The sequence below is a fragment of the Podarcis tiliguerta genome (assembly GCF_965153285.1).
Source record: "Podarcis tiliguerta genome assembly, chromosome: 2".
NCBI lineage: Eukaryota > Metazoa > Chordata > Lepidosauria > Squamata > Lacertidae > Podarcis > Podarcis tiliguerta.
The window spans coordinates 57,079,129-57,655,844 of NC_139535.1; the positions used below are offsets into that span (position 1 = coordinate 57,079,129).

The 576,716-nt window shown below is 42.0% G+C and overlaps 2 protein-coding genes and 2 long non-coding RNA genes across 14 annotated transcripts; 3 read left to right on the plus strand and 1 right to left on the minus strand.

Annotated features, from left to right (window-relative positions):
- The first annotated feature begins 8,094 nt into the window (after nucleotides 1-8,094).
- RNF145 (ring finger protein 145) lies at nucleotides 8,095-66,544 on the plus strand. 3 transcript variants are annotated; one of them, XM_083422896.1, is made up of 11 exons: nucleotides 8,095-8,536; nucleotides 26,098-26,311; nucleotides 35,446-35,554; nucleotides 44,403-44,494; nucleotides 51,474-51,709; nucleotides 55,271-55,446; nucleotides 56,692-56,832; nucleotides 58,815-58,997; nucleotides 61,514-61,661; nucleotides 62,413-62,769; nucleotides 64,862-66,544. In XM_083422896.1, exons 2-11 carry the CDS (start codon nucleotides 26,128-26,130, stop codon nucleotides 65,294-65,296), a joined length of 2,061 nt encoding a protein of 686 aa, XP_083279022.1. In that variant the 5' UTR covers nucleotides 8,095-8,536; nucleotides 26,098-26,127; the 3' UTR covers nucleotides 65,297-66,544. The 3 variants fall into 3 exon arrangements, with proteins under 3 accessions (XP_083279022.1, XP_083279021.1, XP_083279020.1); XM_083422895.1 differs by lacking the exon at nucleotides 8,095-8,536 and adding an exon at nucleotides 8,791-9,548; XM_083422894.1 differs by lacking the exon at nucleotides 8,095-8,536 and adding an exon at nucleotides 9,621-9,749.
- A 29,982-nt stretch (nucleotides 66,545-96,526) lies between these two features.
- On the plus strand, nucleotides 96,527-466,811 carry EBF1 (EBF transcription factor 1). Of its 8 annotated transcripts, none has more exons than XM_083423165.1 (17): nucleotides 96,527-97,768; nucleotides 99,486-99,642; nucleotides 100,270-100,333; nucleotides 101,313-101,368; nucleotides 117,316-117,389; nucleotides 126,934-127,002; nucleotides 334,792-334,873; nucleotides 352,864-353,005; nucleotides 379,745-379,878; nucleotides 388,697-388,823; nucleotides 425,812-425,900; nucleotides 445,199-445,264; nucleotides 447,267-447,444; nucleotides 449,386-449,565; nucleotides 454,787-454,981; nucleotides 455,293-455,361; nucleotides 463,516-466,811. In XM_083423165.1, exons 1-16 carry the CDS (start codon nucleotides 97,635-97,637, stop codon nucleotides 455,358-455,360), a joined length of 1,815 nt encoding a protein of 604 aa, XP_083279291.1. In that variant the 5' UTR covers nucleotides 96,527-97,634; the 3' UTR covers nucleotide 455,361; nucleotides 463,516-466,811. The 8 variants fall into 8 exon arrangements, with proteins under 8 accessions (XP_083279291.1, XP_083279292.1, XP_083279293.1 ...); XM_083423166.1 differs by having other exon boundaries at nucleotides 379,748-379,878; XM_083423167.1 differs by having other exon boundaries at nucleotides 352,864-352,981.
- LOC310669884 lies at nucleotides 148,513-155,626 on the plus strand. The gene is made up of 3 exons (XR_014507444.1): nucleotides 148,513-151,446; nucleotides 151,835-154,559; nucleotides 154,904-155,626. It is a non-coding gene; the product is annotated as an uncharacterized lncRNA (long non-coding RNA).
- LOC310669846 lies at nucleotides 464,006-475,297 on the minus strand. Of its 2 annotated transcripts, XR_014507418.1 has the most exons (4): nucleotides 474,935-475,297; nucleotides 473,982-474,080; nucleotides 467,020-467,214; nucleotides 464,006-466,035 (listed from the first exon to the last, which is right to left on the minus strand). It is a non-coding gene; the product is annotated as an uncharacterized lncRNA (long non-coding RNA). The 2 variants fall into 2 exon arrangements; XR_014507417.1 differs by lacking the exon at nucleotides 473,982-474,080.
- Between the last annotated feature and the right edge of the window lie 101,419 nt (nucleotides 475,298-576,716).

The window sequence follows — 576,716 nt, forward strand, 5'->3', positions numbered from 1 at the left end:
TGTTCTTCCAGTTATGACGGATTAAAGTTTTAGATCACTGTTTAAATTGCTACTGCTTGCCCTCTGCACCTTGGGAGGTGTCCAAATCTGTCTCTCTGCTGACAGAAGGGATTCATCAGTAGAATGGGAAGGGAGGCTATTTTCAGCAATGCCTCTCCTTTTCTGCAGCCTGCCCCCCCCCCCCCAGCACAGCCATTACAGGCAATACAGATGTGTTTAACACTGGTTGTGCTAGTGCTTTGTAGATGTCAGCACTGTATTATCTGTCTGTAAACAAACATCATTGGATACTACCCTTATCAATTCAACACTTTAAATGCAACTGAAAGGTAAAAGGCTATATTTCCCCCCTTTCTCTTCTTGGGTAGATGTCATTTTCATCACCACATCTTAAATATGTGTTTCCTTGGTTTTACTTAATACAGGACCACAAGGGACTATCCAGACCTGTATATAATGTGAGCTGTACATGGATTCAGCAGTGTAAGCATGGATGGGAAACTAGTAGCCCACCAGGTGATGTTGGACTACAACTCCCATCATCCCTGATCATTAGCCATGCTTTTCTGGGACTAATGGGAGCTGAAGCCCTACAATATCCAAAGGGCTGCAAGTTCCCCATGCCTAAGCTAAAAGGTTCACTTTCCTTAGGAATCTTGTGTTGGAAGAGATGAAAAGAAAAGAGAGAATTCTGAGGGAATTTAAGTACATCGTAAACTTCTGCCCTTCCCTTAAGCATGAAAAATGCATGTCGTGTCCATGTACATTTCATATTTTATGTGGCTGGGGGAAACGTGTTTGGCAAGGTAAGGCTGTTGTTTTTGTAAAAACCTGTTGGTGATGAGAGCTGTACACTGACAAATTGCACCTACACTGCAATGTGTTTATAAAATGTTATATACAATGCATTACTTTGGCATTGTATATGATTACCTCATAACTATGCTAATAATGAAGCTATTCCCCTCCCCTGATTTACTCCAGATTGCAGGGATGGCCATTACCTTTGACAAATTGACAGACAGTTCCAACAGTAGCTGATGTGCTGAATGGAATCTCCCTGTCCAGAGGCAGTGTGCTGCCCAGTATCAGAGCTGAATGTAAACAACAGGGACTGGCCGTCGCTCTGCTGGTGAGCTTCCAGAGGCATTTGGCCAGCCACTGATGTAAACAGGATGCTTGACTAGAAGATGATCCTTGAGCAATTTGTGTTCCCAGGATGAGGAAGGGGCAGGGCTAAGCTGAGTTGCTCCAGATCCCAACCTGATGTCATAGCCATCACCAGCCAGCATCAGGCCTGATCCAGACCCAATCCCTGAACCACCCTGGAGATGGCACAGGGATTGGGCCTGACCGTCCTCCTTCCAACCCACACATCCACACCATCCATCGCAGAGATGGCTACAAATGCAGCTGTTGCTCCACTATCCTCTGCAGAACCCCAGCAGCAAGTTTAGATTTAGCCTATGTTTTGTATTAGGGTAGTTTTATTGTATATTTTAATTATGAATGTTTATATGTTAATACTTGTGTTATGGGTATTTATACTTCATATGCCGCTTAGGAGCCTTTTCTGGCATTAAACGATAAATAAGCCAATACCATCAAATGAATAATAATGATTGCCTGTATGTGTATTTTCCTCTGTGAAAAACTGTTCTAACAATTAAAAGAAAATGCAGCAAATGGAAAAGAAGACACACAAATGCTAGTCTGTACCTGCGATTGAGCAGTTAAAGTGCAGAAATCTCACTATATAGATTTTTTAAAAAAATACTTTCTGCTAGAGTAGGATTCAGCTTTACAAAAGCAACTGAGTCAGAAAGGAGAAGGCTTTTCTAGTCCAGAGAAGTTCTAAGTATTTGCCATGTCTGATGATTCAAACACCAGGGTAGATAGGAAATTCCCCATGGAGTTCAAACTTGTTTGTTAACACTTGCATGATGACTATGTACTGCTTCAAGTATCAAAGGCAATGTGCCTTTAATTACCACTGCTGGGGATCATGAGTGTGGCTGTTTTGCACATGCCATGCTTGAGGGCTTCTCAGAGGTATCTGACCATTGTTGGAACAAGATGCTGTGCTAGATACGCCTCTGGTCCAATCCAGCAAGGCACTTCTGGTGTTCTATCCACAGAGTAAATGATGTTTTACACTTCTGATGTTTCACCCTTGGAAACTAATTTAATAGCTTAAATTAGTCCTTCATATCCTATTCCCTTTGTTTTTAAGTACCTAGTTCATACCATGAAGGGCTCTCTACACTGCGTAAATATACCATATTTTAATAACTGAAAGGAGAGTTCAAACTTTCTCTCCAATGATAACAGTTACAATGGTGCATTTTCTTCCATGACATTTTTCTCTGCCTCTTTCAGATGCCCTCAAAGGAATTTCCTTTCTGACTAATTTAAGGTGATGGCTTTTGTCCAGGCACTGTCATCAGACCTCCACATTATCTCTCAGTTCTGAGGAAATCTTTGGAAACTTTTAATGAGATTCCTCTGCATACTGCAAGCTTTTATTCTTCAGAAATCAACAGAGCTTTTGTTTCTGAGAAGGAGTGATTCTTTTCTTTTATCGTATGCTGAAAAGTTGAGAAATCTAATTTATAAAAAGCTCTGTTAATAATGGGGTAAATTATAGCTGCAAACATCATGGCAGCAACAAATTAAAATTGCAGGAGGCCTTTGAAATGTTTGACAAATAAATGATTCTTCTCAAATGATACACGGCTGCAAATCTGTGTGCCTGGTTTCCCTTTTGAAAGATTTCCGCATTTCTAAACAAAAACCTTTTCCAGAAAGGAATCCTGACAAGTTTCAGGTTGGGAAATATTAATTTGCCTTCTTGCCAAATATGAGAAGATGATTTGTTATAGCACTTGGAAAATCATACAAATACTAATACATCATGAATACAGAATGCATGAGAAGTAGCTAGCTGGTCACGCTTCTGTTATCAAAGCCTTGTGGGTGGGTGGGTGGAAGGGCTCATTCACACTTTCACTTGCCCCATTTTTTTAAAGAATCAGAATGCACACCAATTAATTCCCCGGAGTCTGAGAGCTGTTATTGTTCTGCAGCTGTAGACACCCAGGAATCAAAGTATCTTTTTTAAATTTTCCGTGCACCTGATAAGATCTGATTCAGCAGGTAAGATCTGATTTTTGCAAGGCACAGCCACAGAGGAACAATTTCTCAGATCCAGAGGAATTAATTGATACACAGTATGTTCAAAATACAGGTCAAGCGAAAGTGTGAATGAGCCTTAAGTCACATTAAGAAAAAGCCCTGTTATTACAAATAATCTCTCCAGATTTGGCAAGCAAGGAAATTAATATTCCCCAACCTTGAGCCACAGGTGTGGGAGAATTCAGCATTCCCCTCCCCCACATTCCTCTAAAAATCAAGGCGTTCGTATTAACTTTGTTTTGAGGAAATCATTGATATTTGTGAACGTGCATGGCCTCAGATTAGCCTGATCCTCCTGGCTGGCTGTGGATATTTGTTAGTGCAATTTGCTCACATGTTCATGTATCTGAAGCCTGTGCTTTGCCCTAAAGCCTGCACAAAGGGTGCCTGACATGTGCAATACTGGCGCATCCATGCAAGGAAACTGCATATGACTTTAAGAAGTGTGTGTGTGTGTGTGTGTGTGTGTGTGTATTTAGGCTTGATCGCCTTCCATCTCTGCAGTTATCCTTGCACTAGGACTCCGTCCTCCAGCTACAGCATGACAACTGTTCAAACACAAATGGTTGGGGGGTGGGGGAGGAATCTGACTGCAGGAAGTCTATTCTCGCTCTGGGAGGGGAAGTCTGTCCGCTCCTTTAAACAGCAACAAATAGAAAGGAGAGCCACGCATTCCAATGCTGGAGGGTTTTTGAAAAAATCATATCCTTCAAAGGAAAACAATGTATTTTTCAAAATTTTTCATTGCTGTCGAAGAGGAGCACAGCTTTGCTTGAATTTCCTACTTTCCCCTTCATTGTAATCTCCTGCACCAGGGGAGTCACTCTGGCCTGAGAGTCATGTGCCTCTTCAAGCCTCTCTTAGGAGAGGATCAGGAGCAGCCTAGGATGTTTTGCCGCTGTAGGCGAAACACCCCTCTGCCAACGGCCTGCCAGCCTCGCCACCACAACTGCATCTTCACCCACAGATGCACCCATGCTGCCAGAACTATGCAGCAGCAAGGGCACAGCGTTAACAGCAAAGGCAAGAGCGCTGTGGCATAGTTGAAGCCAGGTTAGGGCTAGCAGCAGTACAATGGCAGGGTCGGATCTGCTACTGGGGCAAATTGCTTTGCCTGGCCTCATGGAAACACCGGCCTTCCTCAGAACTCTCTCCAGACCACACCCCTCACTGGTCCCCTGCTTCACACCCTCCTTAAGTGTTTTTCTCTGGCTGAAATGTATTATTGAACTCGGATCCTGCCCTTTGCTTGCCCAGATGGAGGATAAAGAGAAAGTAACCCACCATGCAAAGATCGTATTTATATCTGTTGCTCCACCCACTTTTGCTGGTGCCCCTGCCCACTACTGACATGTGGCCCCTGGTCCAAGTGGAGATCTGGCCCTTGACCTGAAAAATAGATGAGTTGTGTTTGCTTCTTTTAAGTTCACATTGTCAGCAGTGTAGAAAATATTGTCCATGTGATAGGGCACTCGTTATCAAATGGGTGCTTACCAAGTGTAGAACATAACATGTGCACTGGACGTATGCAATGCAACTATATGTTTTAGTCTCGATTTCTGTGATCTATCTACAGTACAGTGGTACCTTGGGTTAAGTACTTAATTCGTTCCGGAGGTCCGTTCTTAAACCGAAACTCTTCTTAACCTGAAGCACCACTTTAAGTAATGGGGCCTCCTGCTGCCGCTGCGCGATTTCTGTTCTCATCCTGAAGCAAAGTTCTTAATCCAAGATACTATTTCTGGGTTAGCGGAGTCTGTAACCTGAAGCATATGTAACCCAAGGTACCGCTGTATCTTCTTTTGGAGATAACAGGCACACGTGAAAAAAGACAGTGAGAGATATACCTGAGCACATACTTATTTTTTACTTTGTTTTGAAGGTTCATATCCACAAAGCAGCTCACAACACATATATATAGAGAGAGAGACAGAGAGAGTGTGTGTGCCAGTACTACGCTGCTGGCCTTAAACCTGTTGCTTTGTTAGAGTAATGATAATAATAGAAGCAATATTGTATGTACACTAATGTCTCACAACAAATGAAACTGATCTGTAGGAAATGCAACTTGAAAAAAGAGACAATGCACGTGTTTTTGTAAATCAAGAAATCTTTGGTAATTTTTTTTTTAAAGTATAAATACAGCATTATAATAGTTCCAGAGGAAAGATAGCACAAGAATGAAAGGTGCCTCCAGGCAGCCACTATTTTGTAGTAAGGATTTGAGGTGTGCACTTAAGGTGTGCACATTTTAAAATCCACTTTTCCAAAAAACAGACTATGGTTGGAAAGTGATGTGGAAATGCATTGAAACTTTTTAAGCGCAATTTGGTCGAACTTTATTTTACATATATTAACAGCAACAATCTACAATATCAGTTACAGACAGTATCTCTTGAGGTCTGGAATGCTTCGTTGTACTTTTGACCTTTTGTGTTTTAATTTTAGGTACATATCTATGCTTTTGAATGTTTTCTTTGTCCTCTGTGTTTCCTATGTTTGTAATGCTTTATTTAGTTATATTATTCATATAACAAAAATTAAAATGTTAAAACATTAAATAATAATAATAATAATAATAGTAATAATAATAATAATAATAGAAACAGTGGTAGCATCACTGAGCATTTATATACCACATTTGTATGGTTTTAAAGTGCTCCCCACAAATTAAACATAGCGACGAAATCTGCTTTGCATTCAGATTTGCATTTGATTCAGCAAGGGAGGGGGAGAGCTCAAACCCACATCCTCAAATAACTTTCCACTAAACAGGAAACAAGAGACTCCAGTAACATTTTCTAATTGAAAAAAAAACCCAGCCTTTAACCAAAAAGACTTCAAGAGGAGGTTGCAAAAACCAGTAATTAGGCAATCCCTGCCCTCCAGCTTATCATCTAAAAGTTATGACGCAGGCACCAGGAAAAAGGGATGTGAAGGAGCAAGAACCCAAGCTCAGAAATCTTAAGGCCACAGACCTGTTAAGGACCAGCTGGGATGGAGTAAGTTCAGGTAGCCTGGTGGAAAACTTGCTGCCAGGTGGAGACTGAGGGGGAGCCACAGGCAGCTGGTCTGTCGGCAGAAGCACTGGAGCAGCCTAGCAGCTTCTCTTCTCTCCCTCTGCTCTGAAGCTCATTGGAATGGCTGCCACAAAGTCCCACTTTGCACATCATTTTGAGCCAAAAGTTATTTTCCAGAAGGACATTGCCCACATTTCTATGCCTTCGAGTAGGCATTACACTGCAAAACTAGCTGTTTTCAAGAAGTCACCATGGCTAGTTCAAAACGGACCTACTTGAGCACTGGACTTCAGATCCTCAGATGGAACTGATCTAAACAGGTCAAAACTGAGCTGCTGATAATTCAAATGTCCTTAAATGCAAATCAGTAGGTTTGAGAGCATTTGTGCCAATTGCAGTGTGGGACATTGTCTGGATGGACCTACAAACAGGCTCTGCAACTTGGTGGGGTTGCCACTTGGGGAAGACATAGGGGTGCCCCTACTTGTGGGATTATAGACTAAGCACTATGGGTGACAAGTCTGGCGGAGGGAAAGTTTGATTAAGTGGGGCTCCCCCATTGTGAGATTCGGGGGAGGAGAGCTAAAATGGACTTTTTCTCTCTTGACATAGTGGGATGCACATATTACGGGGGCCTTAGTTTAATATCTGTGGCTCTTAAGTACAGTATAGGTTGATACCGCAGTGGTGGGATTGGGGCTCTCTAATTTCAGTGGCGCCCTATGTGACCGCCTCTCGCGCTCTGTTCTACAGCATTGTTGTGGTGGTCCCTGCAGCACAGTGCCCAGCTCAAGCACCTTAAAACTGCCTTTGGATATTGAATGCTGAAATGTGTCTCGCTGGGCATGTAGCTAGGAATTGCTAAGATGCTTCCTCAATTTCAGTGGGTGGGGGTTCAGGTGGAGATGCTAACTACCACGTGGGTAGTTAGAAATCGTTTGATTTCTGTTCCTTCTTCTAGAGATACTGGTAGACTATCCACCAAGCCCCCCCTGGTTTGTGCTGCTATTGAATGCCAGAGCAGTCCACCATGATCATTCAGGACTGGATCACCAGCAAAGAGAACGATCTGGTTTGCATTACCGAGGCTTGGATGAGTGAACTGCGTGGGTTTGACATTACCCAGCTGTGCTCATCTCATTTATTGATGCAGCGTCAGGCCAGGCTGGGGGGGGGGTCCTAAGGGAAGTTTTGCTATTGTCCATAGAAGGACCGTGTTCTTTTCCAGAAAACCTATTACTGTATACCTTGGGACAGACTTAGGAGGTCTACACCTGATCCTGAACTAGAGAAAGCATCCCCTGGAACGCAGAGTGCTTACTTTTTAATGTTTGATGTCTCACTGTGTTTTTATATTATTCTGGAAGCCGTCCAGAGTGGCTGGGACAACCCAATCAGATAGGCGGAGTAATAATTATAATTTATTGTGAGTTCCTGGTAGGCAATTATAGTATTTCGCCACAATCCTAAATTCCTAAGTGATTATTATTCATTAGATTTATATTACCAAGGGCGGTTCATAGGGTAAAAATACAAGGTAAAAAAATACTGCGGTTAAAAGCAGCAAAACAATAACGCCCCCACAAACACATTAAAAAAAGCCGTGGAATATCATTTCTTATTAGATTTGTATACTTGGGGTTATGAATCCTCGATTTTATATATATACTTGGACGTCCCGGAACACAACGGGGCTTCCTGCTGAGCAGCTAGAACCAAGCAGCGGGATCACCCCGAGGGAATCTTCTCTCTCTCCGCCGGGTTTCGCGACGAGCTAGGCCACCTGCGGTCGCGCTGGCTGGGCTCCGCTCCCGCGCGGAGCGGCTGGGCTGGCCCCGCGGGCGAGGAAAGGGACCTGCAAGCGCAGAGGCGGCCAGGAGAGGGCGAGCCAGCCGCGTCCTGCCCCCGCCCGCCCGCCAACCGAGCAGCGCTCCGGCCGCGACAGCAGCAGCAGCAGCGACTTTTTGTTTCGGCGGGGCGGGCGCATGCGCTCTCCGCCAGCAAGGGCTAGAGGAGGGGGACGGACGGGCTGCTCTGGGAGCTGGCTGCAGGCGCAGAGCGCAGCACCGCGGAGGGCCCCATGGCCGCCTGCTAATGGGGCAGCGGCGCTCGCCGGCAGGCGGACCAGGACCACGACGATGCTGCCTGTGGAGGCCGATCGGGTGCCGCTGAGCCGACGCAGGCCGGGCATGGAGCCTTGGCAGCTGCTGTAGGAGCCGCCAGGAGGAGGCGGAGGAGGAGAAGGCGGAGGAGCGGGCGAACAAGCGAGCGGAACAATCCGAAGCCCCCCGGCTGGGGCGGAGGCGGATCGCACAGCCCAGGTGATGGAGAAGCGCCCGAACCGCTTGCATCCCCACCCCGCCCCCGCCCAGCATGCCCACTCCCTAGCCTTCCTAACGGCCCTTTCTCTGGAGCCTCGGGGCCCTTCCCGGATCCCCTCCCGCTCCCCGATCTCCTCCTTGGACCTCCCCCCGATCCTTTCCAAACCCTCGCCCACGTTGCCAACACCGCCTCCCTCTTCTCCAGATCTGCCCGTCTTTTTACCCCCCCCCCCCCCGCCGCCTCTCGTTTCCTGAGGATCTTCCCTCCCCACAAGGGCCTCCTCCATCCCCTCCCACCTTCTTATTATGGCCCTTTCCCACCCAAACTCCTGGCTTGGCTGCTTAAAAGGCCGGGAGGCTGTGACTGAGAAGGGGGGGGGGTCTTCCCTGCCTGGATCCTCTTAAAGGCCTTCCGAACACCCCCTCCCCATTTGCCACGATACGTCGCCAAATTCATGGGAGAGTTGCACAGTGCCTTTGAGTTATTGCAGCCTCTCTCTCTCTCTCGCCCCCTTTCAAGAGCAATGCTGGGAAGCCCCCCCCCCTTTCCCCGCCCTGCCCCCTTTTTCCTTGCTGCGCGCAGGTCTGGAGGCTGCTTTTGCTGCCGCTTGGGTCTGGCAGCGAGCTTTGGAGGGGTTACTAGAGTTCAGACGCAGCTGAGCTCGCAGGAGGGGAGGGTGCGGGGGGGGGGGGGTTCCGCAGCAAGTTGTAGATTAATGGAAAGTGCTGAATCGAAATAAAAAGCGAGGTGCGGGGGAGTGGAAGGGCCAGCGGGGTTAGGGAGAACTCGCTTTCCAAAGAGTGCGTCGGCTCCTTGCGGTGGGATCCTAACCTCACCCAGGGTGGTGACCTGGGTGCTGAGGTTTGGCAATGGCACTTGCGGCTCCCGGTTCCTTAAACGCTTTCGGTCTGTTCACCTTACTGGTCTTGCCACCGAGTTAGCCCCGAGCACCTAGATCCGGAACTGGTTACGAGGAATTAAAGGCCTGTCGAGATCAATGGGATGCCCCAGGTATGTCGGATTGGAGTATGGACGATGGCTAGTTGTTTATGGTCAGTCGTCGCGAGCGTTTTTGTTTTGTTTTTTACAGCGAGGCATGCTTTGCTGCAAAACCGTCCCATTTTGTGTGTGAAACTCGGTATTAAAGAGAGAGAGGGAGGAAGGAAGGAAGGGGGGAGTCTGAAGAGGTCCAGTTGTAAAGCAAATGCTTATGTAAGAATTATTTCCCTTTTCTCAGTCTGGTGAGCAGGGCAGTCTCCCTGCACCTCTCCCTCCCAACCTGATTCTTTTAGGCACCTTAAATTAAAGCTTGCAGTGTGTGTGTGTGTGTGTGTGTGTGTGTGTTGGGTTTAAAAATAATAATAATCTTTCTCTTTGGAGCGGGAGTTTGCCTTGACAGATGGGTAGCTATTGGAAATCTGCCTCCCTGTCAGGTATTACTTTGTCCTCTGGCAAGTACAGGAAAGGAGTGTGTGTGCTAGGGAGACAGGCTGGGCTGGAGAAAAACGTGACTTTAAAGATAATTTAACAGGTTCCACTCCTGCGCATTATATATTTTTAAAAAACCCAACACCTTAGTATGCTAACCTTTTGGTTATGATCACATGCAGATTTTGCTCTCGTTAATGTAGACTTCTGGAAATAATTTCGTTTATAAGCTATGCGATTCTTCTGGTCGTGATCAGCTTCAATTTTTGTTAAGAGATGTGTTTAAAGCTCACTGTTTCGTGTGGAAGAGGCAAAGAGATTAATTTTCCATACATTATTGTAAATTAACACAGTTAACATGCTGGCATTGTACTGCAGATCTGATGTACATAGCTCCTCTTGGTTTTACTTATTGTGGAGTGTAAAATTGCAATTCTCTATATAATTTTGGGCTTTTGTCCAGTTTGGGATTGGGCTGCAGATTAAATTAAAACCACATTGTTAACGAAAGCTGTAATAAGAAAAGGATGGTTTAACTTTGGTAAATAAAAATTGGCTTCTTTAATTGTGATCAATGGCATGCTTGAGTGAGTAGGCATTCTGACAGGCTTCTAGTTATACTGTTAGGAACATATTTGCATCAAAGTGATTTGGAAATAGGGTTGCCAACACTTTCCTGAACAAAGCTCCTGTATTTCTAACAGTGGCATAGCTTGTAAAAAATAATATTCAGAAATATTCTGTGGAATACAGGAAAAGTAATCTCCTACTACATTTCTGTTTGTCTTAAAGCTGTTAAATGCACAGGGGCCTTGCTGGATAAAAAGTTGGCAACTCAGCAGGGAATAGGCAACTGTGTGCTTTTTAACACTAATGCGTGACATAATGTCTTTCAGAGCAATCAGGTTTTCTTCTAGCAGAAATGTGAACATCTTTCAACATAGCTTTCTGTCTGCTTTACAGGACTGTATACACTTATAAAGTGAGTGAAGAAACTGATGTCAGAAGTGAATTGAAATCAGTCAAGTATACAAGAGAGGGATTTCCCCTGTCCCCTTTTGAAAGTGATGCAAATCGCTGGTTTCAGTTCCCTCCTAATATCTCATGTCCCGGGGGTGGGAATTAAGAACTGCAGATAAATCAATATGTTGCAGAACTGACAAGTGCTGCAAAAAGGTGTGTTACTTTATAGTCTGCTTTAAGTAAACACAGCACAAAATCCATTGAATTATTGCCTTTTGCCCTTTTTAGCTTGTCTATTGGTAGTTCAAACTATTAGAAGCCCAATTGATGCTTTATATTCCAGCTGCTCTTTTCAACCAGTACTCTGCATGATACCATCACACAATGTTTGATTCCAAATACCTGACTGCAGTGATTTTTTTTTTTAAAAGCTGTGGAACCAAATACAACTTTAATGTGTACTTGTCTTGAGTAGTAAAAGTGTTTGACGATGGTGTCCTTCAGCGTGTGCTGTGTTTACAATCGCCGAAATTCCATGAGATTTTCTCATGCAAATAATACACTTAATTTAACAGATTATTTATTCTGTGGAATAGCTTTGTGTTCTGCTTGTACAGATTCGCATAGGATTTTATTCAGCCAGCTTTCCCTCAGAGTAGACCCACTGAAATTAATGGGATCTAAGTTAGGCAGGGTCATTAATTTCAGTGGTTGTACTCTGAGTAAAAGTTGGTTGAACAAAACCAAGAAGCCCCAAAGTAGTTTACCACTTCAGTTTTTGTAGGATCAGAACTGTATTGTACACCGGCTGAACTTGGCATCCTTACCTTCTTCTACTGGAACTTTGTGGCATTTATTAATTTTTACATCCAGTACAAGTTTTGTAGTGTCTGTAAAAAAACAGATCTCTCAAACTTATATCCTAGAAGTCATCTATGTATGAATACATATACGCTTATGTTGGAGATTCCCACTGGGTGCCCACCAGGTGTTTGGGACTATAACTCACTTCTGCCCCAGACAGCATTGCATACTTACTGAGGCTGATGGGAGTTGTAGTTCAAAACATGTAGAAGGCACCCGGCTGAGAAAAGCTGCTTTAGATACCCGGAAGCACAGCACAGATTTGTATCTTTGATTTGGTTTAGTATTAAGGTAAAGGTAAAGGTACCCCTGCCCATACGGGCCAGTCTTGACAGACTCTAGGGTTGTGCGCCCATCTCACTCAAAGAGGCCAAGGGCCAGCGCTGTCCGAAGACACTTCCGGGTCACGTGGCCAGCGTGACATCGCTGCTCTGGTGAGTCAGAGCCGCACACGGAAACGCCGTTTACCTTCCCGCTAGTAAGCGGTCCCTATTTATCTAATTGCACCCAGGGGTGCTTTCGAACTGCTAGGTTGGCAGGCGCTGGGACCGAACAGCGGGAGCGCACCCCGCCGCGGGGATTCGAACCGCCGACCTTTCGATCGGCAAGCCCTAGGCACTGAGGCTTTAACCCACAGCGCCACCCGCGTATTGGTTTAACCCACAGCGCCACCCGCGTATTGGTTTAGTATTATTTCAGTATTATTATCTGGTACGTTTTACTGCTTTTGTGAATCTGCTGTACTTGCACTACATATGTTACATAGGTATCTTGGGGCACACACACCCCTTCTCTCACCCACAGAGGTGGTTGTTGAATAAAGACTTTCAGAAGACATCTGAAGGCAGCCCTGTACAGAGAAGTTTTTAATGTTGGATGTTTTACGGTGGTTTTTATAAATTGTTGGAAGTTGCCCAGAGTGTCTGGGGCAACCCTGTCAGATGGGTGGCATATTGTTGTTGTTGTTATTGTGCCTGAATTTTTTTAAGTGTTGCGCAGTTATTAAAAGATAGGACAGCCCCTGCCTGAAGGTGCACAGTCTAATAAGACAGGATACGAAAGGGAGTGGGAGAATGATGAGGTAAAAGGAAAACAAACTGCCTCTGATTGATTGATTGATTGATTGATTGATTGAATTTCTATGCCACCCTTCATCTGAAAATCACAGAGTAGTTTACAAAACACACACACACAAATACACAGCATAGTAACAAACGAAAACAATACCCCCCACAAAGGCTTTAGAAATATTGTACCACTAATTTGATTTATCCTGTGCTTGCAGGATAAACCGTATAAAAGTGCCAGAGAGCCCACTAAAGTTAAGTGTGGGCCAACTCTTTTGAGAAGGTATATTTACGAGACATCTGCAAGGACAGATCTAAATGTCTGTGGATGCAGACCTGAGTGTTGCCTTTCTCATATGGAACTTTCACTCCTTTTAAGGCATGGAGATACACACTGACATCTTCCAAATACCACATGAGAAGCTGCCCCAAGAGCTCCTTTCATGGAGCTGCCTTCTTTTCACTGGAAGGAAGGTGTCAGGGTACTGTCCCTGGAGACCTGTCATTTTTTCACTCACTTGGCAAGGCATGGTCAAAGCAGGAGCTTTCAGATTGCTAAAGTGCCTTCTCTAGATTGCCAGCCACTTCAAAGTTGCTTTTCATTATTTATTGAACATAAGATGAGCCTGCTGAATCAGGCCAATGGCCCATCTCTTCCAGAAGGTGATGGTGGTCCAGCTTCAGGCATGCTTGCAGAAACTGGTTACTTAGGCTTCAGGCCTGGTCATGGCACAGAAACTATCTCAGTCTCACTGGTTGATGGGAGAGATGGAAGGAGTGTGACCCTGCTTGTTCTCTTCAATCTCTTGACAGCTTTTGAGACTGTTGACCATTGTATCCTTCTGGATCGTCTCAGGGAGATGAGGGTTGAGGGCACTGTGTTTCCGTGGTTCCGCTCATACCTCCGGGGCCATTTCCAGAAAGTAGTTGTGGGAAGCTGCTGTTCAGCACCCTGGGAGCTGTCCTATGGCATCCGCTGAGGTTCCATCTTGTCCCTCATGCGATTTAACTATATGAAGCCTATGGGAGCTGTCACCAGATTTGGTGAGAATCAATATGCCGGTGACATCCAGCTCTGCATCTCTGTTCCATCTGAATCCGGAGAGGCTATTGAGGTGTTGTAATGATGCTTGGAGGTGGTGATAGGCTGGATGTGGCCCTGCAAACTGAAGTTGAATCCTGAAAGGACAGAGATGTTATGGGTGCCAAGTTCTCATGTCCAGGAGGTAGGAACCTCCTGTCCTGGTTGTGATTGTTCTCCCCTTGAAGGAAGAGGTCTGCAGTCTGGGAGTGCTGCTAGATTCAGCACTGAAGGCTCATCCTTGGTGGCTGTGAATGCCAGTTGTGGCCCCTTTTAGACAGAAATGACATGGCTGCTGTTCTCCATGCTCTAGAAATGTCCAGATTTCATTATTCAATATGTTCTAGATGGGGCTGCCCTTGAAGACAGCTCAAAAATGTCCAAAATGCAGTGGCAAGAATACTGGGCAAGGTTCCATTGAGTTTCCACATAATGCCTGCTTTAAAACAGCTGCACTGTGGGAACTTTGATGTGACCAATGTCTCTTGATAAAATAAACAGTAGAGGGAATATTGAGCAGAATTGTTGCACTGAGAAAGGTTTGAATGTCATAATTGGTGCACTAGTTGGGTTAGTAGAGGCAGGAATTCTGACACAGTTGAGACCTACCAGACAAGAAACTGAAGTTGGTGATAGTTTGGAGGTACATGAAGATGCGGATAGGTCTAAGCAAAGACAGGAGGAAAAGGCAGCGGGTGATGCACACTTGAAAAGGTAGTGAATGAGTGGGAAAGTCATATTTCCAGTGATGATTCTTCTAGAAAGAGGCCCCCAGATGTTCCACAGATGTTCATAACTGGTCAGTGAAGAAATCCAGCAGAATAGTGAAAACAGAATCTGAACTGAAATTCAAGCAGGCATGGAAAAGCAGCTGGAGGAGGAAGAGAGGACAGGGTGAAGAAAGAGCTGTGAGTGGGGAAGAGCCTTTCCCCCATTCTCTGGAGCCCCTAGGAAACTCCACAAATATGCTGAGGCTGGATGGGTCATGACTGTGGGCAGCCTGAGCAAGTGCCCTCTGCCTCGGGCCTGTCAATTGTGAATACCTGTCTTAACTGTAACCAGGTGGGCAGTGTCGCATTAATCTTTCAGGATTGAGATGTGTGGGATAAAGTTTGGTCTCTAATTCATATGTTTGCTGACAGAAAGCTGTTACTTGAATTAAAAAGTTGTCCAAGGAAGCCTCTGCACCCATCCATTCTAATGGCAAGTTAGATATTCATTCCCTGTACTAGAGAAAGGGAATTGCAGTCTGGAAAAGGCAACTTGAGAGGAAGGTGCTGGAAGTTCTCAAGCCATAAGATTCCCGCCTTTGTCACCCTATCCTAATTATATATAGATATGCTACAGTAGACAAGACGGGAAACTTCATAATATTAGCCTAAATGTAGATGTTGGAATAAACATTTCCAGGTTTGAAGCTCCAAACTCCTACCCTGCTAGCCATCTGTTTTGCAGAAATCAAAGGGATTATCCATTAATAAATGCTCAAGGTAAGCCCAGGCGTAGGGGTAACTATAGAATAGCAAATTATGATACCTTTAGCTCTTCTCTAAGATACCATAACTGACTATAAAACATCCAGAAAGGGCTTAGCAATCTTTAGTGCAACCTGGCGTGTTGGGATAATAAAAAGGCAGATTAGGATTTTATTTGTATGCTTCAGCAATTTGATACAATATGTTTGCAAGGGACTTGGTTGCACAAACTTAACCCACCCACCCCCTTTTACAGGGTTGTAACTCTTTTAGTGAGCCAGCTAAATTAAGAAATTTAAAAAGGGCCGAGGAAGTGGGGACTTGATTACCGTACCTTGGTTTGGCAGAGGAAGTTTTGATAGCAGATTTTGGAGTTTTTGTCCGTACAAATCAAAACTCAATTCGGAATCTTTATTTTCAGTATCAATGTAAGCAGAAGAGCTTATTTATTGCATTTCTATCCCACCTTATTCTCCAGTGTGGTGTGGAGAGCCAGTGTGGTGTAGTGGTTAAGAGCGGTAGATTCATAATCTGGTGAACTGGTTTCGATTCCCTGCTCCTCCACATGCAGCTGCTGGGTGACCTTGGGCTAGTCACACTTCTCTGAAGTCTCTCAGCTTCACTCACCTCACAGAGTGTTTGTTGTGGGGGAGGAAGGGAAAGGAGAATGTTAGCCGCTTTGAGACTCCTTAGGGTAGTGATAAAACGGGATATCTAATCCAAACTCCTCCTCCTCCTCCTCCTCCTCCTCCTCTTCTTCTTCTTCTTCTTCTTCTTCTTCTTCTTCTTCTTCTTCTTCCATGGAGTCCATTGTTCACCCCCTCCTCAGTTAATCCCTACAACAACCCTGTGAGGTAGGTTCAGAGGCTGGCCAAGGTCACCCAGTGAGCTTCATGACTGAGTGGCGATTTGAACCCTGATCCCCCAGGTCCTAGTCTGACACTCTAGTCTTACACCACACTGTTTTCTTAGAGTACTTCTGCTATGGGACACCTATATACTGTATTTTTCCATGTATAAGATGAGCTTTTTTTACCCAAAAATTTACGCTCGTCTTATATACGGGTAATGCTAAGAGGGATGTGTGAATGGTTTTTTGGCGCGAGCCCGGATTGTAAGTGGTGATTGGCTGCTTGATTGTTGGGGGGGGGGATGCCGAAAATCGCTCACCCACCAGAATGCAGCACACAACCGCTCGCGTCGCAGCTGCCTGATCACCGCCTTTAGCCCTCCTGCTTGCCACTGGCAGCCACAGCTGTCGCAGCAAGCAGGAGCGTGATTGGTGGCCGCTGGCGGCGATCGGGGAGCTGATAGGTGGTTTCTGCGATGCGAGTGGCAAGTAGGAGGGCTAATGGCAGCAATCAGGCAGCTGCGACACAAGCGGTTGTGTGCTGCGTTCCAGCAGGTGAGCGATATTTGGGATTCCCCCCCCCCCCACAATCAATCAAGCGGCCAATGCCAAAAATCGCTCACCCGCCGGAACAAAGAGAGAGCCCGAGATTGTAAGCAGCAATTTTAAGCGACGCGAATGGTTGTGTGCTGCGTTCTGGCAGGTGAGCGATTTTCGGCATCCCCCCCAAATAATTCTCCCCAAAAGCTCAATGCCCCCCCTATTTTCTAAATTTTGAGGCGCCCAAAATAGGGGGCATCTTATAGATAGATAAATAAATAAATATGGGAAAGCAAAACGTCATTTAGAGAAGGATCTGAACTATTTTCCTTGAAGCTTGAATTTGTTTTATTTGATGTTTTAATGTGTTGTAAACCACTTTGAGAATTTTCCTTTAAATATAAAGTGGTAAAGAATTGAAATTAATAATAATTAAAAATTCCACAGAAACAAAAAAAAAGTGCCTAGACATTCTGTTCTGGCAACTGTAACCTAGGTTTAGGTGCCATTTAGCTTTTATATCTCAGTTTCTAATACTGGGGCCAAATGGCTCCCCAAACCAACACAGACTGTGGAAACTTCACACTGGACTTCAAGCATCTGGCATTGTGTGCCTCCCCATTCTTCCTCCAGACTCTGGGTCGTTGGTTTCCAAATGAGATGCAAAAGCTGCTCTCATCAGAAAAGAGATTCGGGGAGTCATGTCATCAGCTGGTGTTGGTCCACTGTGCTTCATTAAGTCCAGGGTCAACGCAGCCATCTACCAGGAGATTTTGGAGTACTTCATGCTTCCTTCCGCAGACGAGCTTTATGGGGATGTTGAGTTCATTTTCCAGCAGGACTTTGGCACCTGCCCACACTGCCAAAAGTACCAAAACATGGTTCAATGCCCATGGGATTACTGTGCTTCATTGGCCAGCAAACTCGCCTGACCTGAACCCCATAGAGAATCTGTGGGGTATTGCCAAGAGAAAGATGAGAGACATAAGATCGAGCAATGCAGAATAGCTGAAGGCTGCTATTGAAGCTTCCTGGTCTTCCATAACACCTCAGCAGTGCCACAGGCTGATAGCATCCATGCCACGCCGCATTGAGGCAGTAATTGATGCAAAAGGGGCCCAAACCAAGTACTAAGTACATATGCATGCTTCTACTTCTCAGAGGTCCAATATTGCTCTATTTGCAGTCCTTGTTCTGCTGATTTCATTTCATATTCTAATTTTCTGAGATTGTTAATTTGGGGTTTTCATCAGCTGTACGCCATGATTGTCACAATTACAGTGGTGCCTCGCAAGACGAAATTAACTCGTTCTACGAGTTTTTTCGTCTTGCGAAGCACCACTGCGTATTGACGGTTTCCCGTAGGAATGCATTGGCGGTTTTTAAAAAAAGGCGCAAGACGTTCCGTCTTGCGAAGCAAGCCCATAGGGAAATCCGTCTTGCGAAGCAACTCAGAAAACGAAAAAGTCTTTCGTCTTGCGAGTTTTTCGTCTTCCGAGGCATTCATCTTGCAAGGTACCACTGTATAACAAATAAAGGCTTGACATATCTCGCTTTGCATGTCATGAGTCTATCTCATATATTACTGTATTTTTCGCCCTATAGGACGCACTTTTCCCCCTCCAAAAATGAAGGGGAAATGTGTGTGCGTCCTATGGGGCGAATGCAGGCTTTTGCTGAAGCCTGGAGAGCGAGAGGAGTCGGTGCACACCGACCCCTCTCGCTCTCCAGGCTTCAGGAGAGCCCCACCGCCAGCCCCACAAACTGGGGGGGAGAAGCCTGACTTGGTTAGAAGGCTGGCGGGGGGGGAGAAGCCTGCTCCTCCCCGTCGACAGCCCCGCAAACTCGGGGGACAGCGGGAGAGGCGCAGCGCGCCTTTCCCGCTGTCCCCCGACTTGGTTAGAAGGCCGGTGGGGGAGAGAAGCCTGTTCTTCCCCGTCGACAGCCCCGCAAACTCGGGGGACAGCGGGAGAGGTGCAGCGCGCCTTTCCCGCTGTCCTCCGAATCGGTTAGAAGGCTGGCGGAGGGCTTCCCCCTCCCCCAGCCCCGCAAGCTCCCAGAGCGAGGCCAAAGCTGCACGCAGCTTCGGCATCGCTCTGGGTCCCGTTCTGGGGGCTGGGAGAGGGGGAAGCTTGGGCTTCCCCCGCCCCAGCCCCGCGCCTGGGGGGGGGAATTTTTTTCCCTTTATTCCCCCCCCCCCCCCAAATCTAGGTGCGTCCTATGGGCCGGTGCGTCCTATAGGACGAAAAATACGGTAGTTTCACCTTTTAAGTTGAATTACTGAAATAAATGAACTTTTCCATGATATTCTAATTTTCCGATTTTCCCCTGTATATGCCTGGTATCTTCTTCAAAGATTATCAGACTGATTGTAAAGTAAAAACATTAAGGGTAGCTCAGTCGGTAGAGCGTGGGACTCTTAATCTCAGGGTCATGGGGTACAGAAATGGTTTGGTTTCTTCTGAGTGACAATAATAGCTCCATAACATGCAGAGTGGCCCTCTATGCACTGGCTGCAAAAAAAAGGGGGGGGGAGGGAAAAAGTGTTAGATAAAATCACTATAAATTGTTGCGGTGATTCAGAGGTTATACATTTGAAATCAAATTGGATTTGAATTTCTTGGTGTCTCCGATAACCTCTCTTACATCATGGATGTTGGCTCATATTCTCGATGTGTGATCTGCATTGTTTTATTGCCACTCTTGCTGTGGGTTTGCCATGGCCTTTGGCTAGAACAATAAACTTGCATTGAAAATTGAACCATCTTTATTCATGGTGGTGCCATGCTGTTTTTATTGCAATTGTCTGCATGTTTTTAATCCATTTGCCAACGAAGCTGAGAAGAGCATCCTTCTGTAGATAGAATCTTGGCTGCTGTATCTAAGAACTTAATTTATATTAACTTGGGCGGTGGAATACTTTTGGAGATTGTGTTTTCCACAGCTTCACACACAAAATAGTCGATATCTTTCAAAACACATTGCATGCCATGCCTTTCTGCACAGATTTCTTCCATGTGAACCCTTAACAATCCCTCCAAAAATGAAGGGGAAATCTGTGTGCGTCCTGTGGGGCGATGCAGGCTTTCGCTGAAGCCTGGAGAGCGAGAGGGGTCGGTGCGCAAGTTCCCGCTGGGCTCCCAAGGCTTGCGGACAGCAGCCTGCAGCCCGAAACCTGCACTATACGCTATCCATGACAACCCCCAATTTTAAACATAATTTTAAAAGAAAAAAACATAGTCTTATACATTGAAAAATACGGTAGTTACTTAACTATGGCCAAACATTGCGAAATACGCCATGAACTAGTCCGCTGCTACTTAGCATGATTGCCTTTTAAAAACTTGCTTTTTTAAAAAACAACAACGCTACAGTCATCTTATTTTAGTTTTACATTTTTTTTATTTGAGAAAAACAAATGGCAACCATAGGCTGATCCGTATATATTTCACAATGAAGAGAAGAACTTGGCAGTGAATAAAAAAAAAAACTTTGCCTATTCTTGCTGAAAACTACAATAATTACTATTTTAAAAATAAAAATTATTTTCATTTCACAGTCTTATGTGTTCCCATAAGCATTTCAATTAGCATAATATCAGGCCTGTAAAGAACAAACTTTTTTTTTTAACAAAAAAGAAAAGAGACTTTAATCTCTCTCTCTCTCTCTCCCTCCCTTTGTCTTGCCTTCCAAGTTCTTGGCTCTTCTTTGACAATGTTTGGCTGGCATCTTCTCCCTGCTGGGGAAGAGGCAAAAGGGCTGTTTCTCACAAGACCGCAATTAGGAAGAACAGGAATCGCAAGCCATTGGCTCCCCTTGTTCCCTTTGCGTAATCGTAAACTCCAAAGACCTTGCCTGTTTCATCAAATGCTCCTCCTGCACTTTGAGGGCAATGAGCAGCTTTAACTTCCTCATGTTTTGTAAATCAGAAGTGTTTTACTTTATTGGTTAAAGTGAATGGTTGTGGCTTTTCTAATACAGTCATACCTCGGGTTACAGACGCTTCGGGTTGCGTTTTTTCAGGTTACAGATGTGCTGAAACCTGGAAGTACCGGAAGGGGTTACTTCCGGGTTTCAGCGGTTGCACATGCGCAGACGCGCTGGATCGCAATCCGCGCATGCGCAGACGCGGCACTGCGGGTTGCGAATGCTGCAGATTGCGAACGTGCATCCCGCATGGATCACATTCGCAACCCGAGCGTCCGCTGTACTATCGCTGTTAATACGGCCTGTAGGTGGAGGGAAATTATTGAAAAACTACAGTGGTACCTCGGGTTACATACGCTTCAGGTTACATACACTTCAGGTTACAGACTCTGGTAACCCAGAAATAGTGCTTCAGATTAAGAATTTTGCTTCAGGATAAGAACAGAAATCGTGCTCCGGTGGCGCGGCAGCAGCAGGAGGCCCCATTAACTAAAGTGGTGCTTCAGGTTAAGAACAGTTTCAGGTTAAGAACAGACCTCCGGAACGAATTAAGTACTTAAACCCAAGGTACGATTGTATAACCGGGAGATACTGTACATTACCATAGTTTTCTGTGTATAAGACAACTATTTCATTATAAAATAATGTTAAAAATTGGGGGTCGTCTTATACTTGGATAGTGCAGAGGGGGGGACGGGTGATTGGTTGCAGCTGCGAGCAGGAGATTGTCAGCGGTGATTGGTTGGGTGATTGGTGTCTGTGGCAATCCCTGTTGTTGATTGGCTGCTGCTGTGGCAATTGGGCAGGCGATTGGCGGCTGCTGAGCAATTTTTGGCAATCTGGGCAACCCCCTCCCCAAAATGTTCAACAACTCTGGGCAATCTCCCTCAATTTTCTTAATTTGGAGTCCCCCAAAATAGGGGTCGTCTTAAACACAGGGTTGTGTTATACACGGGAAAATACAGTAATTTTGCAAGAAATGGTGTTGCAGGTTGGAACAGAATCTTGACATAGAATCAACAAGATATGGCCAGGTTTCTGTTTGGTGAGTTCACAAAAGCCTGTGTAAGAGAGAAGTTCAATCAGGGTAGGCTTAATTTTTTTATAAAAATATGTTTATAACATATTAATAATACACTGGTAGTAAGGGTTTTTCAATATTCTTTCTTAAGGGAAGAATAACTGCTCATTGCTTTCTGTGTTAGCTTTATTTCCAGATTGGCAGTTGTATTAAATGATAAAACAACGTACAATATGTTCAGGGCTTTTTTTTTTCCAGCTGGAACTCACCGGAACTCAGTCCCGGCACCTCATTACAAGGGAACAAGGGAGGCAGGCTTTCCTTGTGCGTTCCAGCACCTCTTTTTCTAGAAACACGGCACTGAATGTGTTTAATATTAGCCCTTCTTCCTTCTGAGTTTTAGAGGGCGCACATTACCAAGATGTTATTGAAGTATGTTTGCATGATGTGCCAGGCTTCTGAACTAAACCGGGGAGGAGAATACTTGAAAGCACTTGTCTTGAGAGCGAGCAGAGTGTGCTCTCGCTTGTTTGCGATATGCAGCTATATATCGCGGGCAGCTCTGTACAATAGACTGTTGTTCATAACTGAGGGGACGTCATATCTGAATCATCTTATCAATTCTTCTTCTCCGACCACTGGCACGACAGTGTATCTAGCTGTGGATTAATGTTTTGGTGGCTGGGACTACCGTTCTAATGGTATTCTGAGGCCAAAGCAGATCTATGGAACTCTTTTGGAAAGCCTTTCCTAAACCTAGATATTAACGAGCCTTATAAAACTGAAGTGGACACGGGTTGAAATGTTGGCAAGATCAGCTGTGCTTTCTTGCACAATCCATTTAAAGGAGCTGCATGCTTTACACACAGACACACACACACAGTTCCAAGATACAGTAGTAGTGTTGCTGTTGTATAACATCATGTATTCAGTTTTGTTGTGTTAAATTGCTGCCTTTCATCTTTCTCTCCAATCTTCTATGATTCTCCTGCCTGCTACATAAGTGTGTTCATAGCAATCACCACCTTTTCCTTACCCGCCTTTCGTGGGTGGGCAGCTGCCTCTGAGTTGTACAGGTAGCCTGCCCTGTGTGAGTATTTTATGCAAACTTCTTAGAGGTTTTTGTCTTATCAGGCAGCCTATCAATCTTGTCAGATGCTTTGATTCTGGCAATATTAACTCACATTGCAGTTTTTATGGATGCTTTTAAGTCATACCTGGTTTATATGGATTTCTCTCTTGCAAGAAGGTTTCCTTCGGAGTTATTTGTTTTTATTACAAGACTATTGCAGATTTAATTAGTCCTCAGTTGTACTAAATTCCTGGTCCTGCTTATGTATACCGATGTTCAGCCTTGAAAATCAACTCACACACATCGTTAGAGATCCTGTTTTTATGGCACTATTTTCTGCTTGATTGCTGTGACACCTTTATAAGCTAATCAGGTTGTCAAAACATAATCCTTATCTGTTAGATGTGCTAGAATTCCTTCATGCCTTACTAAAATGTATCCAGGGTTAGAGTTGGTTTAGCTCTGTTTTGTGGTAAAGGCAGCAATCTTCAGGCTTGATCTTAGAAATGTGAAACGTCATTGTAATGGAGAAAATTCTGCAATTACTGGCTTAATAAATGGGTGTTATTAGATAGTAGGCTATCTTCTTTCTCCACACCCATCTCTTCTATTCATTTGAACCATATTTTCAGTTGGATTATTTTTATGACTGAAATGGTAACTTGGGCTGGTGCAATAAGGCCTGACTATTACCATTCCACATCTCAGTTTATCCACTTGCCTGTTGCTCATCCATGCCGTGCATAGATTTTGTTCTTCCCTTTTGTAAGTATTCAATCCCAATGGCTGGTTTAGCTTTCATTTGTTGTATTCATGCACATAATTTCCAAACTGTCCACTCACCCACACCCAAGTGGAACTTGTTTTTTAAAACAGTGCTCTGAAAACAGGGGATTGCAGGAGAGTAAGCGGGACTTAGAACTGTGCCAACAGTGTCCTTTGCTAACAGAATCCACACCACAATCCAAAAGGGTCTATAGCAGGGGTAGGTGGAAAGAAGGGACCATGAACTACCAGTGGATTGCCTCCCACCTACTGGTTCCTCAGATTCATAAACAATACTGAGCTAGTTGGATCTTGGTCTGATCCACTGTCACTTCCTTTGTGTGTGATTAGGATCACATATTTATTTTATAATAATTTTCATACCTCATCACATTTCCAAAGAATTTTTTAAGCAGTTTAACACAGACCAGTTAAGCCTTTAGATCAGGGGTATCAAACATAGTGCCTTGTAGATGCTGTTGGACAAGAATGCCCGTCAGCCTCAAGCAGCAAGGCAAATGTTCAGGCATGATAGGAGTTCAACGACATCTGAAGGAAAACCTGTTGGCTATCCCTGCCTTAGATGTTCAGTGATCCTGAGGGTGTACTTTTGATTTGTAAATTTAAAGTCTGTCAGTGGACCATGGGAACACTAGCTTTTAATTATCTTATGTGTAGATCACTTTGCGACACTGCTTTAGAACGCGGTTAATAAATTAATTGCAATAATAATAGTTTTTTAGTACACCATCTATGACTTAAATAAGCTGGCTTAGCATCTTTATATTGTGTCGTCTCTTGATATTACATTGTTTTGAAAACTCCCATTGCCACCTTTCTCCTTGCTTAATTGGTTACTACTTTGTCTTCTCTTTGGTTAAGAATAATTGGTACATTTAGCTGTCTGTGGTTTATGTAGGAAAAAACAAGTACAGTCAGCCTACTGCTATGCAAACTATGTGCTGAAAAAGACTTAACTGCAATTATAGGTTTGTAGGCGTTGGGTTAACCGACATCTCAATTGAAAGCCTTCACCCGACTGAGCAGTAATGCAGTGTCCTCCTCATACAACAGAGCCTATCTGTTGACAGTAAGTGACTGTGAGCGCTGAAAGCTACATTGACAGAAGGGCACTTTATGCAGTTCTCCCAGTTCATACTGTCATCGCTTTGGTGACTACACAGCACCTCTGGTCAGTCCATCAAATATCAGATGCATTACTTGCATTTTTAAAAGTTCAAATAGAATGCAGCACAGATCAAAGTTTTGAGGCTTTATGCCCAGACTGAGTTAAAAGGGTGTTGTTTAGTCATATAACAGCTGAGCTCAAATTGACTCAATGAGCAGACATCGCTGCAGCAGCTTTCCGTGTGTGTCTCTGCCAGTGTTCAGTATCGCTAAGATTTGTAGCCATAGTTGGTTTTTTTAAACCATGGCTTAGTACAGTAGCTGGTTGTGTGTCAGTCTACATGGTAATAGCGTGTGATAGCTACATCCAGCACTAGAATGTGGTCCCTGAGGTGTGTATGTTGGCCAATGTTGAATGTGGCCCTTGAGACAAAAAAGGTCAGCAACCCACAGCTTAGTGTGATGTACGAATGCTGCCCAGAAGCATAACTATACTTTGTTTATTGCCGTCAAACGATGTTTTGAAGCCATGATAAGTTAGTGTATGGGCCAATGGCACGCCACTATGTGCAAATTGAGCACCTTTGGTGGTTTGTTTAGCCAACAACCACAGATGCTCAAAAAGCTACAAAGGCATGAGGCATTTGGGAAACAAAACAAGCTTTGCAGAAACAATCCATGGCTTATTAGATTCCCTGGGGTCGACAAGCCATGTTTACCTTGGTTTTTGATATACAAACCATGGTTTACTGTTATGTGCAACCAGATCAGTGTGTGTTTGCTTATCATACATATCACCGTCCAACATGGCCTTGGGTGGTGTGAAAAAGGAAGGCTTTAATGTTGTTTAAAATAGGGGGAAAGTTTGACAAGGAGCAAACCCTGTTTTTAAAAGTGGCCTAGAAGACTTCACCTATTTTATGGCAGGTCTTTTGTCCAATCCTGCTCCAACGAATCATACAAACATTACTAAAATGTGAAACTGTAGAAAATATCCTGCTTCAACAATACTTTTAACATGCTTTAAAGACTTTATATGGAGCAACTGAAATGGTAAAAAAGAGGCCAAACTTAAAGGGTAGCTGGTTTATTTTGAATCTGAAGTTAAGCTTTCCCCAAATCTAAAATAAATGTGAGTGAGTACAAAATGGTGAAAACATTGCAGCTTAATGCATTGTGGTGAAATTGGGGGTGCTTTTTTATGATTTGTAGCCCACCTTTGTGAAAAATGTTTACCATCAAACTTCCATCTACTTAGTCTGCGTGAACAGTACCGAGGCACGTAAGCCAGTGGTCTCACTCTGCACAAGACAGCTTCATAAATTCTAATGCTGTGGATCCTTTGGTGTGCCTAACTTGCTGTCTTTTGCTCTTTACAGTCTGCTACCCATCCATTGATAAGGAACAGAATGGCTGCCAAGGAGAAGTTGGAAGCAATGTTAAATGTGGCCTTGCGGGTCCCAAGCATCATGCTTTTGGACGTCTTGTACAGATGGGATGTCAGTTCCTTCTTCCAGCAGATCCAAAGAAGTAGCCTCAACAACAACCCCCTCTTCCAGTACAAGTACTTGGCTCTCAATATGCATTATGTGGGTGAGTATGCATTGGCTGGCCAGAGCATTTATTCCCTGCTAGTGATGCATTCTGCCTGAAGCAAAACCTCTCTCAGTGTATTCAAAGCATCTGATGATAGTCAGTGTCTTAATAGAGAGGTTTGAGTTGCTAAGAGGCGTTTAAAATCATTACTTCCTCTAGCTCTTGAATTACCAGAGGGAAGGCATTCCAGAGGGTGGGTGCTGGCACCAGAAGGCCCGCTTCCATATTGTCAGCAAGTGAAAAATCAGTAGGGTGCCCTCAGAAGGTATTAAATATTGACTCGGTCTGTATTGGGAGGCAGTCTGCTAGGCATCCTGGTCCCAAGTTGTATAGGTCCCAAGTTGTGTCAGCAACACAACCTTGAACTTAGGTCAGTAGCCAGTGCAGATCTTTCCACACCAATATAGTATGTGTCAACCTGGATGTTCCTGGGAGCTGCATTTTGCACCGGCTGCACCTTCTGGACCAGGTGCAAGAGCACAGTCATGGCTGCCTCCCAATTCCCAGGGTTTCCTGGGAAGAAGGACTGATGGTCAAACCACTCTAAAAATTACAGTTCTGTGAGGGAAATAGGAGGTCTCCTAACAACTCTTAGCACCCTTAGCAAACGCCTGTTCCCAGGATTCCTTGGGGAAAGATAGGACATTTAAAGTGGTATAATAGTGTTGTAAACGTACAATACAAATACAATACAAACGTCCACATATGCAATTAATATTCCATAAGTGACTGGGTCACCCCTCGGGGGAAGCCTTCTTTAGTAAAAATGTCTTCAGTAAGCTCCAAAACATTGTGACATTAGGTGCCTCATTTAAGCGGATAATTGATTCCAGAGGGCTGGGGCCATAACACTTAAAGCTTGATTTCTAGTGTAAGCTACATGCACCTCTGGGGCGTGTGATACTCTCATGCCCCATCTGAGGAGTGCAGTTGCCGGGCAAGGTGGTCCCATAGGATAGTTCGTTTGACAAGTGATGGAGCCACGTGTGCATTTTGTAAACTCTGGCACACTTCGTATCTGTGTATCAGAAATACACTAGCCCTACTCAGGCACTTCCCCTGACTGTGTCAGGGTTCTAAATCATGCAGAGGAGCCTGAACGTGGAGAACAGACCTTCCCCCTTCACTGTGTGGAAATGGTGATGGGGACACAGAAGAGGCATAACCCACTGCCCCCCACCCCACCAATGATTGTAATTGTGTGTGAGAGAATGTAAATTATGTTTGCTTTGTTCACCATCTAGCTTGATGGAAGAGCTGAACAACGGATACTTGGTCTGTTGTTGTTGGTTGTTGTTGTTTTTAAAATAATTATGTTTTAACTGACTGAGCTCTTTTTAACGTACAGTGGACCCTCTGGTTATGAATGTAATTCATTTGGGGGGTCCGTGTGCACCCCCAAAAATCCATAACCAGGGGCACCGCTTCTGTGGTCGCGCGCGGCACACAGAGCACTTCTGCGCATGTGCAAGTGGCGAAACCCGGAAGAATACACTTCTGGGTTTGCCGCTTTCACAACCCGAAGATTATGTATCCAGAGCGGCACATAACCTGAGGGTCCACTGTATCTTGTAATCCTACTGTACCATCAAGTCAGATTCATTGCCTTACTTCCCAACACATCAAAGGGGAAAATACTTTCATTTATGCTAGTACCATGCCCTTGTTTTTATTAGTATAAAACAAGCAGAGATTCAGATTCAGATATTTCAGACCATGTTGACTGCACTGCTCACCCCTGGAGGATATTAAGCAGCAAGAAAGGACGTTTCATAAGTTCGAGAAATATTTGACTGAGAGAGGGGTCGTCGCTGCTATTTGATTTTAGTATAAATGATTTCATTGGTTGGATGGTCATTCATATTGATGTTTGTAAACTGTCATAAGTGGTCTAGATTTTTAAATAATAACCTTTGCCACATGATGTCTTTTATGTATGTACTCTCTCCCTCCCCCATATGTTACAAATAAAATTACAGTGGTGCCTCGCAAGACTAAAAGAATCTGTTCCGCGAGTCTCTTCGTCTTGCGGTTTTTTCGTCTTGCGAAGCAAGCCCATTAGCGGATTAGCGCTATTAGCGGTTTAGCGGCTATTAGCGGCTATTAAAGGCTTAAGGAATTAGTGGATTAGCTGCTAAAAGGCTATTAGCGGCTATTAAAGGCTTAAGGGATTAGCGGATTAGCTGCTAAAAGGCTATTAGCGGCTTAGATCAGCTGATAAGCAGCTTAGATCAGCTGTTAAGCGGCTTAGCTATCAGCTGTTAAGCGGCTTAGCAAACAGCTGTTAAGCGGCTTAGGGGCTTGGGAAAAAGGGGGGGAGGGGGGGGAACCCAGGAATCGCAAGACATTTTCGTCTTGCGAAGCAAGCCCATAGCAAATTCGTTTTGCGAAGCACCTCCAAAACGGAAAACCCTTTCGTCTAGCGGGTTTTCCGTCTTGCGAGGCATTCGTCTTGCGGGGCACCACTGTATGTAGATATAATAAGATATCTTGTAGTGCAGATGCTAAGCTGATGCTAGATAGGAAAAATAAGTAAATTCCTTTAATTCACTGATAATCCTACCTTTCTTTAGTAGAGCTCAGGACTGTGTACATAGGGTTACTGAGCAATTGCCCATCCAGGTGCTAACCAGACCCAGACCTGCTTTTAGCTCCAGCAATGGTACTTTCAGATAATGGACCTACCGTATTTTAGATCTATGCAAAGAAATAGAGGCACTTTCCTTTTGAGCTGCTTTACACAGTTTATCCCTCTGGCATTTTCTAAGGCTGATATGTGGGAGGTCTCTGATTCTTCAGCCTAATGCAACCACTGGCTATTCCTAGTAAGAATGCCAAAGTCAGCGTGACACAACCAGATGTAATGGTCAGATAAATTGTTACGCTTTATGGACTTGGGAGAAAGCGCCCCCTCTGACAGCTACAGAGATGTATAAAGAGTTCATAATGTTGCTGCCTTAGCCATATTTGTGAGAATGGGGTTCGTTATAGATTGGTGCTTCTGAGCTGCATATTGGGTTTCTGGGTGAACCAGGTTGGGGCTTTCCAGAGGATTGTTGGCATACACTTCTTCCATTGTGCTTGGCAATCCTTCCTTGTGAAACCTGTCCCAGAAAATAAAGGAAGTCCAGCTATTGCCAGTTGCTCATGCTGCCCTCTTAAGAGTACATGTGAAAAGTGTTGCTTTGTTTGCGCTAGTAGTAGTTTCGTTTTAATCCTATGATTGCAGGTGGGGTGATAATGATCTGCGTACATGTCTACTGCCTGCAGCATACTGATTTTCACCACAGATTACAGCCTGCAACCTGTCTTTTTGACTTGCGGAAGCTGGGCGTACGGCTTGCAGAGCTATGGAGAAAATATACTTAAGAAAAACAGCCCAAACCCCACTCCACACCAAAATGGATAGTTAGTTGACTTCTGACTGTTTATATCTAGGTAATTGTAAGACAGTACAGTTGTAAGCTATTGTAGGAGCAGGCCGAGTTGATTTTGTATAGATAAAGGGTGCTTACAAGTGTTAGGACTTGGGAGCCCTGAGTTCAACTCCCCAATCTCTCGTGAAACTTGGTGGGTGATTTTGAGCTACTTGCTTTTTCTCAGCTTCAACCTCATAGAGTTGTTGTGAGAACAAAATTGGGGGATGGGGGAAGAACCATTTATACCACCATGAGTGGCGTGGGGGGAAGAATCTGAATGGGAAAAGAGAATACAGTGAAGCAACATTTTTTTTTAAATGCAAGGACAAAATGAGGTTTGCATTACAAACCGGGAAGTGGTTTTTAAAAGGTTACTATAAGCAAAGTACTATCAAAATATTTGTTTCCAGTGTTAGCAAAAATAATAATAAATGTTCACAAATACGTTGCCGTCTGAAGCTGTCCGGTGGTATCATATATATATGTTGAATCTCTTTTTGTTGTTGACTGTTCAGAGACAGTGGATCTCTGCACCTGACATCATATGACATCAAGTGACCGGGAGGTGGGCCTTGCAGGCCAAATCCAGAGGCCTGCCAGGGCTAATTAGGGCCATGGGCTAGGTTCCCCACTGTTGCTTTAGGTCCTCAGGCACCCAGGCCATGTAAGGCTTACTAGGTCACAGCCAGCACTTAGAATTGGCCTTAGAAACGAAACAGATGCCGGTGGAAGTGCAAAGTGGTTAACTTCTTGACTTCTGTCAAATACCATCAAGTAATAGGCAGTCAGTTGGATATTATTCCTCTCCTCTCTTAAGAAGATCCAGGTTGCATAGTGTTATTCTAGCTGCCCTGCCCCAAAGTAGATAGTTGGAAATCGGATTTGCCTGTTAACATGAGTGCAGAATTTTGATGCTTAGTGTAAATCTGTCACTGCTTCAGAAATGCGTGGGCTGAGGAAGCCTTGCTTTATAAATAACAGAGCCCCCTACCTATCTTTCTCCCACCATTCATTTGATTTTTGTCGTCTGTCTGCTGTGATATGCTGCCTTTCCCCTGAGAGGCTTTTGCTGTCACATTAATAGCACCCCCAGGCACATTCAGCAGCCATTCACTTCTATGGCACAAAGTCAAGGAGCACACTTGAGGCCATGATCACATCCCGGCACTGAAATGCAGAGGGGGGAAGAGCAGGTTGTAGTTTTGGTTAAGCACTTTTAACAGACCTCTTCATAGTGTGCCTTCATGCTCAGGCCGACATTAGTGCCTGAGTGACAGGTCTAATTTTCAAATGTTCTATTTTAGAAGTCTAGCTATTTTTAAGTGAACCCATAATCTTATGACTTGCCTTGTGTCTCTTTGTGATCACGCACTGGGAGGGAAGTTTTTGTGTGGTGATCAATTGCTATCTTGAGTTCCTTGCAGAAAATTAGTTACTTAATACAGTGAGAAGGCACATGAGGGCTAAAGCTATCCTCTTGCACTCAGTACTTGCTGTGCAGTCTACATCCATTCCCTCTTCCATCCTTAGTGGTTGCTGAAATGCATGCATGGATCATTCAAACACAGGAGAAAGAAAAGAGTGGAGCATGTTAAGTAAGGGTTTTTCCCCACACAGTTAGTTAACAGGGTGGGCCTATCACCTACTTACTTAAGTCCTTTTAAGTGCCTAAGGGGATAGCAGTGTTCCCTGAGCCAGTTTTCACACGTATTAGTCATCTAGTAGTGGCCGCAATTGAGACATAATGGACGCAACATGTGAACTGGACCATTGTGTCGTTCTTGCTTCAGCTGTTGTGGAGGAAATTGAAAGAGATGGCTGTACAGTTGGTTTTCAAACGCCTTGGGAGTCGAACACTTTGGTTCCTGATCGGAAACCGGAAGTGTTTGTTCTGGTTTTCAAACGTTCTTTGGAACCCAAACATCCGGCACGACTTCCGCAGCTTCCGATTGGCTGCAAGTGATTCCTGCAGCCAATTGGAAAGCCACACCTTGGTTCGTTTTGGAATTCCATTTGAAGTCCAAGGTACCGCTGTACTGCATAGCTTACCCAGTATATTCTCTTTGTAGCCAAAGCTGTGCAGTACAGTGGTTAAGACCCGTCTGTTTGAGTAATTAGAGCTGGGATGTGGAACCTCCAGCCAATGGGCTAAATTTGGCCCAGCACAGTCCCAGTTTGACCCATGAGACTGTTTTCCCCAAACCATACAGATGCAGAGATGCAGCTGGATCAGCTGCATGACTGAGTTCTCTGTGGCAAACTCAACCTCGCACCCAATCCTTGCAGAGAAAGCAGGATTGCAGTCCCTGCTTGGCAGCTGATAGAATGTAGCTTCAAGGCTACCGAATTGGCTGTGAAACCAAGTTTCCCACAGGGAACTCCCTGTAGCAGATCCTCCTGGATCGGCTGCATAATCAAGTTCCTCATTTGATCAAGACTAATGATAGTGTTGCCATTAGTCTTTCATGCCTGCATTTGTTCTCCAGAATAGATACTGATTCCTGGCCGTCGCTGCATGGATAAGGGGCTGTATAAGGCCAACAGTGGACATCATTTACTGAAGATAAACACTTTCACTTGAAACTGCAGACCGAGCCTGATAAGAACTATGTTCACCTTGTTGTTGCTTCTATCTTTTAACAAAGTGGCTTTTAACACTGGGAGAAATGCTACTGACAAGGTGCAAGTGATTTTGCACGTTGGTGTGATATGCAAAGTTATGTACCTGTATGGAACAATGAACAAGCTCTTTCATATCCCCCTATATGGAATCCATGCATTTTTCTCAAGGATAGTGTCCTCCTTCATATGTTACTGGTGCAAAGAGATGTGCTGAAGCTCATGTGATTGGTGGTTGCCCTGGATCTATAACTAGTACTTTACTACTTATTATTTCCATGCCTTTGAACCTGCTAGCAATCTTGTGATCTTCAGAGGGTCACAGATTCCTCAGCCCTGCTTAGGGTGTTTCAGCCTGTGATTTGGTCATTTCTGGAATATACTACCTTAAAGTTGGAAACTTGCACAGTGTGTTGCGCTGCAGTGTGTTTGTGTGCCTGCATTTAAAGAGTGTATATCAACCTTCAGCTGATCTAATGGCAATGATTATGTGAGAGAAACAATTTACAGACATTTCAGTGATGAGACACTTTATTTGATCACCAGGGCCTTCATTTGCTAAGCAGCTGGTGGATTAGAAACCTGGAGATGCTAGTGAACATTTACATTAGTGAGGATGGGGACTGGAATAGAGGTGCAAATTCCAGTTTCTTCTCAGAATCCCCGTCTTTCCACAGAGAGTACCAGTCCATTCTCTCTCTGAATGTTTAGCCACTGGGATGTAAAATTCTCAGTTGTTTACAGGATGTCCCACATACTGCATCGATCATTTTAGGATGCCAACGTTGTTGATTATGAAAATGCACATTGGCCAGAGTTGAGGCTTTTGCAGCGAAAAAATGGAAATCTGCAAGGTGCTTTTTTTTTTTTTAGTGGTTACCGCAATCATAAAATCAGAGTGAATGCTGAGATATTGGTAAGCTCATAAGCAGCAGTATTGTAGCTGCAGTGACCTTGACTCTTCTATTTTTGCCTATCAGTTCCAGCATTTTAAGGTTTGTGCTGTTGGGGCTACCTTTTCTAGAGAGCTCTTGCTCGTGGCATTGTCTTACTTGCAGCCGGTGATGTGGGATGGAAAACATTATGTGGAACATTTTCCAAAATGGGAAAACTTCCTGTCGCTTTTTTCCCCCACCAGAAATTTTTCCATTTCATTAGTTCCTTGGTAGCAATGTGAATGAATACCAACTGCAAATACTTTTTCAAAAAAGCTTTCCTTACTAAAAGAGAGAGAGAGAGAGACTGAGAGAGTAAAATAAGCATTCTGAACGGGTTCAATCTCTAGGATTTTGGAAAATATTTGCTGCAAAATGAATATTCTCCAAGGCATTTTTTTCTAAAAGTTTCCCTGATTAAAATTTTTCAGGGAAGTACAGCACTGCTTGCGGCTTAACATGTGAACTGCTCTGAAAGCCTTTCTCACACAGCAGCTGCATGTGACCTCCACACATTCAGTGTTGGGTGGGGAATCAGGATCATGCCCAATGTGATAGGGAGCCATGTAAAACACAGGTCTTCAGAAAACCAAAACATTGAGAAACTGGTACTTCATTGGTGATTCCTTTTCTTTTTTTAAAAGGAAAATCTTAGTCTATATCTAAAAGATTGAAATGTCTTTCCCTATTTCAGCCTTGATTTCTGACTTATTATTCCTGAACATTTTGACTGACAGCAAAGTTATGTCGATCACCTCCTTTTATTACGACAAATGAAGAATGTCATTTGCTTAGTGAGTGAATAGGCCACTTCTGCTGCTGTTACTCAGAATAAGCAAGTGTTCAGAGCCCCAATTGATAGAATAAGCAAACGTTCAGAGCCTGAATTGAAGTATTGATTCCTTGGTTGCTTTCCATGATAAAGTATTCTTAAGGGTGCACCATCAGCTGTCTCCTCAATGAGTTTACTGTTGTTTGAGAGTAGTAATGAGGGACTGTATGATTAATAGCAAAGGAACATTCTTACCTCCCTAACCATTAGAATCATAGCATTGCAAAGTACTTGGGAGGTAATCTAAACCAGCCGTGTTTTCCATTAGGGTTCTGCAATGCAGCTTACAGCATCATTGACAGAAGAGTCCAGCCTTTGCTTAAATACACTTAAATAAGTCCATCACCTCCCAAGGCAGCTTATTGTTAGGAGGTTTCTGCTCACATTTGTATCTGAAATCTGCTTCACCACAATTTCAACCCATTGGTTCTTTTACGCCCTCTAGAGCAGAGAGGAAACCTGTTTCATCTACATGGCAGCACTCCAGATATTTGAAGGGAGTGTCTCCCCTTCTCCTCCTCCTCCAGGTTCAACATAAGCATCCCCTTCAGCTGTTCCTCACAGGGCTTGGTTTCCAGACCCTCTCCACTACCACAATCCTAATTGCTCTCCTCTAGACATGCTCCAGTTTGTTAACGTTCTTAAATGTGTTGCCCAGAACTGTGTACATTATTCCAGATGCACCCCGACAAACAGAGAATAGAGTGGAACTGTTTCGATCTGCCTCTGTTAATTCAGCCCGAGACTGCATTATGTTCTTTTTTATAAGCTGTTTCTCAGTGCTGGCTTTTGTTCAGCTTGCAATTATTTTGCTTGGTTTTGTTGGGCCAAACTGCATGGGAGAGATTCTGTGATTGGATTTCACGAAGTTGAAGGGCTTTTGTCAATTCTTTCTCTCTCCCTTGCACCGTGCCTCCTGAAAATCTGTTCTGGACAGCCTCCCAAACCTCCAGAACAGAATGAGGGTGCTTGTTCTGGGGGATGCAGGAGGTGGGGGATTTTGCAAAAATAGCCTCCCCCTCCTATTCTGCTAATAGGTACCTTCACTGGAGCAACAGGACCAGAAAAACCAGTGAGATTCTGCCCTATGTGACAGCTATATTACCTAGGTGGGCTTCATAGCTGACGTTTTGTGGATCAGTTGACCTCTCTAAGATTAAATGTCTTTTTCTTGATTTGCTATGGCTCTAGCCATAACACCTGCTTTTTTGTTTTTTAAAAATGCAGAAAGTGGCACCTTTAAATTCACTTTTAAAAGAAATGAATAATATCATTCTTTAAAAGTCCATGGACTTAACTGGGAAATTATTTCCATTTCTTCTCCAGGTTACATCTTAAGTGTTGTGCTCCTAACCTTACCCAGACAACACCTGGTTCAACTCTACCTGTATTTTCTAACTGCACTGTTGCTGTATGCTGGTCATCAGATATCCAGGTAAGAGTTGTCTCACCACCCTTGTAAGCTTTGCTTTTCATATAACTTTATGAGTTTTCTGCCAGTAACTTCCACTTGCAAAATACATTATTTATTCCATTTATGCATTTATAGGTGGTAGTATCCAGTGGTGACTGTCCACTGACAGAAAGTGAGGGAAATCAGTTTTTGGCAATCCCCCTTCCCCACCTCCAGAACTCAACCCTCCCCAGATCTTCTCTAGAAGTCCCTCCCCAATCCTCTAGAGCAGATTTAGAGGGGGAATTTCTGAAATCTGCCTCCCACTCTATTCTGCTGACTATACTTGTAGTTTATATTATGGCTTTTCTCCAAGGATCTTGATGCATATGGTTCCCACTCCCATTTGTTTATTCACAAAAGAGGGGTGGGTTTATATTAGCACCAGGGACGTGCCCTAACTCAGCTACTGAGCTTTGTAGGAGAATGGAGATTTGAACTCAGATTCCACAATCCTAGTCAAACACTAGTTTTCCCAAAGAATTTATGAGAAACCTTTCTGTTGACTTTAGTTGTAGCCTGGAATGAGTCTTGAGACTTGAAACACAATCCTGTACTGAATTGGGTTGTAATGGATCCCTTATCATGCCTAGATATGTAAGGGGTGTGGGTATGCGCACACGTGCGTTTAGATATAAAGTGGCTGAGAACATGTAAAATGCAAAACTAAAAATAACAGTATCACACCTTTAAAAGACAGTCGTGAAAAACAACCCAATTTTAACAGCATCAAAACCAAAACCCTGTCTTTGAGGTCTGGAGTGCAGTGTCAGAGGAAATGTTTAAAGTATTTAAATAAACCATCTCCCATACAATTCTTGTTTCTAACCATCTTTGAAGGACCAGATATGGACATAACAGCTGAAGGATACAGTGGTACCTTGGGTTACATACGCTTCAGGTTACAGAGTCGCTAACCCAGAAATAGTACCTTAGGTTAAGAACTTTGCTTCAGGATGAGAACAGAAATCGTATGGCGGCAGCACGGTGGCAGTGGGAGGCCCCATTAGCTAAAGTGGTCCTTCAGGTTAAGAACAGTTTCAGGACCTCCGGAGCGAATTAAGTACTTAACCCGAGGTACCACTGTATAAAACTAAATGTGGCACAATTTATGGAACTCTGTTATCTCTGAAAGCAACCACCCTTCAAATACAGCTATTAAGTGGTCTTTTTACGCAGTATGGAATTGCTTCAATTCTGCAGGCTTTTAACTCCCTCCCCCCTCCCCATGTATTCACATCTTCACATTCAGACTTTGGGTTAGTAGGCATATTCAGCTCAGGCAACAACTCTTCCTTTTGTCTGAAATCTGCAAGCCCTACCTACATGTATAAAGAAAAGGAAAATAACATGTGCACTTTTGAGTGTCAAGTATAACATTGCTATGAAAGATTTTTTTAAATACTGTGCTTTTACTTTTGGTCACATTTACGTTCTCAAACAAAAGTTTTATTTAAAAATGCAGAAAAACCATTCCCTTCATGTTAACACAGCTGTGAGAACCTCTGGCCTGCAGAACTAATGAGGCCCAACAATGGTTCTGATATGGCCTGGAGGCTGTTTTCCTAAAGCTGCACCCACCCAGCGCCTGACAAAAGTGGGCTTTCAGGGTGTGGGGAAGCTCAGCGTTCAGCCTACTGGCCAGATCCTGTTTCCCATCCCTGTGCTAGCATATTTATGTGTGTCAAGCAGATACGCAGGGCCATCCTTAGCCAGCTATTGAACCTCTGCCATCTGAGCTGCATTCTGGGCCAACAACGTGATTCAGCTTTTCAGCCTACGGTGGACAAAATATGGGAAGGGGGAGCTAGGAAGGTAGCCAAGAACATAAAGAATCATTGCTGTGACAGTTATTGTAGATATTTATTACTTTTCCGGTTAGCTTTGCAGCAAGGAATTTATTGACTTTGAGGGTGTGAAATAAAAAGTTAGACATTGGATAGCCGAGGGTGAAGTATCAAGAAGAGTAAGACTCCATGGTGTCTGCAAGTTTCCTTCAGGGAGAAAAATTCTCTTTAGCACAGACATTGATTTTTTTAATTTATTTTTTAGCAGAGGAGCCATCTTGAAGATTTTATGTGGGAAATGCAAGGAATGTGGAATTGAAGCCAGTTCCTTGTGGTGTTCTGTGGTGTGGAAACTGGTGTATTAAAATGATGTCCAGAAAGTAGTATGTTGGCTTCCAAAACCAACAGAATTTCTCTTCCAGCAGATGGTTTGGAATTGGAGAGAGAAAAGCAAATGGACATTGTAGAGACATGTAAACAAAGAAGATAATTTTCTTGTTCAGAAATGAAAGGAGGTGGTAGAGAGTATACATGAGCCTGAATCTTGTTCAAATTATAATAATCCAGTAGTCAGTCAGTTTCCCATCTCCCCATGAAGCAAGCTTTCCCCCCGTACATTACTAACTTTCTCAAAGCTTTCCATGATCTGTATAGGCTCACTTTGGCATCTTGTCTTTCATTACTACTACTACATCAACATGTATGCTGCCCTTTCCTCCTTTATTATAGGATAAATTGATTTGGCAGTGACTCTGTGTATACAGAGCCAGCTATACTGGCTTTAAATCATACACATTGGCTAGGGATGGGGAATTTGTGAGCCTCAAAATGTTGGCTGGCAACTCCTGTAATCCCTGACCATTGGTTGTGCTTCCTGGGGCTGATGGGAGTCGTAGTCCAGCAACATTTGAAGGGCACCACATTGGCCAACCCAACTGTAAACATCTACAAAGATGCTCCAGAGCAGCCTTTCTCAACCTGTGGGTCCCCAGATGTTGTTGAACTACAACTCCCATCACCCCTAGCTAGCAAGGCCAGAGGCCAACAACATCTGGAGACCCACAGGTTGAGAACCGCTGCTCCAGAGGGTTGTGGGATCCTCCAGAAAAGTGTGGGAGATGGTGTGGACTACAGGTTGTCTGTAGGAACCTCCATTGAATCAGATTTCCTTCCATGAACAGAAGGTCATATCTAGATCCTACCCAATGTATGTATGTGGAATAGTAAAGTTTAGCAATTGCATTTTGTTTTGCTTTGAACTGTATGACTTACCGTATTTTTCGCCCTATAGGACACACCGGCCCATAGGATGCACCTAGATATCGGGGGGGGGGGTGGGAATAAAGGGAAAAAAATTATCCCCCCCCCCAGGCATGGGGCTGGGGCGGGGGAAGTCCGAGCTCCCCCCCCCCCAGCCCCCAGAACAGGCAGCTCTCCGCAAGCTGTTGGAGGCCAGCGCGAAGTCGCCAAACTTCCCCCTCCCCCAGAACAGGTCCCAGAGCGATCCCGAAGCTGCATGCAGCTTTGGCATTGCTCTGGGAGCTTGTAGGGCTGGGCGCAGGGGAAGCCCGCCGCCAGCCTCCAAACCACGTCGGGAGCTTGTGGGGCTGCCGGTGGGGCTCTCCTGAAGCCTGGAGAGCGAGAGGGGTCGGTGCGCACCAACCCCTCTCACTCTCCAGGCTTCAGCGAAAGCCTGCATTCGCCCCATAGGACGCACACACATTTCCCCTTCATTTTTGGAGGGGGAAAAGTGCGTCCTATAGGGCGAAAAATACGGTACTTCACATTGTTTTCACCTTTTTTATGCTCAGGGATAATTTCCCCATTCTGTTCTGGTTACCTTGATACAAGCCTCAGGCACAGAAGTTTCCTTCGTTGTCATGCAGTGTCCAGAGAATGCACAGCATCCACATAATCGCAGACTAGCAGCTTGAATGGTCAGGCTGTGGTGTGTGAGAGAGCAAGGGAAATTTTGGGACGTCATTCATTGAATAGAGAGGGAAGGTCTTCGTTTGCTTCCCAGAGGTTGTAGGTTGAGGATGAGGGCAAAGTGGCCTGCCAAGGCCTCCATCACCCCATGGTTTTAGGGAAGCTAATAGGGGCCTGGCAGTGCCTCTTCCTATTATGTGTACATCCTTACATGCATAAAAGGGCAGGATTGTGGTAAGATACTCATTTGTTAATCTCTGGACATGGCCTCATGTGCTACTGTAGCTTCTTTTCATATACAGTGGTACCTCGGGTTACATATGCTTCAGGTTACATACGCTTCAGGTTACAGACTCAGCTAACCCAGAAATAGTGCTTCAGGTTAAGAACTTTGCTTCAGGATGAGAACAGAAATCGGGCTCCTGCGGCGCAGCAGCAACAGGAGGCCCCATTAGCTAAAGTGGTGCTTCAGGTTAAGAACAGTTTCAGGTTAAGTACGGACCTCCGGAACGAATTAAGTACTAAACCCGAGGTACCACTGTACAGTGCATCCCCCTATGAGGTTATTCAGCAACCTGTTTGCCGCAGCAGAATAAAACAAATACTAATGAAGCAAGCGCTACAGATTTATCTCTGTATTTATTCCTGTGCTCCTTAATAGCAGTTTAATAAACAGGGCTATTGCTTAGCTAATTATTATGGCATTTTAGTTGCTACTATATTGAAAACATCCTTAGAGGATTCCTTTGAAAGCTTGGCTCATAATTACAATGTAGCTTCAGGGCAAAGTATTTCTTTTCTTAATACATAGCATCTTATATAGTGCTTTTAAGAGTTTTTAAAGCCCTTTGCATATATTACTGGTACAGTGGCTGTTGAGATACAGTAGAATATAATCAAGTGATAGGAGGAATAGGAATCCAGGTTTATCCTGACTCATGAAATGACGTCATGAGTTTTCTCTGAGCAAACTCTTGTTCTGGAGTAATAGAAGTTGCATTGGACACCCACAATTTGGCGAAATAGTACGGTAGAGGCTACCAAACTTTCTTCTCCATGCAGCTATTTCAAGATCTCAGGCTTCAGCAGTCCCACTGACTGCGCAAGATTCTGATGCCTTGGCTGTCAGGTTCACACTTTCATTCCAGTTCCTTTCCCCACACTTTCAAAGAGATGGGTAAATGCCGAAAAATGCAATGAGTGCTATTGAAATTTTACAGATAAGTGGCACATACAAATCCAAGATGACAGTAATAATATGAAAGCTAGAAAGGAGTTGTGTAGATACTTGCCCTTAACAGAGAAGACGGGTAACAAAAGTGTCTGTTGAATTATCTGATGTGGCTAAAGAAACCGCAGTTGCCTATAATTAATTCATCCTTGCTAGCTTGCAAATACATCTCTTGTATGCCCAAGAATGCATGCATGTAGGTTTAGAAATGCTTCTTAAAATGTGTCTTTTGTTTTTAAACGAGATTAGTTCAGTGTATGTGCAAGGATCCATCTTGAGAATCATTCCTTAGAGAGCCTTTACTTACTTACTTACTTACTTACTTACTTACCGTACTTACTTACTTACTGTTAGCCATCTGTGGAGTAACAATACAAAGGATGGGATATAGTGGTACCTCCGGTTGCAGACAGGATCCATTCCGGAGCTCTGGTCGGATCCCGAGGTTCCCACAACTGGAGGGACCGCTTTCTGCGCATGTGCGCACGGCGAAACCCGGAAAAATACTTCCAGGTTTGCCGCATTCGCATCCTGAAGGATACACAACTGGAGGTGTGTGTATCCAGAGGTACCACTGTACACACATTTTAAAATTAAGGTGGTGGTGTTTTTTTAATTTGATTTTTAAAAAACATGGTGGGCACTTTTTCCGGAGTGACAGATTGCATAGTACTGGCTGGACAAGAAAAAGGGAGAATGTGTGCAGCAAAGATGGAGGGAGAAGGTTGTAATGTACTAGCGGTATCGGTCCTTTAGATCCTTTTCTTATTCTCATGCATTTTAATTGCTGGTTGTAGACTAAAGAGAGCCACTTCACCTACTTGTAGCATAACCTGCACCTACTTGTAGCACTTCAAACACCTCTTCCGCGTACCTGTGTCAGACTTGCTACTCCACAGCAGATTTTTAAAATGTTTATAACAAGAGAATTACTCATTTTGTTAGTTTCATAACCTGGAAGGCAAATAGTTTGTAATGAGTTAAAGAGAAGAATTTGTTATCCAGCTAACATTGCAGCTTGAGTGGCCTTTTTCTCCCTGTTTATGATTAGCGCTGCCTTAAGTCCAAGAGTATCTTAAGGCACAAGGCTATGAAGGATAAATGAATCAGAGAGAAGCCCACATAAAAATTCCTAAATTAATATGCCTCTCCTAACTAGAGACAGAGTTTCTTTTACTTAGTACTCACAGTTATTCCCTCAGTTTCCATTACCAGTTATTTTGCTTTCTTTTTGCATACTTGCCTTGTAAATTTCACATTCGGCTCTAAAAATTGGGCCCAAGCTACAAATTTTATGTGATCACGTCAATCTTGTTTTCATGACTGCTGTTCTCCCAAGGAAAAGAACTTTTGGGAATTTTTGATCCAGGGGTTACCAACCTTTTTGAGCCCATAGATCCAACTCCAAACTGGAGAAACGGTTGTGTGCACTACACACAGGGCAACCAGGCACATACTGCAACCCATTTTATTTTATTGACTACAGTGGAATACTTCTTTCATGGCTAATTGCAGCAGGGGAGGAGATCCTGTGGACGTCAGGGAGGCCTCTGCAAGCACATCTGTGCCCCCTGGGAGCCACACTCCTTGGAGACCAGTTTGTGTGTTCTCTCTCTCTCTCTCTCTCTCTCTCTCTCTCTCTCTCACACACACACACACACACACACATACACACACACAATCACTGCTTTAATACTTTCCCTATCGTCTCTTTTGCCCTTTCAAAATAACTTCCTAAACCTGATTTCTACCTACGGGAGGGGGGAATGCCAGGACCCCAGTATTTTTGCTCATTTGTGAAAAAGCAGCTTGAGGGGTGGTGACTGGCTTGGCAAGGGTTAACCAGCATCAGATGCAATATACTAATAGGCTTGATCTATGTTTCTTCATGGTTCTGGTATGCCTTTCAGTCTCATTCATCCTTGCAACCCATATTTTTCGCCCTATAGGACGCACTTTTTCTCCTTCAAAAATGAAGGGGAAATGTGTCTGCGTCCTATGGGGCAAATACAGGCTTTCGCTGAAGCCTGGAAAGCGAGAGGGGTCGGTGTGCACCGACCCCTCTTGCTCCCCAGGCTTCACGAAGCCCTGCACAACCCTCGGGAGCCCGGCACTCCGAAGCCTGGGGTGCGCTAAAGAGCGCTCCTGGGCTTCGCGCAGCTCTCCGCAAGCCTGGGGAGACCAGCGCGGCTCCCTAGGCTTGCGGATAGCAGGCTGTTCTGGGGGCTAGGGTCGGGGGAAGCTTGGGCTTTCCCCACGCCAGCCCCGTGCCTGGGGGGGAAATAATTTTTTTTCTTTATTTCCTCCCCCCCCCCAAAAAAAAAACTAGGTGCATCCTATGGAGCGGTGCGTCCTATGGGGCCAAAAATACGGTATTCTGTGGATTGTTGTTTCAGTTGTAGAAGCCCATTGGTAAGTCCAAGGCGTAGACATCAATTTTATACAAAAATCTGCACTCTTAAATATTATTACCCAAAAGTAAGCCCCACATACCATTATTCTCAGTAAACATTTTGTAGCATCAAGTAGCAGCTGTGCAGAGTGTTTATGTCCTCAGGAAAACCTGTGACCTTGGATATTTTTAAAACTTCTTTGAGAGAGGGAAAACTGAGGCTGAGTAGCCCATGACCATCTAATAGTCAGTGAGCTCAGCTGGGACTTGGGTTTTGCAAGTTGAGCATGTGACCTTTCACTTACTATATATATTTTAGAATAGACTTCTCTCTCTCTCACTATCAATCATTTTGAGAGAATTATTACTTGTTGAAAGTTAACTCAGAAAATAGCATTGCCAATGAGAGCAAGTAATAAATACAACCTGGCTGCCTCTTCAATTAATAAATGTATGGCTTAAGTTGTATACAGGCTTAAGTTTGGCTGTATAAGCCTTTTTGTGGCTTGTTTGTAGCCCCAATTTTTTCATTACTTAGTATTTAGATTGGATTACAGAAGTGTTTGTAAACCATTGAAAACTTTTCTGCTTGAAGAGATGCAACAGTGGTTTTAATTATTTTTTGTTCCTGTCGCCAAAACAGGAAAAGAACATGATGCATATATGGAACTTCTTCTTCTTCTTTTTAAAAAAAATGAAATTGGTACATTTTTATGAGGCTTATTTGTTCTGCTTATCTGGTTGCAAAGTCACATTTTTGTAACCCACTTCCCAGTAGGATGTAGTCAGGTTAAAGAAAGCTGGTGAAATTTCTAGGAACGGTAAGACACGATACATGCTTTAGTTTAAAATGAGAAGAGTTGTAGGTTTACTGAGGGCTATTTCACACAGGACATTTTCATGGCTTGCACCTAGGACAACCAGTATACAAAATCTTCTTCTTTGAATTCTGAGTGAGTTTTGCTCCCCACGCCCTCTGTGATATTGGGAAACAGCACTTGTTTCCCAATGGTGCGCAATAGTGGCAAAGTAGCCAGTTGCGCAATTTGTCGCATGTGACATTGGCCCTTTTCAGATGTAAAAAAGAAGGTCTATAGCTCAGTGGTAGAGCGTCTGCAGAAGGTACCAGGTTCAGTCTGTAGCAGGTAGGACACTGAAGGGCCCCAGTCTTGAAACCTTGGAGAGTTGCTGTTAGTCAGCTACTGAGATTGATGGGCCCAGTGGTCTGACTTGGATAGGAATACCAGAAGATGCCTTATACCACCTCAGACTGATACACTATGATAAAGGAGTATAACAGACTTGGGTACTTCAGGAGCATCCATACAAATCTTTGCTAGATTTTGTCGAAACAAATGGACAACAAGTGTCTGTGATTTCCTGGAATGTACATGGCAAAAAAATATGAAATGGAGGGGGGTTTTTTTGCATGAACAGTTAATGGCACCCATTCTTACACCTGACTTAATAATGCTTCATTGTGTTCCTCAGGGATTATGTGAGGAGTGAGCTGGAGTCTGGCTATGAAGGGCCAATGTACTTAGAACCTCTTTCCATGAATCGTTTTATGACAGCCTTAATAGGTGAGTACACTCCAATTCAACATCTCCTGAGGGGCACCATGTTCTTTCTTGTACCATGAAAGCACATTTCACATAATCAAAATCACCCTCTTCAGCCATATTTATCTGCCTGTGTGTTGCCATTTATAGCAAACAAAATTAATAGTGATTGTGTAGCTTCACAGACCATAGCTGTAATTTTGGCTCCTTTTCTTCAGTTACTGGGTACTGCTTGTTCTGTGTCTTCTTTGGAATGGTCTGCTCGTTCAGTCCTGTTTTCTATTTGTGCCAACCTGTGATCTGGATTATGTGGATTAAGCAGTAAGGGGCCTGTAATATTTGGAGGTTTCAGCTTTAGGGCAGGGAATTGCAACTACACGTTTCTGTGAATTCTGCTTGCTTGTTTTCAAATATTACAAGTCCTTGGTAAGAAACTGTGGGGCTGTTTTGAGACAGTGTTATCCCCTATATAATGACACTAACGCAAAACACCACACTACACTATACAAAAACACTGCACTATATCAATAATTCTATTTAATTTTTTTTGTCTTTCCAGAGGACAGTCCTCTGCTTGGAGGCCTATCAGAGGATTGTCCTCTATTTGAAGGCATGTTTTGACTGGTTTATAGAGCAAGAACCATAAGGAAGAGCAGCAGAGGCCTTGAAATCTTTCCTCTCTTTTTAGATGACTTTTTTGTGATGTAGATGAGGACACCCTAACTAAACAATCAACATTAAAATAAACTGATAGCTGAAATTTTAAGGGAAGAAGGAAATAAATAAATGCTGATCCATTGGTTGTTTTTTTTAATTTTAGTTACAGACCAGGCTGTTCAAAAATAAGTTAGCATTGTACTCAAGACTGCTTTTGGGTGTTTTGTGTCCATGGTGGCCTTGTGGCTTTGACCAGTTTTTTTTATTATTGGGACCTTCTTTCATAAGCAAAACATGTTCCAGCCCTACAAAGGGATATTCATCTTCTGCTTTATGGTGATGTTACAGCTGGTCTGACAGGAAATCAGCTTGTCTTTTGGCAGTAACTTTTTTAAACAGCTCATTTACCGAAACTACCAGTAATGCAGCCTTCAGCAAGAAATCCCACCTTTTTCAGTCTCTTTGCTCTGGTGAATGTGTTGTGGTTTTTGAGAAAACAGAGATGGGAGGCCTGAAAGCTTTCTTTAGAGGTGTTTGTTCTAACGCAGGAATAAAAAAGCTGCTGTTTCTGGCTAGGCTGGCTGCTTTCCCTTCTGAGCTAATTTCGCAACACCCACTTATTTCTATGATCATTAAAATAAAATAAAAAGTCCCACCACTACCACCAGGGACTACTTGTAATCTAGAAAAGGATTGTCTCTTTCCTTACAAATATGCTTTCATTCAGTTTCCATTTTACAGTTAGCATGTTCTTTTCATGAGCACTCTGGAAAAGAAGCTCCTGATCCAAACTGTTTTCTTGGCATTTATTTTCAAGTCTCAAACTATTTAGTTTTAAACTTCCAACAGTTCTGCTGGCTCAGGTTTTTTTTATTTCCCAGTTTCCATTTCACCAGTAGCCAAACTGAGCCTCTCACTGAGGATGGGAGGAGGGCAGTTATAAAATACAATTGACTGTATTCAGCTAACTTTTAGTCAGAGTAGACCCATTCAGGTTAATTCATTACTTCGATGCCACCTCTTGTGGGTAAGCTGAGAATCCTCTTGGGAATCCCTAGCCTTTCTCCCAAAATTGTTGCTCCTGGTAGGAAAAGTCCTGGTAGTTAAGCTTGTAGGACAGAAATCGTCCTCAATGGGTATCCAGGAAAGACTGGTATCCTAAATTTCTGACGTTAAGTGACATTTCTGAGGACTGCCCAGGTGTGCAGAGAAGTGAAAGTTTGGAAATACAAAAAATAAAGGGAGACAAGCCCCCTCTGCCAAACATACTGACAAGGACTGAACATAGCCTTTCTAGTTAGACTGGAGGATTTGCACCATAAAGCATGTATCATCCCTTAACCCTAATTTCCTCCCCCAGCTATATGCTGTTTGGGGCTCTGATCTCCTTTAGAAACTAAGAGTGGTGGCGGAATAAATTAGAAGTGAAGAAAAAAACTGCTTCCTCCAGTCTTAATTAAGCCCACCTCCAGGACTCAATTTAAGCTGTAAAAGAGTTTTCTCATCCTGAAGTATCTCAGAGCGGCAAGTGGTAACGGGTAAACAATGCCACCAGCAGCCTAGTCTGTGCACTGTACCACTCAGGGATCCTGCTAACCGAAAGCTCAACCTCCACAGTCACCACTATATAGGGCAAGTGTTGCCAACCACATTCGGGCCTGTTAAGCACATATGCAAACAAGGGCACCACACACACCACAACCTATTCTATTGGTTGCATTGCAACATAATCCTTCTTTCCACCCTAATTTCAGTCGTAAATGCCTCTGTGGGTGCATGTGTGGCTGCAGGTGCCACAGTGGCAACCCCTGTTATAGGTCATTTGCATTATAGTGGTTGGTTGCTAAAGGTCAGGGCCTGGTGAGCAGGAAGTTGCTCTAGTTTAACCTTCTTATGCTGTTGTGCAATGCAGGAACTTCCTTCCCTTATCTGTCTGTGCATATATACACACATGCTCCCCCCACTCATGGCTCTCAGCTTGTTTTTTCCTTAAATAGCAACATGCATAGGCATCTTGAACCCGCCTTGAGAGAATAGGAAGATTAGGTGGGGAGAGATATGGTCAGGAATCTGAGTTATGGCCACCATTCTGCATTAATGGCATGCTTAAGCGCACAAAGCAGAACACCCTTCGCTATCAAATCAGTCTCTGCTCCCCTGGTTGTTCCCACAAAACTTCCACATGATAAGAACACTTTCAGTTAACCTAAAACTTGAGGTGTCAGCTTATTTCCTTTGCCTCTTGTGAGAGACATTCAGATCAGAATATATGCCGCCCTTTGATCTGATTGTGCCTGCATTTTTCGTGCAATGATAAACAGACTGCAGTGGAAATTAGCCCTCAGCTATGATTAAGTCTCCAAGCATCATACTTCAGTGCAAGGGCTTAACAAGCAAAATGAATGGCTTCTGTTTCATAGCTGACGAACTAATTGCTCAAAAATCCCATTTTCCAGCATTCACACTAATGGGCACAAAAGTACTCTGCTGTTGGTGTGGTTGTTTTCGCTCTCTCCCTCTTTCCAGCCACATTGACTAAGCTAGCCCTGTCTCAAGAACGCTGGGCTAATTTTAAAACTTCCTCATCTTGTGTGTCTTAGCATATGGGAAGGTTGCGAAGTTGCTTAAAATATTGATGTGTGTAATTAATTTTGACTGCAGGCTCGTGCTGTGTGTTCCACATTTCCCTGTGGAACAAGAAATTACCAGTTGCACCAATGATTATGTAAAAGGAGATGGGCTTAACAAAATAAAATAAAAAAGTTAAATTGACAAACAGGATTGTCTAACTCTCTGCTGTGTCTCAAGGTGGTTAGGTGAGACTGGAGGTATCTGAGAGGGCGAAGACAGCTGGCATGCAGGCTTGTTCATACCATCAACCAATTAGGGGGCACCACAACAATTCTGTAGAATTTAAAGATTGCCTTTGCTTTCCAATGCGTCTTCACTTTTTGTACCTATAATTGGAAAACTGCAAAGAGAAAATTATACAAAGTTAAGCAACAGGAGGAGAATTTGAGAAGGCGCTAAATTTTTGGGCATTTTATATGCTGCTTTAATTAGACTATTACTCAGATCACCTGCTCTAAGATTATTCACTCTCAAGCTCCGTTTTGTCATCTGTGTTGTGTGAATCATGTTCTGTATTCTCTTATAAATGAATGTGGAGCAACTTCAAGTAACCAAATATGTGTACGGTACTTCAGAAGTTCTGATCTATTCACTTAGCTGCAGCCATAAGCAAGACTTTGCTTTAATATTCAGCCAGTCCTCATTAATGTCTGGAAATCAGCAAATGTCTTATTTTTGTGGATGAAATTGGAGGACGTAGCTTTGGTTCTAACAGATACGTTATATGAATGACACTTTCTGACTCCCAGAAGGGAGGATCGCCCAGTCAGTGTGTACAAGAGGTACAAGTATAGGAAGTTGGGTGTTGTTGTGTCACTGATGACACTAGCTTCAACACAAAAGGATTTGCTGCCTTTAAAAGGCTTATTGTGTAACAGCTACAATGTGTTGCCGTGTTTGTGTGTGTATGTTTTGGGCCACAATAGAAAACGACGATTACTAAGTTAGAAACAGTGGAAAGTTCAAGCCATCTTAATAAGCACCTCCACAGATGGGACTTTTACTTTCACTTCTGTAAAACAACTTGTATATTACAGCTGCATTTTAGAATATGAACTGTTTTACACACACACACACACACACACACAGAGTATCCAAATGGTATGCATCAGATTTGGATGAATTCAGAACTAAGGTGAGGTGCCTCGGAAGTGAAATGGGGTCTATATGATGTGATAGGAGACAAAGCCAGAACCCCTAAGGGGTTTTGTGGCACCTGGGTGATCCAGCTGTCAAAAAAAGACAAAAAAAATACTACAGTCAAGCTTTTGCTAAAAGCATATTTGAAAGCTTACCATCTAAGGTGTAAAGCTACTTCTGACTGAGTGTGTGTGTGTGTGGGGGGGGTGTTTTCTGATGTGCAGAATATGGGTTTGAACTGAATTTTGTGGTTTGTGCATACCTCTGATAGTTTGAAAGCTAACCTCCTAGGCTCTGTTGGATGATTGGGAAGCAGTCTTCCTAAGATGAAGTGGCTTCTGGCTGCCACTTTTCAAAGCACAATCCTAGGCAAGGCCTATGTGTTATTAATTCTCCTTGAGCTCCATATGGTTGACTCCTGGGTATGTGGGCACAGGATTGCAGCCCGAGTCTATGTGTTATGTGCAGCAGTCACTCTTAACTGTGGGCATGAGGGCATCCTTCCATTTATGAAAGTTGAAAGCCTCATTATCTTATCAAGAGTTCCTAAGTATTCCCTCACGAGTCATGAGTAAGCTGCGTCTTGGGCATATTAATATATTTTGAGCAGCATTTCAGTGTTAAGTACCCTTACTCTGAGCTAAGTTATTGGGTGTGGAGAAACTTGCTTCATACGTTACATTTTTTGTTTTATTCCTGCAGCGAAAGCCATTAAAATTGCACCCCTCCCTCTCATTATTAACTGCACATACCTTGTAATGACATACACAGCAGGGAAGCTATTTAGCTTTTTCAAAGAGTACAAGTTTTAGACTGTGGTTCTAGGCACCCTGACCTCTGAGTAAGCTCCATTGACCTTGGTGCAACTTGGTTCTGAGTAACCATGCTTACGTTTGCACTGTTAAGCACACACAGCCAGTCTGTAAATATAAATATATGCAGTCATACCTCAGGTTGAATGAGCGTGTTTGAGTTGCGCTCTGCAGCAACCCGGAAGTAACAGAGCACGTTACTTCCGGCTTTCGCCGCTTGCGTATGCCCATACGCTCAAAATGATGTCATGCGCAGAAGTGCCAAAATGTGACCCACGCAGACACGGGTTACATTTGCTTCTAGATGCGAATGGGGCTCCGGAACAGATCCCGTTCGTATCTAGAGGTACCGCTGTGTATCATTGAAATATAATATGTAAGGCAGCCCTTCCAACCTCAGCCCTGAAGCCAAATGTGGCCCTCCAGGACACTCCAGCTGACCCCTGGGAACGTGCCCAGGCTACACACCCTTCTTAAGCCACACTTCCCATTGGTCGTGCTCCACACTTTTCTTGAGTGCTCTGGTGCATGTTTTTGAAGTGTGATAGCGCTGCTTGCTTGCTTGCTTGCTTGCAGTGGTGTGTGTGTAGAAACCTCTGACCGAATATAACCAAGAGTACAAAGGTAAGGATCACATCTGTTGGTCCACCCATACTTGTCTCTGCCCCCACCCACCACTGCCATGTGGTCCCTGGGAGCTCACCCATGAGGGACTGTGGGCCTTGGACTGGCAAAGTTTGCTACCCTTGCTTTAAGCATACTGCCTAGGGCTATATTTTTTATGTTTATATTTTTGCCACAGTCCTCCCATATTTTCACAAAACATGCAGCAACCACAATTTTGCCTTCTGTTAAAAAGCAGCTTGACTAGCTGAGCTATGTTTCGTATGCAGCTTTTACATATTTAGATTTGGCAGTTACGCATAGTCCCAGTGCCGGATTTACATATAAGCTAAACAAGCTATAGCTTTGGGTCCCACTCTCTTGGGGGCCCCAAAAAAAATTTAAAGGAAAAAAAGAACTGGATGTACATTTACAAAATATAAGATAAAAAACAAAATAAAACCTACATACAGCAACAGTGTTTTGTGTTGTGTAGTTTGTGTAGTTGCTCCAATGATATAAGTATTGGGCCCCGCCTGCTAGCCTGCTCCCTATAATATCACTGGTTTGCTCATTTCTATATATAGGGTGCCTACAGGTTACATGGCAACTTGTGCAAATGGCTTTAGATCATAGCTGTCAACCTTCACTTTTTTGGCGGGAAATTCCCTTATTCTAGCGCCGCTTTCCGCTGCTATCCCGGATTGTTAGATATCCCATAGACTGTCCCCAGGACAGGTGAGGCTGCTGATCCCTTATTTTCAAATCTGAAAGTTGACAGCTATGCGTTAGATACCTATTAGGTCCATAAATGACCACATAGCATATATTCAACACAAAAAACAGCGACAATTTGCTGTTGACAAAGGACAGCTGGACATATAAAGGGCCCCATTACCTTCAGTAGCTTAGGGCCTCATCAAATCTAAATCCGGCCCTGCAGAGTCCCCAGTGTGATCTTCCCCCTTTGCTGTCGATTTAGTCCATCATTGTTGCGTGAGGACAATGTATTTAATCAAAATAAGATGCGTCAGGCTGCGTTCTAGGCTGTGGCGCTGCTTAATGAGGTTACTGGGGGAGGTGGGAGCCACTAATAAGATACAGATTTTGTTGAAATGGAAAGGATGTCGCTATTCAGTCTTCTCTGTCACTTTCAGGTCAGCTTGTGGTCTGCACCCTTTGCTCCTGTGTCATGAAAACCAAACAAATCTGGCTCTTCTCTGCTCACATGCTCCCTCTGCTGGCACGGCTTTGCCTGGTCCCTCTGGAAACTATTGTGATCATCAACAAATTTGCCATGATTTTCACCGGCTTGGAAGTTCTCTATTTTTTGGCATCAAATCTTCTGGTACCATACAATCTGGCCAAGTCTGCATATAGGGAACTTGTCCAGGTAAGACGTATGCATGTTTAAATAAAGCAACTGGTTTTATCATTAGGTCTTGCATACTTTTGTCATATGGTAGGTGCATATACATATGCAGACAAACAAACACACCTATATCCAGCATTTAGGTATTGGATGCAAGCCTGGGTTGCTTGTAGAATGTAATTGTGAGCCAATCCTAAAAACGGCTGTTTTTGAGTAATGCAAAGTGCAGTGCAGGTACCGATAACATAGAGGTCTCTTTTAGCCCTGTACATTGGAGGGTTTCATTGTTGAATGAGAGAAATGCTATCTATTTCAGTTTTGCCTTATCCCATGAATTAATAGAGGTCTCATTGCCCACAGCTCCCTTTCGCCCTTGCCACCTACACTGCTTTCTGCTATGCGAAACATTTTGACAGGAGTTCCAATATGAACCATTCTTGCTGTTTGTAAGCATTGCCTCCGCTTGTGTGTGTGTGTTCATGAGGAATGAATCCTCTCGACCCAAAAATACTATGTATCCGTGAAGTTAATGAAACACTGAAATAGCTAATTACACTGCTGCAATCTCAAATGCAGCTGTAGAATTGAAGATGCATATAAATAACCATCAGCTTGTTAATTAACACGACGGTACGTTCTCTCTTTAACAGAGAACTTGCTATCTGATCTGTGTGTACATTCATCTGCGGTGATGGAAAGGAGGGGAAATGGGCAGGGGAAATTAGGGCTCTCCCAGGTGACAGTCTTACTGTTTGCAAGCTGCTTTGGGATTCGTTTGAAGGAAAAGCAGCATGGAAATATAATAAATCAAATCAATTTAGTCTTGCTTTGTGATCTACAGTCAGTGCCAAATTGCTGAAGGATAATTAATATTGATTAATGAAACATTAAATGCAAGAACCACTGGCACTGGAGGGTGGGGTGATGGCATCACTTAATTTTACATTTAAAATTGCATTTGCTGTTATGATGTGGCAGACATGTTAGTGGAAGGAACTTCAGTACTTCTGCCTGTGGCACCCATGATGTAATTGGCTCACAACATCTGCTGGAAACTGGGGGCAAGCTGAATGAAAGAGAACCCTCACTTTTATCCTCACAACAGTCCTGTCAAAAAGTTTAGATGGATATACCTGATTTGAAAGTTTATTCAAGGTGGATCACTGAAAAAGACATAATAAAAATATAAACCAAATGCAACTTTTTTTTTAAAGTACTTGTATGTAAATAGTTTAGATTGCCTTAGTTCTTATTCATTTGAAGGCATTAAAAGTAAGCTGGCTTTCTAATGCAACCTCTGCAGGAAATCTTAATGCCTGGTAAGTACAGTGCCACACACTCTCAACATTTGCAGAAAGGTGTTTGTCCTTGACAAACAGTACTCATACCACTGTTTTGTTAATTCCCTGTGCAAATCTTGACATTTACTTGTTGAGAATATCTAAACAATCTGGAAGATACTTACTACCTTCTGTTTGGATCATAGAGATGCTAATAAATAAATAAAAGCCTGTGGTTAAGAATAACTGTGTGTAATGCAAGCTAGAGAGAATGGAGTGCTGTTTACAAGAGGACAGAGTTGTCACTAAGTTAATTTCCCCCCAAATTGCATCTCAGACAAACTGCCTGCAATCAGAGCATAATTATAGCTCTGAATTGGTTTTGTGTTAAGATTCCAATATAGTGTAATTTAGGGTTAGGGCATGACAACCTCTACAAAATAACATGCTGTAATCAGAATTATATTTGTTCTGAAACAGGGAAAATATATATTGCTCAAAACAAAAAACTGAGGCTTTACGCTTACAAGTAAAAAAAGATCCAATGAACTCATCCAGCAAATGTTTGTCTGTCTGTCTGTCTGTCTAATATATATTCCAGGCTAGAACTCGTCTTGTTTAATCTTGCCCAGAGTTGGCTTAACTGTATTTTGCTTACTTTGTATTCTAGTTGCTCTCACTGATCTGATTGGTTGCCTTTTCTCAGCTTGAATTAATTCAGTGTAAATCAATATTTTGCTCATATGTCTCCTTCTGAGACTTGGAGGTGACATTGTTATCAGTAGTTTTTTTTAATGCCAGAAGAGGCAGGGCAAATCCAGGAGAAGGATTTAAAACACAGAAATACTGCTTTGCAGCCATATCTCCAGAGCCCTACAGTTCTTGAAAGCACATGGGTGAAGAGTATACGCAAAACTGGTTGCGTATCCGCCCCCACCTCCAGCTGCAATTAGAGTTTCTGGGCATTCTGTCTAGTGAACCTACCTCTGTTGTTTCCAGTTGCTCATGGCAGTGTATCCTTATCTATCCCCCCATTAGGGAAACACCTTGTTGAAAGTTGAAAATGCCATATCAGGGGTAACCAGTGTGGGGTCCTCCTTATGTTGTTGGGACTCCAACTCCCACCAATCTCAGCAAGCATAGTCACCTTGGCAAAAGCTTCCATTGCAGAAGTAACAGTTGAATCAGCTAAGTACATGTTTGCTGCTCAGCAGTGGCTAAAGGGTACAAAATTTAGGAACAGCCAATGAGAAGCTGCATTTTGATATTCTGGTACTTGTTATCTGTAAAGTAGTTCTTAACCATAAATAAGTGCAACAGCTGAACTTTCAAATAAGCCAAGCAGACTGTTGTGCACATTGCCATAGCTGAACTTCAAGCACAGAAGTTTTGTGCAGAAATTCTTTCCTCTGTGCAGAAATTCTTTCCTCCGTTTTACTTAGTCATTTCAGATAGCATTTTGATCTTGCCATAATTGCTTTCTCATCCCATATTGTTCCACACACCCAACCACTACTGCTCCTACTCTTAGAGCATGATCATATTAAAAGCCTTCCATCGATGCAGAACTGAGTGTATTATTATTATTATTATTATTATTATTATTATTAATACCCTGCCCATCTGGCTGAGTTTCCCCTGCTACTCTGGGTGGCTCCCAGTCGAGTGTTAAAAACAATACAGCATTAAATATTAAAAACTTACCTAAACAGGGCTGCCTTCAGATGTCTTTTAAAAATAGGATAGCTGCTTATTTCCTTGACATCTGATGGGAGGGAGTTCCACAGGGCGGGCGCCACTACCAAGAAAGCCCTCTGTCTGGTGTCCTGTAACCTCACTTCTTCCGATGAGGGAACCGCTAGAAGGCCCTTGGCGTTGGATCTCAGTGTCTGGGCTGAACGATTGGGGTGGAGATGCTCCTTCAGGTGTACAGGACTGAGGTTGTTTATCATCATCATCATCATCATCATCATCATCTCAGTAAAGTGCCAAGACACAAAGATGTGCCTTAATTATCAAAATGAATGCCACATACTGGTTTAGGAACCATAGATTGCAACTACCTTTTTAAGGTAAAAGTGGTGGCTCAGATTTGACACCTGTTACTTTTATCAGTGATTTGTCAACAGGAGTGTGGCAAAAATAGTTGGCAGGGTGTCTGTTTGGTTATGGCAGTAAATGCGAATAATTGTGCCGTCACTCATTATTTACATCCAGTGCTCCCCGTTTTCTCCTTCTGATATTTAGATTTTGGGGAGGCAACAGAAATCACTGCAATCTTCTCTTCTTTTAACTTGTCCAGGTGGTTGAAGTGTATGGCCTCCTGGCCCTGGGGATGTCCCTGTGGAACCAGCTGGTGGTCCCTGTCCTCTTCATGGTCTTCTGGCTGGTGCTGTTTGCTCTTCAGATTTACTCCTACTTCAGCACACGGGATCAACCTGCCTCTAGGGAGAGGCTACTCTTTCTCTTTCTAACCAGGTAATTAACAAAAAAGTCTGTAGTGGGCTGTTGCTAATCTGTGCTGTGTAAAGCAGCATGGCTGGCTAGAACGTTATACTCTAAAACATATGGAGGGCACCAGGGTGGCAAAAGCTGTATGCACCTGTTGGCATATACACCATCATAGAAGTTTCTACACGTGTGACAGGGCTCACCTCACAAGCAACAAAACCTGCACCACAGAGCATATGCCGGCAATCCTTCCCACCTTATTTTTTAAAGGAAGAATTACAGAAATTGGGAGATCTTGTTTCTGTTAAACTTCCTTGCCCCTCCCCCCCCCCAGTAAATGGTTTCCAGGAGGAAAGCTAATAGAAGGCTTCTTTGGCAGGTTTAGCAGCCAAAATGATCAAAAGTGGTTGGCACTCTACCCCAAGGAAAGGATCTGTTGCACTGTGCTATGTGAAGTCATTGTAGCCTTTGTCTCTTGGGGCCTATTGCAGTCTTGCATGTTCCAGGAAGAAGAAGAAGTTGGGTTTCATTGATAACCAGAAATAACTATAAACGGTTTAATGAGATTGCAGAGTAACACATCAGAATGGACCCAAACCCTCATGCGGCAACTTAATTTCTAATTTTACAATTATATTAGACTTGTATTGTGCAGACATCCCTGGGCTACTGCAGACTGATACTGGAAATCGTGTAGAGAAAATACCTTGCCAACTACTAATGGAAACCTTGTATATGTACCCTTCAATGTTGGTGCCCCACCACAATTGATTTCTTGTGTCTAATATTTGGCTAAATGAGAATTGATGTAGAAAAGCATTGGTTTAACCTTGCATGTAACTGGACTCTTTTGGATTGAAACATCAATGAGCAAACTAAAAGTATTAATTTCTATTCGTCAATGAACGACTTGTTATCAAAATATAAGCGGACTGGACCCCCTGCCTCAATGGTACTATCTTGTAATACACATCTCCAATAATATCTCCCAATAGTTGAATATTGCTTCGTGATACGTGTGTACATTTAAGACCCATTCTGAGTAGAAATGCTTTAGGATTTCACTGCTAGGCTAGATGTGTAGCTTCAGCATTAGTATTTATAGAATATGGCAATAGACTGATTCATATTGATATTCCCCTGCTTACCCCTGTCTCCATTCCCCTCCTATTCTTACTCTGTTGTTCTCCTTGTGTCTGTTTTAGCCGCATCAAACCTCTTCTGTGTATCTATGCACAAAGATCTAATTCAGCTGTATTTTCTCCTTCCTAGTATTGCAGAATGCTGCAGCACTCCCTATTCCCTCCTGGGTTTGGTGTTTACAGTCTCCTTCGTGGCACTTGGAGTCCTAACCCTCTGCAAGTTTTACCTGCAAGGCTACCGAGCATTCATGAACGACCCGGCAATGAACAGGTAAGTGCACAGCAGAGGATGCTTAAACCTTTGACAACTTAGGTTGTGTTTAGTTAGGCTGAGCACAGCATAGTGTAATCTTTCTAAATCCCGCTCGCCACAAAAATAGCTTACTATATTGCTCAGGTCCTACTGTTATTGGATTTGACACTGAAATATAGGCTATCTTGTACCTTTCCCCCTAAGAAACATGCTGCTTAGCTCCTTTGCAGTGCATTCCAAGGGGATTGCAACTTGCTCAAGTTTTAGGTACACGATCACAGCTTTATGTGCTTGGCTGATTTTTTTTTTGGCGGGGGGAGGCAGAAGAGCAGGGGGCCATTGGAGATCTAGCAAGAGCCTCCATAGCTCACACAGGCACTTCCCAGAGCCCAGTAAGCAAAGCAGAGAGCTTTAAAAGTTCTTTTGCACATCTGATGGTAATTTTTCTCCTAAGCTTTTATTGCATTATCAGTTTGCTTCACTTTTGCCTTTTATATTTTTTGCTCCCTGCCAGAACACCCCAACCTGACAGGGTGGGAAATCCTCTTCAAGCTCCTCCCCCAAAGCTTTGTTTTATAACACAGGGGTGTAGGACTTGTGGCACATCAACTTCAACTAACAACCATTGGCCAGAGCTGGTGTAAATTGCAACATCTGGAGGGCCACAGGTTCCCCATCTCTCCTTCAACAATTCTTCTTACTTCATCCTGCAGTTTCTTTGTGATGTTTTAATGAATGTACACCTGCATTTGCTCGCCATCTTGATGAGTAGCCCTAGTCGGTTGCCCTTGGCTCTCATGTCCCCGGTTTTAGATTGTAGGCTTCTCAGAGTTGCACCTGGTGTTCCTTAGCTCCCAAAAGCACCAGGCACATTGTGATATCATTTTGTGATACGTAATAGCCTGTGTTCTCCTCCCTCCCTTCATACCACAGTTTCCTTCCTTTCTCTTCTGTGTGCCAACCAAAGTAATTTTGTTTCATCCTGAAAGCCTGTTTAAATTACAAGGAGAGACAGCTGAAAATAGCTTCCTTTCTCCAACAATGGCTTGGCATAAAAATAGGAATTGATAAACATTAGTGGTACAAAATTTCTAGAATGCTGAAATCTTACATTGTTACATAAGCATATATATTGTACTCAAAAATGAACCAAGAATCAAAGAGATCAGATGCAAAGAGATCAGATCCGGGATCATTTCAGGTGAAGACAAGATGTCGAAAAACATTCTCTGGTACCAATATTGTATTTTACAGGATATGTGCAGTTGTATTAAGTCTCACAGCTCTGTAATGTAGGGCCCATGTGATCATTATTAATTCATATTAATTGCTAGTGATTACATTTGTCCGCTGCCCTTCACTGTAAGGTCTCAGGGTAGGTTACATCTAGAAGAAAAATACAAGGCACCAAGAAAGATGAAAAACAACCCTTCCCCCAAATACAAGAGCATTCTCTGTAACCCTATCAGACATACAATTGTATTTATATGCATTTTTATTGTTGAAGTTCTTATTGTTAAATCATTTCAGGATGTTTTATGGGAAGCGATTCATAAATTAGATAAATGAGTAATATTATATGTATCAACTAAATAGTTTAGCTATCAAAGGCCGAAAGAAAAGTGACCGCCTTAAGTTGTAGAGAAGACAGTGCCTGACACACCTTTCCTGAAAGGGAGTTCTACAGTTTGGGGGCCATCACAGAGAAGGCTCTACCATGGCCACCACACACATCCCTCACACCAGCCATTTTATGGATGGTGACTTGCCTAAGTCTGTCGAGTCAACAGAAATTTGAATTCCAAGACCAATGCACTGTATTGGGGATTTGCAGCTGACAGCCAATGTCTCGAAAAAGGATCAGATGCAAAAGACAACAGAAACCCGCAACATAGTTCTATGTTACGTTGTACAATTCTAAAATTGAGCCGAGTTCATTAATACTACAAATGTTATTCTTGTTTCCCTCCCCCCCCCTTTTTTCCTTTTATGTGATGAAGAGGGATGACGGAAGGAGTCACACTTTTGATTCTGGCTGTGCAGACTGGCTTGATTGAACTGCAAGTTGTTCACCGGGCCTTCCTGCTCAGTATTATTCTCTTCATTGTGGTTGCGTCCATCCTGCAGTCCATGCTTGAGATAGCAGATCCCATTGTCTTAGCTCTGGGAGCTTCAAGAGACAAGTAAGCTGTGCATTTTCTAGTGGTGTCTATTGATTCTTGCTTTGCCAAGTAAATATATGTGGGATTTTGGACTATGGGCTTGTTAGTTTAGGCACCAAACTATGGCTTCAAAATATGAGAATGAGCATTCAAGGGTCATCAGGCTCACTTACTCCTTCCTTTCTTCATGCATGATGATTGCTTTGCTGGTTGAGGCAAACTCCTGCTTGCCATTTCCTTTGAACTGATCAACTATGGGGCTTACGATCCTGGTTGGCAGAGCATGCACAAACCATAGTTTGTCAGTGTGGGCAAAACAGCAAGCAGAGGTTTGCCTCAAACTTGGGAATACAGGAGCAAACCACTGCACAATGCAAGGGAGAAGGGAACAGCTGATCCCAAGGCTCATTGAAATCTTAGTCTCTGTTTCATTTGAACCAGCCCTGTGAGTCTGGAAGGAAGGCTTAGATCCTTAGCAGCTGAAAAGAAGTGGGATACAGATACTCCCTGTTCAGTCCTCTCTGCTCTCTCTGGTGCTATTTATAATGTATGGGAGTAGTTCTCAGTCTTAGTAGTCACCGTATTTAAATGCAGCTATAAAATACTAAAATAATGTCATGAGGATTAACAGCTCTTCTGCTAAATGTCTGCCTAAGTTTATTTTTTGTGTGTATGTTCTTATGTAGAAGTTTTGAATAGTATATTGAGTTAGCACTGAAAAGGAGCAGCATGGCAGGAGGTGCAAAGGGTGGGAATTGGAGTATGGAACCAAGTCGACCAATAGCAACCGAATGAATACATAGCAGAAAGTGAGCACAGCAACTGAGGACCATAAATCAGAGGAGTGGGGAGAGAAAACCTTAAATGTGTAAGGGTTAGAAACCTGAAGTTGATTTACTAGAACAGCAAGAATTTGGGACTAAAATTGCTTTAGTGTCGCATCTTACCTGTGACCTAATGCATAATATTTGAGGGTTTTTTAAAAAATGTCCTGGTTAGAAGCTCTGGCTTTTTGTACCTTGCCACCGTTCCCTGTAGCTTTGTCTTCCTCTCTTCTGTGTAGCCTGAAAGTGTGGTAAATAAAAGAAGGCTTATTTATATCCACTGTGTCTGTTTGTTTTGCTTAGAGGTTACTTGTGGCCAGCACAGGTTGTTGGAGCATGTTAAATGCTAAATTTATTAGCTGAGGGAAAAGGGAATATCAGAGCTGCGGCATGCATAGCTGGCTCCTATAAATTGGCTCTGCTGGCAGCAGGCTGTAACTCAGCTCTGCCAGGTACAAACTAGGCTGGGGAAAGAAGATCTAGAAATGGCTATGGGTGGTGTCCTTAAATTTTAAGATCCAGATGTTGCGCCTTGGTATTTTCATGAATTAAAGATACAGGAGTATGCAAGTCCTCTCTACACAGACACTGCTGTATCTCGGAGTTGTGGGTTCCTTTCCTTCAGGAGATAGCGATATATCTGTGTGTTCGCTTTATGCTTATGTACTGTTACAGAGAGATAACCCCTTCGGAGGGTGGGGCATGCAGTCTTCCTCCATTGAAGTAGGTCACGAATGAGAGAAGCAACATGGCACTCAATAATGCTACTTTTATAAAGCTAACTGAGTGCTTTTCCCCCATCTGCTGAAACGAAAGGACAATCATGTTCAAAAGTTAAGTGGGTTGTTACATAAGAACATACAGTGGTGCCTCGCAAGATGAAAAGAATCCGTTCCGCGAGTCTTTTCGTCTTGCGGTTTTTTCGTCTTGCGAAGCAAGCCCATTGACGGATTAGCGCTATTGACAATTTAAGGGCTAAAAACGGCTTTTTAAGGCTTGGGGGATTAGCGGTTTTGCTGCTAAAATGCTTTTAGCAGCTTAGCGCTTCAGGAAAAGGGGTTTTGGAGCGGGAAAAAAAATTCAAAATTTTTCGTCATTTTTCGTCTTGTGAAGCAAGCCCATAGGGAAATTCGTCTTGCGAAGCGCCTCTGCAGACGGAAAACCCTTTCGTCTTGCGGGTTTTCCGTCTTGCGAGGCATTCGTCTTGCGGGGCACCACTGTAATATGTGCCTGCTGGATCAGGCCAGTGGCCCTTCTAGTCCAGCATCCTGCTCTCATAGAGGCTACCTAGATGAAGTCTGCCATCTGGACATGAGTGCAGCGACACTCTGCCCACCTGCAGTTCTTAGTGTTCAGAGCCATATTGCCTCTGACTATGGAGGTAGCACATAGCCATTGGTGGCTAGTAGTCACCAATAGCCTTCTCCCCAATGAATTTGCTTAATCCTCTTTTAAAGCTGTCCATGTTGGGGGCCATCCTTGCCTCCTGCTGGAGCAAATTCCACAATTTCAACTACACATTGCATGAAGAAGTGCTTTCTTTTACTACTTGTCTTTAATTTTCAAACATTCAGCTCCATTGGGTGTCCATTAGATGCTGGGTTTCTTCCGCAGGGATTGTGATGGTCCCCACCGAGACGATGCTGCTCAGCAAGTCACTGAAGACTAAAGCCAGGGCCCTTTTTAATTTTAAAATTGTGTTTCTTTTTACAGGAGCCTTTGGAAGCATTTTCGCGCTGTGAGCCTGTGCTTGTTCTTGCTGGTCTTCCCAGCTTACATGGCCTACATGATCTGTCAGTTTTTCCACATGGACTTCTGGTTACTGATCATCATTTCTAGCAGCATTCTCACCTCCCTCCAGGTAAGGTATAATGGCCTCCTGTATGCTGTTAATTATTTTTTAGTTCGTACCTGGCAGCAAGGCCTTGTGTGGAACAAGCTGGGAAAGGATTAGAAAACCAGAGCTGGAAAGCAGAATGCAAAGTGTTGACCAAGTTGCTGTTGGGAATACAGACTGAAAGAATATGTCTTTTCCATCAAGCTTGGTCTGCGTTCCAGGCCCAAGTATAGGGCATTTGTATTTACAGATTGTAATGGGTGGCATGACAGATACACCAATTTAGAAAACTCCCATTACTAAGGAAGTTTAAACATAAACCATCTATGTCAAACAGTTGGGCACAACCCAGCTAAAGCAGAGCACTTTCCATTGATTTTTAACAGCAGAGTTGACCTTGTGCTCAAATCTCTCCTGCTGAAATCAGTGAGCCTTAAAACTACTTAATGGCTGGAGTGTATCTAGCAATATTACATGTAACTTAAGCTATCCTGATCATGCCATAATGTATTTGTGTTGAAACTCTTAACATTGAAATTCAGACTTCCACTTAAAATACATAAATCATTAATATATAGTGTTCCACTTTTTTTAATAAAAAAAATTAAGCCTTGAGTTTGTCTTGTTAAATATATCAATTATATATTTATCATTATGCAAGTGCATTGTTAGATTAGGTATCTATATTCTTCACCGGTGCAAACATAATATTGTGAAGTTCTAGCTTTGTGACTCAGTCCCCTTTTTAAATCAGTGTCATTTTTTCTTGCTCCAGGTGCTTGGAACACTCTTCATTTATGTCTTGTTTATGGTTGAGGAGTTCAGGAGAGAGCCGGTAGAAAACATGGATGATGTCATTTACTATGTGAATGGCACCTATCGACTGCTGGAGTTCCTAGTGGCTCTCTGTGTCGTTGCCTATGGTGTGTCGGAAACCATCTTTGGAGAATGGACTGTGATGGGCTCAATGATCATCTTCATTCATTCCTATTACAATGTGTGGCTTCGTGCTCAGTTGGGATGGAAGAGTTTTCTTCTCCGCAGGGATGCTGTGAATAAGATCAAATCACTGCCCACTGCTACCAAAGACCAGTTGGAACAACACAATGATATCTGTGCCATCTGCTATCAGGTGTGTAGCTCTTCTGAAATGGTACTTTTGTGGATGTTGTTCTGTTTCCTTATGGTATTTTGTTGGAAGAGCTGGAGTTTATGCCTTTGAATTGGGTTATAAATGAATTGAGCTGGGGAATTTATTACTACTGTTACTACTGTTACTATTGTTGTTTGTAAACCGCCCTTCATCCATCAATCTTAGGGCAGTTCACAACATAAAATTGCAGTACAATTGTCCTGTTTAGATACCTGCAGGGCTAGCACTTCCACCTGTGCAATGGAGGAGTGGGAGCAAGGCTGCCCCTTCACTATGATTCCTGCATTGCAGGGGGTTGGTCTAGATGACCCTTGTTCTATAATTCTATGATTTGCCAGCCTGTCTGCACAATGACCTGACATGTATGATTCTTCCCTCTGCAGATGAGTAGTAGATAGGGTCATTATATTTCCAAGACTTCAAATAGTATACTCACATCACACATTTTGTTATGCACTACTTCCACCGTGCAAATTGTAACACCAGCCCAGTTAAATGTTTGAGCTGGCCTAGTCTCTTCACCAGTCACAATTAAAAACAAAACAAAAAAAGTGGTCAAAGGCAGAGGATGCCTGTAATTTTGTAAAATGCATCAAACATAGTTTTTTAAATAAACTAAAGCTTCACATTTTAATTCGTCTTGAAGTCATATCTTTTGAAACAAATGTAACTGCTTTATAAAGGATCTCACTTTGACAATTGTGCCTGAAATAAATTGTGTGGTGTGTATGCTGATAAGCTTGCACTGGCAGCTTGCTTTGCAGCCGATGTCTGCAGCCACCCAGAGATGCAGGTAGACTGTTGGGTTCCTTCGCACACAGTCTCAACTAGTTTCTCCAAACTCCTGCCCAGTGACTTTGCAAGAACAATTTAATCTCTGAGGCCTGTTCACTGCATCCCTGAAGAACCAGTTGGGCAGAAATTAAAAGGCCAATTATCTAAATTAGATCTAGTCTTTTAAGTGAGCATTAATAATGAAGTTAAAATAAACCTGGAAGCCACACTTCCACATTTGTGCTTTAAACTCCCCAGAAACTGTCTTTTCTTCCTAAGATTGCGTGTTGGATCTGAATGAAGTGGTTGAATTGATGGCTCTTGGAATACAAAGCTTCTTGTACTTTCCTAGCTACAATTTAGGAACATCAAATCCAAGCCACAGGTTACTAGTAGAGGACATGTACTGCATATATAAGGATCCAGGTTCAATGGAACTGCCAGTGAAAAATGCTTCAGGCAGGCATCTGCATATTTTGGCTAGTCTTGGTAGCCAACCAGAAATTGTGCCAGGAACTTGCTGCTCTTTCCAGGGATGGTACCCTCTGCCTGACCTCATGCTGCACCCCGACAATCAGTGTGAGGGACCTTCTCCAGCACCAAGCTTGGAGCTGAGGTTGGGGGCATTCCAGCAGTCATGCTGCACTTTTGAGGAACCCTCATTACCTTGGAAATAGAGCGCCAAAGCAGCAGGCCCTTTCCAAGCTTGGAACTGGAAAAGGGGAGTGGAGATAATCTTGCAGTTGTGCTGCGTTTTGAAGGCTTTCAAAGAACTTCAGAAGCCCAGTACACTGTCCTCATCTCCAAGAGCGCTGGCTCCTGGGGGCCAAGGCACTATGCCCCCCATCTTATTTTTTAGGGGGCTGGGCCCCCCAATATTCAGTAGGCTCCACATGTGACGTCAGAACATCCCATCAGACCCCCTCAATTGTCTGGAGAAGCTGGCGCCTCTGCTTGTCTCCCTTTCCTGTTCAAAGGTTGGGAGAGTGACTTATCATGCTAGCCAAAGGGTGATGGGACATGCTGTTTCTGCACAGAATTGTGCCATTCATCCAGCTGTGTCTATGTAGTTCTTGCACTGCAAATCCTTAGTAATTAAAATTTAGCCTACTTGCCTAGAATGAAATATTATGCTTTGTGCTCTGCTGTTCTCGTGTGTTACTAATGCATAGATATACATGGGCAGTTGGGTCATTGTGGTTTACCATTTAGCAGTCCATGCTGAGTTTTAGGGTAGCTTCAGGACTCTGTGTGTTTGCTTGGGCGCTGTGTGATCCTTCTGCCTTCTTTCTTTCAGGACATGAAATCTGCTATCATCACGCCTTGCGGCCATTTCTTTCATGCGGGCTGCCTTAAGAAATGGCTTTATGTGCAAGAAACCTGCCCCCTGTGCCACTGCCAACTTAAAAACCCCACTCAGCCCCCGGGGCTAGGATTGGAGCCCGTGCCACAACCAAATCCCGGAGCAGAACAAAACACTGTTCAGCAACAAGCCACTGAGCCCGCCGGTGCAGAGCACCAGGAAAGGGCAGGAGGCAAACCTAGTGACAATGGACAAGCTGCCAAAGGATCAGGCTCCCTGCAGGACTCTGTCAATGTGAAGGATGACTCTGTCAGTCTGGACACTGCGTCTTCCAGTGAGTCTGGCCAGGGGGAAACTCCCGCCAAAAAGCCGGCTGAAGAACGGGAAGACGTTGCAACGCGAGACCTAGGGAGCTGCATCCAGAATTGAACTGGCGGGCGCTGGTGGAAGAATTAAGCACTCCAGGAGCTCCTGATTTGGCAGACGGAATCTTAAACCCTTTATTTGTCTCGAACAAGTTTTAACTCTCAGAATGCTGGCCAAAATGTATTTATGATATCCTATGCTGATTTTCTGTGAGCTGCTTCGTTTACAGGGCTGCCAGTGGGTTCCACTGGAAACTACCTTAGAAGCTGCCACCATGTTGCAAAAGGGCAGAAACTGGAAATCAAAACTGAGTATTGTTGGAAGGGAAAGTTGGGCGGCGGGAGGTGGGGAACAAATGTGAGGATGTTGGGGTGTGAGTGGAAAGAGAGGAAGAGAGATTAAAATAAAAGACAGTGTTGTTTAAATGGAAAAGGGAGAATAAAATTCAAGGGCAATAGAGGTTTGAGTCCATATCCTTGGCCTTGTCTTTCTACAGTGAGCGGAGCTCAGTCGAGAACAGTGACACAACTCCTGTAGATCTCAGAAGTAACAATAAACAAATCAAGGATTGTGTTGGGACAGGGCAGCACTCAAGTAAGTCGAGTGTGGTGCTTTGGGCATGTCGGGGTAGGGCATTTGCATTCATGTAATCTATAGCAACTCTTGAATTTTTATGATGGAGTCTTAAACACTTCAATGTTTTAGAAAACCTTTTTTTGTTCATGAACTTTCTGGACAGCATGGGCTGTGTGAAGTCATTAAAGCTCCGGTGAACTTTCTGTCTGGCCTCCACCAGTGAGTGCAAGAGAGAAATGGGAGGAGTTTTATGGTGCTGATTGAAGCCTCTCAGTGCTGTTGAGTTCTGTGTAGTGTTTAATTTCTTGCAGATGAATTGAAACAGTATTAATCTCCTGGCAATATTTGCACCTTTGGGAATGAGTACATCAATTGTATGATCAAACGCCGCAAATGCCACTCCTAAAGCTGTTAATAGGATTTGCACCTTTTTCTTCCCTTTCCCCCTTCTTTGACAAAAATGTGTGTGTATTTAAATTTTTACATTCATCATGGCTTTCAGGTAGAACTAGGGATGTGGGAGGGATGGGAGCTGGCAATTTTTTATGTGAATTTTGATATGAAAAGGAACTAGTCACTTATTTATACACTAGGCTTGGCTCAATTTTTTGTTTTTCTCGAGAGTTGTTGTACCTAATGTGAAATGTGACATTACTTTATTTTTTAGTAGTGAATTTGGATGTAGACTGACAGACATAGCTGAATGTCTCAATAAAGTACTTTTGAAGATTTTTACATTTTGATTGTCTTGTTCTTCCTACATTGCAGGATTTTAGACTAGATTACACTTGGGATCCTTTCAAACTCTACAATTCTAGAATTCTATGGGTTATGAACTGAAGCTAAAGTTGCAATCCTAATAATTTAATCATATATACTAATAATAAACTCATTATATGAGTGCCTATCCTTTTTACAGCAATAATGGCATCATCCATACACAGGAAGGCAATATAAGGCTTAGGAAAACCCTAATGTTTGTAGGAGTTGTAAGACTACAGTAACACACACTAACATATGTTACATCTATATATTTTGGAAAGTGGTTTGTCTGTTTGTTCTATGCAGGTATGGACACCTGTTGAGATAATCATCACCAAACATGACATGAGTATTCACCGTATGGGAGCAGCAGCTTTAGTCAACATTTGGATGCTGGCTGCCATTTTGAATCAAGATGGTAGAGCAAAACGTGACTTTATCCTGGCTCTGCCCATTTTGGGGCTTAAGTTCAGCCGCCTCTCAAGATACTATCACCAGACTCGGCACAAGGCTTCCCAAGGTGGAGCTGACAGACTTTATTGCCCTTTGGGTGCCAAGCACCATTTTGAATCAAGGTAGACCAAAACATCACTTTGGCATGACTTCAGATTTGTGGCATCGCAAGTCCAAACTCGCAAATTACGCTATCCATTTAACAAACATATTTTTAGTTTTCCAAAAATTCCCAGGCAGCAATGGGCACATCCCACTAGCATAAACATAAAATAAAATTCCTGCAGTGTATGAAAAAACAACAGGAGAGAGCCCCCCCCCCCAGCAAAAAAATAATAATCTGAGTGAGGTCTGAGCATACTTAGTGGGCACAAAATACTGATTATTGGTGCAGTGGGGTTAGGTAATGCAATGGAGTGGGGAGGAGGCTGGAAACCTGAGGAGCAGCACTGCAATTTTGTTGCAGCTCACACTTGTTACTTCCCATGTAATGTTATGGAATGGAATAAGTGTGGTTACAATTAAGGCTGTGTCTGTATAGCTGATCAGAAATGTGAACCTAAGAAATATGGTTCCTAGGAACCTAAGGAAGATTATTCCTCTACCGAGCTGCTTCATTTGAAGGACTTGTCTGCTTTCCCTTATCTTCATTTTACAGCTATGCAGGGGTTTGTTTGTTTACAGAAGCAAAACGTCTTTTTAATAAGGAGCTTGTAAAAAAAATACAGCCACAAAAACTATGCAACTTAACCTACTAACACCACACTCCCTCTGCTGGTTAGATCTGCTGCTTCAGGCTCGCTGCTAGAGCGGGGCTAGCAGTAGAATATGTTGATACCTGTAATCTGCAGCACAGAGAGCAGCCGACCAAACTGCGGCTGCCGTTAAGCGTTCTGCTTAAAACTGACAACAGGTTGGCCTCCGGAGGGCAGACGATACCTAAAAGGGAAAAGATGCTCCGTCTATATCAGGGGTGTCAAACTCAAATTCATCGGGGGCCGCACCAGCAGTTTGGTCACCCTCAAAGGGCCGGTTGTATCTGTAGGACTATGTGTCCGCCGCCGCTGCTCGGCTTCCTCAGGCCAAGCTTCCCCTGGTGCGTGGTATTTGCTTTTGTGCTCTCTTTATTTATTTTTTGCAGCAGCGACCTTGCTCAGCCAGCACCCGTCGCGCGTGGGTTGCTTGGAGGGGGGCTCGCACAGAGCAACCCGCTTTCCGAGCCAACCCTCCTCCAGCCCACCTTAACAAGGGCCTAGGCTTGCTAACTTTGCGGCTAGACCTCGGTGTTTGTACACACTGCAGAAAATGTGCAGGACTTTAAAGGTGCAGCGACCCTCCCGCATCCAGCCTGCCTTTCTGGGAGGAGAGGAGGAGGAGGAGGAGGAGGAGGAGGCGGCGGCGGGTGAGTCACCTGTGCAGGAGGGAAGAGCGAGCGATGGCCCAGGATCAGGCCTCTCCGATCAGGGCCAAAGGTGAACCGAGGGAGGAAGAGAGAGAAGGATCCCTAGCCTCGTGCGCAGCGGCGGCTCTTACGCGCGCGGACCCCGCGATGGCGCAGCCGGTGTCGTGTGCTTTGCTCCATCCAAGCGGGCAAAGCGAGGGCAGAGAGCCGGGAAGCGATCCGCATTTCCCAGAAACAAGCGCCGCAATGGGTACTGCGAGCCAGACAGGCCTTGACAGCGGAGGGCGGGCTCGATTCGGGGCTTGGCGAGGAGGAGAGAGAGAAATCCGAAAGGGCACCACGCGGCTGGGTTGGGTTGCAAATCAAGCGCGTGAAAGGGTTGCCTTTTCCAGAGCCGGACAGGCGCGGAAGGAGCGTTCCTGCCTTTGTCATTGATAAAAGGGCTTGCGGGGGAAGGGGGCGGCCCTTACGGACACCAGGAATTGCTGGCTACACGGGCCACATGACGAGGTCTGGCGGGCCGGATTTGGCCCGCGGGCCTTGTGTTTGACACCCGTGGTCTATATGCTGTGATAAAGGGCATCAAGGAGTTGTGGGAAATACCAGGAAATTGATAGGGTGCAATTTATGTTGAGCTTTGTGTATAGATAACTAGCCAAAACAAAGCTGGAAATGACCACATTTTATAGTTTCAGGAACTCTTCCATCAATATACATTGCACAACTGGGAGAAAACTACTATTCAGCCATGCAGGCTGTGAGAACAGAAGAATGGATAAAGCACAGCAAAGGTTATCCAGTGCCTCTTTGCAAGATCTGTCTTAAAGCAAGAAAATGCAATAATTGAAATGCAGCCCCTGGGTGGTGGTACGATAAGAGATGAGCGAATTCTTCCCAATCCTGGTCTGATCTGGAATTTATCTTGGGAAAACTAAATTTAAAACTATGCATCTGCTGGCCATTTAGATGTTTATTCTGGACTTCCACAATATGGATCCCTAGCTTGGAGGCTTCTAACACCATGGCAGGAGCTCCTCACTCCTGTGGGAGCCTTTTCAAAGGCAAACCCAAGAGAGGTGGAGGAATACCTTTTCTTTTGGCCTAGGAGAACACGACAGCCCATTCACTGGTATGGGAGATAGTAAAGGTTTGTGCTCACCATATGTGTGGGTAGTTAAACTCTCTTCCTGCCCCTGGTGACCCCCAGTTTCTTGGCAGTGTTCCCAACAGCCTTTCAAATTCTAGCTCCTCTCAAAAATTTGCAAGAGATACACGAGGGAGCCACTATTCCTTTCTTAAGCCATGCTCTCATTTCCGATTTGTTAGCATTTCTAAATTGTGACATTAGCATGTGACTCCATGAGGTGATCTCCCTTCCCCCAGATATTGAAATCAGGTTTCCTCCTCATGTGGAGGAGATCTATATACATACATCAGTACATGGAAAAGGCCCTTTCGCATGGCCATGGGATGTAGCTGGTGGGCACATTGGTAGCAAAGGAGCTGTTGGGCAGGATTCCACTCCCTCACTCAGTAAATGCGGGGGGGGGGGGGGTCATCTGAACACCTTGAAAGAAATTGGACCAAAAAACACCTAGATAGATATTTCTTTGAGCCACTGACTCAGGGCAGTGGATTATAGCTTTGACTCTTGTCAATTGTCAGTTATTAGTCATTCTGCGGTGCCTACAGTGTGCCTTGCTGAGAAACACCCAGGTCCTAATTTTTAAACTTACAGAGTTAAGTACATAAGAATAGCCTGCTGGATCAGGCCAATGGTCCATCTAGTCCAGCATCCTGTTCTCACAGTGGCCAACCAGATGCTTATGGGAAGCCTGCAAGAAAGACTTGAGTGCAACTGCGTTCTCCCAACATCTGATTCCCAGCAACTATTCAAAGGCACTCTGCCTCTGATAGTGGAGATAAAAAGGTAAAGGTAAAGGGATCCCTGACAATTAAGTCCAGTTGTGGACAACTCTGGGGTTGCGGTGCTCATCTCACTTTAAAGGCCGAGGGAGCCAGCATTTGTCCGCTTCCGCAGACAGTTTTTTCCGGATCATGTGGCCAGCATGACTAAGCTGCTTCTGGCGAATCCAGAGCAGCACACAGAAACGCCGTTTACCTTCCCACCGAAGTGGTACCTATTTATCTACTTGCACTGTGTGCTTTCAAACTGCTAGGTTAGCAAGAGCTGGGACGGAACAACGGGAGCTCACCCCATCGTGGGAATTCGAACTGCCAACATTTCAATTGGCGAGCCCAAGCGGCACAGTGGTTTAAACCACAGCGCCACCCACGTCCCAATAGTGGAGATAGAGCACAGCAATTACTGATAGCCTTGTCCGCCATGAGTTTGTCTAATTCACTCTTAAAGGCATTTAAGTTGGTGGCTGTCAATACAACTTGGGAGAGCAAATCTTCCAACAGTCTTCTCCAGCTGAAACTACAAGTGCTAAATACCACAGATATTTGCAGGGCAGATATGGAAAACAGTGTAAAGGGGAGGCAGGGAGGGGGACAAGGATACTTTCAGGCAATGCCTGATATTTAAAGGAAGCGAAATACGAAGGACATAACTTCCTTTGTAGATTGGAGCGCAATGTTTTCTCTTTTTTTGAGACCTCTTCCTAGCGTTCCTCAGCATTGCCTTCAAAGCTGAGAAAAGAAAACAGAAGGTCTTGGCTGGAATGCAGAGGGATTAAGTTTGTATTTATTTCCCCTGCTCTGAGCTCGTATTGTGCAGTTTGGAAAGGAAATGTCCTTGAAAGATGGGTTCCTCCATAAACTCTTCCAGCTTCTGTTTGTTTTTAGATGGAAATTATTTTCTCAGAGACCCTGCCTGCGAGGAAGTGGGTGTTGATAAGTAAGGCAAAATAAGAAAGCACAGCCTACCACACAGAAGACTTTTAGAAGACATCTGAAGGCAGCCCTGAGAAGTTTTTAATGGCTGATGTTTTATTCTGTTTTTAATATTTTGTTGGGAGTTTCCCAGAGTAGCTGGGGCAACCCAGTCAGATAGGTGGCATATTATTATTATTATTATTATTATTATTATTATTATTATTATTAGTTGTAGTTTCCATCAACATGGGCAGTTCAGCAGACATAGCACCTCAGCTCTGCTTCCCCTTTGTACTTTGGCATGCTGACTGCAGCATCTGGGCATGATTAGGCATGTGACCTTCACCTGTTCCAGGCCTACTCCAAATGACAATTCCCACACCACCTCCTAGAGCTAACGAGCCTCACCTGGCCAACTTCACCTCAGAGCCTGCTCCCTACACCTCAGAGCCCGCCATCTTTGTGGAGACAAGGACCTTTCTGGTTCTGGTGATGGGTCCTGCTGCTCTGGTTCCTGTGCATTGACTCCCATCCCCTTGCTATCCTCTGTCACCCTGTGAGTACTTCCTTACCCATCCCCTGCTTGTCCCGGTGTGTCCCAGTCCCAGCTACATCCCTGTCTGAGATCCTCCTCCTCTTCTTCTTCTTCCCCATTATCCTGCCAGTTCATGACACATGGCTACTGAGCATGCTCAATCTTTATTGTGTTGGGTTGTGGTTGTTGGTTTTTAAAAATAGTTGTTATACTTCTGCAGACTTCGGTGTTGCCCCAAAGCAAGTTGCTGCCTACCTCTTGTTTCACAGTGGTTCTGTTTTGATTGTAATCCTAATTATTCTAACCGGATCCTTTAAGCTTGTGGGGATTCCCTGTTTGTGGTCCCCCAGCAAAAACCATGCATTCGGTACTGTGGGCCCAATTTTATGGAACTCCATCTCAAGTAATTGAGCATGTGGGTGACGCAGCTCTCCTGATAGTGTGTCATTAGGAGATATCCAGCGGTGTGAGTGATCAGCAAGACAGTACAGGTGGATTCTGGACTTTCCTAAACTACAATTTGGTTAGGTGATATGGGGATGGCCAGTGAGTTGGCCAATGAGCACTTGCTACTGCTGTGTAGAAGCAGAATGAAAGGCTGGTGTCTGCGGAAGAGATTTATCTTCACCCAAGTTCAGAAGCAGCCTTTACCCTGTAGTTCCGTGGCAAGCACCATAGCTCCGAGGCAGAGCATAGACTATGCATGGAAAAGATCCCAGGTTCAAACTCTGGCATCTTTTGCCTGAAATGCTGGAGAGCTGCTCCCATCCTTGTAAACAATACCAAGTGAGATGAACTCAGCATAAGAGATCTTGCTCTGTTTTCATGAGCTTCTTTGAGGTTGCTTTTGGATAGAGGTACACTGGTACCTCGGTTTTTGAACGTAATCCTTCCCAGAAGACCGTTCGAGTTCTGAAACGTTTGAAAACCGAAGACTCAATAGCCGACAGCTAGGCCTCAGGATCTTGCACTCAGCAGAAGCCACCTGGCATGTTTGACTTCTGAGGCATGTTCGAAAACCAAAGCATTTACTTCCAGGTTTACAGCTGGAGTCTGGTCATTGTGAACATACTATGCCAACTGCACTCACTCCTCATCTGTTTCTAGGCCCAATTCAAAGTTTTTGACCTTTTAAAGTCCTTCACAATTTTAGGTCCAGCCGTAGTACTTGCCTGCCCTTCATAAGTAACTGCCAATATATTCAGATTTTTTGTGGAGGGCATCCTTATTGCTAACTGCCTTATACTGTTGCTAGCTGCCTTATACTATTTTTGTGCTTTTGTGGCCTTTCATTTTGTATGTTTTTAAAAGTTTCTCACAAACTGTCCTGGGAATATGATTGATGTGGCTGTGCAAAAAGGCCTATAATTAATTAAAAGGCCACATGGCAGTTTACATGGAAGACTTTAAAATGCTTGTGCTTTATTTTCTCACACACTTAAAATAACAACAGTGTTATACCAGGACTCTAGATCAGAGGCCTTTAGCCAGGCTATAATTTAATGACTCTCTATGGGTCACTTGTATGCATGCACCCCGATACTTGTGGTCATCCCTCCATAGAAGCCTTGCATGGCCACAATGGAAGAAATGCCACAAGGAAATGAAGATCTAATGTGAAGGATCTTTCTTTTCCTTCACTACGGTTTTAAAGTTTTACAGTATTGTATGTTAAGATTAGGGACACGGGTGGCGCTGTGGGTTAAACCACAGAGCCTAGGGCTTGCCGATCAGAAGGTTGGCGGTTCAAATCCCTGCGACAGGGTGAGCTCCTGTTGCTCGGTCCCTGCTCCTGCCAACCTAGCAGTTCAAAAGCATGTCAAAGTGCAAGAAGATAAATAGGTACCACTCCGGCGGGAAGGTAAACGGCGTTTCCGAGCGCTGCTCTGGTTCTCCAGAAGCGGCTTAGTCATGCTGGCCACATGACCCGGAAGCTGTACACCGGCTCCCTCGGCCAGTAAAGCGAGATGAGCGCCACAACCCCAGAGTCAGCCACAACTGCACCTAATGGTCAGGGGTCCCTTTACCTTTACCTTTACCTATGTTAAGATTATACTTTTAAAATATATTTAAGAATAAACCATTTCCCTCTTTGCACAAAATACAAAACAAATAGGATCTATCCAATAAGCAGCAATATGCAACATAAGTCAGGTTGGTTTGTAGCCAATGCTAGCCATACTCAGAGTAGACCCACTAAAAAACACAGACACCCATTAATTTCAGTAGGTCTACTCTGAGTATAATCTAGTTGACTTTAACTGTTTTGTTCTTATATTGGTTCTGAGAGAAAGGAACTATGACACTTCCGTAGCTGGAAAAAAAGTAGAATTTAGGAAAGAAAAGCATTAGGATGGACTTTGTTCTCCTGTTGCCCTCAGGATTCTTTGGAAAAATCCCAGAGCCTTTCTCCACCCATTTCTTTGTTTTGGAATGCAGCATGGGACTGTAGACCACCTCCTAAATTTCCATCTTGCACAAGTTGACCATTATAACTTCCATGTTTGTCTATAATTGTCTTACATGTGTTTTTTTTAAACTGCATTAATAGCACTGAATGAGAGATGGTATTTAAAAATGCTACCACTAGTTGCCACTGGATGGCACCATGGTTATGGAAACCAACTAGCTCTTTCAAATTTCTTCATGAGAAATGAAGACACTTAATAAATGATATGTTTATTGTATCAAAAAATGTTTTAGTTAGCAGTGTTGCGGCTTTGAAAAATGTTTACTGTAATTGCATGAAAAAACTGTACTTGCAGATTTGTTTGCTTCCTTTCCTTTTAATGCTCCGTTTTCTGTGTTCCTTACAGAGAAGATTCAAAGTCAAATGAATTACAAGGCAGAAAATAATCACTCTTTCATAAGGTCCATGCTGTAAATTGTGAGTATTTCATAAATTAGCCTTTGCTGAAATTAATTAGGAACCCCTTTTACTCCTTGAGTTCACTGAATTTGTCACTTTCTGCATTCTATGGACTTCTAATATGCCATCTTCAAATTTAAAAATAAAAGCTGTGTGCTATACTACTAGAAACGTAATTCCACACTTTCCCTAAATCAACACACCACATAAAGTATAAGAACATATGGATTGTCTGAAAGTCATTCATTAGGATAGTGTGGAACAGTGGTCCCCAAACTCTTTTTTTCCACCATGGGCCACATTAAAATTGCGGAGTGTCTTGGCAGAATTTTTTTTCTGCCTGTTGTAGCAAGTGCAATGCACTACTCTTGATGCCGTTTGATTTTTAATCACATTTTATTGTGGCTTTTATTTCTTATATATTGCATTTTATTATATTACCATTTGAATTGCAATACGAGAAATAAAAGAAGCAATAAAAAAAATCAATATTAATATTTCATGCCATGGGTGTCACATTTCCTGTCTTCAAGCACAAATCCACAGACATGACATGAACCACCTTAATGAAGTTCATGGACTGGTGGTAGTCTGTGGACCACCATTTGGGAACCCCTGGTGTAGATTGTCGAAGGGTTTTCTTTTAACTCAATCCTTGGTTCAGAAATCTATACTGCCCCCTTCAGGTATTCAGCAACAATGTACAGTATACAGTGGTACCTCGGGTTAAGCACTTAAGTCGTTCCGGAGGTCCATACTTAACCTGAAACTGTTCTTAACCTGAAGCACCACTTTAGCTAATGGGGTCTCCTGCTGCAGCCGCGCTGCCAGAGCACGATTTCTGTTCTCATCCTGAAGCAAAGTTCTTAACCTGAAGCACTATTTTTGGGTCAGCGGAGTCTGTAACCTGAAGCGTATGTAACCTGAAGCGTATGTAACCCGAGATACCACTGTAATAATCATGTGTGGGAAGGAGGCAGCTGGGATTATCCTGCTAGCTCCACCCACTAGGCTAGTTCCACCTTCCTGAGTGGAGGGTGACTATGGAAAGCATTGAGTGTTCTGAATGTTTCCTGTGTGTTTTAGATTTTTTCCCAGTGTTCTGAAATGTGGTTGCAAAGTAGAGGAGGCTCCCCTCTTTGTGCAGTTTCTCTCCAACTCATGGTGGGTGATAAGAATAAATCTCTCATAAGCAATAAGAAATGCTAGTTTTAAGCAGTTATTAAGAATGATGTTTAAGAGAGCTAAAGGCAGAAATGTATGTGACAGACAATTAAGAAGCATTATAAATCTATCTACTCTATACAGCTACTCACAGACATAGGCCCCTGGTCTCCTCATGAGTAACTTAACATCCTGGATGGTCAGTTGGAGGGTGAGGGACAAAGGAAGATTGGCAACACTCCATTTTCAAGATCTCTTGACCCAGAAACAACACATGTAAGGGGGAAATCTGGAACCCCACGGGCTATTTGAAACATTTGTATATTTTCACAGACCTCTAACAAAGATACCTAGATGTTTCCCCCCTTAAAAATAAAATACCACAAGCCGAGGTGATGCAGATTCTGCAGAAGCTCCTGTGTTCTATCCTGCAGATATCATTTATGAAACAGAATGTATTCAGAGCCATACAGGGTTTTAATACATTCCAGCTACCTAGATGCTAATGCTAATTTCAGAATATTTTTGAATAAGCAGCATACTCATTATGTTCTGCTAATGGCTCATGTTTTCAAATATTGCCGGTAAATTATGAATTAATTCGCAGTGTAAAAGAGATCTGCTTTGAATCGAGTCTCTTCTATTTCAAAGTCTTTTTCTCTTGTGAAAGTCAGAGGATACAGTTCTCAATGGCAAAGTAATTATATGTCCACAAGCCAATTTCTAACTTAGGTATTTCCTACAGATAAAGATTTATGAGAATAAAATTATATGACTAAGGTCAGAATTTCTGAGCAGCGATGTTACCCAAAGGGATTCTTAGGAGAGCTCAAGTTTTTATCCAGTTCCCCCAGGACATTAATCAACAAGCCATCCAGCTTCAATTATGGGTTCAGAGGGTGGACTCCCACCCCCCTCTTCATCACTCTGAATTTTTAAAGCTCTGTGCAAAAATGCCACTAGCATTGTCTACTTTTAGTTTGTTTTCCAGTGATGAGATGATCATTTATGCATAAATAATTTGCTGGCCCAACTTGACTCAGAGTTGTTGGGGTTTCTTTTTGAAAAGAGTGCTATAAATTCAGTGAGCTGGTTTTTATTATCATTGTTTACTTCAAGCATTTTTATCCTGCTTCTCAGCCCCCCCAAAAAAGGCTCCTAGAATGGTTTACAAATATCAAAATGCATGACACAAAACAAAAGGAGAAGGGTGGAGCAGGTCAGGGAAGGAGAAAACCCAGCTACTTTTTCTTAGCTACAGAGTTCTTGAAGTCAGGGCCGGCCCATGCATGAGGTGAAATGAGGCAGTTGCTTCAGGCAGCAGATCCAAGGAGCACGTCGCCACCACCTCCTCCTCCTCCTCCATGCCTGCCTGTCATGCCCTTCTCCTCCAGGTCCATTGGAGCTACCTTGGCTTTTTAGCACTTGTGGAAAGGTAATTGCAACATGTTGTGCAGGCCAGAGGTCCTTGACTGTTTATTCTTCAGTAAGTCCTGTTGAATTTATTACGATTTACTCCAGATGCTGCTGCTGGACTGCATCTCCCTTCATCCTTTACCCTTGGCCAAGCTGGCTGAGGCTGATAGGAGTTGGAGTCCAACCACATCTGGATGGCCAGATGCTCTCCGGTAGCATGTAGGAAACCTATATAAAAATGGGGCCACTCTCTGACTTGCCGATAATGGACCAGAATGAAAGATGATCCTCCACACTTTGCCATGACAGCATTGTTGGAACCAAGATTTTTGTGTTTTAACTTTTTGGATTTTAAGTCTTCCTCTCCTCTGCACCCACCCCCTGAGAGGATAATATGTAGGAGTAACATGGAAAAATATGACTCCTGGCTCTGATGATGTAATGGTTCTTTGTGGTGACATTTTTAAGAGGCCTTGGGGAACAATGACAATAGCAGTCTAAGCATGTGAGATGTTCTTTGTAGTAAAAAGGAAACAAATAAATGTCCCCATTAAACTCTGTGAGGTCAAGAGCATTCTCCTGACCATTTGATTCATACTTTCACTGACACTTTTTTCCTGACTTATCTTTTGGAAGGAACATAAAACAGAGGTACTGCTCTCAACCTTTTGTACACAGAACATGACAAAGAATTTCCAATCTGCCAAAAAAGAGGCATTTTTCTCACTGCTTGAGTATGAAAAACTGCCATTGTGAAGAGACTTTTTAAAGGTTTGCTAAGGCCTTGCCTGCCAGAATTCTCTTTTTAGGTGAAATTACTTTTCTGTTAAACTCCACCCCACCTTTTGCTTAAACAAACAAACACCCATATTCTGGTTATTTTGATGGGGGATTTTGAAATCAGAAAGTGCCCAACTGTCACTTCTGTCCCATCTCAGAAAAGAGATCACAAAGGTGTTTTCTACACTGCCCCCGCCTCAAGAAGGACAACCTATTCCTTCAGGATGGTTAAAGCATATGGGGCTTAGAAAAAAAGGATCTTGAAGGAGACATGATAAAGGCTTATAAAATTAATGACGTCTGGGGAAAATGAATAGAAGTTTTCTTTCACACACACACACATCGTTCTAGAAACTGGACCCAAAAATTAAGATTGACTGTCAGTCATTTCAGAACAGGCAAAAAGTAAGTACATAATCAACTTCTTTTTGCAGGAAATTAAGAAGTTGCCTTGTATCTGACTATTGGTTCACTTAGCTCAGTGCAGAGATGGGGGGGAGGGTGCAACTTAATTGAGAAGTGAAATCACAGAATTATGGAGCTGGAAGGGAACACAAGGGTCATTTAGTCCAACCCCCTGCAATGCAGGAATCTTTTTGAAATGAAAGCAAGGAAGGAGTCATTTGAGTGTTTTGATTGATTTACTGACTGATTGATTGATTGATTGATTGATTGACTGATGGATGTATTTGAATTTTTCATGAGTTTGATCGTCACTGTTCATCATTTTTAGTAGTTGCAATGAAAATGTTTACATAAACTGTGATGATTTGTAATTTTCTGATGTAGTAAGATTTGATTGACATAGTTTTGCCTATGTAGCAAATTGGCATTCATGGTTATTGATTAATTTACCATTATTAAATGGTGCATACTCAACTTTATAGCACATTCCTGTTGTTATTCTGTGCTTTCTGTTGATAGCAACTGGGAGGAGGTGACGGAGGAAGGCCCCAAGTCTCTTTTGCCTTGGGCCACCTCTCAGTGTTGACTGGCTCAGAGTGAACTGCATGCTATGCAATGACCGGCCGTGGTGACTTGCCTGAGGCTGAATGTTTGGATTTGGGGGTCTGAGTTTTGACTCAAAACCTCGATTGCGCTGCAACCAAAGCCTTAGCTAAATACCTAAGAAAAATGAATATCCGGTGCTAACTTGATTCTTAGACTTGCAGAGAGCTCTGCACAATAAAGGGAATATTGAAAGGAAGTTATATGCACAACTGGACACTAGATGTCAACATAGTTCCATAAAAACAGGAGAGAAGAGCCCAAGTCGGCTTTTCAATTTGAGTGTCGTTTAGATGCTATATTTTCAGGAATGGGTCACATTTGCCCAGGATCTGGGAAATAAAAAACAACTAAACATTTGTTTTAAGATGCATACTCTTAATTTTTTTTCAACGTATTCCCAGGCAGGGCATTTTGTGGTAGGAAAATATCTAATTAGAGAAGTCTGATTAGAACCAAGGTTAAATACACTCAGCCTCACCAACTGGAAGAATCTGAATTATTTAGAACAGCAAGCCACTGAACCATAGTGTCCACTCTCTTTAGCTACCCGTGTCTTAACAAAGGCTGTGAGCCTTGCCTCTTAAGGGGCAGGACACAACAACAAGATCTGCTGGATAAAAAAACGCAACTGTGTATTCAGGCTACCTTTGCACATTCCTGCTAGCGTGTTAATGTTTTAAATGTTCAGTGTGTAAGATGAGGGATCTTTTTAATGGCAACATTGTCTTGCTTTATGAGTTATTAAAACAACGAGAAACTTGTGCTTCTATCTCCTGTCCCAAAAGAGAGCTTTTTGGAGAGACGGCTTTCAGAAACACTACCACTGATTTTGATGTATGCTGTGCTTTGATTGTTTGCAATAGATAAGGTTTTAAAACTACGTGAGCTTGGAGAAGGATAAAAATTATAAAATAATATAAATAATACTTCAACCCTGGCTGCCCCACCCCCAGCAAGAGGACTCTCATCTCAGGTGATGTGTTTGAGAAACAATTCATTTCCAAATTACACGTGCTAGGTCTTTTTTTCCTTGTTGCAAAGTCTGGGAGAATATTGTCTCTCCCCCCCTTTTTAATTGCCACCTATATTTTCAGCAAAGCTAATCCCATTAACAGAAGTTTTCATAACAAGTCTGTGTATAACTACAGGGTCACCTCCTGATGTTTTCTCCCTAGTATGATGCAAAATACCTGCTGAGGCGTTTTGTTGTTGTTTGTTCACTTTGAAATCAGGCCCTCCCTAGTTTTCACCAGAACAAAGATCCACTGGATATAGATATAATTATAGGTGGTTATAACAAAGAAGGGACTGGTGGCACATGGCCAGAAACTAAGTCAAGAAATGACCATGACCTAATAAGTAATCTTGTGTTCTCTTGACTTTGACCTCCTGAATATGACTTGCATCTCTGCCTTTTCTGATCTGTAAAACTAATTAGAGATGATGGTGAATCCAGTTAAAGTTAAGCAGTTTAAAGTCCTGCTACTTTGGGTATGGAGTGTTGTCCCAGACCTTTCCCACCTTTAGATGTGGACTTTTTCAGTCTTGGCTATTTCAAACTTTCCAAATTTCATTTAAAGGGGGAAAGGTCTGGGATGGGGAGGTTTTCACGTGGACTCCCCTACATTAAGGCGCAGACGGGCTGGTGTAAATCCACTTTTATCTCTGGTGTGGACAAGTCCATAGAGCCAAACTAGATGTAATGTTAAACAAGTTACTGTATTTAACATGTGTGTCTTGTTGTTTTTTAAAAAGTTACTGTGATAGGGCCTGAGTAGGATAATGGCACAATGGGGAGGAAGACTTTCACCCTTTCCCACTGCCACCGCAATCCAATAGCTCCCTCACCACAATGCTATTATTTGCATTGGAACAAAAGCTCCCATAAGTTCTAATGAGGCTTCACCCCCACCTGAATGCAAATAGCAGATAATGGGGAGGATATTTTGATGGGCATTGCAGCCGGAGGCATACCTAAAGTCCCTTACACTCTTGGCAAGAAGCTGTAGTGGTCCCCCTTCCCCTCGAAAAAAGCCACTTTACCACAATAGTCATATTAGAAATTACTATGCTTTGTGTGACCCAAGTGCTTGAAGCACCTGGAGTAAGGGTAGGGTGAGGAGGAAGGGCAAAAAGAATTGCATTTCTTTTTGCCACAGTGTGAGAGGCACAGGAAGCTTCTCCTGCATTGGATCTCATTGCAACTGTGGTGGCACGTCAACACACACATATATGCCGTACATGACACAGCTTGATAGCCGATTTTTGCACCCCCTCTGGGTTTGCGGCTCCAGTGTGGGCCAGTTTCGCCAACCCCAAGGTATGCCTCTGATTGTAACAGTGGGGCAAAGAGTTACACTTCCCCCTTCCCAGCTGCCACAGTTCTGATTGTGCTTATTCCCCCTTCTCTACGGTCGCTATTTATCCTGGCTAATATGTAAAAGATGAGAATGCATGACGTCACATCTCATTTTGCCCTTCGGCATGCACTACTTAATCTCTCCTGTTGACTTTGTTAGGGCTTTAAAGAGCTACATTTGATAGTGCCCAATAGGAACATCCCACTAGTTTCCCTTAGAACCTTGTTTCTCTACATAGGAAGTGATGCAAAACGTACACATGGTCAGGCATGGAGAACGTGGGGTGACATTCAACTTAGTTTTACAAAGAGCTGATGTTTTGAAATGAATAGACCTAAATGAGCTGTGTTCATTAATTCCAATGGGTCTACTCTGAGGTGGGTTAATACCCATTTTTGCCATGGGTACATCTGCTAAGAAGCTTGGAAACTGGAGAAGGTGCATACAGCTGACTTGAAACAAGCGCTCCCATTAATGGGCAGTGGCTATATATAGGAACATAGGAAGCTGTCTTAAAAGCAAGTCAAGCCATTGGCCCATCCAGCTCAGTATTATCTACATTGACTCTTTAGGTCTGATGCAGAAAGAGATCTAATCATGATTGCTTCTACCAAGAGCTCATCATGGTGCCCACTTATCAAAACGGAGCATGCCCGAGCCAGATACCTGACAAAGCTCCCACTTGCCGTACTCAGAATCGCTTTTACAGAACTACGATTCCAATCAATGCCCTCGGTGGTGTTGGATGGACAGTACGGAAAAGTCCATTAGGAAGAGAAACTCTGTCTGTGTGGACAACCCTGCGTCGAGGACCTGTGCCATTATTTATTGCAGTGCCGGTATATATAGACCCAAGAGACCGATTTATAAAACCCCTATTTATGAATGGAACATATTTGAATAGGGTACAAAGGGTGAAATGGCTGCTGAGCGACACTGACAACTTTGTTACTTATAAAGTAGCACTCTATGCCCTGGCAGCTAAGAAGATCAGGAGGAAGGAACTAGATAAAATAGTGGTCAACTGCAAAGGGGATTTGGATATTTAATTTGGCACATCTTACCTGAGAATCTTCTGCTACTCTATTCTATTTAATGCAACAAATAATTTTAGTAGCTGTGACCGTAGTTTTATTGTATGTGTGGTGCCCAATGAATTTTATGGCTACTGTTTTTTTGTTGTTCTTCTTCTTCTGAATGATGCCATGGCCTATGGCAATAAAAAGTTTAATTGAAAATTGGAATTAGTTAGTAAAGAATCTACACTGACTGCTAGTGGCTCTCTGGGGTTCCAGGCAGGGGACATTCCCAGCCCAACCAGGGACTGAACTTGAGACTTTGCATGTGAAGCATGTGCTCTACACCTGAGCCACAGCCTTTCACCAGCCTAATACAGTACAGATTGATGAGAGGACTGGGAGAAACCCTGGATCGGGGGTGGGGGGGCGGACAGACCCCACACAGTATCTCAGATTACATATCCACATGGCAGGCTTAAAGTGTTCTGTCATTTCCTCTTCCCAACAAGTCCTGGGAATGCTAGTTCTTGAGGGAAGAATGGGGCAGAGATATGATCACTCACAGGATATTATTTCCCTGGAATTTCAGGTCTGATGCTTTCTTTTAAGCAACATTTGAGAAACAAACAAACGTGAATTTATTCTCTCCCCCACCCCCCAACTAGCATTAGTAAATGTACCAATTTTATGAATGAAAATAATGGTGTAGGTCTGGGAAGGTGTGATTGTCTAACCTTGATTGTAAAGCTACCCTCACATTCTTCTAACATTCTTCTTTTGTGCAACCTGGCATTAACTTGGGTCAGGTGATGCCAAATCTTAACTTATATGGCAAGCAGTTTCCTGCACAAATTCTTTAGAAGCGGCTGGTACTTGGGCGCCACAGATTCTTTCTCACAGAACACTGAAACTATTCTCAAAGAATCCACCAGAGTTCAGTAGGGGGTCTTAGGCAAAATTCTCAATGAGGTTTTAAAGTTCACTCTTAATTATATATTATATTCAAGGTCAATTTCGGGGGGAAAGCAGTGCATCTTAAGAGCATTGTTGTGGCTACTTTTTATACATTCTTATTGGGTTTAAAAGGAATTAGATAAATTCATGAAGGATAAAAGCAATTGATGGCTACTACTCATAGAGGTTGCTAGGGACCAAAAGTGGGAGAGGACTATTAGCTGTGTCCTGCTTCTGGGTTTCCTGAAGCCATCTAGCTGTGCAGTGATGGACCAGGATGCTAGATCACTTATGTTCCAGTGGTGTAGTGGAGGGAGACTTCCGGGTAGCACATCTCTGAGACTTTTTTGAGTTGGCAGCTACTGGAGCACCAGGGTACTTGATGGATCCTTCTTGCTTTGGCAACTGAATGAGATGATAATGAGGCTTTCGAGTTTAGCATAGATTAGCATAGATGAAGACAGGGGAGGGGAAAGAAATCAAGTGAAGTTTGGGTGCTTTTCTTTCTTTTCTTTGATGAGGTTCCTACTTCATGTTTGCTGTTCAAAATGGGATAACACTTATTTGCAAGATTGTTTGCATTTCTGATTAATAATAATAATAATAATAATAATAATACATTTTATTTATATCCCGCCCTCCCCAGCCGAAGCCGGGCTCAGGGCGGCTAACAACACTAAAATAGTGCAACATTATAAAAAATTAATTAAGATCAAATTCAAAATTGATTAAAAGCTAAAGGTTGCATTTTAGCAGGCTGAAGGTGTTTTGTTGAAGCTCAATGTGTTTTGCAAATCATATCAATGAAGTCTGAAGCAAGCACAGCTGAGTTCAGTGGAGTTTGGTCCAGGGTAACTATGCATAGGATTGCACTCATGCTGACCCTAATGAATTGGGTATTTAGATATGGGCTGCTGCTCTTTGGTGTGGGTGTGTGCATGCAGACAAGCATATGTGCATGTTTGTAGCCCTGCTCAAGTGTTTGCTGTGTACATCAGCAAAATAGCTCAGTTGGTTAGAGTGTGGTTGCAGGTTCAATCTCCACATGGGGCAGCTGCATAAGGAAGGATTTCAAGTGGCTGGGAAGCCATTGTACATATCATTATATGTGTGAATCCCCCTTCCTACTGGTGTTCAGCACAGCTTGCTTCCTGGTGCAAGTGCAATAGCAATAGCAGGGATCATCCCATTTATAACTTAAGGGATTAATGATGTTCTCAGTGTTAGTCAACTAACTAAGGGGTCATTGTCCTATTGTGCTGCGTATGTAAAGGGGAACCACACTAGGGTGAAGGTATCCTCCGTAGCTTGTCCCTGTGCTAGTTTGTTGGTTAACTTTTCTGGTAGGGCTGTTTCCCATAGGTTTTGATACCTGCATATTTCCCTGCATATCTCTTTGCAAAAAACCTTTAAAAAACTATTTCTAAAAAAACTAACTAAGAGGTGTGTGCTTAGCAGCCAGTCAAGGTGGCATGATCTTCTCTGAGGTAACATGTGCTCTGATTGGCTAGGAGGTTTTGAGGGAGTTTTCTTCTGTATGTTTGGTTGTATGTCTTCTTATCAGGCCGGAAGGAAGAAAGGCAAAACCTCTCTGTTACTTTCTCCTCACAGTATACACTGCCTTGGTTCATTTCCTCAGTAAAGTTGTATCAGGATTTCTTTTCTTCCTGGACTCCGTCTATGTAATTTAAGTGACTGCCAACACTCCCGACCAGATACTCATTGGAGCACATAGCACACAAATAAGGCTTTTGTAAAAATTCATGAACACGGTTGTCTGGATTTTTGGACCCTCCTTACGGGGGTGAGAGCTATGGGTGCTGTCAGGATGAGCTCCAGCACTTCAAACTGTACCACTACACCTCTGATTCTATTGCAACACAAACTATGCAAAACATGGCAGGGCCCTTTGAGTTGTGTGATCTGGTTGGCTATTGGTTTAACTTATTTGACTTACGACACAATCTTAACCGTCTATGCAAATGAAAGTCCTATTGAAGTCAGTGGGGCTTTCTCTCAGGTAAGTGAGCCTAGGATTGTGGTCACGGGATGTGGGTTTAGGATTATGCACAATTCTGCATGGAGTATTTTTTTTTTAATTATTTAACAAAAATTATACGCTGCTTTGTTGTAATAAAACCTCTAAGTGGTTTAGAAAAAAAAGATACTAAAATGGTCGATAAAAGACTTTTTAAAACCAGATATTTAAAAAAATCAGAAGATAATTAAAACTAACAATTCTGATATGGGCCAAAGGAATCTTCATCTCTATCAGTCTGCAGGATAAATAATCTAACTAAATGGTTTAAAAGTGCCAGCTTCCAGCTCTTCCTGGTGCATGAACAAATCCAGTTGGGAATGATGTTTTTATAGTTCAGAGGTTTTTTTTTGTTGTTCTCCAGTAACAGCCACAGAATGAAGCTTGCAATCCACAACCAGCCCTCTTGGGAGAGAGGTTGTCAAAGGGGCAGCATTGCCCCATTTCCTTTAAAACACAAGCTGATAAAGTTCCATGCACATACCAGCCATTGGGGGAAGTTGCAATGGCACTGGCAATGATGGTGAATGTTTCATTAAAAATAAAAGGCAAAGTATGAAACGGCTCGCTTTGTTTCTTATAGGTGATTTTAAAATAAAAAAATCACTATACAGCCTAAGTTTGACTTAGCATTCCTAAGAGTCCAGCTCATGTCCTTTAAGTTAGAACCTTTTAATACTTTAAACAGTAACCTTGGAGGGGAATTTATATAAATTAAATAATATTCATAATGCAGAAACCAGAAACAGTAAGCATGAGAGTTTAGGGTGTTGTTTTTTTAAACTCACTTACTTACTGAAACAAGTTTAAATCGTAGTGTAAATGCACTAATCCCAAAGGATCCACTTCAGACTTCAATAATGCTGAATATGGAAGCTTTAACTGAAATATTTCTGGCTGGGTAAGAAAGAGGCGTGCTGATTTCACTGAAGTTCCCCCTCCCCCATATTTGAACCATGTCTAATTAGAAGCATATCTTCTACCATTAAGAATGCCTACTGTGCAATCTGGTACTCCTTTACCTGGGAGTGCATCCCACAATGAACTCAGGGAGACTTTCGTCAAAGTAGGAGTGCAGGTTTGCACTTCAAGAGCAGCCTTTGGTGAAGCATGAGTAAGTGAGCAGTCTAGCAGGTCCCAAGGGCCAGTGAAAGTAGGGATAGCAGGCACAGGAAGCTCCCTAATACAGACTTAGGCCAACGATCCATTTGGCTTAGTGTTGTCTACACTGACAGGGAGTTTTTCTTAGCCCTCCCTGGAGATGGTGGGGATCAAACTCGGGACCTTCATGCAAAGCAAATAAATGTTCTGCCACTGAGCTCTACCACCATGCCTGGGGGAAAAAATAATCTATTGCAAATTCTTTTACAAAGTGACCTGTTCCTCTCTGGAGTAAGGTGCAGGTTGAGATTTAGGGGTCCACTGCAATTTGCACTTCTCCAAATTCAGTATCAAATACAGTGGTATCAAAAGATGCATCTAATGTCACATCCACACAATACCTTTAAAGGACTCTTATACCACATTGATAGCCATGGCTTCTCCTCCAAGAATCCTCGGAACTGGAAACTGTAGCTCTGTCTGAGGTCTCCTGACAACAGGGCAGACTTTGGTAATGTGGTACCCTGAGTGAGGCCAAAATTTGGCTCCCACAAATGGATCTTCTCACTTATGGATCTTATCAGTTTTGTGCTGCCTCAGCTCACCGTTCTGTGCAGGGGAACCACCCACACTGCCCTAAATCCGGCGCTGCTGGCAACTCTCAGCACGCTTAACAAACTACATCTCTCAGGCAAAACAATGCCTGCTAAAGTAAATTAAGGGTGCTTTAAATGTATGGGGTGGATGAGACCAAAATATGTTGTTGGAGAGAAAATGCAGTCCCTTGAATGCCTCCAAACTGTTGCCCTCCCCCAAAAAAGGTTTGGGGAGGATCAGGAAATCCCCCAGAAGAGCATGCGGGGGGCAGGGAGTGGAATCATTCTGCTTGTCAATGCTTGAACTGATCATCTTTGCGTAATGCTGAATTCTTCCCATACTGTGAAAGAAAATGATATTTAAATAGTATTTTGAGAGAGAAGACATATTAAAACTTTTGAAAGTTTTTTTTTTTTTTAAAAAAAAAACTGGAATGCAATAATGGGTAAAACATGTGAAAGTGACATGGACCAGAAGGATGACTACATAGGTTCACCCATCCCTAGCTAAGAAAGATGGGAGGGCAAAAAGAAGACAAGATGTTGCCCTGAAGCCAAGTGAATCTTAAACCATAGAGTTGGTGGTGGGGTGTGTGCAAAAATAGCAACTTGGATGGGGAAACTGCACCACCCGGTTGGATTGGGAAGGGACCATCATTTTGCTTGCCAAAATGATTAGGGCCAAATCTGAGTATCATTTCACAGGGAGGAATTTGTTTCCAAATCCCATCAGGTATATGAGGTCATCAGGCAGAAGCCCCTTACTCAGTTTCCCATCCTTTTGAGGTACAGGGGGCTTATTTTGGAGCACGAGGGGGGGGGGTGAATCTTAGGATCAGTGGGGAAACAGCACTATTTGCAGTGAGCCTGTTTCTTTCTCCAGAATTTATGCTCTTTGTGAACTCTGTGAAACGGAGTGAGGGGAGCAATATCTCTGTTCTCTGTAAATGAGAGGAAGGAGCATTTTTTAAACCTTAGCTTGGGTCTGTGAGGCATAAACCCTATGCATGCTATATTAGATTCTCAGCAGACCACCACCCTGAACATTGGTGTGAGACCTTTGGAATCTTTAGCACAAAGATGAATCCTGTGTTCTGCCTTCAGTGCCAATGTCCTGTGCACATTCCTGTGGGGGGAGGACTTCAGAGACCAGTTCCCATGTGTCCCCTCTCATCCACTGCAAAAGTGGTCAGGAAAACTGACTGCTGTCCCCACTTTCATGCAATCCAGCTCATTCCACTCCCACTTTCCTCATTCAAAACAGAGTCAAACGTTTGCGAGACTAACAGGACAGAGTTCTTCATGTTGTGTCGTGTTCCCTTTGCTGTAGCAAGTGGATAAGCCAAAGTTCCTCACAAATGTGTTATCCATGCTGAAGAGGACTCTAATGAGCTCCATCTCCATCCTGTATCAGGTGAACATGGTAGGAACCTGACGTTATATAAACTGCCACTCATCTAGGTCAGACAGGCAGATTCTTGGTGCACCTTCCCATCTTGCAAAAACCAAGGTAAAACACCTATTGTTAATAGCTGCAAATGAACAAATGTAGGAATTCTCCCCCCCCCCTTTCAATCAATTCTCATTTTACTGGTGCCACTGGCAAAACTCACTTTTTCCAAGAAGCCTTTGGCATAACTCCTGACTCCTTATTCAACTCAGCCAAGGTGCACCTCACTTAACTGGACACATACATGTTCTTCCTCTCTCACTTTCAACTCCATCCTCCTCTCACGCCTCTTCTGCCTCCCATCATGTCGGATTTTAAATTGCAACCTCCTCAGCGCAGAGATTCCTGCTCTGGACAGTTGCATACACTTTAGGATCGGACAACAATATTCATTTCTTTGAAACATTTGTATACTGCTTCATTGTCAAAACCTCTGAACTGAACATAAAATATACAATATAAAATTCCTATTCCCCTTTGCACATGGTGTGGTAAAGGAGCTCTCCTTGTCAGCAGTGAACTCCCTGGTTCTAGAGACTCAACCAAAGCCATCTTTAATGACTTTTCAGCACCAGGCAAATTCCTGTTTTTATTTTCCAGTGCTTTGCAAAGTACACTACTGAGAGGTATTTCACTTTATGAAACATATTTTTATATATATTTATTTATATGAGCTTCTTAGCTTCTGCATCTTGCTGTGGTTTGAAGGTGTATTTTCTCTCCACGTGGTCATTTCTGTGACTGAAATTGTACAATTTGATTTGATTGTATTCTGATATGGTATGGTATGGGTTTTTATTTGATTGCTGCATTACAATAAGTTGTTGTTGTTGTGGGTGGTGGTGGTGGCAATGTGATTTTAATTGGTTGTAATTGTTCATTGCCCTGAAAACTAAGGTGGTAAGGAACTTGATAAATATGACTAAAAATAAATAGGTTTGCCTAGGAATGCAACCTTACTTGAGGAGAAAAATTCAAACTGGCATTTATATGACTAGGGAAAGGGCTTGCCAGAATTTTTTGTCTGGATACTTTGCAAGCTTTTCCGTACTAGATGGGAGCTGATTGTCAAAATTATGTCTGATAATAAAAATTTATAGGCATTATCTAAAAAATGCTCAGTAAGTGTTGTTTCCTTTAAAACCACAATTAAATATCTCTTCTCCTCCTGACATGACATGATCATAGCCCCCTGAGGATATTGTGCATTCACTCCTTCCATATTTGGGGAGGGGTGAGATAAATATGCAATGTTCCTTCCTTAACTGTGTGAGGAAGAAGGTTACTGCTCTTGCCTGGTGTGACTCATGTGTAATGCCTTCAGTCTATGAGTTTTTCCTCAACCCTGTTGCTGATTGATCCCCATATACAATACAGAATACATATGCCTGTCATCAGGCCTGGCAGGTTTGCCTGTGGATGAGATATTTGGTTCGTGCCCCTATAAAATTGAGGTGATCAGAAGATTGGGCTGGATGACTTTAAATTCATTCCTACTCTGTAATTGCAATCCGTAATTTAAAAATGGGTTACATGCATCCAAAGTGCCCGCTCCATACACGTTATACACAAGAGCCTTTAAAAGTTAATGCAAGAACTCCCCACCCCAACCCCTGTAGCAACAAAGGCATTTAGGAACTTGTTATGATAATGACTCGTGTTTGGACAGTTTTTAAGCCGGATGTTTAGCTGAGGAATTTTTATAGTTTTAACTATTTTGGCATGTGATTGTGTTTGAGACGATTTCGCTTGCTATTCCGATTCAACATGACAAAAAGCAACGTCAAAAAGGAAGGACCGAGATTCCCTGCTACCTCTTTGATTTATTTTATTTTTTGTTTTCTGCAGACTCCCCTCTCCTTTGGTGCTTCAGAGTCATATTCCTTTCACAACCCAATGCCAAGCCTGAACGAAGGGGACTTGAAAGCAGACTCACATGCACTGGAGAACTGGAGAAACATATACAGCCTGGTGTGTGCTCTGCATCCACACACAGGCAGAGATAATCATAGAAATGTAGAATTGGGGGGGGGGGTGAGGATCATCTAGTCCAACCCCCTGCAATTTGCAGCTGTCCCATACAGGGTTCGAACCTGCAATCTTGACATTATCGGCCCCACACTCTAACCAACTGAGCTATTCAAAGCGATTGCTCAATTGCAATTACAATCATTTAAATGTGAGCAAGTTTTAAATCTAGCTGACAGACAGAGGTACATTGATGGCAAATAACAAAACTATGAAGGAGGGGGATGCGGAAGAAGAAGTGTGAGAATGTTGGTTGTGTGGCGTCATTTTTCTGGTTAAGCGAAAGGACTGGCGCAATGATTCAAGGTCAGCAGAGAAGAAGCCACTTTCAGGTTATAAATTAGTAGTAGCCACTACCTACTGGGGAGGAGAGGGGATATCATGAAACAGTGAGCACAGTTTTATCATTGAGGAAGGCAGCTTTCCTCCTGCCCACATGAGCAGACCTGGAGAGCAAAGGCTGCCAACAGTACCCCTTGCATTGATCCAAGTTCTGCATTTATCTGATCATTACTCCTTCTCCTGGCATGTGCAGAGCTCTGGAAAAGAAACAATTGGGATCGGTGCAAATTGCTTCTAATTGTAAAGAATATTGCAGAGTTGAAACATTTGGCCTAGAAAATGATATAATTATTGCACAGGGGGGAGACTACATGCAGTGAGGTAGTTTCAACAAATGGAAGGGACATGTACTTATCTGCTCTGATGGGAATGCATTTAATCCAGAGCTCATCCAGTCTTTTTTTCAATGCTACAGCACACTCCTGAAAGTAATATTCCTATATGCATAAAATTGTAAGGCTGCCATCGCATGGCCCCCACTGGAGGATTTGTATGGCTGCATCACAATCCTAGATTTACAGGGGTGGCAAGCTACACAAGCAGGCTTGGCAGCCCATCATCATCACCATCAAAATGTAATACCTAAGAAAAGGTCAAAACAAATATTTTCAAATACTCAAAATCCCTCCATTTTTCTCCAGTTTCACCATTCTGATTATTTAGAATCAGAAATTTCAATGCAAAATCCAAGTTCCAGTTTTGGATGAGAAGCTTTAAGCTCGGAATTGGGATGCTTTAGGCTTGTTGGCATCCTGTGATTATTTTGATTTTGGCAAGCTTCAAACACAAGCTTTCAACTGTCAAGTGCTCATTGCTATGGCATGTTATTGATCAAATGTTGCCAGATACTAAAGGCATTGCATGTTTTTCATCAAACACTATAAGATTTTAAAGCGCTATTATATGTCAACTAACAAACACCTTCTAATATTCTGTATTTTTTGCATGTCAACCATCAAATGATGTCAAATGTCATTGTAGCTTTCTTTCTAAGCTTATGGTGGAGACCTCAGTGGGAAGAACAAATGAAAGGCAGCTTGCTGATCATTAGTGATCATACTCTGCAGTGTAGAAGGGATCTTTTTTTGTTGTTGTACCACATGGGATCTGCAAGATCATGAAATCCCACCTTTCCAGTTTCCTTTTGGTTTTGGTTACCTCCCCACCCCATCCCAATCACAGCTGCACTAAAAACCTGGATACCTGAATTGTTTTCAGCCAGGCAGCAATCACTTTTCAATCATAGGAGACCAGAATGAAAGGCTTAAATTATCCAAGAAGTTCCTTCTACTGATGAGAGTAGTTTCACCCTACACTTCTTTGTCTAATTGGCTGCACCTCCTTTCCTAAATGTCAGCCCTTGCCATGACTACATTCATTGGCTAAAAAATGCTACAGGCTGGTTTCGTATAAAGGAAATGAACAAAATAGACATTTTGCCTCATATATCAGGTCATACAAAGGCTTGCTTTATATTTTTTGTAAATGAAAGTTTGGACTACAGGGAATGTGGCTCATCTAGAGGAATACCTGTCCCTTTGCCTTCTTGCATAGAGCATGCCCCAGAATTGTCTGCAATAGCTTCCCCCAACCTAATGCCCTCCAGATGTTTTGGGCAGCACCTCCCATCATTCCTGACCTCTGGCAATGTTGAGTGGGGCCAATGGGAGTTGTAACCCAAAGAGCCCCAGGTTGGAAAGAACAGTTGGAAAGAACAGGCATGCATTCCATGACAGATGCTGTGGAGTGTATTCATGGGATGTAGACCATTAGAAAAACACTGTGATAGACAACTATGTGTCAGTGGTCCATGCAATCAGATATGAAATGTCACTGCAAGTTGATGATCAGATGTTGCCATATAGATATATCAGTTGGCCAATATCCGTTATCATTGGTTGTTAAATATGAACAACAACAAAATATTTTAGATGATATTCAAAGAGTATTCAAGCATCCAGAGAATACCTGGAGAACATTTGACTCCAACTTTGGAAAGGAGAAAGTTTAAAAGAATCTTAGGAAACCAATTCTTAGGAAATTAATTTCAGCTCAAAAAGTGGGTTTATTAAGCATGTGCAGAGTGCCTTCACCACTAACTAATTACAACCATGTCCTATAAATATGGGCTTATTTTAGGTGGAAGTAGGTTTTATGCTAGAAGAGGGCAGAACCGAGTTATTGGTGATACAATTGGTCAGGTAAGTATTTTTTTTTATTTACTTGATTGGGGGGCAGCTGCCCCCCTGCACCCCCCTGGCTATGCCCACGCCTACAAAACTTGGAATAAGGAGCAGGGTACCAAGTCCTCAGGCTTTGGGACTTTCAGGTAGATTTGAAGCCAACTACCTCCCCCTAGTGAAATTGACTGTGCATGTGTTTGATTAAGTTGAATGGAGAAGGTACATAAATGCAGGTATTATTCTGTGTTGACCAGGTGATTGTGTGAACTCCTGCTAACTCTGTCAGTTTAATATTTATTCATATCTAGAGGATTTCTGGCCCACCCATCACCATAAGGATCCCAGATAGTTTGCAGAAAATAATAATGATAATATCAGTAAAGGTTTACATAGGAATATTAAATATTAAGCCTGCGCACAATGCAGATTTTATGGCCATTCACCGTTCAACTCAGATGAACCCTGTACAGCACATGCCCCTATTTGTATACTCAGTGAGACTCTGGCAAAGCAATGCACTCAATTGCCAGATTTCTTGATCTTCACAAATATAGGCACCAATGTCAGTCAAAATGAAGCTGAATTTTGTACTCGCAGCAGTCTTTAACTTGTTGGGTTTCAGACACAATGCTGCATACATGGGTTGCCCTCTTCATTCAATATTCATTTGAAATACAGGCAGACAGAAGTACCTACAAAGAGCTATGGATGTTCAAAATGGCCCCATGGAAATAAATGAAATCAGATCTCTGTCGGTGGTTACCTGTCTGCCTTCCTGGAAATCAGTTGATAAACTGATGTGTGTCTGTGTGTCTATCTATAATCATTTGTTATATTATCTGCATATTGAGGCAAGTGAATTTTGAAAGAGGCTCTTTATCAATACGCTGCAATACAAGGTGTTAGAACCACATTATTTGCATGTTTTTGCAAGCGTGAACAACGTCGGTGCAACACCTGTGCAGATGTACACATGTAGACACGGACAAAAGAAAGAAAGAAAGTCGGAGAAAGCCACCCTGAATTTAGTTTTAAAATTTCTCCCAGATAAAAGTCTTATACAAAATTCTTTGCGAGAAGGGCTGGGAGAGAATACCAAGCCCGCTGTCTTTGGGCAGGAAAAGAGAAAAGAACAAGTCAAGTCTCTGGCTGCAACTTCCTAACGATCAGTTGATTTACCCTGGGAGGATAAAGCGTTTGTTTTTGCGCCACATTATTATAAAAAGGCTGACCAGGCTTGTCAAAGTGCCCCTCTCCATATGCTAGCACCGCTGATGAGAAGTTGCTCTTTGGGGAGAATCCGACACGCATGGAGAGGTTTGGGGCGGAGGGCTAGATCACTTTTAGGGAAGATAAGCAGTTAGGGGGCACGCACGAAGATGTCCCACTAGACGGCAAGTACGAGAAAGCGGGAGGCTCTGGCACTTGGCGATCAAGGCGATCGAGAGAGGAAGGAAAGGGAACGCGGGGAGAGTTTTGACGCACGGAGACTTAAGCCAGCTCCAGAATTTGAGTCGGTTCCAGAACGCTGCTTGCAGCGGAAATGTTGCAGAGTGTGCGTGTATGGGTATGTAATCTCTCTCGCTCTCTCTCTCTGGAGAGAGAGGGGTGGTTCTTGAGAGAGTTTGTGCGAAGAAACTGCCACAAAGATACGTGTTACACGTGTGCCGCTCGTGTGCATGCATCAATGGGTTTCTTTTAACTGTCTTCGGCGTCTTCTCTTTTTCGGAACAAACCAAGCAAGAAAAAGAAAATAGTGGGCTTGTGTATGTATATTTTAATTTAAAAAAACCCATCGCCGCTAACCCCGTCCATTTGAACCACAGCGTCCTATTCGAGACACGTGTTTCCAAGACTCCGGATAACAAGAATGAAAAACAATCACCGTTCTAATGGAAATCGTTCTAAACTGAAGTGAAACTCTTTTCTTTCAGGAAAGAGTGCTTTCTCCATTCTGCCCCATCACTCCCCATCCCCAAAAAGATTTACCCGACCTTCCTGGATTTGAAAGAGGGATAAAATGAGCCCATTAGGCACTTTTTAAACTGATGCGCCCTTGGTTTATCGGTAAAGGAGAAAATAAATAATAATTTTAATGCCCTTTGTGGGGCTAGAAGTGGCACTTCCTCGTCGGAGAGTGACTTCTACTATGTGGAGGCCACGTGAAAATAAATAAGGGAGGACGAGAGAGACATAATAGTAATAGTAATAGTAATAATAGCGCGCTGAGCTATCTGCGCAACGAAGACTCCGAACGACGGGTTCTTATTTTAAAAAACACAAGGCATATTTTGTGTGGGTGCTTTTGTTTAGGTTTTTTTGCAGGCATCTGCCTTATGACCTCGTCCGACTATAAATTAGAAACAAATCCCACGAATCTCTCGATGATGGGGTGAGGGGGGAACTGTACAATCGGTCGTGAGAGTGAAATGTAACAATGCGGACGGATCATCTGCTCTTTTTTAAAAAAGAGGAACACCAGCTTGGTGGTGGGTGACAGCTGTGCTCACAAAATCGTCTCCATTATGGAAAGGATGGTGGGGGTTGCATCCAGTCGGAAGAGCCTGTCACTGTGGCCTGCAACAACAACAACAGAAGCAACAACAGCAGCAGCATTGGAGGACGTTCCTCTTTTTTAATTTTTAATTTTATTTTTTTGTGGTTGGCTGAGGGGCTGCACAGCACAAAATCAACACCACCCGCACCTTAGGCGCGTAACTTTGGGACGAGCGGCGGACGAATCGTCGAGGCAGCGGGAAGAAGGACCTTGGTCCCTGTGCCCATTTCACGCGAAACCTCGAGGGCAAACTCGCCTCTTTCGATCGGGTGGGAACTTGGGGAAGGCTGCTATATAGGAAATATTTAACTCGATGTGCTGGAGAGGGAAAAAGAAACCCAAACGCAGCCACCTTTGGTTTAAGCGATGGGATCGCGAGAGGCCAAGAGCGAGGAATCAGTTGCTGGACGGCGCGCCTCGCCAGCCCGAACTTCCACGCGTCTTAAAACAAAAACAACACCACGAGGCTGCTGCCGGAGAGCCAGCGCGCTGCTCTCCGCCTGCATTTGCGCCTTTCCACTCCGATCCTGCCTCTTCCCAACCCGATCCTGTCCCCTTTTCCCCTTCCTTCCTTCCTCCCTTCCTTCCTTCTCCTCGCCGCCCGCGGCTCTCGCGCCCTGGCTGGCAACTTTCTCCGGTCTTTTCCCGGCGAGGCGAGGGGGCGGGGCGATGCTAATGAGCGGGGCGTGTCCCCCCGGCCAGCCGCGCGACGCACCTCGGAGTTCCTCGCCGCCCATTGGCGAGCCGCGGCGCGGCCGAGGAAGTTGTGACGCTATGCAAATGGAGAGGGCGGCGCCGGGCCCGGCCCGGGCCCCGCCCCCTGCCCGCTGGGGCTGCTGCGCTCGTGTTTGGCTGCGGGGAGAGTCGGAGCGGATTCCATTGGGAAAGACTGCAAATCACTCCGGTTCGAGCGCGTGGGGGGGAGGGAAGAAGGGGGGAGGGAAGAAGCCAAGAGGATCGCCGTCCACCCGCGGAGGCTGCTGCTGCTCCTGCTCCTGCTGCTGCTGCTGCTTACCTTTGCCGGCGTGTCTTCCTCTCTCGCTCTCTCCAGCAGCCAGCCAGGCAGGCAGGCAGCTTCCTGCGCTGGGGAAGAAAGGCAGGAGAGAGAGAGAGGAGCCAGAGGAGCCCCGGAGAAAGAAAAAAAAGCAAATATATATATATTAATATATACATATTAAAGAAAGAGGGGGAAAAGATCTTTGGCTGGAGGGAAAGAAAAGCCAGGAAGAAAAGGCACCAGAAAGAAGAGCGCGCGGGAGGCAGCAAACTTGCCGCTCTCTTGTCACTGGAAAATGACACTTGAGGTAGCCAAGGGCGCCGCCGCCGCCGCCGCCGCAGCAAAAGCCGCCGCCGCTCCAGTCGATCCTATTGTTTCTTAAACTGCCTTCTTTCTCCGGCGATCCCAAGGAGGGTGACTTCGGCGCGGAACGGGGACGGCGCCTTCGTCCTCCGGCTTCTGGCGCGATCCCGGCCAGCGAACAAACGATCGTCGTCATCTTCATCATCATCATCATTTTTTTTAAAAAAATATTATTGTTGTCATTCTTCTCCTCCAAAGGCCACTCCGCCACGCAGCCTCTACAAGAACCAGCTCGCCACCAGCCAAGCCAAGAGCATCCGCGGCCAACCCCGGGGGAGGGCGATTTCGGTCCCCCTCTGGATTCTCGCTCGTTTTGTTTTTCCTCCCCCGCTGCTGCTGCTTCTCCCTTTCAATGTCTGTGTTTGATTTTCTCTGATTTGCTTTGATTCCAGCAGCGGTTCCAGAGAAAAAGAAAGAAAGCAAAGCAAAGAGCGAGAAAGAGAGAGAGAGAAAGCAAGCAAGAAAAAAAACACTCCCTGGCGATTTATTATCATCAACACTATTCTTTGTTGTTGTGTTTTGTGTTGTTGTCGTTCTCTCTCTCTTAGATCTATATTATTACTATTTTTTAAGAAGAAGGGAGGGTCCTGGTTGCTTTTAATTCATGTTTGGGATCCAGGAAAGCATTCAGCGGAGTGGGAGCAGCATGAAGGAAGAGCCCCTCGGCGCGGGCATGAACGCGGTCAGGACCTGGATGCAGGGCGCCGGCGTCCTGGATGCAAACACGGCCGCGCAGAGGTACGTAGGCGCTGGCGCAGCATCCCTCGCTCCCCTTGCCTTGCCCTCCTCTCCCCTCTTGTCTCGGCAGGCTACCTCTCCAGCAACACCAGCTCTCCGCAGCCCACTTTTTGCCTGCAGGACTTTTGCGCTGGGGGCACTTTTTGTTGTTGCAAGCGCCCTTGTCAGTGGCGTCTTTACGCGCGTTGGCTCTTCCTTCCTAGTTGGGCAAACACGTCTTTCTCTGTCTCTCGCTCACACTTTCCATTTCCCCTCCTCCTCCCCAAAATGGTTTTCAGAATAAGTTTACTCTTCCGATGCCCCCAGTCTCATAACCGTCTCTCCATCTCTCAAAAAAGCTACATTAATAGGTGCAACGCTCTTCCTTCCCCAGCATAACCCTCCAGAAGATATAAGCACTAATGCGAATTGACCCCCGTTTCCTCCCAAAGCCTCGATTTTTGTGAGTGAGTTGCAACAGGCAATGAACTTTTTCTAGATGCACAACGCTAGACGCGTGTGTGTGTCCCTTCTGCAAAACCTTTGCAATATTTATTGGTAGTCATCCTCCTCCGCGGATGCTCTTCCCGCCCTCCACAGCCTTGCATTCTGCAAAGCCTCTGTCCCGGACATCTCTAAATCTTTCTCTTTCACACCCCCCTCTTGCTGTCCGTGTTTGCGCGGAAGCAAGTCCGAATTATTGCCGTGGGACTCGCCTCCAAGCCAGCCCCGGTTCGGATTGCAGCCTGGGGCGCATTTGCTAAGACGGATCCGGAACCAAGAGCCAACACTCGGTTTTAACTGTCATGTTCGGCTGTTTTTCATGTCCATCCTTCTCTGCCCAGTACCACCCCCAGGAAAAATGCCCCTCTGAGGAAGGGAAAGTTCTGCAGTTCTGCAGGGACAACCCAAAGGTTGAAATGTTTAAAGTTTTCCTAGGCAGCCTGTGGCGGGATGGTTCCCACCGCAAAGAACCGGAGAGGCGATGGAGCCAGAGGCGCTCTTAAAAGCTCGGGCGGAAAGATAAGGCACATGGCGGGTTTCCCTGACAGCTGAGGCCAGAGCGGAGGGGACTGCGAAAGAACAGCGCTGGGAAAGCAAAGCTCAGCTATCTCGGGCAGCTTAAAGCAATCTATAATTCAACCTGAGCTTTACAAAGTGGAAATAGAAGGTTTGTGGGTGGAGGTGGGTGTTTCAGGAGCAGAATAAATGTTTCATAAAAAAATAAAATCATAATCACTTTGGAGAGCATTGTTTCTTCCTTTCTGACTCGGAGGAGCCAGGCGCTCCAACACGGGAGAGAGAGAGAGAGAGAAAGAAAGAAAGAAAGAAAGAAAGGCAACAAAATAGGTGAATCAATAAGTTTGCCTCCCCTGTAGGACTGAGCCACCTGCTCTGGTTTCTCCTTCGGGCTAGTGAGTTTCACAGAATTTTCTGCTGGAGAATAGGAAGACCAGGCCTGAAATGGACGTGGGTGAGGGCCCTTGAGCTGTGACCCGAAAGCTTGCTGGGCATTTTAGAAAGCCGTGCGGGACCCTGGGCCGGGACTTCGAGTGCTTTTCGGCTCGCTAGCCCCGACGCCCCTTACTCCGTGGCGTCTAGTGCCCTAACTCCAGCGAGGGTGACCAGAAAGGCGGGCAGGGGTGGCATGTGTGAGAGAGAGCCCCTTGGAGATGGGAGTTAAGAGGGTCTTGGGACCGCCTCGGGGCTCTCTAACCGTGTGTGTCTTTGGCTGCAGCGGGGTGGGCCTGGCCCGGGCTCATTTCGAGAAGCAGCCGCCTTCCAACTTGAGGAAATCGAACTTCTTCCACTTCGTGCTGGCTCTGTACGACCGGCAGGGGCAGCCGGTGGAGATCGAGCGCACCGCCTTCGTGGGCTTCGTGGAGAAGGAGAAAGTAAGTGAACGTGTGAAGTGCGGGGTGGGTGGGTGGGTGAAGAGGCTCCGACTGCCTCACCTGCGAACTGTAACCCTCCCCCACTCCTTGCACAGTCCATCACCAGAGAGAAAGAGAGAGGGAGGGAGCGCAATTCCACACCTCCATGCCTTAAAATTAGCTTTGCAACTATTTTGCACGCTATTTGGGAGCGGGGGCATAACATTGCCTTTGCAAAATCCCTACCAGACGATTCGCCTTCCAAACGCTCACAGGGTCCCTTTCTCCCCTCAGAACCTCCACCCCAATTGAGCCAGTTTGACAACTTCATGCCACTACAACGCCCCCACCCCGTCGATTGCCTTCGTGACATCAAGGCGCGTCCCCTCCATCCCTGGGCTACCCTCGTGGGCTTCTCTTCGGTTGCAGCTCTGCCCCAGGCTTCTCTCTCCCTTCCTTTAGGCACTTTTGGTTAAGTGCTTCAAGCTAAATCCCCGCTTGAATGGGAAAAAGAAAAAAGAAAGAAAGCGGGATGTGTGTGTTTGTGTGTAGAAACTAAGAACAAAGTAAAGAAAAGCGCAGAGTGAGTTTGGAGCGTCCCGGTGGTTTGCGGTCGTTCTTATATGTGTGCGCCCCTTTTCCATTCAGGAAGCCAACAGCGAAAAGACGAACAACGGGATCCATTACCGGCTGCAGCTCCTCTACAGCAATGGTGAGCCCCTTTCCTGGCTCGGCCCAACCCTGACAGCTCACGGCGGCTTGAAAGCTCTAGGGAGCTCCCTGGCTCAAGTGAGCTGTTTACTCCTGGAAGTGAGAAGCCGGGGAGGGGAGAAGGGCTCGCCTCGTCGGGATGCTTTAGGGGGGAAATGGATCAGAGGAAAAGAAAAGGGGGAAAGCCACCTCTCCAGTAGTCCCATAAGGCAGGACAGGATTCTCTTTCCTTCCCCACGTGGCGACTACTTTCGCTTTGCATGTTTCCAGCTCACCAGACACAACGTTCCACTTTGGTCAGTCAAACATGGAGGTAGCAGCCAAGGCGGAGCAGGGAGGGGCAGCTGCCCCCCTCCAAATCAATATAAATCAGTAAAAATACATAGCAAACGGAGGTTCTGTCCCCCAAAGCCCAGCTCCCCTAATAAAAGGCCTACCCTCCAAAAAAATCTTGTCTACGACCATGCAGTCAAACTCAAGGAAAAGAGGGAAAACTCTATTTTCGCCTCCACTCTCCCTTATAATATATATGCGCTGGGGTGGGGGTTAAGGCGGGGTGACAAGTCATACTGGGACCGATGGGGGCAAAGAGACACCGGAAGATCTCTCCTTTACGCGCCATCCAAAAAAAGAAGGGAGGGGTGTCTTCGAAGTGTTTGTGTGCATTCTGGAGTGACAAGGAATTTGAACCCGGGTTCACTTGCTTTTCGAAATGCTAACGTCCTTGTTATTTTCGCGATCCATCCCCCCAAATTTTTTTAGGGTTGTGCTTGGTAATGATGACAATAAATAACAGTAACAATAATGGTGATTATTATGACAATCGGTCCCAAGGCCCTTCCCTCTTGCTCCTGGACAGCCGAAGTTCAAGAAAACACCGATCTGTCCATTTTGTCATTTTCTGCATTATTTATCGGAACGATGCTCTTGATTAATTTATTTCTCTTCCCCACTCCCCATTCCCCCTCTCCTGCTTGTAGGGATCAGAACAGAACAGGATTTTTATGTCCGCTTAATCGACTCCATGACAAAACAAGTAAGTTCCTCCCGTCTTAATTCGTGCCTGTATACTTTCTCCCTCGGAGAGATCAAGCTGTGTCCGGGGTGGTTGGAGGCAATGCGTTTGGTTCGGTTCGCCGCGGGTTGCAGGAAGCTGAGACTGGGGGCTGGCTCGGGGGACCACTTGGTTGCTTGCCTGTGTGCGTCCCCAGAATTGCGGAACCGGCGATCGACGTGGGGAGCGCGCCGAGTGAGGTGAGGTCAAGGCGCGTAACGTGCGACTGCTGTTGTGTGCACGCTGCGACAGGCCGTGCAGCCCAGTCCCTCTTCCGGGGGGAAGGCGCAGCCGCTCGGGCAACTTGACACAGATCAGCAAATTAGGGGAGGAGAGGGGGTTGGGCTTTTCTCCTCTCCCCACCCCAAGATACCAATTCCATTTCAGCCCCTTTGCTGTCCCGGCCAAGTTTACCCCGAAGTAAACCCCACTTGGCTCGATAGACCTTTGTTCCAACTGTCTGCCCGCGGATCCTGGCTTTGCACGGCCAGGTGAAGTTGATAAACTCCTATATGATTCTATGATCCAAACCAGTCCCACAAAGACCTGGTTTCTTGGGCGAGAGCCGGAGGGTATTTTCTAACAACGGCCAGAGTTTTCAAACGGGCCTCATCTTCTGGTTCGAGCCGTGTACGGGACAGCTATATATATTCCTGCATTGCGAGGGGTCGGACTAGATGATCCTGAGGACCCTTTCCAATTCTATGCTTCTGCTAAGAGCGGACGGTTGCCATTGGGGCGCATTAGGTGCGAAGGATTTCTCTCTCTTTCCCCCACCCTCACATTTCCTACTCCAAATTCCTAGCCTCTTTAAAGTCCAGGTAGAGGAGAGAGCCAGCAGTCCTAACGGTTAGAGCACAGAAAGGGGGAAAGTCCGCCTAAAGCAGGAGGGATGAGATGACGGAGATCTCGCCTCTGCGAGCGAGGGATGAAGTCCATCCGCTTGGAAAGGAAAGCGCGCCTGCGGCTACAGAGCCCAGAGCAAGCCGCGCACAGCTCAGGCGAAAGAGCGCTTTGGAACCGGCGTTTGGCTGCGATGGGCAAAGCGCCTCCTGCTCCCGGTTTTAGATTGGCCGGGAGCCAGGGCGGGGTGAAGGCGCCGCCGCCTTAAAGGTACAGGATCGCCGTCACAGCCTCCTCGCCAACCTCTCTAATGGGCCAGGGCCAAATAAGGAACTGAGATCGGGTTGCGGCCAGAAGGAGGAGGAGGAGGAGAGGCGGGGAGGGCAATGTTATTTGTCACACACACAGAGATTAATTTTGTCTCCCCCCAAATCCGAAGTTTTAATTAGGCACAGTTGCTGTTTGAAATAAATAAATAACGTGCGGCTTCCTACTCCCTGAAGGCGTTCAGATCACAGGATTCTTCTCTCCCCCGCCCCCAACTCACTTTAATTATACGAATGAAAAGAAATAGAAAACAAACACAGCCACGCAAAAAACAGCAACCAGCCAGTGTAGCAAATATTTATCCTTCTCTTATTTGCAATGACATTGCTAGTGTTTTTTGGTGGTTGTTTTTTCGGGGGTGGGTTGGGGGGACAGCGATTAACTCATTAGAGCTTTGCAGCTGTATAACTAGGCAGTGAAATGTATGCCGGGAGGTTAAGTGACTGTTTTAGAAATGCTACGTTCAAATACAAGCCTAGTTTTAATTTGTAATATGGGGAGCTGTTCCTGTCATGCAGGCTAATTTTGAGTATGACATTTGCTTCAGAACGCTCAAGTTTGTGTGTGTATGTGTACATACCCAAAGCCAAGCAATTGTGTTTGCAGGTAAAAGGCTACACACAGACAGAGAGAAAACCAAAACAGGAGGCAAGAATTTTGCCTCCCCAAATCACAATATTTTTGTGCTATGATTTAATTAAAAACATTTCTTTTTAAAAAATAATAATCTAAAATTAAAAGACTTTAAAATCAGATCTGATTAGCATTCATGTTAATCATTTGAAAGTAATCAGTTGAGGTACATAGACTTATTCAAGTTTTGTTTTTCTATAAAAAAGTTCGGGTTTTTTGTGTAGGAGGGGTTCCTCCACTTTAAAAAGGCCAGACAAAATCTCCAACATTTGCACACATTTATAAACCAGTTTCTGGGTGTTTCAAATTCTGCCTTCAAAAACTTTTATTGCTTGCCTTTGTTTTTGGTGGCTTTTTGACACCAAACCAGAAAGGTCAAAGTGCTGAGTTTGTTTTAGAACACTGTCTTTGATGGTCCCTAAACATCTTTTCCTGCTATTGATGGCTGTCTTACAATAGAAAGAAAAAGAAAGAAAGAAAATGAAGTAATTATGTTAGACAATTCCATCATTCAGATACAGCTAATTGAAAGATACTCTTTTGAAAGAGTCTGTCGCAGGGGCTGAAACAAAAACAGGAACAATTCTCTAACAGCAAGTCTCGAAAAAGTGGTGAACAGAATTGACTGAAAATGGATCTGTGGGCTCATATTTAAATTGGCAGAAGCCCTCACAGTGCTTTGGGGTGTGTCTTGTGTATTTCATGAGGAATTGTTACAAAAATACCATTTAATATTATAATTGAACAGCTTTTATATTACAGTCATGTAAGAGATGATGTTTCCACCTTTCATAATTATGATCCCCTGGTGGAAAGCGACTATTTGAGTTTCTATAGCTTTAAAGCACTTTCCTTTAACAAGGCACTTTGCTTATGATTGCATTGTTGTCAAATCATCTGTGAGTTTTCTTAAGAAAATAAAAGGTGAATAGTCTGCCATCTTTCGCTTAAATACGATGGTGAGATTTAAGCAGCCTGAATGCAGGATTGCAGCCTTTGTTTGTTTGTAGCATTTATAATATAGATATTACAGGCTATAATCACCTTTGGAGGATGTCTCAATTCCCCCACCCCCTTCTGTATCTAAATCTGCAGTGAGGGGGAAAATACAGTATCTTTTTTTGAGTTTGGGGTGGGATCGAATAGTATCACTGACAAATAACATAGACAGAACCAAGATCTGAGGGAGAATGTTGCTACAGAGCTACATTAAAAAGCCTCTTCTAGATGTGAATGTAGAAAATAGCAAGCTGGTGGATACAAGTGTGTTGTGTTATTTGCTTCCTTGTTAGGCCCATGAATGTGTTCAGAAGTGGCACATGTGCCTTTAAATATAAACAGTGGCTGTATCAGTTTTTGTGTGTGTGGTGATCTGATTATTATTTCTGGAAAGCAAAGACGCTTGCTAAATTTCTGCTCGAAACAAATTTGCTTGGGAGGTCTCGAAGCCTGTGCGCTAGTTAATCAAGGAAGGAAGGTCAGTGCTACATATGGCTTGCCAATGTGTCCAAATGTGGAGACATCGCTAGCGGTTTAGCGCAGAGTGTGCATAATATATAGGAGATTCCCCAGTAACTTTCAGCTTGTAATTAAATTGTGCAAAGCCTGGTTGGAAAAAAAAAATCTTTAATCTTTAATGCAAGTTAAACATATATTGTCAACCTACTTAGAGGGGCAGTATTCCAGTACACACGACTCAGAACAAATTGGATAATGGAATGATGACTCCGAAATGAAACTGTGGCAGGAGCATGCATGCCTTAATGGGGTGGCGTCAGCGGGAGACGTGCGCACATGCCTTCGTCAACAATGATTGTCCTACACGGCAGTCACTGTTTTGAAGACATTTTTTGCAAATATTATTTTTTAAAAAATATATCTGAAAAGGTTAATGAACAAATAGGTTGTCCCTTTTGCCTCTAGGAAGGTGTCAGTGAAGAGACAGTATTGAAGGGAAAGGGTGTTTTAAATCTACAGTGCTATTGACATAAGCATGCAGGTAACTGAACTATATAATCATTTAATTCATTCAAAATAAACTTTAATAGATGGTTTATTATCCACAGTGATTGCAATCACTTTCATTCAATTGTATGAGTATTATTATTATTTCTTTGTTTAAATGTCTGGATGCTTGAAACTCTCTGTATGAAAAGTCATGGACAGATGCTGGGCTTGAGATATTCATTTTTTTTTTTTTAAATAAAGCAGGTTGTAATAGTGCTTTATGAGTCATGGATATTATCCCAACTTCATCTGTATGGTTTTTAAAAAAACAACCCCTAAAGCCTAAGAATAGACAAGGGTATATTTTGGGTAGAAATCTTGAAATAGTTACTCATGAATAAGCCATTGTTGGCTTAAATGGGACAGTACCTGCATGCAACTGCTTGCCTATATTTAGCAGTCTCCGACGCTGCCTAAGAAATTAGACTTGGGTCCTGGTATAGTGACAAAGCTTAACCCAACTGGTGAGAGCTGATTTAGGCTTATGGGCATTAATTTTGTCTCTGCATGCATATAAGCAAACACCCAATCTTGCTTCCTTTGCCCTGAACATGTGAATTTGTCCCTGAAGTTTTAACATTGGTCAGGCCTTCAGGTGTGTACATGTATCATGTTGTGTTTATGTGTCTATATCACACTTGGCATTGGACATATTGGCAATGTAAAGCTGGGTGCCGTGGGTGCTTCTCAGCTCTGGAATGATGTGCATGTAAATATACATGTATGCAACCTGATAAACAATACCCTTCACTGAACAACGTTAAGTTCTCTTCAGTGCTGAGAGCAGATCTTCTCACAGTTCAGTCCTAATGCACTTCGTAGAAATAAGTAGAGCTGTTTCCTGCAGAACTTTCCCCCATGTAAGGCATTCTAGATGCTATATCAAACGTTGTTTCAAATAACTCTATAGATGTCTGTTCCCTCCCCTCCCTGCCGCTGAGCATGATGCACATGGTACATAGGTAGTTTTCCATTTTTGCCACGATCCTGCTGTGCCAACGCACACAGGTATTCAATCAGCTCTCTGCTCAGCATATTGCATGGTTCTGTGGCTGGCACATAGGCGATTAAAATATTATGAATCCATTCAGAAAAGAACTCTGCAGAATCTGAGCTATTGAGCACAATGCGCCTTTGAAAACGCAAGAGAGAAAGTTTGCAATCGAGCCAGGTTCCAGCAGCTTGAGTGTTCCTTTGGTTGCATGTCAGAAAGTGCAGGTGATTTTAATTTCCTCATACGGAGAAGAATGCAGAAGTCTGAAATTTGCATGCATGATCAGGACCTGTGTGTTTGGGAAAATGTAAACTCATCACAGTGGAAAATGTGTTGTTTGGAGTCTGGGGGTGAAAACAAAGCTGAGGATTTTGGAGCGACTGCCTGGGCCAGATGGCCTAGTGCATTCCCAGTCTGGCAGCCCAACTGCTCCCTCCTGTATAATATACAGCCATTTGTTCTGGGATATTTACGCTAGAGTTGTTTCCATGTGAATGTTTGAGAAGCGTTGAAAACGAACATATTAAGGGGGGCAAGAATTTTATTTAATTCATGTGAATTCAAGTTGATTAGTGAGCCAACATGCCAGGGACGAGAGAATGAGAACAATGATTAGCGTCTTTTGGTTTAGGGCTGTTGAGCAAGAAAAATAATCGCTATATTTTGGGGGCAAGTCTGGGCAATCCCTTATTGCTCTACCTATTAAAACATTATAGCAAATAATGAGGGGCTGCTCTGCAGGCGGAAATCAGAATTAGTGGCTGGTTAAATATTGCAAGTGGAAATTATTTTAATCCAGAATCTAAGCACTCATTCCTAAATTTATCAATACAACATGATAGTCTAAACCCTTATGATTGGTATTTTATGATTATCTAAATACTCTTTGCCCCTTCTTCAGACATAGACCTATGGATGCAACCTGATGTATAAAATGCTTCTTTTATGTGGACACCTATTTGTCTGCATAATGTTAGATAGCACTCAGATATCCCAAGTGGTAAGAGATAATTTGCTGGATATAGGGACATAGGGATTGGTTCGTGACCATTTATGCACATTGGGTTATATCCAGTGGTGGTGTTCAGCTAACAGAAGACTGCTGCCAGCAGAAAGGAGATTTTGGCAATTTCAGGCAATTATCCCACCCATCCCTGCAGCCCCCCTCACCTGCCATAAATATGGTGCAGAGGTTTGGAGGAGCGGGTGGGGAGAAATTGCAAAAACCAACAACTTAGTACCTTATTCTGCAGATGAAAACCTTACTGCCTGCTCAGCAACATTGTTGGATACAACCCATGGGCTCCAATCCAGCTAAAGTTAGTTGCTCCTAAGTAACATTGCAGCTAATGGAACAAGTTAGTTATGACTGTAGAGCACGTCCCGCAGGAATATCCAAATCTGTGCATTTAAAAAACCCCCAGTGTGGTTGGACATATATCCCAATGAGTCAGAGGTCCTGTTCTGGAGGGGGTTGCACTCCTAATGAGTGAACCAGTGCATAGTTTGGGTTGCTCCTAGAATATTTGTTGTTGAGGAGCACCTCTTTTCAGCTTTGGCTGGTTCACCAGCTGTTGCCGTTCTATGACAGGGAGAACTTGGCTCCTGTGGCCCATGTGCTGATAACCTCATGTTTGGATTACTCTATGTGAAGCTGCCCTAGAAGTTTTGTTGCATGTGGCTAGGCTCCTGTCAGAGCAGTGGTGGGCTTCAAAATTTCAGTGGCTCCCTGTGCAATGCCAGAATTCACCCCCTCCCACCTCTCACTTTCTGTTATTCATCATTGTTGCTGTTCCCTCTCGGTTTGGCACCCAGTGTGGGCGAACCAGTTGTGTTCCCTTAAATCCACCCCTGGTCAGAGGTGGCCTGCAGTGAGCACGAATTGTGGAAGAACTGCAGTGGCTTCTAATATGTGACTGAGCCAGTTTCATGGTACTTGTGTACAGAAAGCCCCAAATAACTTGGAAACTCAATTCCTGGGAGAACACCTGCTGCCCTATAGACCAGCCTGTATATTAAAGTCAGCTAAGGTGGCTCTCAACAGCCTCACCATTTTTTGATATTTGTATGGCAGCGTTGTGGGGGAGAGGCTTCTCGGTGGGGGCACCTTGCCTTTGGAATGCTCTTCCCTTTGAAATAGGATGGATGCTGATCCTGTTCAGCTTTGGGCACCAGCTAAAGACGGGACTTTTTGCTCAGGCCTTCCTCAATGTTTAATGTCAGACTTATTTGTCCTGACCTCTTCGGGTTGCCGTGCATTTGCTCCTGTTCTTAAGCTGTTGAGTGTTTTTTGTGTTGCTTTTAACTTGTAACCCACTTTGAAATCACTAGCAATGAAAAGCAGGATAGAAATGTTTTTAATAAGTAGTAGTAGTATGTATATATGTATGTATGTATTTATTTATACCCCGCCCATCTGACTGGGTTTCCCCAGCCACTCTGGGCGACTCCCAACAGAATATTAATAACACGATAAAACATCAAACATTAAAAACTTCCCTAAACAGGGCTGCCTTCAAATGTCTTCTAAAAGCCATTTATTAAAAGTTATTTCTAAATTAATAAACATAATGGTCCTAGTTGGAGGTAAGGGGAAAGGGTTTAATTGCCTTTTTAATATACTTTTTCAGCCTCCTATCAAGACATACCCCAGAGTTAAAACTATAAAAGACAAACACACCCACACCGGGGGGAAATTGCATCACATGGTTGTTTATTTCTTTACCAATGTGGGTTATGGTGTACATTTGCAAAATTATTTTTAGTACTACAGTAGTCTAACTTTATACCGGGGTACTTTCACTTCACTTCTTCCTAATTTATTGATCTCCTTTTGTAACTGGGTTTCACCGGAGCAGAGCCCTGCATAACTTTGACAATTATCCCACCAAAGGTCTTGGTTTCATGAACAGAGCATAAAAAATATTTGGAAATATTTAGATCAATACACCATTTTCATTTAATGCATGCAATAGAAGGGTTGTGCGTGAGTGCCTGTGTGCGTGTATATTTAAAGGAATCATAATTTAGCAACTTCCTGTAGTGGGACCTGAGTTTCTGTCAGCTGCAAAGATCTGAGACTGTTCTTCCTTCCGTCCTGAAACCAACTGTTGTAAATGTTTGCCGCCATGGTTTGTGAGCATGGACAGCAACTGTAAGCTAACCAGTCAGCCCCACACTTCTTATATTGTGCCATTTGCGAGAAGATGTAACATCCTAAGAGTGGCTTAGAGAGCCAAAATAGAGTGGCACCCTGTGTATCCTGTTATTTGATAATTCATTCACAGAGGGGTGGGGATTCGTTTGGTCTTCCAGGTCCTTCATTGCAGCTTAGAGGCCTGCAAACTTATTCTTCCAAATAAATCTAGTTTGCCATTTTTTGGCCTTGGTAATGGTGCAAGGGAAGGATAACAAGAGGCTGTTCTCCACAGGCCCTTCATGAATTAAATACCTGCAGCATTCTAGACACTCGCATGTCAAGTTTAGCCAAGTAACGCCAGCTTATTGAACAAACACTAAGGAGCAATTTCTCTGGCCAAGTCAGTCTCTTTCCTCCCCTTTGACTGGATTTCACTCTGCAGCCGGCAAAGTGTTCATGGGACTTGGCCATTGAGTGCATGGCCTGTCCTTTTTTTTTGCATGCTCTTGCTTTTGCATGGTGTTGGTCATGTCCACTGCATTGTTTCTGCATGAACACATGGTGCATCAACCTGCTCAACATAGTTGGGTGAAATGGATCTAATTTCCCTGGTGCTTGTGCGCAGATCCTAAGCACCTTGGATGGACCAGGCTCACATATAATGTAGGGGCAATCTTGGCAGGAATGTTGTGTTTGTAAGTGTCCCTTATGTCAAGTCGGAGCAGCTTTCTAAGCATTGTCTAAACTGACCGGTAGTAGTAGCTCTCCAGGAGATGTCAGGGACTGAACCTGGGACTTTCTGCATGCAAAGCAAATGCTCTGCCACTGAGCTAAGGCCCTTCCCAACACATGCATGGCATTTAATGCAATTCATTGAACAGCTATTATCAGTAAACAATCTGAAATGCAGGTAAAATTGTGTTTGGTCAAATAGGCTCCTAGAACTGGCTTGCCTTTTTGTTCTTGCAAAGAAGGAAATACTGAGGAGCATCTGCACAACCCAACACACGTGTGTGTGTGTGTGTCTGTGAGGGGGGGGGGTTAAGGTTGCCAACTTTCAAATCAGCACATGCAGCTCTCTCTTCAAGCACAGTTTGATAGGCAGCAATTGGCAGGTGATAATGCTTAGCTGCAAAAGTGGTGCCTGATGATTTATGCAAATCAAAGCTTTCTTATAGGGCAGGAGCGGGTTGTTTTTGCTTTTATCTAGTTGGCAATCCTAAAGGAAATGCAAAACTTTTGGTAACCTCTATATGTGGCTCATAGAATGGGAGCTGAAAGAAGTAGGCAGCGTCCATCTCCCAGCCATGCATTCTGTTTTAATACATGCAGTTGCCTTGATAATAGCTGAGTGCAAAGAAATTGAAGTGAGCCCCTAGTGCATCGCAAGGCTAAGGATGTTATGCACGTAAGCAAAAGGACTGCTGATGTTAAACACAACAGACAGGTGATTAGATACCACACTGTTGACTCTGTTTGTTCATTATTGCTATTTAGCTAGGTTTTGTTTTTTAAAAAGTAGGTACCTGGAGGTTAAGTAAGCATAGCAGATGCATGGAGAGGAAGTGAAGAAAGGGAGGGAATTAAATCTGCTTGCTCTTATTTGTAGCTGCTAGTGAAGCTGATGTTGCTGCAATTAAACTCACATTGACTCCGGTGCCGGCAAGATTGGCAGCTGAGCATGCACAGTGGTGGGGCTTCAACGTTTTCAGTTCTTACTTAAGTAGGGGGTGGGATCCTTTGGGGCCCTACTGTGCTGTATTAAATGCAAAATCAATTATTCAGCACAAAACACCATTGCCCCAGCTTCGCTGGCTTTTTGGCAGCGCCCCGATAACCTGACATATCAAATGCAATTAAGCCTTTGGTATTCTTCCATTCCTGCGGTCAAAAAGTCCACTCTTGATAACATACAAACCCCACAGCATCAATCACTTGTGTTGCCTTTTGATTCTAGGAAGATTTTTAAAAAATTCTAAACCTGCAAAAATCACAGTAGACTAAAACTTCATTTATTTAAATAATTGATTTATATTAAATGAACCTGTATCTGGTCCTGATGATTTGCAGGTAAACCTCTACTTGTAAATATTCCTTAAAAATTCCACGAGGCAAATTATTGTGTGTTTTTGAAAAGCACCATCTGATGTAGGAATTAGTACCAATGATTCTAGTGCCGTATAGTGTTTACTTGCACAGATCCAGAACTCTGTGTGCCCTCCGATGTGCACCCAGACCCCCTTACATGGAGTGGTTTCCTCATTCACTTTAATTGTGTGCAAGACTCAATCCATGGGAATGTTTTTCTGCCTCTCTGCACAGCAGATCCCCCTCATCTGCAAGAGATCTCTGGATCATCACAAATGCTTTTAACACGAGGGTTTCTCTGTGTTTCCAAGCCCAGGGACCTGTAAGTTAGAGCTGGTTCAAGCAATTCTGTGAGGCGCGTGGCAGAGTCTGGGTGAAACTGCCTCACGGCACCTTAGGGAGATGGGATGTTTCAAACCACCCCTAGTTCTCCTTGCACATCCAAAACCCACTTCATCTGCATCCACTGGCTTTGCACTTACAGAGGGATTTTGACATGGAGTGCTTTCATGTTAAGTCACCATTATGGAAAAGTATGAATCAGCTCAAAGTTCCACTGAAGGCAGTGAGATGTGCCTGTAAATAGGTGAGTGGATATGGAGATGTCTAGCCCAGTGCAGTTCACTCTAACTCAGTAGTGGGAGCCAGATGTGGCCCCCCAGGGCGTCTCTATCTGGTGCTCAGCAGCCCTATTTCACACCTTCAAGTATTTTTTTTTGCCTAACTGGAATGTATCCTTGAACAGATCATGCCTCTTGGTTGCCTAGAATGAAGAATATAGAGGTGTATGTGTATGTGTGTGTGTAAACAAGCCCGCTGTATAAAGGTAAACATTTGCTGGTTCCCACAATTTTGCTTCTCACCCCTGGCATTGGGCCCCCTGCCATGTGCCCAGATGGCACTGTGGACATTGATCAGATACTGGCTCTAACTGGCACCAATTCTTAAAGACTTCAGGCACCGATCCTTTGCAGCCCTGATCCCCAAGATCTGTTTAAATGAAAGATGCTGATGGTTGGAAACGGCGTGCAACTAACTTGCAGTGTTACCGAGCTGCATCCCTTTCTCTAACCCTTTTCCCCCTTGCAGTACTGAGCTCAGATCCTGTTAAGCATGTCAGGATGGGAAGCCAGTGGCTTTTCAAAAGGGAAAAGAGAAACACACTTGGTAAACAAAGCCCCAGTGGGTGAAACAAGTGGAACAATATATGCAAAGGAGTACAGGCTGAAATCCCTCTGAAATGCAGGCTAAGATCTTGGTTGATGAGAAAGGGGTAAGATCTGGGCCCAGGGAAGACACACTCCCCCCCACCAAACCCTCTGCAATAAAGTTAGATGCTTGCTGTACAAGCTCTGTTAGAGCTTTCTTAAAAAGTGACGTTGGCATGAAGGCTGCAGAAAGCTACAGCAACATCAGTGCTATTATTTACGGCACTACTAAATCATATTAAAATATAGTATACCGTACTGGAGTGTGATAATACTATGTTTAAGCAATTACTTTTGCTGGCTAAGATTCATGACTGCTGCACAGGCAAACCTCACCCCCTCCTATCGCTTTCAGTGGGCAACCTTTTCAAAAGCAAAGTTACCGCAGTGCCAAGCCGTCTCATTTTATGCATGGCTTTGTTCCGCTTGTTTAGCTGTACTAGTTTGCTTGAGCTGGCCACACACACACACACACACACACACACACACAGGAATTTTACTTGTTGGTTTGTGTTAGGGATGCCATGAAATGACTTATACTTTTAAAAGCAAAGTTTTAATGCAGTACCCTTTTTAGTAAGGGTGTGCCAAATGATGCTGCGGACTGCAGCTCTGGCATCATAGAATTGTGGAGTTGGATGGGACCACAAGAGTCATCTAGTTCAACTCCCTGCAATGCAGAAATCTTTTGCCCAACGTGAGGCTCGAACCCACAACCCTGAGATTAAGATTCTCATGCTCTACCAACTGAGCTATGTACATTTTAATTTATTTATATGTTTGAATGTTTATGACCCCCCGTTTTTCATAAAATATACCAAGGCAGCTTACAACATAAAATGCAATGGAACCTATCTACAAATGTCTATAAAGCGTAATGAAAAACATCAATAAAGCATCAGTAGATATTGTCTGGTATCTACTGATACATTGTAAATATACATTGTCTCTTTGAAGCAAATGGGAGTACGAGGCTAAGTTAGGTGTGAGCCACATTTATTTGTATACATCTTGAAACGATTCACTCATAGACATGAATATTGCCTAAACCTGTAATAGGAAGCTGGTTATAAGTCATTCAATGACTATGCTGCCTAAAGTGCTACAACTCCCTCTTGAGGAAAGTTAATTCCACTCTCTACCTCCAAAACAAAACAAAACACTCTAATGGCCTTCCTTAGTTAAGATAGTCAAAATCTTCATTTTTAGGAAGGCTTTGGGGACATAAACTGTTGTTTCCCTTTTGAAGTAGTTTTAATGGCTGTGGTTACATTGTTTTTGATGGATTTTTTTTATTTAAAAAAACACATTCTACTCTCTCCGTTGTTTTAATGTTTTATAGCTGCTGTTTTTCTTTCCATTGCCAAATTGTTTTTTAAATGGTTAAGTTATTGTTTCAACTTGCATCATTAACTACCTTGGGCTCCTTGAGGAAAGGCAGGCTATAACCATTTTGAATGAATGAATGAATGATAGCAAAATGGAACACCCATGTTCAGAACCAGTGTACCTGACATAAGAACAGGTCAGTGGGAATAACTGGCCCCTGGAATAACTGGAATTGCTCGGCCACTGCAGGAGACAGAGTGGGCTAGGCAGAACTTTGGTCTGATTGAGCCAAGGCAGTATTTTCCTATTCTTGCATTATATAGAAGCATCGATGGAAGATGCAGAGGTGGTTTTAGGGCAGTGCGACCAGTTCCCCCACACTGGGCACCCAGTGCAGAGGGAGCCTGGTAAGCACTTGCTGAGCTAGGAGAAGGAGACGTGAGGGCTCTGACAGGGTCCTAGAGTCCTCTCACCTTCTTAAAGCCTAATTACTGCTTTGGGAAGGAGGTAGGAAGGCTCTAGGACCCCCTTCCAGAGCCCTCCTCCCTCTTCCCCAAAGCCTGGCATGGCATGAGGGCTGGGGTGGCAAGTTTTGGGCTAGCTTAGGGCACCACAGTACCAAAGTCTGCCCAGGAAGATGCACACTTGGTTTTGTAGGTCATCTGGGGATCTATAAATGCTATTTCACTCATTACTGGAGACAGAAGACAGGAAGATGCACCTCTATGCAGCACCTAAGTTACTGGTGAATTTGGAAGCATTTCCTGCCTGCGGTTGGTAAAGCACAGGGGGAGCACATGAGGACAAAGGACAAGAGAGCTTCTGTATTTTTAAAAACTGTTGTGTAGGGGAGGGCGTTTCAGTCGACACAGGCTTTCTTGCCGTTGCAGGATAAGCTGCTCCTGCCGAAAACACCCCCTTTCTTTGCAACTAGTAAAGACAAATACAGGAGCCCTGCCCTCCTCTGCATCTGCTCACCCTAGTAAAAGGAGTTTACTAATGGCCTACCTTTAACAAGATGGCACGAAAGGTTAAGTATTGCAAATGCAGAGCTCCATCCTGCAAAAACATATGCCCCTGCACAGCAGTACACCCTGCATGAGGTTGTTTGCCATTTTTATTGGACCTCAATAAAGAGCTTGTTGCAGGTTTCAGCAGCCAGCCTTTTCTTTTAGGGTTGCCAACTATTGAACTGAACCCTTCCCGCCCCCCCCCCCCCGCCGGCCATAGCTGTTCCTTTACCAGCCATTTGATCAGCATCAATTAGCAGGTGAGGGCAGTTCTGTACCATAAAAATCTTTGCCTGCTGATTGCTGCAGAATAAAAAGTCTTTTAAAGGGCCAGACCAATGATTTTGCGTTCTAGCCCATTAGGCTTCATGGTCTTATGGAGGAGCCTTTCTCTTTAAACAGCAACAGTGTATTACTTCTGCAGTGTTTGGGGGCCCACATGGGTGTCTGCCCCAAAGTCCTTCCCTGAGATTCTATTTGTTTTCTCTTTGTTGTGCAGTCATATTGACCCCCCCCCTCCTGGGGGGGGATATGTGGTGGGAAACTGTAAACTTCCTTCAGATGGCACATGGATTTCTGTTGTGATGTAGAATGTTGCGGTGTGCAAATGGCATAGTGGCACAGCTTCCCCTTCCTTGTCAGTTTTTGCAGCCCAGGCTGATGCTTTATTTATTGACTCAGCTGTAAGCTCCACCAACTTAGAGTCAGCCTGTGCAGGACTGCACCCTTAAAGGTACAGGAGCAGGCGGAATGGGCAGACCAGGACAGCTTGAAGTCCCACCGTTTGAAAATGATTTATTCCACACATTCTGTGGCAGCAAAAATCTGGGCTGGCCACCTAGAGAACACGTGACAGGGATCCGTTCCCCGACAAGTGTGGCTGTGTGCGACATGCATGTTTGTAAACATGTACTGATCACTTACCACTTTGAGGCATTTATTTAATGCATCCTAGGCTAGAGCTAGATGCTGCAAAACAAACATATTCCTAACCCTGGGCTTGTTTGGTTATTGCATTTATACCCCATCTATTTCCCTCCAAGGAGGTGATGCACATGGTTCTCCCCCTCCGCATTTCATGCCCCCAACAGCCCTATGAGATAGGTTAGGCGGAGAGGTGGTGGCTGGCCCAAGGTGACCCAGTGAGCTTCTTAGTAAAGTGGCGATTTGAACCCTGGTCTCCCAGGTCCTAGTCCGACACTCTAACTGCTGCACCAACACTGGCTGTCAAGTTTACCCCTGACCCCAGTGTGGGGACAACTGCTGGGTGAATTGGCAGAGGGTGCTTAATCCTTCTGCTGCCACCCAGTTCTCCCTTCCCCCTCTCCTTGTGGCTTGCTTCTTCCCCTTTTTTTCTGACCAGCTATATCTGAGCCTAGAAATATGCCTGGCCTGGGAAAGGGATGAGGTTTGGGGAGCACTGGCAGATGGGAGGAAGATTAAGCAGCCCCTCTCCACCCCCTCAGTTGTTCCCCATCTCCACATTATGACCAACATGTCTTTGATGAATTAATGGGTGTTGGTCTCTAGATTCCCTCAGCTTTAGCCAGCATGGCCGGTGGTCAGGGATGATGGGAGTTATAGTACAACAACATCCAGGCGACCCCTACCTCCTCACCCTGGATTAACATATTGTGTCACATAAGGTGTATGCCTAGATAGATAACACATGAAGCAGACTTAAATACTGACATGGCATTTTAGGTACTGGTGCATCTGTGTTACTGGCTTAGTCTCTTGTTTTCCAGAACTTGTTTGTTTGCATTGACAGGAATTTACTCTCCTTTAATTTGTTAGCATAGTTAACTAGGCTGGAGTTTTACAGAGCACGTTGTGAATCAGGTTCTGTGCTCTGGTAGTAGCTAGTTAAGTGTACAGCCATGCTTTTTGAATTAAAAATATATTAACTTTTTCTTTTTATGAATAGGCCCCATAGTGTTCTGAGCTTTCCTGGTTTTCCCGCCCCCCCCCTCCTCCCTGCTATTAAGTTTATATTTTATTCTGAATTGAAAAGAACATTGTGGTTGTCTTGACTACTAAAAAAGCTTATCCTACACACCGCTTAGAAGATGTGCATAATGCATCGGTTAAAACAGAAGAGGGGGGGGGGGGGAGAGAGAAAAGCGCAGAGCAAAGCTCTCACTCTGCTCCGCTTCTGGGACTCTCCAGCAACAAATCTCGAGGCAATTTCTGCTAGGATGCCGTCTGTTTAAGCAAAGCTAACTGGCTTGCCACATTGTTATGCATTCATGTGCTGTGTCGGTGATCATTTTCTTCAGGCACATTCACTTTGCAGGTTAAAAATAAAATAAAAAAATAAAATCCCCCTTCCTGTTTCTCTTTCTTTCCAGGCGATAGTGTACGAAGGCCAAGACAAGAACCCAGAAATGTGCAGAGTTCTGCTCACCCATGAAATAATGTGCAGGTAAGAAAGCTCCTGTCATCATTTAATTAGCAAATGCAAAATTAATTTCTGTCTCAAAAAAGAAAGCGAGGGGGGGGGGATGAAAGTAGGTTGATCCTGTAACTATTTTGGAATGTAAAAGCATCACTTTCTTTGCTTCCAAGAAGCCCAAAATAACAGTTTTACATCTGCAATTAGCAGCAAAGCCCCAGTCATCATACACATTTTCAATTATTTATTGGAGCTCAATCCTCAACAATGTATGAGAAGCTTCCGTTTAGACACTGTAGCCTTAATAGGCGCAGGAAATGTCTTCACACCAAAAAATGTTAGCATCTAAATTGCTGCCTTTCGAGGAGGAGTCATTATCCAGCAGAATCTCCCAGCAGTAAAATTGCCATGTTAGGCCGCTGGGATCACGATGGGCTTTCATTCAGCCGGACAGAAAGGCAGAGGATGTTGTCATCTTTTTACGGATTTACAGGTTTATTCTCAGCAGCGAGATGCCATTTCGGCTGCCTGGGAAGGGCGTTTTAGGGGGCCAGGGAAGGGAATATGGTCTGTGGTCAAGGTGATGATATCTGTAATGCAGACATAAGGCTTGGATGCCGCAAGGACTCTGGTGCTCAGGTTTACTATGGCTTCTTCGTTTCAATGGGACCATTCATGGGAGCAAATTTACACCTATTTCGAAGCCTCGGATAAGAGGCCATTGGCTCGACACAAGGTTTGTCCTTGTTTGGAAATATTTCCACATGTGTTTCTATCCAGGGCTGGCTTCTTTGGATCTGGCAGAATTAAGCAACAGCAACTCTACTGGGGCTATTTGGGAACTGATCGCAGCATCTTTTTTCTTTCTTAAAAAAAGAAATAAAGATGTGGGTCTTTTGCTTTTCCGATTCCATGAAGGATTGCATTAGGGTGCTGCCAGCTTTTGCACTGGGCTCCTGTGCCTGTCCCTTTAATGGCAGTTTGATTGGCAGCACTTAGCAGGTGAGTACGTTTAGCTGCAGGCCATGAAGAGCTCTGCTGCTGATGGCTGCTGCAGAACAAATCTCTGTTAAAGGGAATAGGCGAGGCCTTTTCTTTCTTAGGCCATGTGACAAAACTCTCAGCAAGATCCGTAAGCTCATGCTAATAGGCATGACCCTACAATTTCAGTGAAGCCAGTGAGTATTTTTAAAAATAAATTTCAGGAATTTCTGTGCAGTGAAACACTGATGTAAGGAGGGAGGCCTGGTGAAAAATGGCCCCAGAGCTCCCTTTCCTTTGATTGCTGTGTAGGAGAGGGAATTTCAGTAGATAAAGCTTGGATGACAAGCTCCAGTGACTGAAATTCCCTCTTCTATTTGAGGTGCTGGGAACCTTTATTCTTTTTCACCTGGATACTCCACATTGAAAAGTGGGAAAGTTCTCCAGATGACTATCAGAAACTCTGGTGTCAATTGTGAAACAGTGTATTCTTGAGGGTCTCTAGGGGTTGTATCAAATGGATTTGTCCCATGAGTGCAAGTGCTTTCACCTGCGATATGGGTCTTCATTTCCCTCTTCTTTCTCTGCATCCTCCCAATCCACTCAGTTGGTTGGGGGAACCTCCATCACAGATTGGGGGCAGGGTGGTTGGGGGAAGAGGAAGAACGACTTGCACTAACAAGACAACTTCATTAGATAAAAACCTATGCTCCAAAAGTGAGACATGGGGGATCATTTACAGTTTTACTGTGCAGCAGGCAGAAATCCAATAGGTGAAGCATATCTCCATACAGGACAGCACACACGTGTTGAATTTCTGCCTGTTGTGCAACTGTTAAAATTGAGAGCTCCTTGAGGTGAGAACTGTTCTATTGGAGTGCATATAATGGGTGTAATTTGGAGGAAGTTTGAAACACCCATCTCGCGGGTGGGGTGGGGTGGGGAGGAATTTAACATTGTTTACATTTAAGCAGCACAAATTTCAGTCTGATTTCTCTGGGCTCCAACTATATCAGATAAGACGCTAACCACGCTTTATTGAAGATAGTGACAAAATTCCCCATGATTTCAGTGTGAACAGATGGCACTTGGAATTTTAACACCCACAAGACTTCCTTTCATTTATAGTGCCAACACACAGTAGTCTGTTCTCCTTAAATTATACAAAACTCTACATATTTACTTTAAATAAACCAAAAATGCAAAAAATAACTAGATGTTAGCCAATTTTAATATCTGTGTCAGAAAATTACATGGCTGCCAATATACCTTGACATGAAAACAACATTCTGGGCCAAAATTTTGAATTTACTTGATGTAGTATTTGCATTGTTCTTAAATGTGCAATAGATCTTTCAATTTCTCACTGCTTTACAAATGCATGCATGCAGGCAGAAAAGGACATGTTGCTTGAAATAAGAGGGTAACACCCTGTTAAAATATTTTAGGGCCAATGTGAGCATTCTTAGATGTTGACCAAACTATAAAAGATGCTCTTTTTTCTATCTGGCTGCCTGATCTTAATGCACAAACCTCTGGTTGGTTGTACAGATACCACACTTTTCAACAATAAGGAAGGTTTGGAGGGTGTGTGTTCCAGCCTTGGTTTCTCTACCACTCGCTTCCCTGCCTGCTATAAGTGGAAGTTGGGATGTGCTGAATCTGCACCAGGGGTTCAAATGCAGCCTCAATTATAAGCATAAAATTAGAGTCTGTTCCCCATTAATCAGCCCAGCTAATTGCTATGCACTACTATTAGCCATATGGTGTGAAAGACAGCTTGCTCTCTCTAAGATGAAATTTCTTCATTCCAGACATGAAATAGTGAAGGCCCTGTGCTTCAGAATAGCTTGTTTTAGATATTTAATTCCCAAACAACTTTCAGCAGCGCCTTCGATCAAGGCTAACGGCACAATAAAACTTTGAGTTTATGTCACCAAAACCGAATATTTACAAAATGGAAGGGACTGTGTTGCGGAGGAAACAAAGGGCTCAGATGTAGAGGAGAAATCCTGGATGAGTGGAAACAGCAAAGAACTGAATTGAGATTAAAAACGGTTGCTTGTTTACTGCACAGGATTTCCAAGTATCTTGAAGAGATGGTTCTTTTGGTGATGATAAAAATAAGAATAATGCTGAGGACAAGAATAGCTTCATAATTCATATTAGAGGAGAATCTTGCAGAGCTAATTTTTGTTAGTGGCCATTGTGCAAGAGAGATATCAAGGTGCAACCTGACTTCTAAAGAGCATCGTCCTCTTTTCACCATAGATAATTTCTGTTATCGTCAGCTTGTGTTTACTTTTAAATGGCAGTTAATCAGACAGTTGTCTGGATGCTTTCTGGCAGGCTTCGAAGTTGGCACAATTCAGGTTCTGGTCCTTTGTTACCATCCCTTGGAAGCAGCAGTAAAAAGGGCAGTCATGTGAATGGGCCCCAAGATCTGCAAGGGGCAGCTTCTTATACTGTATAGTGGTACCTCAGGTTAAGAACTTAATTCGTTCTGGAGGTCTGTTCTTAACCTGAGGTACCACTTTAGCTAATGGGGCCTCCCGCTGCTGCCGCACGATTTCTGTTCTCATCCTGAAGCAAAGTTCTTAACCCGAGGTAATATTTCTGGGCTAGCGGAGCCTGTAACCTGAAGCGTATGTCAGTGGCGTAGCATGGGTTGTCAGCACCCGGGGCAAGGCAAGTAATTTGCGCCCCCTAACCCGTGGATTTTAGCACTCAGAGAGCTGCGAGTGCGAGAGCGCGCCCCCCCCAGATGTTGCACCCGGTGCGGCCGGCCCCCCTGCACCCCCCACGCTACGCCACTGGCTTATGTAACCTGAAGCATATGTAACACAAGGTACAACTGTACTCTCAATGCAGCACATTACGGGTTACAGTATTATTTTATTTTCGGGCTATCGTTCTCATGTTCTAACATAGTATAACCCAGATCATCATCAGCTTCTGCACAGGATGGTTCACCTCTGCTTTTTGTTCTGTGGTGGTTTCAAGACTGATCATTCTCAGAGCACTAAATGACCCAACAAACACCCACCCACCCACCCACCCCACAAACACACATACACAGAACAAATACCTATCATTTATACAGTATATGCCAAGCTTCACATTGTTCAGTGCAGAAATCCTTACAACTGCTGGGTATGGCTGACTGATATTCTCACCATTATATAGATTGCAGGGTGTATGTGTGGCTACCCAGTGAATTCATGTCTGATAAAGAGATTTTATCCAGAGCCTTCCTATGTGCATCAAATGAGACAGGATGTGGGGTTTTTGTGATTGGCTCTCCAGTGCATATACCTCCACGATCCTTTTGATCATTCGATTTCAATTCCAGCATGGGGAACCTGTGGCCATTCAGATGTTGTTGGACTGAAGTTCCCACCCATCCCACACAAAATGGCTAATGGTCAGGGATTATGGGAGTTGTAGTCCAGCCACAACCTGGAGGGCACTAGGTTCCTCACCCCTGCTTTAATGAGATCAGGGTTGTAGTGTACCATGACCCTGATTGAAATAGTCCTCCTGAAGCTGTGGACAGGGGCCCATGTAGCAGACATTAGTTTCAGGTGTGTGTGAATTGGATCAGCCCTGTGCCTCACTGCACTACAGCCCCAGTCCAAATTAGACCCTCTCATGGCTGCTTTTAAAGAGGTGGGGAAACATCCAGCGATCTAGTTACAGATATTTCATGCAAAACCTAGTTTGGTCTGCAGCTCTCGCTTTCTTAAAACAACAACTCTGAATCCTCAAAATGAATTTGCTTTGAGTTGTATATTTATTGGCATGGTCCATATGTTGTTCTTTAAAACAACAACAACCCAGTTTTAATGCAGGAGACATACTCTTTGTTTAACGCTCACTCTCACAAAAGTTATGTTTATGAAAATCAATAAGAAATATATATGCTGTAATGATCATGATGCAGTCAGAACTAAACACTTTTAAAGTCCTACTGATTTCAAAGGGAGAGAGAAACACATGCTTAAAAAGAAAAATTAAGATTTAAAAGTGCTTAACTGTGCCTTCATTATGACCTTTATTTGTTCTGTTTATGTACCTACATATAAATTCATGCAATAATCAAAGTGGAACTCTGTCCTGAGTGGTTTAACTGCTCCGAGGAGACGCCAGGTTTCTAGGCATGGGTTTGGGATGAGGCATCAACAAGTGGAATGAGTGTGCTTATCACTTAAGTGAATAAAAATGCAATTCTTTTCAGATATGACTCATTGTGGGTCCCCATGCGTTCTCCCTCTATTGCTAACTATTTTAATGCGTGCATTCCGCCCATCCCCTTATCGCTTACTAATTCCTCAGTAGTCTGGGTGGGGCCCTTAGTTTTCAGCAGTCATTTAAAACTATTTCATGTCGATCACTTTTTAATCTTGCACTCATCTTGGAGAGGAGGTGAGGTCACATCTTTAATTAGTACTACTTCTTTGGAAGGGAGTGCTATTTGCAGGTTTTTGTTTTTTTAAAAAAGATATGAAAAATGTTTCTAGCAGTACATGAGTGTGGGGGTGTGGGGAAATATGACAGGGTGGTGTGAAAATTGATAGACAGTCCTCAGATGCTGATATGTCTTAAAAGTTATTTTTTACGGAGCAGAGAACAAATCAACGGTTCTCGTTATATTTGGCGCAACCAAAACAATGCCAATTCCCCACAGGTGTGGAAATCCATTCATCTGTGAAAAAGTAAAAAAGTTTGAAGCCCTTTATAGCTGTTGTGAGCTTTCTGCCCTGTGAAAAGAGTTGTGTGTTCTTTCCCATTTTTGTTTTCGTAAAACTGCTTAAACAGTCTGGTTTTGTAAAAGGCGCTTCTGTTATGCTTACTGCCGTTTATCATTTTATTGCCAATCTTGGTGGGTCCCCATACATTATTCGCTATATTGTTGCACAGCACAAGCAAACCTTTGTCGCTCTCCCTGGAGAGCTATTTATATGGCACGACACTTCCAAGAACTCTACTGGGGAAAAGAAGTCTATCTTCACACACAGGTGGTGCTGGGTGAGCTTCTAGTGAGGGGCTGAATTCTGGCAAGATTCAAGTCTCACATTGAATATTGCTGGTCCTCTTCTCCCTTCACTTCCCAGCCTTCCTGAACCCTGGCCTTCCCTTTAGCATTTTTGACGGGAGGCCAAGAAGCCAACAGCATATACTGCTTGCATTTAAATTTCCTTCATCCTATCAGTATCTGATCCCAAGTGCTTCTGTTCAATACTTCCCCTCATACACACACAGGGCACAGAGCAGCCCTGTCACAACAGCCATGTCATGTGAGTAACACCTGAGGAATGCTGCCCCAAGACGTTTTGCTCCCTATAGCAGAGTCCAAACCCCCCTGCTTTACCCTACTACGATTCTGTCATTCAGGTTCAATTTGCCCCTTCCTCGATCCACCCGGATGGTGCCACTTAAAACAGGGTTCTTCACCCTGCTGTATGATTGGTCCAGCTTTGTGTATGTGCCAGGAAGCAGCGTGTGATTTAGTGAGGGTGAGGAGGGGGGTCTCCACATGACGGTTGTTGCCGTGAAGCACCCAGATCATAAAGTGGCATGAAAAATTCTTTTGGGGGGGAGGGAAGTCTGAATGCACCAAGTCTTATATTTGTATATTTAGGCATGCACAAGGACCAAGAGAAAGATACAGAAGGATGCAACTCTCTACCTTGAGGGCCTATGGCTTTGTTTGCCTTCCGTGATTCCCTTTTAGGTATCCACAGACATCACGAACTTATTAAACATGGGGATGAGGACAGTGATAGTGTCTATAGCCAAAGCTCCCACCACCCCAGGCATTCCCATTTGCTCATGGGCAGCTTACTGGGCATTGGCATGGCCAACCACTCGGAAAGGTCTAGGCAGCCAGTTGATCTGCCCAATTCTAATATCCACCATGCAGGTGCACCATAGAGAAAGGAAAAGGTTAAGAGTGATCCTCGCATGCACACTTCCTGGCTCTGCTCGCAAAGCAAGTCTTTGTACAGAGAGCAGGCACGTCCAGGGTTTTTTTTAAACAAAAAAATGTTTAGGAGTACGTACTCTCATTTTCCTACTCATATTGAAATACTGCCCCTCAATGAGACCAAACTTAGATTCACAAAATGTTTAAGGGTATGCGTACCCCTGCGTACCCCCAGAAAAAAAGCACTGGGCATGTCCATAGAGATTGGAAAAAGTAAAGAGTGATACTTGCACACACACTGTCTAGTTCTGTTTGCAAAATCCTGGGCGTTTTGGCAAATTCAAACCATCCAAACTGATATTTTACCCCCCCCCCCCAAGAAAGAGGACCTGTCTGGGAAAAAGAGGATGTATGGCAACCTTAATCTACTCAGAAGCAAGTCCACTGAGCTCAGTGGGTCCTACTCCCAGGAAAGTGTGTGTGATATTTTAGCCTAAATTGTAGTGGAAGTAGAATATTTAAGAGCATGTATTGTGATAACCTTTTTAAAAAATACTTCACCACTCTAGCAGGATATGTGGGCAATAATGCACGAAAGAATTAGTTATACCGGGGAAGGCTTAACTTGTTGTCATGGACTGGCTGGACGCAGAGCAGTGGTGGGTAGGGCTGCCATACGTCCAGGATTTCTCGGGCATTACCGGGATTTCAAAGGCAGAAGTGACACCTAGGGGAAAATTCCGGAAGGCAGCAGTTTGTCCTATGGCAACTCTAGTGGTGGGAGGCACCAGCTGGTAAATCTCCAAGGGAACCCCTAGGGGAAGAAGGCCCAGAGCCAGGGGGAGTGGTGGTGGGACGACAATGGGTGCTCAGAGGGAGAAGAGGGAGCAGATTGGGACTAGGAGGTGTCGGAAGCAGAAGAGGCAACAGGGTTTGGTGAGCAGAAAGAGGCTGTGGCAGAGAGCAGTCCAGAAGAGGAGGCTGGAGAGGAGGGAGGCTCAAGAGGCAAGGTGGAGGCAGGCTGCTGAAGAAGCCAATGAGTCTCCCCCTCCTGTTCTCTCCCAGAACACAGAGAGGAGTGAAGAGGGTGGAGCAAACAGAGACAAGACAAAGGAGCATCAGGATGCTGGGGAAGGACCCCGCCGGGAGGCGGAGACTAAGCTGTGGTAAAGTGGCGACCTTCAGTCTTCACAACTGCCTCATTGGGGCAAGACATACTCGGGAAGGGTTGCTGTTATCCCTAGGCCTGCACTGGGCGTAGCCAGGATTTTTTTTGGGGGGGGGCAGGACTTTTGTTAGGGGGCAGAACCGACGTGATTGGTCAGTTAGTTAAGTATTTCTATTGTTTTACTTGTTCTAGGGGTGGCAGCTGACCCCCCCCCCCTTAGCTACACCCATGGTTCCTTTGAATAAACTTCAGTGACACCAGGTGTTTTCTTGCTGACCTGACTCCAGCTCCTGACACCTGTGGCCATTCAGGTGCTATTGGACTCAAAATTCCCACTAGCCCCAGCCAGCATGGCCACCAACCTGCTCCGGTGTTTGTAATTTGTTTTATTTTTATTTTCTTACATTTATGCCCCTGTTTCTTCTGTCATGCACTCCAAGGCAGTGTACACATGGCTTCCCAATAGTCACACATCCAGGCACTGACCAGAACAAATTATGCTTATCTTCAGCAAGGTGGTGCCCTCATGTGCCTTTGAACTGTACCATAGGATTTTAAATGTAAAGACCAATACATTTCTTGTTGGCAATTAGTTTTGCCAGAGATGTATGGTAGCCAAAGAGGGACAGGCAGAATTGGCTTCAGAGACAGATTTGGCTTAGGGTCTATGAATGCCGATCACTATTTTCAATCACAGGGCAGTCCTGTGTATTGAATTGTGAGAGCCAAACAAGAAATATGAAAATTCATCTCACTTGTTAAGAGATGATTATTTGAGATGTTGGTACTTTTTCCAGCACCAAGTGTCAAAGTGGAAATAGATCATGATCACACTTGTGTATTACCTGCTAATAAGGTGTAAATGCAAATTTCATGGTCATGTAGCGTTTTTTGTCTTTATTCCAAACAGGCATCATCCAGCATATTGAACGAAATGTGGCGAGAATGGTCTTAAATAATGCAACATGGAAAACATTACGAATTTCTTTTGCTTTCTGGATTCCAAGCGTTCCCAAACCTTGCCGTCATGTTTACAAACAGCTGCAAAACAATTAGGTCTAGAAATGTTTTTTGTTTTTAAATGAGAAGCTGAGAAATTGAGGATTCTAACAGTCTACAGAACGAGTGCATTCAAACAATCTCTTCTTCATAGGAGTTTTCTGCCTGCTCTCTTTCTAAACTTATCTATGGGACGTCTCGAACCATTGCAATGTAGCTGTAGAAGGTCATAATCATTATCTCAAGAAATCTTGCATTATTATCCCTAAAAAGTGGGATAACCCTCTTTCCCCCTTTTTATTTATTAATTGTTGTTGCTTGCCAGCTGTACAAGATGTTAGACCTAGTCATTAACCCATATGTGACCTTCTATATTCAACTGATTTCCAGACAGGGACAGAACAGTAACTCTAGCCGGCAATGTGAACCCTCCTGTATTTGTAATTATGATTTTGAGAGTGTAATGGCTGCACTAAATCCTCTCCCTTTTTGCTCTGCAGCCGCTGTTGTGACAAGAAAAGCTGCGGCAACAGAAATGAGACTCCTTCAGATCCAGTGATAATTGACAGGTAAGGGCTGCTATCCTTTTCCTTGAATTTATTTGAGCTATTTGTGGTGTGTGTGGTAGTTGGTTTTCTTTTTGTGGGGTGGGGGGACGACGACTCCTCATTATAATGAAACACCTGCCTTGTGTTGCTAATGGGCAAAGAGTGATGTGCGTCCGTGGGCGTAATTTTGTCGTTCATAGGGAATTAGTGATGCTATAAGGTTTTGATTTTTGTGGAAAGGCCATATGGAATGTAACTGTGAGTGGAGGCTCTGTGGAGCGTTCTGGTGCTCGTCTCTGATTCATGCTCCTAAAGGGGGACATTTTTCTCTGCAACTTTCTGCGCCTCAATTCGCATGCTGTGCCTGGGAAGCTTCGGGAATATAAAATAATAATAGTTTGTGATTTATGAAATGTGGTTGGGTGCTTATAAATATTTAACTTTTTACTTTGAAAAATGTTTGAATCATTATCACTTTTTAGCTACAGTAGTTCCCTTGGATGCAATCTATCTAAATTGTAAGGTTTGTTTTATTTTATTTATGCATTAAGATATCTGAAAACTAAAGATTCCTCTGCCCCCCCCCTTTCTCAACAACCCCCCCACCCCCGGATTCCAGCTTGTTTTCTTTGGTTTGAGTGCAATTTTGATTGTATTGTCAGTTGATTAATTCATTTTGCCTGTCTTAATTATTACGGTTTCTAAACCGATCCAAATTACTAATCTGACATGACCGAATAAATCACTGTAGAACAATAAATTCGCTGGAGTTGTTCTGTGCAATTTGCACTCGGCAGACTTGCAAATTAGGCAACGCTGTAGCCAAAGAGTCACTTTTACATTTTAATTATTGAAGCTCGTCATACAGAAACATATGATAAACTGTTACGATGTCGCATTACTTTGTGAGAATTAAGTGACCACGCAAGGCTGATACTGTCCATTATCAGTTAAGAGAAGGAGTACTATATCATTGTGGTGTGGAACTCTGCCTCTTGCTTTGCTGCCTGAGTTAATGTTCGCAACCTTCAATTCATCCTCTTTGTTGGATTGCTCAAAAAGTGCCGTGTGACGTCGGAGCAAGGTGGCATTCTGTTATGCAGTGACTGGAAAGACATGATTGATAAGCCATTGTATTTATGTAGTTTTATGTCTTTGGTATGGCTTTTGAAACAAGAAGTTATGTTTTCATGGCAAATGTCTTTGCAAATTATTCCAGAGTTAGTTTACAGTACGGTAGCAGTGAATTTATATTGCATACTTGCATTGTTGAAGAGCGTTAGGTGAACACAGGAGAGCACAAAAGTAATTAATTAATGTGTCTGTTGTATATTCAAGGTGTATTATAGTCTGATGGGGTATTAAAGATGGCACTTACAGTTGCATGGAAAATTTATATGTCTCCTACATGGTTCTTAACAACAAGATAGATTCTGAACCTGAAATGTGTGTGGTTCTACCTACATATAGATGTGCTGGCTGTGGTTCATTTTAGGAATAAAACCATTGGCATTGACTGCATTTTGGACAAGCATATTTCAGCTTAGTAAGCCAAGAGACGAACAAGCATTTTGCCTATGCGTGAAGATCCTCCCTTCATATTGCAAGAAGTCAAATTGCAAAATCTATAATTAACCACAACTTCTCATTTTGTCCAAGCTGAAGAAAAAATGGTTATAAGCTTTGGAGCAAGTGAGGGGTGCTAAACCGACTTCAAACTGTGGTTTCATATCCTGGCATGTTTCAAAGCCATGGTTTCTTGGAAATGAATGATTGGCAAACTATGGTTAATTAGGTTTGCTATTTTGCTTGTGTGGATAGGCAAAAGCTGTTCATCTCTCGACTTACTAAGCTGAAATCAGTCATCTGATCCAGGCACCCTCGTCTGCATTTTGTTCCTCTTCTTAGTAGTTTTGGACAACTTGGGCCATACGGTACTTCACCAGCATTACAGAACTTTGCGCTGAGGCAGATTAAAAGCTGGAATTTGGTTTGTGGAACTGGGCTCTGTTAAACTTTGCCTCACCACACATTTTGAGTGTGAACTGGTTAATCTTTTAAAATTCTTCCCTTGGTTTTAAGTGGTGACTTTGATATGGAAGGTTGATATGACTGTGGTTTGAATAACATCTGATTTTGACCCGCTCCTTTGGGTTGCAGTGGCATAAGAAATTTGACTCAGCTGTGCTGTAATTAGCCTTCCCTGTGTTTTTGAAACAGGATTGAGTTACCTGGATCGCATTAGTGTGGCTTCTATTGTTGCCGCTTAGCATCTGTCCCAGTAGGGTACTTAAAACCTTTTTCTTGGCCAGGGCTAGTTCAAACAATTTAGGCAAAATAAAGTATGCGCTTTGTACAGCTAGTGGCTCTGGTGATGTTACTAGTGACATTTACCCTGTGCATATTATTTCCCCCTTGGCTTAGAAAAGCATAAAGCAATCTATATGAAGCCTGTGTTTTAAACAGAGTACTTTACAAATTGTTTTAACATTAAAAAGCTGTCACGAGCTGGAACATATGTTGAGTTGCACTCTGCTGTCACTCTGGCGTGCATAAAATTGTAAGCTATTATGCCAATTGATATGCAAAACCATATTTAGCTATTTTTTATTTGCAAGTGATCCTTCGCAGGACACATTTGGGGAGAGGGGGAGAGTTTGCAAAGATGTTCTCTGATGCCTAGCAGACTGCTCAGTCTTGTATTTGACCTGTATTAATAGAATGGGCACCTTAAATGCTACATTTAAGTAGGCAAGGATCACATTTGAATCATAGATATGTTTCCTTATGGGGATTACTACTTCTTTGCTATATCTGCAGAATACGGTTTTTCAAATGTCTGATCAAGAAGGATACTTACAATTTTTACACATACACTCTAAATGATATTAGAGCATGTCTGGAAAATTTTGAATGACAGTAGCCACATGTGAGTATTGACAATTCTGGACAATTGCGAATCTCTGAAAATTCAAAGATGCACTGGTGAATATAGGCAGCTTAAAAGCGATTACATTTGTGTGTTATGAAAAGTGGGGATATATGACACATGTAAAACCTTTGTACCTACAGAGTTGTATAACATGCTCTTTTGCCTCCAATTATCATTTATATTCATTTATAATAGTCAGAATGAACTGGAGCCATTTAATCATAAATGTAGAGTGTTGGAACAGCCTCGGCAGATGCACTGGGAAATGACTTTGTATTTAGAGGAGCACGTTTTGATTGTGATCAAAATGACCTTAGGAAATTTTCTATACTCTAGAGATCTGTCTTCCCTCCATACTGTAGCATCAATCTATTTTTCTCATAGGCAGTTTGTATTACAGAGCAAAAGAAGTTGCTTTATACCAAGGCTTTATACCATTGGTTCATATAACCCAGTATTGTATGGCTGGCTCCAGGCTTGAGGGGAACGTGGGCAAAGTATCCCCTCTCTGTCGGTGTGCCTTATCACCTGGCTACCATGATAGTACTTCAAGGAGTGCTGTGTTGCTAGATTTAGTTACCCTTTAAATTCCCCACAATTCCTCAGGGTGACAAAAAGTTTGGGGCATTGAGAGAAATTAAAGTGGTGGCTTGATACAGTCACCTGGCGCTGCTCCAAATGCCACATCAGGTGGTGGTGTGGTGGTTGGGAATTAAGGTTGGAGACGAGTAGGTACTGGGTCCTGTCAGCTGCTCAAGGATGCCAGACACAGGCTATGAATACTGTTTATGTTGGTCCATCCCAACCCTACCAGAGTTACCAGGGTATTTGCTTTTGCCACAGAGTACTGCTGAGTTATGGCCTTAGTGTGTTTGTGTTGCGTGCGTGCGCGCACACACACACAGAGACACAGATGCCTTAGAGATGCTGCAAAATAATCTCCAACACAATCACACAGATTAAAATAAAAGCCCTAGGGCTACTTTAAATGAAATCATTGCACTAGTAGGCTTTCCCCCCTCTCCCCCACTGCTGTGTGCCCCATAGCCTCCCCAAACCTGCTCCAGAGGGTCAGGAGAACCCCCAGAACAGTGCAAGGGAGGAGGAGAGGAGATACTGTTTGGTTTCCACGAACAGAAATGCTTGTACAATACTGACACAAGAATCTCCTGAGCACTACACTGAACGCAGCCCAGTATCCCCAATAAATGACATTTGTTGCCTTGGCAAAAGGTGTGCTGGTAACAGCTTTCCCCCATGCCCCAACTGGCCCTTCATGTGTTCTCTGTCTTGCTTAGTTCATTTTACAACAGGATGATACAGTTTACATTGTACAGAAAGTATAGCAAAATGAGATAGGGCGTAACATCTATTTTAAGGTAAATTATCATTTTTTAAGCGGAAGGTGCATGCATCCCCCTAAAAGCACCTGCAAGTTCATGGAGATGTGGTGGGGACGAGTCTTTGGAGGAAGCGAGTGCGATGCAAAACAATTCAGGGTGCAACAATTTCTGTTACAAGCGACACTGTGTGCATTCAGCCTAGTAGTAGCAAAAAAATAAAATAAAAAATGAACCACTTCCTGTTATTACATTCTACATAGATTTAACATTCAAACGGTAACTCAAATTTGAATTTAAAAGGTTTGCTATAAAATTCCTGGGCAGGAATTGAATAAATTGTACTTTTATTGCCACAGTGGAGATTCCCATGTTCTAACCTTTTTTTCCCATATAGCTATTCTAGTTCAATAAATAAAACCTCATTAGACTATTCCCATTTCAATGAGTTTATTAAATTTTACAGGAGTAATTAGCATAAGCTGTGCTAATTTTTCTGGAAGACTAATGAGAGAGCTTCCTAATTAGGTTTGCTTTGTAAGAATCTGAAAAGATGATAATGAAAAAAGTCACATAGGGTGCAATCCAACAGGAAGGAAGAGTCTTATTATTCCTTGATTTGTGAAAGATGATTCTGTGTCTTGGCATGGCTTCAAACTTTAAAAAAAAAGCCTCACACACATTTTTAAAAACTGCCCAAATTGACCAGGGCTGATACAGATATTCTAGTGAGATTTCTCTGCTTGTCATTTAGTTTCATCCCCGTCTCCCTTCATGGATGAAACAATTGAGCAATGGTTCTCTTGGCTAAGATAAACATGGAAAGTAATGTCTACTTCCAATGTATATGGCAGAATCACTCCAGCATAAACACTCATACCTAGTGCCCTGGATCCCCTTAAATACCTGTTGTTTGAGCATGTATGCATTCCAGGGGTGGGAGAAAAACATCCCTGATGTATGGTTATTAATGGCTCCAATTCTCAATAATGACTGGGGAGAGATGATTCCCCACTTCCCTGCCAGGAGTCAAAACTGATATCACAAGTGTGTCATTGCTAATAGTGGATCATTACCTCTGGCAAATAAGGTTTTTCAGGTATTTAAGACGTTTCAAAAACCTGCAAAATTTGTTTGATGGAAGAAGATTGCAGGACAAAAGAAACATATATGGGCTGCACCTCCAGCTTTCTTATAAATGACTGTCTCTAACCATGTTATTTTCTGTATCCCTGTTGAGAGCTAATGCCCGAGAATCCGAGACTATTTCCCTAAACTAATAAAATAATTTATTCCAGTGCCTAGTGTACACAATTGCATCATGCAGAGACTCAGTATTAATTCTGATATCTGAAAGCAGCCACAGCGCTTAGCCACTGCCTCCAAGTTGGTTGTCTGATGCAGAGTTGTTACCTGGCTACTGTTTATATTAGCCATGCTAGAGAGGTTTTGTTTTGTTTTGGAGGGATGGGGTTAGGCCTATACCCAATTTATCCATAATGAATAGGGCCATTTTTAAAGATAGTAACTCTAGGTATGTGATCAAGCAAATTCCCTTAAGCCAGGCAATTTCAGATGGTGTTTGTATGTTCCCAGTGTGCACTGGATTCCAGTGGAAAACATCTGCTCTCTATGCCCATAACACTCTGTACTGGGATATTTTCCCAGATTGCTCTGTGGGAGAGTAGCCAGCAAGCTGCTCCTTTGTGAGAGAGCTGTTGTGTGACCACTGCCTCTAGAGCTCTGAATTCCTCAGCAAAGCAGTCCAGTTTTGCCTGTAACTATCTATCTATCTTGCTGATGCAGTGCTAAGAGTCTGAAAATAGTTTCTTCTTAGCGTTGATTCACACAAGTGGTGCAGAAGAGGAAAAGCTTGTTCCACGATGGCTTCCAGATGCTATCCATTGTGTGCATATATGATATTGTAGGTTGAGTTTAGCATGGATTCATTCTTTTTTAAAAAAAAAAAAATTGGCACTGCCTGCACATTACTAGCTGATGTGACCTGAACGTGCTCTGTAGGTCCACCCAAGCCTTTTCTGCAGCTGAAATGGTCATATGAATCCATCTTCTGTTCATACACTTCTGTTCAACACACTTATGTTCATGCCATAACCAGGATGGCACCAGTAATGGGCAGAGGAAGGTGTATGATTGTGTTTGATGGGAGGATCCAAAGCTCAGATGTAGCTTGATGTAGACTTGGTAGTTCACGTAACGATGAACAGGAAGTCTGGTGTAAGATTTTTAGACGCGTTAATTAACCAGCATGAACTGTACTGTGAACAAAGATCTCAGTGCAGCAATTTCTTGCAAGGGCAGAGGAATACTTCAAATGTCTCTTCCTGCAAGGGCTGCCTCATTGACTGCAAAAGTGGTAAAATTCTGCCCATGCATCCCTTTGAACATGCACGCAGAGATCTGAAGTGAATGGGGCGGTGTGCACGTTCATAAGTTGTATGTGTGCATGACCATTATGTGTGAGTTGCTCTGTCATTAAGGTAGCCAATCTGGGGAACATTCGGCACTTTTGAGTTTCATTGGTTTCAGTGGGAGAATCAAGCATGTGCTTCAATCTCTTTCTCTCATTGAATTTAATGAGACTCCAAAGCACTTAACCTTGCTTGGATTGTGCCTGATATTTCTGTTGGGCTTAGGCCTGAGCTTTGCTTGGAAAAGTCAAGGACACACTACCTTCCAACAGGAAATACCTCCTTAAAGAGTGACTATAGTTCTGCTCCCAGTGTTGATCCTTCTATTCCATCTGGAACAGCTGCAACTGAAATAACGATTGCCTTCCTGAGCGTGTCATTTTGGAGTTATTGGTCATTGCTCCAGTTCATCGTGCAGGTTACCTACAAACCTATATGTGGAAAGCACCATAGTATGTAGCGAAACGTATGCATTCCTCTCTATTTTAAGCACACAATGGCCCTGTGAGTAAGGCTATGTTAAGAAATAGTGATTGGTCATCTAAGGAGCTTTGTGGCTGTGTGAGAATTTGAATTCAGGTCTCCACAAGTCACCCGAGGCAAGTGTTTAACACACAACACCACCTTGGTTCTCTTCCAGCCTTTTTTCATAGTCCTCCTTTCACCGTGGCACACACTGCCTCAGTATAAGAGGAGTGAGAGGGTTGGCACCACTCATTTGATGCAATGGTATTTTCCTAATCTGCTGATTAGTTGCGGGAGAAAGAACTTGGAAACATCTTTTTTGGCCCATGCCAAATGAGTGGTCCCTGCTGCTTTCTTATTCCTGGAACGTGGCTTGAAGATGATGGCGATAAGCTTTTATTTCAGGGGCAAGTTCTGTGGAGAATATGTAGTGTACCTATATTCTTTTTAGTGTAAAAAAAGCCCTTAAAGCATCTGGCTGAAAAGCGGGGCCTGATCCTGACAGGGTAGCCTAGAAAGCACTGAGCACTCCCCACCCAACTTTGCAGGGGTGAGTACCTTAAAGGACCGGGCTTTTCTTTTGTTTCTCTTCACAAAACTTCAAATGTCCTATTCATAGCTATTGATTTCTTAATGCTAGCTGCTACTTCAAAGTGTGTGCAGGGGCAAAGAGGACAGAGGCGGCCCATAGGATTACCTGGGTCAACAGAACTAAGAATCTTTTATTCCATTTCATGTATTATTAAAAAGAGAGTTTTTTGGGGGGTGTAGATAGGTTCCCCCCCTCTTTTTATGGATTGCGGGGGAGAGCAGAGCGAAGAAAATCCAGAAATATCTAATCTCTGAATCATAGCTGTGGAGTAAATCTGATTTTGGGGTCCCTTTGTTGTACTTGAAAAATGTGTCAAGGCAGTGGAAATACATGGGGTTCCAATATTAAGAAAAAGGTTGCTTTGATTAATTTGGGGTTTGCCTCTCTGCAGAGTGATGTGGAGTGGCCTTTTCTTGCTGAAGGATGATAGGACAGGTGACTTTTCAACCTTGATTGTAGAGCCACATTGTACAGAACCCCGACTTCTCTGTAATGATTGGAAATCATTAATTAAGAAGCAGCAACAAACATCTGTTATGCCAGCGAGTCACAGCCAATTGAAGTTTCCTTTCCTGAGTACTTGTGGTGGACCAGATCCACATTGCCCCTTTACACCTGATGTTGTACACCATGTGTACATGTGTGTGAACATGCTTTTGGCAATCACTGGGATACTGTCTGGTGAACTCCTAGAATTTCTTTGCAAACTTTAAATGTGTAAATGATGATTATTTATAATGAAACAATGCCAGAAAACAGTATGTTCTTTTCTAGTGGAAGTTAGACCTGCAATGGCTGTGTTTAGAGAAGAGAGGAGCTTAGTTGCAGTGCAAAAACACAGATGAGAAGGTGTGGATAAATGAAGCTTTTACTGTACTTCCCTTTACTATCTTCTTTGAGAATCATTGCTTCATTGGCACCAGCAACTTAACCGAGCACCTCAATGGTTGCTCGGTGCCACCTCCAGGTTTTGAGGGGCTCTTAGGCTAGGTGGTCCCCTGCTCTGTCACATGTTTGCCTGCCTTCTTCCATCTGCACAACTACCTAGAGAGGGAGTGTGCAGAATGCTGCACAGTAGTGAGCAGCAGGGTAGGGTGATAGTGCTCACTTTACCTCCTACTTATTGTGTTGCTGATGCAAGTAGTAGACAGGGAGGTCAGCATGGTGCAAACCAGCTGGAGGAAGCACCACCTTGGTGTGTTTGCGCTGCATAAACTTCTCCTTCTCTACCTCCTGGTAAGCAGCAGTAACATGGGCAATGAGAAGTCCCATCACTTGCTACTGATGCTACTCCACCTATTTCTTCTTACCACAGCTTGCATGCTTAGAGAAGGCAGATGAAGAGGTAGCAACACCAAGGAGGAAGAACAGCAGGGCCAGGAGGCTCTGGGCCATTCCCTGCTGCAGGGTGTGGAACTCAGCACAATGTGAACCAGTGATGTTAACTCCTGATGCTGCTATCATTAAGTTTCAGCTGAAGAGCGGAGGGTCCATGGACTTATGAACCACCTAGGTCAAGCGGCAACCAGAGAGAGGAAAGGATCCTTTTCATATGATGCAGATGCTGCAGTGCTGGCCCTATAGCATCCAGCACCTGCACCACCAAGCGGTGGTGAAATTGCACAACATGATGGCACTGAAACCACATAAAGCAGTTCTTCCACCTTTCAGCTTCCATTTAGTGATTGCCTGGTGGCCAGTAAATGCACTAGAGTATAACTGCTAGAATGCACTGTGGTCATCAATACTTTCATATAATCCAGGAAAGCAAAATCTATTTAATGCTGCTAATAAGATGGGTCAAATTACACTGTGATCTATAGATCCTACACAGAAGGTGGCAGATTTTTTTAGAAAGGCATTTAATACAGCTTCGGAAAACAAGCAGCATGTGTCAAGAGCATAGCATGCACTGAAATTTCTCTTTCTTTTTTAACATCCTAGCGTATTTCCTGTCATAAGAGTTCTGGAAAAGTACAGGGTGCGCTATACAATGTTGTCTCTGTGTCATTTTGGGAACTGTGCACAGGCAGTTGTGATCAGATATATTAAAGTATGAATGAAAAGTTTACTTCCAAAATTATAAAGGATAATTTTTTAAGGTGGTTCCTCCCCCCCCCCATTAAAAAAAAAAAGTCCTCTATCATTTGTGGCACTTTAAAATACTTGTGACACTTCTTTAGTATATGAAAATCTATATTCCAAATGAATGTGACATGTTTGATGCTGTTAATCTGCTCTGGGTATGAAGTAGGTCGTTAAAATGTGTTATTTCATTACCTTGAAATTATATCCTGGATGTTATTAAAGTGACCCAGATATAGACTTTCACAGCAGCCGTTGAAATGCTGTGAACAGTACTTTTTTGTCTTCAGTTCTTAGCTCCTGGAAAGGTGTAGGCAGATGAAGATAAATCTAGCACAGGCCATTTCTCTGGTTACAAACCTTTGTTCCAGTGCAAATAAAGGTTTTAGATATACAGGGTTCATTATAACAGAATTTTAATTGCTTTAATCTGGCAAAACTCCCTAGTCAGACAAGAACGTTTTTTTCCTCCCTTTTTTCTTTTAAGATATAATGGAAATACCTCTTCTTGGATTCTGCAGTTTGTGTATCCTTTCATGGTTTTTTTTTTTAACCCCCTAGATTAGAATATCAACAAAGTTATTCTAGAGGTTGTTAAAGTTGTGTTTTTTCGGGATAGCCAGATTTTCACATTCTGAATGCACTTCTCCTAAATACACTTTTGGACTGAAGGGAAAGTACTTTGGAAATGGTGTGTGTGTGTGTGTGTGTGTGTGTGTGTGAGAGAGAGAGAGAGAGAGAGAGAGAGAGAGAGAATATGTTATAAAGAATAGCCATGTTATGACTTGAACTGACACTCTAGCAATCTATATTGCATTATAGCAGCACCAGGCATCTCCAGCGTGGCATTTTCCAACTATATCATTTAGCTAACTCTTGGAGACACAATAGTTTTGTATATATCTGTATGGAACAGTGTTGGCTAACACGCCTTTAATAAGAGATTGTCTTCTGCCCTGCCATATGCTACGGGAGCAGCCACCCGCTCTGTGGGGCTTTTGATTCCTCTCAATAAGATTATTTCAAATACTCTAATCCCGAATCATTGACATGAATACAAAAGCCTAGTGACATCTAATAGATGCCTCTTAGCTTTGCTTTTTTCCTCTTGTTCCTTGCCTTTTTCTTCTTTTTTTACCTGACAAAAAGCTTACAGACACTTGGGCTCTGTCTCTCAGTAGCAGCATGGGGGGCTGCTCATGAAATATAAAGGAGGAAAAAGGACTGACATAGGGCTGATAAGCCACAGAGCAAAGGACCATAGATTAAAAGTAAATGCCAGTAAATCCTATCCTGTACACTCACTTGTTCTTTTATTGTTTTCTTTAACTCTTCCTGTGCTGGAGGAAAATGCAGGCTGAGACCAGTAAAGGGGGAAGACAGGCGACAGAAGAAACTTAAGATTAGCTTGTTGCTCCCTTTCGTGTCAGTTTTGACACATTTCCTGGGGTCTGGCTGACACGAATGCAAGGTGGCTTTTAGTTGCTAAAGTCGCTCTGAAATTATATTTTCAGCCAGCATGTAAATTAACAGGTTGGTTAGAATATCTTATTATATACAGAACATTAAACAGATGATACCTTTCCTACTTGGCAGAAAACACAAGTACGACAATTTATTTATTTATTTAAGCCATTTATATGCCATTTCCCCAAAAGATGTGTTTGAAGTGGCTTGCAACAATTATATAAAATCATTAATAAAGACATGTCAAACAACCTTTTGCTAGTCTTTATTGTATTCTTCATTATAGTCCTCTGAGATAGTTACTGTTATTCCCAGGCTAAGGTACGGCAATCTGTCTCAGGCCTGCAACGCATTCTTTGGAGAAATGAGACCTGAACTCATATCCTCATTTAATTCTGTATCCACTGAACTACTCATCAGAGATAAATTAAGAATAAAATAAACTTCATGGGCAGGCTTCAGCTAACAAACCCCATCAGCGGAAGCCCTGCACAAGGGCTTCTGCTAACTCAATGGGGCTTTCCCCGTCCCCCCAGAATTGGTAATAGCATAATGCTGACCTCAGCCTCATGTTTTATATTTCTATAAAAATATAGAAAAATATATATTAAACAGTTCCAAGGTTAAGAAACAAACAAACCCTATTAACCATCTTTGGACATAAAACAATGTGTTGAACTCGGACTTTGTGATGCTTACAGCAGACCCACTGAAACCTTTGGAATTTAAGTTTTGACTTATTTTTGTCCATTGATTTCAGTGGGTCTACATTAAGCATGGCTAAGCCAGGATCTAACCCTGTGCTGCTGGGACTTATAGGGTATGTTCATATTAGTGGCTTAAAATGCAACAGGATCATTTCTGCTTCCCTGAATTTGCATGGTGTTGCCCCTATGAAGGGCTGTGTGTGTGTGTGTGTGAGAGAGAGAGAGAGAGAGAGAGAGAGAGGTATCTTCACCTATACGCATGACCTTTTTGGTTTCCTTGCTCCCACAAGCCCCACTCCAATGCATGAAGTTGTCAGCTGCTCGCACAAATATTCACATTACCGCTTACTCCGTGCCCAAATTTCTAGTCTGATAGATGCTGGTTGGAGGAAAAAATGCCTCAAACGAGAAACATGCCACTATGGATTATGGCTAATGTGAACGTGGCCACTTACACTGGATGTGGTGTAAGTGGCTATGTGAACACTTGCTAGGCAGCAAACTCCACAGAACAAAGGAGAATTTACTTCCAAATAAATATGTATAGGATTCTGCTGTCAACCCTAAATCAGAGACTCAAATATATTATTTGATACGATTAACATTTGTTATCTGTCATTAGGCCTGAATGTACATTTTCAAATGTTCACAAAATATTTTGTTCTACACAAAGGGACCAAATACTGCCATGTTCGCATTCAACAGAGTCAAGCTTTATTTGATCTCACCTAATAATCCTCCTATGGGGCCAAGAGGAAGCCCTTCCCCCAAACACTTTCGGACTGATTCTTTGCTGTCAGAAGCTGTTACTGGGGGAAAGAAAAAAACCCAAAACTATTAGCACAGACTAAATTCCCTACTGTAATTGGTTATGAAGGTGGCAAAGCCTGTCAAATCATGATGATATCTGGATTTCTCTCTGTCTCTCTGTCTCACTTGCATCAGATTACAGTTAAAAACTTTAATGATTTTGAAGTAACCATCTGTATTCAAAATGTGGATTGTCGTTCAGTTTCAAACAGGTCTAACTCCAGAGTCAAAGTTCTATCTACCCCTGTGATCTCTATGAAATTAACCTTTCAGTTAGATTTTTTGGCATCTGTCTAACAGCATATCCATTGGCTGACATCCCAGATGTTAAGTTTCTCTAAGTGGATGTTAAAGAACATTTTACCTAGCTCAAATTTGGTAGAAGAGTGACAAGAGCAAGGAATAAATGTTTCATATAATCGCTGCAGAGTTCTTTCCAAGAAGTGGATTAGCAAATTTCAGTGTCATACAAGGATTTTTTCCAGTGTTTCCCGGTATAGTCTACTTCAGATCTATGCTTAGGGCTCAGACATGTGTTTACAAATGTTCATGTTCAGAACAGATATTCCTTCCATCTATGCAGTGATATAAGGACAGGGTTTTATATCAAGAGATGTTCAGCTTTCATGTCCCTTTCTAGCCTTAATATGGTCTTCCTTAGTAAGAATCAATGATTTTATTTTATTGATCTTGTCTATTTTGGTTAGGACAGAATACAAAAACTCACGGTTTTTTGCATGTATAGAAGCCTCTTGGAGATGTGTTCTCAAGCAACTCACCTTTTGCCCCAAATATAGACATATCGCTTAACATTTGTGTCTCCAGCATCCCTACAGTTGGTTTCTTAAGCTGAATTTGCACCCCTTGTTATCTAGCATACTGACTCTCAATTGTGTCCGTCCTATCTAGCGGCGACCCCTCCTCCCAGCTGAAGCAAATTGAAGGGTATAAAGGTCATGACCCCTGACCCCTGTTTGTGACACCCTCTTTCGATATACCCTTCCAGACTGAGAACTCCAGAGTAACTCCATAGACTTTGCTTGTTTATCAATGAAGTTGCTTAGGGTTTGATGCCAGGGAATGAATGAATGACTCTGTGTTCTGTGGCTCCTCAATTAATGGAGCATTATTGTGTGTATGTGTGTGTTTGTATAGGAAGGGAGGTGGGAGAAAGAGGAGCAAATAGCTGTCTATTTCCATTTCACACACTAGGCAGTGCTTTGGTCTGAGCTGAGATTGCCAACTTCCCCCTACCCTACAGGTTCTTGTGCCTTTAATAGTTATACGTTACGCAGGAATCAACACGTAAAATGTTATCTTGGCATGGACATTCAGCAATAAGGCAAGTCTTTCCTGCCAATTTCATCCTGTTATGCAGATGTTAAAGGCTCAAGAACTTTTCCAGAAAGCAAGTTGGCAACCTTATCCTGATCGAACTGGGATATATGGAATGGCAGAAAGAGGTATTTCCAGAGGTGCGCCTTTTGCAGAAGGAACAACAAAGAGTCTTGTGGCAACTTAAAAGCTAACACAATTATGGCCTAAGTTTTCAGTCCACTTAATCAGATGCATACCGTGTTATCCTGAGTCACAGATATATAGAGACATGATTGGAGGTTCAGAGGCAGGGATTATAAACAGTAAGGTCATAAGGAAGTATGATTAATGTACCTGATATGGTCAGCATGCAATCTAATGGCTTGATCCAGTTCTAAAACGCTTTTAGTCACTGTCCCACCAAGATCTATGTGGCTAATTTCATCTTCACAGATGGAGACCCATCACTCCACATGAACCATTCATAGAACTTCAAAGTGTCTGGGGCAAAGAGCAGTCTGATCAGTGTGTCCGTTAGATTGTATGGTTTCTTGCTGTGAGTTGGTTTCTCACCAGGGGCCCTGCTTTCTGCAGTTTTCCAAGTTGTGTGGTCAAGTCTCGGCGTGTACAATCTGCACATCATCATCCTCATTTTATTTGTATGCCTTCTTTCCATGGTTAAAACCATGCTCAAGGCAGCTTACCGCATGACAAGATTTATATAATTGCAAACATAACAAAAGTCACAAACAATAAATGAAGCACATCAAAAAGTACACAAACTAATTGGAACATAAATCATACGCATAAGCACTGTAAACAGAATCTAGCTGAAAGTGCCTATGTCAGAGCAGGATCCGCTGGTGTGTTCCTATTCTACACACATCTACTCTGCAGACTTTGACCCCCTAAAAAGATCTCATGAAATCATTCAGATGCAGGGCTCTTGAGAACAGCATTCTGCTCTTCCCAAGACATGTTCAGCTACTCACTGGGAAAACAGAAGTCTCAGACTTTCTTATCTACACTCAAAACCATGTCCTTCCTCCCCAGCCTGGTGAACATATGAAGCTGCCTTATAGTGAGTGAGACCACTGGCTCATCTAACCAACTGCCCTGGCCAGCAGTGGCTGTCCAGGTTTTTTCTCAGCTCTATCTGGCTATGCCCAGGATTGAACCTGGGACCTTCTGAATGCACAGTGGGTGCTCTGCCACTGAGCTATGGCCCTTCCCTTGACCATCAGAACTTAATATTGAATGGGTATCAGCCTTAAAATACCTGGGAGCTGCTAAATGCTTCTTCAGTAAGGTGCTTACGTACTTGGTCAAGCAATGTTAGCTGCCTTCATCTATTTACCACAGTCCCACTAAGGCAGGCCTCTGCTTCGCTGTGAATCTTAGGCTGCCCAGCTCCATGTTTCTGCTTTTTGCCCAGTTGGCTACACAGGGAAAGTCTGCCAAGGAGATTCAGTCTGCAAGCAAGACAGTCATGTAGCTAGCAACAGTTATTTGAAATGTACAGCTTTGACATTAAGAAAATGAGCAATCCATGCTAAAGGGGAAAAAAACCTAGCCCCAAACATACAGTGCTAGATGAGACTTGCTTTACATTATTGGGGGGTGGTAGACGTGTCTGGTTTGAAAGTATTTCAATGCTGTGCTACTAATACACTTAGGATTATTTTGGTTCATATAATACCAGAGTATTATTGCTAATACCCATACATTCAAGCTTCACGGTTCTGCAAAGATAAACACTCCTAAGTTAAGTTGCACTTGATCCAATTAGCCCTTAAATATTAAGCAGCCTGATCCTATGTATGTTTATGCAGAAAGGAACTGCTAGTTTCACTGAGACATACCATAATAAGGGGATCTAAGGTCACAGCCGTAGTCACTGTGATATTTTCTCCTTTCGTTATTGCTAAACCCATGCAGGCTATATATAGCTCTTTTGTGTTATTTCCATTTTATAGTGAACACAATGTTTTGCGGTGACTATAACGTATCTTAGCAAGTGTCTCTCGGATATTGCTCTCGGAGAAATATGTGAGGGTGTCTTTCTCCAATTTCCCGGTAGCAACACAGTTCCTTCCCATTAGTCTGTCAAGAGTGAGACAAGTTCCAAAGAGCCATGCCTCAGAAGAAGAAAAAAACAATTGTTTCCTGGGATGGGAAGCTTCCCCTCGTTCTGCCTACCTTCCTTCCAGGCAGGTTTTGTTAGCTGCTGCAGCCGCCTCCTCAGTTATTGAGGGGTTAATGAATTGGAGCCTGCTCCCGGCAATCCCATCATGTGCCTGGTTGACTCTGAAAGAAGGTCTTGCCATAGCCTACAGGGCATCCTTTCCCAGCTTTCTCTGAGGCCACCTGGGCAGATGAGATCCTGCACAATCTGTCCTTAGGACACAAAATCTAATCAGGCGCTGCCTTCTCTAGTCTCAGTGACCTGCCTGCTTAAGGAGGGAAGAAGAAACAGGGGCAGGGAGGGAGCTGATCACTGATAGGCTACATCGTTTCTGGCTTTAGGGAGCTCCTGTATCTCCCACAAGGGAGGAAGTCTCCCCTCCCCCTCCCATTCATTTTCAAGATAAGGTGTCATTCATGGGAGCATTGTGCTGAACTAATCAGGTTAATTGAGGAGCCCTGAATAGTACTCATTTAGTTGATCTCTTTTTCCTGTTAGAGACAGATAGTGCCGTCAGAGATGGCACATGCTTTACATTTTCTTGCACTTCTTGTCCCTCCTGTGCCGACTCCAGAATGGCAAATATAAATGGGTTAATATGCAAACTTTGGTGTCTGAATGAATAAGGTCTGCATGTATGCACTGTACGTGTTAAGAGGACTGGCATTATATGGGTCAGTAATGCACACTTGTGCATGCAAACCTGTACAGCATATTCCTTACAACAGAAATCCAGAACATATTCTTGCCAGGATTACGGATTCTTGTATACATAATGCCATCTATTCCTTGGCTTCAAAACTGCTGTTTTACTTAAAAGTAAGAGCTGTTTGGCAGTGGAATAGACTCCCATGAGAGGTGGTGGAGATGGCCAACTGTCATATATGATCTAGCTGAGATACTTATAATTGGGGGTGGTGGTGGTGGACTAGATGACCCTGGCGATCCCCTCCAACTGTACAGTTTTATGACTGTATGCTCAGCAAAGTTACACCAACAAGGTATTATTTGAAAACCCCAGGCACTGATAACTTGGCTTGTTTTATTTTTAAAAAATGTTGTTCATGGTTCTGAAATTCAAATCTCTTGATTGTGCTGCCTGGTCATTTTTTATTTTCACAATAGGCTTTGATGTGATATAGCAGTTAATATATGGCAAAGTTACTCACTTTGTATACCCAGAGTGAAAGGCTGTTTATTGATGAGCAGGCTAAGACACTACACAGGAAAATGAAAGTGACAAGAACAAGCTAAGGGGGTGGAGTCTTACCTCCAACCCATAATAACTGGAGACAACATTTAACTCCATGATTTCCGGTTGCTACAGTAGTTTCTTTTTCTCTTTTCCTTCCTGCCTTGTATTACTCAGCTTTCCAGTGAAGATGCTCTTGTTTAGGCAGATCCACTGTGATGGCTGGGGACAGGCCAAAATCATCACGAAAATGTAGAAGGTCTAGGGGGGAACACTTATGGGAAAATAAAAAAATACAGTCCATTGTATCTGTAATAATTTCACAAGCATTCAGTAAAAAATGGAAAACTATTAGAAACAAGGTTCTTGCCTGGACATTAAAAAACCCCCATTGCTAAGTATTTACTTATGTACAGTATTTATATATCGCTTTTTAGGCAGATCTCTTAAAATGGTTTGCATAATATAATTACAACAATAAACAATGGTGTGGGGGTTTTGTTAATTACAATAGACTGGAAAACACCACTTGTTTGTTAGAAAAAGCTTATTCTCTCCCTCCCCCTTGGAGCAAGGTGGTCCTTCAAATGTCTCTTTGGTGGCAGTTGGGGAGAGGGGGAGGGAGAGGCCACTAAAAACCCTGGCAGTCTGCTCAGTTGGTTAGAGCATGGTGCTGATAACTCCAAGGTCACGAGTTTGATCCCCATATGGGCCACACCTGCACTGCAAGGCGTTGAACTAGATGGCCTTCAGGGTGCTTTCCAACTCCAGAATTATTTTCTATGATTCTATGTACCAGAACAGAACATGAAAATAAACTGAAGCAACTTTCTTGCCCCTAAAGGACCAGTCAAAATAACGATACAGGTCTGCAAGGGAGAACCTCACATACTACGTGGCTGAATTCTGCCCTGGCGATCCAGTGTGGCACTCTGGCTAGAGAGCGCTGGCCTACCCTTCAGAGCGAGAGACCCAGGTTCAAATACCCCCTCCGCTTCATTGTGTGGCTTTGGGCAAATTAAATTCAGACAATCAGATGCAAAAGAGGACAGCACTCCTGCGCCTTTAATAGTGATGTGCAACAGTGAGAATTTCAGCAGCTGTAACTTGCATGCCACTTGCATGAAATTCCCCCATGACTTCTGTCTTCTGCATCACTATGACAGGTGCAGGAGGCTTGTCCTCTGGTGTATCTGCACCTCTTCCATGGGAACTTAAGTCTTCTCACAGGGGTGGCCAGGGGCAGATTTTGATACAATGGCACCCTGAGCTAGGCCAATTTTTTGCCCCTGTCCTTGCCGAGCTTTGAGAAGGAGATGCATGGGCCCTGGTAGGGTCTAGCCCCTTCTGTCATTCTTAGCAATATCTATCCCAGGTGAGGCCTTGGCCTGCCCTCCCTTCCATACTCCAGATATCAGCTAAATTGTATCCCTTTATTAATTTCTAACATTCATTAACTCTAGCAGTCAGGGGGGCCCTTGCACCCCCAAACTTTGTTACCCCAGATGTGTAACAATCCTCACCTTTTCATCAGTTAGGGATGCAGTATAAAGACCCATTAATACTTTGCTAGGAGAATGCATGGTTCTGAAGTGATCAGGAATAAGGAAATGATTTCAGCTCTCGTTTGTTGTCGTTCTCTTTAGTCTTTGAAGGGCAGCTTAGAAAACATACGCACAGAGGCACACAGGCACTGACTTTACAGAGTTGTCTTCCTTCAAGTCCACCCGTTAGGGCTTCCCTGCTTAATCTATCAGAGTGCTCTTTCCCTGAAGATTCTCTGCCCAATTTAGGTGCAGCCAGCCCATAGCCTTCACTATAATCTTCCTACTAGCTGCAACCCACAGTTTCTGCTTTGCAAATGTTATACCCATTAGAGTAAAGGTGAAAAGAGTTCAGGGAGAAATGAATGCTATATAGAACCAGCAGAGATTTGTGTGTGTGTTTCTCAAACATTTGAATGTTTAATGCTTAAAGGGGGGAAAAAAGTTTCTCTGTCATCTTTCAACCTCTCATACCCTCATTCTTTGAAAGTTTCAGGAATGACTTCATTTATATCCACAATCAAATTCCTGCCTCCGAAGGGCATGTAGTTGTGAATTGCCCAGCTTATTTTTCTTTTTAGCACTTGGCAATAGGGAAAACTGGTTGGTTCAAAATGAGAACCAGCTGGGTTCTCATAGCTATCATTTAGGGCGTTGGGGGGGGGGGGGGAGAAGCCACTTTGCACACAAAAACCAAAGCTCAGGTTTGTCATTAACTAAAACCCTAAATAGGCAGTGTTTGGTTTACCGCACTTCAGAATACAATGCCAGGAACCATTCTGTCAATCTAATTAATGTGCATCGTTAATGTTGCTCCTGCCAGACTTTAATTCAAGACTAACCGCTATCTAGATTTCGTTGTTATAAAGAAGCTTTTCCACCAGGAGGTGTTTTCCTTCTCTTCCCCCTCCCTTCCCTCCCCGGCAATGTAGACATTAAAATGGAACATACAGAATGAATGCTGTACCTGTCATGCAACGTGCAGATAAAAGAAAAGCTGCTGAAACAGGTTAATACCGTGCATGGAAAGGTATCTCTCTGGTTTCCCCCTTTTTTATATATATAAAAAACCATTTGGGCAAAATACAAATGTGATCTATTGGGGACACAGTCTCCCAGTCTTTCTGGATTAGACAAACTAGGTGTTCGTCACATTTTATCAATCAATGCTGGTGCCAAATTTAATTTAAAATGAGGGTCATATCTTCAGTCAGAAGTTATGTAAAGGAGAAACCTTCATTGTTTTTTCTTTATTTAAATATAACAATGTAAGGTATGTTCATATTTAGGTTTAGTTATGAGGATTTAAATCTGTTTGTTTGGCCACTGAATGTATGTAAAATGTCCCCTTTAGAAAAAGAGAGGAGTTTCCTATTTACATTTTAAATTTGATATGCAAGTCTAGCGTTGTGCTTAAAACAAAAAAGGATGGGTTCTTGAATTCGTGTGTGAGAAAGTGTTTAAAGCTAAATTAATTATTGTTTTTTAAAGTGAAGATTTATAGGAGAAAGGATATTTTAAAAAGAGACCTTCTGTGTGTCTTTCGCAAGAAAACTTGTAGCAGCAAAATGATGGATTGCTCAGCTTTGCACAACTAATTTGAAAAGCCTTAATGTATTTTTTTAAAAAACCCTCCCCCTGATGCCTGGAATATAACATGTTTCTGACACTATTAATAACCTGCTCAAGCACAACTGAAGTATTTTTAAACAAGGTTGAAACCATTTACCACTGTACATATTCAGATCATTATTTGACCTGAATATTCTGACATATAAACCTTTCTGAGAATTACATGTTGAAACAAATATTTTTTTTAAAAAAAACCCTAACGACTAAGGTTTTTAGGGTTCTTTTCTCTCTATCTCTTTCTCTGGGTGATGCATTTATTTAATGTTTCAATTTGTTACCATACTATATTAGCTGTCTGTACATTTTTTAAAAAGCTGTTTCCCCCCTCCCATTTTTTTTTTAAGCTGGTATATTTCTAGTCATTCAAATTTGGACAGAATTTTACTTCCTGTTTCAAAGGTCAAGGAAAGCTGACCTCAACAGCAGTGCAGAGACTGCTGAATTATTCATATCATTGACTTTGTGTCAGCTTCCACATTTGTGCAGAGGGATGTTTTATTCATTTATCTCATTTAGGGTCCTTCTCTGCACCTGTTTCTACCATTAAGTACCCTGTAATTTGCATTTGATGCTAATTTAGTTTCATATCAGCCTGGTCCCCCCTTGTTAATTTAATTTTCTAAGACCCTTTTCATTATACCAGAAATGTTTCCCTCTTTAAAGCAAACATCTATACAAGTAATTGTATAAACTGCCTTTTAAATAATATCTTTTAGAAGATTCCTTCGTTTAATTCCTTAATTCCTATAATTAGCCATGGTTTGATTAATGTTTCAAAGGGTTAAATTAAAATGCAAAGTTACTTGAATGCACACTTGAATAATTTTATCTGCAGTCTGTAACAGTTTCTGCATTGCTGCCTTTTATTCCACTTGTGGTTTTGAAAATTATATGTGTTAACAAGTCTTGATTCCTTATTTGGTGACTTTATTTTTTTGTCAACTGTTTATAAAAAGTATAAGCACTGGGAAAGAAGCACTGATAATCTAACACTTGGGTTTGTTTGTTTTTATTCTAGTAGGTTGGAAATGGTGTGAAGGAGAGTTGGCATGAGGGGAATCCTAACCTAGAAAAGCGATGATACCCATTCTGTCTTTCTCCTACATCCATTTAAAAAAACCATAGTGATTTTATTTCTCACAGAAGAAGTAAATATCATTACTGTGCTCTGTCAAACAATCTGATCTGGCATAGTTACTTCAAAGTTATCACTTCACTATGCAAGCTGTGTTTGTGTGTGTGTGTTGTCTCTTTCATTTCTATATGTTGATGACAATTAGTGTTATATACCGTACATACTTTATACATACATACTAAATAAAAATAACATATTTTTTTTTGCTTCTTAAGTAGCTAATAGGATTTCTTAATTCATTAACAGCATTTTTGAACAAATTTAGGAAAGTTGAGTAATTTTGCTCCTTCTCTGGGTTTTTATTTATTTATTTTCAAACGGTGCTATTGTTGCAACAGTGGGATAGGCTGCATGTTATGTTAATCTCACTGTAATTTAATTATTCAGTGCTGGAGTTTTGAGCCACCGCTTCTACTTTTATTAATGTATGATTAAATGTAGCAGAGAGTTTCGTTTTGTATATATGTAAGTTTCAGCCCCCCCCCCATTAGCAGAATAGCCCTGAAGACACTGTAAAAGGAGCAGCGCAAGAAAGAGAGGAAAAGGAAAGGAGGGGGTGGCCTGTTAGCAGCTGGACTTCACTTCACCAGTGAAACCTGGATCTGCATTTAGAAATAAAAACAACAATTTTGCAGTCCTTTGCTTTCCCCCTTTGAATGACAAATCGGTTCAGTTTGGCTCTCGTTTCCCAGCCCAGCCCCAAACTTTAATTTCACAGGGTTGTAGCCAACAAAGTCCTACTCAGAGTAGACCCATTGAAATTAATGGACCTAAGTTAGGCATGCCCATTAATCTAAATGCATCTCCTCTGAGCAGAACTAATATTGGATCCAACCCTTCGTAAACCTTAAGTAAAAATGCACAGTATTTTGCAGCTGTACACAAAGTGCTTCCATATCTCAGGAATTAAGCAGCCATTTCTGCCTGTGTGCCCACAGATTCAAGGCTTAGCAGAGGGAACAACAGTTTGCCCATGTAAGTCCTTTGCTATGTTTGATCCTTAGGGCATCATGCATGTACAAAGAGAGGGACTTCTCTGTGTTGGCCCCCAGACTGTGAAAATTCCCTCCCGAGGGAGATATGGCAGTCATGAACACTTTATTAGTTTCGACACCAGCTTAAACCCATTTTATTTTCCCAGTCATTTTATATTATGACATTCTGCAGCTGGTTGAATGGTTTTATTCCTCTTAATTTGATGGTATTCTTGGTGATGTTTCATATGTAATTTTAAACTTTGTATACCACCCAGGACCCATTTTTGGTTATAGGTGGTTTATTTTATATATGAAATGAGTACATGAATAAATAAATTGAGATGTGGAGATGTTGGATTACAACTCTCATTAATCCTTACCACTGGTTGGGACTGATGGGAGCTCAGGTTGTGATATCACCACACTGCAGGATCCCTGTGCTTTCCCTACTGTGGATGCCAAATAGGTTTCTTGCTTTTAAAAAAAGCAGAGAAAATTTCAAGAAAGCTTCTACCCTCATCTCCAGCTATAGTGCAGTTCTTACTGTTTTTACTATAATGCTGTGGAAGAAAATGTGTTTTGATTTATGAAAAAAGTATCCATACTAATATGTTTCTTTAGCTAAAACAGGTTGTTTCATTGTGGGAGAAATGAATCAACTCTAGATATGCATTAGAAAACCAAATCCTACAATCGGTCTACTTGGAAGTAAATCTCACTGATTTCAGTAGGACTTACTCCCTTGTAAGCGTACTCCAGGATTTTTGCCTTGGGGGGTATAAACAGTTTGTGCTTTTAAGGATTTCTGGTTATCACCAGCCTTGTGATATAGGAAGATATAGTCAAGAATTTCCTTTTCAGATCAGGGGCTGAGTCAAGGCTCTGCTTTGGACTGCACAATTTGCAAATGTTATAGAAAGTGATGGAAAGCCATATCTGAATCAATTGTGTAATCTAGTGAGGAATACCAGAAAAGACATTGATTGGAATATCATACCGTGATTTCTGGCAATAGTGCTGTGCTTGCCAGCACAGGATTGGGCTGAGACAGTGAGGTTGGACGAGTTCTGGGTTGATGGCAGGGGTGATGCTTCATGTGTGTGTACACCTGTGGGGTGCCACTGCCACCAAGCCAGTAGTCCCCCAGGCTTGCCACCACACCACCCTGTCCTGGTAAGTGCAGCACCACTGGGAAGGCACTGCTCTGCCTGACCTCATTCACCACTGCTAGTAGAGATGGATGCTCTCATCATGTTGCATCTCAATTGGAGCTGATAGATACAAATCATAATTTGTTTTCATCCAATTAAGTCAGACTCTCATAAGTTTATTTTTCTTTTAGCATTATAGATCGATGTTTCTCAAAATGGTACAATTGATTCCAGAGCAGGGAGGGACCTTGGAAGTTGGGAAGAAGGCACAGGGGTAGGACTTGATTGGCCTCCACCCCCTACCTTTTTGGAAATAGATATCTTTGTTACAGTAGAATGCAATGATGAATAAAATAAAGGTGATTGAGGAGAACTCCTTGAAGTTGTTAATGGATGTAAAAGTACACAGGAACCAACCTGTGCAGCCTTTTTTGTAGTGCTACTATTATTATAATTTTTTATTATTTATTTATTTATTTGGCAGAGAGTATGTTGTATGAGAGTATGTTGTATGAGGGACGCAGGTGGCGCTGTGGGTAAAAGCCTCAGCGCCTAGGGCTTGCTGATCGTCAGGTCGGCGGTTTGAATCCCCGCGGCGGGGTGCGCTCCCGCTGTTCGGTCCCAGCGCCTGCCAACCTAGCAGTTCGAAAGCACTCCCGGGTGCAAGTAGATAAATAGGACCGCTTACTAGCGGGAAGGTAAACGGCGTTTCTGTGTGCGGCTCTGGCTCGCCAGAGCAGCGATGTCACGCTGGCCACGTGACCCGGAAGTGTCTCCGGACAGCGCTGCCCCCGGCCTCTTTGAGTGAGATGGGCGCACAACCCTAGAGTCTGTCAAGACTGGCCAGTACGGGCAGGGGTACCTTTACCTTTACCTTTATGTTGTATGAGCAAGGACAAAATGGACGTAAGAATTAGATATTTTAGTTTATGGCTAGGTGAGCAGAATAGTGGTGGTGCTCCCTATCTGATTGAATGGGTTGGTCAGGTTTTCATCAACTGCATAGAAGGATGGCAAGTTCATTGTGGTCTGACAACTCCTGGTGTCCTGATCAACATTGCAGATGTGAGCATCCAAGAGCAGGATTTTGGTTTGTTTTATAATGAACTCTCATCCTACTTATGAGTCAAGGCCTCAATCCAAATAAAGTTGCTCATGATGAGTCTCGTGAAAATCAGTGGAACAAAGTGTTCCCAACTAAAGTTGTGCTTTTTAAAAACTAAGTTAAGAAATTATTAAGCTTAGCTGGATCTTGACTCAAGTGCTTATTTGTTTCACCAACCGAATTTGGCATTCCTGTCCTTTCCATTGTAATTTTATTGTTCTTTATCATATTTATTAGACAGTTCTCTATTGAAAAACGCTCAAAAGGGCAAAAGTGAAATGGCTTTCTACAAAATCATTTCAGCTTCAGAATATGGATTAAAAAGTATTTAGTTATGTATAATGTACAAATGGACTGTAGTTCATATTGATATCTGTATCATTTTGGCAATATAGGTGATCTTGGCATCTCTGATTTTCTCCTTTCCATATATGGAGCTTTAATGGGAATGACTGCAGAGTTGGGCTCTGCATTAGGAAATACCCTGAAAAATGAACTCGTCGTTGAGAGATGGTTCAAGCAGTTGATTGGACTAATGTAGAGAGAACTAAGTGCCAAGTGCATTAAACATGAAACCCTATCAGCCTTAAACATTGTCAACAAAAATCCATACACATATTACTTTTCTGTCATTTTTGTCTTACATTCACAATGATGACCTCAGCACAGGGCATTTCCTGAGTATTAATGACCATTCAGAGTTAATGGCCCTCGGTTTTGCCTCGAGACATCAGCTCCTCCTAACTGGTCATTAATTCCCAGGAAATGCCCCATGCCGAGGTCATTATTGCTTAATTATCTCCATACACTTTAATGCCAGTTTTGACAATGTACAGTCTTGTGCCATGAGTTATGTGTCTTTTACAGTTCGTTTAATAGCTCATCATTAAAACTGCAGATGATCTTGATTATTATTTATTAATGTTTTCCTTTATTATTATTTTTGTGGTGTGTCCATACATGTCTTACGCAAGGGAGTAAGATGTGCTGCTTGGTTCTAAAATGTGCCAGAAGCAATGTCCTGGGCATGGTTTCTAGATAGAGACAGAATTTGGGAAGCATTATGGGGAAGAAAGTAAAATAAAACACCCTTCAAGCATTTGTCGCTTCAGGCTTGTAGTACAAATCGGTGTGCTCGAAATAAAATTGCCAAGCAATTCGTCCATGAGATCCTCAACGGCCGGTAAAGGTTGTCGAAAGAGAAATGAGGATCAGGCAAAATCTCTACAAAGCTTCCTGGGTGTTTTGTGGTCTTGAGGTAGGAAGTAGTATTGAGGTGCTGTTGATCATTTCATTCTCAAGTGCCTGTGAGACTAAGCAACTGAGTGAAAAGGAAAGGCGGCCCCAGAGAGTATTTCATTCAAAGCAAAATGACAGACTGAGGACTTCTTCGTACAAGATCAAATTTTTGTCATGCAAGTCACTTCCATGTATGCAGTTGCCTGAATGTTACATGCAGTTAGATCACTGGCAAGTGCACACATTGACTACACATAACTGGAAGCTAATGCACATCAGTGCAGTGAAGTAAACATGCAGGAAGCATGCAGGAGAAAGGAGCTCTGTGCATGAAAAGTTGTCTTGTGTGAGAAAGAAATGTAGAAGCAGAGAAAGCTGTTTCATGCTAAAGATCGAAGTGGTGTGTCAAAGCACCCTGGCCATTTCACAACAGCAAATTGTGCCATCATTGTGAAATGTGCCGAGTCCAACTCTTACCCCTGCTGAAGTGCTATTGACTGTAATTTGGCACTGGAGATTGCAAGAAGGAAAACTATCTCCAAATCTGGCAAGAAAATGCATTGGAAGAGATGGAGCCAGAGGAATATGTTGTGGGAGAGTGTACTGGCTCTGATGAATGAAAGGAACCTTTCCATTCATGTAGCAGCAGATCTGGATCCAACGTTATTCTCTAACTCACCATCCATATGAACAGTAATGTGTAATAATATATCTGACTGGGTAGGGGAGAGATTCTGCATACCTCTGGAAGGGGCCACATAGAATTATATCATGAGCTGTATGCTACAACTAGTTTGCATATTTTAGAATTGATTCAATTAGATATTTGAATTAAATAATTACAATTTGAACAGGCATGGAATCTCCTTATAACTATCTGTTAGTTGTGAGTAAACCAGTAGCAGACCATCTTAATAAGTGAATGGAGGCTGTAGGTAGAATGGAGACTTTATTTGTTTATTTGATTTCTGTCCTGCCTTTGCTTGAGCAGCTCAAGTGGTGGCATACCTGTTTCCCCCCCTCTCCATTTTATCATCACAACAACCCTGGCCCAAGGTCACCTGATGAGCTTCATGATATTGGGGATTTGAACCCTGGTCTCCCAGGTCCAAGTCCAGCATTCTAAGTACTGAAACCCCAGAACTGGCAAGGCAAACTGAGAAAACAAAACATTGAACTGTTTTGCATGTGATGCCAAACCAAACCATGGCTAAGCGGGAGCAATAAACCCCTCCCCTGGTCCACCTGTTGCTGCTCCTTGGAGTTAAAAGGTAAAGGGGACCCCTGACCATTAGGTCCAGTCATGGCCAACTCTGGGGTTGCGGCGCTCATCTCACTTTATTGGCCGAGGGAGCCGGCGCACAGCTTCTGGGTCATGTGGCCAGCATGACTAAGCCGCTTCTGGCGAACCAGAGCAGCGCACAGAAACGCCATTTACCTTCCCGCCGGAGCGGTACCTATTTATCTACTTGCACTTTGACGTGCTTTCGAACTGCTAGGTTGGCAGGAGCAGGGACCGAGCAATGGGAGCTCACCCCGTCGTGGGGATTTGAACCGCTGACCTTCTGATCGGCAAGTCCTAGGCTCTGTGGTTTAACCCACAGTGCCACCCTAGCCTTATGTCCAAACCTGTGCTCGTGGCTTTTCTTATTCCAGACAAATCATGATCTGTAGCCAAGGTTCATTTGGCTTATCACTTCTGGTTTATCAGGCATAGACAAACCATGAGCCCTGGTTCAGACATATCACTGGACCATAGCTGTAGACGTTTTCCTTTTTTTAAGGGAAATTCCATTATTCTGAATAGGATTCCTCGCAGGAAAAGGGAAAAGTTGACAGCTGTGAACTGGACCAAACCATTGCTCCAGGTAGCGTGGCATCATCCTAGAGACTCTTCAGCATCTGAGTATTCAGGCAGAGAAGTGTGTCTGATCATTTTCCATGGTCCATTAGTGACAAGGCATAATTTTTGCCAGGACTTGGTCTGTCTTAAACATCACTTACTAGAAAGTTAAGCATGCCTAGCACTGAATATTTCACCAGCGAATGTGTTTCCAAACTGAATTAACCTCTTAATCATACTTACTGATCTCAGTTGTTGTGCTTTTCTTAAAGGAGAGCCTGCTTTTATTTCAAAGAAAGCCATGGTGCCTCATTCTCATTTATGTGTAAGCCAATTTGCACCACTCTGGCAGCGTGAAGGGCTCTTGAAGTGGGAGTAAACATTATTTGCACCAACTTGGAGAGCTCTTTATGCAACCTACAGAAGCGGCATGGAGGGCTCTCAGCAGAGAATCATTGTGGTGAACACCGTTCAAAAGAAACAAATAAAAAAAAAGCGTATGGAAAATTAGAAGTTAGCACATTTCTAGAAAGATTTTATTTTATTTTATTTATCAGTGGTTGACTTGTTAGTAATCTGGGATGGGGGCTGGGAAGAAATTCTACAATAACACCTAAACGAAAAGTTGAGATAATTGTTTTTCAAGCCAAAAACCAATGATTCCTTTTTTCTTGTTTCAAGCGAGAGCTAAGATCCAGGACCAAGTTAAAGGAACCAAAGGTTACTGTACCGTGAATGAGTGCAGTGTGCAGAAGCTGGTATTGTAGAGAGAACTGAGGTTGGGATTTCGGCAGAAGCCCTGAAGAATCGGGGACTTGCTGGCTCTCCCCCCCCCCTTCTACCTTCAGTCAGTAGTGGCATTGTAGCCTGCCATGAATCGGTTCTTAGATTGGTGTCTCCTTGCTATAAATCCTGACCATAGGGCTGTGCTCAGGGTGGGCAGCGAGGCTCGGACAAGAAGGGGGCAGCCTCTGTGTTGTGTTGTTGTTAGCGACATGTAGCAGAAGTTCTCGCTGAACGGAAAAGCTCTGGCTCCAGAGTGTCGCCAGTGAAAGTAGAAACATAAGTCGCACATGGGGGTGAGAAGGAGAGATCATTGCCTCAACTATAGGGATTCACTCTGGAGGTGGAGGCAGGATGATTTGGGACACTGGGTGTTTGTTTGGAGATTTAAAGGAAAGGGAGAGCAGGGGTCAGGAAAACCTCTTTCGGAGCCTAGCAAACGATTAAAGCCTTGTGATTTAAAGAAACAGTAACCCACGCTATGTGTAGATTTTCTTTTCAACCTGAAGACAAGATTTCTACACCCCCCCCTCCACCTCCATTCTATTCTGCTATCTGTATTCATTTTTTATGATGGCCCCTTTAAGAGGCAAAAGCATGTCACTAGGTGTAAGGAACTTTTAACACTTTTTCATCTTTTCAGCATTTGTATAATTACTGTTAAGCCACATTGGAAAGCCTGGGGCCTAGTGATCACTAAGGTAGTGTTAGGTTTCATAAGTAAGGAGAAGGAGGGGGTGGGGGGTGGGGGGAACCACTCTTGAACTTACTGCTCAGATAAATTGGCTGCAAAACCTGTGCCATATGCTGTAAGACCAACCAAATAATTATGCATAATAATAATAGGCAATAAAAGCAAAGCCAATCAGATTCTTATCATCTGGTGGCAACTTCTGACTTAAATCTGTTTTGTTCCGCAGCATTAATACTCAGTAAATCATGTTGGTACTATGTTGCTTTTCACTTGAATGTAAAAGTGTGTATACATAAATGGTTTGTAGGGAAAACAGACTCTGCATTCGGTGATGGCTGCTACCACACCCCTCCTATAAAATTTAAGAGTGGGAGACACAAAACTCCAGGGATGAGAAATATATTCATCTAATGTAAGGCTGTTTTTGAATACATTTTTTTTTGGCGTTCGTTTGTTTCGTTTGCATCTTCTGTGAAACCAAAACGATGCAGTTGGGCATAGTCAAAGAAGCATAAAAATAAGGAGAAATAAACAGGAGTGAAGAATACCCCCAAATAAAAACGAAATATATATTTGAAAGCTGCTCATTATAAGAGGGTCTGATCCAAATGATCAAAGTCATGTGAAAGCAGTACAAGAAATTACCAAAAGAGAGCCAAGGGTTGGTTTGTTGATCTGGAAATGGGGTGACTCCGATTTGGATTTAATGGCCAGTCTCTCTGTGACAGTGCATTGTGCCTCAGTTTTCTGACCTGTGAAATGGGATTACTATAGCATATGCACATCAGGATTTGAGATGATAACACATTAAGATTAGGTACACTTTACTAGGAAGACAGGAGTGCCCGGCGTGCTCTGGTCCATGGGGTCACGAAGAGTCGGACATGACTAAATGACTAAACAACAACAACAACAACAACCCTTTACTAGAGAAAATAAGAAAAAAGTTTGTTGCTCCAGCAAGTAGGAACTTAGGCTCAGTAGGCTGTTGATCTTGGGACCTAGAACAGACAGTACCATGTCATTAGATGGACTGGTATCCAGCATGGTGTGTGTGGATTTTGTCTTCCTCTCATGTTCCCTGCAGATCCCCAGAGATCCCTCTGCCAAATCTGCTCCAGAGGCTCCCCTGGTGAGCATGTGGTGAGGGGGGAGGGCTTCAGGGGGAAGAGAGGAAGGGAAGTCTTGTTCCACTAGCAGATAGGAAAAAAACGGATCTCATGTTTTAATTTATGTGAGAAAACTCAAGCAACATATCTTTTGAAGCAACCCCCCCCCCTTGAGGCAGCATCTGTACCCATTACTCCCTGAAGTGTGAGCACAATCAAACATTAAATTGCAGCGTGTTGCAATACAATGAAAAATCTCCCACCATATTTGAAGAAATCCTGGAGTGCTTGGGCAGGGCATAAAGGCCTCACATCCTGCCATATAGGTTGGTGGTGGAGAAGGGCTGAGCTGCAATCTCGCAGAGGCTTTGAGGTCTGGAAGTGGCAGGCAGACAGCTCAGGAGATAGATGGCAATTAGGATTTAGAAGCAACCTGGGAGATAAGGAGCCACTGAGGATTTATTGTATATGTATGGACAGAAAGAAAAAGTCAGTGCATGGGGAGGAGACAAGGGAGGTGGAATACAGTAAATCTCCAGTGACTCCCATTTACTGGCTGTTCCTGCATCCTAATAGCTGTCTCTGTGCAGGCCACAGAGGTCTATTGCTTTTTTTTTGCTTTGACTCCAGGATGCCTTTTCCATTTTCTGGCCGGCCCTCCTTGCATCCTCTAGCCTATTTTCCTTCATTAGCTTCTTTTTTCCTCACGTCCAGAGCTGCCATTTACTTCCTCAGCTGTTCCTTGCTGATATGCGCTCCTCCACGCATAGATCGGGAGGTGAGTTCCTCCTCATCACCCCTCATTCAAACACTGGAGTAGAAAATAAGTATATGCATAAAGTCCCAGTTAAGGATGGGGTAATTGTGTTAAAACTAAATAATAATAATAATACATGGACGTTGCGACCAAGACACAGTTGGGGCCTTTCTTATACTATATATGTGCCTTTCATAATGTGTTAGTAGTATGTATTGAACATGTTGGGGACGCGGGTGGCACTGTGGGTTAAAGCCTCAGCGCCTAGCACTTGCCGATCGAAAGGTCGGCGGTTCGAATCCCCGGGGCGGGGTGCGCTCCCGCTGTTCGGTCCCAGCGCCTGCCAACCTAGCAGTTCGAAAGCACCCCCGGGTGCAAGTAGATAAATAGGGACCGCTTACTAGCGGGAAGGTAAACGGCGTTTCCGTGTGCTGCGCTGGCTTGCCAGAGCAGCGATGTCACGCTGGCCACGTGACCCGGAAGTGTCTCCGGACAGCGCTGGCCCCCGGCCTCTTGAGTGAGATGGGTGCACAACCCTAGAGTCTGTCAAGACTGACCCGTACGGGCAGGGGTACCTTTACCTTTATTGAACATGACCATCTGTATCTGAATACAAAACCTTAGAATGATGATGACACAGGAAATACCTCGGGTTACATACGCTTCAGGTTACATATTCTTCAGGTTACAGACTCTGCTAACCCAGAAATATTACCTCGGGTTAAGAACTTTGCTTCAGGATGAGAACAGGAATCATGCAGCGGCGGCGCAGCGGCAGCAGGAGGCCCCATTAGCTAAAGTGGTGCTTCAGGTTAAAAACAGGCCTCCAGAACGAATTAAGTTCTTAACCTGAGGTACCACTGTATACAGAACAGGGTGGGCAGGATGAAGGGGAATCCTAAGAGCTGTTGTTCAGTGGATGGTGGGATGGAAGGAAAGAGTTAAATCTCTTCTGCATGCACAGAGCTGCTGAGCCTGAGAACCCAGCACTACTATTTAAAGTTTTTAAAGAAGAAAAAGAAAAAGAATGGCAAAACAAGAAATTATGGGTTCCTTCAAGACTCACTATTTTGCGGGAGGGTTTCAAGCACACACAGGAACGTTAAGCTTACAAAATTAAATTGTATTGTAAAGGGCTCTGCGGCCCTAAGCGCAACAAATCCACTTTAAAAAAGAACCGTCTTTTTAAGAAAATGTTGGGGGCAATGCCTTTAAAAGTGCAGGATGCAGGATGAATAAATGACTTAGGGGAAACTGTACATATAAGTATGCAACAAGCAAATTGGGATGAATGCTCATTATTGTAGAACCGCCCTGTAAACAAATTGGAATGAATGTTAAATACAGATCAGACAGAGTCTGACCACCATTGCATAAGCTTTGTGCAAGCAAATATGGATAAATGCTCAATAAATAGACAATCTGGAATATTTAATATGACATAGGTTGGCATTAGAGTGCTTTGTATGAATGAACAATTGTACTGTTAATGTGACAGATATCTATGGAAAATCTGGTATATTTTTGCATTATTAGGGTTTAGGGAAGAGACCAGTTCCTTTTTGTTAAGAAGTTCCTCACTCAGATAGGACCGGAGCTTGCAGAGGTTGTCCCTGACATCTTAATATTGCAGCTCCTTAGGTCTTTTCACAATCCAACAGCATCACATAGTACAGACCCAAGAGCTTTATAGTATACCCTGTGAAGTATTGTCTGGGTAGCAATCCTAGCTGCTAGATGTCAATACAGTGAAAGAAGAATTGGCAATACCCTTCCTTTCAGATGCAGGTTGTTGTCAGCAATGTTTTCACAGTGTCGTGTGCAGTCGTCTTCCTCTCTAGCTGTGCTTGATCGACCTACACAAGTACAGTGGTACCTCAGGTTACATACGCTTCAGGTTACAGACTCTGCTAACCCAGAAATATTACCTTGGGTTAAGAACTTTGCTTCAGGATGAGAACAGAAATCGTCCTCCGGCGGCGCATTGGCAGCAGGAGGCCCCATTAGCTAAAGTGGTGCTTCAGGTTAAGAATGGACCTCCGGAACGAATTAAGTACTTAACCTGAGGTACCACTGTAACCAAAAAAAGCTTCCTTGGGATTCATTTGTGAGGAATAAGGTGAATAGAGCCTGGTATTTTTAATTACCGGTACGTTGTTGGAATTACTGTATCCGTATAGCTTCAGAGCGTTTTTAGAGCCCACCCCCAATTTGAACAGCAGACCCCTTTAAAGATTATATTATATTATATACACTGCCCCATACTAGCAATCAAGTTCTGATGCACTCCAACTCTGGCTGATATGTTACTAATGCTTAATTGTAGTAAGTTTAGATCAACTAAATATTTTTCTTAAATGTATAATTGATTGTGTAGGGAAGGAAGAGCTGGAAGAATGGAAATCATACATCATTTCATTATTAATGGCAATGTCTAAATAAAATGCAGACCTTGTCATATTTAATGGATGGCTGAGTACATTCTGCTCCAAAACACAAGGCGTGCTTTTTTCAATTTTTTTTTTTTAAAGAAGTGCCTGAATAATTTTAACTGGATTGGGTGGGATTTAACATTGTTAGAGATGTGTACAAATTACTCTAGATCTAGAAACTTTGGGAGCAAAATAAATAAATACGGGGGGAAGAGGTGAGGGTCCGGCAATTGTAAAATGTATGTGTGCGTATGTGTGTGCGACTGTATAGACATAATATTTTATTTTAAATATCTCAGTAATATAGGGAAAAAGTTAGACTTATTATACAAACAGATAAAATTACATGCGTTGTGTTTGTAGGTTTTGGTACCAGTCCACTTTTTTAAAGGGAAATCAGGGGAACAGTTTGTGGAACAACTTTGAGATTTTCAGCCTGGTGTGAAAAAAGTTGAAGAAGTAATTTAGCCTTGTGGTTCTGGTCTCCACTGAAGAATTAAACTACTCTGAGTGATTCTTGAGATTTACCGGTGTCAGGAAGGTCACTGTATTCTTTATAGCACTACAGGTTCAGAGTTTAATTATTAGGGACATCGCGGAATAGTAGCATCTGTACCAGTAAATGCTGAGAAATTGGGTCATTCTGAAATTAGGGAAATAACTGCTCAGAAAAAAAGGCCTGCTCCTTGAAATTGTAGCATAGCCTTTAAAATAAGTAGCATGTGGCAGCTCTGCTGTGTGATCTCAATCCATGCTCGTCAAAGCATTTTCACGTAAGATCAGGAATATCAGTGGGGCCTGGCTGCCTCTTGAGAGTCTTTCTTTGATTCATTTTTTCTAATCGTATTCAGCTGGTCCCACTAAGAGTAAGCTATCCAGGAAAAAGTTGTGTGCTAGCTTCCCTGTAGAATTACAGGGATTTGAAATCATGGTTAAATCCTATTGATATGATATGCATATTTATTAATAGTATTTATGTGCTGGTCAAAAATAATGCTAGGCTATATCTGGATTAGACCCCCACCCACCCACGCTCGCATGTCTGTGATGATGTATGTGCTTCTACTATGATGTAGACTTTAAAATGTTAAGTGACGGGAAACACACTGATAGCTTGCTTCCCATTGCTTTCCTGCCCTAACTGTGAGTAGGCAAGGGAGCCCTTTACCAAAGGATTTCTCATTTCAAACGAACTTCTATAGTTAAAAAGGTAAAGGTAAAGGTACCCCTGCCCGTACGGGCCAGTCTTGGCAGACTCTAGGGTTGTGCGCCCATCTTACTCAAAGAGGCCGGGGGCCAGCGCTGTCCGGAGACACTTCCGGGTCACGTGGCCAGCGTGACATCGCTGCTCTGGCGAGCCAGAGCCGCACACGGAAACGCCGTTTACCTTCCCGCTAGTAAGCGGTCCCTATTTATCTACTTGCCCCCAGGGGTGCTTTCGAACTGCTAGGTTGGCAGGCGCTGGGACCGAGCAACGGGAGCGCACCCCGCCGCGGGGATTCGAACCGCCGACCTTTCGATCGGCAAGCCCTAGGCGCTGAGGCTTTAACCCACAGCGCCACCCGCGTAACTATACTTCTATAGTTAGTGAGGGTTAAATGGGGAATAGGGAAAGTAGGAAGCATGCGGACGCTTCATCATGCGGACGCTTCATCTCATGCAATGAGAGTCCAAACTGCTGTCCAAACAGGGTCAGAGATCCATGAAAAATGATCTATGATTGCGATTTCACATGTGGCTGTTAACAAGTGACTGCATACCCTCCAACATTTCTCTGATGAAAATAGGGATGCAGTGGAAGACAGGAGTGCCTGGCGTGCTCTGGTCCATGGGGTCACGAAGTGACATGGACACGACTAAACAACAAGAGAAAAAGGGGGACATTCTGGGATCAAATCAGAACCTGGGACGGCTTCTGTAAATCTAGGATTGTCCCTGGAAAACAGGGCCTTTTGGAGGGCCTGCGACTGTTACGAAAGTTTCAGTGCAAAATAGGCACCTAATTTCACTGTTGATTGAAACCTAAGCGTACCCAGTAGTGCAAATGGCTGCAATCCTGAACCCACTTACCCAAAAGTAGCCCCCACTGAACTTGGCGAGACTTATCTCTGTTGTATAAACATGTGCAGACTTGTGCTGTTATTGTTATTGCTTCTCATAGTGGTTACTTAGTATTTAATATAAATACTAATAAATGTTATGGTATAAATTCCAAGAGCCTCAAAGAACAGAATGAGAGTAATTGTGTAAAGCATTGGTGTGATTCTCTCCCCCCACAAGATCTGTGGCCTCAAGGCACATGGAAGAACAGCCAAAGATAAGTGCCAATCTGCCTAGTTAGCCTTTTTTAAGGGAAAGGTTATAGGTTGTGACCAATGCTGCCATTTTGATGTCTGCTTGCATAGTGAAATGTCCTCTTCCCTTCATTCCCCTGCACCCTCAAAATCTGCTCCAAAACGTTTGGAGCCCCTCCTGAGCAGAATTTAGGAAGCAGGTGGTGGGAGGAGAGGAAAGGGAAATGACGGTCTGTGAAAGTGGAATTCCAGAACTGGATACAAGTTTCTACAGTGGTACAACGAGTTGCAAACGCTTCGGGTTACGAACTCCGCTAACCCGGAAGTAGTTGCTCCCGGCTGCAAACTTTGCCCCAGGATGAGAACGGAAATCACGCACCAGCGGCGCAGCGGGAGGCCCTATTAGCGAAAGTGTGCCTCAGGTTAAGAATGGTTTTGGGTTAAGAACAGACCTCCGGAACGAATTAAGTTCATAACCAGAGGTACCACTGCAATTACTATGTTCACATTTTGCTTTGTCATGGAACTCATGGTGCTGCCCCATCTAACTTGCAGAATAAGTGCACCCCCACTTACCTTCAGCAGTGCTAAAGCGTTTGATGTTCCCACATCATCCACTGGGCCTGGGGCTGCAGTATTTGCCAGGGATTTGCTCTGCCTCCCTCTCCCCTTTTAGAATAGCCGTAGTATTTGTTACAGCATTGATTCATTCCTGATCTAGACTTTAGGAGTTTTTAGATCTTTATTCTGGAGAACAGCATTTCATCTCATCATAAAATCTTTAATGTACGGCAAATATGCTCGTCTTTTTAAAGCTTTCAACTCAAGCCTTTGATGTTCCTTTTAGAAAGTTAACTAATACACCACAATGGCCCCCTCAAATGAATGCTCTTGGAGAGAAAAAATGTTGCTCTACAATGTTAAGAAGGAAAACACAAATAAACGGTACTCAAATATTTATAAAAGCATTCAGTAGATCAAAACGGTTCATTACGCCTTTAGACACTTCTCTTCATGACTGAGGAGTTACACCCCCTCCGATTTATGCCATGTAGCATTTTCTTTTGTTGTTTTTTAATTTGCGGCATCTAATCAATAAGTTTCTTAAATTTAGACATATTTATGGAAATATGTTCTATATTCAAAGTGGGACACTTCAGAGAGCAGTACTTTTGGGACAGACTTGGGTATAAATGTCTATTTGGTGTTGGATTTACTGGGTCAATATGGTGTTTTATGCAGTGCTATTTTTCTAGAAAAAGAGGAGCCAGAACCCACCATGAACGCCTCCCTTGCCCTCTTATAATGGCAATGGCACCCACTTGAGAGGTGCCGGAATTGAGTTCCAGCGAATTCCAGCTGGAAAAAAAAGCCCTGGTTTTATGGCTTCTCAGCCTCAGTTCACCATCTTTAAAATGTGAAAAGTATACAAGTCTACTTCACATGGTTGTTGTGAAAAGCGGCCAGATAAATATTCTAGAGCACTTTTTAAGGACACTGAAAACAGTATCCTTAAAAAAGAAAAGAAAGGAAGAAAAAAGAAAAATAAATAAATAAATGAGATGTCATGCTTGGGACACTACCAGTGGACTGTCCGGGTATGGTGTTCAGGTTGTCATCAGGAGCCATTGTCTTTATCTGGAGCAATAGGAGTAATTTATGTTGCCTCTGTGCTGCTATATAGGTGTTCCTTCCCTGTGATTGGCAGCCAGCAGTCATTGACAGTCAGCTAAGATGGGACATAGCTACTGGTGTTGAGCGAGGAAACAGGAAGGGGAGCGTTACATCCCAATAGAGGCAGCTAAGGCAAGGAGCAGCTCTTGCTGCACCAAGCGGGTACTCTGCTGGCCAAATAAATCATTTGTCTACATGCGGCACTGCTAGTTATTCAGTAGCGATGTGCCAGAACAGTGTGGCTTGAGTGAGTGGTTGCCTGCCTCTGCTCCCTCCAACAGATGCCCCCTGCTTTCTTCCCCACCTCAATGGCTGCCTGGCAGTGAAAATACCTAAAGTCACCAATCCTATGGGATGGACAGGCCATGTGGGATGTTGCATTAGTGCCATCCTACCCAGGAAGCTACAGGGCTGGCGCAGTCATGTTGAATGTGCTCCATACCCTCCATGTTTCATGGGAGACGTGTTTTCACAAGAACTCACTTCCTAAGTGTGCCACCCAGTAGACGAGGTTTCTGTGAAACCAGTTCAAAGATAGCAAGACAGCACGAGCTCTAGGGATTTCAGCATTTATTTATTTTTAAAAAACCAACAACACCCAAGACTTATGACATTTATGATGGTGCCTAAACAGGAGCTGAGCGCTTCAGGAAATCTGACCTCCCATGACCGCATCACATTACTCTCAATGCTGTCCCTCTGCATGAAATTGGGGCTGTGTGCTTGTTTCCTCCCTGAAAAGTTTTGTGGAAATGTAAAATGCAGTCTGACACCTGTCAGTTTTTTCTTCCCCTGAAAGAAAGAAGCTTTGTGCCATATACTGTGGGTGTTTTGGCAGGGAGCAAACAGTTGTGACTAGCCACTGCGCAAGAAGGTCAGACATGGGAGAGACCTATCATAATTGCTAGTTCTGCCAGCATAGTTCAAACCACATGCCACCCAGGGAGGAACAGGAGCCATGGAATTATGGGAAGAGTCCTCACACTGCATACTCTCTGGGCAAGGTCTACATCTGTGTATCAGTCACAGAGGCAATGATACACACACACACACACACACACACACTTCATCAATCAGAATCCAACACTGCAAAATTTAAACAAGTGATAATGCTGCCTCCTTGTTTTATGGCAGCTCCTGTTTCTTTGTTGTGTCTCTTTGTTTCTTTGTTGTATCTTGAGCTAAGGCCTCACTCTGTTGAGTTCAGATGGGCTTCCTTGGACTGTAAGGGCTTGCTTAGATACACTGAACTCTTATGCTCTGTTTGGGAGAAACTACAGGGGCTTGGAAATAATACTTTATAAAAGGGAAGGATACAGTGCAGATTCCAAATGGAGAACTGTATGAGCCCTCTAGGGGGCTTCTGAACTAATCAGGGTCAATGGCGTTTTCATGGCAGACTGGCATATAAGGTCCTTTTGCTTTTTCCTATGCATTTACTGCCAGTTGACACTTCGGTTAGTTCAGCCACTAATTTGATGGCCTTAGCCCCCTCTTAATTTGGCATCTGTAAAATGGGAGTAATTTTCACTAAGCTTGGGGTATGTGTGTGTTAGAGGACAAACAAGCTGATGTTTATAAAGCACATTAATGCATAACAACTGCTGAATAAATGAAGACAGTAATGGCCACCAACGTATGTGGGACTGACACGGGTTAGATGGTTGGTAATTTTTCTTGGGCCATTGTTGTAGGAATTCTTTCATAGTATGTGGCCTTTAAATGCTCTTTTGATGATGTGGACTGAGAGCCTGTAGTGTCAATGCAAGAGGAGCGATCATACAAGATTATTTAAAGCCACACAACTCTTCACGATAATAAGCATTCATGCATTAAATTAGCCATACTACCAGTGCTATTTTTATGGGTGTATGCAGGGGTATGCATACCCATAAACATTTTGCGACCCTAAGTTTGGCTTCATTGAGGGACAGTATTTCAATATGAGTAAGAAAATGAGAGTACCCCTTAACATTTTTTAAGGAAAAAAAGCACTGCATACAACTAAGTTTACATGTTTGTTCTTAAATAACTCCTTTCTACTCAGGTGAAGGTGCGGTATTTCTGCACCCATTTTAAGCACCTAGTTATGAAAAAGGCAATATATTTTTTAATAACTGGGAAGGGGAAAACTATGTATGTGACGATACTAATTCAGACAAGCTTCTTTTCTTTTGTTTGGCAGTTTGAATATAGCTTTAGTACTTGGGAAAAATCCTCTTCCAATTACACAGCAGTTTTGTGGTGGCAGAATGCTATAATGGGAATGCTTTTGCAGCCAAAGCTATCTCATTCATAAATCCTGCTGTTCCACTCTATAATTTTGATTCTCTTTTGGATAGATCAGTATTCTGTGGTCATATCAGCAACAATCATGCAAGCAAAAATGAGTAGTTAAATATTGTGACAGTCCTATAAGTCTTCTTACGGTTTTGTGCATAACACAGTTATTCAAAAGTGTCATTTGGTATGTAGAAGGGAATTGACCCTTCACTAATATTTTCCAGTAAAGCTCTTCATAAAAAATGACTGGAGAAATAGCTATGTGAGAATTGGCTAGGTGTCCTTTCCATTAATTTTGCAGTAAATGCAAACTGCTGGGTCATGTTTAAGGGCAATTGAATGCATATTACACACACACACACACACACACACACACACACACACTGCATGTGAATATCCTATACACATACTTTATCCTTACATGTGTTCTTGCTTTGTATACTCTTATGGGAGTATTTCTAGCAACTGTGGGAGAAGTTCAATATTTGCGTGCTGAGATCCCCCAAACACCCCAAGCCCAATAACTCACACATCACACATTAATTTTTGTTTAAGGTTTTTGGCATAATTTTGGCCACAACTTTATTCAATATACAAATTGTGAGTGGTTGCTTAGGCATTGGTTAAGACTAGCTGTCCCCCCCCCCCGCCTTTGGGGACAGCACGCGGAAGACAGTGTGGAGGAACAAGATCAGGGATAACTGGAGCTGCGACACAGACCCTCAGCTTCTCCCCGCATGCTCCTAGGGGCATACGCGGCCCAAACCCGATTCCAGGGGTTTGGACGAAAGGATGGTAAGCCCCTGAATTCCTTTACCGGAATTCCCGTGCAGCAGCAGCTTTGGAGGGGCAGGCACAGCCAATCCATACCCCTCCACCAACCAATTTAAACCAATGCCTAACCGCCAACCTTACAAGTTGTGACGATTTGCTACGCAGTAGGCGAAAACCAGATGGCACACACTAATCAGCCAAATGGAAAAATTCCTACCAGGCCCTCACATCAAAGCGAACGACCCCTAGACAGGCATAGCAAGGTCAAGGCGCAAGCCCCAAACAAGGGAGGGCGGGCGCTCCGATGCCCACAGCGAAAGAGAAAGCAGCTTGCTGTGGGCCAGACTTAAATATGCTCTGATCCCACCCCCAAATTGGCAACATGCAATTTGCCCCAGCAACAACACAACCAATCCACGCCAGGCCCCCTCCTTCAATTCTGCCTGGCAATTACAGGGTGCTTGTCTGGTCCCAGCCACAACACGTGCTCTCCCTTAGTGAGAACACGCTTTGTTGCAGGGTTTATTAGCATAACAAAATAAATAACACCCAGGCTGCATTCAGTACACATCATGAACTTCTTATACTGTACTTCGATTTTGGCAAAGTTTATCCAAATAAGGATTTGACCCAGCTGTGAATGGGAGCACTGGGAGCCCAGGCAGTTCTAGGAATAATAGAATTAGAATTGGAAGGGACCCCTTAGGTCATCTAGCCCAACTCCCTGCAATGCAGGAATCTCAACTAGATCATACTTGACAGATGGCCATACAACTTCTGCTTAGAAACCTCCAGGGAAGGAGAGCCCGCCACCTTCCAAAAGAGTCCGTTCCACTGTCAAACAGCTCTTCCTATCAGAAAGTTCTTCCCCATGACTAGTCAGAATCTCCTTTTTTGCAACCTCAAGCCATTGGTTCATATCCTACCCTCCAGAGCAGAAGAAAACAAGCTTGCCCCGTCCTCTGTGTGACAGCCCTTTAGATATTTGAAGTTGGCTATTGTATCTCTTCACACTCTCCTCTTTATCAGGCTAAACGTAACCTATTCCCTCAACTGTTCCTCATCAGGCTTGATGCTTTCCAGACCAGACACATTTCCCTATGTTTACATCACTGAATAACTCCTGCAGTCCATGTCTATTGGTTGAGTGAGTGAATGGATGTATTTATTTATCATACAGGCCATATTGTATTCCATGTCAATCAAGCACACACTGATTCAATGACTTTGTGAATGGGCAGAATAAACTGATTATAAAGTTACAATCCCTTTGTCTAAAGAAATGTGATTTATGAATTATATATGTTAACCACTACTTCTAAAGAAGAACATGACTCCCTGCTTTCTGTTCTGTGAGCATCAAGGAATATGTCAACCACAGATGGGAAATTGGTTGGGATGGCCTAATAATGTTTGTGCTATAATAATATTTTCTTTCAAGGAGGCTTGATAGGTAGGCTGTGCTTCATGCTGAAGATTTAACTGAATGACTAATTTCCCCTCAGGTCAATTGAGCCAATGATATAGAGTTGTTGTTGTTGTTGTTTTTGCAATGTCTTGTTTTCTTTCCTGGCTGAGATGGAGATGCACCTTTTTAACCTAAACTCTTGTTATGCTTCTAGCTTTGATTTTATGACTAGCAAACTGATCCCTATGTTTGTTTACTTGGAAGTAAGTTCTTTGTTCAGTGGAACCTTTCCCCCAGGAAATAAAGTTTAGGATTGCAGCTTAAATCTATGAGAGGTGAAGAGTGAGGGGATTTGAATCGGTGATGTTATGGTGATCTCCAAGCTGGTTTCGTCTTAGTTGCACTTCAGTCCATTTTGCCCATTAAAAACTTACATAATTCCAGAATCTGAAGTTGCTTGGCAGAAGATGCAGCTTTCATTTGGGGTTTTTTAAAAAGTTGATCTTTACTATTTTCTCTTCATCCAGCCTGCCAGAAGAGGTGTGTCTTCACCTGAGAAACACTATTTATAATAGTGTATATAGCTAGTAATATACTGAGTGTAATGAAGCATGCAAGTATGCACACAGATCCCATCAATATCAGAGTATTCAGGACACATGTAAATAAGAGTAATATTCACAGATATACAAAAAGGTGTTTCAGAATATGTTTCCTCAAAAATTCTGCCTACTGTAAATACACAGAGCACAAGGGGTACAGAAGCAAATAAGTGGATGCACTTTATGAACATTCCACCCTCCTGAAAAACACATCGCTTTGGGGAAAGTTTTTAAGGGAAACACATAAGGAGTTCCCTTTATGCAAAAATATGCCTGGACACATTTTATTTAGAAACTGAATTAATTAATTTAATAGAAAAAGGCCCGGGCACTGCATGAATGGAGTTCTGCTTGCACAAAGGCCTTTTCCCTTTGCCTTGTCCCCTGTGTCCCCCAACTCTCTGGAGGGTGGGCAATAGGCAAGAGGACAAGAGGGGAAAGTTCCACAGCACAAGCAGAAGTCTGATGAGCAAGTGAAACAGTGGTGTTGGATACAATCCGTGAAAAACAGGCGTACCACACAGTAACTTTGAACCCATTATTTCAATGCAACTCACAATAAATGCCTCTTCATCAAACTATTCATAAATTATGTCAGTTGCAGTTGCCACCATCCAAAGACCCTGCTGGAAGAGGTGTGTCTTTGCATGAGAAATGCTTTAATAGTGTATGCAGTTCTGATTACCTTATCTTTAAAAAAATGGTTATTACCGAGCTGGGTTTGGTCAGTGAGCCTGAGCAAGAAAAAGGATCAGAGGTTAGGTTATGGCTGAATAAAATCATCAATGCTTAAAATAAGAAAGCTGCTTTGAAAATGTTAAAAATGGCACTGAAGAAATAGAACATAGCTATTAAAGGCAGAAAACCCCCCACTGAATTGGCACAAGAAGAGTATTCCCCCCCCCCACTGGAACATTTCCGCCCCCTCCCCAACCTGGGCACTTCTGGTTTTGTTGACATGGCAGTGTTTGCCCCTGAGAATTCTGGGGAACCCTAAGCAAGCCCTTTTGTTTTGGATACCAGAAGAAAACCCGAGTTCTAGATATGTACAAGTATATTTTGTACATCCTTATGCAGAGCTTGGTCATCATCCATAAATTGACGCAGCAAGAGGTCTAGTTATCCATTAATAAGCAGCATGTGTAAGTCCCATTAGTGTCAATGAAAGCTGTACAGGCATATCAAAGGGGAGAACAGATTCATGTGCTGTGAGCAGGGTCCAAAATGGTGATTTATAGCCTGCATTGCATTTAATGGATGGTTCTTTGGCACAGAGCTTAAGAACTCTGTGGTGTTTAAAATACACTCCACTCTCCCCTCCTTGTTAATCAAGCGCAATGCTAAGGAGGGAAATGTTAGCAGATTTCTTATTGTATTAAAATGAAGGCATTGCCAGGCTCGTATTTTATTGCACTTCTGATTTCTCAGAAATGGTTTTTCTGTTGTTGTTGTTGTCTGTTGTTTTATATATTAAAAAAACAGGTCCATACAACTGGCAACTTCCAGAGGTGCAGAGGGGTAGGCACATTGTGTGGCCAGCAAGTGACCAAGCAAAGAAATGAAAGATTAAAGGAATTCTGAGAGATTTCCTGATAGGTCTCTGCCAGAGCTACTTCAGGAGGGATGGCGGGGGTGTGTGGGGGTGTCCTCTTATAATCTGGATCAGAGCCATTTTCAGAGCTCCTTCCATGGATGCTGAGATGAGAGTGCTTTCAGAGCTTTAGCTCTGAGCTTTAGCAGATCTGTTGATTAAATATTTAAGCTTTTCCTTTTTCCCTGCCTCTAATTCAGCTGTCTGCGGATGAGAGCAGCAGTTTCTCAGCACCATGTAAAGCTGTCTCTCGCATTACGGTCCTGTAGTGCCTGAGAGCACCCAATTTTGGAGGACAGGAATTAGCCCTTGCCATGTGATCAGACAGGTGGAAGGTTTACAGGAGAGGTGCTCCAATATTTATAGCCCCTCACTAGATGACAAATAATATGGAATGGACATGACAAATGAGCCTGTTGTGCTCGCTATAACCATATCCTTTCTGTTGGCTTCACTTAGGTCAGATTTCCATTTTGTGACAATATCTCTATGGCTTGAAATATGATCTTTTGAATCTTGCCCTTTTACCACATTGTTGTTTTCCCTGTGTGCCTCCTTGTTTTCCATTCTTTTAAAGGAAAGAATCTAACTGCTTTCTGTTTTGCTCACATAGATAGCTACTGTGGTGGGCCTGGGGATTTTCCAAACCTGAAATTTCTTCTGTAATTCTCAGTTTACACCAGGGCACATGGATTGGCTACTTATGACTGCAAGGTGTTGTAAGTGAAAATGACCATCAAGCTATAGATCTATAGATAATTGTAGACGAGTAGATGCTTATTTTCCCCATTTGAAGTCATTATCCCTTTTGGCTTTCCGTAAAATTTGGACAGAGACTCTCTAATATACCGGCAACATTTGCATCCCACCTTTCTATTCAGGGTGATGTGCGTGGATTACCATTTTGCCTTAAGAAAATGCTGTGTGGTAGGGAGGTCAGGGAAAGGGATCTGGTTCATACAACACATGAAACCATAGTTAAAATAAACTATGGTGTAATGTGAATGAGCAGCATGCAGGTATGATCAGTGATTTGCTATTTTCCACTTCTGCAGCATGGAAGAAACAAGCCAGCGCCTACATATGAACCCAGGTTTATGGTTGGTTTGTTTTTAAACAAATCATGAATGGACACCAAGGTTTGTTTTTGGAGGAAACAAACCACAAGTCCAGGTTGGCATGTAGCAATAAGCCAGACTCTGGCATGTTTCCTTCGTGGCATGGCTGCAGTATGAGCTGAGGACAGGCTTTTGAGGACTGTGTGCACTGGCAGGCTGCTCATTCATATGGAACCATAAACTATAATTTAATCTGACATGTACACTGGGCCAGTGGCTTGTCCAAAGCTACGGAGTGAACTTCATGGCTGAGTAGGGATTTGAACCCAGTACCAGAGCTGCAACATGCATACATAGCTCTTATCTGCAAAGACCAGCCCTTTCCTTTCCATGGAGGGGAGCAGGTCAGCCTGTGTCTAAATAAACAGACAAACAAATGCACACATGGATCTGCTTCTATCACAAGGAATGGAACAGCCTTTGTTGGCATTGTGTCAAGCTGGTGCTCCTGTTGTCATAAGAAATGACTGAACTGAGATCTATGACAGTTTATGGAGAAATTGTTTAGTGGGAAGAATGCCTCACAAAAATAAATGTTGGTATAATTATGTAACAATGAGGTAACAACATTTTTAATGTTTTGGCAGTCAGATGTTATAAAGGTAACCATGTTAGCTTGAATGCTCCTTATACATGATTAGCCACCACTTGAATAAGTATGATGGGTTTGTGTGAGAGGTTTAAATAGTGCAAACTCTGTTGAAACTTGATAGCAAACCAAAAAAAGAGTCATGTTTACATGTAAAATGATTTTTTTTAAGAAGAAAACTACACTTTTTAACATATGAAGGCAGTTTTACAGCCAAATTACTTTAGGTAACTGAATTTACTGCTTTTTTAAAAAAAAAAATATAACCAATTCTGATAAAGGATGATGTTGAGATTTAAAATAAAAACGCATAAAACTTGAAACATCTTGCTTCCTGTGACATTGTGTAGTAGGGGACATAAATGTACGCAGAAGACTACAGCAGTTTTATTTTAACTAGTACAATATAACAGCATGACAACCTGTGCAAAATAAATAACTTTTGAAAATGCATTTTCTGAGAATGGAAATAATATTGAAACATGTACAGCTCTTGAGAGCAAAGGAGACAAATAGAATAATTTGTGGCTTAATGCTTGGAGTCATAAATGTGCGAAAGGGTTTTCTGGAATTAAATGCTTAATACTGGGTAGTAATGTTAGGGCTGGTTTCTGACAAGTTTCCATTTTGAGAATACCTTGCTTCTCTTGTGCAGTGAGTCACTTTAATATTGCGGATATGACTGAGGTAAGAACTAGTTCTACTCAATAGAAAATAGTGTAGAAAAAGTGTAGGTAAAACATAGGATACATGGAAGAGGAAGGGTAAATTTCTTTTAAATGTTGAGAGATATATTGGATTCATACAGGCCCGCCTTCTGGGTAAGAAGAAAGTCAGAATACAACCCTGGGCTATATTCATTTGGTGCCCTTGCATTTTGATCTAGTGGAACATGTCTGCTAATGGAAGAGTGGAGGAGGCATTTTGAGCTGCTCTTTTTCCGTCTCCCAGAAGCTCCCATCCTTACCCTGCCCAATCTTCTTTTGAAGGATCCCCCAAAGGGTGAAGCATATGATAGGCCAGAATCACCTCCTCTCCTCTTCCATTAGCAGCCTCTACTAGATCAACAGCTCAGCTGGATGCCACTCCTGAATCTCACATATTAAGAAACCCTAAGGAGAGCCATGCTGCCATCACCACATATTGACACAGTTACACAGTTCCTCTCTCCATTCTAGATTTTCCATGGCACCCTGGAAACATTTAGATAGCTGTATTGCACATATCTGTTTGCTTTAATCACCGTTGATGTTTTATGTGTTTAATATGGAATTCCTTACAATGGAACACTCCACAAATTGTTAACACAGCAGATGTCTGTGGTGCCGCCAGGTTTTCAAGGGAGTCTCCAAAGTGCCTGAAAGGAACCAGAACCGAGTGCGTAGATGTGAGAGCAAGGCATTGCTGTCTGTCAGCTTTGTCTCTCTGGAGCAAGCCTTTGTGTCTGGAATTTTGCCCAAAAATTAGAACAAAGGAAGACAGGACTCTCCTGCTAGGCTACCCTGGCAGCATTTGTATTGTATTGATCTTTTGCACTTGCTTTGGTGGGTTTGGCCCCAGAGGAAGTTGCATCGTGGTTGATCTTTGCTCAGGGGGAAATCACATCTTCAAGTAGGCTTCATATGTACAGCGCCTCAACCTTCGCTGGTTGGTTGGTTGGTTTATGTGGGGGGGAAATATATATAATCCACTTTTAAGTTCACAATAATTCTCAAAGCGGAGAACAATGATAAGCCTTGTCATTGGCGCCACTGGGCCCTCTGGGTGCCATGGCTAGACCAATTAAATGGTCCCCAAAGTGCTTTATGTGGTTTACGTTGATTGTAATTTCCTGGTGGAAAATGCTATTAATCTTTAGTGGTCTCCTTTTACACTAGTAAGACAGTACTGCTAAGCACACTTACTGGGGGAGGAAGTCTCACTGAAATCAGTGGGGCTTCCTTTCATGTAAACCTGGTGAGGATTGGACTGTTAAGCTTTATCTAGTGCCTGAAAACACATCCTTTCAAAGAGAGCCCTTTATTTGGTAAGGGACCCCTTTGTGTCATGTAAGATTTGCTAATCTTCAGATGTACTTGGAAATGCCCCCTTTCCAAGCAAAGTAGAATGCACTGAAGCCTGCAACAAAGGAATCGGCTCTGCTTCGTCTTGGCTGAACCTACCGAGCATATCCTTAAGCTAACAGGCCTGTAGCCTCCTTGTTCCATCACTACTGTATGTGTAGAGCGCCATGCAGGCAAGATGGAGTTAATTCAATAAAATAAATATAAAATACTCTCTAGGCTGTCAGACGGAGCTGGAAGCAGGTCAGAGGTCACAGAGCTGCTTCACGAGCGCACTAATCGATTTGCTGTCAAGGTAGTGGTGCCGGGGTTTCAAGTAACAGGAGAATTGAGTGCCACTCGGGCCCAATTTCCATAATTGCTCACTGCCTTTAGTGTACAACCTTTTATGAAACACAAAAAATATATCACTGAATTGTATTGATTAGCCATTGGGTTGAATAATTCACTTAGTATTTATTACCTGACCCTCAGAGGTTAAATAAATCCACTATCTAACTTCAGCTTGTGAAAAATATTACTTATTCATTGAAATGTGGACTGATTATTACACAATAGGACCCTATCTCTGTTGTACTTTTCCTCAGTCTCTCTCCCCACCCCTCTCTCTCTTAAAGCAACTCCATCCTTTCATCCTTGCCACTCTATAATGGCAATGTTAAAAAGAAATATTTATTGATAGCCAGCAGCACTTTCTAAAAGAAATACAGTAAATCTACAATGAAATCATGTCTTGTCTTCTGTTTGAAGTCCCCCCATCCCCACTTTCTCTCTCTTTTTGCTTCACTTCCATGTTTCTAAATATTTGGATGAAATTTCAGGAAGACTGCCCCTGCAATTTAAAGACAGTGCTAAAAACGAGTTATAAACCAAAATTGTTTAGGAAAAACACAGCTTTATAATCATGCTCTTTCTTTTTTTTAATGATGGGACAGTATTCATTTTGGTAGTTCCTGAAAGGCATGAATCAGACTTCCTATCCTATTAAACATCCTCTGATAATTGAATTCCCAAAGAAAACAGAAACCTTTTCTAACATGAGAAGATAAAACCTAAACCAGTCAACCATGGACAGCTCACTGTCATTACAATAAAAATGATTTCCCTGTCACCTTAAAATGTTTTGGATGTAAACTGTAGGGCATTTTACGGCTTTAAACATTAAACCAATAATTAATTATTTATCTGTGGATATTATTTACATAATGCTTTTAGTATCTCTGAAGATGACATCTTTTTCTCTTTACCATAAAATGTACCTTGTTCGCAGCCATCCCCCTCTCCAGATCTTATTATTTATCCAATTACCATCAAGTCACATCGTTTGGATGCAACTGTGAGGCAGTTGAAGTCTTCTCTCTAAAAAAGATTTCCTAACTTTGTGAAAAGTCTTTCCTCAATTTCCGGACTGCATCCTCCAGCCCCTCCAAGTATTGTTTTTGAAGTTTGATGGAATTTACGCTAGGTCAAGTGGAGGAAGCTGTGTGAAGCTTTTTCCCCTTAAAGTGTAAAGGAAAAACCTTATGTTTTTCTTTGTATTTGTTGATACTTGTGTGCGTCTGTATCCAGGATCTGGGCTTACAGTTAGCAGTCGCAAGAAACCTGTCCTCTTGGTGATATAATAAAATAACCTCCTTTTCCTGTATCACATAATGGAAGGAAAAGTCTGTCAGAAAATAGTGGGATGTAATATGCACAAAATTGCCTCAGGTTTGTTCAGGTGTCCAGCTTCCTGATTTCTGGGCCTGCAAGTGCTATAACATTTCACATTGTTTACCATTTCTATAGCACTTTTTATGATACAAACTGGTACTGAGCCAAAAGAGGGCACGATTCATGAATGTTTTTCTCTCCAATTAAACATGCCATTTTAAAAATTGATTTTGAGGAAAACACACGGAAAGGAGTAAAGGAAAAAGGGAAAAAAAGAGGTTCATTTCTGCAGTCACTTAAGTATGTCCTCCTGTGGGTGAATTTTCCCCATCGGTACTTTCCTCCTTGGCACTTTTAAACACCTCTTTGCAGCTCCAATTGCTCGCTGCTTGGGTGCCGTTGTTCTACAAAAGTTGCCTTCTATATATAATGAGATCATCATGAAACTAATCAGATTTGGCTGCACGCTGACATCATTGAAGGCAAAAAAAGCTCATAGGCAATGCCCTCACTTTGTTTGCCCTCAGTGATGTCACCATGTATTCAAAAATGGGATTGACTTCATGACAGCTTCACTGTTTCTAGAAAGCAGAAGGCTGGTGTATACAGAGAAGATGGAGGTACAGTCACAAATCTCTGCTATCTTGTCCACTTTGATCCTGGTTATCCTTTATAAAACTTTGGAAGCACAGGGTGTGAGCACTGCTTGCGACTTGAAATTGGGATGGGTAGAGGAACGTGCCTAAATGAGTCCAGGTGTTCTTAGTAAGGATTGTTATAGTGGCCTAATAGCTTTTATTTTTAGGGTCATTATCATAGCTATCAACATTTCCCTTTTTTAAAGGGAATTCCCTTATTCCGAATAGGATTCCTCACAAGTAAAGGGAAAAGTTGACAGCTATGGTTATTGCCAGCAGAGTGAATGATATGTATAGTATAAGCCAATCTGGAAACCTTAATCAAAGTTTCTTGTTTCAAAGAATAAACTATTTTATTTAGCTAGCTGAAGCTTTCAATGACAGCCAATTAACATGGAAGAGAACTGTTCCATTAAGGAAGTCTTAACAAATTAACAGTACCCATGTTAGCATCACTTTTCATACCTTATGGTTGGGAAAAGTAGAAAAATACATTCATGCTGCTCAGTAGGGCAAAAAGACATAAAAACAGCTTTCTTTCTCTCTTTCTTTCTTGATGACTTAGCTGAGAATTTCTGGTACAAGAAGAACTGTAATGAATTTCTGATAGCATCTCAGCATAATTTGTGGGATACACCAAGAGAAATATGCTAGCTTGAATGGTCTCATGTGAAATGCTAATTGTACAAATAACATTATAAAGGAAGGTCATGTTGTAATTGAGCTCATCATAACAGGTCAACAATCCATGTGAGTAAGAGGGACTTTTTGTTTGTTTGTTCTAATAAGCATCTAAATAGCATATGCATTTTGTTAAAAAATAATACAAAGAAGCCACTACTATCAGACCTAGGATAATATGATGTCCTGTTGTAATGAAAATCTTAAATTGCATTAATCTTGCTTATAGCCATCGATTCTTTAGGTATGTCCAAATTATTATTTTACTACGATTAATTGCATTTTTTATCATAGCTTTTCATAGTTCTCTCTCCACATATTTTCCCCAAAACAACCTTCTGTGGCGGGTCACGCCAAGAGAGAATGACTAGGTTTAGCCAATAGATTTGTGGCTGGAGTTGGGATTTGAACTTGGGTCTTCTAATCCTAGCCCAAGTGCTACACCACATTGCCTCTCTAATAAATAGCTATCTCACCCAGGTTTCTGCTTGGATGGTGTTATGTACTGAGTTGAATAGGATCCAGAATGCAGCAGTCTGATTGGCCCACAGGAGCCACCCAATCCAGCTCCAGGTGGAAGTGAATCTGCAACCTGATTGGCCCATAGGAGAATCCCGGAATTAGCCAATCACGTGGGGCCCATTGTGTAAATAATGTATATAAAGCAGACATTCTGGGAGAACTTCCACTCCTCCTCACCACTATGAGCTGAATAAAGAGCATGAAATCCACTCTCTACTCCGAGTATATTTCAGATACTTTAGGAAACAACTTAGGCCCCATCTGCACTATACATTTAAAGCAGCATCTTGCCACATACAAGCCATTGCTTTACCCAAAGGATTCTGGGAACTGTAGTTGGTTAAGGGTGCTGAGAGTTGTCAGGACGCTTGTGCTCTCCTCACAGAACTACAACCAGAGTGATTTACTAGTCAGTCTCACTTCCCTGGGAGCCCTTGGAATTGCAGCTTTGTGAGGGGAATAGGTTTCCTAATAACACTCAACACACTTAACAATCTACAGTTCCCAGAACTCTTTGGGGGAAGCTATAATTAAGTGGTATAATAGAGCCTTAAGTGTATAGTGCAGATGAGGCCTAAGAGTGTAGAGTCTATTCTGGGGCAAAGCATGTCACCCATGGAATGTCACCAAAGCTTACAATTGGAAGCCAAATGTGCAGAGTTGCACAGGCTCCATTGCTCCTGGAAGTTCTTCTAGCAGCATGGATTAGCAAGAGGGCCATAACCAGCTGGGGTGGGAAAAGCATGCTTATGTGGATTGTAGGAATACAGGAAGCTGCATTACACACAGTCAGACTATTTGTCCATGTAGTTCAGTACAGTGGTACCTCGCAAGACGAATGCCTCACAAAACGAAAAACTCGCAAGATGTAAGAGTTTTTTGTTTTTTGAGTTGCTTCGCAAGACGAATTTCCCTATGGGCTTGCTTCGCAAGATGAAAAAGTCTTGCGCCTTTTTCTTAAAACCGTCAGTGCATTTCCTATGGGAAACCGTGCTTCACAAGACGAAAAATTTACAAGACGAAAAAACTCGCAGAACAAATTAATTTCGTCTTGCGAGGCACCACTGTATTGTCTATTCTGACCAGCAGTGGCTGTCCAGAGATTCCGGCTGAGATCTTCCTCAGTACTGATTCTCTGTTCCTTTTAACAGGAGATGCCAGGGTTTGAACCTGGGACCTTCTGGATATAAAGCATGTACTTTACTACCGAGCTGTGGGACTCCCTGCAATGAGATGCGCTGCGTCAGATGTGCAGAAGCTATTGATGAAAATCTGTGTGGGCGTATCTTTTCTCTTTCCTTCTGCTTTTACATCTCCAACTCACAGCAGTTGAGTCACAACTGTTCTGCTGTGCATGAGAATGGTTATTACTTCACATTGTGACCAAAAATAAAAATAAAGCATTATCCTTGTTTGGGCTGATGCTGAGCTCTCTTCAAAGCACAGGTTAATAGTGAGTCATTAGCCAGCCAGATGATTTTTGCAAAACTCTTGTGCTTAACCAGAGGGGGCTAAGACATTCCCAATGAATTTCCCCCCAGCCATGTTAATTAAAACCTCTTTTCACAGGGAGAAAAAAGTTTAGTATTCTTTTTAAAAGTCTCTTCTCCCCTCCCCCCAACCCAACAGAATGCTTTCAGAAGAAATTGGGTAACTGGGTAATATTCTGAATTCTTATATTTAGACATTTTCTTTTGAACCACATGTCAAGTGCACTCAAGTAGCCTACTTAGACCGAAACAAATAACTCCAGATGTCTAGCTTCCCTGAGAAATATCACAAGATAGATTCTGTTTCTTAAAAAATAAAATAAATGTTTTTATTTCAGTTTTTATAGCAACATTAAATAACAGTACAAAACACAGCTATACAATGCAGAACAGTCATACAGCTCATATCAGTATAAATTATACATTTCATTGGTCCAGTCATTTAGGGAGCACAAATAATGCAAGAATTCATATGCAGCGTCCCTCAGTGGATTGAAATCCATTTCCCAGCATGCTACTTTGTGCTCACCCTAGTTTTGAGAGTGCCTTTGGGTTTCTTTAATTCATGCAGTTCTATGATTCTCCTCTTGTAGTCTCCACCCATTTAAATATATCAGCTGTAGAAAATGTCTGCAGCTTGTCCTCCAGCCTGCTTTTCTGTTTCTTTTTAAACATCTCCCTGCCTCCTGCCATCCCTGTTGTTGTCGATCTGTATTGGTGATTTCATTTTGCACAGCATGTCTTCTGGAATGAGATGCGCATTAGAAGCCCAAGTTTAAGATGGATAATTTCCAGCCTGCCTGGAGAATTTGGCTGCTCAGATGAAATGAACATCCAAACCTCTTTTGGTAGCTCTGGGAATACCTTCAGAGTATCTATAGTTCCTCTCCCCATCCCCCCAGGAAAAAGGGGTTTCCTGGGGTTACTCATCCTCAGGGACTTAAACAAAGTGTTTGTTTGCTTGCTTGCTTGCTTGCATGCATGAATCTATGAAGGTTTGGGTGGGAAATAACAGATAAAGCACCCACAGAAAATGTCCTGTCAAAAATCCAATTAAATAGCTAACATGTAGCAGATGCTAAAATGTTCCAATTCCTTGCCCGTTAACTATAACTAAAACCAAGGGAGATCTATAATGCCTATTGCATAAGGTGTCTATAGTTGTAAACTATTCATAAGCCTATCTTGGCATTTGGTGGCTTGTAAATTGATTTTTTTAAAAAGGTGTTGAAGCTTAGGCCTGGCATGTCTTCAAGGGTAGGGATTGGCTATGGGGCAGCTGCTGAGAGCACTTGTTGATGCTTTGCAGTCATTGGTGGGATTCCCCTAGCCAGCCCTGTCAGCGGAAGCCCTGTGCAAGGATTGTCATATGCAAAATGGGAAAATCTTAATCTGTTGTTGCTGTTGGTTGCTTTGGGTATGTTTAATTGAAAAGGGGGTATAAATATTTAAATTATTTTATTATTTATTTTATTTATTATAATCAAAAATTTAGAATCATAGAATTGTAGTGTTGAAGGGGACCCATCTAGTCCAAACTCCTGCAATGCGGGAATCACAGCTAAAGAAGCCCTAACAGATGGCCACCCAAGCTCTGTTTAGACACATCAAATGAAGGAGTACCCACTGGAGGTTTTTGTTCTGGAGCTCAGACATATTCTCCCGTGTTCCTGAAACCACATATCCATAATGAATATAGACATGTCACCCATAGGGTTGTGGCTAGACCCCTACATGTTATGCATTTCTGGAAAGGTTCCTTATAGCTCTCTGCTCTTTCATTGTGTCTACTTCTAAATATTCTTTCCTGCATGTGATGCTACTCAGTCAGGAAATTGTATTAAAGACAGACACGGAAATTAATATTTTCTCTAAGTATAGGGAAAATGGGGGCGGTAGGAATATGAGATTAACATTTCTGCCTTCCTCTTTAAAAAAATGGGGGGGGGGGACAAAAATAAAAATTTTCCACTTAATGCATCTTGGAAGTTGCATTTTCTTTCCCTTTTAGGTTGCATTTTACATAACATTTGAAAAGTGCTGTCAAAACAACTCATAAAGGAGGACAAAATGTAATTGTCTTGACATGCGGTGATTATTCAGAACTTAAGCTGCAGAGAAAGGATTGTTGTTTTTTGTTTGTGATTTTCCTTTTCTTCCTTTTCTTTTTTAAAGCAAAAACCTAGAAGTGCCCATGATTTCCCAGCTGTTCTATTTTTACTAATGCAAAAGTTTCATAGAAGGGTCAGATTTGGGCTTTTGTGTGGGAAACAACAGAGACTGCCAGCAACAGGGCAAGATCACTGCTGGGTTGCGGTTTACATGTTTTACAACATTCCATGCATTTCTGAACTGTATACCAAATGGATAAGTCTAAATCTCTAGTACTTTGTGTGAATTAGCAACCTTTTGATTTAGTTTGAAACTTGTGTATTATTTTTAACATGAGATGTTTACAGCCATCCGGCCATGATCTTTCTCTTCCCAGTGCGGTTGGCTTGCAGCACAGGAAATGTTTGGAACTGTTTCTAATAAAGCAACGGTATCTTGCCATTTCTCTCTTTCTCCCCCCCTCCCTCTTTTATTCATCATTTTTTTATCTGACTAACAGAATAGCTGGTGAGTGTGGAAGATGTAACCACCAGAGCTACAACATGTAGTGCTGGAAACCAACATGGTGCCCTCTATGTAGATGTTGTGAGCTATAACTCCCCATCACCCCTGACCATTGGCCATGCCAGATGGGGCTGAAAGGAGATGTAGTAGTTGACAACATCTGGAGAGGTACCATGTTGCCTAACCTGCTACATAGTTCCATATACAGAAGTGATGAAGGAATGGGAGGATATTGCATGTGCATGTATGTTGCATGTCAGCACATTTATGCACAGTGGTGACTAGTGAGATGGGATGCTGGGAAGTAAGTGGTGACTGAGGAGATATAAGGTTCTTACAGTGGTATCTTTAAAGAAGTAGGGGACTGGCAAGGCAGCATCATCCTGATTGGCTGGCACGATGTTGACCTAACAACCCCACTTCTTCTGTTATTGCTTTGTGATGCCTACAGCAGTTCAGGACCCTCTTTGCTCAGTTGCTCTTTGGTGGCAACAACCTCCTTGGCTATTGTTAGCACTCAGAAACACAACGCAGAGCCAATGGTGGCTTCCCTCTCTTCCAGGTCACTTCCTTACTTCTTGGGAGACTCAGGGGTGGAGTAGTGAAGTCATCCTGAATGTCCCTACTTTTTAAAAAGAGTTCTGTGCTTAGTGGATCATATAACAGCAACTGCACCCAGTTTCTGGCCAGTTTCTTTTTTAAAGCATGGAGCTCATGAGATGCTAGTTTTACGTGCACATGGTGGCTGCTTCAAAACATCAACTTGGTATGCTACCACTCAGCCCATTATCCAAAGATTTGCAATAGAGCACCAACATTGTGAAATTGGTAATTCATGCTCCTGCCAATGATTCAGACAGCTTGCAAATTAGAGCTGTTAGTGAGCTAAATTCGCTTTAAATTCTGTGCAGATAGCACTTTGTTTCATCCCAGCGGCTGATCAGCAAGCCTTTCTGGTCAATTAGATTTTAGTGTGTTTATAGACTAATTCTGAAGAAAGCTCTTTCTCCTGCATTGGTCGTAGTTTCACTCAAAGCCATCCTACCCTTTCTGCACTCAGCTCTCCTTTCTGCATATTTGTGTAGCTGAGAGACTCTTGTGTTCATTTAATGCCCAATTTAGTTGGAAGGCCTGAACCTTGTCACTCATGTGAAATAAATAACTGCTTTGGTTGCATGGTGCATTATGATGGGTATCATCTGTAATTACTGACCTGAATTCATTGCGTTTAGGCTACCCATGCATGCTGAACAACTGAGCCGAGGATATCAGCCTATCATGCTGTTGCTTTAATGTCCTACTTAAACCCAGCATTCTAGTTCAAGAGAATAGCCATTGCATTCCAGTCTCCCACTTAAACTGCGAAAATCAAAGATACCTTCAAGTTAAAGATCTGTGGATGTTCCTTTTTTTCTTTTTAAATGCCATGATGCTTGAAGAGAATATCACAAAAGTGGTTTCATATCATATTACCAGTGGCTTTTACTAAAGGGAAAAGTTACTCCTCATATTCCAAGGGGTACATTAGCAGTAACTAAAGTTAGCAGGAATCTGATTCCATTTTTAACATCCAGACAGACCTGTAGAGACACATTAAGTTGAAAACCCACAGAAAAAGAGAAACGCCTATAGGAAATCTTGCAGGGTTCAGACAAGGGCAGTTTCATGTGACCTCGTAGATTGGAAATAAAAAGGCTGCTATTAGTTCCGTGTCAGTTCTTATCGTGAATGTTGCAGAGTAATCGAGGGTGTTAAGCTGTCAAATGATATCAAGGGTTAATAAGGTTAAGGAAGAAGTAAAAGCAGGCCCAACAATAAAGAACCACGGATAAATATGTTGCAATAAATAAGAGGTGTCATGCCATGTGGGGAAAACTCAAATCATAAGTCTGAGAAGCTTAACAGTGACAGAAATTCTCAACAGGAGATGGCTGCTAGTTAAGAACATAGCAAGAGCCCTGCTGGATCAGGCCAAAGGTGCACATAGTCCTCTTTCCCACAAGTCCACAAGCAGGACATGAAGGCATTGGCCTCCTCCCAATGTTGTTTACTGTGGTGTAGTGGTTAGAGGGTTGGACTAAGAGCTGGGAGACCAAGGTTCAAATCCCCACTCGGCCATGAAATGCACTGGCCGACTTTGGGCCAGTCACTGGCTCTCAGCCTAACCTATCTCACAGGATTCTTGTGAGGATAAAATGGAGAGGAGGTGAGCTATGCATGCCACTTTGGGCTCCTTGGAAATAAATGGAAAAATAAATAAAATGAATTACTGGTATTCCAAGGCATGCTTCAGATACAGAAGGTGTGTTGTTATTAAAATTTGTATACCATCTTCCATCTGTAGATCTTAGGGTGATTCACAAACACAGAATACATAATAAAATCAAAAACAAAAACGAACCAATAACCCACTGGCCCCCATCATGACCAGTAGCCATTGATTAGTAGCCATTGGTGGACTGATCCTCTCCCTGAATTGATCTAACCCTCTTTTAAAGCCACCACTACATCTTATGGTACCAGTAGTTATTTCTTTCTTGTTGTAGTTATTATGCACACTAGATTTTAGGATGGGGGTGGGAGCCAATCCCACACTTCTGCTGGTGTGTCTGGACAGTGCTGGCCTCATCGCTGCCTCCGTCCCTCGTCTTCTACCTTCCCAGTAAGCAGCAGCAGCAACGTGGCTTCAAAAGTAAAGTCTCTCAATAGTTTTTCAAACATTTCAGCGGAAGATGTCTCAAAAGCCTCAAAAGGACAGTGTTTCCGGAATGATGCTACTGTTTCATAATAGTCTTCATCAGCTGCAAATAAGATACAAGGCATACAACCGATGTAACTTTTGAGACATCTTCTGTTGTTACTTTTGAAAGACTACTGTGATACTGTCCTTAGACATCTGTTTTGAACACATGGCTTGATGGTCCTCGCTACCATTCTGTTATATTGTATACAGTGGTACCTCGGGTTAAGTACTTAATTCATTCCGGAGGTCCGTTCTTAACCTGAAACTTTAGCACCACTTTAGCTAATGGGGCCTCCCGCTGCCACTGTGCCGCTGAAGCACGATTTCTGTTCTCATCCTGAAGCAAAGTTCTTAACCCGAGGTAATATTTCTGGGTTAGCGGAGTCTGTAACCTGAAGCGTTTGTAACCCGAGGTACCACTGTATAAGAACTTTTATTGGCTTACTCCTATAATTTGAATGATAACATTATTCTGTTATTTATTTTCTACTAACTATTAGCCTACGTGTTGTGTTTGCATTGTTGTGATTAGTTCTTATTGCAACACAGGGGGTTGTTTTTGGTTTATCTTCCATTCTGTAGACCTGACCAAGCCAGCACACATCACTGAGACAGTGTGAACATGCTGGGAATGTGGGTTTGGGGGAGCACATTTTTGTTTGAGACTCTGTCCTGCCATGTGATGCCCCAAATCTTACTGGTGCAACTCATATATGGAAGGCATTGAGGCATTGCTCCTGGCGGGTGTAAGTTGCTCATGACTCACTTCCATAAACTGACTGAAAAGCTACTGCTTGTCTTTATCCCAAAATATGGAACAGACAGCAAAGGTCTTTGTTCTCATTTCACAGGCATTCAAAGAAAAGGAACAATGGTTTCAGAGTAGCTGAGGTTGCACCTGCACATCATGCTAAACTCCCAACCATGGTCAATGGTGAGAGCTGGTTGGTGGGGTTTTTAGTTCAGGAACATACAGTGGGCTACAGTTTCCCCACCCCTGTGTCAAATTATGGTTTTTGATCAATATGCCTAAGCTGATTTAGCCTTCCCTTCTCCTACTCCTGCATGGCCAAAAAGAGGGCTTTGGAAGCGTTTACAGTGGTACCTCTGGTTAAGAACTTAATTCGTTCCGGAGGTCCATTCTTAACCTGAACCTGTTCTTAACCTGAGACACCACTTTAGCTAATGGGGCCTCCAGCTGCTGTCGCGCCACCGCCACGCAATTTATCTTCTCATCCTGAAGCAAAGTTCTTAACCTGAGGTACTCTTTCTGGGTTAGCGGAGTCTGAAGAGTAACCTGAAGCGTATGTAACCTGAAGTGTATGTAACCTGAGGTACCACTGTACTTTCAGTTTTCTTTAAGCTTGACTTGTTGCTGCATCCATACTGGAGCGGTGGTTCATGCTAACTGGTTTGAAGTTGCCTTCTTTTGAAACTGACTTATAAAGCATGACCCTAAGTTCTGATAAAAAAACACCAAGTTGAGTTTAAAGGAAACTAAGTGAAAAAAACTTCCAGTGTCCTCCTCCTGCCAGGTGTTCAAAGATGGGTAGGTGGAGCCCAAATGATTCATTCCAGTTTGCGCATGTTTGTTTATGTCTTTATTTACTTTAAAACTATTTCTAAACTGCTTTCCAGTTTTAAAAGCTTTAAACACTGTATACTATGTACAGTATAAGAGACATCATCCATTAACATATCCTGCATTGCAGGGGTCCTGGACTAGATGGGCCATGAGGTCCCTTCCAACTCAACAGTTCTGCGTTGCTATGATTCTAAAACACATTGCACCAACTATGACTCAGCATGAGCTGCCAACATGGCCAGCGCATTTCTTTTTCTTTAGGTCACAGTTTTATCTGGGTTGTTTTTCCGCACTACGAGTCCCCCCCCCCCCTCAGGTATTATCACTGTTCTTTTACAATATAAGCAGAAATCTTCACCTACCAGCTCACATGTTATATCAATTCTTCCTCAAAACATTCCGCTCTTCCGGTCGCTGCAGCATGAGCAAACTTCATGTACCCTTCATGCAGCAAACCCTGGCATACAAATGGCACACTGTGCACCACAGATGATGTGTCCCGTATCTCCCATGTGGAAGCCCGCTGCATGCGAGGAGGGCCTGTGCAAAAGGCATAGTGGGCGAGGAACCTACTTGGTTTATTGCCTTGGGTTTGTCAGATCCCGAACAGACGAGCTCTAAGATTTTGGCAGGGCTCTTCTCCATGTCCATTAACTTCGCAATCCCTCCTTAATTAGCATTCTTTATGGCTAATCATTGTGATACAGATTTATAGAGTTTTCGCTTGAGCTTCCCACAAGCTTTATTGCCTTCAAAATGCTTAGAAGCAGCGTGCTGGCTGGCAACGGGTTATGGTGGGAATAGAGGCTCTTCTTCATGAGAGAGGGGAATGGCTATTACTTCTAATTGATTGCTTGGTGGAACGCTCCCCTTGTGCCTCGCCCCCAAGGCTTGACTCCGCGCCATATGCCTGGTGTCAATGTTTGGAAATCAGCTGGTCAGTCGAAGCACATCCTGTGGGAAGCTTGGCAGTTCAGAGCAGGCAGCGAGCGGTGCAGCCATCAGCATGCGAGAGAGTGCCTTTCACTGGTGTTTTGATAATAGTTTCGTACACCCTAATTATGCTGTATGACAACACCATTCAAGGACTATCAAAATAAACCATTTCAAGAGATTCACAGTTAACAAGTTTGGAAGAAACTCTGTGGATTGTTATTATTTTTGGTGGTTCTTTTTCAAAATTAGTATGTAGATCAGCTCTGCTTGTTCCTCTACCTCCTTCTAGAGGAATTTACAGATACGAGATAGAAAATAGGGCTAGGGAGGGGGGATGCATCATTTCATAGATACTACAGTGTTGTCAGTGTGGTTCTTTAAGCTTCAGCAAGGTCTGTGAGACTTCCCCCAATAGATGTAATTGGAAAAGAAAGCAGTATAGGGTCCATTAAGGCCATTTTAAGCTGAGACTTATTCTAATGGCATTAAATTGTTATAGTGACTGCAAATGGGGCATTATAACTTAATGCTCATAAACTGCAAGCGGAGTTTGTGCATTCTCGCTGTCAACACAGCAGTAGTTTAGGAACATCTCTTCTGCTAGGGAGTGTTTTAGGTCTAATGGTCTGGCTTCTTTGTGCCTGCAGTGTAAGTAATAGCTCACAGACTGGAAGTTAGCTTTTGATTAAGCTTGTCTAAGAAAGTAATGAAATTTGGCAGGATTGGTTCAGTTTAACTTAAGTTAATTTTGCATTTGCATATATAATCCTGGGGTGTTGGGTCCCTGGGATGTTGGATCGGGCTTTATTGGAGGATGAGAAGCAGGCAATTTTGACTTTCTGCCTTTGAAAATGGCAAAAAGAGCCCCCGTACGAGGTTCACATTTCTATAAAAGTCTTGTATCATTAGTAGTCCTTTACCTTTATTCCAGCAAAAATCAATGTAGTTCAGTCAATACAGTTGTACAAGCTAAAGATGAGTATCAGTCTCTGAATTTCAGTTTGCTGAAACTCTCTGCACACTATTTTTACTTTTTTGACCTTTACTGGCCCCAAATAATCTTTGTGCATCTTGGGGTGTGTGTGTGTGTGTGTAGATCTAAATGGAGTATCATGGAAGAGGGCAATGCTGATTGACTTGAACAGTAAGTACTTCACACTGCAACATTCTGCAGTGTTAAAGATTGCATTGCAGAAAGAAGCAGGGCATCTTAGAAACATTTCTTGCAGTTACCATTTTAATTTAATCTCATCATAATTATTGGCACATGTCATGCACATTTGCCCCCTGTATCACGCTCAGTGCCCATTCAGTTGTTTGTAAAGGTCATGCAGTGTGTAGAGCGGGTTGGTCGGTCTGAGTTATAGGTCCTCCTAGGAACAGTCACCAGTGCGCTGAAATAGAGGGGAAACTTGGAGTTATAAAAGGGCTGGTGTTGAACTAAGCAATGTCATTGACATATACCTAAGAGAGGGAGATGCCAGAAGCAATGCTGATATTTGTCCATCTCTATCTTAGTAAGTGTAGCAGGTCAGACACATTCAGAGCCAATAGGAATTCAGGATGGACAAATGAAACACTACCTTCGTTTTCTTTCGCTCTTGGTTTTCACGCATTTGTGACTATATTTTTCTGGAGGAGTGGACTCTGCTTTTTTATTTTCATTTTACACTTTCTGTCCAATAGTTGAAAAGAACTCAGGCAATATTTCTCCACAGTCTGCCTGTGCCATTAAATGGGATTCTGTGATGTATCTCTTTGACAGTTTCATTGCAGTGCAAAAATATTTTTTGCCATCTTTAAAATACTGACTTTGGAAACCTCTGCAGAACCAAGGAGAAATGCAAATATTAATGAGCCTGATATAAAAACATTTTTTCCTCTATCATTTTTATAGTTGCTATAGAAACACCTTGGCCTTCACTCTTGCTAATTAGTCGGATTTTGCACATTTTATATTTGGAAATGCAAATCAGTTTTCATAAATTATTACTTATTTTTCCATTTATATTTACAGTACTGATATGCAGATACACACAGGAAGCCTGAGATATTAATTAGCTGCATAACACAAATAAGTGCAACATTTATGGTCACATGACAAATCTGGTTTGCTTTTTAAAATGTTTGAAGGAAGTATGTACAGATATACTTTTAATTTTGTAGAAAGAAATGGAACCTTAACGGTTTTGGGGACGGGAGGGTAAAATGCTTTTCTTTGGAAGGATTGTATATATTTCTATGGATTTTAAATGAACCAATTTAATTGAAAGAATTGCAATTCCATCCCAAGTCCTTATGCAAATGGAGAACATGTGCATCTGATTCCCCTCTCATTTGTGCCACTGGCAATGAAATAAAGCTCAACTTTGTAATCATTTACAGGGGAAATGGTTCCTGTCTTGGACTATGGAAATATTGGGACCCTGTTGAATTATTTGTCAATGATCTTGGGCATCACTTCTGGGAAGCCCTTTGCACTACTTTTTTGGGGGATTGGGCCATCAGAGAGGGAAAGAGACTTGACAGTCTCCACATGGATTTCCCTTAGAGGGATCATAGAATCATAGAGTTGGAAGAGACCACAAGGGCCATCGAGTCCAACCCCCTGCCAAGCAGGAAACACCATCAGAGCACTCCTGACATATGGTTGTCAAGCCTCTGCTTAAAGACCTCCAAAGAAGGAGACTCCACCACACTCCTTGGCAGCAAATTCCACTGTCGAACGGCTCTTACTGTCAGGAAGTTCTTCAAATGCACATGTTCACTTTCCACAATCCTTATGTGTCTCCGTTTGAGCCTGAATTTTCAAAAGATCACTGCACTATGGAGAACACCCATCCTGACCAGAACAGCTGATGTGCTGGGTGGAATGAGGCTGCACACAACATAGGCTGAGCTAGTATTTATTTAACCAATTTTATATACCAGTTGCCTGGGATTTTCCTGGATTATACCATATGTCCCCTGGGTAGATGCAATCCCAGTTTATATGTATATCTTGGAATCACCTTGTATGGGTGAAAAAAAGCACTGTGTTAATCTAGAGGATTCAGGAACATATTCTCAGTTCGCATAGGGTTCGCATAGTCAGGCTTTGAGCACGCACAGGTTTGTGGCCTTGTGCCTCCTGGCTTCTCATGCAACTTAGAGTGTTCCTCATCATGGGATTCTGGGATTCACTCAGTTCATGGGGTGACTCTGCTGACCTGGCCTGCCACACCCGCCATCAGCAAGTAAAAATTCTTGAGCTTGGATTGGCTTCAGCAGGTTTTTGACAGCTACCTCAGCAGATGCTCCAGTTGCTTTCCCAGACTTCAATTTAGTAACCCATGTCTCCCTCCCTCCCTCCCCCTCTCTCCCCTCTCTCTCCACACACACACACACACACACACGTAAAATTGTAATAGTAACTTTAAAACTTTTTTTAAAAGCAGTATTAAAAATTAAACATATATCTTTCATATGTTTGCTGCAGCCACAGAATTCAAATTCTAGAGTACTCTGGTCACAAAATGTGGAATTCTGTGATGCTTCTAACAAAGCTTTTGAAAGTTGAGTTCATTTGCCATTATATTTTAAGCTTTTGATATTTCTGTCTTCTTGCTTTTTAATTAGTTCCGTTCTGAATTCAAAGTAATTTTTGGACCCACAATACTTGAAGCTTTGTGTGTACTTACTTTTAAGACTGGACCACTCAGCAAACTGTGTGACCAAGTCCCTCAATGATTATTTTTGTTTTCAAAACTGTCATGCATAAAATGTCATAGATATAAATGCTCCTCCTTCCACTATGTTTATTCTTTTCTATTTATAACAATCAAAGCCACCAGATACAATTTTCCCAAAGATCTTGGCAGATACAGAAGAAGTCCCAACCCCATGTCATAAGGGGAAAAGTATTATTAGAATAAGAACTAGCCATACCAGCTACAAAGATTTGTAGTATAGTAGTACACACAAATAGATTTCTGCATGGTGCTGTTTGGGTGGTTTAAAAGCATCAACTAAAGCCCTGAGTATTTTTGTTTTTAATGATAATAATAATGGTTCCATAAATTCTGTGTTTCTTAATATGGTGAAATAAAAGACACAGATTTGTTTTTAGTTTTTAAAAAATGCTTTTACCTGTTATCCTCACTCCTCTTCATCTTTGACCTCTCCAGCTGTTTTGTCATCCGAACATCCTCTGAACAGTCCTCTATTCTATTCCAATCTCTCCTGCCCTTCCTTGCCAATGTCCAAGATGGCGAACAACATGAAGCATCTTCATAATCTCTGTGGCAATAGCTTCTTTGTGTTTTTACAGTGACCATTATGCTTCTGGTGCTAAGTAAGTTCATAGTAGCAGCAGTGAATAAACACAGAAAACACACACGACACAAACTTACTGTTGGCAGCTGTTTGTTTTGGACAAGTTTTGGGAACATTGCTGTACATGTCTGAGCATAAAGTTACAACATGTACTTCAGAACTGGCAGCAGGGGGACTTTGGAAGGACAGTTAATTAAGCATCTTTTAAAAGGTAGCATGTTTACTAAACCACAATAGATGTGCTGGTTAGGGGCATTTTCATCTCCTGTTTTTGTTTGCAGTCCTGCTGGTAGTGTAGCACACTGGCAACGGGTAAGTTCCAGTATCATGCTAGCAAATATGACAGGATTCCTTCTTTTTCTCTTCCCCCCTGCAGCTCCTTATGCCCCAGATCTGCTCTGGAGGGTACCCCAATCCTCCGGGGCAGATTTTGGATATGCATGGAAGGCTGCTGGAAGAGGACATGAAGGGGAAGCCCTTTTGGATAAGCAGAAGTCGGCTCTGCAGGCGAGGCACTAGAATTGAATGTTACCTAAAGTTCTTTGAGATTCTTATTCAAGTCTTTACAAAAACACCACCACCACCCTTATTCCCACTTTGTAGATGGAAATTGTGGGTAAGAATTTATACATGGAAACTGAAGACAAGACAAATTGATTTACCCAAGGCTACACAGTGAGTCTCTGGCAGAGGAAGGATTTCAACCTAGATTCCCCTGATTGAAATAAACTTGTTGTACCAAATTATGCCATACTAAGTCCATTCATTACAATTAGCCTACTCTGAATATTACTTAGTTGGGTACAAAAACACAACACTGACTCTTTACTTACTTGGACTATGGTGTCAAGTTTCCAGATTGAATCTTGCAACACACAAGATGCGGACATCTCTGGACCCTATCCAGCTGCCAGAATTTTTTTGTTTTGTTTCATGAGTTGGCAACCCTAGAATCTCCTATAGAGCAAAGAGAAGCAGCTAAGCTTAAAAGCAGGGGGGGGGGATGTAGTGTGAATGTGAGAATCAAGATTGGGCAAGGAAGATCAGCCAGGTTTTAACCTGCACGGATCGTATGAGATTAGTCAGGGAAAAGGCTACCAGATCAGGTGCAAAATGTCTTAAGGTCTACATTGTGTAAATAAGACAAAGACTCTGGTCTTCCTCTGCAAGGTCAGATATTTCTTTACAAAGAAAATGTTGTGGCATTTGCTCTGAATGTGAGGAAATGCTCCAGTGTTGTCTTGTATTAAAAATGTCAGTAAGCAAACACAGCAATAGAATAAAAAAAGAAAACACCAGAGAGGATTAGTAGCAACAGGCCTTCCCTCCCCTGTATGCGAAGCAATATCCAATGTTTCTTAAAATAGGCTTTGTGCTTACTTTATGCTGCTCTGACAAAGGAGTGCATGCAATAAGAAAGAATTTGCTTCTCTCAGGCTCCCCAAAGCAAATAAGCTCTTGCATTCTGTGCTGTCATCAGGCCCAGGAAGGTCCTTGCAGGATCACAAAACAAATCAAGCAGTTGAGGGCTTCCGGGCAGCTAGCTAACAAAAATATACTATCAGAGGATGCAGCCCAGCAAGCTCTGCGGCTGTCACAGCGGTCGGCCTCCAACGTGGGCATCCGTTCAAGAGCTTCACTCCCACATCTGGTGAAGCTGTGACAATCAGTGTCTGACCATTTTAGAAATCAGATACTCTGGGTACCAGGAAGTTGATTTGCCTTCCACTTCCTTAACAAAACACACATTAATATTTAAGCTTTGCCTTCATAAAGCAGCATTCTGTCTCAGGCAAAAGTTATGTGCTGAGAAAGTTCACTTGGATGCAGCCAACCATATATACATTTCAAATATTCCTTAAGACCTTTTGAAAAGCAAGCCAATTGAATCCTGCTGGCTTATTATTGCTGTTTGACAGATTTATATGTATATTAAATCTTGATTTTATTTTATTTTTTAAAAAATTATCTCTACCCCAAAGCAAGGGATGAAATATTTCCCTATTAAGGAAAATGAAAGACCTTAAATGCTTTTCACCTTATTCCTACCGTTGTTTTTTTAGCATCTTTCTTCAATTAGAGAGCCAGATGACATAAGGTTATCATATTATTTTCATTACTGCACACAATGTCTTAACTATCAAGGACCTCTAGCTTTTCCTTTTTCCTTAAAGATAACTCCTTTAAAGAAATCCTGTATTTTGTTTTTAACAGTGTGTCATAAAACTGATAACAGCATCTCAAATGTAGTGCAGCAATCAACTCCCAACTACTAAATGGTTCAGCAAACAACTAATTTATTTTTTTTCTAAAGTTTTGCCACTAGTGAATGGTGATTCCTCCTTTCCCCTGCTTCTCCCTCTTTTAAACCTATGAGTAGACAACAGGAAGACGAAAGATGAAGTTCTTTAAGGGCTGCACTGCATTCTAAACAAAATAATCTCTTTGTCCAAATGAATGTTTTGTTTATGTAAATCTTTATCTGAAGTTTTGTTCTAACAGATGTTCACTGAAATAATAGACAGGGGCTTAAATTCAGGTACTGAGTATTTATCCTGTGGGAAGTTTACCATCTATGTACACCCAGATTCTTTTATTTTACATATGTGATAAATCTTTGTTGTCTGCTTGGCTCTGCATGAACATTTGAAAAACAACAACAAGAAACCACATAATTTATTGACAAATGCCAAACCAAATGACACTTGCATTTAACTAAAACTAAACACATTGGTCCCACTCAAGCTGAGGAAATACAAACAGGTAGCTTACTGATTGTTTATTTATTTATTAGCAAACTTTCATGCAGACATGCCGACAAAATAATTCACTGCATGTGGCATTTAAAGCACGTTTGATGCACACGGCTTTCTGCAAAGAATTCTGGAAGCTACAATTCCCAGCATCCTTAACAAGCTACAGTTACCAGGATTCTTTGGGTGGGCGTAATTGAAATGTGATTTGAATGTATGGCCTACAAGATCAGCAGTTGGTTGATTCTATGACTCAACCAACTGTTCTCACTGAGTCTGTGTCTGGAGCTCACATGACTGAATTATCCTACTACTGTACACAGAGAAACCATTTCCTTTTACAGTATGCGAGTGCTGGTAGCAAGTATACCATCACCAAGAGACAGAGTTATGAATCAGGAAATCCCCATTTTAGATCTTTCATCTGCTAAGAGGCATTAGGCCATGCTCTCTCAGTCACAGCCCACAGTTCAAACACAAAAACGGACATATAGTTCGACAAGGTGGAACAGACTCATCCACAACATTGCTATGGGTGAGAGAACTCACCAGCCTAACCAGAATGCCTAGGTGTGGAGAATGAAATAAAGGTAGCATCTAAAGTGGGAAATATTGTAATAACGGGTAGCTTCAGGTACTCTCACATAGATTGTGACTATGTACACACCATACGTTTAAAGCATGCCTCTCTCCAAAGAAATTGTCATTTGTTCCTCACAGAGCTACAATCCCCAGCACCCTAACTACAGTTCCCATAATTCTTTAGTGAGGGGAAATTGGCCTTAAATGTATAATCTGTATGCAACCTGGGTCCATGTGTGTTTCAGACAGAAGAAAGAGGGTATTTTAAAAAAAGAAACTGTTAAAGACTGCCCTAGAACAGTTGGTCATGAAAACAACAAGACAGAAGGCAACTCTGGACTTTAATCTTGGGTGATCTTAAGACCTGGTGTGAGATGTAAGTGTTGTTGAACCGATTGGGAATAGCTGCCACAGTGCTGCCAAGCTCAACACATATGTAACTGGACAGTTGCCAGGCAAGTCAAACAGAGTCACATTTAACCTCAAAACAAGAAACTTAAAAAAATGAGGGGACTGGTAAAAAGGAAGTTGAAAGTCCAGAGGGTAAAAATCTCTCCAGAATGCTTGGGGACTATACAAAAGCACAATGATAGAAGGTCATCTAAAAATATATATGGCAGATCGGGAAAGGTACCACCAGGGCCAATAGGATATCAACATGGACAACAAACAGTCCGATAAGCTGTTAGAAAGCTGCTGCTCCTCCTCTTGCTGCTGTTGTAACGGAAGTTGTTACCAAGCTCAGCAGGTCAAGTGTTCTCATAGTGCTTGTATCATTGTTAGCTACTTGCAGTTTGATCGTTTTGAACCTTTGGTGGTCTGTTGTACACAACTGCAGTGGTCTGTTCTCCCAAACATGATCATCTTCAGCTGACATTCTCTTATTAGTAGTTCTAATGAGGTGTTTAGTGCCCACCTACTACAAACTCAATCTAGTAAATAACTTAGCTAGTACAGCCTGCTATATTGCGAGAAGTGTATGCGTATAAGGAAAGATCAATATCGACATCCAGAGTTATTCTATTGATAAAACTATAAAGATTTATTTATTATTAGTTTATCTGTAAAATTATACAATTTATTTTGTATGCCACTGAGCAGCCATATTTCACACAAATTCAGGGTAGGACTCAATTAAGTGAGGATTGAGGTCCACTAGTGCAACAGGCCTTTCACTCCTCTCCTGCCCCTTGTGGCCCCTTAATCTGCACCGGAGGGTTGGGAGAACACCGAGAACAGGTTTAGCAGACAAGGGAAGAGAAGGTCCCTTCGCTCAAGTTGGTCTTGTTACACATATACATATCCTTAGGGTGGAATTCAACACAGTGCAAAGGGTTGTAAGTCAGCTTTTACTTAGAGTAGACTCATTGAAATTAATGACAGTAACTTAGGTCAATTATTTTCAATGAGTCTGCAACCCTAAGACTTGGTGGATGCTCACAACTCAATAATGAAGGGGAAAATGTCCTTGGCAGTCAAGACATATCACAATGTGCTTAGGTATCACCAGGGAAAGATCACGTGAGGTTAGCATGTTTATTAACAGAAATGCAACTATTGTTCCCTTACTGGGTAATTTCACAATACCCCTCTCTCCTGATTGAAACAGGGTTAACTTCTTTTTCCAATGTATAATATTTGCAGTTGTCTCCATCATATTAGAGAACTCAGCCATCCATGCAGAGAACCAAGAAGGCTAATTAGGAGTCAACAGTGTGGCTCCCTAGCATTGCAAACACACACACACACACACACACACACACGAATACACTTTAAAAAACACCCAACAAACCACATTCTAAATTATCCTATTACTGGTGCATGTGTGCTAGCTTCAGCCACCAAAAATCTTCTAGCATTCAGAATGCTTGCTGGAGAAAGGGAGATCATCTGGCAGGTAGAGAAAGTAGGCTTACATTTGCTGTTTCTGGAATTATACTGGTCATGCAATTCTGATAGCGTTTTTCCAGTGATGGTAACTGCCGGATAATATGAGAACCATTGACATCTTCCTGCCTCTCCATTCACCAAGAATGTGCTTTATCTCATTACTTCCTTTAAAAGGTGGTCCAGTGCAACTGAGGACATTGATAATAAAAGAACAAAAAGATTTTTATAAATGGATGGCATGAAACAGCAAGACAAGCCGTTTCCATAAAAATAGCAGCACATAACTAATAATATCAAGATCAATTATCCCATAATAACCGCAGCATCAAACAATTCCAATAAAGATTACCAGCTTTGGGGGGTGGGGGACAGAGCAAGGTGTTATAGGCCAGTGGATCTTCTTAAAAAGAAAAGAGGTCTTTACCAACTAATGAACAAAGTGAATTCTATTCAGGATGCATCTCGAAATTATAGGCCTAACTCCTGAGGAGGCTCTTTCCCTGGTTCCAATTGAATAAACCTCAGGGAGAGTTGGAACATAAAAGAGATTTCTGACAATTGTTTTAATAAGTTCATATAGGAAAGGGTGGTCCTTTGGCTATCCTGGGCCTACATTGTGGGTCCCCACTTGTGAACATAAGAAGGCCCCTGCTGGATCAGACCAGGGGCTTATCTAGTCCTGTATCTTGCTTTCCACAGTGGCCATAGACAAGTTGTCTATGGGAAGCCCACAACCAGAACATGGTTATGGGGGTGGTATTATATAGCCATCATTCAAAGCAGCCATTCAGTAGTGGATGGTGTGATGGGTGGCATCACTCACCTGGCCATTGCTTTTTTGTCATATCACTGTTGCTTATTGAGAGGTAGAGGAGGGGGGGGGGGAGGCAGCAGAAAAGTTGGTGCTGTGCAAACACATTGGCTGAGTCAATCCTGTACTTCTGCTGGGGCGTTTGCACCATGCCAGCCTCTGCTCTGCCTCTCCCTTCCGCCTCTCTCTTCTGGTAAGCAGCAGTGATGTGACTGTCTAGAGGGCAGGTGAGCAGTAGAACCCGCAACCCACTTTATAGTCCTTGACAGCCTTATTGTCACTAATATTGCCTTTTCAAAGATGGAAAATCTCTGTATGTGTATTTCTAACTTTATCTCCGGGGCCAAAGTGAAACTTCTCACTGAAGATCTAAGATGGCAGAATTTGGTAATTTTTGCCTGCTGTCAGATAATAAGAAAGAAAGATTGTAACCTTCACATTTGTGAATCAATTGGTAGATTTATTTTAAAAAAAAGAAGCTTTGGTATCTTTCTCCGTTTAACCATTTCTGTTTAGACTATTGAGGACTGGCTTCAAAACTGAATTTACCCATAATAATTGGTTTCAAGAGAGAGAATCTGATGAACCTCCTTATGCTTTTTTAAAAAAATGTTAGACAGCTTTGGGGCTGTGTTGCCCAGTGTTGCCACTTACAAGCCCATGGGCGTAGCAGGGGTGGCAGTTGCCCCCCTAAATAAATAAAAATAATAATACTTAACTAACTGAGGTTCTGCCCCCTGCCAAAAAAAAAAAAAAAAAAAAAGCCTGCCCCCTCAACAAAAATCCTGGCTATGCCCATGTACAAGCTCTGAAATTCTGTATGTTCAGTGACCAGAAGAAGGAGCACAATACACATGCTGATGTTCTTCCAAGCAAAGCGGAATGTTGGGTCACGTATATCACTATGTAGGTATATTGGTATTTAACTGAGTCACTTCTTACCATCAGTAACTGTGAGAAGGTCACTGAAGGTGTGGCCCAATGGGTGTATTGAGGCGGTTGGTGAGTTTCACTGATATGGACTGGATCCCCCTTATTTGTGATTTAAATGTGTGAGGGGGTCCATCTGAATGACTTTAGTGAAAAGGTTGACGAAATCTGTCGAAGTGAATATATCGAGGTTAGCTGAGTCAAGGTTTATGTTCTCAGTTGTGGTCACATGGCAGGGCGAAGTCTAATAAGCAACGGATCATCATTTCCCCTACTCGTTTCAAATGGTGTAGTATTATTTTAAGAAAAAATCCCCCAACTCTTTTTGTTGGAGTGTTATGTCTCTCTTTATAGTATACATGTTTCATTTAATGCTCTAAATGCTTCTTGGCTTGCCTGCTCCCTCAGGTGCCAGAGCAGTAACCATTGGGCAATTCAAGAGCAAAAATACACTTAACAGATGCTCTCTCAACCTTTCATTTCCTAGGGGTGATGCCGGTTCATTCCTTGCCAGTCTTGAAGTACCATGGACTGATTTTTAGGCATACAGAGTCAACCTGTGTGCCTAAAAAGTTACTTTCATCAGCATCTAGGGAGAATTTGTGAAAGCATAACAGTGTGTTTTGTAAGATGGCCTAAAATGCCTATTTAGAATATAAATACCCTTCCCTCAGAATTGCGTAACCACAACCACAGGTTCCTAAAAATAGTTCTGTGCTGGGAAATAATTCTCAGGATATATTTGTCATGGTGTCTTTCTCCCTAGCTATACTCTATCACAAGCCTTTTGGTGTTCCATGTGTTTTGGGAGTGAAATATAATTTGCCAGTGTGGGAATAGTGCAGTGATACAAGTGTGGCTGGGGTGGTGGAGTCATGGAATGGTCATTTGTCCTACTTTACAGAGCACAGTCGTCTATGTAAAGCTGTCCTTTGTTTGAAGGGCTGCTCCCATTTAAATTTAAAGAGCCTTCAAAGAAGGGACAGCAGGAGGGACCTAGTTGAGATACTGTCTCTGGTTGCTGCCCAGATGACACTCACCTGTGACAGGAACTTCTTGATAGAGTTTCCCCTTTTATGGAATGCCCTCCCTGGTGAGGTTCCTCCGTCTCCCTCATTATTAACATTCAGGTGGAAGTTAAAAACAATCTTGTTCATTCAGAGATTTGACAGCTGAAGTATGCTGCTGCTGGCAACCTTGAAATTAATTAGCTGTGAGGATTTTTGAATGTTTAAAAAAGTTGTATCGCTTTGCTCTTTGATTGCTTGCTGCCCTGACAAGGAGGACAGGATAAAAATGTATTAATCAAAATAATAAACAAACTAACAAACAATTGCACAAAAATGGGACTGAGAGGTTTTAGCCCTCTTCAGGCGTTATACTGCTGTGTTAAGCAAACGTGAGCAGCAGTCCTTGCGGACAAGCATGATCGCTTTGCCTCCCTCTCCCATCACCTTCCTGATCTCCTTCCAAGAGCTGGGCGGTGATATTCTGACCAGAGGGCTTCTTGTTCTCAAGGAGGATTGCTGTACATCCTAGAAAAAAAATGGAAGGGCAATGTGGAGGGAGCCAGAGCCAGAGTACTTGTCCACATGGGCCTCCTCATATGCTTGCTTACCCAATTTATTTTATTTACTTCAGAAAACATTTCTATGCCGCATTTCACAAAATTTATCAAAGTGGTATATAACAATCTAAAACAAGAACATTTCATTTTCATATACACACCATACATGAGATCGATAGTAGATAACAGAACAAACCTAAATAGCAATATAATGTTTGAAGAGGGCTTAATCCGCAGTCATTCATCATTATTATTTTTAATTTATTGATTGGCAGGGTTGGTTTGCGTCCGTACAAGAAACACAATGATAGCAACATAAGGTCAAACTGAAATAAAACCGGAATGGAACCATCCATGGAAAAAGGCCTGATGTGTGGGGCAGGGGAGGGGAAGAGAGGAGTGGGTCAGCTCCTTTTGCTCTTTTTCAATTTGCAGCGGGGATATAAAACACCTTTGCACTTAGCTAGGGACAGAGCTCAGCATCAGCTTGCCATAAAACTCGGTAATTTTTGTAATCAATAATACATAACACAGCTAGTCCATGTATGGTGAGTAAGGATATTCCTTCTGCCAACTGCTGGACTTTGTTCACTTCCCCAGTGTTTTAAAATGATACGTACAGGGACAAGAAGGGCATGACTAATCCCATTTCTGCTCTCCTGGAATAAGTGCCCACACAATAGGGAAACACCCCATCGATGCTACTTGGTCTGTGAACTTTAGTTCTGTCTCCAGGACCAAGTTGATGTGAACTGTGGCCTCTGCCCGGAACTGAAAAACAACAGAACAGCAGGCTATCGTGTAGAAGCCTTCTGTGTTATTGGATTGTCAGCAGTTGGAGGAGGAAAGCATATTTTCCTTAAATACCCATGAGGAGACAAGTATGTCCTTACAATCATTTTGCTATATGAGGTGCCATCTCAAATCTAGTTGAGGTTATAGCAGAAAGAGAGCGCAGCGTTCCACTTATTTAGATAGACTTGTTTCTTTAGTTCCCAGTTCCCATTCTGCACATGGGTGTTAAATCAAATTTAGCTGCATTCATAAGCTAACAGTAAAAAGCTGTTGCAGGTCCCCTAATATGGGGCCCGGGGGGGGGGGGCAGTTCAGAAGCACTGAGGGCAAAATGACCAAATACATGTTTCAGTCATAAATACTGCTACTCGGGGGTGTCAGGTAATGCATATGTTTATTGAACATGTCTTGTGGGAACTGGATGTCATCCCATGTCTTCCACAAAACTAAGCCATTAATAAGTGTTAAACCATAGTCTACTACAGTATATATATTTAGGGGTGGGGCATTCTAATTTATTAATATCTATTCAGAGGAGGAAATTTTATTGCAAAGGCCAATTCTGCACTGCCACCACTGTTTTACTTTGCATTTTTATCTTGTGAACCACCCTGAGTTCTTGTGTTGAAAGGCGGTATATCAGTCAATCAATCAATCAATCGTTCAAGTAAATAAACAACAAGAGAATATGCTATGCATGCAAAATATTGCAGGGCCATCTTCAAAAGAATTGCATAGACAATTTGGCTAACAGAAACTTTCCATGAGGGGAAATTTCCTCTGGGTTGCTCCATTGCTAATAAAATTCAATACAGTTCAGTAATTGTTCTGACTAGGTATTCAATCCGCAAAGCAACCAGTGCAGTGGTTCTGCTTGGACGATATATACTGCTTTATATAGAAATTGAAAAGAAGGTTTCCCTATTATAAGCCTCATTTATGTAGAACATTAAAAGATCTTCTCATATGGGCTATAGTTGTTATTTAGATATGGGTTATATCAGGGTAGCCACTTTTACTGGACCATGATTTGGTGATTATTGTACTTGACATTTATCTTGGGAGAGATGAGACTTCTTTGAGTGTATTCTGCTGTGGCAATCATGCCCACTGTATATAGCAAGCATCTTCACTATCTACTGATACCCCTTTGGAGGTTAATCTATTGTAAAATTAGATTGTAAAAATGGACACAGATTTCACATTTACATATTGGTGCTTAAAGGGTTTGTGAAATGATTCAAATGCTGTAAAATATTCCTAATGCAGCTGAGGTTGAAGCATAATTCATGTGTGATATGTAAGCCATGCAAATGAACATGGATTCTTTCTTATGGACCCTTTCTGCTTTCAATTCATCTTTCAGAGGTTCTTACCCTCCCAATTTGATTGCCTTAAGAACACAGATTGTCTTTTCTCGATGGCGAAACTACTTTAATCCCCCTTTCCAGAGGTCAACTAATCTCCAGTCTTAAGTGCCATAGATGCAAATACACTTCTCCTGCAATGTTCCTCCTAATTTAATTCCCTTCTAAGCTTTCGCGTATAAACCAAGTAATGGAACCAGTTTGGAAGGGGTCAAAAGGTTTCTGTTCCAGTAAAATTTAAATTGACATCATACACTGATAATGGTATGCGCTGCTCTACTATAAACATTTGCTGCCACTTTTTCAGCGAATCATTTTGTACCCCAGCAGCTAGACACTGAACAAAGGTGCTGCTTTGTTATAACTCAAGTTACAGCTTTTGCTTTCCTGTAAAAGTACCCTCCTGCAACTCAGAACACATGGAAGACAAAAATCAATTGACTTTGTTCATATTTCTACCATTATCCTCAAATGAACCCAGCAACATGCATTCCAGCTGTGCTTGGTTAACAGCTATATTACTGTATTTAATTTCTTTGGATATTATACTTTTGCCTGCTTTAGTTGGTACAAAGCTACCTGATTTCTTGAGTATGAGACATTTGTAACTATGCTAACGTGCACTCGATGCACTGAAGCCATTACCAAAATCCCTTGGTGGGGCGCCTCATCTGATTGCTCATGGCTTTCCTATTTGGCTTGGTTGTATGTACTTGTATATTTGCATGCTTTATTTGAGTTTGTGGATAGATGCCCAAGTTAGGCACACTTGACTGATCTCATGAGCAGCGCATTCACAGTATTGATTCTAGCTAGAGAAATGCCAGTCCTATTGAGGAACACTGCCTGCTGCTATCACCACCACCACCACCACCACACATTTAAGTAGCGCTTATTTAGTAGCAATCATATTGCTTATTAATAACATGTGAACATACAGAATATTTGCACGTGCATTGTCTCAGCAAAATATGCTGTCATGTGTAAAAGGAAGCTTTGTTATTAAACTCGAGAGAAAGCTGGCGTTATCAGCTGGGGACGTTTTAAGCAGACTGGCCTGATAAATGTACTGTTCTTGTGGATTATTTCTTCCCTTTGTGCAGGAACTCTGGCTCTGTGTCAGAGCCTAGGCCTGACAGACTCCAGAGCAGGCAACTATACTAATTTATTATTAAAGGCCATGGGGAGCCAGTGGCTCGCTAGACAAGATGTAGCAGCACAGAGGACCAGGCCTGGATTGTGTTGTGTGGCACTTTTCCTTCTTTGAAGCACATGGCTGATTCCTGCTACTTTATAACATTCGGAAAGTCTTCTTGCGACTATCTTAAAGGGGGAGGAATTTGCCATTGTTACTGATTAACACATAATCATTTAAGGTTAACAATATATATATTTGAATGTGCTACCCAGCGCTTTTTTCCGGGGGGGATGCAGGGATACGCATACCCTTAAACATTTTGTGAATCTAAGTTTGGCCTCATTGAGGGGCAGTATTTCAATATGAGTAGGAAAACATTTTATTTATTTATTTTAAGTCGGGAAAGCACTGTTGGTGCTACCAGACCACATGTAATTTATCTGAAATGCATTTTTAAAAACCTCACCCAACTTTCAGGTTATAATAAAGCACAAGACATTGTTAGCCTCACCTTAGCATCCTTTTTTATAATAGCCACTTTGGTATTCATAAGAATTATGATTTGCATGACCATTCTGGGAAATAAAACATTGTCTTCTTGGTATCTTTTAAAGGACCTCCAGTCACAAATCATGCACTTTGCTGTCCCTTTTGTTGTTAACCTCCCTAAATAATTTTGGGGTGATCAGCAGGTCTGGACACCTCACTGCTTACCCCAAATAATTTGTAACCAAGTTGAAAAGCAATGGATTTGACATTACCCTCATTTCCTTTTGTTGAGATTTTCTCAGTTACCATATGAGCCATAAACATTTTTAAAAGGGGGAGGTTCCATAGTCAAGTATAAGTTTATGTTGGCAAGAAAATTCAGGAAAAAACTGAAACTTATTCAAAACTGTTGTTGAGCATTTTTCCACACACTACCTTTTTCACCTGCAATGCTAATGGCTGGACAAAGCTGCCACTAGCGGTTAACCAGAGCTTTGACTAGCCTGCAACTGCAGGATCATTTTCCGTTATTGCTGCTTTGGAAGGAATGGCTGCAAAATTTAGCAAGCATAGCTTTCATTAGATTTCCTACCCCTAGAAGCCTCTTCTGGATCCCTGAAACATGCCCCTGTCAGCCTGGAATCTTCGTCACAGGTCTGAAATCCATTTCCCACAACGTTATGAATTAAGAAGCTGCAAAGACCGATCTGTGGGTTTGTGCTGTAGGAGGACCGCTGATATGCAGCAGAGCTGTCATTTCAACAGGAAACCATCCATCATTTGCCTGCTAGTCCTCAATAATCACCTTCTATTACAGTCAGATTGAATCTTCAATTGGTGGCATTATGCCAGGTTTCCTACAGTTCTCGATTTCCTGTACTTTACAGAGGTATTCAAAATAATTTACCGTTTAGTTCAAGAGACGTATTCCTCCTGAAAAATATTATTGTCATTAACCTGTTGATGCCAAAAGGTTTGGGAAGTGTAACCATTGATCTCTCCCTTTAAGGGTTTCTTTCTTCTGACTGTAAGTATGCTGTAATATTGGTATTTTTTATGCCATCCACACTGATGCAATGTAAAAATGGAAATATGATGGGCAATGACCCTTTCCCTAACAATATAAGCAATGACCTGATTATAAAGATTACATCAAGCAGAAAGGTAAGGGTGCCAGTGCAGGGAATAATCAAGCAAATAGTGAAAATAGCAACCAGTAAGAAATAGCAACCAGTAAGAATGTAAGGCTGTGCATACCCTCCACTTTTAAGCTAGAGTAGAAGTCAAGAAAAACAACTAAGTTTATCCTGTCAATTTTATTTCTTTGCTATAATAACACATCCTGTCTACACAAGGGTACCATTGCTACTGTTAAAATGTATTGATGGTTCTCAGAGACCCAGAATGGAACCACAGAGATACAGAGGTGGAAAAGTACTGGTTTCAGTTCCTTTCCTTGTCATTCTTTGGAACACATTGTGTGTGTTTAAATTAAGTGTAAAGGAAACACAGCATGATCCTAAATGAAATCTTATCACTGCCTTTCATCTTGCCCATAGTGTCATTTTTGCATACTGATCACCATTAGAAACATAGGAACCTCAAAAGCTGGCTTATTTTCAAGTCAGAAGATTGGTCCATCTAGGTCAGTGCTGTACACACTGACTGGCAGGGGACTTTCCCAGACCTACCTGGAGATGCTGGGGATCTCAAAGTCTAAACACACCCTGATCCATGCACCCTTTTGCATGTTTAGCTGCTTCCTCCATCAAGGTGCATGGTGATGTCTTTGCAAGGAACTCCTGGAACACAGTGTGGTATTTGTCTTTCCAGTGATTGCATATGCTCAGAGGCACTGTTTGCCATTGCTTCACTTGTTCCAGAAGTGAAACTAGGTACTAAAAACCCCAGTGGGACTGAGTCTTGTTTGGGCCTTGGGTCATTAGCTTGTATCCAGTGGTTTCACTCAGGTGACAGTAAGACTTTTGTCAGCAGAATGGAAAGGGAAGCAATTTTGGGTGAGTCACCCTCTCCACTGGGATTCTACCAAATCCCCCAAAATCTGCTCCAGAGGGTTAGGGGACTCTCCAAAGCAGATTTGGGGGGGGGGGCACTGGAGCTGCAGGGGGATGAAATTGATGAAAAACCCCTGGCCCCATTCTGCTTACAGAACTCTTAATCATCTGAGTAACACCATTGACTACTGCCTTCAGATGGTGAAACAACTTGACTGATTTTAGTTTCTCTGTTTCCCGACTTGTAAGGGACCTCATTTGCTGCTCCACATCAGGCAGCAAAATGTTCTGGGCTGGACCTGTTTGTGCATCTTGAATATTGGTAGGATCTTGAGAGTATTAGTTTTTGCCTGGGGCTTTCACTGGCATGTTTTTGGCAATCAGATGGACTGTGATGATGTCCTGTGTGCTGTAGTGTAAAAAAAATGGGTGTAAGAAAACACTGAAGACCAAAGGTGTCTATGACTGCATTAATATTTTTCAGAGCTGTTCTAACTACATCAGAAGACTCTATTGTAGCAGAAGTGCACCATGACCACTAACTTTCTGGCATTTGTCATGTACACAAAAATAACATGAGAGTATATTATTCCCATGCAACATATACAGAGCAACTTTGTCTCTGGTTTCTGGTCCATTCTGGTGTATGTCTTTGAGCGATGAATACATTATCCTATCTTAGTTTAACATCCTGGTGGTGTGTGTGACCGAGTGGGAGGAAGCATTCCCAAACGATGACTTTCTTTTTTTTCAACAACTGTCATAAAAGAGAAGGATAGGGTTTTTCTTTTTATTTTTGCCATCCAGTTTCTTGATTCTGCAGTAAAAATGGGTGAGTGTGTTTGTGGGGGAGTGGCTGTACCATTGTGCATGCCTCATATCCAGCAGAAGAAAATAGGAAATATTTCACCCTGGCTCAAAAAGGGTGGGGATTTCTTTGTTTCTTTTTATATTTATCCAGGAAAAGCTGACAATCGTCCCACATTAATGAACAACACCATCAATCACAGCACTGACAATGAGCGGAAAAGCGAGGTATATGTCAGACTGACGACATATTGCTTTTTTCAGCTAGGGCATGGCTGTTTATAGCCCTTTTTTTTGGGTCTGGCAAAAGGCTTACTGCTTTGGGATGGAACTACAAAGAAGACTGTGCAATAAATCTAGAAATATGCTTTGTTGCTTCAGAACTTTTAGCACTCGTTTGCTTTCATTTTTTTTAAAGCGCTAAGCAAGTTAAAGCGTGGAATGCACAAAAGTATTTTCTTTCACCCGAGTCCTGAGGGAATGTTGATGCCAATGCTAAGAGAGTTGGACCTCATAGTCCTTCTGTTAAGTCCCTGTGTGTAGTTTGCTTGTTATTTGCATTTGTACCTGTTTTCTGTCCAAAAAAAAGAAGGGGAAAAAAAAAAAGGCCTTCAGAGTTTGGTATCCAAAACATTGCAGCTAAGTAGAAACCATATTTAATTGCAGGGATGTTTTTAGGACCACACAGCTGCACCAACCAATAGCACATTTGGGAGGATGCCTAGTCCATTTGCTAAGGTGTTCGCTTATTACCTGCAGGCTGCTTTTAAATGTGGGAAAGCAGTCCAAAATATGACCCTCCCAACCTACAGTCTGAAGTGATAAGAGTCCAGAATTCTGCCACATCATTCCATCACCTCATACTGTGTAATGAGAGGAATAGTGACACTATGAACAACAACCAGAATATCCTGGGTGTTGTAATTAATATTTTAGCCACAGAGGGGATGATTTAAACCAGAAAGCTGTCTTTTATTGGAGCATTTATATGAGAAAACAACATTGGCCCAAGCTATAGGTATCCCCATAACTTTTTCCTCTCTCAAGAAGACAGCAGTTTGTCTGTGGGAAGAGCAGTGTCTGTGAGAAGCATTGTTTGTTAAAAGAATGGGCACTGCAGTGGAGAGTGAAGGGAGTTCAGACTATCCTTTTCACATGAAGGTTTCGTTTCAGTGCAGGTGGAAGGCAGGTCTCCCTTGTCTTTTCCTCCTGCCTTTCTTCTTCTTGCACCGATACATGCAAGACACACACCTACCAGTTTTTCTCTGTGGCATATCTCTTGGTTCTCTGAAAGGCATTCGGCACACAGTCTCTCGGACCACAACTGCTGTCTTATCCTGCTGATGGCACCGTGCAAGGTTTGCGAAAAGATCCTACGCACAATGTAGATGATACATGGCCTTTGTATATATGAGTAAAATGCTGTCACAGGCATTCTGACGTGAAAACGATGCTAAAACAATCCAGCCCAACAGTGACCCATTAATAAACAGCTTATGTACTAGACTGGGCTCTGGTAGATCTTGTTTAGAACCAAATCAGTGTACCAAATAGGCAGAGTAGGCACACAGGCCTATGGGCCCCACATCTTTTGGGGCCCCGGTGACAACAGATCAAAATAATATTGATTTGATCTTGAAATAAAATTGCAACATTGTATTAGGAAATAATTTGTGATAATCCCTCCCCCCCCCCCAAGATTTTGACTGCCTAGGGGCCTCCACAGGGTTTAATCCAGCACTGAACTGAATCCTGTAATCCTTTACAGAGTTACTGCAGAGTAAGTACCGCTGCAGATTTACAATGCAATCCTAACCATTCACAAGTAAGCACTATTGAATTGAACATTGAATTCAATTATGCTTTCTCCCATGTACGTGGGGTTAGGATCGCGGTCTTACTGTTAATGGGATTAACAACCCCATTATTAACAATCCCCAATTGTTAATACCATTAACCATTGACTGATAATAAATTAATCTTCATAGTTAGTTGCTCAGTTCACTCCTGGATAATTCTGATTTGTTTCATGTAGCAAACTAATAATTCTTTCTCAAATATATATATTTCATACAGGGGAACATGGAGGACCCATTTGCTTCATGTGGGTTCTTATTTACAAGGGTAGACTTCAAAGATCACTGTCTTTAAGCTTAGTAGTGTGGGTATAATAACACAGATTCATGTGGGACATTTCTAGCATAAGCAAATGCAGGCAGACCAAGTCCATCTGACTGGCTTTTTTAAAAATAAGGCAAACTCTGCTTGGGAGGCACCCTAGTGAGATGGAAATAATGACTATATAGAGTTCAGAGAATCAGCCACCCCAAATCTCTTCCCTCATCTGAAAGCACAAATGAAAGTCGGACCGATTCATTTCATGATGCTGTTCCCAGATGTTTTGTTTATGGGAAAGTTTCCTTATGTGCAAACTAACTGAAAACAAGAAATATAAGAGCTCCAAAACAGTTTTAAAACCCCAACAACAACCTTTTCCAGGCAAAATTACAGCTACTTGATGAGAGAGATATTTTCACGGCATCAGCATAAAAGACAGAAATTCTCATCCAGAAATGGTATGTAAATAAATAAACTCTAATTGGGTTGACAGTGCCCCCTTTCCTGGCAGTGCCAAGAATCCTAGCATTGTAATTACACCGTTCTGGGCAGACATGTGGTATCCATTAAGAAGGACCTGTGATTGACGGAACTCATGAGGCATGTCAGAAAAAACACATCAATGTCTTTATAAAAGGATGGGGGGAGGGGAGAGAGGAGATCCAAACTCACTTTGTAGGAAATGGGCTTTTGTAAATGGTTCAAAATGGCTAGAATAATGCAATAAGCAGAGAGGGTCAAAAATCAAGAAAGCATGATTCTGCATAAATTTGGAAGGCTCTAATGCTGATAGTGTTTCTTTCGGGAAAATAAACTTTCTATCTCTTTTCCAAAGCTCCTTTTTTTATTATTTTTAACCTGTTTTCCGAGCATTTGAAGATGTTTTCAATTAAGATGATAAATATGTTCAAAGACTGCAGAAGAAGGATCCCTAAGTTGTAAAGAACGGTATACACTTTCCCATAAGCAATTGTGTGTGTGTGTGTGTGTGTGTGTGTGTGTGTGTGTGTGTCGGTTGTTTAAGGGAGGAGACAAATTACATTGTAAGAATATTGTAAACTACATCTAAAGAGCAGAGCAAAACACCCTGAACTAAAGGCTTGCTTTAATCACCTAAAGTGACTGAAACATTGGGAGGTTTATTTCTGTGCCTTAGCATAAATACTTTCTTTCCCCCCCGAAATGACAAACATTTTAAGATTCTGCCAAATAATCTCATCACCTGGCATCCTCACCATTTTATGTTAGATGTGTTTTCTTGACAACAAAACAATTTCCTCTGCCCCCTCCCTTAAAGAGTGCTCTGTTTTTCTTTAAAAAAATAGCAAAAAACTGTGTTTCTTAAAAAGATTACCTTTTAGGAAAATTATTTGCCATGAAATGTTTTAAAATGAAGCATGAAGAAAGGTATTCAAAGGATTTTTAAACTGTCACAGTGGAATAGTTTGGGGAAACCTCTGTTGCAATATTAGTCATGTCAATAAATTGGCATTTGTAGTTAGTTTGCAACAAGGATTTTATGCTTTGCTAGTGAAATCATGGTGCTTGCCATTTTATACAGTGGATTCAGGCTGTTGAACCTTGAGCAAGCTGGAGATACCCCTGGACTTCATATTGAGTACATGGAAACATAACCAAACAACATGCTTGTATCAGTTTTATACCACTTTAACTGTCAGTACTCTCTTCAAAGAGTGCTGGAAATTGTAGTAGTTATTATAATTCTTTTTGTTCAAGATCCCTCCTTTCGCCTTCAAAAACCTGATGTTCCTTGGAGAGGTAATGTCTGCATACTCTCAGAATTAGCTAACTATCCTGAAAACTCACAGCCTGTGCTGGTCTTGATCTGCCAGAAACTCCCCTCAGGAAAAGTTGGTGGTGTTGGCAATTCCAGCTCTATTGAAAGGTCTTTCTTTTTTGCAGGGACCTGGGTCTCAGAATCCTTTGCACATTTGATAGCAGGTTCCAGAAGAAGCAATCTGGGACCTTTTTTTGTTATAATTATGAATGGAGCGTCATCTCCCCTACAAGGATTATGGGTCTTGGAGTCCTAGCACCACACAGGAAAAGTCACTTCACTAGAGCCTGGAGGTGTCTGCCTTTGTCACCTTCCCCTAGGCAGGTAGGGAAGGGAGAGATGGCGGCAGCAACAGAGACGGGGAGTCTACCCTTAAGCCTTTCTGAATGCTCACAACGGCTCAAACACTTTCAAGGGTGAGCAGTGGGATGTTTGTGCATCCTTCGTTTATATGTGGCATGACGGTGATGGTATGAGGAAGTACATAGCGATGTATGCCTGTAGTTAGTAAATGGTATGGCTACTCTTCATCCAGAACCAACTGGGAGATGTGCAGGTGTTGTGTTTGGTGGGATGAAGACTCAAATGTGCTGTCAAGAGCAGAAGCAGTATCTGAAGAATCAGAGTGAGAGTTTTTACTTACCAAAAAGAGAGTACTTCATCATGACTAGATGACAGCTTCAGAGGTCAAAATTTCACAATAATGATCTAAGAGTTACCCATGTTGAAAATGCCAGGGTGCCCAGCATGAGCCAACATCCCGTCCATCATAAATATACATGTGTCTGTCAGCATGATGAGTAGAACAACCCATCTTTTCATTTTCATAATCTCATCTTGGGTTTTTCCTTTGGCACACTAAAGTTGGACATGTGAGATGAACCTAGGAACCTAGGTGGAATTCAACATAGCATGTGGAATGATCTCCCCTCAGTGGAATGATCTCCCCTCTCCTACGTGGTGTTTGGGGCTTCTCTTGAGCCAGAACAGATTTGGGGAAGCACAGGGAGCATGTGGTTAGTAGGAGAGGGGTGAAAGCCCTGTTGTGCTACTTATGGGTTGGCTAAATTCAGCCCATAATTTTTTGTTTATGATGACAATCATACCTCGGGAACACTGTGGGTTGCACGTTTTTGGGTTACGGACCATGCCATACCCAGAAGTACCAGAACAGGTTACTTCCAGGTTTTGGTGTTCACGCATGTGCAGAAGTGCTAACTCGCACTTTGCGCATGTGCAGAAGTGCCAAAACGCATCACACACGTGCGCAGATGCAGCGCTGCGGGTTGCGAACATGCCTCCCGCACGGATCACATTTGCAACTCGAGGTATGACTGTATAGAGGATATCTGAGCACAGAAAGTACAACTTAAACCCACGGTCGTAATGGGACTCTGAACTGATTCAGTTGGGATAGTAATTATTCATAATAAAGAGGCCTGACATTTCATTCAAAGCTGATGAACCTAGTTGAGATTAGTGCTACAAGCCAGCATCAAACTCATAGTTGCTTTGAAGCTGGCTTGCTTCAAACAAACCGTGGTGAAAATAAACCATAGTTTATCATCTCAGGTTCAAGTAGCAAGCTGCAGTTAATAATAAATGGATGTAAATGTTTATGATTGGCGGAAAAGAAAGAGCAGTGTATAGGCCCAAGACTCATTGTGACTCATTCACATAACAATAAACCATGTTGTGATGTCAGAACGTTCCCTCTGAATCCGTCTGTGACTTGGGGTAGGAAGGCATTGTGAGAGGCATGTCCTTTTTATAGTTTATGGTATGACTAAAAGCTTTTTTGAAAAAAAAGGATGTTCTCCTTTGATATTTCAGTTGGGTGTCAAAAGAAACTGGGCATATCCATGGGATATCATTTTATACAATATGTGAGGGCATTAATTCTAACAGCCAAGTGATCAATTAGATTTTGGACTCTGGGAGAGAATGGCAGCAGTTCAAATGCATCATTATTGCCCTGTTCTGGATAGCATGTAGTACAGAAAATTTTACATGGCTTAGAGATTATCCTGTATGTTTGAAACTTCCCTTTGAGTGCACAAACTCAACCTCCCTGAGAGACAGTTTGGGCCTTGTGAGAGATAGTGTGAGACCTTTGGGTGAGCATTTTGTCTCTGAAGACTCGCAACCCCCAGGTTTCCCACCCTTCTGCACAACTTTACCATTTGTGTCTTAGATTTCCCCCTCACTGAAATTGGTGCTGTGTACACGCCATACATTTAAAGCGCACACATGCATGCAGGTGTGCACGCACAGCCCAGAATCCTGGAAACTGAGCTTTACCTGCCACAGACCTACCTTTTCCAGCATCCCTAGCAAACTACAGTTCCCAGGAGTCCTCCAGGGTTGTGGCTGTGCTTTAAATGTGCTGTGTGTGCATAGTGTGCGCCTGACTAGTTTTTGCTCCCCTGTCCGAGTCAAAATTTCGTGAAGTGATAAATACACTGTAAACCCTAAAGGAGTCAACGAGTCTGTGCGATGTAGTGAATGGATCTCTTTATTTTTAAGATGATAAGAAATCACCACAGTGAATTCATGTTTAATTACAGATACCTCTTTATTCAATATTTGGCCTCCTAAGGGCTTTTTTCCTAGTCCATTTTTGTCAAACTGCATTTCCCCTTACATTTATGCTTATTTTGTAAATTGTCATTTACACATTGCGTAAACAGAATCTTGAAGACCAAAGAAATGGGGGGAGGGGGCACCCAAATCTGTTTTCCTTCAGTCTCTAAAATAAAAACTAAAATCCCTAATAGACCATTTTGCTAAAACAATACAGAAAATGGTGCACCATTCTGCTGAAAAATAATCTACAATGGGTGGGTCACCATCACATCCAAAGGATATTGCAACTGTACATATAGCATTGATTTCTGGAGTATGTGGGTTTTAGATTGATCTGGAGCACCTGCATTTAGATTTATTTAGTGCTACCAGTAAGTGGGGCTACCAGCTTAACTCCCAAGTACTCTTTTTTTCAGTTTCAGCTATTAAGAAGTACATTTTAACCCCTTTAAAACCAAGAACCATGCAAGTTTTTATTAAAAAGAAATGTGGTTGGTTCTGTTAATAAAACTCTGGATGCATTTGTATAACTAGGGTTAGAAAGATGAAGTTCCTCTTCCAGATAGTAAGCATTATTTTTGTTTATAAAGGGAGAGCAAGCAGTCCTTTCTCTTCCACTGTAGGAAATTTTACCTTCAGCATCTACACAACAGCCCTCCCCTTCCTCCATACTTGTTGGATTTTAGAATGGCGACCTTGGCAGGGAATTTCTGTGCACACCAGCCACAAATACACTGATGCATTTGTTTATATGATTTGTTAGTGTCTTCTTGGTGCATTCATATAGTAATTAACCGTGTCTTCAAACAGTATTGAAGTGGTCTAGTCTTCCAGCTTATTGCTCAACGAGTGTATCTTTGTCCCATAGTTTCCCATCACTTTGCAATCGATAGTTCTCTTTCAAACATTCTGCCGATATTGGAAATAGATATGTCCAGCCCTAAGGTATGGCCTCGGTGTAGTTTAGGTTATTCTGCGAAATAGTTTTGGACCCAGAGTATAAAGTCAATTATGCATTCAGGAAAGCTGATAAATGAATGTACCTTTTGGAAAAACATGCAGCTTATGTACACAAAAATGATTTCTCATGTTGCTTCTGGTTCTTTTCCTGCCCGGCATTCCATGAAACACGACCAAGTATGAGACAAAGCTTTTCAGTGCAACTGCCAAGTAGAGTGTTTGTCTTATTTATGCACAGTGTGCAGCTCTATTGCTAGACATACAGGGGCAACCACACTTTGTTCAAAAGTGGTCAGTATACTTTTCTAATAGTCTTCTCTTTGCTATTATTGCTGAGTTTTGACTGGCAGATGACTACAAGGAAAATGCATGAGTAAACTTTCCATTTTGGGGGTCCTTTCTACTATTAAACTAAAAAGTTGAGCTTCACTACTGATAAGACTCCTCATGACCTGTAACATCAGTTGGAGACACCTTAATAAAGACCTCCACTAGAAGTACTTGTGGGAGCATGAGTGCTATCTCTGGTTGCTTCCATGCCTTGTAAAGCAGACATGAGAAACCCGTTGAAGTTTCCAGGTCTTCTTTAAGGGCAGCCCCACATAGACTGCACCTCAATGGTCCAATAGTGTACAAAGGATCAATACAAGATTAAAATGTCAACACAGGATTCAAAGTTCTGCAGCATGTTTTTGGAATTGTTCTAAGATCTTCTGTTGTAAGCTTTTGCGGTTTCTGTGAAGGTGGGTCTAAAATACACTGTATTCTAATGAGCATTTAAAATACTTGCATTTTCTATATTATGTCCCCATTCACAATAAGCATCTTGGAAAGACTTGGCTAAACATAGAAAAATGAATACTAGCCCATATAAGAGCACTGCTGGGGGTGGGGGAGGGATTGCAGTTTTCTACAAAGTTGCATAATGAACAAATGCATTACCTGTTGAAATTTCAAGTCTTATGCTAACATGTTTACATACTGCAAAGACTCGCGTTTATTTGTCCATCCAAGCTGTCCTGTTCTTTTTCTAATATTGGAAGGATTTAAAATAAAAATATGCTGTACTTTCTAGGTTCAATAAGTATTTTATGCACATAGCCCCCCCAGTCTGGTGATCCTCTTTTCCCTCGGGTATGGGTATTACACTAGTGAAATACCTCTTTTGGATGTGTAACAGCCTTTGGAGTTCTGAAATCAATAGAAAACAAGAGCAGAATCAGGTCTGCCTTCTACATGCAGAAATCACACGAGCCTGAATAATGAAGGAATGACATGTATATTGGCAGAATGGACCTGCCAGTCTCCTTTTGCCTGCACAAGACATTGTACTTGCAGATGTAGGCACAGTGGTGAGATGCTGTACTCATCTTAATATACAGGCAGATACATTTTGTGTCCTGAAAACAATTGAGTTATGAAACCATTTCCGCCACAATTGGGCGAGGTTGGATAATATCTGCCACCTGACCTAGCCTGTTACATAGAAGGGAGAGCCTTACCACCATGCTGTTGTCTCCACTTTTGTCATCACTGGGGAATCCAGCTATGGTCTACATGTATTAAATTCAATATGCAGATGCTAAAATTCTGATTGGACGTTCAATTCCTGCAATAGTGTGGGCAGGGAGAAGAGGCATGTGCTTACTCTTGTCCTTGCAAAATACTGGAATGGGGAACAACTATTTATCTGAGTTGATCGCCTCTTTTAACCCCAGTAGCTACCAGGGTGATCAATCATTTATTTAGCATGTTACAGTTTTCAGACATTTTTCATCAACCATGACTGACAAGTCACTCTTATTATCTTGTACAGATAGTGAATTCAGCTCAGTGCTAAGCTATCCAAGGAGTTTTGGGGTGGTGTGGTGTACACATTTGGTTTGAACTGACATCTCCTGAACCCAAGCCCAAAGTCCTATCTTCTGACCCACACTGGTTCTCAATGGGGATCCAAGGATGTCTCATTAAGAACCTTAATGTCCTATGTTGTACCACAATAAACATAGCACATTGACATACCTAGTAACAGAAATGTTTAATACTAAGTGAAATATTTTGGTTTTTTAATTAGGTTTTAATGAGTTATAATACAGTATTTTAATATTTTCCAGGATTTTAACACAGGCTGTGTTTCCTTTCCTTCTACATTAGACAATACTTTAGAATGTTCTTTCATGGGATAACATTTAATTAAAATATACTAATTTATGTATTTGCTTATTATTTGTATCCCTAAAGCAGTGAAAATTCATGGTGTGATTTTATGAAAAATGTAAATGAGGATGTTAGCGTTGCTAATAAAGTGAAATTAGCATAGTTTTCTTTTTTAAAAAGAAACAAACACACACTTATCATTTTATTTTTGTATATTCATAAAAGTTGAAAATACACATTTGAATGTGTGCTACAATTACATAAGAAATTGTCTGAAGGCAATAGTTTAGTTTAGGGTGCCACATTTTGGAACCCATTTAGTATGAAGGTGGTCCCACAGAAGACAGCTACTTAATTTGAGTAAAGAAAATAAATGGTGTTTTTTTAAGCACTGGACTCACTAGTTGCAGAATTAGATTGCTGTGGAAAAATAGGTTTCTGTTCTTCTTTTCGCCTTCATTAGATTTTATCTGATTAGCCGCTAGTTAAAACTTGTATTGTGTTGCAGGAAGATAGATAGGTAAGTCTCTCTCATTTTACTATAGGAAAATCAGGCCTCCATTCTTTGTGGTAACGTTTGATATCTTCAAAATAGTTTGGTTTTGCTATCAAGTGTATTTTCATAAAAATGATTATTATACGACTAATAACAATAAAAATAAAATTTTGATATGGGACAGCAAATAACTGAAAACTCATTTGAAATGTATCTGTCCCATTTTATATTCAAAACAATCCTGTAAATTAGGATTAGCCAGAGAGATAGAAACTGGTCTAATATTACCCTGAGCAGGTTTGAACTCATGTCTCCTTACAAGTGTAACATTCAAACTGTTACAACACATCTTGGCCGTATTTGAATGATCCTATTTTAGCTTAGTAAGTCGAGATATGTGTGAGCCTTTTGCCCATGCAGGTGGACTCTTTACTCTTCCCCTCACAATGTGAACAACTGAACCAGGAAGTCTAATTAACCACAGTTCCTCATTATTATTTTTTCTGGTCAGGAAACTATGACTACCAGTTTCAGAGCAAGCCAAAGTATTGTAATACGTCACCCCAATCTCTGAGCAGTTTGAGATTCCAGGCTTACTAGGGTCTGTGTTTCCTTTTGGATCATAAGGCACAGTGGAGACTGGGGTGTCTGTATGATCTATGGTTTATTTACACATCTATGCAAGCTGGCATCAGAAGTGGGGTGGCTTCCAGCTTTACACTCCAGGTGGGTCCTGTCTCTCCCATGGCTGCAACAATGGCTTCAAACTGTCACATGCTGTGACCCCCTTTTTATCCAACTTGTACAACTGATTCCCAAAAATGCAATGATGTTTCCCCTTCAGCCCTCAGCAATTCTGAAACGCCCTACTCCCAACTCTGCATTGTCTCTTGCTAACTACCCAGAGCACAAGGTGGGGCTTCACTCCATTGCATCCAGCAGAGAGTCTTCGCCTTGTTGATAGCTTCTTTGATGCGCCATGACCCTGCATTTTGCACTCTCTTAATGGTCCATCTCTTCAGGCAATTACTTCATCAGGAAGCCAGTCTAGCTTCCCTTCCCCCCAAAATGAATTTTTATTGGTTTATCATTATATATACATATAAACAAATACAAAATATAATACATAAATTACATGTGTCATATCCAGTCCATGAATCATACATATATAAGGCTCGGTGAAGCTTAAAACAACTATGTAATATATGTAAGCTTTTTTTTTTTTTTTAACATGACTTATATATTAACATGCTAAATTCAATGTCTGGCACCCTGTCATTAGGAGGACGGTCCAAAAATTAGAAGAGGAGTTCAGGCACCCTGCAAACTTATAACAATACTAAACCACAGTTTTAGATAGAGTTGTGTCCACAGCTGGGGGTGGGCAAGTCCCACTAAAACGTGAGATTTATCTACCCATAACTCTGGGACAGTGCTGCTGTTGTAAGAAGGGTAATTGCTTTGTTTGGATGAAAGAAGCCAATATCAGATTTTGTGGCAAACAGTAAACATCAAGATGTGCCCCAAGAGTCTTTTACACATTCTTCCTTTGTTAGTTATTTATATTCACACTTCTTCACTTGACTACAGTCTTGAGTAAACAGCTTGTGGGCCTTTGCTGTTTTCTTAATGAATTGTCAACAAACACATGGCTTTCTCTCTCTCTCTCTTTAAATAATTGTCAGTTGAAGAACTGCTTCTGCCATTGAACCAAAGGAATGAAGAGAGGAAGAAGCCTATTGGCTTAAGGTGGGTGGTTCCACAGCACCGCCACTTAGGCTATACATTGTGGAAGGAGGTGGCAAATGGCTTACAGAAAAAGTGTGCCAATAGTCCTTAGGAAGGCCCTGTGAAGTATTTTGAAATATCATTAGCATTCACCACAAAGTGAGAGTTGAACCAAAGAACAAGGGGAAATACATATTTCCCCCCCCCCCTAATGGACCACTTCTCTTCCTTATTGGCTCGGGAAGGGGGCTTATGCACCAAAATGGTTTGCTCTCACTTAGAACATCTAAGATACTGAACAATTGTTTTACCCCATCTCTTAATTTCCTTTCTAAATTGTCCACCTTGCTGAAATGTTTTGATGAGGAAATCATTTCCATTTAGAAACAACAACAGAGGCTGTATTCCAAATAATGCCCACTTTTGCCGTTTAGTCTCCTGTTAATGCTTTTTAGATGGAAAGAGGAGAGAGCGCCTTTAAGGAGTTTATGCAATAAAAGCACATCAAGAAAGCTTTTTAATATTTTGCTGGTTAGGAACAGTAGCAAATACGCTGGAGGAAACATAACTTTCTGGGGGTAGGTGGGAGGAATCAAAGGAATAATATGGCTTTACTCAGTGCTTTTTTTCTAAAAAATGTTTAGGGTTACTCTCATTTTCCTACTCATATTGAAATACTGTCCTTCAGTGAGGCCAAACTTAGATTCACAAAATGTTTACGGGTATGCATACCCCTGTGTCCCCCCAGAAAAAAGCACTGGCTTTACTGTACACTGTACAGTAATTTAGTATGATTTGTGTGAGAAAGACCTATATCTCTCTTTATAATTTACCTCAGTTCAATGAACATGGAATGTGAGTGAGATTTTTTGAAAATAAAGTCATTGCAACTACCAGTCCCAAAAAGAACATTTTTTTTAAAAAAAAAGCTGTGTAGGTAATATATCAGGGGAATTCAGACAACCACTATTTTCTCACTGCCTGGATTTCTTTGCTAGAACTCTGTAATTAGATCTACTAGTGCTCAAGCCTTATGGCACAGTATAATATGTCACGAGAAAATCACAGTCATTACAAAGGCTTATTATTCCAGAATGGCCAAGGAACTCAGCACACATAATTCAAATATTTATGGGCCAAAGTTCAATATGGATCTCTTTGCTGGGTTCATGCAATAAACAAACACTTCTGGGGGCAAAAAGGTGATATGTGAATGTTTCAGACATACCCACTTGCACCCAAAAGCATAGCAAAAGCATCATATATGAGTAGTGCCTTATAAAAGGCAACGTATTTTGACAGGATAAGAAGCTGCCTGAATCCGGAGATGACTTAACCATCCAGGGATCCTTTACCTTTTACCTGTAAGCACTTCAGGGATGTGGACAATGTATGTAGTGTTTGAACTGTGTCTAAAACTTCAGTACTCTGCCCATATTGAAAACATAAGAAGAGCCCTGCTGACCAAAGGCCCATTTAGTCAATTGTTTTGTTCTCGCAGTAGACAACCAGAGGCTTATGGAAGAAGAAGAAGAAGCTATCTGTCTAGGTGCCAGCCTGTCTCCGCAGTCCCTGCTGGTTGCCTTTCCTATCTACACAAAGCAACTCTGGCCTTAGCAAGCCTAGAAGATGGAAACATGGCCTATTCCAATGGAAACCAAGTGGAATGGTTTAAGGATCACCTAAAAAGAAGTGATCTGGCATCCCACCCCAGCCCACCAACTGCAAATACGTATTTCGGTGTGATTTACTAGTTCAAACTTCTTAGCAAATAGTTTGGGTAGCTATGAAGATGATGAATAGCCTAATTTTTTTTTGCCTCTAGCCTAATTTTTAAGGAAACCGCCCTACTTGCTCGCCTACCACTCTTTGAACGTTGGTTGTTGCTGCCTATGTATCTACACATTCAGACTGGTGTTGACCATATATTGGGTGGGATGGGGCTTCGCTGGTGCAGAAGTTTGCATCTAGTGGGCAGGCCTGGGTCATGCATTCTAGATAGCCCCTTCATACATTGGCTTTGAAGACTTGTGCAGCAGGACTGGAACTGTTAGGCTGCTTTAAATCCTATTGTGTTGTATTGCAGTACCTCCGATGTTTACACCAATCATTATAAATCTCTCCATTTCTATACAAGCGGTATATGTTTCAGCACATTGTTATTTTTGTATATTTGTGCATGTGCTTGTGTTCGTTGTACCATCAATTCTATACATCATGATAGGTTTTTATTGTTGTTGTTGCTGCTGCTGTATTGTTCTTCATGTAAAAATATGTGAGACCCATTTACTGGTGTTTGGAATCCTTCAGCAATATTACTGAGAAGCTCTCAGTATTCCTGCACTTTTTCCCCTTTAAAAAAATGCAATTTTTTATTGAAGAAAAAGTCGAGTCTAACTCACAAATGCATCCTTTTTCTCATGTATATTTGATACGAGGCTCCAGCCTAATCTGATAAAGTGCACTTTGCCTGTGGTGTCTTACAATAAGCTGGCTGCATTAGTGCCGGGAAAAATCAATACCGATTTATAATTTACCATCGCAAAAACCTATCACTTTTTATGACCCTCCATCCTGGCTCATTAATATTACATTAAAACACACCCACACCCACTGCAACAGGATGAAATTGTGGGCTTGTCAAGCTTGCAGTAGTAAAGAAACCTTTAATTGGTCTTAGCTTGAAAATCCAAGGCCAGAAGTTTAGTTGTTCAATTGAATTCTCTCTCTTTTTTAATTTTTTAAAAATGCAGCTAGGTAATAAATCTGTTTTTTAGGCTGCTAGCTGTTTCGCTTAACACTTGATAAATTCCAAGGATACAAAATACTGCTTTCATAACCTGACTATCATCTGATCTACTTTGACACTATTCGTCAAAATAAATCAGCCTTCCCCAAGCTGGTGCCCTCCATATGTTTTGGACTACAACTCGCATCAGCCCCTGTGCAGGTCAGCCATTGCAGTCCAGAATATCTGGTGGGCACCAACTTGAGGAAGTAAACAACAGTAGACCAGTGATCTGACTTAGCATAAGACAACTTCCTATCTTCCTTACTTGGTCATCTTTGGAAAGCCTTGTTAATAGGGGTGCCAGCTTTTGCCCCCCTATATTTTTGGGGTAGGGACCGGGGTCCACAAATGTTCAAGAAACACAGAGGCAAAGCACAGAGCCAACCACGGCACAGCTCCAGTGGCCAGCTCCTTCCCTTCCTCCTCCTCCTCCTATGATGGAGAGGAAGAAGATTCAAAGCCGCCACCCACCAGGGGCAGTGCCAAGAGTAGGTGGAGGAGAAGCCAGCCATTGAAGCTGCACGGCTGCCATGTTCAGCTCTCCCCGACTCTTCCCGATGTCCTGACATCACACGTGTGACGTTGCCCCTCCCCGTCACCCTCACAAGCTGGTGCCTCTGCCTTTCAGAATCTTTTCAATTCCTTTATGAAATTATTAGAAATTAGTAACTTGCGTTCAGCAACCTTTTCCTCTGTTTTTGGTTTACTTATTGTAGCATCCATGTGATCCCCGGTCGGCAGTAAGAGCAGATCATTCATAGGCAAAGATGGGACTCTCTCGCCCTCACTTTAGGAGGCATCATATAACAGTCTGGGCACTCCTTGCTTCGTCTCCTGTCACTTCTCCAAATTTTTGATGCCGTTCTCTATTAAAGAAAACACATTTCAAAAGCATATATTAAAGGAAAGTGTTTACATTAGTGGAAATACCAAAAAGGATTTCTATTAGATAAGTGGAATGCACCCCAACATGTGTATTAACTTTCATGCAGTCTGTTTTTTTAAAAAAATCTCAAACTGATATGAAAATCAGCAGAACCCAAGGTGCAAAAAGTGAGAAACCAAAATGGACAGATCTGCTCATCTCTTGCATGTGCCCTTCTGCCTCTCTTCTAGCCCCCTCTACATCTGCAACTTGAAACTTACCAGTATGGTCTTGGAAAGAAAGGGTTGGTGGATTCTGGTCAATTCCATTTCCTTTAGCCTGTGCTGTGCTCCAGATTCCAAGCACAGCACATGCCGAACCAGTTCCTCCAATGAAGGAAGATTGCCCAAGCAATCTGGCGACTGTGCTGCTCTCACATCTTGCTGCCACTTGCTTCTTCTGTATCTGAAAAGTGCCCAAGCAGCCAAAGGAGAAGCAAAATTGAAATGGACAATTTGAGATGCGGTGCTGTGACGTACCCAGCATTCTAGGTAAAAAGGTAAAAGGGAAAGGACCCCTGGACAGTTAAGTCCAGTCAAAGGCAACTATGGGTCTACACGAGCCAGTGTTTGTCCACAGACAGCTTTCCGGGTCATGTGGCCAGCATGACTAAACCGCTTCTGTCGCAACAGGACACCGTGACGGAAACCAGAGCACACAGAAACCCTGTTTACCTTCCTGCCACAGCGGTACCTATTTATCTACTTGCACTGGCATGCTTTCGAGCTGCTGGGTTGGCAGGAGCAGGGACCGAGCAACAGGAGCTCACCCCTTTGCGGGGATTCAGACTGCCAACCTTGTGATCGGCAAGCCCAAGAGGCTCAGTGGTTACATCACAGTGCCACCCGCATCCCACCCAGCATTCTACCTTGGGCTTCTATGACTGAATGCTTCCTTATTGGCAGGTCTGGGGAGGTGGGAAGTCCTACGGAGAAAACACATCAGGGAGAAAGAGGAGAAAGCTAGGCTAGAACCCTTCCCTCTAGCATTTAGTTGTCTATGTGAAGGGACTTTGTATGGAAGAACATTTAGTCATGTGGTACTGCCCCAAAATGGCACAGTGGGACACAGGCTGACCACCTTGGTGTGTTTCAGCCTTGAGACCTGGGGGAGTTGGGTTATTGGGTTTCCCTTCTCCCTTCATTTAAAAAAAACTTCACTATTTGTAGCTTGGGACAAACTAAAGTGATCAGCTGTCCTCTGTTTTAAAGGTGTTGGCTGCCTTGAAATGATATCAGTGGGATAGAAAGAAAACAACATGTCTAAAGGCTAAGTTTCACTCTTCTGTTCTCAGAGTCTTAATAAACCATGCCAGGAAATGCTAAAGTGTATATATCAATATATATATATATATATACGCGGTCAGTTTGTCATACATTTTTAGAAACAAAACCAAAACAATACTTGCCTCCCCGCAAAGTGAATTAAAGCCATTCTGTGCTCATATGTTTTCAGACTCCCAAGTCCTTTATCTCTAAATTCGTTCCAGATAATGTCTAAAATAACAATGTCAGTGTTTATGCTGGCATGTGGAAGGTGCTCTTTATTTAGTTTCCAGAGAAAATCCCCTCCACTTGTTAATATCACGAGGATTCCGACTTTAACAAGATTATTTGTTCTCTTCTCATGGCTGTATTAAATGTGAAGGAGTAAATAGATAAGCAGAGAAGTTAAAGAGAGGGACAGAGGAGAGGAGGAGAAGAACACAGATTGAATAAAAATCGGAAATCCAGTGTGTTCTCAAGTGTGCAGTAGATGCACACCATGCAGCAAGTACATGTCGTGATTGGGTTTTTAAAAGACGTTTGCCTCCCCACTGACTGACAGGGCCTATTGATTTTTTAGGTTTCTGCCGTCATCAGTTTTCAGCCTCACAGCGGCCATATGTCGAGGTCAGGGCGCGCAGGGGCTCAGCCAGGCAGCCTTCGCCACATCCAAAAGTGAAGGGCCGCTGAAAGAAAATCAATCATGTCATAAGTGGGAAGCATCAAAATTTTCCCCCCTGTATGGCCAAGGCCCATCAGGCTGTCTCCGCTCAGTAGCTAAGGTTAGGCATCTGTCAAGTCAACCTAGGTGAAAAGTATTAGAAATGCCAGTTAACCCATGGAAAGGCTGAGCCATGTAGAGCTTTCTTTTCCCTTTGTTTGCCTGCCAAATATGACAAGGTTAGCATTTCCACTTAATTTTTGAGACAGCACTTTTCCCCACCTCTTCAGTTAATCTATAACATGGACTGTGCACTCTGTGAGGTTTTGGCAAAGGATTCTGGAAAAAACAACAACACAATGGGACGGAATGTTTTACATGTATATAACACTTTTTGCATGTAAGATGGTTTATGTGCTTTCTATTGCTTTGCTTTGTCCTAGGTTAGGTCAGTACTGTTCCCATTTTACACGTGGACTAACTGAACCTGCAATACTTGCCCATGGGCACTCAGTGGCTGCTGTTGAAAGCTCTGCTTGTGCTCTGGTATGTGTGCAGAGAGCAGCTATACCCGTGGGCTACCCCACTGACTAGTGGCAGAGGCACCTCACCTTACGCAATAGGAGTCATCCTTGGAACGTTGAAAGTCAATAGGAAGGTCTTTGGACATTTAGGAATACTGTGCCTATCTGAGTTCCTGTGTGTCCAAGGACCGCGTAGATCAAGGGGAGTGCAGCAAAGACTGAACAGGTGTTTGAACTTGGTCAAGCCAATTATCCCCACGAAGCCAATTTGTGACTGCAGCTCTCAATGCCCAAGCAGAAGGTTTGCTTCATTGGACCTCAGGGATGTTGTTTATTTCTACATCCCACCAAAGGCACTTAGGAGGAGATTAATTTTCAGAGTACACGCTTCTAGACCTGGTAAACCTGATGGCCTGTGTAATCTATTGGTGTGAATTTTCACTTTCTTCTCCTAGAGGATTTTTATTTTCACTGTATGGACAATAAATACTTTCATTGTTGGTCTAATTGGTAAAGACATACTTTGTGTAAAAGGATACTGCTGCGTTGTGTGGCTATAATCTTTCTTTGTTCCATTCAAAATCCATACAATTAGATTGTGCAATTATGCTAAATAATCATTTTATTTCCTTTTGGTTGGTTACTTATATGAAACCTTTTGCAGAGATGAAAAACATGGCTGTGTATGTCCAGTAAATGTGAAATACTGACTGGCTAATAGGCAGAGATATTTAAGATGATGGTGGCTAGCTTTCTAAGCTTTTGATTGCAGCTCATGCATGCTGAAGAATAAAGCAAGAGCATCAATGAACTTTTATTAGAGTTATGCAGAAGCAATACGAATGCATGAAGAAAACAAAAGAGCAAGATTTTGACTTATTCATTAGCATCCTAGTCCTGTATGTTTACCATAGAAACATGTTATAATTAAGTTATACAATTATTTGCAGAATCAATGTTATTTCAGGGCTTCTCAGCTTACAGCCTATCAAGCCAAATGCAGTCCAGCAGCTATATATTTTGACTGGTCAGGTTCTTGACAAGCTGCCTATCTTTGTAGTTCTGCCACAAGTACTTCTGGTCTTGACATGAACAAGAGGTTTAACGGGCCACTAGTCCTTTCAATTCAGCTTGATGGGTAACAGATGGATCAGGCCTGTGCTGTATGAACCATTGCTATCCAATGGTCCTCCACCAGTGTCAGACTTTGCTCTTTAACATTTCAGTGGTGCCCTGAGCAAGGTGAACATTTGGCGCACTCTCACCTTCCATTCTGCTCAATTCACTACGTTATAGTTGCAAAGCCCTGCAGCACATTCTAGCGTCAGCGCCCAGAGCGGCGGAACCAGCCGCACTGCCCCAAATCTGCCTCTGCCTCCACTATGTCCTTCTCCCAACATGGTCCCACCTAAACCTACCTCTTGTAAAAAGAAGTGTCGGAATGATTGGTCTGAAAGCTGGCACTCCTGCATGGAAAGTGTGTTAAACAAGAAACCCTGAGATGGATTCATGCAAGCAAGTATCAACCTTCTAAAAGCAGTAGCTAAGAGGGCAGCACAAAAGATAAGGGAGCTGGCCTCCTTGAGATGTGTAGAGGTCCTATGCAGATGCAGTCGTACCTTGGATCCTGAACGCCCTGGAACTCGGACGTTTTGGCTCCCGAACGCCGCAAACCCGGAAGTGATTGTTCCAGTTTGCAAACGTTCTTTTGGAAACCGAATGCCTGACAAAGCTTCTGCGGCTTCTGATTGGCTGCGGGAGCTTCCTGCAGCCGATCAGAAGCTGCAATTTGGTTTTGGAACATTTTGGAAGTCAAACAGACTTCCAGAACGGATTCCATTTGACTTCCAAGGTACAACTGCAGTTGTAGAAAAGCATACATGGAGGAAGAGTGGTGCGGATCTTGCCTGCCAGTCCCACCCTGACCTCTACATGAATGACCCTGCCTACATGGGTCCAACATATGCTTCCCAACACACAGAGGTTCTAAAAGCACAATCTATATCCTGCACTATCTCCATACATGGTGTATGTACTTAGGCCTCTTCACAGATAGGTCTTTAAATGGTTAACGGCTAAGAGCAGGACCGTTATGGAGGCTCCCAACCTTCCATCCACGCATACAGTTCTACGCACTTGAATAGTCTATACTGAGCTGAAGAGGACTTGAAGGTGTTGTCATAGTCCCCCCTCCCCCCAGTCAAATTGATCCAGCTTGGTTTCAAATGATTATGGTTGTTAAAGCAAACACAATTGAGACAGCTTACTATTCTTGTAGTTACAAATGAAAGCTGTTAAAAAGTGTGTGCATGAATACAAATCACAGACACCATGCAAACTCAGCTTCAGAAAGCAAAATAATGTGTTAATTTTGGCAATGTTTCAGAAATACTCTGCTACGTGTAATCATAGTCAGAATATACCAAACTTGTTTTGGGAGATCGGAAACAGCACTACATGGAAAAATCTAGGCTTAAAAATAAAGGCCATCCTTGTTAATAGGCACTAAGCAGTTAATTCTGTTCCTCCTAGCAAAAGGAGACTGTAACAGCAAACATTTTAGAAAAAAAGGTAGATTTGGTGCGGGGGCTTAGCCTAATTACATTATCCTTTTTGTGCGCTAGGTGCTTATGCTATTGTTATAATCAAATCCTGCTAGTGATCCATGAAGCCTGAATTAGCCAGACGTAACCTATCTACAACAGGTAACGCTTAGAAGAAAGAGCCGAACATGCTTCGGTATGCTCGAGTGTAAAATTACTTTAAATACAGCAGAGCTAGCTAGATGATTTCTAGCTTTCTTGGTTGGCAGGCAGCTCAGCGGGAGAGTGAGGGCACTGCCACATTTTAATTTGAATCCAATTTAAGAGACCATCAATTGGTAGCTGAAAAATGCTGCTCCTCAACACAATGATTTATTTCCAATGGTAACATTTTCACAACAAATATAATGGGGGAATGGCCAATACTGAAGGGGGCTGCCCTGTGCCGGTGACTCACCTGATAGCCAAGCGGATGCTTTTATGGCTTACATATGGCATTACTAGACACAGGTTTACAACCACTATTGCCAATTACCACTTCCATTGTTTTGTGTTGCCATTATTATTATTATTGAACATAAAGGGCGTTGTGGGTTAAACCACAGAGCCTAGGACTTGCTGATCAGAAGGTCGGCGGTTCAAATCCCTGCGACGGGGTGAGCTCCCGTTGCTCAGTCCCTGCTCCTGCCAACCTAGCAGTTCAAAAGCATGTCAAAGTGCAAGTAGATAAATAGGTACCACTCCAGCGGGAAGGTAAATGGTGTTTATGTGCGCTGCTCTGGTTTGCCAGAAGCGGCTTAGTCATGCTGGCCACATGACCTGGAAGCTGTATGCTGGCTCCCTTGGCCAATAAAGCAAGATGAGCGCCGCAACCCCAGAGTCGGCCACGACTGGACCTAATGGTCAGGAGTCCCTTTACCTTTACCTTTACCATAACACTAAGTTGGGACTCTTTAAAGTGAAATAAAACTTGACCCAACTCCTGCTTCTCAGCTGTGTGGAAGCAAGATAAGGGAGTAAAGATCATGCTTAGGTTTATTCAAGCTCAGCCATGTGGCACTAAACCGTGGTTTAATGTTTTATGCAAACATAGGCATGGTACCAATTATGGCACAAGATGAGGTAACAAAAGAAAGCCCAACATTTCTCTCAATGTTCTACAACTTATAAACGTCAAAAGTAGGATGAGATTGTTAAGAAGGGTTGACAGAAAGGAAGTATTAGAAAAAGTAAGTTATGACATGGCCAGATTCTTGTTCATGTCATCATATCTTCTTTTGTAGTTTCCCCACTTTACAGTTCATGCTCAAAACGTTAGTTTTCTGTTTTGAATTATTGCAGTAATTGAATCTGCCCTCACATTCCTGCTTCCCAGGCTTGGCCAAAGAGTGACCACAAAGCCAAGCACAACTTGAAGCCTTGTCTTGTGGCCTTTCGGCTGTTTGACAACCCCAACTGTTTTTGTATTCCCTGGTAGGCAAGAAAAACAAGACATTTAGCAAACTTCAAGTGGGTATCCATACACAGTCAATGTGCTGTCTTTTGCATAGTTTGCAGGCTGGTAGCTGAACTTCCATTATGCATTTTTAAAAGGACTTTTGTTCATACACTGCTTGGCAAAAAGTTGGGGCAATGGGCATTCTCCTTAAGGAATGGTGTGTTCCTTTCATTATTGTAGTGTTGTGAGTGTGGAGTTAGAGACTGAATAGCTTTGTCCCCGATATTATCCATGGAGGATGAGGCAGTCTGATATTTTCCTATGTCCCTTGTTTTCTCAGGAGAGAATGTTCGGCGTTCCTGTAACTTTTCACTTCCCCATAAATGTTTTGATCATCTACATCACGCTAGGTGGTTTCACATGAAATTAGTGCCAACTTCCTCAAATTCAAGAAGGCCCACACCCCTTATATTCAGTTATTATGGCAGCTGATAGCCACTGTGAACAAAACTTCCTATAAAATGAGTGCCGTGTTTAAAGCCTTGACTGCTGCAACAAAATGTAGTTGGGGGATAATTAATAAATGTGCCAGTGACCTTGAAAATTATTATTGTTTCCTATTCCTGTCAACAAACCCAGTTTCCTTTTATTATTATCATTTTTTTCCTGCATGTGGCAATTTGGCATAAACACTAGTTTTCATATAATATCCCCAGTTGACTTGGCAATTTCCGGCTTTAATAAAGAAAACCTAATTAAGAAGGAGCTGTTGATTGGTTTGCTAGTGTAATTAACACAGGTGATGCTAATGAGTTTTGATGAAACCAGTGGTTTATGGGGGAGAATAAACAGAGCAATACTGCATATGGGCTTGAGTGATATCTGCACTTTGGGAAGATATTATTATGATTTTCAAGCCTCATGTGAGTGGTTTGTGACCATGGGAGGAGAAGATAAAACGTTTTATAAGATTCATTAGTGGAGCTGGACTAAGTTTGGTAAGCCTTGTGGATTGGAGGTATTAAAAATCAGATTTCTTCTGACCCCATTAATTGCTTTCATAAGGTTTATCTTGCTGAGGAAAGGGAGGAAAATTACAAAAGACTTGCCTTTGCTACATTCATTAAAATTGTAGTATAACTATGTTGCTTGGTAGATTTGGTGAGGGGAGCTCTTGGTGTTTACACTCTTGATCTCTTGGCTACAGTCTTGGAGGAATTAGAACCCAGGTTCTATTGGAAATGGAAATTGTGAAGTGGCTTTGTGAAAAAATGATGTTTACCCTGATATTTAGGAACTTTGGAAAGATACACTTCCCATTGTGATCCCCCTCATCTGCAATCCACTTCCTATTTCTTCCACTTTCTGTACACTGGTATTTTATCTGCACATCATGATATGAAGAAGATGTAATGACTGGCGGCCTCTTGGAATAATGGTGAGCAATTAAAGAGTGTATGAGAAAATGCAGGAGTGGAAATGCTGCTTACCTCCTCCATCATACACAGTTGGCCAGATTGGATTATGTTTACCCTCATCAAAAAAAACACATGGCGGGCAGGAGTACATACAGCTCCCCTTACCCACCAGCCCAGTCTCTGGCATTCCTCGTGTGCATAACATATGTGAATGGGACATTCAGAAGCCTCCTGTTAATGCAGGGTTTGACATGCATAGCCAAAAATCACATTGTTGGTTTTCATCTATGCACACAATGTTCATCTAGGCCTCTAATTCCTGAGGCTTGCTGTATTCCTCTTTCTTGGCAGAAAACTAGTTTTAAGTTTCCTCTTATTAAAATGACGACAACTTATCATTTGTGGTGACATTTCAACGAGACCTGTGAATAGTCTGGACCCACCACTGATAGTAAGACATTCCAAGAGTTTGTGTGCAGGCTGTTTTGAAGTGCCTTTGTCATATTGGTTAATCTTAGATTTACTTGCTTAAGAAATGGAACAGTCACACACGTACAGTTTTCTTAAAAGAAAGGTTTGCATAAATAACATTGCACTGGGTATTTCTTCTTTTTTAAGATGATATTTAAAACCAGCTTCTGGAGTCTTGTGGCCTATTTTTAAAAGACCATTTCTGTCACTTAGTTTGTGGTATGAAGTATCAACTTGGAAGCAGAACTACTGATAGGTTTAACACGACCCTCATAAAGTTTTGTTTTGACATAAACACATGACCTCCATCTTTCTCTCTGGGCCTGAAGTTCTTAGTTTGGAAACTTGTGGTTGAAATTGCCATGAAAAATATTCTGAACTCCTTTTCTGGCTCTTAGCCTTGTTGAAGGAATCACCTATATACAAGAACCCACCTTTTTGTGTCTAAATCTGTATAAAGTGCAGATGTTTATAAAGCAAACTGCTGTCCTGAAGCAAACCATGCTGACGCCTTCTCTTCCTACACAACAACCAGAATTATGAGTTCCGCTTTCATTTCTCGTAGCTGTTTCCCTCAGAGAACATTCACCATTCATGCTTTCCTACAGCCTTCCTGTCAAGTGAGTAGGATGTGGTGAAACCTTTCTCTCTACACTGAACATCCAAAGTTGACTTGGAGTAGGACACATCCATGAAATGGGCGCTTGGGAGGAAAACGCTCTGTCTCCACTGGCCTCTTTAAGCTGTGACCACAAGGGTAAAATTTGTGGCGGAAACAGTGCAGCTGTAAATATTACCTGTTATCTTTTCTGCACTTCCATGTTGTCATTGTGAGCACTTCTTATTTTCTGTAATAACGTTGACAGCACCTTTTTTTTTATTATTTGAAAAAGAGAGTCTTTCTTCCAAGAAGGCATTTGCTCATTGTTGCCTGATTTGCATAGCTTTCATTTTGCAAGGTGAATGTCGGAGCGATGTTTATATTTTCAAGGGTATGCTCTTCTTTTGTTCGTGTCATCCTTTCTTTAAACCTTCCTTTTTATTTGCCTCTCTCCCCTTATCCTTTTCTTTCTCATCTCATTTTTCATCATCGTGTGGTTAATTCTCTCTTTCCCCCCTCCTTCATCTCATGCTACACTTTGTCTTGTCTATTGCTATGTGACAGAAAAGCCAAAGACATTCCATGTCTGGCAGTACACCTCCAGGGACATCTTTTGAACTCTCATAATTTGTATTTATTGCCACCCACTTTGTAAGTTCACAGTTTAATTTGCCAGCAGTGGCACTGTTAGGCCGACACAGTAAAACAAGATAACGTTAAAATGTCAGAACGAGAGGGGGCATGAATGATGCATTACTCACTGCTAGAACTTGCACTTGTCATGCCTTTCCACCAAAGTGATGTTAACTACCTTTTGAGAGTCTTATTGGGCTGGTATTACTTAGAAATAGGATCATTAGTTCACTACTCTGATTAGAAGGTTGCTATGGTTGATTAACTCTTCTGGAGCTGGGATCATGGTCAGAACATTAAATGAATTGCATCGGGTTATACTTCTAGAACTAATTTTACAATTATTTTTGCGCAATTACATAGTAGTTTACATGTGTATTTCCCTAACACTGTTGTGAAATGACTGAATAAAAAAAAGAGGAAAGCGTTTTAAAATTTGTAACCAATATACTGTATGACATGGGTAGGCAAACTAAGACCCGGGGGCTGGATCTGGCTCAATCGCCTTCTAAATCCTGCCCACAGACAGTCCGGGAATCAGCATGTTTTTACATAAGTAGAATGTGCCCTTTTATTTAAAATGCATCTCTGGGTTATTTGTGGGGCATAGGAATTCGTTCATTTCTCCCCCCAAAAAAATAGTCCAGCCCCCCACAATGTCTGAGGGATAGTGGACCAGCCCCCTGCTGAAAAAGTTTGCTGACCCCTCTAGGATGGCCAGCTGACCAAGGAAAAATCCCTGGCTTTCTCTTATTTCTTTATCAGCAATGTGATATGCAAAAATCTGTAAGCAAAGTGTAGAGATAAACATTATCCACTGAAAATCTTGCAGATGAGGCTTCAATTAAAGGTAGAGAGGAGTTGGCAATCCTAATATGGCCATCTAAAGTAATCTCAATCTCTCTCTTTCTCTCTTATTGTGGTTTGAACTACTTGCAACCAGGGGTCTGTTCTCATTACCGCTTTAGAGTACTCACCCCCCCCCCATGGAGGTGGGGGGTTGTGGGACTGAGATGTCTTTACCTCATGCAAAAAGCACTCACATCCTGGCTACAGATGATTTAGGAATGGCTTAAGAACTCCATTTGGTGTGAAGCTGGTTTGAGAAACAACACACCATACAGTATTTAATGACAAAGTACATGATCCCTATGCATTTTGGATAATGTCATTAAAACCCAGCACTGCAAATGCACTGAATGCACAGTAAAGGAGAGTATGAACACTGCCTTAAGATGACCAGTTTTATTACTAGTTCTGCTTTTGTGCCTCGATATGCACAATGCTTAGCCGGTGAAGCTTCTCCTAGCTTGGCGATTTAAGTGAAGGGAAAACCTTCCCCTGTTAAATTTCTTTATATCGGGCTGCTGAGAAAGGCACAGGAGCAAGGCAAGCAATAAAATTAGCAGCCCTGCTTGTAATTTTCTGGCACTGTTATGTGATTAATATGATTGAAGGTGTCATAATACAGTGTTAAATATAGTATATGCAATAGAATAAGGGGTGGGAGTTATTCTAGATTAATCAGTGCAAAGTATAATGGTGCAATCTTGTTTACATTGTGTGTGAGCTCCAGTTCACCTCAGACATGCATTGCCTCTGGAGTAATAATACTGATGGGCTTTAAGAGTGACTGAAGCATGTCCAGAAAGAAAAAGGATTAAAGATGTCCATATAATAAAGGTTTTACTGCATGTGAAAATTGTGGGATTACCAGACAGGAGATATAAGAAATCGATATTACGGTCATACATGCATTTTTTTGTTGAATAATCTAGAGTGTTTACAAGCCGAATGCTTTTTATTTCATGACTGGCTTCATTTTGTGAAGAGTTCATTTAATGTGTCCCCCTGCCACGGATAATATCAAAACTGATTTAAGAGAGTGCACCTTGAATGTGTTATATGAAGTAAGGGCTTGATCCCAAACTCATTGAAGTTGGCAGAAAATCTCCAGCCCTTTATTACGTGCTATTGCTGTTGTGAATAATAATAAAAGAGTGAGTCTTGTTAATTTCAGTGGGAGTTGAATCATTCCATAACAGACAAGGGACCAATTTATGCATTCTCCAGACCAGCCAGTTATCCTGTGGAAGTGAAAAAGAAGCAGAGCTTCTTTTTAAATAATAGTGAGTGATGGTTTTTAAAAGCCTTGAACTTCAAATTCAAGCTATTAACCTTAGAAAGGAGGGTTGGAAACAAAAGAAACCAAGGTAAAAAGACTTTTATGGCCAAAAATATTTTTTGGACAAAGCCATAGCAAGTTGTCTGATTCTGAACAAGCAGAAATTACTGTTGCCTCCTGCCATTGTATCATCTGAAATTTAAGTGAGTTAACCTTGCAACCTTTGCTGAATGCTCTCCAGTCAGACACAAATGAAGTAATTGCCAGCATTTGGGCCATGACTTCATCAGGTCCATTGACATGAGTCAGGGCTTGTGGGATAAAGAAGACCTTTCTGGTTATTGCGTGTATTTTAAATCTGTCATCCACCCTCTTCTATATAAACGTAAACAACTACAAAAGATAATCCTTCTCCTGGTCTTGGTGGATCCAGTATACTAATGCAGCCCCTTGCAAACCTGTACTTACATGCCCAGTGAAGATGCTCAGTTCTCATTAGGTTAGGAATCTTTTGTTCCTAAAGATTTTTTTGCACTTTTACAAACTTCCCGCAATCTTATTGCTGATCTATTGTCTGTAGACAGTACCATTTTGGCTACATAAAGATCTGTGGAGAGAAGATAAGTCAGGGAATGAGTTGCCTGTTATGATATAGGACAGGGGTCAGCAAACTTTTTCAGCAGGGGGCCGGACCACTGTCCCTCAGACATTGTGGGGGGCCAGACAATTTTTTTTGGGGGGGGGGGAAATGAACAAATTCCTATATCCCACAAATAACCCAGAGATGATTTTAAATAAAAGGACACATTCTACTCATGTAAAAACACGCTGATTCCTGGACCATCCACGGACCGGATTTAGAAGTGATTGGGCTGGATCTGGCCCCCAGGCCTACCCATGATATAGGATATCTCTATCTGCATGTTTAAACAGCAGCGCACTGCATTTCACCCACATATCAGAAAGCCCTGGCCCAATTATAATTCTCAAGCAAGTGAGTACAGAGGGTTAAAGGTGTGGGCATGCCATCATAGAATCATTGAGCTGGAAGTACCCTGAGGGTCATCGAGTCCAATGCCCTGCAATGCAGGAATCCTTCCTACAGTCATCCTTGGGTGGACTCAAACCACCAGCCTTCTGGTTAATAGCCAGACACACTGACCCATTGCTCCACTACACTTTACATTTTGCTGTGGGAAATTTCAGTGCAGCACTGGTGTATCTGTAGAAACCACGTCTGCCATGTGAATTGGAAGTGGTACCTTCAAACTGATTTTAAAACAAGATTTTATAGGAAACTTAATTTGTATATAGGGCTGCTGCCTCTCAACAGGTGGGAAGAACCTAGCAGTTACTAGTTGGAAATGCAATATTTCCAAACTAGAAATTGCTAGAGCCTGAGCATTGCTTAAAATGCCAAGTCCAAAAATGTGATACGGCTTTCTCTTAAAGCACACACGTACACAGCTGAGGACACCTCAATGCTGGTCAGGTAACAGCCCTTGTGTATCAATGAAATTGAGACATTCTGCTCTGTTTTCATATACTGTATTGCCTTCTCAAGGTACTGTATATCCCTTTGAGTCCTTGTTTCAAAGGGATATTTCTCCCTGAGTTCCTGGGTCATTTGGATTCATGCTGTGTGAGTCCATCAGTGGGATTTGGCCAAGGAAAGGAAGCTACGTTGAACTCCTTGTAGTGTGAGACTGGTGGAAACTGGATCCTCCCTCTTCCTCCTTCTTGAGCCTTGGTCTTCCACCCTCTAGCTTGACTTCTGTGTGGGGTTAGAGGGAGTCTAAGGGATTGTGGTGGCAGCCGACCCAAGAGGCTTTGGCTTGGCTGGTATACCTAGACTAATGGTCATGGCGGAGAAGGAGAAAAGTCCTTCCTTTTACATTTGCTACAGGAAACACTACTTCAGGGAAACATATGCATTGATGGTGTGTAATTAAGCCCATGACAGTGGATTCTTTTATTTTATTTTTTAAAAAGGCAACAGTATCATTTGGCTACTTTTAAAATGGCAGTAGGTAAGCACACATGCTGGAAAGGTTCTCTTTCTTGCAATTATATTAATTGCTCATCTAACGCTTCCCGCTTTTAGTTTATGCTCAAAAGACTGGGGCTGAAGTGACCTGCTAAATTGACCAGGAAAATGTGGGTCCCCCTCTCCCTTGTTGCTGAAAGGTCTCGCCTAAGCTTGGGCAGAAGGAATGTTTCTGCAGCTTGGCTAAAAGAGAGATTGCAAATGATGCTCTTTGTTGGTTTCTTTTCTCTGAGCTTTTACATCTGGGTGGGTGCCTTGTTGCCAACAAGTCTTTTATGAGAGCCTGGGGAGGGTGGGGAGGGGTAAAGGGTCTGGCCAATTCTGCCTACCTTTCTTGCTCAGAGCCAAGGCTTTTGCAGCACCATTAGGATGTAGATTATCATATTTAAAACCTGTGATGACACCATTGTACCCATCTGAATGATTAATCTGCTCATTAAAAGAGTGCCGATGGGCTAGTCTAATTAGAACATGGATCTTCTTAAAGGACATTGCAGGGTCGGGAATAGGAAATATTACTCATAACATAAAGTAGGGATTAATTACGCTACTAAATACTATTGTATGTAATTTGCATATGGGTCTGGTCACAGGCAAGGGGTTAGCAAAAGTATAGCATCCTATTTTTATTACCTTTTTAAAGAGCGAGTTGTCACTTGAAAATGGTTCAGATCTTCACCCCACCCCATCTTTTAAAAAATGTGCTCTCATAAACAGAGTTATGTCTCCAGTGACATTTGTTCAGATTCAGGTAAAACTCATAATGTTGGTCCCACTAGATTCTGCAGACCATTTCTGCCCAGTCCCTTCACCCTTCTTCTGGTGGTGTCACCGTTGGCAATTACTCCCATGCTGAATTCACCTCACTGCCATCTCTCCCCTCCTGGTGCACTGCAGTGATGTGGGTGATGGGATCAAAGCTGTGATGAGAAGCCAATATTCTGGAAGGTTACACATCACTCTCTTTATTTCCCTTTCTAGCCAGGAGTGGCCAAAGGAGTATTGGGCAATTATAGCACCAATGAGGCAAGTATTATCAATATAAGTGACTGCTAAATTACAGATATAAGTTCTGATGCACCAGCATTAGAGTACAGGAAACACTATGAATCTTAGGCTATTTAGATGCCCATAAACAGCAAGAGGCATAGGGCCTCCTTGATTAAGCTAAAGGTTAGGTAGCTAAAGGTTAGCTACTGTCACAGGATTTTCTTTATGTTGCTAAAAGAAAAAACCTACACAGAAGTGTATTGAAACAATGTAGAGAACCACAGGGCTGCCCCATGATGTTTTGGCACCTGAACCACAAAATGGTGCTTCCCCCACCAAAGAAGAAGGGGTAAGTGAAGACAAGGGTATTCTATGGAACAAGGGTGGGAAGAGACCAGCAGTGTTTTCTATTTACCAAGAGGATGTAGAGGAGGCATGGGGAGAACTCCCACTAGTGCAGTGGCGCTTCTCACCCTGCTCCCCTTGTACTCAGCCCAAATCTGGTCAGGAGAACCCCCAGAACAATGTATGGGGGGCAGAGGAAAGGGGGGTTGTTCTGTCAGGCGAGTGGGAATGCTTGCACTGATGGAACGATCTACCTAGTGCTACATTGAACACAACCCCACATATTGGCACTCACCATGAATTTGGTTGCAGCAAGGCTGAGCCTTATAACCATAGAGCTATGGAATTGTAGAGGTGGAAGGGACCCCCGAGTCATCTAGCTCAATCCCTTGCTATGCAGGAATCTCAGCTTCAAGCATCCTGCTTGGGTCTTGCTAGGTAGACAGGAAGCCCTCCAGCAGGGCAGATGGGACTGCAGTAGACTTTTTAGAATCCCTTTAAAACCATTGTCTAGTCACTTTTAACTTCAGAGCCTGCTGTGGGATATCATGTGTATGTTGGTAAAATGATCGTCACAGCCTAGCATTTGTCACTAAATGATGAGATCATTTTGGTCCAGATGGGAAATCTAGATGACACAGCTTTCCAGTAAGTCAGAAACACAGATAACCCGATGGCAGTATTTTTGCATTTAGTCCAATGAAGGGGTTAGAGATATAGGTGAGACATCCTCTTACGAGATATGGGTGCAAAAAAATTCTCTGACACATTTGCCCTTGACTTTTATCCAACTAGCCTTCCTAAACTGGATCTAAAGTGAGCAGAATTTGTCCTGTTATCCTGTAGAAAATAAAAGTGGGATGGAGGTGGACGGTGCTTGCATTTAAAAAAAGGGTGGGGGCAAGGATTTGTGTGACGGCAGGAGGAAAGGCTTGAAGCTGGGTGTCAGACTAAAAGTGGAATTTTCACAACCAGGATTGGCCATTTTCAATTTGTTCTGATTATATAGATGTCCTTGCTGCTACTGCATATAATAATTTTGTTCATCATTTCAAAATGATAAAGAACTCGAGCAGATTTTCCACCAATGGTCTAGAACACAGATAGAGAAACTTTGGCCCTCCAGACATTGTTGGACTCCAATTCTCATCAGCCCCAGTTTGTATGGTCAATGATGAATAACATCAGAAAAAGTCTAATACCATATGAAAAGCCACAGGTTCCCCACCCTGCAGCATGACATAGACTCATGCCCCACAGGTGTCCATTGTCTCATCTCCCTGCTGTGGTCTTTCTCAAAGTGGGAAGCTCTTTCTGGGGATGGAGAAGTAGTGATGTTTCCTGCCACTTCCAGAGGTTCTCCATGGAAGCACTGTTCCCGTGCTGAGGTACTGCATTGAAGAGGGAGATGGGTCATTTTTTAGAAGGAAGATGCTCCTTTAGCTGCTGTGGGGCATGCTTGTTCTGTAACTGCTAAAGGCAGCAGGTGAGAGGATCAGACTGCATATGTGCACAGAGATTTTCCTCCCTAGTAACAGTGATGGTGGATCATTTAATATTCTCATTTCAGAGGTGCTGTGAGCTGGCCATTTTGCCCAAGTGAGTTCCATGGCCAAATGAACCCATGAGATCTGGATTCTGAGTGTGGACTTCACAGGTCAAACCACAACATGCTTCTGTGCTGTGCTATACTCAGGGCCTGACTTAGAGACCCTGGTTTTGTTTCACTTTCTTTTCCTTTTGTCCAATGCGATTTATTGCTTGTCTCTAACACCTTTTAGATTTCATGTTTAAACTATCCACGTTTGGAGTTGGGTCTCTGGTTTCTGTATGTGCGCACACGCAATTGTTTGTATTTGTCTTATTATAGTTTATAAAGACTTACAATTTATATAGCTTTTTCCCTGGCTCTCCCTTTTGCAATACTCACAAGTGCAGTGCTTATGCATATCTGATTGCAGTTCAGCAAAGTAATCCTAACAAGGGACTGGGCAAACACAACGATGGATTCACCACTGTATCTGCATTTCCTACCGGGCAGATTAAAAAGGTTTTTCTGGTTTGGGGGTTTGCATTTTGATTTTAAAAAAAAATCATTGGGCAGCACCCTTGTGTGTGTGTGTGTGTGTGTGTGTGTGTGTGAATCAGGTTTGGCCCCATTTGGCCTTGAATTCCCTTCAGCAAATCACTACTTCACAGCAGGTTTTTTATTTGTAGAAGTTTAAAAAAACAACAACCACACTACCAGCAACCCACATTTCCCTTTGTCAATATTATGGTGAGGATTTTTGCTGTTGATTTGTTTCTGCAAAGAGTGTGTATTAGATGGATGGTTGAGAAGCAGGCTGCATTTACTGATAGGCTGCATTGTTGACACTGTTGTTTACATGTTTGGAATGACACCGCCCCTCAATCTGTTTCAGGCTTATCAAATCACTTCCACTAGCTCCTCTACTACCATCAACTTTGGTTCAAATCTGTCACTACTGGCAACCTTCAGCATTTGCTTGAAAAGCTGGCTAAGCCCACTGCAAAAGCAGCAAAGTTGCAAGGCACACATCGATTTGTTGCAAACCACAGCTGTAGGCATGCTGTAAAATAATATGAAACAGAGGATGTAATCTTGTTGAATGCTTACCTGGGGATAAATGCCATTGAACAATAGCTAGGAGTAAATGCCATTGAACTCAATGGGCTTACTTGCAGGTTTGTATTGTAAGAGGTTCCTTCTTTAACTATTTTGAACATGCGTGCATTAATTTTGTTCCCTACCTTATCCTTTTTTAAAAGCTGTGTGAAAAGTCAGAGCAATAGTAAAAAGGCACAGACTTTACTTGCTCGAGAGTTAAAGAAAGGCAGACGAATCCTTGATTGGGACACAATTCAAAGCATTTTTTTTAAGCAAACCTGGACAAAATAGCTTCTATGGCCCTTTGTGGGATGTGGAAGGCAAGTTTTTAAAAAGAGGGAGAGAGAGAGAAAAGAAAAAGCATCTTGTGTGAAAATGCCCTCCTTTGGCGTACAGAGTCTGTCAAGTTTTGTGAATGGGGAAAGTTTTGTAACTGGCCTTGGAGTTTGACATAATATCTCTCAGTTGGAGTCGGTGCTTGTTACTGTGAATAACAAGGACTTTTCGTGCCATAAAAGCAGTTGGGCCACTATTAGTGAAGCTGTGATGGCAGTCAAGCCCAGATTTTGACATAGGATCAGGGGTGCTTTTGGAAGCGGAAAGAAGGATGAGGAGGATGAAAGATGTTGTGGTAATTGTAGTGTATGCAGAAACCATCTCTGACACTAATCATGAACTGATGCAAGGGAATATAGCGCCCGTAACATAGCATGGTAGAAGGCAGAATGCATGTCATTTTTTTCAAATGCAATTATTGCAATGCGGAGTAAGTTTCAGAGGCCTGTGATGCTTGTGGTAAAAGACGTAGGCGAGCCAATCAGCCGCACAAATTGGAGCCATTTGATTTGCATGGATTAACAAGGGGAGGTCACAACCTAGTGACAGGTCAGTGATACCACCAGGGCTCAGGAGGCAAACTTTGATTCTTCTTCATTTCTTTCTCCCTTTACTTCTTTCTATGAAGTAATCATGCTGTTCTATTGTAACAGGAGCACCATTGCTGATAAAGGAAGTCTTGTCATTTAAATTCATCTAAGTTAGGACCCCACTGAGCTCTGTCAGATATCAATCACAATACAGTGGGGAGATGTTTTCTGACAGATGCCTGTCTTCCTTTCTCTGCAATACAGTGTGGTGGAATAAAGCCCTGTGTGCATGTGTGTGTGTCACACACACACACCACATGAAATCCTGCACAATCCTGTTCATATGATCCTCTGATTCCAGTTCTTGTAGCTACTTCTCAAAAATACCTTCTAGATTGAATAAGCGCATTGTTGTTCCTATGAGAGCAATGGGAAAGATATACTGTACATTCTTTCTTAAAATCTAGTGAATTTAGTAGAGATCTGCGAGGAGCTTGTTTGTCTCTCCTTGACAGGGGTTGCCTTTTCCTTCCCCAATATAGTTTGTTTTTCTATATTTGAGCTGCTCAGAGTTAGGCATTGGCTAGTTTACACTCTCTCTCTCTCTCTCTCTCTCTCTCTCTCCAGTTCTGAACAGTGTTCTCTATGATTAGGGTTGACATATTTCAAAAAGTAAAATTTCCACCAATATTGTTGAGCTTTTCTGGGGAAACCTACCCCCAAAATAGTGATTTTAAGCTTTTTGAGCTGTTTCCACTGCTTTTTCCATCGCGTTGCCATACACCCGGGTTTCCCCTGACATTTTGCCAATTCCCCCGGCGCTATTTTTACACCCCAAAACCAGGACGCGTCAGAAATTTTCCTGTTGTATGGCAAGACTATGTATGATGTCAATTCTAGAACTGGGCTCTGCCATCACAAAAATGAACTCCTAGATAGGAAACCTGCAGTAGCGGTCAGAATGAACTCTACACTGTTGTTGATATGAGCCTCACTTTAGATATCAGCTGTCAGGTCTAAAGTTAGAGTGGGGAATTTGCACTGTCCTAACCTGTGGTACATGTGAGGAGGAGAAAATGAGAGCTTTCAGGGTCGCCACAGTAGTAATTAAACCACTATTTAACATTTGCAACATTCTGTTTATTCTAAAGAAGACTGTGGAGAGATCACTGTGATTCCTGCATTGCAGGAGGTTGGACTAGTTGACCCTTGTGGTCCTTTCCAACTCTACAATTCTACGATTCTATATTATTCTAACTTCTCTAACCACCACATTGCATCTGTGTAAAAACCCACCATGGTCACATCAGTCGGAATTTAGTTGCAAAAGATCAAACATCCAAGCAGTGCGATAATAGTGGTAAAAGCATATGTAGCAAAATTGCCAGAGAAGGTCAGAAAGTCATTAGAAGTGTCCGCCAAAGTTGTGTCTCCGGATAATCTTGGGTAATTGGCCATTGTGTTGAGAATGGTTTCTAATGAATGGACTGTTGGACTGGGACTTGTTTGAGGTGCTGCTCAGCCATGAACTGTCATGTTCTTTTGGCTTTGATTTTCCATTAGTAAAATAGGTTAATGACTTCATAGAGGCCTGGGGAAATGGCTATCCTAGTGGGATCTCCTTTTCTGAGGAAAAAATGGTGCGCCATGCTGGAATTTTCTTTAGAAATACTTGAGAAAGTGGAAGAATTGCCAAACTATATTTTAGAAAAATAACAGATGCTGAACTTGGAAGCAGCTAGTTTGCAAGATATGATGTTCTGAAAATTCCTGGCAACTATTTGGAACAGTTTGTGCGAATAGGTGTGGCTATAATTAGTTGCTAGGAATGGCCAATAGAATTATACTGAATAGAAGCTAACATTGGGTTGTGTTTTGGGGCCCTCTATTTGAGAGTCAAGAAATACACTGTCCTGTTCTGAATATGACCCTAAGACACATGAACATCTTTGCTGGAAACTCTTTTCCAAAGTGACCAAATTTATGTTTCTTGAGATTCATCCTTTTACTTAAAACACAACTTGATTTTGTTTTAGATATGGAGGGCTGCAGACCCCAGGATCAAGGATGCATTGATAGAAACATTTACCGAATGTCAGGCAGTAAGCAGGGCTTAAAATGCCTGGAGAAATGGAGAAAATGATGCTTAATCAAGTGGAAAATGTTACCATTTACCTCAGCACAATAAACAGAAAGATAAGTTCTACTTTCAGTTCCTCAGAGAACATAAATGGCATAACAAAATGCATTATGAAGTTGAGCATCACATTGTACACAAAAGTACATTAACAACTTGAAAAAATGGTTCAAAATCCCCTATTATGCAAAAAAGGTGTAATGTTTCCTGAATAAAGGGTGATACTGTAAGCAAGAGGGGTACTTTTATGACTCATTGAAACTCTGTTAGCATTCTGGACACCAAAAGAGAGAGAAAGAAAGAGAGTGCCTTCTTATTTCATTTCATTTATTAATTAAAATATTTATAGACTACATTCACTGTTGATCATATCCCGTAATAGCATATGTGATAGATCAAATTTATACAAGGCAGTAAAGAAAACTGTAGAAAACTTTAACATATTTATTAAAATAGACCACATTTTGTTAAAAGCTTTTGACAACTGTTGACTTTTGAGAACCAAGTGTTTGGGGCCTGTCCAATATATGATTCTGAATACTGGCTTGGTTCAAATGAACACATAACATAAATCAGTGTTCAGATCAGCATAGCTGCTGCTAGCATGGCTTATGGGATTTGTAGTGGGATTTGTAGTCAAAACCATCTGGAGGGCCACATTGGCAAGGGGTGGTTTACAATATTATAGGGAATGAGCTGTAGTGAACCTTGGACGTTCACACTCTTTTTCCTCTGCTGGTTTGCATGTGAGAGAAGTAAAGGCTTCTTGTTTTACTGTAAAACAAACCACAGTTCCATGCTACATATCAACCTGAGGAACTGTAGTATGTACTAACCAAACCTAGTTGTTGTTGTTGATTTAAAAAGGTGAAGCTGACACTACAGCTCGATTCTGGTTTGTTGACATGAGCAGCTAGCAGTTCCCTGACTAGGTTACGCATGCCATGGAGGGCTTATAGAACACATCAGCTACCCAAGAATGGTATCGCCTCTCTTCAAGATAAATGGCTCCACTGGTCTACCAGCACAGCCCTAACCTCACCACTGCCCTGGCCCACCTCCACACTGTTCCAGTAAGCAGCAGCAGTGATGCTGTCAGGCAGGCACCACACCACCATACTGGCTCATCCTGCTTCTCTTCAAATAGGGCATATATAGGAAACCTCTGATCCACGCAGATATAACCAAGTGCAATGCCACCTAGTGATTCAACTATATAATGACACTATTGTCACACACAACTGTGGTTTGTTCTAAGGTGAAAATAGAAGATGCCACTCTCTTACCCTTTTGCATGAAAGGAAGTGGAGCATATAACCCAAAGGCCTGCCATAGCTCACTCTTAAAAACCCCCCACAAAAAACCCCCCCAAAACCTTGAACCACAGTTAAGATGATAATCTGAACTGGGCCAATGTATTCTTCTGCACCCACTGGGAGACTGAATTTGATTTGCAGTGTAATTGGTCTGCTTCCTGGAATATTTATATCTGTAGCACTATTCACACTGGAAAAATCCCTCATATACAAGCCCCATTGAAACAAATGGCAGTTTCGTGAGAGCAGTACTATGCTCTTACATAGTTCCTATTAATTTCAGGAGGGCTTTCACATTTTCTTTGGCAGTTCTGGTGAAGGCTCAAGGCTTTGCACTATAGGATGTGGGTTGAATTTCCTAAACTTCTCATCTTCCATTTCACCAGCATGCTAAGCTCTTCAGAAAACCAACCCAGCAAAGAGCTGTTGGGATTTGAGCCGCAATTCCAATTTTGGCTGCTCAGACTTGAAAAGTCTTGCCATGCATTGAGATGAATGAGATGACCGCCTCAGGTAACAGGTGCTTCGGGGTGGGGTGGGGATGTTATGTAGTGTGTCCTGCATCCTCACAACATTTGTCCAACATTATGCCTTGAGATCTGCGGATGAAGGGCAGTATACAGATTTAATACATAAAGTAAATAAATGATTCAGGTGCAATGGTGAACAATATCTCATTGCCAGTACTGATTAAAGTAAGTGGATAGCAATGCACAGCAATTACTTGTAAGTCCCCAGGGAGGGGTATTTTCTCTCTTCAAAATATCTGAGCCACTGGGAACTTCTGTAAAAGTTCCACTGAAAAAACAGCAGCTCTTTCAAGAGATACTCATGAAGTTTTTTTTGTACAGGTCCTATTCATGTCAATAGGCTTTGCCCCAGGAGATGATCCAACTGGACTGTAAGCCAGAATTAAAGAAGGCAAAATAATGTTTGAGCACTGAGCCACAGCATAAAAGTCAGGGTTGCATTGTGCCCATTCTCAAGACATACTTACTTGCTTAAGTAGAGCTTTGTTACACATAAATATACAGTTCAAGGAAGCATTCATGATAGATGGGGTGGATGAGGGAGCTGCACATTGACTTACTGTTTACTGGTGCAGTTAACAGATGGATAAGCCAACTGATCCACAGATGTGCAGCTTATAAATATAAACCAACGTCTTACTGGTGATGTATATCAGCAAGTGGCAAGAAATTACTTCCTATTTAACGGTGGTAGTTTGTAATGGCCAAATAGCTGTCAATAGACCCAGTGAACATTTTAACAGTCAAACTGTATCAAAGGAAGAATAATAAGAATTATTAGATCTTAACATTGTCCCACAGAGCAATAAATATGTTTATCTTTTAAAAGTTTTTTTGCTGGAATCCATGCTTCTCCAACTGCCTTTTAGTTTTTCTGGATGCTTATATAAACAAAAAGAACTCATTCATTCTAAAAATAATGCATTCTTTTTCTTCAGTGAAAGTTGGCGAGGGTGGGAAGTGCATTGAAGGCTGAAACAACTTGCATCAAGGGGAAAATTGTGAACCCACCCTTAGGTATATACCTACACACACACACACACACACACACAACATATGCTTTTGACTTGCACATTGCTCAAAAGGGGGGGTGGGAATATGCAGGAGGGGGTGGGGATATGCTTTCTATTGTTATATTTGCTGTTTAAATAATTTAGCTGCAAAAATCTGAAGGCTGCTTTAGCTGCAATTAATTATTCATTAATGACATGCTAATTGCACGGTATCTCTGAATATTTAACAGAATGCAAAAACATGCACCATAGTCAATGTTTTTTATATCTATATCTATCTATCTATATATATGGAAGGAGGGAGCATTCCATCCTCTGCCACCGCTGGGGTTTTTTGGGGGGTGGGGGAGGGAGGGGGAAAAGTCTCTTTTCAGAGGGGTTAGGAAAAGTAGTAGTAGTAGAGTGGCCTAGTTTCCATTCAGCCTCTTCAGTCACTCTTTGTTCTGCAGGATATAATGTCCTTATCTAGACTTCACAATTGACAGGGTGGCAATGCCTTGACTTTTGTCCAAATGATTTCTCAATACAAAAAAAAAAATGGGTTAATTATCACTTTCCATAGCTTTTTGACTAACAAAAGGCCACAGCTCCCTTTCTTCCTTTTCTTTCCTATTTACTGTATGGGAGCCCTTTGAAATGCGATAGTTTAATCGGTGACACCTTTTAAACGGAGGAATTCTGAGTGCTGAGGCCTGCTGCTATGAGCTCATATTGCCGGGTTGCGAGCATTACCATGATGAAGAGATAGGCTCTTTATTATGCCAAAGCCACCCTGGACTTTGAGGATGAAGATCTCATACGCTTCTAAACAGTGCAGCAGATTGATTCCCTCCTCCCAGCTGATAAAAGCCAAGCCTGCACGCTAGCAACACCCTTTCAAATCAATTAGAACTGGGAAGTCTGCAGCCTTTAATGGTGGGCTGCCCGGCCCTTTTCTACTGCGTCGGTCACAAATTTCTGCCTGTCCCTTGTGTTTCGGCATTTGACTTTGGAAATAGCTGGCTCTTCTTAGATCTGGATTAGGGATTCTTCTGCTTTGAGAGAACTCATTAGTAAATGCTTTTGTTTTTGAGTTTTTACCAAGGACGGAGTTATATGATACACTACAGTCCACTTTCTTTGGGCCAAATGGCTTGGGAGACATCCAAAATATTCAGATAATCAGGCATTTGGACAAAGGGGAGAACTAATATCCCAAGGGTTACAGTGGCATGGGATACGTGGAGGAAATGGCAGAATCAGATATCTCGGACTTTGTAAATAACCGAGCCTTGAACGACAGCGTTCTCCTGCAGTTAATTTTTAGATCCGCTGGTTCTCTTTGGCTAGGGTAGACAGAGGTGGTTACAGTACAGCAGCAGTCATACCAAACAGCCACAGGACTAGGATAAAGTAATTGCATAGGCTAAGAGGGCGCTAGAAACATGGAATTTTTTGGGGGGCCAGACCTTTTGTTGGGGGGCAGGCCTTTTTATTAGGGGGGCAGAACCTCAGTTTGCTATGTATTTTAATTAAATTTTATTGATTTTTTGGAGGGGGGAGCTGCCCCTCCCTCCCACCCCCCAGCTATGCACATGGCTAGAAATGTAATCACACAAATTGCTTGTCCGTCATAGGATGCTTTCAGATGCCTATGTCTGAGCACCCTGCTGTACTCGGCCCAGTATACCTGAAGGAGCGTCCAGCGCTGAGGGCCTTCTGGCGGTTCCCTCATTGCGAGAAGCAAAGCTATAGGAACCAGGCAGAGGGCCTTCTCGGTAGTGGCACCCACCCTGTGGGATGCCCTCCCATCAGATGTCAAAGCGATAAAAAACTACCTGACATTCAGAAGACATCTTAAGGCAGCCCTGTTCAGGGAAGTTTTTAATGTGTGATATTTTTAGTGTATTTTGGGTTTCTGTGGAAGCCGCCCAGAGTGGCTGGGGAAACCCAGCCAGATGGGCGGGGTACAAATAATAAATTATTATTATTATTATTATTATTGGTCCAAGCAAGGTTCATCTGTTAGACGCAGGCCCCATGTGTACTAGACATTTAAAATGGAATCACACCACTTCCCATGAGGGAAACATGTATGGCTTCTCTCCCAAGGATCCTGGAAACCACAGATTGTTAAAAGTGCTGAGTGTTACTAGGAAAGCTCTATTCCCCTCACAAAGCTGCACTTTCCAGAGTGGTTTAACAACCAATCCCCCTTCCCAGGGAACTTTGTAAATCTTCACTTTACACTAGAGGCGGAGCTTATTTCCTTGGTTATTGAGTGATTGGGTCAATACAGGGATCCAGGTTTCTGACTGCAATCAGCTGAATTATTCCAGAAGAACAAGGGCTGTTATGTAAGAACTCTGAAATCTGGTATCCCCTCAATAGAGTTTGTGCTTGTTCTGTGAGAAAAGCCTGTTTTGTAGCTGACATGTTCCTGTGGGAGTGCTATTTAGCACCTTCCATATAAACATTGCTGTATCCCCTCAAAACCACAGGATGGACACCGATTGCTAGCACAAAAGATATGGCCACAAAACCAGTACCTTATTAATGCCCCCAAGTATTAATAAACAAGAGACTGGAGCAACTCCTCTGTGAGGTTGCAAAGTTTGGAGCTTTTTTGCTTATAGTAATTCAGTATGGGGGTGGAGCTTGAGCAGGATAAAGGTACATAAAATTATGCACAGTGTAGATAAAGTGGATAGACATTTTCTCCCTCTCTCATAATACTAGAATTCATGGTCATCCACTGAAATTGAATCATGGGTGATTCAAGACAGACAAGAGGAAATAAATACTTCACACAGGTTAAAACTATGGAATTTTCTGCCAGAAGATGTCTAGATGGCTTCCAACTTGGATGGCTTTAAAATGAGATTATACAAATTAATGGAGGATACGGGTGTCAGTGGGCACCAGTCATGATGATATATTACAACATGCCTTGGGATGCCAGTTGTTGAGGAACAGAAGTGATAAAGTCCTATTGCAGCCCTATCCTTCTTGTAGGCTTCCTAGAGGCATCAGGTTGGCCACTGGGAGAAAACAGGATGCTGAATGAGATGTACTTTTGATCCAGAATAACTCTTCTTATGTTACGACCACTTTAGACCTACAGGCTCATACCATTAGTACAACTGGCCTGTCAATGTGGTCAAATGTAGATCAGCCTGTCTTGTGATTCCAATATCCTCTGATATGTATACGGTTTTTTTTTTAAAAAAAATAATAGTGAGAGTTTAGATCTCCACTGTGAAGCTGTTAGAATTGCTCTGACCAAGTGACTTATGCAGGGTCTGATGTGATGATGTACTCCATTGGATTAATTTATATTAAAAAAAACCTGCCCTCTTCTGCCAAAAACTATACTTTGCGAGCAGGTAGCATAGATCAGCGCTCTTTTTCTTTCAACGTTTGAAGTTACACCATTCAGATATTACCATTTGTCCAGAGTTGTACCTCTGGATGTACTAGAAAGCCTAACGGAGAAGTAGTTGAATGTGTAAGCTGGGAGGATATGCTTACACTGACAGCTCCAATCAAAACAAATGAATGAAAATTATGCAAGGCTCACTATGGGAGCAAGAGAGGGCATATGTACATCTATCCTCCAACTGCACCCGGGGCCTCATTCTCACATCCAGCCTGTTAATCACTCTGCTAACTCTCTGGGATGAAGGCTGGTTTTCAGTTTTATTTTCTTGCAGCATCTCACTTTCACTTTTACGCTAATAATGCAGTGCCGAGCACAAAGGGCAACAAATCAAAGCCCAGCCCTGAAAGCCCACACTGTGAAGCACAGATCCACATTTGCAGATGCTAGTGGGAGGGGTTGCCAGATGGCTCCCTGGTTCAACATATGGTCTGCATTCAAACATAGGTAGATGCAGATATAGTTTTCGGAGCTAGCTTGAAATAAATGTCCAGTTCCAATGTCTAAGAAGCACTGGCTCCTTAAGTGTATTACACAAGACGTAAAGAGTGTCGAAGATATCAGGCTGATGGTATGTATATAAAACATATAAATGGTCTTTCAGGAAACTGGCTGACAATAGATAGAGCAAAAAAACCCAAAACAAATACCCCCCTATTATTCCAAAACACGATATTCCCAAGCTGTGTTACTGTGGCTGCGGCTGTTGTTGTTTCCATTTAATTTGCATTCTTTGGCCTTTAGCTAATGGGTGTGATAACTGGCAGGGTGTATATTTCAGGCAGAGTGTATATTTCAACCCATTTTAAATATGGTGATGTTAACTATGGCCAGTTCCAAGAAATAATGAGTCAAATGACAGCTTTGGAATATCACTGACTTCTGCTTAATTGTAATTGTGCACTGAGGGGGACTGAATTGTTCCAAAATTATATTTCAGTGCTATAGGAAACAATAATAGTAATAATTATATTAGTGGCAATTTGTTTACTGCGGGAGACAGATGCTTTACAATACAGATAAATGCACACAATCCCGCTCCTAAGGCAGTTACCAAGGACATTTCAGTTTTTCGCCAAACACAGAGGAGTAATCTGGGGGCCATGGGAAGATATTTACAACTGAAGAGAAATGATAGGGATTAGGAGACTGTCCTCAAGCTTGTTCCTGGGGAGAAGTCTCACTGATGTCAATAAAGAATTCTGAACAGTGTTTTTAGGTGAAATCTATTTAGTATTGTTCACTGTGGTTGGTGTACCGCATAGTGGAATCCCAAAAGTGCTTTGCTGTTTAAGGAATCTTCAGTGCCGGGTCTTCAAGGTACCGTTCCTAAATATGGTTGGCTGGCAAAGGCAGAGTTGTTTTGGCTGCATTCTCACTGAGCTAGCAAATTGCGCTTTTTTTGTATTGTCAAAAAAGATACGTAGCTGTCTTGCATTTCATACATTTTCAGGAACCGCAAATAAACCGATCCCAAAGAAGGCAACATCAGTCTCAATGCCACTTAGGGTGGCCGGTTTGTTAATTAATTGTAATTTACTGGTCCAGCTAGTAAAGAGCACCTCTCCTGTGTCATTTAGAACATCATTTTGGGGTTGAAAAGCTTCTAGACTCTAGGTTCTGCCTTTGATGCCAGCTGCCATGGTTCTGTCTCCTTTCAGTATATTAAAAACTGAAAGCAGGCAAACCTGTTGATGCTACCATCTTGGCAACATCAAGGATTTTACAAAGTAGCTCTAAAGCACCACATGTGTTCCCAACAAAATTTGCGGTTTTATTCTTTATAAAAATCTATCTAGAGGGCTAGAAACAGAATGAAATTTTGCACCAAGAAATGGACAAATGCAAAATACTGACAGTGAGAGTATCTCTTACAGTAGAGGATGTAGTAGTCTATAGATTCCTTCTGAACCAGTTAAAGAGGTGTGCCATTCACCTGGACTGAGGGGAGAACAGAGCCATGTGATAAAACATTAGCCTTGGAAGTGCTGTGTGAGTTCCAGGTGCCTTCTGATTGTCACAGGTTCAACTGCTTTCTTTGTTGTGCAACAGGCGCAAGTGAGAAATCTGTTGTCTTGTACGTGCTAACTTACTGCCAGAATGCGCCGCTTTATAGTCTATGAGTGTGCCAAGCTACAGCATGGTACACTAGATAGAACAATGAGACTAAACCCCAGTCCATCCATCTCCTGCAAACTTGGCCTTGATCTCATCCTGTGCTGCACCACAGGAACATAGGAAGCTGCTTTATGGCAGGTCAGACTGTTGGTCCATCTAGCTCAGTGTTGGCTACACTGGAAGTAGCTCCTCAGGGGTTCAGGAATTGAACCAGGAACCTTCTTAATGCAAAAAAGATGCTCTCTCACTCTAGCCCTTCCTCAAACCAATCCTAGTCCTAAACCGTCAAAGCTTTCAGAATCCCTGACTTTCAGTGCCCTTTGGTAAAACCCAAGGAGAGGTACTGAATCTGTGTCACATCTGCTGAGTTGATGATAATCATTCATGCAAGCACAGAAATTGACCAATGCCAATTACTAAATTAAATTAAACCACTCCCAGTGCATTCCAGATGAGACCTATTTGAGCTTTCACACCACCAGCTACGTAACCCCTTGGTTTATGTGTGAAAACCAGTGCCGTAAAAGCTATTTCTGTGTCTGGGAAGGACTTTTAATTCTACATCCACCCCCCCCCGCACTCCTCTAAAAACTTGTGGTGGAATGAGTGAAAAGTGGCTGTGATTGTGTCATTCCAAAGTCTCACTGCATCAGAAGTTTATGTACAGAAAAACCTCCTGAGTGCTGCTGTCCAGGACCACATGATGACTTCAGCTTTTCCACTTTTCTCCTCCCTCCCTCCCTCCCTCCCCACAGAGTGTTTAGTGGCTGCTGCACTGTTTTAAGTGACAGTTGGAGGACCCTTGGGACGCGGGTGGCGCTGTGGGTAAACCTCAGCGCCTAGGGCTTGCTGATCGAAAGGTCGGCGGTTCGAATCCCCGCAGCGGGGTGCGCTCCTGTTGTTCGGTCCCAGCGCCTGCTAACCTAGCAGTTCGAAAGCACTCCCGGGTGCAAGTAGATAAATAGGGACCGCTTACTAGCGGGAAGGTAAACGGCGTTCCGTGTGCTGCGCTGGCTCGCCAGATGCAGCTTGTCACACTGGCCACGTGACCCGGAAGTGTCTCCGGACAGCGCTGGCTCCCGGCCTATAGAGTGAGATGAGCGCACAACCCTAGAGTCTGTCAAGACTGGCCCGTACGGGCAGGGGTACCTTTACCTTTACCTTTTTGGAGGACCCTTGGAAAGTGGTAGTCGTCTACGCTAAGCCTTTAGCAAACTGCCTTCTCGTGTCATGAAGGTGTTTCCTCACAGGGAAAAGAAACCCATTGCATTTATTTTTAATGATATTATTGCTTTTGAATTCCAGAATACCTGAGGTCAAAAAAGGGGGTAAAATGGGCTGAAAATAAAAGCTACCTCTTCTAAAACCAGTCAACACGGCAGCTGATTTTTGTCCAGGTTGTGCCCGATACAGGTGTCCACAAGGGAGGAATTCAGTGTTGAATTCCCAAGCATTTCAGCTTGTCAAATGGAACAATATCCCCTCTCCCCCCCCACCCCATGTGCTGTTTGGGGTGTTCTCCCACCCCTCTGAGCTAATTTCAGGGGGTTGTAGGGGGAAAGATGTAGAAAGCCTCACTGCACAATCAGAAGTCCTTGCAGTAGTCTTCTGCTGACAGAACACATTAGGTGAATTGGCTTGCATCCAGTGCTACTCAGAGTAGACACACTGGAAATATGATGTTAGCTCCATCCGTTTCAGTGAGTCTACTCTGAGCAGAATGCAGAATGCAGTTGGCCAGAAACCATTGCTATTAAAATATTGTTGCTTCTTGTGCAGTTGTTGCTTTGAAGCATCCACACTAGTTTCATTTTCATAGACTTGCCTTAGCACACCCTGCAATTACTGCATCATCACACTACACGGTCAGAGGTTGTGCAAGACCAATTTCCCACATAGCCAGGACCGCAACTTGGGATGTTTTAAAGTAGAAACCTTCAGGAATTGATCACCTCTCTGTTTTAGCCCTTCGTCTTTAGCTTCTTAGCAGCGCTGCCTTCACCATCGTTGACTAGGGACCTGTAGTGTTATATTTTGAGCCACAAAGACATGTTGTACTTTCAGCCACCCTCATGTACAGAAAGGCCGATGTGGTGTGTTCTGCCTTGCAAGAGAGACTTGCTGCAAATGTGATTTTCAATGTTGTCTGGCAATTAAGTACCACTTGAAAACCCTTGAGAATAATTAAGGGTTTAGATGATGAGTCCTTTTTTTTTTTTTTTAGGGCTTTCATGGCATTAAATGTAGCAAACTGTGTGACGGGAGGGGAGGGGGAAGAAGGTGGAACCAAGAGAGAAAGGTCCTACTAAAACATATTCAGACATGACATTTTCTTATGTCAATAACCATCAAGAGCTTTGCTTCCCCATCCATGAAGACAAGAATGTCACATGTCAGTCAAAGGAGAGTGGCCAACAATAGGCCAAGAATGAATTGAACAGAACAATGCTGGGCTTTGAAAAGGCATCAGCTGCTTGTGTGGTTGTTGTGTTGAGGAAGGGGAGGTGGCAGGCATCAAATATTACAATGCTTCTTCCCTTTTAAAAGCTGCACTCGTTCATGGTGGGAAGATACCTTATCATTAAAAATGATGATCTATGGCAGAAAAACTATTTTTAAAGAGTCTTTCAGTATCTTCCCCCTCCTTTCCCCCCTCCTTACAACTTCCTACTGCTAGTCTGTTCAGCAGCTGCTTCTGTGGCACTGTGTGAGGAAGTGCTTGGTAACAAGGCATTTGCAATTAATCACCACTTTTTCCATTTGTTTTTTTGCTACTTCTCACTAGTAGTCCTATTATTATTATTATTATTATTATTATTATTATTATTATTATTATACCGCCCTATACCTGGAGGTCTCAGGGTGGTTCACAGAACAAAATCAAAATCTAAAACCACAAGATATATAATCAAAATAAAAACAACAACCCAATAATCCCCCCCAAAAAAACCCCCCAACATTTTAAAAGGGCAATTTGGCCAGGAAGCAGGGAATGAGCCTCTCTTCCAATCGTGTGATCTCTGTGTGCTTCTTATGGATGAATGTGCATTCGTGCACACACAGATGAGTGTGCACACACAGTTCACAATGATTCACACTGCTAGCTGTCTAAGGATCAAGACACACCCCGCTACTTGACTACACTGGTGTTTGCTAATCTACTGGCTTTAATCTATAGTTCCAAATTAGGTTGAGCCTGATTAATTCAATTTGTTGACTTAAAAGTTTTGAGCCATGCTGTCCCTATTCTACTCACCCAGACCTTACGCATGGGCGAGCCTGAATTGTGGCCCCAGCAAGGAGCAGAGCAAAACAGGAGTGCAAGAACTGCAAAGGCATCACATGAGCTAAAAATGCCACAGCTTCAGTGGGTAGAGCTCACACTGCAGTTTGGAATGGCAGTGGTAGGGATCCAGTTTCTGACAGCACAAGGCAAGCTTCGGGCCACTGTGGTGTGCACTGCTACTATATCCACCTCTGTCAACCTGGGGTTACAGCCGGCCTGCCAACTCTCCAAGGTGGCTTGGACCATGAGCCCAAGCATCCTAAGGCCAGAATGAAAGGAGAGAGCCCACTCCTCCATCCCTGACAATGGAGCATGCCCATTGTCCCAGCACCAGCCAAGATAAGTTGTGACAAAATGGAAGAAGCCAGAAGGACAGAACCATCATGCAACCATTGATTTGTTTTTGTTTTTTTTTTTACTTAGAAGCAGTGCAATTTTTTTTAAAAAATGTTTAGGGGTTCTTTCATTTCCCCACTCATATTTAAATACTGCCCCGCAATGAGGACAAACTTAGATTCACAAAATGTTTAGGGGTATGTGTACCCCTGCGCAGCCCCAGAAGAAAGCACTGCTTAGAAGAATTTATAAACCGCTTTTTAAAAATCTCCAAGTGGTGTACATAAGAACAATATACAACATTTATCGCTAATATATAGATAAAATCAGCCATAATAGCTAAATTATATGTCCTGTTTCACCTTGGAAAATGGTAAAATTCCTTCCTATGCCTGTTGATCAGCAACTAATGCCAATACATATCAAAGATAATACAGCAAGGTTCAGGATAGATGGTTTGGTAGGCAAGTAAGACACTGGCTAGTGCCCAGGCTGGACCCCCAATTTATAGCGCAGGCATGGAAGTGATTGAAAGATTTTCTCCCAAGTCCATGTCTGAGCCTGCCAAAGCAGACTTCCAGTTCTGGCAACTTGCCAGTAGCATGCCAATCCCAGGTATGTGGTTGGGTTACAATCTAGTTTGCCTAAAGTTGCAATCCTATCAACACATACCTGGGACTAAGTTCCATAGAACTCAATGGGGCTTATTCTGTGTAGGCATGTATAGGAGTGCACTGTTAAGGTGCCAAGTTGTCTAAATGCAAGTTGATCTCAGGTGGAATTTTTTTCATGCTTTCCAGTAATATTTGATGTGACCCTCTTTTGTTACACTCTTGCTAAGAAGTCAAAGTTGTCAGCTGCAAACACAAATAATACTTGTAAAACCCTGTTAGGTACTAGAATTATGGTATATGCCTATTTATTTGGGAACAAGTTAACAGCACCTGGTCAGCAGACTGAGCAGGCAGGCAGGCAGGCACATAAGGCACCTTGTTTTTTCCTCACTATGGTGAGATGTATTGTATTTCTATTTAAATCATCACCATTATTTCTAAATTTGCATCTATATATATAAATCCCCATGTGCAAATTGGTGTCTTCTTTTGGGTGATGCTGCAAATCATCTGCTATGGGAATTCATAACTGGCCACCCTAGCTGTCAATCTTTAAACCTTCATATAATAGGCTGGAAATAGGACATAGTCATTCAAGAGCTAGCTCAGAGTTAGCTTCACCCAAGGAAATGCAAACTGGATTGATTTGCCTAGCATTTATATCAATGAGTTTCACATGCACTGTCTCTGCAATCTGTACAGTAACTCTGTATATGATTTCCATCTTGCAAATGGAGGTCTGAGAGAAAGTGGGCCTACCTGAGGCTACAGGGTAAGTTTGTGGCTGAGGCGAGATCTGAACCTGAGACAATGTTCTGATGGACACAACACCAGCACACCAATTCGGTCATGTGACTTGGCACTTAGAATTATGCCTAGCTGTGTGCTTAGAATTAAAACCTCAGTAGGAATCCCTGAAGAGAAAAAGGCAAATGTCTGTTTCACCACACTTCAAGACAAACCAGCCTATTGACCTTCTGATTTTGAAGTGACAAGACTGCTTGTTCAGTACATCTGTGTTTTTGTCTCTGTTTCTGTCTGTAATTATGTTCTCTGCAGTGATGATAGTGGTTTATCCTGCTATAGAAATGCTATACTTTGAGGCTAACTTTCCCATGGGGAAAATTTTCTTTTGTTTCTTCTTTCCCCTTTCTCCCCTTGTGTAAAACAAACAAAACATAAAATCCTATTTGAAGAACAGAAGACAGGAAGCAAGCCCTTCTGAGAAGTTAATGCATCTTGCGCTGAGATTATTTGTGTCATTGGGGGGGGGGGAACTGTAAAACACAGTTACCAGTACTTTCCGAAGGCAAACAGGGCCAGATCTTATGGAATGCAGATAGACAAATGTCACAGAGCTCAATGGAGAAAGAGAGAAGGTTAGGGTGTATGTGACCCAGACACGTTCCACCCCCCAACCCATGAGGAAGAGCACTGTTGCTGTGACTTTCATCCTTTTCTTGACTTTTGGGCTGTGTTGACATAACAGTGATTTATGGATCACTCAGCATTCTTGTGTTTGCATCTCAATGGAGATGTTGAATCTCTTTCATCAGACAGTAGGCTTTTCAAACATATAACTTTTAATTTGGGATCCAGTGCTGGTGATCCCCTAAATCTCACCTTAAAATGGCCTTTGTCTGTTTGTCTTCCTTATTATTCTAATTTATTTGATTATTATTTTTTACCTGTCCATCATCATGAATTCCTGGGATAGGTTGCAACTATTTAAAAATACAATAATAAAAACAGAACAGATTACAGTCAAGAAAATAGGGTGGATCCTAAACTATATACCTCAGGTGTCAAAGGCTAGAGTAGAGTGGTGAATCTATAGAAACAGATAGCTATACATAAGCAAAGTTCTGCAAGTAGGAGATGTGACTTGTTATTACTATAAAGCACATGCTGAAACACTGTCTGGATGGGGAGGTAATTCTTATGTGAATTACCTACTGTGCAGATAATATTCAGTCTGAACTGGGCATTCTGTTCAAATGTCCCATTTGTGATATTTCCCCTTCAAAAAAGAAGGGGTGTGAAATCACACAAGCCACATTAGTATATTAGTATATGTAAAGGTAAAGGTAAAGGGTCCTTGGACAGTTAAGTCCAGTCAAAGGCAACTATGGGGTATTAGTATATTAGGCATTCACAAGAAGTGACTTGCACCATCCCTTCACCATGTGTATTGAGTTCTGGCTTAGGGTTAAGAAAGTCAATCTAACATTTAAATTGCAAAGACATTTCTAAAGGATGACTGAGCAGGAAGGTAGGGCAAAGGGGTAGGGACCATGATAGAAAAGGCCCAACATTAGATTCACAACATCCTGGTACAGTGGTGAATCTAAGCAAGAATTGAATGACACATTAAAGGAGGCATATTAGACTTAAGATAATGACAGCATCATAGAACATAGCCAGCTCCAGAGTCTGAAATTGCCATTTTTTACGTACAGATTGCTTAAAATTGGGTTGAAAATGTTGTCTACTTGCTGTCTCAAAGAGGCAAGCAACAGCATATTCTGTACCCTCTGCAGTTTCCAAATACGTTTATGAGGCATCCCAATGTAAGGCATCTGCCAGCAATTGATTTTTGAGGTTGCAGGGGCCTGGATGGTGGTTGCTGGGTCATTGGCCCTAGGAAGGGTTTCAGCCTACATGCCAGCTGGCAATGGCAACAAGTAACCCTTATTACAAAGCAATACACCAGAGCTGTATAGAACCTAAAGCTCACACGTTTCAGAGGCTTACCTCTCTGCAACACCATAGAATCCACAACGACATTTCTACAAGAGTTTGAAGAGTTCTAATATTTGAAGAGTTGACCTTTCCCCAATGGTGCTTCAACTTAGAATTAGCGGTGGGAATGTGAAAAGTCCCTTACTTTTCTGAAGCAATGGGAGGGGGGGGGGCAAGGGAAATGAGGAGCCTCTGTTGTTAAGAGGGATACTGTAAACACTTCCTGTAACAAATCACCAGGGTCTCGGGAAACCCCCACCTGACTTTTAATTCTAAGAAGAGCTTCATTAGGTGAACAGTTTCACCCTTCCTGCTCACTTCTTCAGAAATGATGGAATGCATTTCTTCCCACCACCTCCCTCCTTCTTCCCACTGCTCTGTATTCACTTGTCCCCATCTTGATGCAACAAGTAGTGATAGAAGATCAAATTACCATGTTGTTGTCGTCCAAAAAGTAGTAATATTGCATGGCGACCAGCAATCAAAAATCAAGGGTGTGTGTGTAATAGACACACATGTATAGTATTTATTTACAACTGATGCCTTTCAAATTTGGGTCTCTACTTGGCACGCTGGTAGAGAATCAGGGCTAAATTCTAAATGGCACTAACAATGGTTTGAGCTTTTAAAGAAATATATAAAGGAAGTAATGCTGTACTTTGAAGTGTAGTTTAAGCATCTAATCACTTGGGGAGGCAGATTAAAAGTGACATGTAACAGAAACACACCTGACTAACTCGCATCTTGTATTTCTTACACTCGGAAGTACAATGCTTATGGTAATGAATTTTATCTATTACAAGGGAAAACAATAACCTTTGATGACATTATAGAATAAACACATTTAACAGCATGCTGAATTGCTGAAGTATCATTTTCAACGACCTCATTAGTGTCACTTAATTAAAACTTCCTTGCTCTTGACTTTGATGCTGGTGCAGGCAAAAACACAGAGGGAACTGAACAAACAACTAAAAAGGAAAGGGGCATCTTCTTGTGATAAATAGCAGTGGTTGCTAATGAAACCAAATTATGTACCTTTTTCCTGCAACTTCGATAAAATAATATGAAACACGCAGCAACTTTGCATCAAACAAATTAATCAGCCGTCAGCAGATTTGCCTGATAATAATCTCCTGCCCTTATTGATCATTTAAAGAAAGTCCCCCCCCCCCGTACACAAGCATTAGGGTTGGTGATAATTAAAGCTTCAGCTTCAGGAATGCCATAATAACCGTTAATTAGCAGGATGCTATTTTCAACATAATTTGCTAATTAGGCAGGGAGCCGGTATAGTGTACGTACCTAATTATGAAAGGGTCTTGCGCTTTAAGCTCATGTGACTAGAGTGTAAATGACACCATTACATGGGATCTGGCAGGGTTGATTTTCTTTTTAAAGTGTGTTTTCCTCTGGAACATTTAGCCAATTTGATTCTATGGGTTAACCATTTAGTTTAAACGGGCAGGCTTTTGCTTAATGCCTCGTGTTTTTCTCAATGAGTAAACAAGGAGTGCACCAAATCCTCTGCTTCCAGATCTCAGAATGGACACGGTTCGCATTGATTTTATTTTTATCCAGTTCCTAGTAAGTTTAATCACTTAAGAAATAATAAATAATGACATCAGCGGAGTGAATTGGTCTCTGCATGCTTCTTCCACATGGATGTTGTAGGAGACACATTCCAGGAGCATTTGCACTGCTATGTTTGGTTGCTACTCAGTTTAGGCACAGGGTGATTCCATGGAATTAATATCTGTTTGGCAGCCAGGCACTATTTTTGCTCACTTCAGGGCTCTGTAAAGCTACCAGAATTACTATGATCACATTATCTTAACCAGTTCATCATAGAAGGCAAATGGATATGCATATCCCAGTTTCATCCAGTAACAGTTGCTATGGTTCACATTCATACACTCTTATACCACTTTTAACAGTTCTGGCTTCCTGGGAAATGCAGTTTATTAAAGATGCTGAGAGGTGGTAGGAGGCACAGAACAAACACCAGTTCCCAAAATTATTGGCGGGGGGGAAACCATGTTGTCTGTTGAAGTGCAATTAAGAGTGCTTTAAATGAATGGTGTGGATGGTACCACAAACTCAGAGGGATGAGGCCACTCATCATCAAAATGCCATCACCATCCTGAAAAATTTATTCTGTGTCCTTTTTTTGCGAGAATAAATAAGAGATTGGAAGTTTGCTGTGTTGGTATTATAATAAGTCCTCAGTATAAATAAAATCTTGTTTTCTGTATCACCTTTATTTGCAACTTGGATTTACACACAAAGACAGCTTATGACTGTCTGATATAAATAGAAGTCAAGTAATATTAATATTATCTTAAGGTCTCACATAAAGTTAGATACTTTGATATTGTTGTCGCCCCCTGCAAAAACCCCTCCACCTAAAATAATACTGCCCTACATAATAGGATTTTTTGTAAGGATGAACAAGATGAGTACCCTGGGCATAAGATACGAATCTAAATGAAAAATAAGCATGTCAAATAAATTAAATTATGTTTTTGCTTCATTGGTAAGAAGTTCTGTTTTAATATGCAGTGAAAAGTATGGAAAATCGTAGGGAAGTGGAATTTTTGTGCAAATTACAGTCCCAGATGTCAAGAACGTATGAGGGCTTTTGCCTCTATGTTCTTTAAAGCTTCTATAGCCCTTGAACTGGTTGTGATGTTGAGGTGGCAGCCAGGAACACATTGATCAATGCATACTCAATTTGGATAAACAAGAGATGCATTCTTCATCTGTTTGTTTTAATTGATTTACCGTGATTTTTAATTTTTTTTGTAATGTAGCACTGTTTTATTGTATCTTGTTTCTATGTTTTGCATACATTGTTCTGGGCACAAACAAACAATAAAACCCACATATATGTGTGCCACATGACATAGGCAATTTGAATGGCCATGGGAATATGCCAAATCCTGAACAATCAGAAGTTTAGGTAAACAGGAGTGTTGTTTCTAAAGCTACAATGACATAACACTACATGGGAAGCATTTCATGTTTTGGATAATTTGCAGGTTTGGACAATTTGAGGTTTGCATAATGGAATGCTCTGCACTTAGCATAGTGCAAGTTTACTTAGATTTAAACCCAATGGTGCTAAAGTTTGAGCACCATACTTAGCTGGTAGACTTAGCTGTGAACCAGAAATGCTGCAGTTCAGATGTTAGCTCAACTTTCTCACTATTAGGCACACCACTATCTGGCAGCCTCAATTTCCTGTCTGCAGTATGGGAATAATAATACCGCTGTGCCTTATCAGTTTGCTGTAAAGATCGTTAATTTGAGAAACAATTTGAGTAAGAACATAAGAGCTTGCTGGAGCAAGCCACTGGCCCATGTAGTCTGGCATCCTCTTCTCACAGTGTCCTACCAGATGCCCATGGGAAGCCCGCAAGCAGAACCTGAATGCAAGAGGGCTCAAGTTTCCAGCAACTCACATTCAGAACCATAGATGCAAAGCATAGCTATTGTGGCTAGTAGCCACTGACAGTATAGTCCTCCATGAATTTGTCTATAATCAAAAAGTTCACTAAAGTTGTTGTTGTTGTTGTTGTTGTTGTTCGGAGGCATGTCAACCTGAACTGCTGGCCCATATAAAAAGGTAAAGGGACCCCTGACAATTAAGTCCAGTCGTGAACAACTCTGGAGTTGCGGCGCTCATCTCGCTTTAAAGGCCGAGGGAACTGGCATTTGTCTGCTTCCACAAACAGTTTTTCCAGGTCATGTGGCCAGCATGACTAAGCTGCTTCTGGTGGAACCAGAGCAGCACACGGAAACGCCGTTTACATTCCCACCTGAGCGGTACCTATTTATCTACTTGCACTGTGTGCTTTCGAACTGCTAGGTTGGCAGGAGCTGGGACTGAACAACGGGAGCTCACCCCGTCGTGGGGATTCAAACCGCCGACCTTCTAATCAGCAAGCCCTATATAGACAAACATAGTTGGCTTGAACCTGTGTCTGATTTAGTGGAAAGTGTCACATTCAATGAAGTTCTTCCATTGGTGAAAGTCCTTTCACCACTATTTGCATGAGATTTCTCCTATTTCCCCCTCCAGATTCCATATTTTCAACTGTTTATATAGGGGGGGGGATTCATTCTGCATATGGAATGCATGTTGTTCCCTACTGCAAAGCAAATCATAATGGCTGGAGTGCACAGTTCCCCATTGGAAGATACTTACAGCAATGGTTTGCAGGCACAACTGTTTTGACACCCCTGATCCCTGAGCTCAAAGCAAACACTAACAGCCTGCTCTGTACTCAGGGCTTGAGATTTAAAGGGGTCAGTGGGAGACTTTTGTGCTTTGGCCATTACGACTTACTTTCCAGTGGGGAACGATATGCACACTGCGTACCAACATGTACAAGCACGGCTCCACATACATTGTTGTGCACAATAATCTGCTCACACTTGCACAACCATCTGCAGAGCAGTGCTAATGACTGAACTCCTTCCACTCACGCTTCTTTGGATCCAGCCCAATGTGCAAACTAGGCAATTATGGAGACAGCCAGTAGTAGCAAATACCTTGTAATCATGGTGGGTGTACTGCTATCCCCCACAATGACAAGAATCATTTGCTAGGCTTATCCACGATTGCCTGGCTCACAAGTTGTGCTGTTTCATGAGTGTTTAAATTGGAGATAGAAAAGGAGGACTTTTGTGAATTTACGTATGTGAGCACAATTACGCCATATTTATATGTGCAGATATACAGGAAGACGCACAAATGCACACAGAATGTGTAATCAGTGCAAAATAAAAATGTTTGTGTAATTTTTTATATATATATAAACTTCCATCGCTGATGGTAATAGCTGCCTTCTTTGAACAATTTTACCTTGTTTCATATAAAGTGATATTTCTCTTTTCCCTTTAAAAGGAATGAAAATTTAATTCAATAATAAATGAGCTCCAGCACAGCATAAGAGTCACTTAACTTAAATCTTTTTGTAGAGGTTCCCACTTAAGCAGCTTGAAAAAGAGTAAATCACGTTGGGGGAATGGACATCTCTGTTTCATTGCCACACAGTGGAGCTCTGAATTAATGGCCGTCTCTTTAGAATGTATGGATATGCCTTCCAGCTGCTGGGCCTGACAGTGTTATAGCTCAATTAATGTGATTTTGATGTAATTGCAGATAGGGAACAGAGCAGCTCAAAGTTATATTTTTCCATGAGAATTGTTTTCTCCCCCCTTTCAGACGTAAGGATGAATAGGCTAAGTAGGCTTCTATTTATTATAGTATTCTGATCACTCCTTTAAAAGAGAATTATGCATTAAAGAAATATTCCATGTGCCATAGAGTGGAGATGGAAAGCTAACATGTTGGGATAGTCAGAGGTCTTGGTAGCAATTGGAAAGAGCCAATTGGTTTGCAGAAGGCATAGCAGGGAAGGGTTGGTGGGCAAAGCTTGGCTTCTAATCATGCTTGTTTAGTGCAAAACAAACCACAGTTCTGGGTTCAGGCTTCACACTGAGCCAAGGAGTGTGGTTTGTTTGTTCATGCTGAAGAGGGAGTGATCTTGCAGTGTGCACCAGCCTGCTGCTTGTTCACAGGAAGCCATGGCTTATGACTTACCATAACATGTGAACACAGCCACTGGGTTGCAAATTGACAGTGCTGGGCAGTTGGGCATATTAGTGGCATGATTGGTGACCAAGAGAGAAAACATGGTCCCAGTAATGCAACCAGGACAGAATTGTAAATTGGATTGAGCAACAATGACGAAAAAGTGCCGATTGGGCTCCCAGTCCTAGAAGACAGGGCTCTTTGAATGGCCCGTGTGCCAGATTCATGCTAGAGCCAGGAGAACAAGGGCAATCCTATTCATCATGAACTATGGTTGTAAAATGAATGGCTTGAATCCTTCACTTGTCCAACGTAATTCCTCCAAAAAGCAGGAAAGAAAGAGCAGTGAATGCCGAATGTTAGTAGCCCTAGAGTGAGCACATTGGGTGCATTTGGACATCATGATAAATGATGATTCTTTTTGTTTGTTTTTAAATAAATCTTCTATTTTTATTTGGCTGCAGGTTTTTGTGTCATCCAAATCTGACTGTGGCTAATCTTAACTTCAAGTTTGCTTCTTTCAACAAACCATAGTTAAGATTAATCACAGTTTTTGGTTTGGGTGATATGCTAAATAGAACAGGACTGGCCATATCTCACCCATCTTGAAAGCACATCTGTTGGCTGGCTGCATGCTACTGAGCCCACTTCAAGGCATTAGTACTGGTATGTAATGTCTTTAAAAGCTTTGGGCCCAGGTACTGGGAGGAACCCCTTCTCCCAATATCTGCTGACCCAGGTCTTGGGATTTGTGGAGGACATGGCTAGGGGCTGCTGCATGGTGATGTGGGATGATTTTCACCATTGTAGCACCCTGATTGTGGAAATCCCTCCCCTTGGAACGACGCTTGTCCCTCTTAGCATTAACATTTAGGCACAATTGGAAATCACACTTCTTCCCCCATTGCTTTGGGGGAAGGAAGAGGATTTGGTGTCCAATTGTTAGGGAAATTGGCTGGGTTTTTTATTATTATTAAAGAGATCACTTGTTTCATTGATCAAATTGTTTGTGTTTAATCAGACTATGCTGTACATCATCTTCCTTTGGGAGGATGAGTGATACATAAATGTAATAATAAAAATAATCTAGCATGGCATTGGAAGCTTCCAATCTCCTTTTGGCAGCTGCTCTAGAAGAAGAATCAAGAGGTGGGAGTGCAATAGCTTAGCTCATTCCCATCATGACCAACCATAGTTTATTGTGATGTCCAAATGCAGCCAGTGTAGAAATATATGGCTTTTTACAAGAAATACAAATGAAAGGTCAATGTATCCACACAGAAGTGGAGTAGTTCATCCTTGTCACTTTGGGGAGCGGCAAACAATTCCGGATATTAAAGGCCACACTTAGCAGGAGAATATGTAATATAATCAGCTATCTCAGCCCACCAAAACAAGTATTGGCACGCCTGCAGAAGCTGCAACCACTAATGATGAATTCCGTATTCATCACATGGACTAATTAATGCACTATAACATATCCCCATGCAATTTGCAAGTCACAGATTTCATTAGGTGATACAAATGACTCATTTGTGAACCTGAAGGGTGACCTTTGGCAGGACTAGCTTCTGACCTCACAAATATTAAAGAAAGGTTATTTCACCTTGCCATTGTCTCCAAATGCCAAAATAGCCCAATTAAAAGCCTTGACATGGAAGCATAGGAGCAGATGTGAGTCCTAAAGGGCATTAATTATTTTCAGTGTCAGCTGGTTGTATAACGGAGGCCAAATGAGAGTTTGGAAAGCTATTAAGCCCCTGTCTTACATGTACTGGGTCTAAGGTTTGAATTCAAAATAAGGTGCGTAGGGGTGTATTTCATTTGGGCAAGCTGTACTGAATTAAACTGCAGGATGTGCTGGTGAGAATCACAATCTGCCTTTCTGATAAGATGTTGATCTTTAAAATATATCCCAGCAGCAACAATCTGCCTGGTTTTCATTGTATATTTATGAAATAATCATAAGTTACCATCCCATGAGGTCAAAAGCATGTGCATATATTCGGGACTGTTGCCTCGTGTGCTGTTTTCCTTCCCTCCAAGACTCAGTGCCAGCACTGTGCATGTGTGTTTTCTCCAAATGTGGTGACAGATGAAGATACTGCACCACAACTCAGTCTCCATATGGCTAATTTTTACATTTGTTTTAACAACATGCAGATTTAAAATAAATGAAAACACAAAGGATCGAGTAATCTCTGCTTCCTCCCCACTGCTCTGTAATTCCTTCTTCCAGGTGGGCTTTTATTGACATACACCCAAATGACTTGATGTCTCTTTAAAGACAAACTAGTAAGACCCTAATGTACTCAAAAGGCTTCATTTGCTGAGGGCATGGTCTGGCAGAATGCTCATCCTCTATTGACTCCGCTTACTAGAAAGTTGTGCAAATAACGGGCACAGTGGTAAATTCAGCCAGCTGGTGGCTATTACTATATTTCTATGGCTAAAGTGTTCTTCTGTTCTGCTTAGAATCTGTCCCCCCTCCCCTGACACCTTGTGTCTATTTTTGTTCTGATCACAAGTGGCAAAGCACTCTTGAAAACTAAAAGCCAAGTCTGAAAACCTTCACCAATGGAAGACCCTTTTGAGGAAGGAGGACTACTCCATTTTTGTGATTCCAAGAGTTTTCTCCACCTTCCCCCCATAACTGAGGCACTGAAAGGAAGCCCTTTTAGCTATGCTGAGAATCAAACCAGCTAATTAGGCCCCAGCATGGAGCTTGCTGCAGTTCAATGGAAATTTTGTGTCTGTTTGTTCCCCTCTGAACAGCTGACCAGGCTCTTGGACCATATCACTACTGATTCTGAAATTCATCTCAGTTTCAAAAGCGGTTTGGCATGTGGGGAAGGGAGAGCTATTATTAGGAAATGGAAACAATCCTGTGTATACACTATACCTTTAAAGCACATTCTAAACACATTTGTCCCCTCAAAGAATTCTGGGCACTGTAGTTTGTTAAGGGTTATTGGGAATTGGAACTCTTGGTGGGGCAAACTACTGTGCCCAGAATTCTTTGAGGAAAATAATGTCCTTTGTTGCAAAGGTTTTGTGTATACACAGCCTATACCTTCTAAAGCACCTTGGACTCATATAACCGGTCCCTTGGTTATTTGGATCTGGACTTATAATGCATTTTACCACTTTTATTATTACTTATTTTTTAAATGCTGTAACATGTTCTAGCTTATGAAATCAGGCTAGACTCAACCCTCTCTTGCGCAAACGCCTTACTGCAAGGGTGGGAAGATCCCCAGAACCCTGAGATTCACTAACTGGAGCCAAGTTCAAAACTCGTAAACTTAGAAGTACAGAATTCTGAATCCAGGAATTTGTACGGAGTTTGAGAACTCAACTGAGCTCATAAGTCCTTCCACCACCACCCACAATCACCCCATGGTTTCTCCATTTCAGTAGAATAATGTAAGAGGTGGGGCAGCCATTTTACATTGCCATTGCCGATCTACTTCAAATTACTCAAATATCTAGCAGTAGATCATAGTCTAATATCTGACCACGCCAGCCCTTTTGCAACTGACGTAGTCAGATATTATCTTTCCTGTCTCCCCACAGGAGGGCTGGTGGCTGGTTGGCAGCAGACCATTTATAGCTTCCACCTCCTCCTCCTCCTTCTTGGCAATTGCCAGTTCTCCTTGAGAGGAATAGACTTCTTGCCTCACTTCCTGTCCTTTTGCAAAAGCAGTCCTGTCTGGATACCTTTTGGGAAGGCACGACAGGGAATGGCACTGCGCTGATTGTAAGCTTCCCTGGGCAAGGAACTGCCCTCATGTACACTGATAGATGAGGCAATTAAATGGAATGATGAACAGAGCGTTTAAATGTGAAAGATTAGGAAAGCAAATTAGGTAGTCACCACTCACTGGGGTAGACTATGTATGTTGCCAAGTCGATTGGCCATGTAAAGCAATGCCTATCATTTCCAGTTCTTTTGCTTTCCTGTAAGCAAGGAGCACACTATTTCCCTCATGCACCCTTCCACCATCCCTCTGTTCCAGCTTCCAGAGATGTCAGCAAGGCTAAGGGAGCTGGGCATGTTTAGCCTGGAGAAGAGGAGGTTAAGGGGTGATATGATAGCCATGTTCAAATATATAAAAGGATGTCACATAGAGGAGGGAGAAAGGTTGTTTTCTGCTGCTCCAGAGAAGCGGACACAGAGCAATGGATCCAAACCACAAGAAAGAAGATTCCACGTAAACATTAGGAAGAACTTCCTGACAGTAAGAGCTGTTCGACAGTGGAATTTGCTGCCAAGGAGTGTGGTGGAGTCTCCTTCTTTGGAGGTCTTTAAGCAGAGGCTTGACAACCATATGTCAGGAGTGCTCTGATGGTGTTTCCTGCTTGGCAGGGGGTTGGACTCGATGGCCCTTGTGGTCTCTTCCAACTCTATGATTCTATTCTATGATTTGGTCAGAAGGATCTCAGTCTTGCTGGCTTTCCCTTGATCTCTTTATTATTATTAAATTACGAATAAATATATTCATACATTCTCCCCCCCCCAAAAAAAACCCTCTTTTATCCTAAGTCCAAATGTTAAAACAAAAGGACTAATTTTACATCCCACTTGCAAGAGAAACAATGGACCGAAAGCCAGGTGTAAAGAATGTACCTTTCATCAGTGGCAATCTAATGTAAAATAATGTCTGTGATGTATTATAATAAACTTGATTCCACATGGCTTGCATTGTTCCTTCTTACTGTTATTGTGCGAACATTTTTCTTCTTCTTCTGGAAGCAGCTGGAGAGTGTAAATTTCCGATTTAACTAGCTGCTTGCCATTGCTTGTGGGTCTTTCCCCCCACTGGGGGAGTAATGACACAGTGCTATCGTCTGTGAAGGCTATTATAAGCAGACCATCACATATCACCCAGCTGAAATGCCCCTTTAGAGACGGCACACAGAGTTCACTTTCTTAAGTCCATTGGCTTCTGTTATCAATAATGCAGGGTAATATTCCAGTGCTGTGTGAGTGCCTGGACCGCCCCATTTCCCCTGTCAGCTTCCTCATAGCCTAGCAGTCCAGTGAACTTGATAAGTGTCCCATCATCCAGTTAATCAAATTACTTATGAACCAAAATTGACAGTTTTCATTAATTATAAAGGATTATTCTAATTGCAATTCAAATTTATTCATTTAGAACAGACGGCATTCAGTAATATTTCAGGAAATTTGCATATTAAATGGAGGGGGTCGTCCATTAAGTATGGTAATGTATGCATATTTCCTTATTTTTAACTTCTGGGCCATATGCACGGCTGCTACTTCAGCAGGTGAAAAACCAGAACGTGCTTAATTTGTTCAACAAACACAGGGCTGTAACACATCCTTTGGCACGAGCCACCATTGTCCTTCGCTTTCTCTATTACTCTCACCTACCACTCTCCATCCCCTTCCAAAATAGATTTTTTTTTTAAAAAAAGGACTCTTATGCTTTTCAACTTTTTTATTTATTAATAAACCTGTGGTGTTTTTTTAAAAAAAATATAAATAAATAAAAATAAATTGTAAGCACAGCTGGTAGGGGCTGATTGAAATGTTTTGCCATCGAAGCTGTGTTCATTAATTTCTTCAAGATGCTGAAACAGGCATTAAGGTTGCCTGTTGGAGTCCTTCCCAGTGTCATGTGGAACAGCAAGGGGGCTAATCGTCAGCCTTGTAACATCAACTGGTTACCCCCCTCGTGCGGTGTGAACCTTTCCCCTCCAGTGAAAAATGAACCTGTCTGAGACAAAAGCACAAAGTATGCAGGCAACGAGACAATGCCATTACTCAAGCCCCTATATAGGTCTCTGTTCCCAGATCATTAAGAATCATATCTTCATGATATTAATAAACACCTACCCCAAAGCCCAGATCTAAACCTGCATGCAGGTATATTTATATTTACCTCTTTGTCAATATCATTCAGCCCAAGTAACTCTGAGAGCAGCACGGCTTTGCTTCAGTTTCCTCCTTTTGGACCTAACTTTTCAAGAGTTAATCCCCCCCCCCCCCCTCCCTCACCATCACCTTGGGTGGAAATTGTGTTGTCATATATCATGTGGCCCAGTCAGCAAGGAATTTAACTAACATCTCCAGAAATTATTTCTATCACGTCTTAATGATTTTACTAAAACATCTGTCATCTCATTCATCTTTGGGAAGCGGCAGGGAGGTGCGGGAGAATAGTTCTTCAAGGAATCCATTTCTTGCTTCACATTTCTTGCTTTTTTTAGGGGGGGGCAGCAGTTTTGTTTCATTTTCTTTGCACTAACTACAGACCTTTGGTGTTTGTGTGGTTGTGCGTGCGTGGCTTTTGGATCATTTTGGTCTAATTAAATATCAGTTTGGAGTATTTGGGGGCAGGGTTGGACTAGATGACACTCGTGGTTCCTTCCATCTCTACAATTCTGTTTTTAAAGTTAAACCATGTATTGGTGACTACCTATAACCTTGTATTCTCGTTTTCTGTGCTTGTATCCTATTGAAGGGTCTGGGTAGATAGAAAAAGAGAAAGGTCAGACCCTTGGTTCATCTAGCACAGTATTATTGACACTGATTGGCAGCAGCCTTCGAAGATTTCACACCTTTCACCTGGAAAGATGCTGGAGATTTCTGCCTGCAAAGCACAAGCTCTACCACTGAGCTGAGGTCCTTCCCTATAGACCATAAAGGTAAAGGTACCCCTGCTAGTACGGGCCAGTCGTGTCCGACTCTAGGGTTGTGCGCCCATCTCACTTAAGAGGCCGGTGGCCAACGCTGTCCGGAGACACTTCCGGGTCACGTAGCCAGCGTGACGAAGCTGCTCTGGCGAGCCGGCACCAGCGCAGCACACGGAAACGCCGTTTACCTTCCCACTATAAAGCGGTACCTATTTATCTACTTGCACTTAGGGGTGTTTTCGAACTGCTAGGTGGGCAGGAGCTGGGACCGAACGGCGGGAGCTCACCCTGCCGCGGGGATTCGAACCACCGACCATGCGATCGGCAAGCCCTAGGCGCTGAGGTTTTACCCACAGCACCACCCGCGTCCCCTGTAGACCATAGACGGACCTAAAGGCAGTGTTGCAGTTAGTGGCACCTGGTGAATTGGTGGGGTTATACTGATTTGTGAACATAGTGCATCACTTCAGCACACCTTCACATTTTTCTTGCCCTTGGGCATACTCTCCTCCACCCAGTAAATAACCACAGCCATCCTTCATTACATGCCAGTGATCATATCAGTAGCTGTATTAGCATTATCTGAGACTTTTCAGGCCAGTTACTGTCTCTGAGCATATGCAGAGTGTGTTTTCCTAGTTACTGAATAATCGAGCCAGGGCTTGATGATACCAAGACAGAGTATCATCCCTACCTTGTTTTTCTAAATAAATAAAAATAATGCAGTTTTTTAATCATTAATTGTCCCTACTATTTATTTGTTTGATTCCATTTATGAATCTCTTCCCCTGAAATATCTCAAAGGAATTTTGCAGTGAAAACGTCAACAATGAAAACAATGAAAAGCAATCCCATATGTAAACAATTAAAAACAATTTCATATGCAAAATCAATTTCAGATCCAATACAGATGCACACTGAGATATAAGTTGAAAGAGGAGGCTGTGGCAGATCCCTATAGCTAGTGCAAAAATGTAATATATCAGAGTATGTGTGTGAGGAACATCAAAACAACAAAAAAATACAGGGATAGTAAACTAGCACCCTTATCTGAAAGCTCCTAAGGTGGTATGTAAGCTTTTAAGTTACACAGAACTCTTTCCTCAGAGTGAATTCAGTTAAAACGGGAGCAAAAGATGCTTCTGGCTGGGAGACACCACCATGTTTAGTCTTTTTCTGAAATCTATTTCAGTCTTAAAGTGACAGTAAAAAAAGTTTGTGCAGACTAAGAACTATGCTTTATTTATCTATAACACTTCTGTACAGTTGGGCAGCTCTCCAAAGCTATTAACATAAAATACCCCAATAAACAGCATTGTGATAACATGCCAAAACAGTAAAATACTCGTTCCAAAAGGCTCCAGTTATGATGACACCAGGGTCCTATCCCTGTCTACTCAAAAGTAAGGGATGAAAGGATTGCAGTCATATGCAAAATTCTGCCTTCAGCATCAGTGTTCTTAGCTAGCCTGAGAAATGGGTATCAACAAGGTCCTCAAGAGGACACGGTCAGTCATAAGGACTCCAGGTCAGGGAGAAGAGATGCAATGGGTCTTCCTCGGCCAATTCAATCTCATTTAGGGGGTCTTAGTGGTGGGCGCGGGTGGCGCTGTGGGTTAAACCACAGAGCCTAGGAGTTGCTGATCAGAAGGTCGGCGGTTCGAATCCCTGCGACGCGGTGAGCTCCCGTTGTTCGGTCCCTACTCCTGCCAACCTAGCAGTTCGAAAGCACGTCAAAGTGCAAGTAGATAAATAGGTACCGCTCTGGCGGGAAGGTAAACGGCATTTCCGTGCGCTGCTCTGGTTCGCCAGAAGCGGCTTAGTCATGCTGGCCACATGACTCGGAAGCTGTACGCCGGCTCCCTTGGCCAATAAAGCGAGATGAGCTCCGAAACCCCAGAGTCGGTCACAACTGGTCAGGGGTCCCTTTACCTTTACCTTTAGTGGTGGGCCACATTATTCTCTGTTTCTGTGTGGGCAGAATGTCCCTGGTTCAATTGGTGGCATTTCCAGCAAAAGAGAGAGTCAATGTCAATCAGAACAAACAGCCCTAGGTTTAATGGACTCACTTAGTAGAAAGCATGTTCATTATATAAATGAATATTATGCCGAGGCAGAGGATTTGCATCTAAATGCAGATGTCATCCATCTGTACTGCATGACTTTCAATGGGATGAGTGTGCACCTGAGTTTTCCTGGTTACCAATGTTCTGCCCTAACTAGGTACCCATAACTGCATATGGCAGGGGCTGGATTAGGGCAAAGGTTTTGCTGGACACCGCAGGTGGGTAGTGAGACTGCCGCTGAAGCATGACAAGGCACAGAGTGTCGGCCATATTGCATGCACAATAGGGCTGTGTTCCCTATTACCAGTGAGGCGTAATGGCTAGACCTTGCCTGGGCCGGTTCACTCCCACAGAGATCGCTTTGTGGGCCGGATCGCGTCTGCGCAGATGCGATTTCCGGTGTCTGTGTCTGCGCAGACGCGAAATTTCCAGTGCTGCAGAAGTGAGTTCCCCCTCTGTGCTGCGCCAGTTTAGCGCAGCGCGCGGGGACTTGCCAAGCTGGCGGTTCGGTTCGGGGGCTGTTTAAATGACCTCCGTGGGCCACAGGTTGCCGACCCCTGGGCTAGAGCAATGGACTAGGACCTGGGAGGCCAGGGTTTGAATCTCCACTCAACTATGAAACTCACTGGGTGAACTTGGGCCAGGCAACATCTCTTAGCCTAATCTACCTCACAGGGTTGTTGTGAGGTTGAAGTGTGTGTGTGGGGGGGGGGGGAGAACCATGTCCACCACCTTGAGAGCCTTGGAAGATAAAGGTGGTATATAAATGTAATATAAACAAACAAACAAACAAACAAACATACATACATACTTCCTTCTCAGTCAGAGTGAAGGTAATGGAAGGTCTTCATTTACCCTTATTGATATTGTCACTGAGCCAAGTCAGATTGGCTATGGGGGCCTGTGATCACTGATTGAAGAAGCCCCTTCAAATAAACAACAACAACAACAAATATAATAATAATAATTTTTTAAAAATGGTGCCAGAGCAGCAGCAGGTTGACATATGAGATCTGTGAGCAGCTCGAAAAAATGTGGAAAAGTGTTAGGTCCCCCAGGAATAATTTTGCTTCATATAACAATACTTGAAAATACATTCAGCTTCTCATAAAACCTAGAACTTGACACTGCTGATCCAGCAAGTCCAGGCACTTTAACTGGCTTGTGATGGGTTATGATACTGAGCTTTTGAGCTAAAGCTATCGCCCTCATAGCTTTCATTGACTTCTTTTGTCAACATAGCTTTCATTGACTTCTTCCTCCTTAGCTCTATTAGAATGGGCAAATTCAGCATGTTCCTCCACAGCTGATCAAAGTGAGGTTAGCTATGTTGTTCCACATGAACAGAAGCAGATCACTAGTGAGATTATGGCTTTCAATGAACCTACTGGAAGTTGAGAAATGCTGCAGAAATCTTTTGAATTCCCCAATTAAAGAGTAGCTTATGAAGTCTCCAGAGTTTGTTGTAGGAATTTTTTTGCATCAGATTGTTAACTATGGTTCTTGAATCAAATATTTCTAGTTTTCTACTTTGAAAAGAACAGGAAACAAATAGCTGCTCTGACAGCATAGATAGACCCCATACAGAAAAGGAAGGCATGAACACACACCCCCCCCAAGTACCTAAATCTATTTGTTCTAAGAAATATTTAAAGATGAGAGAAAACTACCAGGTATTGCTGCGATTAGTCAGAGAGCACACATCAATGAATTTTTTATTCCAAAAAGGAACTTGTGCCTACATTAAATATATATGATTTTTTTTTTCTCTTCAAAAAAAGGTCATCTCTGTCTCCTAGATTAAGCACACTATTTCTTTACTGTACTGCCTAATTTTACTAAGGTAGAGACCACAAGTCTCCATGACCCAAAAGTTAAGTTATAAATAGGCTGATTGTATGTATCATTCTGAGGTTTATAGCTTCAGTTAATGGCATAAGGCTCAAAGAGATGCACACAACATACTGAGGAAGGATTGCAGCAGAGTCGTATAGTGTGTGCTTTGTGTGCAGAAGGTCTCAGGGTTCAGCATCTCCAGGTAAAAAGGATCATGTAAGCAGAGATCTCTCACTTCACCTGCTCTGGATTGGTGTGCTACTGCCAGTTAGGGTAAACTAGGCTTCCCAACCAGTTGCCCTCCAGATGTTTTAAAGTACAACTCCCACCAGTCACAGCCCAAATGGCCCAAATGCCATTACCAACAAAAGCTTTGACCTAGGCAAGGAAGGAAATGGCATCTGCAGCAAAAACCATGTCCAGTCGATGACATTTCCTGCCCACAAGTATTTCAGTGTGGTAACTTCGCGGCAACAGCGATTCCAAGATTATTTTCATGAGATGATAATTACAGAGACCTCAAATTGCATTTGTGGTAAACAAGCGGTGCAAACAAAATAATTCAGGGAAGATTTGCAGAATAAATCAATCCAAATGCATATCTTCAGTTACCAGAGCATAACTTTGAGCATAACACCCCTCTGGTCTTCTCCAGGGATCCTCTAACTTTCTGTCCTTACTGGGAAGCTCATGCAAATAGCAAATGCTGTGTGTGGCACCAGTCAAAGAAAACAGAGCAGCTTTCCTGTAAATGCTCTTCTTTGAATCACACAATGACACTCCTGCCCAAAGTCCACTCAGAGTAGCAATGGGCTAAAGCCCAGGCTATTTCATTACTTTTGGGGTTGGGTGAAAGCATGCTTAAGATTGGATTAATTGAGGACTGGGGGGATCTAAGAACCTTTGGATCAGGTGGGCTTATCCTTAAACTGATGTAGCTCAGTTTTACACACATGCACATGCACACGCACACACACACACACACACCTACCTTTGCTGCCTTTTCAAGCAGTGTTTGGCTACCCTTAACTATGCTAGGAGAAGGCAACATGCATAATCAGGAAACATGACAGTAAAGTTGCAAATCTTCAGCTTTTTTGTATATGATTTGTTTTGCATGCATAAAAATACACAGCTTCAGCTTGTGAGCATTTTTAAGCGCTCAGTGCCATGTGCAAGAAGAAGCATCACATTTCGCTATGTAATTCACTTTGCTGGCACTGATGAGGGATGATTTCCCCCCCAGTGTGGCATAATATTAATGTTTCTCCCTGCTGGCTTCCAAGCCTGTGGGTCAAAGCTCATGTTTCACAACACAGAACAGCCAATCATAAATCTTCTTAAATCATACAGAAGGCAGGAGAGGGTCACTGCAGGGAAAGCTAGTCAGTCTGAACAAAGTGGCATTGATGCATGGAAGGAAGAAGAGACTGGTTTTGGAAAGGTATTGCATGAAGCCATTCGCAGTCTTGAGAAGGACTGCTTTGCCTGTTTATGTAATACATTACAACAGCAATTATCTATGACAGGTCCCTGTCCCAAAGAGCTTACAATTCAAAGTCTGAAAACGCGGAGAAAACAAAAGATGAAGGAATCAACAGTATGAAGACACCACACCTCTTCCTTTTCATGGTTTCTTTAGTGCTTTATTCAACACATTCAAGATCCAGTATGTTACACAGAACCGTTGAATAGCCTTGACAGACAACAATCCCCAAAAAATAGATCCTGCTGACCAATTCACTTTGGCTTTCGAGAAATTATGGGTCTTGTTCCTGCATTACATATACAGGATTGCTTTGGTTTTGCCCATTTAGCAATAGTATAACTCATAGCTTTTATCCTCCACCCCAATACTATTTTTGGTATATGGAGGATTAGTATGAGCCAGCATTCAGTGGCTTTTTAGTTTAATTCCTGATGATCATTTAGCAGAAATTCATGATTAGGCCAACATCACCTCTCTGGAACCCCATTATGTGAATTTGCTTTCGGTTCTCACTGTGTACGTACATTTTACCTGGACTTTTGCAAAGTTCTGATTGGTGCTTTTTATCCTCTATTGTAGAAATGGGGTGGTTTGGCAGGTATTTCCATCAATCATTTTTTTTTAAAAAAACCTTTGCTTGCTTTAATTTGTTGTGCTAAATATGATATTTTCACTCTGTAGTTCTGTTTTAAAAAACACAATGTGTCTAGAAATTCCCCCTTTAAAATACTGCAAAATGAAAAAATGCATGTTTGTTGTAATACGCACCAAATATTTCAAGGAATAGGGATTAGCTTGATGTTATTTACTTTTCAGGATCAGTTTTGATAGGACTTATAAGTGCCAGAACCCTTGGTTGTAATCAGCAACTGCTGTTGCTAACATTTTTTTTTTGCAGCTTAAGCGAAAACAACTATTACTCGAACCCCCTGCAGTGATAAGTGAATGTGTCAGTGAAATTATTTTAAACACTTCCAATTCACTAAAAGTGTGTATTTATTCTCTGTATTTGCAAGCTGTTCCTATAATTTCACCCTCTTATTTAGTTGCCCTATAATATCAAATTACTCTTAAACCATTTTGGTGTAACACATATTGCTTGGGAAAAAGAAAGCACAGAAAGGAAATATTTCACTCTAGTATACACATCTCCACCCTGCCCCCATCCCTGTGATCATCATAATCATTCAGAGAACATTTATTTAAATTCAGACGGCATTTAAATAATGCCAATATCAAATGGGCCAAACCTTGCAAAACAAAAACAAAACCCCCATGATACAACTGTTAATATGGAGGAGATTATGGAATAAAATTAAAATGTGAAATACCTTTCAGCTGTAAGGAAGGAATAAAGTCAGCGATGTACACCAGCAAACCACAAAGTCGGCAAATAAGACCGGCAATGTATGGGCACATATCAAGCTTAAAGTTCAATTTGCCTTTTTAATGTGATGCTGGCTTCTCATCTTTCCCAAAATACTTGGCTGAAACCATAAAGAAGCATGGGGATGCCTCAAAATCAGGCACCATGTTGAGTCCCTGCCCCTTAAACTGGAGGGCAAAACCTGTGAACTTACAATCTGGGGCCTTCCAGTCCTGAAATTTGCATTTCTACAGAAATTTCTCCTGCTCTGATTTGTATTCTTTAATCTCACACAGTTTTTATTTCCACAAAGACAACCTGTCCAACCTGTTCCAACCTGTGTGGAACAGAGGTTGAGAACTTTTTTTTTAGAACCACCACAGGATTTTCCTCCCTAGTCAATAGTAGGGCAGGTGGGCAGAGATGTTCTCCTGACCCCAGCATTATTGCTGCTTACCTGGACAGGGCTGGGATGGCAAGGTGGAAAGTTCTCAGCCACATGAGTGCACTGGTGGGAGCACTGGATTGGTGGCAGCAGCATTCCCACCTGTTCAACCATCTTTTGGAAGGACAGCAGTGCAGCTGTGCCCTGCAACAGTTATCACTACTGCTTCTAGCACTGACCCAAGACATTTGGTACCTGAGGTGAACCACAAAATGGCTCCCCCTCCCTACCAGGGAAGAAGGAGTGAGTGAAGATGTAAATCAGGTACAAGGGGGAAGAAATGTCTACATCAGGATCTGCTGCCCCTGTGGATCCTGCCACCTGAGGCATTTACCTCACCTTGCCCCATGAGTGGGCTGGCCCTGACTGTTTCTGGTTCCAGCCTGGACATAACTAACAAACCAAATGGAGAGGAAAAACTGAACTAAACAGCCCCCCCCCCCACCACAGAACTTTGTCAAGATTACTAAACTGTATAGTGAAGGGATATCCTCAAACACCACCAACAAATATCCATGTAATTCAAGTTCAGATGCCCAGAAGATGATGTGAGACATCCAGGATAATTTTAGGAAGTTAATGAAGGATAGGGAAAACTCTGCATTCCCACTTTTACATCCATCTATTGCAAAAATGGATGAAGGACCAGTCTGGACTCAACCCAATTTGCCCCAAAGCCTGAAGCAGAAGCATAATTAAAAGCGCAAAAGCTTTTGCTATGATAACTGGCAAACACCATACAGAGAACCTTAATGGAAATCTTGATTCCTCAGGAATCTTTAATTGTACCAGACAAGTTTCAAGTCAGTTTGAGAGGGGAAATGGTGTAGTAGTAAGCAGTATCATCTTAATCTCCCCCCTTTCCATTTTCCTTTATTCTATTTACTGTTGTGAGGAAACAGAAACCAAACAACAGGAACACGCATGTCAGCTGTGCCAGAAATGGCAGGCAAAACCTCTTGCGCCACTGGGAGTTTTTCTCTCTCCCCTCCCATGCTTTTACATATGCCAAGAACAAGCACAAAAAATTGTTTTATGGTGGTTTAACAAAACGGGAGACAAATGCTGGCCCCATGCAAAAGAACTGAATTACACACTTCATGAACCAAATTAGTACCACAGTGCTTTGCTTTGTCTGAAAGGTGATGTGCGTTTACGGGCCCATTTTTCAGCAAGATAAATATGACATGCGCCAAGTCTTCCCCAAGTAAATATTGTAAATAATAAAAGACTCTGCCAGGGAGAGCTGAGAAATGACTTAACCCTCACCCATTTGTACTGTGCGATGCCAAAATGCCACTGGCCAGATTTGTATAACAAACTGCCCGTTTAGTCCTCTAATATATTGCACTGCAGCCTTCCTTAATTCCCCGCGATCATCAACATTGCTGGTTTAATTGTGTGCCATTCAAGTGGAAGCATAATGCATGCTGAAAGGAGAGTTCTTTATGTTTGGGTTTTTCAACCTTGCCCACACAAGGGCTGCTCCAGGACTTGCCATGTTCCCTAAGGCCTCCATTCCATAAAGCAAAACAATGTGCAGTGTCACTCTTTGGTAATGCGACTCCTTTGAGAAGCACAGCTTGCAGCTGTGATGAGAACGTAGGCTGTTGTTCCAATTACTGAAGCAGTCAGGCTGCTTTGGTCAAAAGACGAAGTTCCTACTGGCAGAGGCAGTGGTCGTGCATACAAGGCATGGACCCCTGCTCCATGTCACTAGGGTTCCTGCAAACCTGCATCTGCCTGGGATTGCTTTAAGGTTGAATCAGCCTTACAGGCAATCACAGTAGGTGCAAATATTATCAATCTCCAGAAGTTCAATACCAACCATTGTGATCAAGATAACTGGCTGCATAACTGGATGTACGCTCATCATGTGTCAGATTGTTTCAGAGCATACATCTAATTTATGATCAAAGGCTGCATAGGAGGGGCAAGGATTAGGAGTTCGTGCCTTTACCCTGAATTTGGGGCAGGTTGACGTTCCAAGATGATCTTAAACAAGGCAGTAATTCAGGAGGTCATGAAAATGGCTAATCTGCTGAATCAAAGAAATCCCCCTTTCCCCTTGAGAGAGGAGTAGAGTACATGCTGTGCTTGAAGGTGGTCCCAGGTTCAGTTTCTGGCATCTCCACTTAAAAGGGTCAGGTAGCAGGTGACCAAAAAACAAAAACCCCCCACCAAACCTCAGACCTCAGAGCTATTGCCACAATAGTAGGCTAGACAGAGCCTTACTTTCCTAGGTTTTCCTTTTGATTTCTGTTGCCAGTTTGGACCAGTTCTAAACAGGGACCTGGATGCAAAAGAGAACAGGGCTCTGATATCTTTAATAGCAATGTTGAAGAGAGAATTCCTGCAGGTGAAGCCAGGTGCAGCTGAAATCTCTGAGTGTCTTTCCTCCTGCCGCTGCAGCATTGCCATAGCCTGCACCTGGTGAGACCTTGCCCCTTCAGAAATACAGGAGTCTTCCTAGTGTATGAATCTGAAACACATTAAAGGAAACAATCCAGTTTCCTGATGGATCATCCCAGTAATGGAAAGCTGTGACCTGGAAATTTCCCACAGAATACCTGCTTGTAAAGATGATAGAGAACACAGCTGTGAACATGCACTTATTCTCAGTAGGAGCTGAGTTCTTCTGTCGGGTTAGCAATTTTCCTAAACTTCTGAATCAATAACTGCTTTGCATGAGATAATGCAGGAATGAAAAGGTTTATTATTATTATTATTATTATTATTAAGGTATTTATGAAAAGCTAACTACTTAGATGATATCAGTCGCCACCTACCTTTCTCAGCTCACAACTGTGTTATTTAACTTCATGGACAAGTCCTTTTCGTAATAGCAGCTCTTAATTGTAGTATCATCTGGGGATCCTGTTATAGAATTGGGACCTGAAGACTGGAACACGGCCTAGGCAAAGCCATACAAACAATGTTGGATGACTTCATAGATGACCATCTTTGTTTCTCACCCTAAACAATGGGTAGCACCAGGCAGAGATACATGTGCCTGGTTTCTGCCACAGATTCTCCCAGCTCACTAAGCACTGTTACTTCTTAAGCTTCTAACACCTCCTCTTCCCAGTCTTCTCCCTCTTCTCCTTCTGACCATTCATCGCTGTCCCACCACCACTCCCCGGGCTCTGAACCTTCTTCCCTTGGTGGTTCCCCAGATGATTCCTCCATCATTCCTCTGCATCCAACCAGTTCATGACATTAGTATTAGGACTTCTGCTTTTTGCATAGTTTGACATGCATGGCTTCATGAGTCTAGAGTCTTAACAACTGTGTTTTATTTAAAGTTGCACCTCCCGTGGGGTGAAGGGAGGTTTAAAATTGCTTTATCTGTATGTTGAGAGTAAGTTCATGTCAACTACTACTGCCTTAGACCTCAGTCCTATGTGTCTGTATATGGAAATATGCCCCAACAATCTCATTGTAATATATTCCTTGGTAAACAGGCATAGAACTGGGTGTTGTTCATACCTTGTAGAATCTAAGCATGCACTGACAGCAATTACTAATTCTGGATTATAATGTTCTGTATGAATGGCTGGTTTAGAATCACCAATTATAAGTACCTTTGTGCTTGAAGTTATTGTGCATGCATCTGCAATTGGATGATGAGCATTAGATTTTGGCTTCTCTTTTTGGAAAAAAAAAGAGGAGCTCTAATTTGGCACAGTTGTGTAGTTTGCTGACATGTGCTTATGTTGGGTGTTGCACATGACTGCAGATGCGTTAAGGAACACTGTAACTGCAGTACGTGCTTGTTTTTTAAGTGACCTGTTAAATATTTGTCTAATGCTGTGCATGTTGAGAAATGGTGGGGAAGCTGAAACATGAAAACATTCTTACTGTGTCTGGGCTATCTACTCAGTATCATTTCTCTTAACTGTTGCTAGTATCCGATAAATGATTATACAAAGGCACAAGGCAATCATGAGTACTCCACTCCCTGTATGTAACTGTGAATTGACTCCTGTTTGGAGTGAAATTGTGGACTGTTTTTTTCAGAGATGACCAATTAGTTATTTTTGTCTTGTTAAGGGAGAAGAGCTTTCTTTTGGCTGAAAGTAGCTAGATTTGTTTTTTTATATTGAAGAGGTGATGGGGTGGGTAGTTTGGGGCAGTTTTATGCTTCCTAAATGCTAATTTACCTGTATGTTGAGAGTAAGTTCATTTGAACCAGGTAGAGTTATTAATCAGTAGGTGGAGCAATTGTGCATTTCCTTAACTTCACATTCAGCACAAATTTAGTTTTAGTTTACATTCTACCTGGAATTATGTAATTGATCCTGTGCAGATCTGGATAACACACATGGATGAATGTGTATCAATCTTTATAATATTTCCACCCTGCTTTTTTATGAAAATGTTGAAGACAGTTAACAATAAAAAGCCAATAAAACAACAATAAAACTACATTAATAAAATGAAAACATTTTACAATAAATTTATAAAAGCAGCAGGAGGGGCTTCAGAAACCTAGTTTTAAAACAATGGCTTCTATCTTCTATTCCATTCACAGAAGGCTTTTCTCCTGCTGCGATGTTTTCTGTGAATGGAAGAGGGATATAGGGAATTTTTGCAATTTCTCCCATTCTCAGACAGCCATCTGTGCCACCTCCTAACTTACCCAACCTTCTGAGTAAGATTTTTTGTGTTTTAGGGGGGGCAGGGGGGAGGAGGGAGGAATCAGTTAAAATTGCCTTTCCTGTCTCTATTCACTAAATGGAAGGATATTGATGGATGGAACCTGATAAACAGAACAAGCTCATGGAATCAGGGTTTCTTCACTGCCTATCAAAAGTTAACTGTGCCTGGGATGGGACATAGTAATCCTCTCTTTTTCAAATAGCATCTTTAAATACTTAGAAGGAGTTTACAATCCAAAGGCCAAAACTCTGATATTAAATGTACCTTTGCCTCTAAGATGCAGGTTATTAAAGATGCAGATTGCATCTTCTGTGGGATATGTGAAAGTTAATGGGATAAATACATGCATGGGGGGGGGCATTTAACTCCCTATTCCCCTGCTGAGGTCCTGTGGAAAACCCTCTTGCAAATGTGGCCTGTGCTTTTGTGGGAAGCAAATGCTAGCTTCAGAAGAGGAATCTTCCCAAGGACCATAACAACAGGGGAAGGGATTTAATCTCTCCTCCACATCATTTGCAATAACAATAATTGTCAGCCCCATCCCAGCTAAGGCAATTTGTGCTGGATTCAAATTTTGGTTTTGATCCTAAAATTCAAAGCACAGGGAAGGAAATGTAGATAGGAAAAAAGAGGTATGCACAGATAAATGAAATATGTGCATGTTTTCCAGGTATAGTTCCACTGGGTATCATTCTAACACCTGAGGAGGATTCGAATAGTAGCATGCTAAATGTCTGTTCTCTTCTGGAACTTGGCACTTAGTAAAGGAGGCACATGATTGTTATCTTTTTGCAATTGGATGCATCCATGCAGACCAAATTCAGCATACTAAGCTGTCCCTAAAGTAGTCCTAGTAAAGTTTTGGGATATTCTCAAGGGCACTTCCAAACTGTTGCTGTTTTGTGGGTGAGATTCAATTGCACACTGGCAAATTCCGGTCTCACAGTTGTAACAAACTTGTTCCCACACCCCTAAATTGGGCTTTAGTAAGGAAAGTGATGGGGAAATATATTGGGAAGTGTAAGTTTACATGTGCTTAATGTGAGGTCACAAAATCTCCCTGCAAACAACAGAATGGATACTTAACAAACAGCCAACGTAATGTAACCTCCTCCCTGCAAACGTTGTGCAAACAAATCAGGACGTGTGTTCATTAAACATGCCTTTTTTGAAGCAACCTCCATATTTGTTCATTTCTGGCTTTTTCAGCTGTGGACAATTCTATGAAAACTTTTCATACAGCCCTCTGAACAGCAAATGTCTCAAATTTTCTGATCCAATATTTCTAGTCACTCTTTTTACAATTCACTCGGTTGTTAATTGTCTGGATCGCTTCAGCTGTATAAACTGACAGTTGAAGGTGGTGGCAGTTTGTGAAATACTAGACATTGGCCCTGAAAGCATGAATTGCTGTTACAAGAAGTGTCTCCAAAAAGGCCAGAGCAAGATGGGACATCATGGCAAGAACTCTGCTTTCTACGATTAAAAAAAAGAGAGAGCTACTCTTGATTTGCTTATATAGTGATTATCCCAGGGCAGGAATGAAAGATCCCTGTTGGTCAAATTTTTGCCTCGATGTGAGCTTGATCAGATGCAGACTACTGTTTGAGTATGTAGTTCCCGACACCCCCCACCCCATCCCCCCCCCCCCGCTACAAAAACATTCCTGTTTCCCTTGTTGATCTTTCCATCCCAAATCCCCATTTCCTTCCTGCCCTCCACTCAGCGAACTTTTATCATATGCTAAGGCCATGCTGTCAGCATCAGAAGTAGAGAAGAGTTATAGGAAGAACAGTAGTAAAGGATCTGCTATGGGAGCCCTCCTCCAGATGGAGATTTCCCTGGCAGATTAATTTTCTGGTTTTATGGCCATTTTGTGCCAGCTAAACAGCTGCACCGGAAGCCTCCAGAAGGTCCTCTGCTTTGCTTCCTGGATTGCACGTAACATTGTAAAATATTATGCATAACATCAGGCATGTGGGAGCAGGTTTTAAATAAAACAGGGGGACTAGGGCTGCTGTTTCTGAATGGCATGATATGGGGGTCAAGCTATGGAAATCAGTGCAACTCAGTCAGTTTGCTTCAGTTCAATGACGCACAGATTTAGACCCATCTCTGATCCACAGGCCCGGGGCGGGGAAATACGTAGGAATTGCTACAGTCAAAGATCTAATTCACAATACCATTTTTGAGGGAGGAAGCTGATCTTGTGAAGCTGACCTGCACCCTATATAGTATAATTGCAAGTTACTGTGCCTTGAACTTGTTTTCTTAGATATCCTCAGCATTTGTTTTGCTGCAGCAGGGACCACCCACAAGCCACATTCCCATCTAGCTATCTGCATAGGTTCAAAGAAATGATCTCAAATCGGGATAAAGGTAAATTATAATCCTCTGGTGAAGAGTCATGCAATACCTTCTGCATGCTGCACCACACTCAGTACATTGCTGGCACTGCACAAGTGTTAAGTGTCACAATTAAGTAGTCACAGTGCTGGTGCCACCAGGTTTACCCAAAATAAAAAGAGCATGAAATATGTCTGGTGCCCTCCTTCGAGTGTTCTCAAGAATGCCAGCAAATGCCGTCATTTCCATGGAATGCTAATAGGTTTTATAGATCTCTTGGAATTCTGGCTGGACACCTTTAAAAGTCAATTTTCAATGACAGCCTTCCTCCCCCTTCATATTGCATAATATATATTTTAGTGACATATGCCTCTAATCAGGCTAGATGCTTTTGCAGAGCTCTGAAGGACACACGGGCTCTGTAACATCTCTCAGATAATATTGTCATATTCTTGGAGCACAAGGCCCATTTTGAAACAGTAATTTGGTCCCTAAAGAGCTCTTTAGCCTCTGCCTCGCCTGCCAACCCTGGCCAAGTGTCGAAGAGAGCGGCCTAAGATAGATGGTCTGGACTTGGGTAGAGTAATTTAAACCATCCTGCTTTTTCTTGCTTTCTGGGTGGAGAATTTACTCAGGAATCTATATCATTCTCTCTCTCTCTCTCTCTCTCTCTCGTATGAAGTGCTTCTTTCCTTCTTGATCTTTTATTTTTATTTTCTCTCCATTTTCCATAGGAAACCTTTATTAGAATGCAGATGAACTTGACTTCTGCAAAGGGATTAAGTGGAGGTTCTTTGAGTAATAAATCTAAAAGCATATTACAAGCAAGGAAAAGGGATTTCCCTAGTGTTTTTGGATTTATAAGTGCTAGAGGCTAAACAACTTACAAGGGCACTAAGATTGCTCCTTTTTTCCTCCCTGTCCTTCTCCCCTGCCCAAGTGTAGGACATGTTCTAATATTGTGACCTAGCTGAAAATTAAGCTGGTTTTACTAAGTAGAAAACATGTAGAGTAATTGAAAATGTGCCATGCAGACAGGAATGCTCAATGTTACATTGTCTTGTTCGAAAGATTACACTGATTTGCAGGGAATGTCTTAACTCCTAATCCCAGTGACACAAGATCACATTGACTGTTTATTCTTCCATAGCTGGTAGAATCTAAAGGAAGGGTGATAATAATAGGTACTCTAGATGCTGAAAAGAATGCTCTGGGAGCCTTTTTTGAAACACGTTGAATTTTCAGTTTTACATTTTATATAGTGTGTTATGTTTTCCAAAAGGATAGCATAAATTAAAAAAGTAGAAGGGGTTGGTAGGATGCTGTTCTAAGACATAAAGGGATTGGAGGGGCAATAGTAGTGAGGACTCTGGATAATGCAGGGTCTGGAAGAAGCTGAAAAAGATACAGAGCCTGTGCTACTTGAAATGAACAAATCATCACAATAAGAGGTGTTGAAAGTAAGGATTTCCTTTAGCTGTCCGTTCCCAAACTGTGGTCTGCCGACCCCACTGGTGGAATCATAAGCAGATGCATTTGATCCCACAGGGGAACGATTAGAAGGACAGACTGCCACTGCCATTTTGGATCTGTAGCAGCTGAGAATTTGAATTCTGATAGGAGGAAGCAGATGGTGGTCTATGAAACGTTAGGAAGAACGTTGGCTATTTTTGTGTTTATAAAAGGGCTAGGTATCGGTGACCCACGGTGAGACAGTTCACAAGTCTGTATCCTACTCTAGTTATGGATCCCCGTGAGAGGTTCATAAAGGATCTTAGTGAAAGTTTTGCTGTGAGTCACATATGATAATTAAATATGAAAAAGCACATTGGCTTAATTAAAAACAACTAATTGTGGGTGGGTGAGGATTGGCAGGATGTGTGCACAAGCTTCATCATGTTCCATTTTCTTTTGAGATTGTGGAAACCTGCACTTTGAACAAAATGTGTACCATTCATACAACCAGCATTCAAATGGTTCTCTGCCATGAAGTGTGAAAACAAAAATGTTTACCACTTGCGGATGGCATAATCATGTTAACTGATTACTAAAATTCAATTGTAAATCTCCCCCCTATGACAACCTGCTGCTTTGAATATCTGACCCTTATTTTGAGTCTTTAAAAATATTGTAATATTGTACTTAGCACATTTGGCTACAGTGTAGCTCCCACGTGTTTCTTTCTAACCAACTAATAAGCAGCTCAATGGAGGTCACCACTGGACCGCTTTGTGTGTGTGGCTTCAAGCATCTCTTCAGATATTTTCTGAGATTTTGGCCCAGTGACTGGAGTTGGAACTAGAACAGAGATATCTAGAGCTCTGTTTCCCACTCTGGCTGAACCATAATTTACACGTAACATTTATGAGCTGTTGGAAGCTTTGGACACTACCTCTTTTTCTCTTTTTGCATCCAAAAGGAGATTTAAAACTTCTGCTTTTGGTTTTCAGCAAAACAGAGTTCCCTGCTACAGTGCTTAAGGGAACTCTGGCTAGCTTAAACTCCAGCTGGTTCAAACAAACCAGGATCAAATTGTGGTTTACAATCGCTTAACTAGATTTTCAAGTAACCAGAGTTCTCTGAGTTTAGACGTTACCAGGAAACTCTGCCAGATTTAAAACTGGAAGCAGATTATTCCAATCACTTCCTCTGGTGCATGGAAAGGGGGGAGTGGGAGAGTTCCTGGCTTGTTGTAGTTCATGCATGTAATGCTAAAACACAGTTTGGCATGGCATCCGAATGAGTCCATTACCCTTTTAATGGCAAGAATGGAACTTGAAAATTGCCCCTTTTCTATTAGCTTAATTTAGGAAAGACTAACCCACACTTTACTACACCCAGGAATACTCATGCTGATGAGAGATTCAGCAGTGCTTATTATTCTAAACAACCAGCATTAACTCTTTCCACATCACATTTTTGAAATAAAATGAATGTTTTATAAGACCTGACCAGATAAACATTCCTGAATCACATCTCCCCATATCTTTCCTTTCCACTCTGCCATGTTGCTTCTGTCTGCACAGAAGCACAATATTCCTTCCTCGCTGCCTGTCCCCATTTCATTCTGCTAGACTGTTGGTTTCACTTGTAACATTGACATTCACAGTGCACAAAAAAAAAAAAGTATGGAAAGCAAAGTGCATTTTAAGAGCCCCTTTTTTATTCCTTCAATGACTGGGAAAGATGGCAGAGAAATCTGAAGTAAAAACTGTCAATATGTGATGCCTTTTGCAGCTCTCCTTCTTGATCAAATAAATAATTTGTAAGGTTTTGATGACAAAAGGATGTATCCTCTGCTCAGCTATCACCTGCCAGCACTGCCCTGTGCAATCTGATTTAGAGATTTAAGCATAAAAATCTTCCTTTCCGCTGTTTCCCCTGGAAACAGGAGCCCAGCAGAGAGGTTAATCATTTGGGTTTGCAATTCATAGCCGGAGTGGTGGTTAGTAGTGGTGGTGGTGGTGGTGGGGAGCCAAAAATAATTCTGCTTTCATGCACCTAAAATGAATTGCAGAAAATTTTTATTTGAGAAACCATTGTTTAAACCACAGGTCTCAAAATGCTTTTATGCATTCACTAGGAATGGATTTATTCTTTTACAATTGTGCACATCCACATCAGATTGTTTTATTTAAGTGTAAGGATGTTCATTGACCTAAATTCTGTTGCACAATATGTCTTTGATGCTTACGTTCATTTGTTTTTACAAAGGTTTATACTCTACTCCTCCACCCCACAGCAAGGCTGTCAAAGTAGCACTGGGAGGGTGGGTGGGGGGAAGAGACTTTATTTCTTTTCACATTTATATCCTGTCTTTCTTCTGTCATTGAGCTCTGGATGGCTTACACAAGGGTCTCCAGTAGTTTTCCGTCCAAGCACTAACCAGATCCAGACCTTCTTAGCAGCAGCTAGATTGCTGTACCAAGTCCATTCAGATTATAGCCCCTGGCCCTGTATTAGCATAGCCATGTATCACTTGATGGTCTTTTAACAGATTTATCCTCCCAACCTACAGTGTGGTTTAGAGAAATGGTGTTATGCTTATTTGATATATGAGGGACCCAGGCACAAGGAGATGGATATATTTTGCAACATGAAGAATGCAGCTGTGCATTGTAAGCTACAGTCATTGCCCCTCAAGCTGCTGAGTACTGTATGACTCTTTCTTTTTTACCTTTCCTAATGTAGAAATGAATCCTAGTGATGAGCTCTGTTGAAACGGGAGGGCGGTCTGTTGATTTAGATTTGGGCAAGCTTAATTCTTCATCATGGTTCACTAGCAGGGAGTGCCTGGTGCTGCCTGGGAATCTAAATAAACCTACAAAAATGTGGTTTTTTATGGATAGTGTCATTGGTGAGTTTAATGGCAGTGTGTGTGTGTGTGTGTGTGTGTACCTCCCCCCCCCCCCAACCTGAGGCTTCTACCTCTCCAAACCGGAAATGCTAATTATGGCTTACTTGGTCTGCTATCCTGGTTCAACATGGTGTCTGGGTCAAAACGTAGACAAAAAACACCACCTCCATCTCAGGAACCCTCGTGCTGAGTTTGATGATGTTATCTTCAGAGGCATCCAATCTGGTAGAGGTTGGAACTTTTCCACCAAATTGGGCAATGATATCTTCAGAGCCATCCCAATTGGTGCTGGTTGGAACCATCACACCAAATTTGGTGCAGTCACACCAAACTGAGTGACAATATTTTTAGAGGCATACAAATTGGCACACTTTTGGATCATTAATGCCAAATTGGGTTGTAGTCACCCTGAATTTTGATCTTCCTCCTTGATTCAGAAGGGTGCCCAACGTTCAAATGAAGACGAAGATTGCTGCCATCTCCTCAAGAAACCTTTTGTCAGTCTAGGCAACGATATCTTCAGAGGCATCCAAATTGGTACAGGTTGGAACTGGCATGGTGAAAATTGGGCAAAGTCATGCCAAAGTCATGTTTCTGCCAGCCATCTTGATTCATGAATGAATAAAGGCAATAGCTTTCCTTTGCTACCTGCTCCCTGCAACTACCAACCTCCAATAACCTGCCTCTGAGGCTAGAGGCAGTGGCGGAGCTTTATGCTCCGGCACTAGGGGGTGGAGAGCAGGTGGGGGCGTGGCCTGGGGGTGTGGTGCACACAGAGACATGAGGCGTGACCTGGGGATGGGGTGCCCATCATGGGGGGGGGGCAGCCGCGATGGCACCCCACTGGGATTGCACTGCCGGGGGCAGTGTGCTCTGCCCGCACTCTTCTTCCTCCGCCAGTAGCTAGAGGTTCCATTTACCTGTCATGGATAATAGCTATTGGTAGACATATACTTTGCAAATGGAAAAGGAAATTAAAGCCATTGTTGCAGCTTATGGAAGCCAGTTCCATGAAATAATGATATATGAAGTTATTTTCTTTTGTCTCTCCTGTATCTATTGCCAATCAATCTCACTGGGTGATCCTGAGTTTTAGAATTATGAGAGAGAGAGAGAGAGAGAGGAAAAAGTTGTTTCTAGCCACCGTTTCCACACTTCACATCATTTTGTCAACCTATACCACACCTTCCCTTATTCATCTTTATTTCCAAACTAAACAGCCTCAAAGACCGTTAGCTTTTTCTTTCAACTCCTTGTTAATTTTGGTTACTTTTCTGATCTGCGATGGCCAGAACTCTGACGTTTTCCCAAATGCAGCTGCACTACGGATTTGTATGAAAATATTACGATACATGTTATTTTATTTTCAGTTGGTTACTTAATAAATCATAGCATGGAATGTGTCTTTTTGACCACTACTACTGCACAGTGAGTTGACGTTTTCATTGAGCTATCTACCAAAACCTCAAGATCTCCTTTCTCAATAGTCACTGCCAGTTCAAACCCCATAAATTTATATGTAAAGTTAGGACTTTATTTTTTTCTCTCCAATCTGTCTCCCTTTACATTTATTTACACTGGGTATCATTTGCCATTTTGTTATTCAATTGACCACTTTGGAGAATCATTTCGCGATATTTGCAGACTCGGCTGCCTTGTTGCTAACTCTGGACCATTTATTAATATTAAATAGCATGTCCCAATACAAATCATTGGAATATTCCAGTGCTTTCATTCCTTATTTTATTAGAACTGCTTGTTTACTCCTATCATCTCCTCCCTGTTCTTTAACCAATCACTAGTCCTTAGAACCTGTCCCTTTATCCGATGATATGCAATTCTAGTTGCACTGGTATAGCATTAGACAGATGGTATCCCATTGCCTATGGTCAAAACCTTCATACCTGTAACCAAAAAAGTTGTGGCCTCATTTGACCCCATAAAACCAATATTCTGTGTATTGTCTAGTTACTCAGTCCTAGGGAATGGGGTGGACACGGGGCCTCGACATGCAAATGGTTTGCCTTAGTAGATAGCAGCATGATTGTTTCAAATACCCTGCAGAACATGTGGGTGAAATAGTAGCAGCAGGAGTAGAATCTCCACTGGTTGCTCATAACCAGTCTAGTGGAGGCATAAGTAGGTCATAGTGGATAATCCTATTACGCTTCTCAATACTCTTGTGGTGGATATTTAAATTGAAAAGTTATGGCATTTCCAAAGACATTTGTCTCCGAAAAAGAAAGCCCAACACCACTAAGTGACCTATGGGCAATGAAACAAGGTTGTCTTAATTTTCCTCTGTAAAATCTCTTAGTATCTTTCTATATCCATGAGATGGTGAATAGTAGGTAGGGTTGGATGCCATGACCTAATCTACTAGCAGAAAGCTGAGTAGCACACACCATCTTGGATACAACCACATTGTGCATGCCAGCTGGTACCATATACAGAGATGGTTATGAAACTGAAAGACCTCTATTTTATAGGTGCTGCTGTGAGCAGTGTTTTTAAGATCACATTACTTTTTGAGATGACTCAGTCCTGAAACACATCCTAAGTCATTTATGTGACTCATGAACTTGGTAAGGCAAAAAGTTCTGTAGTTGTGGAGTGGTCCTGTGAATGCTTTTTCAAAATATACACACCTGGTACATGCAAAGAAGATGTCCTTGGCTGATCTTAGATGATGTGATTGGGGCAGAATGGAACAGATGATTGTTCATTATATGGTACGTGGGGGGTGCTGTGGTTTAAACCACAGAGCCTAGGGCTTGCCAATCAGAAGATCAGTGGTTCGAATCCCTGTGATAGGGTGAGCTCCCGTTGCTTGGTCCCTGCTCCTGCCCACCTAGCAGTTCGAAAGCATGTCAAAGTGCAAGTAGATAAATAGGTACCTCTCCAGCGGGAAGGTAAACGGTGTTTCCGTGCATTGCTCTGGTTTGCCAGAAGTAGCTTAGTCATGCTGGCCACATGAGCCGGAAGCTGTACACCAGCTCCCTCGGCCAGTAAAGCGAGATGAGCACCACAACTTCAGAGTCGCCCGTGACTGGACCTAACGGTCAGGGTCCCTTTACTTTTACCTTTATCCAACCCATTTAGTCCTTTCTAGCATTTGCCTTGTGGAAACTTTGGAAGGCTGTGGGAAAATCTTGGAACATTGGTCCAATTTACTCCCAGCAACACAATTCATTATCAGGTGACCTGCCATTTTCATTTAGTTATTTCAAACACTTATACCTCACTTCTCCAAAACTCAAAGCAGCTTCAAACAGAATAAAGGGATTCATTCTGCTTTAGCTGAGATTCCTGCACTGAAGGCGGTTGGACTAGATGACCCTTGGGTCCCTTCCAACTCTACGATTCTAGGATTATATAATAAAACTAGCAATAAAGCAAATAAAAAAGCAATAATCAGTAAATACAAGAGAATCAACAGTAACACAGGACGTAGCCTGCATTTGTAAGCCTTTAGGGGAAAAGCTTGAAACCCTACAAGCAAAGAGTTGCAGTCACTGATTGATTGATTGGCATCACACTATTAGCTTCTATGAGTACTCTCCCTTAGAAATGGTATAAGGGTGGTGTGGAGGACAATCTCTGTGTAGCAGCTTTAGCTGGAGTGGCTTTTCAAAAACACCTGAGAGGGAAGTCCTACAAGGACCCTTGTGATTTGGCAAGAGGCTAGTTATCACTTACAATAGCGGAATGTGTTTAACTACAAAAGCGTCTACCAGCAAATCCTAATGTCAGAGAAAAATGACTAAAACGTCTTACGACAATAAATTTGACATTCATGTACTCATGCTTGATAACTGATTTGAGGCTTTTACACCTAACTGCAAAGCATTACTAAATGAACCTTTCTGTCTCTTGTGTAAATAGATAGATTAATGACATTAAGCGAAACTCAAGCCTGCTGAAATGTTTGCTTCCTTATGGGGTTTTCAATTTCCCTTATTTTTGATAAATGAAGCAATCTGGCAATAAAATCCTTGCACAGTAGGTTAATAATGTCATAGCTGAACTGTGAAATAGTAATGTGTGTACTATCTCTTTGCAAACAATAATCCTTGAAGCCTGATAAATCTATTTCCAACCAACTTGTGTATTCATTGTTGTTGCTCGGTATTCCTTCTCTGCAGACACAAAACAGTTTGCTCCCAGTGTTTTTTGAAGCCGCAGAAGACAACTTGGGTCAGGAGGAAAAGAATGCAAGTTTCTAAGACAAAAGGCAGATTAACCTTTCTTCCTCTGCATCATCACCTGCCTTTTTCTCTTAATAGCTTTCCAGAGGTTTTAAGAGATGAGGTCTCCTTCCTTACCTCTGCAGTCACAGCTCACTGCTCTGTTTGCCTGTGCAACATTCACCTGATGTTTGTCAAAGTAGTATTTCCTGTATGTCACTCACAAGGGGAACTGAATTTTGTTTTTAAGTGGAACACTGTACTAGTTGCCTTGAATACTGGCAAGGCATAGTGTAGGTGGCTGGTATTTTTCTGGTTTGATCAGACAGTGTGGTCCTGCACACACTACTTGGGTAAGTCCTGTCAATTTTAATGGAATTTGGAATGGACGCACATATTGCTGTGTGTGTCAAACTTCCTCAGTGTTTTATTGTATGGTCTGTGCACTGCATGCGCAAAGGAATTAGCTGCAATTATTTCCACTACAGATAACAAGTCGGTGAAAAAAAACCTTTTTGCATGCAATGTGCTTACAATATGGATGTGCACTTGTTTAGAAGGGGGCACTGCAAATTTGTGTTTCTTCCAGGTTAATAGGTTCAGTATTGACACCTTGACAGAGGATGGCTAATGTGATGTGTTGGTAGGTTACCAGCTTCTGCCAGTGACTGGGGGACAGGGGCCTGGTGCCCTTCCCAGAAGGTCTAATGAGCTGGCAACTCTGCCCCTTCAGTTCTGTGCAGTTGGAGATAGCTCAGTTGGTTAGAGTGTGGTGCTGATAATGTGAAGGTCACAGGTTTGATCCCTATATAGGACAACTGCATATTCCTGCATTGCAGGAGGTTGGACAAGATGATATTCAAGGTCCCTTCCAACTCTACAATTTATAATTTTATATAGCTGCTGAGTAGATATACTAGGCACAAGGTGTAGACCATGAGCAGGCCTAGAGCTGCCACCTTCACCTAATGAAGAATTGAATTTTGGCCTCACTTAATGCAATCATCTGAGTAGTGATGTGGAAATGAAAATTTTAGATTTTTCCGCGTGGGGAAAGAGCAGCCTTCAATGGAAGGAAAGGTTTCTTGTCAATTTTTATTTTATATACCGGTAAATTGCTTTTTTTCTGCCCTGAAACCCAAGGTGGTAGTGGCATACAATGTGGCCAGATCCAGACTTAGCTTCAGCAAGGCAGTGACTTCAAGTCACCTCCAGACCATGCCCTGGGACCCAGCTGATTGCTGCATGAACTGAATTAATTGTTAATGAGTTGTTTGACTCCACAGCAAGAGTCAGTTCATATAGGGTTAAATGCAAACTTGCAGTGTAAGAAACACGGGCTAAAGCATATTTTGCCTGGCGTTTGAGCAGATATATAAAGTGTCAATATGAGAGTATGTTTTATTTTATAGTTTAGGATTCAATACGTGGTAACCTTGTTGGAGACGGTGGCCTGGGCATAGCCACCCAAGCTGAATTTGTGGCTGACATACCCCTATTAGACATATGACCACAGACCACACCAGCTGCATGTTTCTAATGAAATTATTCCGGAATTTTAAGCGATGCTCACAGTGCCTCAACTCCAAAATGGTTAAAAACCATAATCTTGGCAAGGCTGAGGCTCATCAGGAACTGCTTCTCAGCTTTGTGAAGTTCCCTTGCCTTAAGACATAGCTACTTGCAATATGGCAATGTGGTTTGGATAGTGACAAGAGCAATCACATGGCAAGTTTACCTGCAGTGGGCAAGTACATCCCTCTACCTCATCCCAGGAGTTCTTCTATGCAAACATAGAAGAAGGTTGTTCAGATTGGAAAGATTGCTTGGGTCCCACTATGCTCCCTGTCTCTACTGCTCTGTGAATGAGTGGGAGCTACGATGGGCTGGAGCCCTCTTGAACCTAAACGATTCTCAGAAATTGTTTTGAGCATAATCAGTGTTTCAACTTAACTGCACGCAGGGCTGTCTTTCATGACCTCTCTGTGTACAAATTAATCTATTTCATCGCAGGTTTTGTGTGGGTTTTCTGATGTCATAGTAATCTCAAATATTTAGAAGGGAGGGAGGAAATAGCATTCTGAAAACCCTCAACACGATGTTTTCCTATCTCTGTTCATCATTATGTGTGAGGTAGTAGATTTGGTTCCCAAAACAATGCTTTCATGTGCATGAATTAATTATTTTGGTCACAGACCAGTTCCAGCCCACATACAATATCAAGGAAGTCATAAAACATGATAGGGATACATTTGAATTTGCAATTAGGTATAACAGGGACAAAACAGATATAGCAACAGTTTAAAAATATATAAATTAAAACTTAGTCACTAACATATAACCTAAAATTATCATTTAAGGCCTTAATCATTATGATAGCACAGCTTGTTCCCTAGGTTTTATGGAAATCACACAGAATTTGGCTACCCTTAATATGATCTCAGGATCCTTGTCCTCTACCAGGGATTTTAGACATTGAAGTTCGGATTCATTTGGAGATTTTTGCATAGCAGGGGTAATAAATACTGAGTGTATATCCCCGTAGAAACGGCAGCGTAACAAGGCATGAGAGACAGTTTCTACCTCCATCAAGCTGCAGGGGCAGACTCGTTCCACGTATGGTTTACCCTTGAATCTGCCCTGCAATGAGGCAGATGGCAGCACATTGAATATGCTTTCATGTGTTGGTGCCTCCACACAGCTGCTGCCGTGTAACATAAGGGGCTGACTAGCACTATCACAGGAAAGTGCACATGCCTGTAGCAATGATGGCAAAGCACTGGAATGGAGACCAGATAGCAACTATTGATTCACAAGATGAGCCCTTAGTGTATGTTGTGACAGCAGCAAGGAACTCCTGCAGTGCAAAAATTCTTTTCAAAAACAACCATACCATTGCGGCAACACTTATTTATTTATTGGAAAAACACCAAAGCAGTTTACTAGATAATAATAAAATGGTTAACAATACAATAAAGCAGATCAATGAAACAGCATTAATATTTCACACAGTAGCCAGGCATCAGGAGCCAATGCCAAATGCACCATTTTGACAAGTAAGTGGTATCCAAACTAAATAATAATAATGAGGAGGAGGAGGAGGAGGAGGAGGAGGAGGAGGAGGCGAGCACCTGGGTGAACATGTTTTAAGTTGGTGGCGAAAACACTCTCCCAGTGGGCAGTTTGTTCCACACACTGCATGCCACAGCAGAGAAGGCTTTCCTCTGCACCACTGCCAGATGAATCTGAAGGCTGTGACGTGGATTGGCTCCACTACACAGTACCACACACATCCCCCTCTCCTCCTGCAGTAAGTGCCAATGGCATGCTGTGTTCAGAAGCCAGGAGAGCAAGGGTGCCCCACATGGGCTGCTACTGATGGTTAGCAATGCCTCTCTTACAGTCTGCAGAGAACTGTGGAGGCCTATGCAAGAGATAACATGGCTTAAGCTGTTTAGGGCCTTTTAATCACCCCCCCCCCCGCACATGTACACATGCACCTTGTACCTGGCTTGGTGGCTAACTGGCAGCCAGTGTCATATGTGTGCAGTGGGGCGGTCCCTTGAGCAGCCCAGCCATCACATTCTGCACTAGTTGCTGCTTTGGAACTAACCTCAGGGCAGCCCTGCATGAACTGTGCTACCTTGCTGCTGTCCTCAAGCCCAGGGGACCTGCCAGAATAAATACTGGATTACTTTAAGCAGCCTTAGGAAATGCTCGGCTTGATGTGGGAATGGAAGCCTGTTCAAAACACTTGGATCAAGGCTATCAGCTACTTTAACCAGATTAGAGATGTTTGGCTAAATTAGACCAGAATTTGTTCTGTCTTGGATAAATAGTAGAAATGAATGGTAGCCCTTAAAGGCTTTGTTGTTAGCTATATGTGTTGCCTCAATTAACAGGGGAAAGAGGAATGTTCCAAAAGACTCTGAGTGGGTCGCATGGCATGTTTTCTGATTTAGGTAAAAAGAGAGAGAGAAAATATGATGTCATGATGTATTGATGTATGATAATATAATGGAACTACTATTAGTTTAGACTATAAGGGATAATTTGGTTGCTTTAGACAAATTTTTGAAAATATTATATTTTTGTACTTTTCTCTTAATTATAATAACCACTGATAACTCACATTATTATTTGACCCGCAGAGTCTAAATGGCTCCAGACAACGTACATAAACTTGACAAACAGGCCACTCTAATGCTGTCTGTTTCTGTCCTTACAATGTGGCAATGAAGCTTTTATTCACTGAAAGAGATGCTGAGTTTGATTGACAGGTTATTTGCCTGAACACTGTGGCCCCCTTTTCCTAACACTTAACTGCTATCAATTACAGTTTTGAATGTGGGTTTTTTTCTAATGTAAAATAATGCCAGCCACTGCCTCTAACCCCGAGCTCTTTTGTCTTTTCTCTCTCCAGTCTTATTCAGGTCTTGCTCACTCACTCTGCTTTATTTTTCATGTATATTTTCTTTCAGCATATAAATGCTGGAGTGCTGTCCTTAGAAATCAGCCTCATGCAAAAACATGCCTCATCAATAACTTTGTGGACAAGTGGGCTACATCAGTGGTTAAAACAGGAAACCTACTGAGGTATTGTGATTGCTCCATCCTGGTCTCATTTAGTATAGTGATATGCAGTATTCTAAATACATACATTAGGGGCAGTAATTTTGTGCACAGCTACAAGTTGGCTTGGCTCATTCTGTAGCATGATTTCCCTCTGGCAGTCAAGTTAAATTCTCCTCTGAAAATTTGCCTGAATGAATTGAATACAGATCTTATTTAAATCAGGTGATTTGCTTTAGCTGCCATCTGTTGGCCAGTTTGCTATTATTATTATTCTGCTGTTGTAGTAGTTACCTGTCTCCCTGTATTGTGGAAAGCCAGATATCACATTTAATAAATATTTGAGGTATTATGCAATAGTTTTAACCTCAGGGAATGTAAGTGTTTGCTTGTACGTACACACACACACACACACACACACAAACGGGCAGGCTGGAAATTGTGTTCTTTAAACATCCCCATCTAACTGTTTTCAAGCAATCCTCCAGATCAAGAGAGCACTATATTTGTTAAAGCTCAAAATGATGAGTGCTCCTGTTGCTGTGGAGCCCCACATACCCTCAGTGAATGGCACTTTCTGCGTGATTCAAGAATAGGCCCCACAGTGCACAGTCAAGAATCTCTTGTGAATTCTGAAGTCTCTTGTAGGAGTGTTTTATAATTTACTCTGTAGAAGGTTTCCTTTTATGAAGCCTCTGAAGATTTTACATGAAGGATTAAACTCCTGCCTATCTGAAGTCTGATCTTAATCGGTGCCTTTTGACCACAACAGGGATCTTTTCAACACCAAACACAAATGTTCTTGGTTCAGATAAATGGATGGGCTTGGTTTTCTCCTTTTCCTTCCCTCTCTTCTATTTTGGAAACACTGTGCGGTACTTTCACATTCCAGTAGAAAATTAGCCTTCCTTTCACAAATGGCAGATTGGACCACAAACCAGTACCATTCCAGACTGTAGGACATGACTGAATGGTCTTCCATACCAAAAAATAAAAAGTTAAAAAAGCTAGGATAGAACCTTGCTTCCATTCAAAACCACATACAGTGGTACCTCAGGCTAAGAACTTAATGCGTTCTGGAGGTCTGTTCTTAACCTGAAACTGTTTTTAACCTGAGGTACCACTTTAGCTAATGGAGCCTCCCGCTGTCGCCGCGCGATTTCTGTTCTCATCCTGAAGCAAAGTTTTTAACCTGAGGTACTATTTCTGGGTTAGCGGAGTCTGTAACCTGAAGCGTCTGTAACCTGAGGTACCACTGTACAGCCATTTTGGAATAGTGTTACAATTGTACGCTGCTGGGGATTGAGTAGAAATACAGTATTGCATGGAGTAACAGTGAGTGGTGGCAAGAGAAGAGGAATGCAGCTTTTGGGGAGGAGCCAGTTTGCTTGGGAAAACAGCTGGTAGGAAAGGAGTTAAGCAGACCTTTTCCTCCTCCTCTCCCTGCCTCTCCTACACTCAAAATCAGAGCACTCCCAAGACTATTTAAAATAAACCTGTTGGGGCATCATTGTATGCATTGGCATGGAATGTTTTATTTTCTCCTAGCTGCAAAAAAATTCACTGGATTGTGTCCATGCAGTCTAAGACTTCCTTAATTACCTGCAAATTATTCATTATATATATCCTGCCCTATCCTGTAGCCTCAGGGCAGGTTACTGTGTTTTCATCAAAGACAAATCTATCAATTACTATCCCCAAATAGCTCACAACATAAGGGCTCAAATTTAATTTCTCCTTTCATCCATTAATTTCCTGATAGGGATAAGAAGGGAAAGTCTTCCTTTGCACTCTCATTTTGCTGACAAAGCTGCTCTGAAATAATTATCCTCCTTGGGAGACTGGAACGTGGAGACAGAAGTTATGTACAAAACAACTATAAGTCTCAATACTGTGCCCAGAGCTACTTAGGTTTATGGTTTTGCTTGTACAATTCATTATACATAGGACTTCAGTCTAGTATACAAATAGCAGGTGACTGTACAACTTCAGACTACAAATGAGGGCTCACATTTGGAAGTATTTTAACACAAAAAGAGTTTGTGTATGTGAAACATGTGGTGAATGTAATATGTTAAATGGCTCTTGGATATTCTTTTCTTAGACTGAAATGAGAAAGTCTTCTGTCATGTGGCCAGAGGATGATGCATTCCGAATGATGTAAATTCCAAGATGGGTTCATTTTGCACATCAGATTATGAATCATCACCTTGTGTTCAGAGGTTAGGTGACTGTAGCAGCAGTAATTGGAACCAGTAGTTTGACTTTATTTTATTTGTTTTCAAATCATTTATATACTGTTTGTTGTTATGAAAAACTACAAGTTGGTTTACTACAGCATTACAATAAAACAATACACTAGAATATCCAGAGTTCATGAAATCTAGTACTAAGGATAAGTACCCAGGAATGCCATGTGAACAGAAACTTTTTTTTTAACCAACAGTGAAACATCTGAATGATAGGTGCCTGTCCTGTCTCTAAGAGGACGTCATTCCATAGTGCGGAGGCCACTGAAGATAAAGCTTTTCTTTGAGTAGCCATGAGATCTTTCTCCACTAGATGCAACATAAGGAAGTGTTCTCTCAGATTGCCTAGTCCTAAACTGTCAGGTACTTATACAACAACAACAAAACTTTAAACTCACTCAGTAGTGAATAGGCAACAGGTGCAATTCCTTCCACAGCATTGTAATATGAACAAAGTAGGGGGCGCTAGTAAGTACCCTAGCCATTGCATTTTGCACTAGCTACAGTCCTGAATTGACCCTAAAGGCAGCCCCACATAGAACCTGTTTGCAACAAACCAGTCTAGAGGTTACAACACATGAGTCACGGAGGCAAGCTATCTCCATTCAGGAGCAGATGTAGCTGGCACACCAGCTGGAGCTGGTAAAAGGCACCCCTAGACACCAGTGACTCTTGAGCCTTTGGTGGTGACAATGATGGATAACTACTAGACTGTAAAATTTGGAGACATGCAAATTTCTAAGGACGGCTGTGTTGCAGTTAATTTACTGTTTAGGGAAGTGCAAATCACCTAAGTTTACTTTTGAATGACAAGGGAATCTAATTTCCCCCTCATCCCTAATTCTGAGGGCTACCAAGGAATTCTGATGTCTGCAGCTATCAGTTCTGTCAGCTGGTTGAACATTCTCCAGATTCCTCTGACTACATGTGGTGGATGCACGGGCTGATGTATGAACCAGGCCTCAGTTTGTTTAAAAATGTTCTTGGCAACAGAATGACTTCATATAAATTCACCAGGTCTTGTGAGATTGCAGGTCTTTTGCGTGCCCACTTAGCAGAAGAGGCGGAAATTATCAAACAATGCTTTGTGATTGTATAGTTTTACTATTTGTGGAAAACCTCCAGTAGAGTCATGCCAGTTTCTGTAAAAAAAATAAAAGATGCCTAAGAATTTGGACACATGACTGAGTTGCGAAAGTGATCCAAATTGTTCCTTAGTATTATCCTGATTTTGTGTATCGGCTAGATAGAATATACTTTCACAGTAAACTACTCATCTTAGTGAGTTTCATGGAAGAACTCTTGAAACCAGTGGGTCTACTCATAAGTCAGCTTTCAGTCCAGATGTTTGCCTGAACATTCAACACAGACATACTACAGAGAGGCAGCTCTTTTCATGAATGAATGAGTTACGGAGCATCAAGATTTGTAACAAGCCTTAACTCAATACCCAAATTTGAATACGTCTTTGTTTAAGCATGGTTGGATCCTGTTCTTTCCCGTGTATTGATTTAAATGGTTAAAGATGACTGACAGGATCAGTGACTGACAGAATCAGAGTTTGGTTTAGTCACATACAAGAAGGCCATCGGGGTGTGCTTCTTCCACTGCACCTCCCTGCTTACATTTGCATTCCAACTCAAGCCGCCTTACAGTCATCCAAAGCCATTATTTTCATTGCAACTGATGGCAGATGGAAATGACTTTTCCCCGTTACCCTTGCAGAGCTCAGGCATTATCCCACAATAATGAGGTGGATCATATTTCCCACCACAATACTGTAGAATTCCCATTATACAGATCCCCTATCACTGTAGCCCTATGTGAATAAAACTCCCATTTACATGAATTTCTGATTCAGTCAAATATTTTGGATGTCCCCCAGTCACTTAATCATAAATAAATTGCTTGGAAGTAACCCCAAATGATTTCAGTGGAATTTAGTAGTAGGAAAGGTGGTTAGAATCTCAGCCAAAGGATACCTAAACTTTCTTTATGGAAAAGTACTTGTTTTGGAGCAGATGACCACTTTGAAATTCCTTTCACCCATGGAAATTATCAAATAGGGAGGGTCTTAAATCACAGATCGCAAGTCAGATGATGAAGTAGCTCAGTCGTACATTTTTGTGTCCTATCATAGTGCCTGAATATTCGTTATTATTGCTACTAATTATTCATAATAGTGTTTCTTCTTTTAACACAATCTTACGTAGAAGTAAGGACACACTGTGTTTGGTGGGACTTATTCCCAGGTAAGGGTACACAAGACTGTAGCTTCCATATGGGATTTTATAAAGGAAAGATATTTTTGGAAGAGTCAGCACTATCCTGCCATATTTCTCTGAAAATGTTGCAGGGTTTAGAATGTTCCTCTGTGGAGATAAATAAGCTGTCAATTCATGATGAAGAAAATCAAACTTGCACAGTTTGTTTTGGCCAGGGTTACTCGAAAAAAATATGAGAGAAATTCCTCACTAGCCACGGAGTGCTCCATGTGTTAACATTTAGCTTTCCTATCCTTTATCATGCCTGTGATGGCTTTTAGAAAAGGTAAACAGGAATGTCAAAATAAAGAAAAGATTAACCCATTCAGGTTTTGCTTTCTTTTCTTTCTTTTTTTTAAAAAAGCTATCACAACTCTTAATTAAGTGGATAAAAAGTTTGATTATGTTAAGCAAATAAACAAACTCAACATTTATGCCAGCTGCCTGTGGTTTCTCCCCTCATTTGAATGCACCGCTCTACCTTGTATTGTGAAATGCCTAAACTGAGATCCAAGCAGAAACCCAGGAAGTACAGAAAATCTGCAAACATCAAATCAGTTGACGTACTTCGTGACTTTGATACAGCCTTGCAATTAGTAGGGTATTTTCTTTTTATTTGTGGTCTGATGATATGCATTCCTTCCCACCACTGCACACAGAGTTTACATCGGAAAATGCCTGCTTGCCGATTTCCCCATGTTCTACACTCCTTGAATCCAATCCACAACTTTCCCAATATTTAATTCTGTTTCCCAGATGCTCTTCACTGCATGGATGCTGTAAAATCAACAGTGCTTGGTTACAGTATTCATTTCTGTGTATGCATATGGTTTAAAAAACCACTTTGCATATCTCTGTATCTCTAAACTGTGTCACTTTGGTCAAAACCAGAAGAGGAAAAAGAAAGCATTAATAAGTACGGAAACGGAAATGTGCCAACACTTCACATATTCTAATAGCTCACTACTACTACTGATAGCATCTCTGTAGTGTTTTTCCTGCATATTCATTGCTTCACTAAATCTGATCAGAATCTTACTGCATGCGCACTCCTATCAATAGTAGGAACAATATTTGAAAGCAGTTGGATTTCCTTCTCTGCATCCATCTAGCAGATTCTTTAATGATGGAGAAAATGAGTAGTGGCAGAAGGGGACTTCTTGTTTCTGGAGTGGAAAACGTGTTCATGGGCCTACTGTTAAAGGACCCTCTCTTCTACCACACACCATTCCAAATCAAGCCTTTTATAGCACTCAACAATACTTTTTCCCTTTCCTAGTTTTCAGATTCCTTTAACTATTCATCAAGCTTGTCTTGTTCTTTGCCTCCAGTCTTATTATAGCCTTCTTCTTCACCACCACCCCCCATTCAGATTTCAGTGTCCAAGGATGTTGTGTAACTCACCCTTAAGTGACTGGCATTGCTGGCATTTACTTTGCTAAATGTGCACCCTAAATGACACCGTCTTAGCTTGATGATCCTTCATTTTACAATCCCTCAGTCTTGAGGCATAAAGGCTAGCCCCCATGTCTCCCATGGTGGCAGCCACAAACTAACTGAAACAATTGCTCGTCGTGTTTGCCAAAACCACAAAATTGCAGTAGTCTCTGTGAACCAAGTCACAATTTCAGATCCTTCATAGTCTTGCTTTTCTCTGTGACCCCATGACCTTGCTGCAGAGGACTGGTCCTATGATTTCAGCCATTGTTCTTTGATTGTAGCATCTGCCTCCTTCTGCAACAACCATGCATTATTGTTCTTTACATTGTTTGTTAGAGTCAGTGGCGTAGCGTGGGGGGTGCAGGGGGGGCCGGCTGCACCGGGCGCAACATCTGGGGGTTAGGGTTAGGGGGCGCAAATCCACGGGTTAGGGGGTGCAAATTACTTGCCTTGCCCTGGGTGCTGACAACCCACGCTACGCCACTGGTTAGAGTGACTTTGGACGTTCAAATGTCTCGGGGAGAATAGGGAGTGCAAACCACTCATGGTCCTTGCCTCTTCAACCCTGGTCAAATGTCGGAAGCATCTCTAAGTAAGCATCATGGTAAGCAAAATGTTGATGCACTGTCAATAAATGAGAATATGGCAACTCAGACTCAATGGTGCAATACAAGTTCTCTCTCTCTCTCTCTCTCTCTGTGTGTGTGTGTGTGTGTTTGAGATCTAAGCCTGAATTTTTCAAACAGTGGGCCTTGGGCAACATTCAGGTGGACCTCAGTACTGCCACCTGCCCAATGTCTCCTTACTTCTCTTTTGATTGGCTTGATGGCAGCACCAACAACTCCTTGCATGCTGAGTAAAAGGTGGTTTGGAGACTGAGAAGTCCAGGGAGGAAAGGCAAGATGGCAATGATATATCAGGAGCAGGCTGTGTCTGTACTGCTTGTTGTATCTCTGGTATAGCTAGAAAGCAAGGGAGGAGACTACACCATATCTTTAGAGCAGACACCCAAGCAGGCATCTCAGGAATGAACAGCTTATTCTCACCAACCTTATATTGCACCCAAGAAAAGGGTGGCTTGAAATCCTCATTGGTACCCCTTGTGCATGCCGAAGACTGCTGTGTGGACACCGCAGCTTGAGCACAAAAGCGAGTCCCAATAAAGTGCAGATCACACAAAACAGTTGCCGATCAGGGATACAAGTGTGACGTTGCACTCTCAGAAACTATTGACCCAAACCATCCCTATTCAAGAATTATACTGTGGGACTCTACTTCTAGCATCAGCTAATTACCCGGGCAGCTGGTCCACTAGTTCAATCAATTATGATTATGATCATTTATTGAATTTATATCAATCAACTTATAACAGTCAATAGATCTAAAATAAAAAGCTGGTTCACTACTGATCTTCAGTTTCTCAGCGGGGCAGCAGATTTACTGCCTCGGGCTGCTGTCCTCCAGGTGCAGCTCCAGCCGAAACCGACAGGAGTTGCGCACTTAAAAGTCCATACGCATCGCAAAAGTTGTTCTTCGTGCAGAAAGGAAAAGGCTGTTCTCACCAACCTTGTCTTGCACTCGAGAGAGAGGTTTACAGATAGATAGAGGTGTTGCCCTTTTTTATCCATTTCTCCCCTTCCATTCCCCTCAGTACATTTTATTGAATGTTATTTATTCCTTTATCAAATAATAAAAAAGGAATGCCATTTCTCTTTTTCAGAGTAGCGGTGTTTTGGGGTGGGGTTTTTTTGGGTGTGCGTATTCTAAGGCTCAGATGTAAGGCATGTCTGGAAGCAATACTTGGGGTGTGTGTGTGTGTGTGTGTTCATCTCTCCATGATTCATTCTGAGGGCTGTTTTAGCCTTCATAAAATATTCATGCTGGTTGTGCATGGCTCTATAATTGCCATCTCAGGCCTTGAATTATTTATAGGTTGTACTGTTCACATAGTCTCATTTACTGATAGAGCAGATAACACCATAGAAGAGGATCCCAAACACTCTAATGCCTGTTACTTTGCATTAAGTAGTGGAATTATATTACTGTAGGTGTAAAACGCTGGCCTTTTCCTCCTCTTGCTTTAATATATCGTTTTTTGTATTTATCATATGCTAATTGTCGGGAGGCTGTTAAGCCTCATAATTCCTGCCGGGTTTTTGCAGAAATCAAGATGTGGGCTGAGATGATTTCGTTCTTGATCCCAAAATGATTGTTCTATAGAACCCTCCCCTGTCCTTCCAGCCCAGATAATTTATTGAAATGGAGGTACGAGAACACATTTGTACCTGGGCTCCTTTGTTTTGCACTATTGATCAGTTTGCCTGCTCTACTGGTTAACAAACATTCAGCAGTTCAGCTAATACAGATGTTTACTGAGCTTTCCCCTATTTTTTTTTTTAAAAGCCCTTTCCCCCATCCTTTTGCCAAGTTTGCAATGCTAGTTAGTGGTTTCTGAGTGAGGGCAGAAGAAAGCTTTGAGTTCAGTCCATACCCTTTCTCCAATAATATAATCTATCAAAATAAATTTAAACCAAAGCTTTTCTTGCCTGAGGGTGAGTTTCTGTGCATTTTTTTTAAACTTGCTTTTATTTGTGTAGGTTTCTATCAAGCACTCCATCTCACTTGTGCAACAGACTTCTGCATGTGCAACAGAACTTCCCACTCCTCTCCTCTCTTCTCCAATGCAGCCCCCTTGTACCCTCCAGATCTAACCTGTTAGACCCTAAGGACCCTAAGGAGCAGATTTGGAGGGACACACATGGAGAGGAAGGGGAAGCCCCAATGCATGAGCAATGAGTGATGAGCTGAACTCCATTCATTCAGCATTAGGTACAACCCTTAGTGTCATAAAAATCAGTAAAATTATGCACTAATTATAGTCTGTGTGTGTGTGTGTGTGTGTGTGTGGTGGGCAGTTATCTTTCCACAAGGGCCAACACTGATGCCGAAATCCAGCATCGCCTGAGCTCTGCGAGTGTGGCTTTCTCCTGATTGAAGTGAAGTGTGTTTGAGGACCGGGACATTCGCAGGGAAACCAAAATGCTTGTTTACAAAGCTATTGTACTACTACTATTGTATTGTACTACCAACCTTCCTGTATGCTTGTGAAACATGGACCACTTATAAACGCCATCTTCAACTCCTCGAAAGATTCCATCAACGGTGTCCCCAAATTTTTTTACACATCACTTGGGAAGACAGGCGAACTAATACCAGTGTACCGGAAGAAGCAAAGATCACCAGTGTTGAAGCAATGATTCTTCAACATCAACTTTGTTGGACTGGTCATGTTGTGGGGATGCCTGATTATTGTCTTCCGAAGCAACTACTCTATTCCGAACTTAAAAATGGAAAGCGTAATGCTGGTGGTCAATAAAAGAGGTTTAAAGACTGTCTCAAGGCAAATTTTAAAAAATGTAGTATAAACACCAACAATTGGGAAACACTTGCCTGCGAGTGCTCCAATTGGAGAACAGCCTTTACCAAAGGTGTCATGGGCTTTGAAGACACTTGAACTCAGGATGCAAGGGAGAAATGTGCCAAGAAAAAAGCACGCTTGGCAAATCCACACTGTGATCAACTCCTGCCTGGAAACCAATGCCCCCACTGTGGAAGGACTTGTGGGTCCAGAATTGGCCTCCAGTCACTTTGAGTTAACTTACAGACTCATTGTTAATACCGTGTTTATGGAAGACAATCTTACTCGGCTACGAGTGATCGCCAAAGAAGAAGAAGAATGTGTGTATATGTACACACACACAAATGTGGTAGGAGTTGCCCTAAAGGCACATCTTCACTGGTACTTGCCCATGCTTTGCTAACTGCGCTTCATGAAAAAAAGGAATGTGAGGGGTTGTATCTCCTAGAGCAGGACCAATGCAGCATGGAAAAATCATGGGTCAGCAGTAGTCATGCTCTGCTGTAAAGCATTCCTCAAAATTATGCCTGGTGATCATGGCCAGCTCCACTGCTGAGGAAGCTCTCAGCAATGTGATGTCTTGAGGGTTTCCTCTTTTGATGGTGGTCTCCCACATGGTTAGTGGAAGCCCTGGGAATCTTGCCACAGTGGTAGGTGATTCTCTAGGGTTTCAGACAAGGGATTTAATCTGCAACCTTCTGCATGCAAAATACATGCTCTGCCACTGAGCTATGGTCCTTCCTCATATATGACTGTACTATAGATGACTATTATCCATATTTTATGGATGCACATATATTATGCACATTTAACCACATTCACCTGATAATAACATAATTTTGTAGTCAGATTAATATTATGTTATCAATTATTTGACTGCTTTATGTAATGCCTTTGACACCTATTGATGATAGGTTACTTTTGATTAAAAATAATGTAAATATACCTCAATCTGTGTTGATAATGTTGCTATGTGAAACTATTAGAAAAGTAACTAAGGAAAATGCTTTGAAATTATACTGCTTTTTGCAACTTTGATTTGAAAATAAGGGCGACTTTCAGTCTCTCCTCAGCTGCCACTGATGAAACTCCTGCAACTGAAATGTCTCATCTGCTATTTCCCAAGTTCTCTGGGATACAACCAGTCCCATCACACTAACTGCCGGAGCAACCCATTCCTGTATTGTTAGAGTGATCGTTGAGTCCCAATCTTCAACCATGATTCTGCCATGAATTGTTTGTAAAAAAAACCATCCAGAGCCTAGTTCAATGTAGTATCATTACCAGAATACCAACATATAGTAGTGAATACTGATACTCAAAATCCTTACATGGCAGAACAGGGAAAGCAGCAGGTAACAGAGGGGAGAAAATTTTTAAATGACTGCTATAAAATGAAAAGAGAGCTGTGGATGAAAGCAAGCCTGTGATGGAGCCACAGGGAACTGCCAAAAAAAACAGAGAGAAAGAGAAAGAGAGAGAAGAATTGTTTCTTCAAAACAAGCCATTTTGGTGAACAATAAATTCTTTAGAAAATATGTCTCTGCCTGAACCCTCATTTCCCCCCCGATAATAAATCATCATTATAAAATAAACCGTACGACATCCACATTCCATATCATGGACTGAACTGGAAAATGCTGCGGTTTTCCTTTACGATTCGGTGAGTCCTGTTAGTCAGAGGGGAAACTATTTTAGCGCTATGCCGATTCTGATGTTCAGTTAAAACTTGGTTAAAGGGAATTTTTGTTCAGCAGATGGCATGGACGACTTTATCAGTGACTTCTACACACCCACTAGGTATTAGTGCCGAGTTTGAATGATCTGCTGTTTCTCGGTGGATCTCCACAGAGATGGATTGAGGGCAGTGTGAGCGGTGCATGTGGCCACCTTGGGTATGCAGGCAAGCAGCTTTGGGAAGGAGCCATGAGGGCTCTGACAGGGTCCTAGAGTCCTCCATCCTCATTCCCAAAGTCAGGCAAGTGCTTACCAGGCTTTGGGAAGGAGATAGAAGGGCTCTAGGACCCTGCCAGAGCCTCATGTCGCCTCCCCAAAGCCCAGCTTAAGCTGGCATCACGAGGGCTAGGGGGGAGGGTGTCAGATGTTGGCCTTGCACGGGGCAGCATATCACCAAGGTTCACCCCAATCTCCATTTCCCTTTAGTCACCTTTCAGAGTGTGACTCTTACTGATCGCTCAACCAATAAATACATTTTTCATGTTTCAGTTGAGCCATTACAGTGGTACCTGAGATGAGAACAGCAATTGTGTAGTGGCAGCATGGTGGCCCTATTAGCTAAAGTGGTGCTTCAGATTAAGAACAGTTTCAGGTTAAGAACGGACCTCCGGAACGAATTAAGTTCTTAACCCAAGGTAGCACTGTATAAACATATGGAAACATTCCTCAGAAATGCCTGTTTCCTCACTGGTGCACACAACCCTTGGAAAGTGAAAGGACTTGGGTAAATATGTTACTTAGAAGCAGTGCTGGATTTACGTATAAGCTAAACAAGCTATATCTTAGGGACCCACTCCCTTGGGGGCACCCAAAAAATGTAAAGGAAAAAACCTGGATGTACATTTCCAAAACAGAAGATAAAAAACAAATAAAATAATACCTACATACAGCAACAGTGTTTTGTGTTGTGTACGCTCCAATTTTTTATGTTCAAGTGGCTTTAGATATTAGGTCCATAAATTATCATATAACAGGGATGTCCACAGGCTGACCGTGATTGACAGGTCGACCTCCGGTTGTTAGAATTTGATCGTGGTCGATCATGGGCTCATTTTCGTCCACAGGTGAAAAGGAGCATGTGGCCCTGCCCCCTCCTTTCCTGTATCCACACACGATTTCAAGAGCGTAAGACGGAATTTCCGCTGGCGAGATGACTTATTGTTTATCATCTTTGTCGCTGCCCTCCCCCCCAATTTAGACCCTCCACCCTAAAAAAGGTCAAAAATTCTAACCTTTACAAAAATTCTGACCTTTCCGACCTAACAAAAGCTTAGTAACTTTGACCTGAATCCCCCGAAAGGTTGACAATTACGTCTGCCCTCCCTAAAAAAAGCTCAACAACTATGAACGCCCCCCCCCGCAAGGGTAGATCACTGCCAGTTTTTCATTCTGTGAGTAGATCACAGCCTCCTGGGAGTTGGATGTCCCTGCCATATAGCATATATTCAACACAAAAAAACCAGCGACAATTTGTTGTTGACAAAGGACAGCTGGACATTACCTTCAGTAGCTTAGGGCCTCATCAAACCTAAATCTGGCCCTGCTTAGAAGCAATGGCCAATCCTGCTTCAGAAGGTTTGTTCTCAAGTGCCCTTACCCTCCAGATTGCTAGAAAGGACCCAGAGAAGGAGTTTTGTGTTTGGTAGAACATGAAGCTATTATCCAAGGAGACTTATGAAGAGCTGTGACTTATGAAAAGTACTATGAATACTAAATACCTCTTATTAGAGCCAGTGGCATTCCTCACTCTCACTGCACATGATGCTCTGAACGCAGGAGTGTCATTTCACTGGCTGTCCTTGCAGAGAGCTGTGTTCACACGAGGGCTGCGGATTCCTAATGGAGCTCATGTGAGACCCATTTAGTTGGTTCACAAGTATGGTGGCTCTTCCATTCCTGGTGTAGCTTGGACTGAGGGCTTGAGCCTGCCCATTCAATAGCATTCTTGGTATATAGTCCAAAGTAAGAAACTGCACTGCAGCAAATTTTGTTATTTGTTATTTTGTATATCCAGCCAATTTAGGGCCAGGTCCTAAATATATTTCTGGTAGTATTTATGCTGGTGCTTTTCCTTGTGGTGGTTCAATGGAATTGTTTATGTAATTTTCTTTAAAATACATAAAGAATATTTCAAACTGGAGAAAGATATTTTTGAGCAGGTGATATATATTCTACTGGAGAAAAATGTGACTGGTGACCAGAACACACCAAAATTCAAGGTTCTTAAGAGAAATGTTAAAATATAAATTTTATATTTATAATGATTGATTATAGCTTTAATAAAGAAAGAAGGAAAGGAAGGAAGGAAGGGAACAAGGGAGGGAGGGTAGGGGGGAAAAAAACCCCAGCACAAAATGTTGTATTCTAGCATGAACCTGATCAGTAACTAAGCTGTAACAACAATCTTACATTGAAATTGGACTGGTATTTGTCAGTTCTTGCTGTCTTGATTATGGCTTTGATTTTGGGTGGGAGATGGAGAAAAATACATTGTGCCACAATTGCATACTGTGTTTGAAATCCTTTCTTGTCCTTTCCTCCCTTAACTGAAAATTTACGTATTTTATTGCTCAAATATTTAATATATTAAGGGCCTCTATATATATTTTTTGCGGTGTGTGTGGGGGGGAGAACAGGGGCAGGGGAGAAGTGTGCTGCATCTGGCATCTTTTGGTGCTTTGAAAGTTGTGCAAATGGTAGGAGGGTGCTCCTGAAGCCAAGTCATCACTTAACTTTAATTGGGGAACTAGCCTTTGCTCTTCTGGGCTTATAATGCCGCAGCCTGTTGTCTGACCTCAGACTGCACTCTGAAAGAGTTTACTTCAGCACTAGTCATTTCCCAATTATGCAGAGTGTAAAGAGTAGCAGTGCCCTTGGTTCTCCACCCCTTTTTACCCTTAAGTGTTAGTGTGCCTACATGTAAGTATTTTACAGAATGTGGGAATGAACCATTAATGACCCGGAAGAAGAAAGTGGATAAACATCTTCCTCACAGAAGGAGTGTATGTTAAATAATGAACTTGCTGAATATTTAGATGAGACATTAAATTTATTTATTCACTTATTTATTCAATTTGTATTATTTATACTGTTGATTAAAACATGCGATGTAGACTTTCGGAAAGTCCTTTATTTCCATTTTACCTTCTGTGCTCAGCATGTTGATCTGTTTTATAACAAATTGTAACACAGAATCATACTCAGGTTCAAGTGTCAACAATCAATTGACTGATTAATTTTAGAATGCTTGGTGCAATATGTAAGTGGTTTTTTTTTGTTTTTTTTTTTTTAAATTTTAATCTTGTTTCTCCCTTCTCTGGGATTTTGAGCAGTGTGAAGGGAAGATTATTATTTTGTAAAGATCTTTTCTCGCAGAATAATAGAAATAAACAAATTATCAAGACATCTTTCCCTTGTTCATTATTAGTTTATTTCTAGTAATGAATTAGAAGTGAAATAGCTCCTGTTGAAGTGAGGATGTGTCTGCAGTCAGTTGGGGAGAAACTCTAGAACAGATTTTGAAGGGCGGGGGGGGGGGAGAGAGAGAAGGTAAAAAGTCCCATTATCTAATCCGAAGTTGTTCCACGAGTGGAAAAAGCTACTTGGCACTACTTTGAATACAGCCCTTAGCCTGGATCCAACCCAGTGTTCTGTTGTGTATATTTGTACTCCATAACATATATTCACTCTTCTGTTTTAGTGAGAGAGCATAGATAAGTGTCTGTATGTCCGAACACATGTCTGCGACTATACTGTATAACTATAACCACTCTGGTCTCTTGCGCATAGTTTGTATTTTGGAGAGAAATCATTTTCTATCATTCGTCATTGCCTGGCTGCAGCAGACTGGGCCAGCACATCATTTGTTAGCAACGACAAAGCCGCACTCATAAACGCCGACATGTTACATTAATTTATAGGCACTGAGTGACTTATTAAATGTGACGTGTGAAATATAACAGGGCCTGGTATGGATGATTAGGTTTTGGGCTTTGAATTGTTGACAAGGCAGAGGTAATGAATTGCGGGACACAAGCTAGAATGTTTCTCCCTCATTAGTCAGTATTAGCTGCATTAATAGTAATAATTGGATATATTCATCATTTTAAATGTTTTAATAAAATGTTTGGACAGCACCTGATCAAGGCTGTCAACTATTTGGCTGGAAGGTTTTGTGATAGCAGAAGAGTGATGGCACATTTTGGGTGGAGATGTACATGGCCCTATTAAGGTGATGTCTTAACCAATGTCCTTTCTGTAGCAGAAAGTGGCGGTGGTTGGGAAAGCTATGTAGCAAATGGAGGGATGGACGCACTCAGCAACTGTGCCTCTACTTGAAACCGCAGAGGCCAGAGATTCCAGTGATGACTTTGAGACTCTTAAAATATGGTATTTCACTACTTCCCCCAACATCTGAATATCTTGGATCCAATATCTTGTTTTAACCAGCTCACTAGAATATTAAGTTTTCTGGAAAGTAAGAACATCATAGTTTTAATGCCATTGTCTGCTCTGAAGGGTTTTGAAAGATGCTTAAAGATGTGCATTTCAGTTTGAGCACTGTGAACAAAATCTCAAAGATGTCCCACGTGTCATTTCGCAAATACTACCTAGTGAGTTTTCTTCTGCCATTCATTTCTCTGTGTTAATACTTGCAATTTTCTGACAGCGCCTAAAAGTGTTTAACAAGCAAGAGATAATACTAAATTACCACCTGCAGAATTTCTAAGAAAAATATACCAGGCCCTTAAATGCCACTAAGAAATGAATGAGTTCAATAGAAATTGATACCCCCCAACAAAACTGTTGTTGGTGAGAGTTTTCAGCTATATATACTTAACATACATCTGTTAAAATATGTTCAAGGCAAACCAATGAACATGTATAATTAATATATATCAGGCAAACAGAAATAAAATCTTGTTTGCAACAGTCATTTCGCTGTTTGCCTTATGGCCACATTGAGTAGGTTGTGTCCAAAGCTGTGCAAACAGATTTCCTTTTCTGCAGTGGGAGTTTACTCTCCTCTCCCCATGCACACCCCAAATCTGCTCTGGAGGGTCTCCCAACCCTCTGGAGCAGAGTTTGAGACTGGGCAGGGGGCTACAGGGGAGAGGCAAGAAGGTGGGTGACTGTTGCATGAGTGGAATTGGCAGGGTTGAATACAAGCCAGTTACCTTCCTGTAAGGCCCAATATAACGTAACTGTTGTTGTTGTCCGACTCTGCTTGACCCCATGGACCAAAGCACGCCAGGCACTTCTGTCTTTCACTGCTTCCCGCAACTTGGTCAAGCTCAGGTTAGTAGCTTCGAGAACACTGTCCAACTATCTCGTCCTCTGTCGTTCCCTTCTCCTTGTGCCCTCAATCTTTCCCAACATCAGGGTCTTTTCCAGGGAGTCTTCTCTTCTCATGAGGTGGCCCAAGTATTGGAGCCTCAGCTTCAGGATCTGGCCTTCCAGTGAGCACTCAGGGCTGATTTCCTTAAGAATGGACAGGTTTGATCTTCTTGCAGTCCATGGGACTCTCAAGTGTCTTCTCCAGCATCAGAATTCAAAAGCATCAATTCTTCAGCGATTAGCCTTCTTTATGGTCCAGCTCTCACTTTCATACATCACTACTGGGAAAACCAGCTTTAACTATGTGGACCTTTGTTGGCAAGGTGATGTAACTGTGGAGGAAAGCATTTCTGTTCCTCTTGTCTCCTTGAGATGGGTGAGAAGAGAAGGTCAATGTGTTGATCACACACTTTAGCAGTGATACAGTTGCTGCCCTTTACTTTTACACAAATCCATGGAAGCAGTTTACTTTTATAGGAGAAAGTAACTATAGTCACTTTGTAAGAGGGGTATGAACAAACAGCTCAAAGCAGAGTCTGCTTTATTTTAAAGAGTGCTGGGCATTCTGCACCAATATAAATAATGTATAGAATGGTTGTTTTCTGCAAGAACATGATGACTGTGTGAAACACACCATTTACAGCTTGGATGCAACCAACTCACGGCAAAAAAAATCAGTGTGGATCACTTGCTTCCTAAGGAAGCTGGTCAGGGGGCACAGCACAAAACACTATTTGGGACCTGGAAGGTGTCTCTCCTAGGTCAAGACAGATGAGACAGAAGCCTAGGGCATCCAGGCCCCCTAATTTTCCACTGGGACACATCTTCACTTTTAGCCTCGCACATCCCACAAGAAATTGGGACCATCCCAGGTTGAAAACACAGACTCGCTTTCTAAACAGGACTCTTCTGTTTTCTGTATTGTATTTAACATTTGCAGACTAGGGGGAAAAAACACCAACCCTCATTGCATTTGTAAAAATGCTGCATGAATACCAATGTTGAACAAGGAAATAGTCTCCTTTCTGGAGATGTCATGTGTAACGGCAAAGTCTGGTGTATGTGTTTGCTAGCAAATTTGTAAAGTGAGAGTGCTTCCTAAGAACAAGAGTTTTTCATTTATTTGGAGAAGAAGCAAGAGTTGTGAGTCCCCCATCTAGAATGCACCTGTGATTTTAGCTAGTCCATGAGGCTGAATATTCAACAGACAAAACATACTTTGTCATTTGCAATTATATTCCTGTATGCAGTTCTGAAGTCCCACTTTGTTGATCAGTGTTGCATATTATGTCATAAGAGACCTCGTGTCATTGAATGGGGAGGGCAATTAAAACTCAAGTCTAGACAGCAGTGCCTCTAGTTTGTCTAGAACCTGAGTGTCATGTTAAAAGTGTAAATACCAATTCATTAACACCAGTGAACCCGAGAGCAGAGTACAGGAGGCAGCACCTATATTTGCATTGGTTTGGCAGTCACTGCATTAAACTGCTTTGACGGACTATTTGTTACACTTGCATGTTTATAGATAAACTAATATACATTTTTAAAGACTTTAGCAGCGAGGTTAATTATTGTACAATTACAGTCCTAATAAATAATTCTTTCATTGGTGCAGACTGCAGGATTCAGCAAAATAACCCCCAAAACTCACAAGGCTCTTGACATTTCAGTATTGATGTGCTCCAGTTGATGGTTTCTGACTTGACTTCCTGGTAGGAAGGTTTCGGATGGAGCTGCCTGATTAAGTTTACATTAAGGATGAATTAATTTTTGTCAGGGTTTTACAGAAGAGGCTCAGCTGTAAATTTTGTTGATTTTCCTTGCTCTCAAACAGTTGGCAGTGCTGCAGTCATCAAAGAACTGGTGAAGGAGATGTTGGCCTGGTTAGAATTTCTAATACTCCCCAGCTAATTAAATTACTATTTTGGAATGTTCATGTTTTTTGTTACATTGAAGATAAGTGAGGGTGTCCTTTTTGCCCTACAGCTTGGTGCCCATCATTTCCACCACTGCCCTTAGGATGACTAAAAGAACAATGCATGGATACTACCGTAATACCAGAATACTAATGTCACCCGCACAGCTTCCAACACATCTCATTGTTTTTAATTCATATTATTTTGGGCACTGACCCAGATTCAGCTGTGAAGTCAGGAATGGACTAATAGATGACTAACTAGTTTATTTAATAAGATATTACTGGCACATTCAGAAGAGTAACTATCTTCCTTCTTTCGTGTGAAGCTTTGGAGACATGTTTCTAGTTCCCTCCCATTGCACTCGGGACACTTAAGGGATGTGCCAGAAACCACTCTGTTATTTGGATTAAAGCTCACATTTTCTTCTATATGGTTCTCATCCTGGGGCAAAGATCTCAACTTGAGGCAACTCTTCCAAGTTAGCGGAGTTTGTAACCTGAAGCGTTTGTAATCTGAGGCGTTTGTAACTCGAGGTACCACTGTATAAATATGTATCGTATTGCTATTAGATTCAGGTAGGTAGCCGTGTTGGTCTGATGCAGTCAGAAAAAATAATTGTCTAGTAGCATCTTATAGACCAACAAAGTTTGTTCTGGTATAAGCTTTCGTGTGTATGCACACTTCTTCAGATACTATATCTTCTTCAGTTAATACATGCTATATTTTTATTCTCAGTGTACCAAAATAACTTGTCAAGTCTTGGGTGGTATGCACCTTAAGTAGCATGATGTGGTGGTATATTTTGCAGTTCTGTCTCAAGCAGGAAAAAAAATATTGGACTCTGGATCCCCTTGTAATAGATGTAAGTTTCCGCAGCCATCTCTGGAGGCATGTAGACTAAGGACCCGCAGATTTGTTTGGCATTCTTCTAAGATTGCAACTGAATAGCACACAGTGGTGTGGACAGATTCCTTTTGTTCCACTGGCATCACTAGAGAATCCAGATGGAACTCCTCCAGATGTTGTTTCTGAGATGACTAATTAAACACTCCCAATGTCTTGTTACTGTAAAATTGACATGCACTTGCAACGTGCACAATATATACTGAGTCCAGAGCAACTCAAGATGTCATCACTTGACCAACAAAGTGCAAAAAAAAAAAAAAGAGGTGGGGGGGAGAGGGGAGGGTAGAGCCAACAATGAAACACCACACCCTCAGAACAACAGCTTGTAAGAATAATGTGGGGTGTATTCTCTCTCTCCCTCTCTCTCCTCTTCCAGGATTTCTTGTATGAATTATTGGGAGGAAGGGAAAGAAGTGCAGAGCAAAACAGCTAACAAGTTGTGGAACTTAGCCATCCTTTTAAAACAGGAATGGAGACATGTTTCCCTGCTGCTCCTCTATGACTGTACACACTGCTCAGATGGAGCACTTTGGCCTTTCCACATACAAGCCCCTTCCTTGCAGCCCTTAAAATAGTAACCACATGCTTGATTCCATCCTCATTGCCAAGGCTCCCTGCTGCAAAGGAAGTGAGAGTTGTATTCTCTAAGTGCCTCAGAACAATGGGGGCACCACTGTTTTTCTTTAAAAAGAAAAAAAAAAGACATGGAGGATTTGAGCTTCTTGAACTGTTCCTTCATGTATTTCTACACGGTAGCTAAAAGCAAAAGTGTGGAAAGCAGGGGAAAGAGATTCTGCCTCGAACAGGGGAAGGGAAGAAAAGGTCCTGCTGCTGCAGCCCTCAGCTTAGGTGGTCTGGTGGCGACAGTGCCAGCATCTCCCATTGGGGGGATTTCCTCTTTCTCCTTCGTGCTGTTATGCTGTAGCCAAGGGAGAGGCAGGAAAAGGGAGGGGAACCAGAAATGGGTGTGCCTTACAGCTGCAGGCCTGAACGCACAGGACTCGCTGCTCAGCAGCCCGCACGGCTTGCTGTATTCTCTGGGCTTATGGCTGCTTGTTTTGGTTTCTAGGCACTGAACCAAACAGAAAAAAGAAACAGGACAGCATACTACTGGAGCAGCTCTCTGGAGAGAATGCTAAACAGAAAAGAGGCAGTAGTGTTGCGCTGCCCTCCATGGCTCACAGCCAGTTTTATTTCTTCACTGCCTGCCTGTCTATGGAGAGTTTCCTACTTTTGTGGAGATTCACCCAAAGCAGGCCCCGTGTCACCACACGACATCTTAGGGTGGCGGAAGGAGTTCACTCCTTACAGTGAAAATTCCTGGGGGGTCACTACCAATGTTGATGCCTGCTGGGGCTTCCAGGCTCCCTAGGGATGCAGTTGTGGTGGTCATTTTAATTTCCCCCCAATTCAGGGTTCCGGACGTTCCTTCATTCTTTGGCATTGTTGATAAAAAATAAAATCTATATTATCCACCATGCTTTGCAAAACCCTTCTTTACTTCATTGCAAATTTAAGAGATAAGATAATCACATTTCCCTGAATAGAGAATGGGGTGGGGTTTTTTAATTTTGAACAAGGTTTCTGGCGGAATGTTTTGTTTCTTTAAGTTGCTGCCCCGTCCTAAACAGTCACTTATCATGTACTTGTTGAAACATTGGCTTGTCCAAAAGTGTCCCCAATGCTTTGTTGTGTTGACACCTGCAGGCCTCTATGTAAAAACAAAACAAAACAAACCCTCAATTGGCTGGCAGGGAAATCTTCCCACTCATCCTCTTGGAGAGTCAGTGTGAAGAGGAGATTTACAGTTTAGGTTCTAAATCAGCCATGGCTGTTACAGCTTTGGTGGGGATTTAGTGTGGCTAAGGCTGAAACTGGGTGTCATCCCAGAGGTTAATCCCTAGGCCTAGTCTCCGGAATGCATCTCACACTCTCTCTGATACTGACACAGTGGAACAGCTGAAGCCAAGAGGCCTTTAACTAGTGCTATGTGTAGAATGTGGAAGCAAATATAATGACAGCGATGTAAATGTTGTAAGTTGAAAGGCTCTTGCTTGTAGACACGACTGCATGCCATTGGAAGAGACGCAGTGCATAAGCTGGAAAAAGGTGGTTGATCCCTGGTGATGATTGAATTGAAATGGTAGAAGACGATTAGGAGCAATTAGAAATGAATGCTGCGCTTGTTACTTGAAAGAGGTCATAGGCCTTCCTCAAAATATTAAATTCAAACACATGTAATTTGCTGGGGAAATTGTGAATTGTATGCAAAAAGCAGAGTAGGGGGATGGCATAAGGTCAAATTTCAGATTCCAAAATGTGAACTAGGCACACAATTGTTCAGTGTGAAAGAAATTTTGAAAAGTGTTTGACCGAAATCACTCCCTGACTGGAATTTTCACCCAACTGCTAAAGTCGGTGATAAAAAAAAATGATATGCCTCAGAATTGCGTTATAACATATGCTTAAATAATGGTTGAATCTGGTTATGTTGTCAGTTGCGCCGGCAGTTGCCAGTTGCGCCGGCAAGACCTAACTCCTGATTTATATTCAGTTCAGGACATAAATGTGGCATAATCTCCCAAGTAGTGCAATTTGCGTTCCAGATAAGGTTAAATTTAGAACTACACTTTTTTTGTGAATTGTGTGCTAGATTAGAACATGGATCATTGAGAAACAGAACCCCCCCAAATACGTATTTACTTCTTTTCCTCTTTCTGCAACTATTCCCCCTCACTATTTCCTCTTCCCTTGTTTTAGTTAATTACAAGCAGATCAGTATGAAGGGTGGGGAGTACATAAAGCAAGTGATTTCAAATTGAAATCGTTGCGTGGTGACAAGGGAGGGGTCCACAACTCAAACCTTCAAAATGTCACTTGGGTGTGGGTAATGCCTTTTTTGTATTTAATTATTTCTTTGCCCATTTGACTCCCCCCTGCAAATGTTTGCTAAATTCCATAGCTGAACTGTAACAGTTTAGATGGCAGGTGTGGGATTGCATCTTTGAATGTGTCTATGTTAAAAAAACACAACCCTTTCCTGTATACATTCAGGATGGAGGGCCGCTACTTATCTGGCATGCTAATTTTCCATGTACAGGGAATGGGGTTTCAAGAGTCTGACCTCCCACCTGCAGTCTGAAGAGCTACAGTAAAGGAGAGGGGGGAGACTGTCCCATCGTGCAAGGAGAAATGGTTGAGGTGCCAGAATATTTGCCTTTGCGCTATGTTAAATTCCACCTAATGTTTCCTTTGAGCAATGTCATAAGATTTGCAGATGCAGCAGAATGAGTACTGATGTGACAGATCTGCAGGCAGCAGATACAATTTTTAATGCTGGCCATATAAAACCAACCAACCAACCATCCAATTCTAACTAGAGAACTAGCACTTCAGGTGGAAATCCTTCCCCTTTGCCTCCAATGCAAGCTTTGTTTTTTCCAGGGACTTTAAATAAACAACAAAAACGTAGAAGTTGAGCAGTCCGTTCTAGTACCTGACCCCCCCCCCCCGATACTCACCTAATTCTGCTGTGAGTGTAAAGCCAGTGTTAACTGATCCCAATGTTCCTAGGATAAAATCATATACACAGTTACTTGGGATTAAGTCCCATTGAGTAGACATGTGCATAGTTTTCCTGTTAGGAACTCATGCCACTTGAACAATAGTTTCTCTCCCCCCCCCCAAAAAAAAAAAAAAACAGGCGCTTGGACAATAGTGTCATATTACAATTAACGGTAATTCTGTTAAATGCCATCACTTAATAGCGTTTCTTCTAGCAAAAGTATAATACTGGCATGGCTGCTAACTCTGTGGCAGCTTGTGAACTGTGACAGACCCCAGTTCCGTTTTTTAACGCTTATTTCGATGAATAGTGTCTAGCATCCTAAGTGGAATTAAAAAAGAAGAAGACTTCACACATTTCTGTACTCTACTACTTGAGGGGTCAAGGAAGAAAAAAAAATAGTGTAAGGGAAAGTAATTAAACAGAGGCAGATTGATTGAATATTAGTGCTTTTACTGAATAAATGAGGATAAATTCCGTTAATTATGTGTCTTTCCCCCATACTAATGTGATAATAAAGTACTCTAATTCTGGAGAGGCCTGTCACCATCTCTGCTAAAGCAATACTTCCTTGGCTGCTACATAGCAGACAGTGACTATGAACCATGAAGAAAGAGGAAAGCACAGCTTGAATGCTTGCACTGCTCATGTGTACGGGGATAACATAGTCAACTTGCCTCCCTGTGTCACTGTAGAGCTAAACAATGAATCTACATTGTACTTAGTTCTAGGTCTCTGTCCTCTGGATTAGGACTTGTTTAAAGTGAATAGTGTTGGTAGTTACACCCCTTGGTTATGCAAAATGCCTCCCTCCTATGTAGTTGTTATTGTTGTTGTTGTTGTTATTATTATTATTATTATTAATTGTGTCCCATCTGCTCAACATGTATGTGTTTTTGCTGCTCATTCCTGCCAAAAAAACTAACCAGTAAAAGACTGCCTGGGAACAAGTTACCATTTGTAGAAGTACGGTGTATGAATCAATATTTTGCATAATATTTTGGGTGATGGTCAATCAAATCATAGAGTACTCTGTCCTTTAAACATAATTGACTTAACTTCATGGATTTCAGTGGGCTTACTCTTGAGTATGACTAGCATTGGATACCACCCATTGTTTATTTATCGATCCATCCTGCCCTGTTGCTAAACCCTGGGAGTGTGTAGCAGCATTAAAAAAACAACAATTTTGGCTCTGATTCAGAGAATTGTCCAGTCCTTCCCACTACAGCCCTCAGCTTCTCCCCAAAGTCGGTTCCAAAGGTCTCTCCCTCCACTACTCTACCCCTTAAAATAATTTCTAGTCACACACAGGGCTACTGGAATTGCTCTGCAAGAGGAAGAAAAATTACCTTCTTTTCTACTGTCCCAGCCCACTGCCTGCCACATGAAATAAAAGGTTAGCCCTTCAGAGAGAGAGAGAGAATCATTGTAAAATGAGACCCTGGGAAGCAAGATCAAATTAGGGGAAAGCAGGGCATAAATCTTACCTTACTTATTTTGTTGTGTCTTCTGTGGTAATGCTCTATCTTTGTGTGCAACATTAACATGTTATGTGAGATCTCTTTAGATTCCTCTGAAAAACCTAAGCATTTTTGTGGGAATGTTGTCTGCTTGGAAGGGAATGACGATGTAACTCTGAAACGGTCTGGATTTCTGTGTAGTGTTGTAAATTCTGAAAATAGGGAACTGAAGAAGGTAGAAGAGTGGCTGAAAGTTTAAAAAATTGATGTGCTGTGCTCCAGTGCACAGAGCACGATGAGGCCTATAGAAAAGCAACTTGAAAACTTTGGTGAAACAAGCTGTGAGTAGTTGAAGGCTGCCTCTGGGCAAGAGTAGCTTCTGCTTCAGTGATTAGGTGGGTTCTTTCCAACCGTTTCCAGCCCTGAAACAAATATCGTTTATATTCACTGTAACAAGTTATAGTCTTTGTTAGAAAGTTCATAAAAATAACCTAGTCTGTTCTGTTTCTCAGTCTCCTATTATCCAAGGCCAGGTGTTAGCACTGAGATCGTGTCTTGTTTAAACCACAGTTTCCAATTATATCAGAATTGGGAAACCATGATTTAATGCCTCCTTAGCAACCTGCTTTCACTTCCTGATTAGGAAACTGAAATTCCAGTACAGTTTTCTTGTCCACAGGTAATGTGAAACTGGCTTAAACACGCTGGGTCCACTGAGGACCAGAGGGAAAGTTCTGTTCTTGGGTGAATAACCACAGTTGAGATTTTTATGTCTGAACCAGGCCCAAATCTCACTGACCTCACTAAACATGCATAGGATTGGGCTGTAAGACAGAGATAGCTCTAATTGCTTCTGCTAAAGTCAACAAGCAATTTGTAGGCATTGTGATGCATAACTTATGCTCTGAAGAATTATTTTCCTGTTGTGAGCGTGTCGCGAAGGATAGCTAATGCTGATTATTGATTTAAGAGACATGCACAAGCCAGCTGTGAACCTGTGGGTAAAAAAGTGGCTTTTCCTGTTTCTGTATTTGATTTCCATGTTCAATTTCATGCTGATAAATATGTGTAAGCCTTCTGTAGATCTTTGATAACCAGTGGCCATCACCTAACCCCACATTCGTACGCAAAATGTTCCAATATAAAATAGTTGTAATACTGGGAGGGCTTACGAGGAAATGAAAGGTAGTTTTAATTTCAAGTTGCTGTGTTTTCAACTATATTCCTTGAGTACTTGGTAGAATTTATTTTCAGAATGGGCATTGATCTAAATTACTTTAACCAATGATCAATGAACATAAAACACATGCATAGTCTACATGAAAAAGATGCATTGGATGCCTTCAGCTTGAATAATTCAGCACTACATCTGATTGCCAGGATACACTGCATCAGTGGAAAACACCATAATGTCCTCAACGTTCTTTTTTTCTTGGTTTAGAATCCAATATTCAATTCATACTCAGGAGTTCTGTAAATGGAGAACCGTATTAGAAAGTAAAAATCAAAATTACATAGCAAACCATATAATAATAAGGAAAATAGCTGAAGCATTGTCTTAGCGCCAGGGGAGCAATTGAATGAAACAGCTAGGCCTAGTTCAGATGAAACAAGAAAGAAGGCTGGGTGATGGGAATTTGCTCAGATTTAGGATTATGCTTCCAGCAGTTTCATGCAATGGAGACAGGACAGATTCCTGCAGAATCCCCAAGAGATCTCCCAGAGGCAAGGAGAGCAATCTCACAGAACCACCTTCTTAGATCTCATGGTGGAAAAGTGCTGCACAGCAGTGCTCTCTGCTCCCAACCCCGGGAGCTTTCAGACAGCAGCTGAATTTGGAAATGTGTCACTGTGATGTCACAAATGGATCATTGTCAGTAGGGCATTTTTAACTATCTCCCCCCCCCCATAAGAGTAAAACTGGATTAAATGGGGAGGGGAAAATACAGGCTGGCATTCTAATGCCAAAAACATTGCATGGAAATCAAGCACTGCTAGGAGATGTTTCTTTTTTTGTTTTCCAATGTATTTCTTATCAATAAAAACTTTGGTGTGCCACAAGCAAATTTCATGCCCATGGGACTACTTCAAGGGATGTCTATCTCCAGCAGCATGCTCCCCCCGATATGCTGCAGGGGGAAAGAGGGATGCACATTCTTTTGGGACATCCCAGGGTCCAGTTGGAAGCCAGGAGGGCTTCTGTAATTCCAGAACATCCCGATTAACATGGGACTGTTGAGAGGTATGCAGCTGTGGTTTAGCTGCTACCAATTACAGCTTCTGGGTTAGGTCAGGAAAAAGTCCAAGCCATTCATTGGCTCAATGGTAGAGGGTTTTCTCCTTGAGTCACTGACACTGCTGACAACAGGGGGTGGGGAGAGATGGTGCAGTTTCTAACCCAGTGCTTCTGTCACTGCTGTCTCCATTGGTGTTTCAGCCTTTGTAGCCCAGGCCAGACTGTGTTCATATTTTCTTTTTATGGAAGTTATCATTAAGAGCTCTAACTAACAGATCATTTATTTACCCAGAATCAAGTAATTGTCCCTAGTTCTTTTTGTTACGATACCTTGCGTGTGCTGTTGATCTAGCAACAATACTACCGTGTTTTTACACCGATGACATTCATATGCTGTTGTGAATTCCTGCTCCCCCCACCCCGTAACTTAGAAAAGAGTGAATGTGCCATAGGACACCCTTGCAAGTAGTAATTGTGGGAATGGTTGCTTACTGCATGCTGCGTTTGTCTGAGATTTCCTTCCTACTTTCTGCTCCCCATTGGCCGCTGTGCTCTTTGAAGCATCCATCTTGGCTGTTTGAACCCATAACTGGAATGTGAGATGCAGCTTTCTGCCTCAAAACACAGCACACCCCCGTTGTTATACACAAAGCTGTTTTCTTCTTCTTCTGGCCTTAAAGAGTCAGAAGTCCTTTAGGGTGAGAAAGATGCAAAGCAGCCAGTGTTGCAGGCACATACCCTCTGCGAGAGAATTCCACAGAATCCAGATTCGCTTTCTTCACTAACATGTTCATAAAACTTGAAATAGGTAGCTTGCAGCTTCCCTTTTATTCTAGACAGGTTTAAGTATGCATTTGACATTTGTACTGTGGAATCACCACATGTTTCACTGACTCTGGCAGCCATACTGCTGTCATATATTTGCATGGATGAACCGTTCTCAAACAGTTTCTCCAATGTATTAGAACAAACGTGCTTTTCTTCAGTACCAGGAATGTAGGTTTTGCCTTCCCAGCTATCCTCCTTTCCTCCCAAAGATTGTGGCAGTGGCAAATGAAATCCTGCTTCATTTCTGAGTCCCTTTGAGTTCTGCATCAGAGCAGTGACAAGACCAGGGCATTATCAGTGGCCCAAGTTGGAGGAAGCAAAAGCCATTCTTTGGCTCCAGCACATTCTGAATTCCCAGCATTCCACATACCTGGCTGGGCTGTGCCACATTTCAAGGAGAAGCTGATTGTGATGAAATGCTTTACTCTGATGGGATCCTTCCCAGGACTGAGTATAGCAAAACTGATTATCTGTGATACGATCAGTGCTGGCTCAGGACATTTTGCTGTCTGAAGCATAACACCAAATGGTGTATCCCCTAGGGTGGCCACTTCTGCAGCACTAAAAAAGAGAAAAATGTATCACCGGGGGTGGGGGAAGGACACAGATTTACATAATATTTGTATATGCTAATTCATATAAATAGATGGAAATTTGAACATGTGTGTGTGTGTGTGGTGTATATATCTTTAAAATGTGATACATCTCATCACATTGGGCAAGACTACAACTAGGTGATCTGCAAGTCTGCTCAGTCTTCTGTCCAGGCATTAATTATAACAGGCAATTTCAAAGACCTGCCTCTCCCTTATAGTTTTTAATTCTGAACTGGACTTGGACCAGACAGTCTTCAAAATAGGGGATGGTTCTCAGCAGAGTAGGACACAGCACTACCATATGTCACCCCAGACTGGGAGGACCCAAATTTCTGGGAGGACCAGTTTCTGCCTTCACCTATTCCCTGCTTCCTACTCTTTGATGGGTCCAGTTCCTGGATAGAGTATTGAGACCTTTTCAAGGTCCACTGGTTTGGTTTCTTCTCACCAGTGCAAAATTTCTAGTTTCCAGTCTGCAATACCACCTTCATATTGGAAGGCCTTCACCCTAATAATAACTCTGTTTAGTGAAGGAAATACACTTTCTACTTGTTAAGGGGACATTATATTCAGTCTAGCACTGAAAACAACTGCTGGTTTTCTACCATAGTTCACAACTGGACAAAGTCCTGCTCCTCCCACTTCATCCTGTTTTCTGAGTCCTGATCCCAGCAGGCAATTCTGAATCGCTACCCATTGTTTATTTACATGTTACTTTTCTGCCTGGGGAATTTTGTATTTCAATGTTACCATTGTCTGTGGCTGTTTACCCCCTGGATGCGTGTGGGTTACATGTTAGTATTTTGTATGATTAAAGAAATGGAAGGAACACAATACCCTGAGCACCCTACTCATAAACAGAGGCATCTTTAAAAACAAAAGGGCTGGAGATGTGGCGCCTTTGTTTAGAAGTAGGTTGCAGAATGTTTGTGCACATGATACAGAAATACTTTGCTAGCCTTTTGAAAAAATGTCACTGAGAGAAGCTAATCTTACTACGGAATCTGTTCCGGAATTCCGTTCGACTTCCAAAACGTTCAAAAACCAAATCGCGGCTTCTGATTGGCTGCAGAAAGCTCCTGCAGCCAGTAAAAAGCTGCGGAAGCCCCTTCAGACATTCGGGTTCCAAAAAACCGTTTGCAAACTGGAACAATCACTTGCAGGTTTGCGGCATTCAGGAGCCAAAACGTCCGAGTTCCAGGGCATTTGGGATCCAAGGTACGACTGTATTAGAACTGTAACTCCCTTTTACAATGCATTTAAACATACATACTCAGAAGTCCTACTACAATCAATGGGTCTTATTCTCAGGTAAATGGATATTATGCAAGTAGCCTTTACATTTTTTAAGGTTTTTTCTTAAAAAGGAAACTGCCTTTAACTTTGATATTTTTGGTAGAATAAGATGAAATTTGTAGACGTGGTAGCCCTTTCTGAGGTGATGAATGCTGCCAAATTTTAGCAGATAAATACTGCTACAATGTAGACAGATATATGCAGGTTTTTGTATGCAATGGGACTTTCTTTAAGGAGAGATCCATTTACCTGTCTATGGTTTGGGTGTGTGTAGAATTTATATGAAAATGGCATATATGATCGAGGTGTCTCTGGTTAAATAATCTTGGGGGGAAATCAGAAGGAAAATGACAGAAGTTTTTGAGCAACAGCTTTTTTTGGGTGGGCGGATGGAGTTCGTTTATCCTCCACCATGACTTTGGAGGGAATTTATATAACAACAACATACGTCACAGAGTGTACCCTAGATAAGAAAGCTGCAACATTTAAGCCTTGGTACAGTAGCTAAGGAGTTATGATGAATGAAAGGGTTTGAGAGGTTTTGTTTGTTTGCTTCCTGCTCAATTGACATTAAGGTTCCTTCAGCATCCATCACAAAGCACCTTTATTGGAAATAAAAAAAGGAAAGCCTTGGTGAAGTTATCCTTGATTGGAAATAGAGAGCCTGGGAATAACAGTTTTAAAGAGACAAACAGTCTGAATCTGATGTGACTCCAGGGTTGTAGGAGCAGCCCGATTCACTTTTCCTCAGGAAAACACCGTTTTACCTTGGAAGAGTCCCAGATCTCTCTGAAGCTGCCTGATTCATTTTAGGTTTCAGAATCTGTCCAGACCCAATACACACGCCTGCTAATTACTTTATTCTGTTATACATCAATGCAATTTTCACTTTAGAATAGTGTGTTAGTTTACAATTATGAGGTGCACATTCTGCATCCACCTGTAGTTGAAAATTTCATTGAAGATATGATTTGTCCATTCAACAACAACAACAACAAAATGTGTTACAAGAGGGATAAAACTCTGTTTTTGTTGTTTGGAATTTTTTTTTAAAAAAAGGAATAAATCAGAGATGTTCAGGTCCATTTGCAAGCCTTTTCCAGAATTGCTCTAAAATTAAACAGGCACCTAACCCATATGCAAAAACCCATTCCTCTGCCCCCTAAATAAAATTTTAATCAAGTTTATGTTAAAATTCTTTTTATGCTTTTCCCAAACTGATTGCAGTTTATTGTTCTGTCCCATTTCTCTGTTAATCTGCACTTTTTAAAAATAAAAGTGCAAGAAAATTCACATTTAAATACGTAAAGTATTTTCCTCCCCGAATATGCATATAAAAGCATATTCTGCTATATTGTCTTTGAGCCAAAAACTATATTAGAGTACATAATAGCCAATAGATAAACCAAGTTCTGAGCCACACTTTAGGCCCCATCTGCATTATACATTGAAAGGTGTATCATCCCACTTTAAGCACTCATGGCTTCGCACAAAGAATCCCAAGAAATGTAGTTAAGTGTGCTGAGAGTTGTTAGGTGTCTCCCATTCCCTCTCACAGAGCTACAGTGTGGTTTAACTGTCAATCCCTCTTCCTACGGAACTCAGGGAATTGTAGATCTGTGATGGAGAAAAGGGGTTCCTGGAGGAATGGGAACAGGTATGTTCTCAGAATTTTCAGAGAACAAATTCATCAGGCATCCCTGCCAGAATTGCTATTAATGATTATCGCCAGCCTCTACCACACAAGTAAAAAAATTATCTAATTGTAATTAGCAAAGGGCGGGCCTTTTTTCAGCCACAACTCAGTTCTGGCACCTCTCAGGTGGGCGCCATTGCCCTTATAAGAGAGCGAGGGAGGTGTTCATGGTATGTTCCAGCACCTCTTTTTCTAGAGAAATAGCACTGGCCAAGGGAAAGACAGACAAGCAGACACATCTGTTGTATGAACTATACCCAGTCCTGTTCCCCAGTCCACACTCTATCTCTAAATCTAGTCTGTTTCCACACATTCAGCCTACACTAGAGATGTTGCTTTTCACTTGTTTTATTTAATGCCACTTTTCTAGGCAAACTACTTGCAGTAGTTTTTTTTTTTTTTTTTGTAAAGCAGAAGAAGCCTGGGATTTTGCAAAATGAAATGAAATGGTATCCATTTTTAAAATTTATTTTTTTGCAAATAGCCTCCTTGGCCAATTAGCCAACATTTTTGCCCCTAACATTCATGCATGCCTTATACTAGCTAGCACGATCAATCTTTTCCTCCATTTGCGGAGCTTGTTGAAAACACACGCTCAACTGTGAGTAAAGATATTTTTAACTATTACATCCACCTTCCCTTCTTGGTAATCTATTCCTTTAGGGAAGGGCAGGCCAAACTGGTCAGCTGCTTGGCTCCTACATTCTGGAAAACTCCGAAGAATTCTCCAGCAAGCCTCTGGGGCAAAGCAAACTTTTCCCCAAAGAATAAGGGCTTCTGAGAGACTTTGCCACATAAGGGCCTGTCGGAGGCTCTGAGCAGGCATCAGTTGACAGGGAAATCTTTGCCTCCCAACAGATGGCCAGGCTTTTCATTTCAGCAGGCAGGAGACCGAGCTCAGGATTCTGCCAGCATTCCACGCGGCAGGGCCAGCTTAGGGCAAGAGGGATTTAATGTCCATGCCCTTCATAGCTGGTGAGCTAAACGATGAGCTGCTGACAGGAGAGCCATCGAGTGCTCATCCACAAAATGTAAGATCCCAAACTTCTCTCTCCCCCCCCCCCCCAGCCCTGGCCGCATTTCATTTTTCTTTGGTAGAATTAAAGTCCTCTTTGCTGGCCTCTCAGAATCCATTTTGGCACAAATACAAACCACCTCTTGGTGGCAAGCAGTTGTCTGGATTTGAGATGCCATTATTTGTGCTGACAGTTCTTTCTGCACATTCAAAGTCACAGCTGGCCATTAGAGGCTTAGAAAGCCCTTCTCTCCCCCCCCCCCGCTCCCCCGGTCTGCAAACACCAGCTAGTGCCAGTTTACTGATATTGGATATCAGGCTGCACTTGACGGGACAATGCAGTAACTTATGTCTGTCTTTAATTTAGTGTAAACAAACAGAGCCCTTCCAGCCCTCCTTTCATCTATGCTGGGGCTTCTTTGCATGTGTTTATAACACTCAATCTGGAGTAGACACATTTACATGTGTGTGTGTGTGTATATATATATATATATATATATATATATATATATTTCTCTCATTTTCAAAACATATTGGCTATATTCTCATCATTAAACTAATCAACCCATACGTGAAGATTTAACAACTACCCCAAATATTTCATGGTCTTCCCTAGTTATGCTAGAATTTCATGTATTTATGGTTGTGTTTTGGTCGAGACCTCCTTCGGGTTTATTTTTTTTAAGTTGAGGTGTTCCCCCCCCCCCCCCGCCATTAAGAAAGTAGCCCATAATCTGTGGCCAGCTGTTCCTCAATCTCTAACGGTGAAAAACGGGAAAATATTTTTTCGTCAGTTTTTTATCTCTTTGCTTTATAAAATACAGCATTGTTTCTTGGCAAACTGTGCCTGGGACATGAGACTGCTCCACTGATTTGCGCATAGTGAGGAACTCAAAGTATCCTGCATTTAAGCCTTTTGTGTACTGCTATTTCTGTAAGCAAAGCTAAATTTCTTCTTCACTTTTCCGTTCTGGGTGCAGGTAATTTGCTTAACTGTGTATTAATCAACACCCAAGCTGTAATCAGAAATTGGATTCAGCTGACAGCAATTTACAGACTGATTGGAGGTGTGCATTATTAGCACCAGAGTCTTTAGGGTATATCCTGTTTGTTTATGGGAAGGAGTTAGGACACTGAAGTTGTTGGGCAAATCTGTGGCATCCTGTGGGTTTGGGAAGAAACCTTGCAACAGGTTTGTCCTAATACCAGGAAGCAGCAGGAGTGTCAGGAGAGCTTCGGAAGCTGTACTTATTTGTGAACAACTCAGCATAGCAGCTAAGAGCTGCTACATAGGTAAGACAAGCTCCAGCTAGTTTCCACTGAGCTATGGAGGGAGGAACAACAAGCATGTCTCCATACAAAATCAAGTGCCTCTCTCATTTCGCCAGCCCTTGAGCTGATCCTCTATAGGCCATATACATTTGGCTTAGTTTTTGCTAGGGCACCGCTTCATTTCTACAGATGGCACTAAGTAGATGAGGGGCCTCCCACTTGAGGCAGGTAGTGTAGGAAAGAATGTGGGGTCCCCCACCTTTGCTTTGAGTGGCAGCTAGCTTCTCCCTCTGTGTTATTGTATAGGCCTCGGCCGAAAGGATGTTTCATGGGAGTAATAGGAAAGGGATATTTGTGTTCATGCTGGTATTTATAATTACCCATGAATGTTTGTAGCTGGAGCTCACCGAATCACCTTTTTAATACATATTAGTAGCATCCCTTTCCCTCCCCAGACAGAAATATAAACTGAATTATGCAACATGTTGTATTTTTTTGTTAAAATTAATTACAGATTAAAGTTTAGATTTTAAAGCAGCATGATGTACAACGTTGAAGAGAGTGCTCTGTGAGCAAAGCATTGTATGCTGTATAAAGTAACCATCAAAGTTTGTTGATGGCCTCTGATTTGAAATATGTGTGTGGTTTGTACTGTATATAGATATTGTTGTAAACCACTTCGGTACTTTTTATATAGCGATATATATGCAGTATACAGTAGCACCTTGGCTTATGTTACCCTCGGGTAACATAAACTTGGGGTTGCGAAAGTGGCAAACCTGGAAGTGTTTCGCTGCTTGTGCATGCGCAGAAGCGGTCCCTCCAGTTGTGGAAACCTCGGGATCCAGCCGGAGCTCCGGAACGGATCTCATCGGCAACCGGAGGTACCACTGTGTGTGTATAATAAATAACAACAACAACAATAAATACAAACAAGCAACACTCAGTAGATCTGTTGTAATATTTTTGATATGCTTTATAATTTTCTGCTTGTTTGGGAAAAACTTCAGTAATGACCCTTAGAATGTAACCTGCACTGAGATACTGTAATATTTTTTAAATGGTGAATCAATTGATTTATCAGTTAAATGCAAGGCTGCTGATTGACTACAACCTTTAATAAGTTGACCGCTCTAATTGCTGGCAAATTTAGTGAAAGAGGACTTCATCCTAGCTAGCACATTTTTTCTTTTGTTTGACAGACGTCCATAGTAAGAACGCCTATTTAAGGCATCAAAGACCACCCAACTGCATCTATATAATGGTATCTCCCCCATTTATTTAAGTATGTTTTCCTGTTGTGTATTAATTTCCATTCATTACTGTAGTATGGAGGTAGGGTGAGTGAACAGTCTTGTTTCTGCTGTGGGCTCATTCCATCACAGGTCATGGCAGGGTGAGAGTGGGTGAAGTTAGTGATGACTATAGGCAGAGCCAGAGACAGAAGTATTCTGCAATAACTAAAATAAATAAAGGTCACCTGCTTCAATTTTCACAATGGCTACCACATATTAGAATACCCAATTTTTGCATGTGTCGCCAGAAGTGAAGCCTACTGGGTTTGATGAGGTTACTCTCAAATATACAGAGGCTTTAAAAAAGAAGAATACAACAGATCAACACAGCTATTGTTCTAGTGACAGTACTTTCTGACTTTTGTGTGTGTGTCCCCCCCACTTGTGCAGGTGTGTTGCAGCTGCCTACCAGTCTGTTTTCAGATAGTTTCAGTGCAGGGGTGAGAACATCTCCCCTAAGACATACGACAAGAAAAAAACAAGTAAACCAAGAACAACATCAACTTCTTCATACCACAGAGGGGAGGAAAACAGTTTATAAAGCCGGAATAACTAGTAAGGAGACAAAATGGGAGGCAGAAATTCTGATAGGAGTTGGGGGTTTAGGATTGAGTGCTTAGGAGTTGTTAAAGCCTGGAAGTTGACATCTTTCATTGTTATTGCCAGTGACTGCCATCTCATCTCCATATTCCTCATACTTTTAAAACGCTCTGAAAGGATATTACGATTGAATAATACTAACAACACTAGTATCATTACTAGGGCCATTTTTCTATTAAGTAAAATGCATAATGATGGTAGAAGCAGCAGTTTTGCAACCCAAGATGCAGGGCCACAGGTGAGAGGAGCAATGAAGCTGCAAGCTTACCTTGAGAGAACATTTAGTGTTTAATGCCTTAGCTGAAATCACACGCGCTCCCTGTACAGTATTACATGCACAAATGTTTTTCATCATAAACACATTTTGGAATTCTGTAAATTATAGTATGTGGGAGCCAGAATTGTGACAGTGAAAAATATGCCAATTTGTCTTCCCCAAATGCATAACTGTTTCAAGTAGTAGGGAAATATGATCATTTCCGGAATTCTGTAGTTGTGACTGCCAGCCGTCAGACTCCATGGAAATGGCGGCTTCATTTTCTCCTCTGTACCCTTGTTGTGTGATGAAAGTTTCAAGCGGCATGTTTTAGAAGACGGATAATGACTTTGCTTTTTTGGCGGAATAATTTTGTGTTAAGTTTATGCCTATTTTTTTGTCTCATTGGTCTGGTGTGTTAGAACTGTGAGAAGACAGTCTTTCTCCATGTGCTACATGTGGACAGACAATTTTATATAAATTGTTTGCTGGGTGAGCAAGGGGTGTATTGGGGCAACTTGTCAACAACTGGTATACTCAACACGATATCCCTTTTCCAACAGGTTCTTCTTGAAATTTTTTCTTAAATGTAACCAGAACTGCCTAAAAAATGCAGGAAACCCTCGAGACATGCGAAGATTTCAGGTCAGTGTCACTCCCCCCCCCCCCCCCTTAAGATAAATAATGTTTAAATGATGTGGGCTGGGAAGATTGTCAACCTATGTAAAATGATTACATAGTTCTTTCAGAAAGTTACGTTTTGCATTTTATCGTTGTTCTTGGCATTGTATTTTGATGTATTTTCTGTGAGTCACTTTGGTTCACCCTTTGAATGGGGAAAGGTGTGATATAAATTATAAAAAATAAATAAGAGTTGGGATATGGGGGGAAATGGCGAGGATTTGCATTTTGTTAAGCCACCAGGCTTTGCTCTGTGATCAGAAGTGTCAGAATGCCAGCTCGAAAACAACAAATCTGAACTAGGGCTGGCCCTTCCCCTTTCAGCACCTGAGGCCAAATGGCAAGATGCCACTTCCTGGTCCCCCCCAATGCCGAATTTATGTATAAGCTAAAAAGCTATAACTTAGGGCCCCATTCTCTTGGGGCCCCCCAAAAAAATTAAAGAAAAAACAAACCTGGATGCACATTTCCAAAATATAAGATAAAAAGCAAATAAAATAAAACCTTCATACAGCAGCAGTGTTTTGTGTTGTGTAGGTTCCTATGATGTAAGTAATGGGCCCCGCCTGCTAGCTTGCTCCCTAAAATATCACTGGTTTCCTCATTTCTATATATAGGGTGCCTACATTCTGCATGTGCAAATGGCTTTAGATACCTGTTAACGTCCATAAATTATCATGTAGCATATATTCAACACAAAAAAACAGCAACAATTTGTTGACAAAGGACAACTGGACATATAAAGGTCCCCATTACCTTCAGGAGCTTAGGGTCTCATCAAACCTAAATCTGGCCCAGGTTCCCCCACCACCAGGTTGCGAGGCAGCGGCTTCTCTGATGGCTACAGGGGTGGAGGCGCCTGTGCCGTTACCAGAGAAGTGGTGGCAGTGATCCAAAGCCGCCAGAGAAGTGAGCAGCACTGAGATCACATCTCTCTGGAAACTGGCTCCCCTCCGCTGGCTGTGGTGCCACACCTCGTGGGCCTCTGCTGCTTGAGGTGGGTTGGCCCTGGGTTGGTACTATTATTGCTCTTTGGCTTTTAAATATTTTTAACCCCTCCCCACAAGACATGGGAGCAATTTGCAAGGGTTTGACACCCCAGGTATTAACAATGACTGCATTCGCACAGCAGTTCTATCCCTAACAGTTAATTTCCACCTTTTTAAAAATTTTATACAGTGTTAAAGCCACTTTCGGAACTATAGTGGAATATAGCTCGTTTAGCACTCGTTTTCATATTATTTGCAAACAGGAGTTTTTCTGGAAACAAGTAAAACAGGAATGAGCCCTAAACCTGCTCCATATTCCACTATTGTTCCATAAGTGACTTTTACATTGTGTGAAAGCTCAAATATAATGTGGAGCTTGGCAGTCGTGAAAGCAGAATAAACTGCCATGGGGATGCAGCCAATGACAACAGAGAATTACCATTAAAAACAACAATACAATATAATACATGATGAGTCATGAAAGTCACTAGGTAAGTTGGAAGATGATGCTAGATTTTAGCAGTGGTTCCCAGCCTTTTTGGTACAGTGACTCAGAAATCCAAATTTGCTTGATATGGTAACCCACTGAAATATTGTCATATGAATTTTGGACCTTAGGTCATTGGCAGCTGTCTGTTTTGTTCCCCTGAAGTGTAAGTTTGCCTATTTTATAACCATTTACTTAGCACCCATATTAATGTGGAATTCATTGAAATATTTATGGTCTGACAGTATTCACAGTTTTGTTTATGGGAATACAAGACTAGCCTTTCTGACATTTGGTTACAAGTGTGAACATAGCATCATAATGTGCCAATGAAACAAAAAGCTGTAAGAGTTGTAACATCATACCAGTGAAGGATTACAAGCGATAATTAATTTGTAATAAGTAATAAGGCCACTTCCACAGGAATTGCACCCCACTTGCAGGTCACAGCCCACAGGTTGGGAAACTCTGGACTGTAAAATTTCCTGAAGGAATACAGATGCTAGTTCTCAATTGATTTTAATTCTGTAAATCAACAAGCTAAACAAATGTTGCCTCTTTCTAGTCCTAAAACCCAAATTGAAGAAAAATAATATTTTATTCATTCTTTCAAGTCTGTGCAAGCTGTGACCTACCAATATGAACATACTAGCTGCTTGACAAAACTGCCTCTTAGTGGCCCAGTACAATTCTGCCTTCAACACTAGCACCATTCCTTTGCATGTTGATGGGGTATTGAATGGTTTATGATGGGAGGCAAATGTTATTCTCTAATGGCTTCCATTGGTGGAGATGAGGAGAAGTGAGGCAGCCTCTGCTGCTGTGGAGTACCCAGTTTCACCGTAATTTCTGGATATTTGCAACTGCCAGTTCTCCCACCGATAGAAGCCAGTAATAAGCCCCCCCCCCCCCAAAACGGGGCAGTGTGGTGTGCCAGAGGCTTTGGATCCACAAGATCCAATCCCCTACTAATCCCCCACGTTGTGCCAGTCTGGATTTGGTACAGCCCCCCCCCCAAAAAAGTGTAAAAGAATCACCCTCATCTTCTGCCCAGGCCAGCTGGGAGGGAGGGTTTTGGACACAGTGCTGAATCCACTGATTCTCTCTCTACCCCTTGGTGGCCAGGATTTGGATTGCTCTATTACTGAGCTCCTGTAGAATGCCTACATGGCTGCTAGTGGAATCTGTTTAGCTTGATAAGACAAACGTTATGTAGGCTTTGCCTTCTGGGATTGGTAAAGTAAAGGTAAAGGTACCCCTAACTGTTAGGTCCAGTTGTGGACGACTCTGGGGTTGCGCGCTCATCTCGCTCTGTAGGCCGAGGGAGCCGGTGTTTGTCCGCAGACAGCTTCCGGGTCTTGTGGCCAGCATGACTAAGCCATTTGTGGTGAACCAGAGCAGCGCACGGAAACGCCGTTTACCGCTGGAGTGGTACCTATTTATCTACTTGCACTTTGACGTGCTTTCGAACTGTTAGGTTGGCAGGAACTGGGACCAAGCAACGGGAGCTCACCCCGTCGCGGGGATTCGAACCGCCGACCTTCTGATTGGCAGGCCCTAGGCTCAATGGTTTAGACCGCAGCGCCACCCGCGTCCCCTCTTGGGATTGGTAGCCTATTCTATCTCACAGTGTCACACCATATAAGGCAAAGAAGACAGAGTGATAAGGGGGAACAACAGAAAAGACCTGAATAATAATCCATTCTGTTATGATCCTCCTATCATACTGTGTGCTGACATTTTCACCTCCCTAAACAGGTATGGACTGGAGATATTGTTCTAAATGTACAGGGTGAAGTTCACAAACAATTCTGAAACAAACAAAATCTGCCCATATGTAGGTATCCCCACCAGAAAAGACACAAGCCTCTTCTGCTGCAGTAAACTCAGATCTTTTATATCAATTGTCCATAAAGTTGGTCATACTTCTGTAAAAACTTGGCCAAATGACAATGGTGGAACAGCCTGGCACAATTTATTATTATTATTACTGTAACACCGCAAGATCAAAAACAATAAATCACTTAAATACAAAAAAATGTGGTTGATTTTGATGGGCAACCTTTATGGTATAATATATTTATAAAGTATTTCTATAGTGCTAGGTCATAAAATATATGGGAAATATGCTACATTAAAACAGAGAACTAGATAGTAACAAGATGTGGATTTTATACCTTCAGCGTTAGAAATGCAGGAGTAGGCTAGAATCAGTGCTTTTTTCTGGGGGGACACAGGGGTATGCATACCCCTAAACATTTTGTGAATCTAAGTTTGGCCTCATTGAGGGGCAGTATTTCAATATAAGTAGGAAAATGAGAGTACCCTTAAACATTTTTTAAAAGAAAAAAAGCACTGGCTAGGATTATTTTAAGCCATAAGTGTTTGTGTAATTGTGTTGATTTCCCTTATTTTTAATATTTAGATCTTCCATATGAGATAATGGAATTATTAGGCTAATAAGCACCCTCAAAAGTACATCTCACATAGTTAAATGGGGCTTACATAAGGTTTATAATTCTAAACACACAAGTAGGAAGCCTCACTGAACACAGTGGGTCTCACTTTTGCGTAAACATACATAGGACAGCCCTGTTAATTATGCACTTTTTGACTATCAGTGTGCCATATAATTAAGAAAAATGTAAATAGCGAAAAAAAGCCCAATTGTTTCAATATTTTCAGTCTAGAGATTACTTAAACATGGAGTAAAAGATGGAACATTCAGAACAGCTTTAACTGACTTTGAAAAGCTAGTAAATAACCATTAAATTCTTAAAGGACTATTATCCAAAATTTATTGTCAATTGTTCCGTTAATTACCACTCTGGACTTAATTTGAAACTAAGTTGGAAAAAATGCTTGATAGAACTCTTACAGCGTATGGTTGGAACAAAATCTTTGCTAAGCTTTTACCCATATTCAATTTCTGTAATATGAAAGAGAGTCATTAGGAAACTATTCATAGGTCATTTCCTAACTGCCCATAGGTTGGATAGAGTAGTCCTTCTTCCTTGGTGATCACTCGGAGCCAAGTAAGATTGTCTTCCATAAACACGGTTTTAACGATGAGTCCGTAAGTGACTGTGGGGGCCAATTCTGGACCCACAAGTCCTTCCACAGCGGCGACATTGGTTTCCGGGTGGGAGTTGATCACGGTGTGGATTGCCAAGCGTGCCTTCCTCTTAGCATGTTTCTACTTTGCGTTCTGAATTCTAGTGTCTTTAGAGCACATGACACCTTTGGTAAAAGCTGTTCTCCAACTGGAGCACTCGCAGGCAAGTGTTTCCCAGTTGTTGGTGTTTATACTCCATTTTTAAAAAATTGCCTTGAGACAGACTTTCAACCTCTTTTGTTGACCACCAGTTTTACACTTTCCATTTTTAAGTTCAGAATAGAGTAGTTTCTTTGGAAGTCGATAATCAGGCATCTGCACAACATGCTTTAGCCTCTGCATATTTTTCTGTTTATTTGTTTAAAACCTTTATATGCCACCTTATATCAATGATTTCAAGGCAGTTTGCAAAAACAAAAACAAGTAAAGCAAATCGTGTTGGACACACTCTGGTCCCAATAGCTGGACATACTCAGGAGTTTGAGGGTAAATGAGAAGTTAAGTTTTTGCAGTAGTTGGGCATTTCTGACCTGTTCCAGAGTTCCCAACTTCTGGCATGGGGACTGGCTCCAGGATGAGGGAGAATTGTTGGGTCTTCCACAAGAGCCCCAAAGGACCAGCAGGTGGAGTCAGCAGTGGAACCACCTGGAGCAGGGAGCGACTGATAAGATAATTGCTCCAGCAAAGCCCCAGGGTGGTCTATGTTACTGCCTGATAAGCAGCATCTTCTGACTCACCCTGCACTGCTGCGTGCTTAGAGTAGGAGCATTGAGGAGAAGACCTGGTGGTCCTGCAGTTTTTGTAGTGGATGCAGTGTTGAACTTCAGTGCAGACTCGAATATCTAGGGCTAGACTAACTTACCTCAGATTGGGTAAGATCCTACACTTTCCTGAGCTCCTTGGAGGAATGCGCAATAAATAAATAAAGTGAAGGCCATATTTATGACCGCAAGTTTGTATTTCCCTCACAGTTAATGTCATGTTACCTGGAAGCGGAACAGTTTTGTTTGACTAGCTTTTGTTTTCCAGGCCATATAATTTCTGCTATTTCCACATGGAATTTGCAGATTTCTACACAGCATTCTTAAGGGCCTTCCATCTGTTTCCCTTCCGTCTCTGCCACTGTTGCCTCGTATTTATTAAACATCGGTTATTCTGTAAGAATATCCTCCAGTCAGACATGCTCTCGCAAACAGGGCAATCTAGCGTGAACAGCCAGGACCGCAGTCTGTCAAAGCAACAGTTTGTGCTTACCTCCGTGCTGCCAGTTTGCAACTCCCCCAAGATGTGAGCTGATTTTCATATGGTAATGCTCTTGCATGTTCTGTCAGAAGAGCAATCAGGAGCTTGTGTAGGTGACTAGGTAGGACATAAGAGGGGTTGTTGATCTCTTGACTCGTAAAGACATTCTGTCAGGCAAGCCCAGCCTCACAGCAGTCGAGCTTTCCGTGTGTAAACAGAGACTGCTTAATTACACAGGTCATGTCAATTAGCGTGACCTTCGCATTTTAAAGAAATTAATCACTTTCGGCAGAGCAAATCACTCCTCATACTTTAATATTCAGCGTGGCAGTAAAGTGTGCAGAAATGCATTCAGTGACAGAGCATTCCTATTTTTATGAATAATGGTTCAGTTTAATCGGTGGACCCACCCCAACCTCCTGCCTTCTCTTTGGACTTGTTGCTTGAACATTACAGCAAACAAAATAAGTATGCCTGTTGATGGTGTATATTTATTTTGGTCTAGCAAGAAGTGCACCTGGAAAAAAAATGGGTTTGGGCGGGGAGGATAAGCTTGCTGACGTCCTTCACAGTGTCCCACAGTGTCCCTCCTACATCTCACACCAAATACAACCAATGTAATAGGGTAGGCCCTTCTTTTCTTATTGGAGGCTTCTTGCATGGGATTAGCTGCTCCCACCTGGCTATGTCATGGCTTCCTTTTTGTGACGCATCAAGTTCCTCCTGTCTTCCATCTCAGCACCTGCTTGCCCTCCCCACTTCGGACATTTCAGGTTAACTTCGTTCACCTCAGTCCAGATTTAGAAGCAAGCATTTAGCAAACAGCTCCTTTCAAGTAAACTCCAGCATGACTCAGCATTTCTAATTAAAGAGTTGGTTGCAGAGGTGAGGAAGTAGAAAGAACCAGGGTGCCAAATGGAATTAGATGGCATATATCCTCTGTCATACAGCAGGATGATGTATTACATCCTGGGCTTATTTTTTATATCTTTGACTACCTAAGGAAAGAAATCCAAAGTCCCTTGAATATTTCAATTAATTCATTAGTTAATTAATTTCAATCGATCAATAAGTTAATCAAAATCCTTTCTAACCAGATTAATATTTTAAAATCTCTAAGCAGTATACAGAAATGCATATAAAGCAGAGATAGAACTTTTTTTTAAAAAAAACCTGTAAAACAGTACAGTCATACCTTGGAAGTCGAATGGAATCCATTCCAGAAGTCCGTTTGACTTCCAAAATGTTCAAAAAATGTTCAGACATTCGGGTTCCAAAACAATGTTCGCAAACTGGAACAATCACTTCCGGGTTTGCAGCGTTCGGGAACCAAAACGTCCGAGTTCCAGGGTATTTGGGAGCCAAGGTATGACTGTATTATGAAAACAGGAAAACAGGTAAGATCAGATCCAGTCTTATAGGTCATGGAAAGCCGGGGCAAGAAGGTATGTCAGAAGCAGTTGATGGATATGGGTCACTGCCCTGTGATATTTTGTAAGACGTGGTACCACAATTAAATTAATCCATGGTCTTCCCAGGTCCTTCGAGGCACCAACAAAAAGGTTTGCTTGTTTATTTATGCTAACATTCTATTAGTGTTATCCCTATTAAGAGCTGATTAATCCCCGATGTAAGGATAGCCTCCTGCGCTTCCTCCTACTACTGATGGGACATCACCTGTCCACCCCTTTCCCTGTAAAAAGTTGCTGCAGTCATTGCTGCTGCCCTGGGGAAAGGGAGGCACTCCCCCCTCCAAAATAATAAAAAAGGCTACAAGTGTGCACACCAGCATTGAAATTTGCAATATATATTTTGAGAACATATATATTTCAAGAAAAAGCCCTTGCCTTTTAACTAGAGTTCCTGCCAGGTTTTGGGTGCTGGAGAAACTTTCCCCTGCAAAATCTTCCACCTGTCCTTTCAATGGCAGCTGCTGGGGAAACTTGCACTCATTACTTTCCCTGCAAAATTTGCAAGTGTTATTGCTGCTGCTTTTCCAGGAAAGGAGTCGTGACCAGCCCCTCATGAATAGTATACATCACTAGTGCTGGGGGGGGGGAAAGCAGTGTGTATATTCATTCATTTTTATTTTTATTTTTAGAGAGTAAGAAACGAACAAACCGGGAGGCGGCTATGTAGCCCATCTTAAGTTGTTAATTAGGGACCAATATAACTTTGGAGAGATAATGAAGAAAGGTGGGGTTGCATAGTGTTGCTAGCCAGGTAACGGAGGCAGCTGAGGTCATCAACCCTATCAAAAACCACTCCATCCAATGGAGGTGAGACCACAGCACTGTGTCTGTTCACACGGGAAATAACTGCACTACTGTTGGTGATATCATGCTAAAAATCAGTAATTTTAAAACAACACCTTGGATTCTCAGGAATAAATTACTGGGTGAATTATGTCGTTACGGGGGGAAATACCTGTTGCATCATCACAAAACGACAACTGAAAAGATTATTGGTTTGCTCCTTCCCTGGGTTTGCTACAATTTATTATTGGCAAATGTATGGTTAGAATTTTGCCTATCAGTCAGGCAGACAACTGACAATACAGGAATGATATTGCTGGAAAACAGGCACCTGTGTTTTCTATGAATTTGTAAGAGTATGCTGAAGTGTGTAATTAAAAGTACTAATGGGCTGGTTCAGAATGAGCTCATTTTTCTGAACATCCTCTAAAAACGCCTGAAGACTCTTTTTAAAAACAATGGCCAATTTTGATAGAGTTTCAAAGTTGGGGGGGGGGGGATTCATTACTGCACAGACACCAGCCAGTCAGCACTGTGCACAGCCAGCTTCTGCTGTTCCATTGCATAACTGCCTCCTTCCCCCACAAGCTTGTGCCTGTATCTTAGTTCTGAGAAACAAAAGGTGGATTTTCCTGGATGGTACATCCAAACCCAGAGAGAGCCTCAGATACTTCTATTCCTCTGATTTGAGTAGCGTTTGTTGCTGTTTCGCTAAATGGCTTTTTATATATCTAATTTTAAAGAACAGCAAGAGGAGACTGCATGTTAGTAGTCTCAAAGCATCTACCTAAATTTAGGCTGGGCCTTTAATATCCTGCTAAAGCTGGGACTTGAGTCAAAATAATAATAGATGTGTACTGTGAGGAGTAGTCTGCCCAAAAGTCATTCCAGCCTCTTCCACACAGTGTTTAGAAGTGTAAACAAAAGTATAAATTTGCTTCCAGTAAAAATGGAGATTACTGAAAATACCAGGAATGTGCCATAAACTAATTGGCTAGCGAAACCTAATGGGCTGTGGTTAAAAATGAGGAGTAATGTGATTCCTAATCTTGAAATATTGGGTGGTGCACCCTAACAAATAAATAGGCTCCGTTAACCAACTCAGATAAACAGATTGATTTCTTAACCTCTAGTTTTCATTTCCAGAAGATTTGTTAGCTTCCAGAACATTTGCAACTGAGCTATTTAATAATGCAAAAGAAGGATGTACACAGAGGAATGCAAATAACAGTAAATTTAGGATACACAAATTTAACCAACACCCCCCCATCTGATATTTTTATTAGCAGTCTGCTAACCTCCAGTGCTGCACATACATTTGAAAACTAACAATCTATGAAGATTTGATGCTAAAGCTGATTTCCCTCCCCTCTATGTTTGCCTGTCCCAAATTAAAAACTGCATTTTCTTCACAACATTTGGATAGGTTTGAGATTTGGCAGGCCTGCCTGTCCCCGTGTTTATATGAGTTTGTCAGCACCTCATTAATCAATTTTTAAACTGCAATATGCTTCTCCCCCTCATGTGTTGGGCTGTTGTTGTTTTTTCAAAGTTGCTTCACTGCCTGCTCTACACCTCCTGTTCTCATTTTTTTAAAAGCTGAAACAAAAGTTGTTTCCTTTACAAATTAGTTTTGCATGTGCTTTGATTGAAACGCATCCCACTCATTTAAAAAATGAAATAAATTGTTTCCTTTTCAAGAAATACACGCAAACCATATTTGGAACACGCTTGCTCCCGAGAAGTCCTGTTGACTTTAGTAAGATTATTCTAAAGTAAATGGATTTGTGGATTTTAGCCATAAACTTGTGAAGGCTGTTTGGAAAGTATTCAGTTCATATTAGATATTACTTTTTGCTTAGGCAGAGGACATTAATATTTAAATAACACATAGGCCAAATATTTCTTTTTCCTTTATAGTAATCAAACTTTTGAATTCTCTCCCTCTCTCTGTCTGTCTCTCTAAAAAGAATCAGTAGAGAGTTTCTTCTTTTCCTACAGGTGCACTGTGAATAATCACTTCTTAAAGTAGACCACCACTTAACCACTTTTATTTTTTTCACATTTCCTGACCCTAGAAACAGTTTCTCTAGGGGATTCCTTTTATAGTATTTTCTCTTAATGACTCCAAAAGAGCCCAGCCCACCCCCAGCATGGCATCTTTGTAGTAAATCAAATTCTATTCAAGGGAACTAGGTAGCAACAGTCTGTTACTGCAATTCAAAACATATTTTAAAGATGAATGGCTTAGGTTGAGTGCCTGATGTTGCAGATGTTGTGGGCAGGGAAAGTTAAGTAACTGATCTCAGTGAGATTACGCTGGTAACTAAAGTTGCTCACTGTTCATGCACTCCTATGAACAAAATAGTTTGCACTGAAGGTCCGGGGCCCTTGTCATAGAATTGTTTGGCCTTGTATTTTATTTCTTTTAAACAAAATATTTCTTAAGTGGTTATGTTTTTAAAACCTTTCTCGGACTTAGGTCCCCCAAACACACTTTTCTGTTCCTTTTTTTTCTGTCTTTTATACATTGTATTTAGATACCATTTTCAGGTGGTTAAGGTCTTAACAAGAAGAAGGGTTATTGAAAGTGGCTTTAAAAATCCACAGGGGGAAAAAGGAAATATAAAAGGACAGCTGAAAGTTTGGTGAATTCTCAATGCATTTTGAGTATGTCTTTTATCGGGGATAAAATGCTCATATTTGTTCCTTAATCAGCCTTCTTAAAGCAGTGGTAGCATGTAGCTTTTATGGAGCAGTTTTTTTATGAAGGAGCAAAAATGATAATTTTCCTTTGATGAAGCCATACTCAAAATGTGCTGGGAACTTAACAATCCTTGAAGCTGCCTTTTGTGTTTGCTTTTTTCAGTGGACGTTTTCCCATCTGAGAAATCCTGTAGCTTGCTGTGGCCTCCATCCATGAGGTAGGTGCCAGGTGAAAATGCTCTGCTTCAACCAGGCCTTTGGCCGATGGACTTCTGATGCCCTTTTAAATGTGTTATGGGAGGGAGGGGACTATTGGTTTGTTTTTGTTCTTAATTTTATTGTATATTTTATATTGTAATTTTATGTTGTGAACCTCCCTGAGATCTATGAATAAAGTTAGTAATTTTAGTAATAAAAATAATAGGTAGGCTAGACACTGGAGAAAATGTCCTGAGGGTATTCCTCTCTAATAGCCCTTTGCTCTGGGACAGCAGTAGGACAGTGTCGTAATCTGTGAGATTCTTTAAGCTTGTGTCTTTAGCTTGACTATTTAAAGTAAGGTAAAAGGTAAAGGACCCCTGGACGGTTAAGTCCAGTCAAAGGCGACTATGGGGTTACGGCGCTCATCTCGCTTTCAGGCCGAGGGAGCCGGCGTTTATCCACAGACAGCTTTCTGGGTCATGTGGCCAGCATGGCTAAACCGCTTCTGGCACAACGGAACACTGTGACGGAAGCCAGAGCGCACGGAAATGCCATTTACCTTCTCACCACAGTGATATCTATTTATCTACTTGTACTGGCATGCTTTCAAACTGCTAGGTTGGCAGGAGCTGGGACAGAGCAATGGGAGCTTACCCCATCACAGGGATTCAGTGCCGATCAGCAAGCCCAAGAGGCTCAGTGGTTTAGGCCACAGCACCACCTGCGTCCCTGTGCTTAACTCTTTAGCAGAGGCTGGATGGGCATCTGTCATGGATACTTTACTTGAGATTCCTGCATTGCAGGGGGTTGGACTAGATGACCTTCAGGATCCCTTCCAACTCTACAATTCTTTGATTCTATGTGTCAAGAAGGATAAAGGCACTAGGACAGGAAATCACTACCTAGCCTCATAACAGCATGTGACTAGCCAGTTCTTACTTCATGGTTGCCATGGTCCTTGCAATAAGTTCCTTATGCGGGCTTCTACTATAAACATGTGGGGAATAGGATTCTGTATAGCTCAGTATTGGAAGGAAGGGATACTTCCAGCTCAATATGCAAAAAGTTGACCTATAATGAGAATAATATTCGGCTAGTTGTAGTTTATGGACCTTTTTTTGGTACACAGTTATATGTTTTTCTTGGTGTTTCTGCTTGATACGTCTATAATTTTTTAAAAAAGAAAAGTTGACTAAGTGCTTTACTAGGCATCACATTCTAACTTGGCAGCTGTTATTAAAAGCAGCTTAAAAAGCCAACGCAATTCTGGGCTGCATCAATAGGAGTATAGCATCTAGATCAAGGGAAGTAATAGTGCCACTGTATTCTGCTCTGGTCAGACCTCACCTGGAGTACTGTGTCCAGTTCTGGGCACCACAGTTCAAGAAGGACACTGACAAACTGGAATGTGTCCAGAGGAGGGCAACCAAAATGGTCAAAGGCCTGGAAATGATGCCTTATGAGGAACGGCTAAGGGAGCTGGACATGTTTAGCCTGGAGAAGAGGAGGTTAAGGGGTGATATGATAGCCATGTTCAAATATATAAAAGGATGTCACATAGAGGAGGGAGAAAGGTTGTTTTCTGCTGCTCCAGAGAAGCGGACACGGAGCAATGGATCCAAACTACAAGAAAGAAGATTCCACCTAAACATTAGGAAGAACTTCCTGACAGTAAGAGCTGTTCGACAGTGGAATTTGCTGCCAAGGAGTGTGGTGGAGTCTCCTTCTTTGGAGGTCTTTAAGCAGAGGCTTGACAACCATATGTCAGGAGTGCTCTGATGGTGTTTCCTGCTTGGCAGGGGGTTGGACTCGATGGCCCTTGTGGTCTCTTCCAACTCTATGATTCTATGAAAAGTATTGTTACAAAATTTTAGGGTGCCTGGTCTCCCCTTCTAATATCTGGAACCCCAGCCCCAGCCCCAGTGCCGGACGTTGAATTTAGCTTGTTAAAATATAAGCCAGGCTGGCTCACTGATGAAGCAATCGCCTGGAGAGATGGGCCATCAAAAGAGCAGAAGGTGAAGGGTGAAGACCTATTAAGAAAGCCATCAGCAAAGCTAAGGCTGTGCCAGCTGGGAAATGGGTGAAGCCCCTCCCTGAGGTCCAAGTTGGGTAGAAGAACAAAGGCCATTAGTAGAGTTTCAGGATTGCAGTTTGCCTGATATAAGCAAGAGGAGAAATAGTTGCATTTGGCAAGCAGCTTGCAGGCTGCAGAACGGGAGGGTCGCAGCAGTGTGGGCTGGCAGTTTGAATCCAAGGTGGCAGCCTTGTGAGAAACAGGGCCCTCTTGGAGTGTAATCTTGAGAGCTCCCCCATCCTAGGCTCAGGTTGTATATATGTGGAAATAAACTATACAGTATATATTATAAAGACACCACAGTCTCCACTGTGCTTCACAGTGCTTCAAACCCTGGATAAGCGCCTGGAACCCCCAGAATCTCACAGGGCTGTGGGGATTATGGTGGCGTAGCAATATGTACATGTTGCTGTTCTTGCTTCAGCTAGCTGCAAATGTTGCTGGCCTCTGTCTGTGGGAATGAAAGTGACTTCTTCGCTCTCCCTGGTATTGGAAAAAGGGATCACTGGATTGCTACATGAGAAACTGGGCTCTCTGAAGCAAAGCACTTCATTTCTGTTTGGTTAGTTCTCAAAATAGTCTCCATGAGCACATAAGTGAGCTGGGCAGAGCAATTTGAAGCTCTGATTTAGGCCATTGGGATGTAATGAATCAGTGGATGCACCACTGCATCTGAAGCCCTGCCACTCACGTCGGCTAGAGTATTAGGAGAAAGCAGTTGTGTAACTTTTTTTCCTGTGCCAGCTCCAGGCTGATTCAGTTTAGATGGCCAAATTGGGTCCCTCAATGGGAAACAGGTCAGCTTTGGAGACAGCCAATCAAGTGTTGGCCCTGTTCTGCTCCCGCTCCACCTCTCTGTTTCCCTGCTTTGGAGATTTACAACGGCTATTCTTGTGCTTTCAGAGCATGCAGCAGTAGCTTTTGTGGTAGTGCAGCTCTGTTGCTGGCAGAGCCCACTGGAGGGACACCTCTGCCTCATCCTAACCCCTTCCAGCAACAGGGTCAGGGATAAGGATTGCTTGGTAACAAATGAAATAGCACGTTTCCCCCATCCCTACCTTCCTTTTTGCGCTTGTAAAGCATGGAATAGAGGTGGGGAGAAAAGGTTAGAAAGGACTGCCATGTGCTGAGCAGTCTGCTTTATGGAAGTGAGTCATTATCAGAAGCCGGAGTCAGAGGCAGGTCAGCAATAAAACATCCAGTGTCAGTGAAGTTAACTCTTTATTCAAAGAAACTAAAACAGCGCAGGCCTAGTGATCACAGCAGATCTTCCCAGTAGGTCTTGCCCCAGTGAGGCAGTTGCAAAGACTGAAGATGCCCATCTTCCCAGTGCTCTTTAAGGCTCCTCCCCCAGTTCCTTTCCCAGCAGCCAAATGCTCCTTTGCCTTGTCTCTCTTTCCTCCACCTTCTTCATTTCTCTATGTGTTCTGGGAGACTGGGCAGAAGGGAAGCAGGAGCAGGAGCGGGAGATTCCCTGCTTTTTCAGTTGCCTACCTCCACTGTGCTTCTTGACCACACTCTGCTTCTGCCTCAGATTCTGGACTGCTGTATGCTACAGCCTCTTCCCACTCACTAAGCCCTGTTACCTCTTCAGCTTCCAACACCTCATCCCAGTCTGCTTCCCTCTGACCATTCATCATCATCATCATCATCCCACCACCAGTCCCCTGGCTCTGAGCCTTCTTCTGCTGAGGGTTCCCTTGTTGGTTCTCCAACTGGTGCCCCCCCTCCCACTCCTCTGCATCCAACCAATTCATGACAGTTGTGGGCAACTTGTAGCCATTAGGAGCAATGCCTTCACACCTTCCATATGTGCTGTGTCAGGAAGATGCTGAACACCACTTCTTTCAAACAAAGATGCCCTCTCCCAAGCCCACTATGTTTGCATTCCTGTCTCAGCGTCATCCTCGCTGGCTTGGTCATGTCCACAGAATGGAAGATGGCAGCATCCCCAAGGAGGTACACCATGGGGAACTGGCTTCAAGCATTCGGCCCATTGGCAGACCAAAGATGTCTGCAAACATGACATGACAGCAAGTATCAACCCCACCATTTGGGAATTCCTTGTAGGCAACCGCAGTGCCAACCTCTGCAGCAGCACAACCTGACGCCTTCATCTGCCCCAGCTGCAACAAAACATGTCTCTCCCATATTGGTCTCTATGGCCACAGCAAGCACTGTAACCTTCAAACAATTTTACTTCACCCCCAAAAGGTACACTCCTCCATTGTTTCCCAAGACAGACAGGTGCCAACAATGGCAATGTGATACATTATGTAGGGACTATCATTTAAAGCTACCCTATTAAAGCAATTCAGTATTATACACACACCATGAAATGTTCACCAGCTATTGTTATGCAAAACAAGTTATGGACAAATGCCCTTTTGGAGTGTGCATGTAATCTTGCCCATGTAGACTTTTCTCACACTGGAAAACTGTTTCTATGGATTGTGGTTATAGGGAAGATTAAAACTGACTTAAACAGTGAAATGGAATATAACATAGGAATATCAAAAGTCCTTCTCACGTGTCTAGTGCTTTTCCTTCAGAATTCAAGTTTCCAAATCTTGTCAAATAATTTTGACCCTGTTTTAACCCACTGGGTTTTTCCTTTTCAAACCACACTGTGAAATGAGCTAACAAGATTCTGACAGACTATTTTTGGGCGCAAATCATTTTATGTTCACAATCTTAAAGGCCTTATTAAGTTTGATGGGGGTTGGGGAGGGATTGCTTTGCTGGAACTGCTCGACTAAGCAATGTTGTAGGTCAAGATCTGACAAAACATGTTTTTAAGAATTTTATTAGAGTTAATAAAGTGTTATTTGGAGAGTTTTGTTTCGATTGCCTTCCCCTTTCTACCCAGTTCAAGCAATGTAAGGCAATTCTTTGCAAGCAAATCTCCCTGCTCAGGCAACTTTGAGAGGGTAGCGGCTTCCTTGGAGAGTTGAAGCAATGTTTGCCAATCCTTGTAAAGCATTTCACCTCTTCAGAGGCTAAAGCCTCTCAATACCAAGAACAATTAAAGCAAGAGCCTTTTGGAACGACTGGGGAATTCAGCAAAATAAATCAGAAATCCTCTGCCTTGGCTCTGGAGGGTTGCCTCATTATAAGAGCAGATCTATTAGCCCCCTTGCCATTGTCTTTCATTTCTCAAGTGAGGTGATTCTAATTAAATTAATCTGCATGTCAATCTATCGGTGATCAATCAAAGGGGCCGAGGTCCCCCTTTGCGGCAGTGTGCTTGCGGCTGACAGGGCCTGATAATGGAGGAAGAAATAAACTGTCGAGCAAAGTTAATTAGTCAACATAATAGGTGGATTAAACAGGAGCCGGCTGATTGCTGTTTCACATGTTGAAGCATGAGGTGGGAGCTGAAACTGCAATTAACAGACAATTATTATATTTGGTTGTAAGAGGTCGCATGAATAAACATATCTCAGTGGGTTTCAATTTTTAATCCCCCTTCCTTGTTTAATATAAGGAGAAGTGTAGGTCATTTCTTCTTATTGTTTTAGCCAAAGTTCTGGAAGGCAGCACATGTTCTTGGGTAGAATACTTGGTAAGCGGTAGCGGAGAGAGGGACGTTGCCATTTTGTTTGTATGGGTGATTAATATGGGCTAAGAGGTGATCAGGGCAACCAAGCTCAAGAAATTAATCCTGGAGCTGCTGCTGATGTGCAGTGTATCATTATCAAAGAAGAGGCGCTCTCATATTGAAGGGCACCATGCTGTCCTTCAGATCCTAATGCTAGCACATCCTGGGGCTGACCACAGGCTTCCCCGTACTTTTAGGTTTCAGCAAAGGCAAATGGTCCTGTTTTACCTTAATATACAAGATGTCACCAGAGCTCAGGTACAACCAAGGATAGAAATGAGCATCCCGGGCAACAAACATTGTCGTCATCACTAACCAAAATCACAGCAATCCCTTGCAGCAGTAGTCATCTCATTAGAACATAGCATTCTTTATCTGAACTTCTTATTGGGTAAGCTAAGGTCATTTTGATAAGAGACTCAACCTTCATAATGAGTCTCTATAAATAATCTCACTTACTTGCATTGTTTAATAGGTTCTGGTGAAAATTGGACACGTGTTTTTAAATTTGTTGAGAAATATGTCAGTTGAGCAGCTGTGTGCTTGCAAGCCATCCTTTTGAATTCACTAGAATCTGTGACTTAATAGTCCCATGTGCCCTGCACATTACAGCAACATGGTATCTTCATTTTTAGTTGTTTAAGTGAATTGAGACAAGTCAAAGTTTGCCAAGTGTGTGAATTCAAACTTGATTATTTGCTAAGGAAAAGGTCTACTTGGATTTGAAAAGCACTATTCATTTCAGCTCTGAAATGCCTTTGACACACATACCCTGTTCCGGAGAATTTTGGAGCGCAAACACCCCTGGCAGCTACAACTGTAACAGAATAATGAATACAGTTGCTCTCATCCCAACTTTTGCAGACCACACTTGCTTTTCTTTTTTAAAATACATTTTCATTTGCAATGACAGCAGCTTTATCTCTTCTGGCATATATGCTGAAGAATGGTGTGGGGTAAAATTCAGTCAGCTCTTAAAAAAAAAAGTTAATAAAGTGCTCTTGTTAGAATGATGGTTAACAGTGTACGTTTCGCCATACAGCTACAAGCTGTGCAATTTGACTTAAAGCGACATCAAAAGCCTATGATGCCAAAGACCCACTCATCAATAGCACCTCTTGTTAGAGTCGTACAGTCTAAGCACTAGTTATTATGTGAAATAGCTGTGCAATTTTCTGCAGCTCCCAGCTGTTATTTAAGATTCTGGGTTTATTATACTCTGCGCTCATCTCATTTTAAATTGTATTAAAGTGTTTCCTTATATTGTTGTCCCACTCACAGGTTGTGGTATCTACAACAGTCAATGTGGATGGTCATGTCTTGGCAGTGTCGGATAACATGTTTGTGCACAACAACTCCAAACATGGTCGGAGGGCTCGAAGGCTTGATCCTTCGGAAGGTACGCCTTCTTATCTGGAACATGGTAGGCATTTTTTGTTGGTTGACGTTGCTTCTTTAACTGTGGGTCTCTCGGGTTGTGTGGGGGGTCCCCCCTTTTCTTCCATTACTGGCTGTCCTAGCGAGGTCATAGGATGAGAGGGTCAGTGTCTTCTCTCTTTTTCCCCAAGGAGTACTTTGCTCAGTACTGGCGCATAGTTTTTAAGCATTTGGTTAATTCCAGCAAAATCAGTTCATGCAGTGAATTTTGGCTCAAATGCTTACTGTGGGCAAGCTCTTCCCATCAAATGTATGGATATTGTTAGTGCATTTGAAAAGCCCATGGGCAGGATATGTAGAGAATTAAATTGTGCACAGAGTGTTCTATATGCCCAAGAAAGCCCAATTCTCTTCTATGATGCAGAGGAAGCACTTTAGGCTCTTGGAGTTTCCCAGCTGTGAGGCACATTGGAGACCGGTTCACTCTTTGCAAATTCTTAAATAACTGATTTGCTTACTGTGGCACATTGTAGCTATCACATGACAGTTACAATGGTCACATGGTTGTATGAATCGGGTCTTGTGTTTCAAGAAGCAGAACTGAACAAAATGGTCTGCTTTTTTAAATAAAAAAATGGGGCATAATCCAAAATTGGTTTCCTTGCATTATATTTTACATACTGTGATTTAGGGCAAGATTAAGAGATGGGGTAGTTTTCCCCTCTTTGTCCCATGGACAGAGTCTTAGGTTGTTTCCAGACATCCACAGAAGCCCTCACTTGATTCGTTTGAGGATTATGTTGCCAGACTCAAAAAAGAGCCAAGGTCAGGTTTCAGTAAACCAATCTTCAGAACAAAATCGTATGTTAATATATTTACACGTCCCTCCTATAACTGAGAGCCAGATTAGGACATAGAGTACTTTCTTGTAGCTACCTGGATATTCATTTAAAACTGAATCTAAAAATTCAGACTTTCATCATAGCCTTGGTCAAATGACCATTTATCACCCTGTTTCTGGCATCTGTAAAATGAGAAAATAAAATTTTATTTATTTATTTATTTGAAACACATCTGTCCTGTCATTCTTCCTTAAAAGGAAACCAACATAGCTAACAATCCATAATGCAAGACCTTAAAAAAATGCAAAACATGGCCAATAAATTCTTACCAGCGTATCAAAACCACATAAGTCAATAAACATACAGTACTCATCACCTGCACACACTTCCCTCAAGAGCTCTGAAACAGAAATGTTATACCTGTCCCTTGAAAAAGACGTGGGGTGTGTGTGTGGCAGATGTTCTTTACTGGGAAGCCAATCCATAGCCTTGGGCCACCTGTCCATAGTGACTGCGAATCTAGTCTCTGCTTGTAGTGGCTCACCTGGAAGATGCCAGATGCTACAAATGGCTAAAGGCCTAACAATTGAAGCATTTGGGTTTGGTCAGTGGCACTGGCAGAAAAGCTAACATGCCAAATGTACATGGCTAAAGGAAGGACAAGCCCCTCTATTTTTAACATGGCATGGCAACTGTTTATATCTTACATGAGACAGGAGCAGCAGGCAAGGATTCCCCAACATTCTCATGGTGGTCTTTGGAGAAAGCTCCTTGATTAGGGTATATTCTTGTATGCTGTTTGTATGTATGGCGTGACAATGTATTTTCCTTTCATTCATAATATCCTGAATGCTCGTATGGATGAATAACGCAAATGCAGTCAAGTTGTTTGCAACTGTTCTTGATTTTTTATTTCATTTTGAAATATATAATAAACCTTTTTTTAAAAACACACACACACACACACACACACACACTAAAAACAAAACAAAAGCCCTAGTCCCTGACAGAAGTGGGATGTTAGCAAGAGGCTCAAATGATGAGACATGCAGTCTCTTATGGGAGCAAGTTGTTCTTCCAGTCACTGAAGGTCTAGGGATGGCTGTTGCTGGTAGTTAACTAACTTCCCTGGGCTGCTGAGAATAAATAAAATAAGCAATGAAAAAACCAATCATTTAAAAATAGTTAGTACCAAAAAACTGAAAGGCAACTATACAATGTATGATGCCTGGGGAAACTGTGGTCCTCCAGGTGTTGCAGCGTGTCAACATCTGGATGTGCTTCAACATCCCCATCCCTGCTATATATATTAATCATTGCAAATTAATTAATCATCGTGAGTTGTTGCCACCTTAGTCATAAAATAGAGTGTGTAAACTGTAATTATAAGAGCTGGTAGTGGGCACAAACAAGGTATATCGGAATCTGCCTACTTGTGTGTGGCTTACTTCACTATCTCATTCCTAACTTCACCCAGGTAGGCTGTGATCCTGTGTACCTTGGAGTAAACCCCACTGTATATAGTTGGCTTCATTCTGACAAAACGTGCATAGGATTGTGATGTTAGTGAAGCCACAGGGGAAGGTTCAGCCAGATTTTGGTATGTGTCTAGGGTGCTGATTCCTCACAATTCCCATTCAGTGTGTGTGTGTGTGTGTGTGTGTGTGTGAAGTCTTCTCATGCCTGATATCTAATCCAGTTTTCATGGACGGTCAAGGAAGCTAAATACCATGGAGAAAGCTGCAAAGTGAAAATGGGCTTTCCCATCATTAGATAAATCAATACTCAACAGAAATTCTCTCACCTCAATATTTGAGTGTGATATCATCACACCCTACCATTTTTCTTTGCATACATTCAGAATTACTGGAACAACTTATGTGAGTAAATGTAGTTATGCAGAAAATGCATAATGAATCAGGTCCACAAGTTTGCACTTTCTAACCTAAAATTCTTAGCTCTGCAGTGTTTCTTATTATGTAAACATAACTTACATCTGTATTTATTTAGCTTTAACTTTTTAGGCTATAACTCATACTATAGATTTTTTCCATCCCTGCCAACAACCTAATTTAATAAACAAACCACTGTCATAATTTTTGCCTGATTTTACTAAGGAATGTGCAAACTGTTATTTTATTAATTAGCAAGACGCAAATCTATACAAAGGATATTTATTCATTCATCCTTGAAGTGTCCTAACATAAACCATAGTCCTTCAAAGCCTGCTTTTTTATTTTTTAAGGAGATATTTTCCCCCTACAAGGAGGCCACATGAATACCTGCCAGTTACTAAGACAGTGCTAGATTCCTTCAAGCTTGGAAATATTCCTGTTCTCACACTTAGAGCACAACTATCTGCTCTAAATATTTCCCATACTTCCACCCCATGAGATGAGGTAATGTTTTGGGGAAAGCAAAGGAAATCGTACTTTATTATAGCGGTTTTCTTGACAGTTCAGCTCATGACAGTCAACACCAAATTCTGTAGTTCTACTATTATCTTCTAAAACTGGAATAATGTTTCTAGAGCCACTCTCCAAATGTTTCCCATTTACTTATTTGAAACAGTTTGGAAGTCATTGGGGAATGCTCACCTTTTTAAGAGACCATTGTGCTGGAGAAGTAGCTTACTTCAGGGTTGGCTCAACAATTAAGCAAAATGATCTGGCTCTCCAGATTAAGCAAAGTGAGCTGGCTCTCCACCAGATGCTGTGGAGGGTGGTGGCAGCCCCTCTGGCTATTCACCCAGAGCCTTTATGCCAGCAATGGGAAGCCTTTGTCTCTCCATATGTTGTTAGCCCCATTAGCTGCAGCCAGCATGGCCAATGGTCATGGATGATGAGAGGTGACCAACGAAATCTAATATCCAGAAATGGTCCACAGATTTAAGATTCAGGACAGGGAATCTTGTTCTAATAACTACAGGATATTGTGGATCTGTTTCCAAATATAGTCTTGTGTAGAAGAGTGTTTCTGGTGCAATGTGTGTTATTAGTTTATTATTATATTTATTATTATTATTATTATTACATAGCTTGAAGAGTAAGCAGACTTACATGTTTTACAATTAGGCCTATTTTTGTTACTGTTGCCTATATAGCACTGAGCCAGTCATACAAGGTGTCACCTTCTAGAGCAGCCTTTCTCAACCTTTGGTCCCTAGATATTGTTGGACTACAACTCCCATAATCCCTAGCTAGCAGGACCAGTAGTCAGGGATGATTGGAGTTGTAGTCCAACAACATCTGGAGACCCAAAGCTGTCCTAAAGGACTCTTTTTGCCCTCCCAGTTTGGTTCCAACGATTTCATGTGTCAGAAATCTGGTATGCTTTGGGGTTATCCAGCCTTTCCCCAATTTATAGTCCACTTGTCAGTCAGTAAAAAGGAAAGGTACTCTCAGTGGTTTATCTCAGTGTAATCAAAATCATGCTTTTACATCCACTAAGTTCTTGATAAAACATACATAAATAAATAAATACATTACTCAACTAAATGTTTCTATATTTAAAAAGTAATAGCTGGCAAAGGCTAAGCAGCATTGTGTGGTACAAGCAGGGTAAACCACAGTAATCAGTGGTTTGCCGTTGTTATTATGGGTTACTCAGTTTATAGTTTTTTTTCTTTTTTAGAGTGAGAGAGGAAGAAATTCTGCTTGATTATTTCAAAGCTTATTTAGATACATTAAGATGTTTACAGAGAAACCAATGTACCCAAAATCAATATTGACCTTCAGGGTTGTAGCTTTATAAGGAAAACTCTCCCCCCCACCAAAAAACCCAAAAAAACCCCAGACCAAAAGGCATTTGAAGGAAAGTGGTTACGATATAGAATTTGCCAGATGAAATAATGTCTTTAGCACCCTACCCACCCAGCCCCAACAGAGGTGGGTGTGAAATGTGTAGAGACTTAGGCCTGACTCTCTTCTGTCCTGCCACAGAAGTTTTGTGTGCCATATTAACAAATCACTGTAGTACCTTTTTTTCTTTAAGGGTGAAAGAGATCATATCAGTTGTAAATAAATTCCATAAGTATATGAGTTTAACTAGAGTGATCTTTTTGCTTTCTAGGGTGGATTCTTTTCAAGTTTGTGTACACACACTTGTATTAATCTATCTATCAAATTTATATACCAGCTTACAGTAAAATCCTATTAATGAGATAAGTTAAAATGCACAAAACAACTTTTTAAATGCACTTATGCTGCACCACCACTCTTGTATTTGACAGTTTTATATTAAGGCTGCACTGTGAAGTGGTGTTAGGAGTTGCTTTGTTAGCCTGGTGCTATTACCTCCGTTGAGTAATATTTTGACAACTATGCACCAAAGCAGTTATTACCTACAGTGATTACTTGCTAGAATGCAGTTTGTCCTTTGACTGTATCCCTCTAGGCTGCTCTATTCACAGCTCCCAGAAATTCTTCTGTGGGTATCCTCACTTCGTAATCTGTTCAGGCAGAATTTCATTTCCTCATTGCTGAGGTTGACTTCAAACAGCCAAGGCAGTGAACGAGGTTGTAAAACCACCATGGGCTGCGTATTGACAGTCGTAAAATGTGTGCGTATATTCTGACATGCTATAGACTAATACATAGTATAGGCGCGATCATGGCTTATCTTCTCCTGAACTAGAGGGACCTCAGCAGTAAAATGATGTGACACTTCAGAGGAATTCTGGAAAAGAATGAGCTGCAACCTCTTCGCTGGTGTCAGCATTGTAGCCGCTATCTCACCCCTTGGTCTGAATTCTCTGATAATCACAGTTCAGTCGTCTGTAACTAGGGGGATGAGGTTGCAATGTCTTAGCAAAACGTGAGCCTGATTAACTCTCTCTCTTTATATAAATTAAGCACTGACTAGAAGAGTAGTGGGACGTGGGTGGCGCTGTGGGTTAGACCACAGAGCCTAGGACTTGCCGTTCAGATGGTCGGCGGTTTGAATCCCCATGACAGGGTGAGCTCCCATTGCTCAGTCCCAGCTTCTGCCAACCTAGCAGCTCGAAAGCACAAAGTGCAAGTAGGTAAATAGGTACCGCTCCGGCAGGAAGGTAAACGGCGTTTCCGTGCTCTGCTCTGGTTCGCCAGAAGCGGCTTAGTCATGCTGGCCACATGACCTGGAAGCTGTACAATAAAGCCAATAAAGCGAGATGAGCGCCGCAACCCAGAGTCAGTCACAACTGGACCTAATGGTCAGGGGCTCCTTTACCTTTAGTAGAGTATATAGATGAATATAAACATCTGGGTGGAATTAAGACAGTTAGTCACTGTTGTAGCCAGTGGAGGCTTGTCCAGTGAGGGCACTGTCCCAGCAGCCTTAGTCTGCCCTCAGCCAGCCTCCATCTTCCCGCCTTCTTTCTCACAACCAGTTCAGAGAGCTGCTCTGCCAGTCATTGGCTCTGGCTTCACCTCCTGTTGGTCTTCCTACCTTTCCCCCTGTCAGTTTCAATGGGCACTTGCTACCGCTGGTTATCACTGCTAAAAAGCTTGCCATGCGGCATCTGTAACCAGAGCGAGGGTAATTATCTGTAGCTCATGACCCCATAGTAGACCCCAGTGCTACCAGGCAAGCAGCACCCTGGATTTTCAAATAGCTGCAAGATGTAAGCAGACATTGTTTTCCATTTCACCTTGTATTTGGTCACTTGCAGCTCTGTTTCTGTTCCTTTGCAGTTCGCCTTCTGCCTTGCTGCCTGCTGTGGTCAAATTATGCAGCCGATGTAGTTTGTGCAATTAATTATGTAAATTAGGTAATTACGTTGTCACTATGTTATTCCACTCCATTAATTTCAATGCAAAGAAAATGCAGTTCAAATGGGGGGGGGTGTAATCCATTCTGTATCATTTGCGGATTGAAAGGAACACCAACAGGAAACATGGATAGAACTCACTGGATTGATTTCCATTTTGAACAGGGGACCAATAACTGAACACTGACAATTTCCACTCCTGCTTCTGTTTTCATTGGAATCCCTCAACATCCCTCATTGCAAAGGAGTGGTGGCACTGGCCCTGTGTTATCAAAGGCGACAGATATCACAGACCACCTCCTCCAGCCTGGCCCAATGACTTGTGGCAAGCTTTCTAGTGGCTGAGAAAGCAATCCACAGCTGCTAAGCACACTACAAATATTATAGTCACCTGGAGGCTCTTTTGAAGCATTCTCCATGTTGGGGCTGTGACACGTGTATCAGCCCTAAGTAAGCTGGGGGGAAGTTGTCAGGCAAGGAAAGAACATGGAAATGGGCCGTGCATCAGATTTGCAAAAGCAGGCAAGGTGGCAATAGGAAGCACAAAATAAGTGAGCTCACAGTTCCCTTAGTGTAAAATAAAGATGTTAGTGCTGCTCTGGCACATGTTGAGAAGATAGCTCAAATCTTGCATTTCCACCAGATAACAAAGCAGTGACGTTCAGGTGAAATCCTGCTTCGTTCAGTGGGGGCCAGGTTTCCCTGTAGACGTGTGCAAAGTTTTATCAGCAAGCTCAATAGCCTCGCTTCAAAGTAATTTCCCAGCCTGCAGGTTGTATTTATTTGAATTTAAAGCCAATTGCACAATTGGTTTGTCTCTTTTTCTCCCCCTCCGCAGCATAATGCAGTAGCCTCAAAATTATAGTGCTAGGGACCCTGTCGGCTCGCATGCTCTAACACTTTATTATCTAATGATCTAATATGCAACAAGGCAAAGAGGAGGTGCTCATCACTCTGACAGGATGCCTAAGAGAAGTGACTAAATTACTTTATGTACCATTAGCGCTAGCAGCCATGGTGAACTCACCGTGAGCATTTATGCAAATACTCCCGAATATATTCAAGTGGCCTTGTCAAGCTGACAACTGACAAGCAGTTTAAATGGCTCTCTCTTCCTTTTTTTTATTTTTTAAGGGCCAGGGCTGTGCTTTTTTCCTTCTCACTTTCCCCCTCTACCCTGTGCAATTACTGGATCTCTTTGGCAACTGCTTTGATTCTATATCAGTCTCAACAAATAGCAGAAGCCAAAAAGGCAGTAGGCTGGTGGGTGGTGGGATAGCCAAGCCGGCCTGTGTACATTTTTCATATGGTAAAAGTACACATCTTACAGGTATGGCAAATTAGATGGGTCATTCCAGCGGTGGAACTACATTTTGGGGGCCCTGAAGCTTGAAGCCTCCGGGTATAGGGCGGTATATAAATTCAATAAATAATAATAATAGTAATAATAATAATAATAATTAATAAACTGTTATGGGGACCCCTTTGCAACCAGTAATGAGGTTTGTCATCTTCTTCAATGGGATTGTTCCACGACAGATCACCATATTTTAAAAAAAATTACATCTCAGATTTTGATTTAAATTGCTGTACTGGATTATCTAATATGTCAAAGTTGCTGGTGTGAATAAAAATTTCCTATGCCATACAGTTTTTGATTCATGTGGCTCAAATTGGGTCTAATAGACCCCCCCCAAATGAAAAAATGTGGACTAAAGTCACTTCTGGAGCCTCTCTGGGATTGGGCCCCTGACTCTTAAGTTTCATTAATTTCGTAGTAGATCCGCCCTGGGCCATTCTATTGGTCCATTTTAAATACTGCAAGTTTTGAACATTTTCCCTGTTCCTAAGCTCTAGCTCAGCGGCAGAGCATCTAATTTACATGCAGAAGGTTCCAGGTTCAATAGGGCTTGGAGAGATCTCTTTCGGAAACCCTGGAGATCTGCTGTCGTTCAGTGTAGAAAGCACTGCGCTAGATGAACCTATGGTCTGATAAGGCATGTTGCTATGTCCCCATGTAATTCCCAGGGTCTGACCAAAATAGGATCAAGGATACATCTGACTATTGGGTATTTGGTTCAGTTATATGATGCGTTGAAGCCATATATATTTATTTTATCAGTTAAGTTTCACAGAAGAACCTATTTACAATATTTGTTTGTTTATGACATTTATATTGCACCTTTCCTCCAGTGAGCTCAGGGTGGCATACATAGATCTTGTTTTCCCCTTTTTATTCATACAACAACCCTGTGAGGTTTGTGAGGCTGAGCGTGAGCAGCTGGCCCAAGGTTACCAAGTGCGCTTCATGACTGAGTGGAGATTTGAACACTGGTCTTCTGGGTCCTTGTCCAGCACTCTATCTGCTATACCACGCTGGTTCCAATGCACCATTTTTAAATGAACTAATGCTATGGCTAGGAGACAGAGGAGGATTATCAGCAGCAGCAAAAGTTATCCTCTGTTTGGACTTACGCATTAACATTTCCTGTGTTCACGAAGTTCTGGAATAGACTCTGAAATAGATACTAATTATTAGAACAGGCTATGAAATAATGATTCATTTGCCTTAAACCTTTTACACCAGACCTGCAATTTAGGTGGGGGGGGGGGATGTTCTAGGGATAGTACATAAAGCCGAAGTTGGTTTCAGTGGTAGGTGGAATTGCCAAAGCCCCCTCCCTTTCCACCCCATTATTATTTTTTTAAGCAGCCCAGCGCATAAAGCTGAATGTGCGCAAGTTCAACGTGCGTAAGTTGCAACTCTACTGTATAAACTTTCAGAAATATGACCTAGAATATCAAGGCTGCACTGAAATTGCAAACCAGGACTATTATTTTAAAGAATAGTCAGATCTCCTACATGCGTCTTTGGGAACAGATTCTGGAATTATGTGACATTTCACCATAGTATGTCTCTGCATTGGCTCAAAACCTTTCAAGGGTTTTTTTTTAATCATTGTGGACATTGAATATATGAAATTTTCCCCCACATTTCCCCCTGCACACAATTAACCATCACTTACTTGGAAAATACATTTTATTTGAAAATTATCAAAGGGAAGTTTTGTGTTTGTGTATTAAAATTCTCATAGGAAAGGTACATGGTTTTTGTTGCAGCTGCCTTCCTTTCAGGGTGGTCAAGCTGTGCTTGTGGGTGCCTTTTCTTTCGTTTTATAATTCCAGTAATTCTGCAGACTTTCTCAGTGCCCATATCCTCATGTCATCAGCTGGGCTTTTCTGTACGCATGAGAAGGGGTCTTGCTGTGGACCTCACAGCTTTATTTCTTTCCTTTTTTCAAAAAAAAAGGTGAAGAGTTTTTCTTACTTTAAAAGAAATTAATGCAGAGAATGCTTCCTTTAAAACCAAAGTAAGTGAGTGCCCGGATCTCTGGTGTTTGGTAGGCAGCCTCCCTGTCTTCCTTTACTTCACATAGCTCAGGGCAAGACATCATGGGGTAACTCTTACCTCATTTTTTTCTAAATTAGGAAGTGCAAGCAACCAGGTAGGCTGCAGAGTGATGGAAAAAATGTTTAATGGAAAGAGTGTTGTTGTTGTTCAGTCATTTAGTAGTGTCCAACTCTTTGTGACCCCATGGACCAGAGCACGCCAGGCACTCCTGTCTTCCACTGCCTCCCGCAGTTTGGTCAAACTCATGTTGGTAGCTTCGAGAACACTGTCCAACCATCTCGTCCTCTGTCGTCCCCTTCTCCTTGTGCCCTCCACCTTTCCCAACATCAGGATCTTTTCCAGGGAGTCTTCTCTTCTCATGAGGTGGCCCAAGTACTGGAGCCTCAGCTTCAGGATCTGTTCTTCCAGTGAGCACTCAGGGCTGATTTCCTTCAGAATGGATAGGTTTGATCTTCTTGTAGTCTATGGGACTCTCAAGAGTCTCCTCCAGCACAATAATCCAAAAGCATCAATTCTTTGGCAATCAGCCTTCTTTATGGTCCAGCTCTCATTTCCAATGGAAAGAGTAGCTACCCACAACCATAAAAGCAATACAGAAAGCTTGACTTTCTTTATGCCTAGGGTTGTATTCAATGGAGTCATCCCCTTAGCGCAGGGACTTCTGCCTGTGCAATGGGACTTCCTCTCCCTCTCCTCTTCCTGTGCCCACCCTGAGTCTGCCCCAGCCTCAAAAACAGATTTGGGGATGTAGGGGCAAAGACAAAGTCACATTGCGCAGGTGGAAGTCCTTGTGCTAACAAGATGACTTCACTGGAAATCACACCAGAATTCTTAAGAAACTCCAAAGTGCCCTGTGGAAGAGCCAGGAGAAATGGAAGCTTTATTTTGCATTGGAGGACAGATTTTGGCACAGCACTAGAACATTTATCCTTGCTGCATATGGCAGCCATCGGTGCAAGAAGCCAGTGGTGTCAATAGATAGCTCATGACAGAACCAGAAAGTACAGACCCAGGTTCCTTTTCTGTGTTATTCCAATCATCTTTCCCCACCCCGATCTGTAGCTGGGTTGAGACAGAAATAACTGCAACCATTGCTGTTTGGGTTTTACAGATTTGGAATATTTAACAGTCAGCGTGTCAAAGCAAAACTGTATCCTGCATTCTAGCAACGTATAATAGTTTTCAAAGATTAAGCATCTCCCTGCTTCATGTGCAGTCATACCTTCATCTGTGAATTTATGGTAGTATTATGGTTTAATGAATTGAACAAGTCCCTGAACAACAACAAACATCCTTTTTTGTTCAAATTTAGGTACTGCACACTTTGTTCTTCAGATGAATAATAAATCCAATATGTTTCTTTGGCAGTAAACTCCAAGCTACCTTTATTGCACATTACTAATAACCGCTCAAGGGTTTGTTTGTGTGTGTGCGCACGCATGCATGTGTGTGTGTGTATTTGCAAAGCGCCACTGTTACTTATGCTGCAAGACACACAGAGGCTGCAAATTTATATTCCGACAGGCAGAGGCAAACCTCTGAGAACAGATGGAGCAGAGTTCACCACAAAGGCTTAATCCTATCAAGATGATTCCTCTATGGCCATCTGGATTATCCAACACCCAAATTCAGTGCTTGTTAAAAATACAACGTAGGCCAAGATTAACGTCACAGATTTTCCAGTAGACTTGTTCATGTTTGATTTTATGATTCCCAGGCTCTGGAAAATTGCATTAAATGATATCCTCTTTTTTTAGAAAAGAAATCAAAACAAGAATAAGAGCACAAGGACGTCGTGGGTTTTTATTTGTAGAAACCAAATTACAGTCTGTTGTTCCCCAACAATTTCCTCATTTTTTAAGGGTTTCTTTAATTTGACTACTGTCTTCCTGCAGTGTCCAAAAAAGCAGAATTTATCCAAAAGTAGGAGAATTGATAAATGTTGTCACGGTATGAGAGCAAGTATATTTCTTGATTACAACAAGCGTAGCAATCAACTGAATTAGTAAATAATTAATGATTCCTTATTTATACAGTTTTATTTATTGGCCATTTTACACTTGTCTAAGGTTTGGAGTTCTAACCTATAGACTTCCGTTTCAGTTCTTCTTGCAGTGCTGATGCAAAACCTCTGTGCAGCTGATGTAATTTCATTAGCATGATTTTGAAAATATGCCTAACACAACACGCAGTGTGGGGCGAGGGAGGAAGTGGGATAGTTTCATTTGAAATTAGGCCACATTCAATTTAGCCTGCGGTCTATTCACCATATTTATAACTGCGTAAACAATTTACTAACAAGCTTGAATTAGTACATTCATACTTTAAATAATTACAATCTGTTATCAATCATTACCATGAAATGAATAGAGTTACTGTAAATGAGGTCAAAACCTGGGGTTCTCAGGGTAGGGTAGGCTGGGATGCCATTTATTTTCAATGGAATAGGCACCATTTCCATCTTCCAGCCTTGGCCAGGCCAGATGTGCTTGTGAAGCTGGGAGAGGCAACAAGCAGGTATGGCAGAAGCAGTCAGGCATCTGGATAGACAATTTTCTATTTCCCCATGGCTTTTCCAGTGCTTAGGGTTTTTTCTTCTTCCAGGGCTTCTCCCAGGTTTGGATCTTCAGGATCTGCCTGCCTCTGTTCCCCAAAGAGCTCTGGCTTGGGTCAAGTGACTTTTTATCTATGTAGCATCCCAGAAGAGTTTAAAATCCATTTAATAAAGGGAACTGGGTACATTTGGCCATCCAGATGTTGTTGAATTCAAAATCCCATCAGTCCCAGATGGTCAGAGCTTTAGTCCAACAACATCTGAACGGCCAGGTTTCCTCATTTCTGCTTTAAAATAAGTAGACTGGTTTTAAGTCCTCTTCAAAAGCATCCCACTCACCCACCCCATCCAATAGATTTTATGAAAGCATCCCACTTTGACCACTGAAGTAATGTGACCAAGTGCATGTCTCTATCACTAACACTACAGATGCTGAGAGTGTTTGTGCACATTGTGTAGGTCAATAAATCCCATCCTGATGTCCATAAGGAGAGCCTGCTGGGTCTTGCCAATGGCCCATCTAGTCCAGCATCCTGTTGGACTAACAGTGGCCAACCAGATCACTGTGGTAAACCCACAAGCAGAACCTGGGCACAAGAGCACTTTCCTCCAGTGGTTTCTAGCACCAGGTATTCAGAAGCATTTCTGCCTCTGACAGTGGGGGCAAATAGCTGTTGCAGCCTCTGTTTCACAGGAAAGACCTCCTGCATTCTGGATCCTGTCCAGACATTCTGGCAGATTCCACTGAAGCTTTTCTACAGTGGAACCAAGTGGTCTCCACATCTCTGATCCCAGTAATCATCTGTCTACAGACAAAGGCTTTGGATCCCCCATAGTGCTTAAGCACTTGCTGTCTTTGTCCCAGCTCAGTAAACAATTAAACAATTAAATTACAGACTTGCAGCAAAATGCTTTATTGGGTATTTAAGCTGTATTTCCTTTTGCCTCTCTTGCCTTCTACTTCTCTTGCTTTTCTTCCTCCCTTTCACCAACAGTTCACAGTCCCCCTCTCCCCATAACCTAGACCCCCTGTGAGGATTTCTCCCTAGGTCTTGTCTTTATAAGTAATGGACATAATTTAAAACAGTAATTTAAGCATAATTACTAGCATAATAATAGGAAATCCATTAAAAGTTTTCCTCTTCTGCAGTGGTTCCATTGACTCTAGTAGAACTGGTAGGGAATAAGTAGCGCAAAGTTCGCCTTTTAATTGCTCTGCAGAATTATAGTCCATATTGGGCTATGTACACATTAGCAGCTGAACGTGCAGTGAGTTAGCTTTTTCTGCTGTGTTTCCAGTCTCATTTGCACGTTGCTGTGCACACCAGAGGAAGTGGGGGTGGGGAATGTCTTTGTCCAATGCACATTACCTGTTTGGATTCCCCATGGCTGCAAATCTCCCTCCTCCCCTATTCCTGGAAGCTGCCATCTGTATGTGCACAACAGCCGTCTCAAATGGACACACCTCAGCTTAACTGAAGTGAAAGTGGCTTGCATTTTCAAATCAGATGGAGGCTGGTTTGAGGGGAAATGCATCAAACAGCAGTATTTCTCAAGAAGATACGGTTTCTCAAGAAGATAAGTGGAGTATATATTAATGCCACATTAGTATTTAGATCAGTTAGGCTGTAATACCTGGGAGTAAATATAACCAATTTCAGTGGAACCTCTGAATACATGCTGCAATAGAACTAGTGTTGTTGTTTTTCTGCAGAGTACACAGTCCCGGCACCTCTTTTCCTTAGAAGAAAAGCACTGCATAGTACTGTATTGCATATTAGGAGGCTAACCCAATGGAGAAATGCTAAGAGACATGTGTGGATCACTGCCTTGTCGTGGTGAAGGGGCTTGAATAACTCCAAGAAACTCTGAGCTATGCCGTGAAGGGCCACCCAAGACAGACAGGTCATAGCCGAGAGTTTAGACTAAATGTGATCCACCTGGAGAAGGAACTGGCAAACCACTCCAGTATTTTGCCAAGAAAACTCCATGGATATTAAAAAGGAGAAGCTTTGAGAAGAAAGTGAGAGTTTCCAAGGTTCATGGGGTCATGGAGAGTCGAATATGACTAAGACGACTAAACAACAACAACAAAGTGTGTGTGTGAAGTGAATGTATTCAGCAATAAAACCAAACAAAGCTTTGGGCATTAAATCTTCATATGCTCCCTGGGTTTCTCTAAGCTTACAGAGAGTATGTAAAGGGTCTCTGCTTACATTTTAGTTCAGGCAGGTTGGGGAACTTCAGACCCTCCTGCATTACACAAGCTATTTTGCTTTCCAGTGTGATGAGTTTCCCTGATCTGTGCCTCAGGGACAGGCTCCTAGGGGTCTTCAACACAGTGAGGTCTTTTTCACAGTTCCTTTTAATGCCCTGGGCTTTGTTGGGTGGAGTGGAAAGGACAAATTGTTGAAGAGGCACGTGAAGGCATCCTGAAAAAGGGAGGTGCTTTTCAACCACATATGAAAGTTTAAAAAATGAAGTTTAAAATCCCATTTTGGCAAACCTCTGGTAAAAACATGTTCTGACATTCCTGTAGAAATAGGGATGACTCATACTACATGTATACCAACTGTCAACTTTGTGGAAAATGCAGAAAGGCCTTAATTATTTGAGGATACTCTGGCTCTGCTCATGTAACAGACTTCTGTGTGCACAACAGAACTCTCTCCCCTGTCCCCTCAAAATCCGCTCCAGAAGATTGAGGGGGGTGTCTTCTAAAGCAGACTTTTTTGTGGGCGGAGAAGAAGTGGAACTCTACACTGATGCGTTGAATGCAACCCTTTCAGTTTGCTTTTTCTTTTAAGAGGGAGAAGTACACAACTTTCCCATTTTCAGAAGTCTAGTAATTGGGGTTCCTTGGAGTATATATGTAACCAACTTTTAGCTGTGTGGGTGATAGGAAAGAATTCCATTTTGGAACCCCCGGGACAAGGGAAAGGAAAGAACTGTGCTTCAAGGATGCACCCCCTCAAGTCCCCTCCTCACATTCCTTTAAGGCAGAGATAGAAAGCTTGTGGCCCTCCAGATATAGGTGGACTTTTGTGTCCACCAGGAGGGGAACTGTAGCTCAGCAACAACAAGAATACCAGATTCCCATCCCTGTTTGCCACAAAAGGATAATTTTTGTTGGAACTGGGTTAAGAGGGGAGCTGAACTCAAGCTCTTCCACAGTATGTGACTTCAGGGTGAAATGAATTTGAGCTTGCTATCTCTTCTTCCCCCTACACCCAAAAAATGTTTCAGAAATATTGAAGGGTCTTTTGCTAGACTAAATGAAAGCAAGCAACAGCCAAACGTCTGGCCAGCCAGTTGGAAGTTTACCACCAGAACATAAGAAAATTCCTGCTGGATCAGGCCCATCTAATGCAACACCTCTTGCAGGACATAAGGGCAGCAGCACACCCCTGTTTGTCTGCAAGGACACGTGGTCTCCAGCATCAATCAACAGCCAGTCCTACACTGTTACCATTTTAGGCTCCCATGGTATCTGCACATAGCATACCTTCTTCAAAATACAACAAATGATACTCTGTGCCTCAGTAAGTGTCAAGCAGAAGCAGTGTAACAAAATCTCTGCCCTTGTTTCTTCTAGGCATAGTGACTGGCTGAAGACGAAAACAAAATCAATAAGTATATATTTAAGCACTTAACTAGGTGATGACACAAAACAGTTTCCCCCCCTTGTGCTGTTTACAAATACAGAACTTAAAAAAATATTATTTGGCAGTTAAATTGACGACCATAAATGGACAAATAAAATTCTACAGTAAAGCCATATAATTTATTTTCACACTATTTAGAAAAAAAAGTTACCACTTTGAGGTACGTTTCTCTAAAATGTCATATTTCACATCTAAGCAGCATTCTGCTTACTTGATTCATTAGGAGTGGGTTTTCACATGAATATAATATTAGCAATGACTAGAAACTAGAAAATGAAGCAGAGATAAAGGTGACCTCATTGGGCCACCTGGGGGAAACACCCCACTATTATTGCTATTATAAGGGTTGAAAAGAACTGTCAACTTCAGTTCTCTCAGTTTCTAATTTTTCCAATCTTAATTTTCATTCTCTACATTTTGCAACAATTAATGATTGATTTTTTTTCTTTCTTTCTTCACAGAAATTCATCAGCATTTTAGTACAAATTTCTCCTAATAAACACATTTTTATATGCCATTTTGACTAATGTACACACTTTTGCAAGTGATTTGCCCTAACATATGGATTTTTGTAAACATTGTTTTGTTGGAGAAATACATTGCTAAATTTGGATAAATATGAATTTAAAAGGATAGCTGTGTTTTGATTCACATATTTTGGAATGTGATAGACTCAGATTTAAATTTGATTTAAATTAAATTGAATTTCTCATCCAATCATGATGATAATGTATATATAAATCACAATTATTTTCAAGGAGAGTTACACATTCTGGGAGATTTAGAGGAGGAATCTCAGGGCTACAACTAGGCAATACCAGGAGTCCTAGAAAGTTGCAGACAGTTAGGATATATACAGTGGTACCTCGGTTTAAGAACAGTCCTGTTTATGAATGATTCGGTTTACAAACTCCACAAAACCGGAAGTAGTGTCCCGGTTTGAGAACTTTACCTCAGTCTATGAACAGAAGCCGAATGGTGGAAGGGCAGCGGCGGCGGGAGGCCTCATTAGGGAAAGCGTGCCTTGGTTTAAGAACGGATTTGATTTAAGAACGGACTTCCAGAACAGATTAAGTTCATAAACCGAGGTACCACTATAGTATTAATCTTGATGGACCAATGACTTGATTTGATTTGATTTAAAACAGCTTTGTTTTATGTATTTGTTTTGACCTCTCAAAGTGTTTAGTGTTTTGCTGAAAGTGCAGCCCTCATGCTTATTTAGCATTACTGGAATATGCTGTCTTTTTGTTCCTGTGGGATGTGAACCGTTGTTCTTGCACAGGGGACAGGAACCTAGCTGCATGAACTTTATTTTAAAGAGATTTTTTGCGAGTGCAGTAGGAATGGACGGGTGGCTAGGCAACAAGAGAACTTGATCTTAAAAACTGGGTGAGTGAGTCCTTGGTTCTATTGCCATAGCATCTAGCCACCCTTCTCAAGGATAATCACTGTAGTCTCAATACTATATTGACTATAGGCTGTATTAAGCCCTGAGGCCCAGTTGTACAGAGAGCTAACCTGATTGTGAATTTCCATTTCCATTGCTCTAAGGACTGTTTGATGTAGTCTGTTAATTGGTTTGCTTGAAGATCTTTGGACAAATATTTTCCCCTAGGACCATTTTAAACCCAGTCCAAATTTATTTAATCAGAATTGTTTGTCTCTCCCGTAATTGTTGCTTTACATTTTAAAGATGTTGCTTCTCGGCTGCGTCTTGCTTTAATTCGTTGAACTGATTCTGTGCAGTTAGATTGCATTTGCACTTTTCAGACGTTATCAAATGCATATATGCTCATAGCTCAATTCTGACGATGTCTATCGTTGCTGGAGCCTCCTCTTATGGAATATGGAAGCTAAGCCAATGTTTCATGATGAATATTAGAGAAGAGGGCTAGGGGTTGGGTCTTTCTTCCTGAGTCCAGCACGGACTGTGTATTAATCACAGCACAAATAGATTACAAGACCAATGGCAGGACCTTGCTGATAGCTGTACATGGCACTAATTCGCCTCAGTAAGCCTGAACTTCTGAGTTCAATTAACCCTTATTCTCAAGGCCCACCCATAAACTCCAAAGTAAGCACAGTTTTCCGCTCCCTGTGTGTATGTGTGTTTTATCAATGTAATAGATTGTTTCTCTTTGAGAGTGGAAGCCAGGCACATTGCTTATATGAATTCTAGCTACTAATGAATGGGGGTGATGGGGCCACTGCGTTTTGGTGGGCATGTGCATCACTGTCCCTTCGATCTGGCAAATCAGAATCTTTGACGCTGCCACTAGCTTCTTAATTTATTTGTGTCATTAGATACCCTGGTGGCCCAGCAGGCGCTGCTGGAGGCTTCCCCAGTAAAACTGTTTGCCCACACAGAGCATTAGCGGTTAAATAAGTGCAGAGCAGAAAAGGTTCCCCCCTCCCCATTATAATTATTTTTAGTATTCATTTTCCTCTGTCTGCGCCATTGTGCTGAGGCAAATTGGAAATCTGGTAATTAGGCCCTGACTCTTAGTGTAGTATTAGAGTCCCAAGCCAAAGTTCAACACCCTGAAATGAAATTTAAACCAATTAATCAGTTAGATTTTTACCGCTTGTCCGTGTTTTCTCAGCAATTCCCACAGCACGTGGCCTTTGATCAATTCTCCTGCAAAAGCTAAAATGTGTGCCTGCTGCTAGCGAGATGGGGATGACATTAACATGGCACTCATAAAACAATCAGAGCAGTGAAGCCCTCAAACAGAACAGGGCATAGTAATATTTAATAAAAGCGAGCACATAATCTTCAGAATTAGCATTTTGTGCCTTGCAGTACCTTTGGGAGAAGAGCTTTTATTTGTGGAGTGATCATTATTATAACAAAGAACAGCTACCTAATAATTTCCACTTTAAGTCTGCAATATGCTATGAGCATTTCTGAACCATTATGCTAAACTGAGGCCCGGGTAATCATTTTATTGTCACCATTTGAAGGGAGGAAATTCCCCTCTACCTTTAGTGGCTGGAGAAATGAGAGAAAACCAAACCACAAACACAACATTGTAGTAGTAGTAGTAGTAATAACAACAACAACAATAACAACTTTTTTGTCTCTTCACATACTTTATATGGTATAGAATGCTCTGCATTCAGAAGCATAGGGGAAACCTCGTTGGCATTCTATAGGAAAAAATTACGTTATTTGCTTTTGTTTCTGTTGATCTCGTGTGTGACAAATAGTTTCACTCTTACAGATGCTATTTTACTTCATTGGTTGATTTGTGAACTGGGAGTAATGGTGCAGTCCTAATCCCAAGCAGGCAGCAACAAGACTTAGAACAGCTGCTGCAAAACTGCTGTGTCTGGAGCCCCAACACTGTTGCCAGTGAGAGAGGGGAACGTTAAAAGTCTGCAGTTTTTGCTGTGCCAATTCCAGGCTGGTGCGGCGAACAGAACTGGATCAGCCCTACCCACCCCTGCGCACACACACGCGCGCGCGCACACACACACACACACACAACTTGAGGGCCATCTTAAGCATATCCAGTGCCATGGTGCAAATATCTCTCTGGCGCCCCCCCCCCCCCCGTTTCCCAGAGTTGTTGACCTTTTTTAAGTGGGAGGGGACTTTGGTCCGGCTTGTTTAAGTAAGAGGTGCCCGGATCGTAGCCCAGATGCCCCCCCGCGAAGCCTCCCTCTAAGCGCCCGGAGCCCCTTACCTACCCCCGTCCGGGGAAGTCTGCGCCACAGGAGGGCCAGCAAGCAGATCAGGTGGCCTGCTGGCTGTGCCATCTTCGCTCGGAGCCAGGATCACACAGGGCGCTTCCCTGCTCCGCTCGCAGACTCTGCAGGGAGGCACGCAGGCAGTGACGAGACCAGAGACGGGCCCCCTGCGCCCATCCCCGATCGCACCCGTCAGGCATCCAGACAGCTCGGGGGTGGGGCAAAGGGACTTCCCTGAGCCGGATTCAGTACACCCCAATGGGTGGCTGAGAGGAGAGGGGCGGGCTGCCCCAAAGTGGGGAAGGGAGCACGCCCTGACTCTCCTTCCCGGATACTCAGCCTGTGGCGCCCTCCAAAATCTGGTGCCCCGCGCCACTAACGTCTATGGGTAAGACACCCCTGCACAACTTCCACATCAGTGGAGCATCATTCCTGTTGAGCTATGACAGGTGCCCATAATCTGCACTTTCTAGAAAGAGTTGAAGACATTTTTGTTCCAACAGGCTTTCCCAGATGATAAATGGGTTTTGATTACAAATGCCCACTTGCTAGGGTTTAAATCTTGTTTTCAATGTGTTCGTTGTTTTCGTGTTTTTTAATTATTTTATGTGTAGATTTCCTTGAGGTGAGTGTTTAGGACAGGGGTCAGCAAACTTTTTCAGCAGGGGTGCCAGTCCACTCTCCCTCAGACCTTGTGGGGGGCTGGACTGTATTTTGAAAGGGGGGGGGAATGAACGAATTCCTATGCCCCACAAATAACCCAGAGATACATTTTAAATAAAAGGACACATTCTACTCATGTAAAAACATGCTGATTGCCAGACTGTCCGCAGACCAGATTTAGAAGGCGATTGGGCCTGATCTGGCCCCCAGGCCTTAGTTTTCCTACCCATGGTTTAGAAGGTCAATCATAAATTAATAGTAGCAGTAGCAGCAGCAATAACAAACAAACAAACAAACAAACAAACAAACAAACAACTTGCCAGTGGCTAGACTGACTTAAAAACCCAGTGGATTCTTGGATAGCTCAGTTTTGTCCCCATCTTACCCCCTCCCCAAATACCCTGCTTTAAGAGGTTTTGCTGGCTAGCATCAATGGAGATTCAGCCACTGGTAACTTTGGACTGTATAGGAGTTGTACCTTGTGGCACACAGCTCTGCTTTTCAGCAGTAGGGAATAGCTGGGAGCTCAGGAAGAACAGCTGGGTGCAGGGGCTGCCTCGGCTGCCCCCCGCAACCTACTGACTGAGCTGCCTGCCTCATTCTGCTAGATGGTAGAACCATCTCTGCTTAAGAGATTGCTCTTGCATTTTTCTGTCAGTGTGAAAGTTTAGAGTTGCTCTGCGCTGCCTAGGTTATTGGCTTTTAGTGTTTATTTGATTGGATCCTATGATCTTGTTAAGCTGTTGCCTTATTTGTTCACCACTCAAAGAACATTGTGTTGCTGATAAATATAATAAAGCTGCTGATAAATATAATAAATAAATAAATTTTGATGTGATGTGGACATACTTCTGAGAGAGTCCTCTAGGGTCTCATCTAGAGCAGTATTTCCCCAACTTGTCGTTCATGGCCCACAAGCGGGGTGGGTATCAAAAGCTTTTTCATTTTTGCTTGAATGTCTCAAGTAACTAATAGACAAACCTGCAGCTAAAATGCACAAAACCAATGGCCACCAAGGACCTAAAGGTACAAAAATCATGTGAAAATAAACTGACAAGTCACCATGTCAAGTAAATGTGGACCCATGGGTTGCATATGGTAGGGGTTAGGAACCACTGCTCTAGATCAGTAATGGCCAAACTCAGACCTCCAGCTGTTGTTGGACTACAACTCCCATCATCCCTAGCTAACAAGACCAGTAGTCAGGGATGGTGGGAATTGCAGTCCCAAAATAGCTGGAGGGCCGAGTTTGGCCATCACTGCTCTAGATGGTGTGTCGGATTAGGATGTTTTGAGCTGCTATCCCAAGACCAATAACCATGTCAAAAATGTTAACTAGGGTCAAATTAGACATGGTGTTAATTATCTGAATGCAAGTAATTTGCACATTGAATAGCAGCTGCAGGAGGGCCCTCAGTGGGATTGTAGGTTTCCGTCTTGCTGTGCCCTCCACCCTGCCCTGTTCTTCCTGAAGCTGCAATATGCAAAAGAAGGAAAGCCTTCATTTGGTTATGCGAGTAGCAGCTGGGAGGTCATTTTTGTTGGGGTCACCACAAAGGTGAAGAGGAAAGGCTTAAAGTCTCCCTTAGACACAGTCAAGAATAAGACCCACAAATGCTTCAAAGAGTCCTTCAAAGAACAAAAATAGGACAATGAATCATAAAACTACCAAACAACTGGTATAGATCCATTTTGACCATCAAGTCTTTTTCAAAGATGTCCCAGTTAACAACAAGCCCTTGGGAAAGGTTTCCTAAACAATCTTCTGTGGACAATATGTCCAAACAATTCCTCTTTTGCAACAGTGGCTGATAAGAAGTCCTTTCACTAAGCATTTTTCCTTTTCTTGAAAGGCTGTCCTCTACAAACACAGCTTTATGTTATTACATCACATATTATCCAACTTCACTGAGATGCAGATTAGATTAGATTTTATTACAAAATATAGCTGCATGTCTGGTTTTGCCCTAAATGGCCATGTGAATTTGCTCATAGTTGGGATGCAAAAGAGAAGAGTTTGCCTGTCGTCATCCTGGTTTCCACGAAAGCCTGCAGCTTCTTCCAGATTGAGACAGCTGGGCTTCCTATTCTACTGTTTTACTACAGAATTCGCTGACTGTTTTCCCAGTTCAATAACAAATATATAATTTTCATACCCATTGTTAAAAAACATGTCTTTTGTACCAAATTTTTATTTCAATGATTTCTAGCTTCTTCCTGCCTCTGTTTATTTATTGCATTGTCTTATTGGTCAGCATCAATCTTGTTAATAAGTGGTTCTGAGAGAGGGTAGGAAGGAGGCGTCTCTATTTTCATACTGAATCCCCCCCCCCCATCAGTTGCCTGCTTGCATTGAAGAAGGAAGACACCATTTTGTTTTGGATATGGGGGGGATAAAATTTCAGGGTGATACTTAAAATTTAAAACTATCCCTGAAGATACTAGCCCACCATGGAGTGAAGAGTGAATGGATAGATTATCTTGTTGATAATTCAGCCTGCCATGATAGCATTTGGAGTTCTTCACTGTCAACAAAAAGATGGAGGCAACTGGAAGGCTTTATTCCTCCAGAGGCATGGAGTTGAAAGTGATGAATTGGTGCTTTAGTAATGGGTTTAATGAGGAGCTAATAAAAGTGGGGTGGTGGGGTGGTGACGGCACTTGGTGGGTCAGGAGAAGACCTGGCTGTGCCTGGCATGGAGACTAAGGGACATGCAATGGAGGTTAAGCCAGAACTCATCCTGAGATTTCATTTATCCTGCAGATGTGAGAAGGGACTAAAATCCTGAAACCCTGGAACCTGTTAACCTTATTTTTACATCCATGCCTTCCCTTTTGTTAAAAAGGAGGAAAACAGTCAACATACCTCCTTTCCTCCTGCTGCTAATAATCTCCTCTCCAAGGAGAAAGGGAGAGAATGGCAGGTTTCATTGTGCTCATTGAACTATGAATTATTTGTAAATTTCTAGAAAATATCCCCCTCCCACCGAGACATGTGGAATATTGGTTAAAGTTTGCTTATGTGGTGGGGTGTGTGCATGTACCATCAGGAAGTGTGTAATTGAGAAGCAATTTTAATTTTATCCATGCTCTGATTTAATCAGAGCATTTGATTCCTTGGAGGGCGTGGGGCGATATTTTTAAACTGCTTTTATTAGCTGTAAGCCCAGCACCATGAGTTGAGCTATTAAAAAAAAAAAAAAGTGAGAAGCTTTCTTGAGTTTTTAATGCATGCATGGCTTTATGAGTGAAATGCAAGTCCAGCGTAGACATATCAAAGTTAGGTGAGTGTATATGTAGCAATTCCTTGACTGTAGTGTTGTAAGATTCCTTTCGTTAGCTCATTTTTTGAGGTGCAAAGCTTGATGCTGTCTAATGGATGGAAAGGGCTTCTTTCCGTTCTTCACTCCCCTTTTTGAGCAGGCAGTAGGACCAGATTTCCCAGAAGGCAGACTAGGGACTAGGCAGACATTTTTAGAAACCTCAAAATCTTGTATGAAATCTTAGCCAAAGCAATAGTCTTAATACGTAAATAGAAACAACAGTAGCACTCGTACAGTATACATCTAAGGTCCTCCTATACTTTAGCAGATGGCATTACTGGGAAAAATGTTTTTCACTGTTTTTAAACAAATACATTTTAGCTGCCTTGTCATGCTACCAATCTGTACAAATTCAAATTCTAAATATATTTCATGCTGCTCCCCAAAATATTGATGGATAACTGCAAATAACTTTCAACCAGTTGCCTCTAGATGGTGAACACAGAGTTGAACACATCCAACCCATAATTGAGTGTGCTCAAGTGCATTGAAATCAAAGTGATCTATCTTCTGGACAGTCCCATGTAGTGGATCTGTATTATTTAATTTTTCTACCAAGGGTCTTTGGCTGGGAGGGAGAAACTTGCTCAAGGCTACCCAGGATGGCCTGGATTTGAATCCAGGACCCTCTGGCATGTTCCTCTTGAGACCATTTTTATTTGGATAAAATTCATACATGCCATGTTAATTATGCATGCATCAAACTAAGGGTGAGGTAAATTGTTGAGAATCTTCATATTCCTGTTGAAAGTTTCATATTGGAAAAGATAAACTCTTCCTTTAAACTGCTTGAAAAATTAGTCAGAAATCAAAAGCATTTCTTTTGGTTCTTATCTGACTCCTGGTGCTAACTGCTGCTCAGAATGTGCCTGGTAAAAGCTTCAAAGGACTGATATTTGGAGAGATGTTCAGACAGGTAGTGCATAGGAACCACTGAGGGAAGCGCCTGAGCCTTGAAAACAAGGGTGGTTTTCTCCACCCTGATCTGATGTGTAAGGATTGGGAATCGCCACCCTGCCTTACAATGGCTGGGGAAAGCTTCCAAGGAGGATCCAATAAGATCACATCCTACGCACAGTTAGCTTGTGCGATTTCAACCATCCGCCATTCAGAGCTGGCTAGTTGAACTTGCACAAATTAATTGCATGCAAGGCAGAGAGTTTGAATGCTCCCTTTGCACCAGGTTTTTACATACAAATTCAGGAATTTCATAGAACAATCTTTGCCAAACTGATGACTTTGGAATACAAATCCCATCAGCCCCAGCCAGCACAGCCATACTGGCTGGATCTGATTGGAGTTGTAGTCCATAACTTCCAGATGGTACCAAGTCGAGGAAGCACAGCATAGATGCACAGAAAAGGCGAGTGGGAATAGAAATGTCCCTTCTAGCTTGCATTACACAAAAAAGTGTGTGTGCAAAGTCCCCTTGAAATAAATTTACACAATTATTCCCCCGATATTTTCTTATTATTTTCTTATTCTGAGGTTCATGCATGAGGTGAAGGGGAATGTGCCAGATTTTCACAACCTTCAGTTTTCACTTTGTGATAGGAACTACCAACCCGGCAAATACTTTTGTCAACTCCATTCAACAGACAAATTGTTCAAAATCCATGTTTTTTAAAACAACAACCACTGTTTCATACAGGAGCTGCATAGTTCTAAATCCTCCTCAAAAGGATCAAACTCATGAATCTTTTCCGAGTCTTGGCACATCAAAACTGTGCAGTCACTGAGTTAGCCCACCACCAAAGGACCAAGTCTTGTGAATCTCCCCCAATTTGGGATTCAAGGAAAGCAATGAAATCTGCTCAGTCAGTGAACAAGATTAGAAAGGCCAGACTGAGGGAAACTCTCTAATTTGTCAGTTGCCTCTGGGCCCATCTCTCTTTAGATACATTATTTCAAGCCTTTTTGCAAGCCCTTTAGAAAAGTGATGGTCGGTTGCTCACTTCCAGCCTCCACCTGTGGACTCACCCACAGCCTCATAGCTTGGCACAAAGAATTATAGAGAATATATCATGGGAGGCTGGTCTTGCTAGTCCGTTTTACCATTGGAGCAAGGGTTGGGCAAGTCCGTTGTGTCAAGGCTAGAAAACTTAGGTGGAATTTGCAATGGACTCTTGTGCCCATTAAAAAAAAATTCCCCATAGAATTACTTCCCTTAAAAGATTGATCAACTACATACAACTATGGACTCAAGGGGCATGTTGTTTTTATAACAGTGGGGAGAAATTCAGGCATAGGTAACCTATGATAAGTGTAGCGCTGCTGCTTTCTTTCATGGTATTAAAGTAATGGAACATTTTAAAGCATCTAATTCTTTCACAAATGTGAATTAGCAGACGACTGCTAATACATGACACCATATTGGTTGTGCAATATCATGCTAACAAAATTCAAAAATGATTTTATAAAACTTATTAATTGGATAAAATGGTTCCACGACACAAGGAACACTCTAGACACAGTATGTTCTCCAAATAAAATTTGAGCTTTGTTATAATGGAACTCAAAGACAGCCCAGGATCATGTTTTGTGGAGACCTGAATTCAGTGTTACAAAAATGTGCTCTATTCTCTAGTCAGGCTTCCGCCAGCAATGCTGCTATTTTCTTTCTATGGCCTGCCAAACACGATTATCTTCTCAAGAGAAACAATGGAAACAAAATAAAATTTTAATGGCAAACATTCCCTTTTCAAAGATCTGGTTTGGGATCTCTCGCACACAAAGTAGAGAGATCTCTCTCTCTAGAACCTGCATCATAGTATAGGAGAAAGAAAATCAAAGCTTTTCCTCCCCTTCCCCCTCTCAAGTCTTCTATCATTAAAATCTTGTTCTAACAGCCGAATACTTCTTTTTCATGTGTGTTGGAAAGCAGCTACCCCATGTATCAAAGCCATCAGTCCAAGTGAAGGATGGACTACAGGAGGTGCCACTGTCATCATCATAGGAGACAATTTCTTTGATGGGTTACAGGTCATATTCGGCACCATGCTGGTCTGGAGTGAGGTAGGTGTTGTCTGCACATTAATATCCAGTAACTTTGTCTAGTTTATAGCCAGCTTTCTTTCTTTTAGGCCCTGTTCTATTGCAGTAACAATGAGAAAGATTTCCTTATTCCTCCCATTTTATATAAAAGCACTAGAGCAACCCTTGGCACAAATATAGTGCCACTGTCCTTGTTCACATTATCATTTCTAGTCAGTCTATTGACATTCTAAAATATAATAATCTATGTCACAGTCCCCCCCCAAAAAAAACCCACTGGTAGTCTCAGTTACCCTAATTTGCCTGAACATGAATAAAACAATCCAGCGCTTAATTATAATTCTTCTTTTTTTTTAACTAGGCACTGGTTTGCACAACTCGTTTTGGCAAACCATGGTTTAGTGTGAATGTGCAAGTATGCAGGCCCCAAGAGAGGAACTCATAACTGTTTTGCTGCTCCCTGGTCATTCCTCTGTTGCATTGTGCTATGCTATGCCATAGCTTGATTTAGTGTGTCATCTGAACCCTGGCTTATGGTTTAGCGCTCTCCAGACTAGCCATGAACTATAGCCAAAGTTGGTCCTATGATTTATTGCTTGTTGTTTGTCCAAAAGAACCAAACCATATTCCAGATGACTTACTAAGCCATCCAAATGACTTACTAAACTATGGCTAAGATCAACGCGGCAGCTGAACAACTGGGGAGGAGCAAGCTAGTTGTGACCTCCTCTTCAAGATCCTGTATGTTTGTGCTAAAACATGGTTGGGCTTAGCATGGTGTGTGAATGGGGCCACTGACTTTATATTCTTTGTGCTGCAATATCTATACCTTAGTTAGTCATTTTCTCTACTCATTTGTTGACATTTTCCTTCCTTTTCTATTTCCCATCAATTTATGCCACAAATTTGTGGCCATGTCAGTGGTGACATTACTTAATCCAATAGCAGTTGTTGGACTATAATGGGACTACTTCACAAAAAGTGATTTGAAAATGGCAGCTTTAGAGGCAATTGAAATGTGTAGATGCTCATGTGATATAATAGATAATTTGTTTGAGTGCCTCTTATGTCAAGATCTTCCACATCTGGAGAACTAGTAAGGAAAAGGCTTACTGTCAATCTACAATCATCTCTGATGTGGGAGATCTTCATGTGCCAACAAATTATTAGAAGAACATCCCCAGCACACACACACGTATTGAGTCTTGCAAAAAATTGTCAAGCTTCAAATGGCAGGAGAGTGTAGCGAAGCTGTTCTAGGAATGAGGAAGATTCAGTTTGGATTTAAAGGAGAACGTAACTAATTAGCATTTTTTAAAACAACAACAACAACAATCTGAGAATCAAAACAACCATCTTCCAAAATTCGCACTTCTTTGAATTTTGCAATGCAGTTCTTCAGCCAAGTGATATATAAAAAGTGTATACATTGGGGTAGAATGTGTATTAAAATGCATTTGTCAGTTAAGATAACATAACAAAAATGCATTATTTTGGGGGACATTCCTTTGCAGAAATTGTATCTGTTGCAAAACTGCACACAAATGTGAATATTAGGAGAAATTCACTAAAATGCATTTTTTTAAAATTGCAAAATGATGTGGAAATGTAGAGTACTGGATTTAAGATTGGAAAAGTAAGAAATTGAAAGCGAAATTGATGGATTCACCCGTTTGCTGTGACAAAGGAGAATTCAATGTGAATGGAGAAACTATACCAAGATGAGAAGAAGGCTTAATAATAATAATAACAAAACCAACTTTATTATTTAAACCCCATCCATCTGGCTGGGTTTCCCCAGCCACTCTGGGTGGCTTCCAGCATATATAAAATTGCAATGAAATGTATGACATGCACTTAGGGGAGAAGCCATACTTCTGTGGTAGAGCATATCCTTTGCATGAAAAGCATCCTAGGCTAATTCCCCAGAATCTGCTGTTGAAGTGTCTCAGGTATTAGTGCAGGGAATGAGTTATGCTTAAGACATTGGGCGCCATTTCTAGATAGCACTGGGCTAGATGAACCAATGATGCAACTCAGTATATAAGGCTTCTTATATTCATAATGCCCCATTCTGAAGTGGTATCATTCCAAGTGACGATTGCAACATGTGAGTGCCTGTATGTTTGAGCTGGCTCTCAAATGAATAAGCATTTGATCATATGTTACTTAAGGTCTAGCCAAGAAGACAACATTTCTTTGATTTTTATGGTTGCCACAGCAGTTTTGCAGTTTGGTCTTTGGTTCTTGAAAAGTATGAGGGATCATTTTACAGTAGGTACCAATAAAGATGTGAACTTCATCTTTATTTTCTTCATGGAAATTTGGTTGACCAATAAGGCATTGGCAGCTGTGCCATTGGCTGCAAGAGATGCTTCACCATGATGCTTAAATAAACAAGATTCTTCCAAGGTGCCATGTGGTCATTCAGGGAGCTCCCCCCACAAACAAAACAAGTAATCTGTTTCTTTCTTCAGAGGTATGGAACTTTCATTTAAAAGATTAATTTCTTTTATACTTCCCTTCCATATTTCTAAGTCTATTGAAAATATTGGCATTGGGGTACAGCATTTTTAAGGGCTAAGAATCAGTTTCACCCAGTTTACATTACACTCCGAAATGAATTGATCCAATACAGTTAACTGCAGGGGATAAATTTTAAAAGCACCTTTATTTAGACCTCCCCCTTTAGATCTAAATTAATATTTTACATGTGCATTTGAGAAACAAAGGACATGAGCTCTCAAGTGTTCATTCTGAAATAGTCTTGCTGCTGTAAGGCACACACCATAAGCAATTTGCAGTGCAAATATTGTAATTTTAATGTATTTTGCATGTATTCAAGCTTTGTAATTGCAGTATTTATAGGCATGAAATGGAAGCTGATTATCAAGCCATTTATTGAGACTCTGCACTGGTGTCTGTGCCATTGAAGAAAATAGGACTTTTGCTAGCACAGCACTTTGAGGATTGAGATGCATGTTAAATATGTAGATTTAAAATGATTTTGGAAACACGTATTTATTATTTAAACATACATTTCAGTTATAGGCTCTCATAACATAATTACAGCCTTTCTCACTCAGGGAAGTACGTCGGAACATAATTTGTCACATTAATTGTGTGCAGAAATACAGATACTTCAGGCCAGGGCTTTCAATTAATCTTCAACTGCCATAATGAAAATTATTTTAAAAATTCTTTGAGGGTTTTTTTAAAGAAAGAGGAACAGGTTATTCACTTGAATTATGTCGTTCATACATAAACAACAATTGTATATACAATGGCATAAACAAGCAAATAATTTCAGTCCCAAGACCAGATTATTTGGCAGCCTTGATTAAACCTCAGAAAATGTTGACTCTCTCTTGTAAGATGAGGACTGCAGGGACACTATCCCTTTATGCTTAAGAGCACGAAAGCATAGCTTCTTTTTTTATCTGTCACCCTTTCTCTGTTTAACTTTTGTTAGCTATATACATTTATTTTAGTGATTTGTTTTAAAACTATTTTTGATATTTTTCGCTCGTTTTGAAGTGGGCAAGACAGGGTAAAAGTCTTGTTGTTGGGGAGAGAGATCCTAGTGAAACTGAGAGGATGCATAAAGTTTTTGAAGCCAAAATAATTATATCCAAAGTAGCCCACAGAGACATTCTCCATTAGGGTACTGATTAGGTAGCTGGAATGGAAGAATTGTATATGTTGGAAATGGACAGTCTAAACATTTGCTGTAGGCCTCTAGTTCTCCTCATGTTGCAGATTAGGGTCTAAGACCACAAAAATCGTCACTGATAAAGCAATCTTTGAATTTGGGTACTTCTGACATTAGTGCCATTGTGCTGCCTCTCACATATTCTGGGCTTCAGAAATTTGGGGAATTGTAAGAAGTGGTTCCAGGTGGTTCCAGTGAAACAAATCTGGGTTTTATCCATGCCTTGATGGGAGACTGCCTTTTCAGTGGAAGAAAAGTGGGATATAAATGTTAATAATAAGAAGAAGAATGAAAAGGGAGATAGGCATATGGCTGTTTACAAATGTCACGAAAAGGTAAAATCCTTAATCTGTTTTGGGTTTAAACATTAAGACCTGTGCTAATTGTTCTGCAGAACTAAAAGCATGTGCTTTGAAAGTACATGTCTTTTTTCATTATATTTATGTTGATAAATTTCTTCTTCCTCATGGTTCCAGCTGCTGAAATTACTTATGTTCATGCATTCATTCTTTTATTTATGGATTATATTTAAAGCACAAGCCTTCCCCATCCACAGAAATAGGGAACGGTTAAAATAATAAAAGTACACAGAAAAATCCTGATAATGTCAGACCAAATAAGACATAAAGCCTCAGCCCAATTGAGAGCTTAAATCTTGAAGCCAAAAGCCAGCCAAAATGAAGAGGTCTCATAGTGTGTCTGAAAGAGGCTCCGTTAGTATTTGGCAAGACTCCAGGAAAGGAATTTAATAACTGTGGGGCAATTGCTGTACTTCTCTGCATTACACGTATTGCATAGCACACTGCTGGTGTGGATGTTAAGTACACTAATTTCAACCAACAGAACAATGAGGCTGTTGGTACATTTCACTTTTGCACAGTAACTCAAATGAATTTCTAACAAGCTGTCAATACTTTTGTCATTCAAGACAAATTATCTAGAACTAACAACATTTTTTAAAAAATGCATCTCAATATGACCAACAGCTCCATAGGATGCAGTTACAGTAGGCAAAAGAAAAATAATTGGAGTAGCTTACGAACTTGTTACTGATGCAATGACCAATATACTTTGGGTTCTTAAAATGATAGCAGCAACATACGTCTTGCTATTCTTAAGCCCTGTAATACGCTTCATGTTCCAACTGATTTAAGAGAATTTATATGAAACAGATGACAAGCATAACATCTTAAAAAGTTTTAAGTTTACTTAAAAACCCCAGAAGGGAGAGGTGCTGTTGTGCTTGATTCGAACCTCGTTCGATATTCTCATTTCTTTTATGTCTTAGTAACTCACTTTATTTTCTTAAATAGATTTATATTCTGCTTTTTTGACTAAGTCCTCGTAGTTGCTCACAGCTTTACAGAATGTAATGCATATATTAAACACCACACCTTTGAAAAATAAATAAAAAGAATTAGTCTACCTGGAGTAAGTGCCAGATGTTGACTTCACCTGCCTTTTTTCTCTGTCCTGGATTTGTATCCGCAGAGCAGTTAGTAGTAAATGGTCCTGTAATGGGAGGAAAGATAGTCTAGCAGCAGGCAAGTGCAGTTATGTTAGTGTGTACAGAAAAACTGTAGCAGTTACTACAAAATAGTGGTAGGCTGCTTAGAGCAGATAAATGTTCCATTGCATCACATTTGATACAGTGAAAGGATGTAGCACAAACTTAAGTGCTTAAGGATTTGTGACATTAAAAAAGAGAGAACTAGTACCTAGGGGTTATGTCTCAGGTTTTGGGGTTCCTATAGCAGTTTAAATGTCTGGGCTGTGACTTAGCCTATTGATACACCTGCATCATTAGTGGCTACTCCTACACATGCATTCCTGAAGCACTGCTGGGGGGAGGTGTATATGATTTATAAGAATCCATTCAAAATTTCAACACAGGAAGTGGGGGGAGGGGGAGGAGCGGTTTTCAGATTTACCCCTTTCTGTAACCTCCAGTGGAAAATAAACTAAATGTCAACAGTTTGATAGAAAGTTCGTGGCCAGAATGCCTGGACAAAAATCTATATTTAATTGTGTTTTTAAAACTATAGTTTTTGTTTAACATATTTACTTAAAAGAGAATGAGGGAGCGTGATCGTAAAGAACCTTCCAGCAAATCTGCTGAACTCTTTTCAACCTTAACACTATACAACAATGTACCATAAATATGTCAGTTTCTTCATGGGAACCAACATGTTTTTATTGGGAAATGGATGAAATGATGTTGAAAGAGAATTAAATTGGGGACAGACATATGGAAGCTGCAGAGATATTAATTTGCACACATACAGACGCATATACACACATATACATATTTACACCCCCACACACCAGGGGGTTTCACTGATCACAAGATTTCATTTGAACGCCCCCACCCCCAAAGTGCTTCATAAAACAGCCTGATTTGGCTGGAACCAATTTGAAGCCTGCCCAGTTCAGCTCAGGGGTCCAAGTCTGCTTGTTTTCTTTCCAAAAAGGAATAAAGTCTCGCTTAAAAAAAAAAAAGGCTACAATTGGATGACATTTGCAGGCAAGGTCACTCCTTCTGAGGGCAAGAATCATGCAAAAATGCAAAAGGATAGCTGTACTTTTTCCCCTGCAAAGGCAGCCATTACAGTTGGGAGTGGGTAAAAAAGGAATCACTTCATCTTCCCTGGTGTTTAATGGGCAATTGGTCTGAAAATTGCAGACAGGAGAGAGTTGCTTCTGGGTAAGAATGGCAGACAAATAAGCCCAGGTGTTTTTGTTCTGGGAACCTTTAAATTTGATTTTGGAGTGGGAAGAACTGAAAGATTTGTTTTCCTGGGTGAAATCATTCTCTCTGATTACAATTTAAAGCTGTCAGTCATAAAGGAACTCTTCATCCTGGCGCTTAGAGTTTGGCTGTTGCAAAGCTGTTCCCTCCCTCAAAGCACTGGGATTGGAGAGGGCTAGTAAAACCATTCCCTTTGATTATGAGATGAAGCTGTCGATAACAACACAGCTCTTCTTCTGTGCCCTCTTACCACTCTGCTTTCCCATCCGTCATCATCCCGCCCTGGCATTATGATGTTATGCAGCAGTGATTGGTGTGGCACCACAAGCGGCGTGGTGTGGTGCATCTGGCTTCCAAACAGTGAGCTTTGCTGCTGCTTACAAGGGGGGAATGGCAATGTGCAGAGAGCTCAGCTTGGGGCAGGTGTAGTGGCAAAGCCAATCAATGGTGCTATCAGTGTACCTACACTAGACTGATCTTCCTATGCTTCACCTCTGTTCCTTTTGGGAAGCGGCAACGATGCTGCCTAGGAAATCAGGAGCACAATTCTGTGCTGCCTTTTTGCCACCCCACCAACTGCTGCTGTTGTTACGGTACCTCAGGTTACATACGCTTCAGGTTACAGACTCCGCTAACCCAGAAATATTACATCGGGTTAAGAACTTTGCTTCAGGTTGAGAACAGAAATCATGCTCCGGTGGCACGGCAGCAGCAGCAGGCCCCATTAACTAAAGTGATGCTTCAGGTTAAGAACTGTTTCAGGTTAAGAACGGACCTCTGGAATGAATTAAGTACTTAACATGAGGTACCACTGTATATGCCACGCTGTAAAATGAGAATGAATTTGGGCAGAGATGATGCTATCTTATACTGAGTCAGACCACTGGTCCACCGGGTTCCATATCTGATGAACAGTGACTCCCCAGTGGACTGCCAGGCCTGATGTACTATAACTCAGGATGCCAGGGATTGAACCTAGGGTCCTCTGTATACAAAGCCTTTGCTTTTGCCACTCAGCCAATACCTCTCTCCATGGCCAAACCCTCTTTGAAACCTTCCTCTTTTTATTTAAGTTTGCTATGTCTTCATTTCATTTTCCTCTGTGCTGTGTTTTTATTATGCATGCAATTTACCCAAGAGATGAATGAGTGGAAGAGTTATATATAATATAAAGGTAAATGAACCCTGGACGGTAAGTCCAGTCAAAGGTGACTGTGGGGTTGTAGCACTCATCTTGCTTTCAGGTCAAGGGAGCTGGCGTTTGTCCACAGACAGCTTTCTGGGTCATGTGGCCAGCATAACTAAACCGCTTCTGGCGTAACAGAACACCATGACGGAAACCAGAGCGCATGGAAATGCCCTTTATGTTCCCACCGAAGCGGTACCTATTTATCTACTTGCACAGGTGTGCTTTCGAACTGCTAGGTTGGCAGGAGCTGGGACAGAGCAACAGGAGCTCACCCTGTAACACGGATTCAAACTGCCGACCTTCTGATCAGCAAACCTAAGAAGCTCAGTGGTTTAGACCACAGCACAATGTAAAAGTCACTTCTGGAAAACTAGTGGAATCTAGCAGAAGTTTAGTGCTCATCTGCATGCTTTTTGCTTTCAGAAAAAAATATATGTTTGCAGCCCTGTTTACCAGGAAAATAATGGGAGTTGTGTGTTGTAATTTGGCATGATGAAATTTGGAGTCTTATTCCAGCATACAGTTCTTTCTCAACATTTAAAATTCAGCATGGCATGGAGGTATATCGATCAAAAAGCCACATTCCCATAACACAACAGGTAACACTGTATAAAAAGAAATGTTAGAATCCAGGATATAAGCACTAGCATTGTAATTAGGAAAACTAACATAACAATCCCCATGTCTGAGTGCACCCTCACTCTTGCACAGATATATGTCAGTGAGGCACAAATGAAATTTACTTCGACTGGATTATTCTCTTGTCATATGAGGTACATACTACATTTTAGAACTTGGGAATTTTCTGTTAATTTTCAATAATATGCTACGGAAGCCAGCATATGCTAGGCCCTGAATTATTATTATTTTCCTTGAGATGCATGGATATATAGAAACTGCAAGTTGACTGCATTCAAATGTTGCAATGTGTCACAAACAATTTTCATACCCAGAAGCAAATGCCTGCCATGTATGAAAACAGAGCTAATATTATTACAACTGGGAAGATGAACATTTGCAAATATTGTTGTCACTGGCTTTTATACTGGTTACTTCAAAAACGTATTCAAACACTGACAGGTTAATTACACGTTCCAAACCTTTGTTTATGTGATCTGAGAAGAATGTGTTATTAAAGAACTATTTTGCATCTCACTGATTTCCTCCTTGCTTATTTTTTTCCTCCTAGCTTATTACGCCTCATGCAATCAGAGTTCAGACACCACCCCGACACATCCCAGGTGTGGTAGAAGTTACATTGTCCTACAAGTCCAAGCAGTTCTGTAAGGGCACACCTGGAAGATTCATCTACACAGGTAAGGCTGCTTTAATTTTGACTGTTCATAACAGAATGGGAAAAGATGTGTTTCATCCATCTTTGCTGACATTGCTGCTTTTAGACTGAATGTTACTGCAGTAGGCTTTGGTGCAACCACATTTGGAATGCAGCGTACAGTTCTGGTTGCCTCACTTTAAAAGGGTATTGTGGAGTTGGAAAAAGATTCAGAAAACGGCAACCAAAATGTTTAAGGAGATGGAGCAGCTCCCCTGTGAGGAAAGGTTTCAATGTTTTGAACTTTTTAGTTCAAAGAAAAGGTGGTTAAAAGGTGACGTGATAGAAGTTTATGAACCTGAGCATGGCACGCAGAAAGGGGCTAGGGAAAAGTTTTTCTTCCAGTCTCCTAGCGCTAAAACTCAAAGACATCGAACGAAGCTGAATGTTGGAAGATTCAGAACAGAACAGTACTTCTTCACACAGCACATGGTTAAATGTGGAACTGGCTCTCACCGCTGTCAGTGACAGCCACAAACATGGATGACTTTAAAAAGAGGATTAGACAAATTCATGGAGGATAAGGCTATCAAGGGCTACTAGCCATGATAGCTGTGCTCTGACTCCATGATCAGAAGGAGTAATGTTACCAGTTGCTGGTAACTACAGGGGGGAAAAGTGCTCTTGTACTTGGGTCCGACTTGGGGATTTCCCACAGGCCTCTGGTTGGCCACTTCTTAGGTGACGTTGATGTATTTGAGTTGTTCTGTAGACAAAAGCCTCTGCTTCACAGGTGTGCATTTACATAGACTGAGAAGAAGGGAAAGTATGGTGAGAAAGCTTGTTCCATATAATAGAAATATGAAATACAATGCATACCCTTTAAACTTGGCATGTAATATACTTACCTGGCAGGGGATACACCTTGATCATAAACTTGGCATGTAAAAAGGTAAAGGTAAAGGACCGCTGGATGGTCAAGTGCAGTCAAAGGCGACTATGGGGTTGCAGCTCTCATCTTGCTTTTAGGCCACGGGAGCTGGTGTTTGTCCGCAGACAGCTTTCCGGGTTATGTGGCCAGCATGACGAAACCACTTCTGGTGCAACGGAACACCATGATGGAAACCAGAGCACACGGAAACACTATTTCCCTTCCCACCACAGCAGTACCTATTTATCTATTTGCACTGATGTGCTGCCAAACTGCTAGGTTGGCAGGAGCTGGGACAGAACAACGGGAGCTCACTCCATTGCGGGGATTCGAACCGCCGACCTTCCGATCGGCAAGCCCAAGAGGCACAGTGGTTTAGAGCACAGTGCCACCTGTGTTTTGGGAACAACCCACTGTGTTTACCACCATTGGCCATTTGTACAAGCAGTGTAGTCTACTAAGACATGCTACTGGTAACCTTAAAGCACTCCTAGTGGAGTTCATACGGCTCTCTGACCTAAACACAATGGATTGAGTGCAGATTGTAAAGCAGCAATGCTTGAAGATGGTAATCCTTAACTCCCATCTCTTAGGCATCACGTTATAGCTTGCCAGGCTAGAAATGCATTTGGGTCAGGCATGAGCCTATGGCTGGGCAATATCAGGGCTTTGCTTGTGGCTCCCTGGCCCTGCTCCAGGGAGGGCCTTTGGATATCAGCCTTCGTTTTCCTTCTATACCGCTATGGCCTCGACTTCTTGCTACCTAGCACTGTCTTTGTTCAAAATCCCTTTTAAATGGGCTTCCCAGGTTAGACGCTGGCCTGCACTTGAAACTCTCTTGTCTCTCAGGACTTGTATTTCAGCTCTCCGCATTCTTGGCTGCCTGTATCCATTTATTGCAAGGGCTAACTTTTGCAGGGTTGTGTGCCTATTGTCTTTTTAGAATCCACTTCAAAAAATAAATAAACGGGGTGGTGGTGGTGCTTTTTGTTTTCTTTGCACAATGTACTCCATTTTATACAGAACAAAGAAGGAACTTAGTGCAGTCTAGAGGACTTAAGAATCCACAAGCAGATGACTGGGTACAAAAAATTAAAAGGGAGGGGGAGTTATACATTTATACACCTATCGGTCTCACCTTCAGAAATGCCTCCCAGCCCTTTAAACAAAATGCAGAATTGGAGCAAACCTGCTGAATAGTTTAAGTTAATTGAAAATTATAGGATTGACCCAAGAGGAAAATTTCGTTTGCACTCCAATCACTATTACAAATTAAGGAAAATTACTACAATTTTGTTTAGCTATGGTTTCACACTGAGTTCACAAAATTAGCTCAGCCGCCCTGACAAAGTCAGCACTTTGTTAGTGATCAGTAGAAGGGGGGAGAAATAATAGACTGTGGTGTGTACAAACGAAGCATAGAAAAAGCCATGATGCTTTACAGAACTAGGCCAAGTGGTTTTAATTAGGATTATTAGTTCATTGTAAATTTTGAAGAATAATCAAACTAGCAGATTAGCTGTTTCTTTTAAAGCGAGAATTTCTTGCCATTCATTTTTCCCATGAGAACTTCTTTTAACTCCCACATAGTTTACCCCCCCACACACTTTTTTTTTTAACAAGTCTCATTATGGGCCTACAGGAAATGGACCAATTGGAAGTTCTGATCCTGCAACATTCCACAGCAGCGTTCCAGTCGGTGGGAGTTTTTCCACAGTGTTTGTCGGTGAATTCAGTGTTCTGGAACGTTTTACAAAACCACAGAGGCCAAATGTTTTCTCAGAGGAGTTTGGCCTCTGTTTTTGGCTGAAAACAGTGAGGCATCACTTGGTGTTTATTTACCCTGAGATTGAGAATGAGAAAAGAGGACAGAGGAGGAAAGAAAAGAGGAAAGAGAATTGGGGGTTGTGGGCAGCGCAAAAGCCATTCAGGCGTACTTTCCTTTCTGGTGAAAATGCCCTATCCATTAATGGCCCCATTTTGTGGTTAGGTCTCATTTAGAAGAAATTATTTTTAATCAGTGTTCAACAAAATATCCCCTCAAGCCACCTGGCTGTAAACTTTTTTTTTTTAACTGTTAAGTGCTTAAATTCTCAAGGAAAAAAAGCCTAGTGGCCCATTAATTTTAAGTTATTTCCCCCCTCCCCTTCATTTAACTGCCAACAACTTAGAAATTTGATCTGTGAATTGCATGTTGCATCTATGAAGCAAGATCCTCGATGCAAGGAGAAATGTTATGTCTTAAAAATAATAATTCGAGGGAAAAAGTTCCTTGATCCCACCCACCCCACCTCTTTCATTTCACACGCAGTCTCTTGCAAAGCAAAACAATTCACATTTGGATGTTAAATATATTTAAATATAGAAAAAAAGAACTCGGATACTTTCAGTGTTCAGCAGTGCCTGTTTTTCAGTGAACTCTTAAAAGGGGCCAGCCTTAGCACAAAGCAACAACATATTTAAAATTCACATAATTGTATAAAATGTAATGTTAGTCTCTTTTTTTTACATTAAATTCCCCGTGAGGTTTACAGTGTGATAGAATACACACACACACACACACACACACACACACAAACACCCCTTCCTTGGAAGCACTTCAGAAGGATGTTTATGTTACAAACAGACTCATGAAACCTCCTGACAGGAACTGCTTTTCTGCATGGATTTTGCCTGTCACAAAAGTCGCTGAAGAGAAGTAAAACTGTTTTCAACTAGAGCTGACAGAAATGCCTATGTCAGGCTGTCTTTACTGAAGGAAATGCAAGATGGTGTGTCTTGGAATCTGAATGACTGGGTGTGAGGCAGTCCCATCTAGGATGACTGGGAATAGGGCTAATGTCATTGGGCACAAATGCTTTCTGGCAGCAGAGCCGACTTCCAATGAATTCATTTATTTGGTTTAATTTTGGGTTTGTCTGAAACCTCCAGGGAATGCATACCTAAGTATGTTTGTATATATGCATTTAAATATCCCACCCTTTTATTTAAACTCTAAAGAGCTTAAAAATGCAATTATTCAATTCAATTATATTATAAAATTCTTTAAAATATTTCCAACTGTTGGAGATTTTTTTAAATAGCATGAATCACCTCCTACGTGTGTCAGCTTTCAAATTCCATTCAGCAAATTAGGATTGATCTAGGCACCTGGTATAAGCCTGCACAACATGTGACCAAACTGGTATGCATATCAATTTATTTTTGGGTGGACAAATCTCCAGTTTTTGCTGCTCTCCAGAGACTGCAATGCTGGGCTGGGGTCATCCTAAACTACCTGGCAGTCCCTCAGTACATGGTTGCTAGACCCTATGATTCACGAAGCTTAACATACTCATTTAAATGCGATATATTCTTTCAGTAGCTTCTGGCATTAAAATATGACTCTATGTTACATTGACGATCCTATTCTAAAACAAAAATATACTGAGGAGATATTAAGCAAGACACTTCAAGTTCCTGTGGAATATAGAAAAATTCATTGCATGAGTGTTCATTTGTTCAAAATAGAACAGTACCCCACCTCAAAAAAGAATTTAATGTTGCTTGTTTTCTGCCACTTTCTTATCTTCTGTAAATAGCGTCCTGAGTGGAGCAAAGGTTTCTGCGTATCAGTCTTCTGATCTCCGTAGTCCTGCACTCTTTTCAAAAGATCATGAAGCCAATCCTTTCACTGATTGGAATTACAAAACACCAAAATACTACATTCTGGATAAAAGCCACCTGGGTGTGGGTGTGAAGAGTTCTCTGTGTTCTAGTCCACACTGTGAATATTTCCCCCGGGACTGAATCTGACATTTTGAATTTTGTTCATGAAAAAGTTTCCCATTTTCTTGAAACTATATCTGGTTTCTTAATCATCCAAATACGTACAATCAAAAAAATGTTGGGCTTCTTTTGAAAAAGTAAAGGTAGTGCAGTGGTACCTCGGGTTACAAACACCTCGGGTTACAAACACTTCAGGTTACAGACTCCGCTAACCCGGAAGTAGTACCTCGGGTTAAGAACTTTACCTCAGGATGAAAACAGAAATCACACACTGGGGGCACGGCGACAGTGGGAGGCCCCATTAGCTAAAGTGGTACCTCAGGTTAAGAACAGTTTCAGGTTAAGAACGGACCTCTGGAATGGATTAAGTTCGTAAACAGAGGTACCACTGTAAAAGCACTGCTTGTTGATTAGATTAAGTAGTAATAAGAGACACACTGGCTGTCATTAGTCTTGTTTCAAACTACCAAAAACATTCCAATGTTTGACCAGAGAGCATCATGGAAACTTAGTTTAAGTGGAGTAACTGTAGCACGCAGCCTCATCAGCACTACAGTCTTCCACGCACCAGTAGTGGATGGTGTAGTGGGGTTGCCTGACCTGCTGGCATGAGAGCATACCAGCAGAAAGAGCTGTGCAATGCAAGTACCCTGACAGAAGCACCAGATTGGATCTGCTGTTGTGTTCTCCTTCCCCTTCCAACAACTCACCGCCTCTGTTCCTCAGTGCTATGTGCTACTGCCACCCACTTTCTTTTTCTTCATTCAGGCTTGAATAGTTAATAACAACTTTAGTAGCAGTTTGGTTTGGGGACAAGGAGTCAGTTTCACTGGAACAAGGGGAAATATTTCTTACTAGGAAATAGAACACAAAAGTCTCAAACTCTCATCCCCAAGGATAAGAAACAGGATACATTATGTCAGAGGTCAGTAAATATTTGGTGGAGGTTTTTTAATACATTCTTTTATATGTTCTTTGTTATTGAATGGTATAAGAGGATGAGGCCATGCAGTCAAGGAGGTAATGTTGAAGGCAGGGCTTCTCTATCTTTTGTTCTGTTGCTCCTGTTGTGCATCAAATAAACATAAGCGAAGCAATTAGAATAAATTACACTGCGTAGATTTACACATTAAAAACTGTAAGAAAGACTGTAAGTTCTACCAAGGATTAAAGGCAAACAAATGACTCTTAACAGCATAAAGTCTGCTAATCAGATGATGTACTCCAGTTGCATGTAACCACTTTTAAAATAATTGGGGAATTTTTGCTCTTTGTGATACAAGTAGAGAAGCTGAAGAGAAAAGAACAACACACTGTGATCTAAACGCTACTTAAATGTTCCCAAACATTCCTGAGATTCTCTTCCTCCTCTGTTCACATGCAATCCTATATATGTCTATTTAAAAGCAAGGCCTATATAAGTGCAATAGGTTTGCTCCCAGGTAAATGAGTATAGGATTGCAGCCTCAGTCTCTTACACATCAGACTGTGTCACTGTGCTGGTAGGTCATTGTCACCACTTACGTACCTACGGGACCGCCTCTCCTGGTATGCCCTGCAGAGGACCTTAAGGTCCACAAATGACAACACCTTGGAGGTCCCAAGTCAGAAGGTGGTTAGATTGGTCTCAACTAGGTGGGATGCTCTGGGATGATTGGTCTCAACTTGGTGGGATTCTCTGTCACAAGAGACTAGGGCCCTGCGGGACTTGACATCTTTTCACAGAGCCTGCAAGGCAGAGCTGTTCCGCCTGGCCTTTGGTTTGGACTCAGTCTGACTCTTATGTTTCCCTCCCCTTATGGTTTTGATCTATGGACTTCTATTAAAATGAGGCTGCATTTTAAATTGTATTTTAACCTGTATTTTAAATTGGTCCCCCCCCCTTATGGTTTTATTGTAATTTTACTGGTGTTAGCCGCCCTGAGCCCGGCTATGGCTGGGGAGGGCGGGGTGTAAAAATTCTTCTTCTTCTTCTTCTTCTTCTTCTTCTTCTTCTTCTTCTTCTTCTTCTTCTTCTTCTTCTTCTTCCCCCCTGCATCTTCTGTTGGCTTCTCGGTGGTTTGTGTTGCAGTTAATTTGCTTGTTTGCTTATAATAACATTTATATCGGGGCTCGCTCACTTGGGAAGTGGGAGCCTTCCCGCCCTCCAGCTGAGCAGCGCAAACAAGCTGTGTTGTCCCTGCCTATAATACTCTAGGGTGAAAGTGCCTCAACTCCCAGGCTGGGGCCAATGCAGCTTGTTCCAGCTTTGTGGTGTATCACCAGATCACGATGTTTGGCTGGTGATACATTGCGGCATTGAAAACCTAACATCACCAAGCCCTACCCAACATCTTGTAGGGGTGGTGCTTCAGATTCTTGACTATCATGTAATCAGGTCCCAATATTGCTTCAGCATGTCTACTACCTCATTTGATTCTGATGCAAAGGAGAGATATTGCTAGATGGGGTCATCGGTATATTGATGATGCCCAGTTCCAAAACCCAGGATGATCTCATTCAGCTGTTTCATAGAAACGTCGGAAAGCATGAAGGACAATACAGATATGAAATCACTACAGCCAAGTAAGCAAACAGTCATCATGTGAAACCCAAACATAGTAAACCTGAAGGCAGAAAGATGTAACTAATTTCATATAACTTTTTACAATGTAGTACAGTAGAGCTAAAACCTGTACATTATTACCGTGTCTGCAGAATTAATGCAATTACAGCTACAGTCATATTAAAATTTATAGTCAATGAAATATCTTATTTTGCATACTTTACACTTCCCAATAAATATGTTCTTTTTCTCTCTGTGCCGTCTGGTTGCCCAACAAAGCCTTATGCAGCACAGGGTCCTCAGACTATTTAAAGCAACAATGTCCCCCTCCCCAATATTATAAAGTCTAAATGTGCCTATGGCCTTACAATCTTGACTTTTCCCTGTCTGCTCTAAGGGAATAAGTGATAAATCCAGAAGAGACATAAATCTTTGAAATCCCTCTCCAAAGAAAACATATTGACTACAGCCAAGCAAATAACAGCCCATAACCAATGGTCCAATTCATCATTTATGTAATAGGGGATATAAAGTATTTTCTACCTATGAAATCATAAGGTGAGGGAGGGGGAGGCTGATAAGAGCCCGGTCTAAGCTATGTGATTTGATTATTTAGGGACATGAACTGTTTGTCACATACCTTTAATCTTTAAGATGTGTTGCCATTTCTAAACTATAAATTTGCACTAAAGGATTAGGAGAGTATTAACGATAAAGGGGTAAACCAGACTTTATATGGCTTTCTGGCAATTTTCATGCAATCCCATGGACTCCTGGATCTTGTAACCTATTTAATGTGGCATAACCAGTTATCTGACCTTCATAGCCAATAACTCCCCCTTTTTTTTGCTTTGCAGCTTCAACAATAAATTAACCCGCAGGGTCACTGAAATTTATCTTGCAAATCCTTTCCTTTATCCTTACCCATATGCTCTCATTTTCACACCCTTGCTTCCAAACTTTGCTCTGTTTGATTGGCCTTACTAGGATTTTATATTCTATTGTTATTTTACAACAGCTGCTGGTGTATTGTTACCCACTTTTTAAAAACGTGGCCTGATTCTCAAGGGATTTCCACTGAAACAAGCTTTGTTGTTTTAAGTGAGTCATGTATTGATGCTGCATTTTGAGGTCTGAACAGCATGTGGTACAAGCAAAGGTTTAACATGTGAAATGATGAAAAAATAATAATCTTGTCCAGTTCTGAAGTTTGTTCTGGGATTTCAATAGGATTTTCTAGCAAGTTTATTTTAATTTGGACCTGCAAATACAATAATTTGCATACTGCTTAGAGAAGATGTATTCATCATGATTACAATAGATTAGTGATTCCCAGTTTAAAAAAGGTAGCATTTCTGTGATCAGTAGATGGCATAGCTGTCAACTTTTCCCATTTTTTAAGGCAAATTCCCTTATTTCGAATAGGATTCCTCGCAAGAAAAGGGAAAAGTTGACAGCTATGGTAGATGGTAAAATCAATGCAACACAAGTTGGCACGTGAGAGTTCATTTTCAAGTCCACTTTAGGGTGAAAATATGGTTATCAGAAAGGGATCCTATGAGGGGAGTAGGTTTTCTGACCAAACAGTTTGGGAACCACTGCTTTAAATCAATCAGCCCTTAAAGCCAAAGCACTATAGCGCTGGCATTAAAAGAGCCAGATATATATTACAAGTATTCCAATGAAGTTTAGATACCATTCAGTGTTGTAATACAAGGACTTCTGCTTGCCTAACAAAATTTCCCCTCTCTCACCTCTCCCCATTCACTCCTGTGCCTAATCCGCTCTGGAGGGTAGCGGGAACACTTGCAACAGATCTGGGAGATGTATGGGATGAGGAAAGGAAGGGGAAATTCTGTTCTGCCTCACGATAGTGGGACAGATTTGCTGGATGCAACCTCTAGGAAAGAATTTAACATCAAGCTATGCCCAATGTCCCATCAGAGCAAGCATTTCAGCTTGGGGAGGAGGAGTGGGGGAAAGCCCCATAGTGGAAGCCCTTGAATCTCTTCCAAAGTCTCCACAGTGCTATGACATGTACATGTCCTGCTTACATAGTAAATGGCTTATTCGTTTACTTGAATTACTGAGAACTTCGAGGTGGTGCTGATATTAGGTTGTGGGAAAACTGTAGTTTGCATCAAATGTCAGTTCTACTCTGAGTAGACCCATCAAAATTAATGGATGTGACTAAACTAGGTCCATTAATTTTAATTGGATGCAGCCCTGTGTATCTATGCTTTCTGTCTTGATGTTACAGTAACCTTTGGAGGCAGACCTGTCAGTGTAACCAGGGTTTGGTGATTCAAGCATCATGCCAAATCATAATTGGATAAACCATGGGGTTCACACCCTCCTCAAATAATGTCTGCTGGTTTTCAAACCATGATTCAGACATCACACTATTTCTCACTTGCACTCTGATGTATCTAGGGCTGAGAAAAATGTTTTGTTCTAGAGATGGGCTGATTTGTTTTTGCCCTAGCTTTTTTCCAGCAATTGGTGTGGGGACAGTTTTATTTATTTTATTTTATTTTTTTAAAAAAGCCTTGTTGCATTTCTTGATGATTAAGAGATCAGGAGTGCAATATTTTCCAGAACTGAATAGAGGCTTAAACCACCCCTGAAACAGGGTTAATTCTTTTCTTTCTTTCTTCTTTTTAGCAAGGTAGAACAGCAAAAAGTGTGAAAACACCATATATTTCTGTTATACTCCTTGTTGTCTCTCTTGCCCATCAACAAGTTCAGCACAACCAACATAATCTTTCACTTTCTTCCGGTGAACATAAATTATGGTTAACCTCCAGGCGTCAGGGGCTGCCACTTTGAACTGCTTGTTCATTTGCACCTGGATTTTGCACTGGTGGTTACCATCAGGAAACCTTGACTTCCAGCAGATGTAGGGTTAATTAAAGAATACAAAAACACCTATTAATTCCCCCCCAATATATCTTTGTGGAACAGAAACTGAACAAGAAGAAACTATTGTCTGAAGACACTTCTGTTTGGTATTTGAATGTACATCTTTCTTCTTGTCAAATTATAACGCGCATTTTAATTTAAAGAATAATTTCTAAAACAAGCCCTTCGGTGTCTGAATGCAGATTTGCAACTTTAAAAACAAGCAGTAGTTTCTTTATTGGAACTGGGCACCCATTTCTGTGGGCTTCCTAACTAAGGTGCAACCCTGTTACACGTATCTGGAAGAATGTGTCATTGAGAACTTTCTTCTAAATAAAAGTGTGTAGGGTTGAATTCTCTTAGCTACATAATACCAGATTAAGCACTCAATGAGCCAGAATTAGCCCTTATCAGCCAATTTTTGGCCATGGAAAGTATTCCAATAGCACCTGAACTTCATCACCATAAGAATTATTGTAGGCTTTAAGGACAAACTGACACTTGCAGCAAATTGTGATCTTGATTAAACTAAGGTAGCATCTATGTAATCTTCACCTTATCTATACTAAGGCACTGCCACAATGGCCAAGGCAGTGTCATATGCATTATAATGTTACAGGTACAGTAAAGTAAAGGTAAAGGTACCCCTGCCCGTACGGGCCAGTCTTGACAGACTCTAGGGTTGTGAGCCCATCTCACTCAAAGAGGCCGGGGGCCAGCGCTGTCCAAAGACACTTCCGGGTCATGTGGCCAGCGTGACATTGCTGCTCTGGCAAGTCAGAGCCGCACACGGAAACGCCGTTTACCTTCCCGCTAGTAAGCGGTCCCTATTTATCTACTTGCACCCGAGAGTGCTTTCGAACTGTTAGGTTGGCAGGCGCTGGGACCGAACGACAGGAGCGCACCCCGCCGCGGGGATTCGAACCGCCGACCTTTCGATCGGCAAGCCCTAGGCACTGAGGCTTTAACCCACAGCGCCACCCGCGTCCCTTACAGGTACAGTACTGCAGCCATATTTTGTTTGTGCCTCTGCATCTGATTGTTTACAGTGTTTTGACAGTATAAGAAGGTCCTATGTTTTTCAAACCAGGAAATGCTGGACTGTTTGTCCCAAATCTTGTTGCCAGGACCTGCAGTTTACATGTGGGTACCGATTACTGATTATTAAAAGATATGGGATTATTCTGAGATGCTTTTGCTCTCAGAATTCACTCAGAATTTGTTTGTTTTGTGAACAAAACAGAAAATGAGCGGATGCTAAAAACCAATCCTGCCACAGGCTTGCAGGATCAATGGGATAGCATGCTAGCAGGCTTGAGTCATGACATTACCCTTTTTTCTGCAGCAACTGGTAAACTGGATTTAATACTTTAAAAAACCCCACCCATGATTGCCAAGATTATCCTGGCAATTACTTATTTAATTCTATAGTGAAATAACCCCACAGTTGATGTAGTCAAGCTGTTTGCCCTCTTTGGGCCTTGCAGTTAACCCAAGAACTTCAGCCCTTTCTTGAGGGTTGATAGCGCAAACAAAACAGCTTATTTGATGCTCAAGAAACAGGATGATCCCCAGGGACCATCCTATTGCCAGTTATTGGTGCTGTATAAAGAAACCCTGTAAGCTCCGATGTCAGCTCCCTTTGTAAATGCCCTTAACATATATAAATGAAGGCAGCCCATAACGAGAATTCAGGGGAAAGCTCATGGCTACTTTACAGAGCAAGGAGAAGCAGAGGTTCAAGGACAGGCGAGCATATTCACAGAGGCAGTACTCTTTATGCAGCATTCTCTAATGACTCCTCAAGCAAGCTGCCTCTCAGCAGTCTCTTTCTGGTTCATTTGCAGGGGCTGCTTGAAAGCTGTCCCTTGATAAGAGACTGAAAGTCTCAGGTGTGCTTCATTCCATGCAAGCCGCCTGGTTAAAAAGTGAATCCGTATAGTAAAACAGCTTGATTTCTACACTGAGATGCAGGCAGAGGCTAAGGTGATAGCACAGGAAAGTGATGTGGAGTCAAGCAGTTCATCACCCTGCAGCCTCTCTTATTTTAGCATCTGTCTGGCTGAGGGTTGCACTAGGGATAGGCACCAAATGCTCTTAGAATGTGGTGCTCCTGGTTTTGCTGTTGCCCTCCCAATTTCTGAAAGATTTTTGCCCCCTTGTATTCTTCTGAGCGCACTTGAATTTTTTCTTTAGGATTTTACTGGGGTTTTGAGCTTATCTTGTTGCTGTGAGGCATTTGAGGATGGTGTACAGTGGTACCTCGGGTTAAGTACTTAATTCATTCCAGAGGTCCGTACTTAACCTGAAACTGTTCTTAACCTGAAGCACCACTTTAGCTAATGGGGCCTCCTGCTGCTGCCATGCCGCCGGAGCACAATTTCTGTTCTCATCCTGAAGCAAAGTTCTTAACCTGAAGCACTATTTCTGGGTTAGCAGAGTCTGTAACCTGAAGCGTATGTAACCTGAAGCGTATGTAACCCGAGGTACCACTGTATGTTCATTTATTTCTAGTAAACATCTTTCCAGCACTCTGCAGCCTCCCCAGCTGCCTGGATTTCCTAGTCTGAAAAAGGCCCATGGAAGGAATTTTCTTGCATTGGTTTCCCCGGGCTTTAACTGAAGCGTGGCCTCCCAGGAAGGCTGCAGAGTGCAGACCACTTGGGAAATGATTTGTAGAATGAAAGAACAGACAAACACCCCAAGGTAATTTCAAGAAAACCCTGGCACCTCACACATGAAAATACCTCAACATTTCTCTCTCCCATTTTTATAGTTTTTATGTGCAATTGCTTTTCATGTGGATTGATGGAGAATGTTTTTTTTAAAAATAACATACAGAATAAATCTTAAGCACAGCACTATTTCTGCCCCCTTCTTCAGGTCCTTCCTCATACCCAAACCATTACGTATTTTTGAAGGTATAGATTCTCTGAGTTTGGAATCTTTAGAATGGCTTCGGCCTGGAACTTTATTTAGAAGCATATTGCTCCAACAGTCACGGTAGAGCATAGCAATTAAAGCATGGTTTGCAAGGAGCTGCCACACCAGCATACCAACCCACAGTTTGTACTCACTGTGGCTTGATGTCATGTCTCACTTTACAAACCATGGACAAATTAAGGAAGTTGTTCTGTTTCAAGAAATTGCTTCACTATTGAAATGGGGTTAATCATACGAACTTGAGTGCTGAGCAGATGGAAACTGGAAGCAGCAAGGAGCTCAAAACCATGGCTTGTCTGCTCTGTGTCTGGAAACATAAACCATGGTGCAGATTCCTATATATGGCCAGCACAAAACATGTTTGGGCATGATGTTTGATAGACTAGTCCTTTGCTATATTGTTGCTCTGCTTTCAAGCATAGGATTAGTTTACAGACATGTTATGTAAATGATCCTGACTCAGCCGCATCGGCTGACTTATAAAGCTCTGTATGGCTGAGGACCCCAATATTCTTCAGAGCACATGGTCCCATATGAACCTACCTGGTCCTTTCTGCCTTCCTCTGAGACCCTTCTTTGGGTGCCCCCTCTGGGGAAGGTTTGAAGGGTCATGAACGTGCAGATGCAGCTCTCTGCTTGTGGAATGTTCTTCCCAGTGAAGCCAGCCTGGTGCCACCATTAACATATTTTGGCACCAGATAAAAAAAACTTACCGTGTCTAGGAGTTTGGCCCTCATGTTAACTATTCTGTTGTTTGCTGATTAAATGTTTTCTGCTGATGAAGTTTTCAGCTGTTTATGGATTTTGTTATAGCTTTATTGTAATGTATTGTCTCCTTGTATGCTATACCACTGGCTCTTAATTTTTTGTAAGTAGTAATCATAACAACAACAACAATAATAGAAATACTAAATTCTCTTTGTAACCTGTTTGTAACGGATCTTCAAGCATAGCCTTAATAGCAGTGACTACTTAAATAGCCCATAAACCTTTGATTAAAAAAATGTTTGAAGATACCAAATGAATTATCTTTTTACCTGCTAGAGTAAAATGCTTGGTACTTACATCTTGGAAACGTTTGGAAATTAAGGGTAAAGGGTTCGTGTGTGTGTGTTAGATTCACTGGTGAATTGGATACCGAATTTGCTACTTTATGCTTTTGATCATGTCATTATTTGGAAGGCTGTTAAACCTTCAAATCAGTATATAAATGCCTCAAATAATAAATTTGTAAAACTGTGCTCTCCTAGCCCAGTTTGGGGAATACCTAACTTCAGAAGATAGTTATGCTAGCCAAGTGCGCTGAAGGTTTAGAAATAGGTAAGTCACCACACAATTGGTATAGGTTACAGTGTACTCTCCAAATCACTGGGTAATTAACTTATATTGCTTGCTCTCCAAGGGGTCTGTGGGTTGCTTCCATTAATGTCTAAAGACGACAGTTTTTTGTTAAGACACTCTAAGAGTACTGCAGCAGATGAGTTAACATGATCTGATTTGCAGACACTTTAAACACTTAGCAGGAGACAGCTCTGGAAGCTAATTAAATCATTCTAAGGTGCACAAAATTATCTGCTTTGTAAGAAACAATTTCAGTGAATTATGCTGGCCCTTTAACTGCGACCAGGCACAGAGGTAGCGGAGAGGCCAATTTTGCTTGGAATTAAATTTCGTGTGTACTGTGTATCTCAATTCTGTGTTTCATACACCGAATCTTTTGAAGCTGTTGTTATTATTTATTATTATTATTTAGCCATTTGCATTTACAGGAGCCAATTCCAGGTTTCTACTTTGCTCAGTGAAAAATATTTCTGATCACGTTTTCATAAGCCTGCCCCTTTCACCCTGGTACAGTGCCCGAGTTGTTAAAAAGAAGTGGAAAAACCATGTTGGTACTCTCACTACCTTTCAGATACTGCATCTTATTTAGTGTACCGGAATTCCCAGTTTAAAGTAATCACAAAATTTATGGAGAAACGGATAAAAAAGGTTGTAAAATATTGATTTGGGGAAAATAATAACACAACTCATCTATAATAAGAAGAAAAATGAAGCAATATTTCAGGGGATATTGAGCGGCCTGCTGCTGGTTGTATTGATCTGGTTCTTTAGTGTGTGAAATCTCACCTGAGATTGGAACTGCATTCCTTCGCTCATTATTTCAGAGATAGTATTGCCTCGTTACATGGGCCTTGCAGAGGTAGGATTGTTAGAGAGAAAGCAGAACCCCCTGCTCGAAATAAATACAAAACAATAAGGTCTTAGAACCACAGTGCCTGCTGTAAAACACCAGCATTTGTGACTACACAAATCCTTGTCTTTCCCTCCCTGAATCTTATTGCATCCCTGAATGATAAGGAAGGGGAGTGGGCCTAGGGTTGCCACCTTTGGTCGAGCAAAATACAGGACAGCTCAGGCAACATAAAGGACAATCATGTTTTTCTAGGAACTTGGCATCCCTAGTTAGGCCACATTCATGTCATACATTTAAGACACTATGATGCCACTTTAAACAGTCGTGGCTTCCCCCAAAGAATCTGGGAGCTGTAGTTTAAGGGTGCTGAATTGATAGAGGTCCCTATCACCCTCACAGAGCTACAATTCTCAGAGTAGATTCAGGTAGGTTGGTCTGACTGAGATGAAATAAATTTAAAAAATTAAAAACTGTCCAGTAGCACCTTAGAGACCAACTTAGTTTGTTCTGGATATAAGCTTTCGTGTGCATGCACACTTCTTCAGATACACTGAAACAGAAGTCACCAGACCCTTATATATAGTGGGAGGGTGGGGTGGGGTATTTCTCAGACAGGTAGTAGGAGATGGGTGATTGACTCAATGGGTATGGCAAACCTGTGGACAACTGGTAACGACTGCAATTAGTCCTACAGGAAAAAGCAAGGGATCGTATGCAGATGACCAAAAATGGCTTTAGCATGTGTGATGAGACAAGAATTCAATATCTCTATTTTTCTCTATAGTTTTCAGTTTAGCAATAAGTTGTAATTCAGCAACTTCTCTGCCAAGTCTATTTTTGAAATTCTTTTGTAATAAGACAGCTGCTTTGAGATCCTGTATTAAATGTCCTGGGAGATTGAAGTGTTCTCCTACTGGCTTCTCTGTCTTGTGATTCCTGATGTCAGATTTATGTCCATTTATCCTACTACCCACTATATATAAGGGTCTGGTGACTTCTGTCTCAGTGTATCTGAAGAAGTGTGCATGCACACTTATACTGTACCCAAACTTAGTTGCTCTCTAAGGTGCTACTGGACAATTTTTTAATTCTCAGAGTAGTCTGACAATCAGTCCCTCTTCGCAGGGTACTATGGGGATTTTAGGGAATGCTCCACACAGCAACATTTGTTGCAGTTCCCACTTTTGTGTCCTACAGTAAGGCTAAGCCAAATGTTATGTTATCAAGTTTGCACAAATGTGTGAGCTCCTACTGCCACTTTGCTCTTCCACAGTCCTTTTTGCTGCTGAGTTAAGCCAAAATTTGGTTTAGGATGTCATCCAAACTTGGGAGTTGTGATTAAGCTCTCTCTTCACTTAACCACAAACACTAAACAAGGATGGTGGGATTATGATGACGCTTGCCTACAAAAGAGATAGTGAATGCAGAGAATTGGGATAAAGTGAAATGGTATGTCTGAGGAAATGCGCAACTTCAAATTTGTGTTGCTGTTTTGTTGTTATTTATTAGTCTCTTTCCTTACAAAGTGACCCAAAGTGACATACAAAACAAAGTACATCAAACAACCAAGAAAAACGGAAAAGCACAACTATACAGGGGGAAAACAGATCTTACAGAACCTGCCCCACTAAAAGAGACCACAGATACCTGAAACCTTTCAAATTGAAGAAGTCTTACAATGTATCTCCCACATATACTATTTGTTTTGAGAACAAATGTTGCAGATTTCACCTACGTATTGCTCGTTTAACCTAACATTATGCAGTCACCACAGTGTGCAGCACTATTTTCTTGTTTATATGCTGACTTCTGCAGAAAGCATGACATGTAATAATTAGAAATAAATAATTGAACAGATGGGATTTTATAAAAGAGAATAGGAACAAGTTAACATGGAAAGATGAAAATTGAAGAAAAATTGCCCAAGATATGAAAACAGCAACTGATATCCGGTACTTGCATTTCTGGCTTTCTGAAAGGAGATGTTCCTTAGAGAGGAACCTAAGCTTTTCTTAAGCCTGTGGCTGCCACCATAAGGGTAGTTTGTGACTGAAGCCTTCTAGAGTTTCCTGAAGGCCAGAGCCCACACCACAACAAATAATTATTGAAAAATGTGACCCAAGTCAGTTAGCATTGTCCTTAAGTGGAAAGCCTTCTGAAAATTTCAAAGAGTATTGATTGACCCATGAATTGCAAAGGGATCTTTGAAAATGCCATGCTGTAAGCTGTCACTTATTCCTAAGGAAAATAAATATGTAAATGTGGAGGAAAAGCATACTATGTACACTGTGACTGACTTGGCATTTCGATAAAATGCAAGAGATCAATGTTTTGCGCAGCATGGGGAACTTGGTGGAAATATTGGGTGTGATCTAGAGGGTGTGTGTTTGTTCATATCCGTATATCCCACCACCATTGTACAATCTGATTGTTTTGTTGCTCTCATGGGTCGCATAGTGCGCCTGCTTGGGCAGTTGGTGAGGGCCTCATTGGAACAGAGTTTTAATGGCATAGCTGCTTATGTTGCTTGATTCTATGGTGCTACAGTGCTAGATTATTAGCAAGTTTTTTATTTTTTAAAAAAAACCAGCCTCCCAGATTAACAAAGGTGATTTGAAACATATTTTTTCAGCTGCTTATACGGCATTTAACTTGTTTGTAATATCTGAAAAACTTATTTATTTAAAACATTTTCAAAGCTCGAGGTGGTTTTCATAACAACCAAACAGCATTTAGGCAGAATCAACTGATAATTAAAAATGTGCAAAACTCTGAAACACCACAGCATGGAAGATTTTAAGAATGCTTTCCCAAAGAGTTAGGTTGTCTTTAAATAAGTAGTGTTTAACAATGCCCTTTTCTTCTTATTATGAATGGTCGGTTTTCTTTAGTAAGTTATTGCAGGCAGAGGGCCTTCTCGGTAGTGGCGTCTGCCCTGTGGAACGCCCTCTCATCAGATGTCAAAGCGATAAACAACTACCTGACATTCAGAAGACATCTGAAGGCAGCCCTGTTCAGGGAAGTTTTTAATATGTGACATTTTAGTGTATTTTTCATCTTTGTTGGAAGCCGCCCAGAGTGGCTGGGGAAACGCAGCCAGATGGGCGGGATACTAATAAATTATTATTATTATTATTATTATTATTATTATTATTATTATTATTATTGCAGAATTGTTTGACTTCGTAAAAAGGTAGCCATAGTGAAGTTTGGGTAAAATGCGGATTTGTTTAACTGTATGATTGCTTACATTTAATCAGCTACAAATGTTTATTTGGTTAACATGCTTAGAAGTTACAGATTTCATTCAGTTCATTTAGCCAGGGTGGGGTGGAGATGCTCTCCCAACACTGTCATCTCTGCAGCTTGCCTAGATGAGGGAGGCGATATGATGAGGTCAGGACTGTGTTGTTGTACTGGTGGGAGCACAAGTTCAGCTGGTGGCTGTATGAAAAGTGCAACTGCATTTTACAAACCCTGCTACCACCAGACCTCATCCAGGTCAGCAGCAGTAACATCAGTGTCAGGATGGCACTTTTGTGGTACACTCAAAATGGTAGCTTAAGAGATCATTACTGGATAGTCAGCTAAACAAGTGTAGTGATCCTAGGCTTCCAAACAACCATAGAGAAATGGCAACCTTAATCTTTGTTGGTTTACAAGGAAGGAAATCCCACTGAGATTTAAAAAAAATTATTTACAGATAAATCTGTGTAGGATTGTTTGAGCCCTTAATCAATTTGACAAGCGGTTTTCTCTCTCTCAGTTAATTCACCTGCCTTTGCAGCGCTGCTTGTTGTTCAGTAAGATTGCCCACCAACCTAAAGACTCTTTTGCATTGTACATAGAAGAAGTTACTATACCTTAAAGGTAAAGGTAAAGGTACCCCTGCCCGTACGGGCCAGTCTTGATAGACTCTAGGGTTGTGCGCCCATCTCACTCAAGAGGCCAGGGGCCAGCGCTCTCCGGAGACACTTCCGGGTCATCGCTGCTCTGGCGAGCCAGAGCCGCACACGGAAACGCCGTTTACCTTCCCGCTACTAAGCGGTCCCTATTTATCTACTTGCCCCCGGGGGTGCTTTTGAACTGCTAGGTTGGCAGGCGCTGGGACTGAGCAATGGGAGCGCACCCCGCCGCGGGGATTCGAACCGCCAACCTTTCGATCGGCAAGCCCTAGGCGCTGAGGCTTTTACCCACAGCGCCACCCGTGTCCCATACTATACCTTAGCACTGCATTATTTTCAACTCAGCTTGGCTTTCTTTGCAAAACAGAGAGCAAGAAAGACGAAAAGAATTGTTCTAACTTATTAAAAGTGCTTGGTGTGTGTTTAGAATTTAAAAAGGTGTAAAACTTTTCTTATTTAATTTTTAAAATTTATCTACAGTTTTTCTGAGAATCACAAGGCAGTTTACAATACAAAAACACAAAATACATAACATAGTAACAAACAAAAACAGTACCCCCACAACAGTTTAAAAGACCAAAGATTGATTGGTTAGCCAAAGGCCTGGGAGAAAAGGAAAGTTTTTGCCTTGCACCTTAATATATGTAATGAAGGCACCAGGCAAGCCTCCCTGGGGAGAGCGTTCTACAAGTAGGGAGCCGCTGCAGGAAAGGCCCATTTTCGTGTTGCCACTCTCTTGACTTCTCATGGAGGAGGCACATGGAAAGGGCCTCAGGTGATAATCTCAGGGTCTGGCTCTGTTCATATTGGAAGATGCCGTCCTTGCAGTTTTGAGGTATTATTTTGTTGTACAATTCACTTTTATTCCAAAGGCACTTTTTATTTTGTACTTCGTTTTTATTGCAAGGGCTGAAAGGTAAAAGATATTCCTACAACTTATACCTGTAATTCCCTTTAAAGAAGTCAGCTATTATTTCCATTTTCTTGTTAAAACCAAACAGCATGCAATTTGTATGAAATTGAAACCACATTTTTCACTTATATTTCCAAAAGTAAAATTTATGAGGGAAAGGGCAGCAGTAAAATAGTTACAATATGGTCAGCTATAATTATCTGCGTGGTTGAAATGCATCAGTATTTAAAGATAATGAGATCTAAAATTTGCCAAGCATTTGTCTCCACCTGAAATCTCACTTTTGCTTTTTCACTAGAAAATGAAACTTACTGGTTTATCTGTGCCTACGCTAATACTCATTTTTATCTATGTAAAAAAGAAATACTATTGTCCCTAAATTAGTTTGGACTAATGTGACTCAGAATGGTTCAGTTTGCAGGATAACATTCTGTCTGAATAAGCCAGTATATACATAAGCTTTGCATGCCACAAACAGCTCCCTTGCTCCCTCGTTTTGCTCAAGTGGGGAAAGAAGCCAGAAAGCCAGAGTTCACCATAGCGTCCTCTCACATGTGAACCAAAAACTGTGGTTAATGGGTACTAAAGAGGCCACGATTTTGGAGCAAGTTTTTAAAAACCAAATCCAGATTTATTTGGAAACCAATAACCATAGGAAAGGGGCTGTGTGTGGATTTAACCAAGCTCATGTATATCCTAACTTACTAAGTCAGGATTTTGCCATTCCTCCTGTTCCTCCATTCTTAGTCGTCCTGCAAATAATTTGTGTAAGATTATTTTATGTGTAGTTCACCATTCATGCATGGTTCACAAATGACTTCCAGTTTTATACATTTCCAAACTTCAGCCATTTTACAATTGTGTTGATATGTCCAAACTACTCCACCCCCTGAAAACATGTACAAATTTTTTAAAACCGTTGTTATTGTTGTTATAATGATGCGAATACAGCTGTTTCTCTGAAAGCTGATTGTTATGTGTATGAATGCATGGCTGCTATTGCACATATTCAGCATTCCTTAAAGTAAAATAAATAACCAGAGCCAAACTATGTGAATTGGGAGCATGTATGTGTTGGAAATTCCTGATGATTAGTACCAAGATGATGGAAGTTAATTGAAATGAGAAGTTAATATAACAAGCAGCATGGATAAAAAATATATATGATATAGATATGTACAATTATACAGTTGCAAAGGCAATAACCCACACTCCGCAGTGCTGTTTCATTAGCTGGCGACACTGCTGTGGCCAGAGGGAGTAGTCACAACTGCTTCCAGCTAGGGGCCAAAAGGCCTCTGGCATCCTGTACATGGCTGCTGGCTGCTAGCACCATTGTGAGCAGTGAACAAGAAACCCCAGGGAGGCTTAGATTCTGTGCCATGTGGTCTCTGAAGTGCAAGAATGCCTCAGGTTTGCTAGGACTTAGCAGCCTGTCCTGACCATGTCCAGGATGGAATTGGATGGCAATGAGAATGGAGTGCATCTGCTTGGATTATGCCCTAAATTAGAATATTAGCTGCTGGTATGGTGGGACAAAGCCTCCCTTCTGTCACTGGCATTGCTGCAGCTTACCTGGGTGGGATGAGGCAAGTTGGTGACAGGTCAAGACTATGTGGAAGCACCAGATGGATTTCACCAGGACGCAACCCCAACCTCATCATACCCTGCTCTGTCCCAGCCATATGCCCCACCGCACCGGGCACTGCAGTAGTAGAGCAAACAGTTACATTTTTGCTCAGATATTCCGAAGTACACTGCCTCCAACTGTGGAAGTCATCAGAGCTAACTCCCAGGGGCTGTGGCGCTTCGGGCTCCACCATAAAATATTTGAGGGGGCTGGACCCTCACAAAATGGATGGGCATTCTCATTCAAATGGTGTGTGCGCACACTGTGTCATGTGATGGATTATGCGGGAAGGGGCTTCCCTAGGCCCCCCACAATATTTTGTTCAAGTTGGCACCCCTGGTGGAAGCAGAGCATCTCCAATCAGATTAGCAGCCATATCCTTTAAAAAAGCGGAATATGGCTACTAACCCGGTTAGAGTAGCTGTACTGCTACAGTTGGAGGCAGTGTTCTTCTGAATATCAGTTGCTGTACACCACAGGTGTGAGCACATTCCATTTGTGGGAGATAGATGTGAATATATCACCTGAGAATACTGCTAGCCCCAATGGATGTGTTCTGCCTCCACTGTTAGTGGCAGTATGCTGGGAATTCACAGATGGGCAGAGTTTTGTCTTGCTTACAGGCTTCCCATAGGCATCTGGTTGGTCACTGTGAGAACAGGATGCTGGATGAGATGGGCCTTTGGCCTGATCCAGCAGGCTCTTCTTAAGTTCTTATGTTAATTTAGCTACATTCAGCATATTACAGCCATCCAAGATGTAAATATTTTAAGATGTGTACTTACTCCACCTTATTCTAGTATTGTAATATATACTTTACATCATATTAAACATTTGCAGAAAAAGTGATTCTTGCCTTAGGATCTTTGTCTGCTCAATGCTTGTCTCTTTGTAACCTAAAATTTGCTATTCTTCCTTAGTTCAATCATATTTCTAAGGAGGAATGGAGCAATTTTAGGTTAGCTTTCCCTTAGATTATTCAGCCTATTTCCTATTCCCGTTTTGAATTAAAAACTGAGTCAAATGACAGGCATTTCGTACTATAAATTGCATTAGACAAGCTACTGTAACTATTTTTTGCTTCATTTACATTTAATCAAATTATACTTTATTTGCTATACAGAAAAAAAGAAGAATTCTGCAATAAATCAAATATTGCCTCACCAAGGGCCCACTTGAGGTAGAAGATAGTCACAGTGTTGGTGTGTGCGTTTGTGTATTGAATGTTGCAATAACTGTCAGGCTGAGAAAATTTACTTGCTGCTAAATTTTCATATGAAAGTATATTGTTTGTCTGTGGTCCCACCCCTGGGAGTATTTAGGTTAGTGTATTATCATTTGTATAATATAACGATCAGTGTTTGTGTATCTATACCTTCTTTTAAGAAGTTTTCACCACGTTGAGAGAGTGCTATAAAGGAACCTATTTTTCCTAAGTGGGTTCCTGGTTCCCTGTGCATTTAGCTATCCAAAGCCTAAAGTGTAGGTGTGTTGAATCTCTTCCTTAGCCATATCATCTTTTGTCCCTTAGGGCAAAAGCCGTAGTTCTGTGGCAGAGCAGAACTAGGTTCAATGCATGGTATTTCTAGGTTGGGAAGGAAAAACTGGGGAGGAACCACTCCCAATCACTGTAGACAATATTGAGTTGGATGGACCAATGGTCTGTCTCAGTTGAAGGCAGACTCCCATGTTCCTACTCTATGGCATCTTAATTCAGTGTTACTATGTACAATGGTACCTTGGTTTATGAACTTCACTCATTCCTGAAGTCCGTTCTTAAACAGAAACCCAAGGCGAGCTTTCCCTAATGAGGCTTCCCACCGCCGGTGCCCTTCCACCATTCGGATTCTGTTCTTAGACCAAGGTAAAGTTCGCAAACTGGGACACCACTTCCGGTTTTATGGAGTTCGTAAACTGAATTGTTCGTAAACAGGACTATTCTTAAACCAAGGTAACACTGTATAGATAATTTCCTGCTGTATATCAGGGGGAGGGGAGCTATTGTAATGGCCTTCATCGTCTGAAAAGGTTTGCCCATAGTGTTGTTTAGAAAGGGGAGAGAGATAGAAACAATAATTGATTCATAAGTCTCTTCTTACTTTCTCCTTATCTGAAGGAGGGAACCATCTAAGGTTAGCTTTTTCAAAGTAGTTTCCAGAGGAAAGGATTGCACCATCTTTGTATATTTCATGGGATCCTAGTCCTGAGCTGGACTTGCCAAGGCAGGTTCTCCAAAATTATATCTGGAACTGCCTCTGGCAGATCAGGTAGTATATATTTATATCATTACATTATATAGAAGAGGAGGATGTGTGTCACTAACAGACACAATAATGCCAGCTCTCACATTTGGGGCTTCCCTTCGCATTCTACTTTCTTAGCCTCATCTCACCTAGACAATTGTGTGCATCTCTGTGCTGGTTCATTACTCAACAGTTGATGGTCTGTGCCTGACCCTGTCTACCGACTCCTTTGGAAAGCTTGTTTTGAGATGATGTCAAGTAATATAAAATTTTGTCTGTGGTATTTCACACGTTCAAGTCACTTGTTCAAGCTATTGTCATCAAGCAATGAATGTGCACATGTGAAACATCCTTCTTCTACTAGTGTATAAAATGCACAAAGATGGATAGATTGGACTGCTGTCCACCTTACAGTACAGAACACAATTGTGGGGGTCTCTAGACATGACATCCCTGGCTGCATGGCAGTGACAGAGCTCTTATTGACTTTAGCCCAAGTGAAGTTTGGGCCGGTGATGTTACATTCTATTATTTTTGGAACTTGAGAAGTTAATTAATGAACCATTGGGTTGTACGTTATGTTCAAATGCGCTTCTCTCCTCACCATCACCCAAGCATCTTGTGTCTCAGTGAATATAGAAGTACCTCAATAAGATATCATCCCCAAGGAAGCTTTTCTTAAATACAAATATGTGTCTTCTTGAAATGCTGCACTCTGAAAACCCACTTACCAAAAGCCCTAGAGCATAAGTCACTCTTGATATTTAGACAGAATAACTTCCTCTCCTTAGCTTCCTCAAATGTGTAACAGATAAGGACCATCTATCAGTAAGTATTTTTACACACATATGATCGTGTAAAAGGTATCACTGCAAACTTCAGCACTCAAGAATATTAGTTGGGTTTTAAACAATCCCCCAAGGACTTTGCCTCCATAAAACAAAAAGTATTCTGGCTTTCTTTCTTTTTAGAAAGGTAATCCAGGTTTCCTAAGCTTTAAACTACTTAAGAGGCAACTCCTTAGAAAGGGAACACGATTTGCTGTCCCAAATGAGACTACTGGTGCTTTCATCCAATGCTCTGCTTCTGACAAACAGCTATTTCTTATACTTTAGAGCAGGCATAGGCAAACTCGGCCCTCCAGCTGCTTTGGGACTACAACTCCCATCATCCCTAACTAACAGGAGCAGTGGTCAGGGGTGATGGGATTTGTAGTCCCAAAACATCTGGAGGGCCGAGTTTGCCTAAGCCTGCTATAGAGGGGATGGACCCAGAAACATAAAACTAATGTTGGATGCTGTTGAAAATGCAAAATGGTTCTATCCTGGTTCTTACAGCAAAACCCTATGCGTTGAAACAAAAAAGTAGACAATCCACCTTTTGTGCTGCACAGGGAAAACTCAGTCTCCTTCTCCTATCATGCTGCAGCCCAGTAATACATAGATAATGTGCCCAGTAATACATAGATAATGTGCCAGCTTTGCTGCTGCCTTGGCCCTCTCCCTCCCAGCAAGCAGCTGTGGTGTCACTGACCAAAGGTCAGGTGAGCTCTGCCATCCCACCAAGTTTTCTTTTATTGATGTCATGGATACCTGTAAAGAAAGTTACATTGGTTGCCACAACCATGGGTGTGTGGTCAAATGAGGCCAAGACAGTGAGTATAAAGGAGGAGGGGAAATCAGTAGCCAATAAGAACCAGCGCCCGAGGGGACATTAAGGTCTGAGGCTTTCAGGCTCTCAAACGCAAAACCATTTTTTACAACAAATATTTAAAAAATAAATTAGCTGGAGTGTTATGTTTAAGCAGATCCACAGATATGACCATTTTCTGTTTAAAATATGCATTTCTGGAATAAAATGTTTTGTTTAGTTTTTTTTTTACAAAAAGGACTTATGCATTGATATTTCTAATACTTACATAGTCTGGGAAGGCACAAATAGTTTTGCATGTGGAAAGTCCCAGGTTGAAATCCTCCATCCTCCATTTCGAAGAACCAGATAGGAGGCAATGAGAGTCTGGAGATGTGCTGCCAGCCAGAGTAGCCAATGCTAGGTTATATGGATAGATAGTTTGCCTTGGTATTAGGCAGATTCCTATACAAAACCAGTTGTGGCTCGCACTTCGATGCTAAACAAAGTTAAATCCCACTGACACCAATGAAGTTTACTTCTAAGCAAGGATGCTTGGGATTTCAACCTTGGAAGAAGCGGTTTGTCCAGCATCCATCGCTATTGATTAGTTAGATTACATTTTCATCATATAATTTCCCTTCTCTCATTATCTAATTTGACCAAACTGGGTTACTCAATTTACTTGGGAATTTATATTGGCCCATGGGATGTGGCTTATTGCCAACTTCTCAATAGGCTAGTGGCTACTGCTGAAAAGATGCTTCTCTTATTCCTCTCTGCTCAGTTATATTAAAAAAAACCACCCCATATCTTTAAACAGTCTTGTAGAAGGTTGTTATTTATTATTTATTTCCCCCCCACTATCACGTCTGACTTGGTGTTCTTCCCTACTGCGAGCCGTAAGGTGCTGTAGGCTTGTTCTAGGAGAGTAATAAGTATTGTTGTTAAGCAATTGTGGTGTTGAAATTCAGCTCCACTATGTCTGCCAGTATTTATCTAAAATACTTTCCCCGGTGCGTGTTGGAGTTCCAGTAAACCGTGTCTTATTGTGCGACCTTTTCATTTTCCAGTGAAAAGGGATCAGCTCGTCAGATAAAAGCTACAAGCTGGAGTACAGGAAAAATGCGCGCTCAGAAAATCCGAGCATGATTGAAAACAAGATGTGTTAAATCAATGCAGTTTATCGCCTGCCTATTCCTGGCAATTGCTGTTCTAAGCTCATTCTGAGCACACACTAGATGATAAAAGTAGAGTGTCACAGTGCTCACCAGGGTGTGAGGGCAGGGAAACATGTTTATCAGACAGGTTGCTATGATTTCCCCTCCTGATAACAGTTATTGTCAAAACTCTTTGGGATATAAGCCGAACAATTATAGGGGAAAGTAATGTTGCTGGCATTGAATTTAAAGGCTGCTTAAAGCTACAGAATTTCAGCTCCCTCCTCCCACCCCCTTAAAGGCCAGGCTACTTTAGTAATAATAGTTTAAATGCACTTATTCTCCTACTCTCCATGGTCAGTTCAATATTGTACTACTTCCGTTTGGTGTAAAATCTGCTAATTACTTCTGAAATGAAGGAAGGGCTGTTAATATTAGGATAGTAGGTGTGCTGCATTTAGAATGCATTTGTTGGTTTGGGAATGTTTCTTTACAATAGGTCTATTGTGGGGTAGGTGGGGCTGGCACTCATGGGGACATTGGGAGACAGGGCCTTTTGCCCCTACACAGTTTGAGTCCTGACATGTTCTTTTGCTGCTAGTCAAATTTTTATTTCTTCAAAACATTCATGTTCAATAAAATTCCGTAAAGTTTTATTACACATTCTTTGCGTTTACAAGCATTACTATTATAGATATTCCCTTTTTCTTCTTCCTCCTCCTGTTATTTTTACTATTATTATTATTTTAAATTTCTGGCCCACCATTCCTGCCAAGAGCCAAAGACAAAAAATGAAGTAACAATACAACTAAAAATAAAATCAAAACATACCTAAAACATATAAAATCCATTACAAACATTTAAAAACGTATCCCACCATGGCCGATAATGTAAAGCTAACTAGTTACAGTATCTACCAGCTATCAAATACCTGGGTGAACAGGAATATTATCTTATGAACAGCCCTGAGATCTTTGGATGAAGGGTGGCATATAAAGTTAATAAATAAGAAGAAGTAATAATTTTGTTATTCCTGAAGCACCACCACTGAGGGGAAGGTACTCTTTTAAATACTTGGGTCCCAAGCAGTTTAGGGCTTTGTATGCTAATGCTAATACATTGAATTGGGCCCAATATCTCACTGGCAGCTAGTGCCGCAGTTTCAGGTTTGTTCTCTCTATGCCACCTATCAACGCTGCAGCCATATTCTGGTTTAGCTGCAGCCTCTGAACCATCTTCCAGGGCAGTTCCGCACAGAGTGTGTTACAGTATTTTGGTCCAGGAATGACTGTAGCTGGTGAAGCAACCTAAACTGGGCATAAGCATTCCTAGCTACAGAAGCCATTTGACATTCTAGTGTCAGGTTGGAATCCAGGAGGAATCCCAGACAAAAAACATCAGAACAGGCTGCCGATCTAAGTCTCGGATACAGGAATTGCAAACCCACAGCACCTCCATCTTGTCAAGATTCAGCCTCAGATTATTGGCCCAATCGTATGGCCAGCCATACCTTACTGACAGGAAGAATGAATGTAATCAGATATTAGTAAGCTTGGTGCCCTCTAAATGTTTTAGACTGTACCACCAATCAATGTATTAAAGTATTTTAATATTTTTTTGGAAGCCGCCCAGAGTGGCTGGGGAAGCCCAGCCAGATGGGCGGGTTATAAATAATAAATTATTATTATTATTATTATTATTATTATTATTATTATTATTATTATTACCCCAGCCAGAAACTGTATTGGCAGGAGCTGATGGGAGTTGCAATCCAAAACTTCCTGAGAGCTCCGGGTTGGTGTAGGCTGTCATATATAAAGAGCTATCTCAAATCTTCACCTAAATACAGTTCCTTTAGTGGATCAACAAATGAACAGAACCAGCTTGAGAAATGTGTGTTTTCATCAAATATGGTGCATTTCTCACTATCGGCCCTTTTCCTTCCCCATATGCTATGCTATAGGTCTCTGCTCCAACCTACAGGCACTATTAGACAAAAAGACAGGAAGGCTTTACTCATTCCATGGCTTGGTATATTAAATATTCCTGAATCATGCAGGCTCAGCATGGAAAGACCTCCTTTGTTCCTGCTCTCTGTTGGTGGCACATTATAGTCTGGTTTATGTAGGTTAATCTCTAAGGAAGTACATGTGTAATGGGAAACTGTGTTTGCGGATGGATAATCCTGCTTTATGGTACGGGATTGGTGTTGCCTGTCTTAGTTTTTATTTTTAAAGAGTGCCGCTGAGCTTTGGTGAAGCTGGTTCCCTCAAGAGGTTCCGGACTACATGCCCCATTAGCCAGAGCAGCACAGTGCTGGTTGAGAAGGATGGAAGTTGTAGCCCAGAACATCTGGGAGGCAACAGTTTGACAATGGTTGGTGTAGATAATGTATGGTAGTAATGGGCACCCATGTGGCACTCTCAATAACTACTGCAAATGTAAAAGTTCAGTTTTCCGCAATAGCTTTGCATTCCTCACTTGCTCACAATTGCCACTGACATGTAGGGCTTATCCACACCTCTGTTTGCCCCACTGCTTTCCCCTGAGGAAACCAGATCAGGTTTTCTATGGATTACTGTTTGTTCCAATTTAGCACTAAAGAGCAGGTTTTCCAGGGGAAGGCGGCAGGGCAAAGGCAAAACCACTTGCACCCATTCTTTCTAGGAACAGGACTAGTGGAAGTGTGGACAAAACCTTAATTTTGAAGCCAAGTTTCTGGATTATGTTGAGTGGGGGGGGGGGAGAGATATTATATATACAGTGGTACCTCTGTTTTCAAACGTAATCTGTTCCGGAAGACTGTTTGAGTTCCAAAACCAAGGCCGTCTTTAGCATATGTGCTGCTGGGGTGCAACAATCCACCCAAGACCCCCAAATTTAGTTTAGCTGCCCCCAAATTAACTTTTGTTGAGCTTTTCTGGGGGGGGGGGAGCCAAAGTTGTTGACATTTTTAAGGGCGGGGGCGAATTCAAAGTTGTTGAGCCTTTTGGGGGGGATTCGCTCACCAGTAACAATGACGCAGTGGAAAAAATGCTGACTCATCAGGAATATTTGGAGCTACGGAGTAACAGACTGAGGGGAGCGGAGACTTTCACTCCATTGCTTTTCACTGCTGCCAATCGAGAGGGACCAGTATACAGTAGGTATACATTTGGTGCCCCCCAGAATTTGGTGCCCGGGTACCACGCAACCCTTGCACCCCCGGGTAAAGACGGCCCTATCCTAAACGTTCAAAAACCGAAACTATAGCCTACAGCTAGGCTTCAGGGTTTTAGCGCTCAGCAGAAGCCGTGCTTCCTGTTCAACTTCTGAGGTGTGTTTGAAAACTGAAGCATTTACTTCCGGGTTTATGCCATTCGAGTTCCGAAATATTTGTCAGCGGAGATGTTCAAAAACCGAGGTACCACTGTATATATGTATGTATATAATGTATGTGTATATAAACATATAAATGTAGCACAGTATGTATATGGTCATGTTTGACAACAGCAGGTCAAGTGGCCCCCGCTGCACCTTTAATTGGAATAAAGAGCAGTCGCCATAAGAACCCAAGGACCACAGGTGCTAGTTTTGTAGTTTGATTTGGTTGTGAAATGTTATTTATAATCTGATGAATGTGCTGACTGTTTATTTAGACTCTAGGTTGCTGCAAAATTGAAATCTTACATTTCTTATTAGCTACATATCTTTCTATTTTGAGAAAAGAATTACATCATGCCACACTACCATTAAGAAAAGGAAATTAAACTCCCAGGAATATGTTTAAGCGAAAGAGACACACAAAGTCATAAAAAGCAAGGAAACTCTGAGTTAGTCTTGCAATAGCCTCTGTAACACCCAAGCCTTGTGTCTCCATAGTAGGATGTTGCTCCTCCCACTTCCATTTTCCATTGCCTATGGGAATAAACACTTTTGGGGGGGCAGTTTAATGAAAAGGAAGCTTTATACAGTAAAGGGTAGATCATATTAACAACAACCACAACAAAAACAGTCCCTGCGCTTGTATGGTTCCATTTAATGGCATTTAATTAAGAAAGAAAACTTTCTTTGCATGTGAGATTTGCGAAATATACTCTTTCCATTGATGATGTGTGTGTTAAGTAGATTTTTATGCTTCTCCGGGGGCCAATTAAAGCCCTAGTTGCATACAAAGGTGCATGGTTGGGAACTTGCCATATCAATCTTGTGGCTCTGTTGTGTTGCCACTGCTTGCTGAGAAGTATATGGTCAGAGAGGGACATGGGGTTTCCTGGTGAATTTGGGTTGGTTTGCTTTTGCCATGTTTCCTAGTTGCCATTGTCTGCGTTGTCTCATAAGCAGAAAAATAAATGCTTGTTTGCCATATCTATCTATCTATCTATCTATCTGTCTGCCTGCCTGCCTGCCTGTCTGTCTGTCTGTCTGTCTGTCTGTCTATCTATCCATCCATCCATCCATCTATCCCATCAGATACGTTTGTTTGTCATTGCACTAACATGTGCAACGTGTCTTCTTCAAGGGAGATGTTGCACATCAAGAGAGGCGTTTGAAAATGTGGTGTGAAGGATTGAAGAATAATATTTGTGGTCACGCCTAGAGGCAAAGGAGGTTCTGGTCAGGAAGGCTTTTCACTAGAGCTCATACTGAGAGCTCATATGAAAGGTTGGGGCTCCACTTTTTCCCTGCTCTGAACCAGGCCCTTATCCAGGCAGTGCTGCTTGCTCCCATGTTCCCTCTTCCTGAGGGGGATTGCATAGATTTATTTTGGCAATTCACTGGCAGTCCTGAAGCTCACTATCTCTACCAGCCCTGGACATGATGAGAGGCAAGGACAAAAGCTGGCCAGGAACCCAGGCAACCATTGTGGAGACTTCTGGTTTGGGTTGAGAGTGTCTTGATCTGGCTGCTCCTCACCTTCATTGACAACATGGGGGCCTGTCTGCTGGAGGGCCTGTCTGCTCTCTCCCTCACCTCCTCCCAAGGAGTCTCCAGGTTCCACGCCTGGGTAGTACTGAACCCTGAAACCACCCAGGTTTCTTCTAAACTTCTGGGATTCTGTACTTGGACCAATGTGCATGTCACAACCTCATGTGAATGAAGGATGTCAAGGAACACAGTCATGTAGCAGCTTTTTCTTATAGGCCCTGCTTACCATATCGATCCTCTGGACTGGGTGGGAAACGTCTTGATGTTAGCTACCACATAGAAGAGTGCTTTTTGTGTTTTTTTAAATGCCTCTATGTGAAATAGAAAATATGTCAATTTAGTTAATAAGCAGAAAGGTGAGAAGCAGCACTTAGGAAAAAGAGACACGACATAGTGGTATAATTCAGAAATTGCATCCTTCCCTTTATGATGAGCTGTGTGCCTGTTAGACAGGTTGCCTTGGTCTTCCGTGTGGAATGGAAGAGATAAGTACAGGAAATACCCAATGATGTGAGATTTGAAGAGATTTGGTTAATTGAAATGAGCATGCTAGAAACCTATAAAAGCCTCCCTAATTCATGCATGTGTATTTAATTACGGGGATCTAAAGCTACCATTTTGTTATGCCTAGAGCTTAGATTTTCTGTGTTATGATCAGCATTCAATAAGTTTGCTTCACTGTTAACCAAACACTGAGCAGCTGCCATCCAGCCATAGAATTTCATTGGCTTCCTTTTAGTCTTGTGAAGGTGTGAAGACTCTCTGTCATCCCCCCCCCCCCCGGTTATGTCCTCACCATCTTGCCTCCTCCATAATATTGGTGTTCTGGAAAAAGAAAGATGTCTTGACATGAACACAAAAACTATGAAGACCATCCTGACAGGACTTTCACAGGTCCTGCAAACCAAGGATGAGATGGTCAGATGCAGCACTTAGTTACACAACACACATTTTTTCAACACACTGGTTGGCCTATCAATACTCCTTGTTCAGTTCACTTTATTCTAGGACAATTATTCCTTTCTCAAGGTAGAACTTATAAATCTGAAGTTAGCAAAAATAAAATCAGTATATGAAGTGTGTGTGCGTGTGCATGTGTGTGTGCAAATCAACACCCATTTTTATCAACATCAACATCCTCGGTCTAGTATACCTGAAGGAGCGTCTCCACCCCCATCGTTCTGCCTGGACACTGAGGTCCAGTGCCAAGGGCCTTCTGGCGGTTCCTTCACTGCCAGAAGCAAAGTTACAGGGAACCAGGCAGAGGGCCTTCTCAGTAGTCGCACCTGCCCTGTGGAATGCCCTACCAAGAGAAGAACAACTACCAGACTTTTAGAAGACATCTGAAGGCAGCCCTGTTTAGGGAAGCTTTTAAGGTCTGACAGACTATTGTATTTTAATATTTTGTTGGAAGCTGCTCAGAGTGGCTGGGGAAACCCAACCAGATGGGCGGGGTATAAACAATAAATAATAATAATAATAATAATAATAATAATAATAATAATAATTATTAATGTATTATCAAAACTATGCTTATGTCATGGTTTGAAAACATTTTATAAGTTCCAGAGTTACAGTGTTATTCCTTGAGAAGGATTAATCCCAAAATATAACTGGGAGGGGGGCATGTTTGGAGGGGGGGAAAGAAGAGGCTTTCTGGCACCACAGTGCTAGTTGTATAATTCAAATGCTTGATGTTTAGAGGCAATTTTTGTAAGTATTTTAAAGCAGTTGGATGGATGGAGAGGGGTTGAACTAAAATAATAGAGAAAAATGTATGAGAAGCAGCAGAAGGGAGAGAAAGAGATAAATAAATGAAACCATTGTTGCATGTGAAACAAAACCCCAAGCTTTGTCCTTCGTCTTGGGGTTTGAGGTATCTCCAATATGCTTCTATGTAGTATATTTATTTTTCCTCAGATAATAACATTATAATGTGTCTAATTCAATTATTCCCCACTGCATCTGAACGGGTTTCCCAAGACAACCCTAAGCTATCAGTTCCACATGATATTTGAACAGGTTCTTTTAATTGCTGATATTAAGTGTTGATCATTCTGCTGTAAGTTGGTAGCCTGGCTGGAGATACAGATTCCACCTTTCTGTATATCAGACAGTCTTTCAATTAACATTCAAAAGCTTTATTGATACAGCAGGAGCTGATTATGTGAATTATTAAAAAAAAAAAAGACAATCCTTTTAATTCTGATTTTGAAACAAAATAGAAGATCCAAAAACTTGTATTTTCTTTGTTATATTTATAAGAGTTATCAATTTATTTAGTTCAGAAGACAACATTTTTCTTAAGGATATTAAAGCAAGATGGATGACAAATTAAGTTACAATTTTGGAAACATGAAAATTTCACCTCCAGCTCTGATTTTACATTTTTCTGTAAAGTGTGTTGGATTTTACAAGTTACTGCTTCAAAAAGGCTGCATAAACAGCTTCCAAGGCTTCCACTCTTCAAGTCTAATCTGAAAGAAAGTTCTTCCTCAAGGGTTTAAGTAGTAATTCATAAAATGGAAAGAATAATAAATATTGTGCCTTAACTCATACACTAGCATAGATAGACAGATTTTGTACACCTGGGTGTAATTTTAGTTAATTCACACAAGAGACAGGTTGAAAGTTTACTGTTTAGATAGGAGAAAATGGCTTAAATCTCATATTTGCAAAAATGATTACATTACCTTAAATGAAAATGCTATTCTATTAGCTACTTCAATAAGCATTGCATTTTTAAAAGTATTTTAATAAAAAAGTTGCCTGAAGTTCCACGCAACTTAAAATACATAAGTGAGGTGAAAGTACTTACTTTGATTTAGATGTCTTTTGGAGATGTAATTATTGGCTTTTTACTCACCTATGTAAAACAATGTACTTTTGTAAATGGATTTCTGGCCACTTTAATCCATTTTTTCCTTCTTTCTCTATCTCTTTTTTAAAAAAAACCCATAAAAAGTAAGCACAGTCAATCAAAGAATTTTAAGGTTTATTTCCTCTTTAGAAATGATTGATAGCCTTTTAGATTTACAAGCTGACAAGTTAAAGGGTGCTATTGGTATAATTATGTACTATATTCACAGTATTTCAATTTAAATGTCCTTTTAAAACCATGAGATTATCATACCTGTATTTTGAAAAGTAGGCCAGTCAGTTTGGGTTGGTACACAAATTGCTTCCATTAGCCTTGGGACCTATTTGAATTTAATACAGTTTTTAAAGTTGGTAGTACTTTCAGTGTACTTTTGAAATTTAGGGTAATTGGAATGCATTTTAACTACAGTATGTGCTAACTTTGTTTTTAATGTATAGATGGATGTCAAGAATACAAATACTGACTGTTAGACTAAAAGTTTTTTTTAAAAAAAGAAAATTGTATTGATATTTTTTTCCATCTGTGGAAAAAAAAACATTTTATAGAAGGACATTGGGGAATGAAGGAACGTATTTTATGTATGGTAGAAGAGGTTGCATTCAATCCATCTCTCATTAAAAACAATGGCAAAAAGAGTCTATAAATGAATCCATTTATTCACCTATACAAAGTAACAAGTTAGCCCGGAATTTCACCAGAATAATTGCAAGAGATTTATTTTATCTCCAACTTGAATAATAGCAAGGCTGGTCTTCAAAGCTATGCATTTGTCTATTATTTATTTATAAAGAGATAGAAATATTTTTCTCTCACCATTCTAGTGCCTATGAACTATGAACAGGGTAGCTTACCACAAACAAAAATTGCAATGTCATAGAAAATAATTGAAAAAAATCAACAATAAATATACTTAAAAAACATAACAATAAAAATATAACAAAAGGGACAGACCACAGATTAAGCGTAACCTCAAATAAAACAGCGGGTAAAAGCCTGCTGCAATAAAAATGTCCTTAAAGGTAAAGGTACCCCTGACCGTTAGATCCAGTTGCGGACGACTCTGGGGTTGTGCGCTCATCTCTCTCTATAGGCTGAGGGAGCCGGCGTTTGTCCGCAGACAGCTTCTGTGGCCAGCATGACTAAGCCGCTTCTGGCAAACCAGAGCAGCACACAGAAATGCCGTTTACCTTCCTGCCCGAGTGGTACCTATTTATCTACTTGCACTTGACGTGCTTTCGAACTTATCAACTGGTAAAAGGCGACCAGAGAGACAGCCACCTACAGTACAAGCGGTTACGCAGTATTGGTGCAGCCACTGAGAAGGCCCTGTCACGTGTTGCCATGACCCATTCCTCTACCCTTTGGGTGGTGCGCAGAGAATGACCCCCAACAGTGGATGTTTGGTGCGGTGGGGCTCTGTCGCTCACCTGACCTCCTTCCTTCTGAGATGCTGATGCATAAAAAGATGGAGAGAGGTGGGGATGAGCCAGCGATGGTGTAGACACAGTTCAAACAGAGCAGTGGCACACTGGTGGCATTGAGCCAGGGGGCAGCAGTGGTCCTGAGCTGGCGTAATAAGGCCCTTGGCCCTATGTTGGGTGGCCCTGGAGGGCCAGATGCCACACTTCCAGGTTACCGGGGGCAGGGGTACTACTCCAGTATACACTGAGATGGGAACGTCCCCCAGCAACCTATTCTGGTAACGTAGCAGGTGGGGCAGGGCAGGGCATCCATTTGATGGATCCTTGCCCTATGCTATGCCAGACCCCAGTGTATTGTAATCACTAAAATGGTTGTCCCTTTTTCACCCATATTCTCTCACACCCTGCTTCACTCTGCCTGGCACACAACTATGCAATAGCATTTGTTTGTTTGTTTTGTTTGTTTGTTTGTTTGTTTGTTTGTTTGTTTGTTTGTTTCTACCCTAAGGGCTCTCCTTGTGGTTAATTTCTTGAGAGCTTTGCATGAACCAATAGTGGTTTTAGGATTCAGCGATTGGATTTCTCTTCCTAAAAGCACATCATGTATTTCACAAGGAAAATATACATAATTTTGTTTGTCTGGAAGCACAAGAGACTTTTCCTTCTGCTTTTTTTTTTTTAAATCCACAATCAAAAAAGATTCCATCTAACAACTTAATAATGGAAAACTTGAAAAGCAGGGTACAAAGCTTTTTTTAAAAAATGAATTGCATCACAGATTATAATTGTTTCTTGCTCAAAAGCTGTTTATAGAGAGCGAAACTTGCTGCCCCCTTTTCACAGATACTCAACCAAAGCCTCGCATCTCACCTCAAACAGTGTTTGAACCACAGCTTCACAGTCATCGCTGATTTGAATGGAAAGGAGCAAAGGGAGAGTTTCCTATGATAGTTTCCAGATTGCCCCCCCCCCATACACACACATTGCAATTTAATACACTCTTCGATGTTGCACCTTGTCCTACTGCTTATTATATAATTATTATGTTTGTTGTTTCAGCTCTGAATGAACCCACCATTGACTATGGTTTCCAAAGGTTACAGAAAGTCATCCCAAGGCACCCCGGTGACCCTGAACGCTTGCCAAAGGTCAGCCCAAAGTGATTGTGACTGTGTGTTTGTGTCTTTCAACGCCTAAGTCGGTAACAGCATTTTGATTTTGTTTTAGAAGAGACTTTTGGTACTGTCCAGATCATTGTCATGTAGGATCAATGTATGGAGAGGGGAAGTTGGTTTCCGCCAGCTGCCCCCCTTCAGTCTCCATGTAGGGACCACGACCCAGTGCACAGGGCCTGCGCCACATACAAGCTGTATGTGTATAAACTCTATACATCCAATCTATATACTGCAGTTCTGCAAGGTAAATAGCACACCAGCAGAGCCTGCATGCTTCTACATGCCTAGGCTCTGTACAGAATTGCTGGTAAGCGCTTGAGAACAGGAGTGTGGTAACTTCACGCATTCCTCATCCCAGATGACATGCCATCATTCTGCATATGCGCTTCTACCTCAGAAATACAACCCAGAGGCTCAACAAACACACCACCATTGCAACCTTTGAGAAATAAACCATCTGTCCTCAATCTTAATATTGACTATTTAATTTCCACTAATTCACCAGCTTTTTTTTTTAAAAAAAGTGGCCTGCTTCAAATGTGTCCAGCTATTTGTTTTAAATTCCAAAGGACTTATTGAAGGGGTAATGGGCTGTTCATTTAGTTTCCCTTACAATGATTGCTTTTGAGATATGCCTCTGAGTGCAGCTTCAGGGCTCTTGACCAGCTTCATAGCAGGGTCTGTAATTTTCAAGTTTTAGTGTACTCAGCAGCTAAGGCCACCTCATCCATGAAATGTTGCCTACAATCTATGCAGTTGTATACTGCGGGTGGCATATGTGTAGTTTTAGGATCACAAGGTAAACATAATGTGGCATTTGATTATGCAGAACTTCTGAATACCAAGAATCTGGATTGTGACTGGAAAACTGCTTTGGCAAAAAAAACACACACAAAAAAAACCCCCACCATACGCCAAAAGACACTTAAATCTTTTCAATAAACATGGAAATGACAAAAGCATAGACCAGTACACTGAGGGTCTAAGCTTATTGTGCCTTAGTATAATATTTTCTTGTGGCTAAATAAAATGAAACAATGTTTTGCAGCATTTCCCATGAAACCTAAATGGGGTTATAGTTGACAGTGGCTCCATGGTTTAAATAAATCCATGAGCAAATAAACATGCCCTTCTGTTTGTATGTCTACAATTAGCACATATTAAGAATTTGAAGTTGGATTTGAAGTTCAAGACTCATTTATAGAATGCAGCACAGGTGGGCACCTGTCTCCTTCTGCACTTTTGACACTAATGGCTGAATCCCTCTCATTTGTTGGCTGCGGAATAAAGATAGCAGATGTTGTGAGCAAGCCTGAATTCTAGGAGAAAGCATGGGTGTTAAATCGTATAGTTTTTTGTTAGAGTTTTGGTCATTTCATTACAGGTAATATGGTCTAAGCATTAGAGAATGGTTGATTTCTAAAAAGATTCAATGTTGACACAGTATTGATATTTTAGGTTGCATTAAATAAAAATGGTTGACATTAGAAGATTGCCATTTAAAATAGCTGACTGTCAGTAGGAGGAGTCAGTTTAGTTCTTCCTAGAAGCTGGAGTGTGTGTGGTCATATGTCTTTTTTAGTGACTAAAATTTTAAGAAGATCTGGCCTGGATCAGGACCACAGCATGAGGCCAAGATGAGGCACTACACCTAAAATTTAGTTTAAAACCCCACAAATGCAGTTACTCAGAATCAGTGGATTCTTACCCAGTTTCACCCTTGTTCCTACTTGTTTTCTTTCATACCCCTAATATGGCCTTTGAAACATCTTCCTTTCTCAATTTAACTTCCACAGTGATGTAAAGGAGGAGGAACATATACTCAAATTCAAAATTTGATGATTCACTAATTGGCAAGGGTATGGGAAGAAATTCCTAAATGTCAACTGTATTCTCTTGGGTGGCTGCAGTTGTCATCACACTGAGACCAGGCAGTCATCAGTGGTTAGTTTTGGTAGTGTATAAAGTCCAAAATCGGGGATTACTCCAAAACAGTGACACTCCGACAGCTGAAGGGCAGAGTCATATACAAATTGCTGGGAAGCAGCTCTTTTCTTTCTGAAGGTCAGCAGAAATATGTATACATTCCAGTGCATTTTCTAAGTGGGTCAGTGTTTACTCAGCAAACGATTAGAGCAGATGGTGTAATTTAGAATCCATGGCAAAACTTTAATATATAAAGAATAGGAAGAACGACATAGATCCTTTTGCTATATTAATCTGTGCCTTTGCAATGTTTTCCTGAAGGTGGAAGACACTTTTCATTTTTTTGTGTGTGCTTTGTCAGCCTAGTTGAAGCAACTGAAACATGATTCTAGTGCCCCATGCAGTTGGCTGTAATGTTTTCTTAATGCTTATCCCAGTGGCTTGGCCCAGTCGCAGGCATGATCTCCATAGCAGCACAAGCCACCTACAAGGACACAGAAACTTTCCAAGGGATATAGCTGAACTTTACGGCCAGCTTGAGCACCGACATATGAAAGAGTGGTGTGATGTTTAAACCAGCCTGTATATTTAGACCATGTCACTTAATCAATTTGGCCGAATATTGAAACATAGGAAGGTGCCTTATCCCAAGTCCATCTAGCCAATGTCACAGTATTGCCTACCCTTAATGCCAGGAGCTCTACAGGGTCTCAAGCAGGATATCCTAGCCATACTTGGAGATTTGGGCCAGGGAACCTGTGGTCCTACAGATGCTGGTGGATTGAAACACCCATTAGTCCCAGGCATAGCCAATAATCTGGCATGCTGGAAGTTGTAACCCAACAGCATCCGAATGGCTACAGTTTCCTTATTCCTGATGCTGGAGATTCAACCTAGGAGCTTTCACATGGCCCTTCCCTTGACTGAACTGGCTACATGGCTGTATTGATTTTAAAATCCTTATATATGCCAATACACACATGTACACAGTGAAATGGTGGAACAAATGAAAAGCCCCTACCCCTATAACCAATTCTTTTTTATTCCAGGAGCAGCAGTGCTTTGGGGCAAAAAGTATATGCCACAGTTTTGAAGAAAGCAACAAATGCTGCATTTGTGTATTTTGCTCCGTGGAGCTGAAAATATCTAGTAAATTGATCCTGTGGGAGTAATAAATACACATTACTTTATCTTGTACTTCATGTCTTATACCCCTGAGCCTTGATAGAACAACACCACTTAATAGACTTAAAAAAAGAGTAATTACAGTCATTGGTTGTGTGATTTTTCAGGCCTTCCAGCCCTGCCTGACCTTCTAATTTAGCTCACCGTGTCTAACTAATGCATTTATATTCATCTTTTATGAAGCATGTGTAGTACAAAATTGACTTTGCAGCCTTAAGCAAGCTGTCTTACCAGGTTGAGGATCTGGTTAGTCCTACATTCTGTACGGTGCGGATGTGGTTGTGTTTGTGACAAATTCTTCTTTGTGATTCTAATCAATTACTTGTTTTATCTTTTGGAGAGGGGGAGAGAGAGAGAGAGAGAGAGAGAGAGAGAAATATTATTTGTTTCGCTTTCCCACCTACCTTTCGAAGAGCTGTTATACATTCCAGCATTATTTACAGCCAAACATGCATGCAGAAAAGATGCAAGCATTTCTAAAATGATTACCACTAATGTTTCTGCTTGTCAGGAGTGCTTAAATTTCCCTGCACTTTGTCTTAAACCTTATCACGGTTACCTTTTAAGAATTACTGATGTATAAGATCATCCGGGGCTGATTTGTAAACACCGCTGACAGTTTATGATGAATGATGTCGCAAAATGTTCAATATGCTTCTTTGTCACATCCGTACATGTACGCATTAAGAAGTGGATTAAGGGAAGACTAGAGGAATCCCCTTCTGAAAGAACCCTTGAGCTAGAGAGCACACAGACAAATCTCTCTCCTGTGTTTTCTCATAACTTCCTACCCAGTTCACCCATCCAGTGGAGCACAATTGTTCTCTCTGCTATTTCTTTTCTCACCATATGGTATCCTCATTACCATACACTAAGGGTCCATATGGGGAACTTGTGAAGTGAACTGTATTCATTTTAACTGCCAGATGAGCAGCCTTTTGCTTTGCAAGCTTAGCTTAAGTCATCTGCTGCGTTTATGTTGTTATGGCAACACAGTACCAATAAAAAATTCTAATCTACTGTAAGTATCTCGGATCACAGTATTTTAAATGTTTGCTGTATCTGTCCTCTAAAGTGAGGATGCTTGTTCTTTTAGTGTGACAAAGGGTTATTGCCAGCTCCAGCAGGTGGCAGTAAAGAAATTATCTCTCCCCCCCCCCTTTGCATAAGTCATATAATTACAAACCAGAGTTATACTTCAAACATGTTTGTTGACTGCGCCTTTGGATTTTCTTGGAAAGAGAGTCTCTTTTTTTGCATGAGAAAAATTCAGGCAGAAGATCTTTGGCTAAAAATGGACTTTGAAGCAGATCTTATTGGAATTTTGTAGCTTTAAAGAAGCCTAGTTGAATCTCTCTCTCTCTCTCTCTCTCTCTCTCTCTCTCTCTGTCTGTCTGTCTGTCTTGTGTGTATGTGTGTCCTTCCCTGTGTCCTAAATTTGCTCATTCCAACACCAGACTAATTAAGAGCACCTTAAAGTACTAGAAGCAAGCAGCAGCATCCTTAAATATAAATCATTTTCACCTCTGCAGGCCACATGATATGTTGCATCTCTGTCTCTCTGCCTATATTGAAAGTGAATGTTTGTAGTCTCACTTCATCAGTTCACATTAGCCTCATGCTGAATATTTAAACACAGAACAATTTGAACACACCATGAAGAGACGCACTTTCCGTTGGAACTGCAAAGGCTCATCCAATAATAATTTAGTAAATCAGCCATTTAGTGACTCGCTTCTATTCTGCATTGTGCCAAATGCTATTCGACTCAACTGTGCGCCAGCTAGAACTGAAATTCAGACTCCAGTCACGTGGCGGCACTCTGTTGTTCATTGGCGAAATGAGACCGAAAATTCCCTCCTCGGATACAGTGATTTATCACAGATGAAGCAGAGTGACAAATGCAAGCAAGAGTCACTGCAGGCTGCACAATCTATTCTAATTACATTAATATTGTTTTGGAATTTCCATGTGTGGGGAATAAGGCAATTTAGATACTGCACTTGTCGTTTTAGTCCTCTGCAAATATCAATAAGGAGCACCAGCTGAGTAGCAGTAGGAAAGAGTAAATGAAATATCTAGTTTCCAGCTCAATGCAAAGGGATGTTACAGGTTGGCACCTAGTTGGATATACTTGTAAATTGTTTCAGATGCTGGGACATCCAAGTATATTGGTTCTTGTGAACTGCTTGTCGCATTGTGGAGAAGGAAATGTTGTTCGAGTGCATTACATGTAAATGTCTTTATTTATTTTTGTGTTGTTTCCAGCCTTCCCTTTAACAAGTGAAGTTTGTTAGTGACTGCTTCACTCTTTTGCTATTTCAGGTGTGGGGTCTAAAAGCTTTTCATGAGATACAGCTCTTTTGATACACAATTTGTGACTAACATTGGGCGAAATAATAGGTTAGAATGACATTTCTTGTTGTGGAAAGTGATGGTCAGAAAGGGTTACATGGTGCTTCGGAAGACTTCTAAGATAAGCCAGTTGTTGGGTTTCATTAGAACAGGGATGTGGAGCCTCTAGCCCTCCATGTTTTGTTGGACTCCAGCTCTCATCAGCCTCTGTCTCCATGGCTAATAATCAGGAGTGATCCCTGCTTCACACCATTAGGTATGCTCTCTGTTTCTTATGGTTGACTTTCACAGTTCTGCATTGTTGTAGAGGAACAATTTTCCCCCTGAATCAATTCAATTTTCAATGATTCTCGCTTGTGGTGCATTAATCCAAATCCTGTTAGGCTGGTGTGAGTGTGCCAAAAAGTACCTGATATGCTTCTTTTAAAAATTATTTAAATCCCCTTGGGATTAGTGACACATCAGCCAAGTCCAATTTAGTATTGCCTTGAACTTATTAATTGACTATTCAGTTTAAAGAAACTATTATGGTAGCTCAAAGGCTCTAACTGCACGATAACTTTAAGTGCATAGTTGTAGAAACTGGATTCATGCAGGTAGATATCATGATTTAAACCTTTCGCTTCCTGATTAAATTTTCCTCCTAAAACTGCTCTTGGTACACCCCCCCCAAAAAAACCCCAACATTCATGTGGATGAACTGTTACCTTCATTGAGCATTCCCCCTGATATCTGGGTCAAACTACACAATATATTAAACAGCAGCTATGTGCTCCCCTCCACATCCAGACTGGATTTGTGGCATGGGTATGAGCACAAATAGCAGCTTCTTTTGGGTGGCAAACAATACCTTTGCGGATCATATTTTCATCAAGAAAGTAGTGAGAATAGCCAACTCCCTCCTTCCCGCTTCTCATGCCTCCAAGCCAATCCAGTCTAGATCAGAAGAGGGCATAGCTGTGTTTCAGGTTTAGGAGCAATTACTACACTCTGACCCCTTCCTTGATTGGCAGTGATGTGCCGCATTCGGAAGCCAGGTGAGCATCTCTGCCCTGCCCATGCCACCCCACTGACTGCTATTGACAGAAGGGCAACCTGTGTTGTATGTGCAGACATTGGCCTTAGACATTTTGCACCCAAAGCAAAAAAAAGTCTAAATGACACGCACACCTTTTGTTTTTCAGATCTTGACTGAAAGTCACAAAAAATGTCTTTTTTTACAACACACAGAAGGTGGGAGGCAGGAAAATGGCACCTCCTTGAAACTTGTGTCAGAAGTGATAATTTCATATTGCACTGTGATATGCCAAGTCCAGTTGACTGTGTTGGTGTATGTAGGAGAAAGTTGTCCCTTCTCATGTGTGTTCGACAAACAGTATTTTCACTCAGACACGTATTTCAGCAACTGAGCACCAATTTGTTTATAGTGATATTCCTGAATATTGTAATTACCTGGTTTGGAATATGAATTGGTTAGGTCCCTAGTGCTTGGCTGTATTACAAACAGAGTGCCATTTCTCTGCAAAGATCTTCCCCAGCTCAGAATACCAAATAAGATTCTGGGTATACTTAGAATACACCATTCACCCAAAGCCTTGTAGGTTCATGCACAGACATGCACCTACAAAGCATTACTTTTAGTGAGACCTGACTTTCATTGACTGGATAACCCAACCAAGCAGCCTTTTGTTTCATATCATCTCTGTTTAGGTCAGATGATCCTCTTGTTTCTTGTCCCCTCCCCCATCTAGATCTAAAACCCTCTCTCATTACTGGTTGGTTTGTGGGGTGGGAAGGGGGTTAAATTCCTAGATGGTTTTTCACTGTAACAGATGCTATACAATGGATAAAGTCTGGTGAAACCAAACTACAGTTCCTAGAAGTCGATATGATGATGCACATTCACTCAGCACTGTCAGTGGGTGCACGAAAATCATATGAACCAGTAGAAAACCAATGAAAAGGGTTATTTTTGGGAAAGGGTTACTGAGGTGAGGGAGCTCAGATCCCAAGCTAGTTCTGCCCGGGCACTGAGGTCCAGCGGCGAGGGCCTTCTGGCGGTTCCCTCGCTGCGAGAAGCCAAATTACAGGGAACCAGGCAGAGGGCCTTCTCGGTAGTGGCACCCGCCCTGTGGAACGCCCTCCCACCAGATGTCAAAGAGAAAAATAACTACCAAACTTTTAGAAGACATCTGAAGGCAGCCCTGTTTAAGCTTTTAATGTTTAACAGGTTATTGTATTTTAGTGTTTTGTTGGAAGCCACCCAGAGTGGCTGGGGAAAGCCAGCCAGATGGGCAGGGTATAAATAAATTATTATTATTATTATTATTATTATTATTATTATTATTTCACACCAATCATTTATTATCTTTCTCATAAGCAATATGCAAAGGTGGTTAATATTCATTTTGACATATCATCCAGGGACTTGCAACTTGAGTCTTTTATGTATAAGGGTCAATGTATAAGGTTAGTTTAGGTGGCATAAGATGTAAGGATGGGAAACAAAGCATTTCCCAAGAATTCTATCAAAAAGTTGGGAAAGACCCAGATTGGCCGAATTGGGAAATTAAGATTGGCCGATTTTCCCCATCTCTAGTAATCTATTCAAGCCTCAGTAAACCAGATATGATTGTTTCAAATGTCTTAGCTATTGGTATCCTTCATTCTTAGAAGTCACTCTTTAGGGCAGGGTTGGGGAACTGTTTTGTCCCAGCAGGTCACATCTTTACCTTCCCCCACCCATGCAAGCAAACTCTGACAGGTGGGTGGGATCACCCACTGCTCAATCATCTGATGTAATAATGATGTCCTGTGCCTCACATTTGTCGAAGTGCAAATGCCTGACAGCCAGCTGGTTGTCAGGTGTTTTGGAAGTGCTGCAATTAGAAGTTCCTGCATAGCTCCTTATAGCCAAACCCCATCCTTACTGGCCCCACACCTGGCACTATATATGACATCAAATGCAGGGCAGGTGGTCACAGCTTGGCTGAAATGACCTGGTGGGCCAAATGGAGATGCCTAATGGGGCAAATTTGGCTTGTGAGCTAGAGGATCCCAACCTTTGCTTTAGTGACATCCTGCCACTGTCCCTGAACTAGCATCCTTTTCTCAAAACTACTGCATTCTTCTAGTGTCTATTAATTAGTTATTCTGGAATTGTCAATGTCAACAGAGGTTTCTTGAGATAAGTATACCCAAACCTAAAGGGTTTCTACAGGCTCCATCTTGTCATTTGTTGAGTGAGATTGATGTTTTGAAATCCCTTAATGTTGGCGCTTTAGGATAGCCACATATAGCTTCATTGTTGCCTGCTTAAGCCTGAAATCCCAAGAGATACTGTATGTTGTCTTCCCAAATGAAACACAGCTATTGCACAGTTCACTCAGCTGAGCATAAAGAGATCTTCATTCTTACCATTTTGATGTCATAATAACGTGGAGGAAAGAGTATACGGCAACGGTCCTAATTCCTTCCTAAGAAACACAGGGTCTGTTTTTAATGTCTGACACATAAAAGGTGAACCAGTTTGGTGAAATGAATGCAGTCCTGTTTCTTTCATAAGGGTTCCTATGCAGAAGGGCCACACTTTGTGATCCATCGCTATAAAGTCAGCTATCCCAGCCCAGCTACTTGGAGGTTGCTCAGTGGAACTTGGAGCTCTTAAAACTGCACTACTGCTTATGGAACAGTAATTGAGGCACCACGGGTAAAAATTACCTGGGGTAATAGGCAGTGAATAATTTGCACTCAATATGATTTGAACTCAAATCATTCATTTCTTACCACTTGGACTAATTTATTTGTTGACCTTCTAATATCCATAGCTCTTCAGTAGTATTAACGGCAACTCAGACAAAATCTCATGTCTTCATTTTACTTCCATTGATTTTTTTTTCATTAAGGCAATAACCAGCTCCCCCCACTCTTTTTTCTGTTTTAAAAGTCAATCATTTTGCTTACAATGATATAAATCGTTTAGACAGTAGCATCCTCTGAGTACCTCTGCAAGAAAACTCAAGACTGCCTTTTAGAACAAAGATCTATGCACTCTGCCTTTGCCTAGGCGGTAACCATATTCATGATTTGTAGCTGATGGATTAAGATACTGTAGATGATACACTTGTATGGGATAGATCTGGCTCATACAATATGAGTGTGCAATGCAATTTGTTTTTGTTTGCTTAAAGAAACACATTTCAGTATGTCACGGTTTTGATTTTCCACCCTGACGGTCTTGTATATTGCCCAGGGAATCTTAAACTGTGCCTGGTAGCTGATCAAATTTCCCCCCAGCTGTTTGTTTTTATTTATTCATTTAAAAATGAAGAGCAAGGAGCAATGAAAATATTGTCAATGTTTTTGTGACCAGTGTTGGGGATAAAATAAACAATACAGGCCCTCCACACTTCCCTCCCCTACCCCCTAAATGTTATTAATATATGCTTAGGAAGAATGGTTGTATCTGTCATCACTGAGGCCGGGCAGAACAATAATATTAAATGTAGTGATAGTTATCAGAATGCTGGAGGGGCTAATATCAAGTACCTTATGCCCCCGATATTTTTGAGGAAATGTTGTTTATCGGTTTAGCTTAGACATCTGCTTCGTGAAATTAGTTACTGCCAGATTTTTAGGGCCACTTAGATTGTTCAAAAATTAATCTTGTCGTTCTCCTGCTGATAATAAGAAAGAAAGTTGATGAAGTGCTTTAACAACATAAGGCAGGGAGCACTCCAGTAAAATAGGTCTGCTTGAGCTGAAGCCTCTCTGTGCAATAAAATACTATTAAGTCCTTTGAACACAGAGTTATAAAACATAATTGTTACACATTTGGCATTTTATGCTTCCCTAGAAATTACCACTTGGTATCTAGATGTAAGCTGTGCTCTTTCTTTTCATTTCAATTGGGACTAAAGTGGTCCTTTATTGTAATGAGAATGCCCCTTTCTAGAGACTTTTTTAAAAATTATGCCTATGATAAAATGTAAGCGAATGTACTCGTTTGTAGGGGTTATGACATAGCAGGTTTTTTTAACACTCTAATATGAAAACCTCCCAACATTATTTCAGTCTTTGCTTCATTCAGTCTGGGCAAGATGTAGCTAAATATCACCAGAGGTCATCCTATCACAGCCTTTTTACTTTGCCACTTTCATTCGTCCCATTAAAAACCAGCAATTTTGCAGAATCTAACAAGTATCTTTTCTTATCTGAGATTTATACCCCAGAAGATATTCTTGATGGGGTTTTTTTAAAACAAAAAACCTGTCTAATCTACATTCTATTCTTATTGTAGTTTTTAACCCAAAAGGGGTTTATGGGTTAATGCAGAAAGAGCTGGTAAATATTAGACAGCCCTGTTCAAATAAGTTGATTGATTTAGAACTATTTGTAGTCAGCCCAGTTAAATTCAAGCACCACCTGTAGGCAGTGATGTCTTCCTCCCATCCTTCCTGCAACTTGAGCATCCAAGGCAGCAAAATGGACTATATGTATATACCTATCTAACCCTCCTATTGTTTGTCATGCAAGGCACTCATGCTCCAAAATCAGGGACTGCTGGCCTGATCCACCTCCAACCTTGATGCAGATAGTGTGAGGGAGGGAGTCAACAGAGAAAAACTGCAATGTAAAGACATCTCCAATACTCTGCAATTGTCAGGGATGCTGAGACTAGGCCAGACATCCTTACCTGCTGGAACAGCTCTGATTCCCCAGCACTGATTGCCATCTTGCTGAAAGTATAAATGATGCATGGGGAAGAGCTGCTTGCTCCTGGCCCCTTTTCTTATGCTTCAAAGACTGCCTTTGCCAAAGCAAAACGTTTTGGAAGACGCAATGGACTTAAATCCTATTACCGTTCAGCATTTACAGCATAAAACTATGTGCATGAGATTTTTCTCCCCTCTGCTATAGCATTATCACCTTTGTGATCAAGAGAGATCTTTCTCATTGATTCACAATATATTCATGGCTTGATGCCTGCATGCATTTACCCTTCAAAGATTTTGCTGTCTCATATATGCTTACTATATTTTATTTATAAGCTTGGTTCAATGTGGAGCAGGTGGCAAGGTCATGCCTGAGTGTTTTTGTTAGTGCCTTAGGCATAGGCTGTGATCTTCAGTTTGGATGAAGGCTGTGGAGACCATTACAGCTTGGAGAGACCTTAGTCCTCCTTCGTTAAGTGAGTCTTGCATACTAGAATACATCTTCATACTTGATGGGTGAAGGGGGGAAAAACCAAGCTAGCTCAATATTATTATTTTGCCTTCTCTTGGCAACAGGCTAGCTTACTCAGCTGTGGGGTCAGATACTGATGCCCAGATGGGAACATTCACGCAGCCATTTATTTCATTTTCCTGATGTTTCCCTGACTTTTAATTTCCACTTAATCTTTAAGCTTTCACATGACATTAATGCCACTTCTGGAAATATTGCAGAATGCAGTGCAAATTTAGTGCTCATTTCAATGTTATTTGCTTCCAGAAAAAAAAGTCTGTTTGTAAATAACATGGAAGAAGAGGCTACATAATAGGAAGAAGAAATAGGAAGAATAGGAAGAATAATAGGAAGAAGGAAGCTTAAGTACCTAGCAAAGTCAGAATTCAGTTTGCTGAATGAACTTTGGCTCCCAGTAAATCATTCTAGATAACTATCCCAAATCTGAATGCCTCAGCATTCTGTCCTTTTACCTAAACTACCTTAGCAGCCAGATCTAATAAATAAATAAATCCAATGGTCAATCTATGGGGCAATAGTTAAAATCCAAGATTATATCCAGTCTGAAATTCATATTGAGACAAGATGGGGTGACAATTTTTTCCTTTTGTGGTGCCCAGCTTTATGGCAAAGCACAAACGTTTATGTTTTTTGAGTACTTGCTAAAGACCTAACTAGCTATCTGGGCTACTGTTGATTTTTTTATTGTTTTTAATATATTGATTTTTTCAGAACTGTATCGGCTATTGTTCTTCCCCACCCTGGAATTTTTAATGACAATCAATATAGAATTGTTTTAAACAAACAGACAAACAAACAATCAAACAAACAATGGCAATGTGATATCAGGCGCTTCACTGTTTAGCAACTAGGGAATATTACCTTGTTTTTTGTTTTGTTTTGTTCTTTTAATTCTGTCCCCTCATATTCAGTTATGGGTCATATGTTTTTGTCACATTTCACTGTTCGTTGGGTTTTTGTTTCCTTCATGATGGAAATATTTGTTCATTCTTTCATGTTCCATTCTTTCATGTTCCATTTCACTACTGCTGACTCAACATTTTCTTCCTGCATTTTAAATTTTTTAAAAATTAAATTTTTAAAACCTTCTGCCTGTTTGCTAAAAATATTACCATAGCAAGTAGTTAGGCCAAGGCTTCCCAAACTTGGATCTCCAGCTGTTTTTGGACTACAGTTCCCACCATCCCTGACTACTGGTTCTGCTAGCTAGGGATGATGGGAGTTGTAGTCCAAAAACAAATGGAAACCTGAGTTTGATAAACCTTGAGTTAGGCCCACAGTGCTGAAGAGAATGGAGATGCTTCCTATTAGGCCAGTCACCACTGTATGAGTTTTTCATCCATATTATGCAAATATTTCAGACTGTGCATGTGAATTGTTCTTCCATGGGCACCAGCATCCAAGACCATCATTTACTTCAAAGGAGGGGAACAGTGAGAGGGTAATGCTGGTGATTCCCTCATTTCCTGTCATGGAAGAAGAAGAGTGTCCATTCCTTTATGAATATAGTGGGTGAGCCCATGCTCTTTCTTCAAAAGGATATAATTTTAAAGTCTATTTTAAAATATTTGAAAAGTTAATTTGAGTTGGTATATTGATTTTGAACGTTCCCTGAAAAAGAATGCTTACCCAACCCTAACAATGAAAAACACTGACATGGAACAAACATATTCATGTCTTAATATGTAAAAGGAGTTAAAATTTTGCAGCCTAATCCTTGCCATCTTTTTACTTGTGTTAATCCCACTAATGAGTTCTATGAAACTGATTTACACATAAATGTGTATGGGTTGGCAGTTTAAGTATTATTATGCTTTTAAATTAAAATTTCCAAAGCTCTCTCCCCTGCCAAAAAAAGAAAGCAACCACCCTCCAGAGGCTATATTTAGAATATAACTGGGCATTTGTTTGCCGCACCCATGAAACAAGAAACTAGGAGTCAGAGTCCATCAGCTAAAGATGGAAGCATGGAAACTACATCATCTTCATTAAGCTCTTCTACAAGATGAATGATTTCTCTCAATTTCTTATCTTTGTCACAGTGCTAAGCTAATAGAGCATTAGAAGATGATATGATATCTAGACAACCCATTATAAATACCTCATGATTTGCTAGAGAATCTTTATAAGTATACTAGTGCTTTAGGTGAGTGATAAGCTTTATATATAGTAGACAGCTTTTTCATGAAAAGGAAGAAAAAACATGCTACCTGTAACTAATTCCTTGAAATTTCTTGGCATCAGGTAAATTCAGGGTCCACATTGCACAATTACTTTCTACCCATTTTAACATATGAAACCAGAGATCAATGAGAATATTGTAGCATTTCTTCCCAAGAAGGAGCACAAAATATAGTTATCATGATGAAACTTAACCCCAGTGAACCATATATGGCAAATGGTTTTCATTCTCAGGGAAATGGCTCAGCCAACAAAGCACTGGGCACTTATATAGGAGATTATAATTCATTTTAAAGCAAGTTTCATGCTTTAATGGATTCCTCTGTGTTGCAATCCACATCAAAAGCCAAACAAATACACTTTGGCTATTGCTATAGAAACCCTTAGGTAGGTGGGGGGGGGGGGAATTCTATGAATTTAACTCTAAAGGCTCCTCAGTATCCCAACCAGCCATTGATAGTGTTGGGCAGAACCATGAAGGAAATGGGTGGAAGTAGCTGTAGCTGATAGTTAGCATCTGACCAGAGAGCTACAAAGTTAGCCCTGCTGAGGCACTGTGGACAGATCCAAATGGGAGGCAACACCCAGAGGGAACGACACGAAAGGGAAGGTTACTACTTTGGGGTTGCCATAGTGGTGAGGGCACTCCAGCCCCTTCAAGTTGCGTTATTTTTCTGTAAGTGTGTCTGTTTGGGTGGGTTACAAATGTCTCTGATCACTCCTTGGTGAAAGGAAGGAGTACCAGAAATAAATAAAAATTAATAACCTGTAATCCAAACATTTATAAACACAACAGTGCTACTATAAATATGGCAATCTAGAGTCTCTTCAATACTCTTTCAAAGAGGGCACGCTGAACACAGAAAGAAATACACAGGACCAAGAGCAAATCCTCAGCAACATACTGTTCCTCTTCTTGCTCTCAACATTGTGTTTCTACCCTTGCTGGTGCTGGGGAGCTATGGTGCATTAACTGACAGCTTGGGCCTATAACCAATTTATGAACAATCTCAGTGAAAAAACTCCATGCCAAAAGCCTTTCCGTTTCTGTGGAATTTTCCTTGTTGCTGGTTGAGTTTACTGAGGAATGTGGCCCCTGCAGGTAATAACATGAAAGCAGCTCCAGCACTGCCTGTGACCTGTGGTCCTCTTACTCTCTGAGGAGGGCTAATAGTTTTATTCATTCATTCATTTATTTATCAGGAACATTATAATCTGCCCTTCACACAAAGGTCCCTGGGCAGCAAATACGTACACATTAGAACCAAAATTAACAATATAAAACAAGCAAAATGCAGCAACAACAATATAATTCACAATAAAATCAGAGAACAATAAGATCGCTAAGCAGCGGCAAAAACAAAGCATATTCAGTGCACCTCACCCCTTTCCCCAAACCTGGACAAAGAGGTGTGTCTTCATCTTCCAACAAAAAGGAAAAAAATGTTGAGATGAGGCACACCTAAGAGGGAAGGTCATTCCATTGATGTGGGGCTACCTCAGAGAAAGGCTTCCCATGGAACCACACCCCAGAGACCTAACCCACCTTCTTTCCCCCCAAGTACAGGGGGGAAACCCCTGATAACCCACCATTGTAAAGTGAGAACAACATGGCTTACACTCTTGAGTCTCCTGACCATCTGCTCAAACAGATTTTGCAAATCATTGAAGTGGCACATTTATCCCACTTTCATCTCTGTCCAGATTTTACAGGGTTTTTTCCTAGCACTTCAACATTTTGCGAAATCTGAGCAGATGATAGTGAGACAAAAGAAATGAATGTGGACACTACGGGATGATGCCTGTATCACATTTCTTTTAAAAACTGTTACATAATTCCAGTCTTAATTATTTGTCATGAAGACAAACAGCATAACCCTATACATGGCCATTCAAATGTCAGTTATGCTGTGTTCATTAGAGCCTACACCCTGCTAAGAATGTAAAGAATTATAGCATAGATAATTTTAAACCCAGAAGTACTAAATGAAAAAGGACATAGATAGGTTCCTTAGTCCTGTGGACTTGGCTAGGAGAGAAATGGAAAACCATCACTCAGAATCACATCCTGTGTCATAGATTTTTCAGTGAAAAAAATGGTTGAATGGCTTTTGAAAATGAAATATATTTTCTTAACACTTTTAATGCACTTTACTGTCTTGATTTTTTCATCCAAGCCTATAGTATTAAACAGCATATTATTAATTTAGTTGAATTACACCAATGTATGTTTAAGGACAAGGGTTATGGGTTTGAAAAAATGTTTTCTATGTAACTTTGCCTCTCTGTCTGTGCACACTTTCAGTGGCGCAAGATCACTTTGATTTTCAAAGGCATAGATCTTTTTATATTAGCTATCTTTCTTATAATACCATTTACAAATTTAATCAGTGCATTTTAATATTCCATAGACTTTAAGTGCAATATACAATAAATAGCCAGGCTTCATCTTAAACATGCTTTAGCCCTTAAATTGTTAAAGCTGCAGTGCCCTTTCAATCTACTTACATAATGTCATAAAATATACATTTCAAGGTAAATGAAGTCAGCTACTTCAATTTAGTCTCTCAAACTGGTAGTAAATGAGAGGTTAACACTATGGTGCCAAACCCATTATTGAGTAAATTTAGCACCTTGGACAGCTCTGTAAAATCTTTATTGCTTTCCTGACCTGCTCGTCATGTTCTGTCTATGTGTTCAGTGGCTCTCAGCTCTGATTGAAAGGCAATATATTAGATCCCGAACACAAACACGCTCGGGGGCTGGTTCACTGGGAGCGTAATGACATGGAGGTGAGAACAATTTTCTGGTTACCGCAATTCAAGCACCTTGCAAGGTCTGTTGCAGTAACTTATAGAAGACTTTTAGGGGCTGCTTTTCATTTGAAGCAATGACACTATTAGCTATGGTACCTGAATGGGAACTGATTCTTTTTTTTAATGATTATTATTGTGTGTTTTATTAAAGACTAATCTGAATATAGATGCTATGATCCTCTTTAGAGTAAAAGCTTAGAATTATCTGACAAAGGAGTTTTTGTGCAACATCTGCATTCCTAACCTAAAAGTGTCAGACACAAAAAAGGTTTTATTATGTAGAAATATTGTTTAAGAAATAATAATAAAAAAACCTTGTATAGGCAATTGCTTGTTTCAAAAGAAAGAAATCACAAACACCGAATAGCTCTAAATTATAACAGCACTTACTGAATGTACTCCAGTAATAAACTACATGGAAAACCATGGCTATTTTTATTTTTTTTATTTGCACTGTCGTTTACTATAAGTTACTTATTTATTCCTTAAGAATGAGAGCTTAAGATTTCTGCATAATTATATTAAAGCAGTGCTCCACAAGCAACTTTCCCATGAAGAGTTCTACTCACGTGAATTTAACTGCTCCAATATTAAATAGAAAATGAACTGCAGCCTGTATCATTGCTCAGACTCGAAGCAAAATGATCTTTTGTTTCAGAATTGATACTAACAGAGAAGGGATAATTACTTCAATGACAATGGTTAAAAATGAGTATGCAAGTACATGTTAAAGTAATATTACCAAAACTGTTGTTCAAGCCTAACATTGCTGACTTTGATTTCACCAGAACAATTTTACTTTTTTTGAAGTTGTGGTGCCTGAACAAGATGTTTTAGTTGACTGGAAACTGGGTGGTAGTGAGGGAGTCAAATCTGACAAGCAGCTCTTCCCTCTACTCTAGAGTTTTAATCTTTTACAAGGCAGGCAAGGCTTACTGACAATCTAAGTGGCTCAGCTAAAACAGCATGGCCTGATTCCATATGGGTATCGTGTGCATTCCCTTCATAGCCTTTTAAATTATTTAGTGCTTTGGTCAAGCAGCACAGAAAAGGACAAAGCCTGTAGCCAGTGATCTCTTCAGAAATAGTTTCAAATGTATTGATTCAGAAGCCATCAATTATATAATGCACCTGGCTGCATGTGTGAAAAAATAATTGAAAAGTGCATTCTGAAGAAGAAGCTGTGCAACGGTTTTAAGGAACGATAAATGTTTACTGGGGGTGCAAAATGCACAAACACACTCTCATCTCATTTTTAAATTTAGGACATCATGTATGTCATAAGTAGCGACTGCAGTATGGCAACTGTTTTATCGTATATTGTAGAGAATTTTAAATTGAAAAAATGCTAATATGCATCTAAAAGCTTGTCATCTGAAGAGTTGTTCAAGGATTTTGAAGAGGTTATGGTGACAGCAAAATGAATGCAATTATATCTCTATTTTCTGATCAGAGACTATAGTATATGAAAATTGAGCATTACTGCTTCTTTTGGTTGGAAAATCTACCTAGTGTATAAAACATTCTCAGTTAAACTTTTCAACTTTACTCAAAAGTCAGTAGGAAAATGTTTCATCTAGTTTTTTAAGACACCCGCAGAAATATATATGGCTTCAGCTTTGCTGTTCTTTTATACTGTAGTATATAGAGAAATCGAATCGTATATAAAAAAAGTTCCCTGATCAGTTTTTTTATTGAGCCAGTAGAAACCTGCTGTGCATTAGAGGGCAATGTAGAAAGATATTTTATGCTCTGTAGTTTGCAAATGTATTTTATTGTTTCCACTTTTGTCCTCCACATTTTTGCATTCTAAAAAAATGAGCATTGTGGTATGCAGGTGTCAGTTTTAAAAGCATGGGTTTTTAATATAGAAAGATGAAGAAGTAACAATGAAAATTAAAGGATTATGCCCCAAATGTAGCCACATCTCCTTATTTGTTCTTAATGTCACTTCTATGAAGAACATTCTTGCACGTCTCCCTTTGCAGCATTGCTGTTTGGCTTCAAAGCCCTCCCGCCGTTCCTTCCATGGTGCTGTAGCTAGTTTGAATACCTGGTTGTGGCATCTGCCCATGACAAAGGAATATGAGCCAAAGAAGTTGGATATTACATTGTTATCAGATCAACACATTCCACAGCTATGTAGCTGATCTGATAAGGTCAATCTTTCTGTAATATAAATTAAGAATCAAATAAACAGATTAGAAGGATTCATAACATGCTCTGAACGACATTGATTTCAGCAATCTAACAAATTACTATAGGTCATCCTGCAATAAACCCACCAGTGGACTCTCAGTGCAGACAGCAGACAATCGACTGACAATTTTTATTTTGCAGCACAAACAAGTTTCACCTTTAAACTTTATTAAGCTTTTGTGCATGAACTGGATGAACTTGTGATTTAACAACATTCTGAGCTCACTAACAATGGTCGCTTTTAAAGACTCTTGTATACTCAAGACAAAGCTGAGAGCTAAGAGAATGCTGGAAAATGCTATTTCTACATACAGTTTATTGTACTCTTACAAGCATGTCTCTTCTCCCCTCTTCTCCTGACAGGAAGTAATACTCAAGAGGGCAGCCGATCTGGTGGAAGCACTCTATGGTATGCCACATAACAACCAGGTAAATGCAGTCCTCATTTAATAGCTCTTTATATTTAGAATGTTGGTACCTATGCTTTAGGGGTAGCCTACTCGGTCATACTTGCACATAAAAAAATTAGACAAAGAAAAATAAATGAGGGAATCAAATGAGCTTGCTTTGTTGGTGTTTATTTGTTTTCCTTCCTTTCCTTTTGTTTTTACAAAGATTAAAAACTGCATACATGTCACCTTCAGAAACACAAATCTGTGTTAAGTAGTGATTTATACCTTTTAGATCTGTAGACTTTAAGTAGAATTAAAAAACTTACGCTTTCCAAATATTATATGTTTTGAGATGGTATATCACCTATGCCAAGCAGTTCACATGATGTGTGTAATAAAAATAAGTAAATGAAACTTATGGGGCAATATTATACACATCAATTCTGAAATAATTACCATTGTCTTTTGTTGGGCTTACTCACAGGTAAATAGGATTATGGTTTCCAGAGCTCTTTTCAAGACCTTACCTCAGCAAAGTCTAAAATAATTCTCAGAGGATGACATCCCATTTTCACAGAAACCTTTGGGCAAACTCTGTGGATTGAAGACAGATGCTAAAATGCTCTCTTTGCCTTTCAAGGTCTTGCTGTTTGGGAACTTTGAGATGCAGTTATACTCAGAGGTGATTTGCTGCACTGTGCAGAAGTGGACCTGCCCATGTAGACAATGTCACAAATAGTGACATTGAATAGGTCATTTTACGTTTGTCTCTCATAATACAGTGGTACCTCGGATTAAGTACTTAATTAGTTCCGGAGGTCCGTACTTAACCTGAAACTGTTCTTAACCTGAAGCACCACTTTAGCTAATGGGGCCTCCTGCTGCTGCCACACCGCCGGAGCACGATTTCTGTTCTCATCCTGAAGCAAAGTTCTTAACCAGAAGCACTATTTCTGGGTTAGCGGAGTCTGTAACCTGAAGCGTATGTAACCTGAAGCATATGTAACCCGAGGTACCACTGTATAGGCAATTCCCTGTTTGACTGGGGGTTGCATGTGTCGGCCATCGCACATCAATTGGCCATGTGCAAAATGGTCACTGCTTGTACACTCAGATGACCCTTTTGTGTGTGGAGGAATATGAAACTACTTCTTGTAAAATTACATGGGAATTGGCCTGGAAGATATGCTGATTCTCATATAAATCAGCATCAGTGACATCAGATTCCTTACCTACAACTGCCTAGTCTAGGAGAAGCCCACTTAGAACTTTTGTTTTGCTTTCTATTACCAATATATTTTTGCATTAAAAACCAGGGCTGATTGAAAGGCATACATTTTCCCTTGGCAAGGGAAAATACCATCTCAAAAATATATATAATACTTGTGAAGTGTAAGTAGTTAATAAATTCTATTTAAAGTATTAATGTCAGATAAGGGAGAATTATGACCAGACATAGATTTGTGTTTCTAGAGGTTACTTATTGTGGTTAGTAAGTACATAAAAGCTTCCTTACTCTGAATCATATTATTGGTCCACCTTGCTCAGTTTTGTCTACTCTGAGTAGCAACTGCTATCTGGGATTTCATACTTGGACCTCTCTCTCTCATCCTTACCTGAAGATGCCAGGCATTGAACCTGGAATCTTTTGCATGCAAAGGATGTGCTCTACCACAAGAGACCTTTAGGTATCACTATTGCAATATCCATCTTCAATCTTGAAGCAGTCTCGTCTGATAGATCATTGTTCCCATTTCACTGAGAAAGACCCAAAGTTAGAAAGGATTGTTTGTGCAACTAATTAAGTCTGGGTGGGATCTTCAAATGAAGGCCACAAATTCACTATCAGCCATATCATCACTTTATCCGAGTGGATTAGAGTTTGACCTATGACTTGTTCAGCCCTCAAGTCAATCCAATCTTGTCCCACTGTTCTGAGGGAAGATATGCTGAATCTTGCATTGGTGTAGGCTCCTTAACTGCTTAACAGTGAATTGCCTCTTAATTACTTTGTTACATCTCTCAACGCTTTCCCCCAGGAAATAATCCTGAAAAGAGCAGCTGATATTGCAGAAGCTCTCTACAGCGTCCCTCGCAATCACAACCAACTCCCAGCGCTCGCCAACACTTCGGTCCACGCAGGAATGATGGGCGTGAACTCCTTTAGTGGTCAGTTAGCAGTCAATGTCTCAGAAGCATCACAGGCCACTAATCAGGGTAAGCTGAAGAAGAAACTTTTTTTTTTTTAATCTTCAGGCACAATTGGGTGGATTTTTTTTTAAAAAAATTGGAAAGCAAAGAGCTTACCAAAGAGCCTCTATATGGCTTAGTAAAAGGCACCATGCACATTTATTTCACTGAGCATGCCAACATCCATGTTAGCTGGGATGGATGAGAGTTGTCCCCTGGAGGGTAGAAGGTTGGGGAAATTGCATTAGAATAGTACACAGAACAGTTCATGACCTGCATAACATGTAATCTGTTTGACTAGTGAGATAAAATGCAGTGCTGTTTCATTGGCGTGGAGGGCACTTGATAATTTACATATTTAACGGAGTCATGGTCAGTGAATAAATAAAAAAATGAAAGTATTTGAGTTAAGCACTCAGTACTAAGGCTGAACATTCTGCACCAAAGTACCTATAACATGAGTTTACCTTAACATAAACATGCTGGCTCATACCCAGTGTTAGAAACTGAGATATGAAAGCTAGGAGTGCATTAAACCTAGGTTATGGGGGCAACAATGGAATGTATAGGCATGCTTTTTTTAATAACAAGCACACAAAGCTGAAAATGAATGAAATGCAGCTAAAATATTATGTTCATTTTTCACGTGGTCTAGTCCTTCCCTTGCCCACCCTCCTAATATTCTTAAGAGGGGTCTCTTCGCCAGACTTCAGAGAGTAGCTAGAAGTGGGGAGTCCGAAAGGTCCTCCTTTCCTTCCACTCTGCAGTTTTAATCTGAAATCTTAGGCTCAGTACTGCTTCCAGAGCTCAGAAACTGTTCACGCTAATGAAATTCCCTGTCGCAAAATGCACCTAGAACGCTCAAAAGCTATATAACCAAGGACATATTGCTGTCTCCATGGAAGTATCAGAAGTGCTGCAACCAAAATTAGTTCCTGAAAACTGACATTCTAGACCTTGTTTAATCACGTTCTGTTTTTAACAAGCAAGGACCGAGCACTTTTCCTTGGCAGAACAATCCAACTATAGAGGCTGGGTTGCTGTGGAATGGCAGATACACTGCTACATCTGAAGCCCTGCCAACAAGGTTGGAAGGTGGATGGTTTTTTTGGGAGGGTGCTGTACCAGCTCCAGCCTGGTTCAGCTGAGGGGTTCAGGGATTGGCCCTATGAGCCAAAGCCCCAGCATTCCACCCTAAAATGCCCTGCTTGGGAGCTTTCCGCTGGCTACTGCCACCCATTTCGTTGGCAATCAGACCTCCAACCTTCCTCGCATCAGGATTACAGCTGCTAAAATTTCTATACTGCCCTTCCCCCGATGATCACAGGGCAGTTTACAATATAAAAATTCAAAAATACATGTCTTAATAACAACCAAAAACAATACCACCACCACCCCAAGGTTTAAAAGGCCATAGATTGTTTAATTAGCCACAGGCCTGGAAGAAGAAGGGCTTTGCCTGGCACCTAATAATATGTACTGAAGGTGCCAGGCAAGCCTCCCTAGGGAGAGGATTCCGCAAGCAGGGAGCCACCACAGAAAAGGCCCACTCTTGTGTTGCTGCCCTCCAGACCTCTTGCGGAGGAAGAAGGGCCTCAGATGATGACCACAGGGTTCAGGTCGGTTCATATGGGGCAATGCGCTTCTTTTCCTAAGAACTGATCAGAAATTGTTAATAGGCTGTTAAGAGTGTGGCTCAGAACCATATAGAGAATGCCGTGATAGAATCTCTCAGGCCAGTAAGTTGTCTCTTTGCCATATCTTTCAGCTATTTGCAACATCTTCTGCGACCCATAACACTCACACTTATTTAAAAGTTCTCAACACTTCATAAATGATTTGCAGATTGAACTTTCTAAAGCAACCCCCTCTCTTTCCTCAAAATTGCATTTTTTGGTATGTTCCGAAAGTCTCTCTTGAAAAACAGCTGTTGTGTCTTTCTCTTTTTCGACTTTCCACAAAAAAAAGGTTTCACTCGCAACTCAAGCAGTGTGTCACCTCATGGTTACGTGCCAAGCACTACCCCTCAGCAGACAAACTACAATTCCGTCACGACAAGCATGAATGGCTACGGAAATGCTGGAATGTCCAATTTAGGTGGATCTCCAACCTTCCTGAATGGGTCTGCTGCCAACTCTCCCTATGCCAGTATGTATTTCTGCACCATTTATGCTGATTGTTTTCCTGTGATGGCTGGTGCCCATAGAAATTTGCAGGGTGGGATTCAGGGAGAAAAATGCCAGGAAGATCCACTCCCTGAACTGGTTGTAAGAAGGAAGGCAGACATGTGGAGGCTTGCTGATGGCAGATTGGGGGTGGTGGGACAGTGCCCTGTTCACTCCAGTTGCGCAGTTGCTGCTGACAAATGGCCTGGCCTTTTGTAGCGTCCCTATTGCCCCAATCCTAAATGCACTTATTCGGGTGCATCTCACTCAATTCCGATTGGATATATTAACTGCAGTCATACAGTCACCCCATAGCAAGAGTTCTTGGAGCAGCTCACAAAGAAATGATTAACAACTAATTTACAGGAAAAACTGAAATTCAGTGAGTCAAAGGACACATGCTTTGAATTGAACTGTAAGGCAGCAACCTGAGGCAGAGCGAGTAAGCCCCACCGATACAGTGAAGCTTACTTCTGAGAAGATGCGCATAGGTTGCGCTATAAGACCCTTGAAGTTCATTACAGATGCTTAAAGTTTGTTTCACGCTTGTCATTTTTGTTATTTATTTACAAATGGAAGCAGCTGCATTGGGTTATGTATTTGATGCAGTAAAGTGCCATTAATCTGGATCATTGCTTTCCATTTCCTGGATAGACTTTGTACTTCATATAATTATATATGATTTTGGGTTTTATTCTAATTGCTGCTTGAAAAACTCAGGCGTAGTTTTAGGGCTCCTAAGAAGCTCCCATCCAAGGGTTGATCAGGTCCTCACCTGCTTATCATCAACAATGCTAACACAACAGAAGCTGGCTGCCAGGCACCTGAGAAGCACTGTGCAAGGCACTTCCCAAGCTGTGATAGTTGGGTATTTGAGAAGTGCTGTGCAAAGTGTGTTTCTGAGGGGGGAGGTTCACTGGAATTGCCCTAGGAGAGGGTTAAACCTCTCCTCTCCAGACACTTGTGATTCCAATGAAAATGCACCCTGCCACCTCCACCCACATCTACTATTACATTTAAGAAAGCCCCTGATGTGGCTGTTACCACATGCCTGATGCAATAGGTAGTTTTGCCCCAATACTTTAAAAAAGGATCTTGCCCTTAAGGGCAGTGTTAGAAACTGAGATATGAAAGCTAGGAGCTAAATGCCACCTTAAACCTAGGGTATTGGCACAACAATGGAATGTATAGGCGTGCTTTTTTAATAACAAGCACACAAAGCTGAAAACGAATGAACTGCAGCTAAAATATTATGTTCATTTTTCACACGGTCTAGCCCTTCCCCTGCCCACCTCCCTAATATTCTTAAGAGGGTCTCTTCTCCAGTCTTCAGAATGTAGCTGGAAGTGGGGAGGCAGAAAAAGGCCCTCCTTTTCTTCCATTCTTCAGTTTTAATCTGAAATCTTAGGCACAGTACTATGGCCAGAGCTCAGAAACTGCTCGCCCTAAGAAAATTCCCTGTTGCAAAATGCGCCTAGAACAATGGGAGTTTCGAACACTGCTTAAGGGTCTTTAAAGTAAAAAAGAAAAAGAGAGATCTACATGGTTGTCATGTCAGAGCTTAAAATTCTCCACCAGGAATTACTATTTAATTCTGATAGCAGTATAATAACAATGGATGATAATTAAACTCTCTGAACTATTACACTGAATTAATGGGATAGAATTTTTAACCCCTATTCTTTGTTCCATGAAAGTGATTTCTGTGATACACTATTTCATAATCACGGACTGATTTGTCTTCTGAAGTGTTTCTTTCTATTGAATAATGTCTTTATATTACTTTTCATTTCACCACCACCACCACCATTATTATTACTATTATTATCTTTGAGCGGTTTTTCTTGGTTGATCTTGCTGTCCCATTAATGGCAAATATGTTCAATTGGAAAATGTTTCAATCATGACCTGAGAATTAGAAAGGTGGCATCCTTAATTAAATCAATAAACTAATTGCTGTATAGTAGCAATTCAATTTAGGTGCTTTGATTGCTGCGCCTTAACAAGTGCTTGCAGGAACTGAGTGACTCCAGACCAAGATTGTATCTGTCAGACTGTGAAACTTTGAACGTTTAATTTCCATTAATTGATTTCCTCAGTGTTCACAAATATGATATCAGTTTCCTGCACCGAGATTCTGAGAGGGTGATTTTTATCTTCAGAAATGCAAATAAAAGAATAATCTCAAGTTCAGCTGATTTAAATTTTCATTCCCCTGCCATTTAATTATTCATAAACCACAGTTAAACATAAACAGCTTCTAAATAAGGGGGGGGGAATAAGTAATTTGTCCAGCTAACCAGGTTCTTCTCTTTTCTCATAGTAATAGAACCCAAATTTCTGGAGCAACTTGGCATTATCTTTAAGTAAGGAAAGCTGCTCTAAACCAACAACCACAACCACAAAATATATTAATTATCTTTAGACAAAATGCCAATGAAGTTGAAAAAGAAGGCAATTCTCAAAACCAAAGTAGTTGATTTGGCCCAGGTCACACATCACATTAAAAAGCAAACTATGGTTTAATGTGAATGGTCCATACCACTAAAAAAGTTATTGCTGCGCTTCTCAGTTTCCAGGGCTCCTGAATTGGGCTTGCTGTGACATCTGAAAACATGCTCTCGGTTTGCTTTTCCCAAACAAACCACTAGGAGTGAGCCAGGAACTTTGGCTACTGCTCATGGTTTGCTAGGAGAGAAACAAACCATGAGCTAGACATGGTCCTCATGACAAACCAGGCTGGATTATTTCCTGGTGGTTCAGCAGCAGCAAGAGCAGGAGATAAGCAAGGCAAGAAGCATGTTAGGCTTTCACGTGAAACCATTGTTTGTTTCCATCTATGGTTTAATGTGACGTCTTAGAAATTTCAAACATGTACTATCCTACAAGCTAGGAAAAAGCTGTGGCTGACCTTCGTTGCTAACTGCAGCGCTGGATTTAGGGTGGTGTGAGCAGTTCTCCCACACAGGGCGCTATGCCAAGGGGGCACAAAATTGAGAAGATCCGTTTGGGGGTGCAAATTTGGGGGGGCAGTGTGCTAATTTAATTATTATTAATAATGGAACCAGGAACAAAGCAAATAACTGCATGCATACTCTTATTACCACCATGGAGCTTTCTGCCGCCACCACCTCACACTCGCACACACACTGCCTCACTCCTGGCCAACATGGCTAAGGCATGAAGTGTTGATACTGAAAACTGTTTCCAAACTGTCTGCAACTGCCCCTCCCAAAATTTCATGACTGTGCAGGCAAGTTGACAGAATGAAGAAAATCACAGGTTGAAAATCACAAAAATGGTTGGCAAAATTAAGGAATGTTTTTAGCCTAATCCTATGCATGTTTATTCAAATGGACGTTCAGTAGAGCTTAGTCCCAATTAAGTGTGCATATATTTGCAGCCTGGCAGCCAAATTTTGTGCATGTTTTCTTAGAAGTAAATACCACTGAGTTCAGTAGCTTTTAGCCCCAAATGAGGGTGCAGATATTTACTCATTGGACTGTAACCTGAGTCATGTGATTTATTGGATACTAAAATAATATTGTACCAAAAACAAATGAAGAAAACAACAGCCAGTTTTAGTTTTCTCCTTTTAAAAGTAACATTTTCATTATTATTATTTTTTAAACAAGAAGAATATTGGGATTTGGTGTCTTTATTTAGAGACTTCCTCCTACACATGTAAACACATGGTTCAGTTGCAGGAGAAGCAGAACAAAAATTTAATGAAATGGAGACAAGGAATAAAAGAAACTTTCACAAGTTTGTTTAGCTGAAACAATGGGGCTAAACATTTAGGGGTGTTCCTTCCCAGTGTTAGAAAATGAGATATGAAAGCTAGAAGCTAAATGGCACCTTAAACCTAGGTTATGGGCGCAGCAATGGAATGTCTATGCACACTTTTTTATAACAAGCATACAGTGCTGAAATTGCATGAACTGCAGCTAAAATATTATGCTCATTTTTCACATGGTCTAGTCCTTCCCCTGCCCACCCCCTAATATTCTTAAGAGGGTCTCTTCTCCAGCCTTCAGAGAGTAGCTAGAAGTGGGGAGGCAGAAAAAGGTCCTCCTTTCCTTCCACTCTGTTGTTTTAATCTGAAATCTTAGGCTCAGTACTGCTTCCAGAGCTCAGAAACTGCTCGTGCCAATGAAATTCAATTGCAAAGTGTGTCTGGAACAATGGGAATTTCGAACACCGTCTCTTCCAAAGTTGCAGAGAATGCAAGGCTGTCAATTACGAAAACTGCTCCCCAATATTTTCTGTGACTGTAAGAGATTATTGAATTTGCCTCTTGGATGCAGCTGTGTGACCACCCGGGGAAGCACAATTAACTTCCACCAGTGCTGTCTGAGGTCCCATGTACACTGTACATTTAAAGCAGTATCATACCAAAGTAAACAGTCATGACTTCCCCCAAAGAATCCTGGGAACAATTGTTATGGGTGCTGAGATCCCTCACAGAGCTACAATTATCAGAGTGCTTTAACACTCAATCCCTCTTTTCAGGTAACTCTGGGAACCATAGCTCTGTGAGGGGAATCAGGTCTTCCTGGCAACTCCTGGCACCCTTAGCGAACTACAGTTCCCAGGAATCTGTGGGGGAAGCCATGGCTGTTTTCAGTGGTATGATACTGCTGTAAATGTATGGTGCAGATGGGGCGTGAAGTAGAGTGTAGACATTCAGTTTTGACAAGTTGACTCTCTCTAGGAAAACGACACAGAGGCAACAGTTGTTACCATTTTTAATGAGCTATCTCAAGATACGTGGAGGTTGTGAGATAGCCCAGAGTGCTGATGGGGACCTGTCTGATGTTACTTTCACAGAATGGTAGAGCTGCTTTCTCTTGCTTTCCTGCATTGCAGGGGGGTGGACTAGATGACTCTACAATTCTATGATTTCATGCCACCTCATAAGTAATACCAGAAGCCCTGGATCCTATGGGAAGCCATGGGAATGAGCCATGCCATGCTCTCCTTCCCACGTGACCTGGGATTCTGGCTTCAACTTTCCAGTAAGGGAATAGCTGTTGGCAAGAACGCCATGCTAAGGGTCAATCAGATGTTATGAGAACAAAACCACCAAGAGCTCAGGGCATCTGCTAAAGAAGTTTTGGTGGCCCCCTCGAAACTCAAGCCTTTTTGCATTTCCATTTAAAATCTTGATACCAGTATTTCCTCTGTGTTTTGTTTTGCTCTAGTCGTGCCATCCAGCCCAACAATGGCCTCCTCCACTAGTCTCCCTTCTAACTGTAGCAGCTCCTCCGGGATCTTCTCCTTCTCACCAGCCAACATGGTCTCAGCAGTGAAACAGAAGAGTGCTTTTGCTCCTGTTGTTAGACCGCAGACTTCCCCTCCCCCCACCTGTACCAGCACCAATGGGAATAGCCTGCAAGGTAGGCCAACCTGGGCATCATACTGTTTTACAGCACCTTTGTTTCTTGCATCTCATCCAAAGGGTGACAGGCCTTGGCAGTCTACAATGTGGCCTGTGCATTGTATGTGTCACTGATAAGTGCCCTCATTCCCTTGCTTGGCAAAACAGCCTGCTTTCATTGCCCTGTTGAACTGAGATGCTGTGTCTTTTTTTTTTTTTTTTTTTAAAGCATGGTCTGAGTGTTTGCTTAAAATGAGTGATATTGCAGCTTACTAATACCAGCCTTTCTCTTTCTTTCCTTTCTTATTCCTTGTTGTTGTCTTTTATCAGACCAGTCTTTTGTGGACTCTAGCAAGTACTCCACTGCAGGGTCTCTCCAGGGTCTGGCCTTCTCCTGAAGTACGTCAGTCAATCTTCCCTTCCTTTTTTTAATTTTGTTTTTCCTTTGTCATGTCCACATGTGGAATATCTCTACTAATAGCAGCAAAGTTTGTGGGGGTTCATCACAGAAAGCAAACCACAGCAACACTTGCTTTGCATATGATAGGAAATTATATATGGCATGTTCTACATTCATGTAAGGTTTCCCAGCTTCTTGTATGGCATTAGCTCATTGTGATTAATGTTCTGGATGTCAGCTAATTTATATTGCAAACCCCCGTGTCTCTTCGAAAACCTCTTCAGCTGTTGGAAACCTACACTTTTATGTCATCCCCTTGACTTAAACTGATACTTTCCCTAATACTGCACCCCTTTTCTATATCATTCACATATAGAGCAATCAGATGGCTATGGATTTCCAACCTATCTATGTACCTTAGGTTCAGGTGAAATTTAGTGGGTGCCTGGAAGTCCATGCCATGATTCCTGAAAGTGGAGAGTCCTGTTTTGCACTATGATTTCCTCCAGTGTTGCAGTCCCACTTGAAGAGTGCTTGGGTCTCTTGTTAGCTTTCATAGTGTACCAAAATGGACAAGGCACTCTCCAAAAGGGAGCAGACATGGATCACTGCTTATCACAGCCAAGTTTGGATCAGGAATATTGGATAATACATACCAAGCCACTAAAGCAACCAACTAACTGGCAGAGTAGGCCTGCTGCTTTCTGTGTTACAGTTGTGTTGACATTGTCTATCCTACATTTCAACATGGAGCAGTTGGGGAAATGAGAAACAGCCAACTGAGGTGGATTTCAGAAATAGGCAAACTCCGGCCATCCAGATATTTGGGACTGCAATTCCCATCATCCCTAGCTAACAGGACCAGTGGTCAGGGATGATGGGAATTGTAGTCCCAAACATCTGGAGGGCTGGAGTTTGCCTATGCCTGTTTTAGATAGTCATCTGAGATTTTCACCTTGAAGCCCTCCTACAAATGAGGGGGCTTTGTGGCCACACACCTGTCACTTATAGTATATTATTAAATTTCTTTTTTCATTTTTTCCTCTTTTTTATAGTTAATTTGCACATTGCAGATATCAATGTAGATAGGAAGGAAGCTTGTGTGTGCAGGAAAATTCAGATAATTAGTTCTAAGACAGCAAGGGACAATTCACTTAAAAGTGATGAGTGTTTATGGTCAGCTACAGTTTTGCCAACTATAAGTTGTCAGAGCACTCGAAGTTTGCCCCGAGTCTACCCTCAACTTGGCGTCAGAAGCCTGCTTAGCTTCTGAATGGGCTTGTTCACCCATTATCAGCCCTGAACTTAAGTCCCCAGTTGTCATTGTATTTCCTTTTGTTCAGGGACAAATACGGTGATGCCCACATTTGGATAAAAATGCTGTGTTTTGTCTGTATGTCCTATAACATTACTTGTCATAGATGCATTGGGCTGCACATCCAGCCAATGAGAGAGGGAATTAACACGTGTGTTATACACCATAAAAGCAGAATCTGCCCTGTTCACTGGTTGCTGGTGTCTGTTGTACACCTGCCCTACTGTGCCTAACCCTCCCTCATAATTACTGCACCACACTCTGAAACACTGAGAGGAATATACATTTTCATGCTCACTTAGATAAGAAGAGTTCTCATAATCACCAGCTGCCTCAAACTGCGCCAGAGGTAGAAGAGGTTACTGGTGCATGCTGTAGTTCACCCAGACCTGTTTCCCCTGCCTACTTTCTTTCTTCTATCTGTCTGTCTGTCTTCACAGAATGTGGTGACAAATAGTAGATTTTTTTGCCCCATCGCCTTAAGCCACTTTCCATGAGCTTAATTCAGAAATCGCCTATCCTAAATAGACACATAACAGAGACTCTTTTTGGGTCATGTCATGAATCTCTGAGAGTGAGCAGCCAGCTTTTGCAACTGTAGATGAAAACATTTTCAATGTTAAATGTACCAGCAGAATGAAAAGTGCTCATTCATAAACAAAAGGCACTTAATATGCCTAAAGCCAAGTGCTTCACCCTGTGTACTAGAACAATCCAGGGGCATAAATCTGAAGGCTAAGACAAGTCAGAGTGGGGTTGTTGTTGTTTTAACCATATAGTATACACTCTATAAAGAACTGAGCTTATGCAAGCCTTACATGAAATAAATGAAGTTTTCAAGGGAGCTATGCTGGAAAAATTGCGCCCAAAGAAAATGAAAACTCACAGACGTCTTTAACATTCCCTCCACTATTTTGGATTTGCAGTTTAAACTGGGAAGCATTCTCAGTTGTAAGCTCCCCACCCCCATGGTTACAGAAGCTATGACCTCCTTCTAGAAATAGTATGGGTCAAACATAGTTGTCATAAAGTGTCAGTTCAGCATATTGCTAATCATGGACGATATATTAGACACAAGCCTTATATCTGATCAACAAGTGAGCTCTGGTCTATGAACAGATATGCCTTTCCTAGTAACCTCAGTTAGGACACCCACCTACCAATCTGAATAACAGACATAGTCCTTTAAATCTCCTAACAGGAGGCAAGACAAGTGAGGCTCCTTCTGCCGCCTTACTCACCTACTGGGTGATACACCTGGGAGGGAGAGCGTGACAGGGCAAATAATGAGCTACAGTAACACAGTCTCCTGCTTTAGTGGAAGATTTAAAGGGTCACGCTCAATGTTTGGCTAGTAGTCCTCTCCATTTTTGCAGCTATGCTCACTACAGTGACATTGATTTGTATATTAATATAGTGGAATTAAAATCTGCAGACCTAAAACCTTCCAGTTTTACTACTGCTTGAGCAGAGAAATAGAACAGCAGGAGTTTTCAAACTGTTGCTTTTGATTTCGCCATGCCCGAGATTTTAGATTTCCTGTTTTAAGACACTGGCTGTGTAGGTAGCACATGATCAGAGTGATTTTCACTTCCCAAAATAAAGCTCGTATTTGCTGTTGGAGATAGAAGTGATCACTTCCTTCGCAAGGCTTTGTACATTTAAAGCAATTGTTTATGCAATGCACAGCAGTGATACAAACCTGTATTAATTTATACCACTGTCTATGTTTTTGCATAGGCTCTCTAATACATAATTGCAAGAATAGTAGTCATGCATTGTGCAACAATGATTCAGATCTGCTTTGCTAAAATTGTGCATGCACTTTTGCAGATAATCATGCCAAGTGTGAAAAGCCATATCCATGAGAATAAAACCATGGGTGTAACATACCAGATAGGCGGGGTATAAATATAATAAAATCTTCATCATCATCACCATCATCTACTAGAACAGGCTTCCTCAACTTCGGCCCTCCAGATGTTTTGAGAATACAATTCCCATCATCCCTGACCACTGGCCCTGCTAGCTAGGGATCATGGGAGTTGTAGGCCAACTCCCATGGCAGCTTGATCCAAACCCTTCATTAGAACAAGTCATATTTCACTGGTAGTGGTGTTTTTAACCACACAGTTTTTGTGTGGAATATAGAATGAAATCTTTTTTTTCTTTTATAGATCATCATCGTAGGTTATCCTTATATAAATTAGAACATGATGGAGACATATAACAGCCATTCATTTTGTTTTTGTAAAAATACATTTTGCTTTTGTCAGGTTTTGGGTGGGGGAATCCTGCGATATTTCCCTTTTCAGAATCAATTTCACATTGAACCAGAAAAAAAGCCTAGGTGGTCCTGTAACCAAGACACTTAAAGTACAAAAGTAGCATGATAAGGCCTTGGCAGAATGGAAATAAGAAACCTTTTAAGCAGAAAGAAATTCCGAACGTCATTCTGCCTTTTGACTTGTAATTTAATTCAGAAGTATTAGGCTTCTTCAGCAATAGTAATGGTAGCTGTACTTTGAAAACCTTACACTTATGCTGTGTTATATTCCATTTCTCTTCCATTGGCACAGTTTCTTGCATTTAGCTATAGTGAAATGTTAAGCTTTCCTGAAAGGAGAAATCGTATTTGCTTAGAAAATCATTGCAGAGTTAACAAATGCCCAATACAGAAAATCTGCAAAAACATTTTGTTCACTTCCAGGTGCTCCTTTATTGTTAACATCCTAATAATGATGTTCTAGAAAGGACAATCAAAATTACCTATACAGGGTAAGGTGTAGTAAGTGCAAAATTGATACAGGTTAGCCACAGAGAGTTTCTCCCACCCAGCATGATACCATACGTCTGGCAATTTCTTATTGAAGTTTCCAAAATCCACAAGAATCTTAGTAGCCACCACTCTGATTGGACACAGAATGCCTTAACCACCTCTTAGGAAAGAATTCCTAATATCATCTGGGCTACAACATTAGTCTGGTATATGTGGTGCCATAGAGTAGTAGGCAGTTGTGGTGCTATCGCCCCTTTAAGACTGGTTTATGGGAATTGGTTAGAACATCAGAAGAAATGAGCTTACATATAGCTGTCTCCTGTAAAAGGCTTCAAGGCCAGTGTCACAAGGTAATTGGGTGGAAGAGGTGAACACCCATGGTCTAAGTTCCTAAAAAACCTGGATTGGTGGGAGCTCTCAGCAGCCAGCCAAGCCGAGGTCAGCATCTATTTGGGCTTTTGATAGCACCTTGTTCTGTTGCTCAGCCTACTGAGATTTAAGTGTAAGCGTTTATGTTAATTAGCTGGATAAGTTAGTGTTTGTTGTTCTCTTACCTTCTGAGCTACTTTAATCTGTGTGATTATTTGGAGTTTTTCTCTCTTGTAAAGTTGTGTTTTAGTAAAGTCTGTGTATGATTTTTATGAAATTTGGTCTGGTGAGTTCCTGGACCCTTTAATTTTGACCATGCTTTTTGGAGCAAGGGTCATCCAGTACAGCAGTACAAGATAATTTCCCCAGTATGAATTAAAACATAAAACTGTATTTATTCTGCAAATATTATACATAGCAGTTCAGTGTGGAAGTGGGGAGCTTATAAAATGGGCAAAAGGCATAATGCGTAAATGCATAGTCATTGTTATGGCTGTAACCCTGTGAAAGTTTTTAGTGTGGCTCTAAGCTTAATTCCCCATTTTATTGCTGATTTTTAAGATATCATTCCACTGCTCACCCTTGCTCCTGCTCTTCCCACCACCGGCATGTGGTTCCCAAAAAGTTGCTAAGAAGGGCATATGGCAGTCAGAATGTAAAATGGGTTCCCACTCTTGTCTTGGAAGGGTTTCCTGGTCACAACCCATGGCTGCACTGCAGCCCAGTTGGTGGAAGCACCAGGAGACAGCCTCAAAAGATGACCTCAGTGAAGAGGCAAACTGGTGTGGAAAAAGGCAGCCTTTCAAGTACTGTGGTCTAATGCCATGGAGACGTTCAGCAGTTAGTAAATGTTCATTCCAAAAAATTAATTTGCCCTCACAAGATGTAGTAGAATTCATTCCCTGAAGACCTAGTGATGGCCACCAATTGGCTAGACAAATTCATGGTGGATAAGGCTAGCAATGACTATGTTCTGCCTTCACTGTCGAATGAATATGCTTCTGCATACCAGCTGCTGGAATTGTAAGTGCATAGAGTGTTGTTACACTCAGGTCTTGCTTGTTGTCTTCCCATAAGGCATCTGGGTGGCTACTGTGAAAATAGGATGCTGAACTAGATGGGCCTTTGGCCTGGCTCAGCAGGTGGTTCTTATGTTCTAATGTTTCTTCTAGTTTGGAAATATCAAGATCATTCCAAAACTGTTGACATAGTAATAGCTTTCCAGTGTCTGGATAAGCCATTTTTCCTGCTACTTCCAGATTTTCAATAAATATTTAAACATTCAGAATTTAAAATGTTAAACAGTGCAAAGTTTAACCTGTGACCATATTCTTATATGTGTTCCTTCTTCCAAAATCTCTGATCGCAGTTTCATCAGAGATTAAAGAAATACGTTGCTTGTAAAGGCTTTATTCACACTATGTTGGTCTTTTGAAGAATCAGGAGAGAGACTCCAGATTTATTTTTAAAGGAAATGGCTGTTGTGCTACCACAACAGGTCATATCCTTATGATGCCTAGTTCCAAATGCATAATTTATTTTCATCCTTTCGTCTTTTGTTTTACTTCATTTAGTCATTGCTGTTTGCTTAAACTGCCTCCCTCTTGCTGATTAGTCTTGTAATTCATGCACATATGGCGATGTTTGTGGAGTAAACATTCCTTCCCACTCCCTGGTCTGCAAGTCTTTCACATTGCTTGGTTCTTATCAAATTAATACGACTGCAATTAAAGCACACTGAATTTGAATCAGTTATGGGTCTGAGTTCTTCCCCAAGAAATCTGCCCAGATGTTTGAGATGGTATGCAGCTGGCATTTTAAAGAGGTGACCTTGTGACCACAGTCACCACCAACCATATGTAACTCCCAGCTTAAGGATGTGTTTCCTTACACTAGGTCATTTTGGGCATTACATAGAAAGGCTGAGACCAGATTATCATTGCAGATCTTTCTAGGTCTAAATGTCCAAACATCCTGACGCATGAATGGATTAATTTGAAGTGAGTCAATTTCGTCCCATTGGCTTCAATGTGATTTTAAACTGGCTTAAAAGGAAAGACTCTAGCTTAATTTGTCTGAAGACTGGGCTGAGTTATTTGAGTCACCATGTGATACAAAACACTCTACTGAAGATGTCTTTGTGGGGGGGGGGATGAATTCAACTTTAGTGGGAAATTATTTATCAGTCACAAATGACATCTTTTCAAGGGCTGAACTGGAATGGGATATATAGCTTTCAGCTGTGGTGTTACTGCTTCCTTGTGGTGGGAGCTCCTTCATAGCAGTGGTAATTTATGCAAGCCCTAATTACCCGGGCAAGCCTCCTAGCATGGCAATTTTCAATGCCAACATCACACATACATCGTGGCAGCTGGCAAGCTAACTGCACAACCTGAGAGACTCATATATTCAACATTTGCATACATTATTGCTTCCAAGTGGGCCAGAATTGCGGCAGCATAATGCCACCGCAACCAGGTGTAAACCATTTATACAGCTAAAAAAAGGCAAGGGCTTCTGGACTGTTCACTAGCTGGCTTGTTTGAGATCAGGGGGTTTGTGTATTGCCAAGAAAAATAGAAACCCAAGGGCTTGAAGTCATGCAGAAGACAGAACATTATAAATGTATGCATGATGTTGGCAAAATGGATACACGTTTTCTTGCTGCTCCATAACACTAGAAGTTGGGCTCACCCAATGACACTGGCTGGCAGTAGATTCACAACAGGCAGAAGAAAATACTTCTTCATGCAATGTGTCATCAAGCTTATGGAGTTCACCGCCACAAATAGTTGTGATGGCCATTGTCTTGGATGACCTGAAAACATGATTAGAGACTTTCATGAAGGTTAAGTCTGCCAATGGCTATTGACCAGGATAGCTAAATATCCAAGTCCAGAGGGAGTATATCTCAGAATATTAGTACTGTAGTGGAGGCAACAATATTTGGGAAGGGCAATTGCCTTAGTGCTCTGCTTGCAGGTTCTTGGAAGTATTTGGCAGGCCACCATCAGAAACAGGCTGCTAGACTAGAGAGACCTTTGGTCTGAACTTGTTATGTTATTGTATAGATGGCCACAATAGTTTGAGACTATGTTGGGTTGGGGGTTAAGGATTGCCCAAAGTTACAGTTTGACAGTTGAGAGTTTTCTGTGTGATCAAAGTATGTTGCAGTTACATTTTAGTCTTTGCAAGTTCCTTTACAACGACACCCTATCATCCTACCTTTAAAACAAATAAAAGAGGAACCATATTTGTAAGCAGCCGTCAGATTTTTTAAAAATTATAAAATGTTGATTTTAATTGCCATTGAACAGACTTTTTACTGAAATGTGCTTGATTATTGTAAAACTTTCTACTGATTTCTCAAAGCTTAAGGAACTTTGGACTGAAGTTTTGACTGACCTTCATTAAGCATGTGTCTTAATTAAAGATGTAAGTCTCCTGTAAGCATTACATGGGAATTACATTACATTAAATATGCTTGGGAGATGTATTATCCCAAGCTCTTAAAAAACAATTCTGGGCATATACATATGAAATAAGGCCTAAATCCAGCACAGAATTAGGCATGCTTAAATAAAAATCTAAATTGCAACACAGATGAATGAACTGCTAGAAAATATTTGGAATGTTCTCTTTTACAGAATGATTTATCTCTCTCTTTTTTTCTTCTCCTCCATTTAACAGCTATATCTGGCATGATAGTTCCCCCCATGTGAAAGGATTGCCTTGAAGAATTTTACTAATGAAGAACTTGGATTCTGCTTCAGAACAAAGTCTGACACAAGTCCCAGAGCGGAACTTTTAACTCAGGCCTTTCTCTCTCTCTCTCTCTTTCTTCCTTATTAAGGAAAAAAGGAAGAATCTCACAATAATTGCAATGTTTTTAACAAAATAAAATGGTGGGGGGGAAACCCGTCCTTGCAAAATAATACTGAAATTTACCCGGAGCCTGCAAGTGGGAGATATTACTTTGTGCTGTCTATCCTAGGTTCTTGGGGGAGAGATTTATTTTGTGTCATGAAGAAAAATCCACTTGTGTCTTCTTGGTTTTCGATTAACTCAGTCACTATTTGTCTTTTACAAATCATAATGGGAGAAGGGGTGCCATCACTAGGGACTCTTTTTTAAAAGGTGTAATGAAGGGAAATAAAGTGGCAACACTTTTTTTTAAAAAAAAAACAAATTTGTGTGGAACAGAAGTAGAAGTGCCAGAATAGGGGTGGTGGTTGTTTTTCTTTCCTTAGAAGAGTAATGGCAGTGCCAGTTAAGGGTTGGCTTATTTGTGTTACTCCTCCAGCGACAGTTCACTCATCTGATGTTTTGCATTCTTGGGAGGTGTGTGTAGTTCTGTGGGGTATGTATACACACACGTGCATATGCACACATAAATGCACACACACTTACCACATTAGGATTCCATTTTAGAGGCAGTGAGAAATTTTTTTGGGGGGGAGGGGGGCATCTTTCTTAGAATATTGTACTTAGGTGACTGTGTAAATAATGCAAGACAGAAAAATTAGCAAAAGTGTAGCTAAGGACATGCATATCCCACCTTTTACCTTGGAAAACCCAGTGCCTCTGGATATAATGCTAAAAACTGCAGAATTAGATTAGCATGGCTCTCTCTCTTTCTCTCTCTGTCTTTAGCTTATATCAAACTTTTCCAAATGAGTGGCCTCCTTAAGTACAGTTTAACCCTGTCTACACATACAAATCTCTTTGGGATCTGGTGTGGCAGGACAAAGGCACAAACGTGAGCCACTTCATTGCATTTCTGCATATTCTCAATGGAAATATATTTCCTAGCCTACTTACATGGGGTTCTTGGTTTTGTTTGTTGGGGCCAGGGGCCAGAAGACAACTTCATCCTGCTGTCCCAGAGATGGCCCAGAAGCACACATGCACACAAAACGACATGTCCGTATCAAGCTGCGATTGCTTTTATATCAGTCAACCCTTTTGGTTTGCGACATACTCTCTCTTAAGCAACAGGTAGTGGCATTTTTTTTATACATAGAAAATTAAAATATGAAAAAAGGGCGGAGGAGACAGAGTGTTATGTGAAGGTTTGCAAAGTAAACCCTCACATGAATTTAGCTCTCATTATGTAGGGAGCATACTTAGTTGACGGTGCAGAAAACCTCTAAGGATGCATTTACCTGATTGTTTCCCCCCTTTGCCATTGCGTTTTGTATGTAGTTATAAATACTGTAGATCTTTTGGGGTGATTTTTTTTTTTTTGGCCAAAGTTATTGTTCTATTTATACAATTTAATGTCTTAAGACAGTTTTTTCAGTCACATACACAGTCACACACGAGAATTACTGCATATTTTGCAAAATGAGCTCACTACCTTTAAGATTGCACATGCTTGCAAAAGGAATTAAAGAAAAAAAAAAGCTTTTTTAAAAAGAAGAATTTTGTAAAATATCCATATAAATAATGTATTTATCTTTGGAATTTGTACATTGCTTTTTCCCTGCAGCATCCCAGTTTATTTTATTGTGTATGTTTGCTATGTGAAAAGTGCTAATTTGTTTGGTCATTCACAGGTGTATTAGCTGTTTAAATGTGATTTTAATACAATTCATTTATAGGGTTTTTTAGTAATTGTTTTAAACCATGCTTCCATTTTGGTTTAATTTTCACTCAAAAGCCATTGTCTATTTTTGTATTATTTGTAAGTTAAGAAGGTTTTTTTCCCCAATATATGGCAAAAGGTAGCATATTATTCTTGTAGCATTTAGTTATGTAGGTTTAAAAAAGTATCCTTTGCTTTTGAGGCTTATAAAAAAAATCTAATGCTGTTTTACTCTATTAATATGCATGGAATCTCTCCCCTTTGGAGTGACGCATTTTTTGTGCATTAAATATGGGGAGAAACTTCATAGAAATCAATGAAAATACTTTCTTTCTTGTCTGCTTGTATATTTCTCTGTCTTTCACATGAATATAAACCAGCAGATTGGATGCCTTAACAATGCAAATCATATTCATTTCACTTGTACATTGTACTGCGCACCAGAACTGTCAATCATCACTAACATTCTAAGGAGAGAAAAAAAGGAATTTGAAAAGCACAAAAGAACTGTTTTGTTACCTTAAGACAATGTGACTTTTTTCTAGCCAAGCAACAATGCTGCAACTGTGCATGCTTCCTGTTTGAATTTTGCAATTGATTTCACTCAGATATCACTGTGTGATCTTTTGGGAAGGGGAGTGGGGTTGGGGGGAGGCGAGAAAGAAAGAAAGAAAAAATCCATAAGGTTTTTGCCCCTAGAACAATAAGAACACACTCACATATAAAGAAACTGGAAAATATAAGGAATATCAATGTATTGCTTCTCTATCGTTCAAACATTTATTCTAATTCACATAGTAAGCAACGGCACTGCAATGTAATCAAATTTAAAGCCATATTTTGTCCAGTGATGCCCTCCACTGAACCCATTCAGACAGAGTTGCACCAGTTTAGACACTCATACAAAGTCATATACATGTATAACCCCTTTCCTTCAACGTCCAAAGATCCTTTGAACAATAGGTAGAATTTGTTTCTCCAAGTATTTATAGCGCGCTGATAAAAGGAAATTTATATTTAAAAAATCTCCCTGCCCCAAATAGATCCTATGACTTTTACATGATTCTTAAAGATGCCGCTCTTAACAGAATATGGCTTTAAGTGGAAATGACCGTGTTTCAGTCTTTACAAAGGGAAGCCTCTGATTGGCTGAGTTGTGTGGAGGATGCCCATTTCCTCTCCAGTGTACCAGGCTGCATCTAAAATGAAGTCATCTCTGAATCTACTAATCGTTCACCTTCTTAACTAAACCTTTTGGAATAGACACACACACTGTACAGTTCTATTGTTAGAGAAAACTAACTACTGTAGAGATTGTTATAATTTTTTTGCAGAAATTCAAGCTGTAAAAACTTTTCAACTTTCACAATATTTAATTAAAGTTACTTCCTGTCTGTGAGTGCAGCTCCTGGCTGTGTATTTATTCATTTGGCTCTGCGAAGTCGACAGACAACGAAAAGTGCTGAATGTCAAGACAGCGGCAATGGAATGGACACCCCTTTGGCATTCTGTTGTAAAATATGAAGCAGCAAAAATAGGGGGAAGAATGCATCATGGGCTGCTTATGATAAATCTGCTGTAGGGGGGGAAATACATTCTGTACTTACAGCTCTGAAGAGAACCACCATGATCTTGGGGCTCTGTTATGCATCTCAGGAGCTATCACGCATAAGTGGTCCATTTGTGGCTAGCCCAATGTCTTCAGTGTTGGAAAATGCTTCATGTGCATGGAGGGAGCATAGTTCAGTGGTTTGTCACATACTTTGTAAACAGGCAGTCTCAGGTTCAGTCCTGGGATCTCACTAAAAGAATGTAAAAACAGCGTTGCTGGATCAGACCAAAGTCTAGTATCTTGTATCCAACAGTGGCTAACCAGATGTCCATTGGAAGCACACATACATGGGTACAACCAGGGCTTTTTTCAGCTGTAACTCACTGAAACTCAATTCTGGCACCTCTCAGGTGGGAATCATTGACATTATAAGATAACAAGGGAGACATTTATGGTGAGTTCCAGCACCTCTTTTTCTAGAAAAATAGCAGTGAGTACAACAGTCTTGTTCTGCTGTTGTTTCCCTCAACCGGCATTCAGGAACACATTACCGCTGATCTTGAGGGGGTTGTATACATCCATATAGACCATTGATAGGCCAATGAAAAGGCCTTATCATCCATCAATTTGTCTAACCCCATTTTAAGGTTGCCTGTGAGAATATAAAAGGGTTTCCTATAGTAGCAGTGGAAAAGACCCAAAGGCCTAAGAGACCTGCCATCAATAGTAGGCCATAGTACATGGTCAAGTAGTCTGACTCAGTATAAAGCTGCTCCACATACAATAAGTGGCTAACCTAAGGTTGTCCAGATATTTGCCAGACTCCATCTCCAATCAGTCCCTGCCAGTACAGACAGTGGTTGGGGGATGATGGTAGTTGTAGTCCCAACAACATCTGGAGGGCCACAGGGTTACCGTTCTTCAAAACAGAAGAGTATTGGGCAACCGAAAATGCCTCAGAAGGCCATGAATCACAGTACAGAGATATGTGATCATCTAATGAGGCGGTAGTTTCATGACATCATTATTTATCAAACAATATAGTACTACGCCGTGATTCACCCAACATGGAAAAGTTCTCTATATTTCAATTGGATAGAAGTAAGTATATGTGTCTAACACCCACATTAAAAACAATGAGATACTCAGCACAGTCCCAACTCATGCTTACTCAGAAGTAAACTCCACTGTATTCAACGGACCTTGCTTCCAGGTAAGTGTGTAAGGACTGCATACACAGCTTTAGCTGTACTGTACCCACAGTGTCCTGGAATGCCAGTTTTCAAATTACTGCTCCCTCTGTTACTATAATTTGATGGTCACATCACTATCATTTTGGAAGCTACACCAAAATAAGGTAGTGGATTTAGACGACTTATCAGGTATGAAGAATATTAGTATGTAAATACAAACACACAGAGAGCAGTGTTCGAAACTCCCATTGTTCTAGGCACATTTTTCATTAGTACAAGCAGTTTCTGAGCTCTGGGCACAGGTCTGTGCCTAAGATTTCAGATTGAAACTGCAGAGTGGAAGGAAAGGACCACCTTTTTCTGCCTTTCCACTTCCAGCTACTCTCTGAAGACTGGAGAAGAGACCCTCTTAAGAATATTAGGGGAGTGGGCAGGGGAAGGACTAGACTATGTGAAAAATGAACATATTTTATCTGCTGTTCATTCAGTTTCAGCACTGTATTCTTGTTACTTAAAAAGCGCACCTACACATTTCATTGTTGTGCCCATGAACTATACTTGGAGTCGAGAGTGGATTTCATGCTCTTTATTCAGGTCATAGTGGTGAGGAGGAATGCAAGTTCCCCCAGAATGTCTGCTTTATATACATTATTTACACAATGGGCCCCACATGATTGGCTAATTCCGGGATTCACCTGTAGGCCAATCAGGTTGCGGATTCACTTCCACCTGGAGCTGGATTGAGTGGCTCCTGTGGACTAATCAAACTGCTGCATTCTGAATCCTATTGTTCTAGGACCAATCAGACTGCTGCCTTTTGGATCCTATTCAGCTCAGTACATAACAGCCCATAACCTAGGTTTAGCTCCTAGCTGTCTTATTTCAGTTTCTAATACTGACACACAGAGAGAGACACAAACAGACATGTACTACTGGCTTGCCAAGAACCTATGCTAAGTGGCTCCCAGGACCTTCAGAATGTGAAGGGAAGTTGAACAATTTAGTATTGTCAGTATTGAGGTGGTGAATATGAGTGATCCATCAAAAGCATCACCAGCAAGAGTTTTTGAACCACTTGTTTTCCAAATGTTTGTTTTACATTTGGGACTGTAGGTGTTATAAGTTTAGTTCCAAAAGGTGATTATGTGAAGCAGCCCACAGTCTAAATCTGTCACTGATGAATGTGGAACAGGTGATGAGCATCCATTTCATAGAAGAGATAGAACAAGTTTTAATTTATTCAAAATCTGAATGGCTTGGTTAATATTAGCTTGAGAATGTTCACTCCAGCACCTGGGATAGTAAATTCACGAGAGAGGCTGGAGCTGGTCTACAATTCTGCCTAAATACACAAAACATGTAATAAAATCTGAAGCACGAACAGCCATTCACCATATGGGGAGGGCTGTAGATTAGTAGATGAGCACTACTGCCTACTTTGCATGCAGAAAGTCCCAGGTTAATTACTTCTATTGCCCTTCACAGTCATGTTTAATATAGAATACAAAATCTTTCTGATTTCTTCCTGTCATGTATTATTACCCCCATATGCCTCTTGCTTATATGGCCACAAGTTCAAGGTGTTCTGATTACATCACTTGTGTGACTACTGGCAAACTTCTGGAAGAGAATTTCAAATTCTTGTCAGCAGGTTACAACTTAATGACTGTCAGTGACCTCTCCCATACCAGCATGTCAGAGACTATATTTATCAAACGATGTCATATCTGTGATTTTATTTGTGCATGTGTACACACGTGTGTGCACACACAAACACACAGTGCTATTTTTTCTAGAACTCACCATGAACGCCTCCCTTGTTCTATTATAATAGCAATGTCACCCACCTGAGAGGTGCCAGAACTGAGTTCTGGTGAGTTCCGGCTGTAAAAAAAGCCCTGCAAACACACACACACAAAATACAAACACAGAGAGAGAGAGAGAGAATGTCCAACTTTAGATTTATCTCTGAGTCTACAGCAGGAGTAGGGAACCTGTGCCCCTCCCCAATGTTGTCGGACTCCAACTCCCATCAGCCTCACTCAGCATGGTCAATTGTCAGGGATGGTGGGCCTACTGAGTGCAAGGGGTGTGCAAGAGTTAATAGTTAAACTGAGCCATTGTGGTGCAGTGGTAAAAGTGGCAGACCAAAACAGAGGCCCAGGTTCAAAGCTCTACCCACCCATGATGCTTACTGGGTGACCTTGGGCTCACCACATACTCATAAGCTTGACCTATCTCACTGGGTTGCTTTCAGGATAAAATGGGGGACACACCAAACAACAACAAAATTAATATTTCTACTCCACCCTGTTTTGTAGCAAACAACAAAACAGAAGAATACTAATTCAAAAAAAACCCCAACCAACAACAATAAAAAGCATGGAAAACATTTAAACTGATACTGCCTTGAACTTCCTGGAAGAAAGGTGGACTTTAGATGGAATAAATACAACCTGAGGACAAACTATTTGTCACCACACCATCTCCCATTCCATCCAGTGGCGTAGCGTGGGGGGTGCAGGGGGGCCGGCCGCACCGGGCGCAACATCTGGGGGGGCGCTCGCACTCGCAGCTCTCTGCCCCTACCTGGCTCACTCACTCTCACTGCAGTGCTGGCTGTGCAAATCCGATCCGAGCCGCCGGGTCGCCGCCCACTGTGGAGGGGAGGGTGCCAGGCGTGTGGTGCGGTGCGGTGCAGAGAGAGAGCGAGGGACTATCTGGGGGAGGGACAGTGCAGTGGGGGGGGGGCGCAAATTACTTGCCTTGCTCCGGGTTAGGGGGCGCAAATTACTTGCCTTGCCCCGGGTGCTGACAACCCACGCTACGCCACTGATTCCATCTATCCCAAACTTCACAGCTGGCTTGTCAGAGTGCTTCTCATTTTCTCACCACTGGCCTTGGCTCACTGTGTGGTGATAACACCAGAGGGCCTTCTCTGGTGTGGCCCTCCCAAGTGAGGGATACCTTCCTCCTGGAGGCGCAGACAGTGGAAATTCTGATGAGATTCCACCATCAAATAAAAACAGCCTCATTCTCTCAGGCCTGTTGCGTAGCATGGGGGACAGGGGTCCATGGCCCCGGGCGCAAAATTCTGAGGGGGCACAACCAGAAACCCCTATGCAGTCCACCAGCTTCTATAGGGATCCCCATCCCACCCTAGCGAAGGTGGCAGAGCAGCTCAGGCCCACGGTGAGTGAGCGTGGACAGAGGAAGGGAGGCAAGGGGCAATCCCAGCGTGGCCCGGCCTGGCGCTGCTCTCTGTGGGCATTGGTGGGATTCACCCGCCAAAGTCCATGTCAGCTGGCCATTCTCTCCCCCCCCCCCACATGCATGCATGCAGGCAGGTGGCACAGCACTGCCCCTCTTGGCTCGGGGGCCCGTGCTCCAGTAGCACTGGCAGCTTGCCTGCTCGGGGTGCTGGCAACCCACGCTATGCCACTGTCTCAGGCATTTGGAGTGAGTTAGAAGTCTTAGGTAGTCTTAGGCTGAGGTCACTTTAATATGACAAAGGGCAGCCTATACGTTTTAGAAATAACGTAAAATAAATATTAAGTTCTCCAAAATGGCTAAGATTAGCCCTGCTTTCAACTTGCTATGTTATGGAAAGCCCTCCTGACATAGCAACACCCTCAGGATTTGCAGTGACCTGCATGAGATATTTTACCATAGTTTATTTGTTACAGATAATTGGAAAAATGAAGAGTGAGGAAAACTGACATGCTTTAAAAATAAATAAAATCAAAGGCGACTAGGGTAAAATCTGTATGTTAGTTTTCCAGTGTGGTTATTGACACAAAGCTGCTCCCTTAGAGTGGCTCCAGTGCTGCACTGGAGACAAACACAGAGGGGGGGGGAGGGAGGGGGGGAGGGAGGACTGGTGGGGATAGGCTGGACCTCTTGAGTGTTTCCCACATCAGTTCCCCCCTCCCGCAGTCTGCACCTTATCAGAGCAAAGGTAACCCATGAATCAGGCAACAGCTTAATGGTACCACTTGAAGCCTCTCAAATGGCAATGGGAACTTCCTGCAGGAATGAAATCCTGCTAGCATATTTATCCTGAATAGACTGCTTTGTAATGTTAGAGTATGATGCCATTCCAGATCAAAGAAAGAAAGAAAGTAGAAGCAGAGCTCCATAAGGTAATAGCCTATTCACAACAATGGCTCCTCACTTTCCCCTGGATGTCTGTGCTCATGCTAGTCAAGGAAAGAATAATAGTTCATACCCCTTGTTCAGCAACATTTTAAGCTAAATTTGCTCCTAGACCCCCAGACAGTACAATGGCCTGGAAATCTGCTAGTTTATCCACAACAATGTAATGTCTTCTGTTGATGTCTTTAAAAACGTTATCTTAAAAACATTTTAGGCACTGATTTCTTTAACAACAAAAATGGCTTCACTTAAAACAAATCAAGGAACTAATAAGAGTAGCAGGCAGCACACACACCCTTTGCACTTACAGCAGCCGTGCAGAACCTATTGCCTGCGGCCCTAATGTACAATGTTGGGTGTGACACAAGTAAAGACGTGGATGGGCTGGAAGTGCGGGTTGCAGTCACCACCCATCAGCAGATTGGTGGCACCTGCAAAACCCCATGCATGACACTATGAAAGCACAACAACCTGTGGCTTGCAAGGTGCTGGTCCTTTGCCAGCATGGTTTGCTTTCAGTGTGATGTCAGGTGAGTGGTCCCACCCACGTGTCCAACTTGGCTGACGCCTTGAGTATGATCAGTTCCACTGGGCAGCTCCAGCTCCCCCCCCCTAGACTTACAGGAAAGCCCATTGTAGGGTGTCATAAGGTTTTGTGGAAGCACAGGCATGCAAGCAGGCAGACCATTGAAAAGATGGTGAATGATGAAAGACTGAAGACAGGACATTCATAAACATCTCTTGGCAACCTCAGAGGTGAACCAGGTCACACAAAGCATTTTTTTCAGAATAATCTCAAATATTCCACAAGAAGCCTCCACTTCAGGTCTTTGGAATTAAGGAAACTGAGCTTTAGAAAGTGGTTCAGAAAGCTGTTGCCTGTAGAATAAGCACAGCCACAGATTTACACGTTAAGATCTCTGCTGCTAGAATCTACAGACAACTAGAGTCATCCAGCAATAATATTTCTAGGAATGTGCTCAGGCTCCCATGTGTCAATGCGTAGCATTTTGCTCCTCTTTCGATCCCAGTCATGCCCTCTGAGTGTTAAACAATACACAGCAACCTTCTAACAGCTCTTAATATATATTTTATTTCAACTATCACTCTTATTTGGCAGGTGAGTTATTCTGCACAGCAGGTGTTCCTTAATGGTGTTAAAGAATAAACAGAACTTAGTGATGGTCTTACATACCCATTAGCTAATGGATTACTAAGCAAAAGGGACTCATGTTTAACCTCCCTGCACTTAGCCCACTGTTGAGAAAAACGTGAAAAAAGTATAAACCAACACTCCAACTGCAGTTCTCAGGACCCATGGGAGGTGAGCTCAAACTTTAAATGCAGTTCTTTTGATAGACAGGTGAATGAATGTGGCTATCATTATGTAATCACACAGCCTGGGAACTATTTATCATATTTATTATCCATGCAACATGTAGCTGTGATTTTTTTCAAAAGCTCTTGACCTGCCTGAGAGAGGCAATGCTATTAGCATTGCTTTAAGGACCACGCAGAAAGGATTCAGCAGAGCAAAACTATAGAGTTGATCACGATGGCTCCCATTTCTACATTCCACCTGAACCCAGTAGATAATGATGCAAGAACTGACAGGAGCACGTGACAAGGTTCCCTTTCTCTCCTCTGTCCAACAGCACAACTTACACACCTTAACTGGCACAGTCCCATTGGGCTTCTGGGTTTTCATTATCCAGTTTACAGTTAGCCATGTAGCATATTGATATTCACCAGCATTACCACCTTTTGTCTATTTATGCAGTAGGATCCTTTTTCCTTCCATGCCTACTACTGATCAACTCTTCGCGCTAATGTGACTGCTAGATTAGATGATTTATTGCAAGGATTAGACAATTTCATGGGTCTATCAACAGCTATGAGCTATGGAATAAGAGATGTGGAGCAAGAGTTCTGGGTAAGAGAAAAGATAACTCAAGAGCAGGCTAGAACCACCTGGCTATTGGAAACAATCTAGAATGCTGGAGTAGGTGGACTTTTATTATGTTCACACTTTGTTGAGTTTATGCTCAGCAAATCACTCCACTGTACCTTGAGCTACCTTGCCATTTGACCTGCCTCTGAGGGAGGATGAATTGGCAATCGGCACTCTGCAATCACAGAGCCTCACTGGACTCCAATGGCAGGAAGCAACAGAGCTGAGTGTTAACTGCATATTGGTAACCCCTCACCCCAAACTTCCTGATGACATCTCCCAGCAGTTTCATCTGTTAAAAGAGTATGAGGAACAAGATGGAACCACAGCACAACTACCATGGGTCTGAGCAGAAGCCCCCCACCCCCCAATGATAGTCTCTTAAACTAAAACTGCAGAGTGAAACACTATATCACTATGCCTCCAATTCCCAACCCACAGAACTGGTACAGGAAAATATTGTGGTTGATGGTATCAACACCCACTGAGAGATCAAGGAGAACAAACAGCAAAGTGTGGAAACACAGGCTGTTAGACTTTTAAAATATGCCCTTTCAAGTCGCGTCCAAAATGCCCCCTTAAAAAGCTTTTTTGCTTTTTAAAAGAGTTTCTCTCTCCCCCCCAGTATAGGAAAATGACCATGTTTGGCAAATTAAAAATGGTTTACTTACAAACTCTCCAAAGGTGAGATTCGTGTGCTTCAGAAAGTCGCACAGGCAGCAAAATTTGGCTGAGTTACAAACTCAAGAATGGGTGATGAGAGCCAGCTGCTGGAGCAACCAGCTCAAACCTCTTCACATGCTGAGCTTCCTTGATAGGCTGGGGAATGGAATAATAAACTTGATTGCCTAGTTCCTCCCAGGTGAGGGGAAGTGATGTAACTAAGCCTAGCAGGACAGCTTCCTGTATATTAACCCCTTCATGCATTGATTAGACTTAAGCAGGGAGTTGCCATATTTCAAAACATAACATTCCTGACACCCACAAAATTGTTGAGCTGTTTGGGGAACAAGCCCAAATTGTTTAAGCTTTTGGAGCTGTTTCTGCTACATTTTCCAATGTGTTGCCATATCTCCAGATTTTCCCTGACATTTTGACAATTTGGCAAAATTCCCCCGACACCCGAGAACCAGGACATGTCAGGAATGTTGGTAAGCATTCTTAGGTGAGGTTTGGACTTCAATTTTTTTATATATTTTTAAAAATACCTGAGCTAATTTCCCTGGATCCCATATGCTAGACACCGGACTGATTGCTAGTAACATGCCTCTAAGGTTGATTCCTGGAATTTCACTCTGGATTTGTACCCATGTTCTCTTCTTAAACTACCGGTAAAAGGCCATGTAGCTGGGACAGCAATGTAGTAAATGTTAACTAGAGGGCTGGTGAAGTTTTAGGCAGGCCAATGTGGGTGTCAGCAATAGTAAAGCTTTAGTTGTTTTTAATCTTGCACATTGTTCTTCTGTGTGATGTTTAATCACTAAGTTGCATTTTCATATTATATATTGTTTCTCATATGTTCATTATTTACATATTTTGTTCATTATTTCTCCATTCTTTCCTGAGGATTCATTCGTGTATAAAGTTGATACCATTACACTTACATCTTCCATAAACTATTGGGGCAATTTAAGAGCCTCATTTTCACCACCACTGGTGTTCTTCCAATTGTATAGGATCCCAAGCCCCCTCATTCCCCTGACACCCCACAATCCCATGTCCTTTACATTTTCATTTCATTTTCCATTATCATGTCTACTGAACTATCCTGAATTTTCTTTCTTTTGTCACTTCCTACACAGAGCTACATGAAAATAAGGCTCCAATCCTAAACACATTTACCAGGGAGTAAGCCCCATTGAAAACATGGGAATTTCATCTGAGATATATCATTTAAATTGATGAAATAACCTCATAATGTTTTAAGTCTCAGTTGGGTGTGAACCAGACAAGAGCATTACATCTTGTCCTTATAAAAGAATGTAAAGGGCAATTACAAAGGAATAATATATGGATTTGGAAAATTAGGTTCTAAGTATTTAAAACTTTTATATCTCACCTTTCATGGCAGCTTACAAAAAAACTGAAATACAGAATATATAGACAAAAATACAATACGAAAATCAAGTTAGAATCAAACACTAAAACTTCATTACAGTCATACCTTGGAAGTCAAACGGAATCCGTTCTGGAAGTCTGTCGACTTCCAAAACATTCAGAAACCAAAGCATGGCTTCAGATTGGCTGCAGGAAGCTCCTGCAGCCAATCAGAAGCCGCAGAAGCCCTGTCAGATGTTCGAGTTCCAAAGAACGTTTGTAAACCGGAACACTCAGTGTTTGCAGTGTTTGGGAGCCAAAACTTCCAAGTTTTGGCTCCCAAGAGAGCCAGTGTGGTGTAGTGGTTAAGAGTGGTAGTCTCGTAATCTGGGGAACCGGGTTCGCGTCTCCGCTCCTCCACAAGCAGCTGCTGGGTGACCTTGGGCCAGTCACACTTCCTTGAAGTCTCTCAGCCCCACTCACCTCACAGAGTGTTTGTTGTGGGGGAGGAAGGGAAAGGAGAATATTAGCCGCTTTGAGACTCCTTCGGGTAGTGATAAAGTGGGATATCAAATCCAAACTCTCTCAAGTACCAAGGCATTCAGGATCCAAGGTACAACTCTACTTAAAAAAGACAGTGGCATAGCTCAATGATAGAGCATCTGCTTTGTATGCAGGAAGGTCCCAGGTTCACTTCCCAGCATCTTCAGGTAGGGCCGGGAGAAAGTCTTGCCAGGAATCCTGGTGACTCACTGCTGATCAGTGTGGACAATACTGAGCTAGATGGATCAATAGTCTGCCTCAATATAAGGCAGCTTCCTATGTCCCTAACAGCCAAAGCCAGAACAATAAGGCCATAAGAGGAAGAGCAGTAAAACCTGCCAGCCAAAAGTCACTACAATCACTAACAACCCAAAGGCCATCCTAAAAAGGAAGGACTTCAAAGTGCAGCAGAATTCCATCAGGGAAGGGGTGAAGAGACAGTTCTCTCTGGGCAGGAAATGACAACACCTGAACGTAGCCAGTGAAAAGGCCCTCTATTCCTCTGGATCTGTACAAAGTCAAAACATTACAGTCATACCTCAGAAGTCGAACGGAATCCATTCCAGAAGTCTGTTCGACTTCCAAAACGTTCAGAAACCAAAACGTTTGGAAGCTCCTGCAGCCAAGCCGCAGAACCAGCGTTGGACTTTTGGGTTCCAAAAGAACGTTCGAAAACTCAAACACTCCCTTCCGGGGTTTGATCGTTCAGGAGCCAATTTGTTCAGGAGCCAAGGCATTTGAGATCGAAGATACGACTGTATTGCACGATTGCATGTTAGCAACTCCCTGCATTAGAAATCAAGCACATCCAAAATAACGTATTGTTGTTGTTGCTGCTGCTGCTATTATTGTTACTTCTATGTACATCTTGCCCTTCCTCCCAAAGGATCCCAGGGTGGCAAATGCATCAATAATACAGCACATTTAAAAAGCATCCTATAATTTGTCACACTAAGATATGTGCTTTCCACAGGTGGGAACTTTTGACTGCAAGGCAGGGGAGCCTTCAGGAGTATGATCTCCCTACTGGCATTCTGAATTGCAACATTCAAGGTGACTGTGCTAAATGCCTTCTCTGAACATGTAGATTGGCTCTCATGTGGCAGAATTACAGTGGGGGTGATGTCTCAGGTAAATATTTATTGACATTGCCATACTAAACAAACATCCTCAATATCCTCTACCCAAAAAGAATTCATTGTAGAATTTCAGGGTATGTAACTAGCACTGTCTGTTAAGTTTGAGAATGCAAATAAAAAAAAATCTGAGATCTTTCCAATTTGGTGTTTTATTCCATTGATCAACCTTTGAATTTAACCTTAGTTTCCCTCTTTTTACCTCTGAAGAGCTTTTGCCAACAGATCTACTTTCAGGCGGATAAAAATATGTATCATTCCACCAGTAAATTATGCAAATTAAACAACTGATTAGCATACCGCTTCTGCTAGCATTAGAGGGGTTGCAGAAGGGGGTTGATAGGTAAAGTGATCTCCTTAGTGATAATTAACTTTGATCTCTTCAATAACAGTTAAGTTTAATACAAAGGGAGAGGGGGGCAAAGAAAGAGAAAGTGCAAAATGACATTTGTGGTATGGTAACAATAAAACAGCAGTTCATCATTTGTAGTAGCATAGTATATGATAAGCACTTTTCTCCCAGTGACATAATAATTTAAAAGTAAGATGAACAACAATCTTTAAAGTATGCTGGATTTGCATTACTTTCACATGCAGTCTTTGTTGGGCAACCTCTGAGGTGTTGATGAAGAAAAGAACAGAAAACGTACATTGGAACATTGAAAATAACAGCAGCAGTAATCATAATGCCTTTTGTACTCTCTCTCAGAACATCAAAAGCCCTTTCCTATGCTCTGCAGTGATAGCAGCTGGTACATTTTGCCCATGCTATGGGATGCCAGATCTCATAAAACCAGTGCTTCCTTGTACCAGTAGAAGCTGATAGTGGTTCTACCTTCTCAGCTCAGCCCATTTGTCCAGCACAAAATTCTGCTTTAGTTGCAGTATCACTAACAGCGAACATGGCAGAGTTGCCCCATGTTAGACATAGATAATTCTCATTACATGCATTAGTTTCTTCTTGTTCATCTCTGCAGTTTCCAGTTGAGTTAAGCATTCATTCTGGCAAGGAGAAGGATGCAAGTTCCCCACAGCTTTTCCTTCGCTGACTCATGGATGGGGCTTTCTTGACCTCCCTCTTGCCACAATTTTATTTCTAGGAAGTAGGGGGTACAGCCTACCCATAGTGCTTGGTCCCCTTGCTAGTGGCAGAGGCCAGAAAATATTCTCCTCACTTCTGTAGTCTTCACAACGACATTCGCCTTGTAGTGGTGAGACCACTGGACTAGGTCCATTGGGAGACCAGGGTTCAAATGCCCACTCAGCCATGAAGTTAACCTACCTTGTGAGGATCATACGGAGAGGAGGAGAACCATGTATGCCACCTTGAGTTCCTTGGGGAAAAGTGGGTTATAAATCTAATAAGAAATAAATTGAGCTCCATAAATATGGTATATATGGGGTGTGGGAAGTAGTGTGACACGATGCAGTAAGAAGATTCTTACTCATGTTGAGCATGGAAGAGCTTGATATAAAGCGTTTCATAGGTAGAGATATTCAGAATCATTTGTCTCAACACAAAGAAGCAGGGCGAAACGTTATAGTTAATTATAGGGGTTTGGACAAGAAGATGCTTTGAGTCCCATCCAACTGTACAAAACCCCACCTAGGAATGAATTACAGTTCTGGTATCGGTTTATTTTTGATGAATTGTTGGACTCTAATGGGAAATGTGAGAAAGTATCTCCCCACATAAGCATTTTTAAATCCCATTTATTTCAATGGGAAAGATTTAAGCTCATACTTAACTATGAAATTGAAATAATTGGATCTTATTACATATCCTCTACACTGGATAGATTATACCCATTTGCGACCAAGATTGTAGTCCGTAATAAAAGGATACACACACACACACACACACACACACACTGTATATATTTTCATTGATTAGGAGAAACATAATAATATGCACTTCGCTATTCTAAATTTCATGTGCATGACCTAAATTGGCAGCATGGAGTGGAATTTGCCATATGCTGTTCTGGGGTTCTCCCAACCCCTATCTTGCTCCAGAGCCAATTGGGTGGGGCACTCAGAGGAGGAGAAGGGGATAAAGCCCCATTGCGAAGCATAAGTCCTTGTACACAATTAGGGCTTGTTAGGTAAATCCCGCCTATAGTCTTGTGTAGTGAATTAGAAGGAAGACGTGGTGAAAAACCAAAGGAAGGAAAACTTCCAGGAGCAAACTGGAGGAGTGAGTTCAACCAGTCAATGGAGGAGGGGAAAGAGACTGATATACTGGTGTTCGGCTTCTGGGGAAATACAAATGTAGTATTTTTCTTCTGGCCCTACAAAGAGAAGCAATTAATATAATATACATAAAGGTTGCAGTCCTATGCACATTTGTGTGAAGTAAACTTCACATAACTCATGGGACTTAACTCAAAGTAGGCATACATAGGATTGAAATTGCACATGGTTCAAAGTACCTTATTTCATTTCATTTCATTTATTAAATTTCTATACCACCCCCTGAGGGATGGCTCAATCAGTAGAGCATGAGACTCTTAATCTCAGAGTTCAAGCCCACATTGGGTGAAAGATTTCTGCACTGCAGGGAGATGGACTAGATGATTCTTGTAGTTCCTTCCAACTTTACAATTCTATGAATCGAGGCCACTGCCCTTCATCCAAAGATCACTGTACAAATGCTATGTCCTTCCATTGTGTGTACATGTGTATATCATGGTTTATGCGGCTTGGATTTTGCTTGAAAACAATGAGATCATATGGTACCGTTGGACACCTAATGACACCAATTTATGGTGAACTATTAATAACAATAATTAACAAATAAAAGTAATTTTGCATAAACACTGATTTTCATTAAAATGTGGAGAATGCGCACATACTGGCACCAAATGAGTATTTTGCCCATTTAATATGGGCAGTCAACAAATGATGCTGGAAAATGTGAGTAACATATATTACACCCACAGACATGTAACATGTAACATTTACCTAGACGATATGCATAATTGGTGCCCAAGCACTATGTGTGATTTTGAGGCACATTCTTGATGCTTTTCAATGAATGTGCACAATCACTGGTGTTTGTGCTCCATTCAGTTCACATTTGTGTATGTGTGTGTGTGTGTGTGTTATATCTCTATATAGCAGCTGCCGCATCTCAATGAATTTATTCACCAGCACCACAGAGCCTTCTGACCACTTGCTGAATCATTTTCATCCTGACAGCTCACTGCCTTTGATATGTATGAACTCAAAGGGGAAAGCCTGTCCTTCTAATTTCTATTTTCAGCCTGTGTCAAGGGAGTAGGAAAGAAAAGCAACATTTCAACTTTTATAAAATATAAATTTTCGGAAAATAATAATAATAATGAAAGAATGGCTTCACCGCTCCCCTATTTAATAGGCCTTCATTACAATTTAAAACTCATATGCAGGAGCTTCATATATTCAAATCTCTGGTGCCTATTTGAAGGTACTTCTGAAGGTGCACCCTGCAACCTGTGTGTAGGAAACTCTTTTGAATCTTGTCCTTGAAACAAAAATTTGTGCCCCAGGGGACTGAGGGAGTGTAGACAACTGGTAACTGCAGAGAGAGCGAGAGAGCGACTGAAAGCCAAGCTCGGAGTCCTTACAGCTGGAAAGGGAGAAAAGGGATGAGAGAGAAAGAGAGGGCGGAGGGGGGAAGACAGAGAATGTGAAGATGAGAAACGCCTTCAGGAGCCATTTGGGAGACAGTCACTGGGAAGAAGAAAGAAAGACATGCGCTAAAAACAACAGAAACACAGGTGGAAATGGCCTACTGGGAAATCAGGCTGTCAACAAACAAAAGCCGACGGCCAGAAAGCCGTTTCAGCGGCCGCCTCTGCTACCAGGGCATCAGTGTTCAGTAAATAAATTAGCAGTGGCTTTGACTGTGTGGAAATTAGTAGTGACACTATGAAAGAGGCAAATGACTGGCTTTTATCTGGCGTAAACATCCAAAGATCTACTTACTTCTGTGGGGAAAAAGAGAGAAAGATAGGCAGAGAGTTGGTGGCTGTGACTTAAGATTCAAATGGGGAGTCGAGGGTGCAAGGAGGTGATTTATAAAAAGGAGAAAAAGAAGAAAGAATAAGGGGGGAGGGAAAAGTTCCATTTCATGTACTAGCAGCTCAGAACTTCATTTAGAGCTAATCAGCTCTGTCTACCACCAAGTCATTTCTGACAGCAACTCCCTCATGGATAGTTTGCCACTCAGAATACGTGAAGGAAACAACATGATAAAAATATCTGTGTCTATCAGAAGTGGGGGCAAGGGAAACACACACACACCCTACACACACACACAAAATCAGAAGCCATTTTTAACGCAGTCAGGAAAAGAACTTGGACCAAACTCATCTCCTGTAAAAATGACATTATCCATTGTGGCTGTGTCCAAAGGGGTGGTCATGCAATGAAAACAACAGGGTCTTACTGCATTGTAAAGATTCCCAGATTTATGGCGCCAGATGCTTTTAGGGACTAGAGCCTGCCGGGCTCTGTTCTACAAAAGCTCATGCCCCACCCCTGCCTCAGAAGCCATGAAAGACCAACTGTCCTGCGTGAGAGTCCCTTGGGATGCAGGCGGACCTGATCACATGGCCCCAGTGGCAGACCTCAGGTTCTCAAATTTCAGTGGCACCCCATGCAACGCCAAAATTGGGTGGGTTCCCCACCTTCCAGTCTACTTCATAGTTGTGGTGCCCCCGAGGCGCCACACCAAGTGCAACCACACCGGTCACCTTCCCCTAAATCTGCCTCTGATAGCATTACCTCAGCATCACATCAACTGGTCCTCTCCTATTTGTTTATATGAACTCAACATTTTCCTGTAGTGACAGGCTTGCTCAATTCTTTTCTTTCTGAGCCTGTTATTTCAAACCTGTTCTCCTCTTCAATCCCCTGCCCCATGTCTCCTCATGGGTCTATCTTATTCAAAATGAACCATGCAAAGTTTTTCTTAGCATTCAGATGCCATGATGAGGACGGGTTTCAGCTGCTGAAAACATTGTTGCTAAAAGTGCCAGAGACAGGAGACCTTCTATTTCAGAGAGAGAGGAAGTAACGCTTCAGGTACTTTGCCCCCACATATATCCACAACATTATAGTAGCTGCCTGCTTTGCTTTTGCATTTAACACACAACACATTTCATTAATATATGACACACAAGCTTATAGAAAGAAATTCCCACCCCAGCACCATACAGTTAGATTGTTATCATTGTTTCCTAAACCACAGTGTATATTACTCAGAATTTTCAAGAGAAAAACTGGAGTGGTATTGCTTGGTTAATAATCAAATAAAGCAGATAGAAATCTCTCCAACAGCTAGGAGCCAATGAGTTATCATCAATGGCTTTGTGTCAGAATAAACGAAGGGTGGTATCAATTGTTTTCCCACTGGAATTGGTACTGAGGCCAGCATTAATCAATATACTCATTAACAGCAGAGGAGAATGTAAATTCAGTGATCATTGGATCTGCAGAAGATACAAAGTTGGGAGGGGGAAATGGCAAAAGGAGACATTGACCCATCAAAAAATATAGATGGAACTGATTAACTTCAGGATTGTGTCAGACTGAGAAATGCATTTGGGAAAGAATAGTGCATGCTATAAATGTAAAATCAGGGCAAGTCATCTCCTGAGGAACCCAGAAGATCACAATCAATAATATTAATATGGCTTCATAGAGCAATTCTGTGGCACAAAGAACAATGTCATTGTAAGAAATCCCCTCCCCCTACCCTATCATCACATCATTTTCTAGGAGAAGGGACTAAACTGTTAATTCCAGAGCAAAATTTGTATCCAACTGTCAAAAAGGTATTTGGAAGGAATTAGGATGAGTTAAAAGAAAAACAAATAACCAAAAAAAATCCCCATAATAATTTGAAACTGGGAAGGGGAAATGTTCCAGAAACTCACAGTTCATTGATTTAAGTTAGAGAAGGGCACAGGAGAATATACTTCTTATGAAGAGAATAAAAAATGAACATACTTGGTATGTTCACATTTTTATCATGATAGGTTTTTAACTTCTGTAAAACCGATTCTAAGTGCACCCTGAAGCTGTAGACATGATCCTATTGGAGGGGTATGATCCTATACAGAAAAGCCGAACCCACCTTCAAAGCCAGATGAAGTGCTCAATAACTGTAAATACATCTTATTTCTTGGTCTTCATTCAGTCTATTACTGACTCCAGGCACTGATTCAACACACCCAGGCTATATCATAGCTAAACAGCCCCGGACACAACTCCCCAAGGATAGCACGGTGATGCAAACTGATAAATCCTTTAAGCCACAAGTTTTGGGAGAATGTCATTATTATATTATTGTGCATCTAATCAGTGTGCCATAGCCACATTGTTTTTTGTGGGGTTTTTTTGAGAAAGCAGTTCAGTTGCCTGAACATTTTCTCCTTTCTGGAGAAACAAATCGCCCTGCACTAACACTATAAACCTACAATCCCATTTATTTCCCTTCTCACCAGCAGAGAAAAATAAATATCTCCAGGGTTGGACAAACATCTGAAGAGTTCAAAGAAATCAAGTACAAATTTTCCCCTGCTAAAATGTTAACACGATGGAAAACCTTTGACTGAGAGGTAACAAGAGATAAGTAGTTAGATAGATTCTATAGACAACAAGTCACAAACAAATTAAATCTATTTCACAGAAACACTGATATAATTTCCCTCCAGAGAATATCTAAGAGTGACAAAACAAACAAAGAAGTAACATGTTTCTTAATGTGAGAAATGTGACAGTCTATGGCATATGGCAAAACAAGAGTCTAAATGATGCGAGATGCTTTCTGTGAAAATACACTTCTTTGTATGGAGTGTATGTTCATGTATGCTGCTGTTGCATTTAAGGCAGTGTTAATTGTCTATCCAAAATGGCCTGTGGACCAGATAGCCTGCATTCTGAATCTAGACAGACCCTGGTCTGTTTCCATAGATCACAATAATACCATTTCCTTTTACGGGGTTTGTGTGGGATGCCATGCTTCAAGCAAGAGAATTAGAAAAATTCAAGTGCCCCAAGGGGAAATGGGACGTCCCGTTTTTTCCTCACGATATATTGCGTGCAATGTGCTCTCATCCCTCAAAAAGCGGGGGGGGGGGGGGGGGTCAAGAGCAGGGCACAAGTCAAGGCATCCTGGAAGACACGCATCCTGGTTTCACATACCATCCTGGTATGGTTCTACCTGCCCTGTCAGGAGGCGGTATGCCTCTGATTACCCAATGGAAGAAAGTGTGTCAGGACATTTCTCTGACCTGATAAGCTACTCCCAGCTCAGCACATCTTTGTGGCTTTTTCTTTTTCTTTTGGCAGCTCTGTTAAGTACTGTGGCTGTACTAGAAACAATCTAGATTTGTATGGGATTGGCACTGCCAGAAAAATCTGGCATAGAGGATTTATTTTTCTTACTTCATCCATCAAAGCATGTCCAATGTATGTTTAACTAACTTTTTTTTAAAAAAATATGTGATCGAGATCATCACTTTCCACACCAATTTGTTGTTTTTTATTTTTAAAAACCTTCTTGCATTGCATAATTCTGTATTCCTTTCCACCCATCATCTAATAACTATAAGAATGTCTGTAACTTGGAGGATTGAGCATTTATGTTGGCGCTCTCTGAAAAATTCTAATGTGAACTGAATCTCTTGTCTGCCCCCAAACACCAACAAACACCATTCATTTCCTAGCGATTAGTCTCAGCCCATCAAGCACTTTTGTTGCGCCCAGAAGAATATTTCATTTATTTAGATAAATGCTGTTTGCTCACTTAAGCGCCACAATCCATTCAACAAGGAACAAGCTGTTGCAGTTTAGCCCCCCTCCTTTTTAAAGAAAGAAAGAAATGAAACAGAGCAACTGATTCAATACTGTAAAGAAGGCGTGTTGTACAAAGACTACCTATAGCCATGAGACTAACGAAGAAAAAAACAATAATTTCACAGTGGGGCATAGATTCTTAAGTCTGATTTTCAGTTTGTAAAGCGAAAAGTTTGTATTATTTGTGAAATCTTTGCCATACTTATTTCACATTTTAGCAATAAATAAATAAATAAATAATGTTTTAGCCTTGACAAAGAATCAGCTTTCTAAATGTGGTTTTTTTCTTTAGTTTCATTCAGATATTTATTATCATAAAATATGAAGATATAATATAGGTCTGTGGATAGAGGGAATATATTAAAGCTATTTACACACATATGAGATAGATATAGTTTTGTACCAAAGTGAGGAAAAGAGCTGATAATTTACTGTGTTCTGACTTTAAATGTTTGGGATGATATACAATGTTCTTCGAGGTTTGCGCATTATGTAAACAGATATAATGCATTTACTTAAAGACCTAAAACATTCACTTTCTTAATAGACTTTATTATTATTACATTTGTGATCCTGTTCCTCTCGCTTCAAAGACCTTAGGGGAGTGTGCATTTTAGCCTCACAACAACCCTGTGAGGTAGGACTAAGCTAACAATAGTGACTGACCTAATGTCACCAACAAAACTTCATGACTGAGTCAGAATTTGAACCCTGATGTACTTGGTTGCAGTCCAACACCCACATAGAATCTCTAGACTTCAGTAAGCATGTCAGAAGAATTGAATGGAAATATGTTTGGGTTCGGCACCCGCACCAGCCCCCTGTAGCTACTAGGAGTGGATGAGAAATTTGGTTCAGTCTGCATTTTAACATGAACCTACCTAATTCACTCTTCCTGAAATAATGCTCAGCTGGAAAACAGCCATCCTTCACAATTCCTACTTCTTTGAATTTTGTGATGCAGTTCTTCTGGACAAATTAAGTGCACAAAAAATGCACTGCGTTAGAGGAAGCTGCTTGCAAAATTGAGTCTCTTAGGCAAAATTTTACGGAAAATGCTTATGTTCGGAGGAATCACATTATGATTCTGTTGAAATTTTCACGAGGGCTTAAAAAATTGCAGGCCGATGTGGAAGTGTACAGAACAGAATTTAACACTGGGAAAACGAGAAACTAAAAAGTGTTGTGTTCATCCATTCCTGGTACCCACCAACACTTTATTCCCCCCAAAGTCAGATCTGATGGTTTGGGTGGGTTGTATTTTTTAAATAAAGTTAAATCTGAACACAGGTGATTAATCTAGTGAGACAGGTCACAAGGGGAGTAGCACCTGCAGGAACGTCCAGTATTGGTGATCATGGTGATTCTAATATTGTCTCCTTTGACTGAAAGTAGCTCCCCAGAGTCTCAAGCAGAGTCATTTCCCATCACCTGAACATTAAAATTACGGATACCTGAACCCAGAGGAGCTAACCAGAACTTCAGGCCCCAGTACAATGTATGTGGATTGGGAGCTCCATCCCACCACTATGCAATATGATACAAATCTGCATATCATTAGTATTAGCTAATTTATATATGGATGTATAATTGAAAATATATACTGTAACTATAATTAAAGGGAAATAAACACGTCATACCATATTGGAGAAGGCTGTGAGCAGGTGAGGTGACTTCTTCCCCTCTTTATTTTGATAGGTACAGTGATAGGTACACATCAGCCTCGAAATCTTACTGACTTGGAGAGGATCTGCAAAGAGGAGTGGGACAAAATACCTCCTGAGATGTGTGCAAACCTGGTGGTCACCTACAAGAAACATCTGACCGCTGTAATTGCCAACAAGGGTTTTGCCACCAAGTACTAAGTCATCTTTTGCAAAGGGATCAAATACTTATTTCACTCATTATAACGCACATCAATCTCTGACTTTTGTCTTCTGGGTTTCCCTGTTGTTTTTCTGTCTCTCAGAGCTACAATAAACCTACCATTACAATGGACTGGTCATTTCTTCATCAGAGGGGAAATGGGCAAATTTAGCAGGGGATCAAATATTTCCCCCCCTCCCTGTATATGGTGGCAAGGGTGGGGGATATAGAAACCTTTTTCTCTAAAGGACCATTGTCCCCGCCATGGAAGAAAATCAATTAGGGGCCACACAAACCAACAGACAAAATGTCTACAGCAGAAGCTTTCCACATAATTTTATTTCCACACATGAAATGATGATGATGATAATAATAATAATAATAATAATAATAATAATAATAGAGGGACGCGGGTGGCGCTGTGGGTAAAACCTCAGTGCCTAGGACTTGCCGATCGCATGGTTGGCGGTTCGAATCCCCGCGGCGGGGTGCGCTCCCGTCGTTCGGTCCCAGCGCCTGCCAACCTAGCAGTTTGAAAGCACCTCCCGGTGCAAGTAGATAAATAGGGACCGCTTACCACCGGGAAGGGAAACGGTGTTCCGTGTGCTGCGCTGGCTCACCAGATGCAGCTTGTCATGCTGGCCACGTGACCCGGAAGTGTCTGCGGACAGCGCTGGCTCCAGGCCTATAGAGTGAGATGAGCGCACAACCCTAGAGTCTGGCAAGACTGGCCCGAACGGGCAGGGGTACCTTTACCTTTTAATAATAATAATAATAATAATAATAATAATAATAGTTGTTGTTGTTGTTGTTATTTATACCCTGCCCATCTGGCTGGGTTTCCCCAGCCACTCTGGGCAGCTTCCAACAAAAGATTAAAAGTATATTAAAGCTTTAACAAGCTGAATTTCTGCAAACTACGCAGGTATTAAAGGCACAAGAGCCTTGCTCTTCCCGCTTTGCCATCTCTACACCATTCAGAGAACTCAAGTTTCATGAATTGATCTGAAGTGCAGAAGCGCAGTCTCGACTTCCTCGTATCCAAATGATAGTTCTTACTCTCAGAACACATTAAGCACTTCTCTGTCAGTTATCCAGGCAAAGTGAGTTAGATATAAGAGACGAAAGACAGAGACGTGTATTGTTTCACAGTGCTAGAACTGAATTGCAATGTCTAGAACTCTGAAAAGATAATACGAATTATTTCTTCAAATGTCATTTTTTAAATATGTCACTTACGATGCATAGCTGAATTGACAGCCTAGAAATAGCTAAATATTATAATTCATGATGTATAGCTCGAATTTCTAGATGAATTTATTCCCCAGGTTCTTAAGATCATATACTGTGATGGGATGAAGAGCTGCTTGTGTGTAAATTGCAATCCCTCAGAGTTTGAACCGCTTCTCAAACCTCTGCCTGTGACGGAGCCCCTCCAGCATGGCTGCGTCAGTCGCTAGCAGGATCCGAAAGTGGCTGCTTTCGGAAACGTTTCCAACATAAAAGCTCCTTAACGGAAACACGTCTTCTGGACTCTCTGCGTGACAGTTTCCGCCGAGGAACGGGTGTTCCTATAGGGGGCCCTGAGACTTCCCCACTGTTTTCACTGGAAGCATCTCTGAGCCATTCCTCCGACTCCCCTTCCCTTGACGTTCCTGTTCGCCCCCTACTGGTTCCCTCTTCAGGTGTCAAGTCTCTCTCTACCTCAGAGAGCCTTGGCACCTCCTGTCCTGCCGATGGCAGTTCCCTGACATCCACCTCCCCTCCAGGGCCCCCTTCACCCCCTCCCGTCTCCTCCCCTACGGGTTGTGAGGAGGTAAAACCCCGGAAGGAACCTTCCTCATCGTCTGAAGTTTCGAACACCTTTCTCCACTCGTTGTGGTTCCTAGTCTCTCGGTACTCCTCGTCATCTGAGTCCGTTCCTTCTTCCAACTCCGACTCCGCGAATCCTTCCAGTTCCTCTTCCTCGTCTGTGGTGCCGAAATACTCCCTTCTAAACCTTGCTACCGGCTGTGGTTTCCGCGGGAATCTTTGGTGGAACGTTTCTGTTAAAACCTCGTCATTGACCTCCTCTGCAGTCACCCAGGTGTTTTCTGACTCCGGTTCCCCTTCCCACGCCACTAAATACTCCACCTGATTGCCCTTCCACCTGGAATCGAGGATTTCCGCTACATGGTTACTGCTTTCCCTCTCCTCCAAGACCGGTCCCCTGGTGTGCTCCTCTTCACCTCCCCCCTTGTACGGTGACAGTAATGACCTGTGGAACACTGGATGCAATTTCATGTGGTTGGGTAACCGGAGTTTGAAAGCCACTGGGTTGACCTGCTGAATGACCTCAAAGGGTCCCAATCTCTTGGGTCTTAATTTCTTACAACCCCCTTTGAACGGCAACCCTTGGGTGGACAACCACACCTGATCCCCCACCCTTATGGTTTCACCTTCCCTCCTGCTCTTGTCTGCCTGCTTCTTATATTGAGCCTTGGCCCTTTCTAAGTTGAGCTGAAGCTGACGATGGATCGCTTCCATCTCTTCTACAAACTGTTCGGCCGCTGGGACGCTCCATCTCTCGCCCCCCTCCCCCGGGAATGCCCTGGGGTGACACCCGTAATTGGCCAAAAAGGGGCTCATCCCTGTGGACACATGCTCCGCATTGTTGTAGGCAAATTCTGCCAGCGCCAGCTTTTCGACCCAATCATTCCCTCTGTCATTGACATAGCACCTCAGATATTGTTGGAGGATGCCATTTGCTCTTTCCGCCTGCCCATTGGTTTCAGGATGCCGGGCCGTCGAAAAATTAACTTCCACGTGCAGCAAGCTCATGAGCTTCCTCCAGAACCTGGAAGTAAATTGTTTCCCGCGGTCCGAGACAACCCTCAAGGGGGCGCCATGCAGCCGGAAGACGTGTTCTACAAACAACTTCGCTGTTTCTTCCGCTGTGACTGCATGTGAACATGCTACAAAGTGGCACATCTTAGTTAACAGGTCCACTACTACCATGATGGCCGTCTTCCCTTTGGATTTGGGCAGATCCGTCATAAAATCTATTGATACCGCCTCCCAAGGCCGTTCTGGCGTGGGTAGTGGTTCCAATAACCCTGCCGGCGCCCTTCTTTCCCCCTTGGCCCTCTGGCATTGGTCACACCCTCTTACATACTCCTTTACATCTTCCCTCACCTTGGGCCACCAAAACTCCCTGGTGACCATCCACATGGTCTTGTGTTGTCCAAAATGTCCCGCCGTGGGACTATCATGCAACTGCTTGAGTACCCTCCCTCTCAATTCACCTTCTGGTATATACAGTGCCCCTTTGTAATACAATGCCCCATTTCTTTCTTCAAAACCCTCCGGGCTCTCACCCTCTCCCCTGAGGCCTCTGAGCTTATTTTGGGCATATTCGTCAGTTTCCGTTTCTTCTACCAGCTCTCGTCTCCCCACCAGCGCCGCCCCACACACCCAGCGGTCCTCAGGAATGACATGTCTTTCTTCGCTTGCCCCCTCCCCTTCCAAGTACTCTGGTTTGCGTGAGAGAGCGTCCGCCCTGACGTTCTCTGGGCCTGGTACATAACAAATCTCAAAGTGGAATTTGGAAAATTCCTGTGCCCATCTCACTTGCCGTTGGTTGAGTACTCGAGCTGTTCTCCAATACTCCAAATTCTTGTGGTCGGTGCACACTTGCACCTTGTGTTGTGCCCCAATCAATAAATGTCTCCACCTCCGGAACGCTTCGTGAATGGCAAGTAGTTCCCTGTCATACACCGTGTAGTTCCGCTCGGACTTATTCAGCTTCCTCGAGAAAAAGGCACACGGTCTCCACCCTGACGTATTTCTTCCCGGCTGAAGGAGCACCGCCCCCACCGCTCTGTCTGACGCGTCTGTCTCCACCCTCATGGGCTTCTGTAGGTCCACATGCAGAAGTTGTTCTTCCGAAGCGAAAGCCCTTTTCAGTCCTTCAAAAGCTCTCTCCGCCTCCGCCGTCCAAACAAATTTCTTCTTGCTACTGAGGCAGTCGGTGATGGGCGCCGTCAAGTGTGCAAAATTCTTGATGAACTTCCGATAAAAGTTCCCAAACCCCAGGAATCTTTGCACATCCTTCTTGGTTTTCGGTGTCTTCCATTCCAGCACCGCCTGGACCTTGCCTGGATCCATGGCCAATCCTTGGTCTGACAGGCGGTACCCCAGGAATTCCACCTCCTTGGCATGAAACTGGCACTTCTCCAGTTTCACCCACAGCTGATTGGCTTGCAGCCGGCCCAACACTTCTCTCACGTCCCTCACATGCTGCTCTTCATTTTCCGAATACACCAACACGTCATCCAAAAAGGCCACACAATTCTTGTAGAGCAACGGCCCCAGGACGTGGTTGATGAAAGCTTGAAAACATGCGGAGCCGGCTTGGAGACCGAAGGGCATTACGAGGTATTCAAATGCTCCCAAAGGGGTGAACATGGTGGTCTTCCATTCATCCCCCTTCCTTATTCGTATCAGATTATACGCCCCCCGCAGGTCCAGTTTTGTAAAAATCTTCCCCTTCCTCACCCTGGTCAGAATGTCATCAATTCGGGGCATAGGAAAGGCCAGGGGTTCCGACACGGCGTTCAGGGCCCTGAAATCCACTACAAGTCTCGGCTTATCTGTGTTTTTTTTGTCCACAAAAAACACTGGGCTGCCCCCCACCGCTCGGGACTCTCTGATGAAACCCCTCTTCAGGTTTTTGTCAATGAACTCCCTCAGCTCCTGCATCTCCCTGTCTGACATGGCGTACAGCTTGCCCACTGGGAGTTGAGCCCCCGGGAGTAGGTTGATTTGACAGTCAAAGGGTCTATGCGGCGGCAGTTTGTCCGCTTCTCTTTCGCTGAATACGTTGCTCAGATCTGCATATTGCGGAGGCACCTCCCCTTGCTTCATTACCTCCATCCCAGCTAAGGTGATCTTGGCTCCCCCTGGATCCTTCCCCTGCTTGCAGTGTTCCAGGCAATGCGCCGACCCAAAGGAGACCACCCTCTGGTGCCATCCCACTAGAGGATCGTGAAGTGCCAGCCAGCTCATCCCCAAAATAATGGGAGCTCCTCCCAATGTGGCCACATTGAACGCTATCCTCTCGGTGTGTCTTGCCACCCTCATTATCATGGGAACAGTCTGTTGGTTCACTTCTCCTCCCAACAGCTCTCTGCCGTCAATCGTGGTTACCTGCAGGGGTTTACTTAAGGGGAGGGTTTGTATCTGGTGCTCAGCTGCGAACTCCTTACTCATGAAATTACAGGAGCTGCCTGAATCCAGCAGGGCTTTGATCTGTAGGGGGTGTCCATTTGGCAGCTCTAGCAACACCTCTATCACTAGAGCAGGCCTGGGAGGTTCTGGTGCGGGCACTCTCACTGCTTTTGAGCCTGGCTGCTGTGCCCCGACGGCAGCCAGGCGTTGGCTTTTCCCTGCTCTGTGCTTTCCTCCTCCTCTCCCCCAACAGCTCCTGCCATGCCTTGCCATTCCTTTCTCCGTGGACAGACTCTGGCAAAGTGTCCTGGCTGTTGGCAGAGATAGCATTTTTTCCCGCCCTTTCCCTCTTTCTTCCGCCCTTCACCGATGTTTGAAACTGTGCGCGCACGCGCTGTTCCCACTTCCATCGGCTCTGCCGGCGGGAAAGGCTGCTCTGGAATGTCTGGAATGCGGAGCTCCCTCCAACGTTCTCCTTTCCCCTCCCGCTTCTCCAAAGCCCTCGCCTCCTGGCGCGCTCCAATGGCTAGCGCGGCTTTAGTCAGCTGGTCCATAGACTCTGCTCTGGGGTTCCGGGAAAGTTCATCTTTCAAGGACGAAGACAGACCCTCTTCAAAAAGCATTTGAATGGGCTCAGAAGCCAAGTCCCACCCCAATCGATGAATCAACATAGTGAACTCAGTCCAGTACTCACGGACAGTCCGGTTTCCCTGTTTGCAAGCCATTAACTGCCTTCGCACTCCTCCCTGCTCAATGTCACTGGAAAACATCAGGTCCATGGCACGAAAAAACTTCATCGCGTCCTTTAGGATCTCATTATTTGCTGCCATCAAGGGTCTAACCCAGTCCTTCGCCCCTGATTCGAGGTGGCTAATTACAAAAGCCACTCGCGATTCCTCATCAGGAAAGTCATCAAATTGCAGATTGAGAGCATATTGCATCTCTGTCCTAAAGGCATGGTAGTTCCTGGGGTCCCCCCCAAATTTCTGCACCAATCCTGGCATCTTTCTGTTGAGTGGGGTGGCTTTCTCCCTCCCCCTCTCTGCATCCTGAGCCCTCCTTTCTTCCAGCCTCGCCGTCTGCAAGGCAAGCTGGATTTCCAACGTCCTATACCTTTCCTCCAGGCTTGGACCTCCAGCTGCCCCTCCGGTTCCTGCTGGTTCGCTCATGATGCCTCTCCCTGGCACAAGCTAGCTGTCGATGACTTTCGGATTGCTGTGATGGGATGAAGAGCTGCTTGTGTGTAAATTGCAATCCCTCAGAGTTTGAACCGCTTCTCAAACCTCTGCCTGTGACGGAGCCCCTCCAGCATGGCTGCGTCAGTCGCTAGCAGGATCCGAAAGTGGCTGCTTTCGGAAACGTTTCCAACATAAAAGCTCCTTAACGGAAACACGTCTTCTGGACTCTCTGCGTGACAGTTTCCGCCGAGGAACGGGTGTTCCTATAGGGGGCCCTGAGACTTCCCCACTGTTTTCACTGGAAGCATCTCTGAGCCATTCCTCCGACTCCCCTTCCCTTGACGTTCCTGTTCGCCCCCTACTGGTTCCCTCTTCAGGTGTCAAGTCTCTCTCTACCTCAGAGAGCCTTGGCACCTCCTGTCCTGCCGATGGCAGTTCCCTGACATATACCAACACTAAAACCCTATCCAATATATTATCCATGATTAAATCAGGATTAACCAGTATCTGCTCAACCTTTGCTGTTTAAATAAAAACATCCCTGGCTAAAGACTTTTCTGTCCTTTTGGAAATCATTGTTTGGAATTGATGAGTCCTCAGTAAAAGGAAGCTCTACTGTTGTGTCGTTTCCCACATATAACTTTAACGTGTCTGCAATAAATGTCAGTGTAAAATTTGGCACAGGCAGGCATGTTATGCATTGGTGAGGTTTCTGCATTTGTAGATTAAACATCATTTTTATATTAAACAGTTCCCAAGTTAAATAATTAAAACTGACAAAAGTTCCATAAATCCCCCATAGTTGCAGTCATGTAAATTTTAAAGTCAACTGCTTGTAAAGAAAGAAATCATATTTCACCCACTAAATAGCTTTTGCTGCTTGTTTTCCAAAATTATTAGTATTATGATTATTGTCTCTTCAGTTGCATTCCTTCATCAACATGAAGCTTACAGCCTGTGAGAATACCAACGAGCACTTCAGAAACTGAGGAGTAAGCAAAAACAAGGCTGTTCCTTAAACCCTTCACAGTTTATAGCCACATTTACATAACATTAAATAAGTCAACAAAGGCATCATTAGCTCCCATTAAAATATGAGCAAAGAAATTTAAATGAACAAGACAAGCTAATTGGTAAGTAATGTTGTGTATCAAAATTATGACTATAAGATTCCACAGTTAATGAGAAGCACTACAATTGTATTTCCTATACGTTTAAAAATTAAATTAAAGGTGAACATAGTCAGCCAGAAAGTTTTCAAGACCTCATTTGGGAAGGCATGCAAGTATAGAAATTTGAAATGTGCCAATGTACCATGATTTCAAAACAACACAATTGGCAGACATATATTCCCTGATTCAGCAAGGAAGTTCTGCATATGGATTCAGAAGATCTATATCTTTCTCAGTGGATATGGAATGTGAATGAACCTCCAGGTGTCTATGTTCAAGCTGGAAATATAGGTAAGAATGCAATTTCCATTATCATGAAATAGCATGGGCCCAGAACCACCATGCTACCCTGCTTCAGATACTGCTGGCAATGCCTACTTCAGCCTCCCTTCTGGGTCCATTATATACATAGACACACTGTAGAAGAAACAGCTTTGTACACATTCATATCATTGGTCCATTAGCTCAGTATTTATTTTTTATCTTGACCAGGGTTTCAGACAGAGGTATTCCCAACCTTACCTGGAGAGGCCAGATATTGAACATGGAACCTTCTACATGCAAAGCAGATGTTCCACCATGAAGTTGTATCCCTTCACCAGATTTTATGAAGATGATATTTGGGCTTGCATCCAATGATCCACACAAGTAGTTCTGCTGGCACAACAGGACTATTGTTCCCTTTCCTCCCTTGGCACACAAACACAAATTTGCTCCCTCATCCCTCTTGGAGCTGGAGGTGTCAGGAGAGGGAAAGGAAGTCTCACTGCATGCAGAGAAGTCTGTGATAATAATAATAATAATAATAATAATAATAATAATAATAATAATAATAATTTTATACCCTGCCCATCTGGCTGGGTTTCCCCAGCTACTCTGGGCAGCTCCCAACAGAATATTAAAAACACGATAAAACATCAAACATGAAAAACTTCCCTAAACAGGACTGCCTTTAGATGTCTTCTAAAAGTCAGATAGTTGTTTATTTCCTTGACATCTGATAGGCAGGTATTCCACAGGGCAGCGCCACTGCCGAGAAGGCCCTCTGCCTGGTTCCCTATAACCTCACTTTTCACAGTGAGGGAACCGCCAGAAGGCCCTCAGAGCTGGACCTCAGTGTCCAGGCTGAATGGTGGGGGTGGAGACGCTCCTTCAGGTATACGGGGCCAAGGCTGTTTAGGGCTTTAAAGGTCAGCACCAACACTTTGAATTGTGCTCGGAAACAGAACCCTATCATTTTTATATACACACAGAGAGTACATTTATGATAAAGGGGAAAGTTCACCATACAAAATATATGGGAAAAGAAGAACAAAAAAGAAGTACAATCAATCTTGTACAAGGAGGACACACAGTTGGATGTTGTCATTAAACTTTTCATTCCAGTACTGAATGAGAATCCTATTCCTAGGGCTTCTTCCAAAAGTCGATCAGCATTGCCATTCAAATGGTATTCATGTGCTATGTCTTGTGATCAGTTATGTGGGGTGGGGCTTACCTGCTCCCCCTCAATATTTTATTCAAGTTGACACCCCTCACTAAATGGATACCAACCACCAAACTCTACAAAAGTATGTCAACATGGCATAGATTTCAATGGATTCAACAGGATTTAAGCACAGCTAACTTTGCCACAAGTGTCCTTGGCATTATTATGACCCTTGCCTACCAGGCCCCTGTTCTCTTCACCTAAGAAGGGCCCATCAAAGGATCCCATATGGAGTAGCCATTGAAACTGATTGCAGAAAAACATGTAGAGGTAGTAAAATGATAAATACATGGAAGACAAATAAATAGAGCTCTGTTTGGATGAAAACTCAATACTGGGTTAAGTAACAAAGTAAAGGAAAGCAATTTTTACATTACCCAGCTGTGCTTACAATAATACACAGAAACTCTGTGAATCATTTCATGGTTTATTAAATGAAAATTTTGTTTGCAACTGATGAGTTAGGAAAATAAACGTCCTTGGTTGTTTTCATTTTATGTTTCCCTGGTTTGTCCAGATCTTTGCAGCCTTGTGTGCCAGCACTGTCCTCGGGGGCTCATTAAAAAGACCACTGTTTGCTACTCAGATTGTCCAGGGAAATCAGCAACAGATTGCCATTAACCCCTGGAGGCTGAGAGCTTGAAATTCTTGATGCATTCACCACGGCTGGCAAGAGAATCCCTCTTAGCCTTCAGTGCCAAAGGGTTAATTTTTTCCTCTTCTATTGCTGTTGTCAGGACTCCAATAAAACAGTATGTGACCACTATGAGAGACTGACCACTTAAGACAGCAGTACCTGCCAAAATTGGCTTAAGATTTCAGGAGAGCAAGGGGCAGAAAAATCCTGCTTTTTCCTAAAGTACACTGCATTACCACTGTTTACTTACAATTCTCTCTTGGAAGAAATGCTTAATCTCTGGAACATTTCCTTCCTTTCATATGCTCAGGTTAGGAGCAGAAGGCAAATGCTCACTAATACATTGTGGATAATGAGCATTCTCTATGAGCAGCCCCCTTTAGTTTCTTCATGTAATATTAGGTATGACATGTCAGTACAGGGGCAAGTGAGTGCAGATCTCTACCCCATCTTTGTTTCTTTTTTTAAATCATATGAGCTTTTAAAAGGCTCAGCTTTTCATAACTGAAAAGACAATACAGTGGTACCTCAGGTTACAGATGCTTAAGGTTACAGACTCTGCTAACCCAGAAAAAGTACCTCCGGTTAAGAACTTTGCTTCAGGATGAGAACAGAAATTGTGTGGCGGCGGCAGCGGGAGGCCCCATAAGCTAAAGTGGTGCTTCAGGTTAAGAACAGTTTCAGGTTAAGAGCAGACCTCCAGAATGAATTAAGCTCTTAACCCAAGGTACCACTGTATATCCCAAATGAAGGGACTTGAACAAAATGCCCAAGTAGATATAAATCAATTTTGAGGCCAGCCTTCCCCAGTAAACACGGTAGCATTCTAGATGCTACAATTACGTTGTATCACTTGCTCAGAGTTCCTCTTTGAGAAAGTGCAGTACAGTGGTACCACGGGTTAAGAACTTAATTCGTTCCGGAGGTCTGTTCTTAACCTGAAACTGTTCTTAACCTGAAGCACCACTTTAGCTTATGGGGCCTCCCACTGCTGCTGCGCTGCCGGAGCATCCTGAAGCAAAGTTCTTAACCCGAGGTGCTATTTCTGGGTTAGCGGAGTCTGTAACCTGAAGCGTATGTAACCCGAGGTACCACTGTACTGCATCTAGATTAGGGGTTTCAACCTGCTCCCTACTGCCCACTAGTGGGCATTTCAGGATTCTAGGTGGGCAGTAGAGGGTTCTATGGCACAAAGCTGAATCCACATTCCATCAAGCACTGGTGGGCAGTAAGGAAATTTTACTATCAAGAAAGATGCATTAGTGGGCGGTAGGTATAAAAAGGTTGACTACCCCTGATCTAGATAGTTGTGGAATCCACAACAAGGGGTGGCCATCTGAAAGCAGTTTGATCGGCATATCCTATTTCTAACTGAACTTGGTTATTTGGGTGGCAATCAATGCCAGGCAAATAAATAGGTCTTACCTCACAAAAATGTGGGAGTAGCATGTCTCTGTCTATCAGCATCATGGCACTGTCACCAAAATGGCAGCTTTCAGAGGAGAACAGAAAATGAAAGCTGTCTCTCTAGTTCATCTTTATAGTTTTATGTTATCTACGCCCCCCTTGTATTCTCAAAAATACCCACTGCCTGCTTCATGTGCACCTTCTTGATGTTCTGAGAACTCTAGTTCTATGACTTTCTGTTTTGATGATATTTCATGCTCAAATTTCAGCTTGAAACTGGCATTTCACAACAGTGTGGGGAAGGAGGTCAAGTAAGACTGGATAATTATATTGAAACCACTGACAAGAACTGGTAGATTATCTGTTGGCCTCAAAATCGGGGGTGGGGGATGTTTCCAGAGGGGGAAGCTGTGTTAGTCATTTGCAGCAAAAACAACAGAGAGACTTGAGGCATCTTAAAGATTAAAAATATATATATTATGCCATAAGTTTTCACAGGTCATACATCAGAAAGCAAAATAATATCTACAGTTGACCATCAAGCCCTGTGTCCTGTCTCCACCAATGTCTTAATTCAAAATGATATGCAGAAAGTATATGATACAGTAGATAAAACTAAGTTGAAAACTCCATTCGCCAGCTACTTCCCATAACCTAATAATCAAGGACACCATAAGTCTCTCACTATGTTGATCAGTAGCCACTGAGATTCCCAAGATCAATGTCAATGTGCGCTTTTCTTTTCTGGAATCTAGTTAGCCTATTCAGCCAGTTGCAATACTTTTCAACACACAAAACTTTGACATTTGACGCTTTTGAGGCTCAGGTGGCCCATCCTTTAGTTTGGACTCTACAGATTGCTAGCTTTGGAGTTCCTGAGTTCATCCTCTGGTGAGGCTCAAGATGGCTGTTGTAGTAATCAACGCTATAAACTTGCCTATGGTATTATTATCCAAATCTGATGGATATAGATTACTACCACCAGCTGTGCTCTGTGTTAGTTTTATGCGCAGCAGAGAACAATTGTGGAGATGAAACAGCCTTTTATTCCTGCTGTGCTGACATTTCCTTACACAGGTGCCATGGTCCTGCAACTCTGTTCAAACGGTTGAGGTTGTGTGGGGAGTAAATTGCAGCAAAGGAAAGAATCACATTATTTAGTCCGGTGTGGGGGGGGGGGGAGCTGGGCGAGGGAAGAAACACAAAAGGGCTGCCAGCTTTAATGCTATTTGCTTCACAGATGGGTTCTGTGGAATGTAAAAACTCTTATACCTATTGCATCCCACAATGAGGTGGACACATAAAATTAGCTGGGGTGATGACAAATGGCAGAAAGCAAAAACTAAGACTCTATGGGTGTGACCTCACATCTCTTATCATGGTGGCTTAAGACAAAACTGTCTACTTATAAGGTGTGTCAATAATTCAAACTCTGTATATGTTTTAAAACATTGCACCTGACAGGACTCTCCACAAAAATTCCCGGGGGATATGGCATGGTGCAAGTGGTCATAATTTGCTGGACTGATATCCATAGCTTTCTCCAGAATTACAGACTTACCTGGGAAGGGGCAGGTGGTTGGAGAGAGGGCAGGAGAGAGAGTATATTACTGTTAGGTTTGTAGTGTGGACATGGTCATAGAGGACACATTTTAAGCAGTGGAAACCTTGTGGAACTTCTATTGGCATTATTCATTTCCTCCTGGACTCCCCCCACCCCCACCCTGTGCTCTTTTAAATTCAGTAGCATTGTATTGCCAGTACCACCAGTTATAATTCCCTTGTAGGAACTGCCGTGAAGCATTAGGACTCCATGTATTCTCCCTCCATTTTATTAAAATTATAAACAAATAAACCAATCATTGTTTTCTAGGCAGCAATATTCTGCAGCATGATAATAAAACTGTGCAAGTGTTAAATATGTAAAACTGGAATTTACCACTGCCCTTTGTGGTGTTGTAAGACCTTGCTAAACAATCGTGTCATTTGTATAGATTGGTAATTACATATAGAGGTTTCGCCCCTTGGTGATGCTGGCTGAAGACTGTGGAAACTGATTGTTTCTTAGAAATGACTCTAAGAGAGCTCCTCCAAGAGGTATCATGAAGAATGTTCCCAGGGCGGGATGCATACATAAAATAATATATATAACAGATTTAAAATAGGCAACAGCTGAAAACATGCAAATGTCAGTTAAAGTCACAATAAAAAGAAGAATTAAACAGGATCCTGCAGAAGGGGAAGGGTCTGCCTTCAATCCACAGCACTGTCTTCACCCAAAGGCCTGGGCAGAGAGGTTTTTCTTGGCTACACCTCTATACCACACCTTTGCATATTTAAAAGATCACCTCATCCCCTTCATGCCCAGCTGATCACTTCATTCTGCAGGAGAGGATATTCTGTAGATATCCTCCTCTCAGGAGCTCTGCTCCATACAATTAACCAACCACATTGAGAAAATGGTCGTTTGTACACATGCCCCAATGTCCCATGGAGCTGTTGGAGGAGAGGAAGACTTGAGACTCCTGTTCAAACCACTGAACCCCTCCCCCCCCACTTGAAATTGCTTTATGCTGGTCTTTGTTCCTGTAGTTTAGTGTACACTTGTGGTGCTCACCATCAAGTTTGGAATGAGGTGCATATTTTATTTTAAAACAGATTCATAGACTACCCTTCAACGAAATCAAAAAAGCTTAAGTTCCTGCTTAAGTGTATAAAAGTGTATAAAAGTGGGACTTATGTAGATCAGAGTTCTGGTTTTTGTTCCAACCATTAAAACTAATGCAGCCAACTTCCAATAGGGTACCTGAAAGACTAACAAATGGATTATGGCATTACCTTCTGAGGACCGTGCAGTGGGCTTTAATCCACAAAAGCTTCTTCCATAGTCAATTTGTTAGTCTTTTAAGGTGCTCAAAGATTCCTTGTTGTTTTTACAATGCAAGACAGTCGCTCAGGACTATTTGTCAGATGTTTGTGAGAGTAAGGCCACAATGCAGAATATAAATTCTGTGGAGTGAGCGGGCTGCAGTTTGTAGTCCTAAGTAAGTCAGTCCGTCCCTGGAAGTGGGTTGGTTTTTTTTCATTATTTCAATGAAACACGCTTCCAAGTAAAAGTACCTGGGACACTTGTTACTCTCTCCAAGGCACTTGAAGTGGCTTAAATAGGAGGAGGTGTCCTGACCTTCTAATCGCAGCAAATGATCTGCTGGTGAGGCTCGTAAGGAGCTCCTATTGCATTATTTATGACAAAGTCACCATTTCTTTGGGCAGACTAGTATTACTTTTCCTTCCCCCTTTACAGCATTCTCATCATGAAGAATGTGCTCTTAACTAAACCGCAGAGGGCTTTGTAGTGGTCAGTAATAGGATGCCTTCCAACACTCAATAGAGTCCACATCAGAGAAAGTGCAATCAGCCGCCCAGTTCCCAAGCTCTCCTCTTACAGGGCCTTATAAAAGTTATAAATAGATAACTCTCTGTCCCTTTGTGCTTTCTGACCAACCTCCCCATCGCCTTTTCCTTTGCTAGAGAAACAGATTGGTCATTAGGACACACAATATGCACTTAGATGTTTTGACGTTCTCTTGGCTGGACAGCAGTTAACCAGAGGGAATTTCTCGAAGGGACCGTACTTGTGTCTTTCTTCCTTCCTTCACCCATAACTTGTGTGTTATGAAGAATTAGGCATGGCAGCTTACTTGGGAGATTGTTGTGGCTCCCATTTTCTTACACATCATATTCCTTTATTCCCTTAATTACTTTTTGTGTGTGAAAGACAATTCCCATAAAAAGAACACTTCATTTCTCTGAGTCGTTGCCAAGAATATGCACCACAACTGTTGAAAAGGGAGAGAAAAGATCTGGCCTGTCCGTTAAGGATTTGCAAAGGAGCTCTCTCTCTCTCTCTCTCTCTCTCTCTCTCTCTTTCTCCTCCCACATTTCAGCATTGCATTTTCCTTAATTCCATGATTGAGTAAATAGATCTAATTTCTTTTCTCACATTTGCAACTTCAAATTTTTCCAGGTTCATAGGGTCTCCCCTGCTTTTCAGAGATCATTTAGACTCATGAATGCAGAATTGATTTTCCCCCTATTATTATTATTATTATTATTATTATTATTATTATTTCACATTGTTTTACAGTTGTGCACCACCCTGATATTATGATATGGCTGGAAAGAAATACTTATGTAAATAAAATAAAAAATAAAATAAATACATCCAATCCTTCACTGCATATTTCCTTCGTATTCTGTATCTGCTGCTTCACACATCCAATGAGCCCAGCAGGCTCAGTGGAAACAGAATGATGACTATGTTTGGGGAAGAAAGGAAATTCGGGTCAGAGAGGGAATGACTGATTGGACTACTATACAGGAACACTCCACACTGCTACATTTTGTAGCAAGTCCTGCCTGTCTTGTAATTCCCATAATTTATCAGGTTTTTCAGGCTTCTCAATGGAATCTGGCTGGCTACTATAATGCCAAATGGACCATTGGTCTGATCCAACAGGTCCTCCTTATGGTCTTATGTTTGCTCAGATCCAGTTTTACCTAAGCTAGGTATAGGTCAGCTGTAGTTCACATTTATTTATTTGTTGCTTTGTTTGATGAACTTGTTGCTTAGCTGCAGGAAAAAAAGTTCTCAAAGCCACTCATAAAACATACAAAACCCTACAAATCACCATAAAAATACACCATATAACACCATAAAAATATACTGCCAAAATGAAGAACAACTGTAATAATTTAGTAAGCGGGAAAAGCTTTTGTGTGCACAAATATTTTCTCACAGTGAAAGAAAGCAAGAAAGGAAGTCATTTGACAGATCTGTGGGGGCAGGGAATTCCAGGAAGTCCTTTCTATCACTGGGATTGCCCTGCTCTATGACCCAGTTTGGTCATTACACTAAGCCAAACCAATACCTAGCTCAGTGTAGGGCACCAGCAGCAGGACCAGAGGCAGGAAAAGGCATTGCAATCTTCTCTTTGTGAACCCACATGTTTGCTTGTTAGCACATGTTTGAACTGGACCTATGTCTCAAGCTTTGTCATATCTAAGTCAGGAATAACCAGTTCTTCCACCCTGATCTGAGGCGACAGGGGACAGGTGCGTGCTAGGTTATTTTAAACCCTATACTTAATACTCTTTCACAGACCCCTTTTAGAATCATAGAATCATAGAATCATAGAGTTGGAAGAGACCACAAGGGCCATCGAGTCCAACCCCCTGCTAAGCAGGAAACACCATCAGAGCACTCCTGACATATGGTTGTCAAGCCTCTGCTTAAAGACCTCCAAAGAAGGAGACTCCACCACACTCCTTGGCAGCAAATTCCACTGTCGAACAGCTCTTACTGTCAGGAAGTTCTTCCTAATGTTTAGGTGGACCATGTGTATTGCTTGAGTTGTGAAACACAGAATTACCATTTCTTTCCCTCTTTTCCCTAGCACTCTTCTCGCCTTCTGCATTTCTAATGTTTGAAAGCAAGAGGGAGAAACAAACAAGACTCAGTTCAAATTTCAGCCTCTCCGCGGTGGCCTGGGGTGGAGGGGAGGCAGGCCTTGGGAGCAGACCTCAGAGTGGCAGTCTTCACTCTGGTCCACTCCCAGCTCCTATAAACAGGCCGGTGCTGCTACTTGCTGTACATTCCAGCCAGGAGCGTCACCTGCCCAGCCCACTCTTTAACACCTTAACAACTTTTCTTACAGGTCTGTGGGCTTTGCTATGGTTTTAATGATGGTTGCTGTATTCAGAGCTGGGAAGGAATTTTCCCTGGTTGCCAGGTTTTGACTTCCCCAGAGCAATAGTCACAACGTTGGCAGTTTAGGATTTGGGTGGAATCCTTATTCTAGCATCTGGTGAAGAGGTGACTCTTGTGGTGATAACAGGGGTCTTGCGGGCAAGCCTCTGTACATAAAGTCAAAAGCGTTTGGCTGGCAGGCCATAGACCTTCCCCCAGTGGCTTGGGAGGGGCCATCTGTGTAAACCTGCATTTTGAAATAGTCGCATCTCCCCCATACTTGACCCTGTCATCAGACCCCCAGCAGGGGGGCTGAGAGGGATATATAGGCCTATGCTACATCTGAAATATCAATAAAGTTGTGGCCATTTTAATTCCACAACATTGTTTAATTCCAGAATGTTGTTGCTACCCCCGCCCCTTTTTTGAGTCAGGCTTGCTCCTGTGCAGTGGCATAGCGTGGGTTGTCAGCACCCGGGGCAAGGCAAGTAATTTGCACACCCTAACCCGGGGCAAGGCAAGTAATTTGCGCCCCCCCCCCCGCTGCACTGTCCCTCCCCCAGATAGTCCCTCACTCTCTCTCCGCACCGCACCGCACGCCTGGCACCCTCCCCTCCACAGTGGGCGCCGACCCGGCGGCTCGGATCGGATTCGCACAGCCAGCACTGCAGTGAGAGAGAGTGAGTGAGCCAGGTAGGGGCAGAGAGCTGCGAGTGCAAGCGCGCCCCCCCCCCCAGATGTTGCGCCCGGTGTGGCCGCCCCCCCCCCGCACCCCCATGCTACGCCACTGCTCCTGTGGGTGGGGGCGCTGTGTCTGGGTACGCAATGACATTTGCTTCTGATGCCCTGATGTTAAACACATTTACGAGGGAACGAGCACCCTTTTGTTGTAGAAAAGAGGAATGTATTTTTAAAGTGAAAATAATAAAACGAATATTTGTAACCATTTACATGCCTGCCCAGCCACTCTGACATAAAATGTTTTTTTTTAAAAAAAATGATTCTTTTTATAAAAAAATAAGGATAAAATAAGGATGCTTCACGGACCATCATCAGCTCTGGTGGGTCTGAACATGACCATGCCAGTCCACATGCTGTTGCTAGAATTCTTTGCTATCCCTTCAGCCACTGCTCCCAGGACAATAATTTGTGGGACCTTTAGACTGTTGGGCATCTGGGAAGGAATATATAGGAAGAACATTCTTCCCGAATATGTTCCATAGTTCAGAAGAATGTGGTAAGTTCTATGTGCAGTCCTAGAGAATGTTGCTCTCAAGAATATCCATCCAAGACAAAAGGTCACGTTTTGAGAATTCTCTGTCAAGAAAATGCTCACATCCATTTTTCAAATATATAAATAAAAATCTTGACTTCTAGTCCACTCCGAAATGCATCCAGATTAACTCCCTAGCACTGAAGGTCTTGAAACTGCAGAACTGCTTGGACTTATATATGAGGTTCATATCTGGCTGCTATGGCATGGCACAAGGCTGAGAATTACCTTAGACCAGAGACAGGGAATCTTTTTCAGCCTCCTGGGACACCTTCCAGAGACTGAGGGCAGGGCTAGAGACAAAAGTGGTCCAAGCAACCAAGGTGGTTTTTCATTTGTATGGTAGTTTCTTCACTCATACGTTCCTACTTATCCTCCCTCAAAAGCTAGCAGCAATGACAGGAGTTCCTCTCTTTGATATTTAACATGAACCTGGACTTTGCTCCCCATTCCAGATAAGGAGATCTCTATAATTTGTTTATTTCTCAACATTCCACATATCCTGGAAGGTGAGAGGGTCTGTTTTTTTTTGGGGGGGGGGGGGTTCCTAAAAAAAAAAATCAGTTTAGAAACATTTAAATTTCCTTATACCTTGGGATAACTCCAATTATATAGATTCCACTATATTTTTAGCAACACTATTTTGCCCTCAAACCAATAGGCCTTACACATCCCAGTTTGCTATTACAGGGTATAACAATTTTTAACATTAATTTGGCAGTGTATTATTAATATTTTACAGGAATACTAAAGAAGAATCTTGTTTTTAAAAAATCACAAATTGTCATGTTATAATTATTATGTTAAACATGATCAGATATTAACAATGATAACTGGAACTTCATCATCATAATAAGAATATTTAACACTAATTTGCTGGTTTGTAATAAATAGAAATGCTTTTTTTGCTTTTATGTGAATTGAATGTAGCATCCTCCCTCTTTTTTTAATAAGAGCCAAGAGGAGAAAGACATATATATACATCTGAAACTTCCTGAGGCCATTGTGAGTTCATTCTTTGGCCATATAAAATGCTTCACTTTCATTAATATTTTGTTTCTTTCCTTCATCATCAGGGAAAATGGATAAAAACAAAAGATACATGGCCTATTTCGAAATCCATGAAAGTTGGATACTCCCAAAATTCCAACAAGATTACATAGAAGTCTCATCTGGTAAATATTACTCTATGTTTTTGTCTTTGCTTAAGTTTTTACACAACTTGACAGCTTGTGGTATTGTGCCCACATTTCAAAGTTAAGATCTGCAAACATATGGCAGGGACTCAACATTCCATTCTACATGGACCACAATGTCTCCAGCCTACAAGTGTTTGCTTGTACGAAGTGAGGTGGAAAATAAGAATTTTCCTAGAGAAATGTGAAGACCTACACAGGCAATTCTGCTTTAGCTAGCCATCTGAACTGCCCTCAGGCTTCAGAAGAGATTAACTATTTCACTTCTTTGGCCTCTGATGAGACCCAGTGTAGTATCTAGGATCATTGAATGGATTCAGATCACCACTTGGTAGGGAAATATGGGCACCCACCATAGGGCAGGGTGGAGGGGAACTGAAGGGGTGAAGGGAGATGGGGAAAGAACTGATGGTTTCAGTGGAGATCTTTTCTTTCTGGATGCCAGGTCCTACCCATAACCCACAGATTCCCAGCAATCTCTTTCTTTTAAAGGTAAGTCTACAGCACTTGTGGAACCAAAGTTAGGAAGCAAAACATGGAAGCACTATTCTTGTTTTTAATATTTATTTATTGCAGCAGCAATACCGTGTTTTCTAAGCAGTGCTTTGTGGGACACTACAAGGTGGTCCTATCACCTCCTGGCAAATAGAAGGGGAAGAAATGGAGGCAGTGAGAGATTTTACTTTCTTGGGCTCCATGATCACTGCAGATGGTGACAGCAGTCACAAAATTAAAAGACACTTGCTTCTTGGCAGAAAAGCAATGACAAACCTAGACAGGATCTTAAAAAGCAGAGACATCACCTTGCCAACAAAGGTCCGTATAGTTAAAGCTATGGTTTTCCCAGTAGTGATGTATGGAAGTGAGAGCTGGACCATAAAGAAGGCTGATCGCCGAAGAATTGATGCTTTTGAATTAAGGTGCTGGAGGAGACTCTTGAGAGTCCCATGGACTGCAAGAAGATCAAACGTATCAATTCTTAAGGAAATCAGCCCTGTGTGCTCACTGGAAGGACAGATCCTGAAGCTGAGGCTTCAATACTTTGGCCACCTCATGAGAAGAGAAGACTCCATGGAAAAGACCCTGATGTTGGGAAAGATGGAGGGCACAAGGAGAAGGGGACAGCAGAGGACAAGATGGTTGGACAGTGTTCTCGAAGCTATTAACACGAGTTTGACCAAACTGTGGGAGGCAGTGGAAAACAGGAGTGCCTGACATGCTCTGGTCCATGGGGTCATGAAGAGTCAGACACAACTAAATGACTAAACAAGAAAGCTTACTGCTATTCATTAATGCTTTTAGCCAGTAAATTAATCCATAGGGTTACAACACTAACAATTAAGAAAGCAGTTCTAGTCAAGTAGGCAAAGAGAAATCTAGAGTGAAATACACACAATTTCTAGAGAAGGAACTTCTGGTTTAACCTTTTGATTTGGACTTCTCAGGTGATTGCTGCAGCATAAAAAAACAATTCAGGTATCAAGAATTTTTGTGTAGCTGTGATTGGGAAGTAGCATGTAATCCTAAAACAGAAGGCAAAAGCAAAGACGGGAGTCCATTATCTTTCCAGTTCAGGTTTTATTTCATGCAGGGGGAGAAATGTGATTTTACCCTTTTCTGAGTTGTGAACTAATATGTGTACAAATACCAAGGTGACCTGCGTACCCCACAGCAGCTGTGCAGAGCCTCAGGAGCCATCAAGCTGATGGCTCTGTGCATCTCACCATTCCACAGACTGACAGCAGCCTTGACAGGAGCACCAGCCATTATCACAGGAATCCTTATAACAACCCTACAAGGCAGATCAGTAGAGATAGCCCAATAGACATACAGTGGTACCTCGATTTAAGAACAGCCCTGTTTCCGAACTATTCGGTTTATGAACTTCACAAAACTGGAAGCAGTGTCCCAGTTTGAGAACTTTACGTCAGTCTACAAATGGAAACCAGACAGTAGAAGGGCACCAGCAGTGGGAGGCCTCATTAGGAAAAGCGCACCTCGGTTTAAGAACGATTTCATTTTAAGAACGGACTTCCAGAAAGGATTAAGTTCGTAAAGCGAGGTACAGTACCACTGTACTTTTAATGGTACTCCAATAGAGAGTAGGACTTGTCCTGAAGTCAGCATATTATTATTCACAAATTGCAAAAGGGTTCTGAGGTTCTGAGGTCATGACTAACCAAAGGCCACCTAATGAATCTGTGGCAGAGACAAGAGCTGAACCAGAGAATTCCTGATTCACTGCAACTATGTGACACACCATCTCTCATACAGTTTAATGTATGGGCAAATTGCTATTTCTTGTTTTAAATTTACAATGGAATGTTTCTAGAATCTGGTTTCATTCTCCTCCCATTTGCCCCCCCCCCCCAAGTAATTCAGCACAGGGAGATACCATGCCAACATTTGAGACTTTTTCAGTATTTTGTATATTTGTGTGGCTGATCTGGACTGTGAGCAATCTGCAGCCTTATACACAGGGGTGGATAGACTTCAGGCTTGAAGAATCTCCTTTTGAGTTTTTTTACTAGCACCCCAGAATGAAGCCAGGTGCAAAATAAATACTGTTAGAATTAAAGAACAGGGTGCATCTGAGCACCCCCTGAGCCTAGGTATTTATTTTTTACAGTCATTTTACATCCAAGTCTACTCTTCTGGTTAGCCTTCTTCATCTTAGCAGCATAAGCTAGGTGAGAAAAGTTGAAATTTGCAGCTGAAGTCTGGAAAAAAAAGGCTACATCACTTGACTGCTACAGCAATTTGAAGATTAGATTGCAAAGCATCCTGGAGGGCCCCATTATTACAAATCCAAGTCACCAAGAGAAGATAAAGCCCATCATTGTTTCTTTGATCCTCAATTTTCCTGATATACCTGCCTGGCGTGGTCACTCCCTGCTCCTCAGCCTTCCATATGTGCCTGTTTATGTTTGCAGCACCTGGATTTCTGAAGAGGGTTCTCAAATAAATACACAGACTGGTGTGTTAGGACACAAGCTCTACATAGGCTACAAGAATAAATTTGTTATTCATTTTAGAATTTTGGCCTGGCTTGCCAAAGTATCACTGCTACAGCTGTTACACATCTTGTTATGGCATTAGGCTGACTCACAGTGATCATCTTCCAAAAGATTCTGGCACTGAGTGAAGCCCTTCTAATATCCCAAATAAGGAAACCATCATTAATAGTGTTGATGACAAGGAGATATCCAGGGAGACCGAGCCAGTTTTGACTGTGGGAGCCTGAGACCAAAGACACTAAGGCAAAGAAGAACCCTTTTTGTCACCAACTTGGCTACGCTTCAATTTTCTTTATTTCTTGGGGGGGGGGACATGTGGAACAACTGGTAACAATTTGGGTGCATAAAAATATTATCCATCTGCTGTAAGTTTGAATTGGTCCCAGCTGATGTTTGTGTTTTCCGATGGGAATGATCACAACAGTTTTGCACTGAACTTCACTTCAGCACTGTGAAATAGCAGCTGCAGATAGTTTTGAGCTGGTTGAAATTCTTGAATGAAATTTTCTTTCAAATTGAAAAAATAACCTTTTGCATGAGAAGGCATGTGATCATTCATCTCACTCTCCAATCTGTATAACTACTGTTTGTATTTTCTCAGTACAGTACTAACATCTTGAGGCAAAGGAGAAATGAAAACAATGATATAAGATAATGTAATATGTCAGCAGATGTATTTCCCCATCACAAATGACTTCTGATAAGCTTCTTCAATCCATACCAACTTTTAATCACTCATTTTCCATTTTAGAAATGTACGAAGAGGCTCACCCCATTTCTGATTTCAGTAGTGCTAAATTCATCAATTAGCATCTCCAGTTAAAAGATTTCTGGAAACAGGGCCAGATTAAGCCTTGAAACCATCAAAAGAAGCTTCCAGTCTCAGTAACTTCTGGGCTGGAAGGACCAATGGGCTTGTTCAGTATGTCAGGCACCTGTGTTCAAAGATCCACCACATGCAGCACACCGAAGTATCCAAAACAGCTAGCAAAAGGTCCCTGGGACTCTCATTAAACACATTAAACAAAAGGCCATAATGTAGATAGCCCTCTCCAACATCTTATAACTAAAAGTCTACACTGTGTGCAATATACCCTCTCCGAAAAAAGACAACATGTAAGCATTATCAACACACCCTTATACAGTGGTACCTAGGGTTAAGAACTTAATTTGTTCTGGAGGTCCGCTCTTAACCTGAAACTATTCTTAACCTGAGGTACCACTTTAGCTAATGGGGCCTCCCATTGCCGCCGCCACACAATTTCTGTTCTCATCCTGAAGCAAAGTTCTTAACCCGAGGTTAGCGGATTTCTGGGTTAGCGAAGTCTGTAACCTGAAGTGTCTGTAACCCGAGGTACCACTGTATTTAAGTGTCATATAGCATTAGCATCATTGCTTTATGTATTGATTTAAATCTCTGTTACATCTGAAAGTCTATAGCCCAAAGTACAGAATATAAATTCTATAAATGAATTCCTGCCTCCATGTTAAATGCATGAGAATCATAGAAATGTAGAGTTAGAAGGGACCATTTTTCCATTCTCTTCGACATACAACTGGGTTCATATGCACGAATCATTTGACATTATTTGCTGTCCAAGCACCCACCCTTTATGCCCATCTATACTGCTCCTCCTTTAGTTGATTACACAAAGCTTCCCACAGTCTCCCCTCCAGGAAGTGGCAAGATTCATTCCTGTTTAGCTTTAACAGGATCTCAGCATCTGTTACTAGCCCATAGGAGTCACTGTACAGGTGGATCTGTGAAGGACTGGTGGGTAGATGGGACTGTGTATTCTTTTTCTTGCCTCCACCACAGTGGTTTGCTTTAACGTCGTTCTCAGATGTATGCCTAAGATTGTTTTTAATTTTGCATCTAAAACTGAATGTCGCAAACATATTTTCAGGCAGTCAGTCAGAGAAAATAGCTGAGGTTTCCTGTTGCCTGTATATTATTGGTAAACCTAGGCTTCTTTTTCCGTAGTGCATGTAATGGCCACAACATCTGATTAACAGCATATTTATCAACAGAGGCAGAGGTGGATTTATGACAGCGCAACTGGTTTCCCTGCACCGGGCACAGGGTCCAAGGTTCTGCCTTCCTGCCTCCTTCCCAAAGCCCAATAAGCACTGGGCTTTGGGAAGGCACTGTGAAGGCTGGAAGGGCATCAAAATTTGGCCTCACACAGGGCACCATATTACCAAGGTCCGCCTCTGACCGAGATCTGTGTATTGCCCAGTAAAGAAATTTCTTCTTAGACAGTGAAATAGCAATCCAGTGCAGGTACTTTGAAAAAAGGCAAAGTGTAGAAAACAATATTGGGGCTATGTTCAATTTATAGCAGGTCTAATTCAGCAAGTTCTTCATAGCTGTGAAGTTTGGGGGCATCCAAGGAGCTCCCTTGGGTGAGAAAAACTTGGTCTGCTCAATATGCAGGCAGACAGTCTGGTTAGATACAGCTCCCTTCCCAAGCCCAGTGTCAGGGTTGGAAGCTGTGAATGGGCATTTTAAATTCACCTGTTCTGCATTTATTTTCCCCAATGCACCTTTTCTATCAGTGCAAGGACTTTAAGCTGTGCAATGGATCTTCAATAGAGCTGGCTTGTTTCAGTTAGTCAAAATTTGGATTAACCACAGCTTATACAACTGGGATAGCAAGTAACCTCTGGTTGATCCAGAAGTGGATCAGAAGTTTCTAATCTTCTTGTAACTCCCTGTGGCTCATTTTGGTGAACTTAAACCATGGTTTAGCATAGCACCTGAATGCAGGCCATAAATCTGAAGGTGGTTGTTTTTAAATGCCTTCTGTTGTTGCACTCTTAGTGGTCCCACTTTTATGCACTGAGGTTCTTTTCCTTGAAGAGAAATAAGAGCATCACTTGCCCCATCCCTGAATCTTTATGCTGGCGAAAATGTTGCCTGTTGAATTCTGCCTGGTATGCACAGAGCCTACCGGTATTATATGTATATCTCACAATCTCATTGCTGCTGCTTTTTAATGATGTAACCAACAGGGCAAGGGATGCACTTTGTTAAAACTCATTCCATATCATCTGCACTCTTAACAAGCAGTTGTAGGTCAAACACAAGTGCCTAGGGGACCATATGTACTACCGCAGGCTGCATGTTGCTACCCCAGAAGTACAATATTCTTTCTGTGCACACTTCAGTTCTTTCTGTGGAACAGCTTAGCTCTGTGCCCTTGAATATTTGTAACCCGACGCCTTCTCTCTTCTGCCGGGGCGATCATCATTTACTGAAAGACTTGTCTGTTTACCAGGAATGTCAGGAGACTGGAGGGCTGATGGCGTGTTTGCTGTGAATATCAAGAGGCTGACATTCATAAAAATGAACAAATACTTTGCAACCCACAGGGAAATGATGGCTCTGAGGAAGACTTGCACGCTGCTTATTCATCAGCGAGAAGTGGAAAAAAGCAAAGCCAAGGTGTACTCTTTTTTTCCTTGTGGCAGGTATTGCTGGTGGTGATGGGGAAATAACAACAAGATGTGACAATTCAGGGCTTCTTAGGATCAGGAAGTATTCTAAGACTGCAGAAAGCCTGATTTATTTTTCAAAACCCCATTCCAATCATGATATAGTGTCCCACTTAATAGGAAGGTGCACAAATTCCTAACTCACAAAGTAAGATTTCATTTAACAGGAATCAGGAGAATCACAAGTCAATGGGCAAGCATACTACACACAAGACATTTAAAGGATAAAAACAGAGTTCCGCGAACATAACTGGGATCAGATCCTCATTAATGGGCAAAGAAAGGCATTTCTTAGAGCTGTTACAGACAATATGCAAACCTGGGTCTGCATCAATTGTACACTTGACAGGGGGCTATGGGCAATTCTCATAAGCAAACTAGGATGAGTATAGTGGCTTGCTTTCAAACTTCTCTGAGGTTACATTAGGTGTTTTTTAAAAAATCTTACACATACAAATATGTCTGAATTGGTTTTTTTAATTTGTCTGAAGCATAGAAGTACTGGTAGATTATGTGTTTTTGTTTTGTAAAGGGTGTTTAAACTTTTTTTTTTTTAAAAAAAGAAATAGATTAATCATTTCGTTTTTCAGAAGAGTTCAGTGTCCTGTTATTGAGGCAAAATTCTCATGAAGAGTTTTACATTTTTAACCAGAATACTGAACTTTTCTGGGAACTCTAGACAAACAGAAATTGTTTCTAGCTCTCAATGAAGTGAACCCACAAAGGGATTATTCAGGTCCTCCGTAACTCTTGAAGCTCATGGTCATCGCCTTAGAAAGATGTTTGATTGCTCTCCTCCATGAACATCTCCATCATGCTTTCTCCAACATGGCTTCCACTGGAAGGCCTGTCATTTTCATCACTAGGGGAAATGTATCCTTTTCCACTCTAGTCCTTATGTGAAAGAATCAGTATCTGTAGATAGATATATACAGTATTTATACAGGACCACATGTTCTGCTTTGTCATACAGAATGAGCTCATGTTATCTGATAGCATCAAGCAACCAGAATCTGTTATGCTGCTTCTTACTCTGATCTGCCATTTTGTTTGGTGCATCTTTAGGACAGGTTCTTCGAAGTATTCAAGGAATAGGAGGATTTGGTGCCTCAAGGTGTGCCATTCCAGCCAGCAGAATCCACTGGGGGTGAACTTCACTGCGTACAGTCTATTGTTTCAATGTGAACTGAACATCATTTGTCAATGGGCTATTACTACTGTGCCATCTGTTCTTTGGTAAGAAAAGGAGAGCGAACTTACTCCCATTCTGCATCCCCTTCCCCTACAACAACAAAAAGATGGGGAAAGGCTTCCCCACAAAGGAACGGAAAGTTTTACTCTATGAAAATCTCTGAGCAGTCATCTCTTAGCACCTAAATGCCAGCTGCCAGTTACTATTGTTTTTATTAGGTTGACAGCTCCACATGGGTGGGTGCCAACTTTTATTCATTATATTTCATATTTTATAGCACCAGCCTAGGTTTGAAAAGCTGCTGGCATTTGGTGCAACAGCAGCCCTTGCCCCAGAGGGATAGTCATGCTTCCCATCCTTCCCTCTGGGTTTTTTCAGGTTTTTTTTTTAAGAACCTCTTTCACGACAGCTGTGCTTTCTGTCAGAGTTTGCTGGCTGCTCTGCATTCAGTCCCTAGGTCCTGGTTCTTTCTTCTTAGTCCTGGGTTTCATGTATGTTACATGCAGCTCAAACCTCCCTGTGAAAGAGCCCCTCGTGCAAAATAAAGCAAAATAGCTGTAATTCTATAGTGTTCCACAGAGAAATGCACATCTTCCAGTATTCTTCTGAGCTGCCATTCTAATTAACTATGAGTACTTAGACCTGGCCATAAATAAGAGAAAAGGCTTAAAAAATATTTGATTCTCATTATATAGAACAATATTCCTCCTTTCTGGTCACTGGTTATAGGCCTGGGATATAACAAAATACAGATTTCTTCAGTATTATGATACTATGCAAAACAGGTGTGCCAACTCTATGGGGCCGAGGTGTCTTCAGCCCCCTCAATGTTGAGGGGATGGAGGAGGACAAGGCGGAGTCAAGCATGGCATATCTTCAGTGGCTGGCTCCTCCTGAGCACAACAGAGGAGCTGCTGGTCGCTGAAGCTGCACTGTGCTGGGCTCCATGCTCAGCCTTCGCATGTCGTCACATGACATCACACACATGCAGTGCACACTGGGCCCACTCAATCATGGGCACAATATTCATTCACTCCTGGTATCATGGTTCCTTTCTTACAATTGTCTGCTTCTCTTTTTTGCTTAAAATATCCAGGCTGAACTCTTTTTTAAGTATGGGAGAAAACAAAGGAAATATGAATGTGTGAAAATGTGTAGTTCAAGAGACCACATAGAGTGAAATCATCAACAGCTCCAATTCTGAACTCTTTTGTTTATTGGATAGATATACAGTTTCACATTACCGTAGCTTGTGAACTGGAAATCTGACAAAAGCAATTTAACCCCTGCATTTAAATTTCTGGCATTTGGGCCAACTGAGGTTTCCTTCAAATTAGAAAACAATTAGATGAAGAATCTGGCAAAGAAACTGGACCAGATGTAGCAGCAATTTTTTCTTCCTTAAAAAACAAGAGAGCCAAAAACCAATGTAATTTAATTCTTAGCTGCTGTGTAGCCAAAAAGGACCCTGCTGAAAGATGAAGGCGTTACCTTGTCATAGGTCTGTGGATCAAGGTGAAAAATTCATATGCTTCTCTGGCTTATGGAGTTGCCACTAAGAATGTTATTTTATGCCAAAATTTATACGGGGCCAACATTAAGGAAAATCTTGTGAACAGCAGAAAAGCAACAGTAGCATTAAATCCATAGAACAAATGGTACGTCACAAAATGGTATCTTTATGATGTGTTCTTCACTTTCCAGGCACAAAATATAGAATGTTACACTGCATGGATGACTACCACCATGGAAGACTCATGTTGCCACACCACATTCTTGAAGTCCACAGAGTGGGTCGAGTCCCACCCCCATGTGACTAAAGGCATCTGTAGAATACAAATCTATATCTATATCTATATCATATCTATATCTATATCTATATCTATCTATCTATCTATCTATCATCTATCATCTATCATCTATCTATCATCTATCTATCTATCATCACACACACACACACACACACACTTCAGATGGATGGAAAGTGGATGGGGTATAATTTTTGGCAGCACTCAGTTTCAAAAGCTGTTTGCCATTTGGCACCAGGGGCTGCTGTTCAAGATACAATTAGGCTCATGAATTAGGCCTTGTAATTTTTTAAAATTCCTGACCAATATTAAAAGTTGCTTCTAAATTCATTAATTTTCAGTGTTATTTATGGGTGCCTAACTCTACAGATATGTTTATGGTAATCATGAAACACAGTGTGTATGTTTCATTGTGTATGTGCTTGTGTATTCATGACCACCATCTAACTATAACTCTCATCATTCCTGACCATTGACCAGGCTGCTCAGGAATGTTGGCTACCTCAATCTAGATCCTGGCCAACAAATGAAAAGACACGTTGGAAGAATCAAAGGTAGTTAATTTATGTGAACATCTGAAGTTCTAGAAGGAACCCAAAGGGGAGAGGGACGCCAAGGATGATCATCTGAAAGGCAGCACAAGCACATGAGAAAAGACAGCTATAGATCAGCAGGCAAGGTGAATGGTTGCTCGAATCATCATTTTTAGAATGAGAGAGGTAGAAGAAATATATGTAGCAGAAGAGGCACCATGGATTGGTAATAGAATTCATGTGTTGCATCTGTTAGATCACTGACTTCTCCAATTAAAGCAGACTTGCCTATAAAACTTTGCCTAAAGAGAAATGTTAAAATGAATTTGGAGATTCCTGTTCAAGTGAAACATCCAATAAATTTAAAGGGTAGCAAAATACTTTAACAAAAATCTTCCAGGAGTGAAATGGATGCATCTTGTCATGTAATTTCATCTGAATTTAATTGTTTAGGTGAGCTTGGAGATTCCCTCCCTTCCTTGGGAGGGTCATCTGAGTAACTGACACACAGAGAAAACATTTGCAAAAAGAGAAGAGATATTTCTCAGGGAGGGTCTTCACATCTCTTAAAGGATCTCTGGTAGGCGGCCAGGAAAGATTTAACCAGAGATCTTGGAGAGCAACTACAAGTCAGGGAAGAAAGCACTGAACTAGATGGACCACTGCTTTGAAGGATGGATTTAGTCAGAAGATAACTTATTGTAGCACTGACTTCAAAATAATATTGTTGGGATGGAAACCAATAGAAACACATGTAATGCCAATCTTAATATGGTGTAGGAGGATTAAAAGGGCTACAATGGCTATAAAGTACAGACCTCTCTACTCATGGGCCTGGGTTCTTACCCTATGCATGTTTTTACTTGACACAATGAGTCTCAAATGCTATCTAACAAAACGTCGACACTACTTCTATTGAAACAAAAAGCTTGGCAAGTGATCTAGCTAACTGCTTGCATGCTGATTATGACCCACACTGAAGATATCTTCGCCCTGGCCTGGGGAACAGACACTTTAGAGAATCATGTTGACCAATTCATTCTCTTTGTTCTGAATAGGAAAATGTTCTTGCTTTAATTGTGTCAATGTTTTTTTTTTATTATTGGCCTTCTATTCTCAGTTAAGATCTTGCTTGATTGTTTCTTTTTCACTCTCCACTGTACAAGAAGCAATGAGACTCTGTTAGTCTTCTAACATGAGGAAATGATGCCAGTGGCTCCGGAACATTTTTAATTAGTGCATCCTTTGCGCTTGAGGAAAGAACAGTGTTTACACAGATAACTCTCTTAAAGGCGATTATAATCCTAGCAGTGGAACACAGTGTTTGGCTAGGCAGGAATCAATAAAAACAATATAAGTAGGGGGTAGGGTTGGGGGTCTGAGCTGGTAAACCTAGCGACACACATGAATAATGAATTCAGAAGCTGGATGTCCTGCTAAGTACAGCAACCCGTTGCTCCATCCTATTTCATTTTGAACTGCACTCATTCAATCCCTGGCTGAATGGTGGTGGAATCTGATGTGTTTTTCTTGGCATCCTGAACTTAAAGAGTTTGTTTTTCCCCTTGCAGACACCCACCAAATTTAAAACATTAGGGCAGGCCATTTCATATGAGAAAGGCACACCATGTATGTCAGTAAAGGGGATATCACAAATATCCAGCTTAACTTTCTTAATCCACATACAGTTCCGCAACAATTTTATTATTTTTGCAAGCTTCATGAGAAGCATAAGCATGCATTAAGGTTCAGAGTGTAAAAATAATGAATGTTAAAAGAAGGTTAATTTTGGCCGCTATGCTAGGAGTCAGAGAAAGAGAGGGGGGGAGAGGGAGAGGGAGAGAAAGAGGGAGAGAGAAAGAGAGAGAGAGAGAGAGAGAGAGAGAGAGAGAGAAGGAGGAGGAGGAGGAGGAGGAGGAGGAGGAGGAGGAGGAGGCAGACAGGGAGATGGGAGAAAGCAGAATTCAGTAAATGTGCCCTTGCAATGACCTTATTATAGACATCAGGAAAGTGTCAATGTAGTTTTTCCTCGGAACTGCATGAAATTAAACATCAGAAAAAGAAAAGAAGGAGCAACTGCTGGTTTGGATTAGTCTGTTCTCACCTAGACCTTCTATTGAGTTATACAGCTCTTACATTTTTAAAATATGACATGGATTGAAATAGGACTCAGCTGACATTTCTAGTCTCCCCTCACCAACTTGTTGGTTTGACCAACAATAAATTGGTGGGAGCAGGGAGATAATTGCCTGAGTTTTCAAGGAAACTTTGCATATAAAGTATTAACAATTATCTTTTCCCATCCTCTGTGTTATATTGTCTTTAAAACTCCAGCACACACTTTATCCTTTAATGGATAGAAATTAGGGAAGAAAACCACTTTAACATGATGTATGTACTGGGAAATACTTGAGAAAATACTTGGGAACTTGGCACTTATAACATACAGCAGTAATGGACTGAGCAAGTTTTCTCTTTAACCCCAAGACTATAATTAAGTGCTTTTAAGATTAGTAGCACTGTACTCCAAGAAAATTGCCAAGCCCTTAATATTTATTTTCATTTAAACATTAAGGAACCCCAGGTGTACATATGGAGGCGGACAAGGAAGGCTGTCATTTACTTTAGCTTTTGCATTTTATTTTATATTTTTACAAAATAAATGTTTTAAGTGACATTGCCAGATATTTCATGCATCCCCCTCCTTTCATATAGTAAACTCCAAAGAAAATTAAACCTGCACCTGTGTGTTGTTTCAGAGGGCAGGGCAGAACCTGAACCAATAGGTTCAAACTACAAGGCAAGGGACTTAGACTAAACAGTAAGAAGAACGTCCTAACTGTTCAGGTGGAGCAGACTGCCTTGGAGTCTTCTTCATTAGAAGCTTTTAAGTGTAGACAGAATGGCCACCTCTCAGTGGTGCTGTAGTAGTGAGCTTCCCAAAATGAACTATGATTTACCTTCCAACTATATGATACTATTTAAACAAAAATGTCATACATACACAGAACTTTTTTGTGACAATACTCAGCAGTACAGAATACTGGAACCTCTTCCCCCCATCTCTCTATGGCTGCAATCTTGTGCTGGCACCCACAGCACTTTTATAAAGAACAGGTGAGGGCAGCTGAAGAAAGAGGCTGAGCGGCATGAATACACTGGAGTGAATGCCATGGGTTGGTAAATAAGGGCATGCTTAAGTGAGAAGCGCAATGCCTCAGTGGCTGGTGGGAAGAGAAGCCACATCCAACATGAATAAACAAGTCTGCACTCGTGAAAGGTGTTACTTGTGATAGGCATTAGTCTGAGGGCTGACCAAATTCCAGCATCACAATCAGTAACTGAAACAAAGATTTCCCTCCTCATTCTAGTCCATGAGAAACTTTTCTCCTTCATTTTCCTTAACAGCATGGGCAGACCTTTGAGCTGCTAATCTAAATATCCCATATTGTGTTGCCTAGTGTCACTGGATTCCCCCCCAACCTCTTTGTTTTAGACCAGGGATGAGGAATTTGTGACCCTCCAGACTGGATTATTGTAACTCGCTCTACGTGGGGCTGCCCTTGAGACTGACCCAGAAACTCCAGCGGGTGCAGAATGCCGTGGCGAGACTCCTTATGGGGTCCTCGCTGCGAGATCACATTCACCCGGTGCTATACTAGCTGCACTGGCTTCCGGTGGAGTACAGGATCAGGTTTAAGGTGCTGGTTTTAACCTTCAAAGCCCTGTACGGCCTAGGACCCTCATACCTATGGGACCGCCTCTCCTGATATGTCCCACAGAGGAACTTACAGTCTTCAAATAAAAACATCTTGGAGGTCCCAAGCCACAGAGAGGTTAGGCTGGCCTCAACCAGAGCCAGGGCTTTTTCGGTTGTAGCTCCGATCTGGTGTCACAAGAGACTAGGGCCATGCGGGACTTGACATCTTTCCGCAGGGCCTGCAAGACAGGACAGAGCTGTTCCACCAGGCCTTTGGCCAGGGCACAGCCTGACTCCCTCCTTTGGCAATCCTCACAGAACTTCTAGCCCAATAGTTGCCATTAATTTGATTGGAATTAATTTTAGAATGAAATGATTTTAGAATGTTTTATTGTTGTTAGCTGCTCTGAGCCTGGTTTCGGCTGCGGAGGGCTGGATATAAATAAAATTTATTAGTAGTATTTATTATTGTTTACTACAGCTCCCATCATCTATGGCCATGCTGGCTGGGGTTGATGGCAGCTGGAATCTGGCAACACCTGAAGAGTCACACATGACCCACTCTACTTTATATCTTCCAAATCTAGTACTTGAACCTACCTCAAAAACCTCTAACTTTCAGTATGTCTTAACAAATACATAATAACAAAGGCTATAGTAATTCTAAGCTCTCTGTCCTTGGCAGACTGGCTTTGAAATTCTGAGACCTACCCATACACAAACTCCAACATCAGGCTCTGCTACACACACAGCCTCCCCTTATCCTGGTTGCAAATGCCTCTTATCCTATCAGCTGGAGGACAATGGCGGGGCCATGTCTCTCCTTTCTGATCACTGTTCTATAATACGGTTTCATTTCATTTATAAAAGAAGTTTGTTTACCAAGAGAGAAGGGGGAAAGAATATATTTTGTCACCTCTGTGCTAAACCCATTGTCTCCTTCCTAAAAGCAATCATCTTTAGATATTAAAATGGCATGTCCCAGGCATTGCATAGCATTTCTTCTAATCTGCCTGCATTGCCAATTCAATTCACAGATTGCATTCATTCTTCTTTGAAAAGCTTGCATTGTTGAGGTAGAATTTTTGCAAAGAAATGGCATTTACTCACATGAGCATTGTGTTCAGGTGGGCTGAAGGACAAAGTCAAGAGCAGATGAGTGATTGCTGCAGCCTATTGGAAGAAGAAAAACAAGAATGAAACAAAAAAGGAACTATCTTCTAGCATTTATAGGTTCAAATTAAACAATGGACTTCTTTAATCCAATTATGGAATAAATATAAAAAGTATATCCCAAGACAACTATTTAAAAATATTATTCCCATCTCTAGCTAAGGTAAAAGGTAAAGGTACCCCTGCCCGTACGGGCCAGTCTTGACAGACTCTAGGGTTGTGCGCTCATCTCACTCTAGAGGCCGGGACCCAGCGCTGTCCACAGACACTTCCGGGTCACGTGGCCAGCGTGACAAGCTGCATCTGGCGAGCCAGCGCAGCACATAGAAACACCGTTTACCCTCCCGCTAGTAAGCGGTCCCTATTTATCTACTTGCACCCGGAGTTGCTTTCGAACTGCTAGGTTGGCAGGCGCTGGGACCGAACGACAGGAGCGCACCCCGCCGCGGGGTTTCGAACCGCCGACCATGCAATCAGCAAGTCCTAGGCGCTGAGGTTTTACCCACAGTGCCACCCGCGTCCCATCATCTCTAGCTAGTGAGCCATAAAACAGGGGTTGGTACAAAGGATAGAGATGGGGTGTGTGGGTGTGTAAATTTGAAAATTGTTTCCCTATGAATAGTTACTTCTTTCCAAGGATGGTAATACCCTACAATTTAAAAGAATGCTGTAAATGTGAGTATTCTCTAAGTTTGCTGTGTGAAGGGCAGTCATTGGAATGCCTGATTGAAATGCCTAATGACGACTCTTATATCTATTTCAGTTTTTGGTGTGGAAATCCAACCTGGAATGCTGGTGATCCTGAATTTGGAATCCATGGCAACTTTGGGACAAGGAAGATGGATCATCAGGTGAGGCTGATAGAGCTTGTAGTCCAAAACACCTGGAGGGCACCAGATTGGTGAAGGATTGTCTACAGTTACTAAGGGTTTTCTTAGAATAGTCAGCTTTTTCAGTTTGCCAGATGGAATGATCTCCCCTCTCCTCCTGCACTGTCCTGGGACTTCTCCTGAACACCCTCCCAAGCCAATTTGGGGAGTGAAGGAGGTATGGGGGGAAGCCCCAAAACACAAGTGCAAGTCCTTGTGCAAGGCTTCTGCTGTTGGGACTCATTAGGTGAATCATAAGGTGAGTAACTTCTAGGAATTGCATGGTTCCAGGTGAACCCACCACAGGAGATGTGCATCCTTGTTGCTAGGGGAAAAGAATGGAATAATATGGAAATTCTGAGCACTAGAAAATGAGACAAAAGCAAGAGAAGTGCACTAAACAGAAGCTTTTTAAAACCCCATGGATTCCAGTCACACCCTGTCCAAACTTACTTGTCAATCACAGCTCTGACTTCACTCACTGACTGAAAGCACAGCCAGGCAGGAGCATCCAGACCAGATCATTTCACATAAATCATTTGGAAGAGTAGTTGTACATTTTTCTTCATAGTTTCTGCCCAGAGGTCTGGAGACCAACTTTTGGAGTGGTGACCCAACACTGCTGTCACAGTGATATCAAATTCAGGAGAAGCTTCCCGTCTTTCTCACACCATGGGACAAAGGTGTGCATTTTCCCCCACCCTTCCTCCTTTCCTCGCCCTTACCTTCAGATGCTTTGAATATTTGGGTCACAAAAAATGCCATAATTTCTGATGTGGCTATTGTGGTAAAGCCATTTTTTGGGGAGGTGGGGGCGATACAGCTCCTTGCCTAGGTACACCTCTGGGTATATTCAAGTACTCTAAAGCAGCAAGTCAGGGACATCACTCTCTTACCAATTCAGTTTACCAACAGAGGTGTTGCACCTCACAGCACAGATCTGTTTCTTCCTACAGAGGATGCTAATAAGGACACATTCTGGTGGTGTTTTTTGTTTTGTTTTTTAAAAAAGCAAAACACACAACCCAAATTATTTGCATACAGTAAGATCACATTGTTCTTGCCAAACAGGGAGAAGTGGATCTATAATTCTTAAAAGTGCATTTCAAGACAAATGACATGGTTTTTATTTATGACATCAATTTATTTTTCACTTTGCAATTACGTAAAAAATAGCAATAACATGGTCAGGGAGATGATGTGATGGATCTAGGTGCTGAATTATTCATTGCCCTTCATTTTGTTGACTTCACATCAGATGGCTTCCTAGGTACATTGCATAAATCACACTGGATCTTTTTGGTCACGACCATTCTAATAACATCCTATCTTGTGGCTTTTGTTGCTGTTGTATCCGTCCATTTAGGAGATGTACAGACGTGAACATGCAAATCAAGACTTGCTATATGCAATTTTGTTCCTTCTGAAGCTCAAGACCAGGTTCCTGACACCTTCACAAGACATTTGACAGGTGTACTGACTAAGTTCAGGCAAACCTTCCAAAGGGCTTTTCCCAAAGCATTGTATTCAAGTTACTGTACAATCCTGTGCATGTCTACTCAGCAATGTTTCACTAAATTCAGTGGGACTTGATCCCAAGTAAGGTATAGGATTGCCTTCCAAATGTATTTTGGTTCCCTGTTGTGTGTGTGTTTTAAATAATATATTAATAAAATATGTCAAAGCAACCCATGTAGATCAAGCACAACAACTTCCCATCACCTGCCCATCTCATTATCTAAGCTATTAGCCCAATTTTCTTTCCATGACATTCCAAAAGCAGAATGGATTTTTTTTACTGTGATGTCACCACTTCCCACCCAATCAGCGCTATGCACAGCCAGGTTCTGCTGTTAACACACAAAAATCTGTTATCCCCAAATTCAGTTTATGAGAAAAGATTGCCAGTGTACTTCTTCAATGGGCTCAGCTCTCCCATTCCATATACCTTTGCACACCCTTAAAGAAACACTAGAATGCCCTATGTTCTCTTAAACTCTCAATGTACGTACAAGCTAGAGAGTCAAAGAGTTCTGATCCTCCATCAAAAGAAGTGAAGGAAAGTTGGCGAACCATATTGGCACCCACCCCTGATGAACAAATGCTATTGAAAGAAAGTATCCACTGTTCATTATTTGTAGATGCACTCTCAAACCATGCATTAACCAAATGAAACAGAATATGGCTATAATCTCATACCTATTTGGGATTAAGCTCCCTTACCGTCAATAGAACTTCACAGTTGACATGCATAGAAATGTAGTTCTTTTGTTTGTACCAGTGCACTTATTAGTTGTGCAGTGCTGGAAAGAATTCTAAAGAACTATCAATGGAAGCATGGTATAACAAAGTATGGACAACTATATTGGCAGAAAAAAATGAATGGTCAAGTTCTGACACAAAGAGAACAAAGGCAAACAGATTCGTTTTTTGAAACTTTTACTGATCTTTGTTTAGGCAAGCCTATCCAAACATGCAGAAGCTGCCATGTGTTTTAATCTGATTTTTGCATTTTGTTGAGTTTTATTATTTTTGAGTGTTTTAAATATTTGTTGTGAACTGCTTTTACTGCTGATTGTATTGTTTTCTTTGTAAACCACTTTGAGGTTTTAGTACACCCAAGTGGTATATAAATTAATAACAATAATAATATAGGATAAGAGATGGAGCCCACCAAATGATTCAGAAGAATGTTGGTGATATGAATTTAATCCTATGAATGATTATTAAGCTTTTTATTAATGAGTTCTGGTGACAGATTTTCATTGCCCCTTCAATGCATTTGTTTAAATCTTGTATTTTTTTTAAAAAAAGAATTAAAAGTAACAAATAAAAGCTGGTCATGTTGTGCATATTATTTCAAATTAGAAGATTTTTTTAAACCTGTTTTGTTTTGCTGGGTTAATACCAAGAATATTGCTGCCTTTCTGAATATGAAACCATGAACTGTTTTAACCTTAGCTTACGTCCAAGGGATAGCCAACACTTATGTAGTTCTTGGAACACTTTTTACTTGTTTTGCCCCATGATTAACTGAAAACATGACAATACAAGTGCCGTTCTCAAGCCACACCCAATTCTTTGCAAGGCTTACTGAAATGGTCACTTTCTACAGCATTCACTGCCTCTATGGTTACTCTTCAGAGAAAACCACACAGATGAAACAGCAGAAGTGAGTCTTGCAACCAAACATTGCAATGTAGAATGCTGCTGTTCATGGTTCCACTAGCTAACCATGCTTTTTTCAAGGATATTCCATCCCCTCAGGTTTTTCCCCCCCTCCTCCCCCGTATAGTCAGTCAAAGTCATTCCACTCAGTCTGCACTGAACTACTTCTGGGGTCTCTCTGAGGGTTATTCCCCAAGCCTCTGATACCTCTCTCATGTGCATGGATGGTACTGTTTTGGCTATATGAGGACTAGCAATTGGGAAATGATGCGCTATTTGTATATCTAGGCATATTCAAAATGGCAAGCTGGAAAGTGGCTTGCCCCTAAAAGCGGAAGGCATTTAGGTGTGAAATTACAGGTTTTGCGTATTTAGGCTGCAATCTCAAAAACACTTCCTTCTGAAAGGGTCCTGAAGTCATCCAGTAACTTTTAGTAGCACTTCAACCACGCTGCTCCTCCTCCAGCTTGCAACCTGAGCAAATGGGGACTGGATTCTCTAAGCAGCTGTTGGTTCAAGTTTCATTCCATAACACTTTTATGGGGAAGAAATTGCATATTTGGCTCTGGATGAGATTTTTTCCCTTGGCAGTTGTAAGTTTAAGAAGGAAATCAATCAACCAACATGAAAAATCAAAGGATCACACCAGACAGTAGTTCTGAGCAAAGGCAGAAGGTATGCAAATAAAAGTTAAGGCAATTACTGGTTTATTCTGCCCATCCTTTAGGTCCGGGTGGTAGGGAAGTGGCGGTTGATCCATTGGGGCAAATCTCCATCTCCCTCCCGCTGCCTGCCTTCCTACTTTGAACCTGTCCAGGTGGTGGCACTGCCTGCCAGCTTCTTCCTCAGTTTTGCTCAATTTATTTATTTATTTCCCGGTGCCACACATAGGCGCGGTGGCGCACAAATCAATCATGCGCAAGTGGTAGAAAGTGCCTGTAAATCAAACACAGAGTTAAGGCATGCTTAAGCCCATTGAACTCAAGTGGACTTTGATAGCCTTCCAAATAGGGCACTCCTTCAAGCAGAGGACTGCCCCCTATAAAGTAGGGCATATGGGGTTGACTCAAGCTATGCCAATGTGCTTGCAAGACAACTTCTACTTTTGAAGCAGAACTTCCCCCTCCCTCTCTTCCACCTGTATCCCCCCCCCAAAAAAAAACTGTTTCAGATGGTTAAGGCAGCTCACAAATTTGATTTAGGTGAGTATGAGGCACACAGTTGGGTGATGTTCTATTGCACAGGCTGAAGTCATTTTACTTGAGCAATAACGTACATAGAACCTATGAAGGTTTGGGATAGAATCACACAATTGTAGAGTTGAAAGGGGTCCCAAAGGATCATCCAATCCAGGCTTCCTCAACCTCAGCCCTCCAGATGTTTTTGGCCTACAACTCCCATGATCCTTAGCTAGCAGGACCAGTGGTCAGGGATAATGGGAATTGTAGTCTCAAAACATCTGGAGAGCCAAAGTTGAGGAAGCCTGATCTAGTCATATCCCAATGAATACTCTCTACAGAGATAGAGATGATGATGATGATGATTTGCATACATAGCTTTCCCAACTTCTTGGCTTTTACATTGGAGATCTTCAGCTATTATATTTTTCACCAACATCAAGATGAGGAAGGCAGCTTGTATTGCTAGAATGAGCACAGAACCTTCTTTTAGTAGCTAACTAATTTTGCTTTATTTATTTAAAAAAATTGCTTCTACTGTTTGTTTCTAAACCTTAGCAAGTCTTTGAGAATGGAATAGTGTGGTAGGGATCCTCTTTTTATATTTTCAACTGTTAACCCCTCCACACACACACACACACACCATGCCATTTTTATTTCATTGCCATGGTGCAGGCAGGGAGAGGAAGAAGAAAAGACAGACCCTAGTCATTTCCTTGCATCACAGGGAGTGCTGTGAAAAGAGCTACACAAAAAAATGTGCAGTTTTGCATACACTGTGGTAAAGAGCAGGACAGGAAAGTATAAAATGTGCCACGTAGTTAATTCATATCTTGCAAAATAGGGCTTGGCAGCTGCGCTGGTCACAGACCACACTGAAATTACAAAGCTGTGGTGCATTGTTATTAATATTTTTTTAAAGGGTTGGGGGAGAGAAGCCCTTCTGGAGATTTTCAGTAACCCTTCATTGCTCTTTCTTCTGCTCACTAGCATTCTGTTACTTCCACCCACCTGCTATTTATGTAACCCATTGACTGATGAATGAGCAGGCCCCTGTTCCTATTGGAGGGCAGACCTGCAGTTCTACAATCCATCACCCAGTTATGCACACAGAATCCCCATTCATCTCAGGGGGATTTGAGAGCAGTTTAGCAGCTTCTGACACAATGGCTGAGCTCCTGTACTCAGTTAAATGTGCATAAGTTCCATTTGTCTCCGCTGCACTTCTGTGCATGCAAGTCAATGCGGGGCTGCAGACATCAAATCAGCAACACAGTTATGCGCTTTCCTGGAGTGCCACATGTCTGTGAAGAAACGGTGTGGTTCAGGGGTAGAAATTTCAGCTTGAATCAGAGCCATATGGGCTCATGTCTACCCTGAGCATGCTCTCTCAACCTCAGTTGTCCTGCTATAAAAATGGAACGATGGTAGCCTACCTCACAGGGCTACTGTAAAGGCAAAGCAAAATAACTGTCTGGAAAGCATTTGAAAATATAATGTGTTTCATAAATCCGCTCCACTTCCCAGTGGGGAGGAGTTGCGGTGGACCGCATGGTCACCCACTCCCCACCGGGGGTGGGGGACTTTGTCCCTCATTGCCCGGGGGATCCCGGCCACATCAGAGCCCAGCCAGCCAATCTGCTGGCTGGGGGCGGGGGGGACAGGGCAGTTTAAACCGAGGAGCGAGCCGGAAGACTTCCTCTTGGCTCACTTCCTCAATCACCCTCCGTCCCTCCCTATTTGCAGGTTAGGCACTGGGCTTGCTATGGACTTTGGTTGGTCACCTTGGTTGTCCGAGGGACCTGGTAGGAATTTTTCCACTTGGCAAATTGGCACTGGCCACTTGGTTTTCGCCTACCTCATAGCACAGCTTTGATAGGGTTGCGGTTAGGAATTGTTTGACCTTGTGGGGGGGAGGTGTGGCCATCACCTGCCCCTCCATGCTTAAGGGTATTCCGTTAAAGGAATCCAGGGGTGTTGATCTTGTCCGAAGCCCGGTCGTGGGCTAGGGCCTTGACACCACCCCGACGGGAACACCAATAAAGTTGTGGCCAAATTTGCCCAATAACATAAACCTAATATCTGTGTCCTTGTGTGAGTTATTTTCCAACAAGGGGGTGGCTGTGGGGTCTCGACACGCAAATGATTATTATCAGGGAACATTTGGGCATTTAATTTGTAACACTGCACTGATACTTGAAAACTATTTGTGCCTCAATCAAATTGCAATCTGTACAACTGATGGCTGTCTGATTTTCCTGCCCTGTGCATCAACTGGGGCCACATGCATACATAGCCTATGTATTGTATTCACTTTAAGAGAAAATGAAGCAATACTGATGCATCTGCTCAGTTCTACAGCAAATATACAAGGTGTATAAAGTTAAGTCGTCCAAGTCAGCCTAAAGCACTTGAGCCCCTAACATAGCTAACTTCCTTGTCCCTTGGTTCATCCTGAAGATCAGTTATAGTTGAGGTTTTATCTGTATTTTGGTTGCAAAACCCCAAATCATCCCCCCCTCCCAGTTTTTGTCCTTGTTCCTCATTCCCTTCTACTGTCCATTAAGATTAACAATAATGAGAAAACAGGACCAAGCATACTCAAAGGTTCAAGGATCTGATTTCAATTAGCATTACGCTATGGAAAAAAATATTAGAACAGTGGAAAACAGCTCATCTTTATTGTTTAGTTAGCCTCAGTATTTTGGTATATATTATCCTCCTCTCTTAGGAATAATAGAATTAAGAACATATTTGCTGTATGATTAAATTTCCCATCCCACGTCTACTTTAGGTATACTGATTTTCCATTTAAATATTAATTTAATTTTAAAGACCATTACTTTTAAAGAGTCTTCACAGGACCTAAGCAATAATGTTCTCATAAAAATCAGAATGAAACATTTTGGTATGCACAAAAGTCAGCTTTAAAGCAAAAGATGTCTACGATTTTAGTGCTCCAGATGCAGTCTAAGAATGTAAAGCTGTTTTGCCTCTCAGTTGTGAGAAACCAAGTTATATTGGAAGTAAACCATGGCAAGCAAAACCTCTGGCCTGCATCATGATATCCATAGAGGCAAAAAGGGAACATAACAGCTGTTCTTTTGCCAGGCAGAAGTCATCACTGGCAAGGGGAACAGCCTTATTCTCTGCCCCTTTTAATACCATAGGTGCAATATTGACTAATAAATATGGGCCATTTCCTCTTCCCAGAATATCTTGGCTTTGTTGCCCTGTAAGGAGGAGGAAGCTACAGGGCTCTAACAGAGCGATTTCTGTGGCAAACTTAAAACTTCCAGGATTCACTGAGAAAGCCCTTAAAGTCACAGAAAGATAAATCTCATTTATGGTTGTGGTGTAGAAAGGTGTTTGATTTCACCAGTAGATGGGCTCGCCATCAGCACCTGACATACTGGTCCACTTACATGCTCCCACACAGCCTGGCAGGGCCCACTAGAGCTTACACCTTGCATTCCTCTCCTTGGTAGCAGGACGGACGCTGCAACCACCAGCCTTGCACTCGTGAGTGGGCTTACCTGTCCTGTACTGGACTAGAAGTCCAACAGCCACCATATTTTTTATTTCCTGCAATGTTCCTGGCCCATTACAGTGCTACATCACATTGCTTGTTTGCTCACAAGTGCAAATGAGAGAGCCTGGCAGCAAGCGGTCCAAGTGGATGTGACTACTGGGGGCTGCTTGCATCAATGCTAACCTCCTCCCCACCAAACCTGGTGCTCGGCCTGCCAGTAGAGACCATAATTGCATACTGGACTTTGTCAAATTCTCATTGGAAGACACTGACAGATTTCCCTTGATTTTCTCCAAATATCTGTGAGCCTTATATCCTAGAATAAAGGTTCCCCTGAAACCTAGTTATGCTATCTGCACTTCCTCACCCCCATTTTCATTTGCACATCTGAATGTGGCACCACCACCATACACAGCGGCGAAGGGAGTTTTCCCATTCCTAATGTTTGCATAACCCAAAGTGATTGCACATTGAAAATGTGGTATATTTTCCACAATTTGTTTTTGTATGTGGGAGGTGCCATTTCATTGTTCTGCTATTTCTCCCCAGAAGGTTAACGTGTGTGCTGGGGGGGGGGGGGGAGAGGAGAGAGTGGAAGCTGCGCTTTGATTTCTTTCCATAAATGGCTGAAGTAGGTTGTGTCATCAGTAAGCAACATTGTGGCAATACAGTTGCAATGGATTCTTCAATTGTCGCTGTTGAATTCTTTTTTCTACTACTCATTGTGATTCTTTTTTCTACTACTCATTGTGATTTTGGTATAGCTGCTGGAGGAGCATAAATATAGGTGTGCAGATGTAAGATCCATCTTAAGTGTACCATAAGATGGGTGTTCCTTCCATTTTAAGGGGGGGAATGATAATTTTGCTAAGAAATTTCAAAGGGGTGGATTTATGCTAGCACACAAGTGACCCAATTTGGGGGATGCCATAAGCATTGAACAGGAGCCTGCACAGATTCTTGTTGCATGCACACATAAATGATGCTTCTATAGAGTTTTTTCTGTGTGGTCTGGTAACATTATGGTTTGTGCTGGTATGCAAGGAACTTAATCTTGTGAATAGCTGCACAGAATTAGCTAGCTATGGACAGGGAGCTGGTGTGTGTGTGTGTGTGTGTGTGTGTGTGTGTGAGAGAGAGAGAGAGAGAGAGAGAGAGAGAGAGAGAGTGTTTCAGGCATCCACTCTCCCCCAATGGATGTGTGAATCACTTCTGCAGAGCAAACATTTTTAAAGTTCTGCATACATACCAGCTGGAGCTTAGAGCAAGCAGGAAGCAGCAGAAGCGAGTCTGCTAAGCTATGGCAGCCAGGCAATTTCAGCAGCCATGCTGTAGTGCATATGTACCACCAAACAGGGTCACTGTATCTATCCTCTGGCAAATGCAAAAACTGGCCACCCCACAGTGGTACATATCCTTCCTAGCATGGATTGGAGAGAAAGAGACTGGTGGAGGAGAGGAGAAACTGGAACTGCTGCAGCCCGAAAGGCCACTGCAGGATGACTGTCCAAGGAGGCAGCAGCTGAAGGAGAAGGAGAAGGGAGTGCATGGATGGAGCAGGTGAGATCCAAGCTTCACCAACATGCCCACTTTCCCCTCCAGGTAAATTGGCTTTTTTAAGCTTTCCCTTACCTGTTCTCCAAGAGTTGCAGAAAAATAAGGCCGGTGTCCTGTGAAGGATGCATCAGAACTGCTGCCTTCTGTGCAGCACTCGTAGTACTTTTTACACATCACTTGGGAAGACAGGTGAACTAATACCAGTGTACTGGAAGAAGGAAAGATCACCAGTGTCGAAGCAATGATTCTTCAACATCAACTTCGTTGGACTGGTCATGTTGTGCAGATGCCTGATGATCGTCTTCCAAAGCAACTACTCTATTCCGAACTTAAAAATGGAAAGCGTAATGCTGGTGGTCAACAAAGGAGGTTTAAAGACTGTCTCAAGGCAAATCTAAAAAAATGTAGTATAAACACTGACAACTGGGAAACACTTGCCTGTGAGCGCTCCAGTTGGAGAACAGCCTTTACCAAAGGTGTCATGGGCTTTGAAGACACTTGAACTCAGGACGCAAGGGAGAAACGTGCTAGGAGGAAGGCACGCTTGGCAAATCTACACCGTGATCAACTGCTGCCCAGAAACCAATGTCCCCACTGTGGAAGGACATATGGATCCAGAATTGGCCTCTACAGTCACTTACGGACTCATTGTTAAAACCATGTTTATGGAAGACAATCTTACTTGGCTACGAGTGATCTCCAAAGACGACGACTCATAGTACTGCTGCTTAACTCTTCCATTGAAGGAGAAAGGGCTCACACCAAAGTTGCGAGATATTTTCCTTGAAAAAAAAAGTGATTTTTTAAAAAAAAGTAGGAACCTTATCTCCATGCTCACATGTAACTAATCTAGATATAGCTCTCAATAAAGAATACATCATATGGTGTCTCCTTCAATACATCAAAGCAATAGATCTTATTATGAAAAATTCAATAAACCCTCTCATAAAGGCAGAGCAATGGAAGGAACGAGCAGTTCAGCTATAATTCTGTCTTGTTTAACTTGACTTGCCTACTTGCAGAGGAGAATTTACCGCTGTTGCCATGAAACAACTCAATACTACAATATTTGCTGGCACGAACTAAAACGTATATCGGGAGCCATTATGATATCCCTGCACTAAGTTTGCTATAAAAGTCACGCTTCCCAAATTGAGGCCCACCCTATATGTGATTATGTGGGAGGATTGCTATTTTGACATGTTTTGGGCTTCTGAAAAAATGTCCCAGTCCCCCGCCCCAAGCTTTAAACAGGATGGCTGTTCTCTTGACCATTATTCAAATGACAGGGAGGCAGTGGGAGCATATGTTCAGTGTTGTGTTCTTGAGGCAGGGGATGACATCCTGCCATTCTGTGCCAGAATGAAGACAGAAGAACAGCCTTGATGAATGATACTAAAGGTCCATTCAGGCCAGCGCTTTGTTTCCAAAAGTGGCCAACTGGATGACCTTGGGAAGTTCTCATTTTAGGGCATGGTGATGACAACAAGTTAGCCCCTCTTGCCTGTCTCAGATGTCAGATAATCAGAGGCTGCCCCTGAACATAGGCATGGTGCATCTGAATGCATCTGGGCTGAAAGTTGGGAGCCCCATTACTAACCTCCCCAACACCTCAGACCTCCCTACCATGAGATTCAAAGCATGTTCAGCTAAATGCAGTAAGAATCTTCCCTAGTATTAGAAACCCTGCCTTATCAGAGGTTTTTTGTTTGCTTATTGTCTGGTAAAAATATGAGGTTCTGGTCCTCATAGCTGATAAGAATGCCAGCACAAAATGGCTGCCATGGTGAAATATGAGGTGCCTGCCCTGTCAAGGAGGATTCTAAACACGTTTGCTACAATGCACTGGGGGTCCCCTTCAGACCTTCCTTCTCAAAGTGGGACGGTCTGCAGTAGAGCTTGTGTGTGAGGAATTGTTAGGGGTGTCATAGTCTCTTTGCTGAGCAACACTGGTGTCAGCTCCAGGGAGCTCTGGTTGCTCTGGGCACCTGCAACATTTTCACTGTGGGTGCCTGGGCTCTGCCACGGTGGCAACTGGGCTGGGGCCTCTACCTCTGTGATGGGGCCTCTGTTGGGGCCTGTTTTGGCCACAGACATGGACATGCACCCATGCTCCACAGCCCCACCCCCACAGCAGCACTAAAGCAGTGCCAGAGAGCACATCATGTCACACACACACACACACACCACTGGGCACTCACATGCTGGGGGTTCAAGTTGGTGCCTCTGCTGAGCAACAACATGTAGAGCTCAGTGGAGTGGGAGACCAACCAACCAGAAAAGTCTCTGAGGTGTACTTGCCTGGAGGCAGAGTCAGCATCTGAAGTCAGGTTCAGTCCTAGGGCCTGGCAAACACCAATCCACATGGTCAGGCAGTCCAAGGGTCCAGCAAGCCAATAACCACAGAGTAGGATCAGAAACTACAAGTGCTGTTGCAAGCATCTGACTACTGCTGGAAGCTCTGCTTAAGAAGATTGATGCCAGCTGGTTCTCATCAATGCCTTCTCCTCTGTGTCCTTGAAGGCTGATCAGCTGCAGGTGGAGTCACTCTGACTTCTCCCCCTTCAGGCTGCTGTTCAGTAGGTGAAGCCCATGACAAGAGGCAGGGCTTGTGGTCACACTTTACTCCTTCTTCTTTTTAAGTCTGCAGATGTTTGTCCCAAATGTCTGAGGGAGGCTTATAACTTGCATCATAATAGATCAGAAGCATCATAAAAGATCCCAACAGGTGCAAAGAATCTCCTTGTCACAAAGCTGTTATCCCTCTCCTTCCTGTCAGTCATCAATCAATCACATACAACAAGCCTCTACTATCTTGGAGTTAAGTGCCTGCTCTCACAACTGATGCTTTTTCTTCACAGAAAGTATTTCCTTTCTGTGGGAGAACGTGGTTGGTGAAATCCTGTACAAGTCTACTCTGATGTCCACCAGCATCACTGGGACATACTTCCAGGTAAGCATTTATAAAACTGCAGCTTAGAATACCCCATTTAATGATTGGACAGTCACGTGTATTTTGCTATGTGCATTTTATGAGAAGCTACCATTGGCCACAGATACCAAGGGTACATACATTAAATTCAGCAACACACCCTTAGTTTTCATATTGTTTTTACACATTATATTCTTTATTTTTAAGCATGGGGGCCAACTCCCTGAGGCACTGGGTGCCTGAGCACCCACAAAATTCTGCATGAAGTGTTTGGGCACCTACACATTTCAGTGCCAGTACATCCATTTTTGTCCACGTTACTTGGTTGGAGAACAGCATCATGAAATTCAGAGAAGTGTGAAAATATAAAAGCTGGCTCTGTTTCAGTCTGCATATTATTTTGGAAAGTGTCAGGTGGGTTCGCCTTTAAATGGGAACCAAGGTGACTTTCTTCCCCATTCCTAGTTGCAGCAAGGTCAATCTAATTAAATTACCGTCTCAGGTCTCCTTGTGGTCCATATCAAACATGCACTTCTATAAAGAGGGGTCATGCTTCATTGACTTGCATGCTATGTTAAAAAGCTAAAATACATTTATAAAAAAAAAATTGAAATAAGGCCCAGGTTATTGCAGAGACTTTGACGCTAAGTTTTGCTTTTTCAACTCCCTTCAGCAACAAGCTCATGTAATATTTAGTTATATTTGTTTAACTCTCTCTCTCTCTTTCCCTCGCCTGATAGTAGCAAAACCTCTGAGCACATAACAAGAAATAGTGAAATGATCCATATTTTTATTGCCTAGATACAAATGTTTTAATCAGGTACCAAAAGGAGAACAGAGAAGGTGCCTGCCTGACGTCAATAGGCAGGGAGCCCCGAAGTGTAGGTGCTGCCACACCAAAAGATTGATTTCATGCAACAGTGGAACAAGTAATAGAGGCACACCAAGGACACACTGAATCCTTATGCAGCAGAAAATACTTATGACACCATCCACACACAAGAGGGAGGGATCAACAGACTTGAGGGAACCCCAAAGTTGCAGGGGGGGAAACAACTTTAGGGGGGCACAAAATGCCACTAGGGGACAGGGCTGGGAAATGGAGGAACAATATCCTAGATGACGGTCCGGCTGTCTGAAAGGAACCCTGAACAGGCTACTCTGCAACATTTGGTTGCACTTGTACGTAAACCACTGAGCCTCTTGGGCTTGCTGATTGGAAGGTTAACAGTTCGAATCCACACGACAGGGTGAGCTCCCGTTGCTCTATCCCAACTCCTTCCAACCTAGCAGTTCAAAAGCACACCAGTGCAAGGAGGTTAATAGGTACCACTGCAGTGGGGAGGGAAACAGCGTTTCCATGCACTCTGGCATTCATCACGGTGTTCCGTCGTGCCAGAAGTGGTTTATTGATGCCGGCCACATGACCCGGAAAGCTGTCAGTGGACAAATGCCAGTTCCCTCGGCCTGAAAGTGAGATGAGCGCCACACCCCATAGTCGCCTTTGACTGGACTTAGCCGTACAATGGTCAATTACCTTTACCTTTTCCTCACCATATAGATGAGAAAGGTTTTCCCTGCTACCTCTCCTCCCACTTTTCCTTTTGTGGAAGGTTCCCTGATTACTATAATTTTGGAAAGCAAGGTCTGCATTCTGTGGCCCTGTGGCTGAACTGCATATTTTGTCATTGCTGTTGCAGTTTTCGGCAAGGCCCTCTTCAAGAGAGGCAGATAAACGAGCCTCAGAGACTAGACGGTGATTCCTTTCAACACATTACTCTAATTCTCTCCTTTCCTATTGATCTATAGGGTACCACCCCCTCAAACCCCAGACAAATTGATTCTGCGACTAACATCTGTGCACACAATTAATCTCTTTCACACATTTGATGTTCCACTTTACTGGACACAGGACACACACTATGACTCATGTGTTAATCAGCTAATACCTGAAAATTAGGCTCGTGCCTACTGTATAAACAGTGACAGACTATCCATCAACTTGCTTCAATGAATTAATGAATTCTGCTGTGCTGTAGGGTTTTTTTTATTTTTTTGCTGTGTTTTTGAAGTTGTCATATATATTCTAAGCTGATATATGCCATCATCAGAAAGCAGCCACCAGTGAAAACTAGAAAATGGATTCTAGTTAGCTGACCTGGCATAGCCTGGAAATTGCATGCACACTGCCATGCCTTTCTCAATGAATTTTGGGGAAAGGCTGTGGTAGTCCCAAAAACAGATCAGCCAGATCAGCCAAGATCTCACTATTTAGATGCTTCAGGCTATTACTGAGCTGCTTGACCTCTGATACACATTGCAGAAACACAGAAAGTTGCCTAATATTGAATCCTACCTTTAGTCCATCTAGAACAATATTGACTACACCATGGCTGGTGAATCTTTGCCTGTCCATGTGTTGCTGAACTACAGTTCCCATCATCCCTGGCCATTGGCTATGCTTGCTGGGGCTGATGGGTTGTAGTCCACCAACATCTGGAGTGCCAAAGGTCTTTGCTGGCTGACAGCGGCTCACAAGGTAGCAGTCCTTCCCAGCCCTACCTCGACATGGGGAAAATTGAGCCTGGGACCCACTGAAAATCAGGTGCTCTACCAATGAAAAGCAGGTGCTCTACCAATGGGCTACAGCCCTTCCCTACCGTTCTTGATTTCACTGAGTGTTAGGGAAAGGTTTCTTATCTCACCTGGATAAGTCGCATCCTAGGAAATTCTCTATATTTTCCCCCACACAGTGCTGTTATTGGCTCAGGTAAGAGTTGCTGTTGACTGTGACTACAGGTTACTAGATGCTACAATGGCTACTAGCCAGCATGGCTACTTCCTATCTCGACTATGGGAGGTAGCATGCATCTGAATACCAGTTGCTAGGAATCCCAACTGGGGAATGTGTTGTTGCACTCAGGTCCTGCTTGTGGGCCTCTCATATGCAGGGTAAAGAGATCCCCAACTTTGCTTATCCTTGCCCTGCTTGCAACCCCCAGTGCTAGGTATCTTGGAGCTTTCATTTTAACAGTGCCCCAGACATTTAGCTGGCCCAAGACATTTAGCAACAAATGGTGCCCTTTTCCCCACTTCAAGAAAAGAGGCATAGTGCCCTGACGTCAAAATTATGTTGGTACTTGAGGCAGAAAATCCTACCAGTGCCTCTTCCCTTCCTCGACTGCAAAAAACTACAATAATAATAAACAACTTTCATCCTTTTCATGACACCCAAAGTCTGATGCCTGAGGTGGCTGCCCCACTCTGCCTAATTGTAAGGGCAGCACTGCCGCCTAATGTAGACTTGCTCCAGGCCATGGTGGCAAATTAAAATGGGGCCGCCATTTTTCTTTCTCCTGATGTGATGGAGCAAGGCTATATCAAAGGCATGATGAAAAATGTAATGTTGCTCCAAGGCACATGTTACTTATGGCAGTGCTGCTGCTGCCTGCTGTTGCCGCTAGCTAAGTCTGCTGGGGTCAGTCAATGTAGAGGACCCACCAGGGAACAATTTGCTGAGGGCCTCGTCAAACATATAGCCCGCAGTGAAATATATTCCTAAATAAACTCAAGGGAGCGGCGATAATGGAAGTCAATTGTCTCACATTGTAGTCTCTTGAAGGTTTGGGGCCTTGTATGAGTGGGAGTCCCTTGCCTGTAGAGACTTCTGCATTCGCTTTAGTGGAAGCTCTGTGTATGCATTTGAAGTAATGACACTTTCACTGAAGTCCAAGCTGGAGCAAGAATGACATTTGTGCATTGGCGTGCATAGAGAAATCTGGGCTGAGAGTACTAAATGCTGGTCTGTGTATTGGATGAAGCCTGTAGGCCCTTCCCATGTTCTCCTTGCTAAACTGCTCCCCTCTGAACAGCTAAGCACCATGGGAAGGAAGATCCCCCACTATTGTCTCCATCCTTGCTACTTATCAGGAAACAGTTGAGCAGTAAGTAGGGAGGAATGGGTGTTCCTGAGTCCTGCTGTAGTTGCCCATGGGAGAAGAGAGTGCTCTGTTCCTCTTTGAGGAGTTCACTGAGTCTCCATCCTGTGTGTTGACAAAGGAAGTTCCTTTTTCTTCCTGCAGCATGGAAGCCAAGCAAGCTGACCGTGGAAGAAGAGATCCTCAGGACCTCAGAGGAGCCTCCTGGTTCTGACCAAAAGCCCATCTGGTCCGACATTCTTTTCCATAGCAACCAACCATTTGCCTCTGGGAAGACCTAAAGCAGGAAATTATCCTTCCCTGCTGTAGATCCCGGCGTACTGTCTGTGATAAGAGATAGCCATCGACATTATTATTTAATGGACAGTAGCCACTGAACAGCTTCCACGAATGTGCCTAAACCCCTTTTAAAGCTGTCCCTGACTATTAGCTGGCTGAGATTGATGAGAGTTGGAACCCAGCACCGCGCAGAGGGCCACAGCTCCCCTTCCCCTGTCACAGACTTCTCCATCTCTTGCAGCTGATAAGAGAAGTGAATCAGAAGGAGTGGGGTGGGAGGGAACTCCTCTGGTTTCACAGAGGAAGTAATTCCATTAGGGCTTGAAATGACTTGGTGAAACATGAGTAAGGGGAAATCATCTGCAATAACACACCAGCTGGGCTCCATGACATCACTTGCAGGAATCAAAGGAAATGAGCTAACACGATATGCATAAAAATCTCATTTTTCTTTTGTTTACTTGCTTATGCAGGTCTAGTATGATTTTCAGGGTGACAAAAAACAACAACCCCGCTTTTGAGGAGGAAAAATCAGCATGGATATTTTGCTTCTTTAGGAAAATCATTTTGTCTTTATTAAAGCTGACAATGAAATAAAATGCCTGAGATGCTTCCCATTTTGTTTTATTTCCAGAAAAGCTATTGCAGGCACATGAGTCCCACATGCTTCTAAATGTACAATATCTGCAAAGCCGGGAAACAATATTAGAATGTATTCATTAACACCTGTATTCTTTATGCTGTCGTTTACATGCACAGGAATTGACCTTGTTGGATAGTTTATGAGTAACTGTTTCACTTGGAAAAAAATCATGTTTCCTGTCAGAGGCCATTAAACCAATGACACATAACTGATTTTCAGAATTAATATTGCAGAGATTCAGCATGAGCCAGAAAATGTTCATAGGAAAAGCAGGAGGCACTACTATAAAATAAAACTCTAGTTCCAAAAAACCCCAGTGGACAAAATCTTTTTTACTTATGTATTTTGAATCTCACTCCATCCCAAAAGCTCTGGGTGGGCAACAACATATTAGAAGGCAAATATAAAATATCCTGTTCAAATTAAACATAAATCCCATTAAACAGCCACAAATATAACATACGCTAAAATTTCCAAAGCTCTGTAAACTTAATCCCAGGCACACAAATGTCAATCCACACACACACACACACACAAAACCAGACAAGCATAGTAAAAACAATATATTTAGCAGGCCCAAACCAAATTCACAGCATGGTGTGCAAGCTTTTGAGGTGTACAAAACTCTCATTTGGACTGGATGATAAATGTAAAACAATAACAAAAAAGGGCAAAAGAGTGTTTATTTGGAGGGCATGATGATAAGCCCTGTCTGCAGTTTATTTAAATCTTAAAATGGTTACAGAGGAAGCCCTCTGCAGATGAATTAGATTAGGTATGTGCCTCGGGCAAAATGTCTCATGTTGCACTGAGATATGCTGGGGACTGAGAAATAATGGAGACCTCCCCTTTGCAAACACATAGATATTGGAAGAGAGAAGAGGAATTAGTCCAAGAGATGCTCATGTTGGGAATCTGGCAGGTATCTCTCTCTCTCTGTAGAGATACATGTCCTTTCCCTGTTCAGCTGCTTCCAGTGCAGAAGGATCATATCTCAAACATACTTGGAAGAAGATAGTGGTGCTGCTAAGGCTGGACCTCAGGGCCAAAGTCCAGGGCCCTACAGTGGACTACAGGGCCCACCAAATGACCACCCAAAGAGCAGCAGATCATGTGAGCAGTAGCCAACAGGCCAGAAGCCAGCAGCTGGGTTGGCTTGGGCATGACAGAGCCCACCAAGACTGGTCCTAGTTGCCACAACATCCATTCTTTCTTCTTATTTTTTTAAAGAAACATTGCTCAGGGACAGCAGCTTGGCTACAAATTCATGTGGTTTGTTACATATGTAATTATTATTATTATTATTATTATTATTATTATTATACTTTGAATATACATTATCCTGACCCAAGAACTGGCTAGTGAAATCAGTATGTGCAATCAATCCCCTTGACCTCCCCACTGCTTGTTGGCCCTCATTACCCACCAAGAACTGAGTCACAATTTGTAATACCATTTAGATATTACAAATGGTAGGATTCACATGTCAGAGGTGGAATCTACACACATATAAAAAGACACTGTGAAAATGCTTTTTTTCAAAAACGCTTTGAAAAATACATTGAATTTTGCATAGCTCACTTTCGCCATCTAGTGTCACATTTTAAATTGCACTTCACAACACATTTAAAACGTTTTATTTGCAGCTGTGTAGTTGAGTCCAGGGTGTAGAATATTTAGCAACATGATGATCGCTTGGTCCCTGCCTTGCTTGCTTCCTCCCTGCCTGCCAAATAATACACTTCACAGGCCTCCTCTTTCAAAGTCCTGTGTGTGGTTCTATACACTGGGACACAAGTGGCACTGTGGTCTAAACCACTGAGCCTCTTGGGCTTGCTGATCAGAAGGTCGGAGGTTCAAAATCAAGCAGCGGGGTGAGCTCCTGTTGCTCTATCCCAGCTCCTGTGCTCCCTTGGCCTGAAGCAAGATGAATTCCACACCCCATAGTTGCCTTTGACTGGACTTAAATATCCAGGGTCCTTTACATTTACCTATCCTAATCCTTTTTCTTCTTGGCTGTCCTTTTCTTTAACCACTGTGCATTATCTCCCCTGCTATTCAGGTCATTGGCTACTTTTTCCCTCTGCCTTTTTCCAACTTCCCAGCAGGCACCCCTTTCTTTATCTGCTATAACAAGAAACCCTTGCACATCTTCAGTGAGATTTCTTTTTCTCTCTAGATAGTCCCTTTGAGCATTATTTCTTTTCCCTCCTGCCCTTCCATCAAGTATTAATCTCCACTCGCCCTTCCTTTATGCTTCCCTTTTGCCATCCATTTTCTTCTGTTCAGCCTCCTTGCCTCTGGTCTTCCCCTCACCACACCCACAAACTCCCATACATTCCTATTCACTGGCATGAAGTTTTAACCCCAGCCAAATGGACTTCTCTTCCTTCACAGCACCAATGCTGAAAATGGCTTTGTTGTCCCACCAAGTGCACATTCAGAGCCTTTGGAACAGCTCAGCTAATCGGTGTCAGAGGCTGCCACAAATCCCATACAATATAGATAAACTCACTCAGCATAAATGGCTCATAATCTCTCTCTGTACGTAGAGTGAGTCACTTGTCAGAGCTGACACATTCCAAGCAGTTTGTTGGCTTGCATGGGTGAGCTACACTAGAAGCAGCTGCCAGAGGGAAGTCCTAAATATTTTCTTCCCTTGATCTTTGAAATCCTGAGCTCCATACAAACATCTGGGTCTTGCATTGATGTCTACAGATGGGAAAGATAGAATAGTGAACAAAACCTCTCCTCTCTTTGCAGCCGACAACTAGAGCACTCAAGTCTGTATGAAGATTGGTTCGGCTGGATCATGGCCAATTTACAGCTCAGTCTTGTGGGTGTTTACTGGGAACTTGGGAAGTAACTTCCCCTAAGTTCAATGTCCCTAACTCCAAAGTATGAGTCTGTCAATTTCAGTTCCTCTCATTTGCTCATTTTTTTCCAACCTAAAATTCAGTTATCCACATTTTGACACCAGTTTCCATTAAAAAAGAAGGGGTTTTCAGTGGAAGCTGCTGCTGTCCCTGATCGATGAGCCTAAGGAGTAATCATATGGTCTGAAAACGGGAAAAGCAGGAAGCCTTGCCCTCCCTAAATGTGTTTAGGGCAAGCAATAAGATGCCTTTAGATATGACCACACCTTGCCAACAAAGGTCCGTATAGTTAAAGCTATGGTTTTCCCAGTAGTGATGTATGGAAGTGAGAGCTAGACCATAAAGGAGGCTGATCGCCAAAGAATTGATGCTTTTGGATTATGGTGCTGGAGCAGACTCTTGAGAGTCCCATGGACTGCAAGAAGATCAAACCTCTCCATTCTGAAGGAAATCAGCCCTGAGTGCTCACTGGAAGGACAGATCATGAAGATGAGGCTCCAATACTTTGGCTACCTCATGAGAAGAGAAGACTCCCTGGAAAAGACCCTGATGTTGGGAAAGATCAAGGAGAAGGGGACGACAGAGGACGAGATGGTTGGATAGTGTTCTTGTAGCTATCAGCATGAGTTTGACCAAACTGCGGGAGGCAATGGAAGACAGGAGTGCCTGGCGTGCTCTGGTCCATGGGGTCAAGAAGAGTCGGACATGACTAAACAACTAAACAACAACAAGATATGACCACTTCTGCGTAATATGTGCCACAATCAGGAAATGCTTTAGGTGGTGTTTACATGGGGGGGGGCAGTAATACTTGAACTGGCCTCAGAAACCTCTTATAGTGCTGATTTGCCAAATATTATGTCTGTGTCTCAGGTCTGAGGTCAGGATTCTGTCCCTTTATCTGCCTCCACATGTGTCTAGAGCCTTCTTTAGCACTCATAGTTCCTTGGTTCTGGATATCAGTTATCTTGGGTGGTGTTGCATTGCGGAGGAATGTTATACTTGCAATTGCCAAGGAATATTTACAACATGCATGGATTAACGACTTGCCATTTCAAAAACTAATCAACATTGGTTTAAAATACAGAAAGAAAGCCAAGAAACCACGTTGCAAATATAATGTCCCTCTGACCCCAGGAAAAAAAACACATCCAGATTGATTTGTGTGTATAGAAAGGAAACTATAGTCTAATAAATGTTCCCATGCTTTTCAAATTTCAGTTTGGAATCACTCTAGTTATAAACTCCTTAAGATCAAGGATCACAGTTTTAATGAATTTGGCACCTATATTTTATTTTTTTAATACTGTGGATTGCCCCTATAATTCTAAAATTCCATTCTTCTAACTATCTGGCACTTACGCCTTACATTTAGGATGAAAACATTTGTGCTTTAAAGCAACAGGCTTTTTTAAAAGCCTAAAACTAATTAAAAGGCTGCAATCTTTCACAGAGAGCAGATTGGGCTGGGGAGTGGCGCAAGGGGAGCCTGGTATGAATCTGCCCCTTAGGGTGTTGCCTCACTCAGCATGCTGCTGCTGTTCTTAGTGCTGGGACTAAGACTATCCACACCCAGTGGAGGCCATCCCACAACCTTCCATGCATGGCTATAATCCTGCTTCCGCTAGGAGTAGCATGAGCAATACGATTTGAGGATAGTGGGCTGGGTAAGGTTGTCCTAAGACATTTTGCAGCCTGAGGCAAACAAGCGAGGGGCACAAAGATATCCCAGGTTTGGTTATCTCCTGGTAGGGCTGGGAACTGGGCCAGATTAATACATGCGGAAGCCCTCAGCAACCTAAATTTAAGACACCCCTGTAGCATTGGCCTAAAAGGGTGGGGCAAGTTTAAAATAAGAGTACACTTCCTACTAGAAATTTTCAGACTCAGACTTACACTGCTTCATCATACATACTTTTGAAAACAAATCTGGTCCAGTGATTCCTGGTGACTGCAATGCTACAGCTTTGCAGAAGGGCAAGTTATGCATTTAATAGAACAACCCCTGATTGTTTAAGTAAGTAATAATAGGAATAATTATACATATATTTAATTTAAAATATATTTTTAAAAAATGGCAGGCAAGCTGTAGAACTCAAATATGGCCATTAGATAAACTGTGCCTATGCAGAACCTCCTGTGAGCACTTCTTAGGCCCTTGAGGAATCCACTTTTTGTTTTTAAAAGGTTTCTAGTCCTAAACATGATAAGGGTACATGTAAGCAGACATCCAGAGTCTTCGTTGTATAAATGTCATCCTAGGCTCCTTCGGGAGGAAGGGTAGGATATGAATTCAGCAAATAAATAAATAAACTCAACAGATGAATAAATAAATCCACAGAAAGCAATTCGCATGCCCCAGCCACAGACTAGGTTCAGGTTTTTTGACGTTTGAGTGTGACAGTCTCTGAATTAGAACAATCTAGATTAAAGTGCAATCAGTTTGCCAGCTGTAGTGTGACATCTGCTGTGTTCATGACAATGAGATGCATATTATGTTAATTACTTGCAGCAAAAATGTACTAAAATTAACAGCAGTACCCTCCATGGACTCCTGATGCACTCCTGACTTTTCCCTTCCATGCTGAACCTGCTTCCCACCTTGGAGTTGCACACTGTTTCTGGATTTTTTTCTCAGGTTATCCCCAGCTGCAATCGAACGGTGACTACGGAAGTGCACACTAACCTGACCAAGACCATGTTCAGGGTAGGGGGCGACAGCTGGAGAAGTGCCCCTCCAACATAGCTTAGTAGGTCATGTTTCATAATTGTTTCAACTGGTAGCCAGCAATAGAGAGGAAATCTAGTTAATTTTGGTACTGATTCAAGGAGTGTAAATGTCTGTCATTCACAGCCTTCCATATTACTCTGTGCTCGCTTCCCCTCAGGAGTGCTGTTTCAGATCTGGGGGAGGGGAGATAAATCTCCTTATTGGAGAGAGAACAAGATTTTGTAAGTTCCAGACGTCCACCGTTTAACCCGTTGAAGTGTTAAAAATGGGATAAACTGGTTATGCTTCCGCCCTGTTATACTTCATACTTCATAATAACAATAGCAATGGGTGGGATTCATATAACAAACCCTATCCATGGAAACCCTGTGGAAACAATTCTGCTCGCAGAATGGGGGTTTCCCCCCTCTCCTACATCCACACCCACCCGTAACTTCCAAAATTGTATTGGGGTAGGGGGAATTCAGAACAACGTGCCCTGGGAGGAGAGAAGGGATAATTTCATCTGCCAAAATGAAATGCTTCCCCTGATGGAACAATTGCCTCTGCGTGACATTGAATTCCTATCATAGTTTTCAGACAAAGAGGCACACACACACCCTTTTTAAAAGCAAAAGGATTTGTGCTTTGGCATAGTTGCTGACTACATGGGTCCTGTTGATTTAAAACAGAGATGGGAAGCCTCAGGATTGGAAGGGGAGGAGTTGCGGCCCGCCAGGTTTTTCTATGAGACCCTCAGTACTATTTCTAGGCTACAGCCTTCACTGACTTTGCTATCCCACACACCCAAGGCTTTTGCCTGGCCAGAACATGTCCTTAAACTGTGCTAAGGTCTCTTGCTTTCTGGATGGGGAAAGAGTGTGTTGGAGATAAGTGTGTGGGTATGCAGAATTCATCATGTGAAAAGCTGGGCTGGATGAATCCCTAGCTGGAATTAAGATTGCCAGAAGAAATATCAACAACCTCAGATATGCAGATGACACAACCTTGATGGCAGAGAGTGAGGAGGAATTAAAGAACCTTTTAATGAGGGTGAAAGAGGAGAGAGCAAAATATGGTCTGAAGCTCAACATCAAAAAAACGAAGATCATGGCCACTGGTCCCATCACCTCCTGGCAAATAGAAGGGGAAGAAATTGAGGCAGTGAGAGATTTTACTTTCTTGGGCTCCATGATCACTGCAGATGGTGACAGCAGTCACGAAATTAAAAGACACCTGCTTCTTGGGAGAAAAGCAATGACAAACCTAGACAGCATCTTAAAAAGCAGAGACATCACCTTGCCAACCAAGGTCCGTATAGTTAAAGCTATGGTTTTCCCAGTAGTGATGTATGGAAGTGAGAGCTGGACCATAAAGAAGGCTGATCGCCAAAGAATTGATGCTTTTGAATTATGGTGCTGGAGGAGACTCTTGAGAGTCCCATGGACTGCAAGAAGATCAAACGCATCCATTCTTAAGGAAATCAGCCCTGAGTGCTCACTGGAAGGACAGATCCTGAAGCTGAGGCTCCAATACTTTGGCCACCTCATGAGAAGAGAAGACTCCCTGGAAAAGACCCTGATGTTGGGAAAGATGGAGGGCACAAGGAGAAGGGGACGACAGAGGACGAGATGGTTGGATAGTGTTCTTGAAGCTACCAGCATGAGTTTGACCAAACTGCGGGAGGCAGTGTAAGACAGGAGTGCCTGGCGTGCTCTGGTCCATGGGGTCATGAAGAGTCGGACACGACTAAATTACTAAACAACAAGAACAACATAGAGCCCTCTGGCTTTTGTGTTGTTTAAATGTTCTTCCTTTGCTCTGCCCGCTTTCCCCTCTGACTCCGCCCACCATTGTGGGCCTGGGAGTGTTGTCCGGGAAGGAATTTCGCCCTTGAGCTAAAAAGGGTTCCCCATCCCTGAATTAAAACATCAGTGTATATTTAGAAGGCCAGACATCAGTGCTCCTGAGGTGTAAAGAGTTCCACAGCTTCCCTGCTGTGATATCCCTCCTTTGCCTAACACTAAAAGCTGATAAAGATAAAGGAGAAGAGGATTTCAGAATCCAAAGATCTTCTGCATTCCAGATATTTAGGGGAAATCTCCATGAAAGGAACTGTGTGTAGAAGAGATCTATTGAGCAAACGGAACCCCTGCTAGCCAGATGGCAACAGTTACTCGGCTTATGTACTGTAGCTATGAGAGAAAGTTTTTTAACCAGCTTAGATACATTTTTAAAAGAACTGCAGCCCACATTGATGCAAGTTTACTCAGAAGTATGCTCCATTTACCTCGCTGGGAAATCAAACAGGCTCCTAATTGTGCATCTGATTGCAGCTTAAGACAAATCCATGAAGGATGGGTCTATTGACATCTTGCAGTCATAAGGATAGTTCAATGGAACTTCCATGTCAATGATCAGGCCTCTTCAGTTTCTGGTTCTGGTGCTTTTGAGGAAGGAGAAGCAAAACATCTTGTTGAATGCCACCCCAGTCTCTAAGTGTCGGGAGATTCAAGGGCTTCCAGGCACTCACTCAGGTTTCATGCTTCTTTTTGGAATGAGGCACAACGGAGACTGTTGTGTCTTTATGATATGTGGTTTATTTGCACATGAATTGAGAGAGAGCCCGCCACCCATTTGCCATCTGGCCTAGAGCCTTTGCTTTTTTAATGGCCTATTACCTTTTCTTTGTTCTCTTAATAGCCCATCTCCCAGGCGATCTAAACATGGAAAGTTGGGTCCAGGGATTAGGAGTCTGACATTAAGTTGGACTACCTAAGACATGATTATATCCTAACATCTCCTAAACCCAGGAATTTTGGGGACTCTGGCATCCATGAACTCATAACAATATGCCTCTAAGCTTAAGGAAGATGGCAGGGTGGGAACAGTGTGCGAAACTCCAATAGAAATGGGTGCATTCTGCGATAGATAATTATTATTGTGAGCATTTTCTGAACTCTTGCTGCAGTACACTGCGCCTAAGATTTCAATTTAAATTGCCACTGCTGGCGCTGAGGGCATTAAAGAGATTGCCAAAGCTGAAGCGGGGCTTCAAAGAGTTGGGTCGCGGGGGTGGATTTGCAGCCACGCCGCTGCGAAAGTGCTGAAGCTGCAGGAGCTGTTTAAGAAGTTGGAGCAGCAGAACAAGCAGCTCCACATTTGCAGCCCCGAGCATCCCACTGTTGCCTGCCGCTGCCAGGAGCAGCCCTAGACATGCCTCTTTTGGTGCTGCATGAGCCAGGGGATCTGCCTGGCATTGCGGCACAAATGTGACTCGAAGTTGTGTTTCAGCGCCCCAAAACCCAGGTTCCAGGTACTATGTAGATCCTTGCTTTTCTTTCCTGGTTTTGAACACTGGGTGGGAAAGGGGAATGGAGATTAAACTTGTCTGATTGCAGACAAATAGCTCCAAGGGTTTTTGTGCAAGGCACATCTAAAGTTGTTTTTGATGCGGGGAAAACTAAAAGGGACTCACTTTTTGAGTAAAAAAAAATACATTCTGATTACTAGCACCACCTGTGGGTGACAAAGGAGCTCCCCCCACCTTTTCCCTTGCACCTCCCTTGTACCTGCAATTATCAGAGCAATTGCCCACAAAATGTGAGTGTATATTAAGTTATTCTTTTTTCACCCAGCCCAAAACCATAGTGGCTGCCCTTGCAGGGTAACCACTGCATCTTTCCTTCTCTTGAACATTTTCATAATGCATCTTTTCAGAGCTTGCAGGTCCTTCCCATGAATCAACCTCATGTGCATCCTGCTAGACAGTGTCTACAAAAAGATCCAGCGCATTTGGCACATTGGCCACCTGAATATTCAGAGTCCGTGACTCTCTTGAACAAGATTAAGACACCTTTCCAAAGCACAGTCCTGCTGCTGTGAAAGCCCAGTCAGGGTTGCACAAAAGGCTTACTTTCTACATTCTGAAGTCTCCGAACACACAAACACCTCTATTCAGAGCCTCATAAGATGGAGATCAGGGAGCAAGGTGTTAGGAGGACTCTAAAATAAGAAAGGAGGTTGTGTGTGTGTTCCCAAGCCTTAAGCAACACACAGTATTCTGACTGAGGCTAATTGCTTTGCATTCCAACATCATGATGTCACCAATGTTTTAGGGCCTTTTGGGTGGAGAGCCTTTTTTTGGTGTGTATGACAGCCCCCCCTAAACATGTATTGACCCTAGGAAAGGGGGGGGAGGGAACCTACCTCCATTGCTATATATTAATGTGGCCAAACTAAATGAAGAGAAGGTCTCTGTCCAGCTTTTGGAAGCCAGTTAAAATACAAACTCAGTGTTTCTCTAAACACACCGAGTATATTACCTTAGTCATAAAATGGGGGACTTTCAAATCTAATTTGTTCAGCGCTAGTGCTGTTGAAGGCTGGGAAGTGTTCCAGGGGAAATCACCTCCATGCAAACAGAGATTAGCAGCTCTCCATTGCAGACATATGGAAATGATTGTCTATAATCTCCGGTAATTGTGGCTGTATTACATTCAAATCCTGTTTTCAATTTTCTCAAACTTCTAGACTGATTGTGTTATTAAATCATGCTGGCTGATGTGTTTAATAAGGACCTATTAAATGTTTATAAAATTAGGGGAATAAATATGGGCTTTTAGTCAGATGGTGTGTATGTGAGATAGAACAATAGTATACCATTGTTAGAATAACAGCGCTGCTATTAAAAATGTGTCTACAAAATAAACTTCAAGGCTTCACTTTAACAAAGTCAATTGGAAATAACACCTAATTAGGAGGGGGCAAGGGAGCCTGATAACTATCTGCAGAAGTGTCCCTTCTGTTCCAAACAATAAATGGCGTAAAATATTACACCACAACACTGAAAGCCCTTGTGAGTACATATGTCCATTCAAGTAAATAAGGCCACAGTCCTACTTGGCCATGAACTTACGTCTGAGTTAAATAGGTAGAGGATTGGGTTGGAAAAGTTGCATGTTCTCAGCACCTACAACCCCCCGACCAGGAAGCTGCCAGAGAATATATTCTGCCAAATGTTTGGTCCCAATCCTAGCCAAAATTGTAAGATGGGCCCCAGTCCTTCTAAGCCCACTTATCCTCTTCTTAGTGGGCCTAAATTCTCAGGTAAGTAGCCCTGCCCTCTATCTCTGGGCAATTTAAGTACATTCTCACCGCCCCTCCCAGAAGTCATTTTATAAAATGCAGAAATCGGTAGGCTTTAAGTGTATTTAGAGAGCTTGTATTAATGCATTTATGATCCACAAACCAGTTGAGATGTACAATATGGACTTAACACAACCCCCACCATGACTTCATTTGTAAGCTTTTAATGCCTAAAAGGATTCCCATTGATCTTAATTCAGCTAAAGCCATTTAAATGCACTTAAGCACCATCTTAAGTAGTTTGTGGCCAAGGTTGTAAAATACCAAGGAATTGCACTAAAGAACGAAAAGCCTTATAGAGGAGTGAGGTCTATGAACCATTTGAATATTACCCTTTTATTTGCATGTACTCTTTTAAGTGCCTTCCCCCACCCCCCACTTTTCAGGAGAGGTCTATAATCCCCTGGAGCGGATTTTCAGAGGGCTGCAGGAGGAATGGAGAATTGGCAGAAATCTCCTCCCCACTCCACCCCACATCACTCTCTGAGCATGAGATTCCACAAGCAAAACTCTCTGGATCCAGACCAGTCTCAAATCCATGATTAGAAGCTTCTTCATATGAACATTGCGATTATATGTCTGGGTGAATGAATAGTACATTGGTGGAGGGGTCCCAGCTCTTGGTAGAACATGCACTTTGCATGCAAAAAGTCATCTCCAGGTAGGACTGAGGAAGACAAACCCAGGAGAGCCACTGTCAATCAATGTAGACGATACTGAGCTAGATGGACTCAGCAGAAGGTAAATTCCTGTGCTTCTGTGTGGTATTTTGTACACTGCATAGATATATTTATTTGATTATGTGCAATAAAACTTGGGAACAAACAGAGCTGAATGAACAAATTCAAAAGGCTAATCTGGTGCTCCAACCTGGCACCCATGTGACCACGATCTTACCACTGCCTTGTCCTAACTCTGCAAGTAGCAGAGACGCTGGTCTTGAGAAGGCATCTCTTTGGCTCTGCTCCACCACACAGCCCACTACTGTGGAACCTAATTGCACTAAAATAATGCAAAACTAGATATGTTTATGAACCACTTTTCCAAAGAAGGTTCCTCCCCCCCAAAAAAATCACAATAATTTAAAACGTTGCTCAAAACCTCCATAGAGATAGCAGGTAATAATCTTGTCACAATGTGTAGGCATCACTATAAAAGGCTTTGCTCAGGTTCCCCCCGCCCCAGCACATTCTATCATTTTTGAAGGTGGGGCTTTCTGACAATTTTTCAGTCCTGTCCCACTTGGACATTGAAACAAGGAGGATGTCACACCCTCCTGTCATACGGGAAGACCCTTCGTGGGAGAAATTCCCATTCAAATTGAACATTTGCATTTTGATTTCAAATTTTGTCATTTCAAGCACGATAGACAAAATGGCCAACTTTGCCCAATTTTAGATAATTGCAAAATGCTTATTTCAGCCTTAGGGTAAACGAAAATTCAGGTAAACATGCTGTTCTTTGTGTTATTTTATTGACACCAACACAGAAATAATTCAGTGATCAAAATGAACAAGAGGTTAATTTTTGAGGTTCGCATATTGGGGAATCCCTTTCCCAAAGTGCAGGCCATTTAATCTCACGCAGAATGCAATGTGATCATTCCAGGAATCTCACCTTGAAATTTCCTTTTAACCTTGTAATGAATGTTTGTTTTATCTTTGTAACAATTTTAATGAGTCCTCCTCATCAATATCTGCTTCCCTCATTCTCAGACCTTTTTTCATTAATAATCCTCAGCGGGCAGAAAGCATTTTGAAATCCTAACTCATTAAAACCACAAGCCCACATGCTAAAGCCATTTGGCCCCCCGACTTAAGGGTAAACTTGAACCTGTTTTCTTCAGCAAATTAATTTCTTTCTTTCAGGTGGTGCTGGGGAGATGGAGTTTTACAAATGAATTAATTGCTGGGTTTGCCTGGCATAAAACGCCCCACCTCATTATGTTTACATAAACACGCAATGTTTTAAAACCTATAACTAGCTCATAATGCTGCCTTTACGGAATCCTATAAAGTAACGAGGATCTTGTATGGTTCACATTAGAGACTTTGAAAGGTTTGAAGCGAATTGGATATAAGGTTAATATTTGGCAGAGCCTTGTAAATAGCCCGGTTGTTATTTTATATTGGCTGAAGTATAAAATTCTGGGTTGCATGCCAGCAACGAGTCCAGCGGTGTGGCCAGGTAGTTACATGGCTCTGTTGTTTGCCTGTTTCAAGTTGGAATGTTCCTGCTCTCAGTAGGGTGTGTGTGTGTGTGTGTGTGTACGTACGCGCGTCTGCTTATACTCAGCTCAAATACAGCAAGGACTCTGCACAGCAATTATTTTTTACTAAATTTTGTTGGTCTGCCCTCAGGGGACTTTCTCCCAGTTTAATTATTTGAGGGATTGTACACTTCTGGGATTTTATTTCAAAATGTTCCCTCTCGGAATTTGTTTCCGAGCCAAGTTAAAGTGAGGTCTTCTTTCTTTATTTCTTCCTTTGGAGAAAAAAAATGTACAGAAAAATATACTGAACTTGAAAATTAATAGAGGTGTTTCTGGAGGCACTGCTTTTAAAGTTATTTGTCTAAAGAGATGTTTAGAATTGATTGTATTAAAGGGCCATAAATCTGTGGTGCCCATCCTTCTCTCCCCCCGCCCCAACCCAGGAGGTTTAAGAAATGAATTTGAGCAACACTTCTGAATTTTAAGACAAACAAGGGAGAGGGAAATAGCTTATAATAGTTGCTGGCTGAGTACACGGAGCATTGCTTAGACCCTCTTAGAGATAAATCCCAGTCTTGGCTCACTTTATGTATTTATGAATCAGATAGTGTGCCTGCATAAATAGTAAGTGAAAATTCAAGACGCATAAGCTGCTACGTCTGCATTGATTTTTCTAGTATTCCCCTGCAGAAGAAACTGATCGGAAAGGGTAGGATGAATGTGATTAAGACTGAGGGACAATTATGGGCTTGTTCAGATGTTCCAAGCCTTTGGTAGTCACGTTTTTTGGTGAACCCACGTTGACTTTTTCCTCCTTTGCCATGGGCTCAAAAGGTTATGTGAAATCCCACAGTGGATGCCAGACATGTTCAGCTCAGTTTGGGGTTTGCTTTTGAGTTTCTGCAGATGGAACTGAGTGCAAGTCTGTGGCAGTGCAATCTATTTTAAAAGTAGGACCATGCATGTGCTGTGGATGCAGCAATAGTGACTAACCTCTACTTCATGGTCCCGATTTACACGCCACCAAGTCAATTTTTCTGTCCCCCCACCCAAACCCCACCAATTTTGGTGGCAGAGGCAAATCTATTTAGTTTTTCAAAAGCAGAGTCAGTGCTAAGGTGAATGGATTCCTCTGCCCTGAAAAGGATGCAAATCACCCCCTTCCTGGTAACCAGATCAATCTTTTTATGAGTGGAGAGAGGGTGAGATCAGCTGAAAGATTAAATGAGGTGCATAGGTGCTGTGCGCCTATATGTGTGTCTGTGTGTCTGCCTCTGAGTGCGCATGCATGTTTACCTTCCTGCCGCAGTGGTACCTATTTTTCTACTTGTACTGGCATGCTTTCGAACTGCTAGAAAGCGAGATGAGCGCCGTAACCCCATAGTCACCTTTGACTGGACTTAACCGTCCAGGGGTCCTTTACCTTTTTTCACCTTGTGCATGCATGAGAGAATGTGGGTGACCACATGCTCCTTTAGCTCAAGCTACTGCTGGCATGTGGTGCCTGGAGAAGGATGGATGTGACCTTCAATGATAGTGGCTGCCTCAGGATAACCTGAGGAATGTTTCCTAGTATATTGGGAAAACTAGTTTCAAACTCCTGCCCAGTCCCAAGTAACCAAGAGAGTCGATACTGACCTCTCCTCTCGGGGAGACTGGTGGGTTCCACTTAAGCCCTGAAAGCCAATAAACTCCTGCCTTTCAGGAGCGAGTCCTATTGGGTAAACTGAAACCCATAAAGTCTGTGGAGCTGCATGTGCCCACAACTTCTTATGAGAAGGGAGATTTTGTGAAAACAGAAGCATTCATCACTTCTCACATCATGGCTTCCTGTCTCATACCTACACACAAACAGGAAGTCCCTGCATACATAGAATCTCTTCTTCTGAATAATCCAGCAGCTAACTGAAACTAATTAGGTACAGCTTCTTCTTTCTTAAAATTAAACATTTTATTGTGTGATTAAATATACGAATATGTTATATGCCAGAGCAGCATTCCTCCCGTGAAAAAGAACAGCAACCAGGTTTGGATTGAACATTTATTATTTCCTCTTGCTCCAATTCCTATTCTCTTGATGGACTATTAACTACAAAACAGGTTTTTTTTTCCTTTTTTTTTCATTACCAAATTTAATGCACTCAATTCCGAGAGCATAACTTGTTTGTTAGCTTAAAATCAGGAGTCCAGCAGTATCCCATAAACCCAAAACATTAGCATCTGCCACCATATGAGCACCAGCGATACGCTGTAAGCAGAGCCAAGTATTTACTGAGGTTTTGTATCTTTGCCGTGAGTCTGAAGGGCCTCAGATGACTTCCCTGCAGACAACAGTCTGCATCACAAAATCACCACACGTAGAGCAACATAATTTTTCCCAATTAGCAGTCTCTCTTCTGGAAAAGCCTGAGGCGGATGCAGTAGACAGATCCCTAGAGGAAATTGGTCCGTCTAGGTAGGTTTGAGATCACTAGCAGAAGCGTGTGTGTGTGATAAATGAGGGTGGGGAGAGAACACTCATAATACATTTTCCTCTTCTTATCACTAGCTCAGGGGCACCTCTATATCTTAAAGTAAACATTAGAGGGGGGGAAACCCACCTCTTTTTTATTTCAATGTCTGAAAAATATAGTAGCAGGGAATGCTAAATAATTCTGCTTACTTCCCAATAATAAACATAAACAGGCAGAACGAAAGGAGAACAGAGACGAAACAGGGGCAGGGCAGCACAGGGCAATTTTTTTAAAAAACTTCAGAACAGAATTTGGGGTCAATTTAGATACCTTTCCGGAGTGTTCCAACTGGTAGAAGAAAGCAGTACACAATGGTCGGCAGTTTGGCCTAAAGAAGAGTGGCTCACAGCAATTAGAAACTTAGGATAGGGCAGCCCAGCTATATGGGTGGTGTATAAATAATAAATTATTATTATTATTATTATTATTATTATTATTATTATTATTATTATTAACCTGCATCAGGTAGTAATATTAGGGGCTGGAGATAGATGAATGCAGAGCAGCTCCTGCAGCAAACAGTTAAACAGCCTTGACTTCTCCCAAGGAAAACTGGGAAGTGTAGTTTGTTAAAGATGCTGAGAATTGTTTGGAGACCCCAGTTCCTGGCACAGAGCTTCAGTTCCCAGGGTGGTTTAACAGGCACTCCCTCTTCCCAGGGATCTTTGGGAATTGTAGCTCTGTGAGGGGAATCGGGATCTCCAAACAACTCTCAGCATCCTTAAAAAAGTACATCTCCCAGGATTTCTGAGGGGAACCAAGGCTTTTAAAGTGGCACAAGAGGGTTTTAAAAGTATCGTGTAAATGTGGCCCAGGAACTGGCAGGGCTTTCCAAAGGATTCTTTCAAAAGCGTTGGGCCTGGCAGAGGGTGGTGCACAACTGGGACTCGGTTTCAGACAGCAAAATGTCTTGGGCCAGCACTAAACTTGTAATAATAGATTGGGCATTTTATTGCCAGGAGCCTTCTACAGATCTATGGGTAGTGTCATATCACACACAGATGCTGTTCTCTGGAGTAGGTATTCTTGGAACTGTGCTTCAGAGCATTTCAATCAATATGTAGAACTTAGTTGAAAATCCATTTAAGTCTGCAAGAGGCATGCATGCATTTTCTCAAATAGGCTTTCCCCTGCGTCTTGAAGAATTAAGTCATGAACTTCCAACGTTTATTTGAATTTTGAGTGTTATTTTAAAATTTGTGCTAACGTATTATTGTGAGTCACCTTGCTTGCTAATTTCCTATATTAAGGCAATATTAACAGTTTGCTTTATATTATTGTGAATTCCTGTGGTCCGTTGCTTAACAGTTTACCTAGAATTTCCATCACAATTCAAACTGCATGCATGCCATCCACATTCAATATGGGGAGATAGTTTTTTCTTAATTGATTCCTCTTACCACATTCTGTAGACGTTCTAGGAAATACTCTTATACCACAATTCTATGCACATCTACTTAGAAGTAAGTACCATTGTCTTGACATTCCCAGGAAAATGTTGCATAGGAACATGGTCTAAATGATTTTTTATATATTAAAATTGTGGAGTGTGTGGTTTATATCAATGGATATATTCACATAAATATACATCTCTATGAAAAAACCTTAGCGTATTCATGTTCTGATCTTACTAAAGTGAGAAGGGAGCTGAGATATAAATTCCTCTTTAAGAAGGAGTAAATTCTAGAGGTGTGCACAGGCTTCAAGATGTGTCTTGTATCTGTGCACTTTTTAAAATTCCAGTCTGTTTCTGTGCACTCTCGGCTTCCATCTGTAATCCAGCTCCTGGGCTACTCTGTTAAAATGAAGCTCTCTGTTTCACCATTCACTAATAATGAGGAATCTAAAACTGAAAAGCTATAACCTTTTCCTGTCCTGAGCTACTCTAATGAAGCCCAGTGTTTTCCCATTCACTATAATGGTGTCAGAGGCAGCTTGCCTTGGTATATCAGTTGCTTGGAATCACTGTGAGAATAATGCTGTTGCCCTCGTGTCCTGCTTGCGGGCTTCCCATGGGCACCTGTGAGAACTGCATGCTGGACTACATGGGCCTTTGGCCTGATCCAGCAGGGCTCTTCCTGTGTACTACACTTTGTCCCTTCATAAACTTCTTTATTGGTGGCAGCTCTTGATTTCATTTACCTTGGAGACTCTGCAGATTTTTTCCATTCTATGCGTTCTCCACTATTGGTTTGTTAAAATTCAGTGTGGCATTTGAGGGACAGAGAGGGGAAAGAATAGAGCAAGCTGGGTTTTAAATGACATGAGTTTGTTTTGCAATTAAGATATGTAATCCTTTGGATCAGGTCAGCTGTAAGAGGAATTAATAAAGGAGAGGAGAGGAGAGCCCTGGAGTCTCTTTTCACAACTTCGTTGGAATTATACACCTTTTGTGAAATCTACAGTTGTGCATAAGGAATTTGTGAACAGTACAGACTCTTGAATAACATATAAAGGTGTTTTGGATTCTTTTTGCCTCTTATAAGGAACACACTCCCTGCTCATTTGAGTATCAATTATCAATGGTGAATCTTCCCCATGTCGTAATTTTTGTCACACGTATGATTTGAGGGTGCCCTTGTTGCATCACAGCCATTATACCGTGGAGAAAAACAGCACAACCATGCCTGCTGGAGGGAATGTTCAGTGCCCAGCTAACGAAAAGAAGCCAAATGTGTGGAGAAGTGAGGCAGCCATCAGTTTCCAGAACTGACATTTCCAGAAAAGCTATTTGGTAAATGGTGAGTTGGTGAATTGTAAGAGGAATTATGGGGTGGGGGTGGGTGTTGGAGAGAGGATAGGGAGGAAGGGGGAGAGCACTTACGATATAAAAGACATTCAAGCTGTTAGTGGACACTGGCATGTGGTATTCTCGGTAGGCAGGCTGATTGAAGCTAATGGCAATGTATTCTACTATCAGCAATCGAACAACTTCTCCAGCGTAAATGAAAAGAGCAAGTCAGAGTGTGAGGCTTTAAGAACAATGCCATGCTGAAAGAAAGAGAAGAAATGATGTCATTGAGGAGGGGGGCGGATTGGAATCGGGGGAGGGGGAATGAGGAAAGGGTTTGTGGGGAAATGTAAAATTTTCAAATATGGTGTTTTATTACATTATTGTGATTTAACAACCAGGTTGGTACTGAACAACTCCGCAGTACAGGCCAACAGCACCAGCGGGATTCATTATGATTTCTTTAACGCTGCAGGGGGGATGCCTAGCTGTTTTGGGGGCCTAGTGGGCCCCAAGCCTGGTACACTATATTACATAAGAGAAAAAACAGCCATTTGGAAACCTTATTCAGCTTACAGTCATGACAGAGGTAGCTACAGGGGTTTTTTTATGGAGTGTGGTACAGTTTGCTTTCCTAGGCTGTTGAATAGGAGTTTGGGCTAGTGCCCTGAACTCTTTCAGGCTCCTTATAAAGACCCACATGTTTTGCACTTCTCTGAAAATTGCAGAGCAGTTTTCCACCCAAGCATTGTGTACCAAAATGCATATCCTAGTGTAAGGTGTGCATAAAATGCATAAATGAGTGACATGCATGGTGAGAATTACATACACAAATAGGTATTTTAGGAGAAATTTGCACTAAAACTCTGAAGACTTAAAAATAATAATCCGGCAAACCAATTGCGGAAATGTGGAGAACTAAACTTAAGGATGGAAAAATAAGAAACTAAGATAAATCAAAAGCGATAAATTTGCCCATTCCTGGTCTCCTGTAATGTGATTGGGAAGAAGGAGTGGGTGCTGGAGGGAAGTGGCCACCACCATTTACAGGGCAGAGGACAGTGGGTGGAGATTTTGGAGAGATAGGCAAACAAGGCAACTGTGTGGTTCCATACTTGATTGGTTCTTCCAGCTCTGGCAGCCTAGAGGGTTAACCTACAGTACCCTCGAGTATGCAGGTGCTGTTGCCAGTGTGGCCAAAGTCCAGGGATCAGTTATTGCTAGCCTTCTTGTAGCAGGGGTAGGGTTTGCCTCTTTCTCATATATCTCTTCAGGTATCATGGTACAGCACCAGCCTAGACTTGGGGAAATCCAATGGATACCTTGTCAAACAGTCAGTCTGGCTGAGTGTTGGAATCTGAGGTGGAATTCAGCATCCAGTTAGCTTTCAGAAGTAGTGTCGGACATGATAGCCAGAATCTCTAGGCTGATTGTCTTGTGGAATGTCAACAGTCACACTGACATTTTAACATCAACTTGAAGCCACTGGAAAAAGTCCTCAAGAGGTTTGGGCGCAGCAGTTATCAATGACCTCTACTTCAGTTTTCCATCTGCTCATCCTCTGAATCAGTGCCTAGAGACTGCATTGGGTTGGATGAAGATGAACCAGCTGAGACTTAATTCAGACAAGATGGAGATGCTGTGGGAAGAGAAACTAACTTCTCTGAACTGAAAGTGTTCCACCAGTCATAGATGAAGGACCAAGATGCAACTTGGGTTTGCTCTTAGGCATAGAGCTAACTAAGGAAGCTTGGCTGGCAGCAGTTGCCAGAGATGCTACAACCCTGTCAGGATAGTCTGGACCTTGCTTTAGTTATTCTTACACTAGTAACCTCCAGGATAGGCTACTGTAATACATTCTATGTGATGTTGCCTTTGAAGACAATTTTTAAGCATCAACTGGTACAGAATATCACCACCAGGCTACTCAGTGGGCCAGGCAGTTGCAACATGTTACACAAATACTATGCCAGTTACATTGGTTGCCAGAATGTTTCTGGTCCCAATTCAAAGCTCTGCCAATGGCTTTTAAAGCCTTAAATGGTTACTATAAGGATCACTTTCACCTATATCAACCTTCTTGTACCCCCTGTACCTCTTGAAATGCCTGCTTCTAAATTCAATTAGTGTGTGTGGTCAACTATGGAATTCAATTCCAAATGAAATCAGGCATGCCTATTCCTTGTTAAATTTAAAGTTGACTTAAAAACTCATAGTCTTTTGGGGTTAATTAAGATCTGTCAATTGGATATTGTTTTTAAGTTGGTGTGGTTGTTTTCTTGTAAGGTAAGCTGGTCTGTGCATCTTGCATGGAAATGGATATTTTGAATGTTTAATTATTTTATTGTTGAATTTCATGGATCTGTATTGTATACGGTTGTAAACCACTTTGAGAGACATTTTCCTCAACAAAGTGATCTAAAAGTCTATTAAATCAGTAAAACCATGTATTCAATCAACTGGTGAGCATTTTCATGAAGTACTGTGAAAAATCATTGAAACACTAGGCATTTTTAACCACTGCCAAGAATGTTTAAGAAAAAGTTGAGTGGCTTCAGCTCAGCCCTAATCACAAAAGTCCTTCCCACAAGCATAACATGTGAACAAACCACCGTGCTGTCTGTTTCATATCTGTTCCTCATTTGCATTGTGGTGGGAGAAGACATCTTGTACTGAAGGGTTTTATTATTTTGGCTTAGTTTGTTACAGTGCTATCCCTGTTGGTGGTGTAATAATTTATTCTCATCCTATTATTTTTGTCATCACTGCAGCCTGCAAAATATTTCTTACTGAAAAGGATTACCATATGAAAATATAATACCTAAAGGTGAATTTCCACAAAGGGATCAGATTCTGTGTGCTATTTCAATTCCTTTTCTTAGATTTTATTTTTAAATATTGTTCTATTTCTTTAGTTGTTTGTACCTAACCAAAGTGCTTCTTGCCTGGGGAAACTTGGAAATATTAAGTTGATCAATACATTGAGTACTCAACCTTCTAAAGTTTTGGGGAACTAAAGTATTTATAGTTTTACAGTTTTTATTACTGCTATTATTATTATTATTATTATTTAAAAAGTGAGGTTTGATTTGAATAATTATAAAAGCAAACCTCAGTTAAAAAATAATAATAATGAAAGAAAGGGCAAATTGTTGCAAGATTATACCCACATATCCTGCACACATCTTTCAATGTAAAACTGTGTTATGAGATAGCCCTACTAAGTAGCAGAAACACAAATGGGAGGGCAGGGGAGATAAAATAACTATAAAGCTGACTTAGCAGATCCATATGATTCAATAAACGGCATGAGATAAAGAGGTAACCTGTCCTGGAGAATTAAGAAGTACAGCCTGGAAGAGACAATTACAGACCGAAGGACAGCACAGCAAGGAATATGTAGCATTAACAATCATATTTGCATTTCGGTGGGGAAGATTATTTGCCACAGGATCTCCTAACTACTTGAGCGACATTATTGTAAAACAGCAGATGTCTTTCTCCTTTCTCAGCTGCAACACTCTTGCCTCATCTGAGTAAAGGTTAAATTGAGGCAGTCTTTTCCCATCTCCTTGAGTGAAACACCCTAGCAGAGAAACACAGCCAGAGCATCACAGAAGCATGCTGTGGAGACACGCTGTCCAGCTTCCAATGGAGAAGAAGATTCAAAGGCTTCCCTCTTCCCTTGCCGCAAGTCAGCACAATGTGCAGTGCCGTACTAGCATCAGGAAAGTCTTAAGCTGCTTCCATTGCATCTCACTTTGATCCGTTTACAACTAAGATGAGATAAAAGTCCCGTGTCATCACTACCACACTGCCACAGTTCTTAGGAGGAGCGGGCAAGGTTTTGACTCAGTAGGGAAGTGGATGAATGTTAGTCGCAAGATGACAAAGTAGATTCAAAACAGTTCCTTGGTATTCTGGAAGGGCTGAGGGAACATTGTGAAGTTTTCGCAGAGTCTATTTTATGAAAGGAAGACTTGGACCTCCTGTGAAAAGAGGGTGTTTATGTTCTGATGGAGTATACGGCCAGCCTTCTGGACCACAGCCTTGAACAACAGGTTTCCACATTGCTGCTTAGGTATCACTGCTTAGATAGGTATTGCTGCTCAGTATTTTGATATACTTATTAACAATGAAACATATTTCCAAAAGCAAAGCTGGCTTGCTCTTCTCTTCTCGTGGAAGATTATTTCATTGGCCCACCTGCTCAAATGAACAATGTATTGCATATTCAGATAGAACAATCCATCCACAATGAATTATTTTGAAAATATGCAATTACTTGAGGAAACTGCTTAATAGCATCACTAGACATTCTTCTTGCCCAGGAGATTCTCTGGATGCCCTTGAGGTATTTATTTGTACCCCAACTTTTGACCTAATAGGGGTACTGGGTGCGGGGCAGATGGAGCAGGGCCTGTACTGCAGATATCCTGAACCTACAGAATAACCTCTAAGTACATGTTGAGATCATGAGGTTTTATTCCCTCTTTGCCTACCATAAGGTACATAAGAGGCATCTGTTTCACTGGTGCTTTCAATGTATCTGACCTACCATAGTTGCAAATGATAATAGTAATAGTAATAATAATAATAATATATTATGCTTTGTAAACCATGCTGAGCAAAGAAAAAGCAGGATATAGATTCTTAAATAATTAAAAGTAAAAACATTTATGAAACTGTTATTGGCTGGATGTGAGCTGTAACAACTCGATGGCTGCTGTCCCATGAATAAACTGATCTTCAGCAAATATTGCAATCGTTTGTTTTTAAATAGAGCATCTGTATCACTTTTGTTGCTTCTTCCTCCAAGTCTGATCAGTCCATACAGAATGAAATAAGGGATAGCCTGATTTAAAAAGCATTAAGGCTGCAATCCTATACAAAGTTTACCTGGGTGTAAGCATGCATAGGATAGTGTTGTAAGGAAATTACTATTTGCTGCTTCCACAGAGGGCTTTAAGGCTGTGTCCCCCCCCCCCCCCGCCTTAAACTCTGTACTTGTGCACACAAGTAGCAAACTTGGGTGATGTTCTTCGTAACAGCTTGGCATTCCTTCGTAGTTACCCATAGAGCTATATATGTTCAAGAAGTAAATTTATGTCCGTGGTAGATGCTTCCACTGAGAGATACAGTTTAATATGTATCGAGCACGGCATAAATTCCTCATTAACCTTTACAACCATCTGGAGAAAGAACTGCTGCTCATATCACAACAGACCACGTCAGCGACAACGACTGTAACCTAAAACGCTGCATTTTATGAGATAGTGGAGGAGTTGGTGCCAAGGCAGTCAGCCTCGTGAGCTATTAAAGGACTAATAGGGGGCACATGAGAGGCACCTACAATGGGTCATGTAGGTTTTTTAAAAGGTTCTTGCTAGATCCCATCAATGTACACAGGAATTGTAATGATCAGTCAGCAGCCCTGGGAACACCTACTGCTGCAGCCCATTCCTAGAGGATCTGGAGAAGGTGGGTGAATGTGGTACACATTCCTTCGTTCTGTAAAACTGTAGCCTTTTTTCCATCTTCTGACTTTTATAGCAGGCAGCAGCTTTAATATAATACAAAGCACGGCTGCTGAACCTCCAAAGGCAGCTACCCACTTAATGCTTCAATTTCCATGTTTTATTTTACATGTAATTTAAAGCCCATGGTTCCTTAATTGTAAAATAGGGCTTATTAAAATAATAGCTTGAAAAGCAGTGGGGTACCCCGAGCTGTGGAATGAAGGTTGCTAGCTTAACCGCTGTTTATGTGGATTTAAAAGCAGGCAAAGCCAATATAAAACTGGAGATATTTCTAATGCAATCAAAGACCACAGGGTGATACAGCCCCTGCTTTTATATGTGTTTTCGGTTGACCTGTCCCCACCTCCATTTAGATACCCAAGAACTCCCCTTACTACTTTTGTGATTGATGATGTAGCAATGGGTAAGCAAGATGGGACTTTCAGTAAGGTCTGTGCTTCTTGCTTGCAGGAAAACGGAAAGAGAGAAATGGAGTAGCTGAAACTGTGAGAGGAAACAGGCAGTCCCATGTTTCCAGGAAGCTTTCCCTACAAAGCACCCTAATCCAGACCAACAGGTTGGGCCTTGAGGAACAAAATATCAAAAGTATGGATATATGGCACCTCAGCCATATATTTCAACGGCTCTGTATGGTACTTTTCAGACATTCTGCTGTTAGGGTCAAGGAAATAACTGTGCAAGGGAAGATAGCTAGGTAAGCTGCCTGTGCAGAACCTCCGTTGGCATGAGAACAAGATGGCTTCCGGGATGACAGCCCTACTCTGGAACTCTGACTCAGCATTGGAAATGGAAAAGCATGGGTATGTCATTTGCAAGAAACTGATCAGTATGTTGTTAAGTAATGTATTTCATAAAATTTATATAGCACTTGATGGAGAGAAACTCAAAGTGGTTTATAGCTCACTGTAAGGGTTTTGAGTGTACATTTCTTTGCTATACATTTGGTTATGTTATACTATAATGTGTGTGGTTTGTGTTGTGATATTTTCTAAGAAGCATTTTAAGTGCTTGGTTTTTTGTTGCTTTCAGGGGACCATAAAGTTTTGTGTGTCAAGTCTTGGTTGGGCTTTTGAAGGAAAAAAATAGTATTGTTTCTCTTTTTTTTAAAAAAAAAAATGAAATCTTGAGTGCTGAAAAAACATAATGTTCAAGGTCAGATAGAATTTGGCTTTAGGCCTACCCCTGGCTTTGGTCACCATTTATAATATCTTGTCTGCAATAGACCTCACTGTGTAGCAATGGTCGGATTTTTCTCACTAGGTGCAGATATCGTTCTCTGGTAAGCTAATGTGGCAGTGGTTTGAATATGCTAATAAGCTTAGTGTGTCATAAGTGGTTTTCTGGGAGATACATCAGAGAATCAGAGTCAAGGTGAATGCATGAAAAATTGGATACTCATAACAAAACAGAGGAATTTCTCATGCAACAGATGAGTAAGGGAAATAAATCTTTCCTGTCATGGACAGAGAAACAAAAAACCAAGAACGTGGCAATCCATTTGCAAACTGACCATGTGACAATCCTGAATGCAGTTGAAGTTCAGGCTCATAGCTAAAGAATCGTATAAGTTCCAACTCAACACCTTGTCATGAGCTAGAACATTCACGGAAAAATGCAGTGCTTATAGTCTCATATTCCATTGATTGCACAGTTCGGAATTTGTGTGACAGTGTCATAACATTACTTCCTTTTTATTATTTCTAATTTTTTAAATAACAGCTTGTAACAAGCATATGTAACAACATATAGATATAAACCATGAACCATGACAAGAGTGGAAGGTTGTCACTTCTGACCTTCTGTTACTTCTAACAACAGTAATGTCCACATCTAGATGCCCATGCAAGTAGAGACTGTGGACATCACCAGTGCTGTCCATGGAAAAATGGCTCCCGTAAGCACGAGTCAGTGTATATGAATAAAGAGTCCTATCTGCATCAATAAATGGATGGGACCCAGAGCTGGAAATGGGACCCTTAACCTGGAGGGAATCTTGTTTTCCCCGTATTGCTGTATTCCAGTTTGGCTGCCTGGAAATGATATTCATGAAACTTTTTTTTGGGGGGGGGGGGGACATAGAAAAAGAAGGAAATACCTAGTAACTTTTTTGGGACACAGAAAAAGAAGGAAATATCTAGTAACTTTTTAATTCACATCATTCACTGTGGTTTAAGGAGGTGTGGTGCAACAGAGGCCAACACAGGAAAAACTGATTTCAAGTCCTGGCAGAACAATTAGCTGTTTCAAAGGATGTGAATATAAATTTCTTCTCTAGGCACATCTGTCCTCTCTGCTTTTAATTTCCAACCACCAGCTTTAATTTAGAATCTGTAATGTAAGCACTCCACTCTGTGAACACGAATGACATAATTCCCTGAACTAAGACCTACAGCCAAAGCTTTGCTCTTGTTAAGCAATCTGTGATGGGTAACTATTGGGCATTCCCTAACTCTTTCCAAACACAACCCCTCTAATCCTACAGATTTATCATGGCATTTCAGAGGGTAGAATAACTCTGAGCACACAGGATGGGTCATGAATACCACCTCCCATGTTCTTGATTTATCTGCCTTGAACATATAAAACAATTGATCCCATTGACTTTTACCTTTTGATTCTTTTTTAATGGGCCATGGGGATAAATTTGAGACAGCTAGCAGCATGAGATCAGGCAATAGTGTAAGTATTATCTAGCAAATGTTCTTTCATGATCTTACATAAGAGATTTGTTCCATCTACCTCTCAGAACCCCTTTAATTAGTGACTTGAAGCCTTCCTCTTGAAATGTCATGGGGTACCTGTCTGCTTTCATGACCTGTATGCCATGAATGGGTGAAGAAAACCCAGACTGTGTTCAACAAGGTTGCTGGAAGACAGCCCATTCAGCTTCACTCCCCAAGAGTAGTGCAGTGGCCTGTGTGTGGCAGAGCTATGCTGCAGAAGTATGTGCGTGCAGCATTGGTATCATATTAAAGCCAGGCAGTAGAACTGGTGTGTTGCCAAAGTATTTTATCCCCTTGGCCAGAACTGTGGTCCTTGCAACAAATCCTACACAATCTCAGTGCAAGTTCTCATAGGGTTCGATGTTAGATATGCATGAGCAATTGTTAAAGGGTTGAAAAAGAAGAAGTGGAAACATATAATTATGAAAGCAACTGATGTGAACTGGGAGGTTTAGTTAAAGCACTGAAGGATGAATAAAGATGCAGATTGAAGGGAACAAATTTATGGATGGCTATGATAGGGATGGAATTAATTGTACTACAGTAGACTAATATACATATGACTAGTCATTGTATAAAAAGGATCTTAGTTTTGTAGCTGGCCATAAGATGCCATGAGCATCTGCAAATAAAGAAGCTTCAAGGCTATTGTAAAAATGTCCTCAGTGGAAATAAAGCATATCCAATTCCAGCCACCTGCATTCAAAGAGTAATGAATGATCCATTAATTGCAAAAAAAAATAATAGCAATAATATGGCGAATATGTCCTGTTTAGCTTAGGGAAAAAAGAAGCTGAGGAAGAACACTATAATTGCTTCCAATACATTAAAGAGGTGAGAGAGGAATAAGATAGATAAAGAGGAATATTTACATAAAAGTTTTGATGGTGGGTCCAAGAACTAATGGCTGCAGATCAGCCATAGATAAATCTAGTATTTTAATAAGAAAAAAATTATTAAGTGTTCAGAAATTTGGGGGTTCCTGGGCCACTATATATCATGGCCACTTGAGAAAAGACAGAGCATAGGATAAATTGCATCCTAATTTTGGGATAAGTCAGAATATTTGTATTCTCGCTTGATCACTTTCAGTTGGCATCAGCTGATCATGCATGTATCCACCTTTTGGCCCTACATCCTTTTAAGCTACAGAGGGCACCCTAATTAACATGGCTGTACACATGGAATAGGTGTCTTGAGATAATGCAGCTGGTCATACTGGCCATAATGTCTTCAAAGGAGAACTTTTCATCTTCATTATTGATAGTGTTCTTGGGGTTATCTAACAAATCCTTTCATTTGGGTCTTTGAGAATGGCTCTGGCCTCTGAGCATTAAAGGGCTGATAAGCAGAGTGACTTGCGATCCCACTTTTTATCCTTCCACTGTTATTGTCCAGGAGGGAGCTAACAAAATGGAAATGACCAAGATTTCCATACATGAACGGATTTATCATCCCATCTCCCACTGACATTATACCAAAAGTACAACAAAGCAAAAACACGATGCACTGCACACTTTCCTGTTGTTGTTTTTTCTTCTGATGATTGAAGCCTTTGCTTTCCTCTTTTTAGTTGTGCTTCTGAGACACCAAGCAGGCTAATTTGATTAATTTGATTAAAAGTAGTTCTTAGAATCAACTGGACAATCTCCCTGCTTTTCAAAAGAAGCAGGATTTAGACCTCACTGTGTCATTTGCAGGCTCCTTGGGGATGCAACTTTCCCTGTGCCTTGTAAAAAACAAGTTTAACCAATAAATCAATAATAACATCAGAAGGGTTATGTGCATGCTGCTCCTTCAGTGCCACTTGAATGTTATATCACGCTGTCTAGACTGCTGGACTAGGGGTCCAGTGATGTAGGGGTCTATTTTCAGTACTGCTCCTGACCTCCTCTGCGGCTTTGGACAAAGCCGTTCTGCTGGTTCACCTTGTTATTTGCTTGCTTTGCCTACTAACTTACTAGGCGTGCTGTGAATATAATATCTAATGTGAACAGTACCAAAGAGCAAATGGGGTCTATTTGAGCAAATTTTAGGATTTAACCAAGCTGAAAACAAAGATGTCATAGTTGAACTGTTCTTGGTGGGTGTCAAATTATGGAGACTGTGTGTAACTTCTACAAATGTAGTGCAAATATATAATTGATGTGATAGATCATAACCAACATCTTTGCTGATAGTCCAAAGGCACTTGAAGCAATTCCGCTGCTAAAATTCATGGCTTGGAGACAACCTTGGGGGCAGTGTTGTATAGTGGTTAAAAGTCAGACTATGTTCTGAGATATCAGGCTTCAGAATCCGCACTTGGCCAAGAAGCTTGAACCAGTCACTGTCTCTTAGCCTAAACTACGTCATCATAGGTGCCAACTCCCCAAGCCCCAGGGTGCCCAAGCACCCACAAAATTTGTTGTCGTGGCCATGAACACTGCATGGAACCCACGTCCCCGGGCACCCATGGTCAAAGGGCCAAGCTGGCACTCCTGTACCTCACAGGGTTGTTGTGGGGGATTAAATGAGGAGGAGGAGGGACCATGTACATCATCTTGAGCTCCTTGGAGGAGGACATGGGATATAAATGCAACAAATACTTAAAAGAAAGGAATAAAAGAAACAGTAGCCCTCTTCAAGGAATTCCACTTAAGTGTAAATTAATCAGGAAAGGGGCAAGGGGGGTGACTGCACTGGCCCCACCCCCTGTTACTGGCCCTGCCACATTCCAGCTGTGAAAGTCAACCATCTGTAGTGGAGAGCCGTTTGCATCCATGGAGGTTCCATGCATGTTTCAGAGCTCTTATTCTCCAGAGTTCTAAAATGTGTGGGGAAATGCTCCCTACTGCAGACGTCGCCTCCCATGAGCTGCAATGTGACAGACAGAGCTAGGTCACTGCTCCTTGCTGCCCCCTTTGTGAAACACGTAAACAAAATGCCTGAAGAGGTATTGAACAAAAGCCACTCTTGAATTCACTGGAAGAAAAGCAGGATATAAGTAATAGTGTGGTGCACTGGTTAGAGTGTTTTCTTGGCCATGCCCCACCTAAGTAAATCTAAAATCCTGATACCCGCCCCCCGCCCCCCCCCCCGTGGCATCTAATTCTTATTATTCAAAAAGTGAACTCCTGTTCACGTGGAGGAAGCCTAAAAGGTCATTCACTGTTCATAACTCATTCTTGAATTACCCCCCTTAAAAATCAAATTGCCCCCCTGTGGGGCATGTGCCCCACATTGGAAACCACGGGACTAAGACCTGGAAGACCACTCCCCTCAGCACTGGAGCTTACTGGGTGATCTTGGGCCAATTACTTTCTTGCAGCCTAACAGCTCAGTAACTTGTGGAAAGAGAGAACCTCTTGACTGAAAATAGAGACAGGCCTGGGCATGTGCATATACTGTTTCATCTGCTTTTGTCTACCAGGCCTAGGAATAACCTGGTTTTATAACCCAGGAATCCTAACATGTGGAGAAAGAGGGCTTTCTACAACAATGTGTGGTTTCTAAGGATTAGAATTTGCGCGTCGAGGTCCCCAAGACACCCTCCAAAGAAAAACACAATTGACACTTAGTTTTTGTTTAAGGTTTCTGGCATAATTTTGGCCACAACTTTTTTCAAATTACAGCAATGGGAGTGGTTGCTTAGGCATTGGTAGCACTAACTGACCCCGCATGGGGACAGCTCTGACATTCGCACCCCCTGTGAAGTCAGAAAGGGTAAGTCACCTGGGGAGAGAGACGGGACTGGGAATCATGCCTCACCTCTCCCCAGAATGCTCCCAGGGGCTTGCATGGCCCTAGCCCCTTGCCAGGGGGTTTCAGACAAAAGCATGGGGAGCCCCTGGGTTCCTTTAATGGAAAACCCTTGCAGCAGCAGCATTTTGGAGGGGTAGGCACAGCCAAATCCATACCCCTCCACCAACCAATTCCCAGACCAATGCCTAACCGCAACCTTACAAGTTGTGACGATTTGCTACGCAGTAGGCAAAAACCAAATGGCACACACTAATCAGCCAAATGGACAAAATTCCTACCGGGCCCCTGCCCCAAAGCAGACGACCCCATGACAGGCATAGCAAGGTCAAGCAAACAGCCTAAAATTTGGGAAGGGAGGGCGGGTGATCCGAAGCACGCAGCGAAAAATGGAAGTTCGTCGCTGCGTGCATTGTATTTAACAAATAGGGCTGTCAATCAATAAATGGCAATATATAAATCTCCCCAGTAACAGCCCGCCCCTGCTTCAAGATGGCCAAACTCTTTTGCCCAGCAACAGTGAGGTGTCTTGTCATCCCCAACTGCAACCCATGCTCTCCATGAGGGAGAACACGCTCTATAAGATATGGCTGGGTAAGGGGCAAACCTAGAAAGATTAGTTTTTAAAAGGTGTGGCAAAGGGCTTTCTTTCTTTTTGTATAAATGATGCCAGAGCCAGCCTAGTCACAAGGCAGGGTGAGGCTATTGCCTCAGGCAGCAAATGCCCACCAGGTAGCAGACCTGTAGGTGCCCCACCCCTCCCACCACCTCTGCCAGTGGCAGAGAAGTAGTGACATGACAGGCACTAATTTGGGGCATGATCACATCCATTTGGTGTGAGATCTCACCCCAAATCAGCATGAACTTGCCCAAAATCGGCACCAATGGCGGCACTGCTTCTCTGTCAGTGGTGGTAGCAGCAGCAGGGCAAGACGGAACTTTTGGATTTGCCTCAAGAGGCAAAACAGGATGCGCTGCCGTGAATGCTGCTAGTAAGTATGCCAGCATTTGAAATACGTGATGCTTATCTGTCTGCCAGCACTGAAAACTGATGGTCAAATTTGGACCCTGAACCTCCTGTAATAAAATCTTCAAAATCTTCAAAAGAACAATTGTTTTAATTTATGGCAGCAGGGTTTCCCTGACAAGATTATCAGGATTGTTCTCTCCCCCCCCCCCTTTCTATAATTGTTATTTGTGTTTTGTTTTGTTACAAATACGAATATGTACCTATCTGTTTGTGGAAAACGAAATAATTTTTTAAATGGCGATTTTCATATATTTATGTAACACAAATATAGTAACATAATCCGGTAATGTAAACCTGATGCTTCTTAGGCTTTAAATATTTCAACTCTTCCTGGTAACATCCTACGCTAACCTCAGGTATTAAAGCAACGTACATGTTTTTCTTGTTATGGGTTATGATTAGATAATGTATATAATATTAGTATTGCACATTTTGCAATTACACCCCTCACACACATACTTATAGAGAGAGGGTGGTTCCCTATATAGATATAGCATAATAATAGCAAAGAGACTAAAATCAATTCCACATTGTGCCACAACTCAGGTGCTCTTTTCCATGTTCCAAGACAGGGAGTTAGTTTCTTTCTTTTTCTCCTTGTATCTCTTACCAGGAACATTGTTTTTTGAGAGAGAGAGAGAGAGAGAGAGAAGTAAGGGGGTAGAGAGAAGAGAAACACATAAAAGAGGGGGGGGGATGAGAAGTGAAAGATAAATGGAAAAGGAAATCTTAATAAGGTTCCTTTTTGGGGTAGACTGCTGTATTAAATTAAAGTCATACATGGGTTTCAAAGGAAATCATATGTCGGTGGAATGGTGAGCCCACCTGACAATGCATGCTAACAGAATTGTAAATGTAAAGGGTAATGCTTGTCAGCTCCTGACAGCTCTAAATGGCCTTTTAGTTCAGTACGCAGAGCTGTCATAAAAAAACATAAAAATGCATATGCAGACAGCTGAAACTGCTATGCACATCATTATCTGCAAATGGTATAAGTATCCTGAACAAAGGGCCTTCCAGTTTAAGGACATGCATAAGACATTTTTTCTGCCTCTAGCCTTAAAACAAAGTGCTGTCAAGAAAACAAGATTCACAGTGCCAGAACTGAGGATTCTCTGTCAATCAGTGAGGTGCTACATTTGTACATATTTTTCTGACCCTGCATATGAGAAGAGCATCCTTAACAGATGTGTATTTAACTTCTGGCAGGCACATCTGTTTCTTCTGCCGTCCTCCCCCCCCCCCACCAAATATCTTCTCTTTCTTTTAACGCTGCAGCAGAACAGTTTTGTTGTGGGTTTATTCAATTCTTTGTGCCTTGGCGTCTTCCTCTAGCGCCCTTTCCCCCTCCCTACAGCAATGGTTTTAGACTTTATATGCTAAGGAAATTGAAAGACCAGGATCATTTAATATGGGAATTAGGGTTAGATTAGTAATGGCAACTATAACTACTGTTTCTCTTGGCATGCTTGTGAAGATCCCTAAAGAGGAGTAGGTCAGAAGTGTAGATAAAGTAATATTTGCAAGCAGGCCAACTTTGGTGAACGGAGTGTAAAGAAAAATGGGTGGGGGAAACCGCAAAGGGATAGGGATGCCATAGGTTCAGAATAAGGCATTAAGAGAACTGGACAGCAGAGTGGAAGGAAGTCGCAGGAGATAGAAATGCTAAGAGGAAAGGAGTTGAACTCAGGGTGCCTGAGGAATGATAGGGCACTGAGCATCAGGAGTCTGATGGGGTGTATGGTATGATCGAAGTCTGAGAAAATGGAATCTGGGAGAAAAAGGTCATAAGAGCAGATGGGTATGAGGATTGACAGGACTGGCTACATATTGACTATCCTTTTCAAGCACAATTTCCCCCTCAAAGAATTCTGGGCACTGTGGTTTGTTAAGGGTTGCTGGGAACTGTAACTCTTTGAGGGGTAAACTGCATTGCCCAGAATTCTTTGTGGGAAAGTATGTACTGTGAATGTGCTTTATGCCGCCCATTCTTATGAGACAAAAATGCTGCTTAAAATAAGAATGTTGAATAAGAACCTCCTGAGAAGATAAACAATCTTCTTGTGGTCTTCCTGGCATACAGTCACATAATCGCCAACTGCTCTGAAAATGCTGGGACTGTCATAAAAACCCTTAAGCCATTATGGCTTCCCACTTTGTCACACAGAGTCGCAAATTCTCATCTTTGTTGAGGTACGCTGACCAGAAATGACTTCAGGTTGGGGGAAGCCTGAAATAACGTTGCTTCTCTGACCCCTGGTATAGAGTTGGAAGGGACCACAGGGGTCATCTAGTCCAACCCCCTGCAACGCAGGAATCTTTTGCCCAGCATGGGATTTGAACCCATAACCCTGCAATTAAGAGTCTTGTGCTCTACCAACTGAGCTATCCCAATAGTTTTAAACATTTTCCCAAAGTCTCCTAGATTAGCAATTAGCCATCATAAACAATGCAGACATTTTTTTAAAAAGGAAATTTTTGAATTTTCAGTGCAAGAATGATAAAATACAGTATTTCAGGGTACCAGAAAGGTAAATAGAATAAATGTCATCTGTAGAAAATTTCAATCCCTTTTATGGGCTCTGTTTACAAAGTACTGTATCTCAGTTGGTAATTTTTCCTAGTCCAGAATTACTCTGTGCAGTTGGTTAATGGCACCTTAATTCTTCCTTAATTGTGTTTGGAATTTCTAGTAATTTCTCCAGTAAAATTCATACTGCTGCTTGTGCACACTTTTTGTTTATTTGTCCCCAAATTGTGATACAGAAAGTCATCAAAGCTAGAAAGATTTCATTATTGGAGAGTTATAATCACAAATGAACTTGAATCACAGAAGAAATGTATTTGTTACAATCATCAGTTACTGAAGATGCTCAACACGAGGCATTCTGTATCAGCAGTTCCAATTCCAGGACTTGTAGGAAGGTGCCGGGCTGAGCAATCCTAAACATGGGAAACCAGAATAAGTGAAAATTAAGCTGGCACAAAATAAGTCCGATCCAAACTCCATCCAGGAGTGTCAAGGAGGAGCAAGTGCCAGCTGAGTCAACCTCAGCCCAGCAGAGAGAAAAGAAACCAGCAAGACAGGCATGGAGAGCCAGTTCAGTTGGCATCACCATGGCAATGAGGCCTACTTGTTGACACACAAGGGAAAGTTCCCAAGCACCTGCACTGGGAATGTGTGAACAGTGAGACCGCTCAGAGATAGCCCATGGGAATTGACAGCACACGTCTGCAAACGAGCAGAAGACAGAGCACACACGGTGTTCCTAGCAATGCTCGCTGCACACATCGCACAACATGGGCTTGCCATATGCCAGGAAAATTCCTGACATGTCCCTGTTTTGGGTGTAAAAATGGCATCGGTGGGAATTTTGCCAGATTGGCAAAATGTCAGGGAAAACCCGGATGTACGGCAACGCGATGGAAATAGCTCTTAAAACTTAAATCACTATATATTTTTGGTTAGATTTCCCCCCAAAAGCAAAACAATTTGGGTGTGTTCCCAACTAAAGCTTAACAATTTTGGTGGTCTTCAACAACTTTGCGGGTGTCAGGAATTTTACTTCTTGAAATATGGCAACCCTAGCACAATATACATCCCAGACATGCCTACCACATGCTCTGCAAACTGCACAACCACACACAACAACAGTGGGACATTGTGCAACAAGGTTAACAAGCCCACGTGGAGCCCACATGGCCCAGCTTGTAAGCACCCCAAACATGCACCCACCCACATGCCCCCAAAGAGCACACAGCACTCTGAAGTACTCATGGGCTCATGCCTCACTCCTCCTGGGCCATCTCCAGTTCTCACCTTGTGGGGTATAAACCTAATCCCGCCCACTCCCAACTACATAATCATAGTTTGCATTGTGCAGCATGTTAAATCCCAATAGCTTCCAGCAGCCCAATAGCATACCCCTCCCTCCACACTTTAAAAACACTGTATTTTCATCCACAGATGCCCACTGTAATATGCATAAAATTTAAAAAGAAGCTCTTTCTCCAGTGATGGCCATTGGTGAGAGTAGGCAAGAAGCACATCGTAAAAGCACCAGAAGGCCAAAAGGGAAAAGGAATTGGTACATATTATTTATTTTATGGGTTACTGTAGATAATGCTTCATTATCGCATGTGCCACCAATGGCTACTACTCTGGAGAAAATCCTGACAAAAGTATCTAATACTCTCTCTTGGTTATATAAAATAAGTAGATTTGTGGTTTGATGGTACATGTATCTGTCCAGGAGGGAAAGATTCCATTACTCATTTCAGCAACCTGTAACAATTTCAGGCAATATAAAGTTGTTTATCATTTAAAGTATCGTTTATAGGATATAACCTGCTAGCTTTCCCATTTCATATCCATGAGATCTCACTGGATTTGACCAAATAATATCAATGATTATTTTTGTATGTTGAGTGGGTATCCTGAGGTTTGATTCTGTAACTGGCAGAATGAAATTGTGGCATATTTTATTCAGAAAATAGAAAGGTTCAGGTCTCAGAAATCTTCATCTATTGCTTCTCAATGATACTTCCATGCTGATAAATTTTCAGGTGAGGTGGCTGCCACTTAAAATTGTCTTGTACTTCTGTAGCAGAAACAAAAACACATACCTAAGCTATCAGAGGTTTGTGAGACACCATTCTATAAAGTTTTGAACAGAATAAAGGGCTTCAATGGCACAGTGAGTGTTATTTCTCAGTTGCTTTTTTTTTGTTTGCTACTTAGTGCAGCTGTGATCATATTTTGGTCTCTTAATTTTTCTTGAATTTTGGTGCATTTGAGTTCCTTTGAACTACTAAACTGAGATTCTTTGTTCAAATTCAGCCGCATTTCTGCAATGGCTCCCCATTTGTGGAATGCTCTCCTCCGTGAGGCTCACCTGGTGCCTTCATTACATCTCTTTAGGCACCCGGTGAAAACATTTCTCTATCACCAAGCCTTGGGCTGATTAATATTCTGTGTGTTTGTGGGAGAGGGGTTAATGTTCTGTTTTTGTTTTATTATGTATTTATGTTCTCATTTTGTGTTTTTATGTTGTGATCCTGCGGTAAAAATAATAATGCACCGTGTGGCCATGTAAAGCCCACAAGCACTCTCAATTCTCCATCTGTAAAATGGGAACAATAGGGACCAATTTCACAGTGGCATTATGAAAATGGGGGGGGGGGGGTTGGCATCTATAAATTGAACAAAAGTAGAAACTCATTTTTACTAAATTTTAAAATTTCTTTCCAGGGAAGAATTATTATTATTATTATTATTATTATTATTATTGAATCCTTTCAACAAATGTTGATTAAGAAGCTCTACAAACTGTTCTCCAACAACAATAGTGTGTGTGTTTTTAAAATCAATTTGTGTCTTGTGCAGTCCTATTTGCTTCTAAATAAACAAGTCAGACTGTTGCTGCTTTGCTGCATTTCTTAGCATAGAATGCACATATATCTGATCTCTTTT

What these genes read in the sequence shown, in the direction of transcription:
- EBF1 (XM_083423165.1), top strand. Translation starts at nt 97,635, where the DNA reads ATGTTTGGGATCCAGGAAAGCATTCAGCGGAGTGGGAGCAGCATGAAG. An exon ending in GCAGCTCCTCTACAGCAATG is followed by an intron (nt 100,334 to 101,312) that starts GTGAGCCCCTTT and finishes TCCTGCTTGTAG; the next exon opens with GGATCAGAACAGAACAGGAT. An exon ending in GCCTTCTTATCTGGAACATG is followed by an intron (nt 353,006 to 379,744) that starts GTAGGCATTTTT and finishes TGTGTTGGAAAG; the next exon opens with CAGCTACCCCATGTATCAAA.
- RNF145 (XM_083422895.1), top strand. An exon ending in AACGACCCGGCAATGAACAG is followed by an intron (nt 56,833 to 58,814) that starts GTAAGTGCACAG and finishes TATGTGATGAAG; the next exon opens with AGGGATGACGGAAGGAGTCA. An exon ending in TCTGTGCCATCTGCTATCAG is followed by an intron (nt 62,770 to 64,861) that starts GTGTGTAGCTCT and finishes TCTTTCTTTCAG; the next exon opens with GACATGAAATCTGCTATCAT.